This window comes from Lepisma saccharinum, chromosome 21 (genome assembly GCF_977018435.1).
Source record: "Lepisma saccharinum chromosome 21, izLepSacc3.1, whole genome shotgun sequence".
NCBI classification, from domain to species: Eukaryota; Metazoa; Arthropoda; class Insecta; order Zygentoma; family Lepismatidae; genus Lepisma; species Lepisma saccharinum.
In genome coordinates, this window is record NC_139249.1 from 20945745 (window position 1) to 21483952 (window position 538208).

At 38.4% G+C, this 538208-nt stretch overlaps 2 protein-coding genes and 1 long non-coding RNA gene across 9 annotated transcripts; all 3 read left to right on the forward strand.

Annotated features, from left to right (window-relative positions):
• Positions 1-2165: 2165 nt before the first annotated feature.
• flz (transmembrane serine protease filzig) lies at positions 2166-114636 on the forward strand. 2 transcript variants are annotated; one of them, XM_083143141.1, is made up of 7 exons: positions 2166-2661; positions 83701-83796; positions 87970-90525; positions 92274-92463; positions 99598-99863; positions 106376-106530; positions 112756-114636. In XM_083143141.1, the coding sequence occupies exons 2-7, from the start codon at positions 83709-83711 to the stop codon at positions 112915-112917; spliced, it is 3417 nt and encodes a 1138-aa protein (XP_082999267.1). In that variant the 5' UTR covers positions 2166-2661; positions 83701-83708; the 3' UTR covers positions 112918-114636. The 2 variants fall into 2 exon arrangements, with proteins under 2 accessions (XP_082999267.1, XP_082999269.1); XM_083143143.1 differs by lacking the exon at positions 2166-2661 and adding an exon at positions 51603-52054.
• A 130719-nt stretch (positions 114637-245355) lies between these two features.
• On the forward strand, positions 245356-485097 carry LOC146004093 (chymotrypsin-like protease CTRL-1). Of its 6 annotated transcripts, none has more exons than XM_083142729.1 (9): positions 245356-245659; positions 428858-429393; positions 433934-433996; positions 458721-458930; positions 466401-466486; positions 467679-467764; positions 471199-471473; positions 480145-480302; positions 482688-485097. In XM_083142729.1, the coding sequence occupies exons 1-9, from the start codon at positions 245631-245633 to the stop codon at positions 482844-482846; spliced, it is 1602 nt and encodes a 533-aa protein (XP_082998855.1). In that variant the 5' UTR covers positions 245356-245630; the 3' UTR covers positions 482847-485097. The 6 variants fall into 6 exon arrangements, with proteins under 6 accessions (XP_082998855.1, XP_082998856.1, XP_082998859.1 ...); XM_083142730.1 differs by lacking the exon at positions 433934-433996 and adding an exon at positions 455637-455675; XM_083142731.1 differs by lacking the exon at positions 245356-245659 and adding an exon at positions 395540-396633.
• A 9886-nt stretch (positions 485098-494983) lies between these two features.
• Positions 494984-537376, forward strand: LOC146003894 (uncharacterized). The gene is made up of 3 exons (XR_014443866.1): positions 494984-495051; positions 530945-531094; positions 537259-537376. It is a non-coding gene; the product is annotated as an uncharacterized LOC146003894 (long non-coding RNA).
• Positions 537377-538208: the final 832 nt, after the last annotated feature.

Genomic DNA, 538208 nt, shown 5'->3' on the forward strand with positions numbered 1-538208 from the left:
TTGTGTGGCTACAAAACTATTGCTATTATCTAGATAACAACAAAAGCAGACCATACGACAATTGAGAATGCTTCACAAGGAATTCTAAACAGATGAACTCGTAATTCTTCAGAATTTGGAATATCGTAGCGGTTTTTTGAAAGAAGAAGGAATTTTGAAAATGGTTTGGCTGTCGTCGAACAAAGGTCCAACTAAGCCTTAAACGTATCGTATCATCCTGACATTTGTCAGGGGTACAGTCATTGGTAATAAAACTAACAAACTTACCACAAAACTCATCTCCATATAAACAAAACAAACAACCACGGAATACTAGAAATATAACCTACTCTGGAAATTAGAGTGGATCAAACTCCCTATTGCAAAGTGTAAAACCAACGACTCTCTATTCACATAACCCAACTAATAAACAATTCTCAAATCACCGCACCTAGTAAATATATATTCATCCAATTGCTACCCTCACAACATATTTACAACTGCTCTGGATCCCTGAATGGTTTTATTTTATAAACTTACTCGCAACCACCCCAAAAAAATAAAACATAACATAAAATAACATACATACAACAAATAACCAAATTCCAAACTATCCATATGCTAACAGAGACGACTTGTTCTGGATACCAAAACAAGTCTTGATATTAATACACATTTAACATAAAACAAATCATAACCAAATTATGTGTGTAACGTTTTATTTCTTTTATTTTCTTCTGTAGTAGTATATATGTAATTGTATATCATAAATAAAGATTTTAAAGAAAAGAAAAGCGGGGAACTGATAAATTCAGAGAAAAAGACGTCCTGGTTTATTTAAAGGCATCAGGGCATAAGCGCATACACTCGAATGTATGCGGGTGCAGGCGGGCCTACTTCGGGGGTTCGTCCCCCATTTTTTTAACAAACTTACATCCTGAAATATTAGGTTATTTGCATGGCGTTATAGGTATTGCCTAATTCTACGGCGATGGAAGATTTTCAGCAGCAAATTTTCAATAGGAAGTTCAGCCATCGTTGTACACGCCGTGTTCCATTTAAGCTTTTTTGGTTTGCCCAGTCAGTGGCGTATTTGTCATTTCATTTTCGGAGGTAGTTTTTGTGGGGGGGGGATAATGTTACCAGTCAGTAAACTAAACTATTGCCTGGCGATTGTAAGTAGCTTAGATGATTGGTTCTAATCTGGGTCATTAAAGCTTATGATAGCATTTACACGTCATTTAGAAACACGTAGTATATTTGCATTCTAAGGTAACTCAACTCGTACACAAAAATAGCTATCAAACTAGTAACACTGAAAACTTGACCAAATTTCTATTGCCAGGCTCAAACTTAATGTCCATTTAATCTACCTACAAGTTTCTTGTAAACACTTTAATACACGTTTGGTGGGTGAGATTTGTCACTTGTAGAATCGTGTCGTCCTTTAGTTCACAAGGCTGCATACTTTTCGGTATGGAAATCTCTGGTGGCTGGACCATTAATGGACACGAATGATTTTTAAGTTATGTTTCTTAACAAACAAATGACAAAACACTATTATTTCAATTACATTTTCTTTGAGGGGGAATAAAAACATCCCTGGCAGGGATAAAATGTTTTGTGGGGGAAATCCCCAGCACTCCCCCCATTAATTCGCACACTGCAGATAGGCATACATTTCTTCACACCCACCCCTAGCAATTTTTTCAAATAGACTTTCAAGGCGATTTAATGGCCTTACCCTCAGAAGGAAATTTCTTGATGAACCCCTGGAGTCAGGCAACACAGATAACACCATGCATGCGGGGAAGCGAGTATTTCAGGATGTGGGTGTCTCAGTTTTTACTGCGGGTGAGTGTACCTATGATAAAACCTCAGCCAGGGCGGAAAAATTCAGAATACACCGTAACACCCTCGGTTTAACCCTGTTTCAGTACCCCGAAAAGTACAAGCAGCATATTTCTGTTCCTCGCAGTTGGCAACACTGCGACTGAGCTTCCGTGTCCCATTTCTTGACGGTTGAGTGGTTGGTTTGCTTTTGGTCCTCCTCCCCTCCCTCCGTCGCTTCGGTTGTTTTCCTTTTCTTTTTTCTTCTTCTTTTTTTAATAACCCCCTCTTCTTGGCTCATCCTTTCCCCTACGCCTGGCTCAGAGGCAGCAGCCTGCGATGAAGCAAAGGGGGTCAGTAAGGCTTTTACCGTAGAGCGACCAACCTGCCCGTCGCTGGCGTTTGGCCCACATCAGGGAGAACCAGAAGGAATTTGCCGTCCGCTAACTCGAGGATACCAACGCGGTGCTGCGAGTGTGGAACCTCAGTGGATGTACCGCGGTGATCTTTTGTCGTTTCCGTCAATGTCGCCGCAGAGGACGTCGAAGTGATGTCCACGTGTGAACTCCAGTGCGTCCTCGTGTTCCCTCCTCCACCTGGGGGACTGATCTGCTAGTAAAAAAACAAACCCTTCCCCAGAAGCCTCAGCTCGAGAAGATTTAAGAAGAAGTATCATTGCTTCAGTGATGGTGTTTTCTAAGTGACACAGTTCTTTTTTTTCTTCTCCTGGATCAAGGGAAGACGCAGAGGAATTTCGTTGCCTTGGCCGGATCTCTTTGCCGGTTGTATTCATTGAAGATCCATCGCGCCTTTCACGTGGATTCTCTTTTTGGACACTCGTCTTTTCTCTTGGTAAGTACTCAGCATCTTTGCACATGTAATATTGTAATAGTTGCCGCGAGATACGTGAACAGTGTTTTATCCACACACATCCCAAGAACCCACCAAAATTTTCTCAACACCACCCTATTTTTTAAAATGTTTTTCATAAAGGTTCAATTTATGGTTATTTTGGCTCCTATAGCACCATCGTTCTTATTTCTGGCTCGTATTACACTACAATATTTCAATTGGGCGATACAACAACCCTCCGGAACTCAGATAACCTGTAGCTAACTGGACCCTCCCAAGGTTCAACAGAGCCAATAACTATAACAGTGAAGATTGATCTGACTTCCATAAACCCTTCGTTTTCATCTCAGGCTCGTATTGCATTACAATATTTCAGTTGGGCTCTACAACAGCCCTCCGAAAGTCAGATGAACAATGACTATTAATCTGCATATATGGACCCTCAGAAGGTTCATGATACAGATTGATTGATTGATTGAGTTTATGTTTTTAGTACATTCATTGATTGAGTTTGTGCTCTATGCACAGCATGGCTAATCGGGACTGGACCTACAGTTTAAAGTGGGATCCGAACCACTATGTGCTTCCATCGGGTATCGAACCCGGGACCCCTTGATTACAAGGCGAGAACGTTACCACTACGCCATCGGGGAGACTGGTTCGTGATATTATATTCATCAAAAGCATGAAAAAGTAAGCACCGGATGAGAGGGTTTATTAACAAACTCTTAATTACTTGTCGATTAACAATACAATCGGCATTTACCAAAACTATACCTTTTGCTAACAGACAGAGAGGTTGAACTTCTTCACAGGGCTATACTCCAAATATACGCTTCCACACCCTAAATGCAAACTTACACACCCCAAGGGGAAAATCCTGGATAGAACCATGCTGGTGAACATAGTTTGACATCCACCATGACAACCATTCTGTTGACACTGTATATCCTGGGCAAACCCTAATTGGTATGCCAAAATACCGGTTGTATTCCAGACCAGGGTAGTTGCTAACTATTCTATTTTGATTATTTAACGTCGCCTTTCTACCTCTTGGGTTAATCGCGACGATGAGGGTGGATTATGAACAGATGAAATTGATGATGCAACAAACACAATAATACTCCAGATCCCCGACCAGGATTCGAACCTGGGACATCTGATTTCACAGCTATGACACTAACCACCTCATCTCGGAGGCCGGTAACTTACAATATCAAATCGCATTGCAGAAATATTATTTTGTGGCGCGAGTTCAGTGTCCGATAGAAATATACGTGAATGATCAATAATACATGCTTACATGAAAAAAAAAACAAAAAAAAAACACTTACTGCAATTATTATTAAGAAGTTTCCTTGTTCTTATGTATGTTTTCAATTGGCTTTACTGTAAATACATAGGCGTAACTGAAGGGCAAGGTGAGAACTAGCCTCCGAAATTTAAGGGAATATTAAAATTTACAAGTTAAGGGCAGTTTTGTTAACCTTCTGGGACGTAAGATTAATGTTCTGCTTGCCTCCCCCCCCAACCCCCAACACAAATTACGCTGATGATACTTCTGTTAATACATTGCTCGAGAAAGTAACAATTTTTCAACAGAAACACAGCATAAATTTAGACACGCCACTTTTTTTTTTCATCTTGCGCCTGGGAATGTTAGTAAAATCAAACGTTGTTCATTCTATAAACGGTGCATTCATTGAATTTGGTTTGGAGAGGTGAGGCATCACTGATGCAGAATTCTTGGGGGAGTGGCAGGGGGACAAGTCGAAATTATCACGAACTCATTATTTAAGAAAAAATAACTGAATCGAAAGGAAAATTCAATATTCCAACTCGCACAATTGCAAAATTAATTAAATTAGGTAATATTTAAATTGGACTAATATATCTTTACACTGGACCACTGCATATATATTGTCCTCCTCCGTAGCCGAGCGGGTTAAGGCGTTCACTCGTCTTAAGATCGTTCGCTGCGGGACGGCGTAGGTTCGAATCCGGCTCTGGTCGGAATTTATTCGGCCTACGTATGGGGCCGGTGGCAACCCACCATCGTGAGGAAATTGGGAAGCTCCGAATGAGTGAGCGGTAATCCGGTCGAGAAGACCTACAACGGCTGGGGGTTCGTCGGGCTGACCACCCGTCACCTCAATACTGGTCTAAGATCTCCACGCTACAACAGGTGACGGAGTAACACTGCTTCGTATACATAATTCGAGTCTGAGAGTTCAGCCTATCAATCCGAAATTTTGGATTTCCTAACAGCAGGAGAAAATTTCATAACATATTCTCTCCAATTTTGGTCTATTACTAACAGTTATTGCCTACCTAATAAAAGTTAATTCAAATCGTTTTATTGCAACAATAGCTAACAAAATGTAATATTTGAAATATATTAATTTTAGAGCTCCCGCGTAGCCAAAGAATTAACGCTCTCGCCTGTGGTGCGAGGGGTTCCGGACTCGATCCCGGGCGAGAACTTCCAAATTTTGGTGTTAGTCCAAAGTCGTAAACACAATTGAGGAGCTACTTGAAAAGGAATAGTACGGACTCGAAAGGCACAAGCCGACCTCCTTGGCAGAGTGGTTAGCATTGCGCACTAACCAGGGGTTCCGGGTTCCAATCCCGGCCTGTGCATGAGTGTTCTCTGTGAGTGGTCTTTCATCAATCTTAACACTCATTCTTATATTCGCGATTTGCCAAAAGTGGCAGAAACTAAATCAATCAATCAATCAATCGAATGGCAGAAATAATGGTAAAGGGGCTCGATACGCTGACCACACGTCACCCCTGACCCTTCAAGGTTTCAGAGTTTTTATTATTAATTCTAAGCCGCAATCAATTGAACAAAAATACATAGCCTTGTTTCAATCTTTTTTCTTTCACAAAATATTTGACTTGCAAATATATGGCTTTTCCTCCTAAACTGAAAATCTTTGTTAACAATAAAAGGAAATAGGATATAATTATGAAAACTCTCTTCCACCAGTTCGGAACGAATTTTGAAATGACCCTGGGAGGACAATTCATAAAACCCAGGTGGGAAGGAAAAGTTTCTTCTTCACCCTCTTTAATTCGAAATCTGGATGTAAATACGTGTCGTAAATTTAGGGAAAGAAGGTACAATATGGTAGATTTAAGCTTTACAGCAACGTACCCAAGAAGGGCGGGATATGTGGCTCAGTTTCAGCATTTGAGTTCATTAGCTTTTCTGTATTCGATATTATTTTCTTTATATATGTAGAAACATGGACATCCGGAGTGGGCCAAGAGGGGGCGTGCCCCCGGAAAATGATTTTCAGTACAAAATTACATATTTCACACATATAATGTCATTCACTTGTAGTAATTTGGGTGTAAAAGTTAAGCAGTGTTTATTTTTGGAGAATGCTTTGATTACCCCCTCCCTCTTTTCCATGGAAAAGAAAAACCTAACCGCGCAGCCCCATAGACCCCACTGACATATTTTTTTAGGAAAACAAATACAGATGTTGAAAAATACATTTTTGAAGACTGTTCTTATTAACTATCACTTACCTAACTATTTTAATTTAATTGTGACGATTTCCTAAAAGAAGGTCGAACGCATGCAAAGTCCAGAATTTCCGCTGCATATAGTGTTGATGTTTGTCATTTTTTGCCAGTTTTCTTGCTAATCGTGACGATGGAGATGAATGAAGGAATAATCACAAATATATAGGGGAGATACACCCAAGCCCAACAGAGGGTTATCGTGGCTGTGGGTCCAGGCGGCGTAGTCAGCCTGTAAAATTTCAACCCAGAGTGTACCACATGGAAGAAAGCTTGATCCTTTAGTGTCTGCAACCTAGGGTATCATTTACACCACTCATATAATGTGACGTGATGGAACGGCAACCGAGGTGGTTAAAGGTGATTCGTAGCCCACGGTGACAAGCATCCAGATGTTTGTGAATAGCTGATAATTTATGGCTTGGAAGTTGAAGACCTATAAATTGCCAAAAAAAAGATCTATAAAAAGATCTAAAAATATAAAAAAAGAACCTAAAAAAGGAAAAAGGACGTATAAATGCGATCCAAATTAATTAATAACTTCAGTTCTAATTACATATTTAATGAATATGCGCGGCACCTCCTTACCATGCTTGAGATCTTTTCAGGCGCGTGCTGTCTGGTCGTATACACCGTGCTAAAAGCTTCAAAACAAGAGAAAGTTCCCGCTTACACCTTCCAGACAATTACGGTTAAAGGACCTTGTACCGTAAATGCTTCAGTCGTCCAAAAATGTTTTTCTCTCGTTTCAGGGATGGTTCAAATATATTTATTTATCTTTTTTTTATTTCTTTACTACAGAAAGGATGTTTAAGAGGTGATTAACTGATGATGCTTCGAATTGAGAATTGTCAGTAAACACCTAGTCGAAAGAAGGTGAAGTTGAAAAAAAAAGCCGTTAAAACCTAAAAAAAAACGCTAAAAAAGGACCAATAAGCCAAAAAACGCCGAAAAAGGCAAAAAAGGACAAATAAAACCCACCTTTTTCTGGCCTACAATGACCCAAAATGAACATATATTATGTTGGGCCTCGTCTTCGGACACTAGGGAAAAAAAGGATTTTTCTTCAACTTTCGAGCCCTACTGATAATGTTTGATACACAGATAAGATCTTTGTAAAAGTGACACCGTAGTTGCTTAGGGGTACTAAGAACCGCTCTTCGCAACAGGTTTACCAACAAAAATTTTACATTTATTCCATTTTCGATTGTATTATCACTATACGAACTTGTACAGGGTGGCCCCAAAAAAGGTAACCGAACACATAATGCAAACGGTTCTACATTTCGGTTACCATTTTCTGGTCCATCCTGTATTATAATATAGGCTTGCTTTTTCGCTATCGTTTGTACTTTCGTTATGAGTCGGCAATAATTATTCATTGATGTTTGTTTTGCGTGAGGTTTAATACAGATTTGTTCCTCTGCTACATGTCTAATGTTCACTACTATCTTCAGATCATTTTGCGTCAATACTCTTGTGTGCTGGATCATGTAGAAACCAGAGCAAAGGCAGGTGGTAAAATATATTTGCCCCAAATCTTAATTTAGATTATACTTCCACAGAAGTATATCTGTCTTTTTAATGATAGTTTCCCAACTCCATTGAGTTACTTACTTACTGAAGTGAAGACCGGAAGTTACATGTGCTAAAACTTGGTGTCTGCGAGAAGACGCTTCCGGTACAGTACGGATTCATACTGGAATATATATCCGACAGACATCCATGGATATCTAGCAGATATCCATTGAAGATCTCTTTGTTTTGTCTCTCTGTCCGAGATATATCAATTCTATATGCAGCAAGGACATGTCATGGATGTTTCTGAATTGCTTTTGTATATGTTTCAGATATCGGTACATTTTCACATTTGTGTTTTCCTTATTTGACGTTGTTAAGACTGGGACTCAAATCCAGAGTTTGTTTTTGTAATTTTGTTGTTTTACGTCGCTCTTTTTGACACTTCTGGCTAATCACAACGATAGAGATGAGTGATGATGAGATGAAATTGTTGAAGAGACACTCACAATGAACTGAACGCCCATGACTATAACACTGGAACCTCATGAGTCAACCACTCTGCGCGTTGGACCACCGAAGCCAACTATAGTATTTACCTTCATCTATGTGAATATAATTTATATTATTTGGTTGAATTATTAATGCAAAATATAGTATGTTAGTCCACTTGGTAGCGGAAGGTGTTCCTGCCCTATTAATACCAATCATACAGTAGTATGTTGACACGCACCTAATAACTTTTGTGTAAATTGTCATAAGCTTGCTAAAGTTCCTCAATCAGACTTCATTTTTCGGTAAGGCAAGGAACTACCACAACTTATGAAAAACTCAATATGCTGACCAAGGCAGTAATTTATTTTATTATAAAACAAACTAAACGTAACGTTTCAACCTTCTAGCAAGGTCTTCTTCAGACTCTGCACCAAGTACAAATGTAACAAGGTACAAAAACAGAACTCGAAATAGAAACGTTACGTTTAGTTTATGTTTTATAATAAAATAAATTACTGCCTTGGTCAGCATATTGAGTTTTTCATATCATGGAAACAAGGCTTAATGGTGTTATAATAATGGTGTTATAATACGACAACTTAAGTTACACAAACTCCTATGCGTGCAGGAAAACAATTTATGTTACTTTCACAAATAACACACTTCAAACACATTTCAACATTTGGTAACTTTCTCGTAAGGGACAGAAGGATTTCATCAAATTGTCAGGAGAAATTACTTACCGAATGCAGTTTCTTTTTACTTCTGGAAGTTCGGGAAAGTGTTTTTTCGCATCGTTCATTGAATTTTGCCAGTAAATCATCTATTTTTCGATATAAATGTCTGACCGATGCACGAAAGCTCTTGCATCCATTTACTTCCAGGTGGATGTAGCCTGTGTGTGATGACGTAATCCCGGTCAGTGTTTCCAAACATGTGTTTTTGTAACTGAAGAAGGTACGTTTCCGCAAATGGTTTGTGGGGCTATGTGTCAATAGTTCGTGGGGCTATGTGAGAATGGTGTGTGGGGCTACGCATGTTTTCTTAGAAACCAATTTTTGACTATTGTAACCTATACGTGTCCCTACCTAACCTAACCTTACCGGAAATGGTTCGTGGGGCTATGCGTCAATGGTTTGTGGGGCTACGTAGGTATTTTTTGGGTGCAGTGGGGTGGAAACACTGCATGCCGAGTACGGTAGTGAAACTGTGACCACCATTTTGTGTGTTAACGAAGGCAAAAAGAAACTAAGAAAACTCGATATGTCGCAAAGAGAGCTTATTTCCGTGAAATAAGCGAAATGCCACCTTCATCAATGTTTCTCAATGCAGAATACGTAAGTACGAATATTCATATTAAATGAACTAGCAAATTTCAGCCGTCTGTCCCTTACGAGAAATTTACTCAACATTTTCCTTCCTCTATTCACAGAAACCAACACACTTGTACACAATATTAACTTTTATAAATGTTAATAACATTAAATACTGAAAAATTAATTAACATGTAATTTACAAATTGTTACTTTCATTTCAATGTCCATCTGCACGAACCTTCTATATTCTTACATTTTTCAAGAGTCGCACATAAAGGTTGGTCGTCAACCACAAATTCTCAGAAATGCGTCATAAGCATGAAATGTGAGTGATCACTGAGAAGGCCTTTACAATGTAATGAAATAATCAGAACCTTAATTCGCCTGGCGTGATGCAGTTTGAATATTAAGAAATAGAGTGATCACAAATCAACTTGTGCGTATACACAATAATATAACTAAAACAGGATATCCAAAGGACATCCATAATATCCCAGCACTGAAATACACATTGTAAATATTCAGTGGATGTGTGTGCCTTATGGGACAGGTTTGCATTTTTACAACCATCTCCGCTTGGACTGTGTGATTACCCTAACTCAGTGGTAACCAACTTTCGTAAAATTGTAACAAGTTACTTAACTCTTGCAGAGATTGATTACAGGTTTACCCCCAGACAAAAAGTTGCGACCGAACAGTTTGCGATACAGTTTCCCAGGTGATATATGTTACCCGGTTCTGAAGTTGTTTCATTAAAAGCTGATCGCCTGTCGAAGCGGATGTTTGGTTCGAATCTAAATTGCGGAAAAAGACAGCCAACTCACCTCGGCCAGTTTTTTTCTTGCGATGGCGGTTCTCAAGCGGAGATCAGGAAGCAGGTCAGAGCAGACAGACGTGCCTGCAATGGGAACGTGACTAGTCGGGGAGGTCATTCATTTGGACAAGGACAGCCGAGTCACACCGACGGCGAGTCAGTGATGAGCACTATGGTTTGCAGCGCAGGTCAGAGGTGGACAGATCGCACTTTTGTGAGGATTTCAGAGTTGTCAAGTTATTTTCGCTGTTTGTATCCTCGCACATTCATCAGCATCGGCGTCGTCAGAAATTTTTGTAGGGGGAAGGGTCAGACCATTGACATTGATGGATCACATTGTTTGCATTTACATGCTGTGATATCGGACATGTCAATTTGTATTTACAATTTCATAGACATTGCAATATAATAGTACAATGAAATACAATATATGTATACATGAAATATAATAAAATATGGTCTGGTGTGATGAAATGCTGCAATAGAAATGTTACCAATTTGCGTTTACAATACCATGAGCATTGCAACAATAATACTCTTCCAATACAATGCGTGGTTACAGTGGAATGTAATAAAATATCATGGATTATAACAATGAAATACAATATATATAAGATATAGTAAAATATAGTCTAATGCGTTGAGACTGTAATGGAACGTTACTAATTTGTGTTTGCAATGCCATGAACCTTACAATACAATAATACAATGTATGGTTATAGGAATGTAATAATAGTATGAATAGTAGAATAGTGCAAATATTAATAATAATAATTATTGTGGTTTTGGTTGTTATTTTGCAATGACAACTATTCTAAAGTAAGAAAAAAATATTGCAATTCTATCACTATTGTTATTATTAATATTATATTCTTGGGGAGACCCTTTTACTCAATCCACCACACAAGAGAATATCCAACACAACTGTTTTTTTTTTTTGTAATTTTGTACATTTCATACAGTTCGTGTACTGAAACACAGTTATTCTACTTTGTTATTAACTTTTTCGCACCTCGTCTAAGAAAAAGCTTTAAAAGTCATAACGAAATTTTTAGTTTTCACAATTGTGGATTCTGTTCATTGGATTAAATGGTTGAATATGAAAGTATTCAAATTCAGGCTGGTCTACCGTGTCAAAATGTAATTCTTTCATCCCATGGTAAAGGAAAAATGAAAAGGCGTAAACAATAATGACTGTAATGGAAGCTTTCCTTGTTTGAGCACATACAACTAATGTGAATATCAAACTATATTTTTACTTGAAGATGTGGCTCACCCAAATCTTTAACAGACAGCCACACCAGAAAGTCTGGTGACGCCACTACTATACTTGTGCCGCATTTCATATTCTTTACACTGAAGATAATGCGCCACAATAAAATTAGAGAAGTTTATAAGTACTGAGGTGGGCAACTTAAAAAATCTCGAAGGGTCAAGTGCATATCCCTCAGTGCAGTATCTGCAGCAAATCTCTGACCTTGACCTGCGTTCTTCTCATTATCCTAACCGCACGCAAGAAATAGGCGTGTGGTGCGTAAGAGCGTGAGAAAGGAATTTCTCCTTAGGAGAGAGAGGATGAACTTTTTTCTAATTGCCACCTGCTATGTATACTGAAGGTGACGTCACTCTTTACTCGAATGTTTACTAAAGGTTTCTTGACGATGGGATTGGTTCATCGATAGAATTAGGTTATTTTATGTCGCTTTTCTGGCTAATTATGATGATGAGGACGAGTGATGATATGATGAAATTAATGAAGGGACTCTTACAAAGCACACCAAGGTTTGGATTCGAACCCGAGATCAGCTGACAACGTACTGCGCTGTGCTAACCACTTCGCCACGGAGATCGGCTAAGGAAGATGAGATTGGGAACCACTTTTCAATGCTCCCCGAATGCACCAGTAGGGAAACTTAAACAATAGCGCAATGAGAAAACGCACTTTCCAAAGTCGGAATGTTATTTTGTCTCTCTTGTTAAGCAGTTTAGGCACCAATAATCGAAATAGGTTTTAGTTTCATTGATTGAGATAGTTTATTTTACTTCGCGTTTTGTGCCTCTTGGCGAAGATGGGGATGAGTGATGAAATGATGAAATTGATGAATGGACATTCACAAACAACCAAGCCCGAATGGGATTCGAACCCGGGCCCCTTGGCGTCGCAGCACAATGTGCTAACCACTCGGCAATCGAAGTAGGCATCAAATTTATGCGTATTAGTTGTTTTTTTATTGGATTGCTTTTATTTTTATTCGTTTTCCTGCCACTTTCGGCTAACAGCGAAGATGAGGGTGAGAGGTGATAAGATAAAATTGGTGAAAGGACAATCACAAACACACAGTAGCGTGCGGTGAACATTTAGATAGCCGAAGCAGTGAATATATAATTTTTAAATAAACAATAGTACATCAAGGGAAAGGCTTGCCTTGATTTCAATTTCAATTTTCCTTTATTAAAGGGCGAGGTTCAGCCTGCGGCTGTTCTGCCACCTAAAAACACATTTGCGGCAGTTTAGTCTTTCACGGGTTCCGCAAACATGCCTCTCGACACTTTCGGGGAGTCTAATTATCCTGGGAATTATGCAAAATTCGAATTGAATACCGAAGCAGTGCTTCGGTAGCTTACCTTGTATGCACGCCACTGCGAGAAACACACATGCACAGCACACAGCATGAGTCCCACAAATCATTATACTGGCTGTGGCTGTTCAGACGCCAAAGCCTTGTTAGTCTGCAACAATGCAGTCTTCAAGTTATACTTCGTAGCAAGAGACGTTTGCAGAATTTGGATTTCTTCCGACAATGTGGATTGATATAAATCAAGATTTAAATGAGGTGATAAAAAAAAAATCACTTTAAATAAATAATTTATAGAATAATGTACATAAGGATTTTGTAAATATCAGTGAAAGTACATTAATCTCGTAATAATTTAATGGTGATTATTAGGTTCTAAGATAGGAAAATAAAGGAAACAAAATATATGTATTGATGGTGTGAAGTTGACACAAAAAGAAATGTAACATATAAACCTTAAACACATTTTTATAGGCATATATAGCAAACATTTTGTGTGGAATAATATATAAAACACTAATCATGTTACACAGTAAATAGTCTCATTATCATTAAACTGTAAATAAACTTGGCAGCTGATATTTGGCAAATTATCATTAAAAAAATTGCCAAAAATCACCTACAAAGCCTATAAAAAATATGTTAAGTTACAATTATAGAGTACATCCAGAACGTTTATATTCACTGGAACAAAAGTTACAGAAATTACACTCAACAAACATTATCAGCAACAGAAAAATTTATATTTGCATATATTTTTTTTTAATTTCCTTTAATCAAACTGTTCAAATGTTTTTCAGGGCCGTTTACTGGAAAAATACTTTCTATATGAAACGTATATCTATATGTATAGGGGCTAAAACAATATAAGTAATTTCAAGTATGTTTTTTAAAAAATTAAAAATCTCTTTAAATAAAAAAAATCGATTTAAATTTAAAAAATCATCAAAAATGATTTAAAAAAATAAAAATCATGATTTTTATCCAGCCAGTTCACATATGATGACTACTGAAAGCATACGAACTTTTTGAAGAGAACAAAATTCGCATTCAATGTAATATCCGAGTTCTACTCATTATGTACAAAGCAAGACTGTCAAGTAACAACCAGTAAGCTAGTGGTAAGAGAACATAGGCATCCATTTCACTTTTTTTAAAAAATGTACTCTGTATCATCAAACGGAGTAGACAGTGTGTGAAAATTCAAATTCTTTTCACTCTTCCAAGAAAAGTGCTAAAACCAGTGTTTGAATTGAAGAGGAGAAAGCTAGGGAAAGCCCCATCAGAACCTCTTGTATAGTTGGTTTATGTTTACTTTGTGCTCAGATAGGCTAATCGGGACTCAACCTATAGTTAAAAGCTAGACCTGAAAAATATCTACATTGATATAAGTTATCGCAATATTTACAATATTGGATCGTTAAAATTTAACTGTCTGGCTGTTAATTAACCAAAACTGAACGCTTTTTTATTATTTAAAATTGAATATCATGCATAAAGGGGTATAATTATCAATTACAGTCACGTGCACCATAAATATACTTTTCTTATAACTCAATCAATAAAGTTACAGTAATTCATTTTTACGAACAACATCCGTGGTGGAGTGGTTAGCACAGCCGCTACGATGTTAGTAGTTAGTTAGTGGTCCTGGGTTTCAAATCGCTGCCTGGGCAATTGTTTGATTGATTGATTTGCTTTATTTTACTTCGCCTTTTGTGCCACTTTTGGCTAATTTGCGAAGATGAGGATGAGTGATGATATGATGAATGGACACTCACAAACATCCACGCACAGGCTAGGATTTGAACCAGGAACCCCTGGCGTCGTAGCGCGATGTTCTAACCCCTCCGGCGCTTTGGCAATTGTGCTCTTTGTGATGTCCTTTTATGAATTTCATCATATTACTCATCCTTATCGTCGCGATTGGCCAGAAGTGACAGGAAAGCGACGCTAAGTAACTAAATTCACAATCAAATCTTTTTTATTACGGCAGTTGCATGATAGCGTGCTTCTCCGATGTCGTAGTGGTAACGTCGTCGCCTTGTAAAAAAGGGTTCCCGGGTTCGATACCCGGTGGAGGCACATATCGGTGGTTCGGTTCTCAATTTAAACTGTAAGTCCAGCCTCGATTAGCCTTTCTGTGCATAAAGTAGCCAAAAAGCAAACTAAAGCGTGGTAACAGAAATTGGCTGCCTCAGACGGTATACAGCGTAAATGTGGAAAAAGGAATTTGTTAAAGTGTGGCGGTGTCATATACCATTGCCACCACGCTGTGAGGGACAGCAACATCCTTCATCGCCGATTGCATTCCCATTGAAATCCATTTAGCAGAGAGTTTATTTGCTTTGCCGTGACAGCTCGAAATCCGCAGGCCAAATCCACAACTACACAGTTATTACAGACAAACCATTCTTCTTTTTCCTCGCACTCAACCATACAAGAACGCCACTTAGCTTACTAACCTGGTAAACAAGTCGTACCTTAATAAGTGAGCAACCAGTTTCGTCCCGCCGAAGTAAATAAAAAAACAGAGTGAGCAAAGCGGTACTTGCAATTTCTTGTCCGTGACGTTATTTGTGAGACCTGAATTGACCACAAATATCCATGAATTGGACGTTTGGGATTGAATTAAAGACAATAATTCGGATAAAGTCTAGGCATGAAATTACTTTGCTGTCGTGCGGACGCGACCAACAACGGTTTCGTCCCGTTTCTTTTGATTCAAAGGGGCGGGGAGGGGAGTTTTTAAAAACTACGGGACTGTTCCTTCGTATTTTATCAGGGCTGTAGCGAGAATAGAATTTGTTGACCTCTTCCCTGTTTCCAAAGAAATTGTATTCCCCTGGGGTACGTAAATCCTTATTAATGAAGAGATTTTCTCTGGCAATCTACCGAGCTTTCGAGTACTAACGTCACTCTCATCTTCAGGGATTGAAGGATCTTCACTTCAATCCCTGAAGATGAGAGTGACGTTAGCTCTCGGAAGCCTTTCCGGAAATCACCTGGCTGATTGCCCGAGAAAACCTCTTCAATATTCGCCGCCAGAAAAGCTTCAAGAATGATTTAATCCTTATTAATATTCGCGCAAGAACAACTCCTTCTCCATAAGGGCTCCATAGCAAACATTGATGCAGACTTTGAAATGTGCACCTTTTTCTACAATAAAGGCTTTCCTCATTTAATAGTAGAGTGGCATCAGGCACGTACCTAGGAATACGAATTAATTGCGAATACTTGTAAACTTTGCACTACATGATGCTGTTGAAGCATATTCCCTTTAAAGAATGTATTCTTTAAGGCGAGGAGGGACAATTTCCCCTAGGTCTTTCTCGCTGGGGCAGCTGCTGATCACTGTTGCCAACTTCGCTCTTTTGGAGCCAGATCTGGCTCTTTCGTGCACTCGTTTGACTGTGAACTGTGGCACCCGCCCTCTGCCCCACTATGATGCCACCACTGGCTCCGACCCATAAATAACAACTTTTGCCATTATTGTACATTTTGCATGTGACGTGATATTTATATGTAGGCTGCGTCACCCACCCACTCTTACCTCCCCAGGTATTTTTATATATTGTGCCTTGCATAAGGTGAAGATGACAATATTGTTATCCGGGAATCCTTTATTTTCGATTTTATATTAACATCATTGAATTATTGAGATGGGTGATGCCGCCAAATCTAGGTGGTGAAAACTAAGAATAAATTGCCATCACTTTAAAGCTAACGGTAATAGCAGCACCCCCACCCCTCTGACAACTAAAATTACCCTAGTAGGCACTTTATGCCGCCTTCGTTAATCTAGCTCCTTGAAAGTCCTCTTTAGCTATATTAATGGTGAAATTTAGCTCTATTATGCATATCAGGTTTGGCAACACTGGCAGGATGGCCGTAGGAGGCAAGGAGAAATGCACTAGGCTTATGGGACCATTATTTTATTCGTTCTCTCGGGATATATCAAACATCCGATGACGTAGAAAAGTACATGGACGGAAAAAGGACACGTTGAACTATGTCATAGTAGTAGGATAAGTCGAAACTCCCATTTGATGAGCCGTATCTTGAAGTTGAAGTTGATGTCCCATAAGGAATACATGGGATTCGGTAAATACTAATTCATCATATTTTTCAAAAATCGTATAAGGCTTAATAATCAACTTAGGAAACCGCTTCCACTTGCCACATGGGGAGAAATTTATACTCTTCATTTCTGGCGGAGATCTTTTTAGTAGCATTGCTCATTCCGACGATATTGGAATAAATGCATGCCTACTGCGTAATTGTCCCTCTTCGCCTTAAGTGTTCAGCACTTGGCTGAACCTCGCCCGCTTAATAAAGAAAATTTATTATTATTATTATCTGCTCGTAACAGGGCATATTTCACTGCTTCCATCAGATTTAAAGCTGTAGTTATTCAATGAATCAACCACTTAACGTTCTTATCCATCGAGACAGCTATTCCTCATCAGGCCCGTAGCCAGGCAGGGGCCAGGGGGTGGGCTGAGCCCCCCCTGGCACTGAAGTCAGCCCCCTTGACATTAGGTAAAACTATTTTGTGCAACTATTTTGTAGAAATGTACAGTAGATATTATTTTGCTCACAACTTTGGTGAAGGATAAATTCAGGGAGCATGAACAGGAGCTATTAAATTCGTTCATCTTATTTATAAGGAGGAGTCTAAGTAGCGGCAAGTATTTAGGAGATTCTGCTCTCTACACTTCAGAAAACACAGGAGAGCTTCTTTATCTGTACTTCGCTGCCCATGTTGCGACCTCCCATTTATACAGAAATCTGTGACTTTTATGCCATTATGCAAATTCCCTCCGCATCTGCGTCAAAGGTTAACAGCTCCCAAGTTTTGGGAACGAAGGGGTTTTATTGTTTCGGCCGTGGGTGGAATGTATGCTAGGCACTATGATTGAATATTGTCCATCTTTTCTTGAGTGATATAAATATTTGCATCATCAAACGTAGTATCTAAGGGATGATTTTAGTAGCAGCCAATTAACACTTCAAGCGATTTTTTAAAAGATGTAGAAAAATGTAGTATTTGTGTGATATTTATAAACTTTATGTAACTTAATGACCCCCTCCCCCACACATAATTTACTTTCATTTAACACTGTTAAACGTTTGAAAAATGGACTTGATTTACAAAGCCACCCCCTGATAACCCGTGAGTCACCTTGGAGGTCAATTCTGGCTACGGACCTGTTCCTAATTATAATTTATAGTGTGTGTGAAATAAACTTTATACCAATTAGCAATATCTACTGAGCATATACCGGGTGTTTCATAAATAACTGAGGGGTTACAAAAATTTGTTGCAAGTAAACTATTGAACATAAGTTAATGAAACCAGTCCAGAACGACCGAGTAACGCAAACAGTTTGTGCGTGTGCGTATGCGTGTGCATGTCTTGTTAAGCTGAGTGGATTTGAAACAAGTGTGTGAGAAATAACAATAATACAAATCCTTAAATTAATATACGTTAATATAATTTATAAATCTATTCGACTTATATGTAAATTAATTAATATTGTATTGCTATAATTACATGAATAGGAAAAAGGATGGAATAAAAATAGAGATATAACAGCATGTATTCATTATCTAACTTACGTGTAGTTATGATCGCCAAAATTTGTACAAAAACAACTGTCCTGTTAATATCAGTTGCGAAAATAATATGACTAGCAAAATTCACTTACCCGAAGAAAAGAAAAATTCTCGACAAAAAATTCGTTTACTTAACTTAGCGTTTCTGCCACTTTTGGTTAATAGCGAAGATGAGGATGAGTGATGATATGATGAAAATTATTGACAATAATTTTCCCTTCTTTTGTCCTTTTTAGATTAAAATTTTTCTCTTTAAAATCCAGTCTCTACTCATCACATTTTAACATATATAATTACAAACGTTAAATTTAACTCAATTATTTTCTTTGTATACCGACATATCGTCTTTGGGAAATTTTCTATTTAAAAACGAGGGTCATGTGCGGTTTAAAAGATCTTGATTACTGTAGATGACGTAGGACATAACTGTTTACTCTATTTTTAAATAGCTTTATTTTTATTTTATCCGTAATCCCTCACGCTAATTTACACACATACTATAAACTGTAGGTTCTGTCCCGATTAGCTTATCTATGTATAAAGTGGACTTTAGACAAAAACTAAAAAAGATAAAAGATGAAGTGATACTCACAGAGAATACCCACATCCAGGTCGGGATTCCACCCCGAGACCCCTGGCGTCATAGCGTACTGTACATGATCATTATTAAAAGGGCGTAACTTTTTCTTTCAGGGGTTGTTCCTACTCCCTGAGAAAAAAATACCTTGCTTGGCCCTCCCTGAAAAAAAATTGCGGAGTTCATGTTTTTATTCTGTACAATATCCCACTATGCAACAAAGAAAAAACACACATAGCCTTGACACGTAGCTTTTTTCTATCCGCATCAGACTATTATTAGTAAGCTGTAGAAACAACACGCCACCGCGGTGTTGACCGGAGATTGCTGTCAGACGTCTGAAGCGAGACGATTACTCAAGTGGAGCGATTGCCTTTGTAGGTGTTAAGGAGGGTCATTTGCTGGCAAGTTAAATGCCAAGATATATTTAATTTAAGTATCTGGGTGAAGTTGTGGAGATCATTCTCTACCGTCTGCATTTTTCACCATTGCCTATATTGTTAGTGTTTTTCTTCCTGGCACAATATCTCCCATCTCTTGAACAGTTACTAGTATGACTAGCAAGTTGATGAAAAATAATATTTCTTTCTGAGCCTTGAAGACAACGTTAAGTCTGATAGCACCCTGTCTCTATTAATTTAGAACCAGAAAACAATGTCTTTATTTTGCATTTGCAGAATTTTTTTGGCTTTGAGGTCATTTTCAGTATTTTTTGAAGTTCTTGTTTCATTTTTATCATTCTTTGTTACCATTTTATAGATTACTTTTTGGTTCTTCCCTGTTGTTTTTACCTGCATTTGCTAACATACTTATTTAAATTTCCTGGCATGGTACAGTAAAACCTCGTTAATCCGGACTAATGGGGGGGATAAGTTGGCCGGTTTAATGAAGGTCCGGATTAACTGAAATAATCTAAGAACAGTAGAAAGTGCATTAAATCTCCGTTTATAGCAACAAGACACGTTTATTATGATGTTTTTAAAGGGCATAGCCCTAAATACACTATACAGTACAGTACAAAATCTGCGGGAAACAGAATTTCATCAGTGGTTGACTGCCTTTTCTTTGGGAAGTTCTCTTGTTGACTTCTAGCCACATTTAAAACCTTGCATTCTGCTTCTTTTTATTATTTGCCTTTTGCCTGTCCGGATTAAGCGAAGTCCGGCTTATTGGGGTCCGGATTAACGAAGTTTTACTGTATTTTTAGCAAGTAAGCCATTAATCGAAAATAGCCGCGGTAGCTCAGTCGTTAGTCGACCTCCGTGGCGGAGTGGTTAGCACAGCGCGCTGCAAACGCCAGAGGTCCCGAGGTCGAATACCCGGTAAGACATGGATGTTTGTGGTATTCCTAATGAGAAAATCTGAGAATTGAGAAAAAAAAATGTGAAAAATTGAAAAAAGAGTGAAAACGGCGGATACTGCCGCTTAAGGGCATTCATTTTAAAGCAAACTATGTTGTTAGGGCGTTTGAGTACCATGCGAGAGACCCGGGTTCGATCCACGATGGGGGGAGAACCGAGATTATTTCCACATGTTCAAGCGGCGCCGGCGCACACCCAGCGTCGTATAAAGTAGGGGCTACCTGGAGGAAACTCTGGGGGGTAAAGGCGACCAGGGGCGTGGTTTGATTACATCAACCCCCCCCCCCCCCACACACACACACCTTCGATCGTCAAGAAGAAAGTGTGGGGTCCTAAACTCCACACCCCCTATACGCCTTCATAGCGTGGTGCAAAGCACAGGGGAGCACTTTACTTTTTTCTTATTGTCAATGCAAAAACACAACATTATTTTAACTTAGATCTTTGGCAATGGTAAATTAATTTTTCCTCCACACCACCGGAAGGCTACTTCTAGACCAGAGCTCCAAATACAGTTGTTAGGGGGAAGGGTTGATCCTCTATGGATTTTCTTGCGTTTATTTTAGAGGAAACTGAGAAATCAAAGGCGTATAACTATTGAAGTGTTGGAGGTAGCGTTGTTAAAGGTCCAGAAATTTTAAATAAATTAAATTCCGGTCCAGGAACCTTTTTTCCGGCTCAATTTAAATACGGTCCAGAAACCTATTTTTCAATTAAACAAAACGCAACTTGGATCTAATTTAAATTGTGCGAGAAAAAGGTTTGCGGAACCAAATAGAACCCATTAGAATGTATGGATATCTGGATCCTTATTAATCCCAGGGTTGTTAATTTCCAGGGATTGTAAATGAATTCAATTCCCGTCCGGAAGACAAAATCAGCAAGTGTAAATGGGTTCTAGGCCGTGAAGAATCTCTTTAGGTATAAATTATTCCAATTCGGTCCAGGAACCTTTTTTCAAGATGAATTTAAATTCGGTCCAGGAACCTTTTTTACGGATGAATCTAAATTCGGTCCAGGAACCTCTTTTACGGATGAATTAAAATTCGGTCCAGGAAACCTTTTTACGGATCAATTTAAGTTCGGTCCAGGAACCTTTTTACGGATGAATTTAAATTCGGTCCAGGAACCTTTTTTACGGATGAATTTAAGTTCGGTCTAGGAACCTCTTTTACGGATGAATTAAAATTCGGTCCAGGAAACCTTTTTACGGATCAATTTAAGTTCGGTCCAGGAACCTTTTTACGGATGAATTTAAATTCGGTCCAGGAACCTTTTTTACGGATGAATTTAAGTTCGGTCCAGGAACCTCTTTTACGGATGAATTAAAATTCGGTCCAGGAAACCTTTTTACGGATCAATTTAAGTTCGGTCCAGGAACCTTTTTACGGATGAATTTAAATTCGGTCCAGGAACCTTTTTTACGGATGAATCTAAATTCGGTCCAGGAACCTTTTTTACGGATGAATTTAAATTCGGTCCAGGAACCTTTTTTACGGATGAATTTAAATTCGGTCCAGGAACCTTTTTACGGATGAATTTAAATTCGGTCCAGGAACCTTTTTTACGGATGAATTTAAATTCGGTCCAGGAACCTTTTTACGGATGAATTTAAATTCGGTCCAGGAACCTTTTTTACGGATGAATTTAAATTCGGTCCAGGAACCTCTTTTACGGATGAATTAAAATTCGGTCCAGGAAACCTTTTTACGGATCAATTTAAGTTCGGTCCAGGAACCTTTTTACGGATGAATTTAAATTCGGTCCAGGAACCTCTTTTACGGATGAATTTAAATTCGGTCCAGGAACCTTTTTTACTGATGAATTTAAATTCGGTCCAGGAACCTCTTTTACGGATGAATTTAAATTCGGTCCAGGAACCTCTTTTACGGATGAATCTAAATTCGGTCCAGGAACCTCTTTTACGGATGAATTTAAATTCGGTCCAGGAACCTTTTTACGGATGAATTTAAATTCGGTCCAGGAACCTTTTTTACTGATGAATTTAAATTCGGTCCAGGAACCTCTTTTACGGATGAATTTAAATTCGGTCCAGGAACCTCTTTTACGGATGAATTTAAATTCGGTCCAGGAACCTTTTTTACGGATGAATTTAAATTCGGTCCAGGAACCTTTTTTACGGATCAATTTAAATTCGGTCCAGGAACCTCTTTTACGGATGAATTTAAATTCGGTCCAGGAACCTTTTTTACGGATGAATTTAAATTCGGTCCAGGAACCTTTTTTACGGATCAATTTAAATTCGGTCCAGGAACCTCTTTTACGGATGAATTTAAATTCGGTCCAGGAACATTTTTTACGGATGAATTTAAATTCGGTCCAGGAACCTTTTTTACGGATCAATTTAAATTCGGTCCAGGAACCTCTTTTACGGATGAATTTAAATTCGGTCCAGGAACCTCTTTTACGGATGAATTTAAATTCGGTCCAGGAACCTTTTTTACTGATGAATTTAAATTCGGTCCAGGAACCTTTTTTACGGATGAATTTAAATTCGGTCCAGGAACCTTTTTTACTGATGAATTTAAATTCGGTCCAGGAACCTCTTTTACGGATGAATTTAAATTCGGTCCAGGAACCTTTTTTACTGATGAATTTAAATTCGGTCCAGGAACCTCTTTTACGGATGAATTTAAATTCGGTCCAGGAACCTCTTTTACGGATGAATCTAAATTCGGTCCAGGAACCTCTTTTACGGATGAATTTAAATTCGGTCCAGGAACCTTTTTACGGATGAATTTAAATTCGGTCCAGGAACCTTTTTTACTGATGAATTTAAATTCGGTCCAGGAACCTCTTTTACGGATGAATTTAAATTCGGTCCAGGAACCTCTTTTACGGATGAATTTAAATTCGGTCCAGGAACCTTTTTTACGGATGAATTTAAATTCGGTCCAGGAACCTTTTTTACGGATCAATTTAAATTCGGTCCAGGAACCTTTTTTACGGATGAATTTAAATTCGGTCCAGGAACCTTTTTTACTGATGAATTTAAATTCGGTCCAGGAACCTTTTTTACGGATCAATTTAAATTCGGTCCAGGAACCTTTTTTACGGATGAATTTAAATTCGGTCCAGGAACCTTTTTTACGGATGAATTTAAATTCGGTCCAGGAACCTTTTTTACGGATGAATTTAAATTCGGTCCAGGAACCTTTTTTACGGATGAATTTAAATTCGGTCCAGGAACCTATTTTTCAATGAAACACTACGCAACTTGGACCGAATTTAAATAGTGCGAGAAAAGAAGGTTCCGGTCCTGCATGGGAACCCAATAGAACCTATTAGAATTACTGGTTTCCTGGACCTTCAACAACCCTGGTTGGAGGCCCACACCCCATTCACTTACCATCTACCTTCTTGAAGGGGATAATTTTCAATTGGAATTTCTCAACTGACACACGTAAATAATTTGTACATAAGAATATATCACCTTAGACTATAACTCCAACAATCTTCGTATGTATGCCGGCCTCCGTGGAGTAGTGGTTAGCCTAGCGTGCTATGGCACCAGAGGTCCATGGTTCGGATCCCGGCCTGGATATTAGTGTGCGTGTCCCTCAATCAATTCCATCATATCATCACTCATCCTCATCTTCGCGATTAGACCAAAGTGGCAGAAAAACGAAGTGAAAAAAAAGCAAATCAATCAAGTCCTTTATGATTGCGACAATGCAAACTACAGGAAAATCAACTTCTACTGTTTTGGATGGAAAAATCACATTTATCAATAAAATCATCTCGCGTCTACTGGAAGCAATCACGGGCGTCGTTAGTGGGTGGGACAGGGGGCATGTCTTTTCAATAATTTGAAATAAATAACTATTTATTTTGAGATATTGGTACATGTTACAGCATGACCCTCAATAACTAAACGGTAAAGATGCTTATGAAAACAATAATATTTTCAAATTCTCATTCAAACAAAAGTCTTGGGTAAGGATAAAATCTAAGCAGTGGCGGCGATTTGCTTCCAAAACTTAGGTGGGGGGCCAGGTGCCAAAACTGGGGAGAGGGGCAAGCACAGTTTACCTTCTCTTTGTAGATAACGTTTAGCATAGTGGGGGGTAAAAGTAGCAAAAAGTGGGGGCAGTTGCCCCCCTAATCGCGGCCACTGAATCTATGGAAAAACATGTCACAAGAAGTAACATGATTTAGCTTTCTTTCCCTGGATTGATTTGGTTAAATTGACAGAAATTCCAGATTAAAATTTTAGTCCCAGTCCATCACTGGAATGGTGAGAATTCTATGGAGGATTCGACAGACGCATTTGGACCCGTTGACGACAAAATTAAGTACAGTGTGAGACCAGCTTAAGGCCACAGTAAAAGAAATCAGGTTCCCCGTCATTCAGAGTACTTACTACCCAAGCATGAATCGAGCCTTAATTCCGGACGTAAATGGTTGAGAAAAAAAGGTAATTGTTGGATGACTCAGGGGGGGGGGTGTCGACTAATTGAAACAGCCGACATAATCTTTATGTAGGCACGTGGTCCGCTCTGTGTTCCCAGGTGACCTTTCATTCCACCGACAACGATCTGGCAACATTGAAAAAAAATCAGACGGCGTGCTTTCCGTCGGCGCGGAGGGGCGAGGCGGGGTGGGGGGGGGGCGTGACGAACGTACCGTTATTTTAGACTCGTTTCAAAAAAATGCTGGCAGTCGGTGACTGGCTGGATCTCTGATCGCATGCCAAGAGCAGTGTTTCCCTTAACAAAAAGAAATGCTTTATTAAGTTATTACATCTTCAAAATAAATACCAAGACAATAGCGTTGAGAAACGGGACAGTCTCCCCCTCTGAAAATTGATGTGACTCATTGGTCGATCCGTACGATTGAATTGAAATGAATGTTTGCACAGATAGGCTAATCGAGACTGGACCTACAATTTAAAGTGGGATCTGAACCACTGTGCAATGTGCCTCCACCTGATATCGAACCCAGGACCCCTTGTTATAAAGCGACTACGTTACCACTTTGAAGTGGTCCAGCACTGGTTGCTCAACTGCGGTAACATCAATTATTAACATTTTTAAGAAGACTCATAGTATATAGCGACTATGGGTGTCGCCAGAAAATTTTGTAAGGGGGGGGGGGGCAGCCAATGTTAAAACTTGAATCGAAGAAATAACAATAATTATTATTATTCTGTTATGATTATTATTATGAACTAATATAAATGAACCAAATTTACTCGAAATTATTATTATTATATTCTTGGGAAGACTGTTTCACTCAATCCATCAGATGAGCGACAATCCAACACAACTATTTCTCTTTACTTTTTTTTTACATTTCACACTGTACTGAAAGGCATAGCTTTTATTATTAATTTTTACATACCTCGTCCAAGAAAAAATCTAGAAGTTAGGGGAAAATTAAGTCATAACATTATGTTGTTTGACCTCTCATATCAAACTGCATATGGAACTTCGAAAATTGTGGGACAATTTATTCTCTGGATTAAATGGTAGAATATAAAAACATAATCTGGTACCTGCGTTTTACACTCCATTTTTTTTATCTACTGCAGTTTTCCTTTGGTTATTCTGTTCAACAGGGGGAGGGGGGCACTTGCCCCCCTGAGATTTCTGGATAGAGTTAATGTAATTCGAATGGTGAAATTGTAGAGATATTTTATAACAAAAAGTATTGTTTTTGTGACTTACAGGCTGTAAGTTACAGCAATTATTATTATTATTATTATTATTTGAAGTAGGGTTACAGTTAAGCTTACAGTCTATCTACACCGATTTTCTGACTACAAAAACATCTTTTGTCCTACATGAATTAATGTTAAGTATACAGTTATGCAAATTGTTCATAGATATACAGAATATGGAAATTACAAATCTATGTAATTTAGTAAAACATAAGTATTAGTAGTAATAGTAACATAATAATAACAACAAACAACATAAACAACAAAAATAAAAACAATAATAGCAGTAATAATTATAATAATAAAAGTTTCTGTGACTGCTCCCCCTGAGGAAAAAAAAATCATTTTTGAGTACGTAAAATTAGAAATATGACGAAAAATCAGATGCATATACATGTTCTGCTTGAATTTCCAGTTTTATTTGTATCTTTTGACTAGGTTCGTCAATGTTATCCCTTTGTGCTTTCGCATGCATGTGTTGTTAACAGAGTACACTGTAGTTGAGGAAAAATGCAACTGCAACAACCGATCAGATTGTATCTAGATATTCTCTGAAGGAAAGATCAAAGCCCTAACCACTCATTTATTGGAAAAGTACTGCGCAAAGGATGCAGTGCTGTGTTGATGGCTGCAGGCGTATTTAGTGAAGAGATCCCACTGTGCGCCCTAAAGTGCCTTTTTTTGTTCCTCATCAAGAAAATCTAGGCTAATGACTTTATAATCGATTTCAAGCCATTTCTGAAATGAATACACAACAAGTTTCTTTTTCTGTCTGTTGCTTCTTATTTCACTCACAAGTGCCTTTTCCGAAGAAAACTACTGTCTGAGTGTCTAATATGGGAAAACAGTGAAAATCTGTTGATGCCCGTCAATTTTAGTGTCTATTCTAGTTGCCTATTTTGTATTCTGGTGCCTATTTTGAGAGTTTTTAATCCCTATGGATCATCAGCCTACTTATTACATAAAGATAGGCAATATTTCTACGTCATTTCTCTGAAGTTGTTCACAGTTAATTCTGAATACACAAATATTTACTTCAGATTCACCAATCAAAAAGAGCAAATAAACAGATCTTTAGCAGTTTATCCATCAGAGATAATAATAGGTGAAAAATGAGAAAGTCTGAAGATTTGTGAATCTCTAAGTACAGAAGGGATTCATCAAATTTCATTATTTGATACAATAATATTACTAGCAGATGAAAAGCTCAATATGCTGACCAAGGCAGAAATTTATTTTATTATAATACATAAACTAAACGTAACGTTTCAACCTTCTAGCAAGGTCTTCTTCAGACTCTACACCAAGTACAAATGTAACAAGGTACAAAACAGGACGATATATATACACAAACATTACTCCCCTCCAGACTATTAGAAAGTTGTTCTGGAACATTCTAGCAGGTGAGAATGTGGTTGGACTCTTTATCTCACGCTCTTTTTCATTCATTCTTCTTCCTTCTTCTCTCCTCTTTCTCTCTTGTCCTTTCCACTCTTTCTAACACCTTCTTCCATTCTTTGTTTATCATCAGTCCCCCATTCCAGTTCATTGTGTCTTCTTCACCTTTCTTGTCTATTTCCTTGGCCTCCTTCCATTTCCTCACTAGCATTCTCTTCTCCCTTCCTATCTGCTTAGCCTCATCCCACTCTATTTCATGTCCAGTTTCTCTCGTGTGTTTAAATATCGCATTTCTCTCTCTCTTAAGTCGTACATCATCCCTATGTTGTTTCAACCTGTCTTTCACTAGCAGATGTGCTTATTGTAATAATTAATGAGCCTGAGAATTTACCATTACCTTTGATAAGGGTGTTCTGAAAATTACTTATGTAAGAAACACGACACGTATTTTTACTAAATTATGTCATTTAAGGAAGAGATTTACATAAATTATAATAACAACTTTAATTGACTTGATTGTTTTATTCAGCGTCGCTTTTCTGTCACTTTTGGCTAATCGTGACGATAAACATGAATGATGAAACTGATGAAGGGCCACTCACAAAGAAGGCCCAGGCCCAGTCTGGGATTCGAACCAGGGAACACTGGAGTTGTAATGCGCTGAATAACATTAATTATACTAAGTAAGGATAACACTACTTCTGTTAAAAAATAACTACCTGAAGCCCTATTACATCTGTCATTTGGGCTACAGCCGGATTGCGCACACTTTTCCGGTTTTATCAGTGGTATCTGATAAGCCGTTGACAAGCTGTCACAATGTGCAGGATTGCGCACAAAAAAATGAGGCGATGTTGTCAGATGTAAAATGTTCTCAAGCCGTTCTCACTTCTGTTGTGTTTGTTTGTGTGTGCGTGTGGACTTACACGTGTTTTTGCTGGAAGGGTAGCATTAGATAGGCATAGAGGATGAACCTGATTGGTGGACTAGAATGTAATGGTCGGTGTATATCCGTATTTATCCCGAAGGTCACGCGCTTCGATTGACAGAAGTGTTTGTTGTGCAGTCATGAACCTAACCTAACCTAACTTTTGAGTTTGAGTAAATTGGTATGAAAATTGCATCTTGAAAACATCAATAGTGACTTACTGTATTATGTAAATTGGTATGAAAATCGTATCTTGACTTGCTAAATTTGCTGGTCAAATTATATTTTTTATATAATCCTTAAGAGATTTACAATTTTATTTCTAATTTCTCTCTCTCTTCTTGTCTAAAGAAAAGAAACAGTTTTGCGCACAGACTTTAAAGCTATCAAAGTGACAACGTTGGATCAAAATCTGTGCGCAAAACAGGTCAGTGAGATTTGTGTGCAATCCTGGATCTAAAGTGTGCGCAATTCGGTTGCGGAGGTCATTTGTAGTCTAGCTGGTGACAGTTCGATTCAAATTAGATTGTCACGCCTCATTTATTGTAGTTTGGCGCGGACATGACTGACAGTGTTTAAACCTCGTCCTTAAATAGAATTCTCTCGGGGGGGATATTCCCAGAAGGGAAATTTTGTAGGAACGAGAAAATTTTCAGGGAGAAGCACCTGTTGTATTTCGGGGGTGGGGGGGTATGTGTGTGTACACAAAACGGTATTTTAGGTAACAGAGGGATCTTTTAGTATTGTGTCTGATTGTGTTGAAAGATCTGGGTGTTCTCATTCAATAAACATTTCATTGTCTGATAAGATGAAATAGTTTTTCAAATGGAAGAAATGTGGTCATTTCTCACAAAGGTAAGCCATAATTTTTTTGTCATTAAAACTATTTTTTTTCTTTATTCTCCAGAACTAAAGCAATGTATTAATCTTAAGCATAAAAGGAATAATTATAATTCCATGTAAAAATAACACCGAATTTTGCCCTAAACCGCGAAAAATAACACCGAATTGCAGTAAAAAAATAACATCGAAATTTAAGGGACAATAAAACGAAAACTTCAAATCCCTAATTATACTTCAAAAATGCTAATTAGAATTATCGTTACTTCAGGTGACTAGTCTTTACTGTTACAGAGATATTGGCGATTCTGTAAAAAAAAAAAAAAAAAAATTGACCATGGTTACCATATCTAAATCAAACATTTTCAGTTCTGTGCAACTAGGACACTATCGTTCCTTATTCTAATAGTGACATTTAAATGCTTTTATCGTTTGGAACACATGACTCCCGATTTTAACAAGGTTTGATTGATTCAGTTGGTTAATTTCACTTCGCTTTTCTGACACGAAGATGTGTGATGACGTTATGAAATTGATGAAGGGACAATCGTGAAGAACACCATACCCAGACCGGGATTCGAACCCGGGACCTCTGGTATTGTAACGATCTGTGCTAACCACTCCGCCACGAAGGTCAGCTGATTTTAACAAGGCAATCACTGCGACGTAATGACTTACGATTTTTTCTGAAACAAAGCATATTTATCTTTGACTTACCTTATGGAAATACAAATGCTGGTCAATTATTTATCAAATTCTCATCACTTCAGAGTCAAGACGTTACTATCTTAACCGCCTATGCCAGTAGCGGATAACATACCAGCAGAGGCGCAACCACGAATTTTTGTCTGGTGGGGGGACAAGTCCCAGGATAAACGTACCAATAACAACAGTAATAATAGCAATAATAATAATAACAATAACAACAATAACAATAGTAATAATAACAACAACAATAATTACATTATTATTATTATTATTAATATTATTAGCAGTAGTAGTATTATCAAAGACGTTATTACCGTAAATTATGCAAAAAAGAGGTAGAGGTCGATGCTGAAGCATTTGTGTTGGAACAAATTATTTGAAATATTTTTTTTTCAAAAAGTTAAATTTCACATTAATAATGGAAAACATGCACACAAAACTGTATTTTACAAAAAAAATTACAAAATGTATTTGTATTTGCATAAAATTTGAAATCGAGAGGGGGCAATTGCCCCTCTGTGCCCCCTGCAAGTATCCTTAGCAGTCAATATTTGTCCCCCTTGCCCCCCTAGAAAGAATCGATTTCCATCCAAGGTTTGTAAGGGGCAATGCCTCCCCGACCCCCTCCCTGTGGTTGCGCCACTGCATGCCAGCATAAATTAGCTACGTTAATCCATTTCCGAGCGACAGTTATAGTGATAATGAAGATCGTAGAAGATAGTCATTTCATTCGTAAGGTTATGAAGTCCACATCGGCACTCAGCCGTAAGAAACAACGGAAAGGCACGAATTCTTGCCTCGATAAGGTTTCAGTTCGTTCCAAAGATAGCGTGGAGAGCGCAACCTTCTATTCGCCTTTTTGAATTGTACTTTTCGAATGTTCTTATCTGATCGTGCTTTAATCTGTCTTTTTCCGCCACCACCGCCGATCAGAAAAATGTCTAAATGGAGAAAGAGTATATTTATTTAACAGTCACACCTGCACGAGTAATAACGGTTCGCATGAATGTAGGTTGAGGTGTCACGTGACAGTTGTTATTATTATACCCAAACGGCATTTAGGAATACGTGGTCGGTGGCAGGAACTTATGCAGTTATTTTTTTGTCTTTTTGGGGGGAGCAAAAATTTTAGGTGACGTCCACATTCAGGATGTCCTGATTCAGGATCTCTTTGAAAAGTATTTCGATTCGGGATGTGTTTATCACAGATTTGATGTCTCCATGGAATTTGTCCGGATTGAGGATGTCCTTTAAGGGAAGGGACGGGGTAAGACCGGTTTCTTGAGAATTTCGACCTTTAGGAGCAAGGGTAGATCATAGTCCAAATCACTTGAAAAGACAAAATTAGGTTAGGTTAGGTTAGGTTAGGTTAGGAATCATATCCTTCCATTGCTACGCGTGCACGTGCATGTTCAAGCGGTGGAATGTCTCCCCTATGAGTCACTTCCACTCTAGGGCTCCAGTCAAGAAGACATCCTGAGTTAGGACAACCTCAAATCTTTAGCAAACCGGTTCACAGAACACATCCCCAATCGAGACAATTTTCAATCGAATTTCCACAGATCCTGAATCGAGACATCCTCAGTGTGGTATAAAACAAATTTTAAACCTGGGCATTACATATGTGCTTTTTAGATGGGGCGGGGGATACACAATATCAGAGTTGTTAAAGGTCCTAGAATTTTAAATAAATTCAATTCCGGTCCAGGAGAGAAAATCAGTAAGCATAAATGGGTTCTGGGCCATAAATAACCTTTTTATCTGTAAATTATTTCAATTCGGTGCAGGAACATTTTTTCCCCGAATCAATTTAAATACGGTACAGGAACCTTCTTTTCAGGAACAATTATAATACGTTCCAGAAACCTTTTTTCAATGAAACAATACGTAATTGGACCGAATTTAAATTGTGCGAGAAAAAATGTTCCGGTCCTGGAGCGAAACCCAATAGAACCCATTAGAATTTATGGGTCCCTGGATCTGCACAATATTTAAAATATTACGAAATCACCATTTGAAACCTTTGTCTTAAAAGTTGTTCAAAAGACTAAATTGGTAATGGGAGGCCATTTTAACTTGGTTTCTCCCATGTTCTTCACTGCTATCATTTCAAAATTTTGATTTTCTCAAAATGTCGAGAGATGTAAGGGGTGACACTTTGAGGTCACCCAAATGTTAACCTTACTTCCATTTAGTACATGTATTTTGCAGACTAACGAGGCTCTGGCGCCTGAACCTGCAGCCAGATAATCATCTGTAGGACTGGTGTCGTCCATATATGTTTGTCAAGATCCCTTCATCCATTTCATCCTGTCATCATTCATCCTCATCTTCGCGTTTATCCAAAAGTTGCAGAAATGCGAAGTAAAATAAATCAAATCAATCAACATTTCGGAGAGGGTTGCAGCCCCATCAGCTTCTTCCTGCGTGCGCCAGTGGGCGGTGCAGAATCAGAATGTTTACATTTGGTTCGTGCATTCACAGAATGCTGAGATCGAGATATGCTTTCAGTTTTGAGATCTGAATTTTCTTTCCTTTCGTTAGAAACGATGAATTTTGGAACATAATCCCTGAGTAACGTTTCAGGTACGAAGACTGAACTCTGAATTTATGTATCGAAATCGATAAGCAGGATTCAAATTTCGACAGTGGCGGCGACTAAGGGGAGCGAGGGGGCAAATGCCCCCAATTTTCTGCCACTTTTGCCCCCGCATTATGCTAACCCTTATCTACCAACGGAAAGAAAGTCTTTTCCCCCCTAGTTTTGGAACCCAATCGCCGCCACTGAGTTTCGAAATATAGATTCTGGGTCCGAGATACGCGACAGCACAATATTATTTTAACTGAAATCTTTGGCAATGGATTAAATAATTAATTGTGGTAAATTTATTTTTCCTTCAGAAAAATATAAATTATATTAAGTAAAGTCTACATTCACGTTTCCTTGCTGGCCATAATTAGCCTATAGCTTTAATCTGTGGTTTTGATGTAAAATTAGTCACAATACACACACGAAAAATTATAATCTGATGTAAGCGAAACACAACTGTATTTTCATATGCTGACCAACTACTCTGGAAGGACGTTAATGATAGAAATAACCTTGAGATGTATTTTATGTAATCTTGAAGTTAAAATAAAGAGGTAGCTTAAACCACAAAACAACGTTTTTTAAAAAATTATTCAACTAACCCCTTGGCTCGACAGCCCTTGGAGGGTCTAGGTCGTTATCCCGACTGCCAGTCTCCATCCCACAATCCTACCTAGAGGTGTGGAGATCTTCAACTGGTAATAGGATGGCATGGGGTGCCCAAAACACAGTGCCTTAGACCGCACGGCCACTGAGGAGCACCTATACAAATAGTACCTACCCTTGATTCATGCGTAGATCTGGCAACATGGCCCTCGGTTGCCATGACAAACGGTGCTGCCATCTGTTATCGAAAAGTTACTGCAAAATTGCCTTTAGTTCCCCCTTAATTAAACCACAAAACGACTTTTTTTTAAAATTATTTAACTACTCTCCTGTAATTTATGAAAATTACACTTTCATTTCAAGATCGAAAATTATTTCTTAGATCATCAACTTCCGTGACCTAGCCATAATATACGAACAGAAAAAGCATTAGGAATTTACAGGTTGCTCTCGAAAAGCATATTCGTACTCAGCACCCCCGGAATATTAATATTCAAATAGTTTCGTTCCTGAATTTATTTGGTTGGTTATAATTGTTGATACTGGACCAATGATTGATTAAAAATGAACCGGAAGAAAATCTTAGAAATAGACAAGTTTCTGAAGGCGAAAACTAGAATCTTGGTATCAAGTTTTTGGTCATACTTTGCATCCAAGCTGACAAGGAGGAAAATCCTGGCTGTATTTTACATGTATATATATTTTGCTCTTTGTTGCAATTACTGAAACTGGAACGGACCGTTACCAGAATGAGCATATATCCCGTCTTTCTTCGCTGCATCCTATAAAAATGCAATTAACCGTTAGCGTTGCTCACGTAGAGCGACTTCTGCCAGTCCAGTGGTCCTCGGGATGGATAAACAAGGATCTGGCATTCGTCACGTTGCTCTGCATGGTTTTTGTTTGCTTCCACGCAAACCTTAACATCCTCTGAAACTTGATCCATTTACAAGATAAAAACACCATTGTCATTTTATGGCTCTCTTTATGCACCTTGCATTACAAACACAAGTTTTGGCAGGTTTTTAATTGCGGAGGTCGCAACCTCTCAGTCAGCCCTCATTTTGCCATCTTTTCATGCCTTTGACGTTCTTTCTTTAAAGGAATACTGGGCCAATGGGGGAGGGGTATGACCCCCCCACCCCTTGGGAACACCACTGGGCTGCACTAATGTTTAAAGTCCGGTTTTTAGGTCCTGATAGTCTAATCCGTACTGGACCTACAGTTTCAAGTGGGGTCCGAATCACTGTGCAATGTGCAACCACCGGGGTCGAACACAGTACCTCTTGATTACACCATAGGGGGGGGGGGGGTAGAATCAAAGAAGTGTATCCTTAGTTGAATAAAGTGACATCATGTTTGTGTTTTTATCACATGAAATGTTTTGGCGGAGAGAGGAAGAAAAGGAGACAATTAAAGAAAGCGGGTACAGAGAGAGACATAGAGAGAGAGAGAAAGAGGAGGGAAGAAGAAAAGAAACAAATAATTGAAAACTAAGAGATATAAAAGAAGCACGAAACACAACACAGATACAAGGAAATAAATATAGAAGCAGTGAGAAAGAAAGATAAAGGAAGGAAAACGAACACAGAGAGAGGGGGAGGGACAGAAAGGACAAGAGAGAAAGTAAGAAAAATGAAGACAGAGAAAGAGAATTGATAAGTAATAAAAAGAAATGAGAAAGAGAGAGAGAGAGAATAAAGAAACTAAATAAAAAGAGAATGTTCGGGATAGAGAAAGAAAAGAAGCTACAAAAAGAGAGAGAAGAGAAGGAAAAAAGGAGAAAGAGAGAGAGAGAAAGGAAAGGAAGAAGGTGCAAATAGAGTGAGAGAGAAAATAAATGGAGGTACAAAAGAGAGAGGATTTACGAAACTAGAAAGAGAAGGATGCAGAAATAAAAGAGACTGGAGTAAAAGATAAAAGACAGAAAGGAAGAAATGAAGAGTGAAATAAACTAAAAGACAAAGAAAGAAAAAAATATAAGAAGATCGAGATAGAAGTACAGAGAATAAAGAAAAATAAAATGAAAAGACAGACATCTAATAAATAATGAAAGAATAAACAACACATGGAGTAAGCAAGCAATAGATTCTAAGAAATAGGAAGCAGGATGAACATATGGAGAACGAAGGACAGACAAACAGAAATAAATTAATAACAAAGAAGCAATTTAAGCATATTCCAGAGGGTCAAATGGTCTCCCACGAAGAAACGAGATTGCATGACGACAGGCGTAAGTTCCCACGACATACTTCAAGAGCATTTCAGGTAGTGTTCTGGAGCAATTAAGTTTCAGTCAAGGCGGACGAAATATGTATAAAGATCCGAACATTTATATCCCAAGGTTTCAAAAGGTAACGTTACTCTCATCTTCATGTCATTTTGTTGCTAATCCTTCTCGGTAGTGAGAGTGACAGCACTCTCGAAACTAGCAGTTTCCTCAAGAAAGCATTTGGACATTATGAGAAAGTCGTACTCCGACCTGGATTTGTATATGCAGAGGCCTGGGAATAGTATCAACGTAACCTCCCTTCCATGTACAAATGAAATGCAGCTATGTAACATTTGGGAAAGTTATGGTTAGGTATTGCCCATTTTCTGGCCCTTTCCAAACTTCTTTTTACCCTACTAGAGGCCCCTTTACAGATGGAGGACTCCTCCCCTAAATACGGGCCTGATCTTACTTTGAAACGGCCCAACGGATGAGTGAAATGAGACAATTTATGTTGGATTAAAAATGGTACCTACGTTCAACCAAATTTCCTCTATTTAACCTTTCAACTGGCCGGCCTCGACCTAGTTTTAATTTTAAGTACATTTTTATGCACATATAGGCTAATCGGGACTGGACCTACAACATTTTATAGTGGGATCCGAACCAATATGTGCTTGCATCTGGTATCGAACCAGGATGATAGGAAGGATGCCAACCACAAAAACTAAATAATTTCAAAGCAGCCGTATACAGGCCAATTTTCAACACAGTCGCAACAGGATGAATAGAATAGAATAAATTTATACATCATCAGTGGCGTGCCCAAGGGGGGCTTGGTGGGGGTTATAACCCCCCTTTTGGTCCAGTATTTTTTTAAAAAAATGAACATCAAAGCCAGGAAAATATGACAAAATGAAGATTGACTACTTAAAAGTGTACACATAACCCCCCCCCCTTTTTCGAAAATCCTGGGCACGCTACTGTTCATCATTAAGCATTTTACATCCAATACATGTCGTCAATGATTACATTTACAGGTTACTTATTAATTACAGTCACTTGATTATTACAATTACAATCATTAAACCCACAGAAGTTAAACTTACATTGGACGGTGGTTCAAAATCGCTCTATTAACTGTAGGGTCAGTCCCGATTAGGCTATATGAGCATAAAGTGGAGTTAAATGTTGCCAAAGCTTGACTAATTGCAACGATAAAGCAGAATAAAGATTGGTTGATTGATTATTATTTTACTTCGATTATTGTGCCACTTTTGGGTAATTTGCGAAGATGGGAATGAGTGATGGCATGATGAATTCCATGTCCAGGCCAGGATTCGAACCAGGGACCCCTGGTGTCCTAGCGCGATGTACTAACCACTCCGCCACGGGAGCAGGTTCAGAATAAAGAAACAACACCACAGGGAACACCCACGTACTGGCTTCGATCTGAATAAAATTCTTGGAAGATGAGATCGTGAGGTGAGTATTACGGGCTGGCCACTGAGGTGGCACGAAATATGTGGAAATGGGATTAAAACAAAAGATGGGTCAGAAACAATACGGAACAATTACAGAAAATTACGGACCTGAGTGGACGCACCCTAAAGGCCTTGAGAACAATAAGAAGACCAGTTGCAAATTATTGTAAACAATTGTTTGTAAAGAATTTTCTCTTCATACACTTGGGGTTTAGTGAATAAAAAGCGAGAGATGTAGAAGAGAAAGATGACTGTAACGAAGGGCATGGCTGGACTAGGAAGAGAAATTCCAGAAGACAATGTCTCGTTCTTGGCCTTGACACCGCTCGGCTTACGTCATTGAACCCGTTCCGAAGCGCTGGCCTCCTTAACGGTGGTTTCGCGAAGAACGAGAGTCAACGGAATCCGCCGAACAGCCACGGAGCGGAATGACGAACTGCTGATGGAATTGAGAGGAAGCGAAATGGAAATGATCGCGTAGCTCCCGATTCAGCTAAAATGTAAAGCGTCGCTTTTCTGCCCCTTATGGATAATCGCGTCTACGAGGATGAGTGATAGGATGAAATTTATGAAGGGACACTCACAAAGAACACCCATGTGCACGGTGCGCTGTGCTAACCACTTTGTGACGGAGGTCGGCGAGATTTATCTGAATCAACCATTGCACACCGCGAAAGGTTGGTTGGTTGATTTGGTGTTTTAAGTCCACTTTATGCACAGTAAGGCTAATCGGGACTGGACCTACAGTTTAAAGTGGGGTCCGAACCATTATGTGCCTCCACCGGGTATCGAACCCAGGACCCCTTGATTACAAGGCGACGACGCTACCAACAGCGCGAAAGGTAAAGCATATGTTAACTCAAGAAGTAACAAAATGATACTCAAATTTGAATATGGAGAAAGAGGATTACATGCGATGAACAGGGAGACAGTAGCCTACAACTAGGAGCGTACATTCTGGGCTAGCTAGGCTGTCTGCGAAGCCTGAAGTCTAGAGAATAAAATACAGGAGAAAAATAGATCAGAAATTGTAAAGAAAATTATTCCTATCAGTGAGATGATGACGCTGATTCTGGAGTTGGCAACCTGGTTTCTTGTGAGTTGGCAACCTGATTTCCTATGAGTTGGCAACCTGGTTTCTTGTGAGTTGGCAACCTGATTTCCTATGAGTTGGCAACCTGGTTTCTTGTGAGTTGGCAACCTGATTTCTTAGGAGCTGGTAAACTTATTTCTATTCATAGCCTAAGACCATCTGACATGGTGAGATAGCTCAAACCTTGAACTAAGTATACGCCACTGCCTACAACCTAGCACGTAACTATACATCTTAAAAGCTTAATTAAGAAGAATTCTCTTTCTTTCTCGCTCGCTCTCTCTCTCTCTCCCCCTGTATGTGTGTACTCGCTTCAAGGCAAAACTTGTTAATTCATGACTATGCATACACAGACACTCACTCTACACATATGAGTGTATGTACATGCATTTTTCAGCTTTAGTTCACGTAATGCACGTATAGGCTAATCGGGATTGTGCCTCCACCGGGTATCGAACCCGAGATCCCTTGATTACAAGACGACGACGTTACCACTACGCCATCGGGGAGGCCCCATAGTCCCTTCTTAGCCAATGCCTCCGCTAATGTCTTTCTTTTCTTCTTTTGATTTGACTTCTGAGTAATCGCGACTCACAACCCCATGCCGGGATTCCTGACGTAGTAGCTCTCTGTGCTAACCACTCCACCACGAAGGTCGGCTTACTTTTCTTATGAACCCTAAAGTTACCTAGAACTAAAGCCTGCAACAGCCGTGCAAGAGCATGGGGAGGATATCGAAACGTTCAATGCTGGCAGAATCCACGAAAACTCGCCTTTCACCAAATTTGCATCCCGAGTTGGTCCCAGTCAAGCCAGTAGGTCGCACACGGTACCTCGGCCTGATTTCGCCAATTCGGTAGCCTCGTCGTTTAGCTTCCACCTTTCCTTTCCGTCACTTCCTCCGTCAACTTCCTCCATGCATGACACACGCTCTCTCACGCATGCTTTGAGGTGAATCTCGCATTTTTCGGCATTTCCTTCCTCCCACTTCCATCTCGCTCACTGGCGCTTTCGACACTCCCACCCGAAGAGAAATTTACCTCGGTGCAGAGAAATTCAGGTAAAATATCGGGTGATTTGATTTGATATTTGTTATTTAGCGTCGCTTTCCTGCCACTTTTGGCTAATCGCGGCGATTTGTGATGATATGGAATTTATGAAGTGACACTCACAATGAACAGGGGTCGAACCCGAGACCCCTGGCAAATTGGGTGAAAGGTGAAAAGACAAATGGTACGCCAAACATCGAAAATATCAAAATTGCGGAGAGATTTTAAGCTATATTAAATTCAAAACATTTTGGAGTGTGAAAGGCATTTTTCTTTAAAGAGAGAGACGGGGAGAGATTGTTTTTAATTCCATTTTTTGTACAGATAGGCTAATCGTAACTGGACCTACAGTCTCAAAAACCGTGGAATGTACGTGTACAGGGATCGAATCCGGTACTCCTATATTACATTCCCGGTGTTTCAGATCTCACTGTAACTGTAGATCCAGTCCCGATTAGACTATCTGAGCATAAAGGCGAACTTAAACAAGAAGATTTCTGTGGGTAGGCCCTATAGAACGCATAAGAGAGGATAGAAGAAGTTATAGGATTCTTGTTTGGAAGCCTGGTGATAATACTACTGCAGGAAGGGCAAGACGAAGATAGACTGGCAATATTAAGATGGATCTGAAAGAAATCATTAATTGATCTACCCCAAGACAGGGAGAAATGAAAGACTTTTGTTACTGAGACATTAAACCTTCTGGTTTAGTTATGCCAGAAAAGTAGTTAGTCCTCTTATTGTCTCCAGCATTCTAACAACTAAGGAATAGTAGAAACGAGAAGGAAAGGATTCGCTTGGCCCTCTGTACCCCCCGTTAAAGAGTTTTAAAAATTGAATGGTTTATGAAGATTATGTTGTTTATAAACGTTTCCCATTGTTTTTAGCACACGCGGTTGTGTTATGCTGAAGTAAAGCAACTCTGTTTCCTTAGGCTGAAGTAGCACAGACCTAAGGCCTCGAGCAAGTGAATATAGCACCCAACACGACAATCCAAAACAACACCAGACAGGATGTTGCCTGCCTTTTCATAATAACAAAAAATCAATGACAAAAATCAATAAATTTACAAAAAATATTAATTATTTTACATTAAATTGTCGTATAAAATAAAGTAAATCTAATACGAAGGACTGAAAACTTACGAAACGCAAATAGAAGTGAAACTATCGTTAGGAGTGTTAGATTTATTGGTGATTATTAGAGACCGGATGTTAGGCAAAATGCCTATTCTTTCCTGTTAGAGATATGATGAAAACGAATGTTGCGAAGACCAGGGGGGAGGGATTAGCTTCATTTAAAGACAATTTAATTTTGCCTATTTCATACGATATTGCCTATATTATTTCAAAAATGCCAGATATTGCCTATTTTAGGCATTTTCTTTCAAATTGGGACAGACTGAACTCTGTGCATACAATTTCCTGTTCCCAGGATTAGTTTCCGATGCTTCAAAGAAATTTAAAAATAACAGTTAGCGCGTTATTGTAGCTAATACGCAAGGACTTGGACAAATTAAGGGCAATTCAACAAGTTCTGAAAGGTGAAAATATACAAACTGAGTTAGATCCACATGTTCTCGCGTGCTTTAATTATGTTCCGGTAACATCTGTGGAGGTCGAGAGATCTCTTTCAATTCTAAAAAATGTGTTGTCTGATTGCAGACATAACTTGTCGGTTGATCACCTGAAGAAATACCTTGTTGTGATGTGCAACCACAATTAGTGCTTCTTATTCAGAGACTGCCATACAGTACAGTACAAACTTGAAATGCATTTAAACAATTTCTTAGTTCGAACTGCTGTGTGGAATATATAGTGTAATTTTTTTAATTGAAATAACCCTGTGTGCAGTGATAAAGTGTATATTTAAATAATTTGCGTGCTGGTTGGAAGTAGCCAACAATTTACTTTGTCAGACTATTGTGTGTAGCCATTATACAATGGAAAATTTTGGCCTGACGTGACTCCTGTTTGCAGTGATTTATTAAGTACAATATTGAACTGTTGTCGATAATGATGAGCTCCTGGTTTATTTTAAGCAACTATAAAGAATGTATGTTTCTATATCATTTAAACACCTACTTCTTTTTGTATGTCTATCTTCATTACTTTGAGTTAAATTTCATTGCCTTTTTTATTGCCTATTTGTATTTTAATGCCTATTTTACTGCCTATTTTGAAAATTATAAGTGCTTATTTGCCTGCCTATTTTATATGTTTTTAGTGCCTAAACATCCGGTCTCTAGTGATTATAATTTTACGTTGTTAGGTTAGGGGAGCGTCACGTTTGACGCTGAAAGCAATTCTGGAATTTTTTTTTAGGTGATAAGTGATAAGTTTGGCGACGTTATTAGTGTTGCCCACGAGACGAGACTTTGGCCTGTCTCGTCTCGTGGAGTCTCTTGGAAATGCTGTCCCGTCTCGAAAATATTCGTTTGTCTTATGACACATGGTCAATCTCGTCTCGTCTCGAATTTTTGAAAGCCTGTCCCGTCTCGTCCCGTGGGCAACACTAGACGTTATCGTTTACACGTGCTTCTTTTCCTACTTGAGCGTGCATTCACCGGTTTTTACGAATAAAAAGCGGTGAAAGTACTCCGAAACAGATTTTTACTTAATCAAAGTTATTTGTAGTTGCATAAAACCATCTAAATCTATCAATTAAAAAATAATTCAACATAATTTTCGAGGGGGTACAGTCAGTCAAGAGCCCCCTGCTAAATTATAAGAATTAACTATTCTGTCCCCTTTGCTGAAAACGCTACAGTATGTGAAACTCAATCAACCCTTCATTTGCATTAATCCTGAGAAATCAAGAAATGAGAAAACGAAGAAGGGAGAAAATAAATAAAAATAAAAAGATTAGCAAATACCAGTCTTACCTTACGGTTCTATACAGTTTGTTAACGAGCCCATTTAAAACAAGTGTTGCCAGTCCGTTACTAGCATAACCCACTGATCCACATGGAACTCTCTTTATATGCTAATGCCCGGGGGATGTTCCCGGTAGCCACATCTGCGAACAGCGTGGTTTACTTCCCTCAGCCGCAAACTGACCGGTTCTCAGCTCGAATGCGTTTACATCACACGTACGTCAATACGCCACAGCAAAAAAACGAACTTGAGACGGAGGATATATTAAATTTCTCGTTCGGGATTCTCGGTAAAGCAACACGACGTGTAAAAGGTGGTTTGCGGAAGAACTGTGGTAATGAGATTTCAGCTTTGCCGGGGGCGAATTAGATATAATTACATGGATTTCCCTGTATACAGTAGGATGGGGATACCTCCAAATAATGAAATTCGCAACACGTAGCAAGTTTGTTGTACATATTTGTTTATTACGTATCTTTCCGACGGACTGACGTGTTACTCAGGGGTGCCCATCCCCCCGAAAAGGGAGAACATTATCCCCCTTCACCCCTTTATGCCGAATTATTTACTTTTTTTTTCGTCAGACAAACTTTGCGGAACAATATAATACAGACATATTAAGCAACGTATGCTTACTTTAAGTATTGTTTAAAATATAGACATTTACATGTATATTGTATATTACTTTGACAATAATTGAAATAACATTTTACATAAGTGACTCGCGCACTTTCGACGTGACCTGTGGCCACGTCTCGTGCGCTCGCCGACGTGGTTCGCTTATTTGGAAAGTTTTGAACGTAAATTTATGTGTGTATGCGCTGTAATATGTACAAATAATCAAAATATTATTGGTTTCTTTCTTAATAATAAGCTGGGTAAGTAATAACAGTTTCAGGATAGTTAGTTAGATGTTTTATGTAAACGAATTCAATAGCGACACTAAATTGGAAAAGTAACATTTTACTTCTGTAGTCAGTTTTACATTTTTAAACATAATTGAAATAAAGAAATGTTTTCCTTCATTCTTCGCAAATTTCTATCTCTCCTCTGCAATCAATTCTGATGCTCACATTTTAAAATTCGAAAACTCTAATACTGTGCACAAAGTGGACCTAAAACACCAAATCAATCAATCAATCAATCAATCGAAAACTCTAGCATAATTCCCTTACAGTAGCATTCGGGGTGAAAATAAACTTTCTTTAAGTTCCCTAGCAACGTCCGTTTCCATGGTGAACAACAAGCACGGCAAGCTCTAAGGAATTGCATGTCATTATACCCCCTAAACATTTAGTTGAAACAAGCACGATGCAGATATTTACGCATTGAGTATAACAATATATACGTAATTGTATCTGGGCTGAAACTCCTTATTATGTAGATGTCACCCTTGTTTCAGGCACCTTTTCAAAGCCAGGAGTTGATTCATCTGTGTGTTACTTATCTGTGAGAAATATAATGTAGCTGGACAATTAAGAATTGAAGGAAACAATGTGTGCAAAAGAAATGCCCGTGGCAACGGTTGCTAAGGACGTGAGAAAAGGGCATTTTCACCCTTAAGGAAGGGCCGATTGAGAGATTTTTGAATTTTCTCGGCCTTTTGGGACGATTTCATGGGGGGTCGTAATCGGGCGTTTTTCGCCTCCGGGGCTTCCTTCATGGAGAACATTTATGTCAGTGAGTGAGTGAGTGGTGGGATTGGGGCTATATATATATTGGATAACTTCTGATGTTGCAGCAAATTTATTGACAATTTCCTCTTTTTGAACCACTTTTAAAACACCGGACTCACAGAATGGAATTATGGTAGACATTAACCACTCATCAGCCATGCACGAACGTAGTCTGTTTTTAATGATTCTTATGACACACATTGTGCGTTCTGCAGAGCATCTTGTAACTAGTATAGATATCAGAATTTTCTTCTAAAGTACCTGCAAATATTGAAAGGTCGAAAATTGGTCAATAACAACTGGTCAAGCAGACAGTTTGTCTGCTTGACTAACCTTGTATTAATGAGAAGACGACGCCCACTCAACCTTTTCCAAGCCGATTCTAAAGGCATAAGAGGTTGTTTTTCATTTCAACTCCATCGCCGTGATCACCCACAGGTAGGTAGAAAAGCTGTACTTCATAACGGTAACTAAAAATCAATAACAAGTCAATCAAACGAAACAATCCCCCACATTTTTGTGTGGAGATAAACAAAATTGGTAGCTAAACTATAAAAATGTTGTCCCCCCTCCCCTGTGGGTACCCCTGGTGTTACTGCAAATATATGTAATATTCGTGTTTGTAATGTAATATGTATGTTGTATGTACATGTGTGAGTTGAATTTGAGTCCCTAGGTACACCTTGTAATTCGAGGTAGTCTCCGTCGAGAATGTCTCACTTATCGCACAAGTCTCAAACAACTTCGCCGTCCTTCGTGCGGAATGCATTCATTCATTGTTACATTTAGTCCTCCTAGCATAAACATACTGTCATTTTTCGGGGCCTAACCAGAAAGGTATTATTTATACTAACAGAACTAAACTTAACATCCTAACCTAACAACCTAATCTGTATAGTTTGACCGCATACACACTTTATTTTCTTAATTTCTAAGATCAGAGCTCTTAACTATAAAATTACAGTAAAACCTCGTTAATCCGGACCGTTTTAACGAAAGTCCAGATTAACTGAAATAACCTAAAAGAACAGTAGAAAGTGCATTAAAACTCCGTTTATAGCAACAAAACACGTTCATTATGGTGTATTTCAAGGGCATAGGCCTAAAGTAAAATGTAAAGCAATACTGTACAGACAATGCAGTTCGTACATACGCGATACCCCTATTATGCGATTGTTGACTTCAAATCCGGATTAACGAGGTTTTACTGTACTATAAAATAAACTGAAAATGAATGATGTCTGTGGAATATTCGTTGTTTTGATAAAATATGAACTCTTCTTCTGTTTTGACAAATTAGAATCTGACAGACATTCTTACTTGGTTGAAAGTCAAATATTTTTGCATGAAGCTGATGTCATTCAGGGTCATCGTGTTTTGTATTTTACTCAAGTGCTAATATTTAACAAAACAAACTCATAAAAACAGTATTGTGGTTCCATTAACTTATTTCCAAGCAATGGGACATTTACATAAAAATATATCTCCCAGGACCAAAATTTGGAACCAGAGATGGGAATTCCCCCTTGTTTTTGTAACTTATAAGAAAAAATCATTCAAGCATGTTATCGATGTACGGTTTCATCAATAACTATTATAGAAATATTGAAATGAACAATTGGCATTAGATCCCACGCTGAGATATAAATATGTGTAAACACACAATAACATTAACTCACATAGACAGAAGTAAAATATCAATTTTCCTCTCAGCTCGCTTCGTGTCATATCGGCCTCCGAGGCGGAGTGGTCCTGGGCTCGAATCTCGGAAAAGATATGGCATATTTTTGTTCATGAAAACAGAACATAAGTAGGAAAAAATAAAGAAAAATAACATGTGAATTAAAAAGAAAATTAAGATAGCGAAAAAAGATTGGTAAGGTTTATTTAACTTCGTTTTCTACCACTTTTGGTTAATCGTGAAGATGAGGATGAGTGATGATATGATGAAATTGATGAAGGTACTCACAAAGAACACCCACGCCGGGATTCGAACTTGGGACCCCTGGCGTTGTAGCACACTGCGATAACCACTCCGCCACGCCCATTGCCAATGACTTTTTCACATCGTGCACGTTATGACACGAAGTAGTCCCTTCCCTCATCTGTAACTACAGTGTATTATTGTCATCCGCCCCGAGCTGTTTCTTACAAGAATGAATAATTAGGTTGACACTCATGCTGCAGCGACCGTTTTATGGAGGTTACTATAACGCAAACACCGTTAGAATACAGCTGTAAATCTTCCTCCTTTTTTCGGTTTGCTGCATTCTAAATTAACGAATGGTGGGAATCGTTAAGACATTGATTCGTTACGATTCCTACTCAACACTTGATCCCATTGCAAGCGCAAGAACATGTACTTTGGAAACGTCAGGACATGTTACCGCTTTTGAAGGGACCGTGAGTTATGGGCCAAATCAAGTATTCACACTTGGAGTCTGTGGAAAGGCAGTGTTGCCAGACAAGATGAGTTCAAAAGCGATAAGTCGCATCAAACAGGGGTTAAGGTGAGCAATATTTTTCAAAACAGCAAAACTGGGACATATTCCTATCAGGCAAAACATTTAAGATAATGGTCAATTGACAGGATTGTTAAGGAAAAGAGAAGTAAAGATTGTATTTTTATTTGACGAGATAGTGGTTATATCAAAACGGTTCATTAGCTACTTACGTTGTAAGTTGGGAGCAGCACACGAAAGTAATCTATTCTTTAGTGACTTTAGACAGCAACTAATGAAAAATTTACTATTTTATGTGAATCGCATACAGTTATTTCCATATCCATTGAATATCTTAATTTCTTAGTGTTAGTTAAAATCACCACTGTTTGCACACTGTGGGAAAATTGACCACATAAAAAAATATGAAGTAACTGACTGTGGCGGCGATTGGGTTCCAAAACTGTGGGGGAGGGGAATTGCCAAAACGTGGGCGGGGGGGGGGGGGGGGCAAGGACAGTTTAGCATAGTGCGGGAGCAAAAGTGCTCCTACCTCCTCATCGCCGCCACTGGTTACCGATATCGATAACAGGCCCTTTACTGTTTACGCATTTATGAAAGAGGAGTAGCTTGTACACTTATTCATAATACACGAACTGTTTTTACTCATACAAGACAATTGAATTTTATTTGAAGTCGCTACTGTTTGGAGTAATGTTGAACAACGTCATTCATGTTAGTATTCTACAATCTGTAAGGCACGGCAAATTAATCATGCAAAGAGAGCATGTTGAAACATCTTGTAATTCATATGACGCTAACGTAGGCTTAATACTTAAGCTTATACTTAGCGTCTAAGAGGCATAATAAACGTAGTTGATTTTCGGCTAAGGTAATACAGTTCTTGATATAATGCACGGCACAATTAGCCAAATAAGAGAATATACTGGGTTTAAAGACTTTCAGTTAACCTTATTTGGGTCTCACTGCAGAACATGGGCTGCTTTTTCCCTCTAAATAGACGAACAAAATTTATATCCCCTGAAAGTACGTACCTTCTACTTCCATTTTCTGGTGTTCCTTTTACGATTACTATTATATTATTGCCCGTAAAAAATGTTTTTCCTGCTACTAAAAGCAATGCATTTCTCCATTTGTTCGCATCCATATTGTTTATGCACTCAAGTGTTGTACGATAAGTGAGACCCTTCGTTTCGCGGAATTCGAGTTGATTTGTCGCTCCGGATTCCACCCACAGATGCACAGTTTCTTTCATTATTTCAGACGAGGAATGCTTACAAGGTTAGGTTAGGCCTGTTAGGTTGGGTTCCAATAGCATAAATACAATGAAAAATGTTTTTCTTGCTACTAAAAGCAATGCATTTCTCCATTCGTTCGTGTCCATATTGTTTACGCACAGTTCCTTTCATTATTTCTTTGAGAATGCCTACAAGGTTAGGTTAGGCCTGTTAGGTTAGGTTTCATTAGCATAAATACAATGACTAATTATTATTTAGGCTAAGTGAACTAAACCTAGCTACCTAACAACACAGGCATTTTTTGCTTTCACTAGATTTGTGCAGGAATATGCCTTTGCCTTCGATGCTACGATTTCAATACCGCCCAACCTGGACACGTTTTTCTGTTGTTTTTTTTAAAGAAAAAATTTTTCCGCACTTTAAAACTTACTTTTCCCGATTATACTATCTAAAAAACGTTACCAAAAAATTATGAACCGCGTTCCTCCTAAGCAGCCCATATTCTGCAGTCTTACCCTTATTTGTAGTCCAATAACTAACAGCAGTGTTTTTTCGTAGCTAGAATGCAATAAAATGTCTTCGTTTCTTTACGAACAGCTGCAGAAAACACCGCCATTAAAGTAGCTTCTCACAACATACAAGAACAAGGAATGCACTAGAAATTAAATATAATCACAGACAGTAAGAAATATACACTATAAGTTATTAACAATACTTACCGAATAAAACTTCAGTTACTTCATAACCCGTAACTGGTCGTAAACATCCAAAAATACGATATAATGCGTATAATGCGAACGCAAGACAATAACACAAAATTGATCACAGCACACAAAATGTCTCCCAACGTTCTTCAATTATCGGTACATAGAAAAAGGATCATGCAATAGATGCTGCGAAATGTTGCTCTCGCAAACGTTTTAGTAGAGAAGCAGAGTCCTCTGGTGGCAGGTTCGAAAGCGCGTGCACTATAAACTCGTTCGCCGGTGGCTTTATTGCATGCATTTTCGATCTCAGGAATGGAATAGAACAGAACATGAATACAAAGAAAGATATTGCCTACTTTTAATGTGAATTTATCTATATGCGATGTCTTTTAGATGATGCATGAACCTTGTAAAAACAATTGAAGGTAGAAAGATAATTTCAGAACTTTGCATCCTTTCGTAATGTCCATGTTTCACCCGTCAGGGTTGTTAATGGGTAGCTCGAAATCCTGCCCTTGTATGGTTAGTGCAAACTAGGCATAGCTAATTCAGTTGTTTATTTCACATGGATAATAATCAACAAAATGTTCTCCTCTATTCCAATTCTATGTACTTTTACTAAACCTAAGCTTGTAAAAGCTTGTAAATGCATAGCAGCATACAAAATATCATTCCTTAAGGCTTTAGGGAATCGCAATTGTGAAAACATGACACGGGGAATCGTGTACGCCCCTAAGATAAGCCATAAGAATGCAACTGTGACAAACTAGAACAGCTAAGAGCATTAACATAAAATATGGGTTATGGTCACTAAATTATATGAGTTTGTGTCTCTATACTCAGTGCATAAAGGAGAAAAATGGAGCACCGTAAATACTATTTTACTTGCAAATAATCGTGACATATTATAGGCAAGTAGATGTCGCCTACGAGAAGCAATGCGTGTGATTTATGATATCTCAAAACATTAATGCAAACACGTGAGTCATGTTTAATAGCTATCGCAGCTTAAAGAGGTGGCAATCTTGATTCATACGACACCATATAGATAAATACTAAAAGGTATTTACCTTTAGGGAAATTTTAATAATGTAAATATGACTCTAGTCAACAAATGAACTGTTATTAGCTGGATGAAAACAGGTTTTACAACATTTTATACTGTTCGTAACTGATTACAGTGTAATCAAACACACTATTATAGACATTACGGTACACACTGGTGCAGCATGTGTACAGAATTGAAACATACTGATTTTCTCATGCATACTTTAGTTACTGCATTTTTAACTCAGTAGTGCAAGAAAAACAAATTGCATTCTGAACACGTGCAGAAATTCACTTTTGTACGATTTCTCTTCTGTTTTCTTTAATTTAAATAGACTATGATATGTTTTAATGCATTTAAACAATAAGTCATACAATTTTTCAATAACATTATGATTTTTCTTGTTATGCCCACAAAGTAGTAACATTTCCTGTTCTTAAACGTCAATTTAGCTATTATTCCTCCCAAATCAAAATGGTTTATTCCACACACCAGTTAACTAATTATCATAATAAACAGACATTAAAAATAGAGAGAGTTTTAAGTCCAGGAACGTTAATTATCACTGGACCTGCAGTTCAAAGTCGGATCCGATCCACTATGCAATGTGCCTCCACCCGCCCCCCCCCCCCCTTGATTTCAAGGCGATTGCGCCATAGGCGAGGTCTAAGAAGTGCAAGGAAAATGGAATATATGCACGGAGAAAAATATATGTGCTATATACTGTTTAATTCTTCTTGTATGTACTTATTGCTTGCATTGTAGAATTCTTCTTCTAGTTTACGGTTGTTAAAAACATTTGAACGCGTTTTTTTATGTACATTTTCTGGAGAACACACGCTCCTTTGATCAGACATTATTGCAATAAATAAATTCCCGAAAAGTTAAATAAAAATCGTGTTTATATAACTGTAGTAACTTTAAATTAGAACAAGAAGTAAATACTATATTTGCAAATAGCTGTAAGAAGGATTACGCGTATTTCATATACGTACATTGCGAAAAGTAAATGAAGAGTGTAGGTTCTGTAATAGGACCTGAATTTGCAGGTTATTTTCATTCGATGAAGACAAAAGAACCACAAGTTGAACGAAGAACATGTTATTAATAATCGAAAAGTGGACGTAAGGCCGAATAAAAAACCGATGTACATTTTGTAACTGCACAGTAAAAGAAAACAACAGACTGTGTCTACATATGGTTTCTTCTTTTTCTTTATAAGGTAAAAAACCCTTTGTGCATTATGGCCCTGGGACGTGTCAGTGAATGTCTCACCACTGCGAGGTAGGAGAACAAGTTTGCAAATAATGCCTTGGTTGTTCCTTCCTACGGGGAATGCTAAGGATATTCTTGACTGTAATCGGGCCCTGTTTTCTATGTTGTAGCCCGGTACTAAAAAAAACTTCAAGAGACCTCCCTACAGGCATGGATATATTATTTTATTTGTAACTGCTAGGCCAGAGGGTTGGTAATTTCTACATAGTATCCGTGGCTGTAGACTCTCAAGCCTGCGACTAATATACGGATCTGACTGCAACAAAAAAGCAACTGATTACCATGTAGTAGTAGCAATAATTTTCGCCTTGAAACGTAACTAATTCGAAATCTCACCCAGCCTCAAATTAATGGGTACCTGGGGACAGCCCTGGAAGGTAAAGGCGGCCGGAGAGTGGTGCTGATCACATCAAACAAAATGGCCGAGATCGAGAATGTGTGTGGTCCTACCCCCACATCCTCTAAATGTGCCTTGATGACATGGTGCTATATGCACATGTAATATTCTTTTTCATATAATGCTATCTTGCATAAAATTGAAACAAGCGTGTTTCAGACATGATTGACCGAAGATAGTATTTTTATTAACCTTAATTTCCAAAAAAAACTTTCTTCGCCACTTGCCACGGTTTTATGACGCAGTTAATAAACTCGAAGTGTAACACTCACATTAGGTGCAAAATCATGACCCTTTATCAGTTTAAGGGCTCCTTTGGAGTAATTGTTTTATTATAGCCGAAAGCACTTTTAGTTCATCTATTAATTCGGTAGCCTTCATGTGTTAACATTCCGGCAAGTTTTCTACACTTTTCAGACAAAAGATCAGATAGCATGTCTTTATGCTTGCAAATATCATAAAAGAAATTGAAAAATTCACTATGATGTTCAAGCTGCTCAAATCTTTCTCTTAGAGCTAAAACAATCATCTAGGCCCTGGTATTATGAATCAACTTTGTACCGTTTTTGTGGATCTTCAACAGTTTCATCATACTGTACAGTGTTGCCTATCTTTGGATAATCTAAGGCTTATTTTTTTCTTCTCTTCAAATTTTGCCGCCCTTTGCGGTGGCACGGTTCGCCCCCCCCCCCCTCTTCCGCCGGCCCTGTCCCAATCCCAACTCGTCTTGACCCACAGAAGCAAAGTATGGAACATCCTTATTCGCTGCCTCAACACACCGTGACGAAAAGCAAGATCGCTGCTTGGGGGACGAAACTACAGCCATAACAAGAAGGTCATTAACACACTGTGCAACGCGCGGACAACACAGCTCAGAAATGCAGCTGCTTACATTCGTTGCAAGGTTCTAAAACCCTCGCTTGAAGATAACACGAATTTAGGTGGATTTACGCAACAGCCCGCACCTCGGAAGAGCCACAGGCATGACCGTTATCTTACAACTTGGCTGCTAACGTGTTTGGACCATGATGTTCTGGGACCAAACTCAAACTGTGTCGTACGAGGCAAGGTGGTAGTGTTTCTGTACTTCCAGGAGAATTTACTTACGTAATCCTTGGATATAAACCATAGTTCGAAGCCATTTTACGTTTCCTTCCCGCTACAAAACCGACAGAATCAGTGTTTTTGTTATTGGTGATGTTTAGGAATGAACCAGTGGTATAGTGTGCTTATTGTGCATAAGGAAATAATGACAAGCGCAGATGTCATATCTATGTTTTTATACGACCACACTGAAAGCTGATGTACGCACGGTAAGTTGACAATTATTTCAAAAATTTATTCAACGCTTGACGGTGTCAGACACTTATTTTGCTTCTACTTGCTACAAAACTCGTTCTCTTGGCCAAATTACCAAACAAATTACAGTAAACTAATGTAATAAAGGCACAAGGAACACTTACTTTAAATTCTTCGATAAAACTTCATCAACAATACTTTCTTGCATTCACATTATATTAACATTTCTATCAATCAGTACACTCACATTACACACGAATTTTTCTGCCCATTGAACTGGAATGCTCCCTGCAACACTGATCAGCCACGAAAAGTGAAGCCACTTTTGCGATTACTTCCTCCTGGCCACAAAGACAAAAAAAAAAAAAACACAGTTGTCCTATAGCTATCATGTTTTTCATTGCCTTTTTGCATCCTTATAAAACACAAATACAATATATTCATATTTGTGCATTCAAAATTACATGTCTTCTTAACTGTTTGTTAGCCTAATCAAAAGATTGAGTTGGTGTTTTAAGTCCACTTTGTGCACAGTAAGGCTAATCGGGACTCGACCCACAGTTTAAAGTGAGATCCGAACCACTATGTGCCTCCACCAGGTATCGAACCCGGAACCCCTTGATATTTACCTGAATACCACATTGGCAGCTTTAGATCTTGTCACTCAGAGAATAGACGCTTCATAACCGCTAGGAATAGGAAGAAAAACACAACTTGTCACCTTGTCACGAAACACTCACTCCTTTATTTGACCAGAACGTTGACATATCCAGTTTTATTGCAAATCATCAAGATTTTTCAGCGACATTCATTTGTTTCTTGACTTCCGAGAAGACACAGCCTGAAATATTGTCGCCTCGGACATGTTGAACAGAGATTCACGACAGAGGACGATTAGAACGTGTAGATGCGATCGTGTTTCCACGGTTCACAGCCCGGGAAGAAAGGAGCATTTTGTCTCTCTGATAGTTCCTCTTTCACCGTCTGTGGTCAGAGTCATTCCTATCTGCAGTCATTTCTTTTGTTTCTTGCTCAGGAGCGAGAACCTTGCGGTTTCCGGGTAGCATGAGAAGGCAGAGGTTTTGTAGATATGCAGGGTGTGGTCAGTGCTTGACGACAGGATTCTATATGACGAGGCTACGGGGAAGAATGATAGATTTTTCATTTTTGAGGTTCATACACCTTGACCCTTTTTCGTGGACTCGCATATGGATGAATGTGTGTGCTTGTGTGTGTGCGTAGTTTCTCCAAAAAGGGAGGGGTATTGAGGCAGCCGGTATGGACCCTGCTCTGGCTGAGAGAATGTAATTCCGACTCTCTGAACATTTTGGTATTTATTTCATTTCAACCTCCATGACAAAGAGCACTGATTTATCCACACACACTATTTTTTTTTTTTTCACAAAGTCTCAATTTATGGTCATTTTGGCTCTAAATTTATACTTACACACTCCTCCAGACGGAAAATTCTGGTTCGTCTCCAGTCCTGCGTGTTTTATCCGAGTGTCCCTTCATGAATTTCATCATACCATTACATCTTCGCGATTAGCCAAGGGTTGCCGAAAAGCGAAGTAAAATAAATCAAATCAGTCAATCAATTCAGTGTTTAAAAGTTGTATATTTTAGTATGTTCTTTCACACTTCTGCATTTAGACATTTTTATTCTGTTTCTGTACTTAAGTTTTTTTTTATACATTGACATGTTTGATATTTGGATATTTCCCTTTTACTATACTTCGGCATTGTTTCTACATTTTGATGTGTTTATTATATTAATATTATGCTAGCTTCATTTGGTGCAAAGGTACATAAACCTTAATCTTAAAACTCAGCTAGCTTATCTACAGGGTAGGGTTCTTTGTAGATAACGAAACCAGACAGGATGCCTTCCAATGGAGACGTTTAAATGAATATATTATTTAAACACAGGATACATGGAGTAAGAATATTTACATGATAAGCTACTTTCTTCTACAATTTTCTCGTTTACAGTCAATTTTCATCTCAATGTGCTTTTTATTATTTATTTTCTCTATTTGAATATTCTTCTATCTGAACTTCCTTCGTAATGGACAGATCTGGATCGGGACTTCCTTCTTAATGGACGGTCCGGATCGGGACTTCCTTCTCAATGGACGGTCTGGATCTGGACTTCCTTCTATGTGGAGGATCTGGACTTCCCTTAATGGACGTTCTGGATCTGGACTTCCTTCTTGTCTTCTTTGTAAACTTCTCTCTGGATTTCAATTTGTTTATGTTTTGACTATTTAACGAATTCCTTTATCCTTTTCCTTTAAGCTTTGGGAATAATACTAATATCCTCCCTTGCGGCTGCGACTGGAACGCGCCAACACTAACTGAGTACAACAGAGTGTATACTTTGTGCAAACGATTGACACGCGCATCCAAGTAGGTGCTACGGTTAAAACGCGCAACCAAAAAGTGCTGTGGGGCGTCGATTGGAACGCGCACTCCACTGATGTAAACAAAATTTCCACTATGGGAATGATAAATCAAACAGATGCAATATCTGTTCAAAGACACAAACTTGTATCCGTGCTTTGACTTCCTTAATTTTCATATTAACTTACATATGATCACTGATTTGATTTATAAAATGTATATATTAATTTATTTATTTCATATTTATTCTTTGTCTTCTTATAATATTCTATTGTTTTTCATCTTTCCAATTTGCTTTGTTCTTATTTATAAAGTTATGCACATATATTATGCCAATTCTTAATCTTGCACGCCTAGTGCTGCCATCTCTATTCCTCTTTGGCAAACTATTTACATTACTTTGTCCTATTGGGTACGTAACAATTATTAAACATAGGCATGAAGACATTTCGGTATCTTGCGGCCATATACTCTGTTGCGAAATTTCAGGATATATCGCTGGATGTAAGTTTTGAAATTTTTGATTCCCAGTATTTGTTGCTCAAAGTTTACGTTAGGTTCACTTCATGTTCATATAGTCCGCTGGGAATATCCAAATATCAACTACATAGACGTGTGGTAACACTGAAATCCTTCAAATTTGGATATCGAAATGTCTAAATACTGATGTTTGGTAATTCTAGAAGAGGTATGTACAAATCAAAATGTAGAAATATTATCATAGTAAAATCAAAATAACTAAGTATTGAGTACAACAAAATATAAGAAGAAACCCAGTTCTTAAATATAACTACAGAAGTATCGAAATACAATCATACTATAACAGAGCTTCTGATATGGACATAGGGAATCGCAACAATACTCAAATATGGATACGGCAAAACATCGGAAAGTTGAAGTGTAGAAAGACCAAAATACAGAAATATCGACGCCCTGAAAGTAAATAAATATAGAAATATCTAGTCACCAAAAGACACTACCAAAGTTCATGCGTTTTGGTAACTGGATTGCACATGGCGACAACAATTTCCAAGTACCGTTAGCAGCCCTAAAAAAAGACGCATCAAAATGCGGCAACAATAAACTACTTTCGCTAGAAAGAAAGGCAAGGACGAAACTTTATACCCTTCTTCAAAGACCGTGGGAGGAACAGTTACTGGCAGAAGAACTGCTCCTGACATCAGCAAAATTATGCATATCTTCCTATTGTTGATGCGCAGCTGTCACGGGCTTTGGGTATGGTCTCAAATGTAGCGTCGGCTGGAGATCTGCTATTTCTTCTTTCCTTCCTGCTTTGTACTAACGGATTTCCCTTCCTACACTCAGATTACACTCTTATTACTTGAGGACATGCAACCAGGTAAACGTATCTCGGTTCAAAGAGGAATATTCGTTCGTGACAGAGGTTTTTGACAGTGGACAGAACAGTTACAAATAACGACAGCGGTTGACCAAGGTGAAATATCCAGAGGTGCGTCCGTTGGAGCACCTTCTGCCACCTCCTTGGATAGGGACAGTCTCTTAATCTCGTGGTTACTTTTACTTGAATTCTTGTCAATAGCTGGGCGACGCCAGACATGTCTTGCATATTTTCTTCACAAATGTAATTTTAATCGCTGCAAGTTAAAATGAAATCACATTCATTTATATGGTAGAATTTATTATTTGCGTTATGACACACTTTAAGACGTACATATTCAAAGCTTCAACGCACTTATTATAGTGCTTGTTTTTCTTCTAAATAAATAATTATCTACTATACCCTTTCTATTGGATTTTAGTTCCAACTTTCCACCTTGCAGTTTTCTAGTCTACCGTAGTGCCATCTATTCTCCACTCTTACAGTTACTTGTGGCTTGTGACATTTTATTTTTTGTTCGGGAATTTTCGGGTGGCATAGGTTGGAGGCTCTCACAAAGTTGCAGGAAACGACAGTTTTAGAAAAGAGATGATATTTTTGTCTAACCTGATCTCGAAGTCGTATCGAGTTTTAAACAACCGTCTCGTTCTTGCTTATATCTTGAAAGGTAGGTTTTTCCGTTCGACGCCACGAGCCTTCGAAAAACTTAAATTTATCCCGTATGTATACAACCACGCCGTACAGATTCGCACTAATAAATTAACTTTTTAATTATGACCTTAACTTAATATCATCAAGTATATCCAACAGTAAGTGAATGGAAGTGGTAATGTAATTGCAAAAAAAAATTAAGATACATTTCCAGCAAATCAAGCACCACAAAAGTTGTAGGCTGTTGTAGGTCCCACCTGTTTAGATTTAACCTTGGTGGGTGACACAATTTCTCTAGCAATACGGAATTTTGAACAACAAGAGCATAAATAAAATGGTAGCTGCCAAAGGAAAAATTCCCTCAGCCCTAAGAAAGATTGGAATAATCTTTCCCAAAATAAAATTTGTGCAAATAACCTTAAAAAGAAGGCAAGAACTATTCACTAAAAGTTTGCTAACAGGGACCTAAATTTTCCGCATACACTATGACGCTGAAAAGCTTTACGTGTTGCAAGGAAATGTTTACGCCTTCCCAATGGCGTAGTGATAACGTTGTCACTTTGTAATGATGGAGTCCCGGGTTCGATACCTGGTGAAGGCATATTGCGCAGTGGTGTGGATTCTACTTTAAAGTGTAAGTCCAAACCCGATTAGCTTTTCTGTGTCAAAAATGGACTAAAAAAAGATCGACCAGTAAATAAAATAGCAACAATCTAACATTTGCAGTTGAATTCAAATGCAGAAATGCAATGAATGAAAACTTCTAAATTTTATCTTGCAATATAATATTTATATAGTGATATTTGCAGTTAAATAATTCTTGTTCTTTCATTTTAAATGTGACAGTTCTTTTCAGAAAAGATGTTAAAAAATTGCCAGATAACTGACTAACAGATTGCTTATACAGTTATATTTGGTGACCTACATCTGGGTAAATATATTCTCATTACAAGAGTTCTTAACTGAAGAGATAATTATTCTCTTCCCTCTCTCATATAGTTGCGCTAACAAAAATTATGAACTTAGTAGGGAAGTTTATTCTTTTCAAAATTGTGCTACAATAAAGACAGAAATTTGCCCAAAGAATTTAGAGAAAACTGGCATTCAGATTGATAATACCAAACCAGTGTTCTGTGTTTTTCCTGGATGATTAATGAATATTTGAAATAAAAATGTAATATTATTTGCTTATATAACGGTAAATATGCTTTGGAGGTTCTCAGAATACAAGCCTTAAGAGAACACGACAGACAGGGACTTTCACGAAGTGACACTAACAACGCACGAACTTGACACATCCAGTATGTGCTTCACGGGAAACATTGAAGTGTGTTTGTATTGCGCTCACCCACATGAGAGAGTGAGTGTATGGGTAATCTGAAGGACATGAGAGTCGTGCAAGGGTATTTGTCTAAGCTTTTCGTATGATAGTGTTCGCCATCACGAAAGGCATTGCTGTTTAATTTAGTGCGTACAGCCATGAGGCAGTCTTGAACCTAATATTCTGTATTCATTTGAAAAGAAACAGGACATTGCTACAGTTCAAAAGCATGCTTCAGGTTCTCAGAAGGAACATCTTAGCATGAATGCTGGTTATAACCATAATAGGCTATTCTGCATTTGCACACATCAATATTTTGAAGGGTTTAAATTACGAACTTGAAAGAAAAATATCACTGTGTACTCATTTCTGCACACACGAAAAGGACTCAAGAAAACCTAAGAAAGAAAATAATTAACCGTTATTTTCAGAAAACAAATTACGAACAGCAAGTTAACTCGGTGGATGCACAGCACATAGTGGTTCGCATCCCACTTTAAATTGTAGATTCAGTCCCCATTAACCTATCTGTGCATAAAGTGGACTTAGCGAAATCTCACATTTATTTATAATTTATAAGAATTAAATGAAGTTTGAAAGACCTCCATTCCTGAATTACTTTTTCAAGGTATAGAATAAATAATAATGGAGAAAGACCACATCCTTGCCTTAGTCCTTGATTTATTTCAAAGGTTTCCCTTGTTCTTCCATGATCTATTATGATTTTCACTAATGTCGCTTCATGAAGGCTCTTTATTGCATTTACTAAATTATTTGAGACTTGATAATGTTCTAAGACTTCCCATAATTTGTCTTTTTACTGAGTCATATGCCTTTTTCAAATCCAAAAATAAAACTCTACTTATAATGAATAATTCATTGTTGCAGCTACAAGTGAATGGATGAACGTGCCTACACTACTGACTGATGTAATTTACCCTTTGGCTTTTAAAATAATTTTATAAATCTGAAATCCTGTCCAGTTGCTTCAACTTACGCCCACCGAAATTTCAGCTGGAGAGTGAATTTCCAAAACTGAAAACAAGAAAGATTTATAGAAAGCAATAATTTTAGAATATTTTTATTAACGCTTTTTCTAATGTTTGACATTAATCATTATTGATAACAACCTTGTAGTCGTAGTTTTATATACGGTATGTAAAGGCATTATCTTAAACCTAACTTATGGAAAAACGTTTGTGGGAATGTATTCAGTTCCTGGTTTATGTGAAAAGTAGATTGGCATACTCCTCAATTCTCATTAAAGATAATTACAGATACATTTCTGTTAGAAGATAATAAGTAGTCGAGAAGCATTATTACAGTCTAATTTGTGTACAATATATTAATCTGAATCTTGTAAGATAGAGCCATCTATGTTGATTTTGGTTTAAGAAATTTCGTTTCTATTGCAAGGACAGGAGTTTAACGTAAAAATATGTTGTCTGGAAAGACGATCCCTGATCGAAAAAAGAGCGCTCTTTATTTATTATTAACAAAGTTTAGACAAGAAATAGAGAGATTTCAACTCGTGGTTGGACAAGTATTCTCATTACAAAAATCGCTGACCCTTTTAAAAACTAATAAACAAGGAAGCAATAGAAGCACTCTCACGCTGGCGTATGCAAGGGGAGCTGATGGGGATATAGCTCCTCCAGAATTGTTGAGGAAATCAGTGATAAATACAAAGTCCCCTTAAAATAACCCCGAACTACCATTATTGTCCTTAAACATCTTTTGAAACAACGGTTAAGAATGGTAATTGCGAAATGTGTTAGTGTATGAACCCCTACACCCCAGAACTGGTATGTAATATCAACCTTTACAATTCCAGCTCATTCCTAAATAAAAAAATCCTGCGTACGCCAGAACAAACGCAAACTTCTTATTAGAGTCTTGAAGGAGTAATTTAGTAATATTTAATAGCTGTAAGTACGGTAATTGTTCATTCTTATGCTTCTGTGGCCGAAATGAACCTTAGTGAATTACATCGTTCAGAAAATATGTTGCGTAAGGGGGGGAGGGCGAAATATGGAGAGAAAGTGGGATTCCAACAGCGACCAAATTCTGAAATTTATTTTTAAAAATGATGATAACTTGGTTTGTGCGATAGGTTTTGTATTGAGTCGCTGTTGATTTAATAACAATGACTTATACAGCGATTATTTATCAACAGATAAGATCATATAAGCTTTTAGGACGCGTGTGTGTGTGTGTCATAGCTCAATGCTAGGGCATTGTTGCCTACGTATTAAGCATTTGAAACTCAAAAAGCATACTTTCTCAACATATTTTCTCTCCGCTGCTGATTACAACTTTTTTTTGCTCCTGCCTGTACACTCTACTCTGTCCTATTTGAGTGCAACTATAGCGCTTGCGGCGTTGCCACTTTCAACGCACATAGATACTCCGTCCAATATTAATATGTATAGAATCGGTTTCGCAATGTGACTTTACAGTGATAATGGCTTTTAAAAACCGCTGGAAATGATTTCAAAACAAGCTAAAGAAAAGTTGTTTCACTAATTTGACAAGAACCTTTTTTTGGCCGATTAAAAAAATTGGAAATTATGAATTGCATTTAAAACCTTTCTAACTGCACCGTATTTAAATTTCATCACAATCGGACCACACGTTTTTAATTTATAACATTTCAAAGAGAGTGGTCGTTACGAAAATACCATACAGAATTTTATAAGTTGGGAGTCTTTTTGAGTATGTGTTGTTGTTATTATTTGTTATTAGTATCATTATCAGTGTTATTAGGTTGTTAGTAGCATATTATTTGTGTTACGGTTTAAGAAACTATTATCTTTCTCTCTCTCTACACCCAATCTCTCTATCTCTCTCCACTCTTCCTTTCTGTCTTTCTCTTTCTCTAGAAAGAAGGAGCTAGAGTAGAGGAAGAGAAAGAAAGAAGAAAGGAAGAAGGTAAGAAAGAAGGAAGGAGAGAGAGGGAGAGAAAGAAAGAAAGGAAGAAGGAAAGAGAGAGAGGGGGAAAGGGAGAGAAAGAAAGAAGAAAGGAAGAAGGTAAGAGAGAGAGGGAGAGGGGGGAGAGAAAGGTAGAAGGAAAAAGAGAGAGGGAAAGGGAGAGAAAGAAAGAAGGAAGGAGAGAGAGAGAGAGAGAGAGGGGAGAGAAAGGAAGAAGGAAAGAGAGAGAGAGGGGAGAGAAAGAAAGAAGTAAGGAAGAAGGCAAGAAAGAAGGAAGGAGAGGGGGAGAGGGAGAGAAAGAAAGAAGTTAAGAATGAAGTAAGGAGAGAGAGGGGGAGAGAAAGAAAGAAGAAAGGAAGTTGGTTCCTTCTTTCCTGGCACTTTTCTCTTCTCAAAACGATAAAAAATTGAAGGCATACTCAAAAAAATGTGATTAGCATAGATTAACGCTGAATTGAATAACCTAAATTTTTATGTACCTCGTTTTTATGTAGATCTTCTGGATAATTTTTAATTGTAGTACAAACTCGAGTATCCATAATTTTTAATCCGACAGTACACACCATCAAGCAAAATTTCATTCCTGTCAATCTGAAGTTTAGCTAAAGTGAGAATTGAAGAATTCCACACCGCGGGTCGACATCGGAGTACAGTTAGCATGTCCACGAGGTAAACACAAGGCAGAGCAGTGTGACGCTGACCCAGTAATGGAGGCGCGTATATTATTATGCGTGTGTATGCACGCGAAGCTCTCCTAACAGTACTCTGGGATAGGCGGCGTTTGGTTCTTTTTGCCTGCAAGATGACGTAATCTTTCGGCAATTAGCAGAGCGGAATTAGTGTGGCAATGTGTCTACGGTAGCGTGTTACAGGGTGTGCAAAAACAAACCTGACTTTTTTGTTTTGTGTTCGGACTTCTAGATGTCACTGCTTTCGGTCTTATTCTTCGTCTGTCTTTCTGCAACGTATAGGCATATTTGTACAGTTTTTCCTAAGAAAATAGTGTCTAATTGAAACCTTTTGCTTGATAGAGGAATATATCCATGCAGTGCCATGTACTTGGAGATCTTCACTTATAACAACCTTTCATTATTAGAGTTGACTATAAAGAAATAATATGTATAACAATATGGCAAAACGTAATACGTAACTACTATATTCTCTCAATAAACAATACAGGCTATCATTGCAAAATGCTTATAGTAGTTCACATACGTTCCCTGTTTACATACGAATCCATCATGTATGGAATGGAATACAAGCTGGAATTTTATAACTTGGGAGTCTTTTTGAGTATTATTTGTTGTTGTTATTTTTATTTGTTATTAATATTTTAGTATCATTATTAGTATCATTACAATTGACGAGCTGTATGTTTGCGGGTGGTCTTGGCTACTCCGCCAGAGTGTGAGAGATATACGTTTATGTAGTTGCCACCTAGTCGCTCTTTGGGTGGTCGGCAGAAAAGACAGAATGCAAGGATAATGACGCGCAGCCGGTAGCTCCTCCCCTTGCTACTGCGCAGCCGGTAGCTCTTCTCATTTGCTACTGCGCAGTCGGTAGCTCTTCTCATTTGCTACTGCGCAGCTGGTAACTCCTCCCCCTTGCTACTGCGCAGCCGGTAGCTCCTCCCCCTGCTACTCCGCAGCCGGGCTTAGGCAGGGTTCACCCGCAAAGATACAGCTCGTCGACTCTAGTAGCATATTATTCATGTTACGTTTCAAGAACCTCTCTCCCTCTCTCTGTCTCTCTCTTTTCCTTTCCTCCTTTCTCTCTCTCTCTCTTCTCATTTCTCTGTATTTTCTTTATCTTATTTCCTTTCTCTCTCTTTTTTTCTGGAGAGAGAGAGAGAGAGAGAGAGAGAGAATTATCTTTCTTCTTCTTTTCGTCTTTTTCTTCTGCTAGAGAGAGAGAGAGAGAGAGAGATTTGTATCTTTTTCCGTTTTGAGAAGGAAATTGAAGGAGGAATGAAAGAAGGAAGGAGAGAGAGAGAGAGAGAGAGGGGGGGAAGAAAGATGGAGAGAAAGAAGTGAGAGATAGAGGAGAAATAGTCTCCCCCTCTCTCACACACAAACACACTTCATTCTTTCTTTTATCTCTCTCTTCCTTACCTTCTTCCTTTCTTCTTTCTCTCTCTCTCTCTCTCTCTCTCTCTCTCTCTCTCTCCTTCCTTCTAGAGAGAGAGAACGACAGAAAGGAAGGAGAGAAGACAGAGAGAGAGAGAAAGGAAGAGTGGAGAGAGAGAGAGATAGAGAGAGAGAAGGAGAATAGGTTCTTAAAACGTAACACAAATAATATGCTATACTAATAACCTAATACCTAATGTTACCATACGTCCGTATTTAGTACGGGCAGTTTGTATTTTGACCATCGCGTCCGACCGTACTTTGCAAAATTTGTTAAAATGTTCGTACTTTTTCTAAGGATGTAGAGGATGTATAAAATATAAGATTTTTTCTGTGAAGTATATTCGTTCTGAGATCCTTTTTCGGTGTACTGGCAATCCTGATTGTGATTACTGATTTTAAAGTCGTTTATTCCGTCGCCGCTAGGTGCATTGAAGGGGCAGATCAATTCAATTGGTTTTCTTTAACACAAACTGATGAAGAATCCTGGCAGGATATTCAGAAATCGGCAGAATTTATAAATGATGTCATCCCAAACAACGATAGAAGTTCAGGTGTTGTTGACATTGAAAAATTGTTTGATGAAGTTGTTACTGTTAGAGTGCGCGTCGAATTTCCTGCATATGGCCTTGAACGGCTGAACAGCACCAGCTAATCACAGACGTGCGGCGTTGCCTAGTTCCGTGCTCTCCGTGACAAGGCGTTTCGCTCAAACACGCTGTCTCTTTTCCGTGCGAGACATGGCACCGCTGCAGTGCGCTGCTATTGGATATTGGCTATCGTTATCAAGGATTCAATCACTGATATAAAAGGCGTAGATCTGTGGGTAGAGATTTTTAAACTGTTGCATTTAAGTCAAAGTAAATGTGACAATTTTGAGAAAATTATAGAATTTGTTTGTTGGAACTTCAGCCGCAGTAGATCGAGTGCTTTCTGTGATGAAATGTGTATGAACACCTCAGAGGAATCGCCTCAAAATAAACAATATTAAAGCAATATTGCAGATTAAAGCGAATTGTGAACTGACGTACACAGAACTTCATGACGTTACGAAGGAGAATAGTGCGTTCTTGAAACACAATATGTGTTCAAACAAGTATGATAACTGAAACGTTGATAAAACAAGTAGACCTACCTCGACATGTTCAGAAAACAATGAGGATGTAGAACCAATCCCAGGATCTTCCAAGAGCTTCTGCTAAACTATAGACAACAAGAGCCATGTTAAATAGGTATTGTACTGTGATTATTTTATGTTTAATTCTATATAGACTGTATAGGATTCGAAAATTTCGGTTGTCCGTATTTTCACTTCCCAATTTATGGTAACCCTACTAATAACACTAATAATGATACTAATAACAAATAATAACAACAACACATACTCAAAAAGACTCCCAACGTATAATATTCTGGTTGGTATTCCATACATGCTGGATTCGTATGTAAACAGGGAATGTATGACCGAACTACTGTAAGCATTTTGCAATGATATCTTGTATTTTATTTAGAGAGAATGTATGTGATATTCACAAGTTAATATGCTCACGTGTAACTACAATATGTGTAATAATAATATTCACAATTACATTACTGAGTTATCTATCTGGAGACAGCACAATGGTCACTTTCACGAAAACTCCTTATTTTACTGCTAAGTGCATGATAGGAATTTCGATTTACGCGAACTTTTATTGACACGACTTTCACTATACTTGAGAGCTGCATCTTCTTGCTCTAGATCAAACGCATGCCGTGCATGTATTGAGAATCTTACTCTTTACCTGGTTAATAACTGTAGCTGTATACAAGAACTTTCGAGAGATTGTTTTCACATGAGGATAAATGGCGAACACTTTCTACATTGAAATCCTACATTGTACGAGGACGCGCTGAAAAGTAATGCCTCATATTATTTTGTGACGGTGTGAAGAAATTTTGGATTTTGAGCATTGTACTCTTCAGACTTTCCCGCTTCTCCATTCCAAGTTTCAAACTTCTATCACCAGAGGTTGCTGAACTAGAACGAGGGAAATGGCAGCATGTAACCATACTATGTCGGTATACCTGAAACTGCGTGTGGTGACAGAGTTTCTAACTGCAGAGAATGTGCCCCCCAATTGACATTCCTCAGAGAATGAAGGCTTTTTATGGCAATGAATGTGCAACGTCAGTACTGTATGATGTTGGGCTGTTCATGTTCACAAAGTTCTTTGTCACACACGTCCTACAAAAAAATAGGAGGCATTACTTTTCGGCACGCCCTCGTATATTCTTTTTTTGACATTCGAGCTCACACTGTCTCACGCAATCCAGACTTGCCAGCCTGCGTGGTGTAGTGTTTAGGATCAGTGTTGAATTCAGGATGTGGATTGGGGGGATGCCCTTTCGGAAATAGAAAAGTTTCCGAAAATTTCAATAACCTGGTGGAGTATTCTAAAAATAGCTAAGATATTCGAGTTTCTTTCATTAAATTTAATTAACATATAACGCACTTTTCTGACTTTGTCGTAATAATAACCACTGATTCAGTCCTCTTTATAATTAAAGGCAAAATAGTGAATGAATTTAAATTATCATCCATCATTGAAACGCAACAATGGAGACGTGCAGAGTAGCACGGCTGGTGTAATATAAGCTTTTATTGTTGTAACGAATTTCAACTTCTTGCAGTTTGCTGTGGAATGGTGGTGATGTGCTTGTGCAGTCTTATAGAAATGTACACTTAATATATTGTAATTTAATTACATATCAGAGGTACTGGACGATTTAATAATATTAGTAATGTTTTTAATAGTATTATAATTTGATGTCCCCCCCCAAACCTTCCCCCTTCCCGGCAAGTTTGATATTCCCTCTGGAGGAAATTGACTGGACTCAATACTGCTTAGAATACAGCGCTCCAACGTGTTTGAATCTTGTGTAAGGCATAGATGTTCAATTTATATCATCCGGTCAAGTGGCGCCGATTAGGGGAGGCAGTTGCCCCCCACTTTTGCGACATTTGCTCCCGCACTATGCTAAACCATATCTACCAAGGGAAAGTAAACTGTTCTTTCCCCACCAGTTTATGGAACCCAATCGCCGCCACTGCTCCGGTCTGATCTACAATAACTGCGTACAGTGAAATGCAATATTGCAGATTTGTATTGTTTCTACAAGAATCATTTTGAAATGTAGTGAATTTGGACGCCATACCTAGTTTTCCGGTGTTTTGATCAATCCTAGTAAATAGAAAACTTTGTCCCTACTCAATGAATCAACAACACACATGCGGAACCCCTTGACCTACAAACATGAAAGTTTGATGGTGTGTTCCTCTTATGACGTAAGCACCAACTAAGAAGGGATTTTCCGCTGTTGAACCCACCAAGAGGGGTATGTTTACAGTCCAAACCTCTGGACCTAAAAACTTTCTCAAAAGATGGCGCTGTGTCCATTATACATCTCAATATGTATTTTGTAGAGATTTATATAAACAAAATAATGAACACTTTTAATATATAAATGTAATACAATATGAAGATAATTCAAGTATAGCGACATAGGTAGTATATTCTTATCTCGGTCAAGTTGTGCACCAAATGATAAAAAGTCGCGCAACCGTAACTTAGTTCATTAATGATATGAAACCACAAGTCAGATAAAAGAGTAGTTTTCCCAATTCGCAAATGATCCACATTTTGTGATGTAATTCAAAGTTTGGTAATTTGTGCAATCAGGATCTGTGGTTATCTGGCTGAAAGGTTTCTGTGAAACAGCGTGCGGGTGTATAGGTGGAGATAGGGGTAGTGTAACATGTGGGCAACATGAAAATGTGTCATTATTAGCTATGTGCAGTAGAGGTCTGGAGTGTTAGAAGTCTAAAGAAGTATGCCCGCAAACGTATATATGTTTCGTTGACACTCAAGTCTGTCCACTCTAAGAACGAAGGAACTTGACTTGTGAGAAATCGTATTGGTTAATTCATTTGTTGCACACGAATATTGCCCACAGATATAGTGCATAAAAAATGAAAATTACAAAAATGCATTAAACTGTAACCCGGCTTTTGTCAAAGGCAAAAATAAAACACTTTAGTACATCAATCGATGCGTTTCTAGTACAATAAGTAGATTTGATGTATTTAATCTTCAGTGTGTATGGTCAAGAATGAACCAATTGGTAGGCAACTGCTTCTCCCAAGTCACTTGGCTTTGTTTTTATTGAATTCAAACTTTCGGTGGATGGAGAATAGGTGTTGTAGTGCACTGCAGTGGAGGCAGAAGTTTTAAGTCCTTGCCCTAGGAGAACAGCAGCGCTCATGGGCTTGACTTGAAACCAAGTACTAACAACCTTTATTGTTACACGATTCTCATTTGTCAATGTCAAGATTCAGAAACCAAGAATGCCTGAAGTGCATCACATAATAATAATAATAATAATAATAACTTCTTAGGTTATATCCATATCTACCCTGCCGCTTTATGCTACACCGCATAGAGTATCTGCTAAGTTGTAATGAGTAACAGGCTGCTAGCAAAATAGTAATTTATTATTATTATTTACTGTTTATAGCGGCCAGGATCTTCTTGAGGAGGGAGTGTACATAGTGATTCTTATTTTTGTTTTCTATATTTTCTCATGTACAACAGCCTTTTATCTCTTTGACATTTGGGAGTGCATATAACCTGCAATGATCTCCAAGGGTGGATGAACTGTTGAAAAGTGACCCATGTTCTCGATTTTCCTTTTCCATCTGCACGTGGTAACCATCCATATACATGTGAAAGTCATCTTTGCAGTTTCACCAAACGTGCTGACATCTTGCGGCTTCTTTTGCCCTTCTTGGCGGATGTAATGCAGGTGATGACACGATCGAAAGCCTTGTACAAGTCTATATCGAAACCGGAAAGCGGAATCACTTTCTATTAAACTAGATCAGGCGGACTTCTCTGCATGCGTATGTAATGTGTCTGCATCCAAGTATGTACGTAATCAATTCACCTGCGAGGAATCGAGTGAAACCATCGCCTATCGGGAGAATCTTGCTTTGACCTTTTGGTGAACGAAACTGCAACAATTTGCAAGGCTGCAGAGCGGTTTAAATAGGCAGTGTAAATAAAATAGTTTCAACCTAAATTTATTTCCTTCATAGTTCTTGCAGTGCCACAGTGCGCTACTACTCCAGTGCATGGGTGTTCCTCGTTGAGTGTCCTTCAGTGATGTGCCGTAGACTATAAGTTTACGTCTACATGCGTTGTCTACACGTAATCTGCGCGTAGATTATATTGGGTTGTAGTTTACATAGATTACGTAGACAATCTAAAGTGCATTAAAATTAATTTTCAAGGGTTTCATGAAAGGAAAGTGACATTTTCACTATATTGGTTCCTAACGAAATGAAAAGAATCTTATTTACAACAAAATTTATCTTCTCTTCTATTATCAACTATAGAGGAAGATAAATAGTATGCAAAAAAAACAACAGATGGTAGTCGTGAGGCAAGAGTGGTCTTTTTCCCATAAAACAGTAGAATATTTCCTGTATTAGGTTTCTTCCTAGGTGAGTAATTGTTCGAATTTGGAAGAAAGAGTATAAAAAGTTCTCTTTACACATAAGCAACTGATACGCAGTATAATTTTATTTCAATTCAACGGCGCCCTTTGCTAAGTTATCACCTTTTGCCATGTTGTTTACATAGATTACGTAATCTACGTGTATAAAATAGTCTACGTGTAGAAACTAGACTATCGTTGTTTACGCGTAGACGCACATCACTGGTGTCCTTACATAAATTTCATCATATCGACAATCATCCTCATCGTTGCGATAAGCCAAAAGTAGCAGAAAAGCGATGGTAAATAACAAAAATAAAAATAAAATCATGTCAGTACATCTGAATAATAACAAAACCAGCAGTAACATTTCCGACATTGAAATCCATTTCAATAAATTTAACGTTGTGTTCGTGACCTTGTACCTTAGTCTTCACCAAACCATTCCACTGGATACGGTCCCAGGAAAAAGATGCATTGTCTCTCAAACAATATGAGGAACGCCCATGGTTTGAGACCGAAATCAATTAGTCGGGCTGTAAAGATCATGTGAAGACTCCAGCGATATGACATAATTCCTGCGGGAACAGAACCGTCACTTTTCCAACCTTCTTTCCTAAACACACATTCTCAAACCTACAAAGAATTATGTCACAGATTTTCCATGCCTTAGTTTCTTTTCAATTCAAGATTGCACTTTTTTTCAGGTTATTTAAGCTTTGCGTTCTTATTGATTTAAAAATTAGCACAAATTCGGGAAAGATTGTGCGTTCATTGCCTACTCTCCACCCACTGCAACGTGTAAGCAAAACCACGTGACTTCTGAAAAAAATAGCTCCTTCCCTGTATGTTATTTCTGGTGTTCTTTTACCCATGAATATATTGGACGTATCCGAACAAGTCATAATATAATGTCCCACAACTTCAATATTCTGTAGCAGCTACGTCGACTTTACATATGCACTATGTTCATGCGCGGAAGATTCCTGAATAACTTCAACCAATAGGATTTCTCGGAAGAAATAGTACATTTCCTGTATGTTAGTTTTGTTATTTCACCAATGAATATACTGGTCGTAGATGTACAACTTGTAATATAAGGTCCCACCGCCTGCTTTGAGTTCTTCATCACATGCACTACTTTCCTACGCACAAGATCCTTGCGAACAACCAATATGATTTCTTGGAAGAAATAGTCCCTTTCCCGTTTGTTAGTTCTGTTATTATTTTGGCCATGAATATATTCGTCGTGGATGTACGTACAACTCATAGGCCCTCACAACATTCAATATAACAGCTGTGTTGAGCGGCGTGACTTAATCACATGCACTATACTCATACGCGCAAGGATCCTGCACGACTTGCATTCGAACAACCAATAGGATTTATCAGAATCCACGTCATTCTCACATTGTCTAAGGTACAATACAAATAATATATATCTGCACTTATAACTTCGTTCAAACAATTCTATATAAGTAGTAAGGTTGTTTTCGGACACACGAGGTTGTTCAAAATAAAGTTTTAGTCATTAATTCTGATTCACCTTTCCTCAACTCTAAACTATCTTTAGATGATTACTTAAATTTTGTTTTTTTAATTTTTGAAATAGATGAGGAACAGATATAACGGATAGCGGCATTTTCAAGATAGAAATCTTGGTTCTGTAGCCCGCCATCTACAATTGGATAATTAACACATCGGCCAAGGAAACCGTACCTGCATTATCCCAGGATTCTTTGGAGGAGCAAGCGAACGAAAATAAGTCCTGTGCAAGTACTGATTGGAGAGGGCTCGACCAATGAACGTGTGAGAAGGGGAGTGAGTGCATGGTGGGGAAAACGTAGCTGCAACTACCAGCCGTTTGCACGGATTTGCTTCGCCCACTCGCTTTCTCTCCTCCTCTACCGTTATGCGCGGCCTTGCTCCACAGGTTCCCGAGAATGGACGAATCGCAACGCGAGAGGGCAAGTAAGAAGAGAAACAAAAAACTACGTCGTGGGTTTCTGTTCATTGTTAGTTTATTTATTATCGCTTAGTTGTTACTGCTTTGTTCGAAACTTCATAGTTCTGTCTGACGATTTTTCACTTCACCGGCTCTCTTTCTGCGTTCCACTAGCAGCTATCGCCCCTATTTTTGCCACTAGACTCGTCCACTTGGCGCATGCGCAACCAGGCCCGTACCCAGGATTTTTTGAGGTGGTGGGGCAGACTCATAGGCGAATTTTCATAAATTTTCTCTCGTATTATACACTGTATATATGAATGTGTGTGTGTGTGTGTGTGTGTGTGTGTGTGTGTGTCTGTGTGTGTATGTATATATATAATGTGTGTGGGGGGTGCATGGAAGAGGGTGGTTAGGGAAATTTGCTCATTTTGCTATGAAATGTTGAAGAACAGCATTTTCTAATCTACTATATGTATATGCTACAACCACGTGACAATTATTTGCAGTTCACCCTGACATTTGTTTCTGTCAGAGAGCGAAAAGAAAAATTGTATGATACGAGTAGACTACATATATGCATAATACTGTACAAACAATTCAATTAGCCTACGAAAAGCAACATATACGTGTGCGGTTGATAGATGAGAGTTTACTCCCATCTTGTCCCTGACTTTTCCAGGTATTTTACATAACTGTGTAAGGATTTAACATGCTACTAAGAGTTACACTTCAACTTTCTAAGTTAATAAAATGAATCACGTTTGTTGAACATTTTTGAAAATAAATGAAAGAACCTTTTTATAAGCAATATTACCCAAAAAGGAAGATTGTTGGGAAGATAAAACGAAACGTGTTTCCGGTTCAAAATTCTGCCAAGTAAAAATAATTTAATTCCCCTGACTTTTCCAGGTTTTGAAAGCTTCTTAAAAAATAATTTGTTTCCAATGAGCTCAGTCCTAGCCTTGTTTTCCTAACTCCTCCAGTCGTCCAGGACTTTGGAGTAGGTGCGAACCCTGTAAATAAATTTTCTGAAAGGAACAGCTAAGTGACTTCACCCTGGCAGTGTGTCTGGTGGCATAATATTGTTTCCATGGCGTGTTTTCACTTTTAGAATCTTATTCGACAGTAAAAACCAGTGGCAACCAAGAAGCTATTAAATGGGGTTGCATACATGTGGGATAGAAAATGCCATTATCAACGGCTCGTAGCATCCAATTTTTTTGGCCTTGATGTCTTCTGCACACTGTGAAAGTTGTCTGTTGTACGGTGACACCACTGTGTATTTATGTTCAAGACAATTACAAGTAGGAAAGAAGAAAAGTTGAAGTAAAACAAATTCCGATTGACAGAATTTCGTAAATAATAATGTACTTAATTTCTTGACTGTTTTGGACAAATAACAATATATGTTATAAGTACTTCAGGCGATTCTTTGCCCCAAAAATCTAGCAACGATTCTGCTGTGAAGTGGATTTTCCTATTTACATAATATTAATTAACCCTAAGCCATTGAGTGGCAGAATGGACATCAGTTGCAGAAGAACCCTGATGTTGGAGAAAGAAAACAAAGTTTTTTTATCTTTCTGCTCAGTAGTGGCGAAAAGGGATCAGACCTTGCGGTGCGGGTGGAGAGCAAAATGCCCCTTATATGGTTGGTTTTGTATTGCAGTCATTGAGAAACCTTTCTTCCATAATGTAAAGAGTATAGAAAATTCCCCTCTACTCTAATTATGTGAAACATTTGTGACACTGTAATAGAAGAAACCATTCAATAATGAAGGGGTTCCTATTTGTCGAGTGTCAAACAACTGTTTTTGACCCATAAAAAGTTCAGACAATTTTAATAATGTACACAGTATTCTACAGAAATTCCTACATAACCAGTACAATGTCTGTAGTGGCGCAAGAGTCTTTCTTCCCTTATAGCAAGTAGTGTCCGAGCCGAGGCGAAAAGGTCGAGACATGGATTAAAAGGAATGGACTGTCCCGACTAAATCGGAACGTCTGATAGCCGTGCATCAATGGTTATAGAATTCCAATACTGCAGACTGCAGACTTCTAGAGCCTGCCTCTGTCCAGAAACAACCTATTCATTTGCGCAAGGACAAAATCGAATTCATGCAAAATTTGAAAAATCGTCGACGTAATTTTTGTAGGTTTTTAGACGTTCAAATTTTTAAAAAAATATGGCTCGAAAGGGGGGGCATGGCCCTCTGGGCCCCCCTTGGGTACGGACCTGGTCGCAACTAAGGGTATGCTCACATTGGATCCGGTATCGGCAGAATTTTTATACTGGCGTACACGGCAGAAAACGACAGAACTAGACTACCGTTGTAAATAGTATGCGGTTACATTGAAGACGAGCTGTCTGGCGACCACCAATTCGAACCAGATCATTTTGTATTTTTGTCAGCCGAATGCCCCGCAAGTGTAGTGCCGTGCACTATTAACACTTGACATCTTGCGTTTAGGTGATACTAGTGGGCAATAAAACTTTTGTTATCTTGTACTACCATTAAAGACACCTCAATCAAGAGCAGACACAAACGTGAGCATGGAAACTGTTGCTTAAATTTGCAGGTGAATTGCAAAGCAGTCACTACAATATTTCGTTAGTAAAAATAAAAATCCATCTTAAAAATCTCATTAACCTACTCCGTTAACCATCTCCAGTATTTCAATAGAAGATTATTCCAACACTAGCATTTCGTCGGTCATTTCGGTAAATTCTGAACATCTAACTCTATCACCACACGGACGATTCTCCTGATGCAATGTGACCACCTCATCCAATGGCGGCGATTACTCCCCCTCACTTTTTGCCACCTTTGCCCCTCCACTATGGCCTCTTAATGCTTAGCTTTGTCCTTGCGTGATGCAAAAGTATCCTTTATGTTTTCTCACATTCATGCATGTTCATCATTATAAGAATCATTCCTAATACGTATCATTAAGGATATATTATTTTCTAGAATTATGATGTCTGTTCACTGGTGCTGGTTTAGGAATATTAAAGGAAAGATGAAAACATTGTTAATTTGCGGAACACAGAACTATTCGAATACTTCTGAGATCTCTTTGTTCCTCATATTCGGATCTACCCCTTAAAAACAATCCTGGGTTCGGGCCTTATACAAACATATACATAATACGTAAAGTTAAAACACGAATGCAAGATTAATATAAGTACGAAATCTTATTGATCATTATAAACTAATAATTAAACATTTCAACTATTTTGTAATCTCTTTATAATATATATGTATGTATGTATACATAAGCACTCAGATCTGGCCCCTCCCTCAAAAAAATTCTGGGTACGGGCCTGCGTACAGATGTAGTTTAATTTATCTGAATTGAGAACGCCGTGTGCTTTGTGTTGAGCCGTCTGAATTCAATCTCAAAATGTCTGTGTTGATCTAGTATCCTGGTGACACCTGGTGATCAACTTGAGAAGTATCAGGCTTCGATCCATGCCAGAAAATTATGAACACGGGATTCAACTGCTGACTGTGGCTACACATTAACAACGAAAAGTTGATAGTTCTACAGAAAGCGTTCTACAGTTTACTTTACTATTTATGTTATATCAGAAAACTCATAATTAGAGCCCGGAAGTTCAGGCATTTATTTTCGTTAAAATAGGCAGGCAAAAAGGCATTTATAATGTGGTAAATAGGCACTAAAAATGAAAAAAAGGCAAAATAAACCGAAAAAAAGGCACATTTAGAAGTCGCTTACTTTTATCTATAATTTCTGGCAAAATGTTAAAATCTAAATTGGGAAGAGCATTTCACATAACTACAAGGTGCTTTTTAAGTTCTAAACATTCATTGATAGTCGTCTGTCAGAGAGAATGTTTTTCATAATAGAAAATGATCTTTCTACTTCGACAGAAGTTATTGGAGCATACATATAACAAGCTAATGTAGCTGGACTCATTTTGGTAACAGCATTTTCACCTTTTAGAATATCACAAATTGTTTTCAATTGTTTCAAGTCCTCATTTGCACTCACTACCCGTTAGCACTTTTCCGCAACAGCTCACCCCTTTTCTCCTGGCACTTCCATCATCTGCTGCATAGATTCCTCGAAGATTTTCATGGATGCTATAATTGTAATTGTCTCTGGCAATGCACCATAATGTGCAAAAGTAAACTTGAATAGCACAGGAGTTTTTTCACTTCACGAATTGAAGCCGCTTCATTTTCTGGAAGAGCATCGATCACCTCACTGATTTTTTGAAGGTTGTTAGCATTATATATAGCTGCTGATATCCAGGTTCCCTATCTCGTCAAGACTGGTTGCTGAGGTAAACTAAGCTCAATCGCAACTTCCTGAAATTTTCGGGTTCGAGAGGGAGATTTCAGAAATATCTTCTTTGTGTTCGAAATCAACCTGTCCACTTCAGCAGTCAATCATGCACAAGAAATGTTAACCGAAAGGCAATATCCTGACTCAGCATGAAATACTTTTTTCTCACACTTTTCTCCTTCAGCAATGTTGAAACATGTGTGAGTTCAATATTACTTAAATAAGGCGAAAATTATTCACATAATAAACGGAAGAAAAATAAATGCCAACAACGTTTTTTGGGAGAAAAATAATTTATATACACATTTTTTTTAAAAAAAATGTCAAATTTCATTGAAAAAGGCAAAAAAAGGCATTATAATTAAAAATAGGCAGTGGGGTCCCAAATAGGCAAAATTGGCAAAATAGGCAAAATGAAAAGGCTTCCAAAACATTCGAAACAACATAAGAAACGTATATCCGGAAAAATTTTATCAATATATGCAGTAGATAAAAAGAGGCATTTTGCCAAACTTCCGGGCTCTACTCATAATTAATGAAATACTTACAAAAATTTCGGGGAACGACAGTAGTGGATTTGAATGTACTGAACACGTGAACGGAAAATATGTCAATAGTCTCTTAGAACAGTTGCAAGAAATCGTTCATATTTTAGGCGGTTGGTCAAAGTACAGAAATAAATTGAGAATGATTCATAAAGCTTGTACCTGAATATGCTATGCACTTTCTTAAAAAAGTTTTATTCAACTTTGCGGAAAATTGTGTTTATATTGTACTTGAAATTACATTTTTCATAAAAGCGTACTCTGCTGATTATTTTCTGAATTATGTCATTTGTAGAATTGATTGGTTACTAATATCATGTCTTATTAAAAAATGTATTCCAAATGTTTTAAATAACATTTTGCTGTATTTTAGATTTGACCAAGATGACAATATGAAGGCAAGTCAATCAGAATCTCTTCTTTTTTATTTGTGACGTAAAGAGATGCTTGACCAATAAGCAAGGAACAATAATTCTCTAATGCCTAATGAATGATGGACGTTAGAATAAATACGTGCTGTAGGCTTGAATTCTGAGCAAGGCATAGGTGCACTCTTGACCCAAAACTGGGTGAGACCTCTACCCCTCTCTTATATTATTTTTTCAAGGGGTTTCTGCTGCATTTGTGCTATTCAGCCCCCCAAAAAACATTTAAAATAATACAGGCTATATTTAAAGATTCGTAGTTTGTATTTCTGATTTTTTAAAAAAGTTTAGCATGTTAAGAATATTTCTGTTATGTCTTAGTGTCTGAAGAAAATCTTTCAAAACGTACTACAGGGTGTCTCAAAAGTCAGTTTCCCCTGAGAGAAACTGTATATGGAATTCTAAGAATTAAATTTAAAGTGTTGTTAAGAGTTCCACCGGGCAAACGGTGTCAAGCATTAGCGTTATCTGTGTAGAGACTGGTAGACTGTGTTTTCTTACCTTTCTCCAGCAATAAATACACATTTCCTTACTACAAGGATCATAATTTTGTTTCTCTCCTAGGGGAAACTGACTTTTGGGTCACCCTGTATTACTACTACTTTGGGAAACAGAAAATTCCAGTAGTGTGTTACCAGAATACAAGTGTACACGTAAAAGAAGAAAAAGTTAATAATAATAATAATAATAATAATAATAATAATAAATACAGTGTGCAGTATGTTCTCAGTAGAAAAAAATGTGTTCAATTCTGCTTAAAAAGAGATCGTTATAAACTATGTATTATACATTTTTCTAAGTAAAGTTTACAAAAAGTTTGTAAAACCTGACTCGTAACTCCAAAAATAATATAATTAAAATAATTAGAATTTAACTTTTCCTGCTTTCTGAAGTAAAATCGTCAATTATTCTATCAAAATTGAGCAATTTTAACAATTTATTTTTTTAATTTACAGTATTGTGAGATTTTTTAACCTCTCCTGGCCAATTGACTATCTCGGGTAGTTTTTATTATTATTATTATTATTACTATTATTATTATTATTATTAGCTTGAACAAGGAACGTCAAGTACCGACGTTGCTTCATCAGTCCATCGTCACGGGTAGACCCTAGAGCTTTATAAGAGGCATATGACCGAAAAAAGACATAAACATTTAATAACTCACTCTTTGTACACTAAATAGTAATCAATAAGGAAATATAAGAGTAACTCCTCAAAGCAAGCTCCGTGAGAATTTTTTTTCGTTATGTTTTTTACCGTTTCTAACCATAATGTTATTTCATCGTTTTGAGTGTTAAGTATTTTTCCATGGGCGCGCCCTATATTCGCATACCCGAAGTAGAAACAACTCCGAACAAAAGAAGAACGTGGTAAAGGGAACGTGCCAATAACGTGCGACAATGGCCACGTGGATGGAAATTTGAGACCACGTGCGCCGAAAGTACAAATTGAGCATGAGATCTTGGGAAGATGCTGAGGGAAAGAATGTAGCTATGAGATGAGACAATGGAGACGTTTCCCATACTCTTACCAAGGACTTGTTAAGATCAACGTGTCTAATAATGATGATGGAGCTGCGTTTGTGGCTTCAGATTGCGTAATCGCGACGTGCTCTATGGATTGTAGATGAAAGGTTGCATTTTGGCAAAGGCACATGTCAATTCGTCCCTCACCGGAAGTCTATTTTACTTATTTGACGTCACTTGTACAGTGGGATCCATATTACCGTGCAAATTGTCCATCACCATGTTCGTGCTGTTTATTTGACCCAATAAGAGTTTCAAGAACTTAAAGAAAACTCAAGACAAGCTGTTGACAACTTCCGCACCAGCATACATAAAAATCCATCCTTAAAAATACATAAGATGTAAGAGAAAAATTAATATAAATAGTCATGGACAATTTGCACGGTAATAATCATGGATCCCATTGATCAGGATGAAATGGTGATGCAACGTACAGCCTGACCAGGGTTCGATTGATCGAATTAAGTCATTTACGTCGCTTTTCTGCCACTTTTTGCTAATCGCGACGATAAGGTAATATGAAGAAATTGATGAAAGGATACTCACATAGAACACCTATGCCAAGGCCGGGATTCGTACTCGGGACCGCTGGCGTTGTAGCACGTTTCGATAATCTCTCTACCGCTGGAGTCGTCACCGGAGTCCGAATCTGGAACATCTGGCGTCTTAGCGCGTTACCTTAACCACGACGGCATGGAGGTCGGCTCCACCGGGAATTGACTCTCCCTTGGACACAATGGCAATAATACAAGGTGCGGCAGAATTCATTAGTTTGAAAATAGCGCCATTCACGTCTGCCGATAGATAGCGCGCTGTTTCACTCGTTATTTAGTGAAGCAGCTCAAAGCCTTCAGTAGACATGGAGGTTTGGTCAAATGAGCACCGTGGGTATGCTGTGGAGCGGTTTTACGTGAAATGTGTCCGGGGAGAGTCATGTCACGTAATGGTGACTGCACATGGCCTTCACGGTCGCCAGACTGTTCTCCATGAGATTTTTTCTTGTGGGGATATTTAAAACAAAAGGTGTACGTGAATCGATCCCACTCTACCGAAGAGCTGAAGGAATACATAAGAGCTGAAATTCAGAACATTCCACTGGAGATGGATGGAATCTGTTATGCAGCGTGCAGAGATATGTGTGCAGAACAATGGAGCTCATCTCACTGACCTTATTTTCAAATCGTAAACACCAAATGAAATGCTCTTGTATGTACCTTGCAGCAATATAAGTGTTTGATCATTAGTTTATTTTACAATACATAGTTTTGGAATTTCAAACTGTCTAGTGAATTCTGCCGCACCTTGTACAATGGCAGAGTGGTTAGTACAGGTCGCCAAGACGCCAGGGGTCAATTTAATCATAAAATCAATTATCCTCATCGTCGCGATTAGGCAAAAGTAGCAGAAAAGCGACGCTAAATAACAAAAATCAAATCAAATCGGCGAGATTAGAAATTTATGCAAAAAAAATATTTTTTCTCGTAAAATAAGGAAATACAAATACAGTTCTAATTGGAAACTATAGATCCTAACTCTTAGTTATTTTTCCAGTTATCATTTTAGAACCAGTTATTATGCCAAAGTATTTACAACAATAATATTAATGATAATAATAGAATACATGCAGTAAGTCGTGGAGGCTTAGAGAGAGTGTGAACGTAGGGATCCACACATACACGATCTAGACTATTGTGCAGGTCATGCGATCAACACCACGCCTCAGGTTGAACCCTAGAGGATTGGTGAACCACAGAGCCGCCTTATGCAGCGATATTATGTGAAAAATTCTCACCCGTTCCGAAAATCGAACCCGGGTCTCCTGCCTGGTAGTCAGATGCCATACTGACTGGTCGAGAGCTGCTACAATAATGAAAATAAGCAGAAGTACGTAAGGGTATCTATCGCACACGTTAGGTGGAACTTTGGTAAAGAGAAAAGAATGGAATTAGCATTGATATTAATTGATTAGGTCGCCGGAAAAAGTCCGAGAAAGCCAGACCGGTTCCATAAATCAAATGAGGACCTCAGGAATGTGATCGCAGCAGGATGCTGGTTGGTTAGGTGGACAGTGTGACGTGACATTATTTGATGTCATGATCAGATCGAGTTCATAGAGAAAGTTGCAGTGTGTGCATAAGGATGGGATTATGACTGTAAAAAAGGGCTTCGAAAAGCATTAAAAATCATTAAAGGTTGTCCACCGCTATTCTTTCTAAACTGCTTTCACAACTCCTACTTTCAGAAGTTCAATAGGTTTCGTTCTGAAGCACAAAAACTAATTCAGCACCGCACGTGTGTCTGTTCTGCAAATATGGCTTCAGTTGTATCCTGTATAACCACCTTACATTTGTCTCAGCTTTTGTCGTGCACGTTTGTTAGGCGTTGGTATCTCTTAATCTTCAGAAATGTAGAACACAATCCAAATAGATTTTATGTATCTGCAATTTGTTCCGGTTTAACGGGTTCGCTCCGTGTAAAGGAGAAGAAAGTGTGCGCCCGCCTTAATACTTCCTGTTACTCGTGCATTAATGATTAATATGACATTCGCGGAGGGGAGGGGGTCGGTTGATTTCGAAATAGATTTGAATTGCAGAGAGCGGGATGTTTTCACATTCCAAGCAATAAATCGTTTCACGAGAGCGTTCCACACTTGCCTCCGAAAGGGTATTTTTACTAGCCTGAAAACAGTATAATTGCCTCACCTATAGCGTAGTGGTAGCGTCGTCGCCTTGTAATCAAAGGGTCCCGGGTTCGATACCCGGTGGAGGCACATAGTGGTTCGGATCCCACTTTAAACTGTAGCTCCAGTCCCGATTAGCCTTACTGTGCATAAAGTGGACTTATAACACCAACTCAACCAATAAACAGTAGGTGCTTAAACAAAGCGGTGTTGTAGTGTCGGAGAGTTAGAAGGGAAAACGGTCACGTGTCAAGTGGAAACACATTGGCGGAATATAAATGAAAATTGGATATTTTGGTCGGAGGCTTGTACTTAAATCTACGAGAATTGTTTTACCAATTTTCCTGACGACGTTTCTGGATTAATGCAATTGCTTTGGCGGAAAGTTATTGGATGTAGGCATTCAACATTTCATCAGTGTCATTGACACACATTCAGTCCTCTTCAGTTCTTCAGTGGCGTACACTTTATGAATGCAAGGGTAATAGCTATTTTATTACCCCAAAATATGCACTGAAATTTGTATTTCTTGAAATAATTTTTAATATATATATATATACCATATATATATTCCAGTAGCAGTGGGTGGAAATTCCCTCCCCACTTTTTGTCACTTTTCCCCCGCACGAGGGGGGCGATTAGGAGGCGTCTTGGAGGGCAGGTCCCCCTCCCCCCACACCTTTTGCCACTTTTGCCCCGGCACTATGTTAAACCTTTTGTGCAAAGGGAAATAAACTGTCCTTGCCCCTCAAGTTTTGGCACCTTGCCAGCCGGTTATGGAACCCAATTGCCGCCACTACCCCGCACTATGCTAAACCTTATCTAACCAGGGAAAGTTAACTGTCCTTCCACACCCCCACCCTCCCAGTTTTGAAACCCAATCTCGACAAAGTATGCACACATTTTCTACAGCTGTAGCACCCTCACAAGCAGATGATGCGCTGATCAAATGAAAAAGACTATTGGTAGCCCCTGTCGCTCAAAGTGCTGTTGCGCCATTATGGAAGTGATAGTTTGTTTGATGGAAATTCTTAGGTTCAGTGAAATATAACGGAACACAATGACAAGTTCCAACAAGGTCACTGTGACTAAAACATTGCTCATGCAATCATCACATCAAGAGCAACAAGACTTTCCAAACTGCATCACCGCTGAAAGTTGAGACACATTCTCAAGAACTTCACCTCTGACATCACTGCTTCTTCCACGACGAACATCACAGTTTGCAAGTGCATGTCACGTTCGATACTTTTACATCCTGCAGCCATGCAAAACTTACTTCCTGAATTAATATGCATTCTCTGTTCCACATTTGCAAAAGGATATGTCGCGTCAGGACAGCAGGATGACAATTCAATGTCAAATTTGTGAATTCCTGCTTTCTCAATTCGGTGACCATTGGGATCAAATTCAAATAAGATATTTTTTTTCAATTATGTGACCTTCTTCTATATCTGCGGAAGGATACACGTGTAATGAAGCATGTGTGCACTACATTTAGGAAACTAATGAGCAGAAATCTGAGAAAATGTGTTCTTGTTGGACGAGCATTCCCGTTTTTCTTTTCGGGTTCAGAGCCAGTGGCACCAGATTGCCAGGAAAAGAGTAACAAGTTTGGGGGTTACTCGTAATTTTAAAACTTTCTACATAGTTATCTATCTACACATCTCTTAATATAGGTTGATGAAGATTCTTTTAGTCTGCATTGACTCTTTAGATTATAGCAACCTTGTTAGTATGACATAATTGAAACCAATTGCACATTGATTATGGTTATGTACCTACCTGTTTCAATCTGAACGGTGAGATTTCAATTATTCGTTGATTTTAATATTTTGCTTACTGTCAGCAAGGAAAAGGAAATAATGAACTTTTACGAAAGAGAATATAATCCTTGCTTATACTAACTAAATATTATTTATAATACAACGTTTGCTTGTGCCTTCAGCAAGATCCAATTACCAAATATTATTGCCAGTTTTTTATTCAGCACCTCAAAATACACAAATATGTTTTGTGTCTAGAAAAAATGCTTGCATTTTCTTCACAATTATGTTCGAAGCTTGTGGTTAATCACAATATTGGAAATAAAGAGCTCTGCATATGTCAGTGTTTCAATGCTGTTTGAGGTATTATTGCTGCTTTTGTCTCAGTTCACCAGTGTACGCACTGTTGCTCTCAAGTATGTGTACAGAAACAGCTACTTGTGTGTCTAAAAAAATAATTGCACATTAGCGTAATTTGGCAAGTTTCTGGAATAGCCCGGGACATGCGAACACATGCCTGGTGCCATTCGAACATCAAGAAATAATGAAGATACATATCACCATAAGCAACGCTACAAGATGCGTAAGAGATTCAAAGAAGAGTGAACCGTATTTGTGCAAATAATTCACGTCCAATCTTTCAACAGACACTCAGGATCCAGTCTACGATTCCCCCGGTTGGTTCCACTCCATACCAAAGTGGGTCACCAGTGCTTTTGAAGGACAATCTGCATCTTCTGCAGCATACGCGCTGTCACTCCCAGTAACAGAGAGAGTTCAAATCAGGAAACGAAATGAAGATGCGCCACTTGATGCAAACTGGAGCATGCAAAGGATGCCCAGTGGTCGGGAGAGTCGCAGAAAGATACTCAAGTCCGCAGGTGGAGAAGTGTTCGGACTCTGGCCAAAGAAGCGAAGAATGGTCACCGTTGAGAGCCACTTAATGACTTGGAAGCAATGCGCTTTAAGTAAGAAGAAAAAGCAAGAATATGTGTGTGGATTGTAAAGAACTTATACAATAGGCACTGAAGTAGCGACCAGTAACATTATTATCTTAGTCAATTACATATTTATCTAACTAACTAACTCTCTAGCCTTCTCAAACCCAAAGGTTTATGGCTGCAGCAACACAAGCCTTCCATTTGTCCTTCTCCTGGGCAAGATCAACCCAATCTTTTCCATCGTTGCCGATTTCCTTTAGGTCCATCTCAACGTTATCCTTGGTCTTGGTCTTCCTACAGGTCTCTTACCATCAGGTTTCCCAACAAGAATCCTGTAAACTCTTTTTTCCTCTCCCATTCGTGCCACATGGTCTGCCACCTAAGTCTTCGTGATTTAATTATTCTAATATCTGAACATGAATACAAATTATGCAGTTCTAAAGTATGTAACCTTCTCCAATCACGCGTCTCCTCATCCCTTTTAGGTCCAAATATTTTTCTAAGGATTTCATTTTCAAATACTCTTAATTTTTATTGACTTGATCGTTTTTTGCACTTTTGCTAACGCCATAATATTGTATTCCGGGAATCTCTGGAGCAAACGAACGAAAACAAGTCTCTGCGCAAGTCGTGACTTGACCAATGAACGCCCACTCGTTTTCTCCCCTTTCCTCCGTTATGCGCGGCCCTGTTCCACAGATTCCCGGTACAGAGTATACCTTTGAAGCAAACGAGCAATGGGAAAGCGTAGGATTAAAATTTGTAATGTTTTGTCTTATTTTTTTAAACTTTTCTGACACCTGACGATGATGATGGATTATGAATAGATGAGAATGGAGTGACACTCCTAGGTTCGAGTCAACGACGTTTCTACCCTCTCAGGAAATAAAGGGAGACCCTTTCTGAAGCCACCCAAATGGACTGCATTTTGCAAACTAACTAGGCTCTGCCGTCTGTACTCAGCCAGTGGACTTGAGTTGTGTCCTGTCCATGTATGTTCGTGACTGTCATTTCATCAATTCATCCCCATACATTTCAGTTCGATATAAATTCTGGTTTCCTTACGACTGATGCTGAGATATTACACACCTTAGGTCTAAAATAGTGTAAACATGTTAAATTGTTTAGTAATGACGATTAGAATGCTTTCACACTACAGTGACTATTTTCTCTTCTTTGCAGGATGTGAAATGAACCTAGTCTTGCTGTTTCTTCTCCTCTGCTTTCTGCAGGCAACTAGGACTCAGGCTTTTAACCCTTACTACAGTTACAATGGAGGTAAGTTAAAACTTTTATTTTAGTGCCACAGGACCGTTCTAAAAAATGCTTAGAAACAGGAGAGGCACCAGATGATCTCCCTTAGCCTGGCCGGGAACCCGAAACCAATGATGTGCCGTACACTATAAGTTTACGTCTACATGCGTTGTCTACACGTAATCTACGCGTAGCTTACATTGGGTTGTAGTTTACATAGACTACGTGCACAATCTCAAGTGCATTAAAATTAATTTTCAAGGCTTTGATGAAAGGAAAGTGACATTTTCAACTATATTGGTTCCTAACGAACTGAAAAGAATCCTATTTAAAACAAAATTTCTCTTCTCTTCTATCATCAACTGTGGAAGAAGATAAATAGTATGAAAAAAAACAACAGATGGCAGTCGTGAGGCAAAATTAGTTTTTTTTCAATAAAACACTAGAATATTTCCTGTTAGGCTTTCTTCCTAGGCGAGAAATTGTTGGAATTTGGAACGGAGAGTATGAAAAGTTCTCCTCACACATCAGCAACTGATACGCAGTATAATTTTGTTTTACTTCCACAGCGCCCTTTGCTAAGTTATCACCTTTCGCAATGTTGTTTACATAGATTACGTCATCTACGTCTATAAAATAGTCTACGTGCCTATCGTTGTTTACGTGTAGACGCACACCACTGCCCGAAACCCTCGACTGCGAAAACCTCTATTGGTGCACTCAACGAAACCATTCCATATAATAGGTTTCTAATCATTAGGGAACGGATTTTAAGGTGCGGCACCTTTCCAAAAATATAGCTGTTGGACAGACAAATAAATTATTTTCACTCTTCTTGAGCAGCTACATAAAATCCTATAGTCTCATTTTGTAGAGCAGAACGAGAGATATAAAATGGTATTTTTTTCAAGGACATCCCCACTCATCTTATCTGATTCATGAATCGTGATTGAAGGGCCTCTCCAATGCCGCAGTGGTATCGACTTTGCCTTGTAATCAAGGGGGCCGGGTTCGATACCCGGTGGAGGCACACCCAGTTTAAACTGTAAGTTCAGTCCCGATTAGCCTTACTGTGCATAAAGTGGACTTAAATCACCAAATCAATCAATCACAACACAATTATGTTTCCATGGACAAAGAGTAGTAAATATTTTGTTTAGATACGTATACAAATTATAGATTACGTTAAACTCTACATAGTGTTATTATCATTGAGCTCAAACTAAACACTGTAACTGATCAAATTAAGTAAACTGGAATTTAAAAAATTCAACGAAATCCAGCTACATAGACTGTAACAAAACATGTATTGTTTGCATTACAAGACTAATTCCTTTTTTATTAAAGTTATTGAAGTTACAGTGACGAAGGCAGAGTTCTGCCACAAGCAGCTCTTGAGATAACAAAAAATGAAATTTAACATCATCCAAATAAAGCACAAACAACTTAGCGAATCAAAAATACACATTCACTGTGTCTTAATGTGGAAAGTTCTGATACGCAGGAAGGGTACGTATGACTTAAACATCGAAAAAATAAATATGTATATTTACACGTACTGTGCAGAAAACATACAAGCAACTATATGGTTTTAAAAAAATGTGATTTAAATATAAAAATCGAAAACAAATAATAAAACATAAAAAATATGTTTTAATAAAAATCATTCTACATATCGATTACACATAGCCTACTACGATTCGAATGTGACTTCACAAATAACCACAACTCAAGAATGAGGCTGGCTGGACGTCGAAACATCAGTCTATTCTATTCTTACAGCATGTGTAAACATAGTGATTCACGTGGATCTTTTAATGGAAAATTACCACATAGAATTTGCCCTCAAACGTTGAATTCTTCAAGAATTGAGGGCAAGCAAGTTTCGTGGTGGGAAAATGTAAACCAGAGAACAGTTATCGGATAGCTTCACATGAACACTATGCTAGCATACATATTGAGAGCCATATTTCCAAAGCCTGTGTAACCTATATTACACTGGTATGAGACTATTTTACTTCAACGAAAGAGTGCATGTATATTCCTATCCTGTAAGTTACCCTCAGGTATGAGAAGGTAAACTATAAAAGTAAGAATGCATCTTCGGTTTTACATCATCACTCCCCACATTTGAGAAATTAAGTTAATTCCAAATTATACCCAAATTCAGCATTTCATTTAATCCTGTTCAAAATAGATGGACGTTTTTAAGTACAGTTTTTTTTTGTGAAAACAGTAAACGAAACCAGTATGATAGGTAGGGAAACAATATGAAGAAATATTTATTTTGGATGACGTGCATTTACACTTGAAATAACAAAATGTACAGAAATTCACCATAATTGCACATAAGAAATTTTTGCGGAATGGAGCCCCATATGATCTCCTATATGGCTACGCCTCTGATGCTGGTATCAGAAGGTAATTATTTCCCAGGCCATTTATGTATATTCTCTATTCTTTTCTGTAATCAAGGGGTCCAAGGTTCGGTACCCGACGTAGTTCGGATCCCACTTTAAACTGTGGTCCAGTCCCGATTAGCCTTTCTGTGCATAAAATGGACTTAAACAAATGAACTCCTATTTATTTCTGCTAAACGTGTGAAAAATGGGACAGAAAATAACATTTCAGTCTTCAACAATAGGGCTTGTTTGGCACATGGAATATTTTTATGTTTTTGTTGATGCGCTGCAAGCTACCCCCACCCCCCCTCCCACTCACCGAAGTGGAGATTTCTTGTAAATTCAGTACTAAGTCTTAAAAATTTGCTCTTCAATGGACACAACAAAGCCAAAATTCATTTTGCCTACTCAACTTGTACTCCTCCCGAAGCCCACGATTACGGAACTGATTATTTTAATTTTAATTTTAAATGTAATACTACTAGAAGCAGTGGCGGCAATTAGGTGCGTGGGGGCAGTTACCCCCGCACTATTGCCTCTTAATGCTAATATTTGTCTACCAAGAGAAAGTAAACTGTCCTTGCCCTCCCCAGTTTTGGCAACCAATCGTCCCCACCACCTAGAAGCATAAGTAACAGTCATGGTCCGAAATCATTGAAGACTGGTGGGGGGAGGAAGGTATTAAGCTAAACACACACACATAATTATAATTATATGATATGCAAATTTGCATTGTTATTAAATGTAAAAGTAAATTACTAAATATTTAAAAACACATTATTTTTAAATATAAGTATTTTAATATATATATATATATATATTTTTAAAAATATATCAGATATTTACAAAGGAAGAAACTAATGCCTTTACTAACGGTTAAAGATGCCATTGTTTAAAATATATCAGATATTTACAAAGGAAGAAACTAATGCCTTTACTAACGGTTAAAGATGCCATTGTTTAAGATATATCAGATATTTACAAAGGAAAAAGCTAATGCCTTTACTAACGGTTAAAGATGCCATTGTTTAAGATATATCAGATATTTACAAAGGAAGAAACTAATGCCTTTACTAACGGTTAAAGATGCCATTGTTTAAGATATATCAGATATTTACAAAGGAAGAAACTAATGCCTTTACTAACAGTTAAAGATGCCATTGTTTAAAATATATCAGATATTTACAAAGGAAGAAACTAATGCCTTTACTAACGGTTAAAGATGCCATTGTTTAAAATATATCAGATATTTACAAAGGAAGAAACTAATGCCTTTACTAACGGTTAAAGATGCCATTTTTTAAAATATATCAGATATTTACAAAGGAAGAAGCTAATGCCTTTACTAACGGTTAAAGATGCCATTGTTTAGTTTTTGCTTTCTATTAATATATATGAATAAGATTTCAGAGTTATATTTGGCCTGCATTCTTGTTTTTCTTTTAACGTGCCTATTGTTATGGGTGCAGATCCGTTAACTATATCTTGAAAGAGAGGGGGCGGAGAGAGAGAGAAAGAGAGAGAGAGAGCATGTAGCACTCACAAACACACTACTTTCTATGTGTTTTGTACTGTATATTATCCTCAGTAATGTATATTTGAACTCAAAACTAATTGCTAATTTTATTTTGTTATAACAAAATCTCCTCCCCTGTAAATTTTTGGTGGGGGGTAATTTCTGAGCCAAGATTGTTGAGGGGAATTCTACTCTCTCCTCAGGATTTCCCACCCTGGACATAACTGGAGTTTGTGCAGATTTTAATGCAGATGTTAACATGTGGTCTTCTTTTTACAGGTCGGAGAATGTTCGGCGGATACAGGATCGTGCCAAGGAAGTGCAGTGCCAAGGACGGCCGAGAGGGGGTCTGCATGTTCAACTACGAGTGCAGTCAGCGACAGGGGGAGGTCGTGGCAGCCTGCATGGACGGGTTCCTCTTCGGAGCGTGCTGCCAGTTGCCCCGAGGAGTCACCGTCTCCACGCAGGCACCGGGTTCGAGCACCGCCGGCTCCTTGGTCGCTCCCGCGATGAACTCTCCCACCATGGTGATGAACATCATGTCGAACTCGACGGGCGTCAGCCCAGGGATACTGCAGGCCGGATCGGGCGGGCTGGAGAGCGAGACGATACTCATGGGTCCCAACGGTACCGTGGACGATACTCGGATACCCGGAGACTACTTCACGCCCCCTCCGATAACCTTCTTCCCGCTCACCAGCCGGAGACCCGTTCGTCCGGTGTCCAAACCCACGACCAAGCAGCCGACGAGCGAGACGACAACCGCAAGAGTTCCTGGACTTACCACCTTCACGTATGTGAGCGGGGTTGGGTCGACGTATCCTTTGGGTACGACGAAAGCGCCGTCGCAGTATGTGGAAGAGACCTCCCCAGTGGCAGTTCCCGTGTCCCTGATAACCCCGTCCCGTAGGCCGCAACCGCCCGCCCCTACACGAGGCACTACTGTCCAAGATTCTTACACAAGAACCACAACGTCGCTGAGACCGACAACGCCTCCACGACCGACTGTGACGCAAGAAACACTGACGACGTCCATCGTAACGACCTCTAGGAGACCGACGAAGAGACCTTCGTCGACGAAGAGACCCTCGTCGACGAAACGGCCTTCGTCTACGAAACGTCCTTCCTCAACAAAGAGACCGACGAAGAGACCTCCCACAACTGCTTCTACGATAGTAACCTCTACAACAGTCTTCGTTCCGACGGAGACCGTGGGAGATTCTAAACCGCCGCCAACTTTAGTTGACGACTCAGTGGCGGCTCCGTCGCACCCAAAACCAGCAAGCCCAGACCCTGTGTACACGGCCGTGTCTCAACCAATCATCGTTCAGACGACCCAGAAAACCACAACTGGCGCGACAACCCCTACGACACTTGGAGAGACGCAGGAAATGGTCCTCGTCCCTACCGTAAGCGTTGATGACGTGCAAGGGCAGCCTCCTGGGGTCGACTCTCTGACCATCAACCAGCTACTCAGCATGCTGAATGCTTCCGATTCCCAAGCTCCTGGGAAACCGTACGTACCCTCGTCGACACAAGCTGGTCCCGGACTTTCGACATGGCTCTCGGTAAACCAAGACACCTCGTGGACTTCCAGCGACAGTTCCTCGACCTACAGACCGTCAATCATAACAGCATCGAAGTGGCCTTCGACACCATCCACCAGTGCCGTCTCCCAAGGAACGCTTCCGCCTAGTCAGAAGGTCTCAGAGAAACCAGCGACAGCAGCGCTCTTTGGTTCCTCAACATACGCTCAATCCGAAGGGTCAGTCGACCTACGCCCAAAACCAACAACCCGCATACCACACCCAATAGTCTCTCCTCCACCCAGTAGGTATCCAGACCCAACGGGTCACCTGACGACAAGACCACAGCTAGAGTCCGCCCCGACGGTGATCGTTCTTGGACCGTTCAGCCCAGAGTACACAACCACATCACCGAACCGTAGACCTCCACCGACGCGACCCTCATCGACGGAACACATCACTACCTGGACCACCCCGTTGCACACGACGGTCATGATGGATCCTCACCCAACATCATCGAAACCTTCTTCCCCAACCACGGAGCAGCTGGTGATGACGCTGATACCTTCAGTCCTTGACGACGAGAACCAAGGCTCGTCTCCAGTCATCTCCATGGCAACGTTGGCTTCCACCAGCGGGCAAAGCAGCGTGGCAACTTCTCAGACGACAAGCACGCCAGAGTTCACAACTCCAATCTTCAACGACAGCAACTTGAAGAACAAGCTACAATCTTTCGTAGACACGATCGTGGACTCTTTGCAAGATGATTTCCAAGATTTAGACGACGTCCTCTTCAACAGAAGAAACACGAGCGCTTCCGTCACGACAAAGCGACCAACGACGGTAACCACCAAAAGACCGACCACAACGAAGAGACCGACGACAACCAAGAGACCGACCACCACGAGAAGACCCACAAGTACCAGAAGGCCAACGTCCTCGCCGACGACAACAACCAGAAGGCCATCTCCGACGACAACCAGAAGGCCCACGAGTACCAGAAGACCCACAACAATACGGCCTGCACGACCGACGACGATACCGCAAGCCGACGAACCATCGACGAAACCAACAAAGCGCCCGACCACGAAACCTCAAACGACGCCAAAACCTAAACCGACGACAACCAAGAAACCACAGTCGACAAGACCCGTCACGACAAGCACAGAGTCTCCTATCATAACAGCCCCTCCCAAGCGACCAACTACTATAGTCACTACGGCACCTACTACAGCAGCTACTGCCGCAGCACCCGCTGTGGAAACCACAACCCAGGGTGGTGGTGGCACCACTATGGACTTCAGGAAAGGTAAGTTTCTATACTGCAGTCGTAATTTACTAGAAACAAGAGTTGAACTTTGTATGAATAGTCTGTTCATAATTTTGTACTGAGTTGAAGACAAACCTTGCACTAATACAGTAACAAAATAGATGCAATTTCTTTGTGTATTGTAACAATTGTAACACTTAAACGCACGACCATAGAAATAGGAGGCTCGGCAGAATTGCGCTGGTGCCACCTACAGGAAAAGCAAAGCGAGAGCGGACAAAAGTCGCTGGTTCCCGCGCACTGTGTGACAACGTCAACCGGACTGCGTCGCCTTGTTCGAGCATCAGACCGACCTCTCCCCGGGGCATTGTTGTGTCATTCCTGACCTTTCCAGCAAGTACTGTCTGTTTGTATCACATGGATTACAAAGACCAACTCTACAACGAGATCATTCTCTTAATCCTCAGAACACAAGGGGTTGTGCTCCGACGTGGCAACAGCGCGAACTTCTGCCACCCGCCTAATTTCATGGCCCTGAGTTTAGTGTACTACAATCATCTGCTAGGTTCGAGATAGTCCTATTGCTACTGTTAAGTCAGGAGAGAAAAATCCTGACTAACATGTAGGATGATAATTTTCTACCATGGCTTCCTACATCCAGAACCACGTATGAATGATAACTAGTTCCCGTGAATGCCAAAAGATGGCTCTTGTATCGGTAGTAAGTTTATCTTCAATTGCATACAAATAATAGTATTTTTTGCAGAGAACCACTAACCACATTTACTAAATATTTATAGCTAATTTTATTATCTATTTTACTATTAAATAAGAATGTAATCTGTTACCATACCTAAATTCATCTCAATAATAACGTAAGAAATAGTGTTAATAATCTTCCTAATATAAATAATAGTAGTACGTAATAGTGCAGGTAAATAATAACGATGGCATGTAGTTTCATATTATGTTATGTAGAGAATACGGAAATATACTTAACATGCAGATCCTAGCGCAATGTAGGGACTAAAGTAAAATATACAGTTCGTGCTAATCCTATATCTATTTCCTCATTGACTACTGTTGATATTGCAAACAATAGTCAACTTCAAAATATTACCAATTTAAAAGTTCTCGAAACTATTTAGAAGTTGTCTTCAAAAAGTTATAGTAACAATCATTCAAAATTCGGAGGAATAAAAATAATAGTAATTATCTGAATGTTAAAGACAATAATTGTACATTAGCATGCAATGTTAATTGGACATATCCATTGTCTAGTGCAGTAGTGGCGATTGGGTGCAAAACTGTTGGTACAAGGTAGGCAAGGCTTAGCATTAGGAGGCCATAGTACGGGGTCAAAAGTGACAAAAGGAGGGGGGAGTTCCCCTCATGTCCCCTCTAATCGTCGCCACTGGTCTTTAAACTATACTTTAAGCACTAGACAATGGATAATGACCAATTAACATAGTTTGCTACAAATAATAATAGTTAAATAATAGTTAAAAAATCCAGGTACAATACAAAGAAAATAATTTCTGCGATATGCTGCAACACTGTAAATATATCTCACACTGTAAATATATCTCACACTGTAAATATATCTCTGAACCTTTCACAAAAATATAAGTGTTAACACATTTCCATGCAAGGATTACGTTGGTGTATGTTAATATGATCTTATGTAAATATATCAATGCTTCGCCTGTATTTTTCCCATTTGCTGAATAACAGTGACATATGTTCGACTACTATGAAGTGTAAAACGTGTTTTTTTTCCCCCGCAGAGTGTGGCATACGCCCCCTGGTGAAGAAAACCGGAAGAATAGTAGGGGGAAAGCCTTCAACATTCGGAGAGTGGCCATGGCAAGTTCTGGTTCGAGAGTCCACGTGGCTGGGTCTGTTCACGAAGAACAAGTGTGGAGGTGTCCTCATAACCAACAAATACGTCATCACAGCGGCTCATTGCCAACCAGGGTAAGGCGCTTGTATTATTTACCTCAACCATTTAATTAATTAATGACTGTAGCCTAATTGCTTGTTCACAGAACTTGCTGCAAATGTTGGATGCGTTTATCTCTGATCACTAAGAAAGTTTTCAGACCGAAGCGACACGTGACGCATTGGAAACAAACCTTCAAAACTAAATGCAACCTTTCGTAGTGGCACGACAAGCTGAAGATGTCGCCTGTGTCTGTTTGTCGCGCATGCGCAGTAAATTACTTTTTAACTAACTGGAGCAATGTTGTCATATGAAGGGATATTCAAGTAATATTTTGGGTGATATTGGTGAAAAAATATCAAAATTGTAGGAAATTGAAGACATCAGGCTCACCTATTATATTCAATCTCTTCGAAGACTTGTGCAAATTATTTGCATCAAAATGATAAAAAAAATTGTACTGACAACCAGTATCCAGTTTTCACAATTGTGATAATAGCGAAGTAATCGTTCGAAAATGTCCATACTTTGTAATTTCTCACAAAATGTACAATTTGACAATCCACTCTTCAATATCAACAGTAAGTCTAAAATTGGCATGGAAATTTTTGTGGGATTGAGTATTAAATTTAAATAAAGAGATATGAAGCTCTTGATAAAGTGTTAAATCTTAGATTGTCAAGGTATTTCTGTAGTGAAGAGAGAGTTCCAACATTAAATTTTAGAGACTGTATTTAGGGATATGGTATCCACACCTTTTCGACTCCGAACGTGCCAAAAGAGAAGCTGAAAAAGATTAAATATCTCGGGTCCTAAGAAAGTATTGACATCCCATTAATAATATTCTTGAGAGCCTGCAAGGAAATGGATGTAAAAATGGCGTGTTCCGAAAATGCCTGTTTGGCGCTTTACTGAGGTGAATGTGAAGTTTTATACTATACCTGCATTACAAGACATAAGTGACATTCTCGATATTATTAGTAACATCACTTCTTAAAATATAATGCTTAGTGTTGGTATACTGCTTAATTTAAAGCAGTTGCAACATTTGGAACAAAAAGCTAAGAAGAAAGTTACTTTCGGTAGACATGCTGTCCTAATTAAATACTTTGTAGGGATTACGGTATGGTTTGAGGGCGCGAATGTGGGGGGGGGGGGATGCACCATTGGCCTTGAGGGAATGGGCACCCCTGACTTTGATAACAGTGATTGATTTTGTTTATTTGACCACTTTTCTGCCACTTGATTAGTCGCGAAGATGAGAATGATATGATTCAATTGATGAGGGAACACTCCCAAAGATGCCAGAATTCGAACCTGGGATCCCTGGCGTCGTAGTGATCTGTGCTAACCACTCCGCCACGCAGATCGGCTGTTTTGCTAACAGCTAGGCCATTTACACTTGACTAGGTATCGTAGGTCAAATCGTCCAGTAACTATCTGCTAATTGCTAAATGATGCTCTTCCATTGTGTCGTAATTTATGACCTAATACCGTAACTTTTCTTCCTTTCAATTGACTTGCCAAACAAACGCTAAACATTAATACTGGCAAAAGAAAACAATGAATTGATTACAAAAAAAGAATTTCTATTCAAATTCTATTGTGAACGAAAAACGGTTTTACTTGAAATACGTTAGTATCTTTACTACACAAAGATGGCGCAACGGTCAGACCAATTTTTAAATTCCAGACTGGCAGAAACCATTGTTGCCCACCACAATGAAATAGTAAGCATGTTTGGAATCAAAAAAGATAATGTCTCTTTCGGTTGAACCTATACTCTCATGCGGCCATTGGCGTAAATGAAATCGAGAATTGTACAATCAGGCGCCAACGTAACAGTAGGCAAACTGTACATCACTATTTTCGTTCTTTTCCCCTCAATTCTATGTATTTTTAGAGAATGTAATTGTACAGTGGGATGCATAAGTATTGCCAAGCAAATTGTCCATAATCATCATGTTTCTTCTCCAGTGGCACATCCAGGAAAGACACTTGGGAGGGGCGATTTCACCGCGGGAGTCCAATCTAACTAACATTTACATAGTTTTTATGTAAACAATATATAGCACTACTCCGTGGCCTGTATAGATTAGCGTGTACAGGGTAAAAATAGGAATACTGGGTTCGAATCCCGAATAAGTAACCGATGTAGCTATATTATTTTATTCAAACATTATCTTCCCACCATCGTGATAAACTTAACATTATAAAGATACAACGAATAATGGAGAAACGAAGAAACATGACCCTTTCTCTAGAATCATGTCGCTTTTGTTGAGCCAGGGGAATATAAAGATATGCATAAAGTATTATTGCAGTTATTTAATTAATTTTGATTTGAAATGTAGATTATTATTTTCAAAATTCTAAAACTTATAGTTTAGATGAAAGCTCACACAATGTAAACCTTATGAGTAAAAATGTCACAATAGAGTATGGTTACCAGATTGCTGTAAAGGAAATGTAGGACATGCTGTCCCAAAATGTAGGATATTAAGTCAAAATGTAGGACACAACACATTCTCAATAAATAATACATATTTCTATAGAACACGTTAGAAAGTAGTTGAAAAATGACATTTTTCAGTTTTAAAAAAATGAATTCTCAATGAATTTTTAAATGCAAAATTTCAAAACTCGCAATCATATCAATGCATCTCTTACTATATGATTTAAGTGGTACTTCTCAGAGGAGACAATTTTTATCAAAATTTCAGGTTTAGTCAAACTATAATTATGTTAATTGAAATTATAGGGACCAGTACCAAACATTTTACAGACTTTATGAACAAATAATTTATCTCGTGAGTCTGTTGTGCTGATGGTAATGAAAGTACTCTCTCAACATTTGAATTATGACCTGTAATGGCAAACAAATATTCAGCAATTACCGGAATTGAAAATGGTTCCAGAAGTTTCATCTTGGGTAGTTTTTAGTTCATTAACAGGGTGTCTTGACCAGGCCAGAAATCTTGACTTTTACTGGACTTTTCTAGACCTTTTTTTTCGTTTTCCTTAACGTTTGTTTATTCGACCCCTACTTAGGTAAAGTTGGAAATTAGTAATTAAGAAAATAAATATTTATTTAATGAAAACCCCTGGGCCAGTTAAGATGAAAACTGAAGCTGAATTTAAGAAGATAATTAGATCTACTTTCTCGTATTAATGCATCCTGAACTGTGTTTGGCAGACAAGCGAGGCTTTGGCGTCTGGACTCACAGCCAGTATAATCTTATGTGGGGTTTGTGTCGGTTGTCCCTATATGTTTGTGACTGTCCCTTCATCCATCTTATCTTACCACCATTCATCCTCATCTTCGCAATTAGCCAAAGGGACAGAAAAAGTGAAGTAAAATAAACTAAATCAACCAATCAATAGCAAAAATTCTTGACCACAAGAAAAATGGCGGAATGTTTAAATTTTATACTTATCAATGTATCAGAACCTTTTAGATAATTTATCAAAGCTAACTTATGTATAAATTGCACAATTTATTGTATTTTAAGAAAGATTTTGTCTTCATAACTTGCTAGTCAGGGGTTCGAGAGTATAGAAAGTGGGTATAAATACGCCGAATTTTCATTGCTAGAGGAGTTGTTTCTTGGTATTCGCACCTGCGTGGGTCTGTTTACAGGCCTAGTGTTCAGTCGCTCACACCCCGCAGGCGATCTCAGGCGGATATTTAAGATGTTACCGCGTTTAAATCTGCAATTATCAGGTTTCTCAGTCTCACGCTCCTTTCTACCCCGATGTGCACAAATTGACTTACCCTAATATATCGATATAAAACCTATATCCAATGGTTCGAGTCGTTCTTTCTGCCCACCCGAGATGGTTCCAGTGGGGACTTTTGGAGTTCCCATGATGCTGACTACAGGAGCTGAGGGAAATTAACTTCGTTTCTGCAACTGCGTGTGTCTGTTTACAGATGCAGTGTCGAGCCACTCACACCCCACGGTTATGGGAACGTAACGCAGTTTAAAGTAGGATCCAAACCACTCGACAATGGCCCTCCACTGGAGATCGAACCTGAGACTTGCTATTGCTTCTTTTCCTATTCCTCCAGTATTTTCTATTTTGTTTTTCTTTCGTTCTCAACCTCTTAAACAATTCTTTGTACTCTATCTCTCCTATTTTCGTTTTTCTTCGTTACAATCATCCCAAGTCCTAGACCAGAGTTTCTATGTTCCTCGTCTTTTATGTGTTACTAGCTGATTACATGGCATTATCCCAGTCTTCTATTAGACAGGAAAATAATGAATTCTAACTATAGTGTAAAATGTAAAAAATTTTATGTACAGGTATTTAAAAGTATAAGTACAGTATACAAATTATAAAGCAAAATCTTTACAAATTCACTATAATAAGGTAAACTGTCATAATATCGGATACCCGCCCAATATCGGATACCATCATTTCTCGGCTCGTGGGTGCTGCCATCTGCAACAATCCACTGAACTACGTTCGTCGATTGCCGCCAATACTTCATGGTGAGTGGGGACGCTGTTGAGCACACTGCGCATGCACGATCGACGAAAACAGAAATTTTCAGTTTCTGAGTTTTTGGAAGCATTTCACCATCAAAGGTTTTCACATTGAAGATAAGGAGAAACTATAGCTTACTTATATTTCATAGAAAGATGGAATATTCGAGTATGTTGATATGCTAGTCCTATTCGGGTAAATGTCTTTGTTTGATATGAAGGTTATAGTTCCCACGAGGTCGTGTTCGGCCTAATATCGGATAGGGAGGCCTGCCAAATATCGGATATCAAATTGGTCAAATTGACATTCCCCAATCCCAAATTGCGGCACAAAACATGTAAAGAGTAATCTGACTCAGAAGAATCTGACACTAGTTTGAAAATAAATAATAGGTTGCTTCTATCATGAGATGTAATTTTATTTCATATATAATGTTAATATATACAGGGTGGCTCAATAAGTCACTTAACACCCTCAGTACAAGGCCACTGCGGCATGGAATTTGAAATTGGCGATGACCAATCGTTATCTGGCAAAGGGGGAACCACATTGACGCCACCCACACGGTCGGCGGCCATCTTGATGTCCGCCATCTTGAATTCAACTTCAGAATTTCAAATAGGAAGGGGGTCGTGCGACATATCAAAATAGGCTAGAATTTCACGAGAAATGCAATGGTGAAGGTTTTTTCGACGTATCTTTAACCAGTAAAAAGTTATGACTGAATTCTTGTACCAATTTGCTCCTTTTCGAGGTGTTAGAAAAATGCCTTAAAATTTGTTTAGCGCTTCGGTAATGCATCGAGATCAAAGTGACGTCTATGGAGAGACGTTCGCATGCCATTGCACATTATTTTAATCGGATACATCCATGAAGAGCTGTGCATTATGAATGGTTGTCGCGAACAATTTACAGTGTGACGCTTCCATTGAATTAAAATTCCTTCACAGTGACAAGGCTAATGTTTATGTTCATAAGGAAGTTCATAAACAGAATATTCGATGATTTTTATCTGATAACCCATTTTCGACACATCAAAGCTGAATGGTTAGTGTTGGTAAGTTAATGTTGTGGCGTGCTGTGTGGAACACGATTGGTTAGTCAATTTTCCATCAACGGAACCTTAAATGCTTAGGGCTACTTGGATTTGTTATATAAACAGTTTTTTTCATCCTTGCTTATGGAAGAAGTTACTTTTTACAGAGTTTTTTCAATAGGGAAGAACACCAGAACACTTATGGGAACGTTATGAACCAGTTTTTGTCCACAGTTAGTTATCAGAACATTAGCCTTGTCACTGTGAAGGACTTTTAATTCAATGGAAGCGTCACACTGTAAATTGTTCGCGACAACCATTCATAATGCACAGCTCTTTATGGATGTATCCGATCAAAATAATGTGCAATGGCATGCAAACGTCTCTCCATAGACGTCACTTTGATCTCGATGCATTACCGAAGCGCAAAACAAATTTTAAGGCATTTTTCTAACACCTCGAAAAGGAGCAAATTGGTACAAGAATTTAGTCATAGCTTTTTACTGGTTAAAGATACGTCGAAAAAACCTTCACCTTTGCATTTCTCGTGAAATTCTAGCCCATTTTGGTATGTCGCACGACCCCCTTCCCATTTAAAATTCTGAAGTTGAATTCAAGATGGCGGACATCAAGATGGCCGCCGACCGTGTGTGTGGCGTCAATGTGGTTCCCCCTTGGCCTGATAACGATTGGTCATCACCATTTCCATGTTACGCGCTGCAGTGGCCTTGTACTGGGGGTGTTAAGTGACTTATTGAGCCACCCTGTATATTATATAATGTTAAATTCCTATCCGATATTCAGACGGCTTTTTCCGATTCCTCAAATTTGTATTGTTTTTAATTTTGTACTGTACAACAAATAATTTAACAATAAGGGAGATAAACACATCACAAGGCAAAAGGTAAGGTACCAATAGTTCATATTACCAAAAATTATACATTTCTGTTAAATTTTAGTGGGTTAATTATGGTGATTTCAAAAAGTATCCGATATTATGTCAGTTCACCATATTAATTTAACTCAAAACTTGATTATAAACAACATTTAGTTTCACCTCCAGGAGCAAGAATAAATAAATTGAACGGCATTGGGAGTGTCACTATTCATCTTAGTGACCCCGAAAGCTATGGATTCCACACTAATATAATTAGTTTTCGATTATTTTTACATGTCACCCCCTTCCCACCCCCACCCCTAGGGGTGCCAGGGGTGTCTTACCTCCACAGTATTTCTTTCCAGACTGTAAGTCATATGTGTACGAAGTGTGGTTGAAATTTCTCCAGGTGTTCGAGAGTTATGCTGGAAAAAACATACATAATCATAATCTTTATTCATCTGTTGACCCATTTTTTATGGGTATGGGTATGGATATATAAACACACATCCAGTTATATATATATATATATAGATAGATAGATAGATAGATAGATAGATAGATAGATAGATATAGATATTCACAGTTAGACTAAGATAGCTCTAGGAGCACTGAGCAAATCTGCAATTTTATTTCTTTATTTTCCAATGAAAACTTCCTTTCCAAGATGGTAGACTCAAAATGCACAGTCTCAGCTTTGAAAAAAATATTTGAGCAATTTCCACTATAAGTGTTACTAACTCTTCCTTTTTCTCTCTGAAATAGGTTCTTGGCATCACTGGTAGCAGTGTTTGGAGAGTATGACGTGAGTGGAAACTTGGAATCAAAGAGTGCAGTGACAAAGAATGTGAAGCGGGTCGTGGTCCACAGGAACTATGATGCAGCCACATTTGAGAATGATATTGCACTTCTGGAGCTGGATTCTCCAGTCCAGTTCGAGCCACACATTGTCCCTATCTGCATGCCACGGGATGGAGAGGACTTCATAGGAAGGATGGGAACTGTGACGGGCTGGGGGAGGTTGAAGTATGGTATGTGAATAAGCAGGATGAATGTTTACAATTAAAAAGCCACTTGGTGAATTACCTTACTTCTAAGACTCAATTTGTTCACTTGTTTTGTATCTATGTTTCTTCTGTACATCTTGAGTAAAACCACCCATGGTATATCCACCTGCTGCCACTTTTTTACCTTTGTAACTCTCATGTTCATGATCAATTTGATCAAGTACTGTATCTGAACCAAAAAGTTCAAGTTCTCAATCAATTTCACAGCAATTGAAAGCAATTGTACAGTCCAACTTATCATGTTCACTACCTTTTCATATAATTTATGATATGTTGCATTGACTTCTACAAAAACCACTTAATATTTTCTTTATTGAATTGTTTCTTAATCAGTAGCATGTGCTAAGGAGAAGTGGGGCATGTGCTGCTTGTGTAAATTTTTCTGAAGTTCTCATAGAAAATTTCATGTATTTGTTGCTTTCTGCATGTTCTATGAAAGGATAAAATGTTTCCAAAATCTGAAACCATGATTCAGTTTCATATAGAATGTTTCCCTGCTTCCTTTTTGACTGTGCTGGTTCTCCACTGAAGAGAGAGAGAGAAGCGATTTTCCATTCCTGTTGTATATGCTTTCAGCCTACCCCTCATACATTTATGAAGTTTTTCCTCATTTTGACTGGCACGTTGATGCAGGGCTCTGACCAGCCAAAATGCGACGTAGAAATAGCATTTTGCCTTACCGACTCTCAGTATCTGCAAGAGTTGCAAACTCTACTGTACAATCATTTATCTTATTTGGCACGGAAATCTTTCAAGACATTTGAATCCATTACAGTTCACTTTCTTTTAATTTTTTAATTCTTCCTTTCGGATTATGAAATGAAACCATGTACATATTTATGAATACAGGCTTAGTTTAGTTTAAGTGACAGGAGCTTAGAGTATGCAACATTGTAGTAGGGTAGGGAAGTTCACCGGTAAAACTGTTGCCTTGGACTGAATTTTGCTTCTATTGTTTTCAAGTATTATGCTTCAATCATGATATGCCTGACAACAATACAGATGACAAACACATGAAGCATCATAATTTTCAATGAGAAAAGACAATTAAATTTCTATAATGAAAATAGGCACTCGTGCTGGTTTCTGATTGAAGTTCAAACAATGGGGTTTTCCGATCTAGTTACAAACTTATATTTTTTTTGCGAATGAATTAAATAACATAACTTACAGTGGTGCAACATTCCTTGAGAACCAAAGTCTACATACCTCCTGCTGTCCTCACTCCCACATGCCTTAGCAGAGATGGAAGATCATCCAATAAGTTACGAGTGTGATCAGCACGACAAACCCTCAGTTTCATGACCGAGTTATGCTACTCATTCATAGCTTCCCAAGTTCCTCACGATGGTGGGTTGCCACCAGTCCCATAAACAGGCTGAAATCTCAGGAGGAAAGTTGTTACACTTACCCCGAGAAGACTTGAACCAGCGAGCATGCTGTAGCTTGTGCCCAAAACAACTTAGATCCCACTTAGATGGTGTGGGACGAATGAATTAAACATCTTCTTGAAATAAATTCTCAGATTTCCGTATTTTGGCAGTTAAATTCTTAATAGTTCTTGTGCTTGAAGTGTAAATTCCTAAGTGGGATATGTTTGTTTGAGCCATGGAAAAGTACTGGAAAGGGGCATGGTGGTATATAGAGATCACATAAGGCAGAGGGTTCAACTTTCGGTATAATCAGGCTATCAAAATCCAATCTGCCACCACATGGAAAACCACAATTGTATTAAATTAGGTCTATCTACGAACTTCTACCATCCTTACATAAAATGAACTGAAAAGGACTTTTAGGAAAGCTATTTCCACCTCCACTTTCAACAAGAATTACAATACTAGAATTAGTCTTTTACTCCTTGCTGCAAAACGGTTCATCATTGGTGATGATTTTAATATTCGTATGCATGCTTAACATAGCAAGGCCTGTTAGTCGAGTATCTGCCATTGAATTTCAAAGTGATGGTTTTTACCTCTTTAATGTTGAAAATATTCTCTTGGGTGCTCCAGTTGAAACTGCCAGTGTAGCCAAGATTACAAACAATTTGGGTAAAAAAGCTCATCACAATTTTCGACTGGCTCTAATGCTTCCTGCCACATTTGTAATGAAGATTTGAAAATGTAAAAATTGTAAACTAGGCCATCAAATATTTTTACTCACTGTTCCAATGAATGAGATAGCCATTTCACAATTTTTTTGGAAGAAGTTGTTGCAGTTTTTCCGTGTTTTTGCTGAGTGTGTGGCAGTTCTAGATCTCAAGGTTTCTTCGATTGTCTGTGTAGTTTCTCTGCTTGTGAATAAATTTCACTTACGTTTTGTACACTCTCTCAGTTCTATTAATATCTCAATTAGAATACTGACATGTTCACCTCACTGAACAAGACCATAGTCTACCTTTTGAAGAGCCTGACATAATGTTGTACTGTATGAAAACATTTTCTTTATAACAACTAAAGATATTACAAACTCCCCAGAGGTTACACACAGTTAAGAAACTGAAAACCTTTTCAAGATGCTTCTCTTGTACTGGTAATTTGTAAAATCTCTAAAGTTTCTACAATTGTTGAATATAATTCCACAAATGGAGCTACTGACTGATAAGTTTCTGTCCCATCTTTTTGCTACACAATGAGAATATCAGTGTATCTCATATCCTGGACTTTCTTGCACTGCATTACATTTATTAAAGCCAAATTCATTTAAGAAGACTTGTGAAAAAAATTGTAATGATTTAACAGTACCAATGCAAAATGTATGCTGCACAATTCACAAATTGTTTTGAACACTTCTCTGAATTTACTGATCTCATCCCCTTACATATACCACTCATTATAGCAGCCATCATATGCTTGACCAACCATTTCTTTTCTAAATCCACACCCAACCCAGAGAAAGTAGAGTAATAGCTGAAGAAATCCAGATGCAGTTATATCTTCAATAGGAGCAAATTGGAGAGAAAGTTTCTCATCCCTATCCAGACTTTGGGAAATGAGAAATGAATATTGACTTTCAGGGTTATCTAACAGTCCAAACATTTTAAATTCTCAGGAAATTCGAACTTAAGGAATGCTTAATTCTTAAAATTTAGGACACTATAAGAATCGGAAACTTATAATGAAATGGTAACATTCGTGCTACGAGTTCAAAAATAATTTCGTCGGTCAGAAATTACATGTAACATTCTAGAATTTGAGAAATGTTTGGAATTTTCTGAGTATTTCCCACCTAGAGGAATTTCAGAAATAATCAAACGTTTCCAATGCAGTGTCTGGAATTAATTTCTTTCCTGTCCATATTCCGTCCTGCATGTCTCTAATTTAGAAGAATAAAATAAATAAGTGTGAAGACATTTTTATGTGAAACCATATAAGGATAAAACAGATAATCTGGATAAATTTACTGAACCAATGGGGGGAGGAGGGTTGGATCTGTTGATCCCTCCATTAAATGTCAATATTAATATGTTTATTCATCATTAAGCCTTACAATAATGCAATAGATGTTGTCATCCTTACAAATATATAATATGGGGTGAAAATGTAGAGGATAGTATTACATATATTAAGAGTTCTAGAAATTTAAATCATCTTTTTAGTGAAGAATAAATTTATCTATTGAGTAGAAAACCTTTTCTCTTAGCCAGTCTTGCAGCACACTTCTAAATTTTTCAAGAGGTGCATAATGAGCTGTCCCTGGCAGCTGGTTGAAGAGTTTTATTCTCATGTGTTCATGGACGTCTGCAGGATTTTTTCCAGGGAGGGGCAAGGAAGGTATTTTTTTCCAGGGGGGCAAACAAGGCACATTTTCTCCAAAAATAGTGCTGTTCCCTAACAAAACATTGCTTAAATTTGAATTTTTGGTGATCATGCAATAATTAACACATATTATTGTGGCTAAAATGAAATTATTGGTTGACTTTCAGTTTTCAAGGGGGCCACGGCCACCCTCCCCCCCTTCCGGACGCCCATGCATGTGTTTGTAATTATTTTGTACTTCGCTTAGCCTGGTTGATGGTGTGTTCAACTTATAACCGAATCTTGTGTTGTATCTGTGTACAGAATGTCTTATGTTGAATTTATGAATATTTTCTTTGATAAACATTAGGCAGCTAAATATGTATAGGCACAGAACAGTTTTATATTGTATGAAAAGAGGTTTGCATGAAATAGATTGATTGAATATTCCAGCCATATTTCTTACTGCTTTTTCTGCCAAATGAATACATGGGAAGGGGGTGATTTACTTAAATTATCCTAGTCAAAGAAATGGTGCCCTCCACATCAAATACTACATTTAATGTGTATATTTAAATATGAAGGAAAATGATTAAATATCCATAGTCATTTTACTAAATGTATGATATCGCCATCTAGAAACTCCATAATACATATATACCGTATATATAAAGTTTTATTTGTTCTCACACTTTCTGCCTATGGGGAATTCCAGCGTTACATACGTGACATTTTACACACAAAATTTAAGGTTCTAGACATGAGATAGGATTAAAAAAAATATTCATAATGACATTATTTCATAGAATTATGAAGTACTTTGAGGTGTCTGCCAACAAATGGAAAATAAAAGAACTTTGACTATGATGACATGGGCTGAATTCATGAAATGCATTAACAAAAGTGTGTTATGTGTGTGACACTTTAAAAATGCATCAAAATTTGACTTCATTTGTCCGTGAGGCTTATACGCGGCAGGTGCTAGTGACTTTTGGTGAAATGTGCAAATTATATGCATTTACAAACATTTAACTCTTAATGCATTTAAAAACATAATTAATTTTGTTATTAACGTGGAGTAGGACCACTTTTTGTGGAATACTCCCCTTCCCCCTATATGAAGAGTTTGAAAAGTTCATCATTAAAATTTAAAAATTTTAATAATGACCTTTTATATTTAAAGATCTCACCGGGACCTTTGGTACATGACCTATGTTTGGACACTTAGTCCGAGACCGAAGTCCCCTTCCTAGGTGCCGGGCCCAGCTAAACGGTTGATTCCAGGGTACGTGTGACCGGATCGGTTTTTACCCCCGACGAATAGCCGACTCATGCATAAAGTGACGTTGAATAATAATAATCAATAATAATAATAATAATAATAATGACGTAGATAATAATAATAATTGATGTTAGCCCGCAGAAATGTTTTGCTGACTTAACGTTGAACTAAAGTATAAATACCAATAGTTATGAGGATTAGTATACTATTTGTATAAACACAAATCATAGTCAAACATAGATAACAAAAAATGTATATTATATAACACACAAAAATAATACCTATTACACAACCCCTCGCTATCACTCAGCATTCACACACTCAGTCAACTTCAGGGGAACAATTACATTAAAATAAGTACATTGGCCCTTTTTTAGACACCATGCAATATTTAGTTTTTCATAGGAATATTAAACTGCGCCCGAAGACGTTAATGTGCTTAGAATTAAAGATACTAAACTTTCATCTGCGCGTGCCCATTACATTCTGCCAACGGGCATGACACGTAAACTTTTATATTTTTGCAATTTATTTAGACATTTAAATAATTGTTGTAGAATTATCACTAATGCGCCTTGGAACTTCAATAACATTAGGCTTAGATATCAGCTGCAAGGCATACATGTTTACAGAATAAAAATGAAGACACTGGTGTATGAATACATTAAAAATAGCACGAAGTTAATTTACTTCCTCACTTAGCAAACTTGAGAGGTGATCTATGCAAGAGATACATGATTTATGCTGTTTTTAATCAAATATTTTACCGAGTAAAGCATATAAGGTGACATAAATAAAAATTATTACTCAACAGTTCGGCGCAGAGCGTGGAAAAACAACAGTATGCTGTGAATATATCTTCCGAATCAGCAATTGTGAAATTTAGATGATGTTGGCAAGAAATAATTTAATCAATACCTTTGCGACTTTTAACTTTAAATACTGGTATATTTTCGTCAGAATGGGGTGAATGGGGTGAAAAGAATAGTTCTACCCTCATCCGGTACGTAACATGTTCCTCCAGTAATTGGCCTCCCACGTTGACTTTCCGTCGCCAAATGCACAAAAGTCGCTCAAAAATAGTGAAAGATTTATCACAGCACATTGTCGGTTCCGAGCTCCTACGACCGAAAGGGGGAAAAGTCGACAAAAGCAGAGAAACACAAAAGGTTCAGAAATGTGGTGTTTTTCTACCAAAGCTTCACGAGGATACGAAGGTTACAGAAAAATATAAAATAACGAAAACGTAGGTGACAAAAACTGATTGTCATAAAGAGTTCAAAATTAGACTACATTAAAATCAATTTGCCTGGAATGGTAACATCAAATATTTTTGCAATTCAAACTATAACTCCTTCCTATATGTATTTCAATAAACAAAAGTTCGGAAGTATGAACTGCTTAACACCATAGTCACAAAAGGAGTTACTGATAATAACATTATGATTTCTTGTTGACAGGTGGAGCAGTACCTAGTGTGCTTCAAGAGGTTCAAGTGCCTGTGATAGAAAACAACGTTTGCCAAGAAATGTTCTACACTGCTGGTCACCACAAGAGGATAATTGACAGCTTCTTGTGTGCAGGATATGCTAATGGACAAAAGGATTCTTGTGAGGTAAATCATTCTTCACTCATCCCATGATTCTTAGTTCTGTGCTTAATGGACAGGTTTCTCACTGTAACCTCCTAGGTTTCTGATCTTGAGCCTTACACTTCATGTCAGCATATGATTCACTTAATTCAATATCATCTAATATCTGCTATCTTCTTCCTTTCCCTATTAACCATTCCTTCTAGTGTGTCTCTTGCAAGCAATTCCTTCTTACTGTGTCTCTCCACTTCTGTCCAGGACCATGTTTTTACATTTTGCAACATAACAATTAAACAAATTATAACTACCATATTTGCTGGCGTGTTAGACATATTTTTTTCTTCTTTCAAAATAGGTCTGAAAAACAGGGTTCGTCTTATTCGCCAATACTAGTCGGCCCCGTGGCGGAGTTGTTAGCACATCGCACTACAATGCCAGGGGTCCTGGGTTCGAATCTCAGTCTGGGCATGGATGTTTTTAAGCGTCCATTCATCATATCATCACTCATCCCCATCTTCGAAAATTAGCCAAATGTGGCACAAGAAGCGAAGTAAAATGAAGCAAATCAATCAATCAATTATTTGCCAATACTCAGTTTTTGATTACATTCATATCTGGAAATTTTCTCTGTTCTGAGTTAGACAATTTCCTTGAGGTGTATGACGAAGAAGATTGAAATGTATTCTTTCCTAGTTAGATTGGGTACGTTATTTGACCTACACATTACTTTATATTTAAATTAATTATAAATTCAGCTATAAAGATTTTTTCCTGAAAACAGTACTTTATGTACAGTGTGGCTAAACAGGACTGGGCCTTCATATGCATCTAAAAGAAGTAATTACACATAAAGTATATTTAAACACAGGCCTGTATTCTATTCCTCTGGGGGGGGGGATCTTTTTTCAGCAGCCGCCATCTAAAGGCTGAAAATTGAAGGGTAGAAGCCCTAAAGATGAATTTTTCAGTGCACTACAACTTATTACACAAGATGTTAACCCTGCTATGGAAGTGAAATTAATCCCTCCACCCCTCCACCCCTCTCTGGCTACGTACCTGTTTAAAGGTTGAATATTTACACATGTGTTCTCAAAAGCAAGTTAAACAGCGGTATCACCTAACAGAATTCTGGGTAGCATGTCTTTGCTCTCAATGGGCTTTTTGCAGTGTAGGGTTTATTGTTTTTTATATACACAATATGGTAAGTGTTAGGAATTTGTTTTTGCTCCCTATTAGTTTCAGAATTATTTCTCCTGTAGTCTACGGTTATTTAACCGTAGACTACAGGAGAAATAATTCTACAATGCAAGCAAGGCATAACTACATACAAGAAAAAATATTAGTTGCAGATATGATAAAAGTAAGTTAGCTATGGATGAAATTTCAATATTAAAGTAAATATATCAAAAGCCAGCTAAAATTGTAACTTTAAATATTCTTCCAAATTCATTTAATGTTGATGTTTGAGTTATAGTTCTTGAAGTAATAAACATACATCAAAAAGATAGTCAATAAAGATTTAAATAATTACCGCTATAATTACCACACCAATACCAATTATAATTAAATATCCTAGTTCATTTGGTAATCTAAAGCAGGGGTGCACAAAGGGAGGATTCATGACGTGCTTGCATCATGGGAATTTTTGTGGGAGACAAAATTTTATAGTTTAGCTACCATATCTTCACACAAAAATGGGGGGGATTGTTTCGTTTGATTGACTTATTTATTTATTTTTAGTTATGGTATTAGATGTTCAGCATCTACTTTATGATTTAACAACATCCATAAGAACACTATTTCCTGTAGCAAACATGAAAGTGAGTCGTGCTTTTTCCTTTTTAAGTCTCTTAATTTCAACTACAATGAAAGGTTTCGAATGTCATGTCCCTTTCGATTGTTGACATCCTGGCAAGTTGTATGTAAACAATGTCTGGTTCTTTCTTTGTGGTAGTTTTGAGTCCACTGTCAGTTTTCATTGTGTAAAGACTTCGGAGGTGAGGGGAGGGAATAAAGGCACTTTATGCCCCCAAAATTCACAGAGGGACAGATATTATGTATATTTGCATATATAAAATATTTTTCGTGCCAACCTTGGTGTGGCAGAAAAGCGAAGTAAAATTTACAAAACCAACAAAAATATGAACATGCGTTCTCTTGCCCAAATAAATACATCCGTATTTATGACTGTTAGAGGCCAAGAGTAGTATATTTAAATAAAACACTACTAAAATGAGAGTGAGAGAGAGCCCGAGCACATATTTGTAATTTAATCATTATATATTCCATACTTGAAAAGAAAAGAAAGAAAGCATAACATTATTGTCTGCACATAACATGTTCCCATTTCATAAATAATAAAATTACATCCCATGTTATACATTCATATTGTACAACGTGTAAAATGTTGTGTAAATACAGAGAACTGCAGAAAATTTTACCCTGAGTTCTTTAGAGGATTTACAAAAAACTCTATGAGAAACCAATCCCCTATCTGTCCTATAGGAGATAGACTGGGGGACCTGAAAGCACGGGCTTTCAACCATTGCAGCGGGGAGAGGGGGGGGTCAAGTGAGGTAGAGGTAGAAATCTTCCTTTTCTTTCGGGTGGCCGTTTCTACCTGGAAACTGGTCAGGCGGAAGAAGAGCGAGCTAGGGTATCCAGCCAGCTTTGCCCGCGGAGAACACTGATGGACGAGAAGAGCGTGGGAAAAAAGGTGTTGCATATGAGCTGTAGTGGCTTTAACAAGACAATAAATATTGTGATTTGAATATAATTCGAGATGTGAGATTGATTGATCTATCTCTGCTAGACTAGCTACTCCTCAGTGCACATCACTGATTCACTTACCATTCCTACAGAATATTCAGCATTGAAAGTATTCTCATTCATTGGATGCAAGTGCGTGGGGAAACATTGTAATGTACCAATAAAATATTCTTGAAATGGAAATTGATAGGGGTTCCGGGTTCAGATCCTGGCCTGGAAATGGGTGTTCTCTGTGAGTGTCCATCAATTTCATCATATCATCACTTATCCTCATCTTCATGATTAGCCAAAAGTGAGAGAAAAACGAACAAACCAAGTCAACAAAAGAACAAATTGATAGGTGAGGAGGAAATGTTTTGTGTAATTTTTCCTAGCTGGGGGATACCATCTCTCCATATACCCCTCCACTTGAAGCCCTGTCAATAAATATATACTTATATTTCAGTTGGCCGGCCCCCGTGGCGGAGTGGTTAGCACATCGCGCTACGATGCCAGGGGTCTCGGGTTCGAATCCTGGCTTGGGCATGGATGTTTGTGAGTGTCCATTCATCATATCATTACTCATTCCGATCTTCGCAAATTAGCCAAAAGTGGCACAAATAGCGAAGTAAAATGAAGCAAGTAAATCAATTATATTTCAGTCACTTTACATGTTTTGTATAAATATGGGATTGGTTTTCAGAATTTTTCCATTGATTCTTTTAAAATTCATGATTAATATTCTCACATTCAAATGGCAAAACAACTGTACTCAGTTTCAAATCTGAATGAAAATGTTGAGCTTGTAACTTAGTGCTAGAAAGTTATTAACGTTTTGTTAAAGTTGTGCAAATGTGATAATGTACCATGTAGACGGAGCTGTTTATCTCAAACATTTTATACATTGTAAATGAAGTATAACATTTGTTTCATTTTTCAAGATATTACTTGATTAAGAGTGTAGTTAATGGTACTTTTGTTAAAAGTATTTTGAGACAGCCAAATATCAAAATAGTTGATTATTTATTGCATTTAAGTAAAGACTACTCAGATCGTAAGATGTAGGCTGTAATGTTAACAGTTAACCTCAGATAAACTGTGTAATACAATTTCTGACATTGCTAATCCAACCCGTAAAGTTATAACCAGTATTAAAAAGAAAGAAAAATTGCTTTCGTCACATATAAAACATCAGAGAAATTGTCATAAAGACGATAACCGTGTAGTTTCGATTTTACAGAACCACACCTAAATGATTGACACCCCAAGAGGTAATTCTGGTTTTGTTCAAGAATTAAGTCCTGGTGTTCATGTTCCAGGAGTTCTACAGTTTGTTTATTGTTGTTGTTGTAGATAATTCATTATCCTTGTTCATCCTTCTTGCTTCTGTACCAATTTATCATGCCATCGCCTAGCCAGAAATATTTTCACAAAACATCTCAGCTGTTCCATTTTCACCATGTTAAATTTATGCTACGGCTTGAGAAATTATTCTTCATGTAACAATGGCTGCTTCATGCCAGTATATTGCTAAAAAATAATTAATCGCATGTTGATTTTCTATTACTTTTGGAATATGCTCACTAATGTCCAGTGGTGGATCCAGAAGTTACATTTGGGAGGGTTGAATTTCAGTTGGGTACCTCAACTTCCTGAGAATAAATTCTAACCTACACTTGCACTATTTTATATAAAGAAGGTATCATACTGTGAACAGGAGCCAAGTTCACTTCCATATACTAGAGATTAGAGATTAGACTATTGTACAGAGCTGGAATAGTTGGATATTGTTGTATGTCATTGTGATAATTCCTCCCATTGTCACAGTAAACTGAACGATCAAATATGAGAAATAAAATGAAAAAACAAGAAAAACAAAAACCTATTCTCTCAAGGGGTCTCAGGTTGAATCCCTATTTGAGACATATTGCAGTGTTTTGGATCGAAATTTAAACTGTACATCAGTGGCGTGGCGTGACTTTTTCAAATGTGTTACTGGTCATCAGAAGTTATCATCTCCACCCTACCCTCCCTAAAAAAAAAAACATGCCTTTGATCTGAATTTTTGTTCATTTCGTTCTTTTTTTCTTAATCCGCTCAGTTATTTATTTAGCCACAATCACTTCTAGAAAGAACTACCACTCATGAGAGAGTTACCACAAAAATCCAGTGAATAGTAGTTGAGCCTTGTAAACCATCTCTGTTTATTTGCAAAGAGGTGGAAAGGGGAAGAAGAACCATACATTCGTTTCAGTTTAACATTTCTGCAGTGAGCAGACGACAGAATTCCCCTCCTCCAGTGGTGGAAGGGAAGTCCAGATGTACCTTCAACTGTTGCCAACTTAGTTTTTTGGAGCAAGGTTTGTCCAAATCACGAATCGCATCAAGTACTTATCTTTTCGTCTATTACGTAAACGGTTTCAGTTGTAGTTAAATCCAGCTTTGGCTTTGCAGTCTAGCTCTTGTTGCTTCATAAAAATAGTATCCCCATTTTAGGCGGGATTTAGCTCTTTTCTGGAAATCCAATGTGACAACACCTGCTGATCCTGTAGGCTGCAGCAGCAACAGGGCCCCTAAACAGGCATATGAATAACCCCCTAGCACACTTGCCTCCTCAAGTCTTTTCCCGCCGTTCCCTTGCATTGGCGCCCTTTCCTCCTGTTGCCTCTTGAGGGTTGGCTGCAGAAAAAATGTCCTGCAAAATACACTCAACTGCAACACTGTCGGTTAACTTATTTAACAATGTTGTTATTTTATTGAGAAAAAACTTTTTAATTTCTTTATATTTTTCTGTTGCCTGCGGTAACACCGGTTACATGCACGCCTCTGCTGTACATCCAGTTCAGATTAGCCTATCAGAAATATTCTCAACTTGATGATTAAAGACGGAACATATTTGGACCTTCAAAAATATTAAGAATAATAACACGTGGCAAAATAGCCCGTGAGGGCCAGGGCCTACATACCGAATGCCAGCCTCACTCCCACGTGTCGAGGTGGGAGATCATCTAACAAGTTACGAGGTCATGTGTAGTCAGCATGACAAACCCCCAATCTTTGTTGTAGGTTTCTGTGACTGGGTTATGCTACTCATTCATAACTCCCCAATCTTCTCACAATGGGGGGTGGCCACTGGTCTCATACGCAGGCTAAAATCTCAGGGAACCCCCACCCTCACCCCTTTGCCAGGAGACTCAAACCTGAACACATCCCGTAGCTGGAGCTTAAAGCATGATGCCTTAGATCACGCGGCCACAGTGCAGGACATTAGGCATAATAATGTATTCTGAAAAGCCTGCCAGTTGGAAAGGGCGATCGCCCCTATCACCCTGTCTTCTACTGCCTTACCATTATTCACAGCTTTGTGAAAATAAGTTGTTGTTCTTTGTCGGTTTCAACTAGTTTTGGAGATATACACATGTGTGACATGCCAGCCACCAGTCTTGTTAACCCCAGGATTTTCTCGGTATTTTTCCTACAAATTGTTGTTTTATTTTTCAGGGCGATAGTGGAGGACCCCTAATGATAGAGAGAGAGGGACGATGGGTACTTGCAGGTACAGTATCCCACGGCATCAAGTGCGCAGCCCCCTACCTGCCTGGAGTCTACATGAGGACGACATACTACAAACCCTGGCTCAAGAGTATAACGGGAGTGAACTGAACTGGCCAATTGAACAAACTGAGTTCGAAGCCAAAAAAAGCCTGTGCCTGATGTACAACACAAGTTGATTCCAAAAATAGTATGCAGTGCTATAGCTCAATTATTGTCAGCAATGCCGAGTGTTCTAACATTCCCTGTAATGCAGTGTACAAACAGTAAGTTTATGCATATCATAGTGTGAGATTATCCAATGCTGTTACAGACTTGCGAGTGAAAAATCACCTTGAACTGCTCTCTGTGTACTTGAGGAATTAATGTTAATGGAAACTAAAATTTGAGGCTGTTGTTAGATGGGGCAGTTTACACTCATTGAATGTGCCACATATTCACAATATCCACAAGACGTAGTGTATATTTTAAATGTTTATGAACAATTTTTGATTCAATTGAATCAAAATATGTACTGTTGAAAGTCCTTTTATTGAAAGGTGCGAACTTTTGAAAACACAAGTTAAATTTAGATCAGACATTGTTCGTACTATTTTCAATAAAACTATGATGAATACTATCTTACAAATTTATGAGAAAACAATGAGAAAGTGTTGCAAACTTTTATGTCTAAATGAATACGATTTAACTTTAAACTTCAAAATTATTTTAGTACTTTAATCAGCTAATATGAGCAAAATTACCACATGACTATACAGAGTGGCTGGTATTTTAAAATCCATGTGTATCTTTTCCTCTGTATTTATGAGCAATATTAAGTTGCTATTACAGATATATTTATGTATATTAGCATCGATTCAAATGTACTGGAATACTGGCTGATATGTCGACAAAAGTACAGTATGTGTTCTCTATGGTTTGTGTTGCATAGGCTTTATTAAGCTGTCTCATAAGTTATTTGTGTAGCCAATTAGTGAAGAATTGCATTGTTCTTGACTGCAAGTTATATTCTATTGGTGTTGAAATGTTGAATTGAAATGAACTATTACAAACAATAAGAAAGACTTTGTAACTTAGAGTAACAGAATATAGGGATAAAATTGTTACCTTTAATTAATATTATATTAAATTTTGACAAATTTTAATTCTAGTTGACTGAATTGAAATTTCATGAATGTTACTTTCCCCATCAATTAACCTCATAATTTAAAACTTTTGAAATAGTTTTTGATTGTCATTCAGTCATGGATTCTAAAAATAAATTAATGATTTTATTTAGACAACAGTGTATAATAAGAAATAGAAATGTTATAAATAGTTTCTATTTGGAAGGAAGAGCAATAAAACATATTTATGTGATTAAAGCAATGCAATTAATTTCTGCATAGCGTTATTATAAGTGCTAATGTTTCATACCAATGTATTCACTGGCATGGAAAGTTACAGAAACATGTCTGGGGATTAATCTAATCATTATGAAATAAAGATTCCATTGATAATGTTATTGACATCCCGGTGAGAGCAACCTTTACGCAAACTACATTAATTATACGTCCATAATTTACGTGTGTTCGTATGTGTTTACTGCTTGTGATAAATGTCAAACAGTGTGCAGTTTATTCGTAATGATGCTTGAATAAGTTAAAGTATGTTCATGATTCTTAACAATTATTTTTTTTACATAAAGTATTTTTATAAAATGTTCAAAACATGTATTGTGAATATTTATGTATGTAAATACTATATATTTAATATAAGAAATGTTAATTTATTTGTGGTCACGTTGAGCGACACCATCGTGATATATTTATTACTAATTTATAAGAAATATTGTACAGTTGAAAATCAAATAGAAACAAAAACAATAAATAATTAAGTAAAATATGTTTTAGGTCAATTTTCTGCAATATTCCTTAATTTTATTAAGGTAGAAGTAGTAATGCAAGTGAATGAAAGAAAATAAGTATGATGGTTATTATTAACAGAGATGTAATACAAGAAAGGGCAGAATATCAAAGATAACATGAAATTATTGCGTGCATATTGCAGATCAAACAAATGAAAAGTGGTAAAGGGAATAGGGGAATGGGATATTTTGGGAATAATAAAATGTACAGGTCAACCGCCAACTCCAATAGCATTTTTCTCACTGATTTGGTTTCTGTCTTCTGTTTCACCTGCTGCTTACAAATATTATTTTCTTTGAAACTTCTAAAATAACAATTTCAAAATGTTCATGAAGTAGGTAACTTTTACTAAGTCAGCCTCTATGATAGCATAATGCACTATGAACTCAAGGCCTAGGTTTCAATCCTAGGCAAGTATTTCATCAATTCATTGTTGCATTTAATTGATGTAGCAAGAGCACAAATATAGAAACAAAAACAGTGTGCCTGACTATGGGTTGAATCTCAGCATTGCTATTAGCATGGAGGATGGAAAGGGGAGGAGCAAGCACTGCATGTCGTCTTGAAGCCAGTGGGCGGAGCTTATGGTTAGCATAAGATGGCCGCATCTACTTCATCCACCGGCCTCGTCTGGGGAGCATTCTCCTGGCATACCCTAGTGCCATTGACAATTGTACCACAAACTATAGTTCGGCATGTTCTTGTAATATTTAAGTAAAGAAAAAAAAGAAGTGCTCCCCTGTGCATAGCACCATGCCATGAAGGCGTATAGGGGGTGTGGGGTTAACACCCCACACTTTCTTGATCTGGTCGTGAGTGAGGGTGATGTGATCAGCATCATGCCCCTGACCGCCTTTACCCTCCAGGGTTTCCCCCAGGTACCCATGTTATTCTATGCTCGGTGGGCGCCGGGGCCGCTTCCATCGTTCGAAAAGTTCACGGATTTGAACCGGCCAGGGATCGAACCCGGGACCTTTAGCATGGTAGTCAGAGTGCAGTAAACATTGTGTCCTTGTAAATGAAACCTGTTCACCTGTTGGAGGTCTTTGTGGAATTTCTTCACGTCGAGAAATAAGACTATTTTCTGTCGATGTATTTGATGTAGGTACAAATGTTATTTAGGTTAGGATATCATGTACTTTTCTATCTTATGCATGTATGGAACGTTGTTTAACATGAATGCACATAAAAGTACTCGACAGCCGCAATTTACAAGTTTAAAATTCTCTCTAAATCTTCTTTCCTGCTTGCTTATAACACATATAATCTCAGCATTGCTATCAGAGGAGCAAGTCTAAAGTTATTTATGGGTTATCACAGATAGACGTTTTTGTCTTCTCTAGTATTAAATGGATTTAGACCCAGTGTTAATTCAACTTTTGCTCTTGAGAAGATGTCTTGGGCGTAACTTGACAGGGCAAGGGGCACATTCGCCTCCCCAAAATGTCCAGGTATATTAAAATGTATGTGCTATGGGTATTTTTTTAAACCTTTTGTAACCTGAGGTTCATGTTCTGCCCCCCCCCCTTTAAAGTTAGGAATTTGAAACAGTAAGAAAATGTATGGACCATAATGAATGTTATTCAGCGAACAACTTCCCCATTAAAAACATGCCGGGTAAGTGTTGTCCGAATGAGCTTTGTCAAAGTGATTCAAGGTATGATTATCATGATCAAATGAACAATGTGTACTTCTTACCAGTAAAGGTCCTGAATGTTTAATAATTTTTTTGCAAGCAGGCTTCAAATGAGCCAGAAGAACCGGACCTAAATTCCAGCAAATCACTTTGATGCAGAACTCAGTTCCTGCTGTGACATTGGACATACATTTTATTTATTTAATACACTATACAAAATTCTATCCTTTGTTAAATTATTACATTAATTCTAATAAACAATAGATGAAGAGGAAAAGAGATAGTTCCTGTACTAAATTTGTCTGCTGTCGATGGGCGGTCTGGAAATTTGGAAGATGTAAACAAGAACCTAATTTCCTGAAATGACAGACGTGATAATCTTGTTTATATAATAATAATAATTCCATTATTTAATGGGCGAGGTTCAGTCGCATATTTATTTTGGATGCAATAATAATAATAACCAATGCTCTTTTTTTTCTGGTTGTATGCTGTACTAGCATCTTCTTTATGTAGAATAAAACTAAAAACATTTTAAGGAAGCAATAGTGTGTGTGCGTCTGTCTCCATGAATTCACGATCATTTATGATCTTGTACAATACTTAAAGTAGTTCTTATGATGAACACAATAACACAAAATAATATTGACAACAAACCAACTTCACAAGTACTGAGATCATTCTTCCCAAAATAATAAGAATAATAAATATGATTGTTATTTAAATATGCAAGTATTATAATTATCACAACTAACTAACTCACTCTCTAGCCTTCTTAAACCTGAAGGTATATATCTGCAGCAACCTAAGCCTTCCATCTGTCCCTATTCTGAGCAAGATCAATCCAATCTCTTCCACCCTTACCGATTTCCTTTAGGTCCATCTCAACGTTATTTCTCCATCTTCATATTGGCCTTCTTACAGGTCTCTTACCATCAGGTTTCCCAACAAAAATCCTGTAAACTCTTCTTTCTTATCCCATTCGTGCCACATGGCCTGCCCACCTAAGTCTTCTTGATTTAATTATTCTAATAATATCTGGACAGGAATATAAATTGTGCAGTTCTACATTACGTAACCTTCTCCACTCATCCCTTTCAGGTCCAAATATTTTACTAATGATTTTATTTTCAAATACATACTCTAAATTTATGTTCCTCTCTTTAATGTAAGGGACCAAGTTTCACATCCATATAATACTACAGGTAAAATTACTGTTTTGTATATTATAACTTTTAGTTGTTCAATATTAAACGAGAAGACAAAAGTAACACATATTTTCTGAATTAAGTCTGCTTTTTATTTCCTCTTTAATATCATTTTCATTTGTTAGTATTACCCCTAAGCACTTGAATTTGGAAACTGATTCAAACGAGTTATCAATAATTAAATTTATATTATTTCCTAACACTTGGTTTTGGCCTGTAAGCATACATTTAGTTCTCTCTTTGCTAACTTCCAACCCTATCTCTTTAGCTGCCTTTAAAAATATTTTAGCATATTCCTAATTGTATTTACATCATTTCCTAGTAAGGCTGCGTCCAAAAGGTACAAAGTACAGACTTGAAGTATGGTCTTGGCGGAAGTGACGTCACATAGTACAGTTCAAAAGCGCCAAGAACAGAAGGACGCAAGTACACAGCTCACAATACAGATGGTTGGTGACTAGGTCACGTGGTTTCCGCACTCGTTGTTCATTTGTTTAAAATCACAGAGGTAGAAAGCCAGCAGCACAGGTAGATATACATTATGGGCCAGCAAGTTGGTTATAGTTCTTCTAATGTGTGGAAATGTATGTGTACGAGCATTTGAAAATGCTATGTGATTTCTATGGTGAATAACAAGTGTCTAAATGGCGAGGAAAACAACGAGTACTCAGTTTTATCTACTGATCGTATTTGGCGCTGCAGTCGAAGTGCAATTCGAAAGACAGCACTTCCAGTCCATACTCGGAGGATGCTCGCTTCAGGTACGGTCTTGCACCTTTTGGACACGACCTAAGTCTACATCATCTGCATATGCTAACAACTGAGTCACATCGTTTAATTTTAGTCCTTTATTAGTTTATTTTACCTTCCTAACATTTTTACCATTATTATTATTAAAATTATTATTAGTAGTAGTAGTAATCATAGTAGCAGTCACGTCTATTCATCTCTTATTGGCTTTCTGGCTATTGACAAAAAACACTTTAAGCACTGTTCGCAGTAGCATTATATCAGTATTTGGAAGTGCTTTAGAATACTGGAAATAATTTTGAAAGTAAGTTAGAACTTTTAGAAACTAATTAGCCCAGTTTAAAATATCACTAAATATTAATTACCAAAGAAATTATGATTTGAAAAGTAACTAATATGAGCGTCTTGCACTTTGCAGCAAGCAGCCATTCTTGATATAAATTTTGCAATATGCTTATGCAGCAATAACTTCAATTAATTTTTGTCTTTGCAAATCGAACTCTTTAAAACAAATAGCCACGCTTGTACAATCAGAAATAAGGTTTTGACACTACTGAAGAGGACTGGCACCCACCCACCGTGGGGGTGAGCACCACGCTCCTGTCTGTGAGTCGAGTCTCACTAGTGTGCAAAATACAATCTAAGGTGTAATACTTGGAAAGGAGGTTTACATTTAGCTGCCTTCTGAAAGGTTCGTCCCTTTCACCCCTGTACTTTCACTTGAACACGTACTTGCCCTCCATCCCCTGGGATATGTGGAAAATTTAATTTAATTAGAATGATTAAATTGTAGAGATATTGCAATACAGGTAATATTGTTTTCTGTAATTTATAGGCTATAATTTACTGCAATTGACTACCATATCCAACAAAATACCGAGAGAACGTTTTTACGAGAGACTTTAGAATCATGAGACTGCCAAATCGGACTTTTTGGGACTGAGAAAACTCACAATTTCCCGACTAGCGGGAAATTTCGAAATATCGAATTCTACGCATTATTTCCTCCTCGAAGTGATTGTTTTTGCGCTCCTGGAATAATTCACGACTGTTAATTTCAAGAATTTTCAGACATTTATAGTTTCAGAAAATACCCTTTGGAATTCCTAGTGTGTTCTGGACACCTAAAGGTCTCAAAACCATTTTCCGAAGTTGGGATCTGACCGTAACAATTCACGTGCAGTCGTTTTGAATTACTTTCTTCTTTTTTTTCAGTGCCTTTCGGCCCGCAAAGAGAGGCGATTGTCCATTGTTAAAAGTACAAAAAGACAATGAACTATTCATAAATAATTTATGGCTATTTATACAGGGAGGTTATTTCAGTCGTTTACCGCGAGAGTGTAGGCCGCTCAGCGGCTCCTTCATGCAACAGGTTCCGGCAAATTGCGTCAGAGGAAGTCCGTAACAGATACAGCTTGTTTTGTAATGTTTCCACTTTTCACAATTACAGTTACAATTACAATTGAAATAAGCACGTACCTTGTCGCAAGGATGCTGGAAAAGATGTCCTCCCAAATACAAATATTTCTGGCACCTTATTTCTGACATCTAATCTTAGATTAGACATCGCTACTTTATCCTCAGTTGTCGCGAGAGCGCCGGCAGCTTATCGGGGGAGTTGTCAGCCGCGAGAGGGCGCTTCATACTGCACGAATGCGACACCTGTCGGCAGTGATGCCAACCGTAGGGACATGTCCCTACGCATAGGGACTTTTCACTATATTTCGCCCACGTAGGGACAGATTTGCCAAATGAGGGAAAACGTACTTTTTTCAATCTTGGGAAATAACATTTTATTGTGCAAAGGTGCAAAGCTTACTCGACAGTCAATTGCACTTTCTTCGTTCTCGGTTTGGAATGAATGGATTAGTTTATCTGGATACTTTAGCGAGGAGGAGAAAAAAAAAACTAACTAATAAATCTCCATCAGAATCTTGGAACATGTTATCGGTTACCAAGAACTTTGAAGGCAAGTTCTTTTTTTAAAACATTTCCACTCTCGCGAAAATATTGCTAACATTGTCACATTCTAACGCGGAAATGGAAAGATTATTTTCAATGTTAAGTGAAACAAAAACAAAAAAGAGAAATAAAATGTGACCAGAATTGTTCAAGACTGCAGGAAATACAGCATCACTAACCAACATCTATCTCTTCACAGCAGCAGCATGTATGACTTCAAATAACATAATCAACAGTAAACGACTCAACGCTATTCATTAGGGGTGTGCGGATCCCGAAAATTCGGGACTGGGACCGGGAAAAAAATTTCCCGTCCCGATCCCGATTTCGGGAAATGACTTCCGACTTTTCGGGATCCCGAACAGTCGGGAAATACCGAATGGTCACTTTAAAAACTCGTTAATTCTCGACGTCTTCTGCATTGTAAGTTTCTGGAACTTATCGGAAATTGTAAGTTTTTATTCTAGAAATGCAAAAACAATCACTTAAAGTGAAAATGACGTGTAGAATTCGAGATTTCCAGAGCTTCGGGAAATTTCGAACATTTCCCGTCCCGAAAATGTCGGGAAATTGCAAATTTTTCCCGTCCCGAATGTCGGGATTTAAAAAAAATTCCCGTCCCGACCCAAAAAATTCTGTCCCGCACAGCCCTATTATTAATTAAGACAATAATTTACAATACCGGACCATTCTGTAATTTCTATGCTACGTCTTATACTCACGAAATAATTAGTCCTGATGATTTATCTCAAGTTAACATGTTGGGGTGAGGTGAAAAAATTGTTCATTAACGTGTAAAAGTTGTAAAATAAGCTTTTCAATTCTCGCAATGATTCTCCGTATACAAGTATGGTAGCCATATTTGTTGATATGAACAATTGACGTTCGTTATTTGTTATGCTGTCTACAGCGTTGCCACACTGTTGATTTCATACTTGGAGAGCATGGATCGTGTAAGAATGGCGGAAGAGAACAGTACAAAAGTTGTTAATGTTGTACAGATTCTTAGGTGGAGTGGACTGATTTGATTACAGGCAAGTTTGGCAACAGTTCATCGATCGTAAAATTCCAGGATACGAAAATGGCGTCTTCGATGATGAACGTTTGCCGTTAAAGCGCTACGAAAATAAGATTTTTATCGGTTCGTAATCACAATTAGCTCAAAACCATTCACGGATAGCTACACTGACCGTTCTCGGTAAGGTTAGGTTAAGTTAGGTTAGGCAAGGCAAACATAATTAAAATTTGGGGTCGAAAAACCATTGACGGATAGCCTCACTAACCATTCACGGTAAGGTTAGGTTAGGTTAGGATAGGCAAACATAGTTAAAATTTGGGGTCGTAGTAATATCACGAATGTATATTTCGTTTTTTAAGTATTGGAGACACAAAATCTTCCGGTAAATAATGAGCAATCGTGCCGATCGCGGACCACTCAATTTCACTTATTTTGCAATTTCTACAGGTGACCCCCAAATTTTAATTTCAAATTCGTGATTAGGAGGCCTCAATTTGTGAGTATGCAAAATATTACAAAAATCGGGGAACGTTCTGTATTGTAAATTCGTTCCTTCATTAATTGTGGAAGCACCGAGCAGAAAGATTTGGTAAGTAAATGTGTATATTTTATCTTCTGTTTTGCCTGCTCATGAGGTGTTGTTTTTTAGTCGCCATACTTGGCGTAGGGACGTTTGGTCAGTTGTAGGGGGAGATTTTGACTACGTCTGTAGGGACATTGCCGGAAAATGGTTAGCAACACTGTCGGTTACCAGACTTAGTGAGTCTACGCTCATGTTCACTTCTGTTTGCGTTTATCAGTACGCGTGTTGTTTATACTGTGTTATTGAGTTGATGTGCTATTCAGTGCTAGTGCTTTATTGTGTGTTAATTGTTATTCATTCATTAGTTATTCCGCTAAACAAATATAGTCTAGAACAAAGAGTTTTTATGTACGATAATTACGTGAAAACGAACTCTTGCAGAAAAGTGGTCAGGCAATTACGAGAGACAGGATCTCTTGAACCTAAAAAAAGTGTTGTATTGCTGTTGAAGGAGGTCATTTTCAACATCTCTTATAACACGGGAGGTTAGTGATCATCATTATTATTACTTTTAAATATCATTTTACGCTTTCGGTTTGCTTTATGCGCCGGAATGCTGTCTTCCCTTTCTGTTAACTGAGGATAAAGTAGCGATGTCTAATCTAAGATTAGATGTCAGAAATAAGGTGCCAGAAATATTTGTATTTGGGAGGACACCTTTTCCAGCATCCTTGCGACAAGGTACGTGCTTATTTCAATTGTAATTGTAACTGTAATTGTGAAAAGTGGAAACATTACAAAACAAGCTGTTTCTGTTACGGACTTCCTCTGACGCAATTTGCCGGGACCTGTTGCATGAAGGGGCCGCTGAGCGGCCGACACTCTCGCGGTAAACGACTGAAATAACCTCCCTAGAAAGAAAGCAAGGCGGATCCAGTTTCTATTTCAAGGGGTTTGGGGTTCGATACCAACCCGATGGAGGCACATGGTGGTTCGGATCCCACTTTAAACTTTAGGCCCACTCCTGATTAGCCTATCTGTGCATAAACTGGACTTAAAACAGCACTTCCAGTTTATTTTTTGAATAGTGAAGTCAAGGCTGAACTTGTCAACAACGCTAAAATATTTTCAATTCAATTTCGATTCCATGATTTGTATAATAATAATAATAATAATAAAGGGTAATAATATAAGTTTCTGTGACTGAAGGGCAAGATGTGAAATTTGACTCTGTCCCCCCTGAGAAATGATCCTGCGGGCTCACTTCCCAACACCCCCCAGATTTCCTCAACATCGTCTAATTTGTTTTTCACAAAGGTCCAATTTTTATGACCATTTGGTTCTAAATGTATACCTACACCCATAAATATGAATTTACACCTCCCCTCCCAATGGAAAATACTGGATAAAATAATATTCTTGTAGCAATGGATTATTAGGCCTATATAAATTATACATATATATATGTATTACCCCAAGTACCAGAAATAACCAGAAGAGAGAATTACACAGTAACCAGAGGGAATGAATTGCTCTTCAATCCCTTCAAATACCACCGTGTGATTATTTCATTATCTCCAAAATACCGGCGATTAGTTTGTTTCAAGAAGTAGAAGATACAGCCAACAGATGGCAGCGTAAAATGACCAGTCTTGCCGCGCCATCCTACGGCAGTCAGAGGTACTAAGTGATGTGGCCAAGATATATTTTAAATGCAGGTCTAAAGCTAGATTTCTGAACTTTTTGGAGAGAAATAAGAATAAGACACTGGCGGATTTAGTGGGAGGGACACGGGGCCACGTACCCATCTCGAAAGGAATGACTACGTATTATAAAAAGCATTGATAGCATTATATTACAACGAACCAAAAATAGGTAGACCCAGGAAATCGAATCTGAGGCTTCTTGGTTACAAGGCAATAATCTTAACCGATGGACGCAAAGCGAGGACATTGTAGGTAAAATTTTTAACATGTTTGTGACAGTTCTGTATAGCACCGTGGCCTGAAGGAACATTTGGCCCCACATGTTTTCGATGCCGGTCATCTTGGAGGTGATGTGATCAGCTTATTTAATTTGAGACTGAGTGTGCCCTTGAACCGCTTTATGCGGGGACATAGCCCGGAAAAATGCCGACCTAAGATCGATCACCCACCCCGGGTTTCCCGCGTGGCAGTCAGACTAGAATCAAATCAAGCTAGAATTTCACGAGAAATGCAGTGATGAAGGTTTCTTCAACCTATCTTTAATCAGGAAAAAGTTATGACTGCATGATTGTAACAAATGTATCATTTTCCAGGTGTGAGGAAACAGTGTCATATATACGTCAAATCATCCCCACTCCCATTTCCAAAATTTGAGTTGAATTCATTATGGCGGCCAGCTTGGAACACACCAATGTGATTCCCCCTACCTAACCTGTTTCTATCATGACCAATTGTACCCAGCCTAACTCCTTTACTTTTTATATAGGGTGTTAAGGGACTTTTTATATAGGGTGTCTAGGTCCTTATATGTGACTTTGTCAACATGAGATCAAGAATTACACACAAGCATACATTATATTTTGATTTGATTTAGTGTTTTAAGTCCACTTTATGCACAGTAAGGGTAATCGGGACTGGACCTACAGTTTAAACTGGAATCCAAACCGCTTGTGCCTCCACCGGGTGTCGAACCCGGGACCCCTTGATTGCAAGGTGACGAACACATACATTATATATGGGTATTGTATATGTATATATATATATATATATATATATATATATATATATATATACACACAATATATATTTGTATTTGTATTTATTTTCCTTGTGCGAGCTGTACGCTGTACGCACTACATAAATTATATTTTACACACACACTTTCTCTTTCCTTATAGTCATGTATTAATATTGTACCCTCTTTATGTTAATATAGATATACTCTTAGTAGTTGATCAGATATAAGAATATTAGACATAATAAATATAGTTTAGCAATCAAATAAAGTTGTGTGACTGGTTCCTTTGGTGTCCAGTCTCTATATACCTCTATTCCAATCTTTCACTCCCCAACACAAACTACCCTCTTGCACTATTTCTCGGGCTGCCTTTCACACTCCCATTCTTCCCTCTTCTTTATGTGATAAGGGGTGTTAACACTTTACGTAACACTAAAAAGATGGCTCGGTTTGAGCATGATCACTAATTTCGCTGTATTCTCTAATAGTTTTCCCGCCGTTCTCTTACTTCCCCCAGGTATTTCCCCACTTACTGCCCCGCTTCTGTTGTCTTTATTCTATCGTTTACCAATTCTATCACCTCCCTCGCAGTTAAGTTTTTCAGAAACTTTTCCTTTAGGTCACGTGTAGAAGGGCAGTTCAGGAGGATATGCTCGTCCGTCTCCTTTCCATCGCACATATCGTTTCCCCTTCTTCGTTTATCTTCCTTAATTGTTTGCATCCCCCTAGTATGAACCATGCCAGCGCGCCTCTTTCCTTTTTCCCCCACAACATTAATATATTTCACTTTCCCCCTTCTCTTACTCTTAACTGTTCCCTGATTGAGGACTTCGTTTGGCAGTCTGCTGTTATTTCTTGTCTGTCTATGTCCAGTAATCTGTCTCTGATTTGGTTTTCTGTTGAAATGGCCCCCCTTCCTCCCTCTACCCATACCCAACTCATTCACCTATTGTATAAGAGATTCTTCACTTCCCAACCCCAGTTGTGAACGTTTTCCTCCCTTGTCTGTATTTCCAACCATTGTCCCCTCAGCGTAGTTTGGCCCTCTAATGATAATCGCATTCAATATTTAACAACCCTCATCCGTGCTTGTACCGTGTCCCTGTTCAGGCCCAATTCCTTGAGGATCCCACAGTTGGCCGTACCTCTGCTTACGCCCATTACCCTCATATAGAATTCTGTTTGTGTGCCGGTTATTGTGTTGTCCCCCTTTAATCCCCACAGTTCTACTCCATAATTTAATGTTCCTAATATTATTGATGAATAGAGGTTTTGAATGACCGGGAAATGCATTTGAGGTGCCTTATTTATTGTTCTTATAACTTGTTCTATTGCATATTTTCTTTTAGTCTTTCTTGCTTTTATGTGGTTTGCCCAGCTTCCTGTCATGCACGTACGTGAAGTTTTTAACCCACTCTATTAAATCCCCCCTTGTTTCCTGTCCGCTAAACATATCGCCATTTTTTAAAGCTATAATTTTTTTATTTTTTTAATGTTTACTTTCATTTTATATTTGTTGCACCCCTCGTATATATTATCTATACCCCTTTGTAAACCCTCTATTGTCTCGGACAAGATGACTATGTCGTCTGCATACATGAGGACTGGTATACTTTGCACTCGTATATATGGGATTGAACTCTGGTCCATTCTAATCTCATGTGCTACCCAATCTATGAACAGTGAGAATAAGACTGGTGACAGGATGCATCCTTGTTTGAGTCCCCTAAGCGAGGGCTGCAGTGCTGAGACTTGGTTTCCTTCGCATCTTAGAATTCTACCCTCGCATATATCGCTTGTAGTGCTCTGATCATGCGCTCCGACATTCCCTTGTCTTGCAATTTCCCCCATAAAATGTCGCTATGAACTTTGTCGAATGCTTTTTCGAAATTTATGAAGCATGCGTATAATTTCCCCCGCTTCAGTTTTATTTTCCTCTGTACGAGTGTTAGTAGTATGAATATATTGTCTACCGTGCTGTGTCCTTTCCAGAAGCCCGCTTGTAGTGGTGAGATTCTATCGAATACTTCTGCCCATTTCTGAATCCTGCGGTTTAAGATATATGTGTAAATTTTACTCCATATAGGTAAAAAGAAATGCTCCTGAAATTGTTCGTATCGTTTTTGTCCCCTTTCCCTTTATAAATAGGACAGAATCGAACTTACCCAATCCTTCGGGAAGTACCAAATCTTATCCATTAACTTGCTTTGTGCTTCCACCATATAAATATCTGTTTCGCTGGCTTTAAAAAATTCTGCCCCAATAGAATCAAGTTCTGTCGCTTTCCCCTTTTTCAGTTTCCTTATCGCTATTTTTATCTCATCGATCAATATATCTTCGTCGAGTATCGGAACGAAATCCCCTAAAAAGTATATTTCCCGCATGACTTCTAAGCATGGTGCAAGGTAGGTAAAAGTAGCGGGGACCTTTGTAATATTTTGCGGGGGGGGGGGGGGCAAGATTTGTAGATCCGGCACTGTTGTTAATGTTAATAACTAGATTTACGTCTATTTCCCAAAATCTACAATGCTATCAGCTTATATTAAAGTGTCCTTAGGTTCGTTTCCTGGTGGAGGTACATTAAGCATATATAGGGGTAGTCAAAACTAAAAATAATTCAGACACCAGCATTTTTTTCAAAATCAAGGATAAGAAAGCCAAGAATCCAACTATAATAAAGCTATATGTTTTGAAATGTGACCTGGAAAGATTTAATTCATTAATATAAGATTAGATTAAAAGTAACGAAATCTTACTCTGGAGTGGACTTCCTAAATAAGGCTCAACCGTTAACAGAATGAATAAATATGCAACACATTCTAATATATGACAGACTCAACCATATCGCCAAAGATTTTAAAATTTGGCTAGCAACAGTGAAAAAAATGTATAACTAACTCCACAAATAAAGATATATATAAGCATATCTTCAGCTAAGGCAGGAAAACAGGTGCACGGACCTCGCCATTCGCAAGAAGTTTTGTAATAATCCGCTAAGAGGTGCTGAGAGCACCACTCGCACTTTTGCTTCCACTTCTTCTACCAAACCGAATAAGAGATGGCGCTGCTGAATTTCACTCTGCAATTCTGCAATGCAAACTCTCTAGCATTCTTAAACTTTAAGGCTTATTGGGGGGGGCGGGTCTTTGATCTGTCCCTATCCTGGACAAGGTCAATCCAATCTTTTGCATCCTTTCCAATTTCCTTTAGGTCCATCTCAACGTTATCCCTCCATCTTCTTAATGACGTGTTTATTATTCTAATTTAACGATACACAATAAAGAAAACACACAAACATTAAGAAACACTGAAAGGTGCATTTGTATGTGTGTGTGTGTGTGTGCACTATATTGACTTTATGAGACATAAATAAATGATTCCAGCACATTAATAATGTCAATTATAAATTCATTCTTCGACGTGGTGTTATGTTAAAGCACATGCATCTCTTTTTATATTTTGAGTCTCGTAAAACTACTATTCCCTGTATGAAGTAAGCCTAATAATTGTACTCAGTGTATTGCCTAGTAAAATTATATAAATTACCCATAATACATAAAGACCCGTGTTCGAAATTAGCGCTCGGGAGACTCAAAATGCGAAAGAGCTGTTTCCTAAGGGTCCGACATGACAAGACGAGACGCAACGCAACACGACAGGCCACAATGCGACACCACGCGGCAAGACGAGTAACTTTATTTGTTATCTAAAATCTGATTGCAGATTTTCTTTATGTACGCATTAGGTCTAGGTCTGTCTTTGATAATTTGGGAAGCGGGTAACGATGCATTGTAAGTGTAACGGTTTGCAGCGGAATCAATGACCAATTTCTGTGTTGCGTATTGAATACATTTCTAGCAAATAATTGGTTAGAAAATAGTACATTAACCTTTTAATGTAAGGTTCAGTGACTGTATTCAATTGGTGGCTTCAACTTGGCCACGTTTCCGGTCCGTAATTAGAGGTCTGTGGCTGAAGTGAATGGATTCATACAAGAGTAGATTGTTTTGTCGCAATCCGTTCCACGCGAGACTAAATTCCATGGACCTTCGTTGCTTTGTTGGCCGTCGCAAGGTGACTCGAGTCAAATGTTTCGTCCGTTGTGCGGCCTTCCATACAGGGATGCCCATAAGGGGGGGGGGGATTATGGCGCAGGTTGCGCCATCGAGATTTTTGGGGGAGATTTTCACCCTTCAAATAACATTTATATCTTTTTCCAAAGTATATGTAAAAATTTTACACCTTAAATGCACCATATTTAATCCATTAGATGAAGAAAAGAAAGTGTTTAAGGGTATTATCGAAGGGGGATGGGTGGAGAAATATCCAACTCTTATGTATAGGTCTTAATTGACACGTGGGTTTTATAGTTAGAGGGGGATTAAGCATTAAATTGAGAGGGTATCCAATTCATGTGTATTACTATTGTCTTAGATTGTTGCACAAATTCTGGTGTGGAGACTGAGAATTAATTTTTTGGAGGATGCAATATTCACTCTTCAATATCAACGGTAAGTCTAGAATTGATTGAGTATTAAATTTAAAGAAGGAGATTGAAAGCTCTTGATAAAGTGTTAAATCTTAGATTGTTAAACGATTTCTGTAGTGGAGAGAGAGTTCGAACATTAAATTTTGGAGATTCTATTTAGTGATGTGGTATCCACACGTTTTCGGCGCCGAAAGTGCGAAAAGAGAAGCTGGAAAATAGTAAATATCGCGGTATCCTAAGAAAGTATTGACACCCCATTAAATTAATATTCTTGAAAGCCTGCAAAGAAATGGATGTAAGAATTTTCTTGCTCGCTTCGCTCGGAATGATGTGTTACTAGGATGCGTGTTTGGCGCTTTAATGAGGTGAATGTGAAGTTTTTACACTATAGCTGCATTACAAGACAAGCGATATGATGAACGATTTTAGGGGTGGTCTTGAGTGATGAACACCCCTGTTTAGGGAGGAGGGGCAGATCAAGTATAGTATTCAGTAAAGCTAAGGAAAAAGTTACTTTCGGTAGACACGCTGTCGAAATAAAATACTTTGTGGGTATTACGATATAGTTTGAGGGCGTGACTGATATGATTTGGGGGGATGCATGACATGATTCTGGGGGGGATGCGCCATTGGCCTTTGGAAGGATGGGCACTTCTGCTTCCATAAGAGACTAATGTTAAATCTTCCCTGAGACGCTTTGCGACAAGAATGACTCGTCGCGTCGTGAGTTGTGGCTGGACTAAGAGGTTCTCTAATTTTGGCGTATTTTGATAGCTTTTTTCGCCATCATATAACTAGAGACACTTATTTATACATTAAAATCAAACGGCCTTGTGCCAACCGTGAAGCCCTAAATTAATAACTTTTATTTCATCAAAGTATATACTGTATTTGTATTAACCTTTCTTTTACTAACTTGTTCTAACTTTAAAATTTAAAGATTTATAAATAATTGTAGATCTAACACTTCCAAACTTTAGCCTCGGTTACAACTAATTTAATTATTTAACCTTACTCACACTTTTCTATGTAAACTAATGATTATTCTGGATACCGAATAATCATTGGTTCTTGTTTTGGTATAATATTAAATCATACCATCATGTAAAGAAATGGAAATTACAAATAAATGATAATGAACAAAGATAAATGCCGAACCCCGTGGCGGAGTGGTTAGCACATCGCGCTACGACGCCACGGGTCCCGGGTTCGAATCCTGCCCTGGGCATGCATGTTTGTGAATGTCCATTCATCAATTTCATCATATCATCACTCATCCCCATCTTCGAAAATTAGCCAAAAGCGGCATGAAAAGAGAAATAAAATAAAGCAAATCAATCAATCAAACAAAGATAAACGGGAGAATCCAGTAAATATTTCGCATAACTGACGTTCCGGTATAATTTAAGGCGCAGGGAGAATAGCATATAACTCCGAATGTATGGGGTAGATGAGGGACCAAACGCACTTAAAATGGCGCCTTTTCGCATACTTTCCTCTGTCTGTTTCATAGAAGCGCCGCCAAGCGGGAGCTAGCCCATGCAGAACTTGCATGATATAACACGTTTTTCTGCTTCGACTCTCGTCCGCCATGTTAAACTGCTTGCTCGCATTACACTCCAGAGCGTAGTTCGTGTATCGGGCCCTGCTCGTGTAGCTGCATGTCGCCTCGTAATACAATGACCGAAGAGAGAGTGGCAATTAGCAGTGATTACACGGTTCCATCACAAAACAATCCTCTCCTCGCCTTTTGAACAAGCAGCGAAAGTGCATTCCTCTCTGCCTATTGTCTTGGGTGATTTAATAAAGCGAATCGTAGGTAAACTAGTGATTTTTCTGTTCTTTGCCCTCCCACTATCAACCAAGAATATATCCGAAAAGAAGCAATGAATACAACAATATCACAATCAGGTAACCGTAGAGAGAACAAAAAAAAATAACGGAGTATCTTATCCAATTTTCTGAAATATCTGCCTGTCATAACTCCCTATGTTTACAATTATTTTTTTTCGTGCGATTAAAAATTGATAGGCCAGTGCACTTTTCTAATAATAATTTCATGGGCAGAATTTTTATGTTGTAGAGAGTTCCTTTATTAAATAATTATGATATTATCTCTCAAGTTTCGAATGTCTTTGATTGATTGTTTTTTTAAAATTTTACTTCGCTTTTCTGCCAGTTTTGGCTAATCTCATACATGAGGATGAGTGATGATATAATGAAATTGATGGGCAATCACAAAGAACACTCATGCCTAGGCCCGGACTTGAACCCGCGACTCCTGGAGGTAAGCAAATTTCGAATTAATGTGACCTTTTGCATACCTATGTATTTCGGTGAACAGAAATAATAATATTAAGGACTAAAATTAAATGGTGTGACTCAGTTGTTAGCATATGCAGATGATGTAGACTTACTGGGGGATGATGTGAATACAATTAAGAATAATGCTAAAATATTTTTCAAAACTGCTAAAGAGATAGGTTTGGAAGTTAACAAAGAGAAAACTAAATATATGCTTACAGGGCGAAACCAAGTGTTAGGTAATAATCAAAATCTAATTATTGATAACAACTCGTTTGAACCAGTTTCCAAATTCAAATACTTAGGAGTAATATTAACAAATGAAAATTATATTAAAGAGGAAATAAAAAGTAGGCTTAATTCAGGAAATGCATGTTACTTCTCTCTTCATAAACTTTTGTCTTCTCGTTTAATATCTAAGAAACTAAAAGTTAAAATATACAAAACCGTAATTTTGCCTGTAGTATTATATGGATGTGAAACTTGGTTCCTTACATTGAAAGAGGAACATAAATTGAGAGTATTTGAAAATAAGATCCTTAGGAAAATCTTTGGACCTAAAAGGGATGACGAAACAGGCGAGTGGAGAAGGTTACATAATTTAGAACTACATAATTTGTATTCATGTCCAGATATTATTAGAATAATTAAATCAAGAAGACTTAGGTGGGCGAATGGGAGAGGAAAGAGGAGTTTACAGGATTCTTGTTGGGAAACCTGATGGTAAGAGACCTGTAGGAAGGCCAAGACGAAGATGGAGGGAAAACGTTGAGATGGACTTAAGAGAAATCGGTAGGGATGGAAAAGAGTATATAGATCTTACTCAAGATAGGGACAGATGGAAGGCCTGTGTTGCTGCAGCCATGAACCTTCGGGTTTAAGAAGGCTAGAGAGTTAGTTAGTTAGTTAGAAATAATAATAACAATAATTGTTTATTGTAACTTTGTACCGAGTACAACAATGGCCAGATACAGCAGCTCGTTCAATAGGTATTTCTACAACTGCTTCACAACACATCATTATTTAAATAATCTATTGGAGTTTTTATCAGTCCACCACCGTCGTTACAATTTTCAGATAGAAAAGAATTCCGTCTACACTAGTTCTGTATTTAGGAACCTTGTAAGCAATAGCTCTCAAGAAATAGTCGCTCTCGATCTTCGACGAGAGCACTTTTTGTACAAATACATTTATTATTTTCTTTCTACTCCTTCTTGATTGTTTGTTTGTTTGATTTGGTGTTTTAAGTCCACTTTATGCACAGTAAGGCTAATCGGGACTGGACCTTCAATTTAAATTCGGATCCGAACCACTATGTGCTTCCTCCGTCTACTCCTTCTTAAACACAGAAGTTGCAAATTAAGAGATTTTAACCACTTCGCATTTACGTGTTAACTTTGAGTTTATACGGACAGTAATCTCACAAATAGTTTCTGAATTTATTCTATTTTTGTCATGTGGCATTGAGCTGCTGAGCTCCGCAATTCACCACCGTATTCAAGTAATGGACATCGGTGTAGGCACATTGCAAAATGGTTCAAATCCCACTTTAAGCTGTAGGTCGAGTCCCGATTAGCCTATCTGTGTATAAAGTGTACTTGAAATGAAACTCGAACTCGAATGGATATATAATAATAATAATAATAATAATAATAATAATAATAATACACCAACAATTATGAATCTGCCATGAATTTTACTAGTATTCCATAATATTCATAAAACATTCTCCCCCGGTACTCCCTTGTCGTAGGATGTAATAGTAAATGAATGGAAAAGGTGATGGAGAATTACCTGGTAATATTAATACTTCCCACTGTACAATTGATAAAGCAATTGCAATATGTAACAACAAGAGAGGCACCAGTGGGAAACATTTTTGGCCTGACGTTTCTTCAAGCATGGCAAATAAATTTAAGTTTTATGTAATGTTTTGCCAGCAACCGAATCGAGACATAAGTTTAAAACGAATCACACATAATATATTAATCTTGCTTTAACCGTAATGCTTTAATTGCTGAACTAATTATCTTGTCTTGTAAGTTTTCGTGTATGATATCGTGTTGTTCAAACAATGGCGTACGTACACTAAGTTATGTGATAGACTTCTTAAGATAATTCATGACACATTTTTCGTTAAGGATATTCAATTTGTACATCTCCAGACAAACAAAAAATAAAGGAGTCTTTAGCACAGAAACTGGAAAACAATCGTAGTGTTATCATGCAGAGAAATCTTGGTGCACGATTTTTCATGAGAGCAGCTGAACGATTACTATCTAAATCATTAGCAAGCACCAGTGTTAAAACTCATTGAACAATAGCACGGTACCATGTGCTGCCAGAATATTATGTGACGTGAACCATTGAACACAAAGCCTAACTTATTTAGAGATAACGAAATTGAATGATTGTTGTTAAGTGGTTATAAAAACTTCTCATTGTTGTTTCTCAAGGTCCCAGACATAATCAATGCTTGTTATTTTTTGAATGGAAGGAGGAAAACATCTTGTTATCAATGTGAAAGATCTAGGAGTTAATAAGTTGAAGCTTCTATGATCGTGATGTTTCGGATGGTTAGGAAGACATGTGGAAAATGTGTTTCAAGTCATAAGTAAATGCAATGGTGCAGGAGGGAGAGGGTATATTCAGTGCCGGATCTACAAATCTCAAAACCCCGCAGTGCGGGGGGTCCGGGGACAAGTAAGGATTTAGGGCAGCCTCAGCCATTCATTGACATAGTAGAGGGTTCGTGTATGCGTATGTAAAAATAAACGAAACGAATACAATATATACAGGTAAAGGTAAAGTTAAATTTCCCTGTGCATATAGCACGGTGCCATGAAGGCACATTTAGGCTGTGTTGGGGTAGAGCCCCACATACTTTCGATGTCGGCCATGTTGGAGGTGATGTGATCAGCACCACGCTGTGGCCTCATTTATCCCACCCCAGTACCATTTGATTTGAGTCTGGATGTGACCTAGAGCCGATTTATGCGGGGACAAAGCCGGAAAAATTCCTACCTTAGAACACCCACCCCAGGTTTCCCGCGTGGCAGTCAAACTAGAATCTAATAAGGCTAGAATTTCATGAGAAATGTAGTGGTGAAGGTTTCTTCAACCTATGTTTAATTAGAAAAAAATTGTGACTGCATGATTGTACTTCCCATTTAAAATTTTGAGTTGAATTCAATATGGCGGACATCCGCTTGGAACACACCGAAGTGGTTCCCCATAAGCCTAATTTGTTTCTATCATGGCCAATTATACCCAGCCAAACTACTTTACTCTTTATAGGGAGTGTTAAGGGACTTTTGAATCACTCTGTAGGCCCTCATACGTGACTTTCAACATGAGATCAAGAATATAGTGTGTGTGTGTGTGTGTGTGTGTGTGTGTGTGTGTGTGTGTGTCTGTGTGTGTGCGCACGCGCAAAGGTAGGGGGGGCCTTTGGTAATATTTTGCGGGGGAGGGGCAAGATTTGTAGATCCGGCACTGGGTATATTGTATCCCCCAAATTATTGGGAGGAGTTACACTGGCATACGCAGGGGGGAGCTGATCGGGCTACAGCCCCTCCAGAAATACCGATAAAATAAAATAAACCAATAAAAGCTGTAAATGTACTTGGGGAAAACCAAAGTTGGGAATGTAAATCCCCTTAAGGGAGGTTAAAAATGGTAATTACGAAATAGGCTACTTCATTTAGTATCCCGCCTCCTCCTAGAACGTAACTATGTAATATCAACCTTTAGAATACCAGCTCTCTCTGAAAAAATCCCTGCGTATGCTAGTGCCCCTCTAAACCCTTTAATACGATGACAAACGTAAGATGCTGCCTTTCAAAAACTCTCGTTTTTAGTAGCTAAAGCTACATTATCTTTCTATCCAAATTTATCAGAACTACTGTGAACCTATTATCCTACATTATGGTATTAATTAATCTAACTTCATCTGTGCTCTTGGAAAACTTTATGGGAAAAACTGTCTAAAATGAGTGCAAAACGATGGAATGAGGCTTAGAGCTTATCTGTTCCAGAATTGACCATGTTTTTAAAACTATCAAAAAAGTATTTTGAAATTAGCCACAGATTTTTTTTAAAAATCGAAATCATTTTGCGAAAATATGCATTTTTAACTGGCAGTACAAGGTTATGCAATTTTTATGTTGAAGATTGAGATAAACAATCATCACAACACACATTAATGTTTACCCAGGATTCGAACCTTTATATCATAGTGCCCCAGAGACCGGAACGTAGCACTTGTCATTGATTCGCAGTTGGAAAAAAAACGAAAAACAAACAAACGAATGTTGTTATTGTTTACAGAAGAAGAACCATCGGCTTTGAGCGATTTCGATGAAAATAACGTGCCGTGAATACGTACGCCTGAATGTTTTGTTAGATTGGATACAAAATTTTCCATTCCAGAAAAAAAAGTATAAATCTGCAATTTTAGGGGTTTACATGCTTCCTCTTTGACCTTGAACGTTGGGGGGAGTCCGCGCGTAAAGGTTCCGGGTTGGAATCTTTTCTGTCTCTTGATAATTAGCATTCCTGTCATTATCTTAAATAATTTGGGTACATCTTATATAATACAGTGTGCAATGTCATACATATTAGGACGAAATATATATTTTTCAAGATTATTTATGGGACATGTCCCCTCTGATTGCTCTAATGTGCTTGTAGAAACTTGAAAGACTTCTGTAACGATTGAAACAAAAATTAAAGGTAATATAACGTTTGTTATGTCTATTTTTCAAACAAAACTGGCACCAATCAGCTGACATATGTGGGTAAAGAAAGAAAGGAGAACTGTTTCGAACGTTTTTTGCCCTTGTACATTTTTCTTATAAGCTATCGTTCCGTTTTAACCTGTTCTTGTTTTATTTACCACATTTCCAAAAATATATGTACAAGGGGAAAACGTTTGAAGTAACTGGTCTTCAACATTCATGCTGAAAATTGAGTGTAGACCAATTCATTCATTCTTTGATTTTGGACCTAACAGCTAGAAAGGAAGACAAAACTCCCTCTTCGCTTTGCTCGATGCAAACTCCCACCCAGAATTCATTGCGCAGGCTTCAGTTTTACAAGTGACAGTTCGTATTATAAGCATATCACAGTTCTCGGAGTTTTTAATGTGTGTCTTCAGGGTTTTTTGTGATTCAAGAGTGTCTTACCACAGATAAACGTAGGCCTATTATACTTTTATCTGTGGTCTTACTGTGCTGTAATACTTGTAAATTAAATCCACAATGAGTGTGAATGAAGGATTTGCATGCAAAGTGTTGTTTAGCTACAGGACAAATTCGATTCTTTGCATCACAGGTCAAGATTGACAAGTCAGCAGATTTTGAAGGTAATATTTCTCTTCAATTTTTATTATTGCTCCCAATTCTAGTTCCATGAACCATGCAGTATTGTGTCCTAGATTCTTCACAAGTACAAATATTGCATGTTATTTAAATATGTGGTCTATTTACTTTGTATTTCCTTTAGACCGTGTAGCCTTACTGTGCATAAAGTGGACTTGAAACATCAAATCAACCAACCAACCAACTTTAGACCGTGTAGTTTCAGGTAGGGAGAACACCTAACGTACTACTGAATCAATGTGCATATAGAGGTGAAATTGCAACACTTAACTGTAGGGAGAGAAGAACAAAAGCACATTTAAGGTTTTTACATACGAATTACACAGTTGAAAGAGTTCATAAAAATATAAATATAATTTTTGAGAAATATATTTTTCTTTCGAATTATCGCTTGCAAAAAATAAGTACAACTTTTTTGGTACATTCCCTCCTAACTTTGGAACGAAGCGGCAACCTTCTGTTGCCAGCATTTCCTTAAAAATTACAGTCATAGGTGCAATAATATATCCTGTATTGGCCTAAAATTCATTAACACGTTGTACCTCATGCTTTATTTCAACTGTCGAAAGTCCATTTCCCTAATCGAATGTCATTTATATCATGTCAATCATGACAAATCTGTGTGTCATTTAAATTATTATAACCGATCGTGATATTGTAACTTCTGTAGGAGATAGACGTACATGTGCCACAATCAGAAAAGAAGAATTAATCCGATTAATTAAATTGTGTGCGAAGCATATCTTCAGTCATGAGTAAATAACATTTAATTATATAAACCTTAAATTTACATGACACACAGATTTGTCATGATTGACATGATATAAATGACATTCGATTAAGGAAATGGACTTTCGACAGCATTTTTTATTGAGAAGGTGTTCACATATTTGCAGGGATAAACATCATTACTCATACTCATCGTTACAATTAGTCAAAGATACAAAAAAGAGATGTAAGATAACAAAAAATACAAATTCAATTAGGCCTTGTGGAATATAAGACTCCTTAACATTTAATCAGCATAATAATAATAATGTATTTTATAATCAAGCAGTCTATTATATGATATCATCATTCATCAAATGCAGTGTCTAAGTACAAATAAGATCACTTTTATAGATTAAGTTCAATTTTAGTTGCACTACTTTAATGAAAATGGCCATTTAAGGATAACAATGAAGTCTTAGAAATTCCCCATGCAATAATTTGCATTAAAGTAGTTTAAAATGTAGGACGACATGAGTGCTCTTAGACTCACCTCTTGCACCAACTACCACTGGTTTCATCCTTTTGTAACTGAAAACCGCTTTAAAATTATTTAATTAATAATTACCTATTAATAACAAAGAAATATATACATTATCATCATTCATTAAAAATCAGTACTCGATGTTTAGTATTCATTTTACTTATGTGCCATCTAAATCTGAATTAATGCTAAATGATATTTACTTCGTGAAGAACAGTAAACATGATTCTGTAATGTACGGCACAAGACATTAATTGAAATTTATCACTTTAATGTTGCACTTTAGATACGCATTGCTGTTCAAAGGTAGTTTATGAACATTACCGTCACGTATAAGGTGTATTTCATGGATCATGGTTTCAGAAATACCGTTGTTTCTTACACAAAAGCTGCTTTTGTATTTTTTTAAATGTAGCATCTGTAAATTATTAGATATTACTGGTCTGCTGAGGTGAAATGCACAGTTCTTTTATCTGTGGAATGTCCTTCAGTTTTCGAACTCGGTTCAGGATGAAAATGGCAGAAATTTTGGCATGTTTTCAAGTAAATTCTAAACCAGCTATTCTTAACTTGTAATTGACTATCTGTTATTCTTTCGAATTTCTAGGGCTTACATCAATATTTGAAGTCACTTTCAGAATGTAGTACTTCAGAGTAAATGCCACGAATAATGATTGCAATTAAGACTATAGCGGTGCTGTTATAGACAAAATCCAACAAAATAAATTATGAACAAATGAAGTTGCAAAATTTCTCATCTTAACTTTGATCTTTTTTCTTTCCCGTGCTCTGTTAAATGTTATTTACTCATGACTGAAGATATGCTTCGCACACAATTTAATTAATCGGATTAATTCTTCTTTTCTGATTCTGGCATATGTACGTATTTGCGAAAGGTATGTGTGCAGGCAAAGTTAACCGTACTAAGCTTTTAAACTAGCGTTCTTTTTATGCAACCAACGTTAATATAAATGAGGAATCTTTTCTTACAGAGAAATAGTGCGCTAGAAATGATAGCGGAAGGACACAGTATACAGACTTTGATTGTGAAGGAACTTAGTGACTAAATACTGATTGTTAGGCTACTTGTGACTGTTTGATTTAATGAAAAGTGATTAAGTTTTATTCAGTTTTTACGAAATCATTTTGATAGTGTAAATTGTACCATTTTGTCCCAGTTTTTCTGGACTTTCCACACATGGATTGTGGAGGATTATTTTTAATGTCAATCCATGATTTTCTTAAATACTTTGGCGTACAAACTACATTACCACTGTTTAAATTAATTCGGTTTGCAGCTTTACTCCAATGTACCTTTTTCCTCTCTCAAACTAATTTCTAATCTGTTTATGTCTATTTCTATTATCGTATGTCCTTTTTCTATCTTAATAGTTAATCCCGACAATAAGCATGTGTGATAAACTGATGAAGGGACAAACATAATATCACATTCGTGCCTTGCCGGGAGTGCGTCACGAAGTATTCTGTCACAAGGCGGGTTTTATATATCTTCTGTCCATAAACTTGATTAAGTGACTGAATTCCAAGTACATTTGATGGAAGGGTACGATTTTGTTTTGTAAATCAATAAATTTATATTGTATTGCTAACAGTCGTGCTTAGTTAAATTCATGTTCACACTTGACTGGAAACAATATGCAATATGAACACTTATCTTTGCAAAAACGACAAACACAAAGGCGGTTTATTGCCCCAAACGGCCCGTTGAAAGTGAGAAGTACTTTCCACCGATTTGATTACGAATCTTATTGGAAACATTATTTAACGAAGCGAGTAAAGCGACGAGTCATGCGCCCATGCCCACATTGACATTTTTATTGCGAAACTTTTTCTCTCTCTCACACATCAATATCACTAATCGGAATGCAACACATATCTTGTCGCGGGCTGCTAAACACCCAGTGGCCATATTCCACGGACATGGGCAGAGAGAAATAAATATATGCTTTCATCAGCGATCGGTCACACTCCCTGGTGGGTAAGGAAGAGGAGGGGGTGTTATGCAAGAATTACATCACGCTAAGAATTTTGTTTCGTGAGGGTCCTGGTTTAGATTCCCGATGGCATTTTGAACTGCAGGTCCAGCCAATGTTAGCCTATTTGTTTATAAAGTGCGCTTCTGCAACTTTTTTAAAACCTGCATATGATACTTAAATCCTCCTCCGTGGCCGTGTGGTCTAAGGCGCTGTGCTTTGGGCTCCCGACTGCGGAACGGCATGGGTTCGAGTCCTCCTGGGTTCAGTCTCTGGGTTCTCGGCCTGTGTGTAGGACCCACCATCGTGAGGAAATTGGGGAGCTACGAGTGAGTAGCGTAACCCGGTCTGGGAAATCTCCTATAACGCCTGAGGATTCGACGTGCTGACCACTTGTCATTCCATTACTGATTGAAGATCTCCACACCTCTAGGTAGGATTGTGGGAGGGACTGGCAGTCGGAAAATAAGCCAAGGTCCTTCGAGGGCTCTCGAGCCATGAGTTATTATTGTATTATATATGATAGTTACTTAAAGTGTTCGTGCACTGTTACAATTTACCGTACTAATTTACAATTTCATTAAATTTTTACATTAATTTAAATTTAATTAAATTGTTTATTAGTTAAATTTATTTGAATTAATGTACAATTTAATTCAATTAATCGCATTTACATAAACGGGCACAGTATTTTTTAAAATTTGGTTATTTGATCATGCGTAAAAAGTAGATTTGGAATAATAGATCAGAAGTTACAGCGATTTTCATAAAGATTTGAAAACGCTAATATCACCGCACTCGTCTAATTAAAAATGACCGTCAGATTGAAACGCAGCTTGAAAAAAAAATCATTGTCGATTTCGAGCCCTTGAAATATGTAGAAATAAATGGTTAAGCTATTAATATAGTTTTAAAATGGCGAAATAATATGGAATAACCTGGGAATAATAACGATAATAAAAATACTGTTTCACAAAAGAGAAGATTTTTAAGACATTAGAACAACATCAAGCAGCCTGACGCATGCATATTAGTTTTAATAAACAATTTAGAACAAGATTTACAACAGAAAATTTATAATAAATATATTGTAATTAATTGTAATGACAATACAAATTATTAAGTGTGCAACTGATAAAGACAGTTGAATTAACAAGTTAATGAGCTATAGTTATAGTGCTTTTCTAAGTGACTGTTTTCACTATTTACAGTGTTTATTTGCTTATTGAGGTTTCCACATAGATTTTGTTAGTTTAAGAGGAAATCTAAATAGATCGAACATGGGCCGCGGCCCCCCTGAAAACTTACCAAGTACTAAAATAAATAATGAAAATATACTTGTTTGGCATTTGCTGTGAAATCAAGGGTTATTGATTTCAACGAAGTCAAGGATTAGATTGAGATCATACGGCTTTGAATGACTGTACGAAAGAAGATATATGTACACTACTACTTATAATAATAAATATTCAGTTCTTTATCTTTAAGACATTAATTTCCTTGCCAGAACAGTTAATTTTATAGACATTTTGGCTATCTTAACTGCACATAAGCTATGAATATGTGCTATTATATCTATATTCTTATACCATCTTTTTACCAATTCGTGTAATAATAAAATACAAATTTTACATATTTTTATGAATATACCTCACGTATTATTTAAATTTAAACTTTTATATTGTTGCTATTATTTCTGAGACACTTGCGAATTTTGGTTGAAATAAACTTCGTTATCGCGGATTTCCGAAACCTCTCGAAACACTGTCAGATGATGTTATTTTCTGCAACGTATGAACAGGAAGTCATGAACTTTGCTGAGATCATTGTTCCAAATCCAGTCAGCATTAGATTGAAACGAGAAGAGGAGAGTTTAGATAATATAAAACAGTACTACGTAATGTGTAAAAGTCAAGACGAGAAGTTTTCTGCAATTTCTAATATTTATGGTGTTGTGACAATTGGACAGGCAATGATATTTTGCCATGTGAGTATACTGCTTACGTTAATAAATGTGCTTGTATAAATTGCTTTGTTTTAGATCGCAAAATTAATGAGGGGTATACAAGGTGTTTCAGTGTAAGTGTACAAAGAATTTTGTTAGATATATTTGGACAATGTTGGATAATGGGTGGGCAATGTTGTTGCATGTATTACACTATTTTCCTACACAGCCCATATACAGGGTGTCCCAAGTGGGACTGACCGTTTTGAAAAGTGTGTTATTTTAATATCAATTAAAATATGTAAATATATTAATATTGCATTTTTATTATTACATGATTATCAAAGAGATGAGATAAGAATATAAATATAATAGCATATATTTATATATAAAAACAAGGAAATTAATGTCAAATAGATGAAGAATTGAATATTTATTTATTTATTTACTCAGAGTTTCAGATACAGTCTTATTTGGCCATTTTACACTGAAACAACATAAAGTAGAAACAAAAAATAACAAAAGATAAAAACAATAACAAAATGGGATAGATTTACATGTTCTTGGTCAGTAATATATAAAAATTACGTTCTGGAAGGAAAAATCTACATTCAGGGGAAGTTTGTTGTAGATTTCTGGGAGCCTGTAAGACAAGGAGCGTTGTAGAAATGATAGCCTAGTGGTTGGGTTGTGGAAGAGTTGTAGGTTGCGCGTTTCCTTTTGGGGTACCCTAAGTGTGAATTCACTGATTAGGAGATCTGTTCTGATTTTGCCATTTATTATCTTGTATAAAAATTTCATGTCAGCTAGATCACGACGAAAGGGTGGAGTGTGAATATTCAGAGCAGCCATGGTGTCTGTCGAAAGGAAGGTATTCTATGGCGAACAATTGCAAGAAAGAAACTGAGAACAGAATCTATTCTGGTGAGATTGGTTTTTGAGGCCATTGCCCAAATTGGGGAACAGTATTCAAGGATGGGCGAGATGAAAGATTTAAAGAATAAAGCAAGAGATGATGGGTTTTGAATCTGAATCCTACATTTGTAGGTTAATCGCGAAAATTAGTGGTTCTCAAGTCTTTTCAGAGCGGGACCCACCTTGAAGGATATTATCCTTCACAATTGCAAATCGCTCACTTCCACGAGTGTGTGTGTGTGTGTGTGTGTGTGTGTGTGTGTGTGTGTGTGTGTGTGTGTGTGTGTGTGTGTGTGTGTGTTTGTTTGTTTGTTTGTTTGTTTATTTGTTTTTTATATTGTGTAGTAGTTGTGGTGTGTGTGTGTTTATATTGTGTTATAGTTGTGATGTGTTTGTGTGTGTCTTGTGTAGTAGTTGTGATGTGTTTGTGTGTGTCTTGTGTAGTAGTTATGCTGTCTAATGTGTTTGTGTTCGTCTTGTGTAGTAGTTCCTCCATTCATATCGGGGGTTAGGCGTAGAGCTGACAACTCTGCACTGTAAAAAGACATGTCAAGAAACAGAAATATAAGGCCATGGATGTTCCCAAGGTAAAATATTCCGGAGGTAAAATAGTCCCCCGTTCGGATCTCCGGGTGGGGACTACTTTGGGAGGTCCCTGGACTAAGGATAAGATCTACGTTAGGAATAAGGATATTAAATTAGGCACCTGGAATGTTCTGAGCCTTTACCGGCCTGGGGCATTTCAGTGTACAGTTAATGAGATAGTCAAGTATAAATTAGATGTAGTAGCTGTCCAGGAAGTTAGGTGGCCAGGAGAAGGGAATTGTAAAACTAAAAATTATACTTTTTTCTATGGTGGTACTGAAAATCATAATTTTGGAACAGGCTTTTTCATAAATAATAGAATTATCGCGGCTCTTAAAACAGTAGAATTTATTAATGATAGGATATCATATGCAGTTTTACAGGGTAGGTGGTGTAAAATTATTTTAATAAACATACATGCACCAACGGAAGATAAAGATGATAATACTAAAGATGATTTTTATACAGAGTTAGAACAGGTCTTTGATAAATTTTCTCAGTATGATATGAAAATTCTGTTAGGTGACTGTAATGCACAGATTGGCAAAGAAGAGACATTTAAACCCACGATTGGTAAAGAAAGTCTTCATGAATTAAGTAATGATAATGGTATAAGATTGATTACTTTTGCAACCTCAAAGAATTTAATTGTGAAAAGTACCACTTTTAAACATAAAGATATCCATAAATATACCTGGTCTTCTCCAGATGGTAAAACTCATAATCAGATAGATCATATTCTCATTGATAAGAGAAGGCATACTAGTATAATTTACGTTCGTACACATAGAGGTGCTGACTGTGCCAGTGACCATTATTTAGTAATTGCTAAATTAAGAGAAAGACTCTCAGTGATAAATCATAAGCAACAAAATCTAAAAGTTATAAAATTTGATACAGGAAAGTTTGCTGATGAAAGAATTAAGAAAGATTACCAAATTAAACTGTCAAATAGATTTGAGGTTTTGCAGGATTTAAATGATGATGAAAATATAAATGAAACAGACGTAAATAAGAATTGGGAGGACATACGTAATGCAATAGAATCAGCAGCTAAAGAAAGTATAGGATACCATAAACCAAGAAAAAGTAAGCCATGGTTTGATAATGAATGTCATAATCTAATAGAAATAAGAAATCAGGCTAGACTTAGGTGGTTAAATAACTCGGATGATAGAAATCTAAGCAATTATAATAGAATAAAGCGAGAAGTTAACCGCACGTTTAGAAGTAAAAAAAGAGATTACTTGAAAAGTAAAATTAACGAAATTGAAACAAACAGCAAAAATAAAAATATCAGAGATTTATATAAAGGTGTAAATGAATTTAGAAAGGGGTGGCAACCTAAAGTAAACTTGATAAAAGATAAAGACGGTGATTTTCTAGCTGACCCAAGCGATATTCTAAATAGATGGAAGAACTACTTTAATGACCTTTTAAATGTCCATGTAGGAGATAAATCAGAAATAAATGAAGTACACACAGCAGAACCTTTAGTTCCAGAACCAAACTTGACTGAAGTTAAAGATGCTATTAAAAGGCTAAGAATAACAAAGCACCTGGCATTGATTTAATACCAGCTGAGTTAATTAAATATGGTGGAAATTCATTAATATGTCAAATTCATAAATTAATTTGTTTAATATGGAATAAAGAAGAAATCCCTCAACAGTGGAAAGAATCCATAATTGTTCCTGTGTTTAAAAAAGGTAATAAAATGAACTGCAATAATTACCGTGGAATTTCTCTACTCTCAACAACATACAAAATATTGTCTAACATTCTTTTAACAAGACTAACCCCATATGCTAATGAAATTATAGGTGATTATCAATGTGGATTTAAACGTAACAGATCAACTACAGATCAAATTTTTCACATCAGACAGACACTTGAAAAAAAGTGGGAATATAATCAAAATGTCCATCAGCTATTCATTGATTTCAAAAAAGCATATGATTCGGTCAAAAGAGATAAATTATATAATATATTAGTAGAGTTTGGAATACCTAAGAAGCTTGTTAGTATGATAAAAATATGCACCAGTGAAACAGAAAGTAAAATTCGTGTGGTAATAATATGTCTGACAAATTTATAATTCATGATGGGTTAAAACAAGGAGATGCATTATCTCCATTGCTCTTTAATTTTGCCTTAGAATATGCTGTAAGGAAGGTAAAAGAAACTAAAGAAGGACTAAAATTAAATGGTGTGACTCAGTTGTTAGCATATGCAGATGATGTAGACTTACTGGGGGATGATATAAATACGATTAAGAATAATGCTAAAATATTTTTCAAAACTGCTAAAGAGATAGGTTTGGAAGTTAACAAAGAGAAAACTAAATATATGCTTACAGGCCGAAACCAAGTGTTAGGTAATAATCAAAATCTAATTATTGATAACAACTCGTTTGAACCAGTTTCCAAATTCAAATACTTAGGAGTAATATTAACAAATGAAAATTATATTAAAGAGGAAATAAAAAGTAGGCTTAATTCAGGAAATGCATGTTACTTCTCTCTTCATAAACTTTTGTCTTCTCGTTTAATATCTAAGAAACTAAAAGTTAAAATATACAAAACAGTAATTTTGCCTGTAGTATTATATGGGTGTGAAACTTGGTCCCTTACATTGAAAGAGGAACATAAATTGAGAGTATTTGAAAATAAGATCCTTAGGAAAATATTTGGACCTAAAAGGGATGAGGAGACAGGTGAGTGGAGAAGGTTACATAATTCAGAACTACATAATTTGTATTCATGTCCAGATATTATTAGAATAATTAAATCAAGAAGACTTAGGTGGGCAGGCCATGTGGCACGAATGGGAGAGGAAAGAGGAGTTTACAGGATTCTTGTTGGGAAACCAGATGGTAAGAGACCTGTAGGAAGGCCAAGACGAAGATGGAGGGCCAACGTTGAGATGGACCTAAAGGAAATCGGTAGGGATGGAAGAGAGTATATAGATCTTGCTCAAGATAGGGACAGATGGAAGGCCTGTGTTGCTGCAGCCATGAACCTTCGGGTTTAAGAAGGCTAGAGAGTTAGTTAGTTAGTTAGTTATCGCGGATTTCCATCCTGACGGTGTTAGATGTTAAAAATGACTGGATCTTCTAAGTACTATGTTTACATGAGCTATCAAGTATAATGTCTGGTTAGGTACAAACACAATAGATAAATAGTTACTGACGATAAAAGCAGATGGCGCTAAGCGAATAAGAACGGAAAATGACAAAAAGTGCTGACATTTGAGCAATGAAAAGTGTGAGAGAACACACATATAATAAAATATAACAATCTGGGTAAGGATACAAACTCGCAAACAATAAATAGAGATGAGAAGGGAAGGATATATAGAAATTGAAGTCAGATGCTAAATAAAATTCAATCAAAAATGTCAAGAATTCCAGAACGAGTTTTAATTGGTAGAAATTAATACTAGATTCGTCTGGAATATCGTTTCACTATTTGTAAAGTCTAAGTCTTATAGTAAAGTAATTGAAGGGTCAGGGAAAAGAAAGGCAAGTCAATTTTCTGTCGTAAACGAAGAAGTGGTGTCATTTCCTGCCATGTTTATACTGCACTGTACTTCACAACATGCTTTCTTTCGTTTCAAACATTTGACACTTCAAGTCAGCAAAGTGGAAGTGTCACTTCCGGGCCCCGGATTCGATACCTGGTGGAGGCACATATAGTGGTTCGGATCCCACTTCAAACTGTAGGTCCAGTCTCAATTAGCATACAAGTGAACATAAAGCAAAACCCCGACTCAAAGCTTATGTTTTTGTAGAATTTAATTTACATGTTCAGTAATGTTTTGCAATTAAAAGCTCATTTTTCTTGAATTCCTGTCCGCGAAAGAAAATCAGCAAGTGTAAATAGGTTATAGACTGTAAGGTACGTTTGTATGTTTAAAGTATTTCAATTCTGTCCAGGAACCATTTCTACGGATCAATTTGAATACGGTCCAAGTTCAGTATAGGGGCTATCCACCGGAAGGAAGTGCCTTCGCGCGGACGCCATACTTGTAGCACAACAACTTCCGGTTCGTAGGCTCACAACATGCCGCTAAAGGGAGCTGAGATTGTGTCATGTATGAAAGGAACGAATGGGTGTGTACAAGGAGGATGTAAACTACGATCAGGGCAAAATAATGTTTCATGGATCTCTCTTCATCCATTTCCTCGAGATCTAGGCGCCAAATTATTGCATTCAAGCTGTCAGGCGTGAAAATTGGAAGACCATTAGCAGGAGTAGACTGCGCAGTAATGACAACGGATGTGAAAAACCCCAAAAAGTCGGGACAAAAAAAAAAAAAAATCCGATCCAGACTTTGGAAAAAATGATAGTTTAAAAGTAGTTTATTCCCTACATTTTTTTTGTACTAAATGTCCGAAATTTATTGAAACTAGCAGTTTTTATTCCAGAAATGCAAAATAAATCATCACCCGAGGGTGAAATTGTGTGTATAATTATTTTATTCTTTTTAGTATCGGGTAATGTTGAATATTTTTCGCTCCTATAATCTCCGAATTTAGTCGGCAAATAACATTCTTTTTCCCGTTTTGAACGTCAGGACTTTAAAAATACCCCGTCCTGTTTCCTTCCCAACCAAAAATTTTGCGTCCCGCACCACTTGCACTTCATTAAAAGTAGAAGAGAAATCATTCAAATCTCGATTTTCTCTCTGTTTTAGTGATATGAGCATAAATATTACTTTTCCTTTCAAAAGATGCTCGGTCATGGCCAGATAGGTTACACGTTAAGTTCTTGAAGTACACACGAACTGTATTAAATTTTTGTGTAACCAGATTTTTTTTTTGTGTGTGAGTAACCAGAGGAAATAAATTTTTGTGCAACCAGAGGAAATATTTTTTTTGTGTGTGTAGCCAGAAAATTAAGTGCGGGTATTATTATTAATTTTCGTCTTTAGCAATGGAAATCTTTTCAACATTGATAGATAGAGTGCCTCCCCGATGGCGCAGTGGTAGGTAGCCTCGTCGCCTTGTAATCAAGGGGTTCCGGGTTCGATTCCCGGTGGAGGCATATAGTGGTTCGGATCCCAATTTAAACTGTAGGTCCAGTCCCGATTAGCCTTACTGTGCACAAAGTGGACTTAAAACACCAACTCAATCAATCAAATCAACATTGATGGAGAAGAGGTCCTAGGTTTGAACACTATGGTGAGGCAATGGTGTGTCATTGTGTTTGTCCCATCATCAATTTTTCCAGTTTATTATTCATCTTCATCGTCATGTTTAACACAAATAGCAGAAAATTGACTTAAAATAACAATGAGCGTTTTGTATTTCTGCGTTCAAACGAGAACGAAACCAGCAAGTGTGCATTATCGCATCCCTCTGACTCGTCCTGACTGAAGAAAGAAGAAAAGAAGCTCCTTTTTCCGTTTTTTATATGTCCGTACATCTCGCACTTTTTCACTTAAAACATAAATGTATGCATTTAAGCGCTCTCGCTCTGTAGGAAAAATTACTTTCTATTTAATATGTAGGCTACAAATATCGCCAATGAAACGACGATCAGCAAATGGATCTCATCTTGGAATAATGCCGTATTACTTTCTAGTTGCTCATCCAATTGATATGCAAAGGCCTCTACTTTGCCCTGATATCTCTTATTCTCATCGTCGTCAAGTGCTTTTATATGATCCATTTCATCCGGTATACAAAACGAGAAGAAATGCCACAAGTACGCGCTTGAATTACCCGGACGCCGTGAACCGGAAGTTGTTGTGCTACAGTTCGACAATCGATTGTGCCGTTCGATATGTTTTTGTTTACTTGTGGATAGCCCCTATAGAAACTAAACAATACGCAACTTGAACCGAATTTTAAATTGTGTCAGAAAAAAGGTTCCAGTCCTGTTACGGAACGCAACACAACCCAATTGAATAGTTCCTGGACCTTCAACAACCCTGGTTTACAGAGGATTATCTCCTTCTTGGCCTCGTCTCGACCCGCAAGATCTCGTTCTAAAAGTAGTCTCGGCCTCGGTTACCACCCCCTTTTACACGACTCCTCTGCCAGTACTGAAAACATCAAGGAAGAAAGTTCTTCGTTTGGTTCTTTCTTCCTCTGAAGACGATCAGATAAGCATATTCCCTGGAGTCCTTCAGATCACAGGCTGTAATGCGAAAGCTGGAAATGGCGCGGTAACATTCGTGGATTTCTCATAACCAGCGGAACCGAGAGGGAAATCCTGACGAAAAGAATACATTAACATAGTTACCGACTCCTCTGTGACACACTTCCTCCGTCACTTTCGCGCGGCTGCTTGTTTATCCCGTATCGAAATCACCTTCTTCGGAAAACGCCAAAGGTTTCCTCCTCTGCCTTAAATTCTCACCTTTCAGCGAGGGGGGCGTGCACTGTTACATTACTACTATATGTAGTCTTGCATTTGTTTTTTCGCGTGTGAGATAGTGAAAACCATTGTTTGTGCTTTAGTGAACTAATTAAGTATACATTCTTCCCATTACTTTTCCTTTGAATATAAGCTATATATTTGGTTCAGCAGAGCCTTGCAAAGGTGCAAATTAACGGAAGAAGACAGAAATACCTTGGAGAATTTTTACTTCATATTGCAACGCTGTACTGTAAGAAAACTAATTGGAGAGATGACTGTTTAATACGGTCAATGCGCGTCAAATAGTAACGTGAAATGATCATAACTGTTTTATATTTATAATTAAAATTAATAATTATTAACCTAACCGTACTTAAACTAATTAATGCAGGTAATTTTAATGTTTCCGTTTTTTAAGAATATTCATATAAATATATATTTATTTATTTTTTAATAAGATGCACACATATACATATATAACAAAAGTAATAACAACTAGAGTAAAAATAATCTTAGCTGCTTGATGAACGCGTTGTTTAAGTCTGTTTAGATAGATGGAGCGTTTTTTTTAAATACATATAATATTCTATTCTAAAGTATGAACATATTTATAATCATTATCTATGTGCATGCAAGGTAAAATATCAAAATTTAAATTTGATAGTTTTTTGTGTAGGCCTATGTATGTAACATGCACAGGTGTCAGTCCGAGCCAGTGATGTGCCGTAGACTATAAGTTTACGTCTACATGCGTTGTCTACACGTAATCTACGCGTAGATTATATTGGGTTGTAGTTTACATAGTCTACGTAGACAATCTAAAGTGCATTAAAATTAATTTTCAAGGGTTTCATGAAAGGAAAGTGACATTTTCAACTATATTGGTTCCTAACGAAATGAAAAAAATCCTATTTACAACAAAATTTCTCTTCTGTTCTATTATCAACTATGGAAGAAGATAAATAGTATGCAAAAACAACAATAGATGGCAGTCGTGAGGCAAGAGTGGTCTTTTCCCCATAAAACACTAGAATATTTCCTATGTTAGGTTTCTTCTTAGGTGAGAAATTGTTCGAATCTGGAAGGAAGAGTATGAAAAGTTCTCCTCACACATCAGCAACTGATACGCAGTATAATTTTCTTTTAATTCCATGGCGCCCTTTGCTAAGTTATCGCCTTTAGCCATGTTGTTTACATAGATTACGTAATCTACGTGTATAAAATAGTCTACGTGTAGAATGTAGACTATCGTTGTTTACGCGTAGACGCTCATCCGAGCTTAATATTCCAAGCTGTTGCTGACGTCACAGCACAGACAGGTGACGACATGAATGCGCTTCCGTTCGAGAAAATAACGGTTATGACTCCATGTTAGAATCTACAATATCCTGACGTTAATATTTATCAGTCCCAGGGGTCCCGGCTTTGAAACCCGACCTGGGCATGAGGGTTTGTGAGTGTCCATTCATCAATTTCATCACATCACTCATCTCCATCTTCGCAATTAGCGAAAAGTGGCACAAAAGCGATTAAAATGAACCACATCAATCAGAATTTATCAGTCTGTTTTTGTATTTAAAATCGAATATTTTATCACGCATAAAGGTAGATAGTTATCACGAATTACAGTTTTGTATTCCGCAAATTAATCGTTAAAATTTCATTAATTTTTCATCTCTGTAGTGACTTTTACTTCTTTATAAAACGGTCATGGTCACGGTCTTGGACCAGTCAACTTGATTACAGTGCAGCCGGTTAAATTTTAACTGTAGATTATTTTTAAACTTTTATGGTAACAGCCTCCCAATGGCCGAGTCTACATTCCCGATTAGCCTATCTGTGCAAAATATGAACCACAAAGTACGCTTTAGCAAGCAGACGTGTCCACTGGAGTGCGCAGAATTTGTTTATCGGAGGGGGTGAAATTGTGAAGGCGGATATAATATAACTGCATTATAGGGGAAGGACCGGGATGCACTGCCATTTCCAACTTCCTGTTAAAACGTTGTTCAAAAACCAACAATGGCAATAGGGGTTCATTTTAAGAGGGATGTACATACTAATTTGTTTTCTTTTTCTGACATCTTTACTGCTATCCTTTAAAAAGTTTGATTTTCTCAAAATTTCGGGAGGGGCTGTAGCCCCATCAGCTCTTCTGATGCATACCGATCAGTAGAGATGAGTAACGCAATGCCTGAAACTTCTGTTCGTGGGGAATTACAGAAGAACTAGCAATGACTCACTTTGCTCTAAAGATTATATAATTGTTTTCCTCGTGAAAGAGCATGGACACAAGAACAGTCCTTTTTTTGTTGAACTTGTTGCAACAAAGCGACGCCCAAAGATATATTCGCCGTTAAGCGTTACCTAATTCTTGAGAAAAGTTTCTGTGTCCATTAGAACAGATGGGATGAGTCACTCTATGTCCTTCATAGGTGAAACCACATTGCACAACCACTTAATCCGAGTGTGTGGATAGTGAATATGAGAAACACGTCCTCCTTCGAGGGAGCGCCCTTAATTTGACTGAGAAGTAAACAAAAACGACACATTTAGCGGCTGTTCAGGTCCGCAAGGTATACGCTTTTTAATATCCATGATGGCAGCTGGGCTGTTATTTTTGTCAAACTCACCCCCTCCCTTCTCTCCAAGAGTTGGGCAAGTTACTATAAAACATTACTTTTCTTACAAGTAACGTGCTACTTTATATATGTAGGCAGACACGTATCTAGAAGTAATATTTTATGCATATTAAAATTAATATAATATTAGTAATAAATAGTAATAAATGTTGCATAAATCTTCAATGTTGCGTCATTCAAAGTCGAATAATTTTTTGCCTTCCAATAAGTTCGGCGGAAGTAAATAACCCTTGATAAAACAACATGTATATTTTCGTTATTTCATTTTAGTTATTTTATTATTTAATTATTTTCATTATTTAATTTAGTGCCCCCTGAACCCACCTAAATACGTCCTTGCATGTAGGGTGTAATTTTAAGGGACTATATGTAAAATTCCCATCCCGCCGCTTGATGTCTGCATCAGGTTGCTAATTTTTGGTACTAGAGAAAACCAAATGTACAATTTATCTAATGCTGCGATGCTTCAACAGAAGTTGTCCCTGCGTTGGGCTCCGTCTACGGGACGCACGCACGTTCGAGTCTCCTGAGGGAAGCGAAACAACTTTTCTGGATTTCGACCTGTGTATGGGACCGGTGGCCACCCATCATCGTGAGGAAATTGGGGAGCTACAAATGAGTAGCGCAACCCGGTCATGGAGACGTACAACAACGACGGGAGTTCGTCGTGCTGACCACACGTCGCCCCGTAACCGATTGGATGATCTCCCACCTCTGGTGAATGATTGAGTAGGATCAGGTGGGAGTGAAGCCGGCAGTCGGTAGGAAGGACGGGGCCCTTAATGTGCTGTTGCTTCACATTCAACAAAAGTTTCTGAATTTTTCCCACTGGAAACTTGTCAAATACCACACTGGACACCCCCCCCCACACACACACACGTATATGTATGTTTACCATTGTGGGTAGTCCGTCCTTAAAATATGCCTTTCAAATATGTCATCCGGTAAATTTCAAAAGAAATGTTCAACGCACATTTTGAAGATTTATGTATAATAATTTTAAGGGTGCAGTCCACTAGCGCACAAAAATTGTGAAAGTGTGCGCTGGTGGTATATGAAAGGTGCCACGACCACGAGCGTACAACTTCCTCGGCTGCGTTGCGACATCTATGATTGTGTAATGGCTGGCCTGTGTAGAGGATAATTTAATTGCATAAAAAGTCAAATATCAAGAAGTATTACACATGTTTATTACAGTGCTCAAAAAAAGTTTTGCACATTATGATTGCATGGGGTTTGAGTTGCGATATCCCCAAAAGGTATACAATTTTCATTATGTGAGCAATGCCCGAGATAGAAACTGACATAATGCCCCAAGTGAGTTTGATATTCAGCAGATAGAGGGCAGTAGTTGCCACATGATCCCTGAGCAGATTTGAAAGCAGCTCGATGGGAGGCATTGTCCATGTCTTATCCGCACTTGTGACTTGGAAACTGCACAGAGAGCGGGTGGAAAACGAAGGGCAACATGCCTAAGCCAAGCGTCAGGTTAACCTTGCAGCAGGTTTTATGTATCAATCCGCGCGAGAACTGAGCTCAGAATCTTCCGTGCCAGTCTTTCCTCAACCGCCGAGCTGCTTACATCGGAGACACTGAGAAAATCTACAGTATTGCCAACCGCACAACACATCAAAACCCGCATGCATGTCAAGTGGATTGTATTTTTGCTTCTCTTTGTCTCCTGAAACATAACATTTTAAAAGTACTTTCTGCGCATATATTATTTAATAAATGTGTCATTAATATAAGAGCGAAACAACTTCTAAACATGAGAGCATGTGTGTATATTTCGAGCACGCAAAAATAAAAATAAACAAAGATAAAAGTAAACAACGATAGGCCCCTCTTGAATTTAATGACAAATTATTGTTTTTGGTTTAGAAAGAAATAGATTTATGAAAAACTTGGTTGCTTCGTTCGCAATACATCCGTTACTGTAAGACACACGCACTTCAAGTTGTACCACCAAAAAAGCATGATTTGTTATTGGTGATATATACAATCAGGTGCATTGTCTGTCGCTATTACTCTGGTTTCAATTTATGAATCACTTCACTAAACCAGGATTCAAATCTTGGTCTGTCTATTTGTTGCTGATAATCACCCTTCCCTTTCTTTGCGCTGAAAAGTAAATATGCGCCTTCAACAAAGCTTTCATTGCCGCCAGTGGGTGAAACAATAAGCCTCCCCCTTCCCCTCATCGTCGGTTTCTTCAGCCCTGGCGGTGGTTTTGCATGGTGGTATCCTTCCATGGTTTATTCCCCCTTCCCCCACTCACCGAGTTGAAGGACGTCTCGTCCAAATAATAAACATGTTTCTTCTCACTGCGATATATTTTAATACCGCGGAGATTCTTTTGTCGTCAAACAACAAACAATCGTTTCCTCTTGCTAAACTCAAACCGCAAATCATTCAACACCCGTGATACAATTCGTGTGCACATTGACGGCAAATCACCTCACGCCCTGTTTTACTTTGATCTTGTTGCCGCAAGGAGGATTATGCATTTAAAACAACTTGCTTGACTTTGAAGAACATTTCCTTTCGGATGAAGCCCAAAATAACATTCGGGTAAAACCGCGCGCTGAACAGGAGATTCAGCCATTCTCGCCGCTCTACAATAAACATAGGGTTAAAATAGTGGGATGTGCAACACTGGTATCAGCGATTTCACGCGCTCTGCAACGCATTCAGTCTCGCTCGACTCGCTCTAAAGTTTCAATGTCTCTTCAACGCAATACAGATTCGAGTTGGCGAATCTGCGGTTCTAAGTTCGTCTGCACAGTGATTGCAACCAATTAAGTCCATACCTGCTAATCAATGTATTATTTTGTCTGTATATTACAAATTAAATAACTGTTTTCTTGCAAGTATGCAGTTGTGTCGGAATAGAACCCGTCTCAGTGGAACTATATTCTTGCGCGCACGTTTGGATCTACATATGCTAAAACCTGCTGCAAGGTTGACCTGACGCTTAGCTTAGAGGAACCATTTCTCCTACGGACCGCATTAGAATTGTAACGCTGCTGCAAGAGGGATATCGCCAAGTGGACATAGCTGTCCATGTTGGAGTGAGCCAAAGTGATGTCTCTCGAGTGTGGAAAAAGTTCAGGGAGACACAATCAGTTGCTGATCGACCAAGGACGCAAAACAACACGCAGGGAAGATCGGTACATGGTGATTTCGGCCCATCGTAGACCCACTGCAACTGCTACCAGTTTGTGCCAGGATCTGCGGAGGGCCTCAGGAGCGAATGTTTCCAATCAGACAGTGCGGAATCGACTTCATGAGAAAGGATTGACGTCAAGAAGACCCATACCCAAGGTTCCTCTGAAACCACACCATAAGAGAGACCGTGTAAGGTGAGCAACAATGCACAGCGAATGGAGTAAGGAACAGTGGGAGCACACGCTCTTTACAGACAAGGTCACCATCACTTTGCACCCGTTAAGCAAAAGCATAAGGGTTTGGAGACAATCAGATGAGAGATTGAACAAGCCCTTCATCCAGGAACATCGCGAACAGCAGGGGGGCTCCATCATGTTTTTTGGGTGGAATCATGTTTGGTCGACGTACGCCCCTAATTCCTCTCCAGGGTCACGTGACTGGTCTGGTGTACAGAAACGCTATTCTCGAACCCGTGGTAGCAGGTTTCTCTACAACTGTGGGGGATGGCTTCACACTGGTGGATGATAACGCTCGACAACATCAAGCCAGAGTGGTTCAAGAGTTCCTTGATATGCATGGCATTCAATGCATGGTGTGGCCAGCGTATTATCCAGACATGAACTGTGTGGAACATGCATGGGAACACCTGAAGCAAGCAATTGTCAGCCACGAAAATCCTCCTGTGAACAAGGTGCAATTGCGGGAGGCTGCCATTCAAGAGGGGGACAGTCTTCCTCAGGAAAAGTTGAATGCTCTTATCCTTATCATACCCCGTTGTGTTCAAGCATGCCTTCGGGTTCGAGGTGGCTATACACAGTACTGAACTTACATTTGTTGATCCCAAGCATGCCTGCGAGCCGTAGGTACACGATATTGCACTGCCTTTCTTTTGTGTTTTGCATCCCACATTTGCAATCTTGTGTTTCTGGTGTGATTTTGTTTCTTCTGCATGACTGCACTGTTTTCTTTCTGTTTGTATGTCTCCCCTGTACTCTTGAATATGATTCCATGTATCTAGTACAATAAAATGATCACAAACCCTGAATATGCAAAACTTTTTTTGAGCACTGTATAACAAAACTTTCATGAATACAATTAATGACTTTGTTTGTAACTTAAATGATACCCCATAACTTTAAGGGATCTTAGGATAGGTTAGGTTCGCGGTCCGCGTTAGACCAAGACCATCTTGAGGTTCAGGCCACAGCGCTCAGTCAAGACGTCATCATCTGGAGGCGATCGTCTTAACGCTCTAAACTCCTTGTCGTCATTTTACCGTAGATAATTAAGGTATATTTATTTCTCTTATGAAGTTAAATTTCGACATTTACCCTCCCGACGAATATAGTTAGAAGAAAAAATTATAATATTGAATATTTGCACCAAAACTTTCATTCAGGAAGTCACTATGGCCACCACAAAAATTTCTACCATAGCACAAAGAAAGAGTTGAAAACCGTTAGAAACTTCTTGACGGAAAAATTTAAACATTGTATATCTTTGAAAAATATTATCGGGAATATTGGTCAGCTACAGTAAAACTCGTAACCGCTTTTGTATGAACTTTTGTATGTAAAATCAATTGATTAAATAAAACAAAAAACATGTTAGGTTGACCGTAAACTTTCCAAGTTACCTAATCAATTAAATTGTCTTTAAGTTTACCCAAAATTAATCAACCAGATAATGCAGATATTCTGTGTAGCTATACAATCTCAATACAAAACCTTAATTTCTATATTCTTGCAGCAAAAGCGAAAGAAATTGGTACAAGGGCAATGTTACATTTCTGTGATAAAGACTAAACCTAAATCATTTGTCACATTGTAATTTCGATCCAATTAACTTTATTGAACGAAAGATAACAAACAAATTAAATCTTTGTCATTGTCGTTAGTAAGATCTGTGACAATAACTTAAGAGTTTCATTGAAAAATAAAAAAGCAGATTAATATTTCCATTTTAACGTTCACTTGGGAAATAAACATTTGGAATATTTCCTTACACTGTGTTTTACATTCTGTTAAAGAAATCGTGAAGAATGTTAATAAATTATGACACAATAAACATTATCACTGATTTAATAATCAAAGTTACGAACATTGAAGCTTCACAAAGACAAAAAATAAAAAGCAGTTCATATGAAACAGTTTTAAAAATTTAATACATTTGTAGTTCATATTAGCATAGCTAAGTAACAAAATTGCTTTCTGTGTGAAAACATTTGTATTTGAAACATAAGTAATATATTCTTGGATAGTTTTACACACGAAAAGTTCTTGTTACACATCGCATCTTTGTATTTGAATGTACAACATATCTTCCATTAGCCTCCGATTAGCATAAAGAAGCATAAAGCGGGATAAAATAAGAATAAATGTACAGATGTATCAACTTTGCCCCGTTGTATAGGTTTCTTTCATTAAGCACATTTTGAAACTGAAAATTTGTGTAAATAATATGAATAATTTATCGAATGCTTGCATAAAATTTACACTAACAAATTGCTTTGGTAGACGTAATATTAACCAACGTTTGTAATTCAGGGTAAATTATTTGATATTTCTAAAAATATGTAGACATGTTGTCCACATTTACGAGTATATTTGATCCCTATTCCGGACACATGACATGTTTACAGCATGAACTATTACTCTTATATATTTTTTAGTATAAAACATTTGTTACTTAACTTGATCTTTTCGTAGTGACTGAATCAAATAGAATTGCCCTAAAAATTTATCATTTTTAACAACATCTTGAAGAAATGTGAACGTTACTCTTACCATTTTCATCATAATTGCCTCTGCAATTGAGCACACAACACTTATACACCATACCTCTTGCACATTTAAGCATATTTATACGTCATGTAAACTCGATTACAGTTCTTAAATTTGCATTACAATTCCATATTCACTAAAAAGGTCCAACATTGATTCCGAAGAAGCAAATCAAACATGGCGGCTATCTCGCCTCCAGTTGATGACGCTTAGTCACGTGACCGGAGCAAGCCATGAGGCTTTCAGATTGAGAAGGTAATGGTTTTTCGACATCGACTTATTTATTTATGTCCCTTGAAAGGCAAACACAGTTGACACAACATGGCAACATCGCCATGGATTTTGTGCGCTCGTGGTATACATTTTTAACCACAAGCGCGCGTAGCCTTTTGTTTGTGCGCTCCCGGCCTACGGCCAATTTTAAACTGTATCATATCTATTATAAATACAGTAACCTAAGGAACAAACTTAAATGATGTAACCTTGAATGTATTTTGTCATCATTTTATAGAAAAGATCCTAGCAAGTGTAATAGAGTGTAATACATATCTGGAAAAATACATCATAATGTAATTAGAAGTAGTTGTGAAATCTAACTCTTGGATGGACAAATTGTTAACGCTAGAGGGGGTAAATGTTCTAGTGCATATAAATGAAATTCCACAATAACGAAGGCTAATTTAGGAACACTTATTCTTTTATTTTTTACTCGATTTTAATTTCTGATTTATGTGTTGAATGCATAAGATTATAAGTCTGTTTCATGTAGCCAACTTACTCTGTAAAATATAGTTTTACTCATGTGTGTTCATTACACGGTGTTGTATAAAGGTGTAAATCTGTTCGCAACAAATAATTACATTTCAATTGACTTCAGAGGCCCAACAATGAAGTTTTGTCTGGAGGGGGCAAGTACCAGGATAAACGTACCAATATTATTATTATTATTATTATTACTAGTGGTAGTAGTAGTATCAGAGACGTTATTATCCTCATAAATTACGCGAAAAAGGGGTAGAAGTCGGTGTTATAACATTTGTTTGAAACAAACAATTTGAAATATTTTTTCAACACGATCAATTTCAGATTAGCTAATAATGGAAAACAAGCACACAAACTGTATTTTTGAAAGACAGAAAGTCCATGATAAATGCATTCCGAATATAATCCTTCTTGTACATATAACATGTATAACTTTCACGTACAGTGGGATCCATGAGTATTATCGTGCAAATTGTCCATGACTATTTTCATTAATTTTTCTTTTACATCCTATGTGTTCTTAAGCGATGAATTTTTATGTATGCTGGTGCAGAAGTTGTCAACAGCTTGTCTTGAGTTTTCTCTTAATTCTTGGAGCTCTTATTGGGTCATATAAAGTGCACAAACATGGTGATGGACAATTTGTACGGTAATACTCATAGATCCAACTGTACAAGCTATGCTTTACACATATGCAACACGGAGCGACATAAAATAAGAAAATACATATGCAACATGCTGACACTAAATTGTGTACATATTCAAAGTTTATTCAATACATATATACAACACCCATTATTTAAATACATTACAGAAAACAATAACATTGCGAGCGAAGGAAGCAAGACAATGTTTATATCCAACTTTTGCAACTGAAATCAATATTGATTTAATAGGGTGCAAATAATTTCATGGGGCACCATGGCATTCTCTCTTTTACAATTTTTTTTTTCATTTAGATCGGTCGGTGTCAATGGCCGACTCCCGCCACCCCCTAGCTAGTGCTCTGAACTTGAGGATACTGAGGAAATCGGGCATTGCGAGCGAAGCGAGCAAGAAAATTTTACGAAATGTATTTTTATTTGTATAAAATTTTAAATCGAGGGGGACAATTGCTACTCTGTTCCCCCCCCAAGTGCCCTTAGCCGTCAACGTTTGCTAGAATTGACTTCCGTCGAAGGTTGGGGGGGGGGGGGGCAATGTCCCGGTGTGGTTGCGCCACTGAATTCAATATGTTACATATTTGTGTCCGTGTGTGGGTTACCCAGAAACTAATAAAACGGCACCTGGGAGCAAGCCTGTGATATGAAGGCGGTCGAAGCGTGGTGTTGAACACAACACCTTCACAAAATGGCAGATATTCTTCTACAGTGTATGGTAGAGTGCTGGAGTGAGAGAATTTCGGTCGAGCGGCAAATAGTTCGCACGAACGACGCTAGATGGCGTACGGAATTGAGAGCTGTTTCGTCCGAGCGAATAACGCTCCAACAGGTAAAACGAGCGGTATGCGCTAAGCCTGTACACTATAACCTTCATTTGTCTGTGGTAGTGGTTCCTCAAATATGCATCGTGAGGGGAAAGACACAGTGAAATTGAAACTTAAGTAAGCATAATCATCATCTCCATAATAACATGTAAGGTTAGTTTGTGTTACCAATAGGTGTGTTTCACCTACGTCACAGACTGTTGCATTGTGGCTGCGAGCAGCCATGATTGAGGAAAGTTCTTGCAAGCATATGGAATTCAATGAAAATGAAATGATTATGGGCTGAAACGGTCAGGACGGATATTTTACATGTGTCTACGATTATTGACACATGAAAAGGATATCCCATTTCAAACCCTCCAGCGTAGCATACACAAAAAAATATGTGGTTCACAGAAGTAACAGCTTAAAGAGGTACTGTTTTACTGTAGCAATAAGACCTTTGCTGCGAGAAATCGTTCTTAGACACACTTATAGTGTCTGGATGAACTGCTGAATCACGGGACATGCCGAGAGAAAATGAATATCTCCGTCACACTCCACGGTACAGACACTCGCGGGTGAAAACGCATCCTTCAGATCATTAGCCTCAGCACTTGATGCAAATGCTTGCTTGGCGTTTGCCCATCCATCCGTTGCGAATCATGCTTTGCCATTGCATTCGTCGGGTCATCCTCGCCATACTTCCAAACAGGGCTTTCATTGGTGTTTTCCCCTTCTCATGACTTTCACCAAACACATGGATGGCCAGCATTACTCATTCCAAAATCAGGAACGTTTGAGTATATTTGTTTTTTAAGACTGGACTGGATCTACAGTTTCCAGTGGGATCCGAAACACTATGGGACTCCACTGGTATCAAAGCTAAGACCCCTTGATTACAAGGAGACGACATTGACTCTGCGCCGTCTTAAAGGGCCCAAAATCAGGCACGTAGGGAGGCTGATGTGTTACGGAGGGGGTCCAATTTTGACATACAGACACTTATTGATATATTGCCACTTTTGGCTAATCGCGAAGATTAGGATGAATGATGATATGATGAGATTGATGAAGGGACACTCCCAAAGATCACCCATGCTTAGGCCGGGATTCGAACCCGGGACCCCTGGCGTCGTAGTGTTAAGTAGTGTTAAATGTGTAATAAAGACCGTTCGGTTATACAAAATGAAAAACACAATATTTATTGGAAAGAAACAATTCTGTTACATACCTGAAGCTTCCTTCACTTCTCTACATAGGCTAATCACCTCCTATATTTAAACAATTTGTCGTATCTGGGCGCGAGCTTCAGAATTCCCATGTTATACTCTTCTGCCGCCAGTTCATTAAGCCAGGTGGTCACTGCATTCAAACAAAGGACCGCTCGCGCATTTCCGCCAAAAGGCACTACGATCAATGCAAATCGTTATTGTGAGACTCTAAAAAACCACGGCGAGCCATCCAAAACAGGAGGCGAGGAATGCTTTCTGGAGGAATTGTGCTTGTGCACGACAATGCCCGCCCTCACACTGCTGGTGCAACTCAAGAATTGCTGAATCAATTCGGATGGGAAATTTTTGATCATCCACCCTATAGTCCGGACCTTGCTCCTAGCGATTTCCACCTTTTCCATAAGCTGAAAGAGTTTCTGGGCGGTAAACGTTTTGGAAGTGATGAAGAGTTGGAGAATGCAGTGACCATCTGGCTTAATGAACTGGCGGCAGAAGAGTATATAACATGGGAATTCTGAAGCTCGTGCCCAGATACGACAAATGTTTAAATGTAGCAGGTGATTATGTAGAGAAGTGCAGGAAGCTTCAGGTATGTAACATCAATGTGTTTTTCCACTAAATATTGTGTTTTTCATTTTGTATAACCAAACTGTCTTTATTTTCTTGATGACCCTCGTATATGGACCAGGAATCTTTCCAACCATTCATCCCTTTCAAGTCCCTTCATCAATTTAATCATATCATCGCTCATCCTCATATTCGCGATTAGCCAAAAGTGGCAGAAATGCGAAGTAAAATAAACAAAATCAATCTATCAATATAAGATGACACAGGTTGTGATCTACATGCAAAGCTCTTTCGAATTAAATAACTTAAGAGTGTGTTTATAATGTTGCAGTAAATATTCCTCTAAACCACGGGCAACTTTTGGAGCGCAAGTTGCAGTTTAGGATTAACCAGTGCGCCCCCCCCCTCCCTTAACGATGTCGCTGTCCAAAATGCTCTTTTTTTCTTCTTCAGAATGTCATCGATGATTCACAACTTGTAGGGGTATAAGGGACAGGGACGTAGCTAGGTTGATCAGTTCGGGGGGGCCAAATCTGAAATTTGTTCCTATGTAAATATTTCCAGACAGTAAAGGTAAATAACTCTGTGTGTGCAATGTACACACACACACACACATACACACAGAGATATATATATATATATATATATATATATATATATATATATATATATATATATATATATTATATTACATTATAATATTGCTACATATATAGTGCATTGGTATATTAAACTACTAAGAAGTGTATATAATATACGTATATGCGAATACTGGAGGTCAAATAAAAATTAGAGTTCAACAATTTTCAGGAAGCAAATCAATTTATGTAATTACTATTAAACTATTACTTTACAGTTTTTCTTAATGTATTTTACTTTCTGCTTGTCTCAATGACAACCTCTTCTTTTTTATCGAAACTATATCCTCTGTGGAAGTGCTAAACTGATAAATTATTCTGTGTAGGATCTTTCCTATTCATTCTGGAGGATACCGGGATTTTTTTTCACCTGTTCGAGCGGCTCCGGTGCCCACCCAGCGTCGTACGTATAAAGTGGGTACATGGAGGAAACTCTGGCAGGTAAACGAGGCCAGGGACGTGGTGCTGATTGATCACATCACCTCCACTTCGGCCGTGATCAAGAAAGTGTGAAGCCCTAACTACACACCCCTATACGCTTTCATGGCATAGCGAAAAGCACAGGGGAGCACATTACTTTACTTTTTTCATTATTTGGTATCCAGTACGTCATCATTAACAAATCATATTACATACACGCACACGCACACATATACACAGTTTTTTGGGGTAACAATTATAACTTGTTACTTATGAGAAACGCTTATACTGAAAGCGAAGCGAACAAGAAAAATATTACTAATTTCATACCTTTCATTCTTTCAAACAGGCAATAACAAATACTTCAACGAGTCATCATGTAAGAAAACTACTACATTTTCTTCGTCCTCTTGCATCTGCCCCTCCTCCCTCCCCAAGCCCTCCTACCTCCTCACTCAAGTTATTGCTTGCTCGAAGGCAGCGAGGTCATTGGACTGTTCTGGTACTTGGCACCCTGGATAGAAGCAAAATCTAGCAGAATGAATCGAAAACAAAGGTTTACCAGGGAAGGGAAAATGTAACCGTATTTGCGTATTGCCTTACAGAAACGGTGCACTGAAACAGCAGGGGTACAATAACTCAACCCAGGGATAAGTCTTCCCTGCCATTTGAATGCCATTTCCTTCCCTTAATCCCTTAAAGCAAGAAAGACCGCTCCCTGCATTGTCAGGTTCGACACAAAGGGGTCTAGTCATACAGTGACAACCACAGATTAGAAATAGGTCTCGCAGGAACATTTTATGACGGGCAGTTCAGAGAGTATTTGGGACGCAGTGCCGCCTTTGGTTGTCCGCAACCATCTCGCCAACATTTGTTGAACAAGCTTGTTGTATTGTCTCCATTCAAGCTTTGTGCTGGTCTTAGGGCCGCCTGTCAAGATGTTGCTTTCCTGAAGAAAGAAGATCGCGTTTTATTCTAATTTCTGGGCCTTCCCGATGGCGCAGTGGTACCGTCGTTCCCTTGTAATTAAGGGGTCCCGGGTTGATACACGGTGGAGGCACATAGTGGTTCGGATCCCACTTGAAACTGTAGGTCCAGTCCCGATTAACCTTACTGTGCACAAAGTGGTCTTAAAACAACTCAATCAATCAATCTTATTTCTGGCTGTGAATTTAGGCAGGGACGTAATTATAACAATAACAGGACGTTATAAAAACATTATTAATAATAATAATGACGCTTTTAACATTGAAATTATTGTCAAATTTAAATTATAGCACATTTAGTAGTATTCCAGCGCAAACAGCACTTTAAATTATGCGATTGATTTGTAACTCTCCTCTAGACACTAACGTGTGCAGGTTTTTTTTCAGAGGGGAGGGGGAGAGACAGTATAACATATTTCATAATTAACCACTTTTAAGCTTCCTTTTGAAAGTTGTTCAAAGACAGAAATTTCGGGCGAGTTATAGCCGCATCAGCTCCCCCATGTGTACACAAGTGCCTCGAGATGTAGAAGGAAAAATAGATGCGTGCCACTTTTTTTGCGGCAATTTCGAAAATTGTGCACCTCTTAACTTGCACCCTGCATTCTCGCAAAACGACGTTGATGGTTTGTGCAAGTATCATGCACAAAGACACTGAAGTAGGTGTTTTCACACTTTGTTTATTTCTGTCTTGAGTTCGTGTTATCAGTAGGGAGCGGGTTTATAATAGCCACAAAGCATGCTAAATAGACAGGTAAATTGGCGCCAAAAATGACAAAATTTGACAACTTCAAAAAGCACAAAAAATAGGTAGTAAATATCAACTTGTTATTACCTTTCTTTTTCAGTTTCACACCTATTTTTTTTATTCTACGTATATTATATTTTTTTTAATGTTGTGCCGATTTTCTGTTACTTTTAGTTAATCGCAATGTTGACGATCATGAATGGCAATTAATGAAGGAAAACTCACAAATCGCCATCACAATTATGATATGTAATATGCAGAATATTATTGGCGACTCAAATGTTCTGTTTCTTGTTGTTGTTGTTTTTTAACATTCTCAAGAATAAATTCATGTTTTTGCTTTATATTGCATATTTATTATAACGTCACGTTTACCACGGCGGACCTTCTCGGTGTGGTTTACCACGTTGCCTTGTAACCAAAGAGTGCCAGGTTCAAGTCCCGATGGAGACACATTGCACAATGGGTCGGAGTCAAATTTAAATTATAAATCCAGTTCCAATTAATCTATTTGAGCATAAAATGGACTTTAAACTATTTTTGATTACGACGACAATGGGATCAGTTATTGTAATAGTGAAAGAAAATAATATCTCCTTCAGGATTCAAACCTCGGACTCAGTTTTACAGAAATTGTAATCTCTAGACCAGTGGTTCCCAAAGTGTGCGTCGCGGCGCCCTGGGGCGCCCTGGTAGGCGTACGGGGCCGCCGCGAGATGTTCCAATATTTTCACTAAAATTCAGTCATTGATATGGTTGTTCCAAATACATGTTCTTATTTAGAACATTTTACATAAAAAATGTTTCTGAATTTGAAATATATGTTTATTTTTTAACTTAAGGAAAGCAACCTATACACACTAACAGAGCGTTACAAGTGTTAGATAGGGCCTCCCCGGTGGCGTAGTGTTAGAGTTGCCACCTTGTAATAAAGGGGTCACGGGTTCGTTATCCGGTGCAGGCACATAGTGGTTCGGATCCCACTTTAAACTGTAGGTCCAGTTCCGATTAGCCTTATTGTGCATGAAATGGACTTAAAACATCAATTCAATCAATCAATCAATCAAAGCAAGTATTAGATATGCCTACATTCTGATTTGGACGCCGTGGAAAAATCTTGAAACACTAATGGCGCGCCGAAACGAAAAAGTTTGGAAATTCCTGCTCTAGACCATAGAGATTAGCTTTGTTCCTTCGTTCGTCAGTGCTATATATATATTTTAAAACAATGCAAATATAGGTAAATATTATTTTTCCGTTGTGTGAGGTATCGGTAGACAGTTAACATCTGCTGGCAATGCCAACAATGCATTAGTGTACATTGTTATTAGATAGGCTTCCACTCTCCCCGACATCCATTCTAAACAATGGTGGCATTACTTATTTCATTTATTCCAGTGTTCGTGGCGGAGTGGTAAGCGTAAAGGGCTACGGAATCAGAGATCCCCTGTTCAAACCTCCACCAGCCATTGGTGACTCATTCTGTTTGTCTATGCTCCCATCACCTTTCCATCCGTCCATCATTCATCCATCCACATCGACTTGTAAAAATTAACCTACGAGGTAGGAAAAAAGGTAAAATAGCCAAAATGAAAACCTATTGAATTCTAGCCGCCTCAGTGGCTGAGCACGTTAGCTACCGAATTAAGATTTTGTCCCAAATTGATCTAAGTTCGAGTCCGTGAGTTTTTGTATTAAGTCCTCTTCATGCACAGATAGGCCAATCGGGACTGAACATACAGTTTAAAGTTGGATTCAAACCACTATGTGCGTCCACTAGATATCGAACCCAGGCCAGGACCTCTTAATTATATGGTGACGACATTACCGCTACGCGATGTCCTCGCCTGGAGAGGCAGGCGCTTTTTTTGTTACTGTCCATGCATTAATTTCTTGTATCACCGTTGCATATCTTTGACATTAGCCAGAAGTGTCAGTAAAGTAATGTAAAATCAGGAAACGAAAATCAAAGTACATCCAGTGTTCAAATTGAAATTTTTAATTTAACTCCTGACCAGGTAAAGAATTTTCCTCTTAAATATTCTCGATCATATTTTGCTATTGCTAAGAATTTCACGTAATCATTTCTTTCAACTTCAAGTAAATATTACATTAATATCAGCATATAAATTGTCAGTTTCTGTACTGAATTTTACATTAAAATTAATACTGTTGTTGGTTTGCAAATTACAATATGTATTTGATGAGAAAATATTTCCTGATTAATTTGCCTTCCTCTAAGAAAAATAATTCTGATATGAATTAAAAGTCCACTGAGACGAGATCAGTGATTACTGAACCCTTGTACATTAATTGGAAAATTTGTGTTATTTACTTTGAACCATCAGTCCGTATGTTTTAGGTACAAATCTCAAAATTTGAAAAGGGAAGCTGATATGACTTTTCTCCTCAGCATTTTTTCAATTTGAACACTCGATATACAGACATATACATATTTCATTATTTAAGTTAAACTACGAACACACACACACACACACACACACACATAATTGTTTTACAAAACTGATTGGTACTCACTTTGTAATTCGCCCACAGTTCCATGCATTTTAGATGATAGGACGTTCCTCCGTTTTCCTTAATTTTTTCACATGGTTTCTTCCAGTTGCGAATCCCTATTTTCCTGAAACTTGATTCTGCATATCCTGAATCTGTGCCAAATTTACGGCATGGAAAACAAAAGCATGCGTCAAGTTCCACACTATATTCTAGCCACGGCACAGATGCAAACCAGTATTTTTGAAATAATCGCTTTCGCTTTCCGAACGTAGTATTTGGATAGTTTTGCAAAAGTGGTTGCCTAGGATTATCTACCCCAAGATCAGTAATTATTTTCACATTAGTACATTCACTTGTTTTGCCTAACTTTGGAACGTCAGAACTTGGATCAACATCATCTTCATTGTCGTCATGTTCCACATGTTTTGAGATAGTTTTAAAATATCCAGTTTTGACAAATTTATCCATTCAAAATGGAAATGCACAACAACGCTAGAACTCTTCCCACACACGAACAAATACACAGTGACCGTAGCAAAACGATAGCAGACCTTGCTCGCAAGCAAAAACAAAAAGCTAATCTGTGGCTCTGAAGCTGAAGCAAGGAGCAATTTTAAATCTCAGAACAATGTCAGTACTGGAGAACTCTCTCCATATGTCGCTCGACCCCCTACTGTTGACCGCTCGGCCTCGGCGGAGTCTTTGATTCCATCTGTAACGGAAGGGTCATTTGCAACAAAAGGCAAAAGGTTTTCACAAACTTAGGGTAGGGCAAGGGTAATAACCTCAAAGCATTTTATGCCTTTGGTTATAAACTGGTAAGCAACGAAAGGGTGGAATTTTGCTGTGCTACATTTGCTTCCGAAGATTTTCTTCGGAACAGTGTTTCCAACTCTGCTACAAATTTACCAGAAAATAATATGTAGTATTAATTTAGGATAATTTTTAATCGATCAAAATTTTGTTTGCGGGGGCCAGAATTACAACTGCCGGGGCCAAAGCCCCCCCAGGCCCCCCCCCTAACGACGTCCCTGATAAGGGACGACCTTTTCAGAGTCCAATATAAAGCTCTCTTCGACGTAGTACGTCACGAACACCGCTGGCTTGTAATGAATACATTGACTTTCAGTGGAATCGTTACAAGCCGGCAGTGTCCGTGGCTACATACTGGACTGCATTTTGCAGACTAATGAGACTCTGGTGTCTGAGATTCACAGCCAGTAAAATTATCTGTGGTGCTTGTGTCAATGAGTAATTTCGATCGTCCTTTCGTGAATTTCATCTCATTGCCTTCATACAATCTTCGCCAAAAACAAAAGTGGAAGAAAAGCGACGTTAAATAAAACTAATCTATCGTACCTTGCAGTTCAATCAAGCCAACGATGGAGTAACGTAATACGTTCAGTTAAACATAAACGTAAGTTTACGATGTCACTATTGGACACCGTAGAGAAGAAAAGTCGATGCTTTGTAAAAGAAAAATCACACTGTAATTAGTAGGAGGCTTTACTGTAAAATTTCAAGCGGTATCAGACTGTAATAAATAAGTTGAAATACATTAGTCGTGTAAATTACTACAGGTTTAACTATTATATAGGCCTACTTATGGTTAAACTTTAAACCGGAATTGTCTCAGATTGAGCTTACAGGGACAAAACTAGATGACCTTCTTACTGATCTATACATTTCAAACTATAGTAATTGCATACATGTAAGACTATGCTTAAAATTTGCATTTCTAAAGTGCTTAAAATAACCAATGGAAAAGGACTGGAAAATAGAGGAGGTATGTTTACAATATGTTAGACATATGTACATGTTTATACACAAGCACATAAAAATGTTATCCACTACTGCATATTTATTTGTGTATGACATGCACACGTCCGTAAATTTTAAGTGTCTGGTTCACGAGTCTTTCCTAATGGATGCGGCTGTTGGTTGTATATTAGGGTAGGTATGTGCTTTATTAACACTTTATTTGCTTATTATTTTTATCCACCCTTTGCAAGCTGATGATTGCGGTATCTGCGGTAGATACTTGCAGAAGCGATCGTTCCACAACATCCAGACTGGAGGAAAATGTGCAATTGGTGCAAAATATGTTTGTTCGAAGTCCCGGAGTCATCAACTTGGAATGGCAGTTTCTGATGTTCTTGGCATCTGCTAATACCCGTAAACACCCCACCACCATTTTTGCACTTACACATGTTACGAAATCATGCCATGTTCTTAATTTTTTTAAGTTGTATTTTTTTGACGATTTCAGTGCAAGATGATAACCATATGATGTATCGTTACCATTTTGCACTGAAATCATCAATAATGGTGACAGCAAAAAATACAACTTAAAAAAATTAAGAACATGGCATGATTTAGTAACATGTGTAAGTACAGAAATGGTGACGGGGTGTTTACGGGTCTAGTGCTTTAGCGGATGCCAAGAACATCAGAAACTGCCATTCCAAGTTGATGACTCCGGGACTTCGAACAAACATATTGTGCACCAATTGCACATTTTCCTCCAGTCTTGATGTTGTGAAACGATCGCTTCTGCAAGTATCTACCGCAGATACCGCAATCATCAGCTTGCAAAGGGTGGATAAAAATAATAATTTTTATTTTTAAAAAAAATCATTTTTGATGATTTTTTACATATTTTTTAAAACCACGCTTAAAATTGTTTGTGTAGTTTTTGGTTGATTTGCATTATTTTACTTCGCCTTTTGTGTCATGAGTAATGGGTATGATGAAATTGATGAATGGACACTCTTCAACATCCATGCCCAGGCCAGGATTTGAACGCGGGAACCCTGGCGTTGTGTCGTGATGTGCTAACCACTCCGCCACAAGGGCCGGCGTGTGGTTTTTGGCGCCATATATATTTGTTTTTTAGGGAAAGGCTTTTTCTAGTAAACGGTCCTGTAAAATATTTGAACAGTTTGATTAAAGGAAATAAAAAAAATATATGCAAATATACATTTTTCTGTTTCTGATCATGTATATATGAACCTACTATGGAAATTTTTTTTGAGTGTTAATCAAATTATAATAATCTCAGTAACTTTTCTTCCAGTGAAAATAAACATTCTGGATGTACTCTATGATTGTAACTTAAAATATTTTTGTAGTCTTTGTAGCTGAATTTTGGCAATTCTTCTAATGATAGTTTGCAAAATATAAGCTGCCATGTTTATTTACAGTTCAATGATAAAATGGCACTATTTACGGTTTAACATAATTAGTATTTTGCATATTTTTCTAAACAAAATGTTTGCTATTTTTGCCCATAAAAATTATTGAATTTTAAATCAAGAGAAATGTAAGTGTGTTAACAGTTTACATATTACATTTCCTTCCGTGTGAGCTTCACCCCATCAGCAGGGCCGGATTAAGACGAAATTGGCCCTGATGCTTGAAATCTTCGGTGAACAATAACCACAACGACGTTATAGTAACGCTGTGTCTAGGCGTCCGAAATTGTGGCTCCAAATTTCATTCTACGATTTATTTTCAGGTTAATATAGCAAAAGAAAACTGTTCAGCTTTCGGAAAATTCTCGTCTGTTTTCATCTGGGCCTATTTCAGGAATATGGGCCTAATGCTGCAGCATCAATAGCACCCACCTTAATCCGGCCCTGCCCATCAGTACATATACTACTTTGTTTCCTTCCTTTTTCTTTCTTAGAGCTTAATAAACACCATTATATGATTACAAGATTAATGTACTTTCACAAAAAGTTATTCTGATATCTTCAAAATCCTTATATACATTATTCTATAAATTATTTATTTAAATCTTGATTTAAATCAACTTGATTTAAATCAATCCGCCTTGGCTTGCAGTTTCTGATTGTCTTGGCATCCATCAACACCACACTACCATTTCTGCACTTGTACCACTTACTGCCATACTTGGTATCGGGAAGCCAGCTGGATATGCTCATTGTGTCCGACATCGGGTCATCATGGGCTGCTCTTGTCACAGTGAGGAGAAAACACAAATTTGCAATTAAAGTCTACCACTTCAGGGATCACAGTACATTTAGTTTCATTCAAATGCGGTGCTATTTACAAAAATTATAAGTATTATTCAATAGGTTTGATTTGATTTATTTCACTTCGCTTCTTGTGCCACTTTTGGCTAATTTGCGAAAATGGGGATGAGGGACGATATGATGAAATTGATGAATGGACGCTCACAAATATCCATGCCAAGGCCAGGATTCGAACCAGGGACTCCTGGCGTCGTATCGCGATGTGATAACCAATTTTTGTTTCATTTCAAATCAAACAATTACAGTAAATCTTTACAATTCTTACAGATATGTTATTCAATTATTACATTTAAAAAGTTGGCATAATGTAATTTTCTATAATCTAAAGACATTTGTTCATATTCTTGTATTAGAGTTCGTCCAAAATCCAAGTAATTATAATTTTTTCCCACAGGAAATAGAAACATTAGGTATTGTGCTATTAACCACTGAACAACTTGGGAACAAATGAAACTCTGCTAAGAAAATGTCCTTTGCTGATACTTGGTTTGGTGAAGTACGACAAATTCTACTGAGCATTGTTCTTAATTTTGACCAAGCTGTGGCTGCTTTCTTACATTCTGTTATCTTATGTGTAATCGAATCTGGAACCTCCGCCACGGGGGCCGGCTATTTTCAATAGGGAGTTACTTTGCAGCCACCCTGTAGTGTCGACCTGCAAAGTCATTAACAATCCTCAGAATTCAAATGTGTCTCGGAATGGAGATTAAAGCAGGGATGCACTCTTTGACGGTTCTGCCTGTTTGAGAATGCTAATTAAGATCTTTCGGCTCCTCTGCTGTAAAGCCGGTATCACCCACTTTCCGCACGCACGGTGCTCATGGTCCATCACGACAAGAGCGCCAAATCATCACACGCGCTTTCAAAGAGCTCCTTTTCCAGATGTCCCAGGCAACTTCTCTTTCGTTGGGAATATCGAGGTCTCAGCCAAGGATGGATGATTGTCCTTTCTCAGCGACGTCATAAAATGTAACCTTCTCTCCCAAAGCGGAAAATATATATCCCGGTTTCCCTAAAGTTCATTATCTTTGATATCCTACTCGCGCTAACCTTGTCTTCCAACCAGGAATTTCTACTGAACTTCAAAATTGCACGAAAAGTGGATAACAGAATCTGCAATTCCGGAAACTCAAGGCAAGAAGCTGAAATATAAAATTCTCTCTCTCAGAATATCATGGGGAAATGGCACTCTGAGAGACAGCATCAGTTAAGCAGCTTTTCCATTGACTAACGCGTGGTCACCGCATCGTGTCGTGCCGCTGGAGCGATATAAATGTTTTCAAATAGCTGAGATAACACCAACATTTGGAACTTCCACCAGGGATCGAACCCAGGACCGTTCGCACCGAAAGTGAGAGTAGCATAGGGAAAACAGGCTTTGGGACTGCATTTTAGCTGACGTTTAAATCCCATCATGGGAGCATTTTCACAAAAGGTCCCCAAAAATCCTTGCTACTCCCTTTTGCCTTCCCACCAAAACTCAAATTTGCAGAAATTCGATTAAAACTTCCAAATAAATAGATATTTCGAAGATTTATTTCATTTTATGGTGACGTCGTTAGTGTGTGTGTGTGTGTGTGTATGTGCGTTCAGTGGAACGTTTTACATAATGCTTAAAATATTTACTTCAAAATCGAAACAGGACAAGTACAGAGTGTCCCACAAAGGGGTTTACACTATTTGAATGTTAATAACAGAGAAAGTTTTACAGATAACCGGATGGAACTTGTTGTATCTGGATCTGTTATGATTAGTGCTTGTTGCCATTCATTTGTTTTTCTTTAATTTCAGTTCAATTGCCAGTAGTGACAAGTAATTGACAAGATGGCTGGGAGCCTTTACGTTGAGCAACGGAAGTGGATTTTAAAGTGTTTTTGGAAATGTGAGAACATGAAAGAAGTGCAGAGACGATGGCGGGCAGAATTTGATACTGCGCCACCGTCACGTGTAACAATTACGAAATTACGCGACAAGTTTGAGAGGGAAGGAACTGTGTGTGATCTGGGACGGTGTAGCAGGACGATATCAGTATCGGAAGAAACAGGATGGAAGCAGTGGTACAAACTTTCACAAGATCCCCCAAGAAGTCCATACATCAAATTCTGCCCGCCATCGTCTCTGCACTTCTTTCATGTTCTCACATTTCCAAAAAACACTTTAAAATCCACTTCCGTTGCTCAACGGAAAGGTTCCCAGCCATCTTGTCAATTACTTGTCACTACTGGCAACTGAACTGAAATTAAAGAAAAACAAATGAATGGCAACAAACACTAATCATCACAAATCCAGACACAAAAAGTTCCATCAGGTTATCTGTAATACTTTCTCTGTTATTAACATTCAAATAGTGTAAACCTCTTTGTGGGACACTCTGTATTCGTGACGCATTTTCAATTATGTGCTGCACAGAAATTTTGACTGAAGAAATTCAACAATATATCCCTAATAAAAGTTATGGATTATTTCTTAATTTTTTGAACGATATAAAGTTCTGCATAGTTGCCAGTACAGATGTGTCACAAAATACCACGCCATTAAATCGAGAAGGCCAGAAGAGTCATGCAAACACGCCGATGTTCTCTGTTTTTGTTGGGGTGTGGAGGAGAGTAGGAATGATCGCACAACGAAAAACTATTGCCAACTTCTCCCGCACTACAGGGTACTACAAAAGTTATCTGCCAGTTTGATCTTAACATCAACTTCAACTTTGAAATTTTACTTCAAATCTATTTCACGTACTGTAACAAATTAGGATCATCATACAAAATTAAGAAAAGGTGGGGGAGTGGTCTTCCCATGACGGCTAAACTTTTTTTTTGGTTTAAATAGGATCAGCTGTAATTAATTGCATATAATAGAGACCGACCATGCGCTTTAATGTCTATACGACAATGGAATTATATTTTTCTTCTCGTTGAGGTTATATTATATTTTATGCGCTATAGTACATACTTAAATGGTCCTTTATTGATTAACCTATTCCACTTTGACAAACTGTATGCTTAACTTTAGCTGGAAGATACTCAACCATCCGAAATGGTCTAGAAGCGAGTGAAACCAACTTCTCTCCAATTTCACTGTCTCCTGAAGCAAAAAAAGCAGAAAAAAAACTGCGTGAAAATTTTGATTCACGCCTGTAAACTCGTACAATCGTATTACACCGAGCAAAGAAGCCACCACAAAGATGACAGCGAAAGAAAAAGTTGAAGGAAGAGAGAAGACCTTCATCTTGATCAACATAAGCCACAAAGAACCATTCCATGAACAGTGTTGCTAATCATGTTCGAACAAAAGTCACTAAGAAAACGATCAGTATCCTTGACCTTAAGCATGCGTCCCATACATTGCATGTATGTAGATATTATAACATTTTTTTTTCACAAGATCGAAAATATCCTTTTGCTTTAATTATAAACAGGACAATCGGCGACACTTTAATTTATAATTCGGATCCATGTTACAAATGTATATGTATGTAGTCCATTCACACACATACACACACACACACACATCCACATTACAACATCTTAAAGGCATATTTAGGATATGGAGGAAGGGTCCCACAATTAAAAATAGTGGTCACATTTGGGGTGATGTGATCGGCACCACGCTCCCGTTGTCTTTAGCGCCCCTAGATACCAATTTATTAAATGCTGGGTGGTCCCCAGAGGCGCAGGGACATTGGTAGAAACTTTTTCCATCTGAAATCACACATCCCGGATGGTGTGTGTGTGTGGTTTTTGGTATTGACAAGCTTTTGAACTATTCTTGGATAGTATTCCTAATGGGGGCACATTACGATGGACAATATATTGTTTTTAATATACTTTCGGTGCTGATTAACCTGTACTGAATTTGTTCATAATTGTATAAAATATTTGACATGTTCCATACTATTGGCATTCCCTTCATTGATTTCATCTAATCATCTTCATCTTCAACACGATTAGCCAGGAGCGACATAAAAACAACACGCTAAGTCCACCCTCTTTAACAAAATGACTTTAAAATAAATTCCAATGCAAGACCAAGCCATAAATTTGCTTTTGAAGTAAAACTCTTCTTTCACTCTTTATCTTGGCAGAACGTTGAAGGAATTACATTCCTTTCCGTAGAGACATATCTCTCAGGTTGGCAACACTGACAATGCGAAAGATAAAAAAAGAAGAAAAAACGATCGTGGAGCAGGTGATAGGCAGAAGTGATAGTGTCTGAAGGGAGACGCAACCGCTCTTTGAGGGAAATGTAGGTCACTAGCGTCTGTGGCCGGAGTAGGTCGGTGGTCCATATTCTTCCGTTTTCTCTATCTTTTCTGCAGCCCCAGGTAGTGTTGCTTACTCATGCTTTAAGGAAAAGAATAACGAAAAAAATAGTGTGGTGCTTTGCTTGATCAACCTTGAAGATTACAGGACAGAACACAAGAAAAGACGAACTGTTTTTTTGTTAATTTCTGAACGTTTCCGGGTGGATCTGCTGCTGGTGAGGACGATTCCCCCATTGGTCCTTCTCGAAGGACGTTTTTTTTCTCATGTCTTCCTGCTGTTTCTGTGCAAAATTAATACAAAGAAGAAAGTGTGCATGGATCCACTAGAGCTATTACAAATTCCGAGCGTTCGAACGAAATCAACAGATAAGGGTGCCCATTCGCAGAGTTGTACGTATACAAGCGTCATAAATTCAAAGCTGAAATTTAATCACACTTGATCACAGCTTACCTCGAGGAGGGGGGGGGGGTTGTTAGGCCCACCACATTATTTCTTTTGAATTGTCAGCTGTGAATTTTTTTTATAAACAATTGAAAATAAATTACATTGTTCCCTATGGCATTTCCAATATTTCTGTATTACTCTTGTTCATAAAAACAAATGTAATGTAGATATGAGTCATAACGTACTTGGTGGTCCTATAAGGCGCCATCTTTGAAGGCGTGTCATTCAAGACACTCATGCCAGTCACAGTGTACAATTGGTTGCTAATGGTGATAACTTTCGTAATTATTTTAATTAATATACAACTGCACTTATATATACAAAAAAGCATTAGTGAAAAATACTGTTTTTTGTGAATTTTAGTGAATTGTAAAATATGTGTTTGACACTCATGCAATAATTAATAAAATAACTATTATATATTATTAATGATGGTAATTTTTGTAATTATTATAATTAATGAATAACTGCACTTATATAATCAACAAAGGAAGCAGTAATTCAATAACAATATGGTTTATTGAATTTTAGTGGTTAAAAAAGTGTGGGCCTTTCAGCCTCCGCCACCTCGGGTAAGATAATTTCTGGTAAGCCATGGATAAGCTAGGGTTAAAGATATGTTTAAGGGGAAAACGAATTTATTTTCATTCGTATCATTTCTTGTGTAAAATTAATTGCTATTTATTGTCAGTTCTCCTATTATCTCTTTTTCTAGCTTTTCATTACTTCAACTTATTTTTATTATAATAATATTTCTTTATATTTTCATCCCTCATGTACTGTGCAAAATTTAATGCAATAAGTAGTGCACTATAAATGTGAATTTGCCTGTAGTGTCATGTTTGTAAAATAAAATAAAGATGTCTTGTCAATTTTGAGAATCAAGATTTTATCATGCAATGTTTGATTTTGTTGCTTGGACTATCTATTGTGTGATTGCATTTGTAACTCCTGTTTTTAAATTAGTTACCAGTAGTTGCCCTCAGGTCAGTATTTTCAACGCTCAGTCCCTACGTTTGTCTCTGGTTTACCAACCCTTCAGCATTTTCAGCGTGTACATAAATATAATTTTATGGTGCGTTCAGCAATTCAGCATTTTTAAGTATGTACCTAGGTAGATGAATCTCTCCTGTGAAGTGCTCATAGTTCTTCAGCAATTTCAACTTGTATATATTCTTACAGAGTATTCAGCAGTATTTCAAACTTTCAGCATGTTGTTAAACCTCTCTTATGGGGTGTTCAGCAGTTCTTCATCAGTTTTCAGCATGTTGTTAAACCTTTGTTATGGAGTGTTTAGCAGTTTTTCAGCATTTTTCAGCATGTATAAATCTCTCCAGTACGGTTTTCAGGAGTTCTTCAGCAATTTCAGCTAGTAGATACTCTTATTGGGTATTCAGCAGTTCTTCAGCATGTTGTTAAACCTCTCTTATTGGATGTTCAAAAATTCATCAGCATTTTTCAGCATGTTGTTAAACCTTTGTTATGGAGTGTTTAGCAGTTTTTCAGCATTTTTCAGCATGTATAAATTTCTCCAATGCGGTTTTCAGTAGTTCTTCAGCAATTTCAGCTAGTAGATACTCTTATTGGGTGTTCAGCAGTTCTTCAGCATGTTGTTAAACCTCTCTTATTGGATGTTCAAAAATTCATCAGCATTTTTCAGCATGTTGTTAAACCTTTGTTATGGAGTGTTTAGCAGTTTTTCAGCATTTTTCAGCATGTATAAATTTCTCCAATGCGGTTTTCAGTAGTTCTTCAGCAATTTCAGCTAGTAGATACTCTTATTGGGTGTTCAGCAGTTCTTCAGCATGTTGTTAAACCTCTCTTATTGGATGTTCAAAAATTCATCAGCATTTTTCAGCATGTTGTTAAACCTTTGTTATGGAGTGTTTAGCAGTTTTTCAGCATTTTTCAGCATGTATAAATCTCTCCAGTACGGTTTTCAGTAGTTCTTCAGCAATTTCAGCTAGTAGATACTCTTATTGGGTATTCAGCAGTTCTTCAGCATGTTGTTAAACCTCTCTTATTGGATGTTCAAAAATTTATCAGCATTTTTCAGCATGTTGTTAAACCTTTGTTATGGAGTCTTCAGCAGTTCTTCAACATTTTCATCATGTAGTCAAAGATCTCTTAAAGGAATATTTCTTCACAATGGTTGAGAATGTATTTAAAAATATTTTGAGGTATATCAGTTCTTTGGAAAATTTAGCAGGTATTTCAAACCATATTATTTGGTTTAATATTTGGAGTATCATCATTTTCAGCACGTAAATAAAACTTGCTCGTGGAGTTGAACATTTACTCAGAATGAAGTTAAAACTGTCTGTGTACTATAACTGTTCATCGGCATTTACAGCACATAGTTATAACTCTGTTAAAAAATATAACAGTTCTTCAACAATTTCGGCATATATTTAAAACAGTGTTCTGACTTTTAAGAGATCTTCAACACTTTTATCAGGCACTTATTGTGGGGTGGAAATAAGTTCTACTTAATGTACATGAATATTTTACCTAAACTTAAGAAGCAACGTGTGCATGGACGTTCGGAAAGGAGGGGACAAGGGGGGCACGCCCCACCTGTAAAATGAATGTCTACCAAAAATTATAAATTTCATATTTAATTTTATTTCAGTGACAGTAATTTATATTAATTATTATAAGTGCGATGCAGCAACATTATTAGTTCAGACTCAAGGGGTGGTTTTTTAGGGGGAAACGCTATTATGGGGGGAAATATGCATCGTTTGTCCCCCTGGAAAATACTTTGATTCGGATGTGCATATGTTTGTTGGCATGTCCATGACTGTTTGTTTACTTTTTACCTAACTTCTTAATAGTGAAGATTTTACTGTATTTTTTTCTGTTCCAACAGCTATTAGATCAGTCTGTAAACGACATTTCCAAAAATATCCTTTTAGCAGATTTGTGAGCAAAGAAAATACCAAAGTTGAAGACAAGGTCGACAGAAAAGCGGTTGAGTTTTTCTTTTTTTTACCAGTTTGCTACACTGAAAGTAGAAATTGGGCAAAATGGAGAGGAAGAGATCTTGGTGGGGGGTTGAGGAGAACCAAATTAACTCCCCTTCCGAATCCGGAGGGTTGAGCAAACGTCCTTGAAAATGAACATACCTGTAGAAGAAACGGTTCAGAAGAACTTTTTCTGGAGTTTTTGCAAGATCTGAAGTGCTGGATGTTACCGACTATATAGGCTTCGCTTGCAATAATGAAAGTTTGAATTTTCAATCAAGGAGGTGTGATACAGTTTCAAAAGGATGAAAATTGAATTTAGAAACAAATTTGCCATAAAAAATGATATTATAACAGTAGCGTGCTCAAATCTCAAGGCTCTTAATATATATATATATATATCAAAGGCAGATAAAGTTGACAAAATGAGGGGCTGATTACTAAATAAAGGATACTTAATCCCCCCCTCTTTCGAAAACCCTGGGCCCGCCACTGATTGAAAAATCACAATCACAAACATATAGGGACGAAACAACACGACCCCTAGGCTACAGAGGATTATCCTTACTGCTGGTCTAGGCGCCAGAGTCTCGTTAGTCTGCAAAATACAGTCCAGTCGTGGAAGGGAGATTGACAGTTCATGTATTCGGAAAGGTCCCCCTTCATTACAATCTAATTAAGGGGAAAATACATCTATTCGTTATTTTTGAATTGTTACTTGAAGTCCACTCTATGCACATAAAGTGTAATCGAAACTTGGTTGTGTATACTTTTTCTTGGTACTAAGCCCTCATTTTGTCATATTTTCCTTCCATTGACGTCCTTTTTTTAGGAATACTGGGCGAAAGGGGGTGGATATAACCCCCATCATTCCCCCCTTGGGCATTCCACTGACTGTGCCATGTGTCTTCATCGGGTATCGAACTCGGGACTTGATTACAAGGCTACGACGTTACCACTACACCACGGGGGAGGGGAGGCTCATCTATTCATCACGTACGTAAGTCATTCCGGGGTGAAGCCGAAGCGTGATGCTGATCACGTCACTTCCAGCATGGGCGAGATCGAGAATATGCGTGGCCCTGTCCTTACATTCCCTATGTACCGTCATGGTACAGTGAAATGCACAAGGGATAACATTACCTTTTTTTTAGCTTATCTATCTTGGGAATCTATGAGGAGTGGCGGTGATTGGGTTCCAAAACTGAAGGGGGGGGGGGCAAATACAGTTTATTTTCCCTCGTATATAAGGTTTAGCATAGTGCGGGGGCAACAGTGGCAAAAAGGGGGGGCAAGCCACCCCTAATCGCCGCCACTGGTTCCACGGTGAGGACAAACTGCATACAATTACACATGTTTGAGTGCGTAAACGCACGCCAGCAGGAGGTACCTTGAAGCGGGGTCAAGTTCAGGGTGAGATGTCTGTGTGAAAGCGCCAGTGTTTATGCTCACGACCTCTGTGACGTTATTTCCGGCAGTTGCCATTAGGTGAAGGGAAAAGTCTTTCTCGCTTCTCGCGTGAGGCAGCGAGAACTTTCGCCTCAAAAAAAGAAATCCTTCGTTTTCCCTGTCGTTGGAAGCCGAATCAAACGCAATTTGAATCCACGTCTTCCTCTCTATGTGTGTTAATTGGCATTGTAGTATTGAAATGTGCCGCTGCGGGCCAGGCCAATGCCATCTTTTTACAAAAAGGCCTGCGCAGACTCTCCGCGTTTGCATGCTACGTCATCATTGATAGGTCATGGATCTTAGTACGATATCGCATCATAGTGGCGCCACATTGCAATTATTATACTTCATCCACAATCTAGAAACACTATATTCAAACTAGTCTAATTTTAATTTCCCACATACTCAACGCACATTTTCGAATGTTTTGTTAAAAGGGAGGAGGGTTCCCTCCGTTTTTGTGTTCATAAACTTTATTTAAGCTTACATGTAAGTGAATACAATGTGTTACAAAGGTACGTAATTTTGTCCCTGACCTATTCTTGAATTCAGAACACGTGGGATATAAACTCAGTTATGTGCTGTGTATTATTATTTTAATCTTAATACTGTTTACAAGCAGTGTTCTTAAAGGTCCAGGAATTTTAAATAAATTCAATTCCGGTCCAGGAGAGAAAATCAGCAAGCGTAAATGGGTTCTGGACCGTAAAGAATCTTTTTATCTGTAAAGTATTTCAAATTCGGTCCAGGAACTTTTTTTCCCGATTAATTTAAATACGTTCCAGGAACCTTTTTTCAATGAAACAATACGCAACTTGGACCGAATTAAAATTGTGCGAGAAAATGGTTCCGGTCCTGCAACAAAACCCAATAGAACCCATTAAAATTCGTATTTAAAGCATTTCGATATATATATATATATATATATATATATGAACAAAGTAGGACCCCAGTTTTCTTTTTCATCCCTGGTGTCATTATGGCATATAATTTATATTAGAAATTTAATATAAAGGGTTCTTTGATATGTTTGTTAACGTTTTGAGTAACTTAATCCACCTTAAAGCGCATGATGCTTTGCCAGTAAGCATTTCTGTAAAAAGTGACAACGGAGAAAAAGTGGCCAAAGTCGGACCCCTCCTTTAACAAGTTCCAAAAATTGGAAAAGACGCAAAGAAATGTAAATATATGATATGTAGTAAATGAATTACATTTATTGAGCTTGCATAAAGAATATAGATGTACAAAAATAATATAATATAGACTACCAATATCCTAACTGCGTCAATCGCCCTTTCCATTGGTTGGACATCCCACCTTCTCCACACCTGCATTGCCTTTTCCCTTGAACATCTGAAACAATATGTAAAAGGGGTGTACTAACGAGTTAAGGACCCTTTGCTTCAATTACAATCGTAATGTTAGGCATTCATTGAGGGGTCCTACTTAGGGCATTTTACTCGTGGAGTCTTATTGTTTATACAATAAAACCACACGTATCTTCAAACAAACCATTACCATAATTTCAAAGTACAATACTTACTAGTGTCTAAATTGTAACAAGATTGCTACTTACCTCTATCTTAATTACCAAATTCCCACTGTTGTGCACCGATGTACAGACTTTCATTCACACAAAAACAAGTCATGGCGGACTACAGCACCTGATACTTGCACGTTACTGCTGATACCTTCCCCACACAATCTTTTCGTTATTCTTGACGTGTTTCGCCCATTGCCACCACTTGGCAGCACCTACTTACGGAAACAGGGAGTGGGGTCCAGATTTGGTTATTTTTCTCTATATACAGGGTGTCGCAAAACTCTTTCAACAACGCTTGTGTGCTGGTAGATATCATAAAAACAAGTACATTTTCCCTATAAAGTTTACCTCGAAACCGCTTAGTTTCTGCGCTATAAGCGCTTAAAATCTATCCTGTACGTATGCAACCCAACACAGCAAACGCTTGCTCTGACATAACTACCAGGGGCGCGTGACAGGGTTGCCACTAGCGTTCCTCGTTAAGAGAGACTACTTGAAAACAACAACTTGGGAGTCTTGCCTGAGCAAAATCCAAAACATTAATGGTTCTTGCGATGTTGTAAGAAGCATTGGCAGTATTTAAAAACTGACCAAGACAAAATGGGCAGACTGAAATTCAAGATTATTCATTCTAAAATATCTCCATAATTGATTGATTGATTTCGTTTATTTTAATTCGCTCTTCTGCCACCTTTGGCTAATCGCGAAGATGAGGATGATATGATGAAATAACAAATGACACCAATGTCTAGGCCAGGATTTAACCCCGAGACACCTGACACCGTAGCGAGCTGTGCTAACCACATCACCACTGAGTATTTCGTGTATATCAACAATTGCAAGGGACACGTGAGATAGGGGAAATCCACGAACGAACCAATGTAAACATGATGTGTTTGCTGCCTCGTTTCGAACACGCAGACTGTAATGTTACTACAATTTATTTATTACAAAATTGTGTACTAGCGCTATTGGGAATCGAGTTCGTTATAAAAAGCAGACAAACCTCTAAACTGAAAAGAACCAAAAATATCCGTCAGAAAAATGACCTACAATGAGAAGAATAGAAATTCACAAAAATTATCTCGGAAATTCTAGATGTGAGAATCTCTCTCGTTTGCTACAAAACGTTGTTTCCAGGATGAACTAAAAGTTGACATTTTGGTGTCTTCCGAAAATGTTATTCTTACATTTCAATGTTGACATGAAGTTGCTACAATGAATGATAGATATGTACAATTTATGACGTGTATTCAATGGTTTCCTTTTGATTATTTTTTTACGTTCGATGATAAGAATGCGAAACAAAGACACAAAATGAGAAAACTAATTCCCACACATGAAAAGAGTGTAAATTACGAGGATTTCTCTTAATGTATGTAGCAATATCAAACGAGATCGTGAAGTGCGGAACAAAATTGTACAGGCAGTATGCACCGAACTCAATGTAATTCCTTTCAATGTAATATTAATTTACAACTTCTTTAATAGAGCATTCAAGATGAACCAGTTTGAGTGGAGAGAAAGAGAGAGAGAGATTTTTTAATTCGCAGAATGTTCCTAGTATTGCAAATAATCGTTGGAATTTTCTTGAAACCCACTTTTTTAAGATACATATTTTTTCTTACATGCATATCAGTTGTTTCTAAAATTTATAGGTTGCCACTGTTTTATAAAATAAGTATTGTATGTTGGCTATTTGTGACATTGGTCTCATAACGCTTTGCTCTGTGTTTCTTACGCGGGCGCTGTGGACACCAACCCCTAAGGTTTCTTCGTATTGTGGATGACGTTGGATTTCCCCTATCTCACGTGTCCCTTGCAATTGTTGATATTGCATGACACACGAAACACTTGTGGTGATGTGGTTAGCACAGCTCGCTACGGCGTCAGGTGTCTCGGGGTTAAATCCTGGCCTAGACATTATTGTCATTTGTTATTTCATCATATCATCCTCATCTTCGCGATTAGCCAAAGGTGGTAGAAAAGCGAATTAAAATAAACCAAATCAATCAATCAATTATGGAGATATTTTAGAATGAGTAATCTTTAATTTCAGTCTGCCTATTTTGTCTTGGTCAGTTCATAAATACTGTCAATGCTAATTACAACATCGCAAGTACCATTAATGTTTTGGATTTTGCTCAAGCAAGACTCGCAAGTTGTTGTTTTCAAGTCGTCTCTTTTAACGAGAAACTTTAGTGGCAACCCCGCCACGCACCCCTGGTAGTTATGTCAGAGCAAGCGTTTGCTGTGTTGGGTTGCATACGTACAGGATAGATTTTAAGCGCTTATAGAGCAGAAACTAAGCTCTTTCGAGGTAAACTTTATAGGGAAAATTTACTTGTTTTTATGATATCTACCAGCACACAAGCGTTGTTGAAAGAGTTTTGCGACACCCTGTGTATATATACGTATAACTGAAGTTGATAACATGGTAATGTAGTTTGGTTATTTATGTAAAATTCAGTAGAATAAACTAAATGGACCAAAAAAAAAGACTATTTCATAGGTGGGAACATTTGTTTGTCATTTGGGAAACCAAATTTAGTGTGAGAGTGTTGTTATATTTTATTTTTCTTATTGTTTTATGTTGTATTGCTTGAACTGTTGGATCCAGCAGTTGTTAACGTGCCGGAAGTCGGAGTGGGACATTCCCGGAAATAAGCATCAACATTAACTTCAAATCCAGCCTACTAATAATGACGTCGACGTATACAAAAAATATCTGCACCGGCCTTATTATAAGAAGGCGTTGGCCAGGTCTGTAGCCAGTATTTGTTTCTAGGCACGGAGTGGGAGCAACGTTTATCATGGTGAGCATTAGCAAACAATTTTTTAACTTTGAAGGATCCAGTAAATACTCAAAATTAAATATTAATTTTGTAAGTTCTGTGCGCGCGCACAAAAGCACAGACAGACTATATATGCATAACTTTTATATTTTAAATAATTACATTTTCAGGGTTTTGTTGTGGAAATTTCTGTCCGAGTCGGAAACATCTATGTGGATCAATGTATCGATCAACGGTAAAAGGGTTCAATGATCGGCGTTCGATGACCCTTCCAGTAGACCCCACGTACAAAGATTCCCACACATTCTTAACGGTCACCCGGCGTCCAGCAAAGAACAACGAAGGTGAAAGTTTACAGAGTCAATCGGAAAGGGAAAAGTGTGTTAAGCGACAACAGGTTTTCAAAAAGAAAACGAAAAAAGGGAGGCCTGTATGCTAAATAAATATTTGCCTGTGTGCAGGGTTGCCAACCAATGAACGCATACCCTACATTTTGAAGGAGAATGGCTTCTTAAGGCAATCTTATACCCTAACGAAAATGTGAGCAAGCCTACGTAACCTTATGGAGTAACTTGTGGTCACAATTATCTCGAGAACCGGTTGACGGAAATTTTGCAAATTTTACTTGAGCACTAGGAAAGGACGTTTCTAAAGAACCACTTTTTGATATTTTCATTTACTACATCAACGTCCAGAAATTTAGTTAATTAATTCTACTCTTCGAACATCGTATTTTTTCACTTTTCCTGACAGGGCAACCCTGCTACTATACCCTGTCCCGGTTATCTCTCTGCGCAAGTGGTGCCGCGAGACGGCTCCACCAATGAACACGCGTGAAGGCGGGGGGAGGGGTAGAAGGAGGGTTAGAACACTGCGAGTGACTTCTTCCCAGTATAGGTTTAAAATAGTTTCATCACTTCACGTGTCTTCCTCAGGCTGTTGGAAAAAAAATAATAAGATTTAAAACATATCACAGTCCATCAAAGCAAGTTAGCATGTGCTGACTGGACGAGTTCATAGGAAACATAGGGGGTGACGGATGCAGTAGAACAGATACTCGAATCAGGTTCCATGAAAATCGTCTGCTTCTGAGGCAACATTGGCCATCGTGAATTACAAACGCAATAAAGTGAGCGATGAGAAACAAAACAGCCGAACGCAGACCAACAAAATAATCCTGAAACGCACAAAGTTGTATGTTTCTACCTATCTCTCCTTTTCCGTGTAGATTCGTCCTCTCGAGCTAGTCTTGTCTTCCACGGGCGGACAGTACACGGACCGGCAGAAAAAGCTGACGGTTTTGAAATGTGTATATACATAAAACAGTTAATGTAATGAAAGGTTTAATGATCAAAATTGCTACAAAAATAATTGCTATTTGCAGTGCTTACATTAATTTGTCTTTGTTATTAAAATTGTGTCCTATAAATGATGACCATTCCTTACACATTCATGTAGTCTTGTTGGACGTCGCCCTTATTCGTTGCAAATAGCGAATAGCTAACTTGAGAGCACCAATTGTTGTTCAAATGGTTCAAAAATGGTGTTTATCTTTGACACAATTGGATTGTTGTGTGAGGTCTTTCAACGGCGGAGTGAGGGGGGGGGGGGGTGCTCATTGGCTTCGTCGCTCGACGTAATTTCAGTTAAGATGGAGCAGAGGACTGGGCGACATCGTGCTTTTGCATTTCCTGCACGTGTAGTGTCAAGAAAATATGACGTTCCCTGGCCTCTTCGCTCCTCGGATCTGACGATGTGTGATTGTTTCCTCTGGGGATCAAATCAAAAGTGTATGTTGAAAGACCTCACACAATTAGTGATCTCAAGTTAGGTATTCGCAACGAAATAGCGGTAATTCCGAATGAAATGCTCGTGAGGGCAACTTCCAACATAAAGGCACCACAAGGCTACATGAATGTGTAAGGAATGGAGGTTTATCATTTATCGGACACAATTTTCACAACAAAGAAAAATTAATGTAAGCACTGCAAATGGCAATTATTTTTGTAGCAATTTTGATTATTAAACCTTGCATTACATTAATTGTTTTATTTATATACACATTTCAAAACTGTCAGCTTTTTCTGCCGGTCCCTGTATAATGTAAGTTCTGCTTAAGAAAGATAATTTTTAGTGAAAGTTTAAAAAGGCCAGAAGTTACCTTGTCACGATATTTACTCTTCCATGTATAGTTGGCGAGGTGAAATCTAGATGGCAGAAGTAATAAATATATGTTAAAAGTGATATTAATACTTACATAATATCGTTATGATGTATAAGTTACTTTCCATTTAATGGCTACAGTTTAATTGTTTAAAAATATTAATTGAATCGATCTTACAAATCAGTTCAAATTAAGATATTAATGCATCATATTTATTATCTTATTATCTGCTTTTTATGTAACGTACATATATATACAATGAAGGCAAATATGATTGAGAAGACCGCTAGATAAATTTGAACAATGGACACCGAAGTGAAGAATAAAAACCAATGCGACAAAAAGCATAGCAGTCATCTTTGCTAGGAGGAGAAGACAAGAGCAGCAAACACTGGAGCTCTTTGGACAAGAGATAACAAACGCCAGGAAAGCAAAATATTTAGGATTAACCCTCGACAGCGGACTTAGGTTCAAAATCCACATAGAAGAAATGCACCACAAAGGAAATCAACGAATAGGAGGACTATATGCCATATTCAGAAACTTGCAGCTGTCACTATAAACAAGAATAGGGCTTTACAAAACAATGATACGACCTGCATTACTCTACGCCATTCCAGCCTGGCATCATGCAGCAAAAACGTACATGGCGAAACTCCAGATAATTCAGAACAAAGCAACAAGAATAATCAGCGGCCACGATAGATACCCAACCAATCAGCAAAGTTCTGGAACGAACTTAAAGGACATCACAACCCCGCAGTAAACCAATAGGCACTGCGGCAATAATGCACAACACTCACCGCACCCCACGGCCAGAGTGAATTCAAAGTAAACGAAAGAAGAAGATAAAACCCTCGAGCGACAGATGCAGAGGGAAACAAAGTAAGATCGCATAAACATCAAAGAAACTGGGGAATAATGGATATAGAAGTCAAGGAAACGGCACTTCAAACACAAACTTCAAGAAACTTCAACTTCAACTAATGATTGGCATGCTTATTTTGATTGTAAATTTTTCCATTTTATTCCATCAAAATAGTGTCTTGTACATGATGTATTGACCGTTCATCTTTGAATATTTTACATAATTAAGATAAATATGTATATAATATAATAAGGTATAATAGCGATAATAATAATTTATTGCATTTAATCAGCTGATGGTACAATGGTACATCTTCCGGCACCATTCACACATCTGTTATCCTTTTCCCTGCTTGTCTGTCATTCGTCTTCATCAATCTCAGTTTCTCACATTATGTTCTCATGATCGTCCTCTCTAGCGTTCTGAAGTAACAGTCACTTATTTCAAGTAAGTGTAACTCCAACTTCGTTACCTTTTTAAGTAACTAGTTATTTTTCTTTACGTTTTCTCATGGAAGGAAATATCTTCCAACCAGATTTTTTGCATTATCATGTAGGTTCGCTTGAAAGAATAGACGAATTGTTAATTATTGAAATTAGGAGAAAAATTTTCTGTTTTTATTCCCACTGCATTTTCTCCAAGTGTGTTTATTTTAGGTTTGATTGATTGATTTTGTATATTTTACTTCGCTTTTCTGCCACTTTTGGCTAATCGCGAAGATGAAGATAAGGTGATATGATGAAGGGACACCGACATACCGAGATTCGAACGCGGGACCTCTGGCGTCGTAGTGCGTAGTGCTAACCACTCCGCCCGAGAGATCGGATGTTTATTTTAGGTAATCTCCAACAATCATACTAGGAAAGACTTCTTGGTCCTACAGCAAATTTACAAAATATTGATTTACTACAAAAAATCAATGAAATAAATTGTATTTTTGTTATTTTACGTTGCTTTTCTGCCACCTTTGGTAATCGACGACGACGAGGATAAGAAAATGGAACTTATGATTGGATAATCACAAAAAACACCAATACCCACACCAGGATTCTAACTTGAGAAGTTCGGTGGCGAATTCGAAAGTCGAATACTAAAAAAAATGCGTTGATCTTGACTTTGAAGTATAGGAATTTTACTTTTAAAGCTATTACGCCTATATATTTATATTTAAAGTATCTACGTGGTTTATTATAATTTTTATGAAAAATAATATAAATAAAAAAAATCGTCATTGAAGGAAAAGAACAGGTGCCGACCTAGTAATCTGTGTGTTGTAGTGGTTAGCACATCGTGCTACAAAGCCAGGGGTCATAGGCGTAACTTGGCGGGAGTAAGGGGGGCACTTGTCCCCCCCAAAAAAATTCTGGTTTGTTAAAATTACAAGTTAAGGATACTTTTGTTAACATCCTAAGATCTGAGGAGCTAGGTAATAAATAATAATATTTATAATTTCGCAAATGTAACAGTTATTTAACAAATAATCTTGGACACTATTTTTATGGGGTGAAGAACTTTTCGACTCTGCCCCCCCCCAAAAAATAAGCGTCAAGCTCGTATCTGCCCCCTCGAATTTAAGTCCCAAGTTACGACCATGCCAGGGGTCTCGGGTTCGAATCCCGGTTCTTTAATTCTTTATTTACGTGGGCGAGGTTCAGCCTGAGGCTGTTCTGCCACCTAAGTGTCCATTCATCAATTTCATCATATCATCACTCATCCTCACCTTCGCCATTAACCAAAAGGGGCAAAAAAGCGATGTAAAATGAACCAAATCAATCAATCATTCAAGTACTGAACTGTACGAACGGATCCCCATTCCTGAATCAGTTCACCGTGAACGGTTCACGTAAAAATGAACGTAACTTCCTGTAGATATGAGAACCTATCGAAGCAGGACTTCCGTTACGGGGTTGTTTTGCAATCTCCGAACGACCGTCGACCTCCGCAAACGGGCGTTGCAAGAATAGCCGTCATCTGGAAAAGAGAAAGTCCACCAGGTTCAATGCCAAGGGAGCGAGGACTCAATTTTCAAGGTGGCGCTAAGAGATCGAGGCAGCGTTGCAATCCGAAGGATAAATACACTATACCTTGATGGTTGATTAAAATAAGATTACATTAACAGTTGGGGAGAGGAATGGCAGGGAGTTACTCAGGGGTACAGAAACGAATACAATATATACAGGTAAAGGTAAAGTTCAAGTTCCCTGTGCATATAGCACCGTGCCACGCAGGCACATTTACGGTATGTTGGGGTAGAGCCCAACATATTTTCGATGTCGGCCATCTTGGAAGTGATGTGATCAGCACCACGCTCCGGCATTTCATTTTAGGCTGGGTGTGCCCTAGAGCCGCTTTATGCGGGGACAAAGACAGAAAAATTCCTACCTAAGATCACCCACGCCGTGGCAGTCAGACTAGAATCAAATCAGGCTAGAATATCACGAGAAATGTAGTGGTGAAGGTTTCTTCAACCTATCTTTAATCAGGAATAAGTTACGACTACATGATTGTAACAAATGTATCATTTTCCAGGTGTGAGAAAACAGTGTTATATATACACAACACATCACCCCCTTCCCATTAAAAAAAAATGAGTTGAATTAATTATGGCGGCCACCAATATGGCGATCCGGCACTGCCAACAGAGACTTAATATATCTTCCTCCAATAATAAGCTTGAATCTCCTGAATTAAAATTTACATATGTATTTAGTAAAGAGAGGTAAGATGTAATACAGATTATCCTGACTGTTCAGGCACCAGAGCCTCGTCAGCCTGCAAAAATGTATCCCGGGATGTATTACATGGAGGTTGGCTTTTGAGTGTCACCTTCCCCTTCGGTGGTCACTCAACCAACCACCCAGCCCTTTGTGACTCAAACTCTACCCACAGATATAAGCCTCACCTTAAATTCATCAGTAAATAAAAGCAATACATTTTTAATAACAAAGCAACAAAGTGCCTTTTGCAATGAAAAAAATGTATATCCAGTCTATGATCTTTACTAAGAACTGAGCTTTTTTGTAATTTACCTCAGCCACCAGTGGAGAAAACTGGCATGATATCTTACTTCGCATTACTACTTTCGAATTCTCATTTGGTTGATTGAAATTAACATGCTCTGGGACCCTGCACTAAAACCATTTGAACTCGTCTTATAATCAAAGAATCCCGGGTTCAATACTCGGTGGAGGCACATTCTGATCCGACTTTAAACTGTAGGCTCAGTCCCGATTAGCCTATCTGTGCATAAAGTGAACTTAAAATCACTATGCAATGTGCTTCCGGCATTGAAGCCGAGATCTCTTGATTACAAGGCGACGACGTTACCAGTACGCAATTCCAACAATAAATGTGTTCTTTAAGACTAACACTTAAAGAATTGTTTTAAAAAAATCAAGCAATTATTTTTCGTCATTATAACCATAATTATGCAACGTGGTCAATTTTTTTATTGGAGGGGGTGGAAAGTATGAGGCTCAGGTTAGATAGATGGGCGAGGGTGGAAAGTAGAAGGACGCCAAAAACCCACCTCCCACTAATGAAAATTTTATCTGGAGCCGTCCTTGAATTATCCCGCCTGTAGGTCCAGGCGTCAGAGCCTTGTTACCCTGCAAGAATGAAGCCCAGTGTGTTAAAATGGGATTGACACTTGAGTGTCTACTGAAAAGGTCTCTGCTTACACCCCTTGTCCCATAATTTTTAATAATTCTTCTTCATCGTCGCGGTTAACCTAAAGAAAATCGGCCTAAAATAAATAAAATTAGAAAGAGAAAAAGGTTTATCACATTTTCTTGCCTGCCTCCTTGCTGACCGAAAGTTTTTAGTGAAGGTTCCCGATGCAAGTCTTAGTCTGGTCATTGATATTCCTCTGCACACGACCCTTCATCGATTTAATGTCATCATCATTCATCCTCAACGTCACGATCAGACGAAAGTGACGTAAAAGAGACATAAAATAACCAAAATACAAACACAATTTGTAAATAGTTTCTTTCCTCTATCGCGGGTTGGAAACACTGGATCTGAGTCCTAACTGTGTCGAGGTGAAAGTGGACGTGTGGCAAGCAGACAAATACACGTCGGGAAATACCAGAGAGGGAACCGAAAGTACTAGATAAGTTATCTGAGAAGATAACATTCAGTTTCAGTTTCCACTTTAGGAAATATCATCACCTTCCTTTTGTAAATATTCTAGAATTTGCTAATGTTCTCGGAAAAACAAGCTTCACTGTCTGATATTGAATGTCGTATAGTAAAGTGGGATTAATGAGTATTATCGTGCAAATTGTCCATCACCATGTTCGTGCACTTTATTTGACCCAATAATAGCTTCAAGAATTAAACGAAAACTCAAAACAAGCTGTTGACAACTTCTACACCAGCATACATGAAAATCCATTGCTTACTGATCTCGGAAAACAAGCTTCACTGTCTGATATTGAATGTCGTATAGTAAAGTGGGATCCATGAGTATTATCGTGCAAATTGTCCATCACCATGTTCGTGCACTTTATTTGACCCAATAATAGCTTCAAGAATTAAACGAAAACTCAAAACAAGCTGTTGACAACTTCTACACCAGCATACATGAAAATCCATTGCTTAATGATCTCGGAAAACAAGCTTCACTGTCTGATATTGAATGTCGTATAGTAAAGTGGGATCCATGAGTATTATCGTGCAAATTGTCCATCACCATGTTCGTGCACTTTATTTGACCCAATAATAGCTTCAAGAATGAAACGAAAATTCAAAACAAGCTGTTGACAACTTCTACACCAGCATACATGAAAATCCATTGCTTAATGTTCTCGGAAAACAAGCTTCACTGTCTGATATTGAATGTCGTATAGTAAAGTGGGATCCATGAGTATTATCGTGCAAATTGTCCATCACCATGTTCGTGCACTTTATTTGACCCAATAATAGCTTCAAGAATTAAACGAAAACTCAAAACAAGCTGTTGACAACTTCTACACCAGCATACATGAAAATCCATTGCTTAATGTTCTCGGAAAACAAGCTTCACTGTCTGATATTGAATGTCGTATAGTATAGTGGGATCCATGAGTATTATCGTGCAAATTGTCCATCACCATGTTCGTGCACTTTATTTGACCCAATAATAGCTTCAAGAATTAAACGAAAACTCAAAACAAGCTGCTGACAACTTCTACACCAGCATACACGAAGATCCATCGCTTAAAAACACATAGGATGTAAGAGAAAAATTAATTAAAATAGTCATGGACAATTTGCACGGTAATACTTATGGATCCCACTGTGCCAGTGCACTTGTCTGAATATAATTGGTAATAGCTTTTTTTAGCATGCATTTTCAATTGGAGCTTGTTATTTATGTTGACTCGATGTCCGATAATTTTGAGTGGTAGAGTCTCGTAAGAAATGCGACGCAAAATTATTGATACTTTACCCAATGTGCGTCTTCAACGTTGAGCATCCTTTACTTCATTTTGCAGACTAGCAAGGCTCTGGCGTCTGAACTCAGGGCCAGTAGAATCCTTAGTGGGGCTCGTGTTGTGTGATGTCCTTGTGTGTTTGGTGTGCTTTAATCCATTTCATCTTATCATCATCATCTTCGCGATTAGACAAAAGTGGCAAAAACCGAAGTAAAATAAAGCAAGTCAATCAATCAAATGTTCGAATTGAGGAAAATGAGCCTCCCCGATGACGTAGTGGTAACGCTGTTATTTTCTAATCAGTGAGGTCCCGGGTTCGATCCCCAGTGTACACGCATTACACACAGCGTGCGCAGACCCTCTAATTAGGGGGGGGGGGCAAAAGCCTTGATGAAAGTTCAATCTGAGAAAGAAAAAAACTAATTTCACTGTTTTATTGTGTTGATAGGTGTGGAACAGGGGCGTATATAGAGTGTGTCCGGAACCGCATAAATTCAGTGTATTAGAATTCCAACTTCCGTGGACCAACGTTCTTTGTCCAAGGGCGTCCGCACGAACAAAAACATTTATTATTATTATTATTACATTACTATTACTACTACTTATGTTTTTTTTAAAATTACATACATTTGTAATTTCCGTATTCTGTATATCTATATATTTTTTAATTTGATTTCATTAGCTTTATTTTACTTCGCTTTCTGTGCCACTTTTTGCTAATTTGCGAAGATGGGGATGAGTGACGATATGATGAAATTAATGAATGGACACTAACAAATACCCATGCCCAGGCCAGGATTCGAACCTGGCGTCGTAGCATGATGTGCTAATCACTCCGCCACAGGGGCCGGCTGTATATCTACCTAGGTATATATAATTTGCATAACTGTATACTTAACATTAATTCATGAAGGACAAAAAGCTGTTTTTTATAGTTAGATATTCAGTGTAAAATAAGCTGTAAGCTTAAATGTAGGCTAACCCTATTTCTAATAATAATAATAATAATAGTTGCTGTAACTTACGGCCTCTAAGTCACGGAAAACATTACTTTTTGTTACTGCTCACAAAAAGTTTGGAATATTGTTATATTTGACAATAGGTGATAGACACGGCCTTGGAATTCAACAACACATGGTATCTGTCTGGTGAACGTTTTTGTCTTTTCACTGACATATGCCACAGTGCATATCACCTATTGCCAAGCAATAATACTCCAAAATCTCTACAATTTCACCATTTCAATTACATTAACATTTTCCGCCATGTCTTGGCCCTTCCATAATTTCCCCCTCTTTGGTTCAGAGACTATTTTACATACACCAGATAATTTATTCATTTCCAGCAGTGACGGCGATTCGGGAGGGGGCTTTTTGCCACCGCACTCTTAATGCTACGCCTTGTCTACAAAGAAAACGTAAACTGTTCTTTCCCCCCTTCCACTTCTGTCACCCAATAATAATAATAATAATAGGAATAGAAAAGTAGGAATTTGTACTAATTTATAGTAGATATGTGCTAATTGCAATTATAATAATTAACTTCGGCATATTCTTAATTGGTATAACTGGGTAATAGAAGTGTCTCAAAAGTGCCAAATGAGATAAATCTCTAGGGGCGAATCTTAAAATTGAACAGGTTTCTAACCTACCTTCTCTTGGACCTTTTTCAGGGACGTGTTAGGTGTTCCAGTCTATATGCTTTTACTCCTGAGGTGGATGAGCGTTGACGCCCCCGAAAATAATAATAGGAAAGAGAAGGCTTGGACCAAATGAAGGTATGTATCGTACTTTTTACGATATATTTAATGGCTCTATTCAACACACATCAGCTTGCTGCGTGGAAAGTATGTATCAAATTGTCCCCAGCAAGCTGAACGTGTAAATACTTCTTCTTCTTTAATTGGCTCACAGCACCTTCAAGCGATTTCTAGCCAAAGTTGCCGAGTTTTATTGTCTTTGATCTTGATCCAAACTCAGTAATCTGTATGCTATTCACTTTCTTCAAGAAATTATATTGTCCATTGTCATTGGACGTGTAATGGTAATAGTCTACTCATAAAGCTAACATCAGATAGCAGCTCGAACATTACTTGTTTGATCTTATCTTATGGCAGCGTTGTAGTTGAGTAGTCCAATCAATGTATTTGTTGTGAGATAGGACTTGCCTGTATGTAAAATTCCAGTAAAAGTTTCTTGTAATAGAGATGTTGAGAAGGTATGCTGGGCGTAAACAGCCACATGTAAAGCTGTAAGTCCAATAAAATTTTGTTGAGTTGAATTGATGTTGAGAAGAAACCTGGGTTGATCTAGTTAGATTTCTGATATGAAGTTGTTGATTTTAATACTTATAAATCATAAGTGAGAAAGACTCGTGTTCTTTGGAAACAACAAGAATAAACGGTAATATGCAATGTGATTTTCATAATTCCTCGGTGATTTCCTGCCCCTAAGATGGATCAGCGAAGTCTACGATGAGTTCAAACAGTCCTCCAGAGATTATTAATAGGGCTGGAAAGTTGATGAAAAAACTTTATTTTTTCTAGGCCTTGAAGATAATGCTAGGTAGTAGTTCGTTTCCCTTCAGTTAGAACCACACAACGTCGTTTTTTGTGTTTTTTTTTTTTTTTTTGCATTTTCTGGATATTTTTTGCTTTTAGGTTCTTTTTCAGTATTGTCATTTTTGTTGCATTTTTGATCATTTTTGAGGTTTCTTTTTGCTCCTTCCCTGTTGTTTCATGCATTTCCTAACACGTTCGCTATAAATTGTAAACATAATCAAAGCAAAATTATAATCTGATGTACGCGAAACACAATTATATTTTCAGATGCTGATCGACTACTGTATCGCAAGGCCCACTCTGAAAGGAGGTGAATTACTTAGCTATACAGAAAAACTTACGGTGTATTTTATGTGAACTTCAAGTAATGAAAAAAATACATTACAGAACGACCACAAGGAAAAGAAACTTTGACGAAAAGTCTTCGCGCAGCTTTCCCTTCTTCCCTTCAGCTCGGACCACTCTCACCCTTCCCTCCACGCGGAAGTACGGTGCACAGGAGTCAATTTCCAAGCTCTAGTTATTAATTATAGCTACATCATCATCATCATCCTTTGAAGTTTCCTGCCTCTGGCTGGGTCGGCCTAGAAGTCAAGCTTCTCCATTTTCTTCTGGTCTTCCACCATTCCACTCTTTCGACTGTGTTCCAATCTTGTCCTCTTCTCCTAACACTCTCCACTATGTGCTCTTTCCACCGACATCTTGGCCTCCCCCTTGGCCTTATTCCCACTCCTTGTGCATTGTAAGCTCTTATTTGTAGTATTTCTTCATCCACCCTCTTCGTGTGTCCGAACCATCTCATCTGTCTTGGAGCTTCACTACCCCACTGTCTGTCGGATCTCCTCATTCCTTATTCTATCCCTTCTAGTCTTCCCCAATATGCTCCTTAAAAAAATTATCTGCACTGCCTGCATCTTTCTTTTGTCTTTCTGTCATTGCCCAAGTCTCTGCTCTGTACGTAATTATTTGCACTCTATGTGTAATACATTACCTTCTTGCATTTCATAGGTACATCCCTGTTCCATATTAATCTTCGAACACTTTGATAGAATCCACCTCCCATTTGTCCTCTTCTGTTTACCTCTTCATCTATTCTTCCACTTCTCTCAATTATGCTTCCTCGATATTTGAAAATCTCCAAAGTTTTACAATTTCCTTTGCTGCTCTGTGTGTGTATGGTCTATTGTGTTCTACTGGAGAAAGTGACTGGTAAATATGTTACATCAATGAAGCACAACTACTGCAGGCCTACAGTAACTGTGAATCGTAAACATCCGGACCACAACCAGAAGATTCGAAACGGAGAAAGAACTGAACAAAACCCATGAGAGTGTGGTGAGTCGACTTCTATACACTCCTGGGTTTTTCCCCACACAAAAAACTCTCTTTTTCAGCCGTCTCAATTCTTTATGTTCGCCGAGTGACGTAACACACTACAAACTTCCTACATCAACTTACTTGGCACACCCACCCTTTTCTTATCCCTTGTCTGTACTATCTTCCTACTTTCTAAACACATCCTTTTCAAAAATCATATCCATGTCTTGCTCCTTATTAATATTGATCTTGTAATATGTTTGTTTCAGAATAGTTTGTGATTCAAGGAGCGATTTAATTATGTACGGAATGATTCTATGCTAGTTGAAGATAAGTTTAAGGTATCGCCATACTCTCCATAATGAGGCAAGATGGATATTTCAAGCTATTGGGACATTGCACGAAAAGTGGTCCTACTCCGTGTAAATAACAAAATGAATCATGCTTAAAATTATTATTGTTTTTAATTGCATTAAGTTTTAATTATTTGTGACTGCATCCAATTTGCATATTTTACCAAAGAAAATTAATATCGCCTGTAGCCTGTGTGCTTCACAGCCAAATGAAGTCAAACTTTGCTTTGGTACATTTTTAAAACGGCACACGTGTAACACATTTTCGTCAATTCTTTTCATGCATTCAGGCTATGTCATGATACTCAATTTTTCCTTTTTTATTTGTTAGCAGACGCCACAAAGTATCATAGTTCTATGAAATCAGTTCATTATGAATATTTTAATCTCATGTCTAGAACCTTACATTTTATGTATAATATGTCACTTTGTTGCTTGGTCCAGTTTGCGGATAGATCTACGTGGAGACAGTGAACCAGGTGAGGGGATGCTTCATGAAAGTTTCCTTAACAAGAGGGTAGCATCCCTCCGCGTCGTCCCTCGCTTCTAGCACTAGATAGAGTCAATCTTGCTCCCCACGAAACGATTTAAGAACGGTGACAGGTATAATAAAATAACCCCTGAGTATTCTGTAATGATGGTATCCCCAGGCACGTATCTCGTAATATATTTCGGGGGGGGGGGGCAAGTCCGAACCAAATGTCACAGAAATAATAATTATAATAATAACAAAAGTTTCAATTAAAGCGTTAATGTAATTTATAGGCCTATTTATAATAGTACATAAATTACTTTTGTATTGTTTTTATGAATAGATAAAAAACAGTATAAAAATAGAGATATAACAGCAGGACGTATTCATTATCTAGCTTACCAGTTAAGATCGCCAAATTTGAATAAAATCAACTGTCTTGGCATGGAAATTAATGTCAAAAATATAAAGAATTTAATATTTATTGAAAAACAAAAAAAATATGTTAGATCCAGTTGACGAGAAGTAAAGTTCCTGTTTATTTTTTTATTCTTATTATTATAAGTAGTAGTGTGCATAAATCTTCCTTGGTACTGGTACCCCCCCCAATACACTTCGGCGGAAATAAATAACCGGAATGCTAAACAAGTATATTTTCATTATTTTATTTTATTACTTCCTAAGTATTTCTGGGGTGTCGGGACCCCCTGGATCTCCCTAAATACGTATTTAGGTATTTCACATCCTCCCATAAATTTTCACATGGGAGCTAGCTTTAGCAGGTAAGGCCCGCTTTAGACGACTGTATTTTCCTTAACGTTTATGCCATGACCAAAATGCTACCGTGTAAATTTTATGGCATTATCTATCTCATGGCATTTCTCAAGGATAGGATGCGGCCTATTTCCATAGCATTTTTACTAGCATAACCAATCAGAGGCGACCTCTAGGTCACGAGTGCAGTTGTAATGGCGGCCGAGTGAGATGTAAACAATGTATCACTTCACATTTTTAAAAGCCGATAACTATTCAACCGAGAGGAATAACGTTTCGTATAAAACGGCATTAGGTACAAATCAATTGCGCTGCTTAAATACATACTTTATAACTTATACACTACACGTATAGAAGAATATTTTAGTTGTTTCAATTGTAAACACCGTGCACTCACCATTGTAATCGCAAAAGCTAACCTAAATATTACATGAAATGCTTCCGTGTAAACTACTTTCTGCTACAAGATTTTTGGAAGCATTTATGCTAGCAAAAAGCTAAAGGAAATGCTTTCGTCTAAGGCGGTCCTAAAGCCAGTCTCACACGGTAGTTAGGTAGGTCCTCACTTCCCCACCCACCTCCGTTTCGAAACTACCATAAGATTTTTCACGTCTTCAGTTCGCGAAGGCAGCAAAAGGGATTTCACACGATCCTGAAAAATGACGACTGCACAAACACGGTATACCACTTCGCAAGTTTAGATGCTAATAACTGCTGAAGATTTGGGAAAATAATGTTTGCTTTTAAGAGAATAAGATAATAACAATGGCACTCTTGAAAAATGTAGCACATGTAACCCGTGGCAGTGAATGTGAGTGTATAACATATGTTACTTCAAGTTGATATACGCACCACTTTACGGACACACTAGCATAAAGTTGCACTGCTCCTATATTACGATATAAGTTGTATATTCTAATGAAACCTTTCTCGAACGGTTTTGAAATATATCCTCCAATACCAACTAGTCAATTAAATTACACAAACTTCACAACATTCAAAGTTCGAAGATTGTGGTGTTTACATTAACATTAAGTTACCATATTATATTTATATTTCATTGATACATCTTTGCTCCTAAAATACTTATTGAAATTTACTTTGAAGTCCATGAAGAACTAATTACAATTCATAACTTATATATCATTACAACACTAGCAGATTAATTTACTGCTACACACAGCACAGTCTATTTGTTACAGCCAGCCAACAAACCAGAGAGTACATATACAGGGTGACTGGTAATTAGATGTATTCCCTGAAAGGGGTTAAAGTAGAGACAATTTGCAATAAATTTGACCATATGATACCCCGTCCGAAAATTAGTAGTTTTCGAGATAATCGAGTTTCTATTGTTTTTTCTAAAAATGACAATTTTCCACATAAAAAGATGAATTGAGAAAAAACTGATAATTGTAGGGAACTTATTTAAGCGTTTTCTGATAGCTAACAAACAAGTGGTTCGTTTAAAAAAAGTTTTTTCCAAATAACAATCACATGTAAGTACCGGGTGGGTCTAAACTTACAAGTGATGATAAAAAAATGCACTCTTAGTTTACTTGGCAACGTATTAATAACAAAAATGGTATGGCACGAACCGTACAAATTACTTAAATTACTTCCTTGAGTCATCAGCTATCCAACAAGGTACAAATGTTGCTATCATTTACATTTGTGTACAAGAAATAATACTTCATTCATCTTCATGTGTATGGAATCAATGAACAATACAATTAAAGAACATTACACGTCTTGCTCAAAGTGGGCACCTACGTTACGAATGCAGGCATGCAGGTTTTTACGGACATTTGGTCTCTTAACTCGAATGTGATGGTGGCCTTGACGTGTTGACCAGCTGTTAAGATCCTCTCTTCTTGCGAGTTTACCGGTGCCTTGTCATGTGGCTCCAAATGTAAAAGTCGCAAGGCGTCAAATCGGGGGATCGAGCCGGCCAGGGAATCGGTCCGCCTCGGCCAATCCATTTCTTTGGGTACTTTTCATCCAGCCACTGTCGCACGCCCAGGCAGAAGTATGGATGGGCGTAATCAACAATCATTTCATCGAGCCATTTTTCCTGCCCCAAATCTTAAATGGCATCACTTATGAACATTTTTTGAGGAACGGGATGGCAATGTTGTTGGAGGATGTGCCTCTAGCTACAAGACGTGACATGATTTATCAGCATGATGACTGCCCAGCTCGATCCCCCGATCGATTTGACGCCTTGCGACTTTTACATTTGGAGCCACATGACAAGGCACCGGTAAACTCGCAATAAGAGCTCAGGGAGAGGATCTTAACAGCTGGTCAACACGTCAAGGCCACCATCACATCACGAGTTAAGAGACCAAATGAGCTGCGTGCCTGCATTCGTAACGGAGGTGCCCACTTTGAGCAAGACGTGTAATGTTCTTTAATTGTATTGTTCATGAAGATGAATGAAGTATTATTTCTTGTACACAAATGTAAATGTTAGCAACATTTGTACCTTGTTGGATAGCTGATGACTCAAGGAAGTAATTTAAGTAATTTGTACGGTTCGTGTCATACCATTTTTGTTATTAATACGTTGCCAAGTAAACTAAGAGTGCATTTTTTTATCATCACTTGTAAGTTTAGACCCACCCGGTACTTACATGTGATTGTTATTTGGAAAAAACTTTTTTTAAACGAACCACTTGTTTGTTAGCTATCAGAAAACGCTTAAATAAGTTCCCCACAATTATCAGTTTTTTCTCAATTCGTCTTTTTATGTGGAAAATTGTCATTTTTAGAAGAAACAATAGAAACTCGATTATCTCGAAAACTACTAATTTTCGGACGGGGTATCATATGGTCAAATTTATTTCAAATTGTCTCTACTTTAACCCCTTTCAGGGAATACATCTAATTACCAGTCACCCTGTATACGTATGTGGAAGTTCAGTGTTTAGTTTACTTCAAAATAAAATAGTATTCGCGTCTGTTGTGAAAGTAAAATGAAAGTATCTCAGTAGGAAATTTAGACATACGAACAATTTATTTACAACAATAATAATTAGTAGACTCTTCACTCAACAAATAAAATATTCGCCCCAATCATTAAGACCGGCTTCAGACGAAAGCATTTCATTTAGCATTTTTGCTAGCATAAATGCTATGTATAAGCTTCCAAAATCTTATAGAACATTGTACTTTACACGCAACGCAAGCATTTCATGTAACTTTTCGGCTAGCTCTTGCGTTTACAATGTATAAGATATACAGCATGAAAGGCACGTCGAGTTACACCATCTATGTTGAGTGCACGGTGTTTACATTTGAAACAACTAAAGTATTCTTTCATACATGTACAGTAAACGTTGTAAAGTATGTATTTAAGCTGCGCCATTGTTTTGTACCTAATAACGTTTTACACGAAACGCTATTCCTCTCGGTTGAATAGTTATCGGCTTTTAAAAATGTGAAGTGATACATTGTTTACATCTCACGCGGCCGCCATTACAACTGCACTCGTGACCTAGAGGTCGCTTCTGATTGGTTATGTTTCCTACTTCAGCTGCCAGTGTGCTCCTCAATTCTGATCGGTAGTTCTATGGTATTAACGATGGATTTAGAGACGGTTTCTAATTCTGTCGGGAACTGAACAAGAGAAAGCTCTCACACGATCGTTAAGTAACGAAGCTAGAAGCCGATGGCGAAGTAAGGACGTACCTAACTGCCGTGTGAGACTGGCCAAGCCTTTTCCATCAGTGTACATTATCCGAGGGGGAGTTCTATGCTACCATACTCGCGCCAATGTTGACAGTCATCTGTTTTGTTCACGTCTGCACGTTGACTACGTCATCATATACTTCTAAATGGAGTTTCTGTGCCAGGTTTAGGAAACGTCCTTGTGTGACCAGAGCAAAAATATAGAGATGATATGCGAGAATTATGAAAAATGGCTTCGGGAAACAAAAAGATTGGAAGTGAAAGATGCCGAGTGGATGGAAACAAGACCAGCTCCTTTTGTGTGGGAGGGCTGGGGGGAGGGGAGGAAGGGGGAGGGAGGGAAGATCCTGTTTTCACTTTCCACTGTCCCGGATCTGAAAGAAGCGAAGGAATCGTTCTCGGAGCGACGATAAATAAAACCCGCGCTTACCTCAGGGACAGGTGGAACTGGTCCATTTAATTTGTGATTCGATTTTGTTCCCTCTCTGCTCCATTGGGGGCCTTTCCCCACTCTCCTTTCATTTTCAGAACACTTCGCGGAGAAGCTCCAGTAATTGCTTCAACCCTTTCTCCCGGTTCCATATCCTGGAGTTTGTGGTTTTGGACTCTGGAAATCCCAGTGGAAAAGCGGAAGGTGTGGATATGTCCTCTTCCTTGTATGTAAGAGCACGTGTTAAGCCCTGCGTCCTTTAGCAATATGCATAACCATGGGAGGGTATGACGTTCAACCTCCATATGTACTGTATATGAATTTGGGTCATTCCAGGAAAAGTAGTCCTACTCTATATAAATAACAAAAATCTATCCTCATTAAAATGTTTATGGTTTTTAATTGCATTAAGGTTCAATTGTTTGTGAGTGCATATAAATTGCATATCTCACCAATAAAAAATATTAGCATCTGTAACCTATATGCTTCATAGATTAATGGAGTGAAACCACAGGTGCTACATTTTTACCTTTTGGTTACCACGTATCTATAAATAGATACGTTGTCATGTTCGTAGTTTTTACATCATAATGTCGCTATTATTCGCTGGAATTGCGATTTTTTTAATATTATTGTAAACACATATATGTCGTCGTAATGACTGTTGCACGTTCCTGGAAATTTATGGTTATTCCATTAAAAAAAAGCGGGAAAATGGCGGTTTTCTTAAAGAAAAAGAATTTTTGTGCACAATAAAGGCCGGAGTGTTTGTTCCACGACAATAATGCAGACGTACAGTCATGGAAAAAAGTTCTTCCCCATAAGGCTTTAATAGGAGCAAGTAATGCAGGAGGGTAGGCAACACATATTGCACCCTTCGATGATCGGGTGATTTTGCCTGTCTTAACACCGAGAAATGTGTTCCACGCGAAGGTCAACATGACAGGAAAGCAAAGAGGGTCACGTGACTATTGGTTACGTGGAGTGTTGTGCTTCTCCACGTCCCCAGTTCTTGATCCACATTGCAGAAAAAGTAGAGCTGCATGCAATATATGAAAATAGGTTGTTTTCAACTACACGCTTAATTATGATTTTCCCAATTGTAAATCTATCAGACGTGTCTCCCGATTTAGTCGGGACAGTCTTTTACTTTGAATTCCTGTTTTTTCATAGGCGTAACTTGACGGGAGCAGAAAGGGCATTTGTAACCCCCCCAAAAAATCAGGTTTCTTAAAGCTGCTAAAACAGGAATTAAATACTATGATTTGACGCGTCCAAAAAAAGTATTATATTGAAAGATTGTTCCCAAATACGTAGATAGCAATTTAATACTTTGAAAGTGTCTCAGATTTGTTTATTATGTCACATCTTAGTGTGGCACAGGTCTACTACAAAAGTGGAATTTCGTAACAGAAATATGAACCCACTCCTTTTATTTCGTAGCCGATTTCATCTTGAAACTGAAATTAAGAATATTAGTTAACAAGGTAAAAAGGTAAAGTGTTCCCCTGTGCATAGCACCACGCCATGAAGGCGTATAGGGGGTGTGGGGGTAACGCCCCACACTTTCTTGATCCGGGACCGCTTCCACCGTTAACAAGGTCATTGGTAAACAATAAAAAAATGTGTTAGACCCAATTCTTTAATACCTTATCATAATCTTTATCGCAATTTTAAATTTTGTTGTAAGTCCACTTTATGCAAAAAAAAAAAAGGTAAAGTTCTCACCTGTGCTTAGCGCTACGCCATGAAGGCGTATAGGGGGTGTGGGGGTAACGCCCCACACTTTCTTGATTCGTTCGTGAGTGGGGGTGATGTGATCAGCATCACGCCGCCCCATACTTTCTTGATTCGTTCGTGAGTGGGGGGTGATGTGATCAGCATCACGCCCCTGACCGCCTTTACCCCCAGGGTTTCCCCCAGGTATCCATGTCATTCGACGCTGGGTGGGCGCCGGGGCCACTTCCAACGTTAGAAAAGTTCCCGGGCTTGAACCGGCCGGGGATCGAACCCGGGGCCTATAGCATGGTAGTCAGACGCGTTACCGACTGAGTCACCGGCACAGATAGACTAATCTGAAATGCATACAGTTTAAAGTGGGATCCGAACCACTATGTGCGATCACCTGGTATCGTACCCGAGACCCCTTGATTACAAGGCCTTACCACTACGCGATCAGTGAGGCGCACACAATCTTTGTATTTCGACCTTTTTAAACCTATATGTATCATATAAGAGGTTGTTTAACGTTGCTATGCCTCTATGGATTATATATAGCCAGTATTCGAGCACATAGCGTCAGGTTTCATAGAATATAAGCTTCTCTTGCATGTTTATGGTTTCCTGTCTGCAGTAGAAAAACTGGCAGGTTCCCGTAGCTTTTCTTTCAATAGTCTTCCAATGGTTGCATATCATATCACTCAGATTTGATTCATTCGTTGCGAACACAATCCCCGATGGCGGAGTGGGATCGTGGGCGCCTTGTAATTAAGGGATCCCGGGTTCGATACTCGGTGGAGGAACATAGTGGTTCGGATCCCCCTTTAAACTGTAGGTCCATTCACGATTAGCCTAACAGGACATAAAGTGAACTTAAGACACCAAATCAAGCAACCAACACAATCCCGTTATTGTCCAGATTATCGAATCCAGAGCCTTCGTCGCGAATAACATAAGCAGGAAGACAACATGAAATAACCGAACAGAAACAGAACCTAAAACCTACATCGGATAGATTGGATTAAGTCGACGATACAGCACGGGTTCTGAAATGAAACAGAATACGAAAGTTGAGGGACCTCTATACGCACCCACTTTTCCTCCACTCAATGGGGAAGATATCCTTCTAGCTCAGAAGCCTTTACGTAGGAGTGCCCTGAGGGAACTTCAAGGCCACTACGATGAAGTGTTCTACGTGCAGCGGCGTATACTCTGGGTCATCTAGGTAATCGCAGATGACCCGGCTGTATTTCTTTTTTTTAATATATATATATATATATATATATATATATATATATACATTTCCTCGCAATATTCTTCCAAACCAATTTCGATGCATACATTTCCTTGCTTCCAGCGCGCGAATACTTCCAATCGTTTGCCACCGAATGTCCGGGAACCTTTCTCCAGCCGGTGGAATGACTTCAGGGAATCTCACCCTGACGTCATTCCTCCCGCTTTCCTTACAACCCTTGGCGAGGAGGGAGGAGAAAGGAAAGAGGGGGAGGAAACACTGCTTTTCAGGCGCGGTGATTCCGTGCCCAGGGTAAGCTCCTTCTTGTGAGAGTCCACCGGTCGCACTCTCAACCTTGAGAGCCTTTTCCGTTCCCTCCGCTCAACTAGGGAAAACATACCCGGTAGAGTGCGAAGAACAGGAAAACTGAATAACATGGGCAAACCAATTCTACGCTAATTTTCACTTTACATTTGCTTCTGTCTTGCTGATTTCTGTTACTTGAACATAAATTTATCAAAAGGGAAAAGCTTAAATATTGAAGATGAAGCAAACTGAATTAAAATCCAAGGCTTAAGCAATTAAAGCACCTATTTGCTGACTCCCCCCATCCTTGTATTTACAAAAATAGTGATTGTTTCTCCTCTCTAATCTTCAAAAGCAGCGAGAATACTTATCTCACGGAACTGAATATTTTTTTAAAGGGAAACCCCCCTCCCCGAAATCCTACAAATATCTAATTTAAAAAGTGTATAGTGGTAATTCATTTTACTTCATTAGCAGGATTAAACACTTTGCTTAATACGTTCTAATAATCTGAGATTCATCTTCAGGACTTCTAACCCCACTGTTTCAAATTTATGTGGCGGCTGATAATAAGGGATGATCCTCATCCCGAATTAAAATTCTGACTCTGACCTGCAATGATTCGAACTTTTAAAAACCTGTCAATTCGAGCTCGGAAAGGGATTTTTTTTATTATTCATAGGGAATTTCATTCTGAGCCAGGAACACAACAACAGAAGTTTGGCGCGTGAAACTGAATGCGTGTAGTCGTTGGCTTCGTGCTGTGCTTCGTGTTTATTATTTATTTAGGTGTTAGTGTTTGTCGTGATAGTGCTGTGTTAAAGGGTAATGGATGTGATACAAGATTTGCTGGTGAAACCTTTTGGAACAAGATCTTTTCAGGAGAAGTTGCAAATTGTTAATACAGGTAGGCCAGTGTCATCGCTTGAACTTATTTCTACACACAAAGACAAAATCGGGAATATGTGAGGCATTTTCGCAAGCAAATTATGACAAAACACCATGGTTGACAGGAAGTATAAGTGTTAATAAGCTTTGCATTTTTGTTCGCCGTGCTTACTTTTCGGGGCTGAAAAGAATGTATGGACGCGTGACTGTAATCTTTGCAACACTTGTGCCAAACATGAAAAATCCAAAAGTCACATAACTTCCTTTGTTAAGCTGCAATCTTTCGCCCAGACACGTATTGACGTGCAACTGGACAAACAGCGTGCTTTGGATGTAGTACAGCACAAGTAATCGGGTCCTGGAGTAAGTTGAATTTTGCACTTAAATTAATATTGCGGGTTTTTATTTCACTAGTGCACGTCTTTCATTTTTATATTTCACAGGCTGTTTTTTTATAGCTTTATAATACTGTCTTGTTTTATTATTTGAAATTCTACGCGTATAGTAAACTGCAATAACGAGAATTAATTGATTGTGATCGTAGCAATAAGACAAACATTCCGACACAATATTCCTAAATCCAATATGGAGCGTGACATAAATTGCACGGAAACTTTTGGAGTTTGAGGATCAAAAGGTCGGAGATTACCCACTCGTTAGAACCAGCATACGCCACTGTCTACGTGCAATGACGGGACCAAAACATACGTCAGATAGCTGTGTTCCTCCTTATTTCGTACGCCATTGATAACTGGAACACGTGACCTCGTCTTTGGTAGAGCACAAGCCTGCTTGCTTGCCACCACCCTTTAGTTCAGTGACCTTCGCCCGTAGTCAGCAAGAGTGAATGACTCACCAGATACTTGTTGTCTGTGAGGCTACACAAGAATAGATATTTCGTTAGTGGCTGTAAGTATTGTTTCATCTGCAGTTATATCAGTTAACATTTCAATAGTTTCCTAATGGTTACGTTAGTGATAAACATGTAAATTAGTTCTCGAGAGTGAACGTTTTATCTATTTGAACGGGGGATTTTTATAGAGCCTGCATGTATTATTTTTTCCTGAAACAAGAAGAAATTCGAAGACGCAAAAAGAGTTGTATAAGAGTAGTTAACAAAAGGAAAAAAGAAGAAGAAAACGAAAATGTAAATGCTGAAATAAATTATGGTAGAGATCGAGTGAATAACATTTTGTCATGGGGCCTCCTCGATGGAGTAGTGATAACGTCGTCGCCTTGTAATCAGTGGATCCCGGGTTTGATACACGATGGATGCACATAGTGGTTAGTATCCCACTTTAAACTGAAGGTCGAGTCCAGATTAGCATATCTGTGCACCAAACCAAAACTAAGAAAGAAATTGTCACAGTGTAAGAAAATTTCATGTTCAACCAGATACGAAACAAAAGGGAATAATATATTGCAGGTTGGAGTTCACATCTGTAGCATCTAACCAGCACAATTATGAATCGCAACATATCGTATGAGATCCATTTTTATTATACATGTATGATAATATAAGAGAAGTAGAGGAAAGAGAAAACCAAGCGAAACACGGACGCCTTCTCCAGAATTTCAAATCTCGTTACATAAGGTTCTGGGTTGGAGTCCCGAACAGGCATGACTTTCTTGTTCTTGCCCTTTTATCTGCTTCATTTCATCATAATTCATCGTTATGGTTTACCTGCAGGGGAAGAATAATGACAATAATTGCCAATACAAAGCCAATGACAAACAGAACAACTCGATTACGGAGGTGCCAAGAAGAAACGAGACTTGACAGTTTCTCCGCCTCTCGGTTTGTCGAATTGAAAATTGCTGTCCCGTTCTCGGTCTCGACTAGTTAAATATAGAAATCGAAAATGTATGTGAATGAATATACATGTATTTTATATATTCCGGTTTTGTAGGAGATTTCGTGAGAGATGAAATAAGTACTCTTCCATCGTATTTATTTTTATAATTTTTATTCCCTGTTCGATGATCGCGACGATAAGGACGAGTGACCATTACACGAAATTGATGACGAAATAGTCAAACACCCCCGACAAGGACGGTACTCAAAACCGGGAACTTTGGCGACGATATCGAATGTCAATCACTTAATGAGCTTGACCACCGAGCCTGCTTAATGTTGTTTCTCTCAGGAAATTCGTAATAACTGTCAATATCCCACATTCACTATCATTTTCTTCATAATTTATCTTATTGTTGTGATTAACCTGAATTCAAAGAATTAGTTGAAAGGCAAAAATGCAAGATTGAATGTCTCTGATGTTACTTCGTGCCGAATAATATGACGTGGTATTATGATATGAATTTATTAATCATATAATATGCCTATTCATTCCATTGATTGATCCCAATTGAGCACACAAAATATGCTATAATGTCCACTCCATGGAGGAGTGGTTAGCACAGCGCGCTACGATGCCATGGGTCCCTGGTTAGAATCTCGACTTGGGCGTGGGTGTCCTTGGTAAGTGTCCCTTCATCAATTTCATCATAGCATCACTCATCTTCATCGTCGCTATTTGCCAAAAGTGAAAGAATAGCAAATCTAAATAACAAACATCCAATCAAATCGAACATCTCTACCGATTTAATTCTATACGGTACCGAATTCCCACTTTATTACTGCATCTTAAGTCATTTTACAGCATCTCAATTGTTTTCCGATTCGAAAACATTTGGAATGTTGTCTCGTGCAGTTGATTGTGCATTGTTTCGTTGTTTGGATTGTTTAATTAACGTCGCATTAATTAGTTTTAGACCAATCGTGACGGGGGAAGCAAGAGCACAAAGAAAGCGAAAGAGACAAGGAAGAGACCATGGCTTTCTTTAAAGATAGCATCCCGTGAATACAACTCAAGTGACTGCAGAATATTATGAATAAAATTTATTTCGCTTTTTCCTTTTATTTCTGTTTCAGTTATTTTACTTCGCTTTTCTTCTACCACTCGCGTTACTCGTGTCGGTGAGGAAGAATTATAAACTCGTGAAATGGACGATGGTACAAAAAAATATATGCCTCTCCCACGGTTCGAAACTGTCAGTACAAAATATTGTCTTATATTTAAAATTTACGGGCAAATATGGTTTGTCAGGTAGCAATTTTCGCTTATCTCTTTCTCAAGGGGTTCCATTGCCTCTCTGATGTCGTAGTAGTAACGTCTTCGCCATGTAATGAAAGGCTTCCGAATTCAATACCAAGTAGAGAGGCTTTGGTTCGAATCCCATTTTAATCTGTAGGTCCAGTGCATGAACTAGACTTAAACAATTAACGTGTGGCATGTGGTCTGTGATGAGAACCATCATTTCAGCGAACCTTCTTGACAATGACTCTAATATCACTTGATAGAATAGTATTTCCTTACGAGTAGCTCTTGTCAAGAAACCAGTTCCTGAAATTTTCTTCTGGAGGCATCGTAGCACCCAGCTGTTTGTTGTGGCTGGGGCACGAGTCATGTGACTCATGCTATCAAAGCTCAATCCTTCCTGAGAACTCAGAATCACCAGGCAAACTTAAGCGAATATTTTGTTATTTGGGTTGCATAAACAACAGGCTTTAAGACGTTACGAAATTCTACGTCCCGTGGCCCAGGTATTTTTTTCTCAGACTGTACTTGCAGTTGGGAAAAGTTTTCCGGTCGGTAGCAGCAAGTTGGTATAGTCGAAGCGCTAGTTTCGTTAACGACCGGCTGGCTTTGGAGTCGACGAAGCGCGTTCACCAGCTACAACAATCACATTCAACGCACAGTGTTGCCACATCTACTCTCCAGCTGCGAAAGGTGAAAGATTTCCACATTGAAGTTGCAAACAACACATTTACAATACAGCAACAGCGTATCCGCAGTCATGTGACTGAGACTACACGTGGAGTAGACGAGCAGAATGACAGCTGTTTAACCACGCCCGCGTTCGTGGCGGCGGCTTTCTTCAGTTCTTGGACGTTAACGCGCGGACTTTAAGTGCTTTCAGTATGGAGTGGAGACGGAATTAAGGGGTGAGAAAGGACGTATTCTTCAGAAATATTGGACTTTTCCGGCTCCTCCGCTCCCCCCGCATCCATAGATACACTCAATGTGCATAAATTGTATATAGTCCGAGTCTATGGTTCATTCCGCGAATAACGGTACTTGATTCGTCTGTCTAAGACAATTAACCTCCGATCTACAGTCATCTAAATTAAACTCTGCATTTTGCTAAAAATCGGTCCGGTCACCGGGAGATTACCTACAAAATGGGCTTGGTAATCAAAAGGTTTTAAAGCGTCACACGTAACATATTTTCGTTAATGCTTTTCAAGCATTCAGGCTACGTCATCACCCAATTTCTTAAAATTTATTAGCAGACGCCTCAAAGTACTTCATAATTCTATGAAATCAGTTCATTATGAATATTCTAATCCAATCTCATGACTATACAACCTTACATTTTATGTGTGAAATGTCACATACGTAACGCTGGAATGTTCATTTGTGTGTTCCAGTATGGGTGTGTCAATTTTAGAATGGGCATATAAGGGGTGTGGAGGTACAGGCAACACATTCACAACCTCGGCTATTTTCTGGAGGTGTGATCAGCACCACGCTTCACCCACCTTTGTCTCCTTCCCTGGTCACCATATTATTAGAGGCTGGAAGCATTCCAACTTTAAATCGCTCACTCAGGGTATCGAACCCGGGTCTGCTACATGGCAGTCAGACACACCACCGACTGAATGTACGACAAACATCACGCCATATTCCCATTTTTTTTTACCGCTGTGTGGCAGCAGCGTCGCTGGCTGGCTTGACTTGCAGTATGGCGTCGTTTTCAAACAAGAGGATCAGATGCATGGCCAGCAAGGTCCCCCGATCTTTCACCATGTGATTTTTTCATGCGGGAATTTGTGAAAGATACTGTGTACGTTCCTTCTCTGCCACAGAGCATAGAAGAATTGGATCACAAAATTACGAATGCAATTATGCAGTCAACAGCGACTTGTTAGACAAGTCTGAAATCGGTATGGGACGTGTGCAGTGTTGCCTCCACATAGAGCACCCGCATTTTTTTTTCATTAAACTTGACCAGGTACTAAAAAGGTGCTACAAGCTATATAGCCGTGTACCAATTTATTAAAAAGTTGTACCTAAATAGTAAAAAACATTGTATTAGAACTTTCCTTGCAAAAAAGACGAGGAAAACCGTTGAATTATAATTGATTGATAATTATCAACAATGCCAATAGAAGATGCAGTGCTATTGCTCCAATATATAGAAGATCAAAGAAAAAAGGGGGCTGTTCAAACAAATATTTGCTACAGATAATATAAGGTCAAATTTGTTAACTGACTATAAATGTACGGTCACTGGCAATAAAAATGGGAGACCTAGATTCTGAAATATCCGCTTCCATGCAATGTTGTGTGTTGCCTAACTGTAAGGCCATAAGCCAACTACAATAGCCACTTTTCAATAAGAAGTTCGTCTATCGCAGCAACACATTTCTGGGAAGCAGGCATTTCAGGATGTAGGTATCCAATTATTATTGCCGGTGACTGTACATTGTACAGTCATGGACAATTTTTGATTGCAATGGTCCATCATCCAATGGTTCTAATTCCGGCCTGGGTGCTCTTTGTGAGTATCCCTTCAGGAAATTTTATCATATCATCCTCATCGTTAATATTAGCCAAAAGTGGGAGAAGAGCGAAGTAAAATAAGTCAACCAATGAGGTAGTTACAACTCAGAAATGTACAACAGATAATTAAGAAGAAGCTCTTGGTTAAATTTGACATGTCCTTTTCTCTTGTACAAATGTTTATTGTTCTTTCCTAATTACCTTTCTCGTTGTACAAATGTTTATTGTTAGTTTTTAAATATCTTTAACTTGATTTCTGTGTTTAGTCAATATTGAAACCTATTACTGATAGTACCAGGATGGTGACTGAACATTATGTACACACACCTCACTTAATATTCAGGCAGTTTGTTTCTTTATACAGCATATTTACATAAGATACAATTCAAAATACAGATGTATTAATATGCCAGTGGCGTATATTGAGTCCAAGATCTGGGCTGTCTCACTATGTCACGTGGCCCTAGGCTATGAATAGAAATAAGTTTACCAACTCCTAAGAAATCAGGTTGCCAACTCCTAAGAAATCAGGTTGCCAACTCATAAGAAATCAGGTTGCCAACTCGTAAGAAATCATGTTGCCAACTCGTAAGAAATCATGTTGCCAACTCGTAAGAAATCATGTTGCCAACTCATAAGAAATCATGTTGCCAACTCAAAGGAAATCAGGTTGCCAACTCCAGAATCACCATCATCATCTCATTGATATGAATAATTTTATTTACAATTTCTGATCCATTTTTCTCCTGTATTTTATTCTCTAGACTCCAGGCTTCGCAGATTGCCTAGTTTGCCTAGAATATACGCTCCTGTAATGTACGCTGTATAAAACCCAACGTTTTACTAACTTCGTTGACCCTGTACAGTGGAATTCATGAGTATTACCGTGCAAATTGTCCGTGACTATTTTCATTAATTTTTCTCTTACGTCCTGTGTGTTTTTAAGCGATGGATTTTTATGTATGCTGGTGTAGAAGTTGTCGACAGCTTGTTTTGAGTTTTCTTTTAATTCTTGAAGCTCTTATTGGGTCAAATAAAGTGCACGAACATGGTGATGGGCACGGTAATACTCATGGATCCAACTGTGCATATCTTGCATGAGCTGTTGCCATGAGAATTACGACTGCGTTTTGTGTTTAGTTCGGGCTTTGAGTTTTAAGAAAATGGTCAAGCTGAATTGTAAGAAGTAAGTAACAAGTAAAATATACTTCTTTTGCTTTGTGAAAACTAACTAACTAACTCCCTAGCCTTCTTAAACCCGAAGGTTCATGGCTGCAGCAACACAGGCCTTCCATCTTTCCCTATCTTGAGCAAGTTCTATATACTCTTTTCCATCCCTACCGATTTCCCTTAGGTCCATCTCAACGTTGTCCCTCCATCTTCGTCTTGGCCTTCCTACAGGTCTCTTACCATCAGGTTTCCCAACAAGAATCCTGTAAACTCCTCTTTCCTCTCTTTCGTGAAAACTTGACTGTGATTTTATTTGACAAACTAACGAACACAGATATTACCCATACCCTGAGAGGCATCAAGTGAATGCTGCGAGTCTTCACGTGATCATTTTTTCTGTGTTTAAGTTAAATCATGTTCTTTTGAGTAAAACAACGTGTCAATTTTTTCATCCAGTCTCAGCTTCACAAGTAAGTCCCCCCTTCCCCCTCCCCTTCCCACCTTTCTCCACCTCGTCACCTCGTGTAGTGAATCGCAAGAGGCCGAAGGAACCGGGTTTCCTCCGATGACTTTCACTGTAGGCAAACCTTGTGAAAGTCGAGATCCCTAATTGCTTTCTTGAGGCTCATCAAAAGGCTCTGACGTCACGACCACGGCGTGCGCTGGATGCTTTCTTCCACAGCGGCCTTGGCGGCGCCTCAGAGCTCCCCCGCGTGGGAGTGTGCCGCGCGATAGCTTTGTAAACAGTTATTCAAAACATTCCGAGGTTCAAACCACTCGTGGGCTTGAAAAATAAATATTTTTTGGTAGACATTAGGGCTGAGCCGATACGCATACCAATAACGATACAAGTACACATTCCTACCTATACCGATAATAATGCTTAATAAGAATGTTAACAATTAAAAGTTGTTCGAAATATTGCTTAATATTAGTGAGTGAATATTAGATTCCAATTATGAGCACCAATTTACCAGAGTTTTGCTTTAAATTATTAAAAAATAAATTACAGGAAACCATCGTTAACACAAACTCGCTTAAGACGAACACTCGGTTAACATGAACAAAATATTGGTCCCGGCAGGGATGTATTCAGTGATGTGCCGTAGACTATAAGTGTACGTCTACATGCGTTGACTACACGTAATCTACGCGTAGATTATATTGGGTTGTAGTTTACATAGTCTACGTAGACAATCTAAAGTGCATTAAAATTAATTTTCAAGGGTTTCATGAAAGGAAAGTGACATTTTCAACTATATTGGTTCCTTTTCAACTATATTGGTTCCTAACGAAATGAAAAGAATCCTATTTACAACAAAATTTCTCTTCTCTTCTATTATCAACTATGGAAGAAGATAAATAGTATGCAAAAAAAACAATAGATGGGAGTCGTGAGGCAAGATTGGTCTTTTTCCCATAAAACAATACAATATTTCCTATATTAGGTTTTCTTCCTAGGTGAGAAATTGTTCGAATTTGGAAGAAAGATTATGAAAAGTTCTCCTCACACATCAGCAACTGATACGCAGTATAATTTTCTTTTAATTCTACGGCGCCCTTTGCTAAGTTATCACCTTTCGCCATGTTGTTGCCGTAATCTACGTATATAAAATAGTCTACGTGTAGAATGTAGACTATCGTTGTTTACGCGTACACGCTCATCACTGGATGTATTATATTTTATAGGTTTTATCGGTTAATGCGAATTTCGGTTACCACGAATTACGAACTGTTTTTTAGTCCGTTGCGTCATTAGATCTCATTTAACACGAACTTTCAAAGTTTTTCATAATTTTTTGCTGTTTTTCCTGTGCTAGGTATGTAAGCAATCGCTCAACAATCTGTATCATCTTGTCAACAATCAACTCATACAGTATTGTAACCAACAGATTCAGATCAACAATGTGGTCAACTGTGTTTTTCTATTCTTTAAAACGTAGCCAGTACGAGTAACATCAATTGCAAGCGGTAAGACGGAAGCAGTGATGTGCCGTAGACTATAAGTTTACGTCTACATGCGTTGTCTACACGTAATATACGCGTAGATTACATTGGGTTGTAGTTTACATACACTACGTAGACAATCTAAAGTGCATTCAACTTAAATTTCAAGGGATTCATGAAAGGAAAGTGACATTTTCAACTGTATTTGTTCCTAACGAAATGAAAAGAATCCTATTTACAACAAAATTTCTCTTCTCTTCTATTATCAACTATGGAGGAAGATAAGTAGTATGCAAAAAACAACAACAGATGGCAGTCGTGAGGCAAGAGTGGTCTTTTCCCATAAAACACTAGAATATTTTCTATATTAGGTTTCTTCCTAGGTGAGAAATTGTTCGAATTTGGAAGAACGAGTATGAAAAGTTCTCCTCACACACCAGCAACTGATACGCAGTATAAATTTATTTTAATTCCACGGTGCCCTTTGCTAAGTTATCACCTTTCGCCATGTTGTTTACATAGATTACGTAATCCACGTGTATAAAATAGTCTACGTGTAGAATGTAGACTATCGTTGTTTACGCGTAGACGGACATCACTGGACGGAAGTCATGGCCAAGAGGAAGCAGACAGGCATAGATCTGCAAACAAGACTGAAAATCCTAGAGGAAGTAAACCGTGGTGCATTGAACAAAACGACAAATGCTGAACAGTATGGAATTGCCAAATCTACATTATCTACAATACTTAAATACATAATACGTATTGTGAATGGTTAATGTGTAGAAAAAACTGTATTGCAACAATAAAATTTGAGTTCCCGGTTAGCACGAATTTTCTTTAACACGAACTCTTGATTTTTCGATCCCTTGGGATTCGTGTTAACGAGGGTTTACTGTATTAAAAAAAACTAGCTGATTTCCCGGCCTTGACCGGGTATTTATTTATCTCAATCTTGTGTTAGACAGGAAAATAATGAATTCTAACTATAGTGTAAAATGTAACAAATTTTATTTGCAGGTATTTAAAAGTGTAAGTACAGTATTAAAATTATAAAGTAAAATATTTTACAAATTTAATATAATATTAATTTAACTCCAAACCTGCTCGTAAATAAATTCTTTGGTGAATGAGATCTGTAAAAGAAGAAAGATATTTGGGATAAATGTCATCGTGAATGTCACCAATTAGCTTAGCAACTCCGAAAACTATGGATTCGACACTAATGTAGGTCATTTTTGACATTTTGTTTTTCACCCCCTCTCACCCCCCCCCCATGCCGATAGGTGATGAACTTGGTGTTGAACGGCATTCGTAGTGTCACTATTCATCTTAGCGACTCCGAAAACTATGGATTCCACACTAATATCGGTCGTTTCCTGGCATCCCTTCCCACCCCACCCGTAGGGATGCCAGGCGTGTCTCACCCCCACAGTATTTCTTGCCAGATTGTAAGTCATATGTGTACCAAGTTTGGTTGAAATTGCTCCAGGCGTTTGAGAGTTATGGCGGCACAAACATATAGATAGATTACATCAGAATACAAAAATACCTGCTATGTAATCACAAAATACAGTTTATTCACATAGGCCTAATATTGGTGCAAAAAACAATGGAAACTTCGAATTTTCCACAACTTCGAAAATAATTAAACTCCGCGAAAGTGTCGCGGAACATTTTTGTGGATCCAACGAACGATCAAGACGCCGAAAACGATCGGTCGGTATCAGTAGATGAATTCCACCCGATACTTCCAATACCCGGTATCGGCTCATTGCCATTAGACATACTTATTCAGCGTGAAACCTATGAAGTTGTTGATTTTTATTTTTAGCGTCGATTTTCTGCCACTCTAGGCGAATCGCGGCGATGAGGATTAGTGATAAAGTTGATGAGGGTATATTCCAGCGGGAGCTCTGGTGTCGTAGCGCTCTGTGCTAACCACTCCGCCACGGAGGTTCACGCCTATGGAGTTCTTCTACTTCTGCATCTTTGCGAGATTTGTGAAACAGCACCTGTAAAATTATTCATTAAAACTATTATTTTTGTTGTTGTACTCTCGGTATTGTACGCACATCACTTTTCTGCATCTTTAGTTTAATTGCAACGAAACACAGCACACAGAACATGCCAATGGCAGACCAAAACCCAGTCTTGCGCACTCCGTTTGGTTTGATTTGGTGTTTTAAGTCCACTTTGTGCACAGTAAGGCTAATCGGGACTGGACCTACAGTTTATGGTGGGATCCGAACCACTATGTGCTTCCACCGGGTATCGAACCCGGGACCCCTTTGATAGCAGGTTGCACTCCGGATCCTACTTTGAACGGTGGGTACAGTCCTGATTAGCCATTATGTGCATAAAGTGGACTTATACTCAAATAAATATTTCGTGATAAATGTAAAACGAAATTGGGATAGAAAATTACATGATGGAAACCTTTGTTTTTACGTATCCAAACAAGAATATTGCGAACTTCTGCAAGTATTTTTCTTCTAGAAGATGCAACTGGCCAATTGACACAAATATAACTCGAGGGCTGTAACTACTTGTCAAACTTACTTCCACGTAACACACCACGGACTGCAGACTAACGAGGTCCTGGCGTCTGGACGAAGACAGTATAATCCTTCGTGTGTCTCGTGATGTGTGTGTGTAATTGTTCCTTTCTGCATCTCAGAAGTAAAATAAAGCAAATCAACCAATCACACGCATGTTCATAGACATGGAAACGCCAATCACATGCAAGACAGGTCACCTTTAACGGGAAAAGAAGGTGGTATGAAAGAAATAGGGTTGTTGATATGAAATTGTGTGCGTGGCAATAAACAATATTCAAATTTAAATTTGAAAAGTTATCCTATTGAATTGAAAAAAAAATATGCATATATCCCTTACGATTTTGCTTTCAGAATATACGTTCCTGGGAGATGCCACCCCCTCCACCCCCCTGCGTTTCAAGCAGTGTTCATAGTCAAATCTGCTTTGCTTGATGTTAATGATGGTTTCTTCAACATCTCGATTACGCTCCGTGGACGCAGCTCCAACGGTAATTGTTGTGGGAGCTCCTCGACATGTGTCATATGCACGTAAGCTCAGGAGAAAGCGAATCCCCGTGGGCAAGAAGACTTTCCCGTGGAAACCCACGGAAAGAAATTAAGACGGAGGAAAGAACATAAAACTGTGGATTTCATGAGAATGCGTAATAGCGAAACTAGGCGCTGGTGTCTCTGAGAACAGGATCAGTTCGAGCCCCTCCCTTCAGAGTCATGTATGAGAATAGCCCATTGGGAGTATGTGATAAGAATTATAAGTAATTGATTGTCATTTGCTCCCTCCACTTTTGTTTTAGTGCAAGCATGGTATAACCATATGCAAGGTGTACGAGTGTAAATGAAAAAGGAATGTTTAGTTAGTTTGACACCAGATGGCTCTAATTTGAAAAAAGATGCATGGCTGAAATTCCGGAGGTCGGAGCAAAGTAAGCCTCGTGTGGGAACTTTACTTCCCACTGATTAGCTGAGGTTAAAGCACTTTGAGTGTTGAAAGGGGTCATCTCGGAATGGAACAAAGTGCAGGGAGTAGTTAGTTGTTTTGTAGTGGTTTAGTATTTTAAGTTTTCATGTAGACTATTTAGTTGGGATTTTTAGTTAAAGCACTGCATACTTTGTTCTATTCAGAGATAGGTCTTTTGGGGGGAAATTAATATTAAAACGAAATTACTATAATCTCTTTTTGGTTAAATAACGTGTAAGGAAGTCTAAATTATGTAAAGATTTAATTGTTTATTATTTATTGTATTCATATTGGGGGTTTATACTCTTATACAGATGTAATCATTATTTATGTAGTCTCAAGCCCTTCAGGCATTTTGTTGTTAAATAAACCTCTATACTATCAAGCCTTTTATGTATAATTTATCTAAACCTACAATTTTACGGCTTAAGTCTTCCACTGCCATATCTTTATATTTCTGCTAGGTTAATAGACCGACTTCAGTTGCAAGCCTTGTGTCCTAATGAAGGACAATATTTCTTAGTGAATAATTGTAAAGGAAGTACAATAAGAAGTTGGTCATACACTTTTTTTTTCACGTACCCGCACCCGCAGACATTATTTTCCTATCCCGATTTCAAATATCTGGATATGGGATATTCCGATATGCGGATATACGGATTATATCCGGACAGTTTTATCGTATATCCGTTTTATGGGATATTCTTCTATTCGTCATAGTATCCGGTTATCAAAATTATCAGGATATTCGGATTATCTGTTGCATTCGAAATGGATATAGGGTAATTTGAAATCCGGATATCCGAATTATCTGTTGAATCCGAAACGCATATAGGATAATTTGAAATCCGGATATCTGAATTATCTGTTGAATCCGAAACGGATATAGGATAATTTGAAATTCAGATATCCGAATTACCTGTTGAATCCGAAACGGATATAGGATAATTTGAAATCCGGATATTCGAATTATCTGTTGAATCCGAGACGGATATAGGTTAATTTGAAATCCGGATATCCGAATTACCTGTTGAATCCGAAACGGATATAGGATAATTTGAAATCCGGATATCCGAATTACCTGTTGGATGCGAAACGGATATAGGGCTAGGATAATTTGAAATCCGGATATCCGAATTATCTGTTGGATCCGAAACGGATATAGGGCTAGGATAATTTGAAATTCGGATATCCGAATTATCTGTTGGATCCGAAACGGATATAGGATAATTTGAAATCCGGATATCCGTTATCCAGATTTTGTGGTATTCGCTTGTGGTGATAACTCTACGGCGATGAGTGGATTTTAATAGCAAATTTTCGATGGAAACTTCTACTACCACCGTGGAGTTATGCAACACAAATAACGCCTGGCAGCGAAGCGAGTATTTCAGGATATAGGTGTCCTATTTTTATTGCCGGCCACTGTACGGTGAAATACTAGAAATATTTTACGAGAAGTAGAGAACGTCATAGACGTAGACAGATAGAAAGAATGAGGATAATGAACAATAAAAGTAAGTGAGAGAAAGAGAAATATAAGAAACTCGGAAGAGAGAAAGAAAAATAAGAAGAGAAAAACTATATACAACGATAATAGCGATTAGATTATTTCTAACTCACCATTCACAAATTCTGGAGTGTCCATTCTTCCTAAAGTTAAAGAATGTCCTCAAATAAAAGTAGTTTTCCTTCTATCATTTACTTTAGTAGTTTGAGCGTTACGTTCATATGACTTCAAGACAAGATTCGTTGCGATTTTCTGATGTGAAAGTAAAAAAGATCTAGTTTCGTCCTCTTCCTTCTATTGCAGGTCTGGGTAACCAAAGCCCCTTTCTGCGACTACAAAAATTGATCAGCGATATTGTCTTCCGAAATTTATTTTTTCCTTTTGGCCTGTAATTTCGTAATCTCTGAGACATACCTGGCATCCTCAGAACATGTTGATTCCATTTTAACTGATTTTTTTTTTTTTAATTGCTTCGCCCTTCCATTTATTTCGGACTTCTTCACTTGTAATTTTGTCTCGCTAGGTTACTCCACTTAAAGACCGCAAAAATCTCATTTGTGAACAACTTATTCTACGTAGTTTTATCATGTTGACGAAGAGTCCAACATTCGCTACCATGTAGAACTGGTTTTGAAATTATGTTATGGTATCTAATTTGAATTTCTTTTCAAAATTCTAATTAATTATTTTTTTTCTCAACATCTTTTTGGTGTTCGAACTGTGAAATATGGCTTCTCAAATATGGAATGTCTGTTTGTTACCTGTCGAATTATTTTATCGTTTATTTATACCTATTTTCAGTCTAGGATTTTTCTTTACCATTTATGCCATTGAGTTTGTTTTATCCTCTAAAATGTTCATGGTATAATTAAGAAGAATTGATTGAAGTTTGAAAACAGACGTTTGTAAATCTTCTTCACTTGCTACCAAGGGCGTCTTTTTTTTTCAGAGTCACAGAAACTTTTATTATTATTATTATTATTATTATTATTACGTTATTATTACTACTACTACTTATGTTTTTTTAAAGTTACATAGATTTGTAATTTCCATATTCTGTATATCTATGTACAATTTGCATAACTGTATACTTAACATTAATTCATGTAGGGCAAAAAGCTGTTTTAATAGTCAGAAAATTGGTGTAGATAGACTGTAAGCTTAAATGTAACCCTATTTCAAATAATAATAATAACAATAATAATAATAATAATAGTTGCTGTAACTTACGACCTGGAAGTCACAGAAAACAATACTTTTTGTTATAAAAAATTTCTACAATGTCGTCATTCGAATTACATTAATTCTATCCAGAAATCTCAGGGGGGCAAGTGCCCCCCCTGCACCCCTCCTGCGGGCGCCCATGCTTGGTGCCATCAATATCTGTCGCCTGCAAATATTAGCGCTTAGGTTTCCATTCCTGAATTATTTTATCAAGGTACAGAATAAATAATAATGGATATAGACCACATCTTGGTCTTAGTAATTGATTTATTTCAAAGGCCTTCGTTGTTTTCCATGATCTATTTTCATTTTCACTAATGCAGATGGCGAGTATCATTATTCGGCTATTTACCGCCACCATTTCTACTTTCAGCCTATTTCACATCTCTAGGATCACTATGATCTCAGCCAATATAACCATTCTCACATATGTAGATGTTATCAGAGTAAAGTGTTATAAAATCTCAACAGATGGGACTTCACCATGCAAAAGGAAACTTACTTGGATATCTCTTTCTACCCACATGTTATTGACGTTTGGTGTCGTTCTAAATATTCTCTTTAAATAGATATCCTATGAAATGCACAATTATTAGATGTCCAGAACAAGTTCTTGTGACATCGAAATACTTTATAGTCCCACTTTTATGTATTCTAAAATATTTATGGCTACTTGAGGAACATTCAAAAAATGTTTGTCTACCAAATGTACGTCATTCTATTTAACTCCTTGTTTAAAATCCCCAGCATTTTTGTGTTACACGTATTTATATCCCCAACTATTTTTACAACCATAAACAATTGTAATCCTAATCAGCATATAAAATATTAAAAATACTTGTAAGATGATAATTTTGATTTTAATTTACAATGCGTAAAGTTGCATGATTGCGAGATATGACTCAAGAAGAATAAGCCAAGCTTTGTAAGAATTTGGATATAGCATTGAGCCATGGCGTATGTCGCGATATTGATGGCAGTGATTCATGTTCAGAACTGAAAGTGTTCCGTGATCTCTTACCTCAGGAAATTAAAAGAGGAAATCAAGCCCTGAAATACATTCGGCATCTTTCAGACTAGTCTTCAAACATGTACATTGCATTGAGAATTTTGCTGACAATGCCTGTCACTGTAGATAGTGCTGAGGGAAGTTTTTCGAAGCTTAAGCTTATCGAAAATTGCTTGAGATCAACCACGCCGTATTGAGAAGAGAATTTCCTCGTCTCTAGATTACGAGGAGCTCATTGAAAATTTTGCATCAAAGAAGACAAGAAACGTTGACTTTTGGTAGACAAACAGTCAAGGCAGTTGAAAGTGATAATGGAAATGATAAATGATACTAGAGCATTCCCTGACATTCGCTACGAGGCTCGGCTGCCAGCGGCCCGGCGTCAGTGATTGTCTTTCCCGGTGAACGGGTCCGCGACAGTCGCAAGCTACAATCTGTCTTTTTCGCTCTCCCTGCCTTCGCTCTCTTTCCCTTTCTGTTGACGTTACAGACTGACGCCAGTATAATCCTCCCTCGGAAGTTGTGTTGTGTCTTGTCCGTGTGTTGAAGATTGAAGATTGTGGCTTAATATGGCACCACGAAAGTTTACATTACAACAAAGGATTTATCTCGTCGAGTGTTACTTCGGAAAGAGGAATTGTGGAGAAGTGCGTCCACGTTTTGCAACGAAATTTCCTTGTGTTCCCGTTCCACATAGGACCACTATATTAAACCTCGTAAAAAAGTTTAGAGTAACAGGGTCAGCCTGCGATTTTTATTTATGGGGAAATCTGAAAAATAAAGTATACAAAGACAATCCGCACACCATCCGTGAGTTAAAAGACAGTATTGTACGAGAAATCGGGAGAATTACAGTAGACGAACTTGCACGTGTAAATGCCAATTCCTTCGGAGATGCAAGAATGTGTTGCAGCAGAGGGACATCATTTTCAACATCTTCTGTAGTCATGAGTAGTACACAATATGAAAACTGTAATTTTAATAGCCGACTGTCGCGGACCCCGTTCACCGGGAAAGACAAGCGCTGACGCCGGGCCGCTTGCTGCCGAGTCTCGTAGCGAATCTTAGGGAAAGCTCTGTAGTGTCACATTACACAAAATATGTAATACATAACTGTATATTATTTAGAGAATTAGCGAGAGTTTATCCACCAAAATGTTAATATTCCCTGTGAACATGTTTTGATGGGAAGTCGTATGTAAATCAGAGTTGTTAAAGGTCTAGGCATTTAAAAAAAAAACAATTTTTTTCCCCACTCAATTTAAATACGTTCCAGGAACACTTTTTTTCTGGATCAATTTAAATACGGTCCAGGAACCTTTTTTTTTTTCGGATCAATTTGAATTCGGTCCAATAACCTTCTTTCTGTGAAACAATACGCGACTTGGACCTAATTGAAATTGTGCGAGAAAGGAAATGTTCCGTTCCTGCAGCGAAACCCAATAGAACCCATTAGAATTTATCGGTTCCTGAACTTTCAACAACCCTGATATAAATCACTGAGATATCGGATCTTTAAAATTAATCTGAACAGTTTTCAGTAGTGGTATTTATGATAGGGACAGCGCCGGAAAGGAAGAGCTCCTCTCAAGCAGATTTGCTATACTTAAAACAAGCTCAACATGGCCATATGAGCTTTTTGCTCTAGTGTGGAACCCTACCTAATCCAAGATTTTTGTGAAAATGCCCTCGGGAATTTTTCAGAAAGGAAGAGCTCCCCTCAGATTGATTTGTCTATACTTACAAAAATTGCATCAGCCAGATTTTTGTCCATAAACTTGTCAAAAATTGATATATTTTTGGCCACACCAGAAATTAAGCAAAAACCCATACATACACACACATATTTACTTCTGGTTTAAATTTAATTAGATACCAAATTCAATTTGCTTATCTAATATTAAAACAATGCAATATGCGAAACCCCTCTAGAATTGCTCTGTGTTTGCATGTTTCCCCCTCTGTGTCAGTGTGTGTAATTCCCGAGACGGTAGTATTGATTTTTGCTTCGCATGTTTCTCCTCAGCGCCAGTACTTACAGAAATTCCCGAGTATTGCATCAGCCAGTATTGTGAGAGTGACTGAGGAGAACAGATGTGTTGATACAGTGCTTCTCATACTTACATGCCTGTTTGGTTTAAATATTCATATTGAACAATATAAAATCTGATATTTGTTGTAATCCACTCATATTTAGAGTCAAGCTTATATTTGTCCCAGCCTGTTATACAAAAATTAATACATAACAAGGTTATTGCCATTCAAGATATGCATGTTCGTGCAGGTATTTGTGCTGGGTCAGTGTGAATGAATATTTATTCTTTTTTCCACTTGTGGGCTATTGGCTTTACAACCTGTCATAAGATAAGCATAGAGATTAGATTTAAAACCCAGGAAATTTTATATAAATACCAAAGCCAAAAATATTAAGTGTATACACACATACACACATACATACACATACAAATCACAGTGCTGAACCCAACTGATATTTTTTATTCAGTATAAAGTTTTGAATTGAAACCCAGGAAATTGTATATAATAAACAACAGCAAAAATGCCAAATCAAAAATATTGTAATCAATGCAATAAAAATATATTTAGCTCTAATTGGGCCAGACACCAAAAGATTTGTAACCCAGACAAATACAGAACTCCCACAAAAATTTGCCCCAAATGCAATAGAAAATACAGCATGCAATACTTCACATATACACATAAAGATACTTGCTCTGCACAATCATCAACACAACCATCCACATCTGGTCTGAAAAGAAGGCACGAAGTACCTCTTAATGCCAGAGCAGCAAAACAGCCACGCTATGAACCCATCCGTAGCAGTTTTAACGGCCAATTAAGGGATCACCGGTTTGTATCAGAGCCAAGATGTGGCATTGAGAATTTCTTGAACAGTATAAATTCTGATCTGCAGGCAATTCTTAATGCACAAAATGGCTCTTATAAGCTCTCCCTCAAATTGTTTACACAATATAAGAAGCCAAATGGCACAAAATTTACACAGCCCCACATAACAGAAACTGTACCGGTATATTCAAATGCAAATTCAGATAAAATAATAAGCAGATTGATGGATCAACTGAATATCAAACACTCTGAATTTGCGGCAAAAGAGTCCGGATGGAGCCTATGTGGCTCTCCGCACAAGTTATATGTTAATATTTCTGAATTCAGCCCATTACAAGGATCTACATATGTGCCATTACCTGCCAATATCAAAAACAAAAGAGCCGTGGTCAATATAAAAAATAATGACGCGAAATGCTTTTTGTGGTGTATTTTAGCTGCTTTGTATCCAGTTTCAAGGGATCCTCAGAGAATAACTTATTACAAGCAACATGAACATGATTTTGACGAGGCAATGGAGGGTTTAGAATATCCAATGTCTGTTCAGAATATTGATAAATTTGAAAAAAAGGCCAGGCACATCAATGGCAAACAATTATCTATTAATGTATTTATTTGTTCCACTGGCAATTGCCCGATAGCACCTCTCAGAATCAGTACACTTGATGATGAATCTGCAATTCCGATTGATCTGCTCTTAATTGAAGGGAATAGCACATATCATTATACTCTGATACATAATCTTGAAGCTATAGTCAGAACACAACTAGACAAATCTAATAGAATATTTAAGTTGTGCAGAAGATGTTTAACTGTATTTGATGGTCAAAAAATGGTAAATGGGGTTCGTGAATGTAATACAGAAATTGCCAAAAACAAGTTAATTGAGCATCTGAAATACTGTGGCAACCATAAACCTGTTCATATGGTGATGCCGAATCCAAGTGAAAATTGCAAATTCAAAAAGTTTGAAGCCTTGTTGGAACACCCAGCATATATTGTCTGTGATTTTGAATCGAACCTCAAACCTCTTGCATCCTGCAATCCAGATCCTGATGAATCTTCAAGTACACCATACCAGCTACATGAACCTTCCAGCTTTTGTTATGTGGTTGTACAAGATGGTGTTGTTAGTAAAAAAGATTCATACTTGGGACCAAATGCCATCAAAATATTTGCACATAGAATAGAAAATGAGTGCCGTGACATAGCATCTAACATCTTATTAAAATCAAAGCCTATGTTGTCTTTAACAGAGGAACAGATTGAAGATTTCAACAATGCAGAAAAATGCCCGGTATGTGATTCTGAATTTTCAGATGCAAATATCAAGGTGAAACACCATTCTCATACAGATGGTAAATTCTTAATGGCCCTGTGTAATAGCTGTAATATTAAGATCAAGAGACCAAGATTTGTCCCCATATTTTGCCATGGAGCATCCAATTATGATTTCCATCATCTGATCAGATATGAGGGGTTTGAGAAGCAGAATTTAAATATTTTAGCTGAAAATGATGAAAAATATATATCTATTAGCAAGATAATTAAAGTTGATGGTGTTCCTATTCACATAAGATTTCTTGATTCTTACAGATTTTTATCTGCTAGCCTGGCTACACTGGCAAATCAATTATCTGATGAACAATTCAAAATCACAAGTGCCTTGTTTCCAAATCAGGACCTGAAATTAATTAGGCGGAAGGGTGTATATCCATATGACTATGTTACAGATTTTTCTAAATTTGATGAGTGTTCTCTGCCACCACAAGAAGAGTTTTACAGCAAAATCAGAGGATCTGGAATCACTGATGAAGATTATCACCATGCCCAATTGATGTGGAACAATTTAAAATGCAAGACATTTGGTGATTATCACATGGCATATTTAAAACTTGATGTCACCCTCTTAGCTGATATACTGCAGGCATTCAGAAAATCTTCTATGCAAAATTATAGACTGGATCCAATATATTTTTTCAGTGCCCCAGGTCTAGCATGGTCTGCAACGTTTTTGAATACTAACATGCATTTGGATCTGATCCACGATCAAGATATGTATCTGTTTATGGAGAAATGTATAAGAGGGGGGATGGTGCAATGTTCCCAGAGATATGCCAGAGCAAATAACAAATATATGCCTGATTATGATCCAGCACGGCCATCAAATTATATAGTGTATGTAGATGCAAACAGCCTCTATGGTCACGCCATGATGCAAAAACTGCCATATGCAGGGCTTGAATGGGTCGAAAATGTCAATATTGAAGATCTTAAGAATTATGGTGACAGAATTTATGGCCTCATCTTAGAGGTTGATCTGACAATTCCTGATAATTTACACAATAAATTTTCTGATCTGCCCCCAATTCCCGAGGTTCAGTGCTCACCTGGCTCTAAACAGAAGAAGCTCATGATGACACTGGAGCCAAAACAAGGCTATGTCATATATTACAAAAACCTCCAGTTCCTGATGAAACATGGTGTTCAAGTGACCAAAGTTGGAAAAGTCTTAAGGTTCAGGCACTCAGAATGGTTGAAACCATACATTGATACAAATACAGAGCTTCGAACATCTGCAAAGAGCCAATTTGATAAGGGCTTGTTTAAATTGATGGTTAATTCTGTGTATGGCAAAACTATTGAAAATGTCAGAAAACATACCGATGTTAAAATAATTACTGACCCCAGCCTGAGCAAAAAATTGGTTGCAAAGCCTAATTTCAATTACAGAAGAATTTATGATGAAAATATGGCACTTTTCAACATGAAGAAAACAAAGATTAAGTTTGATAAACCTATTTATGTAGGGGCTTCGATATTGGAATCGTCCAAATTACGTATGTTAACATTGTTTTATGATGTGTTGAAACCTTTTTATGGTGATCGTGTAAAATTGATGTACATGGACACGGATAGTTTTATTCTTGATATTCAAACAGAAGATGTTTATCAAGATATGTTACAGCCTGAATTGTTTCCATACTTTGATACCAGTGAACATACAAAGATTCAACACCACCACAACAAAAAAGTGCCTGGCAAGTTAAAAGATGAGACACTTGGTGATGTTATTGTAGAATTTGCTGGGTTAAGTGCCAAGATGTATACTTTTAAAACATGTAGTGGTGTTGCTGCCAAAAAGGCCAAGGGCATTGGCAAAGTAACTGTGGAAAAAGAGCTTGTATTTGAAGATTATAAAAATTGCATCAAATCCCAGAATTTAATCAAAACATCAGAAAATAGAATTCAGAGTGAGGATCACTTGTTGACTACAAATATTGTAAGAAAAGTGGCCCTGGACCCACATGATGATAAGAGATGCATTTTATCATGTGGCATACATACTTTACCTTGGGGGCATTGTGATTTGAAAAATGGGAATCAATGCCCAATTACAGAGCATGATTTGAAATAAATAAACATGCCTATGAACTTATTTGGGTTCAAAAAACAGGCTATTATGGAGCTGCCAACACCACAACCCTCTTCTGATATGCTGTCTAAACTGAGTGGCTTGTTAATTATTCATCTGAACAGCATACTTACAGATGTTGATGATGAAACAGGCAAAACATTGTACATATTTAACAATAATTTAAATCATTACCAATTACCTGTAGGTGGGCAATTGCAATTTATTACAACCCCTGAGGGTGATGTCAAGATTTCAGTAGGGAGAAATATTTATAGAATTAAGCACTCAAACATGATTTCTGGCACTGTTTATACTGTTTCTGCTGGTGACTGCTTATATATTGAGGTCCCTGGATCTTATGACAAGCTTATACCCTTTTTTATAGAATTAAGAATCAGATACTCTATAATAAATAACCACTAAAACAAAAATGCCTAATGATATATTTGGCCATACAAGATATGAAGATCACAGTGATGAGATTCTGATGCTTGATGTCAGAGTCAAGAAATTGAGAAGTGATTTACAAGCTTTACAAACTACACTGAATGCCAGTCTTCAATTAGAAATTACAAATTTACAATCACAATGCATGGACCCTCTTCTTAAAATTGATTCTGAACTCAAATTGTTGCTTCAGAAATATACTGATCTGGCCACATTAGATAATTTTCAAAGTTTAGAAGAAGCTGTAGCAGCTCTTCAGGCCAAATTTAAGACCCAGGCTAACAATTCTGAGCAATTGAAACAGCAATTGGAAGAGCAGATAAATAATGTCCAGGCACAGCTCCAAACAATTGTCAAAAGCATAAAATCACAAGAAGATTTTGATCTAGTCATTTCCACTCTAAAGGAACAGATTCAATCACTCCAAATACCTAATCTAGACCCCTTGAACAATGCCATAGCCGAGGTTAAAGAAAAAATTGAGACACTTGAAAATTTTATGAACAATTTGCCATCTTCTGATGCTTTGAATGCAATAACTCGGAGTGTAGCAAATATTAAGCTGCAACTTGAAACATATGAAGATTTTGGAAAAATTCAAAGTACCATAACCCATCTTGAAGGTACAATAGCAGCAGTGCAAAATGATTTGGCAAATGTACTAGAATCTCGCCTGCCCGGTATTGTAGATACTCTTGTTAGTGTCCAGCACCAAATCACAAAGCTTGAAAACCTCAACACTGAATCTGAGCTATCTCATTTTCATCACTTGATAGATGATATTCAAACAAAACTTGAAATTTTACAACAATCAACACCCACTCAGGCAGATATAGCCCTGCTCCAAAATGCTATGCAAAATGTGGCTGATGCTTCTGAATTAAACAATGTAAAATTGGCACTTGAATCTTTGCAAAATACAGTATCAAATCTTCCTACATCACAGGAACTTAAAAATATAAAGAGGGCAGTGAATAGGATATTGAAATCAGAAGATATCAAGAATATCCAGGCAGAGATCAAACAACTCACTCAGACAGTGGCCACTCTTCCAAACAATCAACATATTAATGAACTGCATGCCCTGTTTGAGGATATCAGAAGACAGGTCCATGATCTTACTGCTCAAAATTCAAAATTGGCAATTGTTGAAAATTTACAACAAATTGTAGCTAATATCAAGCAACAGCTAGGGACCATGGAATCCAATCAAGCAAATGCTCTGTCTGTTTTTGCCACCCAGCTTCAAGAGATTGTGCAACAATACAAGAAACTTATTGTGGACATAAAAATTAAGCCAGGCCATGATGATGTTGTTAGGACCATCAATGAGCACCTTGAATCTGTAACAAGCAGATTGCTTACAGCAGAAAAGGAAATAACAGGCATAATCGAGAATCCAAAACATACAGTAATTCTTGAATTGTACAGCATCCCCAACAAAGAATATGATTCTCCATTTACACCAGGTGGCAAAATATATATGCTGTCCCCTGTACAATTTTATTATCAATTTTTTGTTGGGGGCACATTGAGACCAATCAAGATCAAATATTGGCATCAGCCACAGGCACACCACTACCCTACCTTATCAATAACAAATGCTGACAACAAACCAAAAATCACCAGTGTAGAGTTGGAGGATTTTACAGACCCCAATACATTAGAAACAGCCTATACTGAAGATGATGGCACTTTGGAATTTAAAATACAAATAGGAGACAAATTATATTTAGAAAATCCTGCAGTCTCAGCTGCTGAACACCCCATAGTTGCAATATTTTTGTTTACATATTATGTCTAGACAAATTATTGTTGATGAATTACACAGACAGGCCAGACATAATTATAAGAGACTGCCAGTAGTCACAAAAGGCATAGATGATTTATGGCAGAGCGACTTGATTGAGATGGCAAGTGGACAGCTGAAAAACTTAGACAAAATCAACAAGGGCTACAAGTATCTACTCACTGTAATAGATACATTTTCAAAATTTGCCTGGGCTGTGCCACTCAAATCCAAGACTGGAACATGTGTTACAGAAGCCATCAGAACAATCATCAATCAGAGTGGAAGATCCCCGCGCTATTTGCAAACAGATAATGGCAAAGAATTTTATAATTCTGTGTTCCAACAATTTATTAAAAGCCAGTCAATAAAACATTACTCGAGTTACAGTGATCTCAAAGCCTCAATTGTAGAGAGATTCAACAAAACCCTAAAAAATCTTATGTATAAACAATTTACACTTCAAGGTAATTATAAATGGATTAATATTCTTCCAGAACTTCTACATAAATATAACAACTCGGTCCATTCCACAATCAACATGAAACCCTCTGAAGTAACTTCATCTGATGAGCAAAAATTGATCAGTACTGTTTATTATCCTAGATACCAGCCAACAACAAGAAAGGCCAAATACAGGGTGGGTGATCAAGTAAGAATCAGCAAATATAAGCACTTATTCAAAAGAGGCTTTACCAGAAACTGGAGCTCAGAATTATTTACAGTGGTTCAAGTTAAACCCGGGACCCTTAACACATATATAATAAAAGATCACCGAGGAGAAATTCTCAAAGGCAGGTTCTATGAACAAGAGCTCAGCAAAACTAAACAGCCTGACACATATCTCATAGAAAAAATCATCCGCAGAAAAGGCAACAAGTTATTTGTCAAATGGCTGGGTCATCCGGAAAACAGCTGGATCGATGCAAACAAAATAATAATATGAGCACCTGGGATGTTATAAAAAGGCTGCCAGAACCTGAACAACAAAATAAGAGAAATGGCAACTTGCTGCCTGATAATATTAGGTGTCTTATTGTTGGGCCATCGGCTTGTGGTAAAACTACACTAATGGTTGATAATTTTTTATTGGCCCCCAACTGGTTAGACTGGAAAAACAGGCACTTGTATGTCTTTTCTAAGAGCTTGGAACAATTAAAATATCAGCAGCTGATGAAGCTATATGATGGATTAGATATTGCTATTTTTGAACCAGATGTTAAGCCACTCCATGAATGTCTCGATAATTCTGTTGTTGTGTTTGATGACATTATACTGGATAATCAAAACAAGGTTAGAAATTTCTTTACACAGGGGCGGCACAAAAACATTGATTGCTTCTACCTGGCACAGACTTTTTCAAAAATACCGAAGCAACTGATCCGAGACAACAGCAATTTTATATGTGTGTTTCATCAAGATCATACCAACCTCAAACACATACACGATGAATATGTAGGTGGGGACTTGAGCTACAATGATTTTTCCAAGTTTTGCAGTAGGTGCTGGAACCAGGACAGTTATGGGTTTGTCACAATTGATATGACAAGAACACCCAATAGTGGCAAATACAGAAATAAAATCAACAATTTTCTAGACATTGAAATATAAATAAATAAACATGAAAAGGCCAATCATTGATGATCTTAAATTAAGAGATTATCTTGTAAAAAGATTTAAGGGATGGAAATCAGAGAACCGGGGAATTTATGAAAAACACAAACAAACAGAACAGCCCATCATTGATGCTATTAGTGAATTAGGTAAAAATATCAAAACTGTTACAGAGCAAAATCAAGATTTGATCACAGAGCTTGTGCCTGTAGCTGCTAGGAACATATTAGATTATCCATTCACCCCACTTTCCAGTATTCATACACCTAGTCCTATTGCTCCTAGAAGAATTGAAGCTACACAGGATCCTATTGAATTGGGTCTTCTTGCTCAAAAATATTTAACCACACCTAAAGACAACAAAGATGAGGTGTTTGGCTTATATGCTGACACAGAGCTTGATGGCAGCATCATACATAGAATTGGCAATTTCAGAGTAACATTTATGGGGGATGATCTGATTGTTTATTCAGAATGTCGTCTCGGAGAAAAAGGTGCTTTTGTTAAGTACCCCGGAACACCTGGGTTGTGGGAACTGATGACTAGGAAAAGGCCTGGCAGCTATACAGATCAAGATTATGAGCATTACAAAGAAATATTAATAAAATCAGATGCTCTATACCAGAACAATGATCCCACACAAAAAAGAGTCAAGTCTAGCAGTGGGGCAAAATACAATAATTTAATCAAGCCCATATGGTCACAGATCAAGACTGGCAGTGGAATCAAACAATACAACACCCTGCCTAAAGAATTTGTGTGGGTTGATGATGTCAGGAAACTTGTAGATAGGTTGCTGGTGATAGCTGGGGAGGAAAATGCTGGCAACCACAATTTTTACAATGAAAAGGTTGGAATTATGGACATGATAAGCACAAAATTGTCTAATTTTATAGTGAATGACACTAAGGGGATTGGATATCTCATAAAAATTATTAATACTCTACCCCCTAAATTTTGGAATATTTCTGAGGGCCGGGGGTTGGTTAATGACATTATAAACAAGCTGCCATTTGAACTACACATTCCAGGCTATCAGTATTGTGGTCCCGGTACAAAATTGGACCATAGATTAAACAGAGGGGATCCTGGTGTAAATCCCCTAGATGCTGCTTGCAGAGACCATGACATAGCATACAACACACATACTGATCTTGACAAGAGACATGTTGCAGACAAGAAATTAGAAGAGGCTGCATTTGGTAGATTTGTAAGCAAAGATGCTTCTTTGAGTGAAAAAATAGCAGCATTGGGGACCACCATAGCTATGAGCACCAAACAAAAACTGGGGTGGGGGTTGTGAATATGTATATAATAAACCTACAATGAAGGCCAAGGGTGTTATGTATCAAATACCTTATGCAGGTCTCAAATCTCTTAAAACTATTGATAGTCTTTTAACCAAAAAGCAGCGCAAGAAAAAAAGCTCTTGTCTTGCAAAAGGCCATGGTATGAAATTGTTGCTTAGTACCCCCCAATTAAAAAAATTACAACAATCCAGGAAAAAATCACATGTGGGGGGATTCATATTTACTATCCCTGCCATCTTAGCTGCTCTCGGGGCTGTTGGGAGCTTGGCCGGGGGATCAGCTGCCATAGCAAAAACAGTAATAGATGCCAAGAAGAATAGGGCAGAATTAGATGAATTGAAGCGCCATAACCTGGCCATGGAGAAAAAAGGCAAAGGTGTTAAGAGAGCCATGAATAAGTTTAAAAAAAACAAGAGCCGCTTACAAACCAAGATATTGAAGCTTTAATCAAGCCACTGGGCATCAAACATTTTAGGGGTGTTTACATGTCTGATTTTTTACCAGAACAACCACTCAACAAAGAGTGTGGCATTGTTAATTTGGATGAGTACAAAAATCAGGGCACTCACTGGATTTGCTATCTTAAATATTTAAACAATGAGGCATTTGTGTTTGATTCATTTGGAGGTGTTCCACCTGAAAATTTAGTAAAATATTTAAAATCGGCTAATCTTTATTACAATAATGCCCGTGTTCAAAACTTCAAAGATGTTAATTGCGGACATTTGTGTTTATCTGTTCTTAGATATATGTCTCAAATAAATAAACCATCAATTGAAGATTTTCAAAAGGCCTTGTGGTATCTGAAACATCATGGGGGTATTACATCTCACCAGCCAAAATTCAATATTGAAACTCAAATTGCATGATGATATAGTGTATCCCAAAACAATAGCTCTCAGAGCATTTTACGGCATGTACTTGATACCTAATATTACACACCACAACAACAAAATTGCAGTAGGGGATCAAAAAATTGTCATCACTCCAGGGCAATATAATCTGTCAACTCTAAATGCTCAATTACCCAGAGGTGTAGTGTTAAGTCAAAATTCTGTCACTCACAGAGTAGAGATTGTATCTGCTGCAGAGACAGTAGATCTGGGTACTATAGGAGAGCTGTTAGGCTTTGAGAACAACACAAAACTTGAAGCGGCCATCAAACACACTGCTATGAATATACCTAAATTCTTAGCCATAGAGACTCTGAATATCACCAAATCAAATGGCATAGGCGCTCACAAACAAACTGGCATCATTGCAACATTCAAACCTAATTCCGAATTTATGGAGCCCATCATCTACAATCCATCCCCAACATTATATTTTCCTGTGTGCCATAATAGAATAGATTATATTGAATTGATGGTCACTAATGAAAAAGAAGAATTAGTTGATTTTGCTGGAGCCACAACAACTGCTATCATAGAGATTAACATTTAAATAAAAATACATACAATGGAAAATATTGAGAGTTATGAGCTACAATCATTCCCCCCAAACAGGAGGACATTTGCAAATTTAAATCAACCCAACACAGAAATTGAGGTTGATCTTGATGTAGGGGATGGCTTTATACACCCCCACAGAGCAGATCTATACATCAAGTTTGATGTTGTAAAGCTCGATGGAACAGATTATCCGGCAAATTCAAATATAAGATTGGTAGACAATTTTGTGCCGCATCTGTTCTCTGAAATTGAGATCAGAAAGCATGGTGTTGTTATAAACAGAGTAGATTATCCCGGCATTACCTCCACAGCTTTGGCCACATTAAAATTATCCAAAACCGAGGCATCATACTACAAAATAGGCGGGTTTGAAGCTGGTCATAAGATATTATCTAAGAACCACACAGTGCTGTTCCCTATGCGCCTGTTGCCAGGATTCTTCTCAGATTACAAAGATATTATGTGGAAGGGTGGGTTAAGAATTACATTTAGAAGAGCTGCAAATGATAATAATGCATTGATGAGGTACAGCACATTAAACTCTACAGGAGAAGCTCTGCCTAATACCTTACCAGATGCAGGTAGATGCATTATTCAGACTATGGAGTTAAGAATCCCAGTTGTTGAATATGAGGCCAGTTATGCTCTTAAACACAAAGCTGATATAATAAAAAATCCACAGATTCCTCTGCAATTTTACACATATCAATCTGTACAGAAGCCCGCATCTGGCACATATTATGAGTTTGATGCTACAAATTCATTCTCCAGTATACAATATGACATGCCGGATTTTGTGGTGGTTCTGTTTCAGACTGGAAGACACAACAATCAGGAAAAAAATTCAAGTAAATTTGATAACTGCAACATCAAGAACATATATCTTAAAAATGGCAGAAATGAGGTATTTCCTAGAGAAAATTATAATTTAGACATGTCCAAGGATGATTTCCTCAAATTATATGAGGCATTTTCTTCCTTCAAACGTGTCACTACTGGCAGTACTGACATGTATTACACACCAGATGAATTCAAAGCACAGAGACCCATGTTTGTAATCAACACTTCAAAAAGAAAACAAGTTGTGGTGAATGACAGGACAAACATTAAAATTATCTGTGAATTCCATGAGGCATTACCTGATGACACCATATGTAGTGTTATTCTCATAGGTGAAAAATCATATGTTTATGTTGTAAGAAATGAGAGGGTCACGGAGCAATTCTAGAAATCCGATTCAAACACAGAAGCCCTTTGATTATAAAACAATATTTTGCCGTCAGAAAATATATTACTTACCCAAATTTTATAGCACCTCTGCTTGTGGCAGAAAAGCTTTTATATATATTACCTACCCAAATAACACAGCCAAAAGCTTAAATACAGAAATATTGCAATAATTATTCTGTAAGTTACAGACTTGTGTACGACAAGACCAAGCCTAAATGCAATTCAGTTTGCATGACAATATCCAGGAATTTCCTCAATATGATGGATGGTCCCTGAAAGGGGGCACAGTATAGATAAGAATTTCTCTTTGAGTCCCATGATAAATGACATGTAATTTCCCTCGGAAAAGGCACAGTGCAGCTTATGCCAATAGATATAATCTCCCAGGCATACAGAAAGAAGGCAATTACTCTTTGATGATGAATAATATGTTATTTCTCTCTGAAAGGACACAATATAGATTATATCTGCTAGCATACAAGAAATATAATTTCCCAGGCAAGCATGATTAATTGTTGGCCGAAACATGGGACTGATCAAAAGATTGGAAAGAAAATGGAAATAATTAATTATGTTTGTTCGCTTCTATTGTATTGATCAGGCAATTTTGCCCGTATTGTTGAGTTGGTGATTCCCAATAGAGAATAATTTTGTTTTGTTGTACAACATTTTTTACTAGGTTTAAGATCTGGGGGCTATCAACTAGCAATAATTATTCTCAAAATCTCACATATGGAATGCCACATCTCTCAGGACTCAAACCCAAAAGCCTCCTGATTACAAAACAACAATATTAACATCTTGCCATCAGATTTTATGAGGACTCAAACCCAAAACCCTCCTGATTACAAGACAATAAAAACCATGCACCACACTCCACTGGGTCTCAGAACCCAATAAATATCAATTCAAGATTCCTGGGATTTTGACAGAAAAACATACTATAAACAATAAGATAATAAGAGAACTTGCCATAATTTTAAGTATAGACAAATCAATCTGAGGGGAGCTCTTCCTTTCTGAAGGGCATTTTCACAAAAATCTTGGATTAGGTAGGGTTCCACACTAGAGCAAAAAGCTCATATGGCCATGTTGAGCTTGTTTTAAGTATAGCAAATCTGCTTGAGAGGAGCTCTTCCTTTCCGGCGCTGTCCCTATCATAAATACCACTACTGTTTTCGTTATAGGCTTCGCACCTATCTAGGATCGGCCCTGACCCAACAACAAGAGAAATACCAAGCGAATTGTCAGACGTCACTTTCAATCTGCTTTCCACAATGTAATGATCATGGACTGAAATAAAAATATCACAAATCCGAGCACAACATCTGTTTCGCATAACAGAATTCCATTCCTTAAAACAACACATGGCGTAGAATAAATAAGAATGAAAATAGTGTTGGACAATTTGTTTACCATTATATTTGCCGTTGACTGTACGTGTACAGCAGTGGCGTATACTGACTCCAAGATCTGGGCTATCTCACCATGTCACGCGGCTATGAATAGAAATAAATTTACCAACTCCTAAGAAATCACGTTGCCAACTCATAGGAAATTACGTTGCCAACTAATAAGAAATCAGATTGCCAACTAATAAGAAACCAGGTTCCCAACTCATAAGAAATAAGGTTGCCAACTCATAAGAAACCAGGTTGCCAACTCATAAGAAATCAGGTTGCCAACTCATAAGAAATCAGGTTGCCAACTCATAGGAAATTACGTTGCCAACTAATAAGAAATCAGGTTGCCAACTAATAAGAAACCAGGTTGCCAACTCATAACAAATCAGGTTGCCAACTCATAACAAATCAGGTTGCCAACTCATAAGAAATCAGGTTGCCAACTCATAAGTAATCAGGTTGCCAACTCATAGGAAATTATGTTGCCAACTAATAAGAAACCAGGTTGCCAACTCATAACAAATCAGGTTGCCAACTCATAACAAATCAGGTTGCCAACTCATAAGAAATCACGTTGCCAACTCATAAGTAATCAGGTTGTCAACTAATAAGAAATCAGGTTGCCAACTCATAACAAACCAGGTTGCCAACTCATAGGAAATCAGGTTGCCAACTCATAAGAAATCAGGTTGCCAACTCAAAAGAAACCAGGTTGCCAACTCATAGGAAACCAGGTTGCCAACTCATAAGAAATCAGGTTGCCAACTCATAGGAAACCAGGTTGCCAACTCATAAGAAATCAGGTTGCCAACTCATAAGAAATCAGGTTGCCAACTCATAGGAAATCAGGTTGCCAACTCATAGGAAATCAGGTTGCCAACTCATAGGAAACCAGGTTGCCAACTCATAAGAAATCAGGTTGCCAATTCCAGAATCAGCAACATCATGTCACTGATATGAATAATAGGTCTATTATTTATAATTTCTGATCGATTTTTCTACTGTATTTTATTCTCTAGACTTCAGGCTTCGCAGATAGCCTAGCTAGCCTAGAATATACGCTCCTGGTGTACAGTACAAGGATGTACAAGAGCGACTTTAAGTAATGAAATTTAGAAATATCAGATTGTTCTCGGCAGGTTTACAACCTATTCCACTGTGCGAAGTAAGCCTCTTGCTTTGGAGTGGGGGGGGGGGGGCGATGCCACTCAGTGGTGTATTTGTGAGGTAGTTTTCTTTTGGGAGGGTACACGAATTTGCGTATGTTACCTGTCAGTAAAACCTAAACTACTGCCTTGCGATTCTAAGTAGCTTCAGAACAGACCTTAGGGTTCTAACCTAGTTTATTAAATCTTATAATATTTACACGGAATTTTGAAACAATATATATACGTTCTAAGAAAATTCAAACTCATACACACAAAAAAGCTAATAACACCGAAAACTTAACCGAATCTTCCATTGCCAAGTTCAAACTTGATGTCCATCTAAAACAGTAGAAAGTGCAGTAAAACTCCGTTTATAGCAACAAAACACGTTTATTATGGCGTATTTAAAGGGCATAGGCGTAAATTCACCATACAGTACAGTACAAGGTCTGCGGGAAACAGAATTTCATCAGTGGTTGACTGTCTTTTCTTTGGGAAGTTGTCTTGTTGATTTCTAGCAACATTTAAAATCTTGGATTCTGCTTTTTTTGTTGTTGTTGTTTCGCCTTTTGCCTGTCCGGATTAAGCGAAGTCTGGCTTATCGTGGTCCGGATGCACTATGCCATTGCTATGAAAACTCAAGTGAAAAAAAAACAAAAAAAAACAAAAAACAACAACTTGCTGTTGACCCGGCTCGGTGAGGTTGCAGAATGGGATTCTTCCTTAATCCACAAGGATGCATTCTTTTCGGCAGGGAAATCTTGAATGACTGGGCCATTAATGATTTCTCAATTGTGTTCGTTACATAGTTAAGAAATGGTGTACTGTATGCAGTGGCGGCGCCTGGGTTCCAAAACTGGAGGGCGAGGATCAGGGTGCGAAATCCTGGGGGGGGGGATTTCCCACTCCAACAAGGACTCAAAAATCTCCCTTCTCACAAAAAATTTCCGGAGGGGAGAGTTTTTTTACAACAAACAAAAGATAAACAATTACTTTTAATTTCAAATATATTGTACTAAGAATAATATCGAATACATACACAAATTAGTGTAATTGTGAGTGTTGAATGTAAAAGTAAAACAAAAATGCAAAACAATAATAACTATGAATATATTAACATAAAGCAAAAACCTAATAAAAACTTACACATAATAAAACCACTTCAACTATTTCATAATTTATTAACATCTTTAATCAGTTAGCAAAGAACGTAGTTTGCTACTTTATAATATCTGATATATTTAAAAGTAACAAATTTATTTATTTTTGGGTAATTGTCTAATAATAATATATTTTTAATTTAGTAATTTAATTTTACTTTTAATAACATTATAAATATGTATATCGCATAATTTATATGTAGGGGTTTGTGGGGAGGGGGTTTGTATATTAAATCTTTCTACCCCCACCAGACTTAAATGATTACGCAATAATGCAAGGACCGTTTTACTTTCTCTTGGTAGATAAGGTTTAGCATAGTGCTAGGGCAAGAGTGGTAAAAAGTTCGGGGGCATTGCCCTCCCTAATCTCCGCCACTGACTTAATGACAATTCCAATTTTCTTTGAGGAGGATAAAAACATTTCTGGCAGGGATAGCATTTTTGTGTGTGTGGGGGGGGGGGCAAATCCCCAGCATCCCCCCCTTTAATTCGCACGCTGCCTTATTCATTCAGAGCCTTGGTAAGGCGTGCAGTCGAAGGTGCTCTCCAACCAAACGAGGCGACGGGCAGGAGAAATCCTCGTCGAAGAAGTAGGGCGAAAAACTTTCTTCACAAAAAGCGAATTTTGTTTGTATTGTCACGTGCCCGTGATCATCGCTGGATTATTTTTCTGCAGTTATGCACAGCGGCTCACAATTAAGGAGCTATTTAACACGTGGCTTCTCTCAGACACGCTGCAGTAAAAAAGTTTTACCCGACGACAATGGAAACGCTGATCAAGCCGTAAAACGCTCACACGATATCTCAGGACAATGCACCACATAATACAAGTATTTGGTCATTTATTTGGTTGCTCATATAATATTGATGATGTTAATCGTTACGTTTTTTTAATTGCAATAAATATTAATTGCTCTGTACAATTGCTCTTTACGAATCTAATGGAATGGCCCAAGGTGTGCACATACAGGTGGGCTCATATGCCAGTGGCAGTAAAGCGATGTATAATAAAGCAAATCAATCAATCACTACGTGCCAACACTGGGTATCGAATAAGGTACCCTTTGATTACAGGGCGACGATTCTTTTTTGTTTCGATGAAGGTTTATCAAAGGGTAATACAAGGGGAAATTAATTGCACGAAAGTGTTAAATTATAACTATATTGTTCTTCAGAAAGTCATTGAAGAGCCACGGTGGTGACTTAAAATGTTTTTTTGTGTGCGATATTTTGATAATTTGATTTGTAACTTTAACAATTCACTGTTAATTGCAACATTTGCACCATCATATTCAAAGTCTAAACCTTTTTCATCCATAATGGGCATAACAAAGTTATATTAAGTTACAAATTATGAAATTCTCTCCGAAGGTTTTTGCAGCAATGTCATCAATCATAGCATTTCCAAGGCCAACATCTGATTGATAATTACCTGCCAGAAAATCTCAAATTATTAGATGAAATTGCTGCAAGTGAGGAAGGAAAGCTTTATTTATACGTTGCAATTGATAGAACTTCTAAGTTTCCCTATGCTGAGCTTCACAAAAGTCAAACCAAGATGATTGCTGAAGATTTCTTACGTAATTTGACCTGTCAGTTGCTTAATTTCTCTATGCATGCTCTCAATTACCCACCGAAAGCCAAACTCATCTTGTGTGGCTTTAGAAGATTTTTGAGAACGAATCCCTCTCACCTTGTCATTTGTAATGCACTTCTCATTTTTTTTATATTTCCCGCATCTGTCTAGTTGGTAGAGCGTCTGACTGAACCTGGGGTTCGATTCCCGGGATTCTTGTTCTCACATAAAGGCCGGAGATTGCTGCTGATAACATCACCTCCAAAACTAAAATGGCAGAGATCGAATATGTGTGCGGGCCCTAACCCCACATCCCCTTAATGGCACGGTGCTACATGCACCGGGAACTTTACCTTCAGAACGTCAATGGCACAACAGGTGATGACGTCATGTGATCATCCACGATAGGCCTCATCTGTGCAATTTCTAGGCTTTGGGGAATCCCATGTGAGATCGTAAATACTCCACTGCTGCAAGGAATAACAATTGTTTCAAGAACAAAGAAGTTTCAGTCCAGCAACTGCATTTTCACTGACTATTAATCACATTTTACCCTCAAGTCGGACAAGCTACTTGGTGGACCCAGTCAAAATGAAATGTGTGTGTGTGCCACGGTAAGAAAGAATCCACTCTATCGTTCACTAACCTAACCTCAAAGAAAGTAACAATACTTTCACCATCTCCACAATCTAGGATTCCTGACTTACATTTCCTTCATTTGCAAACCCGTAACTCCTTCCTCGATTTATAGCAATGTAACGTTGGCGGTAACGGGATGCGTACATACATATTGTGCAACATGCAATCACATATGCATACCGCGGGCATTGTCTACGCAGCGGTGTGTTGTACTGTAGATTACACTTGCATAAATCTTCCTAGTAACTTAGTTTATGTTACAGAAACACACTTGGCATGTCTTCATTTAAGTTGTTTTCTTGCCGTACCGCTAGAGTTCGTGCTTCGTAATGATAAGTACAACCAATTCTGCATGTTATTAAACAGTTATGGAGTAACTAAAGAAAGTGATAGAAAAAAGTATTAATTTTCCTCTTCCTTGTTAAAGGGAATTTGAATATTCACTTTCATTTCCAGAGTTTGCTTTCTGCAAATGTGATTTCATTCCACGAATTCCTTGTAGGGCAAACACTGTATCAAAGAAAAATTTTCACGATATTAGCATGGGAAGACGAATCCATAGAAGGTACGTGTAATTTCCTGTAAGTACAGATATGGCCATGCTGTTGCTTTTTGTTCTTCCTTCATTAGTGTTCATCCTTATCGTCTCGATTGGTACCGGAAAAGCTGCTCAAAATAAAGTAAATTCAAATACCCCTCCCCAAGGAAGCTTTCAGACCGAAGCGACATGGGCAGCTCCTAGTCCGTAAAAAAGCATTCACTGCGCATGCGTAACTATCACGATATTGAGAAAACGGCCCAGTCTGATCGAGACGGTGTTTCAAGTTCACAGACGGCTAATCGGGACTGGACCTAGAGTTTAAAGTGGGATCCCAACCACTATGTGCCTCCACCAGGTATCGAACCCAGGACCCCTTGATTACAAGGCGACGACGGTCTCAGTCCGAGCGGCACGCAAGCAACAAGACACATGACCAGCTTGTCGTATCACTTCGGTTCGAAAGGTTTCATTGATTACCGAACGTTCACTTCAAAGTGACACGTGTCTCTTGTCGATTTGGTCTCAAAGCGAGTAACAAGCGAGAAGCGACGGGTCACCTTCAGTAGGTAAAAAAAAGAATCATTGCGCGACCACCAGCCCGAAGCGACACGGTACACTATGATGAGATTACGACCGAGCGACACGTGCAACTTGTAGCTTCGGTACATGAAAGGTTGAATTTATTTCTGAAGGTTGGTTTCCATGTGACACATGTCACTTGTCGCTTCGGTCTGAACGATCCGTAACATATACTTCTCCCACTTGCAAATGAAAATCCTGGGCTTCCCTGATGGCGTAGTGCTAACGTCATTGCCTTGTAATCAAAGGGTTCCGGGTTCGAAACCCGGTAGAGGTACTTTTGGACCCCACATTAAACTGTAGGTCTAGTCCCGACTAGCCTTCCTGTGCATCAAGTGGACTTAGAACAAATATTCAAACTTAATTCAATTCAAACAAATTGAAAATCCTGACCTTCGCATCACAAGGCTGTTTCCAGCCAATTCTACAGTTACAGAACATTCTGCCACCACACCCTCCTCGGATTTCCCGAACCGATAATTCCAAAAGTAAACAAACCTCAAAGGTGGGCAATTTCTGCGTACATTGCGTAACGGAACGCACAAAGCACGCACCGTCTTTCATAACGCCATATGGAGAACCTTCAGTGAAATCGAAGCGACGGAGAAAGGAGGGGAGGAAATATTTTGGGGAGAAATTTCTCCCTCCCCTCCCCCCTTCCCCTACCAGCTGAACCTTCTCTCCTCAAAAGAACAATCCGTTTGAGCATTTCAACAGTGGTGGCTCCCCCCTTCGGCTGTCCTCGATACCATCAAGCGAGCCTTTCACCTTCTCAGGCTGCCACAGAACCACCGACCGAGTCTCTGGTGCGCTAGTGTTGCACCAACAACGCGTGGTGGCGCTTCTAGTGTGCTTGGAGAAGCAGACTCCGGACTTGAAATGCAGTGTTGAGGTGTGGATGCAAAGTTTCTTTTATCTCGTTTCTGTTGTGATTTGACGTACACGTACATATATATCGCATACGCAACAGAATAGTTTCGTGTTTTTTTTTTTACGTGGATGTGTTTCGTGTGTGGTGTCTGTTAGTGAGTAGCATGTGGAATGAGTTTGAAGCGAGGAACCCAAAGCAGGTGAGTGTCCTATATCTTGCCTCGATCAGCCTGTGTGCATAAAGTAAATTGGTTCTTCCAGATATTGGCGTAAGCAGAGAGGGGGCTGGTGGGACTGCAGCCCCTCCCGAGATTTTGAAGGATGAGTCCCCATTACCATTTTTGTTTATGCACTACATTTAAAACGAAAGTTAAAACCGACAAATACTAAATATTTTGTGCTGTACCCGCCCCCCACCCCTTCCCCACCAGAACGTAGCTATATAATGTCCAGCTTTACAATTCCAGTACACTCCAAAAAGAAAAAAAACAAGGTTTTTGTACGGAGCATAATTTTTACAAACGTATTGTTTCAGTACTGACAATTTCCAGCGTATACATTTGCACATAGAAATCGAGAATTTTTTTTTCTCATTGAAGTTATTATTTTCGCATTTCTGAAAGCAAAACTGACATTTACAATCAATTTACTACTGTTCAGGATGCTGAAAAAATCATAAATGATTTTGCGGTAATCGAATTCGGGACGATATTTTCTTCCCAATCCCGAAATTTCTGGATTTCGTATACCACTATCCCTCCCCCAAAGAAATATTTGGGGGGAGGGGTAGTGGTACTTTAGTATTATACGAACTACCTCCAAATCGTATTCCGCCAAATACGATTCCCACTTATGGAACCTAACCTAACGAATGACTCATGATTGCGAGGGGAATATAATTTAACGTTGACAAATGAGATAGTCCGTATAATACTAGAGTACCGTTTTTTTACTTCGTTTTTCTACCACTTACGACTATCGCGGAGATGAGGATGAATGGTAGTAATGAGATGGATGAAGGGACAATCACAAATATACAGGGACGACCCTCACAGAGAATTTATTATACGCCATAGCCTCGTTAGTTTGCAAATGCAGTCCAGGTTCTGACTCGGACACATCCAGCTGCTCATAGTAACGGGAAATGATTGCTAAAAAGTTGGCCCTCCTATCCTAACAACCTATACACTCCTTGCAATTACGTCAAGTTCTAATAAGGAGTAGGTTTAGAGCATTTAGCACTAATTTTCCTCGACTGTAAGCAGCTGGATGTGCCTGGAGTCAAACCCGTGTAGGAGAGGCACAGTCACCTGCAATAAAATATGAGACATCTAAATTTTGAAATATTGGATTCCCCGCATGGCGTCATGTGTGTTGCCTATTAAAAATCCACTTACAGAGTTAGACAACACACATATCAGCTTGCAGGGAAGCAAGTACATACAGTAAAACCTCATTAATTCGGACTAATGGGGGACAAGTCGACCGGTTTAACGAAAGTCCGGATTAACTGAATTAACCAAAAAGAACAGTAGAAAGTGCATTAAAACTCCGTTTATAGCAACAAAACACGTTTATTATGATGTATATAAAGGGCATAAGCCTAAATACACTATACAGTACAGTACAACGTAAAGCAATACTGTACATACAATGCAGTACGCACGACGAATGCGATTGTTGACTTCTAGCCACATTTAAAACCTTGCGTTCACCTTTTTTGGGCCTTTTGCCTGTCCGGATTAACAAGGTTTTACTGTATTTCAGAATCTAGGTGTCCCAATTTTATTTCCGCTGACTGTACATTTGGGTATCTTCCGAAAAGGTCATCCCATTATATTTCACAAAAATCTGAAATGTGTAATGGAAATTTTCCACATTACTTGCATTACAAAATCGAAATAACTTTCACCTACTATCGGTGAGAGCTACTGTACTTTCTGAGTTACATTCTAATTACTTGAGTGGGTTAAACGTTTAATAAAATTTTCTGTTAGAACACATTGGAGTCAGCAGTTAACATAATAATCTCTCTCCATCTGTCGGTAATAAATGAGACCTTTGCGATTTGAATATTGCATATATGAAAAATAGTGCAGAAGGAAAGTTAATTTTGATTGCTATAATTCTAGTACAATTATATCACAGTGGCATGCCCAGGGTTTTCGAAAGGGAGGGGGTTATGAGCCCCACCAACCCCACTTGGGTACGCCACTGCCCTCTCGAGACTCCCTTGTCCCTTCCATCCAGCCATGTCGTTCGAATATGGTCATTTTAAAACCAAATTTTGTCCGTTTCGTTTGTACAGTTTTCATATGCTCTAGCCAACTTCCTTGTCGAATTGATTCATGTAACCACCAGAGGTGTTAATTCGAATCCCTGTTTTCGTTGTGCTTATCCCATCATCTAGTTCTGTCATCATTCATCTTCATCGTCATTGTTAAACCAATAAGTAGAAAAGAGATGTAAAATATATTTAAAAAATTTGTGAAATTCCTCCAATTTTCTTTTGCATGTTTGAAACTAGTTACAAAGTACTCTCGATAGATGGTGCTGTAATCAAGATAAAAACAAACTGAATGTAATTGTGTGGAAATAGAATTCTGAATCCATATTTTCTGAAAATTTATTTATTGTTCTGAAGACATTTAATGTTTGTAAGAAAACATTAAATCGGTTAAATCGGCATGTGCCAAATAAAGCAAATATAATTAATTAATGCAACAAGACTGATTAACTTAATTTATATAGATTCTTCTTCAAAACTAACACTAAATCTGTGATATATGTAAATTTCTTGTTTCAAAACTCGTGTGCATGAATTTCCAATGATAATACTATTAGACCTTATTTCCATGACAGAAGAAAAACACTGTATATTCTGACCAAGGCAGTCTACATCTCGGTTTAACAAGTGACGCTTCATCCCTCATCATAGTGTTCTCCTGATTCAGGTTATATCCTTTGTTATTAGTCAGACTTTTAGTTTGGTTTAAAGTCTGAGGAAGGCCCTGATAGAGGGTTGAAATGTCACGTTGTTAGGTGTTTTTTTTCTTTTTTAAACTGGAATATAGACTGCCTTGGTCAGCATATGTAATAAATTTCCAATATAAAATTTGAAGATTAAGAGGCATGGCTCTTACTGGACATTCCAGCGACTCCTCAAGGCTAACGTGGCCCTGGCGACCCGATTGACAAGGAGAAGAGTCTTGAAGCATCCTTTTCAACTATCTTAGTAGTGTATATTAGTTGTTTCTACGCAGTACTTAGTAGGTATCCTCTTTTTTTATCAATTGAATATCACTTTTTGACATATTTTGACAATTTTTTGTCGATGTTTTAGCGTTTAGCAATGTTTTTAGTACAATTTTCACTATACTCATTTTTCCCCCACTCGTACTTGGTAGGTATATTATGATCTTACGTGATACAACTTAACCTATCCTTTTTTTACGATTATTTAATTTTTTTTACGATCCTAAGTGATATAACTTAACCTATCATTTTTTTTTATTTATGCACTGTTTGAATGTCATCATTTGAGGATCATATTTTGTAGGTATTTTTTTTTATCAATCGAATATAAGTTTTTGACATATTTTGACAATTTTTTGTCGATGTTATAGCGTTTAGCGATGTTTTAGTACAAATTTTCACTGCACTCATTTTTTCCATTTATACTTGGTAGGTATATCACGATCTTACGTGATACAACTTAACCTATCTTTTTTTTTTACGATTTTTTAATTTTTTTTACGATCCTAAGTGATATAACTTAACCTATCATTTTTTTATTTACCTTTATGACCCTCTCGTTCTTCACGTCGTAGGCGAAGGACTTCTCCGCAATTAGGATGACACTGCATAGGGTATCCTCGGGCAAGGCATCGTGGAACTCGCAAACATCCCACTCTACAAAAATTCTACTATATGATCTTTCACTGGCTAAGCTAACCTACAAATAGGAATTGGCAGCACTGACTTATAAACCCACCGGGTCTTCTTGGCATGTTTTTTCATGATGTGTTGCCAGGCTATTGGGTATCTTGGCGTATACAATGTATATATTTTGAGAGGGGGGTTATAGCTTTTTATGCTGTACGAATACTAAAAACTTGACAGTGACAACCAACAGAGTAAATAAACCTACATGCAGAAACTAACAACACTAGTTTCTGACAGTGAATTTGAAATAAAATATTAAACAAAATACATGAGTAAGCACTGTGATTACAAATAATACCAGTGTTATGCCCCCAACTTTAACTGGGCAACTGAGGGAAATAATTGTACAACAATTTGTACCTAATTGTACAATACTTGTACCTAATTGTACAACATATACACAGACATAAAAGAAAGAGTCTTCCCGTAACTTACTTCATGTACAATTTAATATGATTTTACAACTGTGAAAAGAAAGCATATGTGTTCTGTATGCACACATTCATTCTTATTTTTCGTAGTTGAATGGAAGCACATGTTTTTACGCTCTCGTAATACTGACCTTGCCCCACTGATTTTAAATTGCTTCCATCCGTTGTTTTTTTCTGTGTTATTTCCGCATGCACGCAACATTCGCTTTCAATAGACAGAAGGAGTGTTAGTATAGCAGGTTTTGAGTTTACAATTTATTAAATTAAACAATAATTTATGTAAGAATATACTTGTACTTACCGAACACAAAATAATAAAAGCACATGTGAATGTTTGCGTGTGTTCATGTTATATGACGACTGAGTACAAAATAATGTTGACTCCCCGAAAGATAAAAGTTCCCGGTTCGACATCAGATGCATGCAAATTTTATGTTTTGCTCTCCAAAATCTTGATTTTTATGTTTGTGCTATTTGTCATACAGCAGAGGAGAAGAGGGGAGAGGGGAGGGGAGGGGGTACTATTAGCGCCATCTATTAGCAAACAATAGAAATAAAAAGTAGGGTCAAACTTTTTCAACACCCAAAAATTTTAAACGTCTTCATGTAGTAATACGATCAGCAAAAGACGTTTAAAAGAGTACTCTTAGTCGATAAAGCTAATTGCTAGGGCCCATATATTGCTAAAATGTTCTTTAATTTACATATTTCTCATACCGCCATATGTTGTTCTAGTTGACTTCTTCCAAAAAAATGCTAATTAGCGAGAGTTAATTAAGCAAGGCAAGTAAAAGAAGCAAATAGGACAATATGTGGCGGCGTGGAAATATGTAAAAATTCGACTCGATTCGAATTAAAATTGGAGGATATTTTGCATTTTTTCCTATAATATACAAAACATTTACCGTACATAATCTTTTCCATTTACAACAGTATAAAATAAGAGGAATGTGTGACAATATCCATATTAATTAGGAAGGTATGTTGTATGCTAGGTTAGCTAATTGCGTTTTTTACAGTTTTACTGTATAGAGGGAAGATGGAAAAAGAGAGCTCTACGGAAACTGACGCTCTTAACAATATTGTACGCCCGTGAAAATTATATATAAATAAGACTTAAGCGTATTATCTGCTTTCATGTCAGATTTTCCCAACCTGTGAGCTGTAGTGTTTAGGCGACAAGCGACACGCTCAAATATAATACCGTTGACAATATTGTACGCCCCGTGAAAATTATATATAAATAAGGCATAAGCGTATTATCTGCTTTCATGTCAGATTTTACCGACCTGTGAGCTGTAGTGTTTAGGTGACAAACGACACGCTCAAATATAATACCGTTGACAATATTGTACGCCCCGTGAAAATTATATATAAATAAGGCATAAGCGTATTATCTGCTTTCATGTCAGATTTTACCGACCTGTGAGCTGTAGTGTTTAGGCGACAAGCGACGCGCTCAAATATGATACTGTTGACAATATTGTACGCCCCGTGAAAATTATATATAAATAAGACTTAAGCGTATTATCTGCTTTCATGTCAGATTTTACCGACCTGTGAGCTGTAGTGTTTAGGTGACAAGCGACCTGCTCAAATATGATACCGTTGACAATATTGTACGCCCCGTGAAAATTATATATAAATAAGGCATAAGCGTATTATCTGCTTTCATGTCAGATTTTACCGACCTGTGAGCTGTAGTGTTTAGATGACAAACGACGCGCTCAAATATAATACCGTTGACAATATTGTACGCCCCGTGAAAATTATATATAAATAAGGCATAAGCGTATTATCTGCTTTCATGTCAGATTTTACCGACCTGTGAGCTGTAGTGTTTAGGCGACAAGCGGCTCGCTCAAATATAATACCGTTGACAATATTGTACGCCCCGTGAAAATTATATATAAATAAGACTTAAGCGTATTATCTGCTTTCATGTCAGATTTTCCCGACCTGTGAGCTGTAGTGTTTAGGTGACAAGCGGCCCGCTCAAATATGATACCGTTGACAATATATTGTACGTATATTGTATTGTATAGGAGACTAGAAGCATATAATTTGGCGAAAAAAAAAACCCAAAGTAAGGTCATAGAAAATAGTTAAAAAAAAGTGAGCAATTATATTTTGCATTGCACAGCATTTGGTATTAAATAACATACCCCCAAAAAATCTCTGCATTATGCGTTCTGAAAAAAATTGCCCTACGTGCCAAATTACTGTGTCAAGTAAACATTTTCAAAGGCACTGTCGTACTTGTGTGCCGGGAAAGCGAATATGTGCGACCAAACTGTGCTCTAAGTGTGGAAACAATTTTTCTATTGACTACTTCAAGCGACACCAGCTTACTTGCAAGAGCACTGGAACATCTCTACCGCAACCTTCCAAGCGAAAGGTAGAAGTAACCTCCCTCGATGCATCGCCACCTACCAAATGCGTCAAGCTGACGAAGAAAGCAGACCGAATTGCGTTTGAGTATTTATTAGAAGACTTTAACATAACATCAGACAGCTTCTGCGATGTGCGTAGTTTTCTGGAGAGCGAGCGAGCTAAGATAATATCCATCCTCAACGATGCATTGGCTACATACTCCACTAAATTCTATGCCGTGCTATGCTGCAAGTATAAGAAACCGTCTGATGAAATACCGGTCTTTTTTCACAATGGCTCGGGATATGATTTCCATCACTTGGTTACACATCTAGGGTACGACAATGCGAGAATCAATGTCCTGGTGTAGAACGAGGAGCGTTATATTAGCATCAGCAAGTGGGTGCCGATCCCCAACTCAAGCAACAGCATCGAGCTTCGGTTCCTCGACTCTCTGAGGTTCCTCCAGGCAAGCCTCGATGCTCTTGCTGGGAAGCTCACAGACGACCAACTAGCCATTACCACATCAAGTTTCCCGAACTTAGATGTCGCACTCATCAGGCGTAAAGGGGTCTACCCCTACGAATACGTCACAGACCCTTCCAAGTTCGAAGAAGAGTTGCTGCCTCCCCAGGATAAGTTCTACAGCCAGCTGAGAGGTTCAGGTATTACCGACGAGGAGTAAAAGCATGCTCTGTCTATGTGGGTCGAGTTGGGTTGCCGAACTTTCGGTGATTACCACGATGCATACCTGAAGTTTGATGTGACGCTTCTAGCATGTGCGACGTTTGTTGTGGTGGGATCATTGGGGGAAATGTGATTCTCCCAATATGTCATCTGACTTACTAGCATATGCGATACGAAGAACAGGTGTGTATGTGACTTACTAGGATTAGGCTCATGGTAATGAGGTCCTAGTAGCTGAAACGTTGTTGGGGGATTTTGCAATTTTTTTCAAATATGAACACGTTAAACTGGACTGTCTCGGATTTTGAGTTTTCTATTCGCCCCCGAGAAAATTCTATATAAAATAACATACCTGAAAATTATATTCACAGTAGATTCATTTTTTGAGTTTTGTAATTACCCCAAGAAATTCTATATAAAATAACATACCTGAAAATTGTATTTACAGTAGATTGAATTCTTGAGTTTTTGTATTCGCACACAAGAAATTCTATATAAATAACATACCTGAAATTCTATTTACAGTAGATTGAATTTTTGAGTTTTGTAATCACTCCAAGAAATTTTATATAAAATAACATACCTGAAAATTGTGTCGCCATATACTAGACTTTTTGATTTCTGTGATTTTGGAGAAAGCAATGGCATCCACCACCAGTTTCAATCGTAAAAATGATAAAACTGAATGTGTTACTTGTGGGAAGCCAATCTCAAGGAACAATTTATCGGTACACAGGGCAAGATGTAGCGAAACAGGTTCGAGAATTAATCGTTCGTTACCTTCTAAGCCCTGTGCTCGATGCGGAAAGACGATCAGCATTACAAATTTAAGTAAACATCTCAAAATTTGCAAACCATCGATCGAACAAGCATCGAAAAGGAAAATCGATAATTTAGAAACGGAAGCTTCCACTTCCAAGCAAATTAAATTATCTAATAAACGCAAACCAATTAGATCTGCATTTAACGACCAACTCCAGGATTTTTCAATTAAGTCAGAATCAGGTCGTGACATCCTTAGTTTCTTGGATGAAACGAAAACATCTGTACTAAATATTTTAAAAGATAAACTTGAAAACAACTCTATAAAAGTATACGTTGTTCTGTTTTCTGAATACGAGAAAGTTGATGGCACAACGAGTATTTTTTATCATCGTACAAAAAACCAGACTCTTTATTTGGCGGACGTCGAAAATTTGGACAACTTCTATTATAAAGTTTCCAACGAGCTGGTTAAGAAACATGACGATTTCGAGGCTAAAGGGTCGGGATGGTCTCTGTGTGGAAGTCCTCACACGTTAACCGTTTACGTGAACCGATTCTCGCCTCTTCGTGCATCCAGCTACGTTCCTCTTCCAGTGGATATTAAAAATAAAAAAGCTGTGCTGAATATTCAAAATATAGATGATAAATGTTTTCTTTGGTGTGTGTTGGCGGAACTTCACCCGATTCATTGGTCAAATCATCCAGAACAGGTTTATCATTACAAGCAGCATGAACCTGAACTGGAAAATGCAATGGCTGGCATCGAATATCCGGTGACCATTTCTGATATATCAAAATTCGAAACACGAGCACGAGATGCAGAAGGAAAACGCTTAATCATCAACGTGTATTCCTATACGTTGGATAAACATGTCGTGCATCCCGTCAGGATAAGCGATATCGACGATGATGATGCTCGTGTGATTAATCTCCTTCTCATTTCAAACGAGGATGTTCATCACTACACGCTAATTCGTTCACTATCACGTTTGGTCAGAAGTCAATCAACCAAGCATGCAAACAACATCGAAGTTTGTCCGAGATGCCTAACCACGTTCGACGATCAAAAACAACTCGATTATCGAAAATACACCGGACGTCAAATTGCTAACGAGAAACTTGCCGAACATAAATTTTACTGCGGCGACAACAGACCGGCTAGAATGTTGATGCCCGAAACGAACGAAGTCGAAGAATTCAAAATGCACAAGGCATTGTTGGAACATCCTGCAATCATCGTCGCAGATTTCGAGGCGTTCCTCAAACCACTCTCCTACTGCGAACCGGATCCCGAACTTTCCTCCACAACGCCGTACCAGCTTCATCAACCTAATAGTTTCGGCTATGTTGTTGTGCGACGTGATAAAATAAATGAAGCATATATATACCGCGGGCCAAATGTAATCGAACACTTCCTGGAAAAAATGGTGGAGGAGGTTGAGGTAATTGGTAGCGTACTGCTTACATCAAAACCGATGGCACCTTTAACTGAAAATGAACTTCAAAATTACAATTCCACTGAGGTGTGTCCGGTATGTGATCAAAGTTTCACTGATGAGAACAAAAAAATATTCCACCACGATCATTTCAGCGGAAACTACATAGGTGGAATTTGCAACACGTGCAATCTTAAAATCCAGAAACCTAAATTCATCCCCATATTCTTTCACAACGGAAGCGGATATGATTTTCACCACCTTGTGAGACATCTTGGCTACGATCCGAAACGTATAGGTGTCTTGGCCGAGAATGAAGAACGCTACATTAGTCTCAGCAAGCAAGTGTCGATTCCGGGAACGAAAAATACAATCGAGATGCGCTTCCTGGATTCGTATAGATTTCTCTCTGCAAGTCTGGATGCTTTAGCGAACAAACTCACCGACGATCAATTTAAAATAACTAGAGCTAGTTTTCCCAACGTAGACGTAGAACTCGTTAGACGTAAAGGGATTTATCCTTACGAATATGTCAGTGATGGTTCTAAATTTAACGACGACGCTCTTCCACATCCAAGAGAATTTTACAGCAGACTCAGAGAGAAAGGAATCACGGACGAAGAATACCAACACGCGCAACTCATGTGGGAGAAATTAGAATGTAGGACACTCGGAGACTACCACGACGCATACTTAAAATTAGACGTGACGATACTCGCGGATGTTTTTCAAGCGTTCAGGAAAACGGCAACGAATATTTACAAATTAGATCCAGCGTATTTCTACAGTCTACCGGGATTAGCGTGGTCGGCAATGTTATTCCAGACAAAGGTCAAGCTGGAACTGATATCGGACGTTGACATGTTGCTATTCATCGAAAGAGGGATACGAGGTGGAATGGTGCAATGCGTACAGAGACATGCAAAAGCTAATAACGTACACATGAAAGAAGATTACGATTCAAATCGAGCATCGAATTACATCTTCTACGCCGACGTTAATAATCTCTACGGACATGCCATGGTTCAGAAACTTCCTTACGGGGGATTCGAATGGTTAGATCCCACTTCGATAGACATTATTCATTTCGACGATAGCGAGTGTGGTTTCTTCGCAGAGGTAGATCTCCAATTCTCCGACCACCTGCACGACACGTTTTCGGATTTGCCTCCGACTCCCGAAATCAAATGTCCACCCGACTCAGTTCAAGACAAGCTTTTGTTAACATTGGACCCTAAACAGAGATACGTCGTCCACTACAAGAATCTCCGGTTTTTGATTGGGAAGGGTGTTCAGATAGTAAATGTTAGAAGAATACTAAAGTTTAAACATTCCACGTGGTTAAGACCTTACATAGAAACTAACACACAACATAGAACAGCTGCCACTTCCGATTTAGACAAGGACTTCTTTAAATTAATGAACAATGCGGTGTACGGAAAGACCATGGAGAATGTTAGAAAGCACGTAGACGTGAAATTAATTTCCGATAAGAATAAATGTCGGAAGTGGATAGCCGATCCTAGATTCAAGTCGAGAAAAATTTACAACGAGAATTTAGCACTTTTCAATCTACATATAAAATCGGTGAAATTCAGAAAACCAATTTACGTTGGCGCAACGGTTCTCGACTTGTCGAAACTTTACATGTTCGAATTTCATTATGACGTGATGAAACCCTTCTACAATGATAAAATATCACTTTTGTACACGGACACCGACAGCTTCATTTACAGCATACAAACACCTAACCTATACAAAGACATAAAAAATCCTTCCATGCTTGAGTATTTCGATACTTCTGCGTACCCTCAACCCAACAGATTTGGAATTCCATCCCTCAACAAAAAAGTCCTAGGTAAACTGAAAGATGAATGTAACGGTGATATTATTGTTGAGTTCGCGGGTTTGCGTTCGAAGATGTATGCCATGAGAACAGAGAGTAGCGTCACGAAGAAAGCAAAAGGTGTGGGCAAAAATACGGTGGAGAACAAACTCACCTTCCACGATTACATCGATTGCCTTTACTCACAATCGACGATACTAAGCATAGAACAAAGAATCAAAAGTGTAGACCACGTGATTACAACAAACAAAGTTAGGAAAGTAGCATTAGATCCGCATGACGATAAAAGATGTATTTTGTCTTGTGGAATCCACACGTTGCCTTGGGGACACTATCGTTTAGAAATTAGTAAAAATTGTAGGCAATGCAAATGAAAAAAATAAACTTAAATAACTATAACTAAAATAAAAAAAATTAACTATCTCACATACACAATAAATAACTAGCAAGGACAATGAATCACTTTGGTTTCCGAAAGCAAACAATGGAGACTGTACACCGCACGGCAGATCATGAATTTCTACCTTCCATGTTATCTAAACTCAACGGTCTGTTGATCAATCAATTTTCGGAACGCTGCTCTTCTTGCTGGAACAGTGACGATTTCGGATTTGCGACGATCGACGTGACGAGGAAACCCAACGACGGAAAATACAGAAACAAAATCAACGACTTTCTAAACGTTGCAACGTTGTGAGAATAAATAACCAGCATGCCTATGAATTTGTTCGGTTTCAAAAAACAGATCATTATGGAAACCATACCAGATCATGAAGTCTTACCTTCCGTGTTACCTAAACTCAACGGTCTGTTGATCATTCACCTCAACAGCATTTGGACGAAACTGAATGACGATGTGGGCAAGATGTTTTATGTTTTTAATAACAATTTACATTTCTACGAAATTCCGATCGACGGGAAACTTCAAATCACCGTGAATCCGGAAAACGCAGGCGAAATCAAAATTTCTACCGGCAAGAACATTTTTCGAATCAAGCACGACAAGATGCTTTCTAACATTACGTACGATGTGTCTGCAGGAGATTATCTTTACGTGGAACTCCTCGGAGACTACGACAAACTTATTCCTCTTTTTGTAGAATTACGAATCGTCTATCCTATTATAAATAACCGTTAACCAAAAATGCCTAACGACATTTTCGGCAACACCAAGCGTGTAGACCATGCAGAAGAGATTCTCATGTTGGACATTCGAGTTAAGAAGTTAAGGACCGATTTGATCGCTTTGCAGGAAACCTTAAACAAAAGTTTAGAGTCGGAAATCGCTACGCTCCAAACGCAATGTCTCGACCCCATTCTGAAAATCGATTCCGAACTGAAAACGCTCATAAAAAATTATGTCGACGTACCTTCTTACGACAACGTTCAAAATATACAGTTGAGCGTGGATTCGCTTCAAAATGATTTGGCCAAATTACAACAATTTCAATCGAAAAATGAAGATTTGGAAAAATTGAAACTCGAAATCGAAGAACGAACTTCCGCAATAGAAAAGAATTTCTCTGAACTTCAAACTGTGGTGAACGATATAGACGCAGAACGCTTGCATGTCGTCGTTTCCAAATTACAAGAAGAATTCACCAGCACGTTGGAAGAAATTAAATCCAAGTTGCAGACTTTGGAAGATACAATGACGAACCTACCATCGTCGGACGAACTGCAGGTCATCGGTAAAAGCGTCGCGAACATAAAAATTCAATTGGAGGCCTATCGAGATTTCGAACACATTCAAACCACCATCGCTACGCTTCAGGCGTCCTTGGAATTGATCAACGAAGAAATTAAAAATATTCACGCTGAAGCAAGTATGTTGACGAGTATTCAGGACACGTTGAGCACGGTTCAGCAGAAGATCGAATATTTAGAAAATTTGAACGTCGAATCCAATCTTGCTCATTTTCATCACGTACTCGACAACATACAGGGTGACTTGGAATCGTTACGGACGAGCGTGCCTTCGAACGAAGATTTGGAAAAATTGAAAACGGCGGTGACGGCACTATCCGATTCGAGCGACATCAAAAGTTCGTTGAGCGATCTCGAGAGTAAAGTGGCCAATCTCCCTACCTCCAAAGAATTGCACGCTTTGAAAAGGAACATATCTCGAATGCTGAAACGACTGGAAACGGAAACGACGAACGTGGAACAGATTCGAGACGAACTTGCTTCGCTGGTGTCGACGCTACCCACTTCGCAGAGCGTCGCCGACCTTCACACGCAGTTTACAGAGATGCGAAGCATCGTGAACGATCTTACCGAGAAGAGCTCGAAATTGAATCAAGTCGAGAACCTTCAGAACATTGTGGTCAACATCAGAGATCAAGTCGGAGTGCTGGAATCCACGCAGGAATCAACGCTGGCTTCTTTCGGTGCCAAGTTACAAGAACTCAACGAAAACTACAAGCAGTTGAACGTGGAAGTGAAAATCAAACCGTCGTTGTCTGCCGTAACGGATACCATAGTCGAGCATTTGCTGCCCATCGAAAATAAACTCGGACACGTTCACAGTAATCTGCTCGGCGTCGACACTAAATTTGCTAAACTGCATTCTCTGCAAGCCATCGAAATCAACAGCGTACCCAATCAACAGAGAATCTCCACGTTCGTCGAAGGTAACAAACTGTACATGTTGCATCCTTATCATCCGTACTACAAGTTTCTCCTCGATGGCACGATTCAGATAAACGAATTTTCGTACTGGTCTCACGGTAGAAAAGCTAGCGTTCCCACCATGACTTTGATATCGAATCGTGGTGTCCAGAAAGCAGGAAACATTCCTCTGGCACGTTGGAACGAAACGCGCAACATATATGAAATACACGAAGACGAAGATCTCACCGTTTTCGACGTGAGTGCCGGCGATAAGCTGATCATTCAAAACACGAGCGAAGTGCCACCCTCTTTGAATCCCATCACGCTTGTGCTTCTCTTGAAACGTAATCTCTAAAAAAAATGTCTAGGCAAGCCATCGTCGAAGAATTGCATAAACCTGCACGCCGTAACTACGAACGTTTGGCTGTGGTAACCAAGGGCATCGACGACCTCTGGCAAAGTGACCTCGTGGAGATGAGTAGCGGCAATTTGAAAAACGTGCATAAATTGAACAAGGGCAACAAGTACCTCCTCACCGTCATAGACACGTTTTCGAAATTCGCATGGGCTCTACCTTTGAAGGCGAAAACGGGAACATGCGTCACGGAAGCATTCAAGACAATTTTTCGCGAAAGCGGCGGCAGACAACCACGGTTTCTGCAAACGGACAACGGTAAAGAATTTTACAACGCCGTATTCCAAAAGTTTATTCAAAAACACAAGATTCGACATTATTCGAGCTTCAGTCACATCAAAGCCAGCATCGTGGAAAGATTCAATCGAACCTTGAAAACACACATGTGGAAACGATTCACGCTTCGGGGAAATTACAAATGGGTCGACATCCTGCCGGAACTCGTCGACACCTATAATGATACTGTACACAGAACGATAGGCATGAAGCCAGCCGACGTTACCAAGTCCGACGAGCAGCGTTTAATTTCTACAGTTTACTGTCCAAAGTACACACCCACGACAAAAAAAGCTAAATACAAAATTAGAGACCAGGTGAGGATCAGCAAATTCAAACGCACCTTCGAGAAGGGGTTCACAAAAAATTGGAGCACGGAACTTTTTACGGTGGTTCGAGTTTTACCTGGAAACCGACACACGTATATAATAAAAGATAGTAGCGGCGAGATTTTGAAAGGAAGATTTTACGAAGAGGAACTCTCTAAAACGAAACACCCCGACACGTACCTCATCGAGAAAGTATTGCGTAGGAAAGGTGACAAACTGTTTGTCAAATGGCTGGGACTTCCGGAAAAGAGTTGGATCGACGCGGACGAAGTGATCTTGTGAGTACGTGGAACGTGGTGAAGCGTCTACCGGATCCGGAAAGTCAAACGAAGAAAAAGAACGGCGAGTTGCTTCCCGACAGCATCCGCTGTCTGATCGTAGGTCCTTCGGGGTGTGGGAAAACGACACTGCTCGTGGACAATTTTCTCCTCGCACCGAATTGGTTAGATTGGAAGAACAGGCACCTGTACGTGTTCTCGAAAAGTTTGGAGCAATCCAAATACCAGCAACTGATGAAACTGTACGATGGCCTGGACATTGCAACGTTCGCCTCGGAAATAAAACCACTCGACGATTGTCGTGAAAATTCAGTCGTCGTGTTCGACGACGTCATCCTGGAAAATCAAAATGAAATTTGCAACTTTTTCACGCAAGGTCGTCACAAAGGAATGGATTGCTTCTACCTAGCTCAAACGTTTTCCAAAATTCCAAAACAGTTAGTACGCGACAACGCTAATTTCATATGTTTGTTTCGTCAAGATCACACCAACCTCAAGCACGCGTACGATGACTACGTAGGCGGAGACATGAACTACAATCAATTTTCGGAAGGCTGCTCTACTTGCTGGAACGGTGACGATTTCGGATTCGTGACGATCGACATGACGAGGAAACCCAACGACGGAAAATACAGAAACAAAATCAACGACTTTCTAAACGTTGCAACGTTGTGAGAAACGACGTATATAAATAACGTCATGACGAAACGAAAAATTGAAGACGAAAATCTCAAGCTTCGCGATTACCTCGCGAAACGCTTCAAAGGTTGGAAATCCGAGAATCGCGGATTCTACGAAGAGAAGAAACGTCAGGATCAACCTGTGATCGATGCCATCAGCAGTCTAGGTAAAGAAATTAAAAGTGTCACGGAACAAAATAAAAATTTGATTAATGAACTCGTACCGCTCGCAGCTAAAAGTTACGCCGTACCCACACCCATTTCGAGCATTCCTTCGACACCGTTCGAACTGAAGGATGCACCGGCACGACGTCGAGCCATAGGCAGCACGTCGTCGTCTTCGGATAAAATCGAGTTGGGACCTTTGGCACGAGACTACCTGAGCACGGGGAAATTCGACAAGGATGAAGTGTTCGGATTGTATCCCAGCATGGAAACCAGCGAAGGCGGCGGTGTGGTGTGGAAGATTGGGAAATCGAAGGTGACCTTCGAAGGCAACGACATTAAAGTCAATTTAGGCGACAAGGATAGTTGGAACAGGTATCCGGGTACGGTGGGACTGTGGGAACTCGTCGCCAAAAAGCAGCCGAAAGATTACACCGACGAAGATTACCAAAGTTACAAGGAAATTCTGATCATGACGGATGCCTTGTACCAGAACAACGACGCCTCGCAGAATAGGGTGAAATCGAGCAGCGGCGAGAAGTACAGGAATCTCATCAAACCGATTTGGAACCAGGTCAAAACAGGCAGCGGCGTCAAACGCTATAACACGTTACCCAAAGAATTCGTTTGGGTGGACGACGTCAGGAAACTCGTGGACCGATTGTTGGTGATAGCCGGCGAAGAGAATGCAGGCAACCGTAATTTCTACAACGAGAAGGTTGGCATCGTGGACATGATCAGCACGAAACTTTCCAACTTCATCGTGAACGACGACAAGGGCATAGGTTACCTGATCAAAATCATCAACACGCTGCCTCCGAAATTTTGGAACGTGGCCGAAGGAAAGGGACTCGTGAACGACATCATCAACAAGTTACCTTTCGAGATGCATCTACCTGGCTACCAGTACTGCGGGCCGGGTACCAAACTCGAGAAAAGATTGGAGAGAGGAGACAAGGGTGTGAATCCGTTGGACGCCGCATGCAAAGATCACGACATCGCTTACAACACTACGCAGACGGATCTGGATGCACGTCACGAAGCAGACAGAAAATTAGAGCACGCAGCTTTCGAAAGGTTCGTGAGCAGAGACGCATCGCTGGGTGAACGGGTCGCCGCACTGGGTACCACCATCGCCATGAACACGAAACAAAAATTGGGGTGGGGTATATAAATAACATACCGTAAAAAAAAAAACTTGATATATAAATAACACACATCGTAAAAAAATAATCTTCGGTATATATAAATAACACACATCGTGAAAAAAGCAATTAAATTTCTCTCTAACACTCTGACAACTGAAAAAATGAGCGATCTCCAAGCATTAAAACAAATGCTAAATTTGTCAGTCGAGTATGTAAAAATTCAGGAATTGGAAGTCGACAAACCTTACACGATAACTTCCGGTTCAATCGTTTCTACCCAGTATGGTCCCAAGGTACGCCTGTTGCTCAACGCACAATACAGTCTATTTTTACCAGATCGATACGCTAACATGTTATCCGACGAGAAGCTATCTATTTTAATCGAGAACAAAACTCGAATCGTGTACAAGGGGACAAAGGAACTTCTTGGCAAGAAAACGATGCACATAATAGAATTTGTGTAACGACTGCGAGGCCTTGAAAATATATAAATAACATACCGTAAAAAAACTACACAAGAAAAAATCTCAGAATATATATATAAATAACATACCGTGAAAATAACACATAGAGCATCAACATGAAGCCCAAGGGTGTCGTGTATCAGATACCATACTCCAATCTAAAAAATCTAGGTGCTCTCGATGGGTTACTCACCAAGAAACAACGCGAGAAGAAACGTTCTTGCTTGTCGAAAGGACATGGAATGAAATTGCTGCTCAGCACACCTCAATTGAAAAGATTGCAGCGTTCGCGGAAACAGCAAAAAATCGGAGGTTTCATATTCAGCATCCCGGCCATCCTGGCAGCATTGGGGGCCGTTGGAAGTTTGGCCGGCGGAAGTGCCGCCATCGCGAAAACCGTTATCGACTCGAAGAAGAACAAGGCGGAATTGGAAGAACAGAAACGTCACAACCTGGCCATGGAGAAGAAAGGGGGCAAGGGCGTGATGAGAAAGTTTAAAAAAAAGAAACAGAAGCACTCACCAACCGAGACATTGAATCTCTGATCGAATCGTTACAAATCAAACACTTCAGAGGAGTTTTCATGTCCGACTCGTTACCTTCAAGCGTCAAAAGAAGAGAATGCGGAGTAGTCAACTTGGACGGTCAAGAAAATCCAGGCACGCATTGGATATGTTACCACAAAAACGACAATGATAAAGCATTCGTTTTCGATTCTTTCGGAGGTGTTCCACCTACAAATTTAATTCATTATCTGAAAACGAACAAAACCTCCATATACTACAACGACGAACGCATTCAAGATTTCGGAGACGTGAACTGCGGTCATCTCTGCCTCTCCGTGCTCGCGTTTCTCTCTAAAATAAATAACCCTACGATCGAGGATTTCCAGAAAGCATTGTGGAACCTCAAACAGCATCACTAGGATGGGCGTGTTCCATCTCACGAGCGAATCTTCAATCTTGAAACTCACGCTGCACGACGACATCGTCTATCCTAAATCCGTGGCTCTGCGTGCATTCTACAGCATGTACCTCATACCTAACGTCACCCAGCACAACAACAAAATTAGCGTCGGAAGCGAACACATCGTCGTCACGCCAGGCCAATACAATCTTTCCACTTTGCAAGCTCAATTACCCAAAGGCGCGTACCTTTCTCAAAATTCGGTCACGCACAGAGTGGAAATCCTATCCGCGACGGAGACCGTGGACCTGGGCACCATGGGAGAACTTTTAGGTTTCGAGAACAACACAAAACTCGAAGCTGGCATCAAGCACGTAGCAACCAACATTCCTAAATTCTTGGCCATAGAGACTCTGAACGTACACTGCAACGTGGCGGAAGGTATGATCACGAAATCCTCGGACGGATTGTTAGGAAGTCACAAGCAGACGGGAATCATAGCCACTTTCAAACCAAGTTCCGAGTTCATGGAACCGATCATCTACACGCCCTCTTCGCCGATCTATTTTCCGGTATGTCGCAACCGCATAGACGACATAGAGTTGGTGGTGACGAACGAGAAAGGAGACGTGGTGGATTTCGCAGGTGCCACTACGACGGCCATCGTGGAGATCAACGTATAATAAATAACCATACATGTAAAATGGAGCAAATCGAAAGTTACGAATTGCAATCTTTCCCTCCCAACCGTCGCACGTTCGCCAATCTCAACGAGGCGAACAGGGAGATCGAATACGACGTGGACGTAGGCGATGGGTTCGTTCATCCTCACAGAGCGGACCTCTACCTTCAATTCGACGTGGTGAAGAAGGAAAGCGGAGACGCGTTTCCCGCAGCAGCAAACTTGATACTCGTGGACAACTTCGTGCCTCACCTGTTCTCGCAGGTGGAGGTGAGGAAACACAACACCGTCATCAACAGAATAGATTATCCAGGCATCACGTCGACGGCAGTGGGAACGTTGAAATTATCCAAAACGGACGCAGCGTACTACCAGGCCGGGGGATTCGAAGCCGGGACCAAAATATCGACGAAAAGTCACACGGTGCTCTTTCCCATGCGTCTGCTGCCTGGTTTCTTCTCGGACTACAAGGAGATCATGTGGAAGGGAGGACTGAGGGTCACGTTTCGAAGAGCGGCCAACGACAACGACGCACTGATGCGATACGCTACTTTGGGTCCGGACGGCACCACGCCGATAGCCAACACTTTACCCGAAGCGGCGAAATGTGTCATCCGGAGCATGGAATTGAGAATGCCGGTGGTGGAATACGAAACGAACTACGCCCTCAAGTACAAAGCGGAGATCTTGAAAAGTCCGCAGGTGTTGATTCACTTTCACGGTTACCAGTGCGTGCAGAAGATGGCGTCGGGAAGTCACATGGAATTCGACGTGACGACGCAGTTCAACAACATACAGTTCGACATGCCAGATTTCGTCGTAGTGCTTTTTCAGACCGGGCGCGATAACAATCAGGAGAAAGATTCCAGCAAGTTCGACGACTGCAAAATCAAGAACGTTTATCTGAAGAATGGACGTAACGAAGTGTTCCCGCGCGAGAATTACAACCTCGACGTGACCAAAGACGATTACCTCAAACTTTACGAAGCGTTTTCGGCTTACAAACGCGTGACCGATGGAAGCGTGGACATGTACTACACGCCCAGCGAATTCAAAGCCCGGAGACCCATGACCGTCATCAACACATCTAAGAGGAAGAAGGTTGTGGTCAACGATCGAACCAACATCAAGGTCGTCTGCGAGTTCCACGATGCCTTGCCCGAGGATACCCTATGCAGTGTCATCCTGATTGCAGAGAAGTCCTTCGCCTACGACGTGAAGAACGAGAGGGTCACGGAGCAGTTTTAAAATTCATAAAAAATTGTCACATACTAAAAATCAACATCCAACACATTTTAGGTTACATAAAATTTGTGAAAACCTTATAATACTGAAATATTAAAACAAACAGAGTCCCTTGTAGGTTAGTTCGGTGCGTAAATAAAAAAAATGATAGGTTAAGTTATATCACTTAGGATCGTAAAAAAAATTAAAAAATCGTAAAAAAAAAAGATAGGTTAAGTTGTATCACGTAAGATCGTGATATACCTACCAAGTATAAATGGAAAAAATGAGTGCAGTGAAAATTTGTACTAAAACATCGCTAAACGCTATAACATCGACAAAAAATTGTCAAAATATGTCAAAAACTTATATTCGATTGATAAAAAAAAATACCTACAAAATATGATCCTCAAATGATGACATTCAAACAGTGCATAAATAAAAAAAAATGATAGGTTAAGTTATATCACTTAGGATCGTAAAAAAAATTAAATAATCGTAAAAAAAGGATAGGTTAAGTTGTATCACGTAAGATCATAATATACCTACCAAGTACGAGTGGGGGAAAAATGAGTATAGTGAAAATTGTACTAAAAACATTGCTAAACGCTAAAACATCGACAAAAAATTGTCAAAATATGTCAAAAAGTGATATTCAATTGATAAAAAAAGAGGATACCTACTAAGTACTGCGTAGAAACAACTAATATACACTACTTATCTTGCATTTGTATTTTTCATATTTCGCGTTGCACTTCTCCCACTTTTATCCAGTAGCGACGATGAGATGAAATGAAGGCTAATGAAATTGTTGAAGGGGCACACGCAGCAAGTCCAGACCAGAACTCGAACCTTGAACCTTTTGGTAGCGAGGACTTGAATTGCTGGATTTTTCAGCGTGACGGATTATTTTCAAATCTAGTTGTAATTAATTAGCTGAACTCCAACGCCTCTGAATCGCCTTGTAATCAAGGGGTCCCGGGTTCGATAGTGGTTCGGATCCCACTTTAAACTGTAGGACCAGTCCCGATTAGCCTTACTGTGCATAACGTGGACTTAAAACACTCAATCAATTTAACGCCTTTGAAAGATGGAACGTACTTAGTACAGGGCGATATTTTAAATATCAAAATTAAGCTGAAATTAGAAAATATGGTAACACAACCCACCCTTTCAAGCCATGAGATCGAAATGAATTTTTGTCTGGGAATGTGTTCTCTGGTCTTGACCATCTCTGAACCAGTGGCGTACTCAGGATTTTGGCAAGGGGAAGGATAAGATTGTAAGTGAGTATTATTTGTATTTTTTTTAGTAGTCAGGCCTGTATTTTGGCATATTTTTTTGCATTTGACATTCTATGAGCGCTGGGTCAAAAGGGAAATGTGCCCCACTTACTGCACTTGGGCACGCCACTGCTAGAGGCGGAAAAGCGAGAACATATAATTAATATATCCAAGATATGGAAGGATGGAATGAAGCGTGTTAGGAGGATCTTTTTCGCAAAATAAGAACAGTATGTTACTAGTAGTCATTCAAAATAATGTCTGTTAAATTGTGCGTGTATCGTTTTTCTGACAAACGCGTGTGGCATTTCCTCTGTTCCGATGCGCCAGTCCCCTTTCGACACTATCTATATTATCTGTGTAGAGTGAGATTACTTTCGTAACATCCGTAGCTGTTATGCATTGGCAGCTTGGGAGCGAGTCATAGCTCCAGAAACCACCAATCAACAAGCGAGCCGCTGACGTCATCCCAACCTAGCACGTATCGTTATCCCACTTGCTCGCGCTCTGCACTGTTGGTAGGCTCACTAACTGGACTCGCGCGGTCAGCTGTAGTTGTTATGAAAATAATCTGACTCTACTAGTCAGTCTGTGTACCGAAGTGTTTTACGTAGTGCATTTCAATGCCAGTAGTCTTGATTTCGACTTTGCCATTCTCTTCTATTCTTCATCCTGTGCGTTTCTATGGGAACGTGATCTTAGATTAGGTTTGGTCCTCTGCTTGTGGATTTGCTTTCAATTCTCGACTCTCGTATTGATAAAGAAAAGCGAATTAATTCGGCGATTAATACACTCCTCCCACACTATGCTCTGCTCTAGAGTTGAGGAACACTACTGACGGGTGTTAGCACCAATAGTGACAAAGAAAAAAAAAATCTTCACCTGAATCCAGCAATAAATCTATCCTACCATACGAAATATTGATCGGGCTTTCTCAATGGGACAGCGTAAATCTTTTGGTCTCCTAATTAAAGGGTCTCTGGTTAGATACCCGGTGGATACATAGAGGTTCGGATCCACTTGAAACTGAAGACCCAGTCCCGATTACCCTATCTGTGAAAGTGGGCATTAAGCAAAAACTCAAACAAACGAACAATTATTGATTTTTAATACTTCGTGAAAATTGAAGAGGAAATAAACATAAAGCTCTCCATACACAATCAGAGTTTTAACGAACAACACATTAAATCCACGTTTAAACGAAGTGACATCAGATTATGCCATGTTTCATCTCGATTTCGTGGTTAATGTCTAAGTATTTCTAATTTGAAACGATTTTAAATAACGCTCTTCATTAAAGGCTGTCGACCAATCAGTTGCAATCGATTTTATCGAAAAAAATATCGAGGCACAGAATGCTATTTATTTGTATTCTGTGGTGAAGAGAAATCAGCGTTGTAACCACAGGGAAAGAAAATATAATACTCCTTGATGTAACTTGTGAAAAACGAAAGGAGGAGCGGTGGAACATTTTTCCTTGTTTCCACAGCATTGAATGATATGATAAAACCAACCGTAAAATACATTTTCTCTTGATTTCAAATCTTTTCAAGATACAACTTACTTATGTATCTATAGGAAATTATATTTTGTGTCAATTTGATCACAGGTTCTCTGGCGTCTCAGATTACATTTAGACTGTAATCATTACTACGATACCGAGAAAATACATCACACTTTTTTCTCGAGTTTTTAATACATATCTTCCTTGAGGAAGAAAATTATTGTCTTTGTTATGGCTAACGTAATTAATTCCTTTTCTTGCCGTGCGCAGTGCCATCTATCGGTAAAATGTGATTTTTTTTGAACATTTTACTTTGATCGTCAAATTTCAAGAAATTTCAAGATGTCCTATACAGTTAGAGATTTTGTTGGCTTGCTCTGTTTCAATTGCAATTTAATAGTATACGGACGGCTAAAGAATCAATGTACTTAATATATGAAAAATGCGAACTGCAATGTCGATTGTTGTTAAGTTTCGTTTCCCTGACTTCAGTTTGTGATGGCTATGTCACTGTCGTTCTTATTTTACTCTGGATTCTGCGTCTGTTGCTTGGAATCCAGTTTGTATTGTGGCCGTGGTCCTTGCAAAGGCCGAAGGAGTCATGTGTTGAGTCTGTGGTCCTTACAAGAGCCGAAGGAGTCTTGTGTTGAGTCTGTGGTCCTTACAAGAGCCGAAGGAGTCTTGCATTGAGTCCGTCCGTTGTCCTTAGGAAGGCCGAAGAAGTATTGTGTAGAGTCTGTGGTTTTTACAAGGGCAGAAGGATTCTTGTGTTGTGCCTGCGGTCTTTGCAAGGGACAAAGGAGTCTTGTGTTTAGTCTGTAGTGCTTACAAGGGACTTGCCCGACCCTGTGGCCGAGTGGTTAGCACATCGCGCTGCGACGCCAAGGGTCCCGGGTTCGAATCCCGGTCGGGCTTGGTTGTTTGTGAATGTCCATTCATCAATTTCATCATTTCATCGCTCATCCCCATCTTCGCAAATTAGCCTAGAGGCACAAAACGTGAAGTAAAATAAACTAAATCAATCAATCAATCAATCTTACAAGGGACTTGGAAGGAAAGTAAGTGGTATCGCTATTTCTCTTATAGTAACTTACGATTTATTGTTAGTTTTAGATGTCTCTGGGAGAGGGGCGATCAGTGGCGGCTGCTGATGGTTTATCCTGGGTGTTGCAATTCTCTAGCGCGCAAAGAAGGAAGGAGGGACGGGTATTGAGCAATCTTACGAGGGTTTAAATGCGTGCAAAATAAAAAAACAATGATTTTCAATAATCACTAATAATACCAACTGATAATTCAGTACTGGCCCTATTTATAAGTTAGTACATTATTTTAAGATTCCACACAAAAGCAAATATTTATCTTTGTGCAACATGGACAGTTTGTCTGTTGCAGGCGGGCTGCAAAGACCAGCGGGCTGAAGCTCGGGGATAGGAGAAACCGCATTGAACCTCGCTGCGATAGCATGCGCTGCAGAAATCCGGCTGTTGCTCCGGCGCTGCAACGACCACCTGTGCGTCTACTCATATACTGTGAAATCTCGCAGGTTACCTCCTCCTTTTTAACAGATCATAATGGAATTTGCTTTTTTAAAACAATTAAGGGCAAAACTATTTATTTATGATCAATATATTTAATAGGAAAATAATTAAAAAATTACTAACAAAAAGTATGAAATTTAATGGTAAAATATCCGGTCGTTGTGCAACACAGCAATAATATCAGTACACATTTTAATATAAAAAACTGTTTCCTTATAAATACTTATGATTGAAAAAAATTAAATAAAGATATTATGTGTAAATAAATTATCTAATACGTACGTATGGTGGGTGATATGCACTGCACGCGATCCATGCAGTTCTTTAGAATTAGAAGTCCTTCATTGATAGTTTGATGATGAATGGATCTTCTTCAGTACATCCTTCTTTTCAAATAACATTTTATAAAAGTTTACACACGTGACATTAAAGTTCGCCAGATTAATCAACAGCACTTACAGAGTTTGTACTGAAAGAGAGTTCTTGTCACTTGTTCACAAACTGTTCATGAACGAAAACACTCGTTCAGTGGTGGCGTTAGTTCCAGGTAAACAGAGAAGAAACTCCACTATTTTAAGAAAATTTGAATGTGGCACATTGTTCACATTGACATGTGAAATAATTTCTACCCGACAATCGCCAGGTTATGTTTATTTCCAGCTCCCATTCTTCTATGGCGTTATTTTGTCGTCCCTTTTTTTGTTTAAGAAATTCGGGACAGAGACTCAAAAAATGGGACTGTCCCGGCTAATACTGGACCTTAACCTTCCAACCTCCTTTCAGCCGGTATCCCAACCGCAAGAGCTTAGTGCAGTCAACACGGTAGATGGCGCTGTAAAATTAACAGTAATAAAATAATAGAAAACTAGATTTGTACAAGATAAAATGTTACACACAGAACTCCAAATTCATGAAATCAAAGTGACACGTTTGGCGAATCAATTGACGGAGTTAAACATGTAAATTTGGTTTATTTGAAATGACCATGTTTTTACGTTGTCGCATTACGTTGTTTCCATCGCAGATAAAAAAAAGAGAAAAAAAAAAAAGATTCCATTGCTCGTGGAGATTAATTAGACTTTTCCAACACGCTAAGGTCACCTCAAATGTGGAATAAAACTTCATGATAATTTGATGAATTATAGTTAGCATCCCCACTACTTGTCAGTCAGCACTAAATACAACTTCCACTAATTTAACTAAAATAATGTACACCCGCAAACAGTGGCGGCGATTTTGTTCCAAAACCGGGGGCGGCAAGGTACCAAAACAGGGACAGTATATTTCTCTTTGTAGATAAAGTTTAGCATAGTGCGGGGGCAAACGTGGAGAAAAGTGTGTGTGTGTGGGGGGGGGGGAACTGCGCCCCCTTATCGCCGCCACTCTCCGCACGGATTCGAAAAAACAGTATTAATCTTTAAAAATTTTCTTCGCTTAGATATAATAACAAAAATCATGCGTTTTAATCAACTTATATCAATAATGTAAGAAATAACTAATTTATCCTAGCAACGGAAAGAAATTTCCAGGTTAGTCAATAACCATTCGCTGAATTACAGAATTACGTCTAAACAGGTTTGACGTAATGATCATTTAATGATGCATAATTTAGCAGTTAAAGTGCTTGCTGGAGTAAACGTATTTGTTCCAATTGACACCTTTTTTTATTCTTTGTTTTAATTTGATTTTTTTTGTTAACATCGCTTTTCTGCTTTTTCTAGTTCGCTGCACTTTTTGACCCGGTGTCAGACTGGGGCAAGGAAATGACGTTCAACCTAGTAGACGAATAGCGGTGTTCAAATTTAAGAAGATGCAACAAATGGCTGTCTGCTGCTTTGAACGGTCATTCGGTTCGTTAGCACGCACCACGACGTGACTATACATTACACCACTCCAGAGCGTGGTGCAAACGGTGCAGACACCAAGTACACTACGTGACACCAAATTGACGAAACGGCTTGGTGTTGCACTTTGTAACCAGTTAGACGCGTGAGTGGAAACAGAGTCAAGAAGTGCAGCAAACTGGAAAGGGCCAGTGGCTTCTTTATATAACATATTTGCCCACATTGGACCGACATTGGACAGAAATACCATGTAAAGAATGTTGTGTATTTTACACAGTGCATTTCACTGTTTGTACATTTCACATTTGGCCTTCAATGGAATCGTTACAAGCCAGCAGTGTTCGTGACTGTACACACAGAAGCTTTTTATATTGATTAACAAGAGTGAAAAATGGATTCAGAAAGGTATAGAAAATATAGCCTTATCGCAATCAAATCGTGTAGATTGAGTTCCATCTTTTGTGCAAACACGGTGTACAAAGAAACATTGTGCAAGGGCAAGAACAGCGCCGTCGTATCAAAGTCCAGAGACTCTCACGAAGCAAACACACCTTTCAATGTCAAGGTTTCCGCGACCTACTTCGTTACACAAATTAAAAGCTGTTCTTTCACAGCAATTCAAAACACTAAAATTCAAGAGGAAAACTTTCGATCGCCGTGGAGAGCATCAGATGGCGCTTCGGGGGCGATGGAAGTGTAGGGCAAGGGCGGCGCGAAAGTTGTCAAGCAGGAAAGGGAGAGTGTAAAAGTGAAATTGGGCTTCATATGTTCCCATTACTCGAGAGCTCTTCTCAAGAGATAACTGGATCAAGTGCAAGGTGGGACTCTTGGAATGATAAAGAAGGCAGGCGCTTCACACAGTTCAGTGTTATATTCCAAGGGAATGCTTGCATTATGGTCTCGTCTCACTTTCTGCATATGAGGGAAGTGTTTATATTCTGGCATATATATCGTGCCGGCGATATGTCGTCGCGATATTTTGGCGATATATATCGTGTTGGCGATATATATCGTGTCGGCGATATGTCGTCACGATATTTTGGCGATATACGTATATCGTGGAGACGATATAACGTCACAATGTTTGGCGATATAACGTCACGATATTTGTCGATATATATCGTCACGATATTTGGCTATATATATCGTGGAAACGATATATCGCCGATATCACGATACGGAAAAAATATAGTATCGTCTGAAATTATATTTTTCTTGAGGATATATCGCGATATCAAATTTCCGATATCGTCCATCTCTAGACGATGGATTTAAGCCAGTGGATCCCAATCGGAAGAATGTGTTGATGGTTAGCAAGGGATCTACACATGCGTGCCTGAAATAAGAGAAGAAATTGCCTATACACACGGCCATGAAAATAGGCGGCTGGTTAGAAATCGCTGGTTCCCACGCACTGTGTGGCAACATCAACCGGGCTGCGTTGCCAAGTTATCTCCGGGGCACTTTTGTGTCATCCCTGACCTTTCGAGCAAACACTGTCAGTTTGTGTCAAGGATTACAAAGACCATCTCTACAACGAGATCTTTCATTCTCTTAAACCTCCGAACACACGGGGTTGTGCTCCGACGTGGCAACAGCGCGAACTTCTGCCACCCGCCTAATCTCAAGGCCCTGCGTTTAATGTTCCTTTTCTGCATTATCTTTATTCGCTCCCTTGTTAGAGTTTTCTTCCTCTCTTCGCATTAGCGTACGTAGGATTTTTTTTTCGGAGGGGTATCACATTGCTAGGTAGGGGCGGATAAAGTATAAAATAAAGTTTTAAAGTTGTTAAAAGACAAAAATGGTAACCAGAAGTCATTATATGGAGAGTTTGCGTTTATCACATTGTATTTTTCTCAAAATTTAGGGTAGGGCTGTAGCCCCATCAACTCACCCCTTCCTGCGTACGCCAGTTTCTCTTCGCGTTTATATCCTTTCTCTATTTTCCTCCCTATTTCTGTTCTTTAGTCTCTCTCACTTCTATATTTTATTGTGGCCTCCCTGTTTTATCTGCCTTTCTTCATCCACCTCCAGTCTCTGTAATTTCCACCCCTTTACCCATGGTGCCTTGAGAGCAGTCATCTAGGTTTTCTAAGTTTATTTTCAAGTCCACTTTGGACTATCGAATCCGGAACACTTTGCTTAAAAGTCGACAACGATATCAGCTGGAGACTATTAATATGCGGTTTAATACATACACATATGCCACCATTTGCATTGTATTCAGCAGGTGCATTGTTTAAAATCAAGTTCAGTCTGCAATTGTTTGTTTGAGTATCGCTTTTAAACCCACTGGATACACAGAAAGGCTAATCGGGACTGGAACTACAGTTTAAAGAGGGTTTCGAACCATGTCTCCATCCAGTATCGAAACCAGAACCCCTTGATTACAAGACAACCAAGTTACCACAACGCCAACGGGGAGGCCCTATTTCTATTGGCATAGAAGTTTTAACCCTGCACTTATTAATGATATTCAATCTAAGGGAACTTCAACCTTGTGGCAGAAATGAATCATACAGTGTTCAAGAGCATTTAATTAGGCACCATCCTCTTACTGTAGCTCGCTAAGAGATCTAATTCGTTCTCGGAATATTTCGTCTACGCAAGTTGCTACACTGTACTTCTGATTTCCATTTATTTAGTCCGCCATTAGGGGTATAATCGCTGTAGATTAAGAGAAATCCTTCTGCCCTTCGAGTGGCTGGTTCCTCATTTCCCTTATAAAATCTGGTCTGGAGGTTACCTAACCCCATTGGCAAGGAGAATTAGCCCTCACACACCCGAAAACTTTCCATTGCAATGGCTGTCTTCGAATAAGAGTTGCAAATGTCGGCGAATAACGATGTTACAAACGATACGTGTGAATTTCATGTAACATATTTTCACATATTTTGCGGTTTATTACATATTTCCCGTTTACTTTACATATTTTTACATACAACTGCGATGTTTGGACCATCGATCTAATTTTTTATTAACATGATTGATTTGGTTTATTTACATAGCTTTTCTGTCACTTTTGGCTAATCGCGAAGATGAGGATGAGAGATGATGTGATGAAATTGCTGAAGGGACACTCACAAATAACACCCATGCACAGGCCGGGATTCGAACCCGGGACCCCTGGCGTCGTAGCGCCATGTGCTAACCTTTACGCCACCGAGATCGGCTTTTCTGGTTCTTCATTGAGTAAGGAGCTGTAATTGCGGGGAAAATGTCTAAACTTTGATTTCTCCAAAAATGCTGTGTTTTTTATTAAATTTTGGCACGTCCGTCAATTTACTTTCTCTTCATATCATGACGACTAAGTTCTACACTGCTGGCGATTTTTGAAAAAGTGACTGTAGTCATTCACGTTATCAATTTATTGGATTATGAATTTTCCAGTGTAATTTAGCACATATCAATGTCTTTATATCAAGATAATTTCTTAAAGTATAATAATATTGAGAAAATAAGATCGTATGATTACATTTTTTACTGACAGGAACCTAAAAAATACAGCACAGAAATTAGAAACAATACGCATATTAGATATTTTCATATATTTTTACACATTTGAGAATATTAAGATATTTTCTACATATTTAAGCGATTTTTCTTCATATTTATTTACGTATTCCGCTTGTTTTAGTTACATAAAAATCCAGGACTTAAAAATCAGTATACACCCTGGCCCAAAAGGGTAGCCGGACAATTGCGATGAACACAGTTAGAAGTGAAAGGGCGTGTGGAGAATTGGGATGACATTTTAATCTTCTATCAAATTGAAGGGTCACTTAACACCCCGTATAACACCTCTTACTAGAGAATTATGTGAAATATTGATATTTTCGGCTGGGAATTTGGATCAATCAAGTTTTTGAACATGGGCTAGACCCAACAGACCACCTTTTGAAGTCACCCGATTCCTCATATGTGCGAATACACTTTCCAACTCTCTCGTCACGCTTCTTCGTTTTCTGACCTTCTATATTAAGTTCCATCCGCATGTACTTGATGTTGGTGTCTTCTGCTTGGCTCTTGAGGCCGGCCGGAACATCATGAATTTTTGGATGCGGTCTTCCAAGCCACCTATTTATTTTGTTGTTCCAACCTTCTACAGCATTGTTAGTTCTGTGGCGCCTTTGGTTAGGTTAGGTTAGATCCTGATCTTCGCAATTGTCCTGCAATTAATTTGTGAAATAATTTTCACCGTCAAAATCATCGCAATTGTCCTAAATTCGCCCCAAAGACACGTTCAGATACTGCCATTTATAGTGCAATCGAAATTGATGTAAAATATCGTAAGTTGAGTGGAGTGTTTATCCTCCTAATGTTGTAATAATTCGTCTCGTTTCCAATAGAGGTCAGTCAATACCAATGCTATAATTCAAGAAGAACGATGGTCCGAGAAGTTCGATCATTGAGAGCAGCCACTGACATTAATTTCACAAATATTATTGTCCTAATTCACTCTTTAATGTACCTTGTTCAGTTCAATACAGTTTTACCACACTTTCTTCCACAATAATATATTATACCACTATGACTGCATCCCCTAAAGACTTACCAAGTAATTACTAAAATTAAATAACAATAATAAAATCTCTTGCTTAGCATTCGTTGTAAGCCAAGAATTATGTTGGGATCGTACTACTTACAATAATATGCATAAAGTATTAATCGCAAACTTTATTAACATCCTTTTTTCAATAAATATTCAATTCTTTATCTATTTAAAATTTATTTCCTTTCCAGACCAGTTGATTTTACACAAATTTTGACGATCTTAACCACACGTAAGCTAGATTATGAATACGTGCTGTCATATATCTATTCTTATTCCGTCTTTATATCAACTCATGTAATAATAACAATTAATATTAATTTATATATTTTAATAAGTAGTATTTTAATTTAATTTAATTACTTCAATTTGAAATATTATTATTATTTCTGAGGTACTTGGTTTCAACCGTCCCCACCGAAATATATTTCTAGATACGTTCTTGCCAATATCTGATCGTAACTTTTGGTTCACCCTGTACATACATAAATCCTCATGCCTAATTCTTTCACTTAATTCTTTCTCTCTTCCACCCCCCCCTCTCTCTCTCTCTCTCTCTCTCTCTCTCTCTCTCTCTCTCTCTCTGTCTCCAACTTTTATATTTCTTCTCTCTTTCCTTTTCTTCTTTTCTGTATCTTCCTTCTTCCATTGGTCATTCTCTACTTCTTCCATATTTTTCTTTATGACTAGACTTTGGATTTTTAGGTTCTAAAAATGTACTTCTAGGTTCCTAAAATAGATTCTAAAAATATTAAATTAGCCTAAAAAAATCCTGAAGTAGGTTGCAAAAAACTAAAAATTGTGTAGAGATCCTGAAAAATACTAATTAGGTACAATTGTTGAAAACAAAATTTCAAAGGAACCATGAGAAGTTTTAATAGATAAATGTAACCATCCAAAATATTAATTTTCTAACTAAATTTTCATTTCTATGCATCATTTTCAAAATGATCCATTAATTGTTGTAATACTAATACTTGTACTGGTAGCAAAAGTTACTTAACGATATGATAAATTAATTATGTATAATTTCCTTCACAATATATACCAATATTTTTCACATTATCCTCAGACAAAACCCTGCCTTTTATCTGTGAGGATCATCTTACATGCTGAAAATGATCTTTAAACAGGTTTGATTTAGGCACACAAACCTAAAATACGTTCTAACAAGCAAAATAGGTTATTTTAGGCACTATAAAACTTCATAGGTTAAAAAACTAAAATACGAGGTCTAATAATGACGTCATGTCTAGGAACAAGTAGCTAATAAATAAGTGATAATAGAAATAGCGAAGTAAAAGATGATTGTTGTGACCTCGTAATAAACAAAGAGAGGAAGAATACAGAGAAGTATCATTAATGATGAATCCATGAACGCTTAGGTACACTAAGGTGACAGGAAACCTTAATTCTTTCATGCAAAAATTTATTATTAACGCTCTATTGATTTATGCACTGCAATTTATACCTAAGGACAGCATATATTTGGCAGATTTCCTCATTAAATGTTGCAATTTTTAACGACAAAGTGTGCTACTAATTGTCGTAACTGATACATAATAACTGTATTTCTGCAGTATGCGTGATGATTTTCACGTTGCTCCATCTTGTGAGAAATATTAGGACTATTATGACGTGTTGGTAACAGTTCCGATTTTCACAAGTTTTGTAGGAACATTTGGAAGTCTTGTATTAATACTTAAAATGATTGTGAGAATAAAATATTAAGCCTCCAGAAAGTACATAACACAGTTTCAAGTTTATCAAAGTGCTATGTATAGGAGAAAATATGATGTGAAAAGTAGGTTACGGTAATCAGCCGTGTTTCTCAGTGAGCAACCATTTCTTATTTATATGCGAGGCTCGAAGGGGTGTCGTGCACGAGACTAGATACCACCAGTGACGCGTAGATTACATTGGTTGTAGTTTACATAGACTACGTAGGCAATCTAAAGTACATTAAAATTAATTTTCAAGGGTTTCATGAAAGGAAAGTGACATTTTCAACTATATTGATTCCTAACGAAATGAAAAGAACCCTATTTACAACAAAATTTATCTTCTCTTCTATTATCAACATTGGAAGAAAATAAATAGTATGCAAAAATCAACAACAGATGGCAGTAGTGAGGCAAGAGTGGTCTTTTCCTCATAAAACATTAGAATATTTCCTATATTAGGTTTCTTCCTACGTGAGAAATTGTTCGAATTTGGAAGAAAGAGTATGAAAATTTCTTCTCACACATCAGCAACTGATACGCAGTATAATTTTCTTTTAATTCCACGGCGCCCTTTGCTAAGTTTACACCATTTGCCATGTAGTTTACACAGATTACGTAATCTACGTGTATAAAATAGTCTACGTATAGAATGTACACTATTGTTGTTTACGCGTAGACGCACATCACTGGATACCACGCGATCAGTTGTTGAAAGCATTAGGGAGGTTATTTAATGCTAAGGCCCTACCCACATAACCTAACAACGAAAGCTTTGAGAGACGTTCTTTTAAAATTTTCAGACAATACTCATCCACTTCCGACAAAACTCATCTTCTTCAGAATGACATAACAACATTTACTTTCTGGTGTCCGACATGGGACCTTACATTACACCCTGAAAAGTCCTACTACTCTCACTACCTCTCTAAGAAAGAACCTGTTAAAGTAATCTTATCCCGTCTCTGGCAATAACATCCGAGCAGTATCATTTCACAAAGACCTAGGCATTGTCTTCGACCAGTAGCTCACATTCACAAAAAAGGCTATGCGTCTCTTAGGCTTACTATATCGTTTCACTGAAATTAGTGACATCTCAGCCCTCACCTTGTACTTCAAGACATTTATTTTTTCCACTAATAGAATACTGTTCCCCCGTCTGGTACATGGCGTGTCCCACTCAGCTCTCTAGAATCGATTCAGTCTTTCACTTTTTCCTAGCTATAGTTCGTTACAGGGTTCCCTCATTACGCAATTTCTCAACTCCGCACCTCCTGGCCTATCTACACTTACAGCCTCCGACTGTAATGACTTCAACTGTCTATACAAAATTATCAATGGCAAAATCCGCTGCAACACACTCCACTTTCGTGTGCCTACGCGCACAACACGTAACACAAACCTATTTTACATAAAAAACCTAGACTTGAAATTCAAAAAGATCTCTCTTCTACAGACTTCCCACGCAATATGATGACATCCCATCAAGTGTTGACATATTCAATACAGAGTACACCTTTCGGTCTTCCATTAAAGAATGTTGTAAATACAGAATGTATAGGTAATAGTGCAATCTTGACTTATTTTTGTTAATATTTTTATGTTAATTGTTATTTTAATTTTCTTTGTTTCCATTGTCGACAATTTCAGCGTAAAATGGCCACTTGTGCTGTATCTGAAATTTTCTCAATAAATAAATAAATAATGTTAAGATCAGAGGCCTCTCGTGAACGCATGCTGCGCATGCGTCTATTGTGGGAAAAAGGACAGCTTGCTCTGCGACGACATTCATGAGCATTTCTACATTCTAATTTCTTCATATAGGAGAAGTATTTATTTTACACGAGAGCGCTGAACTAAGCTTATTTTACATTTCTTGGATCTGAAGTGAAAGAAAGTAATAATTATTTTCCCACAATTGATGCATGCGTCACTTCAGATCCAAGAAATGTAATATAAGCTTAGTTCAGCGCTCTCTAGTAAATTAAATACTTCTTCTATATGAAAAAATTAGAATGTAGAAATGCTCATGAATGCCGTCGCAGAGCAAGCTGTCCTCTTCCCCACAATTGACGCATGCGCAGCATGCCCCGCATGCGTTCAGGAGACGCCTCTGGCTAAGATTCAGATTCGCACCCCTACGCACGTGACGTAGATGGCAGCAGCAGTCCTTATCCAATACAGCAGTAAACGAATGACTGCAAACAACCAACCACATAGGAGCATAAGGAATAATAATTCTCCAGTAAATACGCAGCAAGTAATCACAGAGGCGATGAAGTATGTGTTAAGAGGCATAAATAGAAGTCGAACCATGTAGAAAATGCACGTGCATCATGATTACGTCAGAATTAAACAATCGGAACTTGGGCCGACTTTTCTATGTATATCTGGTATTTGATGTTGGCTTCTGTTGCCATGCAACTTCTGAGCAATGGGTAACTGATATGATTTGGATTCGAAATAGTGAGAAGGCCCTTAGGGAATACAATATTTTTCTAGATTAACATACAACATGATGCACAAGGGTCCCGGGTTCGAATCCCGGTCGGGCTTGGTTGTTTGTGAATGTCCATTCATCAATTTCATCATTTCATCACTCATCCCCATCTTCGCAAATTAGCCAAGAGGCACAAAACGCGAAGTAAAATAAACTAAATCAAATCAAAATCAAATCAAACATGATGCACATCAACGAATCTTAATCCTTTTTGGTTCGGACATCCCTGGTGTAAGAGTTCTTCGTCCACGCTGAGCTCTTGGAAGATGACGTTACGTTCTGGCTGTTACACGACTGTCTGTCTTATCGCATCCTTACGTTGGTTGTTACAAGTACTCCACTCCATTCTTCTTTTGTCTTCGAAGCATCTTTTTTCTCTCCCCGCCTCTTGTTACTTCTTTCTGCGACATTTCTTCAGCATCCTCAATCTCTCTTCCCACGCTTTCATCGGGAGGATGTTTTGCCCTTCTTACAAGGACCTCTTCAGGATGTTTCATAAGCGAAGTGGCTTTTTTGTGCCTCCCTCTTTAGAGTAACTTTTACTTTCCAGCAAATGTCTTTTCCCACATCAGTTTACTTCTGTAAAAGGAACAGCGTGTGAGTCCTGCTATTCACTGACGTCATCAGAGATTTTCAACTGGATCTGCTAGAGGTGTAATGAGCAAAATATTATTGTCAGGAGCTGATTTAGGAAATAATTATTTGTTATTTCGACTTTCGTTGTATTACTTATTGGCCTATTGTGTTTGTTTAGAACACGAAGTTAAATATAATTATAATTCAGATGAGTGGCGGCGATTATGCGGACGAGGGGGGCAGTTGCCCCCCACTTTTTGGTACATTTGCTCCCGCACTATGCTAAACCTTATGTACCAAGGGAAAGTCAATTGTCCTTGCCCCCCACAGTTTTGGCACCTTGCCCCCCAGTTTTGGAACCCAATCGCCGGCACTGATTCAAGTTCAGGGGGAACGACGACGACATATTTCCCCTCGTAATAGTGCTGGCCCCTATGGAAAAAAACCTACTCAGATTGAAGTTATCCGTCATTGGCTTGTAATCAAGGGGTCCCGGGTTCGATACCTGGTGGAGGCGCAAGTGGTTCGGATCCCACTTTAAATTGTAGGTCCAGTCCCGATTAGCCTTACTGCGCATAAAGTGGACTTAAAACACCAAATCAAACCAAACTAAGATTGAAGTTATCATGTTCCAGCAACATCCTTCCAATAATTAACATAAATTACTATGATTGATATTAAATAATATGTGTGTAATATTATGTAAGTTTAAGGTAACATTCATCCATTTTCCAGGTGGGAGTGTGGCCCCCCTTGCCCCCCTTTCAAGCTCCCATGGCAACTGAGATAAGGATAGCGAAATGTTGTATTACTAAAATATTACCTTTTAATAACGATAATACGCGTTTTTACAGGTTTTTTTTTAAATTTTCCCTGTGTACACTCACCAGCAATAAATATGGGACACCTAGATTCTGAAATGCTGTGTTGCCTAACTATACGGCGATAAGTGAATTTTAATAGCAAATTTTCAATGGCAACTTCCACCACCGACGTAAGAGTTACTCAATAAATATAGCGCCTTGCAGGGAAGTGAGCATTTCAGGATTTAGGTGCTTCGTTTTCATTGCCGGTCAGTGTACTTTCAAATTATGTTACTTTTTGATCAATGGTGGTACAGTCTGTAGGACGTCTAACTGTCACACGGAACGCCTTGGTTCGATTCCCAGGGTTTGTGATATTGTGTGGGTATTTTTTCTGTCAAATGTCCCTACATAGAGATAGCGTACTCACCTCCGTTTCTGTACCCGGCACCTAGCAACCTGTTGGGTGAGATGAGTCAAGGCAAATGGATAATAAACCTTTTCCTACTCCCATAAAAATAGGCAATAGTTAGGCTGGAGAGTTCAAATGAACTAACCGATCTCTAGCTACGCACTGGTTGAATGTAGATACGAAGTATGAAAGATCGCATATTTTCCGTAGGCACAGATATCTTGGTACTATAGTAGATGAGAGAACTTACCAAGCTGACGTTGTTGCACCCTTTCTCCGCTAGGACCAGCGGTGTAGCAATTGTATCGTGTACAGCTGGAGAGCAAGCATTTTTTGCGTTGGAATCTGCAAGTCAATAGTGACAGTGACAGTACAGTGGAGTTTTTCGTGCAACGTACAGCAGAGAGACATCTATTGAGAGATCCTCGCAGACTAAGGTACATGAACCCAATATGGCCTACTTTCTGTTCCCAAGTAATTACACGTTTAATTGGACACATGACGTTAGTATATCATTTACACTGTCCGAATGACGTGTTTGAACCTGTTGGCTGTACCTATAGTAAAGTAACGTGAAGACAAAGAAGCAAAATAGCTGAATCTCGTTAATGTGTTCTACGTGATGCAATATTGCATATGAAAGTTATTACTTACTGTATCTTCCAAGTGATACGTGTTTTTTATCTGTAGTTTGTATTATGATAGCTCATAATTTGTACTTTACAACAATGTGCTTAGTTTAGACTTAATCTAGAATACTGTTCATAACAAAGGAATAAAGAACACTATGTAAGGTGTACTCAATATGGCCTACATAGGAATATATCGCGAAAGATATGCGCAAATGTGACATGTTACTCTGATGTTCACATAGGCCTCCCCCATGGCGCAGTGGTAGCGTCATCGCCTTGTAATCAAGGGGTCCCGGGTTCGATACCCGGTAGAGGCACAAGTGGTTCGGATCCCACTTTAAGCTGTAGGTCCAGTCCCGATTAGCCTTACTGTGCATAAAGTGGACTTAAAACACCAACTCTGATGTTCACGTAGTGTGTGTGGAACTCACTAAGGTTAATAAAGGACCTTATATTTGCCCAGATTGTGATATATAATCCATGGTCTTCTGGTAACAAATTGTGACATGGCACTCCCTTGTTAATTGGTTTGTAAACGATGTTATTTCTTTCTGCAAATCTCATGTCATTATGTAAATAAAATTTAAGTTTATCAATACTTATCTACCGATAAAACAACATAGTAAAACTTTCTTTACAATTTCTGTTGCATATTTTCATGTGAAAACAAAATATATGACTAGGCCATATTGGGTACATGTGCACGCAATATGGCCTAAACGCAACTTTTTTAATGAAATCTTCCCTGCACCCATGTTATTATTTGTAATTGGCTCCAATTTTTAGTAAACGTCCAGAAATGTTCCCCCTTTTGAATCTTGCCACTAGTTTTATCTTTCTGACTTTGTACACCATTAGAAACACTCGCAAACCTTAGGTAGGCCATATTCGGTTCAGGTACCTTATGTCTTGGATTTGGCACTTTTCTTTCCATGCCACCAAGCTCACCTGACCTAAACCTATGTGATTTTATGCTGTGGGCTTGTATCAAGGATACCGTACCACATAATTTACCAGTGGTTCAACAAAGGACCGTGGTTGCACTCGGTACCAACAGATGGCATAACGTATAGGATTAATTATATTATTGGATTGGCTTTTGTCATGTGTGCAATGGTTGACATGTCGAGCATCTGTGATGGTACACAAAAACTTTGCATATCTAATCATGTGCTTCCTTCTGCTGTCTGTCTTGGTTGCTCTTTCATTGAGTCCGTTAACCCGAGAGACAATTGTGAATTACCCTGAATGGTATAGAAAGAAGGTGAGACTCATTAATAATACAGTTTCTATTGGTCACAGAAAAGTCCCATGCATGGTTCTGAGAAATGATGTCATGAAGGACGTATTTAGTGGGGGTCCGCCCCCCGAAAGACATAACAAGTACTAAAATTAAGTAATGAAAATATTAACATTTGTTGCATAATCGATGGTTATTAATTTCTTCTGAACTTTTTAGAAGGCAAGGATTATATTGGGATCATACGGCTTTGAAGGACATTACAAAGAAGATTTATGTACAGTACTACTCAAAATAATATGCATAAAATATTAATCAGAAACTTACTTTCTCTAACTACATGTAACATCATTTTTGGTATTCAATAAATATTCAATTATTTATCTATTTGACATTAAATTCATTGCCATGTCACTTGTTTCTATATAAATTATTCCGATCTTAACTACAGGTAAGCTGCGTAATGAATATGCGCTGTTATATCTCTATTCTTATACAGTCTATTTACCTATTCGTGTAATAATAATATAATATTAATTTATGTATTGCAATTAGTATTAATTTGATTTAATATAATTATTTAATATAAACATTATTATTATTATTATTATTATTATTACTATTAATATTACTACTACTACTATTCCTGAGACACTTGGTTCGGACCCCCCCCCCCCGAAACATATTTCTAGATACGTGCCTGGATGTCATCAATATGGCCGCGGTCAGAATTTGCAGTGTGATCTTTAAACGTCTATAACTTCTCACAGAATAGAGATAGGACCTTCATTCTAGCACCAAATTTAAGGCAATCAACTCTACTATTTACAGAATAAAGTATATAAAATTAGATTTTTCATGGCCTGTTCCAGCGTAAATTTTGATTTTATAATTGTTGAGTGTTTCAAGAACTTTACAACGGTGCGTGTATCTTTTTCTCTGGCGTTAAATATAAACGAGTTATTTGATATAATGTAGTGGTTTATTATGTGCACAAGTGCTACAGATGATGCTGTTTTTGTTGTAAATCACCGGACCTTCGCGGGTGAGATGAAAAGTGACAACGAACACGACACGCAATTGTGCCACTCTAGTTAGCGGCTCGCACGCGCCCCTGGGCCTGCACGGTCTCCTGACTGCCCCCGTGCTCAGTCACCGGTTCCTTCAGGTGACAATGTGTAATTCGCGCCTGGCACAGTCGTCCTTGACCTTACGTGACATCCCCTCCCCCCTTTCCTTTTGTTTTCCCGTGAAAGAAAGAGAAAAGAAGTCACTCGAGCATGCTTGCGAGTTTAAGTGAGTGAATCCTTTTTATAGCGCCCCCCCCCCCCACTATTCTAACATTAATACCAAGACGTTCCAAAACAGGGGTGACCTTTTAAGAAGGCACCAATAGTCAATAACACTCTCTGTAGTGCACACCGGTGATTGCATTGTTGCAATGCTCTGGCGCCTGGAGGCCGTCAAGTATCTGAGCGATGCTCGTTGAGCAGACAGATCATTCACTTGACGCTGTGTGCTCATTGATCAATATATCAGAGCCTATGAATAATCTGTGATCAATGTGGCTGCGAGTAGACAAGATTTCGGTGTTTGAAAAGCTGTTAATTGTGGAAATAGAATAGTTGATGTGAACAAAACTGTTGAAATTTTCTTTTTTCACACCCTTGCACAACTTTCCAAAACTATTTTGTATTTATTATTTGGTTGGAATAAACAACACTTTCATTTTAATACAATTACAAAAACTGGAATATTACATTACCATCTGTTACTTGAACTTCTCTCTGTAATTATGCTATATCGCAAGTCGTTCATCATTGCCCGCCACCCCGCCATCCTCACACAGTTTTCCTCTTCTTCCCTTTGCCTCACGAGATCGAAACACAAAACCGCTATATTCTGTGGCTCAAACCTGGTTCAAGTTCGCTCAGCGATCAAATGAGCAGTGCTCGCCGAGCAACGCCTATTTGACCGTCAAGTAGCTGAGCGATCACGTTGCTCGCTGAGCGCTCAGATACTTGACTGCGTCCCTGGACTCGGTTGGGTCGTGTTGTCCTTGTGCGTACCGAGTTTACAAACCCTATAGTGCTGCAGAGCCTACAGCCATATTTGGCTCCTGATTGGCTTGGCTGTCTTCCGGAAGTTAATGCAGTGTTCCTTCAAAGTAACGCTAGATGGCAGGGTGCGCGTTGACATTGCAGATTTGAGATATCCATCACCACAAGATGATAAACTCCTTTAAACTTAGGTTAATTGTTGAGCACAGTTTTGAAATTATTACACGAAAATGATAATATTTAGCACATGTCAAATTGTGTATTTTTTCCTATAATGTAGTAATCACTTCACGTACATTACAAGCGTTTTCAGAAATATCCCACATTATTGTTGTTCGATGGCTTAATATTGATTTTATCGCCTGGAAAGGATTAATTGTAATTTTAACATTTTCCATATTTTCCATACATTTATATATTTCTTAACATAATTTCGACAATTTGATTACACGAGTCTAATTTTCCTGTAAACAACCAAGCAAGAAACGACGGACACAGAACATTAATACTTCCGGTGCTCACAGCCAATAAGAAAGCATTATATACCTCTGGTTCTGCAACACTCCAGGGGTTGTGCCCCTTTACAGCCTGAGATTTTAACTAGTGTATGGAGATTGTATGCACGGAGGCAGTATATGTTTAGTTTCTGTTAAGTAATGAATGAATGTATTGGTTTTAAAAAAATGAGTTAGGAAGTTTTTAATAGATCAATTTTATTCTCTCGTAAGGCTTCTGTCCTCAATTCTGTTTTAGTCAAGACTCTTGATTTGATTTGATTGTTATTTAGCGTGGCTTTTCTGTCACTTTCAGCAACACTTTCACTTTCACGACAATGAGGATGAGTGATGAGATAAATATGGCTCGGAATTGATGACCTAAAACAATCTTTCAAACAGACCTATAAAGTGGCCGGCCTTACAATTACAGTAAAACCTCGTTAATTCGGATCCCGATAAGCCGGACTTCGCTTAATCCGGACAGGCAAAAAAAGGCGAATGATCCAACGTCCATGGGAGAACTTCCCAAATGAAAGGCAGTCAACCACTGATGAAATTCTGTTTCCCGCAGACTTTTGGGAAGAAGCCGCATTGACATCCTCTGTATATTCTCGTAAAACTCTGGTCACTATAATACGTGGCCGTACAAACGCGACGCTTTTCCATAACAAGACGCCAATTCAAATAGCCTTACAATTTGCCTTCCGCCTGCCACACTCTCAGAACGGACTCCTATTGCTTTAGAAGCCAACACACAACTTTTTGGAAGTCGAACAACGTTCAGCAACAAGTTTGTAAAACAGCACATCATCATAATATGGGTATGGCGTATGTACGCACTCCATTGTATGTACAGTATTGCTATACCTTTTACTGTACTGTGACACGTCCTTTCCCATTGCACTAATATTTATTGTTATTAATTATCTTTTCTGTTGTACAAATGTTTATTGTTCTTTAGTCTTAATTTCTGTAATTTACCTATCACTGATAATGTCAGAATAGTGACTAACCTGTATATACTTATCTTGTAAGGGCTGTTACCATGGCAATTACGAGTGTGTTTTGTCTTGACTTTGAAGTTCGGGCTCGGAGTTTGAATAGAGTGATCAAGTTGAATTATGAGAAGTTCAATTTCTTTGAGTGAAATGGATTTTATGTTAGGCACATAAGTACTTAGTTTGCAAAAGAAGTAAAATAGACTTCATTTTTTATAGTGAAAACTTAACTTTGATTTTTTTTTACGAACTAACAGAGAGATATTACCCCATACCCTGAGAGGCATCATCACGTGAATGCTTTCGAGTCTTTCATGTGAACTTATTATTTGGTCTTTTAATTGAATCATGTTCTTTTGACTAAAATAACGTGTCAACTGTATAGTGTATTTAGGCCTATACCCTTTAAATACACCATTGCTGTAAGCTGAGTTTTAATGTACTTTCTACTGTTCTTTTAGGTTAATCCGGACTTTCGTTAAACCGGTCTACTTATCACCCCCATTAGTCCGGATTAACTAGGTTTTACTGTATTTTAAAAATGATCCAAAAAATTTTTTGATCTTTAAAGTGACTTTTTCATAAATTTCACGAGAGTAGTTGAATAATCCCATAAAACTTTTTGTTTCGTGGTTTAAATTTCTATTTTTACTTTAAAATCACAGATTACAGCGATAACAGTGGCCAGCAAGGAAACTTGAAAGTGGGCTTCACCCAAAGTATTTTACGTTTGCTGGAGGAAAAATAAATTTACCGCAATTCATTATTTAATATTGTGTTTTTGCATTGACAATATTTTTTATTGCTGTCGTACTTGCTAAAAGTACCATGTTAGGAAATTTAAATATCTGAGTTATGCTAGCAGATGCAAGTAAAATTCAAGGGAAGAAGCACAAATAAACCTAAGAAATTATTTTAAGAATGCAACGAAATCGGAAAAATAAAATTGAAAAATGGCCCAAAAGTCACAAAAGAACGGAAAGTGAAAAAAAAAATGAAAAATGAAAAAATGTGTTCTCGTTCTAATTGAATCGAAGCAGACTATCAGGTTCAGCATTGTCTTCAAGACGCATAAAAACAGATTTTTCATCAACTTCGTACTCCTAGTGATGAATGAATGATATGATGAAAGTGATGAAGTGACGCTCACAAGGATCACCCACGCCCAGTACGGGATTCGAACCCGCGACTCCTGGCGTCGTAGAAAATATTTGATGAAAAAGTGTTGTGGCACTAATTGGAACCAAATCCAAATTATTGTTTTTTCTGGTGTTTTTTTAGCCTCGAGGATGGCAACACTTTTGAGATGATAGAAAGTGTGAAAAGTTCGGAAGCTGGTCACTGGAAAGCGTGTCTCTTTGGATGAATCTGTGGGGCCTGGTGCTCCAAGAGCAGGAGGCTTGTGGCGAATTCGTTTCTGCTTGCACGCCTCCTGTGTTTGCACTATCGCTTTCTGCTGACACGACACATCGCAGCGATCTGCTCACGCGCGTAAAAGGGAAAGGGCGCGAGTGCATCGCTTCTGCAATCTTGGATTTTCTCTTTAAATGTGTGACAAGGTCGTAATCTGGAAATTAAACGTTTCTAGCGAAAAATTCACTTTCTGTGTTGACACGTGGCTACGTCTTTTACCCTCATATTTCAAAGGTCTCCTAGCTCGTTAAGCTACAAGCTACACCTCTCGACATCCTAACTACTGTCGGATAAAAAATTAAAGATACTCGAGTTTGAACCCCAATTAAAAATTAACCAGTAGACCTACACAAAAACGAGTTTATCAATACTTAGATTATTCAGTTCTTAATCTATGCTAACCAATTTTTTTTTCGAGTATGCCTTCCATTTTTTTAAGTCGTGTAAACAAAAAAAGTGCCTTTTTTTGAGTTTTGCAAACGATCGCTATCTTTGAAATTCTATAAATAATAAACGGGTTGTTCGATAGTGATGAAACTTTAGTACGGTACAGGCAGAAAGGTTTTGAACACAATTCTTAATTTTCAGATTTCTAAAATTTGTCAAAAAACCGTTATTATAAATTTTGCAAAATAACTTCTCCTCAGTATTGGGTAGTCCTACAAATACAATATTGGCCTTGTTTTGAGGCCCTCTGCATATGTTTTTAAAATCCATTATCATTGTCAATTCACAATTCGAAACCGATTTTTTAAAAAGAATTTTATTCAACGGAGTAAAGATATACGTTGAACTTGGGAACACTGTACGATGTGATGTCCGTTGAACCGTGGAAACTGAGAGCTGTCACTGCGAGTCAGTGCGGGTCAGTCCGAGGCCTCCGAGAAGCGTATACTTCGTGTATACCAGCGGCGTATACTCTGGGTCACCTAGGTAATCGGAGATGACCCGGCTATAATTTTTTAAAAAGTTGTTTTTTTTATTTCTTCACAATATTCTTCCGAACCAATCTTTGTCACATATTTCTTTCCTTCCAGCGCGCAAATGTTTTCAACCGTTTTCCGCGGAATGTCCGTGAGGCTTTTTCTCCAGCTGGTGGACTCTGGTGACGTCATGGTGAGATTCCACCGGCTCCCTTTAAATCCCTTACGGAAGGGGTAGGAAACACTGCTTCTCAGGCGCGGTTATTCCGTGGCAAGGGTAAGCTCCTTCTGGAGAGAGTCCATCGGTCGCACTCTCCACCCCAGAGCCTTTGCCGTTCCCTCGGCTGGCACCCTCTTCTGCCATTCTTCCCCGATGGCCTTTGTATCGTAGGAGCTGTGTTGTTTATGACAGGGAAATTTCTCAGGAAAAAAACAGAATTCTGGGTTCACAAATTGCGTACTGAAAAAGAAAGTAGAGAAAATACATCTGAAAATGCGCGAGAAACAGGGAAATCTGAACAACATTTGCGAACCAATTCTATGTTAATTCTCATTTTACATTTGCTTCTGTCTTACTGATCTCTGCTATTTCAACAGATATTGTAAAAGGAAAAAAAAACTTTAATATTGAAAATGAAGGTAATTAAATAAATTAAAATTTGAACTAGAAATTCAAGAAATTACACCGACCTCCGTTGCGGAGTGTTAGCACAGCTCCCTACGACGCCAGAGCTACAGGGTTCGAATACCGGCCTGGGTGTTCTTGGTAAATGTCCCTTCATCAATGTCATATCATCACTCGTAGTGATTAGCCAAAAGTGGCAGAAAAGCGACGTCAAATAACAATTTATCAATCGATTAATGAAGTAATTAAACTATATGCTTACTTTTTTTCATTTTTGTATTTTAAAATGCGTGATTACTTTCTTTGTAGCCTTCGAAACCAGTACTTCTTTCACAGAAATGAATAATTTTTAAAAGGGAAAGCTATCAGAAATAAATTATATATATATACGTACACATAAATTAGTTAATTTAAGTTGTTTTCCCCCGCTTTAGATTAATAATGATCATAAAGATAAAAGATGTATGAATAAAATATATAAACAAAAAAAGCAATGATTCCAACTTATAAAACCTTGCGCATCGCAGGGAATTTAAAGCTGGGAAAGGGAATTTTTCAGCATCCATAGGGAATTTAATTCTGAGTCAAGAAGTAAGGAACTACAATAGAAGATTGGCGCAGGGAATTGAATGCGTGTTGTAGGTGGCTTTGTGCTGTTCTTCCTATTAGCGATTCGAAAATGTTATATTTGTTTAGCTGTTAGTGGTTTAGTATTCGTGCTAGTGCTGTGTTTACTGAAGTTAAAAGCAATGGATATAATACAATATTTGCGTGTGAAAAAATTTGGAACGGGATCTTTTCCGGAGAAATTGGAAATAGTTAATGTAGGTAGGCCAGTAACATCTCTTGTACACAGGTCTTGAACTTAAACTTCCATGTATACAAACAAAAATCGGGAATGCACGAGTAACTGGACACTGGGGTAACTTGAATTTTAGACTTCAATTAATATTGACGGTTTTTATTTCATTACCGCATTCCTTTCATATTCTTTGTTACAGGTTTTTTCTTATAGATTTATTATATTTTCTTGTTTTATTATTTGAAATTCTAAACGTAGATTAACTGCAAGTGCAATCACAACAATTATTCGACAGTGGTCGCAACAATAAGGTAACATTTTTATCACATATATTCAAAAATCCTGTATGGATGTTGAGGTAAATTTGCAGGGAGACTTCAGGAGTGGGTGGATGAATCAAGTGTCGGAGATTACCCACTAGTTAAAACCAGGATACGCCACTGGTGTATACTCCCGTATACGGGCCGCAACCTATGATGCTAAAAGGACTGATGACGTCAAAGGATTAGTCGTGCGTTTTGGGGTAATACATGCATTTGAAAGAGCGATTTGTACGATAAAAAGTTCCTGTAAATCTATTTATTTCAGAGTAGGAATAGTAATTGTTATCGCAAATTAAACATAGTTGTATCCTGATCAGTTGCAAGTCAATTTATGCGTTTGTATGTAGTACAACATTTAATTATATGTCAGTAAATAAAACTCCGTGTTCAACTAGTGCGTAGTATACGACATTTAAGAATTTGTGCACATAGCTGAATGCCGACCTTATAACTATTATATTCCTTTATTTAACAAGAAAAAATGTCGATTGTTATTTACATGTCCGTATTATTGCTCACACGTTGCCTGAAATTGTGCAGTTCAAAGTGCAAGAGTCACGTCTTGAACACACTTACTTTCTAGTCACAATAGAGGATATACACTTCCTTCTTCATGTTGTGTTCCAGTTTACAAGAATTATGTACTTGATCATATACATGACGTGAAAGAAATATAATGTATATCAATAGAATTGTGTGTTGTTCAATTTTATTAGCTTATTTTACAAATACATTGTGGCTAATTTTGTACCTTTGTACTCAGTAATGGATATTATATTTTCCCTTTGTCGATTATTTCTGTCAAAACATGAAAGATCTCTTTGATTATTACGATGTAGTTAGCGAACTTTAACGTGTACTTGTGTCACCAACATTTAAGGTATTTGGAAATGTAGACAAGTTGCTAAAGTGAAAATTTACTATGTAAATAATAACGATAAGTACATTTGCATAGTCAGTCATTGTGATTTCATGTAACATATATCAACCTCAACTTACATGTCAGCGAATATTGCATGACATGATTTCAGTACTTGTCCAGGTACAGTTAGAAGTAGATTGTCTTTGAATGAAACACACAGATCATGAAGTTTATTGTGTCCTCTTGCTCGTTGCTTTGAACTTCTTAATTAAAGTAAGTTGCTTACATGTTGCATTAATATTCTCAACGAGTTTCATTTTCCGTGTAATCGTAATTCCCTTTTCATAGACTTGAATTACTGTTAGATCATTTAAGGTTAGTGTGCTTAGCATCTAGGTATTGCGAATAGGTTAGGCCAGTAAGTTCTGTTGCATTAATATTTGTACACTTTATCTCTTTGCTTGCATGTAAGATTTAAAACAAATTGTAACCTACAACCAAACCACGGGAACTTGTGCATCCAAATATTCAACAGATGTCTAGAAAATTAAACATTTATTCAAATTAGACACGGGAATTGAGTTTCCAAAGTAACTTATTTATTACGAAATTCTTATCTTACAAGCTCTTTTCTCAACCATCTGCACGCAAACTTTTACAAAATTATCTTGCATACATAACTTGGACAGAAAGTTTTTATTCCACATCAATTTAATAGCAATTATATACTAACGATGATAAATCTTTACGAACGTACAGTAAGTTCCAAATGTAGGATGAAATTTTATCTATATAGCCTTTTATCCACTGGTAATTTGAAAAATAAAGGTACATTATCCAGAATGGTAAAGATTGGATTTTACTTTTATCAATATTATTTACGTATTTTCTAATGTCCTATAACATTTGAAACGTTCTTCAGGTGAAAGCAACGTTCTGAACGAATAGGAGAGGACTATTCACTCAGAAAACTAAATATTATACTCTTACAATGCACTTTGTTAAATGTTGTAAATGGACTATCCTTGACTAATCCTATGACATCACGGAAGCTGGTGTGAGGCCCGTATATAAGTATCTCGGAGGTCCCGGTCAGTCATTATCACGTCTATATTTGTAATTTCAACGCTAGGACAATTGCTATCAAAGTAAAAATGAGGACAATTGCGATCACTTGAGGAAAAAATTACTTTATAGAAGTTACAGACGGGACAATTGAGACCAGGTTGACTGACCTTGTGTGGAAACGAACTGGAATTCCTACCTGCACCTTCACAAGGAGAGAATAGAATGATCGTCTGTTTGTGGAGGAAATTTTGAAATATAGAGGCTGTCAGAATATTAAGGAAAATCAGAGAGAGCTAAAACTATTATAATACTTACTCTTTGTCCCTCTTTTTACTACTGCTACCTGCTCATCTCTTTTCTTCTTTTCCTTCCGTCTCTTTCTTCCTTTTTTCCCATTTTTGCTACCTTCCTATCTCTTTTCCTCTTTTCTCATTTGTTCAGTATCTGCTTATCTCTTTCTTTTTCACTACCTGTTTATCTCTTTTCCTTCTCCCCTTTGTTTCACTTTCTGCATACCGTATTCTTTCTTTTTCCTTCTGTTCCACACCTGCTTATCTATTTTTATTTTTTGTTTGTTTCACCACATGCTTCTTCTTTCTTTGCCTCTGCTTTACTACCTCTTTCCTTATTTTCCTCTTTCCTTTGCTTTACTACCTGCTCATCTCTTTCTTTCTTTTCCCTCTGCTTCAATGTATATTTCCTTATTTTCCTCTTTCCTTTGTTTTACTACCTGCTCTTCTCTTTCTTTCTTTTCCTTCTGCTTCAATTTCTATTTCCTTATTTTCCTCTTTCCTTTGTTTTACTACCTGTTCTTCTCTTTCTTTCTTTTCCCTCTGCTTCAATGTATATTTCCTCATTTTCCTCTTTCCTTTGTTTTACTACCTGCTCTTCTCTTTCTTTCTTTTCCCTCTGTTTCAATGTATATTTCCTTATTTTCCTCTTTCCTTTGTTTTACTACCTGCTCTTCTCTTTCCCTTTCTTTCTTTTCCCTCTGCTTCAATGTATATTTCCTTATTTTCCTCTTTCCTTTGTTTTACTACCTGCTCTTCTCTTTCATTCTTTTCCTTCTGCTTCAATGTATATTTCCTCATTTTCCTCTTTCCTTTGTTTTACTACCTGCTCTTCTCTTTCTTTCCTTTCCCTCTGCTTCAATGTATATTTCCTTATTTTCCTCTTTCCTTTGTTTTACTACCTGCTCTTCTCTTTCCCTTTCTTTCTTTTCACTCTGCTTCAATGTATATTTCCTTATTTTCCTCTTTCCTTTGTTTTACTACCTGCTCATCTCCTTCTTTCTTTTCCCTCTGCTTCACTACCTCTTTCCTTTGCTCTACTACCTGCTCATCTGTTTCTTTCTTTTCGCTCTCCTTCACTACCTTTTCCTTATTCTCCCTTGTACTTCACAATCTGCTTATCTATTTCTTTCTATTCCCCTCTGTTTCTCAATTTCTCTCTCTTTCTCCCTCTCCCCTTCCTCATTTTCTCTATCTAGTTATCTGTCTCTTTTATCTGTATCTTTCTTTCTCATTTTCTCTGTTTCTGTCATTATCTTTTTCTCTTATTTCCCAGTTTCTCCATTAATTTCTGTGTCATTTTTGTTCTATGTCTTTATTTATCTCTCCTTCTAAGCGGGTGGTTTTTGCTCTTCCACAAATGATTCTGAAAATTACTCATCCATTCTATTTGGGTGGGTTAAAGGGCGTTCTACACCCTCGCCCACCCAATACCGAGATACCTGACGGTACATTTATATTTTCCACGAATAATATTGTTTACAAGTATGCAAGTGCATTACAGTCCTATACACTCTGGTTTCCAGTGTCTCCAATATACAGTTTTAAGCTATTCATAATACAACGTCCTAATTTTGAAGTTGCGCTCTCTATAGTGAACAAGAGGCAACGGACCATTCTCATGGCCTCCAGCGCCTCGTTAGCCTGCAGGTGTCGCGGTTCCCACGCTGTTACATGAACGACAGGGCTTGCGGTTCCGCTAGCGTGTGGGTGGGTGATCATTTCTCTCTCGCAAGTGGAAATGCCACTTCCAACTTTCTGCTGTCTTCTTCGCAAAACAGCTGAAAGTGTTCATTCCAAGATTCAACTTTCTCCTGCCACGCACTTTCTCTCGCCGATACAATCTTATCAATAGCGTAAAAGCACGGATCGACAAGCGACAATGGCGCCATGGGCCCGTATCTTTCAAGGGGGCTCACTATCGGTAGAGCTGATTTAAAGCACAAGTGGAAAATACAGTACAACTTCTCGCAACGGACACCTCTAAATAATGGACATCACTTAATTCCCACGCAGAAGTACAGGGTGTATCAGAAGTCTCTTACCACCCCTTGTAATATCCGCAGTGATGTATTTTCATGGAATTTGATATGGGCGATACAAAATAGGCCTAGGGGAACTGGAGTATGTCACGGGGACGGCCGCCATCTTGGTTCCGCCATCCTGAATTCGACTTTTTATTTAAAATGATAGGTGGGTCATGTAATACATGACCATAGGCTAGAATTTCGTCAGGATGTCAAATCTGAAATCAGATTTCATGTAACTTCATTTGGTGAAAAGTTATATAAGGACATGTGAGTGTTTCCTTTTTCAATCCACTTTATGTTTAAGTCCACTGCTTTTACATTTTAAATTAGGATCCGTTCTACCATGTGCCTCCACAAAGTATCGAACCCGGGAAGACTTGATTACAAGGCGACGAAGTTATCATTACTCCATCGGGAAGGCATGGTAATTTTGGCTTGTAAATGTATAGGTGTGTTGCATGTGACTTCAGGATGTGTTACTATCTCCTGCCCGCCCGTTTGAATTCCGTATGCTTACAAGAATTGGTCTCAAACATGGCTGCTCGAAACCACAATGCAACTGTTTGTGACGTCGGTGATTCACGCCTATAGCTAATTAGAATCCTAGTTCTATGTAAAAATATAAGTTCATACTTCTTAAATAAAATTCCTCTGACAATATCTAAATGGAAGTGAGATTGACACCCAATTGTCAACCTCACTTCCATCTAGTACGACCTGCACTGCATTCTGCAGACTAGCGAGGCTCTGGCGCACGTACCTGCAGCCAGGTTAATGCTCTGTCTCTTTCCTTATTTTTCTCTTTCCTTTGTTTCACTACCTGCTCATCTCTTTCTTTCTTTCCCTTTCTTTCCCTTCTGCTTGATTGTCTCTTTCCTGATTTTCCTCTTTCCCTTGTTTTACTACCTGCTCATGTGTTTCTTTCTTTTCCCTCTGCTTCATTGTCTCTTTCCTTAGTTTGTCCCTTCCTTTGCTTCACTACCTGCTCATCTCTGTCTTTCTTTTCCTTCTGCTTCATTGTATCTTTCCTTAGTTTCCTCTTTCCTTTGTTTCACTACCTGCTCATTTCTTTCTTTCTTTTCCCTCTGCTTCATTGTATCTTTCCTTAGTTTCCTCTTTCCTCTTTCCTTTGTTTCACTACCTGCTCATCTATTTCTTTCTTTTCCCTCTGCTTCAATGTCTATTTCCTTATTTTTCTCTTTCCTTTGTTTCACTACCTGCTCATCTCTTTCTTTCTTTCCCTTCTGCTTCATTGTCTCTTTCCTGATTTTCCTCTTTCCTTTGTTTCACTACCTGCTCATGTGTTTCTTTCTTTTCCCTCTGCTTCATTGTCTCTTTCCTTAGTTTGTCCCTTCCTTTGTTTCACTACCTGCTCATCTCTTTCTTTCTTTTCCCTCTGCTTCATTGTATCTTTCCTTAGTTTCCTCTTTCCTCTTTCCTTTGTTTCACTACCTGCTCATCTATTTCTTTCTTTTCCCTCTGCTTCAATGTCTATTTCCTTATTTTCCTCTTTCCTTTGTTTCACTACCTGCTCATCTGTTTCTTTGTCATCTCACCTTCCATCCTCATCGTCGCGATTTGCCAAGACTGGCAGAGAATGAAGTGAATTAAAGCAAATCAATCAATCAATCTGACAATGTCGTATTTTTGTACAGTAAAATAGCCAAGTAGTTTAGAAAAAGGACACAAAAGAACCAAATTAATGGGTAAAATTTTGGAATGCTATACGGGGCAATAAGATAACATGGAGTGAAATTCGAAGTATGAAAGCAGATGTATTCACGTTATTTCTAGTTATGATAAATCCTAAGAATGTTGTACGGTTGCTTTCAGAGGTGGGCAAGCTACGTGGGTGCAATAGTACCGGACCCTGGTATCGAAAGCCAAAAAACAGCAGCTATGCGACTCCCATTTTTTGTGACAATACCTTATCGGCACAGGATTACTGCAACAATACACCTTCTGTATTATTACTATAAATTGTGGCATTGTTGAGTAGAAAATATTTCATATTTCTATGTCAACAATGTGCCACATTCCGATTTTCTATAAATGTTGGAGTTTCTTCTCTGTTCACCTTGAAGTAATGCCCCAACTGAACGAGTGTTTTCGTACGTGAATGATTTGTGGGCAAGCGACAAGAACGCTCTTTCAGTACAAACTTTGAAAGCTATGTTGATTTATAAAGTGAACTTTAATCAGACGTGTGTAAACGTTTACAAAATATTAGGCGCATCCAGAAAGTAAGTTTCCCACTCGCCCACAGGTGGCAGGCCATGCGTATTGAAACCGGTTTTGCGCATGCGTGAGAGGCACATGCCCTGGCTATTGAATGTCCTAGAAGCCGCCTCCCGAAAGTCCTCAGTAGCGTCGCGGCAGCGATGAAACATGGTGGCTCTTATTCCATCTCCCGCCGAGAGCGAGGTTCGTTCGGTGATCAAGTTCTTGAACGCACCTTTGCCAGGTGTATGGACCAGAAGTCATTCATGAGCAAGCAGATGGTGCGTCGTTGGTGCAGGACATTTACTGAAGGCCGGCAAAATGTGCATGGCGACGAGCGCATATGGCTAGGCGCACTTGCAGTCCCTCTGGACAGGTTCGGTTGGGAGGTGTTCTATCATCCATCGTACAGCCCAGATCTCGCTCCCAGTGATTACCACCTGTTTTTGCACCTGTGAAAGTTCCTGTCCGGTCAGCATTTTCATAGCGACGAAGAGGTTCAGACGGCTGTCGCACAGTGGTTCGGCACCCAGGCGGCGGACTTCTACGACGCAGGTATACAGAAGTTGGTCCCAAGCTATGACAAGTGCCTGAATTCCGGCGGGAATTATGTTGACAAGTAACTGGACAAGTGCTGTAACTGTGGCAATAAATCATTAAATGAAATAATATTTCCTATTTGTGCACGACTCCAGGGAAACTTACTTTCTGGATGCGCCTAATAGCAATTATTATTATTACAAAAAATAAATCGAAATGTCAGTTAACAAAAAAAAAAAACGAGCCATTTTCATCTGGTAGTCAATAGGGCCGATTGGATACCAAAAATTGGGGCAGGACAATTTACTTTCTCTTAGTAGAAAAGTTTGAATTGCTGTGTTAAGTCCACTTTATGCACAGATAGGCTAATCGGGACTGAACCTACAGTTTAAAGTGGGATCCGAACCACCTGGTCTTGTTAAACAAGACTTAGCACCATAGCGTAGGGGCAACTGCCCACCTAATCGCCCCCACTGCTGGTGGCCTTGCATCAATGGTTATAAAGCTAAAACCACCCAATAATGCAGAATGCATACTCCTGGAGCCTGCCTCTCTACAGAACAAACACATTCATTTACGCAAGGGCAAAATTGAAATTTTTACAAATTTGAAAAATCGTGGATGTTATTTTCGTGTCTACTTATGGGTTCACATTTAAATATTTCATGGTTCGGAGGGTGGGGGACATGGCCCCTCCCCTGGGTATCGGTTTAAGGCGGTAACAGCTCAGCTCTTAGTTTTTATTGAACGAAGTGAAGATGTGCGTTGAACGGACATCGCTGTGTGGGTGGTGTTGCTGTAACCAGAATCGAAATGTTCAACGCGAGTTCTCCCGCCATTCGATACAACACGAGACATGCTCAGTATGTGCACGCGTGCAGACAGCTTCTGCCGCAGAGACTGTGGTTTCTGATATTTGGGTCAGGTCAAACGTGTGGCGGGTTCGTCTCCATTTCGCCCCGTACGTGCGATCACACCGCTTTCACTCGCCGGGTCGTTTTCACTGGACATCTTGGTGCAGGACAATTTTGTAGCGAATTCCTTAACGCGTTCGCTGCTACAATAGAAAAAAAAATTCTGGGGCCACGATGTTTTCTTAAGAGAATACAATAAAAACGTTGAAAGCAATGTGTTTCTTCATTCTTGATGATTAGTTGAGAAATTGTTATCGTGCGTGAGTCATGTGCAACTCACCCTGCGCTAGAATCAATTATTACCCAGCACGCCACGTGTTATATGTGGCACGCACACATAGCTCAGTCGTAGTCGGCCTCCGTGGCGGGGTGGAGTTCGAATCCCGGTTAGGTCATGCATAGGCGGAACTTGTCGGGGGCAAGGGGTGCCTGCCCGCCAAAAATTTGAGGTTTTGTTAAAATTTCCAAGTTAAGGATACTTTTGTTAACATCCTAAGACATGTAGCAAATAATCCTGGACACTATTTTTATGGGATGAAATTTTTTTTGACTGCCCCCCCAGAAGTTAAGCCTCAAGTTCGTACCTACCCTACCCCCAATGAGGATGTTTGTGCTTGTCGGGGGATACTACCGCATAGGGGTATTCCTTATATAAATAAATTAAATTAGTAAATAAATAAAAAAGTTGTTAGGGCGTCTGACTATAACGCGAGAGACGCAGGTTCAACCCCGGGCGGGCGAAAAACCGGGATTTTTCCACTTGTTCAAGCGGCTTCGACGCCCACCCAGTATAAAGTGGGTACCTGGAGGAAACTCTGGGAGGTAAAGTCAGTCAGGGGCGTGGTGCTTCGGTCGTGTTCAAGAAAGTATGTAGCCCTAACTTCACACCCCCTATACGGCTTCATGGTGTGGTGTAAAGCACAGGGGAGCACTTTACTTTTACTTTACACACCATATTTATTGGGTTTTTCTTCTGGGCGTTGTTATTGCTTTTTCCTGAGCATTGAGTCTTTTGTTATTTCCAGTGGCGTGCCCAAGGGAGGGGGGGTTGGTGGGGGTTATAACCCCTCCCTTTGGCCTAGTAGTATTCCTAAAAAAAAAGAACGTCAAAGGTAGGAAAAGATGGCGAAATGAGGGATGACTACCAGAGAAAGTGTGCAAAACCCCTCCCTTTCGAAAATCCTGGACACGCCACTGGTTATTTGCACCATGACTCTGGCGTATACCATATCGTTCGAGGAGCTGGCCAGCAATTCAAGGGCAAATGCACTATCGGAAAAACTTGAAACATCCAGCGCACAAAAAGGCTCCCAAGGTAAAGAGACGCAGGAGTTAAATACGCTTCATGACGCCTCGGGCTAACTAGAGTGAGTTGAATACAACTCACGTACCAGTTAACGTGTTGAATCGTTGGCAGAGCATCAGTGGCGGCGCCAAGATCAATCATCCTGTGTTGATTTTTTTTTCTTTTTTAAAGGGGGGGCCACCCTGAGAATGCCCTCCTCCACCCGCATACTTTCGGAGGTATGCGCTTTATGCCCTGGTGCATTTATATATAAACCAGGACGTCAGTTTGCTCAGAATTTACCGGTTCCCAGGGTTATTTTATTTTTCACTTTATTTACGTTATTACATGTGTTACAATGAGTATATAGTATAAACATACATAATCCTAAATAGGTTAATATATGTGAGTACCAAGACTTATCCCGATAGCCAGAATAAGTCTTGTTTACAAGATATGTCTATTACATATTTTGTGTTTTTTTTAAATTGGCATGTTAGGATCTTTCGAGTACATTGTTTCTACGTTAATCTATTAGCATACGATTGTTGCATATTTACAGGTAAATCTCATGATTTGGATTCTGTATGTCTTGTGGTTTAGGCATGCATTTTAAATTATTTATAATAATGAAAGGAAAAAAAATATTTAATAATATCTCTAATTGTATTTTCTGCTAGTTAGTTCATATTCAATAGAGAAGTACAGAGCATTCCCTGACATTCGCTACGAAACTCGTGCAAACGGCCCGGCATAAGCGCTTGTCTTTCCCGGTGAACGGGTCAGCGACAGTCGGCTAGAGTCGGCTATTAAAATTACAGTTTTAATATTGTGTACTAACCTTGACTACAGAAGGTGTTGAAAATGATGTCCCTCTGCTGCAACACATTCCTGGCATCTCCGAAGGAAATTAGCATTTACACGTGCAAGTTCGTCTACTGTAATTCTCCCGATTTTTCGTACAATACTCTCTTTTAACTCACGGATGGTGTGCGGATTGTCTTTGTATACTTTATTTTTTAGATTTCCCCATTTTTCTTTCCACTTTTATTCAGAACCGACCCTGTTACTCTAAACTTTTTACGAGGTTTAATATAAGCGACTGTCGCGGACCCGTTCACCGGGAAAGACAAGAGCTGATGCCGGGCCGCTTGCCGCCGAGTCTCGTAGCGAATGTCAGAGAATGCTCTGTATATTAAAGAGTGTATTAAAAATAGAAATTATAAATGTACACACACACACACACACACACACATACTTATTTACATGAACTGTAACGAAGTTTTTATGCGATTGTTACTAGATGGGAATTGAAATTATATTACCGGTAGAATTTCGCAGCCATCTGTGTTGAAAATATAGGAAATATTAAACATGCATGTTTGCTTTAGCTACTTCATCATATATCAATAAACTTTTAGTAGTTTTGTTTTACGAAAATATGCGCCGGTCCCGTGGCACAGTGGTTAGCACATCGCGCTACGACGCTAGGGGTCCCGGGTTCGAATCCTGGCCTGGATCTTTGTGAGTGTCCATTCATCAATTTAATCATATTATCATCATTCATCCCCATCTTCGCAAATTAGCCAAAAGTGGCACAAGAAGCGAAGTACAATAGAGCAAGTCAATCAATTATGAAAATATGCCAATGAAACTAATGACTGTTTGCTTGTTTGCTTTGACCCACAAGAACAACTCAGAAGTAAATGTGGCTTCCCTTTCAGATTAGTATCAGTAGCCTGCCTGTAGTATAATAATAGTGGTCTCCAATACGTAACATTCTACGCTCATTTTGAAGACCTGATTTTCATAAGTTATAACGTAAATGAAACTGATATGTCTGAATTAATAGAACATGTTTAGTTAAGCTTTTTGGTAATTGTAAACAAAAATAATAGTAGTATTTAATAAATTTGGTAATTTTTTATCTAATATTTTGGTAACTACAGGGTGTCCCAGTTAAAAGTATCCCGTCTCCGATCAACAGTTACATGCCAAGGATCATGAAAAGAAATGTAGTGTGTGTCACTAATGACCTTGGGTACCTACCACGGTTCATGTTACAATAGACTATTCCATTTTACTGGTGCAACGTAGCCGTCATTTGCCTCATCGACAATCTTTGAGCCGGGGTATTTTTAAGTGGGACACCCTGTATAAGCAAAATGTATCTGATTACTAAAGAGTATTTAATACGGCTGAATAATTATTTGTATGTCACCTGTTTAAACAAATATTTCGTTGCCAGAAATTATTTTTTGGTTACTCTAACCTTTTCTTCCTCTGGAAAAGGGGTGCTGAAAAGACGGTGGAAGAAAATTTAGGGGTGCGCAAGAACCCATTCGGAAATTCTTTAAATAGCACATTGCACGAATCTAAAATCGTGTTTTGTTAAAATTACAAAATAAAATAAATGATATGAGAAGGGATGATACTGACCTGCGCGATCCATAAGACAAGTTAGAAAGGATTTATTTCCAATCTGTGGATTTTTATCACTGTAGATACTATGTATTGTCGTGAAAATACTAGAAATGCAGTCAGTGAATGATAGAACTTTTGAGTTGTGCAATAGATGGCACTCATGCAGATATCCGAAAATTCTTATAAGCAGTCAGGTTTTGGCAGTGAGACGACGAGCTATGAAAGTAAGTTTTTTGTTGCATAAAACTTCCGAGATGTTAATGTACACAATATTCTACCTGAGAAGCTAGAAGTTCCGAATTTGTGTCTAGAGCTACCAACTTTTGTGATTCGTCATTTTTGTTTGAACTATACCAAGATACAAAATATGCTCCCCAAAAAATAGGCAATAGTTAGCCTGAATAGTTCGATGAACTAACCGATCTCTAACTATGCACATTTTTCGCAGACTAAAAGGTTTATAGTATAATATTTGTGAATTAGCAATGAAACCATAGGCGTAGCTAGAACTTTATATTTGGGTGTGCACAAAAAAAAATGAGGTCTTGTACCTTTTTAATAGCATATTTTGCAACACAATCACTTGGCTCTTTAACTGCACTGATGTTTGTAAAGGAATATAAATTCACTAAATGACAGTGTTGAAAATTTCTGAATATATGTAGTAGAAAAAAATCAAATTGCATAGAAATTACACACACACAAAATATTCATAAATGTTACAAACAAATACATCAAAATACACGTCATCTATAACAAGAGACGTATGTCAAACGGTACAATGTTCTTAAACTCATCAATAACTTCATTTACATCAATAGACTAAGCTTTTTCCTGTTCCACAAATAGCAAGAGCAAGGCTTCCAATCTATCCTGCTTTTGATTTGCTCTTAATTTAGTTTTAACTTAGGTAAGCTTGGAGAATGCTCTCTCACACGTGCAGCTTGTGACAGGTATAGAAGAAAGGCGCAGCAGTACAGAGTAGAATGCAGTAAATATCTTCTTTCTCCAATGACATCAAAATATCGAAAATCTATAGACACTCGTTTCATCAGCGATAATGCACACGTTTGTACCAAGTAATGGCATTTTCAACTTCTTACAAACTGCCGCTTATTTTCTCTCTTATTGAAATATCTGTCTTTAATTCTCTCTTATAAAGCAGCCTATTAGGGTGTGCCTAGGCACACCCGGCACATTCCGTAGCTACGCCTATGAATGAAACTAAGATTAAGAAATGAAGACGAATTAAAAGTTTCATAAAATTACTATAATCATATTACATGATTTTCAATGCCATACGCTTTTCTTCATTTTTTAATGTCCCAGAAACAACATTGTTCACTTGAAGTTACAAGAAGTTTAGTCAGAACTGTAACTTATTATTTCCATTGTTAATTACAGAAATATAGTTTAGTTAGTTAATAATATAACAGAATAATCAAAGTAAAACCTGCGCTAGACCGAAAAAATCAGTGTAAAGTAGAGAAACCAGCTTATGTTTTCACATTCTACCATTTAACCCAGAGAATAAATGGTTCCACAACTTTCAAAGTTCCAAAACATACAGTTTGATGTGAGAGGTCAAGGAACATAGTTTATTAATACATTCTCCCAAACTTTTAATTTTTTTCTTAAAAACAAAATATAGCTAAAAACTATGCATTTTTGTTAACAACTGTATGAAATGTAAAAATTGTGTTGAAGAACATTTGTGCTGGATGTTTACTGATCTGGTGAACAGAGTAGAAATGTCTCCCCAAGGATGTAATAATAATAAAATAAAAATTTGGAATAAAATTGGTTAACATTTGTAGGTTTACAATAGTAATTTATAATCGTAATCATAACCATAATAATAATTACTGTTATTATGTCTCAATAGCCTGATCCTCCCTCCCCCTCTTGAAAAATTTTCTGTCGACGCTCATGCTTGGCCCTTTTTAAAGTTGCAGTCGCTATATTAAACGAGTTAAAGGAATATCGATAAGTCACTTATGTTAGTTAACGAAGATAATGTAACATATTAGACCCTACTTGGATTGTGGGTAACTTTTCAGCAGCAATTTTCATGGCAAAATGTAATTAAAGATCTTCCAGGCTTTCAAGAGGCACTGTTACTCTCATGTTTTCCTTCAGTAAGCTTATGTCAGTCTAATCTTCACAGACTAAACCTTAAAAAGGTGAAGTCAATATTATCTTTAGAGATAAAAGTTTTCTAAAGATAACTTCAGTTTTATCTTCAGAGAAAAAAATGTAAGTCCGGTTATTTTCGGAACACCTCCATATAACCGTGCGAGTCTAGCTAACGAGCCTACCATTGATAAAACTTGAATAGTGGAAATAATGACAATAATAATTACTATTATTATTTTATTGTCATGGTTATGATTGTTATTATAAATAATAACTATTATAAACTAAAGAAATAGACCAAGTTTATTCCAAATTTATTATTATTATTATATTTATTTTTATTCTTGACTCTTCCACTCAATCCACAAATGTTTTAATTTTTTTAACATTTCATAAAGTTAGTTTACTAAATTGCACAGTTGTTCTATTTCATTACAAACTTTTACACACAAAAGTTAGAATTTTTTTGGAATTTTTAGAACTGTGGATCGAATTATTCTTTGAATAAAATGACTAAATATGAAAACATGATCTAGTTTCTGTATTATACACAATTCTTTTCGGTCTAACATAGTTTTTACTTTCGTTATTCTGATCCAATAATTAACAGAATTTGATTTATGTTATTACCAAGAAAAAATACAAACTTTACGCTTTTTTGTAACTTGAAATGAACGATGGCTATTTCGATGCGGTGTCGACGGACCTGCTTCCCCCTATATTTTCACTTAGATGTTCGTCTGAAATGTTTCACCAATGCTGACAGCCTAATACATGTTTATTCTCTTCTCTTTCAGGTATGTGTTCATCTGACACCATATTGCGAACAGTTGCAGAAGGTAAATATGCTGCAATTTACTTTTAACACTAGGACAAGGACGTGTAGAGAAATTTCCAAATGTGCTAGCAAACATAAGGTTGTTACATGCTGGAAATCTGATATGGTTATTGCCGAACCTGGAATTTGTTTCAAGAGTAACATGAGAATTTCTGCCAACTTGGATAGCTTGTGGTTTTTCATTGCACTGGGTTACTTCAAGGCTCGGATGTTGGTAAAAAACCATCCTTTATGCGGTGAAGACTTTGCTAAACACATTAGTAGTCGCTTTCTCTTACGATAGAACCAGTAAATTTGGGTTTTAATTTTGTACATTTCTCACCTCCTTATTGCATTCTTATATTTCCTTTTATGCACTGTGCGATGTAAGCTTTTCTCGGGGGGGGGGGGGTGCCCACTGAGTGGCGTACTTGTAATTTCGTTTTGGAATGTAGGTTTCTTTGAATATGCAAATTTGTATATACGTATGTAACCAGTCAATAAACTGAAAAGTACCTACAAAATTGGTTCTAACTGGGGTCATTAAATCTTACGATAACATTCACACGTAATTTAAAACACTTAGTATATTTACATTTGAACTATTGAACTAGCAACACTGAAAACTTGATCAAATGTCTATTGCCAAGTTCAAACTTCACGTCCATCTAACATACCTACAAGTTTCTTCTGAACACTATCACACTTGTAAAATATCAGCAGTATGCCATGAAAACTTAAGTGGGGTGTTTTAAGTCCACTTTATGCACAGAAAGGCTAATCGGGACTGGACCTACAGTTTAAAGCAGGGTTGTTAAAGGGCCAGGAAGCCATAAATTCTAATGGGTTCTATTGGGTTCCGCTATGGGACCGGAATCTTTTTCTCGCACAATTTAAATTCGGTCCAAGTTGCTTATTGTTACATTGAAAAAAGGTTCCTGTACCGTATTTAAATTGATCGGAAAAAAGGGTTCCTGGACCGAATTGAAATACTTTACAGATAAAATGGTTCTTTACGGTCCAGAACCCATTTACGCTTACTGATTTTCTCTCCTGGACCGGAATTGGATTTATTTAAAATTCCTGAACCTTTAACAACCATGGTTTAAAGTGGGATTCGAACCACTATGTACCCTCCACCGGGTATCGAACCAGGGAACCCTTGATTACAAGGAGACGACGCTACCACTGCATACTTTCCGGCTTGGAAATCTTTTATGACTGGACCATTAATGAACAGGAATGATTTTTCAATTGCGTTTGTTGCATAGCTAAGAAATGGTATCTTATATGCCTTCAATTCCATTTTCATTGAGGGGATAGAAACATTCCTGTCAGTGATAAAGATAATTATCTTTTGCCGGGGTTATTTTGCACACTGCTTTTATGGTTCTTGTGCCTCCTAGATGGCGTAGTCACCTTAATGCTAATCAAGACGTTTTTCATATCTCACTCTAAGTCCAGTCCCGATTAGCCTCTATGTGCATATAAATGCATAGAAGAAACTATGAAATGATCATTGCGTTGAGTTCATTCTTATAGTGCACAGGAAATAGTTATTTTGTGTATGATTGATAGAAAATATATTGTCTAAAATACACTCCATAATTGGACCATGTTGGGTACTAGGCCATATTGGGTGCAGGTACCTTACATCACTTCATCATTCATCGTCAAGATTAACCTAGCGGTTGAAAAGTGACATAAAATGAAGGCCACTTAGACGGAAGCATTTATCTTTAACATTTTTGCTAGCATAAATGCTATGTAAATGCTTCCAAAAATCCCATAGTATAGTACTTTACAAGGAAGCATTTCATGTAACATTTCGGTTGGCTTTTGCGATTGCAATGTATAATATATACAGCACGAAAGGCACCTTAACTTGCACCATCTGCTGTGAGTGTACGGTGTTTACAATTGAAACATCAAACATTTTCTTCCATACGTGTAATGTACATAGGCGTAGCTACGGGGTGTGCCTGGTGTGTCTGTGCTCACCCTAATGGGCTGCTTTATCAAAGAGAATTAAAGACAGATATTTCAATAAGAGAGAAAATAAGCGATAGTTTGGAAGAAGTTGAAAATGTCATTACTTGGTACAAACGTGTGCATTATCGCTGATGAAACGAATGTCTGTAGTTTTTCGATATTTTGATGTCATTGGAGAAAGAAGATATTTACTGCATTCTACTCTGTACTACAGCGCTTCTCTTCTATGATATGAACCTCACGGCTCATATCCATGTGCCGTTAATTATTCTTGGTTATTTTATATTAGTTGGTTCTTATTACTTGATTGTTAATATTCCGTATTTGTAATCATTTATATTTCATAATTTTTGATAAATAGAAAGATTATTACTAGACTTATATAATCCACTAATATTTTCTTTATTGTAACAATAAGTGTAAACGCAGCCTAATGTAATAATCTATATGTTAATTCTCTGACCGAATCTTTAATATTGGATATGTAAATCTGTGTTCTTTCACGGTAGAAAATGTTTATGATTTAGATTGACATAGATTTCGTTTAGCAACAATGGGAATATCGAATCTGTTCTTTTAAGTTTAATGTATTCAATAAGGTTCAAGTTGCAACGAGGAATAATTCGAGTTTAGTCTTTATTATCAGAGGAGAATCGTTCCCCTTATACAATTTTATTTGGATTTGCTGCAACGTGGAAATTAGTTAAACTTTGATATTGAGATTGTGAATATAGACATTGATGAGTCTTTAGTTTTTGGAAATGTCGCAAGTCGCGCTGTGCAAATTACGTAATGCTTAACAAGTGAGCATCGATTGGAAAAGTATATAAGTAAATGCGGAGCTTAGTTTGCACGCATTCCATCAGCGTCGGCTCTACGATATAAACATCTAATGACACTTGGGAATAAAGATACCAGTATTTCGCCAAGCACAATTTATACTTCGAAATTTATAACGTTATGGGACGACAGGTTAGGATCGGCCGAAATCCTTTGAGGTTAATGACGCCTGCCTATTGGACATGTCTTTGTCACTGTTGACCCATATATTCTCATTCTTACGGATAAATTATAGAAATTCAGATCTCCGAACTTTATTTTGGCCTTCTTCAAAAATTTATTCAACGTAGGCTTATTTGGGCAAGGAAGCAAAACTAGACATGTAATACAATATGTCTCGTTTTTCAATGGAAATGTCATCATTGGCGTGTATCTTGATGCAAGCTCTGCCTATTAACGTTTCTCGATCCCAAGTACTCAGTGGAGCCCGTAGATTCGATTCTGCTTAAATCCTGCCGGTATTAACTTCGATACTCGTGACACATTTTGGTCGCAATACTGTAGGAAGGGGCACGTACGAAAGTTATTGTCTGCTACTGAATGGTAGGCCGTAAGCTTCGTCTACGGTTGAAAAACGACAGGGTTCTCTTCCCTGGTACAACTTCCTCCTAGCGACACACATACACACGTAACTATTCCCTGCACATATACATATTTGGATGTTTCCCGTGGAGACATGCAGCAAATTAGAATTCTGGATTCATCGAATCGAATACTAACGAACAGGGGATTCTGTATTTCTTTTAAATTTAAGGATATTCATGGACTGTAAATTGTAACTTGAGTGTAATGTAAGCTTTCGTATGTATTGGAAATAAACCATCTCCTGGATAAAAATGAATGAAAAGAAAGGTCAAAGTAACCTCCCAGAAGATGCAGTTGCCCATCTTAAAATTTGAGAAGAGTCGTTCATTTATTTTATGATTCACCAACAACACCCTTAAAGTTCTCAATGCTTTATTCACCAAGCCCGTACCTGAGAGGGGTCAGAGTATCCCATTTAGCCGTCTGAGTTTTAGCCGAGGTGAAATTAGAACATAAGGTATTTGGAAGATTGAGGCAGGCTACGATTACCATAATTTGCAGCTCTCTGTGTGTGTGATACTGAAAGGCCATCTATAGTGGAGAGTGAAATAACACAAAGTTATAGTTATATGAACATACATATATATATTACGCAGATGAATTGCGTCTTACATAAAGCTAAGGTCAACCCTCATGCGTGAATAAGTGCGCGTAACGGCTATAGTAAGTCTCGCAGGTAGGTAAGACGAGCAGAGCCGCACTCGCTGTGAAAGAGGTTGAGTTGACAGTAGCGTCGAGACGTTCGTCGCGTCCAGTAAAGCAGCTGCCGTGCGACCGATCAGTGGTTGTGCGTTTTTCTTCGCCTGTGCCTCATTTGTCTTCAGTATATTTGGGTATACAAACTTACGTCCGACCGGAAGTCACGTCGTCCTTGGCAATTGGCACTGCCACTGCCATTGCGTACGGGGTGTGCCTGGTGTGCCTGTGCACACCCTAATGGGCTGCTTTATCAAAGAGAATTAAAGACAGATATTTCAATAAGAGAGAAAATAAGCGACAGTTTGGAAGAAGTTGAAAATGTCATTACTTGGTACAAACGTGTGCATTATCGCTGATGAAACGAATGTCTGTAGTTTTTCGATATTTTGATGTCATTGGAGAAAAAAGATATTTACTGCATTCTACTCTGTACTACAGCGCTTCTCTTCTATACCAGTCACAAGCTGCACGTGTCAGAGAGCTTTCTCCAAGCTTACCCAAGTTAAAACTAAATTAAGAGCAACTCAGAAGCAGGATAGATTGGAAGCCCTGCTGTTGCTATTTGTGGAACAGGAAAAAGCTTAGTCTATTGATGTAAATGAAGTTATTGATGAGTTTAAGAACATTGTACCTTTTGACAGACGTCTCTTGTTATAGATGACGTGTATTTTGATGTATTTGTTTGTAACATTTATGAACATTTTGTGTGTGTGTAATTCTATGCAATTTGATTTTTTCTACTACATATATTCAGAAATTTTCAACACTGTCATTTAGTGAATTTATATTTCTTTACAAACATCAGAGCAGTATAAGAGCCAAGTGATTGTGTTGCAAAATTTGCTATTAAAAAGGTACAAGACCTCATTTTTTTCCTTTGTGCACACCCAAATATAAAGTTCTAGCTACGCCTATGGTAATGTATAAGGTATTTAAGCAACGCCATTGCTTTGTACCTTAAAAAGTTTTATATGAAACGTTATTCCTCTCGGTTGAATAGTTATCGGCTTATAAAAACGTGAAGTGATACATTGCCGCCATTACAACTGAACTCGTGACCTAGAGGTCGCTTCTGATTGGTTATTCTACGGATAGGACCGATTCCATCCTTGAGAAATGGCATGAAATATGCCATGGCATCTGAAATGACATAAGATTTTTCACTTTACACCGTGGCATTTTCGTCATGGCATAAATGTTAAGGAAAATGCTTTCGTCTAAAGCGAGCCTAACCAAAATAGAAATTATCGCGGTGTCACGGTTAAATCAAAGACTGTTAATATCTGCTAACTGTCGTTGCGTTAAGCCGACACTTCTTTTCTCTTATGTTTTTTTTTTTCCACGGTGCATTGTTGATGATGGTCTCGAGAGGGAGTCGATCTCAACAATAGAGGCCACCACTTTCACATTCCTCCAACCCGCACTTTCACGCCTCCTTTCGTACGCATTTGTAATCCCGTTGCATTCAAAGTCCTCGCCGATGTCTTGGCGCTTCGCCTTCCGTGGCCCCAATAACTCTCTCGTCGGTAAACGAAGCCTTCACTCTTGTGGAGTAGTATTATTTTTCCCCCCATTCACATACTCGCAAACTCTTTCAATAAACTTCATACAAAAAATAAACGCAAGTTGCTACTCTCACAGCTGTGGATTTAAGATGTCTTTATCGTTAAATTTTATTTTGCACGAATTATTTGCTATTAATTGCAATTTTACAATATACAAAAATCGCACGTGAACCTTGGCAAGAGTATATCTGAAAACTTTGTGTACGAGCGCCATCTATCTGTGCAATACATCGATTTCGAGTTGATATATTTTGAAATATCGACAACCAACATCGATATTTACATTATCGACATTGATGATACCGATACTATTGAGATTGACCATGTTCCTCATAAATAACCTTGTCCTTGACTTAACTTGCACGTTACGAATGCTACAGCACCATTGAATCGTGTTTATTTTTAGTTTCTAGATAAGTGTTAGGTGAAGGCTGTTTGACAACTGTAGACTGATCACTGATGCCAATTTAGCTCGTTTGAAGCCAGATCTGGTGCTTTTGCATACTCTTTTGGCTCCTAAACTTTCAACATGCTTTAACCACAATGCTCCAAGGTGCCTTTTAACTCAACAAGGCTATATTTATATTCAAATCTAGCCCTTTTAGTATTATACTGTGAAGAAATAAGTATCCACAATATGTTATTCAAGATATCTCACTGTTCGTTCAGAGCTGTAAACTTAACAAAGAATCATATTACTGGTTTTAAAAAAATGTTGATACAAATGAAATGATTAAAAATTAAGCCGTGAACTCGGGGAGGGGTCGCATCTATGGCACCATTAGTAGGCCCGACCCCCCGTAGACCAAAATGGAATTGATAATTCAATGAACTTTTGCCCTAAATATGCATTTCACGTGTGATACATGGAGGTTTATATTGGTTCTGTCGGCCCCCTTCCTGCTTCCCCAGCCATTTTTCTAGGGACATGGCTGATGTAAAGATGATATAATATTGATATCCTAGAAAACTTTATTTTCGATTTTATACGACAAAAATATTTTAAAGAAACTTATTTTCAAAATCAGTAATATTCTACAAAATGAAAATTTCAATGTTACATGTACGGTCATAAAATTGGAGGAATGAGTTTTTGTTTTTAACCTCGTTTTAACCACAGAAAGGCTAATCGGGACTGGACCTACAGTTTAAAGTGGTATCCGAACCACTATGTGCCTCCAGCGGATGTCGAACCCGGGACCCCTTGATTACAAGGTACCATTGATCCAGGAATAACTGCTTTCTCCGCTCTTCTTCCTTGCTGTTCATCGCATTACACCAATCGTTTAGTTATTGCACAAAGATCACCAATTTAACAGAAATCACAAGTGCACAAATAAACACAAAATTCACTTTTCGTTAGACGGGCAAGGAACAAAACCGGAATTTCAGTAAAAACTAGGTACGCAGTTAGTCCGGCACGAACCAGGGGGTCATCAAAGACCCCCCCCCCCCTAGTGGCTCGAAGATGTAAACAAAATCGTCGGCGATGAGGGACAATTTCCCCTAGGTCTTTCTCACTGGAGCAGCTGCCGATCACTGTTGCCAACTTCGCTCTTTTGGAGCCAGATCTGGCTCTTTCGTGAACTCTTTTGACTGTGAACTGTGGCACCCGCCCTCTGCCCCACCATGATGCAACTACTGGCTCGGCCCATAAGGACCAACCTTTGCCATGAGTGGACATTTTGCACGTGACGTGATATTCATATATAGCCTGCGTCACCCACCCCCTCTTTCCTCCCCAGGTATTTTTATATATAGCGCTGTGGCTAAGGTGAAGATGACAATATTATTATCCGGGAATCCTTTATTTTCGATTTCATATGAACATCATTGGATTATTGAGATGGGTGATGCCACCAAATCTAGGCGGTGAAAATTAAGAATAAATTGCCATAACTTTAAAGCTAACGATAATAGCAGCGCCCCCACCCCCCTCTGACACCTAAAATTACCCTAGGAGGCACTTTGTGCAGCCTTCGTTAATCTAGCTCTTTGAAAGTCATCTTTAGCTCTATTAATGGTGAAATGTAGCTCTTTTATGCACATCAGGTTTGGCAACACTGCCAGGATGGTCGTAGGAGTGAAGGAGAAATGCATTACGCTTATGGTACCATGTTTTTATTCTTTCTCACGGGAACATCAAACATCCAATGACGTAGAAAAGTACATGGACGGAAAAGGACACGTTGAACTATGTCATAGTAGAAGGAAAAGTCTAAACTCCCATTTGATTAGCCGTAATTTGAAGTTGAAGTTAATTTCCCATAAGGAATACATGGGATTCTGTAAATACTTATTAATCATATTTTTCAAACATCGTGTCTAGCTTACTAATCAACTTGAAAAACAGTTTCCACTTGCAACATGGAGAGAAATTCATACTCTCTTGCATACTAAACCATTTTTTAAATAGCAGTGCCCAATCCGACGATATTAAAATAAATGCAAAACTAGTGCGTAATTGTCCCTCCTCGCCTTATATGCACAGGAAGGCTAATCGGGACTGGGCCTACAGTTTAAAATGGGATTCGAACAATTCGTGCCTGCACCCGGGTATCGAACCCGGTACCCCTTGATAACTTTATCAGTACGCAATCGAGGAGGCTAAGAGGAAGGTCAGAAACTCAGCTAGACATAAAGGGTGTTGACAAAACAACCACGGATAAATAGCGACGTTCACACACCCGGAACAAGAGAGCGTGCGCGACCTACGCAGGATATGATAATAGCAGCACCGGTACCTAAAATTGGGTCTCACTTATCGCACAACACTTTAGCAACCTTGTGTACTGACGTCACGGGAGAAGGCTTTTTAATTTTAGGCTAAATGCCTACATTGTTAGGCTAGGCTAGCTAGGTTTAGTTCTCTTAGCCTAAATAATAATTTTTAATTGTATTTATGCTAATGGAACCTAACCTAACCTCGTAGGCATTCCTCTGATGTCAGAACACAAGGTTGCAGAAATGAATTGCGAACGGGCAGACCACCTAAACTTATCCCAGGAGGCAATTTATCGCCCCTCCGAAAATATAGCTCCTTGAAAGTTATATTAAACTCCATGGTAAGCTCATTCAATGCATCGTTATTTACTTTACCCTCTCTTCTTAATCTACGAACAACTAGTCAATTTGGTTGTAATCTCAGTGACAGTCCACAAAAGGGGGATAGGTGTATATGTATAGATTCATGTGTCCACCACCAGTAAGATTATGCCAATCTCGCGCAGCAAGTGACTGGAAACAGATGTAAATTGCATCCTGTAGTCCACGGCTTGGTAGAACGGGAAAATATGGTGTTCCTAAACGACTTTGAGACACAACAGGGTAGAAAAATCCTTACACGGATGGAGTAAAAATATCATTGAAGAAAGTGGCATCTAGTGGCCATAATTTCAGGGAAAATTTGATAAAGGATCATTCAATACGCTATTGTTTACTTTGACTTCACTTCATCAACGAACAACAAACAATTTGTAACAATAAGAACTGGTTAATATCTTGTAATCCTATGAAGACGGTCCACAAAGCGTGGCTATGGCATTCATGTAACCCAACCCGCAATAACGTCGACAATGACATTGATTGCAATCTTAAACACAACAATTACTTTCACTTCTTTGTTGCACGTCAAGCTTCGCCTGGAATCATGTATTGTTCGTGATGTGAGTTTAGCAGTCGACGGCTTGTGACGTTTTCGTTACGTAGACCGTGGATGCGTTCGTACGTGAAATTAAACTGGAGTATTTCAAGTTGCGATTCTGTTCAGGATTTTGGTTCTTGCGTTTGTGATCGGATAGCATGAAATAGCACGTTTGTTTTGTTTTTTATTCTTTGAACGTTTTCAGGCGGAAAAAAGTATTAAAAGTTGTTATGTTTTCCTTTCTATTGTCTACGTTTCCACACAAAAAATGAAATTTCACAAATGTGGGGAACTTTGAATTCTTTATATACGCTCAGACCAGTGACGGCGATTATGGGGAGCGGGTCGGGTACCCTATTCTACACCCTTGAATTTTACTTTTTTTTTTTTCTCCATTATGAAGATTATGTGATCCTAATTGTAAATAAAAAAATGGAGCGCGGAAGGAAGTATTTACGACTGTACAGCCGTTTAAAGTTGAGATTTTGTCGTTGGAAATTGTTGAGTCCAAATTTCCCACAGATTCCGGGCTCTGCCCCTGATGTAATTCACTTACCGCCCCCTACCGCTACCGCGGCCCCGCCTTTATCTATAGAGTCCCTTTTAAAGGCATGTTAGAAATTGGCCGGAGTCACCTGCCCCCAACACTATTTCTCACAGTTTTCCGCACTGACACTTGAAGATACCAAAAATGAAGGCTAAAATTAAACCTAAGAAGGTAACTTACCTCTTTTTACCAAGGCCAGGCACTGAATTGCGGGTCGAAGTTAAATTTGTAAGTTCAAAAATGAAGTAACTCCTATGTTGAAAGTGCTTGTCGTCCTTTTCCACCGAATACCACCCTCCACTTCCTTCCCATCATAAAAATAAGAAGTCGCAAGTTATCCCATCCCACAATTCATTTAGAAAAATCAACCCTCCCCTTTACGGTCTGCAGTTACCAAAAAGAAATAATTAATTCCAATTCCTGAAGTCGCATAAATGAAATCCAATGTCTGAAATGTCCAATCCGCCAATATATCACACAAATAACATATCGCAATCGCAAATGTTCCTATTGCATAAGTCAATCATAAGAAGAAAGAGAAGCAAATCAGACGTGCGCCTGTGACATGAATCAATCATCCGCCATCATAGAAGTTCTGAAAAACATTTTTGACGTTATGCAAGGAATTTTAATTTTATAGAAAACGTAAGTTTCGTAGCACGTAGATCTAAAAAATTAACTTCCGCGCTATTTGCAAACATTGTTTGTTATGAGGAACTAAATATTTTCACGAAAATATTTGAAATGTGCCTGAAATCGAGGGTGTAGAAAGGGGTACCGGAGCCGAGGGAGCATGGGAGGTATTATCCCCCTACTTTTCGCTTTTTTGCACCGCACTATGGCCTCTTTATGCTAAGCCTTGTCTACCAAGAAAAGTAAACTGTAGACCCAGATTCTCAGGTTTTAACCTATTTTATTCCTTACTTGGTAACGTCACTATTGTAACATATATTTTCGTTCTAGCCATTTCTTAATGAAATACATGAAACCTATAGGTCCTAAAAACGGCTAAAAGTAGTTAAGATCTTAAAAGGGCTAAATTGAAATTTTCAGCTAAATAAATGTAAAAAAGATAAAGTACTGACACCTTGTTTTGTTTAATCAGAGTGAACACATTGTTAACTGTACGGCAATATGAAAACGTATTCTCCCCCCCCCCAATCTCTCTCACACACACAAAACAGGAAATGGAAATGAGAGAAAGGAAAGGGCATGAGAAAACAAAGCGAAGCAAAGTTGGCATTACAAAAGAAATAGCTTAACAATGACACGTTTTACATTTTTACTATTTTCTGCATTTTCCAAAAACTGTGTTTTTTGTATGCTTTAAGTTTAGTAAACATGTAATATGTGAAGGAAAATATGTTTGCAGTATCGATGCTTATGTAAATGCAAAGATTTGCGATTGATTTCAATAAAAATACGGGTAGAGAAAAAATCCTAAAAAGGGCTGAATCATCTAAAATGATGTCTATAAAATCCTAAATGTCCGAGTCCTAGTAATTATTGTACAATTCTAACAAAAAGGACCTTTATGAGCACAATTATTAAATGAAAATAAATATTTGGCGCCCTCTATGATTGAGGTTTAGAATCTACACAGTCTAAAATCTCAAGGGCGAATGTTATCCCTTACTTAAATTTATTTATCTGAGGATTGGTCTGTGAGGCCCACAAATTTTTTTATCACTAAAATTCAAGACACCATTTTGTTACTTCCTTTGTTGTTTATATAGATGCAGATATATCATAAATATAAAAATTACCATCATCAATAAAAAATAAAAACCAGTTAATGAGAATTGAACACATATTTTATCATTCACTAAACCTAAACAATTAGTGTTGCACAAATTCTTATTTGTTTACATATTTGCAGTTATATAGTAATTATAATAATTACAAAAATTATAATCATTGCCAACCAACACTATTACAGGCATGAGTGTCATGTTAACTAACTCTCTAGCCTTCTTAAACCCGAAGGTTCATGGCTGCAGCAACACAGACCTTCCATCTGTTCCTATCTTGAGCAAGATCTATATACTCTTTGCCATCCCTACTGATTTCCTTTAGGTCCATCTCAACATTGTCCCTCCATCTTCGTCTTGGCCTTCCTACAGGTCTCTTACCATCAGGTTTCCCAACAAGAATCCTGTAAACTCCTCTATCCTCTCCCATTCGTGCCAGATGGCCTGCCCACTTAAGTCTTCTTGATTTAATTATTCTAATAATATTTGGACATGAATGCAAATGATGTAGTTCTAAATTATGTAACCTTCTCCACTCACCTGTCTCCTCATCCCTTTTAGGTACAAATATTTTCCTAAGGACCTTATTTTCAAATACTCTCAATTTATGTTCCTCTTTCAATGTAAGGGACCAAGTTTCACACCCATATAATACTACAGGAAACATTACTGTTTTGTATATTTTAACTTTTAGTTTCTTAGATATTAAACGAGAAGACAAAAGTTTATGAAGAGAGAAGTAAACATGCATTTCCTGAATTAAGCCTACTTTTTATTTCCTCTTTAATATAATTTTCACTTGTTCTAAAATACTCCTAAGTATTTGAATTTGGAAACTGGTTCAAACGAGTTGTTATCAATAATTAGATTTTGATTATTACCTAACACTTGGTTTCGGCCTGTAAGCATATATTTAGTTTTCTCTTTGTTAACTTCCAAACCTATCTCTTTAGCAGTTTTGAAAAATATTTTAGCATTATTCTTAATTGTATTTAATCCCCTAATAAGTCTACATCATCTGCATATGCTAACAGCTGAGTCATACCATTTAATTTTAGTCCTTCGTTAGTTTCTTTTACGTTCCTAACAGCATATTCTAAGGCAAAATTAAAGAGCAATGGAGATAATGCATCTCCTTGTTTTAATGAGTGTCATGTTGGAACACACATTCTATGTACGTCACTTTTACGATTTTATGAACAAAAGCAATACAGAAGGATTGGAGACACCTAAGGGAACGCTGTAATTTATTTTCAGTTGTTTTTTTTTTAAAATATTCACAGTTGAGAAATCCTAAAACAAGAGGTGGTAGGTCTGGTAGCTTCCCCCTCTCTTTCGGGTAAGCCTGGGTTAAGATTGTCACAGGAAGGGTCAAGGTGGTCTCCGCCCCCGTGAACAGAAGAAAAATCGCATTGTCATGTCTTCTGAAAAAATTGCATAATTTTCTCCTAGCTGTTTTCATCGTTTATATACTTCCGGACAAATTTAAAGAAACTTCAACCTTATCTTGATCAAAATATTAATGAGGCATCTGGCCACTACATATTCTTTCGATGTTGTCTTGTAAGGACACCTAGACACGTGCTGACCAAACATCTCGTTAATATTATGAGGGGAATTCTGTTTCTTTAACGTTGTCCGGAACTTTACCTTTCTTCCTCCATATATTTCCTCCTCCTCGGGGAAAATCACAACAGTGAGACCCTTACACATATACCATATATCTATATACAGGGAGTCCATAAAGTCCTGCAAAAAACTAAAACTCTATAACTTCTTAGCTGTTGCGTTTAACAAGACACATTATTTTGGGTGACAAGGGTGGAAGTTTCAAGTTTTGTTCTGGCCACACTGCTCAGTGACGCTTGCACTGGTAATCACGTGATCATGTGACTTAAGATGGCGTCCATCCAGGAAAAGGCACAGTGTGTTCTGTGGTTTGCAGAGTTAAAATCTTGTGTTTCAGTGCGGAGAAAGTTCCAGACAACATATGGGAAACCACCCCCAGCAAATTCAAGCATCAAGAGATGGTATGAAAAGTTCAAGGCAACGGGAAGTGTGTCAGATTTGCCACGCAGTGGAAGGTCAGGATCGAGTGACGATGTGATTCAGTCAGTGCAGAGAGGTCAACATTACCCAAGATCGTACGCAAGAAGGCGAAGGCCCGGCCCTACAAGTTAAAATTTGTACACGAGCTGATAGTCGAAGACTGTGACATGAGATGGATTGGCCGAAGAGGACCCACACCTTGGCCTGCAAGATCACCAGACTTGACACCTTGCGATTATTGGTTGTGGGGACATGTAAAGACCGAGGTGTATTCACAGAAACCAGCGAATCTGGATGACTTAAAAGAAAAAATAAGAGATGTGATTCTGAATATCCCAGGAGAGCACCGTCAGCACGCAATTCTCGGTTTCACAAAAAGACTGCAACAGTGTTTGGACGTGAATGGTGCACAATTGGAGGTTTGGCAATGAAACTAACAAGCAGGAAATAAACTTTGAACCTTGCTGTAAGTACACACAAAATATTTTGTTAATAAACTTAATAGTTTTCAAGTTATAGAGTTTTAGTTTTTTGCAGGACTTTATGGACTCCCTGTATATATATATTTTCTTTTACATAGTCCAAGCAAAATTTCTTAATTCAAATTAAATTGCATAAAAACAATTTTAAAATATTTGTTGTGGGGAGTTAAAAATTCTTCCAAAACACAATAAATATTTGCATGTGAACCAGCTTAATCATAAATTTCGATTGTTCAGTCGCGTTAAAAGAAGAATCATAGTCATTTATGATTAAGCTGGTTCACATGCAAACACTTTATAATCGAGATTTCGAGGGCCGTTTTGAATGAGGGTGTTTCCATTGTATTTTTCCTTCGGTGATTTCAGTAACTGTCCTCCTCTGTAGCACGTCTAAGGCGCTGTGCTTTGAGCTCCGACTGCGGGACGGAATGGCTTCGAGTCCTCCTGGATTCAGTCTCTGGGTTCTCAGCCTTTGTATAGGACCGGTGGCATCCCACCATCGTGGGGAAATTGGGGAGCCACGAGTGAGTAGCGTAACCTGGTCACGGATATCTCCTATAACGAATGAGGGTTCGACGTGCTGACCTCACGTCATCCCATTACCGGTTGAAGATCTCCACACTATAATCCTCTTCGTCTCTTGTTTCCCCTTTATGATTATATTAAGAACTGAGACGAGGATTATCTTATCTGCATAGAGGAAGGTAATTTTGTTTGTATATCTTTCAGTAGACAATTAACCCATTCAATGTAAAACTTAATATTCAGTCAAACAATAGTTATTAACAAATCATCATAATATTTAATATAATGGCGCCCACGGACCACAGATTCGTATAGAGGACATCGAAACAAACAACTTTACTTAGTAACACTTTTCTCGTTGGTGCGTCGATTCGACGCTACAGTCGTTCAAAAAAGAACGTTTTACCGCCTGGATGCTAGCAACCCAACACAACATTTGATCGTATCTATGACGTCATTTCCTGCGGCGAAACAGCGCACGGCAGGGTTGCAAGGAACACACAAATTTTGTGAAAAATGACAAACTACCAACCACATTATTAGCTGTAAGATGAAGCGAGAAACGCGTCCAGAAGACCGAACATCATACCCTACCAGCCAGAATATCAGGAGTCATCTCAGGGGAAGGGGGAAGAGAAACAACAATATGAGAAATGGTAAAAAACGTATTCAAAATGAAGTGTCACTATCGGATTTTGTCTCAGCCTACATGTTAAATATCAACAACAATACATTTGATTGGACTTACAGCTTATATGTGGCTGTTTACGCTCAGCTACATGTCAAATATTCGCAAATCTCGTTGCAAGGTTGATATCTACATGTTTGTGTCCAGATGCCTTGTGATACTTTTCTGCATATAACGGAAGTATCCGAGGATCACGTAGTTACATGACGGCTAAAACACATACAACCACAGTAACAATGTAATGATGAATCAGTAAGGAATATACTGCCCTGTTCACAGTTGCAAACTATTACATGTGTATCCGGTGCATGCATAAACATAGTCGTCGGAGAGCTTGTATTACTACTACTTATATCCCTTTTTTTTTCAACCATTTTTCTCTCTTGCCTCATAATGTTCTGAATATACATTATAATATGTGTTGCTTACCTTTGGAATTTTGCCGGACCCTGTGGTCGAGTGGTTAGTACATCGCGCTGCGACACCAAGGGTCCCGGGTTCGAATCCCGCTCGGGCTTGGTTGTTTGTGAATGTCCATTCATCAATTTCATCATTTCATCACTCATCCCCATCTTCGCAAATTGGCCAAGAGGCACAAAACGCGAAGTAAAATAAACAAAATCAATCAATCAATTAACCTTTGGAATTTTGAGTTCTTTTATTTCTATTTTGTCATCTATTCAGTGTGTCACAGACAACTAGTATCAGAAGGACGAAGTGGATAGACTAAATTGTAGATGCCAACTTAGTTACTAGATTTGCAAATATTTGACATGTAAGCTGAGACAAAATTTGATATGACCACTTCCACTTGAATTCTATTTTCTTTCTACCATTTTTCGTATCGTTTGTTTACTTCCTGTTAGGTTACAGATCGTGTTTTCTCGTTTTGTTTTACGGTACATAATGTGGCTGATTGTAGCTATGTAATTTTTCACAGAATATGTGTGTTCCTGGCAAACCTGGAACGCATCGCTTCACGACGGGATATGAGGTCACAAATGCTATCAAATGTTGTGTGTGGTTGCCAGTATTCAGGCGGCAAAACGGGCTTTTTTGAACGACTGTAGCGCCGAAACGACGCTCCAACGAGAAAAATGTTACTGAGAAAAGTTTTTTTTTTTTATGTCCTCTATACGTTTCCATGGTCCGTGGGCGCCATTAAAATGACACCCTGTATAATCTCCCCATTAAATTATAACCGTCCATCCAATTAAATCGTCAATACGTAAAGGCTAAATTGAGTCCACTGCACACCAGCCCAAAACCCCCATAGCCAACATGACTCGGCGCAATGTGCCCTTAGAAATCAGAATTTAGAATTTCTCAGGGGTCTAAATAAATATATACGTATATTAGGCAAATTACACCCGGCCATTCAGGCCCAAAAAGGGCAATACACGGAAATACAGTCTACTCAGCCTGAGTCCAGAATGTCCTTGGTCACTCCCAGTCGGTAAGGCTCTGCCAAGCCAAACTGCTCGCTCACCCAGCTCAGAAGCATAGCCAATGGCAGACCTTACCTTCGTCACATGTATATTTTGTCTACATGACGTCACAAATGAGATCTTGTACACTATGTGCTTATGGCCTCCCCGATGGCGCAGTGGTAGCGTCGTCGCCTTGTAATCAACGTGTCCCGGGTTCGATACCCGGTGGAGGCACATAGTGGTTCGGATTCTACTTTAAACTGTAGGTCCAGTCCCGATTAGCATTACTGTGCACAAAGTGAACTTAAAACATCAACTCAAAGCAAAAACTATATGCTTACAACTAGGGCTGAGCCGATACCACTGTGAACCGATACGGATGCCGATACTCTTACCGATACCCACCGATACCGATACCGATACTTGTATAATTCCAATTTAAAATAAAAGAGGATAATTATATATTTGTGTGTAATTATTATTATTATTATTACATTTTATACGTATGAATTTCTGTCGAAGGACGATAAATATATTAACCCAGTGGTATTCAACCTTTTTCCTCCGCGTACTACCCCTAAATAAACTTTTCCACTCAAGCGTGTACCCCCCCTTTCCCCGAATTTTCCTTAATTCAGATTATACATAACTACATCTAAAATAAATTATGCAAATCATTACCTATTAAATAATACAGTTTTACTATAAAAAGGAGAATTATAAAATAAATAGAGGAAAATTACAGGTATAGCAAAAATATATTATGAACTTTAATATTTGTTACTTGTTAATGAGATGGCTGAGCTTGTTTTCTGCACACCAACTCCTCGATTCGTGGCTGAATCTTCGTTAGTGCGAGTAGCTATCAGTGGTGATTCTGGATTCAGGCGATTTCTGTGTTTCGTTTTGATGGCTGTCAATGCAGAAAAACCCTACTCACACAAATAAGTGGAGGGGAAGGGAAGAAGGCGTGTGATGGCAATGTCACTAAGTTCAATTTACTCTTTGCGTGCTTAACACCAGCACTCGCAAGTAGACACGTTTTCGAATTTTATTTCAAGTGATCTATCAGTGGACAATTCCAGCAGACTTTCTTTTAATTTTACAGGAAGATCAGAGGAATTGATGGCGGTGGTGGAAAACGGATTTGTAATCCAATCTTGTGTGTTATCGTCTTTCTCAGTTTCTGGAAAGAATTTCAAAAACTGTAACCTGAGATTTTCTAGGTGGAATTTGATTATTGCCAGAAGTTCACCAGCAATACTAACATCATTTTGTCCACAATATTCCAACACAGTTGGAAAAACTGCAGTATTTCTTTCATTAACGCAATCAAACCAAACTGATACTTTCTTATAAAATCCCTTCACTTTCTCACGGGCTTTAAAAATATTTTTGTCGAAGCCTTGGGGTTGAAGATTGAGATCGTTAAATCTGTTGAATATATCCGTCAAGTAAGCTAGTTGGCAAAGCCACTGTTTATTGTCAAAATACGTCACCAGATCGGATTTTAATTTTGAAAGGAAACATTTTAACTCATTTTTCAGTTCAAAAAGGCGAGTCGATACGCGTCCTTGCGATAACCACCGCACCTCGGTGTGCATAAGCAGTTGAGTGTGTGCGGATCCCATCTCCTCGCACATGTTTTTGAAAATACGGGAGTTCAATGCACGCGACTTGGTTAAGTTGACTACTTTTACAGCAATGTTCAGCGTTTCGTGTAAATTAAGAGTTATTTTTTTTCGCGACCAAATTTTCTCTGTGTATAATGCAATGTTCCCAAATTACGTATTTGAGGGTTCATTTGGCGCATACGAACAACAAGACCTGTTTTCTGACCTGTCAGTGAAGCAGCACCATCTGTGGACAAAGTTACACACCAGTCCCACGACAAATTTAATTCTAATGTTATGAAATTATTAAGATTTTAAAAATATCCTCTCCCTTTGTATGTTCTAGTAGAGTGCAACACACATATCTTTGCCGTTGCGCAGATACCAATTTTCGTTTCGTCTCCCTCTCTCTTAGCATCACGTGTTCTACACTGCTCGCCAACCTTCGCCATTGTTGCCATATTATCATTCCATTCCTGGACACACTCGTGCAAACATCATCACTAATAGCACATTTCTTAACGTCAAAATACCGAACATATATAAGTAGCTCGGCATCATCGGAGACACCCACCGATTCATCGATTTGAATCGCAAATGTTTTGTCCATTTTAATGCTTTCTACTATTCAACATCTTCTGCCATGTCATGAATTCTACGCCCTACACTTGTATCAGAATTCGGAATTGTTTTTATTACATTGGCGGAATTTTTGTGTAACATTTTATCTGCTATAATCAAAGCGCCAGAAATGATAAGAGATTCAACCGCGGTGTAGGGTGACTTATTTTTGGCAACTAACAACGCTAACTCATACGATGTTTGCAGTGCCACCTTTGTTGATTGTGTAAAGTTCTGTATTACATCTGAACTTTTACCTAAATTTTCCGCTTTGCAACTGAAAAGTTCAACTGGCTTGTCTTTATACTCGTTATGATTGGTTGCCAAGTGTCCGTGAAGGAGGGATGTTTTCAGGGCCGTATCAAGGTTTGTGGAGGCACCTGGGCAAAATATTTTGTGGGGCCCCCATTTTATATTATTTTTTACTAGGAGCTTTATTAGCTCAATATGTTAACCATCAATTTTCAGCAGTTGACATTGTAGACCTGATTTTAGAATCAGTAGTCATTCATAATCGAACAAATCGCAGATAGGTTTGCAGGGAGAATAGCGCTGTAAAATAAAGTTACAGGACGAAAATTGTAGCACTGTAGCAGCAGTAAAATTCTGCGTCTAAATGTCTACAGTATATTATGAAGAGTGAACACCGTAACTACAATATATAGTAAATACTAAGGGGGTTCAGACTGAAACAGAGAACTGAGCAGTAGACTGTACTTACGTACATAATTTATTATAAATGATATTATTTACAATTAAGAGTAAATATGTCACTACACATCCACGGTCCATCTACTGGACAATTACCCACAGGTTCATTGTGGAAATTGTATTAACTACACTTTCTTCAAGAAAATTCCGTAAGGCTTAACACTTATAGTGGACACACTTTTCTTACCTTTTTCGCCGAAAATTCATCTACTCTTATAATCGAAGTCCAATTCACGAAGAAGTTCATGTTCAATGCTTAATAAACAAGGATTGGATAAGTGATCCTGTCCCATGGCAGCACGAAGCCTGTTTTTCACTAATTTCATATTTGAGAAAGATCTTTCTCAAATACATTCTAAAGAGAATTTCGACTTTGGGAAATGTACTGCGGAACGAGTTCTTACATACAATATTATACATAGACAGTTCCATTGGGATGTCTTCCTGATGTTTGACATTGCTACTGCTTAGAACTCACAGTTCTAATACGATGGTATTAACGAAAGAAAGTTATGTACTTCGTAGAATTATTTATTATCTTAATCGTATCTGAGAATTGATTGTTTGAATAGGTGTGCCTTATTTCCACACCACAGCCAAATCAATCCATGGTATAAAGTATACAGAGCTTTAGATATCTACAAACAGATCGACTGAGGGCTGTGCTACAATTGGATCCAGAAGAGTGTAGAGATACGACAATATTGAAGTTTCTTTTATTTTTAAAATACAACTTACGTAATGTTTCACACGCATAGCCAGCTGGTTAAAATATTTTTTTGGTGGAAGCCCTTCACAGCTTCCTTTTGGTTGGGGCCCCGGGGGAATTGTCCCAGTTACCCATAAGGTTAATCCGGCCCTGGATGGTTTCATACAGTTATTCGATAAAGTTTGATTAGAAATAACACAGAGGGGAAGAGGTGGATCACACGTATTCGATACAAATCCATGTTTAATGTAAGATTCATTGTAATACCTGTATTTCACATTTTTCGAGATTTTCGGCTTGCTCGTAGATGGTTCAACACTATTTTCACTAATATCCGGTGGAGGAGGAACCGACTGTGCAGCACTTTTCACTGTCTGTGGTTCAACACTAGCGCCACTTTCACTTGTCTCACTGATTTTACGTTTTCCTCTTATAATTAATTTACCCATGATGCAACAGAAGCTAAAATCACCACACTAATAACGAGAAACTGAACGTAATTATAAAGAGGGAGAGACGAGAAGAAACCGCACCTTCACACAACAGTCCCGAAATAACACTGAACTCCCCTTTCTCTCCCCTCTTCCCTCCCTCTCTTTCTTTCTTTCTCCAGTCTGTAACGTACATTCACAAACACTCCCATTACTGTCAGCGTTTGAAACAAACAATTCAAATATCATTCGGAGCACGATTAGCAATGAGCGCAGCTGCAAGATTTCATTGTTGGAAAGAGTAAACATAACATATTTACGATGTTTTTAACATGCTGAGATTTTTTAAGTTGGAATATGGCAGATTTTTTGTAAGTGTTTTTAACCTTAACCAGTGATGTGCCGTACACTATAAGTTTACGGCTACATACGTTGTCTACACGCAATCTACGCGTAGATTACATTGGGTTGTAGTTTACATAGACTACGTAGACAATCTAAAGTACATTAAAATTAATTTTCAAGGCTTTCATGAAAGGAACGTGACATTTTCAACTATATTGGTTCCTAACGAACTGAAAATAATCCTATTTGCAACAAAATTTATCTTCTCTTCTATCAAACTATGGAAGAAGATAAATAGTATGCAAAAAACAACAACAGATGGCAGTCTTGAAGCAAAATTAGTCTTTTCCCCATAAAACACTAGAATATTTCCTATGTTAGGTTTTTCCTTAAGTGAGAAATTGTTCGAATTTTGAAGGGAGCGTATGAAAAGTTCTCCTCACTCATCAGCATCTGATACGCAGTACAATTTTCTTTTAATTCCACAGCTCCCTTTGCTAAGTTATCACCTTTCGCCATGTTGTTTACATAGATTACGTCATCTACGTGTATAAAATAGTCTACATTGTAGAATGTAGACTATCGTTGTTTAGGCGTAGACGCACATCACTGACCTTAACCCTTAACCGAATCCTCATTCAACACTTCGTTTACGCGGCACTATGGTCTGTGCCTAGAAACATCCACGAACCTGATGAAGGAGGCAGTTTGACCTCCGAAACGTTGTCCTAAAAAGACTCCATACTCACGTAAGTAGTTAACATTTATTAATACTATTTAACGTAATTATTTTCCAAAGAGTAAACAAGAGCGATTCTTGGAAATAGAGGATAATACAAGTTCTGAGCATAATAATAAATCAGAGTTAGAATCCTTTAGTCTGGTGGTCGGTGGGGGGAGTAACATGAAATCCTCAATCCATCACTTTTTATATTTACTTTGAGGAAAATGTCGACAAAGAAATGTCTATTTTCTTTGCTTCCCTTTATTACATTTTCGAGTTATCTCTGTCAGAAACAGTTTTCATTATTTATAATTATTTTAAATTGTGCGTACCCCCTAAAAAGTCTTCAGGTTAAATACCACTGAATTAATCCACCAAACGATGCTCTGTTGCAACGATGAATCTCAACTTTACAGTATTTTGTTTAGATAAATGACAATCGATCAGATGTTTCAAATATGTGAGAAATATTAAGTGCAGCTAAGAGCGAGGCAATCGTCCCCCTCTCCCCCAATGTTGAAAAATGAGATGATGCCTCTTCAACCTCCTCTAAAAGTAAGTGATCACTCTTCCCAAACTAACACTAAATCATCCGTGAATACAAGACTAATTGGCGATTTACCAGCCCTGGAAACGACGTCTAAAATTAACAGTAAAGCTGTAATGTGAAACCAATGTCGTCTCTTTTTTGTCCTTTATCAAAAAGAATAACAATTAGTAAACGAAATTTAAGGAGAGAATGAAAACTTACCAGTCTCTTGCTTCCATATCAGGCGATCGACTTCAGCACAGTGATCTTCCGACGTGACTTTGCTTTCGATATAATATACTATCGGAGAATGATTTCTAAAAAACAAAATGCAAAGTTCTATCGCTTGGCGTGGAAGGAAATCCAAACACATCACTACAGTTTCCAGAAAGGAAGTGCCATCAACTGTCTTTCGAAGAAAATTATTCCCTTGTCGCGTTCCCTGTGCAGCCAAAACACACCTGTTGAAACCCAGTTATCGAGTTCTGGACAAACAAAAGTGTAAAGTTGGAAGGGAAAAGAGGGTTTAGCCCAGGTATTTTAATTTACAGGAATATGCTAAGTACTCTGTCTGAGACACGTCCACCACTCACGTGGTGACTGTTTTGACTGCGGGGGGTCTCTAAAGAGAGAGATGTCTACAATACACCAGGTGCCTCGTTAGCTACCGGAACCTCATTGGGATTATTGTTACACGAGACAGCATCTGTAGGAACAAAGCTTGGTGGACTTCGAAGCAACTCCTATGGGGATAATATCATGTTACCCTTGATTTGCAAGATACTTGACAGCGAGTCTTATCCGCGTAAGGATCTTTGTGTCACGTATTTGCTGTTCACGGAAACTTGAGTACAGGTTCACTCAGCAAATGCACAACTATTTCGTTTCAAACCCAAAGGTAAGTTGGAAAAGCTGGACGAACCTTTGAAAGGGAACTTATTTTCGTTTTGGCTGCGTTTCAGCGACTCAAAAACAATGGTATTGGCCAGCAACGGTGCAAAAATATCAACCGATACTTACCGATACCGATACTCATGGTATCGGCCGATACCGATGTGCCCTACTTATAACACCACTAGGTAGGATTGTGGGAGGAAGACTGGCAGTCGGGATATAGACAGTGATGTGCCGTAGACTATAAGTTTACGTCTACATGCGTTGTCTACACGTAATCTACGCGTAGATTACATTGGGTTGTAGTTTACATAGACTACGTAGACAATCTAAAGTGCATTAAAATTAATTTTCAAGGGTTTCATGAAAGGGAAGTGACATTTTCAACTATATTGGTTCCTAACGAAATGAAAAGAATCCTATTTATAACAAAATTTCTCTTCTCCGCCATTATCAACTATGGAGGAAGATAAGTATTATGCAAAAAACAACAACAGATGGCAGTCGTGAGGCAAAGTGGTCTTTTTCCCAAAAAACGCTAGAATATTTCCTATATTAGGTTTCTTCCTAGGTGAGAAATTGTTCGAATTTGTAGGATAGAGTATGAAAAGTTCTCCTCACACACCAGCAACTGATACGCAGTATAATTTTATTTTAATTCTTTGCTAAGTTATCACCTTTTGCACAGATTACGTAATCTAAGTGTATACAATAGTCTACGTGTAAAATGTAGACTATCGTTGTTTACGCGTAGACGCACTTCACTGGATATAGATCAAGGCGTCAGTACTTACGCTATTTTCCTCCCGTCACATTATACGAGGTCCAGCCCCTTATACGAGGTCCAGTCGTTACAAATAACAACTCTAACGTTGCATAAGTAAAATCTCAAAATATTCTGACTTCCGTTAAGAGCTGAGGCTGTAAACGGGCACTCAGCACACACAAGGACAAAAAACAGGACAAGACACACAAAATTATACTGGCCGTAGGGCCAGTCGCCAGAGCCTTTTTCGTCTGCAAAATGCAGTCGAGGGTAATTTCAGTAACTGGAATGGCAGCTGTTATAACATGGTTGTGTCATCCTCGTCACAGTTAACTTATCCATATAACTAACGAACGCTAAGCCAAGCTGGATAATCTGCGGAACGTACCTGTGCATGTCTTATACCCATATTCGAAGCGAGTCTAAAGGCTTATTCCCACTATGCCGGTCCGTAAAAACGATCGGCAAAGCATATCGACGTCCCACTGTTGGAACGTGCATCAGTCGAGTTACATACCTTGGGTCCTTATCGATGGTGCAGTAGTAATGTATTCGTTTTGTAATCAAGGATTCGCGGGTTCGATACTCAGTGGAAGCACGTGGTGGTTTGGATTCTACTTTGAACCGTATGTCCAGTCCCGATTAGCCTTTCTGTGCATAAAGTGGGCTTAAAAACAAACCCAATCCACGCCTATTTGACTGCACTGCGCACGTGAAATTCTCTATGAAAATTTTTGACAAGAAGGTTGAGCTTTTGGCATCAGCTTCTGTAATTGTTATTTCTCTCGTTCTATCAAGCGTCCTCGGAGATTTTTGGATAAGTCCGAGTTTGAAAACTCAAAACAAGTATAGCGGAATTTGTTTAATTAAAGACTTATTTAAATCTCAAGTACGACCGTACTCCGTAGCGGAGTGCTACGACGCCAGGGGTTCCGTGTTCGAATCCAGGCCTGGCCATGGATGTTTGTGAGTGTCCATTCATCAATTTCATCATATCATCACCCATTATTATATTCGCGATTACCCAAATGTGGCAGAAAAGCATAGTAAAATAAAGCAAACAATTTGTTCGGCCTTTCCTAGCGGCTTTGCAAATTAGCCACGCCGTATCCGCTTCTCTAGCGCATGCGCATCAATGTACGTAACAAGACCAGGGACAAACGCTACAGGGGTTTCAGCCCCCAAAACAGTTCTCATCTCCCCCCACCGTAGCCTCCTAGACTTTTGCAGTACGGCGGTAGACGCATTTCGACAGAAAACTTAAAAAGCAGAAGTTTCATTGTAAAACTTCCATTGGGTCAAGTACAATGTTCAAATGCATTTTATAGTTCTATCGCAGGGGTACTTTAATACGATGTGCTCTAAAATCTGGGGGGCTATCTGCAAATATGCCTGGAAAACAGTGGCCACTGATCATTTGATACTAAGCAATTGGCTAATCATAGGTCGCCAAACTTGCTACGAAACCTGCTACCTGTCTGCTAGGTGGACCCGTGGACGTATTAAGTGGCTGTTCTTTGAGTGTTGGCATATACAGCTAAACGTGCACAATTATTACCCTCTATAAATCGTAGCACTATATTTCGGAATAGGTCTCACAGATGTTACAAATGAATGAATGAGCGCATTCATAAGGCCTATTGACTAGCTTGTTGAATTAGCACATTTTTAGACCTTGAGGAGCTATATGTAGTTGCAAGATGACGAGCGAACCATTCAGATTGTCAGTTCAGTTCTCCGCCTTGTGTAAATTTGTGAACCGCTTATTAACAGCATAGTGTGACTAATTTTGTTAATTGTTATAAAACATAAAAAAAAAAAATATCAAGAGGATCTCCTAAACTTTAATGTACGTAAGTCTTTTGTTTATAATTTCGATAATATTTTATTTGTAACTCAATGGAAATTACTGCGTGCAATAGAACAAATCATGCCTAGAGTGTTAATAACGCCATCTATGATTCGATTTTATGTCTTCGCACAAATGTATCGTTTGTAAACAGTAACATTACTAGAAAATGGTCTAGTGGTCAGAAGGGCCAATCAGATTTAAAACAGTCCTAAATAGGAGTAGTTGCCCTCGCAACCCGTGCAATTCAAGTCCAGAAGTGGGGGAAAGGGATAGGAGACACACACGCTTCTCAATGCATTCTTGAAATTTCGAATAACCACCAAAATTCAGCTGGTAGTGTCACAGGTGTATTGTTTGTTTGTTTTGATTCATTGTGTTGATAGACAGAAGTGCAAGTTCTATAGCATGATCATAATTACAACAGCATTGGATTTTTATTCTACAAGTTTATTTAATTCCAGGTATTTATTGTATCTTGGGGGCCAGAGTAAGTAACTAAGACGTTTGCATATATTTCTATTATTATCCACGGAACAGCACAACCCCTGGCGTTATATTTCAGCTGTAAATATATTTTGTGGTATATTTTATTTAGTACTGAACCAAAGAAATCAGCTGCTGAGGTTACTGGTGTCTTTAAGAACGTTTAGCACCACTTCAAGAAGCAATGCCATCTTCTGGCTGATACTCGAAGAAGATCATGAAGACGTTAATAGTTATATTGTCGAAAACAACTGCATGGCATTTATACCGGTGTGGATACTTCCATCTAACATATACACAGAGAGCGCTGTATAATCTTCCTAGCATAACCAAGAATGAACAAAGAAAATGACTAAGAGTTAACAGTTCTTCCAGGTAACGTACAGGAGCACACCGTGTTGTTTCGCGGAAGAAAGTGGCGTATGTGCCCTTGACCAAAGCTGGAGTCCTTGAATATATTTTTTTTCACTTTTTTCCCCTCGCCTAGAAGGAGAAAGGGAGAGAAAGAGGCACCGCAAAACTTTCTACCCGCGGGAACAACGCTCTCCAGGTGGGATAAATCTCGCCCCACATTGGCCCACATTAATGACGCCAGCAGCGCCTCGGGGCATCTGGCGTGGCCTTGAACTCAGTCCCAGCATCTTCCGTTCTCCGCCATGAACGAAATTTGTCTCCTCTGGCCCCAATAAGCGGAAAAGCGTTCGTGTTTCCTCGGAAGAGATTTTTCACATAAGTATATTTATTTATTTATTTGTCATCTACAGAGAAAGTATATATCCAATTACAGTCAGAAATATGAATTTTATATATAAGAATATATGTGAAAATAAATTATTTCATATATTACATAGAAATAAATATAAGTATACTTACATACAGAGGCATCTCGTGAACGCATGCGGTGCATGCTGCGCATGCGTAAATTGTGGGAAAAAGGACAGCTTGCTCTGCGACGACATTCATGAGTATTTCTACATTCTAATTTCTTCATATAGGAGAAGCATTTATTTTACACGAGAGCGCTCAACTAAGCTTATATTACATTTCTTGGATCTGAAGTGACACATGCGTCAATTGTGGGAAAATAATTATTTCTTTCTTTCACTTCAGATCCAAGAAATGTAATATAAGCTTAGTTCAGCGCTCTCGTGTAAAATAAATACTTCTCCTATATGAAGAAATTAGAATGTAGAAATGCTCATTAATGTCGTCGCAGAGCAAGCTAACCTTTTTCCCACAATTGACGCATGCGTTTACGAGACGCCTCTGCTTACATAATGTAGAGTAATGACGTGCTCATAAAAGTATATATAAATTACCATTAAATCCACAACCAACATTATTATTACAGAATATAGTCTAAAATCATATATCTCATGAATACATAGTTATTTATATATAGCTACACAGGATAAATATAACCATAAGATAGAAACAAGAATGAAATAAATTCGTATACATATTAATACACATATTAATGGGCATACTCATAAGCTCATCCACATACATATATTTGCATTTACATACAACTAACTAACTCTCTAGTCTTCTTAAACCCGAAGGTTTTAGGCTGCAGCAATATAAGCCTTCCATCTGTCCCTATCCTGAGCAAGATGAATCCAATCTTTTCCATCCTTACCGATTTCCTTTAGGTCCATCTCAATGTTATTTCTCCATCTTCGTCTTGGCCTTCCTAGAGGTCCCTTACCATCAGGTTTCCCAACAAGAATCCTGTAAACTCTTCCCTCCTCTCCGATTTGTACCACATGGCCTGACCATCTAAGTCTTCTTCATTTAATCGTTCTAATAATATCAGGACAGGAATACAAATTGTGCAGTTCTAAATTCTGTAGCATTCCATACATATATACATATACACATACACGCATTTATACATACACACACATGTACACTCACACACATTTATACACACATTTATACACACACGTACACACATATTTATATAGACATAGGCATGCATATACAACATATTCTACAATAAAATAGCGTAAAGATGTAATCAGCCATTTGTGAAAGTGTCACTGTCAAGTGCTGCTTTTGCAAGTTCTAGCCGTTCGTTCTATTCTCTTTACCCATCCATACCTTTGCAAGGTGTCAAAACTGGGGAGGTAATGACAGTACACTTTCCCTTGTTACATAAGGTTTAGCATAGTGCGGGGACTAAAGTGGAATAAAGTGGGGGGCAACTTCCCTCCACGTCACCCCTAATCGCCGCCACTTCTGAAGATTAAGTCAAATTAAGCTAATGGGTCTGTTACAAGTCGATAAAAGTTAGCGAATATTTAGATAAATCATATTTTCATTTTTTTCCGCACAAGTATAATTGCATTTCTCAATCAGAAGTGGAGAAATTACACAAATACCATACTCTATACAAAAATATGTATTCTAAATGGAAAATTTGTAACGTACCTGAAGATATCTAACATGATTTTCATGTACAGTGTGGGATAAAAGTCGCTATGTACAAAAATTTCAATGAAGAACAACGGTTTCCTTATTTTTATTGTACCTTTCTCTACAAAGTTGTTCCAAATGGGAACCACGATTCTCGATACACAAATCACATAATTTGGACACCGATTGGCAGATGGCAGCACTACTGACGTTTCATATCCAACTTCTGGTACGAATGTTCGATCAACCGTCGCAAGTGATTCAGTTCGCGTGGTTTCTGAGCAAAAACTTCATCATTTACTTTCATAATGGTGCGAGGTCGCATGCGAGATCATTTTATCAGGTAATTGCAATGAACATGTTAAGTTACTGATAACAAAACCAAAATGATCAACAATCAACAATGACAGTCCAACATCGCAATTTAAGTAACAATGATGGTAAAGGTAAAGGTAAAGTGCTCCCCTGTGCTTAGCACCACGCCATGAAGGCGTATAGGGGGTGTGGGGGTAACGCCCCACACTTTCTTGATCCGGTCGTGAGTGGGGGTGATGTGATCAGCATCACGCCTCTGACCGCCTTTACCCCCCAGGTACCCATGTTATTCGACGCTGGGTTGGCGCCGGGGCCGCTTTCACCGTTAGAAAAGTTTCCGGATTTGAACCGGCCGGGGATCGAACCCGGGTAGTCAGACGCGTTACCGACTGAGCCACCGCGGCTCTGATGGTAGTTGCCAGTTGCTAATCTCATGAGAATTCGTTCCTTTATTCAAGTTATGACAACTCCACACGTGTTTATGCGTGAACATTAATGGAAACTGGAAACTAATATTTAGGAAAAGCGACCTTTATCTCACCTTGAATATAGGTACTAGCATGCATATCAATTCTGGGACATTGGCTACTTTTAATTGGCTACATACAAAGTGAGAATGTAAGTACATAAAAATGAGGGACCTGCCGATCATGCTTGCGTTGATATGTGGTGGATCCTTCTTGTTACTGTCGCAAGAATGGTTAATATGTAAGGTGGATCGAAACAAGTGGAAGTTGCATTTACTGTATAACGGCAAGATATCTAGCTGCTCATCAGAACATTGGCATATTCAAGACACGTATTAGTTGTAGGTTGGACAGAAAATGTATTATTGTATTTCATGTAGTTTCCTATGTACTTACAGCCAAACCCGAAGAATTAATAGACATAGTTTTAACCTATTTCTTATGTACCGAGATGTTACCGGCGAATTTAATCGACCATTACTGCCAAATGAGCTATTCAACGAGTACTGCAAATCCTTAACATCACTCTGGTGGAAACCTTGTACTAAGCCTTCAATAATAATAGGTGCATTAAAATCTCGTATACTGATATACAACTTTCCAAAGTGATTGTCAATTATTTTGATCATCTGTTGAAGCACAAATGTACACGAAAGGATCTATACTACGCAGTTTGATTTGCCAATTAGGAATCTTCGCAGAGTCAAAGATTTATCTATATTTATAAACCTTATCAATGATCCGTTTTCGGAACAAATGAACAATTACACGTGTATTACATGAACATTTATCACATACACAACTTGTGTTGCTTCTGAGAAATGGTTTCGTTGTGGACTAGACCAGTGCAGTGGAACATTTAATGAATTAAATTTGGGGGTAAATGTCTGTTATATCGGATACACTTTCCTTCAAATTTACAGGGGAAACTACTTACGGAAATGAGTTTCAGTTGCATTTATCAAACTTCGTGGAGGTACATTGTCACTATGGAATGCTGCTCAACAGAAAATAAGCACTTTTGATGTAAAAAAGTAGCCTTTTGTGCGAAGCGACAACATAATGCCATTGTTTCCATTATGAACCTGCAGATGGCGCGAGTGTCGAAAGTCACGCGGTCTCGCGAGAGGAAGAAGTGTTTCCAAACGTGAATTTTTTACCAGATTTTTTTATTTTTATTTTTTTAACTATGCTTACCTAACCTAACCCAACCTAACCGAAAATGGTTCGTGGGGCTAACGTGAATGGTTTTTGGGGCTATCGTGAATGGTTTTTGGGGCTATCGGGAATGGTTTTTGGAGCTATCCGTCAATGGTTTGTGATGACATAATGAACACGAAAGTAGGTATTTTTCGGTTCAGAAGGTTGCATCACTGCATGCCCACTCCAAATCGACAAAACACAAGCACGACGCGTGATGATCCACAGCTGTGCGCGAAATATTCTATGCTCCGCAACGGAAGAAAGGTCCCAAAAGAATTACTCGTAATGTGAAAAATCGAAGTTATTTTCGTGTAAAAAGCATAATGGCACTTTGAAATAGGTTCCGCAATACACAATTGGTAAGTACGAACCATTTGAAACTGAAAATATGCGTTAGAAATGTGTCTCCGATATAACAGACATTTACCAATTTGGGATCTAATTCATATTCTGTAAATATTTCAGTTCTGCAAATTAACTCGAATAGTTTCGGGGATATCAGAACGTAATATACGTTGTCTGTCGATTCTTCAGATTTAATAGACAAGAAAACAGACCAAACTATATGGTTTGTGGTGCTTTTACCTAGCATTTGCTAAGTCCTAAAGTTCACCAAGTTTCATTGGTATCAGTTCATTATATCGGAGACACTTTATAATCGGATATTTTGTGTTTCGTATGGTTCGTACTTTCCAATTGTGTATTGCGGAACATATTTGAAGGTGCCATTAAGATTTTTACACGATTAGAAACATTTTTTACAGTAAAATAAGCCATTTCTCGAAGTGTTACGGAACGCACGTCATAGTGCAAGCCCCACAAACCATTCACGGATAGCCCCAAAAACCATTCACGCATAGCCCCAATAACCATTTGGGATCGTATAACCATCCACGAATAGCCCCAAAAACCATTCCCGGATAGCCCCACGGACCATTCACAGAAGGTTAGGCAAACATAGTTAAAAAACGGCGTGGTTACGTTTTCGCTTAAATTATAGCAACGGGAATTGATTTCCGGCTGAAATTGATTGAAAGATGAAAGAAAATACCTCGAAGAACTTCGATAATGCTACAGAAACTGATTTCCGTAAGTAGTTTCTCGTGTAAATGTGAATAAAAGTGTCTCCGAAATAACGAACTGTTACCGTTTCATTGCTCTACATTTAGAGTTCGTGAGATATCGATATGTCATATGACTCTATTGTTGCTTCTTACACGGACAGACACGGCGTAATCTGGGATAAATTTAGCTTATTATTTGAGGGCTCTATCACTTCACCAAATGTGATCTTTGTAGTTGCAGTGGCTTCTGAGATACTGATGGGTGTCGCGGACGTACAGACGGACGGACATAGCAAGCACAAGAGGGTAGTTGTTCAGATTTGCTGAATAATACCCTAAAAATGGAATGAAGATATCTCCCTGTGATGAATGGAGCCAGGCGAGGAGACTCGTTGATGTGGCAAATCGGGGTAAGCGATGATCATTGAGACTTTGGTCTTTCTGGCCGGTGTTGTGGATAACTGGGTTAATGTGGCCATCACGAGTTGGGTCTACATGGCCAATGTGTGGGTAACTGGGTTGGTGTGCCCCCACGACGTAGCTCCTCATGGCCAGTGTGTGAGTAACTGGGTTAGTGTGGACCCCACGACATGGGTCTTCATGGCCGATGTTGTTGGTAACTGGGTTGGTGTGGGTCCCACGACGTGGATATTTCTGGCCGGTGTTGTAGGTAATTACAGCCGGGAAGGAATAACCTGGCAGTAACGTCACTCCCTGCTAAGTCAGCGTTTCCAACTACTATGAAAGGAACCATGGCACGAGTAAGAGTACGAGCAGCAAGTATCGCGGTGCAAACTACCAATTTTCAATTTAATGTTAGCACTGCTAGATGTTTATTTTAATTATTTCATATAATTTGGCTTTCAGTAAACCTTCTGCATGCGGAATATTATGAGATGACAGCCACGACTTCATTTCATCCTTCTGCTGTTTGATGTTGGGATTTTTTTCAGTAACTTGTTGTGGTATGGAGGATTGTCACACACAATAACAAGTTTGGGGTCAGATTGGGAAGAAGCTGTTCTTCGAACCACAACATAAAATGGTTAGCGTTCATCTCCCCATGATAGTCACCAGAAGTTGTTTTTGAAAGGAACACTAACTTCGCCCCCTCCACAAATCCACTTTCACCACCGGCATGCACAATAATAAACCTGGGACCCTTTCCTGTTTACACTTTTAGCCCCCCGAATCTTTGGAATCCAGCCAAACTTTGGGGACAGTGTGTTGTGTGTTCACTAAACGTTCATCCATGTAAATGAAAGACCGGCGGGGTTGCTCTCTGCGCAGTTCTTTAACTTCACGCAAAAATGGTCGCCGCAACGCAACGATGCTGTTTCGTTCAAGGAGTAGCTTCCTGATATTTACGCTGTGCTTTTTAAATCTGAATCCTAATTTTCTTATGATCATACGCAACGACCAACGCGAAACCATAAAATTAATATTTTCTTGCAGTTCCTTCATCAGTTTATGTACGGTGACAACAATGCCTTTCGTGTATAAATCATGGATTGTTCGGCGCACGACTGCTTCATCAAAAGAATCCAGATTTGTGACACGTTGCTGGGCGTTCGGTCGGTTTTTGCCCGCCTTTGTAAAAGGTTTCCCGCTATCAATCGCAACACTTTTGTGTTTCTCGTTCAAAATTCTCCACACAGAACTTTCACTGACACCTGTCGCCACGGGGGTTCTGTGAACAGCTGTGGTTTTGTTTTCATCGCAATCAAAGTACTTATACACATTGAAAACTATTTCTCTTGTATCGCTGTGCAAGGGCTTACCTTTCTTTACGCCACTGCTCATTGTACAACAATGACAAAACCAGCCAAAAAAACCTCCCTAACAAAGAAACAAAATAGCCTGCAATCCCTCGCTCGTAGCTGCGGTTTGTTAGACTAATGTAGCAGTGTTGGGGGTTTGCACGCCTGCATCACCCCTCTCGGAATGATTTCGATTGGTTTGCACGTCACCTTGTCGTCCGCTCTAGCGAATGAGCCTTCGCTTCTGGAAGGAGAGGTGAAGGTGGGAGATGACGTCACTGCCAAGCTATTTCTTCTGCGCTGTAGGATAGTGTGAGCCTCACGACGTGAATCTTCCTGGTCGATATAGTTGGGTAACTGGTTGGTGTTGACCCCACGACGTGGATATTCCTGGCCGATGTTGTGAATAACTGGATTGGTGTGGACCCCACGACGTGAATCTTACCGGCAGATGTAGTTTGGTAACTGGGTTAGTGTGGACCCCACGACGTAGATATTAATAGCCGATGTTAACTGGGTTGCTGTGGACCCCCGACATGGTTATTCCTGGCAGATGGTGTGGGTAACTAGGTTAATGTGGACCCCACGATATGTTTCTTCATTTCCGATGTTCTTGGTAACTGGGTTAATGTGGACGCCACGACGTGTAGTGCGTGAGGCGTTTGAGCGAAGTCCTCGAAAGTCATTGGTTAAAGTGAAGGATGTAATTGAGATTACCGAAAACAAAAGGTGTGGCAGCTATTACGTTAGCGGATATGTGTGAAGCTGCAGTTGGTGCGAACCCACACACCAATATACATTGTGAATTGAAGTGACATTCATGTAAAAATTCAGTCCAGGATGGAGAGAGATGATTTCGTAGAATGGTATATCTCCAGCACTGAAGCCACATTTCATATCAGTAGGGAAATATCAATGGACAGTTTGCTGACGGAACTGGGTTTCGGCTGCAACATTAGACATCCATTTTATTTATTTAATATACTATACAAAAGTCCATTGTTAAATTTTAATTCCTGTGAACAATAGATAAAGAGGAAATGTAAACATATTACAGTAAAACCTGTCTATCCCGGAACATGATGGTTCCGAGCAAAATTTTCCGTCTTAACAGTTTTCCTTCTTATAAAGGGTCTTTCATTAAGAGTGATACTTTGGGGCTACATCAAAGCCCAGGTCTATGCTGACAAGCCACGAACTTTGGAACATTTGGAGGCGAACATTCGTCAGGCTATCGCAGACATAATGTCACTAATGTTGGACAGAGTGATTAACAATTGGAGCTTCGTGTGCGTCAGTGTGTTCAAAGCCGTGGTGGACATTTGAACGATTTTTGTTCAGAACATAACTGCAATGTCCTTCAAAATAAAGCACAATTTACTTTGATACGTTGAGTGGTTTATTTTTTTTTTTTCAAATTTTAAAAAGTATCACTCTCAATGAAAGACCCTTTACAAGGTTGACTTTAAATACGGAATGCTGCAGGAAATAATGGAAAGACAGATTTACAATTCGCATTACTTATAATGTAGAGTACTAATGCATGTACGTGCATGAATAAAAATGCGATAAAGTCGCAATAAGCATAATAGAGATTACAATTATGTAACTACACAACATGTTGGTAACTTTTTACAGTATTGTAAGAACGTACAGTACGTACTGATGTATCTTTTCGAACCCGGGACCCCTGGCGTCGTAGCGCGATGTGCATAGAGGGAAAGAGAAAGATTGAAAAATGGAATAAGAGAGGTGAAGAAAGATTGAGATAAGTGAAGAAAAAAGAAAGATAACAAGAGAAATAGAAAGATGACGAAAGAACAGAGGAGCAAAAGACAAAGAAAGGTGGAGAAAGAGGGTAAGAGATGAAAGAAAGAAACGGATTCGTAACAGCTATGAGTATTGTAGCGCATTCTTTCATATTGACAATGTTACCGATAAGCGAGTGGCAACAGAGGCGTGTTCCACTTACAGTATTGCATTGTTTTTTTTGCGAGGGAAAACAATAAAGGAAGAAATTTCCAACTTACTGAGAATAAAACATCTCGTTGGTCTTGAAATGGTGTTCCGTTTCCGCGTTAAGGAGGTTTCCGCCATAAGCAGGTCATTTTCAGGTATAAAAGCGGCCCGTTCTGGGGACTTTTTTCTTCCGTATTTACAGGTTTCCTTATAGAGATTCGGGGATATGCAGTTTTTACTGTATTAGCCGAAAATCTTACCTTACACAATTTCTGAAACGTCAAAAACAGGTTTTCGTCTTTGTGCAACAGCTACAAATCAAAACAGTCTCACAACTAATGTATCGGATTCCAAATATATGCATGTCGACACATTCTAAACTAGACAGGGCCTCGCCGATGGCGCAGTGGTAGCGTCATTGCCTTGTAACCGAGGGGTCCCGGGTTCGATACCCGGTGGAGGCACAAGTGGTTCGGATTCCATTTTAAACTGTAGGTCCAGTCCCGATTAGCCTTACTGTGCATAAAGTGGACTTAAAACAACAACTCAAACCAAACTCTAAACTTGACATAGTTGCATTCAATCGACTATTCCATGTGTAACTGCCACGGAATATTTAATTAAAATAACATTGGAATAATACGAAATAAAAAAAAACTTATTATGATATTTCGACCCAATTAAAAGCTGGTTTCACTTTTAAGTATTTACGTAACAACTGAAGAGTGAATGTAATGAGTTCCGAGGGTGTTAAGTGGTCGAACTATTCATCACGTCACCGAAGATCTCGGGTTCAAATCCTGTCGTTGGCGTGGACGGCCTTTCACCAAAGAGTGTAATGGGGTATCCCCTTGTGAAGGCAGCTAAATTGCAACCTCGCTTCCACGTGATACACCCTGGACTGCTTTGTTGTAGACTGAGGAGGCTTTGACGTCTTTAGTCACAGCCAGTCGGGCTTCTGTTGCCTGCCCATGCGTGTTTGTTAATGCCCATGTATCCATTTACCCGGCGGAGGCACATAGTGGTTCGGATACTGTAAACCGTAGATTCAGTCCCGATTAGCCTTTCTATGCATAAAGTGGACTGAAAATTTAAAAAAATCTGAAAACTCAAGCCTTCATCCATTTGATCTTATTACCATTCATCCTCATCTTCGCGATTATCCAAAAGGTGGCAGAAGAGCAAAATTAAACAAATCAATCAATCATTCCCACCAAATCAACACTCATTCTCAACATTACGATAAGCCAAAAGTGGGAGAAAGAAAGCGACGCTAAATAACTATACATTTCCATCATAACGCATGTGTAATGCTATGGTGTTCGTTAGAAACACTTATCTTTTTTTTATCCTGATAGTCCCACACATATACGTGACGTATAGTAATGCCATGGGACTACCTAGATCTATGAGATTTGTATGAGAGAGTTTTTACTGGAATCTCCCCCCCCAACTTTTGAAACAAAATGCAGAAGTAATTTACAAGATTCTTTATCGTCCATCCTGCCTTACAACTTGGGATTTCTACTTTCAAATCATTACGAATACAAATAAAATTACATGCATTCGCAAGGGAATGGAGTTTTTGTTGCCATACAAATTGGTCGTCTGCATTTTAGACGGCGTAAAGCACGACAAACATCTCCCATCGCCAATTTACCCAGGACTGATATTAAGTGAAAGTTGCTATTGTGGGTTAACGGAAGGTCATTGTGCTGCTGGACGTTTTGCCTAACGGTATGGGAAAGGAGGCAAATTCGACTGACTATGGATCGGAAAGGAATTATAGTGGTAGTTACTGAATGCGATTTATCTACACGACGCTACAAGAACATGATTTTAAAAATATTTTGGTTGGAACATTGGGCGGGAGGGGAGGAGGCTACATCCTGGCTTTCATCTACAAAGGGAGTTGCTCTAGGAAGCAGAAACGATTGAGAACGATGGAGATTTCTGAGATACGATAGCGTTATTAGTAGGGCTGCGTCGATACCGATGTATCGGTATCGGAAAATATCGGTCGCATTTTATTTACCGATACTTTCCCGGTATTTTGGTCTTTCGCGAAGTCTAATTTTCCTTGAAATTATGTAAAATTCGAAGTTTTCTTTCATTTTTCACCGATACTGTGTGAAAAACTATACAAAACAGGTACTTTAACATTCGGATGACGTTTGTGAATATTTTAGAACAAAAACTCCGGTAAATTGATGCTCATAACTGGAGTGAAATACTCACCAAATAATATTAATAATATTTTCTTTTCTTACAACTACCGCGTTTGTTACAACATTTCCCGGATCCCGCGCTAGCTGATCGCTGGCAGTGTTGCCACAATATGAGGGCACAATTTCCCTTTCCAAGAGACAAAATTTCCCTTTTTGGATCAATTTTCCCCTTCACCTAAGCAAATTATATAATAATACTAATTAGTAGTAGTAGCAGCATTATTAGTGGTGGTGGTGGAAGCAGTAGTAGTACGTAGTTAAGTATTCCGTTGAATTCGTTATTCGTTTGAATAAAAAATATTTTTAAAAAATTCACATTTACCTTTCCTCACTTCCTGACCGAATGTCCCAGCTTTGGATCCTGGTCAGGAATCCATTTAATCGTTAATCTTCATTGTTACTATTTATCCAAGAATGCATAAAAGCAACGTACAATAAACTTACAAGAACAGAAACAAGGAGGAAAAGCAAAATAAATAAATAACATAAAAATATGGATATGAAATTCAAAATTTCCCTGCAATTGTGTTTTTCTTTATCGAAATTATCTTTTTCCTTTTGGCTAAATTTTCTGTCCGAATTTCCCTGCAAAAGGGAAATTTCCCTTCATGTGGCAACACTGATCGCTGGCTTTTCTAGCATAAACCACGCTACGTTGCTGCTGCAGACCGCGTGAACTCCGTGCTGGAGAAAGTCAAAAGCCAGGCAGCCAATTAAAATACGCAACGTGGCAACATCGCCTACGTAAGCTCCTGCCTTCTGGCTTCCATTCGCTCCTCGCTGCCCAGCAGACGACTTTTTCCTCGTTTCTCATTGGATTGGCACCGAAACTGCCGAGCGATCGCTAGCGCGGGAAACGGGACAGGTTCTAACAAACGCGGTACTTACGATTTTCAAGTATCGATATCGGAATCGGTATTGTCACGAGCCGGCATTACGTGCCAAATCAGCAAACACCAGTCAAGTCCCCGGTGACGAGAGGTCGCTGGGACAGTCGGAAGTTAGTGGCCGAGAGAGTCGGAAGTGAGTAAGCATAAGTGATGCGACCCGTGTAGTGTGTCCGTGCAAAGGTTGAGCAGTGCCCAAAGTACACATCGTCAACGGAGCCGACGGATCAATCAGTGATGACACTAGTAATTTAAGTATCAGTGTTTAGTAGTTCAAACCAGGCTCAGGCGTGTTCACCCCCTTACCTGTTCGGCCTGTGCATAATAAATAGACGGGCAAAGGAGCATTAATTATTCCCCCTTTTCCCGTTTAAACCCCTCCCGCAGCCAAGCTGTTAGGCCGGCGAAGAACCTAACTTAACATGGTCGAGATGCGGTGCATATCGGTATCGTTGGAAATCGGTAACAGTATCGGTATCGTTGGGAATTTGTAAGAGTACCGGTATCGTTGGAAATCGGTAAGAGTATTGGTATCGTTGGGAATCGGTAAGAGTATCGGTCCTGTTGGGAATCGGTAAGAGTATCGGTATCGTTGGGAATCGGTAAGATTATCGGTATCGTTGGGAATCGGTAAGATTATCGGTATCGTTGGGAATCGGTAAGATTATCGGTATCGTTGGGAATCGGTAAGATTATCGGTATCGTTGGAAATCGGTAAGAGTATTGGTATCGTTGGGAATCGTTAAGAGTATCGGTATCGTTGGGAATCGGTAAGAGTATCGGTCCTGTTGGGAATCGGTAAGATTATCGGTATCGTTGGGAATCGGTAAGAGTACCGGTATCGTTGGAAATCGGTAAGAGTATTGGTATCGTTGGGAATCGGTAAGATTATCGGTATCGTTGGGAATCGGTAAGAGTATCGGTCCTGTTCGGAATCTGTAAGAGTATCGGTATCGTTGGGAATCTGTAAGAATATCTGTATTGTTGGGAATCGGTAAGAGTATTTGTATCGTTGGGAATCGGTAAGATTATCGGTATCGTTGGGAATCGGTAAGAGTATGGTATCGTTGGGAATCAGTAAGAGTATCGGTATCGTTGGGAATCGGTAAGAGTGTTGGTATCGTTGGGAATCGGTAAGAGTATCGGAATCGGTAAGAGTGTTGGTATCGTTGGGAATCGGTAAGATTATCGGTATCGTTGGGAATCGGTAAGGGTATTGGTATCGTTGGGAATCGGTAAGAGTATCGGTATCGGTTCAAAGTGTTATCGGCTCAGCCCTAGATATTAGGGCTAGGAAGTTGATGAAAATTAATTTTTCCCTGCGCCTTGAAGACACCTGGTGGTAGTCCGTCTCTTTCTTCAGTCAGAATCAGAAAACATATTTTTTATTTTGGATCGTTTTTCCTTTTTTCAGCCTTTTCTGGCTTTTAGGTTATTTATGAGCATTTTCTTCCTTTTTTGTTGTATTTTCTATCATTTTTTTTCAGGTTAATTTTTGCTCGTTCCCTGTTATTTCATGCATTTGCTAGCATAACTTCCATAATTAAGTTTCCTAACAAATATGGCCGATGCAAACTTAAGAACTTTGCTGTAGTTTTAGTCAGAACAAGAAATTATAATCTGACTCACGCGTAACAGAATGATATTTTCAGATGCTGATCGACCACTGCATCGTGCAAGGCCCAATCTGAAAGTGAATTGGTTGCATAGAAAAACCTTGCTCTGTATTTTATGTAAAAATTAAAAGAAAAAACTACTGGTACATTAGCCCCTAATTCTTTTTTTGCCTTTGCTTTTGGATTAAACCACCAAACAACAAGTTTTATCGAAATATTGCACTCATCTCTTCCAATTTATGAATAACTAACTGATTACCCCGCGCTGTCCGGGTATTTATGTATCCCAATCTTCTATTAAACAGGAAAATAATGAATTCTAACAATAGTGTAAAATGAACTTGGAGTTGAACGGCATTGGGAGTGTCACTATTCATCTTAGCGACCACGAAAACTATGGATTCCACACTAATATCGGTCGTTTTACATGTTACATACGCACTGATGCAATTTGCGATACCATAACTCTTGTCCATTCTTGCGGCGGGCCGCCTGCATGCTGGCAAGGGAAGTGGGGAGCGGGGAATGCGCCGCAGACCAACCAGCGGTGGCGCCGAGAGTTACGACTTCGCGGGAGGAGGTGCAGCGCGCACCTTGTTGTACAGGCTGCTGCGTTTCTTATATAGTTGGATTGGTCGCTTACCCGCCTCCCCACTTCGCTTGCCAGCATGTAGAGTGCCCGCCTTAAGAATAGACAAGAGCTATAGCGATTGTGTGCATGTGTCATTAATCAATGTGAATGGGGGTAGCTACGTAAAGGTTGCAAGCCCTTGAACTGAAAATGCACGAATTCTATTTAGGGGTTTGACCAAGGGGACACTTGCCTCTTAATGAAATTTGAATGGTAAAATTGTATCGATATTTTACAACAAAATGTAGGCTGTAACTTACAGACCACAAGTTACAGCAATTATTATTACTATTATTTGAGGTAAAGTTACATTTAAGCTTACAGTTTATTTTACAAAGTTTTAACAATAAAAAAACAGCCTTTTGTCCTGTAAGAATTAATGTTAAGTGTACAGTTATGCAAATTATATGCAGATATACAGAATATGTTTTTTTTAAAAAAAACATTATTAGTAGTAGTAACAGGCGTCTCGTGAACGCATGCGGTGCATGCTGCGCATGCGTCAATTGTGGGAAAAAGGACAGCTTGCTCTGCGACGACATTCATGAGTATTTCTACATTCTAATTTCTTCATATGGGAGAAGTATTTGTTTTACACGAGAGCGCTCAACTAAGCTTATATTACATTTCTTGACTCTGAAGTGACGCATGCGTCAATTGTGGGAAAATAATTATTACTTTCTTTCACTCCAGATCCAAGAAATATAATATAAGCTTAGTTGAGTCCTCTCGTGTAAAATAAATGCTTCTCCTATATGAATAAATTAGAATGTAGAAATGCTCATGAATGTCGTCGCAGAGCAAGCTGTCCTTTTTCCCACAATTGACGCATGCGTTCACGAGACGCCTCTGAGTATTAACACTAATAATAGTAATAATAACAAAAGTAATAGCAGTAATAAAAATATAATAATAAAAGTTTCTGTCTCTGCCCACCCCCCTTCCCCCGCTGAGATAATATTGTGCGGGCACCCTTGGGTGTGATGGTATCTTATATGCAACATTTCTTTGGTTTTCATTTAAAAAGAATATATTTTTCATCCACGTTTGGAGAAAATTACAATGTTTTAGCAAATCTTTACCCTTTTTTTAATGTGTTGTGTTTGTCCTATGCAGCTTCCTTTACAACTTGCATCTCTATCCTTTCTCAAGGGGCTGTTACACCCCTTTTTTAATTTTATGATAAGGATTTCAGATAAGGGGATTTTTCTTCGGATACTTAGAATGGTGCAAAATGGCCATACGTACCGACACACCACGAACGTCTTCTTAAGAACGCCAGACAAGAAAAAATAACCGTACTTGATCAAATCTTTCTTCTCCTCTCTGCTAACAATATCATTATTTGGAAATGCAGGCTTACATTTATGCAATTTTCGAAAGTATTTGTAGTAAACATCAATTACATTTGATATCGGAGGAGAGGAACAAGACCTATGAAAGAGCTGAAAAGTAGAAACAAAGTCACTGAAAATCTAAAATTTACCCAGGAGGACTGTCAGGCAACATCGAAAGTTTCAGAAACTTAATCAGTGTCGCCATCTAGTTGTAAAATTTCATATTATTGTATTCCCCACAAAAATATTTAAAAATCAAATATTCTTGGTAATGGTGGATTGTGTAATGATTAGGACTAGGATTTTGATGACTTTGTATTTCTTTCTGTTCATCCAGAAGTGTATCTGCTTTAATAATTCCTTGTATTGTGATAAATTAAGGCTATTAATATGAAATGGTTGGGGCATTGTTGTGCATTTTTTTAGCATTTTATGTAATTTGTTAGTCATTTTCTTACTTCTAGAGCCAGAATAGTTTTATATTTTACGACTTATTCAAATATTGCATTTTTTTCTGCATTTAGCTGTTTTGATCTTGACAAAAAAAATGTCCTTGAATGAGAATTCTATTTCGGTGGCCAACTTGTTTGCCATGTATACTGTTGATTGTCATTTCTTTTATAAAACTTTCAGAAAATATTTGTAAGATACTGCAACTCAAAGTTAAATACTGAACTCGAATGATAGGTCTACTTGCAGCTGATTGGATCTGTATTGGTAATAAAAGAATAATTTTGATTTGATAATTTTTTTCACATTTTAGGCCATGACGTATGAGCTTGATGGATCGAATCCTTTATTTCTATCATATTTAATTAAAGGAAGAAACTACATTTAACAGTTAGGTAATTTGTAAGTTGAAGGTCATAATTGCCTTATTTATAGTGCATTTTTGGTAATGTATTGGCTTAATGATTTTCACAAGTTATACAGGAGGATAAGGGCAGACATTGAGAATACTGGAAATGAGTGTATCAGAGAAGTTTAATTTGTGCGTTGTGAGGATGCAAAAACATTGCTTTCTTCTTCTTCTTTTCCATCCCCTTCTGCCTAAGCGTCTGGTTCCATCATTCACTTCCTGCACACTTTTCGGTCCAAAGCTAGTTTCCCTGTCTTCTTTCCTATCTTTTCCTCTTGTCCAGTGTTGCCAAAATCTGAGGACAAAATTTCCCTTTCTAAGGGGCAAAATTTCCCTTTTTGGACCATTTTTTCCCTTCACCTAAACAAATATAATAATAATTATTATTATATTAGTTATAATACTAATTATTATTATTATTAGCAGTTTTAGTAGTAGTAGTAGCAGCAGCAACTGCAATAGTAGTAAAATTTCCGTTGGTCCATGTTCGTATGAATAAAAAATGTTACACAAATATTTCACATACATGTCAGCTTCATCGCTTTCTGGTCAGATGTCGCAGGTTTGAATCATGGTCAGGAATCCATTAATTCTCATCGATACAATTATCCCAAGATACAGAAAAGCGAAGTACAATAAACTTAAAAGAAATATAAATAGATACAGGCTTATATTCAAGAAAGCAGAAATAAAAAGGAACAGAAAAATAAAAATGTGAATATGAAGCTGGAAATTAACATAAACTGTTATAATGTAGAGTCAGAAGTCTTAAAATTTCCCTGAAATTGTGATATTTTCAATCGAAATTCCCTTTTCCCCTTTGGCTAAAATTTCGGTCCCAATTTTCCTGCAAAAGGGAAATTTCCCTTCATGTGGCAACACTGCTCTTCTCTTCTGGTATCTCCTCCAGCACCTGTCTAGGCTTGCCATCCTCCTCCATTCTTTTCACATGTCCAAACCATTGCAGTGCCTTTCTCTCTATTGTTTCCAATAGTGGTTTTTGCTGTAAATGGTCTCTAATGGTGGTATTTCTAATCCTATCTCTTCTAGTCTTTCCTACTACTAAGTATCTCATCTTCGCTGTTATAACCTGACAAGTTAAGTCCCAATATGCGCAGATCGCTGCGGAGCACTTCCTATTACGTCATCCTCCCCCACCACTCTTCTACGTACTGGTCTGGCCTTGAGAGTACCAGTGGTGCCAACTCAGCAAAATTAACCGAAAACAAATATGACAAACGATTTTTACTGTGTGGATTTACGGTGCCAGCTCATATCAGTTTATCAGTGGTTCATTTGATTTAATCCGGTCTTTGAAAATGCGTGCGGTGCGCGGATCGTAAACTGTAGTATTACACACGCGCGTTAAGGTTTATAGCGAAGAGAAACTACAGGGCGAATGACTTCATTTTCTGAGTGCGACATCGAGCAGTGGCCTGTTTTTTTTTTAAGCCGAGTGGGGTGGGGGTTCTTTTGTTTATCGTACAACAATCACTACGAGAAGGCAATCTGATAACACGCTTGCCTGTGTTCTTTTTTAAAGCATCGAAATGTTCTTACTCTTTACTCTTGGCTGCATATTTTTGAAATGCAAAAATCAAATCATGCCGGGTCCAACGAAATCCACAATCTGCTCTGGAAAGCCCCTTAGAGGACAGGCCAGAGAAATTGTTTACAATGTTACAACATATTTGCGAAATCAGAAGGAGTTACTTAAACTTAAGTATAATGTTGTCGAGTCCACAATCGCCGCCACGGGAGTATGTATCTAAATGGATGGTTTCTCAAGTTTTAAATTGGATTGGATTGATTTGTTGTTTTAAGTCCACTTTATGCACAGTAAGGCTAATCGGGACTGGATCTACAGTTTAAAGTGGGATCCAAACCACTATGTGCCTCCACCGGGAATCCAACCCGGGACCCCTTGTTTACAAGGCGACGACGCTACCACTGCGCCATCGAGGAGACCAAGTTTTAAAAGAAGGAAAAGAGTCGTTGGCGAAAGGTGAGCTGAATTTCTGTACTCCGACAGGTAGAAAACAGCCCAAGAAACAGCCAGCGAATACAAATTTCGTTGAAAATCCTCAGACCATTCCGCTCCCTCCAGGTTGCAACACTGCGAACCAACCTCGCCGCGGAGAATGTAGTGGGGAAATGTGGTGTGAGTTGCGCAACAGCTATTTGCAGCGTCTTGTTTTTAAAGTTGTCAAGTTGTATTCTGTTTTGGTAATAATGTCAAGCTCTCTGTTCCACACAGCAATGTGGGAATGTAGATAGTCTTGTAGATCATCACCTTCGTTTTATCGCTTATTTCCTTTTTACCAGTGAATATGTTGTTGAGTTGATAATACGCTTGGTTTGCCTTTTAAACTCTATTGTTCACTCCTTCATCCATAAGATTGATTTGTGAAGATTTTATTCATGAAAATCAGGCTGTGTAAGTGAAAGGTTCGTATATTGCAGTTGTTTGAAGTGTTCTTTTCGGATGGAAAACGTTGTGTACACCTGTAGGAGATGAAGGTAAGTCTTCAAGCACTAAGCTAATCTAACCTAACAATCCTAACCTATTTAAAGTGCAATAGTATAGTAAGTAGGTACCAGCGTAATTATAATGCTAATAGCACTAAACCTGAGCTGCCTAACCTACTCACGTAAGCATAGGCTATATGAGCAGGATAGGAACAGGGGAGACTCAAGATAAAATTTTCACCCGGGCGTGGTGGATTTTTGGTACCCCTACCCTCCACACTGCCCCCCCCCCGCATCTTTCTACCCTGTTCCTCCTATGCTTTCCACCTTCCCCTAATAAAAAACATGACCATGTGTTATATTTACGGTTTTAATGACGAAAAATATTAGCCTTATTTATAAAATACTTTAAGTGTTACTGTTAAAGAACACATTTATTGTACGTATGTGTTTATTTATTACCTACATAATGACATAAAATAACAGTAATCTCTTATAAATTCCTACATGATTTTGCAATGTAGTTATTTATTTATTTAATTATATATTGCAATTTCCAGTACAGTAGAAGCCATTTTAAACTTGAAAGACACTACAGTAAAACAGTACCCTAGTGTTAAAAAGAAGACACGAAACAAGATAAAATAAATAAATAAAATATAAACATAAGCAAGCCAAGACAGTACCAAGGTAAACAGATTACTTTCACAATGCATTGCTTATGTACAATATTTTCTAAGTTGGTGATAAAAGACGAATATGAACTGAGAATATCTACTTGGTTTGAGATGATATTGAATTGGTTCGGTAGCCTATGGAATAATGGACGTTGAATGAATGAGAGTCTTGGAGTTGCAGTGTGGAAAGTCTCCTTGCCCCGTGTTTTACGTCTGAGCACTCTGAGGGAGAGTTCGTGGAGTGGGATGCTACATCTTAGGTTTCCATTATTGATCTTGTGTAGTAATTTCATATCTCCAACGTATCTACGTCATTCTGGAGTATTTATGTTTAAGTTTGCAAGCAGATCTCTCTTAGGTAGGTGTCTCAGGGCCGGCACTCAATATCGAACGATGGAGAGGAAAAAGCTGAGAACATTGTCGATCTTGGAGGTATGAGAAGGGGCAGCCATGTTCCAGATGGGTGATATGCAGTAAACCCTATAGCGCTACAGCCCAATATTGGGTCAAGGCTTACCTACCGACTGCTGGCCTCCCTCCCACGCGGGCCACCAGGGGAGCGTGGACATCTGCAGCCAGACTAGGGGGACGGGTGGTCGGCCCGACCAACCCCCAGCCGTTGTAAGACTTCACGACCGGATTACGCTCACTCACTCCGAGCTCCCCAATTTCCTCACGATGGTGGGTTGCCGAAAATTCCCGGGGTCGAACCCATGCCGTCTATAATATGCAGTAGTTACTTCAAATCCAACTCCTTTTAAAACAATTAGACACTCACGCGGTGGAAGTCCATAATGATTCGCATCTCATTTTAAACTGTAGGTCCACTCTTGATTAGCCTTTCTGTGCATAAAGTGGACTTGAAAATAAACTGAAGTAATCAAACAAATAGCCACGCTTGTTAATCAGAAATAAGGTTTTGACGCTAATCAAGGGTCGCCCAGTCTTTAAGCCGCTCCTGGATAGAAAAAAAACTATCTTTCTGCTTAAAAAAGCGAAGTAATCAAGCAGAGAAAGTACTTAGCATGTGTTTGTGGACATGTATAGAATTCGATTCATGCAGAAACATGTGTATATCGTGATGGCAAGTACTTGTAGGTGAATGCTACACTGATAGGTTATAGCGAGCTTATCCCTCCAGCTCCCTTACTTCCTGGCATGTCGATAGATGGCAGGCTTGTCGCACTCTTTGCATTTTGGACATGAATTCAGCAATCGACACTTACTACTCTTTCCCATACACATAAAGCGGGACTGAAGAGAGTACCTTATTATCTCAGTTAGTAATTTTATTTTTCAATTTACAAATAGAAATATGTATCGATACACGTCAGGAGTTACATGAAGTTAACTAAACCTACCACAGAATATCTCGAGATGTGAGAAAAAATGAAATATTATTCTCGTGACATTATCACACTTCTTTTTGCGCCTATACCTTAAAATTCACTACTTCAGTGCTGTAAAACTTGAATAAATTGAGTTTTCAGACAAGTATGTAGAATTTTTTCGCTTTATAGCATTCAGGTAGTAAAATTTAAGATATAAGTTAAAAGTTATTTCGGATAGTCACGAGGACAACGAGGAAGATCATAAATGAAGCGGATATTCTTTCAGAGGGCATATTTTTTATATAAATTATATTTTTATGCTTCCTTTTGTATATATTTTGAGATCCACGGTATAGTTTTCTTCGGTTTTTCGTATTTCTTTAATCTCGGTGTCTGTGTATATTCTCTTTGACAATTTCATTTTGTATTCTTCATTTTATTACATCGCTTTTTATGCATCTCTATGTAATCGCAACAACGAAAATGAATGATAAGTACGAGATGAACTTGATCTTTACAAAGGATCACTTTAAATCCATCCCAATCTTAAAATCTGAAGTTTTCTTTTTATAATCAACATAGATAGCACCACAAGTTATATTAATCATGTATGTGCAAAGAGCATAGCCATTGGGAAGTTTCTTCAGTAATCTATGCACAAACTATGACATAGTTATCCACTTTATAAGAATTAATGATAAATTTAAAGTTTCAATGAAAGTTTTTTAATTAGACGTAACGTTAATTAAATCTCGTTTAGGTAAAGCAAAATAATATTTTTTCATTTGCTGATAGCTCGTAGTACATACGGATATAAAAAAATCCATTGGGAAGACATCTGCTAAATAAATGTATAACTTTAAATGGCTGAAAGTATACCCATCGTTGTAATTCGACACCAATGATTAACTGTGGCGAAGGAACACTGCATCCCTTCAAATTACTTAACAGACACGAGGTGCTGTCATTAAAATATTTTTTCCCTAACAGCTCAACACAAAAGTTGGCAAATACGATTTTCAAGCCACTGTAAACTTATTATACTACATTGTGATTATTTGAGCTCTTGGAAACCTTTTTATGGAGATGAAAATTGTTTTAAATGAGTGCGAAGCGATGGAATAAGATATAGAGTTTAATTTTAGGAAATCACGCTGCAAACCAGTGCCCTTATCTAAAGAAATAGACAATTGGGAAATCAGATATAATGTTATTCTTCAGAGGAGTATACCACCCTTTTCGACTCTTTTAAATGGAATTTTCCGAAACTAAAAATTTCCACAATTGTTACAATAGAAATTGTGGGAATTTTTACTACCTATGAAAGTATATATGTAAATTATAACTTTTCATATTCCATTACTAGTACATAAGCAGAAGAATATATATTTTCCCCATTTTATGCGCAAATACATTGTGCATAAAATACAATACATGTTTTGAAAATGACATAATTTTATCAGATAAATTTTTGCAGGTATTTCTCTGATCCTTCAACAACTCTTGGAATAATGAAAATGTCAATTGTGAGGGTCCGATCTTACTTTAGGGTCTTAACGTATCACTAAGTGCGTCTCAAAATTGAAAGTTCCATTTTCTGGAAAAGCAGAATAACGAAGCTTGCAATGCTCCCATCGATATACATGCTACAGTAGATTATTTCTTCAGTTTTTCTGAGAGAGCTCACCGATTATTCTGATAACCAGAGATCGGGTTTTAAAAGGAAGTCCTTTTTTTTATTTTGCAACACTGATCATGGAATAATTATCTTCCACTATAAAGATTACATGGTTTTGACTTCCCTCCCCATCCTTTTTCAGCCCACATTCCCTATTTTTCCATTTTTTAAAACATTTTCCATTCTGGTCCCTTTATTGACTAGTTTTTCAACCTACATTCCTTTTTCCCTCTTTTTAAAAACATCTTCCTTGGTCCTTTCATTGACAAGATATCAAATATTTAGTAGAGTCCGCGTGCATTCGGAACATCTCCAGCTGACTGCGCGAGTCTAGCCAGCGAGCCTACGAGCAGTGTACAGCGTGAGCATTAGAGTTAGCTATAGGCGCAGAGTAGAGATGACGTCAGCGGTTCACTTCTTGATTGGAGATGTCGGGAGTTATGACTCGCTCCCAAGGTGCAAGCGCAGAACGGCCAGAGCTGTTACGGATATAATCTCACTTTTTTCTACGACTGTTTTTTTCCCTGAACAAAACATTCAACAACTATAGTGCCTTCTACATTATCTTCTTTCCACGAATGTTGGGAGTACGTTGCAGCGATTGTTGAAACAATGCGATCTAGGCTTACTACACATCAACAAACACATTGTAAGCGGCACGCCTCTTGGTTTGAAGGTGTACTTATCTGCTAGATTTAGACTTTTATTGTAAAGTTTTAACTTAACTGTGTGACAGGGACGTCAGTATTGAGTATTAAGTGAAATGGTGAAGACAGGTACAAGTTGCAGCAAGCTATGGAATGCGGTAAGCTGTTGCAAGGAAGATTTAATCGAAACGGATGGAAAGATTATTCGCTCTACTTTACCTTCAATCAAAGGAAATGAAAAGAACTATAGTTCGTTTTTACACTCCACCAAAAATATTATTTTAAATGAAAGCACAATATATACCATTCATATATAAAAAGGGGTACATTGATAAGAAATTTAATGTATCCCTTTTTATATATGAATAGTATTTTAGTGAATTGCAAAAACTATTTTCCTTTTCCTCCAATTTTTTGTCCTTTTTAGAGGAATTTTTCCCTTTAAATTCCGGTCTCTAGTCATAACTTTTTAGGGGATCACTAGGATCAAAATGGAGGTACATTTCTGAATTCATTTGCTCACTTATGAACTTTCCTAATTGTTTCATATACGAGCTTATTCTTAATTATCTTAATTGGCTATATACAACATTTTATTCACTCCTTCTATAATTTTTATACTCTTCTTTTATGTATTTTGCATTTACTGTAATATATATAATCACTCTTCTCCTCTCCTAGTTTCTACAATGAACTCTGCTCTTCTTTATATGGCGTGCTGCCATCTATCGTCGCTCTCGAGAAACATTTCTTCCTTGCATTTTTCATTGTGTCGTCGGAACTGGCACGTGACAACTTAAACTAGTACACTGAGAAATTTTGTTGAAAATAAGGATGAGACTGATATGAGGCAAATATTCTTCTCAAATTTCGAGATGAAATCGGATGGTCTTCTAAAATTCAAGACGAGAATGTGAACAGGCGCTTGTGGAGACGAGATGAAGAAGATACTTCATATCCGAGGCACTTTCATTTTTTAAGAACGTACTTAAAATAAATTAACATTACTACGCAATTTATTCAAACATACCGAGCGGATATATATTGATTTTTCAAATAAGTAGTATATTTTGTTTATCGTAATTGCAAAATTAACTCATTAATGACAATTGTTAGCCTACACTGCCTGTTCCGTATATTTAGGGCAAATTTCTTTATTTCAAGGGTTCGCAGCGTCGAAATAAGGTGTCAAACAGAATAACGTTATTGAGAAAACATGTTTGCCTTATTGACATTTACACGGGAAGATAAAATGGGATATATCGCCTTGTAATCAATGAGTCCCCACATGCATAAACTTTTGGGTCGAGATCGAAACGAAAAGAAGCAAATACAAGAACGAGAAATACGTCACCTCAACTCAGGAGGCCAGACAAGGCTGTGAACTTCATAAGTATGATATATTTAATAATATAACTAGTTCACGTAGTGGGTGGGAAATAATTATCCCTGGTTCGTGTATCTCAATCCCTCATTAATAACCAGAAGCTGTGATCGTTCAAGACAGAAGAGGGGGATGAATCCCCCCCCATATCCAGTTCAAATCGCATCCTGCAAGTAAATGATTAGATATATGCTTGTTCGTAACTTTCACATTACAAATTTCTGGTTCTCCACTCCATTAAATTCCAAATAAGTTTAGAACGAGACCTATAGCTTTATATGATTCGATATTGTTTTCTGTTTTTAAAACGACCACTAATTCTAATAAATAACGAAATAAAAAGTATTTATGCATAAAAAACAGGCAATTCACATGTGCTGTCCATAGGTTATATATATATACATGCATACATACATACACACGCTCGCAAACATATATGGAGGTTGAATTTTTACCTTTCCAAATGAAGAAAGTCCCTATTTCACTGTCTCTCAATACTAACTTACTCACGCCAATGCTTCTTCGAATTCCACTACAGAACGACCTCAAACAAAAGGACCTTCGATGAAAAGTCTCCCCCCTCCTCCCTCTTCTTCCGTGACACGTTCTTTAGTCAAAATAACATGATTTAACTAAGAGAGCAAATAATAAGTTCACATGAAAGACTCGAGAGCATTCGCTTGATGCATCTCAGGGTATGGGGTAATATCTCTCTGCTAGTTCGTCAAATAAAAATCGAAGTTAAGTTTGCACTAAGATTTGGTGTTTTAAGTCCACTTTATGCACAGTAAGGCTAATCGGTACTGGACCTACAGTTTAAAGTGGGATCCGAACCACTATGTTCCTCCAGTTTGCAAACTCAATACGGTAAATTTCTCGTATCGGACAAACGGATTTCTTCAAATTTACAGGAGAAATTACTTACCGAATGCAGTTTCTTTATACTTGTGGAAGTTCTGGGAAGTGTTTTCTCGCATCGTTCATTGAATTTTGCCTGTAAATCATGTATTTTTCGATATAAATGTGTGACTGATGCACAAAAGCTCTTGCATCCATTTACCTACTTCCAGGTGGATGTAGCCTGTGTGTGATGACGTAATCCCGGTCAATCCCAGTCAGTGTTTCGAAACACGTGTTTTTGTAACTGAAGAAGGTACATTTCCGCAAATGGTTTGTGGGGTTATGTGTCAATGGTTCATGTGGCTGTGTGTCAATGGTTCGTGGGGCTATGTGTCAATGGTTCGTGGGGCTATGCGAGAATGGTGTGTGGTGCTACACACATCTCTTCGAAACCAATTTTTAACTATTGTAACCTATAGTGACCCTACCTAACCTAACCTTACCGGAAATGGTTCGTGGGGCTATGTATGAATGGTTCGTGGGACTATGCGTCAATGGTTTGTGGGGCTACGTAGGTATTTTTGGGTGCAGTGGGGTCGAAACACTGCATGCCGAGTATGGTAGTGAAACTGTGACCGCCATTTTGCTTGTTACCGAAGGCAAAAAGAAACGAAGAAAACTTACTCGATATGTCGCAAATAGAGCTTATTTCCGTGAAATAAGTTAAATGCCAGCTTCAGCAATGTTTCTCAATGCAGAATACGTAAGTACGAATATTCAAATGAAATGAACTAGCAAATTTCAACCGTTTGTCCGATACGAGAAATTTACCCTAAATACTTATATGCCTAACATATAATCCATTTCACTCAAAGAAATTAAACTTCTTATAATTCAACTTGATCACTCTATTAAAGAACCGAGCCCGAACTTCAAAGTCAAGACAAAACACACTAGTAATTGGCATGGTAACAGCCCTTACAAGATAAGTATATACAGGTTAGTCACTATCCTGACATTATCAGTGATAGGTAAATTAAAGAAATTAAGAATAAAGAACAATAAACATTTGTACAAGAGAAAAGATAATTAATAACAATAAATATTAGTGCAATGGGAAAGGACGTGTCATCCGTTCAACTCGGGTCATAAGGAAAGGAAGGATGTTCCACTCCCCTCAAAGCGGGAGTACGGTGCACAGAAGTCGCGGGTCTGAGCAAGCTTTTTTGCTTGTGGTTCCACTATAGCAGAAAGATTTGAATTTGATTTAATTTTCATTATTTAGCGTCGCTTTTTTTTTCGATTTTGCCTTATCGGGAGGAGGACGATGAGTGATGATATGATCAAATTGATGAAGTGACTCTAACAAGGAATATGCATGCCCAGGCCGGGATTCGAACCCAGGTCGTCGTAGCACACCAAACACTCCGTCACGTAGGCCGACGCTCACAGAGAGTTGAACCCCTCGGAAGACATAACACAACCGCTTCCCAGTCCTTCTTGGCGGTGAAGTATCGAATGTTCGACCCACACCTAAGTTACCGGGTTCGAGTCCCGCCTGGCATAGTCAAGAGTGTTCCTTTGCGAGTGTCCATTCATCATCACTTATCGTCACCATCGGCGAGAAGTAGGAGAAAAGTGGCGTGAAATAAGGTTAAGAAAATAAAATTATCCAGAACCCCAATTAGCTTCATTCAAAATACGAAGCAAAGCGACATTTTCTCGTAACTTTCAACAAGTTCCCGTTCTATCCGTTAGAGGCGCTCCATCGCGACAGCTTCCTTTTCCCTCTGTCGGCGGACGACTGTACTTTTTGGCCTCGTTGGTTTCGGATCGTAAGTTCCTTGTTAAACCAAGAGCTGTGTATTTTATCGTGTGAGAACCAAATAAAAAAATATTTGGTAACAAAAACAAAATATCACATGCATTTTAAACACCTGAAATCAGTTTCTAAATGCTTACCTCTTGGCGAGCTATTTTTTTTGGAAGAGTTGCAATGGATTACAATAGTTTTTTCCCAAATTCTCTATTGTAAATCTGTGAAATCTAAAAAACATCTTATATTGTGAGAAAGATCGCTCCACGTCACAAGAAACAATTCTTCCATATTTGAAGCACGAAATGTCACTAACGCTGAAGTTTTCCTCTACTTCACCTTCCAAAACACGTGTAATTTGGCACACAGTTTGAAAACCTTGCTATTTCCCAAAAATGTCTGTACATTTAGCACTTGTGCGTTAGATCCAGTGGGGGTAATATTTTCCCCCAATAGGATCGTAGGCGAGGCACCATAAGTCTGCCATCGAGCGTGTTCAAAGACAAATCTAGCACTCTCGATATGAAAGAGGTGCGGAGAATAAACATTTTTCCTTCGAGAATTTCGAGGTAGCTGAAGTCAATGAGCGATTTTATGTATTTAAAATGAAAATTTGCAAAAAAAATATGTATTTCCATACGGAAAACTGGAAAATATGTGTTTTTATGTAAAATAAAATTTGCTGTGTTGCCATATAAGGCTATGATCAGAATTTTGGCAAAAACGAGGGGGGTCTATCTTATCGCAGAAAAAAACAACAACATTTATTTACCTAAAGTTCCGTTCCCTAGAATCGTTGAACTACAAAAATCATATTGTAGAACCCAGTGTATTGCAGTGAATATTGCAATTTAGAGTAGGTCCTCATATAAAAACCAGATCAACTTCATATCTATTTGAGCGCTTGGACCTACCAAGCCGTTTTTTCATTGGGTAACCCTTCTAGTTCCATCGCCGCTACTTTCCTGGCTTTAGAGACCGGAGCTCTTGCTACTTCATTTCAAGTAAATTACCAACAGTTCTCACGATACTGGGCCAACGCCGACATTATGGGGTCTCCGACTGGGTACGGAACCCAGGACCGCTCGCACCAAAGGCCAGAGCGCTAGCCATGTGGCTACGCGGGACTCCAAACTCTCATGCACTTTATATTATTTACTTTTTGATTCTTTTTCTTCAAAATTTCCATGTTTATTGTGCTTTTCTAAAGTTTCGTGCAAAAAACTGTGACGGGATGCAAAATTTTGCCAAAGGCGGTGTTTTATCCACTCTTTCGGATCAATCATAAATTGGTCATTGGTCCTATAGGTCATTCGGTTTAACTGATCCCGCTAAGATGTCTGTCGTCCTCAGCCTGCTGTTGTCAAACGTATGCTTTGCAAACTTGATGGTGGACCTTGTTGTTACACGAAAGTGCAAGGAAATAGTATCAAAATCTCCTAGAAGGTATATTCTTATCCCGTCTACGCGTAAACAACGATAGTCTACATTCTAATACACGTAGATGATGTAATCTATGTAAACAACATGGCGAAAGGTGATAACTAGAGCCCGGAAGTTTGGCAAAATGCCTCTTTTTATCTACTGCATATAGTGATAAAATGTTTCCGGATATACGTTTCTTATGTTGTTTCGAATGTTTTGGAAGCCTTTTCATTTTGCCTATTTTGCCTATTTGGGACCCCACTGCCTATTTTTAATTATAATGCCTTTTTTTGCCTTTTTCAATGAAATTTGACATTTTTTAAAAAAAATGTGTATATAAATTATTTTCCTCCCAAAAAACGTTGTTGGCATTTATTTTTCTTCCGTTTATTATGTGAATAATTTTCGCCTTATTTAAGTAATATTGAACTCACGCATGTTTCAACATTGCTGAAGGAGAAAAGTGTGAGAAAAAAGTATTTCATGCTGAGTCAGGATATTGCCTTTCGGTTAACATTTCTTGTGCATGATTGACTGCTGAAGTGGACAGGTTGATTTCGAACACAAAGAAAATATTTCTGAAATCTCCCTCTCGAACCCGAAAATTTCAGGAAGTTGCGATTGAGCTTAGTTTACCTCAGCAACCAGTCTTGACGAGATGGGGAACCTGGATATAAGCAGCTATATATTATGCTAACAACCTTCAAAAAATCAGTGAGGTGATCGATGCTCTTCCAGAAAATGAAGCGGCTTCAATTCGTGAAGTGAAAAAACTCCTGTGCTATTCAAGTTTACTTTTGCACATTATGGTGCATTGCCAGAGACAATTACAATTGTAGCATCCATGAAAATCTTCGAGGAATCTATGCAGCAGATGATGGAAGTGCCAGGAGAAAAGGGGTCAGCTGTTGCGGAAAAGTGCTAACGGGTAGTGAGTGTAAATGAGGACTTGAAACAATTGAAAACAATTTGTGATATTCTAAAAGGTGAAAATGCTGTTACCAAAATGAGTCCAGCTAAATTAGCTTGTTATATGTATGCTCCAATAACTTCTGTCGAAGTAGAAAGATCATTTTCTATTATGAAAAACATTCTCTCTGACAGACGACTATCAATGAATGTTGAGAACTTAAAAAGCACCTTGTAGTTATGTGCAATCAAGACGGAAAAAATTGAAATGCTCTTCCCAATTTAGATTTTAACATTTTGCCAGAAATTATAGATAAAAGTAAGCGACTTCGAAATGTGCCTTTTTTCGGTTTATTTTGCCTTTTTTTCATTATTAGTGCCTATTTACCACATTATAAATGCCTTTTTGCCTGCCTATTTTAACGAAAATAAATGCCTGAACTTCCGGGCTCTAGTGATAACTTAGTAAAGGGCGCCGTGGAATTAAATGTGTGAGGAGAACTTTTCATACTCTTTCTTCCAAATTCGAACAATTTCTCACGTAGGAGAAACCTAACATCGGAAATATTCTAGTGTTTTATGGGAAAAAGACTAATTTTGCCTCACGACTGCCATCTGTTGTTTTTTTGCATACTATTTATCTTCTTTCATAGTTGATAATAGAAATAAGAGAAATTTTGTTGTAAATAGGATTCTATTCAGTTCGTTAGAAACCAATATAGTTGAAAATGTCACTATCCTTTCATGAAACCCTTGAAAAATAATTTTAATGAACTTTAGGTTGTCTACGTGGTCTATGTAAACTACAAGCCAATGTAATCTACGCGTAGATCACGTGTAGACAACGCATGTAGACGTAAACTTATAGTCTACTGCACATCACTGTGCACCTGTTCCCTATATGCTGACTGTCTTCTCTTCCCCTCCGCTGTGAACGTGTCGACCAACCAAGTCTTTAAATTCCCCTTGCAAAGAGAGAGCGATATCTGGCTGGCAGAGAACAAAACACATGCTGTTTCCCAACGTCCCCGTCATTGGGTGAAAACACTCACGTGATGATTGCCAAGGTCTCACGTCAGAACACAGACCATGGAGTGGCGAGAGCTGTACCAGGATAGACTTTCTGAGGGGTAAAAATCTCCACAAATCATTCATTTTCAAGCCACTTTTCCAGATTATTCACTATTGCAGTACAAAATTTTCATTTCAATCAATGTTTATAGGCCATTCCTTGCGGCGGAAGATTACATCTCTCAGTGCATCATGTTTCCTGTCACAACACTTTGCATTACTTATCACAATTTGTCATTAATTATATGGTATTATCTCATCTCATTCACAACTAAACAAGATTTAATACAAGGCGAGCCCTTGATAGTGCTAACAGACATAAAGGCATCAAGACAAGGGGAAAAATTTACTACAAAACCATTCAGACCGTCATGGAAATTTAGTATCATTCTACTTGATTTATAAATATTGTTTTTAACTCCTTTGTAATATCCACGTGCAAGCAGCAACTATTAGATCCCACAGGAATCCGCAGCAAAATTGGTGACAGTTTTGAATCCATTTCACTATAACAAAACTCTGGTCTCTTAACTGTAGCAGAGGTAATGTTCAAGACAAAACTGCCCCGTCGCAATGAGTTTGAAGTGCGTATTTATGACTTTGTTTTACTGGAAATTTACAGGTTAGTTTAGGTTACAGGAGAGATTTAGCATTTACCTTATTTACTAGTTATGCGGGCACAAAACGAACAACACTCATTTTGGGTGAAATTGGGCTATTATCCTCCCTCCATGCATTGTGGCGTGATATTTAGAAATATCTTCTTCACATTTTTCTGGTGCCTATACTGCACATGCTTAGATCTGAAACATTTAAAAACCGACTTATTTATTTGAATTTGAATTTAACATTTTCTTTGCGTGAGCACTTAGGGAATTTTGCACCCGTCACGTTCACGTTCAACCCCTTACCATAACTAAAATCACATAACTGTGACGTCGTATAATTAAAATATTCTGACTTCGGTTAAATGCTGAGGCTGTAAAGTGACACTCAGCACATATAACGGCAAGAAACAGGACAACACCCACACAGTCCTACAAGAATTATACTATCCGTAGGTTCAGACGCCAGAGCCTCGTTAGATCCCGACTTCTTTATATTTCATTTCTTTGTATATGATTCATGAAACATTAAAAAGATATATAACCCAGGAAATTTACTACTGGTAGTCTTTCTTATTGCATAGCAACATTTCCTCAATCGTATTCTGCCAGCACTAATATAAAAATTAATTTATTTAGTAACAGACTGACACAGTTGGCACACTGTGAATCTGGATTTCTTTTAACCTAAGTTAGTGGAATAATACTTGATGAGATAATTTTTTACAGACAAATTTTAGAATTTAGAAACACGTGTATTGCATGTTCGCAATCTAAAGATATTCTTCTTTAAAACAATGTACAGCGCATTGCTCTTCATTGTACATTGTAATGGAAGCGTCACACTGTAATTGTTCGCGAGAACCATTCATAATGCGCAACTCTTCATGAATGCATCCGATTAAAATCTTGCGCAATTACATGCGAACTTCTCTCCCTAGACATCACTTTGATCTCGATGCATTACCGATGCGGTAAACAAATTTTAAGGTATTTTTCTTACACCTCGAAAATGAGCAAATTGGTACAAGAATTCAGTCATAACTTTTTACTGGTTAAAGATACGTCGAAAAAACCTTCACCATTGTATTTCTCGTAAAATTCTAGCCTGATTTGATATATCATATTGTTCCATTTAAAATTCTGAAGTTGAATTCAAGATGGCGGACATCAAGATGGTCGCCGGCCATGCGGGTGGCGTCAATGTGGTTCCCCCTTGGCCTGATAACGATTGGTCATCACCATTTCCATGTTGCGCGCTGCAGTGGCCCTGTATAATTTTAAATATCAAGGTTGACATTTTTCTGGATTTACTCTATAGCAATGATGATGGAAATCCTTTATTGACAAGGGAAACTGTTAAGTTGAAAGGCGAATGTAGATCCCCGCACATCTTATCTGAAGTAGCAAGCCATTCGGTGTCGACAGCTGCACCCACACATGCTCATGTTCCTGGTCCCATTCTCGTCTTTTCACCCACTGCCTTCAATTCCGTGAACATACCAATTAACTCCACTGCGACAATCATAATTAAGACACGAATCTTCAAGTCTTTTCCTGTCACTTCCGGTCACACGCGGAAACTCAGTCGAGAATTCTCACAGCAATTTAGACAATGACACAGCAACTGCTGATTAGCAATTGTCCCTAAACTAGATTTTTGTGAGTCTGAGGATGCAGATTGGTATCTATCGATGCATAGGGGCCTCTCTGATGGCGGAGTGGTAACGGTGTCCCCTTGCAATGAAGGGGTCCCGGGTTCGATACCCGGTGGAGGCCGGATCCCATAAACTGTAGGTCCAGTCCCGATTAGCCTTACTGTGCGTAAAATGGACTTAAGCACCAACTCAAACCATGCATAGGGTGACCATAATATTTTGACCCAAAAACGGGGCGGTCAATTTACCCCCATCCTAAAAAATCGGTTAGGCCTAACTTTAAAATGATTGTTATTATTAAGGTATTATTATTAATGTTAAGTGTAGATGACATAAATTATACATCATAAACAATAAAATAAATATAATATCCCGTTGACAAATGGTATTAATTATTATAATCTCGGTATAACTTACATGTGCATCTCTTCTGATCAACCTTTAGTGTTAGTCCAACGCTGAAGTTGAGGACTGCCAGAAGCATTTATTAGAAGAACCAACCTTCTTGATAACAGCTTTATGTTCATAAAACTCCCAGAAGAATTACCCCACATATCTGACATACAACGCGACGGAGGTCCGAATTGAAAATACTCGTACATATACAGTATGTAGAGTCAGATTATTTTCATAACAACTCCAGCTGATCGCGCGAGTCCAGTTAGTGAGCCTACCAACAGTCCAGAGCGCGAGCGACAGAGATAGCGATAGGTGCTGGGTAGAGATGATGCCAGCGGCTCGTTTGTTGATTGGCTGCTCCGGGACCTATGACTCGCTCGAAAGCTGCCAATGCAAAACAGCCAGAGATGTTACGAAAGTAATCTCACTCTACCATAGTTGTTCGTACAGGCTGTATACATTGTATGAAACCCAACGTGTTCAGTTGGCGAATTATGATAACGAAAGGTGTCCAGTATTCAGGGAGGACCTTCGAGAAGGTAATTTGTACAAAAGATGCGAGATGCAGTAATTGTACTGGATGGAGAGTATGATAAATCGTTTGAGGTTGCATAATGTATGTACCTTTCTTGCTCGTACACACGAGTCACTTAGTGATCACGTCACGTTTTGTGTGCAGCACACTGAATTTTTGTACGTACAGCGTCAGTTGCAGGTCTGTGTAATCACTGTCACTGTTCAACCACCCCGCCAGCGTGGGCTCTGACCTTAAAGGTGTGATATTGAATCTTGCTCTTAAAGGACATTCATTGAGGGAAATGTGGTCATTAGTGAACAAATCGCATTCTACCGTGCAGCCAGTGTTGCCACAATATGAAGGCACAATTTCCCTTTCCAAGGTGCAAAATTTCCCTTTTTGGACCAATTTTTCCCTCCACCTAAGCAAATCATATAATAAATAATAAGAAGTAGCAGTAGTAGTACAGCAGCAGTAGTAGTAGCAGCAGCAGTACCTATAGTTATTATTATTAGTGGTGATGGTGGAAGCAGTACTCCATGTTCGTATGAATAAAAAATGTTAAATTTGTCATATACATGTCAGTTTCATCGCTTCCTGGCCAGATGTCCCAAGTTTGAATCCTGGTCAAGAATCCATTCGATCGTTAATCTTCATCGTTACTATTAACCGAAGGTACATAAAATCGACGTACAATAAACTTAACAGAAATATAAAGGGAGCAGAAGTAAGAAGGAACAAAAAAATAAAACAAAAAATGTGTACATGAAATTGGAACTTAACATAAACTTCAATAATGTACAATCAAATGTCTTAAAATTTCCCTGAAATTGTGATATTTTTCATCAAAATTCCCTTTTCCCTTTTGGCTAAAATATTCGGTTCAAATTTCCCTGCAAAAGGGAAATTTCCCTTCATGTGGCAACACTGCTGTGCAGTACATAGTAAATAAATTCAAATATGAGAGTTCAACGAAGAATCGGGCAAGTAGAAGTAGGGAGAAGAGACTAACCGGAAGAGAGGAGTGTTTCTTGTTTGTTTCAGAGCAATTCAACCGTTCGTCGAGCATTGTACAGATAGGGATATCGTGAAAAAAAAAAAGTGCATAAAGACCAGAAGTTCTGGGACAACGAACGTCATCTGCTCCGATGTGAACAAAATAAACCTTTTCGGATCAGATGGTGTCCACAGGGTGTCAAGGCGAATGAAGATAGCAATATACCATTCTTGTGAACATCATTTGAACAATACTTTCTTTTGTTTTTTGTTCTCTAGCGGTGAACTTTATCATTTCACTTTCCAACTACCTCTGTACGGACAAGACTGTAAGATTATTTCCATAACATCCCTGACTGTTGTGCATTTGCAGCTTGGGAGCGAGTCACAACTTCCAAAGCAGCCAATCAACAGGCGAGCTACTGAAGTCATTCCAACCCGGCACCAATCGCGGACCCTATTCCTCACGCTCCTCGATGTCGGTAGGCTCACTAGCTAGACTCGCGCAGTCAGCCAGAGCTGTTCCGAAAATAATCTGACTTCTACTGTACATTTGATAAAGGATGCATTCATCTATCTACAAATAACGGAACATACACAAAGCAGTACAACCCGCGACGTGGAGCTAACTTATACAGTAAACTGCTGTCTGCTCGAACATTCTCGACGACAGTGGAACATTTAGATTTTATGAAACGAGACAAATGGTGAGTTTTAATAATATCGACGGGTTGACCGGGACACACTTCTGAAACGGGACTGTCCCGGTCAAAACGGAACGTATTGTTACCCTTTCCATGCACCGCCATCTTTTGACCTGAAGTTGCCTCCATTATGAACACTGGAACATTTCTCTAATACCGTCGATAAGTTTGTAATATGTAAAAGTTTTGAATTTCTCAGTGATGAGTTGAAGAAATATGAAGAAAGTTTCCATAAGTAAAGAGCAATACTTGCATATTCAGTCTACAAAATCCCTTCGACGAAACTATGATACTATGTCTCCTATTAATGTAACAAGAATGGTGCCAAAATGATACATACAGTGGTTCCAGGAACTCCGCACCATATTTTCGTCAATGTTTAACTTCAAATGAGAACCACTGACAGTGGCGGCGATTGGGTTCCAAAACCGGGGGGGTGGGGCAAGGTGCCAAAACTGGGTGGGCAAAGACAGTATATTTCCCTTTGTAGATAAGGTTTAGCATAGTGCGGGGCCAAAAGTGGCGAAAAGTGGGGGGATCTGCCTCCCTTGGCCTCCTAATTGCCGCCACTGACCACTGAACTAAACGTTTACGAAAATGTGTTGTGGACCTTCTGGAGCAACGGTCTGTGTACTTTTGATACTCAACTTTTTTTACATTGTGTATATCATAGTGCAGAAGTCTTCCATGGAAAGTAAGGTTCGTGTGGTGTAGCCGGACACCGCACCATTGCACCATAAAGAAATCAACCTTACTCAGTGGCGGCGATTGGGTTCCAAAATTTGGGGTGCAAGGTGACAAAACGGGGGGGGGGGGGCAAAGACAGTTTACTTTTCTTCGTAGATAAGATTTAGCATAGTGCGGGGGGCAGAAGTGGCGAAAAGTGGGGCCCACTGCCCCCCTCGTCCCACCTTAATCGTCACCACTGACCTTACTATTTCTATAGTAGTCATCGCAATGTAGGTAAGATGTTACTAGTTCCAAAAAATTAAGATGCATGAGGCAAGCATTCGCTACTACACTCTGTCCAGGGAATGCATGGAGCAATATACTCCTCTGCGCAAGCAGTGACTCGAGAGGGCTCAACCAATGAACGCGGAGAGCGAAAGGGGCTGCTGCTTCGCTCCGCCCACTCGCTTTCTCCCTTTCTCTACCGTTATGTGCGATCCTACTCAACAGATTCCTGGTACAGAATATAGGGTAAAAGTGGCTCAAGGGAAGGGTCTTATTTATCGCACACTGTATTGAGCTCCTTCCTCTACTGACGTCACAATAAATGTTCACGTTGTTAGGTTTTCTTAGCATAAATAATTCCTTTTATGCGAAACGGCGAATAATTGCAGTGTATTTATGCTAAGAGATCTACACCTAACAAGTGGACTTACAACAAAAGCGTGAACATAAAATGAGGATTAAAAAAAAGACGGCTGTGGATATGCAATAAAGGATAATAGATGGCGCTGGATTATAGTTTAACTACTATGTTTCTTTTGAAGATGTTGGTAATTTATTTATCCACACAAATTACAATAAAAAATATTCCATAAAAGTACACACTTTACTAACAAGTATCACTGATAATTTTTTAATATGTACAAAATATCTAAACATTTTCTACTAGTGCATTTTACAGTTTCCTTAAGTTTTGATGTCTTTCATCATCAGCTAAAATTCGCCTTGCTCGAAAAGGTTTACGATCCGTAACTCAAGCAAAACAATGAATTCAATGGTAATTTATCCTTTAATGTATTGCAACTATTGAATGTTAATATTTCAATAACATATCAGAAAACTTAAGGTTGTTCTGAGTCTCCTAGGTTTTAATTCTAAAGTCCCAAAGTGTTTTCGAAATTTCCGCTTCGCATCCTCGCATCCTGGGTCGTGGCGGTTGATATGCTGTGAAGTTCCAGTCGTGAGACTTTGCCTTCGAATATTCGTTAGTCGTATTGGTCACTTGCAACTGTCACAAATGTAAGGATTGACTTGGGTTCCTTCACTCTTAAGTTAATATAAACATTTTTCATTTTTTTTTTTTGTGAACACCACGACGGCGATTTTGATAGAAATGCATCTGTTAACCAAATTAACTTTCTGTTGCATTTTTTGGCTAAAACGTGACATGAGGGCATGTTTATGGTCAACTCAAGTGTTTTTAACATTTCACTAGATATTGTTCATAAAACATGCTTGTGCTGGTAATGTAAAGGAATCTTTTCCACCTTTTATAGAAATATGGTGCGATGAGTGAAACGAAATAATAAGATTTACTAGGAATGTTACAAAAGTTACTTTTTCCTTTTCCACATCAAAATAGAATTCGATTTACATTTTATTTCTTCATGGCGTAAACAGTATAGCTACTGCAAAACTGGTGCTTTACATCTGAAATTTTCGTGGCAACTAATTATTGCTGCAGAAGTTACAAACGACGCTACGGAAAATTGTAGTTTTATAATCAGATCAAGCTACGATTTCACAATAGACTGTTCCTTCGTACAGGGAAAAACTATAATATGCGCCAGTACTGTGGAATCCGACTAAAAGAAGTCTGAATTCGAAGACGTGAACGCATTTTCTTTCCTTAGATACATCAGATTCAAAGCCTGTGAATATCCAGCATTCGATCCTTACAAAAACCTACTTTCACAATACAACTTATCTTTATCTACCATGAACACTAGCGCCACGCGGCGGTTTTGTAGGTTTTGAGTGAGTGCAGGTTTACAAACTTCAGCCGCGTGGCGCTAGTGTTCATGGTAGATAAAGATGGCGGTCACGCCTCAACAGCTCACAATGTATCATATGGGATGTGAAATTTTCGAGTGTTATATGCACACTAGTACAGCCACTTGGCTGAAGTGTGTAAACCTGCATTCACTCAAAACTTACATCTTTTCTGCATACAGTACAACAAACTGCTCAGAGATACGTACATTAACCTATTGTACACAACGGTTTCGTTTTATGAAATCTAAAACGGATCACCCTGTACATAAAATGTGTCCTTCAACGTGAATTTGTGGGTGGGGGGCAGAAAGTGCCTTCATCCCCTCCTCCCCCCACAAAAACACGTCGGCCACTATGATCAGCATTCAGGTGTAATATTTATGTGCTCCACTTTTTAAAACAGGCCCCAAACATAAAATCCTTCTTTGATTTCCAAAGAACGACACATTATTTCTTTTATTCTCTCCGGTGTGGAAAGCGTGCAAGTCTTTCAAGTAAAAATAACACCATTGAAGTATATTTTGGCATGTGTTTTTACAAACTTTAAGAACACATTACTGAAACATTTAAGTATTTGTATTGTTTGTCATTTATCGTCACTTTTCTACCATTTTGGGCACATCGTGACGATGAAGGTGAGTGATGATTAGATAAAATTGATTAATAAATTTGCTTCTATACAAATTCATTTATTATGTTAGTAATTATTACCACTGATATGAAATCTGGAGGTTCAGACCTGGAAACAAGGGACCTCCTAACCCCTATTTCTCTTTTTATTACTTATTTAGCTGTCGAAGTTAAACAACTCTATCTTACCCTTATCATTAGCTTCACGAATTACTGCATACATAGGCAACATATACAGGGTGATTCACCTAACATTACCACCGGAAATATATCGTGAACAACAATGATTATTGAAAAACTGCTTGCACAGACAATAAAGTTAGGAGAGGGACTCATGAAATTAGTGAATACAATACATTCACCAACGAAAGGAAGTATCATTTTCAACACAAACTTACATTTTTTTAAGTGAAAACCCATATTTTTTTTAGCGCAATTGAAAGGAGGGGAAAATACATTAAGAATGGCGTTTGCTACATTGTAATATGTCAATTACTTCCCAACGTGAAGTTGAGAGATACATCGACCGAGATGAACCTCAGCAGTTCATTCATATTGAGGACATCAAGAATGAAAGAGGAAGAATGATAAAATGTAGATAAAATGTAACTTTTATTATAAAGCTATGAACGGTTTAGAAAGAAATTTAAATCCCACATTACATATACCATAAACGTTATTAGTATTGTTTTTCTACAGTATGGATCCTCTTTGTTAGAGCATTGTACCGTGGGATCCATGAGTATTACCGTGCAAATTGTCCATCACCATGTTCGTGCACTTTATTTGACCCAGAAAGAGCTTTAAGAATTAAAAGAAAACTCAAAACAAGCAATTGACAACTTCTGCACCAGCATAGATACAATTCATTGGTTTAAAACACATAGGATGTAAGAAAAAAATTAATGAAAGTAGTCATGGACAATTTGCACGGTAATACTCATGGATCCCACTGTGCACATACAATTGCAGAAAGCGAAATAATTTCAGGACAATAAATGTTCAAAGTGTTCCCAGTTATTTGTCCCACACACATTTCCAATCGATGCTGTATTGACCGGATACCATTTTAAAAAACGTAAGTTTTTGTTGAAAATCATAGTTCATTTCGTTGGTGAATGTATTGTATTCCCTAATTTCGTGAGTCCCTCTCCTAACTTTATTGTCTGTGCAAACAGTTTTTCAATAATCGTTGTTGTTCACAATATATTTCCGGTGGTAATGTTATGTGACTCACCCTTTGTGTGTGTGTGTGTGTGTGTGTGTGTGTGTACGAGGATAGTTCTTCTTCTTGTGTGAAAATAAAGATGTTATGTGAAAATTGTATTTACTTTTTGATTTACCCTCGTATATATATATATATATATAAACTGAAAAAGGAAATAATGAAGACGTAACTAAGGGGGAAAACAAATATATAAGTAAGATTAACTTATTATGAAATATACACAAAGTGATTTATAAAGGCCTCCGTTAGAAGTAATCATTATCGAACTCTGGTCATGCATGCTTGCCCCTAACTCATTCCATTAGCTCATTCTTCACACTCATCGTCACAATTAAGCAGAAGATAGAAGAATAACCTAAAATAACCAAATTAAAGAAGAAGTAGTTAACAAGAAGAATTAATTAACATCAAACGGAAACACAATCTGGATTGAAAAAGCAGTAAAGTATAAATTTAAATGCAACCCACTGAAATATTTTCTATTATTTGTAATATTCTTTCAATATGAGTGAATTCGGAAACCTTATGTATGGAAAAGTATTAAAAGGTCTAATAATGTAATTTTCGTCTTCATAGATGATATGTTAGAACTACTGAGATGGAAAACTAGGTAGAGTATCGAAAATCCTGACATCTGTAAGCCAAGCGTCAGGTTAACCTTGCAGCAGGTTTTATGTATCAATCCGCGCGAGAACTGAGCTCAGAATCTTCCGTGCCAGTCTTTCCTCAACCGCCGAGCTGCTTACATCGGAGACACTGAGAAAATCTACAGTATTGCCAACCGCACAACACATCAAAACCCGCATGCATGTCAAGTGGATTGTATTTTTGCTTCTCTTTGTCTCCTGAAACATAACATTTTAAAAGTACTTTCTGCGCATATATTATTTAATAAATGTGTCATTAATATAAGAGCGAAACAACTTCTAAACATGAGAGCATGTGTGTATATTTCGAGCACGCAAAAATAAAAATAAACAAAGATAAAAGTAAACAACGATAGGCCCCTCTTGAATTTAATGACAAATTATTGTTTTTGGTTTAGAAAGAAATAGATTTATGAAAAACTTGGTTGCTTCGTTCGCAATACATCCGTTACTGTAAGACACACGCACTTCAAGTTGTACCACCAAAAAAGCATGATTTGTTATTGGTGATATATACAATCAGGTGCATTGTCTGTCGCTATTACTCTGGTTTCAATTTATGAATCACTTCACTAAACCAGGATTCAAATCTTGGTCTGTCTATTTGTTGCTGATAATCACCCTTCCCTTTCTTTGCGCGGAACAGTAAATATGCGCCTTCAACAAAGCTTTCATTGCCGCCAGTGGGTGAAACAATAAGCCTCCCCCTTCCCCTCATCGTCGGTTTCTTCAGCCCTGGCGGTGGTTTTGCATGGTGGTATCCTTCCATGGTTTATTCCCCCTTCCCCCACTCACCGAGTTGAAGGACGTCTCGTCCAAATAATAAACATGTTTCTTCTCACTGCGATATATTTTAATACCGCGGAGATTCTTTTGTCGTCAAACAACAAACAATCGTTTCCTCTTGCTAAACTCAAACCGCAAATCATTCAACACCCGTGATACAATTCGTGTGCACATTGACGGCAAATCACCTCACGCCCTGTTTTACTTTGATCTTGTTGCCGCAAGGAGGATTATGCATTTAAAACAACTTGCTTGACTTTGAAGAACATTTCCTTTCGGATGAAGCCCAAAATAACATTCGGGTAAAACCGCGCGCTGAACAGGAGATTCAGCCATTCTCGCCGCTCTACAATAAACATAGGGTTAAAATAGTGGGAGGTGCACCACTGGTATCAGCGATTTCACGCGCTCTGCAACGCATTCAGTCTCGCTCGACTCGCTCTAAAGTTTCAATGTCTCTTCAACGCAATACAGATTCGAGTTGGCGAATCTGCGGTTCTAAGTTCGTCTGCACAGTGATTGCAACCAATTAAGTCCATACCTGCTAATCAATGTATTATTTTGTCTGTATATTACAAATTAAATAACTGTTTTCTTGCAAGTATGCAGTTGTGTCGGAATAGAACCCGTCTCAGTGGAACTATATTCTTGCGCGCACGTTTGGATCTACATATGCTAAAACCTGCTGCAAGGTTGACCTGACGCAGGGCTTAGTGTTTTGTTGAAAACAATTGAATTCGAAATCTTGCCTATATCATAAGAGGTGACGAGGGAACCAGTGTCGGCTGCTTACATTTGGAGGTAACTATAGTGACCGTCACCCGACCTGGCGGCTGACTTCGATGGCTATTTACTTCCGCCAATCATCCTTGGTGGGGATGCAATCTCAGTTGCGAAATAAACGCTGGACGAGTGCCATTGGCTGTCCTGTGGCAACGTGAACACGTGTAATTTTTCCTTTGCGTTAGTTTCCAAACAAACATTCACCATTGAAGATTAGGCACACACAGGAGATATATACTACGTAGAAATTTTCAGCGAAAAATGCAGGCTCGACCAGGACTCGAACCCGGGTCTCTGGCATACAGTGCTCTAACCACTGAGCTACCGAGCCGGCCTGTCCTCGCTTGATTTTTTTTTATTTTTTAATTCACTTTGTTTCCTTTTTTAATTTTTGTGCCTCAATGTGGCAGAGAGTATGACCTCACAGTAGGTTTGGCAACGTGGTGTGCCCGACCATCATTTGCTTTTCCCGCGAGCAGAGTTCGGATTTACACGGAAGTAAACGATGCCAGCCGAACACATTTCAAACCATCTCTGATTCGTTGATTTCCAGCAGTTAGCATGAGCAATGGACACCATCACCTTTCCCCTCCTACCGCCATGAAATAGGCAAGATCAGGTATTCGATTCGCATCTGCCACTCTACAGTATTCTATCTCATTGGTTAGCGTTCATATACACGAATATATTCACATATACGAGGGTAGGTTGAAATGTATTATCTACGTAAATCATGTGTGCAACTCAAGGTGGAAGTCTTAAGTAAGAATTTCAAGTGCAATGTTTTCAATTAGTATCAATATTGATTTCTAAAATTATGCTCATTTATCTTTATAGGTACGTTGCAGATTTCCGGTGAATGCATGTGAATAATCCATTCTGGGAAACGAAAGTAAGTGTTTATTCAGAATGACCCACATATTGATTTGCTTTATTTTACTTCGCTTTTTATGCCACTTTTGGCTAATCGTGACGATGAAGATGATAAGATGGAATATACTCGAATCTGGTGGCGATATCGAAAGTCGACCACTTAACGCGCTATGCCATCGGGGACTGCCCGAATTGTAGCAAAGAACATGGATGTAAACATAATTTTATCTTCTAATTTTTGTGGTCAATTAAAATAGTCTTCGTTGCATACAATAACGTTTTGAAAGGAAATGTTCCCATATTTCAGGATGATAAGTTTTAGGTGCGAGATATACTAATCGGGGATCCGAACCACCGGGTTTTACGAATAGAAGACGGGATCCTTGATTACAAGCCGACGTCATTAGAGTACGCGTCAAATCTCCTGCATATGGCGATAGCCAATAGCAGCGCACTGCAACGGTGCCATGTCAAAATCTCACACGGAAAAGAGACAGCGTGGTTGAGCGAAACGCCTGGTCACGGAACTAGGCAACGCCGCACGTTCGTGATTCGCTGGTGCTGTTCAGCCGTTCAAGGCCATATGCAGGAGATTTGACGCGCACTTTACCACTACAACATCGGGGAAACCCTGTATGTGCGATGGAGGTGAGACGGACGAGCATATCCTCCTGAACTGCCCTTCTACACGTGACCTAAGGGACAAGTTTCTGAAAAACTTAACAGCGAGGGAGGTGATGGAAGTGGTAGAACACATTTGACATAAAGACAAAAGAAGCGGGGCAGCAAGTGGGCAAATACGTGTGGGAAGTATGAGAATGGCGGAGGAAAGCTGTTAGAGAAGACAGCGAAATTAGTGATCATGCTCAGACCGAGCCATCTTTATAGTGTAACGTAAAGTGTGAACACCCCTTATCACATAAAGAAGAAGGGAGAATGGGAGTGTGAAAGGCAGCCCGAGAAATAGTGCAAAGGGGGGGGGGGGTTGTGTGGTAAGTGAAAGATCGGAATAGAGGTATATAGGGACTGGAGACCAAAGGAACCAGACACGTAACCCTATTTGCATGTGGAAGATTTGAATTACTAAACTATACTTATTATGTCTAATTTTCTTGCGCGTCAAATCTCCTGCATATGGCCTTGAAAGGCTGAACAGCACCAGCGAATCACAGACGTGCGGCGTTGCCTATTTCCGTGACAAGGCGTTTCGCTCAACCACGCTGTGTCTTTTCCGTGTGAGATTTCGACATGGCACCGCTGCAGTGCGCTGCTATTGGCTATCGCCATATGCAGGAGATTTGACGCGCACTTCGAGTATATCTATATTAACATAAAGAGGGAAATTAGTACATGACTGTACGGAAAGAGTAAGTGTGTGTAAAGAAAAATTTATGTAGTGCGTACAGCTCGCACAAGGAAAATACAAATAAAATATATTTAAATTCACATGGAGTACAATGTCAGCTGGGAAAAGTGTACCAATACTCCAAATTTGTGACGAATAAGAAAAGGAGGGGGGCGTAATGCAACATATAAATTATAGCAATAATTGAACGTTCCGTGCCCGCTTGGGAATTAACTTCAGAAATTGAATTTGAAATTTGTCAATTGTTAAATTCTCTTTTGTGATTCAATTTGATATGGTTTACTTTACTTCGCTTTCTGTCACTTTTGGTTAGTCGCGAAGATGAGAATGGGTGATGATATGATGAAGGGACACTCCCAAATAATATCCCACGCCCAGGCCGAGATTCGAACCCGGAATTTCTTGTAGTTTCTTTTGTGATCCTGATAACTTATCAATTAGTATGGTATTTTACTTCTTTCAAGGAAATTCTAGCCTGTACTTCAGCCTTTCTTTTTGGTTAGATTACTGAACATTGGACCAATGGCACAGTGACTCTTAACCTTGACCCTGCAGACCTCCAAGAGGGGAGGGGGGCATAGTCTCCCAGGGGTCCACGAACGCGTGAGAAAATTTTGCGAGCTCTTGTCTCAGGGCAAATAGACTGTCAGATTTTAAATGTACTGATTTGAAAATTACAGAGGTTCTGCAAGAAGTGAAAACATGATAGTATTTGTTATCATTATTAATAATATTATAAATTGTTTTCTATACATAAACACCACATTTATACATCTTAAAAAATCCTATAGAAAAAGTACCTTCTGAATTTCTCGACCGGCATAAAAACAATCTTTTTCAATTCATCGTTTTCTTGAATACAAGCCGGACCCTGTGGCCGAGTGGTTAGTACACCGCGCTGCGACGCCAAGGGTCGAGGGTTCGAATTCCGCTCGGGCTTGGTTGTTTGTGAATGTCCATTCATCAATTTCATCACTCATCTTCGCAAATTAGCCAAGAGGCACAAAACGCGAAGTAAAATAAACTAAATCAATCAATCAATCAATCTTGAATAGAAATATGGACAATGATTGTTAAACGTAGGATCAGACAAGTAAGTGGCTTTTGACTATGAAATGAATGATATCACACTGCAAAGATACCTGACATTATTGTACAAAAATTTAAGCAATAACATAGGGCACGCAGGACGTTCATTTACCCGGGGGGGGGTTGGAATTGTAATGATGGATCTTTCATAACTGTCTTCTAAAGGTGGGCGTTACACATAAAATATTTCGTAATTACCGTTTTTAATCTTCGTTTTAAAAGTTGTTCAACAAAAATGATAATCCGGGTCATTTTACGTTCATTTGAATTTGGCAACTTTAAGCAAAATACATTTCTTGGATGGCGGGCAGTGCAGAATTCAAGTTAGCAAATACCTAAGTTCTTTCTGTTACAAGATGGCAGCAAAGTATTAAATACATTTCTTTAGCAAGAAAAACATGAAAACTGCTAGATTGATTTCGTAATTTGTACTTGTTAACACGCAATTATTTAACTCTAAAGAAAGTATTAAGCATTGTAACATTTGAGTGGCCTGTTAATAACAATTTACTATCATATTTCAATCTGTTAAGTAGAAACGTTGCATTAACTTACTGTTAGAATTATTGAGAATGATGAATACCGGATTCTGAATGTGCCAAATAATCATATACCGTATTCCATCAACGAGTATACTAATCGACCTTGATTACGCTGAGGTCTGACAACATAGCTCTCCGTTGCCACGACAAACGGTGCTGCCATCTGTTATAGAAAAATTACCGGAAAATCTCTTTAGTACGGCCTTAAAGGAAAGTTTAAGTGTTCATCCCCCCTCCCCTCTTCTCCAGAAGTGTCCTTTAATCAAAATAATTACTGACTTATAAAATCTTAGTTTGTAAAGCCCTAAATTGTGCTAACAGTTAATTGTTCATCAACGTTTTTTTATGGACTTCCCCGATAGCGTAGTGGTAATTTTGTCGTTTTGTAATCAAGGGATCCTCTAGTACAATCCCTGGTGGAGGCACCTTAGACAGTGATTCGGATTCAACTTTATACTGTAGGCCAAGTCCCGATTAGCCTAAGTGGACAAAAAGAGATGACATAAAACAAATTTTCACTATTTTTATTCACTTTGCTTGATGAAATGTAAGCTTCGAGAAATTGTCTTCCCAATATTTTTAAGGCGGAGGGGGAGGGGGTAACGTAATATTCCTTTGTATTAATTTGTTTTTCCTTGTACTTTCCCCACCCTTTTTTTTACACTTTGAAAAACCGTGGTTTTGTAACTATACTTCCCCATACATAAAAATGAAGACGCCATTTTTACTACCCTTTCGAGAACTACGATAACCTGCAAAAAATAAATTATTAAGGACTACCCTGAAAATAAAAGGGCATACATACTGAATTATTATATATTAATTAACACACTATCTCTCAACAATAAAGCAGCCGGCTCGGTGGTCGAGTGCGTTAACTGGTCGACTTAAGATGTCGCCACCGAATCTCCTTGGTTCGAGTCCCGGTATGGGTGTTCTTTGTGTCCATTCATCCAATTCATCTAATCGCTATTCATTCCTCATTATCGCGATTATCCAAAATTGGCTGAAAAGCGACAAAAAATATAACAACAAAGCAATTGAATTGTGAAAATTACAACGTTTTCAAGAGCTCTGATTTGTTTGCTGTCGTTGGCAATCCTGTCTTGCCTGATTCTAATTTTAAACCTTTGAGTGTTCATCTATAATGTTCCGACTTCATTTCTCAGTATAATATCATCACCCCCATGTACGTTAATGGGAGAACAGTTAACCAATCGCAGATACGACTTAAGTGCTGCTTTTCCTGAACAGCCCCATTTGCCAGCGCTAAAAGGAGACATTCCCCACCACGTTCCCCAAATGAAATCGTAAATACGTTAATGAACCCAAGTGAAAATTGAGGGGAGAAAAAGGAAAGCAGATTGTTCTTCTTGCCTGATCAAGCATCCATTCTGTGCGATGAAGCATAATCTGTTCTATCAACCTTCACTGTCACTGTTATCACGTTCCACTTAACAATGCACAACAATGGTTACCGAAATCTGTTCGCCTCCGATCATTGTCAAACAACACTTGCACTCGCAACAATGCTTTCAGATGACTAGAAATCGCACACTAGTTAAAGAAGAGCTTCTGAAGATGCAGATGTGCATTATACACATACAATCTCGCCCTCTAAACGCCTATTGTTACTTTATTTCATTGTTGTTTCTGTTTTATCTATTTGTATTGTATCAGCTTGTTGCTGTGCGATAAGGGAACATAGGATTATTTTCAGATTTCATTGTTGTCGTCTGTAGTTTGATAAATTTGGGAAAAGTACATAGTGTGGATATCTGTGGTGGAGTTGTTATCACATCGCGCTACGACGCCAGGGATACTGGCTTCGAATTCCGAGTGTGTTCTTTCTGAGTCTACCTTCATCAATTTCATCATATCATCACTCATCTTCGTGATTAGCTAAAGGTTGCACAAAAGCGAAGTAAAATAAACCAAATAAATCATTCATTTGGAAGTCCATAGTTATATACGATAAAAACATTATTATTTGCGCAAGGTTTTGTGGAGCAAATTGAGAATACCGGAAGTATCTTCAATTGCTTTCAAATTCGGCATACTCACTAATTTTGGCCTCGTAATCACGAATCTGCAGTTAAAATTTGGCGGTCAAGTCTAGAAATTGCAAAATAAGTTGAACGGAGAAAACACCCTTGATTTATGAAGAAAACAACTATTTTTTGCAATGATTAGCGTTTGTTTACGATCACTCTTAATTTTAACTATGCTTGCCTAACCTAACCTAACCTAACCTTACCGTGAATGGTTCGTGGGGCAAACATGTCTTCCACCTTTACGCAAGATGCCATTTTCTCACATGAAAAAATCAACGCGCTCACTTATTGCACAACGCTTGAGCAACGTCGGTAGCAAGACCGTTGTGCGGAAAGGAAGACGTCTTCATATCGTTTCCATGTTACTGTATGGAGAATGATAGCGGTAATTGAGAAGGTAATTTTGCAATTTCTAGACGTGACCGCCAAATTTTTTCACTGCAGATTCGTGATTACGAGGCCAAAATTAGTGAGTATGCCGAATTTGAATGTAATCGGAGATGCTTCCGGTATTCTCAATTTATACCGGTTTTGTTAACTGCAAAACTATTATAGACAATTCAATTCTTTACCATTCGCTAATGTTAATTCCATATTTCAATCAATAACACAGACTTTAGCTTGGCGATACATTACACCAGTGGTTCCCGAAGTGTGCGCCGGGGCTGGCTTACAGATGCCCCGCGAAATGTTTCATTATTTTCACTGAAATGATATGATTGTTCCCAATATTTGCTTTTTTAGTACTTTTTACATGTAAAATGTGTCTGAATTTGAAATATGTGTATATTTTTTAACTAAGGAAAGCAACTTAACGGCACTAACTGAGCATTGCAAGTGTTAGATAGGCCTACATTCTGACTTGGGCGCCGCGGAAAGATTTTGAAACATTAAGGGCGCCGTGAAACGAAAAAGTTTGGGAACCTTTGCATTACACTATAGCATAACATAACACACCATAACAAACCAACTTGTAGAGTACTGGAACCAGTGATGTGCGTCTACTCGTAAACTACGATAGTCTACATTCTACACGTAGACAATTTTATACACGTCATGACGTAATCTATGTAAATAACATCGCGAAAGGTGATAACTTAGCAAAGGGCGCAGTGGAATTAAAAGAAAATTATACTGCGTATCAGTTGCTGATGTTCACCTTTTCATACTCTTTCTTCCAATTCGAACAATTTCCCACCTAGGAATGTCACGGTATCTAGTGACATGTGAAACGCAGTTCGATATAAATTATTTTTTGTTTATTGATTCATTTTATGCACAAACATGAAAGTGTGAGGTTTGATCTTATTTTGTGAATAAACTTGTATCCGAGCCAGACGTCGGGAGTGGGGGACGAGTTTTTCTTGAGTGACAGCGGAACTGTCTTTTTCGGCTTAGAACATGACATATTTGCACCAACGCGGAGATAAGGAAAGATTATTTTCGCCGCTACCGGGCTTGAGTCGCAGCAGGCGTTCGACCCCATGTTCACGGATGACCAGGAAAACCAGCTGGAGCTCAAGCCTGAAAGGATCCAGGACGCGTCGCTGACCGCGTTTCAAGACAATGGAGAGAGGTCATTTCCATCCCTCTGAAACAGAAGCCAAGCCACTAGAGCGTACTTTTCAACGGAAGAATTGGAATCTCTTATATATAGGCAGTACTATGATTCCAGACACAGTTTTTACCCGGATTTCATAGAGAGAGCATCTCCGCGCTACACTCTCGCGTGATCATTGCTTTGTGTCCGTGAACTTTGTTTCCTTACGTACTGTGAGCGACTTGCAGATAGAGAGTTACCAGTGTGCGCCTTATTTTGGTGAAGATTACGCGGTGATTTGTTTTTGCCAAGCGTGGACTACATAAGGATGGAGGGCTAAAGAAGATCGAGAAGGGAGTCCGTCGACTCCCCTGACGCCTGCAACGACGCCGAAGCCAGTCAGACGACGCCAAAACCAAACACTGCCCAAAGCCCGAAGGACGCTTTCAGATCGACGTCCCAACCAAAGCCCGAAGGACGTTTCCAGATCGACGTTCCAACCGAAGCTGGTTACCAGAGAGAGAGAGGAAAGGACGATTCGAGAACGACGCCCAAACGAAGCCCGGCACCAGAGAGAGATGATTGCAGATCGACGTCCAATTGATGCCCGACACTGGAGAGATTCCTGACCGGCGCGTGACCACGTACATCCGACGCTAGTGGCAAGAGGAACGCCCGAAGTACTAAGGAGGTGCAAGCACACCAGATCGTCGCAATTATTCTTCGTCGCGATCGACCTCGGAGGACAATTTCGCCACAAAGGAAACGTGTGCAAGTCCCGCGTCCAGGAGAGATGAATGACCACGCCATGTAGCAGAGTCTGGTACAGTATACTTCAGAGGGTCTCATGTCCATGTAAACGTGCGTCGTTAGTATCAACACCGTACTGTTAACGCCGAAGTCTCACTTATTCGCAAAGTTACTCAGGAAACCCCGAACCTAACCCCCGCGTCTGATAATTTTTGGTATTGTTATAAAAAAGGGTAATTTCATGTTCAGATGTTCTAATTTAATTGTCTGCATTCAGGGTTAGAAGCTCCATTTCATTTCTTTAATATTTAGTATAAATTGTCAAAGTGTGCTCCATTTCTTGTGTAACCGACCGCCCCGTCGCGCCATTTAATTTGTCAATAGTTGACTGATGAGTCCTTTTTAATTGTGGAAAGCGTAGTTGTTTTTATTGCAAGGTCGTGTGCGTGAAATAGTATTATTTGTTGCATAGTGGTTTTTAAGGTAATTTTTGCTCGCGCCGACGATTGATTAGTGTATTCCGGCAGCTGGAGTCAATTAAGTTTTTGCATCACTATGTAATTGAGTAGTTGTTCTCATTGGACGAGAGAGGCTTGTGTGTAATACCCCCGTCCGAGAAACTTGTATAATGTCGTGCTTACGACTCGATGCATACGTTCATTCGAACGAAAGATTTAACCACGCCGACCCAATTGCCTTAGTTAACCGCTTTCCGAGGGCTGGCACTTAAGTTAATTTAAAAGAGCACAGGAGCTGGCAGACAAATGCCCTAAATTCACATAAAGGTTTAAAAATTAAAAGGAATGATATGTTAATGAGATCCATGATTTGTATCCATACTTCACATGTAAAAATACCTCATGTGTGCGAAAGAGAGAAGAGTGAATGTTGTGAGAATTTGAGGAGGCTTTGTAAACAGTTGTTGATTGCAATATTTTTTTGTTGTTACAATATATATTCACTTTTTACCGTTCGTCAGTGTTGTTATTTGACGTTTTTCAGGTACCGGATATTATGCTATTAGTGTTTTATGATTGTTCGAATCTACATATCAAAGGTGAACAAAACAGTGTAACTTTTCAAGGTATTAATCTCCGCCTCGCAATAGTATGACAATAAACGACCGTCTCAGTACCGAACTTGATAACTGGACCGTGAGTCACGACCCGTTTCCCGTACACATAACGACGTTTGGCCCCGTGCCGGGGTATGATTGACACGTCATTTCGGGGACCGTGAGTGCACTCGTTACAGGAAAACACCTAATATAGGAAATATTCTAGTGTTTTATGGGAAAAAGACCACTCTTGCCTTACGACTGCCATCTGTTGTTGTTTTTTGCATACTATTTATCTTCTTCCATAGTTGATAATAGAAGAGAAGAGAAATTTTGTTGTAAATAGGATTCTATTCAGTTCGTTAGGAACCAATATAGTTGAAAATGTCACTTGCTTTGCATGAAACCCTTGAAAATTAATTTTAATGCACTTTAGATTGTCTACGTAGACTATGTAAACTACAACCCAATGTAATCTATGCGTAAATTACGTGTAGACAACACATGTAGACGTAGACTTATAGTCTACGGCACATCACTGACTGAACCTTTCTTTCGAGAAAAAAAAGTGAGTCCACACACGCATATACGCAGTCAAGTTCTGAAATCAATCAAGAAGTAAAAAGCCTTGCTAATTTTGGCATTTCTTTCTGGGTGCAAGTGGCATGAGAGCATGATCGAAAACGCTAAATTAACCACGCCTCAAGCAAACAGCACATTAAGCTGAGAACTTTCCATTCACAGCATTCGAATTGCTAGTTCCACGAAGCGTCCCATTTCGACAGAATCATCCATACAATAGGATCTGAATGAGTTAGCGCGGCGGTGCATCGATTGAAAATGTATCTGTGTCAGCCCAGGAGGAGGAAAGAGGAGATCTCAACGGCGGAGACAAAAAAGAAAAAGAAATAAGCGATCCCATAACCAGTTCTGCAGCGATGATGATGACGTAATGATTACGTTGAAGACGACTTTAATTGAAGAGTGGTGTGGAGTAGGGATGGCCAGATCCGGATCCTGGCGGATCTGAAATCCGGATCCGGTTGGTTCCGGATCCTAAGGATCCGGATCCTAAAATTTTTCGGATCCGGATCCGTGGATCCGGAATTTTCAGATCCGGATCCGGATCCGCGGATCCGGAATTTTCAGATCCGGATCTGGATCCGGATCCAGAACTTTCGGATCCGGATCCAGAATTTTCGGATCCGGATCCAGAACTTTCGGATCCGGATCCAGAACTTTCGGATCCGGATCCAGAATTTTCGGATCCGGATCCAGAACTTTCGGATCCGGATCCGGTACTTTCGGATCCGGATCCGGTACTTTCGGATCCGGATCCGGTACTTTCGGATCCGGTACTTTTGGATCCTGATCCGGAATTTTCGGATCCGGATCCGTTTTGCCATCCCACATGCGCTTCTTTGGAAAGTAAGAATGTGCTTATAACATATTGTTACCTGCTAATATACATATATATATATAGTGTGTGTGCGCGCGTGCGCGATTTGTAATTAATTAATACACTTACAAGGGAGGTCTAAGTCTCCCCCTCCGATTTCCATGAAACTTGCAGGGCCCAAATGAAGAAATACGTATTTTCTTGTTTCGGCAAAAAATTTGTTCTAGAGGGCAACCTCCTCTCAAATGTGTATAGAAGGGCCCAAAGGAAGAATTACGTGTTTTTTTGTTTCAGCTAAAAACTGTTTTAGGGGGCAAAATCCCCTTAAATGTCAAGATGAGGACAAATTGAAGTAAGGATCTGACCCCTGTGTCCCCCTCCGATTTTCATGAAACTTAGCAGGTGTATAGCGGGGCCCAAAGGAAGAAATACGTGTTTTTTTTTGTTTCGGCTAAAAAACTGTTTTAGGGGGCAAAACCCGCCTCAAATGTCACGATGAGGACAAATTGACGTGAGGATCATCTGACCCCTGTGTCCCCCTCCGATTCTTATGAAATTTGATAGGTGTATAGAGAGGCCGTATGCCCCTTGTTTCTTCCTATGCCACATTTACGTAGTTTCGGGGTCAGATCCCCACTTCAATTTCTCCTCATCTTGACATTTGAGGGGGGGGGGATGAAAACACATAAATGTGAGACATTCCATTCCAGGATGAAACCTTTAACACATATAACAAGATAGAAATGTTATACAAAAATTATACAATTGTTCTACAGTTACAGTTCTACAAATTAAAATAAAAAAGTTCTGGATCTGGATTTCGGATCCGCTAGGATCCGGATCTGGCCATCCCTACTATACACCTGCCACGTTTCATGGAAATCGGAGGGGAACACAGGGGTCAGATCCCCACTTCAATTTGTCCTCATCTTGACATTTGAGAGGAGGTTGCCCCCTAGAACAACTTTTTGCCGAAACAAAAAAACACGTATTTCTTCATTTGGGCCCGTTTATACACACACCTTCCAAGTTTCATGGAAATCGGAGGGGGACACAGGGGTCAGATCCCCACTTCAATTTGTCCTCATCTTGACAATTGAGTGGGTTTCGCCCTGTAAAACAGTTTTTTAGCTGAAACAAAAAAAAACACGCATTTCTTCCTTTGGACCCCACTATACACCTGCCAAGTTTCATGGAAATCGGAGGGGGACACATAAGTCAAATGCCCACTTAAATTTGTCCTCATATTGACATTTGAGGGGGAGGGTTGCCCCCTAAAACAGTTTTTAGCCGAAACAAAAAAAACACGCATTTCTTCATTTGGGCCCGTTTATGCACACACCTGCCAAGTATCATGGAAATCGGAGGGGGACACAGGGGTCAGATCCTCACTTCAATTTGTCTTCATCTTGACATTTGAGGGGGTTTTCCCCCTAAAACCGTTTTTAAGCTGAAACAAAAAAAACACGTAATTCTTCCTTTGGGCACCACTATACTGCCAAGTTTCATGGAAACCGGAGGGGGACACTTAGATAACCTCCCTTGTTAGTCTTACACTTTGTAATTATTTAACACTGCATATATTGTAATGTTTTATTTTAATTTGTAGAACTGTAACTGTAGAACAATTGTATAATTTTTGTATAACATTTCTATCTTGTTATATGTGTTAAAGGTTTCATCCTGGAATGGAATGTCTCACATTTATGTGTGTTTTCATTTCCAATACATTCGAATGAATACATATTCGTTTCAATGGCATTTACAAAATCACCTCTGACATGTGTGCACGAGTGTGTTAGCCGATGCGTAGCAAAGTATTGTAGGAACAACACTTGAAAAAAATTCTTGTAGAACTAACGAAAAATTTCTTTGTAATCGAAGATCATAATACCCTTTAAGGTGTGGTAATATTATAATGGGATTGAGATACGAAACTCTCGGATCCGTATCCGGATTTTCGAATCCGGATCTAGATCCGAATCTTTCGGACCCGGATCCGGATCCAAAATTTTCGGATCCGGAACTCTCGGATCCGGATCCAGATCAGAAACTTTCGGATGCGGATCCAGATCCGAAACTTTCAGACCCGGATCCGGATCCGGAACTCTCGGATCCGGATCCAGATCCGGAACTTTCGGATCCGGATCCAGATCCGAAACTTTCAGACCCGGATCCGGATCCGCGGATCCGGAACTCTCGGATCCGGATCCAGATCCGGAATTTTCGGATCCGGATCCAGATCCGAAACTTTAGGATCCGGATCCGGATCCGGAATTTTCGGATCCGGATCCAGATCCGTAACTTTTGGATCCGGATCCGGATCCGAACGGATCCGGATTTTTCGGATCCGGATCCGTTTGGCCATCCCTAGTGTGGAGTAGCTCAATAGCACTGGTCTTGTTAAAGGTCGAGTGTAATTTTGCCACCGCTTGAAGCTTCTTTGTTGTTTGGTTCTTTAACGGCAAATACCTCGACTTCTGGGTTAACAGCGACGATAAGAGGACTGGATGCCTTGATCATGATTCACAATCAAGTTTTGTTTTGAACAAGATAATGTTATGAGCAGGCTTCGGATAGTTATGGATTTTGCGTATAGCATATGCAAATGCATATTTTCAGTGTCTTCAGGATATATTGCATATTTTACGGATTTTTTCTTACAAATGCATATTCTGCTGTTTCTGTCTGAAATTTTTTAGTTTCCTTTCCTTTGGAAGTAATTCAGAAACATGATTCGGTATGTGTTCGAGAAGAATTCTGGCTACAAGCTCTTAAAGGACATTTGCTCTATTCATGAAGGGAAGCAAAATGTGTACGGTATTCCAAGTGTACTGCACGTTTCTGATTTGTTGAAATTACAACATGCGCCCATTGTTTCTTGTGATCTGGAGAGAGTGTTTTCAGAGTATAAAAGTATTCTCTTGGATAACGGGCATAAGTTTACTTTGAGCATTTGAAACAATATGTAGTTATTAAGTGCAATAGTAACCTTTCATGCTGAGTAGAATGAGAGACAGCTGGTGAAATTCCACCTTCTGCTAATCGTAACGTTCAGGGAAATCAGGAACAGTTAGTGAGTAGACTTATGATAAAGATACATATACAAAAACCATGTGTAAAATAGGGTCAATTGTCAATAAGGTAAGCCAAACAATTTTTTTACATATGTAAACAGTAGCATTAATAAATAGTTACAAGCTATGGCTAAATTTTCTGAGTTTGATGTAAATTTTTAAAATTTTAAATACATATTTTGATCATTTAACGATCATATTTCGAGCATTTTAAGAACATATTTGTATGCATATTAAAAGGTTTTTCAGTGCAAAACTATCCGAAGTCTAGTTATGAGTGAAGTGAAGGCCAGATATGTCTGTTTTGTTCCTGTGAGCAGAGTCGTTATCGTAGAAAAATAAATGCATCAAGTCTATTTGTTGCACCAGAAATGCATCGATTGTTGCACTGAAGTGTGTATTTTCACCTTTTCCAAGAATCAGGTTTACAGTATGATGCAATTTCATACAACTTGCAAACAAGGTGAATTGACTTAAATCAAGATATAAATATAATTTTATTAAAAAAATGATTTAATTCTCTCTAAATAAATAATTTATAGAATAATGTACATAAGGATTTTGTAGATATCACAAACACTTTTGGTGAAAGTACATTAATCTCGTAATCATTTAATAGTGTTTGTTAGGCTCTAAGAATGGAAATGAAAGAAAACAAAATATATGTACTAATGAAGTGAAGCTCTCATAAGGAAATATAATATGTACACTGTAAACACACTTAAATTTATCTTGATTTAAAATTCAATAATTTTTATATGCAGAAATAGTAAACATTTTGTGTAGAAAAATATACAATATACTAATAATGTTAAACCATAAATAGTGTCATTATAATTAAACTGTAAATAAACATGGCAGCTTATATTTTGCAAGCTATCATTTAAAAAATCACCAAAGTTCAGCTACAAAGACATTTAAAAATATTTTGAAGTTATAATTATAGAGTACATCCAGAATGTATTATTTTCACTGGAAGAAAAGTTACTGAAATTATTATAATATGGTTTCATTAACCATATATACAGTATCCTATCTGTAAAACGTATATTTATATATAAAGTTTTTTTATTTGCTTTAATCAAACTGTTCAAATAATCTACAGGACCATTTACTAGAAAAATCCTTTCTATTTTAAAAAAATCTACTGTATATGTGCATGGTGCAAAAAAACTATACAAGCAATTTTAGGTGTTTTCTTTTAAAAAAAGGTTTAAATAAAAATCTTCAAAAATGCTTTTTTAAAAATTAAAAATCATGATTTTTTATCCACCCTGTTTCCAAGTGACTTTTTCTTTCAATTTATACACTTCCGATTCGCCTTTCTGCATCTTTCTCGATTATGAACACTTTTATCTCTGATAATGCATTTTTTTGCTTCAACTGATGCATTTACTTTTCTGTGTGTACACATGCATCAAATCAAGGTATATGCATTTTTCGTGTATCACCTGACACAGTTCAATGTGTAATTTTGTAATTTTTGTTTCTTTGAAATATTCTTGTCGAATCTTCACGATTAATGCTTTCCGTATTTCACCGAGCCGCACCAAAGCTTTCACCACGTTAAACCATGATGTCATCAGTTTGCACCAGCGGCTGGTGAATCAAAATGGCGTCGTCTGCAGTGAAGCTTGTTTTGATTCGTGATATGCGTCCTGTAGGTAATATTACGGAATGTCATGCCGATTTTGTTGCACACAGGGCGAATAAACTGCATGCAGGCATAAACTGTAGTCATTTTATATACGTACTACTGCTCCTTCAGTTGAACGCCAATTGAAATAAAGTATTCCGATGCAACAAAACATGCGTACACCTTATCGTGCAACATGCACGAATGCATCCATTTGCAAGATTCGATATCTTTACAAAAGAATACCACTTAAATTCGCACTGCACATGCAAAATAAGATGTCGTTAAGTGAAAATATATAATTTTCATGAAATATCTTCTGTTATTTAGTCACTGATGGTGGATTTTTCCTGATAAACGTGGATATGCGTGCGCATTCCGAATCTAACTTTCATTGTTTCAGTATGAAGCTTTTCGAATTTCACAGAATTTGGTGCACCAGTCTGATGCACGCTGGTGAAATCTGGAAAGCGCGGATTGTTTCCACGTGTGGAGACGGCAGGTACTAAAGTTTCGATATGGAGATCCATGTCGTGTGCAAACTTTGGATTAGGAGATCACACATTGCAAACTTTGTATCGCAAGATCTACTGCTTCCGCTCTGTGGATTCGATTTTGTAATGCTTTAGCCAAACGTTTCAAACTTTTGATTGGAAAACCAGAATATTGGACATGTTTTTTCATTGGGGGATTCAAACCTTCAGGTCTCATGATTGAGAGATTCAAGCATTACAATTTTTGGATTTCTAAAGCTAAAACACTTAGCAGTGTGATTTCCAAAGCTTGCAAACTTTCAACTGGGGTGGACAGTTCTTGCAAAGTTTTGTAGCATCCCGTCCTTTAAAATTGTGATTGAGGTACTTGGAGTTCGTGAAAGCTAGATTTCAAGATTCGAAGCGTGAGAATTTCTGAATATGCAGACATTGCACAATTCTGTTCTAGAGATCCAAATCTTGTAAACTTCTTATCGATAGATGCAGATCTTGCAAACTTTTAATCGAGAGATTCAGATCTTGCAAACTTTTGATCGAGAGATCCAAATCTTGTAAACTTTTGATCGAGAGATCCAGATCTATTAAACTTTTGATCGAGAGATCCAGATCTTTTAAACTTTTGATCGAGAGATCCAGATCTTGTAAACTTTTGATCGAGAGATCCAGATCTTTTAAACTTTTGATCGAGAGATCCAGATCTTGTAAACTTTTGATCGAGAGATCCAGATCTTTTAAACTTTTGATCGAGAGATCCAGATATTGCAAACTTTTGATCGAAAGATCTAGATCTTGTAAACTTCTGATCGAGAGATCCAGATCTTTTAAACTTTTGATCGAGAGATTCAGATATTGCAAACTTTTGATCGAAAGATCTAGATCTTACAAACTTTTAATCGAGAGATCCAGATCTTGTAAACTTTTGATCGAGAGATCCAGATTTTGTAAATCGAGAGATCCAGATCTTGTAAACTTTTAATCGAGAGATCGAGATCTTTTAAACTTTTGATCGAGAGATCCAGATCTTGTAAACTTTTAATCGAGAGATCCAGATATTGCAAACTTCCTGATCGAGAGATCCAGATCTTGTAAACTTTGAATCGAGAGATCCAGATCTTGTAAACTTTTAATCGAGAGATCCAGATCTTGTAAACTTTTGATCGAGAAATCCAGATCTTGCAAACTTTCAATTCCGATATTCAAACCTTGGGAAATCCTGATTGGGAGATCTGAAGATGGGTTGTTTGATCCTAACATTGCAAAGTGACCGCACATGCATGTATTACAATTTTTTCCATAGTTATACAAATTATAATTGGTGGGTTTGGTAACTGACTAGTACCAATAATATTCCACGATTAAATAATATAAGTGTGTGCCGTGTAGTATAATTTCTTATGAGAGGCCACGAGTCCGATGAGGTAAAATAGTTAAACTTCAGATGCGGAGTGAAAACTATATCTCAATCGTGATAATATCCTCACGAATGAAGTCACTTTTTGTACAGACCTCAGCGAACAAATAACGGTGTGACAAGTAAAGAGATAATTGTCCTTTTAAGACCTTAATAAAAGATCCAATCTCTTTCACGGAAAGGACGCAATCTCTTCTAACAAGTGCAACATCTGCTAGATGCAAAGACTAGAGCACACTAGTGACCTCTGGAGGTAACATGTCTAACTCCCGGCATCTGAATAGTTGAATTCCTCCTCAGAATTGTTGAAAATGAAAAGACGAGAATACAAAAGCACCGTTGGTTCTGCTTCGTCACTGTCTGAGGTCTACAGAAGCGTTGGTTGGACGTTTCGAAAGCAACAAGAAAGCGATGGCTCTGATAGAATGTTCGCAAGTAAACTTTGAAAGATGCAAAGGAGTGATACTGGATCCTGTGGATAGAATAAATTCTCAAGACCACAACCAAACTCTAATAATGGAAAAGGTTAAATTTTTGACAACTTTTAAAATATTTATACGTACATACAGAAAATTACCATTGTCGTGGAATTATTACAACACACATAAAATTCCTGTAATTGTAATAATTTTCATAGACAAGCGAGGTGATGCTAAAAGTCAGAACACAATACACATGGCAAGTTGTTTATTCTGGTTAGAATATATAAGTTGTTGGAATTTCACATGTTTTCTCCTGACCGCACATTATTAGGAACGAGATTTTCAAAAGATAAACGTTGCTTCACTTCTGTAGTGCAGACATGCAGATGCAGTCAAATTATATAGGCATAGGCATAAGGAACCCTTGTGTTTTTTCGTTTCGGCGTTAAAATACTATATGTTCCATAATAGTACTTAATTCATGCTTCGAGTTGGCACCTTTGCGGTAGATGTTCCTGTTCTCTGGGGAAAAATATACTTACCACATCTGGGAGATTTGGTTAGGTTTCATTCTATTAATTTATTGTTTGTGAATTTGGGAAGTGCTTCCTAAAAAATACAGTGTTATTCTGCACGTAAAATTAAGTTCATTACGTTTCATTCATAATGGAGATGCCTCAAACTTAAAACTACGTTCTTTCCACTTTCAATTGTTTTTTGTGTGCAAGCGCATTCATGTCGTCACCTCGCAATGCAGTGGCTAGAATGACATCGATAACCGCTCGGAATGTTAATCACAAAAACATGCATGCTCATGGACGTCCGGAAAGGGGGGGCAAGGTGGGGCCGCGGCCCCTCCCCCCTGCAAAATGAAGGTCCACCTAAAAAGTATATATTTCACACATAATTTCATTTCAGTCACAGTAATTTATGTTAATTATTATAAGGGTGTTAAAGGAACATAATTTCAGACTACAGCAGTTTTTTTTTAGGAGGCATCACTATTATGGGAAAAAAATATGCCTCCTTGCCCCCCCCCCTCCCACCTACTGGAAAAAATCCTGTGGACGTCCATGAGCATGCTACATGTGTGTAGGCCTACATACTATCTTCTATGTGCTCTGAACAGTAATTTAGTTATGATTTCGAACGTCCCCATAAGTATCTTTCGATGTAAAGACTGGGAGTGGACTTCTACATCAATATTAATCGTTTAAAAATATTACACAGGCGTTGAAAATGTAGTAAAATATTTGAATAATCTAAATTGTTATTATTTTGTTTTACCGTTTTCTGTCGCGGACAATCGATAATATTAATTTCAATTGAAAGGGCAATCACAAATTTCTGGAATTGGTCTACATCAAACGTGGCTGGTACGAAGACTCTATGACACGAAGCAAATAGAGAATGATTTCCTGGACATGCGTCATGCATCCAAACGATGTTCAGTTGGATATAAATCCAGGATATGTCCTGGATATTTCGATCTTCAGTAAGAATATCCCATTGTTGTCTGGATAGGATATTGTTACGGCACATGGGAACACACACACTGGATTACTTTCTACGTGAAGGCAGAGTAAGAAAATTACCTGTGAGTTACTTTCGGCATTAACGATCGGAACGGGGAAGGGACAAGTAGGCAACTAGGATTCAATGGGTTGGTAACCGTGAGAATGCCGGTGGGAAGGAGACCACGCAACCGTGTCAGAACAGCTGATGCCTGCCTTCGGGTGAGGGCGACTCGAGCACTGGTGGACGCCGTGGCTTCAACAACCGGAGCACATTCCCCTCGCGCGACAAGTCAAAGACCAGACCGCCTGCAGAGACACGCGCGGTCGTTTCTTCATCAGCATCCTCCAGGACAGTCGTGTTTGGCCGGGCGAGTGTTCTGCAGCCACTGTGTTCCTAGTTGGACCGTCCAAGAAGCCATCAGGAGCCGCGGATGTGGCAGTACAGCAGTGAATTGAGTGTTCTTTTCGGTATTAACTGTTAAGAGGTCTCTGAATCAAGTCGCAATAACAAACTTTACCACTGAACCACTTTGGAAGTACGTTTTCGCAAAGGAGCCATCAGCAGTCGTGGATGTGCCTATATTTAGTTCTACGGAAGTGAATCGAGTGTTCTTTTCGGTATGAACTCTGAGTAGGTCTTCGAATCAAGTCCCAAGAGCAGACGCTATCACTGAAACACTTTGGAAGCCCCTAGAGCCTCTACGTCAATGGCCAATAACGTTTTGGGCTTACCAACTACATCACCACACCATCAGTAGTTGTGGATGTGCCTAGCTTTGGTACTACGTGAGTAAAGCGAGTGTTCTTCCCGCTATAGACTCTGAAGAGGACTCAGGTTCAAGTCCCAAGAGCAGACGCTACCACTGAGCCACTTCGGAAGCCTCTGGAGTACAACTACGTCAATGGCCAATACCTTCTTGAGCTTACCAATTACTTTCAGCCACCACACAAGCACGAGAGTGCAATCGTTTATCACCCAGCAACAACGAGATTAACAGAAATCGCCACAACAATGCAATGAAGCAACAATGCTTGCTAAAATGCGAGCTCATGAGTTGCTACAAGGATTCGAACTTCGTATCCATAACTTCAAAAGCCTCTCCCTGACCAGTATGCGATTTCTGGTCTTCTGAAGGCAGTGTTGCGAGTGCAAGTGTTGTTTAACAATGGACGGAGGCTAACAGATTTCGATAGCCATTGTTGTGTATTGTTAAGTGGAACATGATTGTTGAATAAAACAGTGATGGTGAAGGTTGACGGGACGAATTAATCGGATGCTTCATCGCACAGAATGGATGCTTGATCAGGTAAGAAGAACAATCCATTTTCCTCTTCTGCTATTGAAATTTCACCTGGATGGGTATCTACTAGTTGCTTGTCTAGAGAATATTTATTTTACATGCTAACTTAGTTGATACGAGTAAATTTTACAATTTGACTTTAGAAGTACCTTTACTGTTAATGAAGTACCACCTACAGGTACAATCGACAAAAAAGGTTGAAGTGGTTTGCTTGATTGATTGATTGATCGATTTGCTTTATTTTACTTCGCTTTTGTGCAACTTTTGGCTAATTTGCGAAGATGCATATGAGTGATGATATGATGACGCCGGGATTCGAAGCTGGGACCGTTGTGGTTTAATTGTCCATTCATTCCCTTTTTCTTTTCAATTCTGTGTGTTTTCAAGGAATGTAATTGTGCCGATGTTGTAAAGTGTTTCTCTTACCTCGTTGGCTCTTTGACTTCAAATTCTGAACCTCGTATTGCGTCTTCCCTCTTCAGGAAACAATTGATTGATTGATTTAGTTTAGTTTACATCGCGTTTTGTGCCTCTTGGCTAATTTGCGAAGATGGGGATGAGTGATGAAATGATTAAATTGATGAATGGACATTCACAAACAACCAAGCCCGAGCGGGATTCGAACCTGGGACCCTTGGCGTCGCAGCGCGATGTGCAAACCACTCGGCCACAGGGTCCGGCTTCAGGAAACAAGAAAAGGTAAATAAATAAATGCGCATTAACTTCAAATATGCATTTTCGTATATGTTTTAGCCGGTTCTGTTCCAGGGCGCGTTAGGCGGTCGAATTTCAATCTCGCCACCGAAGTTCCTGGGTTCGAATCCCGGCCTGGGTACTCTTTGTACCTTCATCAATTTCACCTAATCATCACTCACCCTCGAGCCGCCCCGATGGTGTGGTGTTATCATCGTAGCCTTGTACTGAATGGTTCACGGGCTCGATGTCCGGTGGAGGCAATAGTGGTTCGGACACCACTTTAAACTGTAGGTCCAGTTCCGATTAGCCTATCTGTGCATAAAGTAGATTTAAAACTCAAAGAAACAAATAACTCAATATCATCGTCGCGGTTAGCCAAATATCTGTATAAAAGCGACGATAAATAACAAAAAAATCATTTTCTTAGTATTTTGGAGTATATTAATCGTAACTGTTCTCCTCCTAGAAAATAGTCCCGTCTTTCCGCACTCATTTTTATTTGGCACTTTCACTGTACGTAAAACAACATTAGGTGATGAACAATTTGCTTGCTCTTATATTTTGCGCACGACTGTACAAGATTAATCTTGTATGAACAATATTGATTGATTTAAATCACTTTGAAATAAATAATTTATAGAATAATGTACATAAGGATTTTGTAGACATCAGAATCACTTTTAGTGAAAGTACAGTAATCTCGTAATCATTTAATGGTGTTTATTAGGCTCTAAGAAGAGAGAAGAAAGGAAACAACAGATGGGGTGAAGCTAATACGAAAGGAAATCTAAACACACGTTCACTTCTCTTGATTTAAAATTCATTAATTTTTATAGGCGAAAATAGCAAACATTTTTGTGCAGAAAAATATTCAAAATACTAATCATGTTAAACCATAAATAGTGTTATTATCATTAAACTGTATATAAACATGCAGCTCATATTTCTCAAATTATCATTAAAAAATTGCCAAAATTCAGCTACTACTATATGTACTTATGTACTATAGGTACTATAGAAGTACATAAGTTAATATTTTAAGTTACAATTGTGGAGTACATGCAGAATATATTATTTTCACTGGAAGAAAAGTTACTGAAACAATTTTAGCAGGGGGTGCTCGTTCGGCGGCGCAGATCGTATGCGCAGTTGTCCGTGGATGCATGACGTCACCATCGAAACACTCGGCACGGAAAAGGCTTGTTCCTTATGCAAATATTGAGAAATTTGACAACGAATATCTTCTAAAATATAGTAGCAAGGGAAAAGGTACTACTTTTACTGTTAAGATTCATCCTTTCTAATCAATTTATCACAAAGTTGATTCAAATGTGTAAAATGGTTTTCAAGAAATCGTGTTACGAAGGAACCCCTGTTTTGTTCTCTCCAGGCTTCCAATGTAAGGGAGTTTTAACTTAAGCGCGTTGGATTTCTTTTTGCTCTATGTTTTGAAATAAGATTATTTTGTTCTTGTCAACTGAAATCATGCCTAAATGCTATGGAAAGCTGTGAAAACTATTATCAGAAAACTAACGGAAGAAATCTAAAATATCACAGCTTGATTGATATAAAAAAATGCGAGATTGCCCATTTTTGTGAAAAAGGCATTGTGCGAGATCTAAAAGCAGAACTTTATAATATTGTATGTAAATGTAAGGGTGTAATAAAAGTGACTGCTTCCCAGGCACGTATCCAAGGCTTAGGGGGCTCAAGCTCCCCCCGAAAGTTTTCGGTTTAAACTAGATAAAATGAGATTTTTTGTTTCTTGTGGTTTCAAATAAAATAATGTGACGTTAATTTAAGGAGAGAAATAATTATCGAGGCAAGACGGAGAATATTCTATAACCCTGTTATTGGTAACAGCTCGTATCCAAGGTGGGAATCAGGGGGCTCAAGCCCCCCTTCAGAAAATTTTCAATTTACGCTAGATAAAATTAGGTTTTTGGCTTCTTGAATAATATGGTGATAATTTGAGAGAGATAATTATCTAGGCAAGACGGAGAATGTTCTATAAGCCTGTTATTGTTAATAGCGCGTATCCAAGGTAGGGATCAGGTGGTTCGAGCCGCCTCCCCCTGGAAATTTTTCAGTTTACACGAGCTAAAATTAGGTTTTCGTCTTCTTCAATAATGTGACGATAATTTAAGGAGATAAATAATTATCGAGGCAAGACGGAGAATGTTCTACGGACCCTGTTATTGTTTATAGCGCGTATTCAAGGTGGGGATCGTAACTCGTGGACTCCCCCCACCAGGAAAGTTTCCATTTTACACTAGATAAAATTAGGTTTTTGTCTTCTTGAATAATGTGACCATAATTTTAGGAGAGAAATACTTATCAAGGCAAGACGGAGAATGTTCTATAACCCTGCTGTTGATAATATTGCACGTAAACTTTCCTTACGCTTTCGGTGTTGTCGTAGCGAACTTGAACACTATGTAGAAGAGACTTGTCAGCATTTGGAAGCTGCACAACAAAGGTAGCGCCGCAGGTACAGCGATTCGGATTCATTGTAATTTTTTAATCTCTGGAAAGCGCGAGAGGGAACGTTCTTGAAAAAGAGAAGGAGTCGAACTACTAGCAATATTTACGAATCGTGATATCTGCGAAACGTTCTAGAATATAATGAGGATATTAATACGCGGCTTCAATTTCCCGGTTGATCTGTACAACAGAATAGGTGGAGACTTCAGAGGTAAGTGTGACAATTCATACAGTCGATTAGTGATCAGTCAGTGTCCATTGGTTGCTTTATAAGATCTAGTGATTCGAAAATGAAATGGACTAAATACCGTAAAGTAACGAAGTCTACCACTAGTTCCAGTTCGGTCCCAAAGCTAAAAACATTGACGACAGCGGAACTTCGAGCAGTGCTACGAGTAGTTCGGGTGGAAAGACGAAGAGATCGAAGGTCTCTCTTTCTAAAGTGAATATTTCGGCAGTATCGGGCTGGGCATTGGAGCGATTTATTAAAAAAGAAATAAGCTGCACAGATCAACTGAAAATCAAAGTTTTTAGTGAGGATTTGGTTGTGCCAGGACCAAATTTTGTGTATGCAGTCCGAGAATTTCATGGCATAAAAAAATACTTTTGTTTAAGGCTAATGGGTTCGACACACACTCAACAGACAATTTTGGACACTTGCGAGTGCTTAGGCATGAATATGAACAATTTGTTGGGTTTCGGCTTTTATAAGAGCTGCAAACATGGGAGGACAAGACACATTAGTGGTGTTCAGGCTCGAATGAGAAAGAAATATTCGTGAACTGCCTGATTCCAGTTCCATGCACACAGTTTGAATCTTGCGTTGTCGAGTGGATTGTGCATTTCGTGCATGTGTAACGCCTTCGTAAAAATACTTCTGGTACATAGATGTTTTGATGCCTGATGAGAAGAAATGGACAAACATACATACTGAGATGGTTCCAGCACACAATATTAATGCATGGAAACAGAGGAGTTGAGTGGTAGAAAATGTCCTGATTTCACGTTCTGATTAAAATGGCAGCCTTAAACAGTGGCGACGATTTAGGAGATAGTTGCTCCCCATTCTTTTGCCTCCACACTATCACACTATGGCCTCTTAATGCTTGTCTCCTTTTCCACCCCCCTCCCCACATTTTGGAACCCAATTGCCACCACTGGCCTTAAACATACAATTGTGATACCCCCTTTAAAAAATGGGGTTCAGCCGCCGCCCCGAAAGGAATTCCTGGATACGTGCCTGCTGCTTCCCGTAAAATATCACTGCACTCTCCACGTTTCTCTTCTGTCTCTTCTTTGGCGCCGTCAATAGCTTCAACACGTTGTTTTTTTATATATATTTGTCACATATTTGTTTTAATAGTATTCAGCTCGTTCCGCCACCTGAACGCAGCAGCTACGGCTCAAAGGGCAGTGTAGTTACACCGGAAGAAGTCTCTGAAATGGCAGGCTTCAGAAGTTAACTCATCCAAATTAAATTAAACAGGTATGTGCTCTCTCTAAATTTAAATCATAGTTCACAAATAATTTGATTAAAAGTTTTAAAAGTATCTGTTTTATTTAATAGCGTATTAATTGGTGCATTCTTCTCCAGCATAGCCATAGGCAGTGACCACACTACGGGGGGGGGGGGCAGGAACGCCCCCCAATTCTCGTTCGACAATTTCTCTCTCTCTCTTATCTGCCCCCAGTAAAACGACAAAATAAATAAATGAAACAATGCTCTTTTAGCCAAAATATGCATTTTTGTGTCGTATGTAACGGAATAATAAAAATGATTGCCCCGGGAAAATATGATTTACTCCTCCATCTTTACTATTGCGCCGTCACTAGCTACAACATGTTTTGATTTCTATTGTTCCCACATATTTATTTTAATTTTAGTATTGTGAATCATATTCCACTGTGTTACCTCACGTAGCCACCCCCCCCCCCACACACACACACGTACGATTTCAGTTGTAAGTTTTAGACTAAGCTTGTCAAATATCCACTTATATCTTTGTATTCTTGAGCCATTTTTAAAAAAATCATTTCGCCCCTTCTTCTGGACTATTTCATAGGAATGTTTTCCCACTGGAAGCCCCTTTGCAGATCGAGATCCGGGGCTATAGCCTTCCCAAGCCAGCGTCCCCTCCAAATACTCTCTTGGCCTCATGAAAGACAAATATATGTATTTCAACGAAATATTAATTTGACTTGACAGTTTCTCTTTTCGAACAGGAATAAGTTTTAATTTTAATAGCTTATAAATTTACCCTATCAATTTTGAGTAAAAGTTTTGCGTAAGCCTAAAAGTACATTTAGAGACTGCAAGGTCAACTCTCGACATTTCAGATATATTAATAATTTTCATCACAACGTCTTGTAATAATTATTTGTTACTTCAATAACATCCTCGCAAATGTTTCTCGCATATTAAAACATAGATGCCAATTTCTGTTTATTTCCTTGTAATGCTGACCTCCGTGGCGAAGTGGTTAGCACAACGCTTTACGATGCCAATGGCCCCCAGGTTCGAATCCCCGCCCGGGCATGGGTCTACTTTCCTTTCTTCAATTTCATCATATCATCACGCATCCTCATCTTTGCGATTAGCCATATGTGACAGATAGCGAAGTAAAATAAACTAGGTCTACTAATCAATTATTTTTTAAAGTCTTTAATTCTTCTTTAGCATGCCACGTTTTTGTTAAAATTATATTACGATTTGTAAAATGACGAAATTCTAAACGAGAACACGCAACTTTCTTTGTAGCGCATCGGTCAGAAAGTTTCAGGAATATGGATTTTCAAAATACATTTTTTCACATGTACTTTGCCCCCTTTTAAAAGTAGCGCGTTTTCAATTATGTTACTAATCATTAAAAGGATGCCTCAATACCATCTTGGAGGATGACAATTATTATTTTCGCCCTCCTAAAAGTAATAATATACTTTCGCTCTCTGAATCTCCCATATAAATGCTAGGGGCCGTCTGCTTCAGCCGAGCTCACTGCTTCTCCGGTGACGTCACGCGTTCGTGCAAGATCGGCAATCTTCGGATGGCTTTACCTAATCTCTATATTCCTTGCAATTTTAGTTCCCATTAACACACTCAACAATCATTTCGATAGTAAGTTCATATATGCAGTATCAGAAACAGAAAAATGTATATTTATATGTTTGCTTTCATAAATCTGTTCGAGTTGTTAACAGGGCCGTTTACTAGAAAAAGTGTTTCTATAAATGATATATATATCTACATGTATGGTGCCAAAAATCATACAAGCAATGTTAAGGGTATTTTTAAACAAATAAAAAATATATTTAAATAAAAAAATCTGATTTAAATTTAAAAAATCATCAAAAATTATTTTTTTAAAATTAAAATCATTATTTTTATACACCCTGTGTGTGAACCATATGATTACATAAGAGCATCCACCAATCTGAAATGATCACTGCCTAAAACTTCCATTTCACGAGTATTCATTTCAAACAAAAAATAATTTTCATAAATAGTACTATTTTTCATAAATATGAGCATAGTCCAAGTGTAGATTCAACGAACAAAACACACTAAGATTAAGATAGCTATATATATATATATATATATATATATATATATATATATATATATATATATATATATATCACACACACACACAAATACAAGGTTTCCTACTGCCTCAGTGGCCGTGAATGCTGAATGGTCGGCTGACGATCTCACTATCACAGGTTATGGGTTCAAACCCGAGACATGGTCATGGACGTTCTTTATAAATGGCTCTTCGTAAGTTTCATCTAAACATCATTCATCTTCGTTAGCCAAAAAGTTGCAGAAAAGCGACATAGAACAGGAACAAATATTAATAAAAATAATTAATTATCAATTCGGTAATTTATTTCCATTGAACAGAAATAAGAATGTTTACAGATATATCTAGGATGTGCGGAAGAAACAGTTAAGTCACAAACCTGTGGTTTCCTTGCTTTCATTTAAGTCGCACTGAAACAATTAAATAAAACATTTAAAGTATAGCCTAATTTTATTTTGGGCATGTGTGAATATTCGTAACAATGATGATCCAACATGTATATGATGCACTTAATGTTTCCTATTAAAATAATAAACATAAAAAGATTGCCTGCTGCAAACTTTCATTTTTTGACTTAGGTGCTTTTTCACCGAACACACTCTGTGAGTCGAATACTGATGATAGTTTTTAACAACAAAAGATGGCACTGATGTTCGTTTCAGGAATAAACAATTTGTCACGAACATAGTGTTTTAAATTTGTTTGCTAAGAACAACAAATATAGCAACCACTCTTGAGAAGATAAAGTTAGTGGAGGGAACTTCAAAACGTATTATTTTGTGTAGTATTTTTCAAAGATAAATAGCACGCCCATTTCAAAGACAGTAAAGTCGTAGCGTTATTTAAACTCATAAAATTAGCTTTTTAATACTGTGAGAGATTACTTATAAAAATATTACGGATTTTATAATCAGCGTAATATTATGTAAAATATTGAAGATCTCATATCTTCTTTACTAACGCTAATTCCATACAGGAGTTCCAATCTGGATACACCATCTGTGTATCTGAAGAAAATCAGCCGAAATAGACGAACTTGATAAGGTATATTTTGACATATTTTAAGAATTTGGCGTTTCACATCATATTTCTTCAATGTTCTCGTAATAAGACATTATATCTGTATAATTTCGTAATTGTCTTCCTTATAATCGGTTATTTTATAATTTATTCTTTGTACCTTTAACGCAACGGATATTTTATATTATCAATGGCAGGATAAGGAAATGACGGACAAAGAAATTGAAAGCAGATGCAGCCTTTTCTTACCAACTAGTACAGAACAATAATACGTACCTCCCCTTTTTCTATATCACGCCAACAATTGAAAGCCGTGGGAATATTATTGAAGAAAAAGGTTCAAATAAGTTCAATTGTTCTAATTTCTTTACCTTCTTTTCGCTTCTCCTGACAGTCAAAAGTAAAAATAACATTCTGTGCGTTACAGTCAGTGATGTGCCTCTACGCATAAACAACGATAGTCTACATTCTACACGTAGACTATTTTATACACGTAGATGACGTAATCTATGTAAACAACATGGTGAAAGGTGATAACTTAGCAAAGGGCGCCGTGGAATTAAAAGAAAATTATACTGCGTATCGGTTGCTGATGTGTAAGGAGAACTTTTCGTACTCTTTCTACCAAATTCGAACAATTTCTCACCTAGGAAGAAACCTAATACACGAAATATTCTAGTGTTTTATGGGAAAAAGACCACTATTGCCTCACGACTGCCATCTGTTTTTTTGTTTTTTGCATACTATTTATCTTCTTCCATAGTTGATGGAAGAGAAGATAAATTTTGTTGTAAATAGGATTCTTTTCAATTCGTTAGGAACCAATATAGTTGAAAATGTCACTTCTCTTTCATGAAAACCTTGAAAATTAATTTTAATGCAATTTAGATTGTCTGCGTAGTCTATGTAAACTACAACTCAATGTAATCTACGCGTAGATTACGTGTAGACAACGCATGTAGACGTAAACTTATAGTCTACGGCACATCATTGATTACAGCCCCTACTCTATCGGCAATCGAGTACGGGAGTTTCAAGATCACTTGTCGTTTGAGCCACGCACGTATCAATGCATATACTCTATCCCATGTATGTCTGGAGCATGCGAACGAAAACGTGTCTCTGCTCTGGTAGTGACGCGAGATTGCTCCACCACACAGTTTCCACAAAGGTGTAAATCTGACATAATAGTAAATTAAACTGGGGATAATCGCAGTGAACCTCTCGATAATTTCAGTATTTTTCCACTACATTCTTCGGTTAAAGGGATTCTGACTTCAAATAATATCCCATCACCACCCTTAGTCGATCTTCCCTGGAACACACTGACTTCCCGTATAATAAGAAATTCGAAAGTACTGTTGTGAATATTGTTGGCTTGACCGGGAATATTTCTGCATTTTTCTGACATATTTTTCAATTTTTATGACATAATTACATACTTATTTTACTGTTTTATAGGACATAAAGTCCAGGCCCTAATTATCAGTATTCTATATATATAAAAAAAAACGCTTGAGGAATTTCATCTGAGGAAATTTTATCCCAATTGTTACAGCTAGCAGTGTTTTTGAGCGGAAGATTGTTCGAATCCTGCAAGTTTCTCAATGTTTGTTCTTTTCTGGCTTATCTCATTAATCCTTATGGCAGATATGAACCTATAGAGGTAGAAAATAACGTTTAGACCCTATTCACAATTTAGTTGTTATGGCTTCCTTGGTCCTTTTGTCTCCAGAAAACAATGTTCTTCGAACTTTCGCTAACCGTCTGGCTGTGTTCCACGAGGACAAAAAGAGATGGCGCTGCTTATCAGACCGGGACATAACCATGTAAGTCACGGCAAGGGAAAACGAAGATCAGATTCGCGACACTGACATTGCCCCTCTTGCCCCCCCCCCCTCCCACGGCAATCACACCCCATTTGTTCTAACCACAATGGAAAGTCCGCCTCACGGTTGGCCAGTCATAAATTCTGATGCTCGGTTCGGTTTCACTGCATCTCATTGTTGAGGTCCTTTCTGCCAACAATCACCTCGAGCATTGTTTAAGCCGAACAAAAGCATGTCTGTGACCTGTTAAGTTGGGTTCGCTCCCTATAATTTCAGCCGGTTTGAAATGCTAATTAATCGTTTTCTCTTCTTGAGAAAAATTCTTCAATGAAAGGCTGCAGGTAACGCTAGGGCGCCTGACAAGATAATTGTCAGGGAATCGTATATGCTCTCGTTTAACAGAACAAAGCTTGTAAAATTGTCACTCATTTTGTGACAAAGAAGCTTGATATGGTCCAGGATTACAAGAAATGATGTGCCGTAGACTATAAGTTTACGACTACATGCGTTGTCTACACGTAATCTACGCGTAGATTACATTGGGTTGTAGTTTACATAGTCTACGTAGACAATCTAAAGTGCATTAAAATTAATTTTCAAGGGTTTCATGAAAGGAAAGTAACATTTTCAACTAAATTGGTTCCTAACGAAATGAAAGAATCCTATTTACAACAAAATTTCTCTTCTCTTCTATTATCAACTATGGGAGAAGATAAATAGTATGCAAAAAACAACAATAGATAGCAGTCGTGAGGCAATAGTGGTCTTCTTCCCATAAAACACTACAATATTTCCTCTATTAGGTTTTTCCCTAGGTGAGAAATTGTTCGAATTTGGAATAAAGAGTATGAAAAGTTCTCACACATCAGCAACTGATACGCAGTATAATTTTCTTTTAATTCTACGGCGCCCTTTGATAAGACACCTTTCGCCATGTTGTTTACATAGATTACGTAATCTATGTGTATAAAATAGTCTACGTGTAGAATGTAGACTATCATTGTTTACGCGTAGACGCTCATCACTGATTACAAGCAAAGCCAAGGAAACTTTGTTGAATTTCACTTCATCATGAGAATGGTCAAACTTGACCACCTGAATCAGTGGCGTAGCAACATATCGGGAGGGCCTGGGCGAGATTAAAATCCGAGGCCCCCCACCCGTTCTTTACATTTGAAATCTCAATGTGAAACGAAAAAAAAATCTTCAGAGATAATGATAATGATAATAATTACTGACGAAAAGGACATTTAATAATTTAACTCACCCTAAAATGTATTTCCCTGTTTTCCGGTAGCTGAAATCTGAACCTGTAAGACAGGCCCGTACCCAGCGGAGGGGCCGTGGGAAACCTCCGAAATAACATTGATTTTTTTGGCGACATGGGTTCCGGGTTTGAATCCTGAGATGTGCATGGGTGTTTTTTGTGAGTGTTCCTTTTTCAATTTCATCATATCACTCATCCTAATCGTCGCGATTAGCCAAAAGTGTCAGGAAACAACGCAAGCATTTAAATGTCTCACACTTGACTTGTGGTGGTAGGAGGTGCTTTATTGTTAACTTATTCAAGGTCAAGAGAAAGAAGAAAATACAAGACAAAGTGCTTTTTATTCAAGAAATGAATAAATGGGTAAAAATGTCCAAGCAAATTATCGTTAATTTTTTAGTAAATATTTCACATGAGAAATATGACGATAACTGTTACTTTCTTCGGGCCCCCCTTAGGCTTAGAGCTTGTATGTTACGCCCATGATTTGACCCATTCATTCAAATTATAATGTTTAACCAGATATAAACGGAATGTTTTAATTTTATTGCCTACAAATATTATCCTTTTCCATATATTTTTTGCTCACTTCTATTTATTAAATTTTTCGTATCAACCTCATGGGACGAGAGGTTCCGGACAGTCGCCCACTTCGACCCCCCTTATTTACGCCACTGCCTAAAATGTTAGGAATGGTATCGAGACAAGTCTCGGTCTCGTCTCGAAATTCATTACGAGACCGAGATGGACTTATAATTATAGAGAAAATAACGAGACAGGTCGACCCTTTTACTTAACTAGGTAGTTTCCGAAACTTTGGTATGCTATAGTCCGATTACTTTCAAAACATCTCCAGGTTCCTGTGTGAGTTCAGCAAGCGAGCCTAACAACAGTGTAGAGCGTGAGCGGGAGAGTTAGCGATAGGTGCTGGGTTGAGATGACGTCAGCGGCTCGCTTCTTGATTGGAGGCTTCGAACCTTTTGACTCGCTCCCAAGCTGCAAATGCAGAACACCCAGAGATGTTACGAAAGTAATCTCACTCTACCTGAAAATTTTATCCAAACAAAATTTACTTCACTATGCGGCTTATTCAGACATATCAAGCCGATATCTACATGATTATTTATACATAAGTCATATTTTGTTGATAGCAAGTCAGTCCATTAGTGGTAATTGATAGCTTGTGCTGCATGGTCGCATATATTCATGACATAACTGCCGTTTTTCGAGGGTTCGTAGCATTAAAACAAGGCGTTAAATAGAAAAAAATGTTTATTAAGAAAAGTTGGTTGTTCCTAATGAACTCTATTGGCTGTGAACGTTTGTGCTATGGCACGCTATATACAGGGTCTGTATAAAAATACCAAATTCGGGGGGGGGGAATGTATTGAAGATATCGCTACAAATCATTAATATGCTTCAAAATAGGACCCTTCGGCGTCAACACACTTCTGCCAACGAGTTTTTCACGGTTGGAAGGCTTCCTTTTCCGGAATGTCCTTCAAGCAGCGCATCGAAGCCGCTTTGACCTCTGCTACGGTCCCATGGCGGTGTCCTTTGAGGACTGTCTTCACTCGGGGGAACTGGAAAAAGTCCGCCGGGGCCAGATCGGGACTGTAGGGGGGCTGGGGAAGCGTTGCGATGCCGTTCCGGGCCAGGTAGTCGTTGACCACGAAGCAGGTGTGGCTTGGTGCATTGTCATGATGCAGCCTCCAATTGGCGGCAATGTCTGGCCTCTGGTAATGATGGTGTGCACAGTCATTTTATCAGTTCCTACGCGGTCTGCAATCATTCGAACACTTAACCGCCGGTCTGAGTTCAACACATCACGCTCGTGGACGGGCGTCCTGCGCAGGGTTCGTCTTCCACACTCTCTCGACCGTCTTTGAAGCACTTGTGCCATCTCAAAACAGCAGTTTTTGATAGACTTTCACTCCCGAACACTTGGACCATGGCCAACGTCTCCATAGCCGATTTTCCGAGTCCCACACAGAATTTAATGGTGTAGTGCTGTTCGATGGCACGTTGCATTTTTAAGCTTCGACCGAGCCTATAGACAGGGGTCCACTTAAACCACGAAGCTCGTAGGTGACTGACTGACGTTAGGTGCGTTTTGAAGCTTACTTCCCCTCCATCGAACCCACTTGGAGCGAGCTCGCTGCGACGTACAGTCGCGTAAAAAAATGTCTCATTACTTTTTATACAGACCCTGCACGTTTTCATATTATATGCTTGAAGACTCAAGAGGAGTATTGAGTTTTAAGTCTACTTTTATGTAGTGATTGGCTAATTGGGACTTGACCTACAGTTTAAAGTGGTATCCGAACCATTATGTGCTTCCATCGGTATGGAACCCGGGACCACTTGATTACACGGCTACGACGTTACCACTACGCAACCGGGGAGGTCAGAGACTCAAGAGGAGAACCAGACTACGCCAAGTCTCGTCTCGTCTCTACTCGATACCATCCATATACCGGGTGTTTCAAAAATACTTGAGGGGTTACAAAGATTTATTGCAAGTAAAGTATTGAACTTACGTTAATGAACACCAGTCCAGAACGAACGAGAAACAAAGAGTTTTTTCTACGCCTACAAATGTTCAATTTGTGCACCACGGGTGGCACACCACACATAACAAGATACGAAGTTGAAATCTACTCAATGTAATATGCAACTTGAAACGAAGCCTAAAATTTTTAATTAATATTAAAATGTAGTGTAGTTTTTGTTTGTTAACGCCTCTCTTCTACTTCTTTCGGTAAATCACGACAGTGAAAATGAATGATGATTAAATGAAGTTGATGATGGGGATGGAAAGGAACACTAATGCCTGTATGTTTAGGGATGATGCTTAGAAAACATTTTGGAAGTCGAAAGGAGAACGGGTATGTGGTACTTCGTCCTCCTCCGTGGCCGTGCGATCTAAGGCACCTTGCTTTGGACGGCGGCTGCGGCCTGTGTATAGGGCCGGTGGCAACCCACCATCGTGAGGAAATTGGGGAGCTCCGAGTGAGTGAGCGTCATCCGGTCGCGAAGTCCTACAACGGCTGGGGGTTGGTCGGCCCGACCACCCGTCCCCCTAGCCTGGCTGCAGATTTTCACGCCCCCCTGGAGGCCCTCGTGGGAGGGAGGCCAGCAGTCGGTAGGTAAGCCAGGGCCCAATATTGGTATAGGGTTAGTAGGAGGGGATATGCAGTACTTCATTCTACACTAGAAAATCAAATAAAATGTATTGCTATATGACTTCTACAGACATACACGGAGGAGGTAGCTGGTTATATACATCTTATATTATTACCCTGTTTGAACATATGACTGAGTTAAAACAACCAACATTTAGGTTGTGTTAAATGTATTATTTCGGGACGAGAACGAGACAAGAAGGAAACAGTTATGTTCTTTCATAACTCGACTTAGACTTGTCTCGACTCCGTGCCATCTATACGCACCGAAAAGTAAATGCATAAGTCGAAACAAAACAATGCATAAAGTATGTAGCTCAGACCAAGATGCATAAAAGTACATCAATCGATGCATTAAGGTATGGCTCGACAGAAGTATATTCTCACTTGCCTCATATGATGCATTTTGACGTTACCTTTACCTACACAAAAATGCATCAAACTGTAAACCTTATTCTTGGCAAAAGGTCAAGAAACACACTTTAATGCATCAAAATCGATACGTTTTAATAGATTTGATGTATTTTGTTATCTGTGTGTGCATGCGTTGTACCCCTAATCTAAGTTAATTTATTATTATCATATATATGTTTTCCCTACTCCCATTTTTGTGCTTTGACTACTATATTCCTATTTTTATATACTAAGTATATGCAAGACATTAAAAGGTGCACTTCGCTCAAAATTGTATGGGATGTTTTAGAAAACTCTCCCGCTTTCTCTCACCAAAACTCACTCTGACGTCATCACTTGCAATGCAGGATTTGAATGTTGAGTAAGATGTGAATTAATATTTTCCCAGGATGTTACTGTAACTGTCTTATGTTTACCTGACCCTGTTTCATAATTTTGCAGGAAACAGAATTTTTCACTTAATATGCATTTCCAGGCAGTTCGTGTGCCGTTAGCACATGCTAGTAATTAGGATGATTTCGTAAATGTATCCTTAGGGATGAAACGAGTCGGTAACGATGAAGACAAATACATCATCAGCATTAATGAGGATCCAGATTTACTTTATCACGACACTTTCGAATTCCTACGTTCTAGCATCATTTATTCATATTACTTAATCATGCTCATACTCCATATTAATGTTCTAATCGTGCACTGTGCTATTTTTCAAATTATCCATCACAAAATCATGAGATGGAAAAAAAAACCTTTACCGTTGGTTCGCTTGTCTATTATCTATGTTTGGGCTTACCTTTGTTTCATATCATGGGTATATATTATCTCCATTATCCATTGATTTACAAGATATCAACGTTTTAATTTTTTACATTTATTTCAGCTTCTGCTATTCATTAATTTTCATTATTTTATCTCTCTTTCTATTGGTCATAAATATCATCGATTTGATTTACTTTGTATTAACTGGTTAACAAGAAATCATGGATTTCATTTTCCCTCTTCTATTTCTACTCCTACTATTCATTGGTTAACAAGATATCATGGATTTGATTTTCCCCCTTTGATTTCTACTCCTACTATTCATTGGTTAACAAGATATCATGAATTTGATTTTCCCTCTTTGATATCTACTCCTACTATTCATTGGTTAACAATATATCATGAATTTGATTTTTCCTCTTTGATTTCTACTTATACTATTCATTGGTTAACAAGATATCATGAATTTGATTTTCCCTCTTTGATTTCTACTCCTACTATTCATTGGTTAACAAGATATCATAGATTTGATTTTCTTTCTTTGATTTCTACTCCTACTATTCATTGGTTAACAAGATATCATAGATTTGATTTTCCCTCTTTTATTTCTACTTCTACTATTCATTGGTTAACAAGATATGATGGATTTGATTTTCCATCTTTGATTTCTACTCCTACTATTCATCGGTTAACAAGATATCTTGGATTTGATTTTTCCTCTTTGATTTCTACTTCTACTATTCATTGGTTAACAAGATATCATGGATTTGATTTTCCTTCTTTGATTTCTACTCCTACTATTCATTGGTTAACAAGATATCATGGATTTGATTTTCCCTCTTCTATTTCTACTCCTACTAATCATTGGTTAACAAGATATCATGAGTTTGATTTTCCCTCTTCTGTTTCTACTCCTACTATTCATTGGTTAACAAGATATCATGGATTTGATTTTCCCTCTTTGATTTCTACTCCTTCTATTTATTTTTTAACAAGATATCATGGATTTAATTTTCCCTCTTCTATTTCTACTCCTACTATTCATTGGTTAACAAGATATCATGAGTTTGATTTTCCCTCTTCTGTTTCTACTCCTACTATTCATTGGTTAACAAGATATCATGGATTTGATTTTCCCTCTTTGATTTCTACTCCTTCTATTTATTTTTTAACAAGATATCATGGATTTGATTTTCCCTCTTCTATTTCTACTCCTACTATTCATTGGTTAAAAAGATATCATGAGTTTGATTTTCCCTCTTCTATTTCTACTCCTACTATTCATTGGTTAACAAGATATCATGAGTTTGATTTTCCCTCTTCTATTTCTACTCCTACTATTCTTTGGTTAACAAGATATCATGGATTTGATTTTCCCACTTCTATTTGTACTCCTACTATTCATTGGTTAACAAGATATCATGGATTTGGTTTTCGCTCTTCTATTTCTACTCCTTCTATTCATTGGTTAACGAGATATCATGCATTTTTATTTTCCCTCTTTTATTTCTACTCCTACTATTCATTGGTTAAGAATATATCAAGACTTTTACATTTCTTCCTTTATATCTGTTTCATATCAACATTTATTATGAATTTGTTTTTACTCCTTTAATTTCTATTTACCCTATGTGTCAGTTAGCAAGGTACCGTGAGTTTAGTATCATCACCGTTGCTTCTTGCACTGTGTGCTTAACTTAAGATTGGAACCTGGACGCACAAGAGACACAATTTATTGAACTTGCCTCTTGCAGCAATTGTCCGGATCGCCCTTGAATGTAAATTTTGCACGTGATAGAACAAGGAGTGGCCAGCTTTAATTTACGAGGCAGCTCATTCGCAATTTTTTGCACCTTCTTAGCAAGGGTTCCCAATAACTGGCCTAGATTCTTCGATGGAAGGCTGCTGAAGGGATTTGTGGCCTGAGTTTATATCTCTATAAGCGCCAGTCGTCGGATGTCAAGTAGTACCGTGATGCTGTGCGGCGTGTAAATAGGGGGAGAGATGGGGCACAGCATAGTGGCTCCGGTTTTGAACCTGTACGAAACTTCCTTCCATGAAGCATGGCTTGGACTGTATTGTTGGAGACTAACGAGGCTCTGGCGTGTGTTTTATGACCAGCTTCTTATTGCACTTCCGGTACTATTATAGTATAAGGGAAACACCTATAAATCATATTTTTTACATTGCTAACGTACTATTTTGGAATGCGGAACATTTCCTAAAGTGAAAAAATGCATTTCTAACTAAGATAATGTCTATTTCTTACATTTACGAGTACTTACTGTTACTTGTTATTTCGATTCTGGAACACATTATGGCGGGCGATAGCGTACTGGTTCAGGGCGCGTTGTGCCAGTGTTTTGTCGATTTATGCAGTGTTGCAACCTCGTTCACCTGAAAATACCTACTTTCGTGCCCGGATTTGAAATTATGCTAATACGTCGCAAACCATTGACGTTAGCCTCACAAACCATTGATGTTAGCCCCAAAAACCATTGACGTTAGCCCCAAAAACCATTGACGTTAGCCCAAAAAACCATTTTCCGTAAGGTTAGGTTAGGTTAATTTAGGTTAGGCAAGCATAGTTAATAAAAAAAAATTAAAAAAATAAAAATACTCGACACGTCATGTTTTAGTGAAAACACGGCGAGGCTGAAACACTGACTATGGGGTTGCGTCATCTTAACACTGTGGAACATTGTACTCTCGTGCAGAAAGCAAATGGCGGCAGCAGAAACAGCGTGTCGGACAGAGTTTTTCGCAGAAAACGACATGTTTTCGCATTAAAATGGATCAAAACTAGATTCACGAACTTCCACAACGCTACAGAAAATGATTTCCGTAAGTACTTTCTCCTGTAAATTTGAAGAAATCCGTTTCCCTTATACTATAATGTTACCGCACTTCCTTTACAATTATTCACTAAGAAATATTGTCCTTCATTAGGACACAAGGCTTGCAACTGAAGTCGGTCTATTAACCTAGCAGAAATATAAAGATATGGCAGTGGAAGGCTTAAGCCGTAAAATTGTAGGTTTAGATAAATTATACATAAAAGGCTTAATAGTAAAAAGGTTTATTTAACAACATAATGCCTGAAGGGCTTGTGACTAAATAAATGATGATTATAAGAATATAAACCCCCAATCTAAATACAATAAATAATAAAGAAACAATTAAATTATCCAATTAAATCTTTACATAATTAAGACTTCCTTACACTTTATTTAACCAAAAGAATATTATAGTAATTTCGTTTTAATATTAATTTTCCCCCAAAAGACCTATCTCTGAATAGAACAAAGTGTTCAGTCCTTTAACTAAAAATCCCAAGTAAATACTCTACATAAAAACTTAAAATACTAAACCACTACAAAACAACTACATCCTGTACTTTGTTCCATTCCGAGATGACCCCTTTCAACACTCAAAGAGAACTCAATTTAACGTGCTTTAACCTCAGCCAATCAGTGGGAAGTGAAGTTCCCACACGAGGCTCCCTTTCCTCCGACTTCCGGAATTTTAGCCACGCCCCTTTTTGCAAATCAAAGCCATCTGGTGGCAAACTAACTAAATATTTCTTTCTCTTCACTCGTACACCTTGCATATGGTTATAGTTTGTGATTGTCATTTTTAGCAATATCATCTTACCACGTATCATCCTTATCATCACGATATCCAAAAATGGCAGAAAAGCAAAGTAAAATATGAAAATCACACACACACACACATGTGTGTGTGAAAGAGAGAGAGAGAGAGAGAGAGAGTCAGAGAGTTTAACTTACAACGTTTTCCAAACTTTGTTTAAAGTCCATTTTATGTTAACATAGGTTTATTGGGACTGTACATGAAGTTTAAACCATGATCCGAAACAATGTTTAATCGATTTAGTTAATTTTTCTCTGCTTTTCTGCACTCTAAAATCTTTGCAACTGAGTTGCCAACAAAAGTGGTGTAACACCGTAATTGGTGCATCAGAACACCGAACGGGTGTTAAAGGCCTCCATACTTGGTGTGATGCGACTTCAACTGGTGGAACAGGACACCATAAATGGTGTCAAATAACACCAATTCCACATTAACACCGAAAGAAGTGTTCTGTGAACACCACTTTTGGTGGCAACTTGGTTGCATATTTTTTAAGAATGTGGCACTTTTGGCTCATGGCGAAGGTAATGATGAGTGATGACACAACGAAACTGATGAAGGGACAATGACAAGCACCCTTGCCCAGGCCGGGATTCGATTCCGGGACCTCGAAGCGCGCTGAGCTAACAACTTCGCCAATGGAGCCGGAGAGATGGATGAAGGGACTGTCACAAGCATATAGGTTCGACACAATACGATCTCCACAGGGGATTATACTGGCTGTGAGTCCAGGATGTATACTACATGGAAGGGAGTTTGACATTGGAGTGTCTTCTTAAATATCACCCCCTTACACCTCCGGAAACACTGCAATGTGTTTCCACCTGAGATCGAACACGGAACATGATGATTACAAGACAAGATTGAAAGCAAATACACTAACGGGGATGACCCCCACCCCCTCCGTAACTAGGAGACAAAACTCTCTATTGCAATAGATTCTTCATTTAACTAGTGAAGAAGGACAGTGTAGCGATAACGTAAATGCGCCTTGAAGAATATAATATAATTTATTTTTAAGTATGAGCCTTTACAGCTGTACAGTCACCAGCAATAAAAACGAAGCACCCACATCCTGAAATACTCTCTTCCCCGCAAGGCGTTATGTGTGTTGCCTAACTCTACGGCGGTGGTAGAAATTTGCTATTGAAAATTTGCTATTAAAATCCACTTATCGCCGTATAATTAGGCTGGTGACTGTACATACCATACAAGAGAGAAATTTTTCCTATCCCTTTCTTCTCCTTGGCTACTACTTCCTCACTTCCTCTCTTCGCTTACTTGAGAGTTCACAGCCAAAGTCTTCCGTCCTGGATGTTCACTCATCTGATGGATAGAACAAAATATTGTTTTCAAGAATCTAATTATAATAATTTTGAAATAAAATTGGTGTTTCTATTGCTTTATAATATTTATTATTGCATAATAATAATAATCGTAACCATTAGCCCATTTGTATTATTATTATTTATACAATTTAAGTTTTATCAATGGCCTTAACCCCGCACCCCCTTACAAAAATTTTGATCAACAAGATGCTATGAGTTTCATTTCCTGTGTTGTATCCCTGTTCTTCTATGCATTGATACATGGTGTCCAGTCTTGTCTATATGCAGGCCCAGTAAATATTATTAAATGATTGGAGCTGTTTCCTGAGTTTGCTGTAGCTATAATATTTGACCTATTGCCATAAAATTTTACAGTAATGTAGACGTGTAGGCGTGTTTCGGATTTCTGTCTGGAGAGAGCAGTGAGTAAAGATGTCGACAGGAGCTGAGAAAGGTTATGCTGTGCTGGAATTTCATGCGTATCAGTGAGTCAAAAATGTGCAACGACACTTTAGAACAAAGTTCAAGAAAGATGCACAGAGTGCATCATTACTATAAACAAGTTTTTCACAAAAAACATACTCTTCCATCAGTTGTTGCATTCGTGTCGCATATTTCTTGCGAACCACTGCTTGTAAGCGGTAAGGCTTCCGTTGCAATTGTTTCCGTAGGATCTTCCAAACGGTTGGTTGTGGAATGTTCAGCTGTCTGCTTGCTCTATTCGTCGACTTCTGTGCGCTACGTGTGTAACTCGCTCGCACGCGCTCAACAGTTTCTTCACTCACTGGAGGCCGACCCGTTGATTCCCCCTTACAGAGGCATGCTTTAGTTGCAGGCCAGTAGCCAGGCAGTGGCCAGGGGGGGGGCTGAGCGCCTCCTGGAACTGCCATCAGCCCCCCCTGACACTGCCGTCAGCCCCCTTGACATTAGGTAAAACTATTTTATGTAATTTGTTTGCAGTGAAGAGTGAAAATGTAGACAGCACATATTATTTTGCTCACAACTTTGGTGAAGGATAAATTCACAGAACATGAACAGCAGCTATTATATTATTTATGTTTACCTTTACTGCCACTGTTTCGACTTCCCATTTAGACAGAAATCTGTGACTTTGATGTCATCATGCAAATTCCCTCCCCATCTGCGTCAAAGGTCAACATATCCCAAGTTTTGAGAACGAAGGGGTGTTTCATTGCTTCGTGCAGGGGTGGAATGTTGTACTGTAGGCACTATGATTGAATATTGTAAATTTTTTGTGTGATTATAAATATCTGTATCATCAAAAGTAGTATGGATTGTGTAGTAAGGGATGATTTCAATAGCAGTCAATTAACACTTCAAGCGAAGTTTTTGTATATTTCTAACTTTTATGTAACTTTATGACTCCCCCCACCCCACACATGCACATAATTTACCTTCATTTAACACTGTTAAACTTTTGAAAAATGGACTTCGTTTACAACCCCCCCGATAACCTGTTAGCCCCCCCTTGATATCAATTCTAGCTACGGGCCTGCTTAGTTGTAAACTGTGCATCGCCGAATGGATTTCGCACTCGGTGCATCTTTCTTGAACTTTGTTATGAAATTCCAGCACAGAAGAAGCTTTCTGAGCGCCTGTCGCCATCTTTACTTACTGCTCAGTGCTGCGCTCTCCCGACAGAAATCCGAAACACGCCTGCAAGAGAAGAAAACTTTGAGTTTTTCTACATTACTGTAAAATTTCATGGCAATATCTCAAATATTTATAGCTACAGCAAACTCATGAAACAGCTCCAATCATTTGTAATAACCCTGTAGTTTAGTAATTATTTTCGGGCCACATAACATTATTTTTACCAGAGTACTACATGGACCACTTTCTCTCGCTCGTATTCGATCGAGTCTACCCTCGTCGGAAAATCTTCGGGACGGGAAATATTCAAAGTTTCCCGACGCTGTGGAAATCTCGAGTCAGACACATCATTTTCCCGTAAGCGATTGTTTCATGCATTTCTGGAATAAACACTAACAAATTTCCGAGACGTGCCAGAAACTTACATTGCAGAAAACATTGAGAATTAACAACTTCTAAAAATGGTCATTTGGAATTTCCCGAAGTCAGGACGGCACGGTAATTTTAATTTTTCCGATCCCGCACAACCCCAGTACAAATTAAGAATTTTTCTTTACAACAATAGAAAAATACAAAGCATTACTGCATGAACGTGTAAGCCGGAAGATATTTCGCTTTCTAATTAATGAACATCTAAGTATTATTGTTATCATTATTATTATCAAAATCATTATCGTAATGACAACAATTTTAAATAAAATATTAAAGTAATAAAAACTACAAAAAAAATTAACAATTATCGAATCTAACTTTCGTCTTTACTGATGTTTTTATTCACCGTATTTTTTTAACTTAAACTTGTAAAATTAATTCTTTTAAATTAATTACCGAAAGCAGTTTATTAGCTCCATCTTTTGTTGAAAATATTTAATGTGAGGATGACGTAACCTTGTTGTGGTAGTGTATATTTTCAAGTTCTGAAAATTTCCTTAATTAAGTTTATTAACATTTTCCTCCTTTTTAAAGCAAAAATATACAAATACCTAACTAATTGTTGAGTATTATAGCTCTTTTCAGTTCTTACGGCGGGCGCTCTAGAAGCTGGCAGGGGAAGTGGGGAGCGGGGATTACACAACAGACCAATCAGACAACAGCAGTGGCGCCGAGAGACACGGCCGGAAAAAGTACTACTTGAAACTCGTTCTACTGGCCGCTACGTTTCTTATCGTGCTGGATTGGTCGCTTCCCCGCTCCCCAATTCCCCTGCCAGCTTCTAGAGCGCCCGCCGTAAGAACTGAAAAGAGCTATAATGATGTTTTAAAACGCGAAACTAAACTTGCTTCGTGAAGAAGATTTGTTTAAAAATCTAATGGAATTAGTGTGTTAACAAACGTGGCTGTTGTTTATTGAGGGATCATCATCCTCTTATCATTAGTTGGGGTCCCTGGCAAATCTCTTGCTAATTCCTACAGGGGTGCAAGGGGTGACCTTCCGAGAAGGTACCCCACACGTCAGCTTCGCTTCCCAGCGGTACACCACTCTGTAATCCTCTGTCAGATCGTGTAGTCTTGTGTTCATACTTCTGTGTGCCCCTTTGTAGCCTCGGGATTTGGTTATGCCATGGGTATTTGGTTCTCGGAGACAGTGTGTTTTTTTGTGGTTGTTAGTAATTCTACGACAGTATTATTAGAAATCGTTTTGGGAAGTTACAAACAGGCGTATTTTATTCTCTTGATCGGGCCCTGCCCTCAGGTTTGATCTTGTTAAGGGCCATATCCCCGTATTGTGTGACAGGCAAAAATAGCCTTTGTGCTGATCTGCCCATAATACGAGGGCTATTAAGAAATCAACTTCCGATTGGCTCGTAAAATGGAACACATAACCACAGCGATGGCGCATGCGCACGCGCATGTGTAATCGCACTCCGCACACAACCGCAGTCCATTTGCTTCAACAGTGAGCGGGTAGGAACTGAAGAACATGGACGCTCGCATGACTGTTCCCACCAGTAGTGAGGTACGTGGTGGGGATTCCTTCAAGCAGAAGGAGTCAACACAGCCGAAATTCATCGTCGAATGTGTCCTGGAAATTTCTCGGAGAATTGTGACACGTCATTTTCCTCGCACAATTTCTTCAATTTGTCGGACGAGTTCATCGGTCACAATTGAAGGTTTTCCATTACGTCCTTCATTAAGTACAAGCGCACTTTAAATTTCCTGCATCAGTCTCTCACAGCACTATCAGACGTAACGCCATTGCCATGAACACGACACAATCGATGATGAATTTCGGCGTCCATGTTCTTCACTTCCTGTATTCCTTTCCCGGATTCTCTGGAGTAAGAAAACGCGAACGCGTTCTGTGCGCATGTTGATGGGTGTGCGCCTCGTCCAATGAACGCGCGGAGGGGAGGGGCATCCACGGGAGGGGGCTCATTCGCGGTCCTGTAGTTCCGTAGTAAACATGTCAGCTCGCAAGTCTAGGGGGACTCTGCATTCAGGAGAGCGCCTCATAGTGTTGAATGTGTTCGAGAACAACTTGTTTGAAACACATGGCTTTGTTTTTTTTTACAAATGTTTAAAACAAAGTGTTTGAAACATATTTTTCAGACTTGTTTAAAACACATTTTGATACATGATGTTTCATAGTTTGTGGTTATTTGCATGTTTTTTGAAAATGTATGTTTAAATTTGTTTTAACTTTTTTCTGTTCTTCGTAGCATCAAAAGACAAATAAACGTCAATATTATTTGTTATTTGTGTAAAACAATACACTGGCCATTGTTAAGAATAAAAGAAGAAATTGGCAGCAGAAAGCGTTTTGCTTTACGGCCGTTATACAAAGCAGCACTTCGTTGCTTTCATCCCGCACCCTTCCCCACCTAGTCTGGGCCCGCCCACAAGCTTTCCCCTCTGCACGTCGCTACTCCAGAGAATCCGGAAAAGCTCACTGCAGTGTTGCCACAATCTGAGGGCACAATTTCCCTTTCCAAGGGACAAAATTTCCCTTTTTGGACCATCTTTTCCCTTCACCAAAACAAATATAATAATATTTATTATTATTATTATTATTATTAGCAGTAGTAGTAGTAGTAAAATTTCCGTTGGTCCATGAGTGTATGAATAAAAAAAAATGTTACACAAATTTTTCACATACACGTAAGCTTCATCGCTTTCTGGTCAGATGTCCCAGGTTTAAATCATGGTCAGGAATCCATTAAATCGTTAATTCTAATAGTTACAATTATCCGAAGATACAGAAAAGCGACGTACAATAAACTTAAGAGAAATATAAATTGATACAGGCTTATATTCAAGGGACCAGAAATAAGAAGGATCAGAAAAAAATTAAAATGTGAATATGAAGCTGGAACATAACATAAACTGTAATAATGTAGAGTCAGAAGCCTTAACAAATTTCCCTGAAATTGTGATATTTTTCATCGAAATTCCCTTTTTCCTTTTGGCTAAAATTTCGGCCCGAATTTCCCTGCAAAAGGGAAATTTCCCTTCATGTGGCAACACTGGCTCAGTTGAAGCAAATGGATTGCTGTTGTGTGGGGAGTGCGATTACACATTACTGCTGGCTACTGCGCATGCGCCATATCGCTGCGGTTATGTATTGGTTTTTACGAGCCAATCGCAAGTTGATTTCTGAATAGGCCTCTCATCACAAACAATCAATCGTTCATTTCTACGCTGCGCTTTCCATGTAGTGGGGATGCGTCTTGAAGAACCATTGAGATGTTTGTTTACAATTGATCATTAGTTAATTTCATTAGCATCCAGTCACTATTGTACGCAGGATTTTTTCGGAGGGGCTGGAAATGTAAAGGTAGATATTACATAGCTGGATTCTGGTGAGGGGGAATATTATAAAATATTTCTTAATTGCATTTTTAAGCTTCATTTTGAAAGTTGTTCAAAGACAAATATGGTTATAGGGGGTCATTTACCACTTTGTTTTTCCCAAGTTTCATTGATTTTTTTTCAAAATTTCTGAAGGGCTGTGGCCCCATCAGCTCAACCTGCGTACGCCAGTGCATACAGTATTATCTAGTTACATGGCAGATGCTGCTCGCCTAATCAGTGTAAGCCTATTTGCAAGTACAGCTACGCAGGAAACTCTAACATTGCAACATTTTGTCATCTAATATCACAATCTTAGAAACGTAGTACCGGGTGTTTCATAAATAATTGACGGGTTACAAAAATTTATTGCAAGTAAAGTATTGGACTTACGTTAATGAAACCAGTCCAGAATGAACGAGGAACTGAAACAGTTTTATTTTCTACACCTACAAATGTTCAATGTGTGCACCTCGGGGGACACAGCATGCATCAACATGATAGTTTACTTCTTGCAACATGGACCTGTCGATAATGTCCATCGCTGCGATATCACGCGGCATCGGTGAGGCGAATACCCTGTCTTTGATGAAACCCCACGAAGAGAAGTCAGACGGTGTAAGGTCCGGTGATCTTGGGGGCCAAAACATTGCTCAAAACACTGTGAGTGATGTGGGTGATTTGAGTGCCGCCTAGCGGCAGGGATATGAACTCTCAGCTTAACAAAACATACACACACAAACTGTTTGCATTCCTCGATCATTCTAGACTGGTTTCATTAACGCAAGTTCAATAATTTACTTGCAATAAATTATTGCAACCCCTCAAGTATTTATGAAACACCCGGTATTTTACAGATACCTATAAACCGCATATCTAATTTTATAAAAATAACTTTTTCGAGCAGGCCTCATCTCCAGGAAGGTATCAACTCGGGCAAGTCCGATATTGTTGGGTGAGAATGAGTCAATGCAAGGAATTAATAAATCTTTTCCTGTTGCTCCAATGATAGGCAATAGTTAGGCTGGAGAGTTCGATCAACTAACCATACATATTTCTTAAATAAAAAGGAGCTTATAAAACCTAAGCAGGCCCTTATATTACCAGTAGACGTAGTTAAGAATGTAAATATTTGTAAATAAATAATAGGAGTAATAAAATAACAGTAAATAAAGAAAAATATTTTGAATAATTGAACAGGAAAATACAGTGAAAATACTTGTAAGACTACTATTTCTTTATCTCTGTATTACAAATAAACGAAGTTTCTTGGTCATGAATCAGTACAGTGGCGCTATCTATGAGAACAAAAACTAAACCAACCAAGCTGAATGCATGCAGGTGGATGCCATATCATGAACAGATATTGGTTGACGATAAATGACCACACACTTGAAGATATGTGGTTTAGTGTAACCTATAATTAGATTTCCAACGCAAATATCATAATTAACAGACCTTAACGTACAGGCAAATAAATCTTAAGTCATATTAAACATTTTCAGTAGGTAAAAAAAAAATATTCTAATCAATTTTCAAAGCTGCTGGATGAAGGGTATTGTTTTAAAGTGTCTTTATTTTTTCGTATAGTGATGTCGGTCACTAAGGACATTTTTAACGGGACTCCTCTACCCTGATGGTGCAGTGTTAGCTTCGTCGCCTTCAATAAAGGGGTCCCGGGTTCGACTCCCTCTGGAGGCACATAGTGGTTTGGATCCTATTCCCGATTAGCCTTACTGTGCATAAAGTGGACTTAAAACAGCAACTCAATCAATCAAACCAAAAACAAAAAGCAGAGTAAAATGTAGCAAATTAATTACATTAAATGCTCGCACCTCCATGATGCGGCGGCGACAGGTAATCAAGGGGTCGAAAGTTCGATACCCAATGAAAGTACATGGTTGTTCGGATCACAGATTAAACTGTAGGTCCAATTTCAATTAGCCTTTCTCTGCATAAAGTAGACTTAAAATAATGTAAAGCATTCCACAGCTAGGATAATTTGCTTCATTGTCTCCATGTTGAATCACACAAGCGTACATTGCACTCATCACCAAACCCCATTCAGGAATTTTCATTTCGAGAATTGACTTATTTCCCCTCCCGCTTAAGAAAGAAGGGTCAGAAGGTGGGGGTGAGGTTGGACCGAGAGCGTCTGGAGGGAGGAAGTGGATCCGTTGCCCCCATGGAAAATGAGTCACAGCTTTAAATTATACGTGGTACAACCCAAAAGTTCGGGGACTCGTCTCATAATTCCTTACCTTGATGATTTCAAAACACCGGTGCACAACCACCTTCAAAGTAATCCCCTTGGACAATGATACACTTTTGCCAGCGGTGGTAAAGCTGCTTTCATCTCTGTTTCTGATGCGAAACGACACCCTTTAGATAGGTTTTCATGTGGTGGAAAATATAGAAGTCGCAGGGGGACAAGTCCGGCAAATAGACGGGATGTTCCACCACAGACGTTCCAGGTGTGGCCATGAAACAAAATATACGAGAATGACTTTCCCTGTACATGGATACTGCAGGATTTTCTTCGATCTGATTTTTTTTATTCCCAAGGAATTATCAATTGAGAATTCATTTCGGAGGACAGAACAGTAAATAAGGAGCTCTATGTAGAAGTTTTATATCGTTTGCGGGAGTCCATCCACCATAAGCGGCCTGAGATGTGGCAAAGTGGACAAAGGCACATTCTGCATGATAATGCGCCTGCCCACACTTCCATATTCGTCTCTGAGTTTTATGGCCACACATGGAACGTGTGAGACGTCTATTTACCGGACTTAGACGCCTGCGACTTCTAACTTTTCTCCCCACATGAAAACCCATCAAAAGACGTTGTGTTTCGCGTCAGAAACCGAGGAGAAGGCAGCATCACATGGCTTCCAGCAGCTTTACCAGCCCTGGGAAAAGTGTATAATTGCTCAAGGGGTTACAATGAAGGTGGTGGTTGTGCATCGATGTTTCGAAGTCGTCATGGTAAAGAACTATGAACCGAGTCCCCGAACTTTTGGATTGAACCACGTATATAACACATAATTTAATTTGGGTCCCGGGTTCGAATTCCGGCCTGGGCATAGTTGTTGGCTGTAGGTGTCCCTTCATCAGTTTGATCACATCACTTATCCTCCCTCACTTTCGCAATTACCCAAAAGAGGGACGAAAATTATCTAAACGACCAATAAACGAAGATGGCTTCACGAACAACTATATTCCTTTCCCGGATTCTCTGGAGTAAGAAAACGCGAACGCGTTCTGTGCGCATGTTGAAGGGTGTGCGCCTCGTCCAATGAACGCGCGGAGGGGAGGGGCATCCACGGGAGGGGGCTCATTCGCGATCCAGTAGTTCCGTAGTAAACATGTCAGCTCGCAAGTCTAGGGGAACTCTGCATTCAGGTGAGCGCCTCATAGTGTTGAATGTGTTCGAGAACAACTTGTTTGAAACACATGGCTTTGTTTTTTTTTACAAATGTTTAAAACAAAGTGTTTGAAACATATTTTTCAGACTTGTTTAAAACACATTTTGATACATGATGTTTCATAGTTTGTGGTTATTTGCATGTTTTTTGAAAATGTATGTTTAAATTTGTTTTAATTTTTTTCTGTTCTTCGTAGCATCAAAAGACAAATAAACGTCAATATTATTTGTTATTTGTGTAAAACAATACACTGGCCATTGTTAAGAATAAAATAAGAAATTGGCAGCAGAAAGCGTTTTGCTTTACGGCCGTTATACAAAGCAGCACTTCGTTGCTTTCATCCCGCACCCTTCCCCACCTAGTCTGGCCCCGGCCACAAGCTTTCCCCTCTGCGCGTCGCTACTCCAGAGAATCCGGAAAAGCAGTATAACAGATTTTTCTTCTTCTCCGATACTTTCTCACAATTTATACATTTATTATTTACGAGGCTTTGAATATATCTTAAAATAGTACTGCATATATACATTTTTTTGTCAACTTACCTCTTTCTTTATTACTAGCCTTTGTTACTTAAATTTCAATTTACGTTTCGTCGCCGTTTCATCAATTTTATATAAGTTATTAATAAGTTTTCTCCTTTGGCTTCGTGCTGCCATCTAGTATCAATTTTTTTAAACTCCTCTTTTCATCTATTAGTTGGGTACGTAACAACCAAAGCAAGTTATGGTCTACCCAAAATGAGGCAAATCACGATTCTGGCCCACCCAGTAAAAATGTAGGCGAAATTGGCAGATTTCATGATAGAAACAAAAGTGTAAAGATAAGTAGCTAATGATTGCAGGATTCGAACCGAGGATCTCTGGTTTCGGAGCACGTACTACTAACCCCTGTAGCCATGGACGTTCGAACCTAAAATTTAGCACATTACCAATGCAATGTTTGAATCTGTAAAGATTTAACTCCAATGCTGAAACTTCCCATTATTGAATAATGATTCCTTTTTTGGTTCGTGTAATTTGAAGATATGGCAAACTGTAAGTCTTTGGAAGCCATCCGCCAGAAAGTGTGGTGACGTCACTAACAGATTAGATACAATAGTGTACACAACTCGAAATACATCAAACCAAGCTTGATGCATTTTTCGTGGATCAATTGACACACTTAAACATGTAATTGTGGTTTGTTTTAAATGGTCATGTCTGGTCTTCCCAGTTGATGCATTTTTAGTACAGCCCACAGAACAGCCGATAAACGTATCCTTCTGTGTATTTTTATGCTCTAAAAATGCATCATTACCACTTTATGCACTATAATATGTTACTGGAGGCAATATATTTGTGCCAGTCGTTCCATTTTGGGATCTGTGTGTGGGGCAGGACGATTATGAATACATGATAGATAAGAATACACACCGCACGTGCCACTTTCAGCACGCGTACGCTGCAGAGCGAGCGGCGGTGGCACTGTAGCTTTGTAAGAGGATCTAGAGAGAGGAAGTGAACGAGGCAGGAGGCTTCGTCGGTCGCGTCTGTGCACTGGGAAACCACTCCTCACACGATTTGTGAGTAGTAGTTGCCGAAAAAAAATCATCCAAAAATAGATCCACTGTTTCCGTCAAAAGATGGACACCTTCCTCACTTCTGTTCCGCTGCTTGCTGGCCTTGAGGTGCAGGCGGGACGCTCGGACCATACGGAGCGCTTGCATGAAAGTTCCTCAAGCATTTCCTGTATCGGATTCACTATATTTAGTGTTACAACTCAACAATAAAATGGTCTCTTAATCTTCACATCCACCCGATTAAGTGAGTCAGTAGTGTTGTTGAAAATTTGTTTGCACGGAATCTGGCAAGGATTAGACTAAAATTAGATGTTGCAAAAATAAATAATCCTAACCGTAAAGTGGATTAAACTCGCACAAGAATTGAATTTGAGGAACGTATCTTTAACATATAATAAAATTACAGTAAAACCTCGTTAATCCGAACTAATGGTGGGATAAGTTGACCGGTTTAACAAAAGTCCAGATTAACTAAAACAACCTAAAACAACAGTAGAAAGTGCATTAAAACTCCGTTTATAGCAACAAAACACGTATATTATGGTGTATTTAAAGGGCATAGGCCTAAAGTAAAATGTAAAGCAATACTGTACATTTAAAACCTTGCATTCTTTTTTTTTTTTACCTTCTGCCTGTCCGGCTTATCGGGGTCCGCATTAACGAGGTTTTACTGTATCATTGAATTTTGTTGTGTCGCTGCAGTAGGAGACTGCGGGCTTGTCGGTGAATTTTCTTTGATCTTCGGCATTCTAATTGTTTCCTGGATGATGAAGAAGTCGATTCGTGTGAAAAGATCACAGATGACACGGCGGATAAACAATGTTCGCACTGACAGCTAGAATTCGAGGATGCAACGAAGATCTTGTCGGTCTGTTCATCCTTCCGTGCATGAATTTACCAGAGGTAAAAAAATCAAACGAGGGTCAAATTTTATAGACTGATAGACCGAGACTATATATAGTTGTATGTATATCTTGTGGATAGTTTTTCTATCATAATATTATCAGTGTAAGTTATATGTTAAATAGACAATACTATACATTATCAACAATAGCAATATTTTCGGTTTTGCAAGTCTACCAAATTGCTCGTATATTTTTTTTTGTGTATGTTGTTCAACTTAACAGTACTACACAAAGAAGCAGATTGGAAGCAGAAAAAAATCAAAGCAGCAGCCTTTATAGAAATGGTCCAAAACTCGGTAAGTCATTCCAGTGTAGAAATCAATCACATATTGTCCCCTGTCCTCAAAGATTATAAATAGTAGCATACAGTAGCGGCGATTGGGTGACAAAACTACGGTGGGAAAGGAAAATTGACTTTTCCTTGGTAGACAAGGCTTAGCATTAAGAGAAGAAGCTATCGTGCGGGACAAAAGTGGCAAAAAGTGGGGTGTAGCCCCCACGACACCCCCTCCCCAAATAATCGCCGCCACGTTAGTATAAGTAGGGGGAAAATTAGTACAGAATTCGAGTACTGTGTACTAACGTACCGTATTTCTAATAAAATCCCCATGCTCATTTCAAGCACTGCTGACTACTTACTTATTAAAATACAGGATGTATTATTCAGTGTTACTCCAAGGTACGGTAACGTTGTTCTGACCTGCACACGTTTTTTTCTCTTTACAGCAGGACAACCTCTGGCTCAGGCCCAGTAGCGATGACCTTCCTGCTTCTCATACTGGTGGCGCCTCTAGTGAGCACTTGGTCAAACACAGCTCGGTGGAGTTCCTCGTCCGACGTAGCCACTCTCAAGAACAGACGGAACAGGGCATTGGAGATACGGAGGTTCAGCATCGTTGAAGACCCGCCGGGGATCGAAGACGAGACTCAAGGCACCCTCGGATTGGACGAGATGGAAAAGTTCACAAACTCATCAACAGATGGCGCCGGTGCGCGGTCGAGACGTTACGTCAGGTTTCCCGGGTACTACGGACGGGAGCCTGGTCGACTGGTGCTGCCCCCACCGAGACCACCGCCTCCTTTGCTTCCCCCGCCGCCACCGCCCCTGTTCCCTCCGTCGGGAGGGCAGCTGCCTCCGCCCAGGGAGCCTTGGGGGCCTCCGATGGGACCCAGGAGTCCCAGGCTTGTGTTCAGGGACCCTGATGTCCCGTACCACCCGCACGGTCACGGCCTGCAGGATCTTTCTCCGGAGGATGTTAGAGGTGAGTCAGGTTTCATTTCTATCAATACATTAAAATGTACAAGATATATATTGTATGAGTTACTTAAGTATTGTGAGAACATGCTCTTATTGTTGCTCCAAACCTTTCCCTTGCATCATTTTGATGCAACTCTCCACGAAACTTATACTTTTATTAATAATTGTGCTTCTGCACTCTGTGTTGACCCCTATAGTGCATGCACAGCGGTACCACTAATATTACAAATAACAGATGGATCGAGCGACATCTACACAGGGTGTCCGAGCTAGAGGTATACAGAAATACACATATATTTTAGCTTCTGTAAAGTTTATTAACTTTCTTGTCCCGGTTTTGTACGTACAGTCAACGGCAAAGATAACGGTAGGCAAATTGTCCACCACTATTTGCATTACTTTTTCATTTTACATGTACATCCTCCTGTGTTGTTTCAGGGAATGAAACTGTGTTGGTTCGAAGCAGGCATTGTTCTCTGCTAATTGACGTCAATTTCAATTCATTGTAATCACATTGTGTAATACAGACCGAATGAAAATGGTGGTGGACAATTCGCCTACTGTTTCTTTTGCCGTTGGGTGTACAAAGTAACTCAGAATGTTTTTATGTACGCTGATACACTCACCTCAATTAGTACTCGGCAGTTTGTTTCTTTGTACAGCATATTTGCAGAAAATATAATTCAATCTACAGGTGTATCAATATACGCTGTATAAAGCACACCTTATTCGTTGACCCTGTATACCTCACAATTTGTAGCTTGACAGATATCCAAACGATACTCAAGTTCATGCCAAGTGTTGACCAGCATTTGATGTATTATTAACGCAACGACACGCTGTCTCAAATCACCCAAATCGTAAAATGTCCTCCTGTACACCTCTTTATGGAGCCCCATGATAAAAAGTATAATGGTGTCAAATCTGGGGACCTCGGTGGCCAGGTAGTTTCTGTGCATGCGTGACTCTGCAGCACGATTGATCGTACAAGTGGACTACTGAAATCTGGGATCGATGTTCTATCGACTGAGCTTCACTACGAGACAATATAAGGAGTACTTTTCGGATCGTAATCAGTTATTTTTAACCAGAACGCCCTGTATGTAGATTAATTTGGTAGTAAAGTAGTGAAGTTCCCCGTGCACATCGCACCGTGTCGTGAAGGATGCGAAGGTAGGACCCCACCCATTCTCGATCTTGGCCATTCTTGGAGGTGATGTGATTAGCACCACGCTTTGGTCACCTTTACTCCCAGGATTGCCCCAAGGTTCCCCATTTGAGGTTGGGCGAACCCCAGAGCCGTTATGTGTATAGGATAAGGTGGGAAAAGTTCGACCTTGGATCACCCATCTCGGTAATCGTACCTGAGTCTGCCGTGTGGTAATCAGATCCCTTCTGACTGAAAATCGCAGTCCCGGTTGCATATTTACAAACCCGATAGTGCTGCAGAACCAGAGGTATATAAAGCTTTCTTATTGGCTGTGTGCACCGGAAGTGTTTATGTTCCGTGTCCATTGTTCCTTGTTTCTTCGTATGGAAAAATAAGACTCGTGATTATATAGTAATAAAGTTTGTAATCAGATTGTCGAAATTATGATAAGAAATATACGTTTATATAATAAATATAATGTTTAAAATGATATTCTTTAAACATACATAATTTTCTCAATTGTCATTGGTAGTTTCAATGTTTGCACTGATGTGATCATTCACTTCAAGATGAGTTCTGATTTCTGTCTTCTAAAACATTGATTTAAATAATTGTGCTAAAATACCAAGCTTAGTATTAATGGGTTTCTTATCTTGTTGGAATGGATATTTGAAATCTCCACTGTTAATTTGAACCCTGCCATCTAGCGTTAACTTGAAGGAACGCTGCATTAACTTTCGGAATGGCAGCCAATCAGAAGCCAAATATCGCTGGAGGTTCTGCAGTACTATAGGGTTTGTAAATACAAATAACAAACATTTTTTGATGTGGCTCTCACATTTTCGAAGGGACACGAGAAACATAATTTCTTCATCCAGATCGTTATAATTTAATTAGTATAAGAACTAGCATAATACTCCATATTTGCTGAATTTTTGCACCGGTTCCAAAAAAGTTCTTATTTACGAAATTATGTGACGCCTATTCCGAAACAGTGTCCGGTATATACATGGCAAACTTGGTACTGCCCTCTGACACAATCAATGTTGCCACTACAACTAGTAATTTCGAAAGGATTACTTTTTTTATGAATATGCCATAATAAACACCATAAATCGTCTGTAAGGAATAAAATGCTTAAACATTTATCGTTCTTTTTTCAATTCGGTAAATACTCACAAACACCATTGATACACATTGAAAAGTTTTGCAAGCCACATCTGTTTTTATCTTTGTTTGTTTTCACTTCGTACAAAAACTTTATTACATAGTGACATTTTCCCCTCACGGAACGTTTATGTACAGCATAATTTTCTTATTTAATGTTCAAAAAGTATTGAAATAGACGAAGTTAATACCCAATGTGAGATTCACGTCTCTATCGCTTTGTATACAAAATTTACGTACGTTGATAATCTCGCGTGACTATTTGAGCACCCTGTATTATGCAATACGATAGGTATTTGTAGGCAGCAGTGTATAGAAATGTGCTGTTTGCTTGTAACCTACATATTTTTATTTTTTAAAACTATTTATATTTAAACAGTTATGAATTACAACTGCAATATATTCGTGGACTATAGTGACTGGAGACTAGAAAAACAGCAAGAATGGCCTATATGATATTGTCATTTAATCATTGCTGATTACTAAATCTACTAGGATAAAAACCTTGTTTGTTCTAAAAGCTATAAAAGTTGATAACCTGTATAATATATGTAATAGTATTTTGAAACCTAACGTGGAATTACCAAAAACTGTCGGTAGATGGCGGATTGTACGTTTTAACTTTATTTGTTTCTTTTCCATGAGACAGTCGTACAAACTTCATTACCTCGTGATTGAAAAAAATAGTAATGTTAACGTTCTTAACTTAATGCTCAACTTCTAGTTTATTTGCTAGTATTAATAGTGTTATTAGTTTATTAGTTTCTTGTTGTTAATAATTAATTATTATACATTGGAAACCACCGACGAAGAAAGATTCACATCTCTACATAGCATCCATGTGTGATTATTTGGAGATACTAAACTACTGTAATACTACTAAAACGTGACGTCAGATTTACCGAAATCATCTTGCAAAAATGGGCTTTGTGTCCGCAGTCATGAATGTATCCCTTTCATAGTCTGTCCTTCAATCTTGAGGATCTTTCTTTTCAAATTAACTTTCAGCCTGGAGAGTAGCGTGGGTTCTCAATAATCTTCTAATTAAATTGAGTATAAGGCATATTTTTCATTTAAGTATCCTAGTAAATATTTCCCGCGCTTCAGTTCAGTTCACATATATCTCTCATTTGTTTTTCTATTGAGGCACATATAGGCCTTCTGGTTCTTCTTGGGTCTCTTTGACTTGTTCCTATGTGCATAATTCCATCCTTCAACATCTTTCTAAGTGCATGTTTCTATTTTAGTCTCTCCTTAAGTTTATAAAATCCTTTCTGTTCATTTTCTAAAGTGAATATTTCTCCTTGTAACACATTTTCAAGTCCATATTATCTTCTTTTTAATCTCTTTGAATTCTACCTCGTCTTCTTCTTTATCTTATCACTTCTGTCTTTCTCCACTCCTTCCTTCTCTCCCGTTCCTTTGTCATCATCTTCATTTCTCTTTATTCCTTTTCCTTTCTCATGTTCTATATCTTCAACTCCTTTTTCGAAGGTCTTCCGGGGTCTACCTCTTGTTCTCCTCCCCTCTGTTCTAGCTTGCATGAATTGGTTTGATTTTCTGTCTTCGTCTATTCTTACCACAGATCCGAACCATTTTAATTGTCTTTGTGTCAGTTTATTTTCTATTGGTTTCTGATTTAATTCTTTTCTGATTCTTTCATTACGTACTCTATCTCTAATTGTTTTACCAGCAATTCTACGGAAGCATTTTATTTCAACTGTTGCTGACCAACTTTCACTTCCATATAGTCAAATTGGTTCCACTACTGACTCATATAAGTCCACCCTTCAATATTTTTTCAAGGGCATATTTCTATTTTAGGTTCTCTAAGTTTAAATTTCCCTTCTATTCACTTTATAAAGTGCACATCTCAACATTTAATATATTTCTGCTTTCACATTTTCTCATTTTGTGCTACTTCTCTATTTTTTAAAAAAATTCATCAGTTTTTGTCCTAACCTTATATTCATTCCCTCTATCGGTGGTTTAACAATCTCTACACTTGTTTTCTATTATCTTCTTATATTGGTCAACCCTCCTTAGAAGCTTCAGCACTTTCGATCTTTCCGTGCATATTCCCTATTCATCCCACTGTACTGTAATAATTTACAGTTTAATTTACAGTTGTTCAGGGCCACCCTCGATGCTTAAACATAAGTCAAGATCCGGCGGTAGTTTTACTAGTAAAAGTGATTTTAAACTTAAGTTTTGTTTTGTTCCTCAGTTCATCATCTCTTTGGACCAACTTCCCTGCTTGACCAGCGGTTATCGACACTAAACGAAGAGGGTGAGCTGACATAGAAAGTGACAAATGACGATCACATTATTGCACACACACACGATATTGTTGCGTAGGCTGCACTTGCACTATAGACTTAGGAAAAGACACTCACTTTGCGATGTAGAAGTGGATTCACATCCAATTATATATATACACACTCAGAAATTATTTTATTTCAGATATCTAACGAAATAATTTTGTCTCATAATGACGATAATATTGTTACCTTATCACTGGCAGGTACAGCAATATGTCCACATCTGATAGTATTATACCAGAGACATGACTATGTTATACTTGAATGACTGAAGACGACTTGCACCTTGGTCCCCAGAAATAACATTATACAGAGCATTCCGTGACATTCGCTACGATACTCGGCGCCCAGCGCCGGGCCGCTTGCCGCCGAGTCTCGTAGCGAATGTCACGGAATGCTCTGTATTTCCTGACCGTTCGATCATCCATTTCATTTAGACATCATTCATCATCAGTAACAGGATTAACCTAAAATATGTTTAAAAACCTAACAATTTGGCATTAAATAACGAAATCTATAAACAAATAATAGCTTCCATAGCGTAGGGCGTAACCAATCCAGAGGTCCTAGGTTCGTTTTGTAGTGAAGACGTGAAACCTTCGTTGTTTCTTTATCTATTAAGTACCTGGAGGGGTAGAAAAGATACACAAGATAAGCACATCTGCAGGGTATAATTTCTTGCAGTCACGAATATAGCAATAAAGGAATTATAATGTTTTTGCTGCAAACAACAACAATACTATTGGCAATTGAATAGCATGTATTCATTCTTGGTTTAGCAGTTACCACACTCTTATTACTATCACTACAAACATATGCAAGAATTTGCAATAAGAGGACAATGTATTCCCACGAAAAAATGTGCAAACATAACAATAAATTCAACCAAAACTATTGTCTTTTTTGAAAATGGTAACTCAAAACTGAAATTTTCTGTTTCTGGAAAGTCTAGGCTAAACGCCTTTCTAAAACGAGTAATTTCTCACCACCCCTACAAACGTACTGAAATCTTCCCATTGCTACATATATATGGCCGTCATATCGATATATCGATAGTGTGTTAATAACGTAAAATATCGATATCGATATATTGATACTATTGAACTAGACTATGTCGATATTATGGTGACATTGTTATATTGTCGATATCAACGTAGAATTTTCGATGTTCAATATATCGACTCGATATCAACATCAAACTTCGATACTGAAAAATGAATATCGTACAGATATAGCTATGTAGTCAGATGTGTTGTCTCCTTCAGATTTTTCGACTCTGAAGCACACGCATGGAATAATGTTTATTTTCTCTGCTCCAGTTAAGAAGAGAATTAACTATATATTATTTCTAGGGTTCATTTGTTATTATATAACTGGTATAATATGATTCATACGTGACTTACATCTGATGTAGCTATCTACAATTAACATTAATTTTCACTGAATTGTAATTAACCTCATACATGTGTAAGTATATTTAACAACGAGATTTAATAACATTCAAACTAAACCCTGATACGTTTATATATTTTTAAGAAACCATAAATTTCGTAATTACTTTGGAACATATAAACTGTGGCATATCCAGGAGATTACATACTATTATCAGGTATTTTAAGATAAACGTCGCGATTAGCTAAAACAATCAGAAATGCGACGTAAAAAGTATGGGGCTATATATTTCAAACAAAATAAATGTACATTTTTCTAGTCTTCGAACTGGAATACAGAGATATACCGGGTGGTCCAAAAGTCCCGGAACGGTCACATATCGTGAGAAATACACATCGAATCGGAAAACGAAAAAATACGTGTTTAATAAGTGAAAGAAAGCTATTTTCTGCCCCTAATTGAGCTACAATGAAAGCGATTGCACATTTGGAATCTGCATGTGATCGTAGACCCCCCCCCCACACCTTTTCCATATACTCTATTGAAATGTCTTGACGTGCAATCGCATTCACTCTAGCTCAATTAGGAGCAGAAATACGTACCTTTTTTTTTTTTTTTTTTTTTTGCGCGCGAAAATTTAAAATCGCCATATATCCGTTCCTAATTGAGCTAGGAGGATGGTTCATAGCTCGTTGGACTCGGAATGAAGTCCTCTTTCCGATTCTACAATACCAAATGGGGGTTCCCATTTAAAATTTCACCCCTAGGGGACGGGGGTGGGGAATCAAGTGTGATATCATTGAATAGCTTTCTTTCACTTATTAAACACGTATTTCTTCCTTTTCCGATTCGATGTGTATTTCTCGCGATATGTGACAGTTCCGGGACTTTTGGACCACCCGGTATATTTTCATAATAAAATAACCCTTGGCGTAACAGCCCGTGAGGTCCAGTGCTTACATACCGACTGCCGGCCTTACTCTCACCAGAGGTGGGAGACCATCCAACCAGTTACGGGGTGAAGTGTGGTCAGCACGACGAACCCCCAGTCGTTGTATTTTTCCAATGACAGGGTTACGCTACTCATTCGTAGCTCCCAAATTTCGTCACGATGATGGTCCCATGCACAGGCCGAAATCTGAGAAGAAAAGTTTTTACGCTTCCCCAAGGAGATTCGAACCAGTGCACGTTGCGTAGCCGGAGCCCAAGGAATGACGCCTTAGACCGCACTGCCACGGTGCGGGACAATTTGGAACTGAACCTACAGTTAAAAGAATGAGATCCGAACCACTATATTCATCACCGGACCCGGGATTATTTGATTACAGGGCGGCGACGTTACTACTACGCCATCGCGGAGTTTTTTCCATTACATTTTGAAATATGTAATTGTATCGTCACAGCCAATAAAAAATGGAACCCTAGATCTTGAAATACCGGGTAGCCAGAATTAAAGTTACCCAACACAGAGCCCTCAGTAGCCTGTTTGAGGCATCGTAGAACTCTGAAATTTGGCGAATCCACTATGTAGACCATGGGGAAGAGGATGGCGATAAATAAAATATAGTTCATTTTTCCGCCACCAGGTTGAAATGTGGTGCTGTATTTGATGGGTTGTAATAATGTAAACTGCTCCAATTGGTTATGGATTTGCCTTTACCTTGCAATCTTGCAATAAACGAGAGATTATTTACTCGCAACTTCCAGCCACTAACAAATGTCTTTGTAATTAATAACTCGGCTAAATCACTTAACGTTAATGCTGAACAAAAGTTCGGAAGTGATCACCATGCTACCATTTCCAGGGACATGCTTCGTGCAACTGTTGATCATGCTGTGCTACGCTTCCAACAGGTCATTCACACTTCTGGCACGCATATTGAACACTGCTGTACTGGCAGAAACCAACAATAAAGATTTGTACACCTGACTTATATGTTTTTTCAATATTCATTATTACAGCACCACATTTCAACCTGGTGGCGGAGAATTGAACTTTTTTTATCGCCACCCTCTTCCCCATGATCTGCATAGTGGATTCGCCAAATTTCAGTTCTACGATGCCTCAAACAGGCTACAGAGGTCTCTGAGCTGGGTAACTTTTATTCTGGCCACCCGGTACTTTCTTCCCTGCATGAAGTTATGCGTGTTGTCTAACTTTCAGTGGGATTGCCGAATTTACTGTCGAAAAGTTACTACACACAACGCATTGCAGGAAGCGGCTATTTCAGGATTTAGGTGTCACATTTTTTATTGCCGGTGAGTGTACCTGAAACACAGTTACTTGTCATGAAATTAACACTTTTCTTAAAGTTCCTTCCTTGGGGCGTACGAATTTTGGGCTACATAATTGTCCTATCCTAAATGTGAATAGAGCAGTTTCTTTAGTTAATTTTGTTTCGTAAATAGTTCATGTGTTTTTCTAATGTTATATCGTGTGGCAATGACAGGGTTAAAGACAACAATGTCAGTGCAACAAATCTCTTAAAGTAGCTTTGGATAAATTAGTTTTGACAAGCAGGATCCTGTTGCTACATATATGGACCGAAATTTAGTTTATGAAAAAGTGACATTTCATAAAAAACTAGGGCTGAGCCGATACCAGCCGATACTTTTCCAGCATTTTGGTCTTTTACGGGGTCTAATTTTTCTGGAAATTATGCAAAATTCTAAATTTATTTTTATTTTGCGCGAAAAACTATATTTCGTGATTACATAACATCTATTTTAATATTCTGATGCAATTCTTGATTCTTGCATTTGTTAATATTATTCCTAAGTATTTGAATTTGGAAACTGGTTCAAACGAGTTGTTATCAATAATTAGATTTTTGTTAGGTAATAATCAAAATCCAATTATTGATAACAACTCGTTTGAACCAGTTTCCAAATTCAAATACTTAGGAGTAATATTAACAAATGAAAATTATATTATAGAGGAAATAAAAAGTAGGCTTAATTCAGGAAATGCATGTTACTTCTCTCTTCATAAATTTTTGTCTTCTCGTTTAATATCTAAGAAACTAAAAGTTAAAATATACAAAACAGTAATTTTGCCTCTAGTATTATATGGGTGTGAAACTTGGTCCCTTACATTGAAACAAGAACATAAATTGAGAGTATTTGAAAATAAGATCCTTAGGAAAATATTTGTACCTAAAAGGGATGAGGAGACAGGTGAGTGGAGAAGGTTACATAATTTAGAACTACATAATTTGTATTCATGCCCAGATATTATTAGAATGATTAAATCAAGAAGACTTAGGTGGGCAGGCCATGTGGCACGAATGGGAGAGGAAAGAGGAGTTTACAGGATTCTTGTTGGGAAACCTGATGGTAAGAGACCTGTAGGAAGGCCAAGACGAAGATGGAGGGACAACGTTGAGATGGACCTAAAGGAAATCGGTAGGGATGGAAAAGAGTATATAGATCTTGCTCAAGATAGGGACAAATGGAAGGCCTGTGTTGCTGCAGCCATGAACCTTCGGGTTTAAGAAGGCTAAAGAGTTAGTTAGTTAGTTAATTCTTGAATATTCTAAACCACATTTCTTGGTAAATTCATGTATATAATTGGATAAGAATATTTATACACCAATATTGTTAAAATATTTTGAACAAATTTTAATTATTGTAATTTTCAAGTATCGGTATGGGTATCGGTGGGAATCGATATCGATTCAAAGTGGTATCGGGTCAGCCCTAATAAAAACTTATCTTAAGCGGACTTCGTATTTCGTAATCGCCACGAAAGTTCCTTGGTTCGATTCCCGGCATGTGCGTTAACTTTGAGTGTGCCCTCTAGGGATGGATGATATCGGAAATTTGATATCGTGATCGTCACAGACGATACGATACGATATTTTTTTCCGTCTCCAGGATATATATCGCCAAAATATCGTGACCATATATCGTCTAGCTGATATCGATACTTTTTCAATATCGCGATATATCGTCTGGACGATATATCGCCCAACATTGCCTTCATCTAATCATCGCCCATTCTCGTCATCGAGAATATCCAAAGTGACAGAAAATAACACAAATGTTGCTTGTGAAACAAATTACCCGTGCTTTGATTGATTGAGTTGATGTTTTAAGTCCACTTTATGTACAGTAAAGCTATTCGGGACTGGACCTACAGTTTAAAATTGAATCTGAACCACTATGTGCCTCCACCGGGTATCGAACCTCGGACCCCGTGATTACAGGGCGACGACATTACCACTGCGCCATCGGGGAGGCCCTTAAATTACGCGTGCGGTCTTAATCAGAGGGACCAAAGCCCAAATATATGAAAGATATTCTTAGAGGAATGTGGTATGCAAATTGTATTTTCCTGCTCTCTTGATTCACCATTTCTGTGTCCTGCCGTTGAATTCTTTAACAGAGCATGGTTTGTTTGTCTTTTGTTTGGCCTTTTCATGGATGAAGTTTCTCTTTGTTCAGTTTCATGACTGTGGTAACCGAGAAATCGCCATGGTGCGGAATCCGTGGGCAAATGCTCCTGTGCTCTGTGAGACAGTACGACCCTAATATCATTCCTTAAAATTTGAAAACCAACACTTAAGTGAATTACAATCCATGCTCAACAAGTTACTTAAATGACCTTCACTAGATGTCGCTAAATCATAGGTATACATACTCACAAGATAAAGAATTATTTTGTTTAATGACAAAATCTACATTCAGTGTTTCGGAAAAAAGAAGAAACAATTCCGTCCTTGTACTTAAGTGAAAACACTTGTCATTCCTTATTTGTGTCTTATTTATTGAGTAGAGTCCTTCAGTACTCAAGAATAAGTTTGCATAATTTGATTACATAATCAAATGATTTACATGTGACACGAACTTCCTAAGGCGAAACGGGACATCTCATTCGCCTTATCCTGTTTCGCCTTACACACAAAAATGTCCCACCTGGGAATATTATCCACTTGACGGGTAATTCATAGGGGCATGCATATTTCGTTTTTGACGAAAAAGCGAAATTTGAAAAAACACAACGCGAAATTGTACTGGGGTAGGTGAAAACGCAATAAGGCGAAACGGGCTGTAATCTAACATACGATACAAAGTTGTTATTGCAAATTACATTCACCACGAGACAAGAAGAATAAAAGTTAATTTATAAGGTTATCTTAGGTGAAAACCAGACACGTAGCCGGGGGGATCTAGGAGGGCTGTGGCCATCCCGAAATGCTACAAATATCTAATTTAAGTAGCCCATAGTGGTAATTAATTTACTTCCTTAGTAGGGTTAAATATAATTGTAATATAAGAAGAAGATTAGCTATATAATATGTTGTAATATGCTGAGAAATTCACCTTCAGGGCTTCTACCCCTACCTTTTCGTCTTTAGATGGCGGCTGCTGATAAGAGATGAGCTCGCCACCGAAATAAAATTCTGGCTACGGGCCTTGTCGATCACACAATATACAGTTTTCATAATTTCTAGCGGCTATTGGGTTCCAAAACGGGGGGGACAAGGTGCCAAAACTGTGGGGGGGCAAAGGCAGTACATTAACCTTTGTAGATAAGGTTTAGCATAGTGCTGGGACAAAAGGGGGGCAACTGTTCCCCTCGACCCCCTAATCGCTGCAACTGTTTCGAAGCTTTAGGCTTTGAAAAGATCGTATCCAAATACAAAAGCAGTAATAGATGACACTACTTTCGATAGCAATATGCATACTTCAATAGAATTCATTAATTTTCAAGCAGCAACCTCATCTTTTGTTGGTACTCATACATAAAATGACGTTTAATTGTGATATTAATATCAAAATCGAATAAAATATATTGAATTTCAATATTTATGCAGTTAACTTTGTGATACAACGCCTTTGAATATAGTCGTAGATTTTGCCCTGTATTCTGTAACTTTTATTTCATACTCGTATTTCTATATTGCTATTTATGTTAGCTTCATTGTGCTGATTTTGATGTCATATTTCTTCACATAAACCGATAATAATAGTTAACCTTGTCAGAGATTTTTAAAATATATTTGTTTGTAGGTTTTAATACCTTTAAATGAAACTGAATTATACATTTTCGATTATTAATACAACGATTAAGGTAACAGCATAATAAACATACTTTGTACATGTACGTATGTAGCTGAGTGTGTTTGCCATGTTCGTTTTACCAAATGTTCGTAAATACAATTAGGATAAACGCTCATGATCATACAGCTCTAAGCTTCCACCACACTGCAACTCCAAAATCCTTGGTATTTAAGTTACATTTTTTCTATGTCCTACAGAACCCTTTAACCATGTGTACTCACAAAAATTGTCTACGGTTTCAGCAAATTATCCAGGTGCGCATGCAAGAAATGAACATTTCAGTTCAGAATTCCCAAACTGTGCAACATACATTCTATACTTTGTTTATAATTGAAGTTACTCGCTACTGTTTTTGAAATAATTCGAAGCGTTTGTCTCTCAAATTGATTATCTAAAGTTAATTTGCGTAATTAGGGAGTAGCAGATTCAGTTATTCATGACTGAACAAAGATATTCACTGCTTTTGTACAAAATTTTCCTTAGTGTTTCCTAAGGTTTTGCTAAATGCGCTACAAAACTTTTATTAGGTCGAGTAATTGTTCTTGAATAATGTTGTTTTCACCCCTTGCAAATGGTTTCATGCTTTGTTATTATTTTCTCTACTAGGACAAAGACAGAAACAATTCTAGGCGGTTCGGCACCTAGACAGTTTTTTTTATTATGTTTATTATTTTAATAGCAAACATTACAGGCATCATATATATGTTAGACCCTCACCAGAGGCGCAACCACGAATTTTTGTCTGGGGGGGGGCGCAAGTACCAGGATAAACTTGCGAATAATGATAATAATAGTAATGATAATAATAATTATTATTTATTATATTTTATTATTATTATTATTACTAGTAGTAGTAGTAGTATCAAAGTCGTTATCATCCTTCTAAATTACGCAAGAAAGGGATGGAAGTCGATGCTACAGCATTTGCGTTCGAACAAACGATTTGGATTATTTTTTCAACACGTTCAATTTCACATTAATAATTGAAAATAAGCCCACAAAGTATTTTTTGAAAAACAGAAAATACTTGATACATGCATTCCGAATATATATATACAGGGTGTCATTTTAATGGCGCCCACGGACCACAGATTCGTGTAGAGGACATCAAAACAAACAACTTTTCTCAGTAACATTTTTCACGTTGGTGCGTCAATTCGACGCTACAGCCGATCAAAAAAGACCGTTTTGCCGCCTGGATGCTGGCAACCCAACACAACATTTGATCGTATCCATGACGTCATTTCCTGCGACGAAACAGCGCACGGTAGGGTTGCAAGGAACACACAAATTTTGTGAAAAATGACAAACTACCAACCACATTATTAGCTGTAAAACGAAGCGAGTAACGTGTCCAGTAGACCGAACATCATAGCCTACCAGCCAGAAGATCAGCAGTCATCTCAGGGGAAGGGGAAAGTGGACCAACGATATGAGAAATGGTAAAACACGTATTCAAAATGAAATGGCATGCCGGATTTTGTCTCAGCTTACATCTAAAATACCAACAACAATAAATTTTATTGGACTTACAGCTTACACGTGGCTGTTTACGCCCAATACATGTCAAATATTTGCAAATCTCGTTGCAAGGTTGATATCTACAGGTTTGTATCCAGATGCCATGCGGTACTTTTGTGCTGATAACGGAAGTATCCGAGGTTCACGTTGTTACATTACGGCTAAAACAAGTACAACCCCAGTAACAATCTAATGATGAATCAGTACCGAATATACTACCCTGTTCACATTTGTAATAGTATATCCGGTGCGTAGATAAAAACATAGTCGTCTTAGAGCTTGTATTACTCGTACTACTACTTACTATATCCCTGTATTTTCAATCATTTTTCCCACTTGCCTCATAATGCTCTGAATATACATTGTATTATCTGTTGCTTACCTTTGGAATTTTTAGTTCTTTCATTTCTATTTTGTCACCTGTTCAGTGTGTCACAGACAACTAGTATCAGAAGGACGAAGTGGATAGACTAAATTGTAGATGCCAACGTGGTAACTAAATTTGCAAATATTTGACATGCAAGCTGATACAAAATTCGATATGACCACTTCCACTTGAATTCTATTTTCTTTCTGCCATTTTACGTATCGTTTGTTTACTTCCTGTTAGGTTACAGAACGTGTTTTCTCGTTTTGTGTTACGGCACATAATGTGGCTGATTGTAGCTATGTAATTTTTCACAGAATATGTGTGTTCCTGGCAACCCTGTAACGCATCGCTTCACGGCGGGATATGACGTCACAAATGCAATCAAATGTTGTGTGTGGTTGCCAGCATTCAGGCGGCAAAACGGGCTTTTTTGAACGACTGTAGCACCGAAACGACGCACCAACGAGAAAAATGTTACTGAAAAAAGTTGTTTGTTTTGATGTCCTCTACACGAATCTGTGGTCCGTGGGCGCCATTAAAATGACACCCTGTATATATATATATTTTACATTAACATGTAAACTTTCATGAACGATAGTATACGTTTCGTACATGTGCAACATGGAGCGACGTAAAATAAGAAAATACATATGCAACGTGCCAATACTAAACTGTGTACGTAGAGTGCATCACACATAAATTTGCCGTTGCGTAGAAACGAATTTTCGTTTCGTCTCCCTCTCTCTTAGCATCACGTGTTCTACCCTGCTCGAAAACCTTCGCTATTGTTGCCATATTGTCATTCCATTCCTGGACACACTCGCGCAAACATCATTGAAAACAATTGAATAGCGCTCCAGCTCGCGGTTCACACCGTTCGGCAGGGACGGTAATGTGGCAATATAGCACGGCGTATTGGTTGCTTCTTTTATACAGATCAAGTTCATTGGCTAGCTAGTAACTAGTGTTGCCAACTGTAATAATGAAGCACTATTTCTGTCACGGAAGGGGAAAGGCAGGTAAAGTGGCGGTGAGTTTTGTTGGATTGGAAGCACCATATTTTTATTTTATACTAAGTATTTGACCGGTTTGACGTTGTGTGCGTGTATTGCGTGTGTGTATGTAAAAGTGTATGTTTGCTAATGAACGTTAAATTCCATAATGCCTCCAGTTCTGTCGAAGTTGAAATCAAAAACCTTGCATAGCCAAGCTCGGGAAATTCTAAGCAACATGCACGAGTTCATGAAGGAGGAAGCCAGTCATGGTGTTAGCATCCCAATAAAGCATTTTGGCAAGAGAGCAGCGAACAGCAGCAACAAATTGTTCATATTTCATAATTTTGGAATTATTCAAAATAAATAAATTATGTGGCTCCAACATCATTTCAAATCTGGCTCCGGCACGTGTTCTTGTAGAAATTGCATAGAGGAGGCTGTCATTTTTGCTGCTTAATGCGATACATATTGTTTTCTGTGTTAAAATTGCCATGCTTTGATGGGTGACCAAGTTCATAGCAGGGCCGGCGGAAGGGGAGGGCGAACCGTGCCATCGCCCAGAGCGGCAAAATTTGAAGAGAAGAAAAAAATAAGCCTATTGAAAACTGTGATCGAGCGAGATATTCTTTTGCGCTGAATAGTATTAAAATAGCATAAGAAGTCTCATTATTTATTTTATATTTTGATGTTTTAGTTAGGAATATATTGATTTTCAATTTTCCGTTGCTGCGTAATGATCGGGGGGGGGGGGGTCGAAATAGAGCGGCATCTGCCGCCACCTCCCAGGGAGGCAAAATGACTAGCGCCGGCCCTGGTTCATAACAAAAGAAAAAGCCGCGCAGCTTATCGTCTAGTGGCAGTATATGTACTTGTTATTGTTGTGGAAGCCGGCATCCTTTGTAAATGTACAACAAAGGCAACCGACTGTCGCCGATCTCAGAGAGGAAATAATAATACTGCTTCAGGAGGAGTGTTATGGTGCAATTGTAGCGGTTTAACACGTTGGCATGTTATTATCTGCCGTTGCAGTTCCATACCAGTGTATACGGGTTTTGGGAGTGAAAAGTTAGAACGCCACCAGTGCATTAATGCAATGAAAAATAATATATATATTTTTTTATTTTGTTTGAAATCACTCAAATAAGGAATCGTATGAAGAAGTCTTCTTTGCAGCATTTTTGGTAATTTTACTTATGTGTTAGTTCATATTTTGCGAATTTTTAGTCCATATGTATGTAGCTACATACAAAGCCACTTGTTAGTACATATTAATCCTAGTCCTGGTATAATGCATGACGTTTAAAACTCAACGTTAGATAGACCTGAATTCTCTAATTTTATTGTTGTACGTAACAGCTGTGCATCGGCGCACTGCAGCGATTTTTCTATCTGCTCCATTAGCAACACTGCTTCTTTAGTTGTTTCGCGCATCGCATGCCAGAAATATCTGCGCTGGACTCTATTCAAAGTTTCTTTAATACACAACATACATTATTTACATACATTACACAATCAATTCACCCACCTCATAATAAACCAACAGCAAAAATTACACAAATGTGCATGCTCCCTTTCCTCAAAACAATTGTTGATGCATTTAAGACAAAATCAATTTATTTTACTTCTCTCTTTTTCTGGTAATTTACAATACATTACACAGAACATACACTGAGAGCGAAGCGAGCAAGAAAATTTCACGAAAAATATTTTTATTTTACATAAAATTTGAAATTTTGGGCGGTAATTGCCCCCTGCAGGTACCTTGGCCGTCAATGTTTGCTCCCCCTTGCTCCCTAGAACACATTTCCGTCTTAGGTTGGGGGACAATGCCCCCTGCCCCCCCCTGTGGTTGCGCCACTGATCCTCACTGCTTACAATCTTAACACATGCCCAATATAACATTATGCTGACAATGAAAACTTCTTGATCAACAGCCCTCTTAAGGGCCAATGCCTGCCAAAGCGGCATTTTCATTAGGATCCCGGTGCTTCTCTTAAAGTTCAAATTTTAATACTGAGAATCGAAGCAAGGACTGCTTGCTTCAAAGGCGAGAGCGCTAACAATTCTTTTTAGAGCAAAAACGAAACCCCCTTATCCGTGGTTTCCCCTGTCAATATCTTTAACCCTCCGTAACCCGCGCTATGGGCAGTGAATGCCGCCTTTTTTAAACTTTTGAATTATTTTCCTTACCAGCGCAATAATGGTCGGGAAAGCACCAGGTAACTTATCTTCACTATTTCCCCAAAAACATAGAGCCGTTTGCGCCTTTTTTCTGTTGATTACACGTATAACGGTCAAATATTGAGTGACAAGTAATAAATCTAATTGCCCGTTAGTAGGAATTAATTGCAATTGGTAGGAATTAATTGCAATTGGTAATATTAATATCCGTCGCGAATACAGGTCTAGCGAACTGCCTTAGCCAGCACTAGCTTGCTCAACCACCGTTTTTCGCCCGAATTCGGATTTACATGTATTCTTATGGGAATATCAAGAAAAATGCAACTTCTAAACCAATGGACCGAATTGGATGAGATTTTAACCAGCGGAAGACCACATCATAAAAGTACTGATTCCAAGATTTGAGCCTAATCAGAACAGAACTACGGGAGTTATGAATTATTAAAGATTCATCGTTGAATTGAAAGGGAGACGCTACCCTACTGAGTTGCCCTTGCTTTCCGTGACTGAATACAATAGAGGAAGATTTAACCTAATCTCTGCGCGAGGGGCTGCTACCAGGGGTTAAGGACCGGAGTGAGCATTGACCAGGATAGGAGGACAACGGTCAAAGCACCAGAAACAATAAACAAGCACCTGATCATAGAGGGTAGCGCGTCACCACGTTCAAATCTGGAATAAAAGGGATGATTTGGAATATCGAGACACAGTTTTGCCACAGTTTTGCCTACAATCGCCACCGGAGTGTGAGCTACGCGCGACCTAGCTGCGAGGTCTGGATTTGTTTTCCTCGAGTGAGTGTTTCAGAGCCATGGAGTAGAGCAGAATAGAACCAGGGGGTCCTTCTCCCCCTCTCCGTGCACATACGTGTGGTTATGTGAGAATAACACCAGACACGTCCACCCGTGTCAATCGTCCAAAACAACGTCCTAAGTAGTAAAAGTTAATAACATTTGATATCCATGTGAAACCGCGAATGGCTCATCGCGTATGTGCGTCTCATCGCCCAAGTCACGTATCTGTACTTACGAGTGACCGCGAAGAACGGACCTATTATTGCGCAAGTTGTCGTATGTGTCGTAAGAGTCGACAGTGGGCGTGTACCGTCCTGGACGTCCCTGCGAAGTGAACGAGTGAAGCCAGGATCCGATGATGCCAGATGGAGCTGCCGACTGATCCACTTTCGCCAACCAGGATAACCGCGAGGTGCAACAATGGAGTGTGGAGGCCTTCCAAAACTGTAGGACCACTTTCACCCAACCCAGGTCAGAGGGGATGCAGCGAAGGTAAGATCCAACCATGTGCGTGTGTGAGAAAGATGACGACTATCTACCTCGAATCTGCGTAAAATCAAATCATTGCATAACTTAAATCAGTGCTATGGCAACCCTAGACATCTGTTTTCCGGCGGAGTAATCAATGTTTAAGATGAGAGTTTATGTTAACAGCAAACAATAGTTCATTGAAATATATTTATACCTTCAGAAAAGATAGAAGGGGTTCGCACAAGGAACAAATATTCACTTTATACTTAAAATCCTAAACGATAAATTGTAAAAGGCAATGTAGCCAAGACATAGCAAGAGTATGGTCAAAGTAGTAATTAATCTAACCTTTGTATTTGTCATATTGTCGCAATATGCCATAGAATGAGAGAATGAATGTGAGATCGAGTGAAAGAGGGCAAGATGTAATGTGTATTTATCTGTGCTTTAATATATAGGTATATTCAGAAACACCGTAGTATTATGTAACGTCATTTCAGGTATTTAAAATCAAATCCTCCTAGGTTTATTCTTGGTAACTCCGACTGTTAGGCACTAATCCTGACCGTATTATAATTCATGTAATGTTTAATTCGCCCAGCAGGTGAGGCGAGCTATTCTTCGTTGTTGCGTTGCTAAGCTCAGTTCAGTTGAGTTAATTGAGTTAATTAGTTAGTTATTAAATTAGCAGCCCGTAACACACGCCCCTCAAGTGACCGGTCCCCAGTGATGTGCGTCTACGCGTAAACAACGATAGTCTACATTCTACACGTAGACTATTTTATACACATAGATGACGTAATCTATGTAAACAACATGGCGAAAGGTGATAACTTAACAAAGGGCGCCGTAGAATTAAAAGAAAATTATACTGCGTATCAGTTGCTGATGTGTGAAGAGAACTTTTCATATTCTTTCTTTCAAATTGGAACAATTTCTCACCTAGAAAGTAACCTAATACAGGAAATATTCTAGTGTTTTATGGGGAAAAGACCACTCTTGCCTCACGACTGCCATCTGTTATTGTTTTTGCATACTATTCATCTTCTTCCATAGTTGATGATAGAAGAGAAGAAAATTTTTGTTGTAAATAGGATTCTTCTCATTTCTTTAAAAACAAATATGGTTGAAAATGTCACTTTCCTTTCATGAAAGCCTTGAAAATTAATTTTAATGCACTTTAGATTGTCTACGTAGTCTATGTAAACTACAACCCAATGTAATCTACGCGTAGATTACGTGTAGACAACGCATGTAGACGTAAACTTATAATCTACGGCACATCACTGCCGGTCCCCCTTTGGCGGCACTCAGTACCGCGCGCGGGACGTTTCCTACCATAAATCAAGCACGCCAGCCATGAATTTGGCGGAAATGAGAAGAATAAAACCACTGTACGCTGTTCGGAATGCAAATTATTTGTATGCAGAAACCGTTGCAGTACCCATACAAAATGTCTGAGTTATCAAAATAACGATATTGAAAAGTGACAGCATTCGGTTCCTTATATTTGAGTCACTATGTCCTTTCTTGCGTATACCTCCCAAGAGTACGAGAAACAATTTGAGATTTGAACATTTAAAAAATATTTTGCATGTTTCTTCGAAGTGCGTTTTCTACATTCGATTGTTATTTCTGAGAGTCAGAGAGATTTTGACAGAGAATTTTGGAACAAATAGTTCCTTTCTAAGCCCATATAAGTTGTATGATTTCAATTCGTTTTGAAAAATACATTGAACATTTTGAAAAAATACGTTGAAAATTTTTGGAAAATACTTTGATAGTGAGTGAGTTCACTTTTTAGTGTCTTTATTATATGGAAAAGTTTTAATTACATTTAGAATAATATTTTGGTGCATTTGCATTTGCAAAACTCCAGCACCACCCTTTTTATTTGAAAACGGTTTGACGGAGGACGATGAAACTTCGGATGTGTGTAATAAAGGTGGGGGAACATGAGATGTGGCTAGCGTGCATCATGGCGGCCATCTCGAAAGCCGCCATCTTGGAATATACCGCAAGATTTTCAAATTGGAAGGAGGTTTGACCAATCGCATCGATGAGGTTGAAATTGATGAAGAGACCGTCACAAAGAATATCCATGCCCAAAGCGTGATTCCAATCTGGGACCCCTGGCGTCCTTACGTGCTGTGCTGATCAGCTGCCACGACGTCGGCCTATTTCAAGAAAACACTTAGGCAGTTCCACAATATTAAATATAGGGTGAGTCAAAAGTCCCTGACCCGGGTTCGATACCCGGTGGAGGCACATTGGTTCGGGTCCCACTTTAAACCGTAGGTCCAGTCCCGATTAGCCATACTGTGCATAAAGTGGACTTAAAGCAACAAATCAACAACAACAACAACAATCAAAAGTCTCTGACCACCCCTTATAAAATAAAGGGAGTGTATATTGCAGCAATTGGTCATGGTAGTAATATGTTAGGCCTGGGGGGAAACTTTTTGGTGCATGTCATGAAAACGTCCGCCATCTTAGATCCAACTTCATTTCTTTAGATGGAATGGGGGGCATGTGGGGTATAATTTTTGGCTAGAATTTGACCAGGAATTCAGTGGTGAAGTCAGATTAATGAAGACTTTAATGATAAGGGGTGGTCAGGGACTTTTGACTCACCCTGTATATAATATAATAAAAATATAAGAAGACACACAGTACAAACCCGCAATTATAATGAAAGCTAATAAATCAAAATATTCCTAACGTTTCTGACAGGAGCACTGGCGTGTACGCAGTAACACCCGATTGCACTTTTGAGAGTGCAAAGTTCTAAATATGCGAACAACTCCTCCCGAAAGAAATTCTGCGTACGCGAATGGACGACGGTGTACTAAGGACTTGATTTTTGGGAGCAAGTAATTGAATCCTGTGTTTAAAATCCGATATGGTAAATCTGACTGTACACATCTTACATTACCTAGGCAGGATTGTGGTTGCTCCCCCCCGCCCCGCCCCCCGAACTAACAAGCACCGACATTTTATGTCCGTCGATATTTTCTTATGCCATGGTTTGTGATTCTTATATCCTACAAATTTTGAAATGAGGAAAGAAAGAAGAACTCATAAAAAATAATATAGGTTATATTTAAACATTCATAGTTTGTATTTCTGTTAAGAAAAGAAAGTTTGACATATTTAAGAACATTTCACTTATATCTTAGAGTTTGAAAAATATTTTTTTAAAACATACTATTACTATTACTTTGGAAATCAAAAAGGTTTCAGCAGTGTGTTACCAGAAAATACCTCTGACAAGTGTAAATTTCTCTGTCGCACATTCTCACTTTGTTGTCTTAATAATAATAATAAACAATAACAACTTTGAGTGGCGCCCTCTGTGCATAGCGCCATAGGCTTCAGCTCCCCCAGCCTACCTCTTGTTACGGGTCTGACATATCGTGTCATTGGCACCAACAACTGGCCGAGGGGGCAGTTGCCCCCCCCCCAGTTTTGGCACCTTGTCCCCCCTAGTTTTGAAACCCAATCTCCGCCACTGCCAACTGAAATTAGCATCGGCAGAAATTATTATAAAAGGTGAGACGTGGAAAACGTAGCTGAGTTCTGAAACCGTCAGAGTTCACTATATATCGCGTTCATCATTTGTCAAGAGTTTCAAATTGAAAACGCGGATTTGTATTATTTGAATTCGCTATTATAACATTCAAATAGGGAATAGTGTCAAATTAAAAATGTCTGTAGATCTATCGACTCGGAAAATCTATAAGAGAGGCCTAACTTTGAACTCTCAAGTTGAACATTTCGAGAAAAAAAAGCCAAAATGGAGGTTTGTACTTTATTTTGTATATCTGCCATTTTTTCAATAAGTTCAGTAAACTTTCCAAATATAGCAACCTCGTATATTTATGTATTTACTATAAATTCGAGTTTTTAGACTAGGAGGATCAAGATATAGGGTGTCTCGAAAAGTCGGGACATTTAGAAATGAAGAAAATAAATAGTTGCAAGATATTTAATCATGAATAATGCATAGGTTGCCATTACATACCGCTGAAGAGATGGGTAGGTTTATGACTTAACGATAACGTCCCCTAGATGGCGACCTTTTCTAAGTAACCATTCGTGCATTCACCGAGGGACATTTTGCATAGCTCGACGTAACATGTCCACAAAAATCTGCGCGATTTTGTCACGGATTCTTTCTACTCGACCTGTTACAACTGAAGAATCCCCTGTTCTCTTCTGTTTCAAAACGTCCGGTTTTCTGTAGACATGCTAGGTACGTATAAGTTAAAGTTATAGTTTGAAAGCACCATGGAGTGTCGAGTGCATAACTTCCTGAAAACCTAGGTTTTGCCTCCAAATACAACTTTCTTGATCAAAAATAAATTAGACTAATATGCACTTTGGCGTTAACCTTACAAATGCTATACAAAAATTCATCAACTATAAATAGACTGATGCATTTATATAGTATTGTGCGTTAAGGTTGTTCCCTGCGCCTTGGCTAAATTGAAACGATTTCCAAGTGAATGAGACATATTTGAAAACGTTTAAATATCATGATTCAAAAATAAGGGAAAGACAACAAAACAATTAAGAAACAAATAAAAGATAAGTACAAGAAGCGAGAGCAAGCAAAAGAGACTATAGAAAGGAGAAGTATCCATTTCTCATCACTTTTTACTTGCCAAATATCTGTGAGAACTAACCGCTCAATAGGAAAATGATTTCTAGAAAAGTTGTTTACTTTTGTAGGAGGACTAAGATATATACGTATAAGTTGCAACAGCGCACGTACAGGGTGTACCAAAAAGTCCCATTAACCCCCCCCCCCCTTTGAATTGTAGACAAACCTGCAAAATGTTATTTTAACAGCATGCGTATGATGAGAGGAAGGTATAGCCAGACCAATGACCACCATTTACTCCAGAGGATCTGTGTGCACACCGCCATTTTCATGGCACACTATTATTTGCTTCCAGGTGCGATGTGAAATCCTCCTTAACATAAGATGTTAGATCTGGATTTCTTGGTGGCCATTTTAAGAGAATTCCTCAATGATGTGTTCAGAGACAAACGGATTGGACGAGGATCGCCAAATTTACCAGCACCTTTAAAATGGCCACCCCAAAGTCCAAATCTGACATCTTGTGATAATGCGCTACGGGGGCACATCAAACAGAAAGTCGCCCATAATCGCTATCAGGCAACTGAGGAACTTCAAGAAGCTGTTCGCAGTGAGTTTGCTTCCTTCACGCCAGCCAAGTTACGGAGCATTTCACATCGCACCTGGAGGCGAATAATACTGTGCCATGAAAATGGCGGTGTGCACACAGAGTAAATGGTGGCCGTTGGTCTGATTTAATGGTATACCATACGCATGCTGTTAAAATAACATTTTGCAGGTTTGTCTACAATTCAAAGAGGGGCTAATGGTACTTTTGGTACACCCTGTAGATGCTACTACAGCGATGTCTGTTGAACCGTGGAAACTGTGGGCTGTCGTCCCAGCGACCGTTGTCTCCACGTTCACGTATTTGAGTAACAAGTTTCCAAACTGCAGGATTGGGAGGGATATTCCAACATCATGGCCTCCGCGTTCTCCCGATGTAACACCTCTAGACTTTTCTCTGTGGTGATACACTAAGGACAAAGTGAATAGTTCACCAGTGCCAGATGTTGAAGCACTGACACTGACCTCTTTAACCTCCCCCAACACCGTTTTCTTGGGGTAAATATAAATTTTTTTAGTAACTCATAACAATAATTACGTGGATTTTATCTTCAATATAAATATAACTTGTTAAAGTTTTTTTTCCTATGACAAGAAATTAGAAATGCGGACTCGATATACTTTTCTTCCAAATGACGCACCTGCTTTAAATTAATTAAGGATTATATTTTAAGAAGTGATGTTATTAGTGAATATCGCTTATGTCTTGTAATGCAGCTATAGTATAAAACTTCACATTCACGTCAGTAAACAGCCAAACACGCATTCTCGCAACATATTTTTACGAGCGAAGCGAAGCAAGAATCTTTACATCCAGGCAGGCTTTCAAAATATTAATGGGGTGTCCATACTTTCTTAGGATCCCGATATATTTAGTCTTTCCAGCTTCTCTTTTGGCACGTTCGGGGTCGAAAACGTGTGGGTACCATAACGCTAAATACAGTCTCCAAAATTTAATGTTCGAACTCTCTCTCCACTACAGAAATCCATTGATATTCTAAGATTTAACATTCTATCAAGAGCTTTCTATCTCGCCCTTTAAATTTAATACTCAACCCTACCACCAAAATTTACATACCAATTCTAGGCTTAATATTGAAGAGTGGTTATTGGCTCATGCAAACAATTAATTCTCAGTCTCCATACCAGAATTTCCGCTACAGTCTAAGGCAATAGTAATACACAAGTATTGGATAACCTCCTCAATATAATGCTCCATCCCCCTCTAACTAAAATACCCGCCTCAATCTAAGACCTAGAGTTGGATACTGTCCCCCCAACTTTTAATTCAGAATCCCCCGCAGAACCCACGTGTCAATTAAGGCTTAGTATGTAAGAGTTGAATATTTCTCCCCACCCCCCTTCGATAATACCCTCACTTTCTTTTCTTCATATAATGGATTAGATATGGTGTAAGGTATAAAATTGTTACATACATTTTGGAAAATATATAAAATCTCGATGGCGCAGCCTGCGCCATAATCCCCCCCGGTGTGTACCCTTGTCCATCTCTCTTTCAGGCTATTTATTCACACATTGATTTTATAAATTGGACGAGAACCGCAAAAACGTATGGAATAATTGATTTTCAAAATTTCAGACATTCATGCACATGCATACTGTACATGCACGAAAATTACTCGTGTGATTTAATATACATCCTTGTGTCCTTCTAAGTATAATTAGTAAGGCACATAGATATAATTAGCAAATAATGTAGTTACATTACTGTTAACGTACATAGTATTTGGGGCCTCCCCCATGGCGCAGTGGTAGCGTCGTCGCCTTGTAATCAAGGGGTCCCGGGTTCGATACCCGATGGAGGCACAAGTGGTTCGGATCCCACTTTAAACTGTAGGTCCAGTCCCGATTAGCCTTACTGTGCAAAAAGTGGACTTAAAACAACAACTCAAACTCAAACATAGTATTTGTAAAACAGAGAATAGATATACATACTTTTCTCCTAGACAGTGCAACATTTTCCTATCTTTTCACATGTAAGATGCTCTATTCGTAAAGGAGAGCTGGAGTTGTAGGCATTATGTACCCTCCTCAACCACAACCGTAGACTGTTTAAAAGTCTGGTGTTGCAATGACACAAATAGTGGTTCAATGGAGTACATGCTACTTTTGGTCAACGTTTAATATCGGTGGTGCTAAATTACCAGAAATAAATAGTTGTAAACGGCGTCATCTCAACACCACTGAGGTTAAACGTTGCCTAAAATATGGTGTGCACTTTCTGGGACAACTCTCTGCATCGCTTTGACACCGGTGCATAGGAAAACGCCAGGCAATTGTTTCTGTTCAACCCTTTCATTACAGGAATGTTTCAAAATGATTCTTTTTATTTACCATCATCCATGTTGCATTTAATTGTACTAAAACCTACTATAAAAATTGAAAATCGTCAGTTTTTCTGTTCTCTAAACCAATGTTATATTGTATCTGTTGTTGGATTACTAATATTTATTGTTATTTGGTACGTTATTTTAGTAATTTAAACTAATTTAGATGTTTAGAAGCTAAATAAGAAAATATAGTTATCGCAAGCATCATATCGCAATCATAATAATTTTAGCAATTTATTTTGTTACTCTTGTTTAGGACACTCAAATCTAAGACAAAGACCCTGGCCAGATCCTGGTAAGTACACACTACAGCTCAGTACATACGTATGTAGACAGTCTTTCATTAGAAATGTTTCCATGAGCTGTTTCTGAAATCGTCGTCCATACTTGAGTTCTTTAGTCCTAAGATTTCGTTAACTACACTGTGATACATATACTTGTTTTGCAAATGTGTAGGTAGATTGCATTGTTCACATTTGGTAGATTATGTACACGTAGAAAAGTAGTGATTGTGTAGTTTGGAAGTAAGTAGTGCACTGCACTTGCCTGTGATGTAGTCGTAGTGAAAGTAGAAGTAGTTTTATGTATTCGTAGTTACTAATCTGATCCAGTATTTATTATGCTATTAACTCATGTTGAATGTGACTTAAGACTTGACACATAGACTTCGACATAAGACTGTCTAACTAACTGCCATTCTACCATCAGATTTCTACTGACGCTGGTAGTGTACCATATTCTGCATCAGTCTCTGTAACATCTTGACAGAATTCTTGCTTCATTAGATACTAGATCTCCTTCAACCATGGACGTAACCCCGCTTTAGGGGGGACAGAGGCAGAATCGAACTTGGGGTTTGCCTTTGGAGGGCAGAATCAATCAGTAAAAATAGCGCCCAGGACTATTTTCATAAATAACTGTTACATTTGCGAAATTTAAAAAAAAAACTTATTACATTGCTTCCCACATGAAAACTGCCACTAACTTGTAAGTTTCATTAAACGTGAAATTTTTAGGGCGGAATTGCCCCCTGCCTACACCACGTTACGACTATGCTTTCAACTACGTGGATTTCTATATAATTGTTTCCATATGCCCACTGTCTGTAAGAATTGCCTGGGAAAATCTGCCTAGAAATTTACAGTTTCACTTACACATGTGCTAAAAGTTCTGCATTAATGATATTCCCACAAACTTGTAATGAAACTGTCAGAATATCATTATGATTGCTGCTACACGTATGCATATGATTGAGGCATTCTGGTTTTCAAGTTTATACTCCACCAGAGGCATGGAGTGGATTTAAACAGTGTAAGCAATGCTTACATTCAATCCCACGCAAAATTTAACGTATTCAAATCTTAATCAGCGTGGTTAGCTTTCTGTGGGCCTAGTACTCAATAATGTCAACAGATGCCGTGGTAAGACACATGCAAGCAACACACATACCGCTCCGTTCAGATATCACAATGATCAATGCTCTCTGCAAACCAACATCACATTACAAATTCCAGCTTGAACCTTCTGTGTAAGCAAGTGGAATAATAATTACGTTCTGAATATCATCATTAGTTTGTACTTCTTGCAAGAATTTCTTTTCCTGTGGTAGTGATAAAACCTTCCATTTAATCTCGTAATAATACATTTTTAACATCAGCGTGACAAGAATATGATTCATTTTGTTAACTTGTAGATCTTCATTCCAAGCAAACATTTCCATACTATACTAAGCTGTTACTCGTAGTTGACCTTACCTATGCTACCTTGCATGTATTTGCTTATAGTCTCCCTTTAATGGGACAGTTTCTTGCTTATTTTAAGTCATTTCTTTCATTATTCTTAGTGGTATTGCTTCTCCTTTGGCTGTCATCATTTGGTCTTATATTTGCTTTGTTCTTCCTACTGAAGTCTCGCATGTAAGGGAAAGTTATTGGTGATTTTATAACTAAATGAGCTGTCTTGTTTTCGTATATCTCGTCTTGAATGATGCAATTTTGGACCTTAATTTCAAACCCTTATATAACGCACACATTCATGGATAGATATATAAAGATATAATACGTACGGGCCTCTCCGATGGCATAGTGGTAACGTCCTCGTACACAATGTTTCGGATCCGACTTTATACAACAGGTCCAGTTCAGATTAGCTTACCTGTGCATAAAGTGAACTTAAAACAAACATTAAATGATATATGAAGAAAGTAATTTTGAATTGGTACTGACATATTGCCAGTAAATGGTTGGTTAAACTTTGGTTTTTTACTTTCTAGCAATGGACCAATTTTATATTTTATCTACTTAATCAATTTTATATCAAAACTAATCTGTCAAACACCACAAAATAAAATGTTTGAAATCGTTTTGCAAGATATCTTGAATGTTAAATTTTATTCTTAAAATATTCTTATTATTATTTATTATTAAGCTGTAAACTTACACGCACTGCTCTGTGCAGTTGCACTTTGTTCTTTAAATTCGATTAAAAATAAACTTCGTTGTTATTAGATTGTTAATTTGTTCTTACACTATTACTTATATCGTCATTTGTTATTAACCAGATTAAATGTTGACTAAGATCATAAAATAATAGTGATAAATATTCTTGTGAAATATAAAATACTGTATTTTGATGAAACGTCAACGTCATGACAGATTTAGGAAAATGAAAATTTTTCCCGAATCTCGTGAACTTCCCTTACAATTTTCTAAAAGATATTGAGTACTTTATTATATTATGGAAATATTGTAGAATTCTTTTAATTAAGAATATTAAAATGGTGTTACAAATTTTAGTAATTTCTTTATGCTGCATAATTACAGTAATATCATTCAATTTAACACAAACTTTTAAAAGCAAATATGACACATTTTTTTCCTTGTGATCGAGAGCCATCTATGGAGAATTCCTGCATATTTTCCCCCAATACAATTCATGATTTTCAACATGACGTCATCACGCAGGGTACTCTGGAAAGAAATCGGGCACGTGACGTGTGAAAGCGTATGAGAAGCCTTCTTACAGCAAGAAAATTTGCATTTCAACACTTTTCATGCTTTCTACAGGTCTTGGGGAAATGGCAAAGGCCATACCGACAATACCCGGCATGTTTTCATCGCGGAATATCATCCATTGATACGTTGTGAGGTCCAAAATTGCATCATCTCCAATCCTTGACTTCGGATGCAACTGTCATCAATCTGTAGACGTGAAAGTCCTTTTCCTTGCTGCTTAAGAATCGCTGTGGTGCTAGATCCTAGGTCATGGAGAGGAAGTCACTGGTCTTCTGAGTAGAATTTCGGTCTAACCACGACCTTAAAAACTATGCATCTTGTTTCAGAGCAACGAAAGCAGATTCTTCTCGGTGACCCAAGCCTCTGCTATTCTGGGACTTGTGAGTTCTTTCTCTTCTGCTGGATGTCGGGAGGTCTTATCGAGGGAAGCTGTGGAGGGTTTCTCTATGCCTGTTGTCACAAGACTAGTGACTCGGGCGATAGTGACGCAGAATCAACTCAAGACACGAACTACGGACCTGTGACCAATGACCCCAGTAAGTAGAGACGTCTTGACCAATTCATTTTTCCGTTCTACTCTCTCGTTTTATATATTTTTCTCTCATTGCCCTGTTTTCTGTGTACATACATGTTTCATGGTAGGAAATTTGTATCATTCTTGTTTCTGCATCCTTTTTTTCTTAACATTTCTGGATCCATCATACTGACGACAACAATGACCTGACAAACAGACTCCCAGATGAAAAAACATTTATATATATATAGCAACTTCTGATATGTTTTATTTGGCGGTATGCACATTTGAGTGGTAAACATTTCATGTTATTTACAGTGAAAGGCATTGTGTTATGTAATTTATATTTTTTTTACTTGTTTCCCCTTATGGGAACAATAATAATGAAATTGGTAAATAGCTGACCTACGTGACGGAGTGGTTAGCATAGCGTCCCGGATTCGAATTCCAGCCTGGGCGTGGATGTTGTGAGTGTCCCTTCATCAATTTCATCATATCATCATTCGTTCACACCGTAGCCGAATCTGGCAGAAAGTGACGCCAAATAACAACATTAAATTTAAAAAACTGGATGATTGAAATTTAGACGTGTCATTCTTCATGTACTTGTCAAATAACTATAGAAAGCACATTTATATACAGGGTGATTCATGAAGATTTCGCTACTTTCACAACGGCATAACTCTTTAACGAACAACAATACACGAGGGAGAGTCACATATAAATCTTAAAAGTGCGACAATAATTATATGACAGACTGTATACTGGTCGACTTACACGAGCTATCAACTGTTATTTATAAAACAAGCTTTAGATTGCAACACTGATCCAAACGAACATCAAAACACCATTTAAGTCAAAGATGGTGTCGTTTGTCGCCAGCAATAAGAATGGGACATTACTGTTGCATTAAAAATTATAGATTCTCGAGTTTAGACTGCAATAAAAAATTAACCAGTATACCTACAAAAAAACGAGTTACATCAAAATTTAGCTTATTCAATTCTGCGTTAATCTATGCACACTAAATGATTTTTCGTGTATGCCTTCTATTTTTTATCGTGAGAACAAAAAAGGTCCATTTTTTTAGTTTTGAAATTCTATAAATAGAAAAGGGGTTGTCCGATCATTATGAAATGTTAGTATGATGCAGGCAGAAAGGTTCGAAAAACAAATCTTAATTTTGAGTTTTTTTGAAATTTGTAAAGAAACCGTTATCGTCAATTTTGCGAAACAACAACACATAGCGATGTCCATTGAACCGTGGAAACTGAGGGCTGGCTATGCGAGTCAGTGCTTGTGGTATTGCCACGTTCCACGTACATCTTTACTCTGCTGAATAAAAGTCTGTATAAAATCGGTTTCCTAATGTGAATTGACAACGATAATGGATCTTAAAAACAGATGCAAAGAGCTTCAAAACAATATCAATATTGTATTTGTAGGGCTACGCAATACTAAGAAAAAGTTGTTTCGCAAAATTGACGATAACTGTGTTTTTACAAAGTTTAAAAATCTCAAAATTAAGAATTGTTTTCAGAACCTTTCTGCCTGCATCATACTAAAATTTCATTACGATCGGACAACCCGTTTTCTATTTATAGAATTTCAAAGGTAGCGATCGTTTGCAATACTAAACAAAACGACTCTTTTTCTGGTTCTCACGACCATAGAAAATAGAAGGCATACTCGAAAAAAATTAGGTTAGCAAAGAATAACGCAGAATTCAATAATCTAAATTTTGATGTAACTTGTTTTTATGTAGGTCTACTGGTTAATTTGTAATTGGAGTATAAACTCGAGTATCTATAATTTTTGATCCGATAGTACGACGATAAGTGGAATTTAGTAGCAAATTTTCAATGGAAAGTTCTACCACCGCCGTTGAGTTAGGCAACACACACAACGCCTTGCAGGGAAGCGAGTATTTCAGGATATAGGTGCCCCATTTTTATTGCCGATGACTGTACATGACTGTTTCCTGTTTCAACGAAACGCACTGCACTTGTACTCGCCAAACATCTTTAAAGGCTGTCTATATATTTTGAGACTATCATTTTCGATTTTTTTTTTTAAAAAAAAACTGCAAATCATGCCGAGGGATATGGGTGGAAAGGCAGTTATTTTGAGTGGATCCGAGTTGAATATTTCAAGAATAAAAATTATTGGATTGTATTAATAAAACGGGGCATGTTCTTCTTTTTAATAAAGTCCTGTCCCCTCGTAGTTTTCCATCTAGCAACTTTTCATACAGATATCTAACAATTTTATGATGTGGTGATGTACAGTCATGCGAAAAAATACTTCCCCCAAGTAGCCTTAATACCAGTAGTCTTATGGGGGAAGTACGTATTTCCACGACTGTACACACTTAAGTGGGTGGCGTAACTTGGAGTCTAATTTAGGGGGCAGAATCAGACTTGGGGCCTAATTTTCGGGAGGCAGAGTCAGACTTGGGGCCTTAATTTGAGGTGGCAGAATCAGACTTCGGGCCTTAATTTGAGGGGCAGAATCAAACTTGGGGCCTAATTTTGAGGGGCAGAATGAGACTTGGGGCCTTAATTTGAGGGGACAGAATCAGTCTTGGGGCCTTAATTTGAGGGGGCAGAATCAGACTTGGGGCCTTAATTTGAGGTGGCAGAATCAGGCTTGGGGCCTTAATTTGAGGTGGCAGAATCAGGCTTGGGGCCTTAATGTTAGGGCGCAGAATCAGACTTGGGGTCTTAATTTGAGGGGGCAGAATCAGACTTGGGGCCTAATTTTCAGGTGGCAGAGTCAGACTTGGGGCCTTAATTTGAGGTGGCAGAATCAGGCTTGGGGCCTTAATATGAGGGCGCAGAATCAGACTTGGGGTCTTAATTTGAGGGGACAGAATCAGACTTGGGGCCTTAATTTGAGGTGGCAGAATCAGGCTTGGGGCCTTAATTTGATGTGGCAGAATCAGGCTTGCGGCCTTAATATGAGGGCGCAGAATCAGACTTGGGGTCTTAATTTGAGGGGACAGAATCAGACTTGGGGCCTTAATTTGAGGTGGCAGAATCAGGCTTGGGGCCTTAATATGAGGGCGCAGAATCAGACTTGGGGTCTTAATTTGAGGGGACAGAATCAGACTTGGGGCCTAATTTTGAGGGGCAGAATGAGACTTGGGGCCTTAATTTGAGGAGACAGAATCAGTCTTGGGGCCTTAATTTGAGGTGGCAGAATCAGACTTGGGGCCTTAATTTGAGGTGACAGAATCAGGCTTGGGGCCTTAATTTGAGGTGGCAGAATCAGGCTTGGGGCCTTAATGTGAGGGCGCAGAATCAGACTTGGGGTCTTAATTTGAGGGGGCAGAATCAGACTTGGGGCCTAATTTTCAGGAGGCAGAGTCAGACTTGGAGCCTTAATTTGAGGTGGCAGAATCAGGCTTGGGGCCTTAATATGAGGGCGCAGAATCAGACTTGGGGTCTTAATTTGAGGGGACAGAATCAGACTTGGGGCCTTAATTTGAGGTGGCAGAATCAGGCTTGGGGCCTTAATTTGAGGTGGCAGAATCAGGCTTGGGGCCTTAATGTGAGGGCGCAGAATCAGACTTGGGGTCTTAATTTGAGGGAACAGAATCAGACTTGGGGCCTAATTTTCAGGAGGCAGAGTCAGACTTGGGGCCTAATTTTGAGGTGGCAGAATCAGACTTGGGGTCTTAATTTGAGGGGACAGAATCAGACTTGGGGCCTAATTTTCAGGAGGCAGAGTCAGACTTGGGGCCTTAATTTGAGGTGGCAGAATCAGACTTCGGGCCTTAATTTGAGGGGCAGAATCAGACTTGGGGCCTAATTTTGAGGGGGCAGAATGAGACTTGGGGCCTTAATTTGAGGGGGCAGAATCAGTCTTGGGGCCTTAATTTGAGGGGACAGAATCAGACTTGGGGCCTTAATTTGAGGTGGCAGAATCAGGCTTGGGGCCTTAATTTGAGGGGACAATCAGACTTGGGGCCTTAATTTGAGGGGGCAGAATCAGACTTGGGGCCTAATTTTGAGGGTGCAGAATGAGACTTGGGGCCTACATTTTAAGGGGACAGAATTAAACTTGGGCTTTAATTTTGAGAGGGCAGAATAAGACTTGGGGCCTAATTTTGAGGGGACAGACTTGGGGCCTAAATTTTTAGGGGTCATAATTAGGTGACGTGGAGCCTAATTTTGAGGGGGCGGAATCAACTCTGGGACTTAACTTTGAGGGGTGGAATCAAACGAGGGGATTAACATTGGGGGGATGGAGTCTCGAAAAGTTTTTTATCTCATAAAAATAGCGTCCAGAATTATTTGCTAAATAACTGTGACGTTTGCGAAATCACAAATATAACTCTTTATTACTTTGTTTCTCAAGTCCCCTAACTTGTAAATTTTAATAAAGATTAAAATTTGGGGGGGTGAGTGCTCCCCTCTTGCCCAAGTTACACCTATGCATATAATCACGTGCTCTTATTGACATCCAATCGGGAGCAGGTTTTCAGCCATTGCACTAGGGATAGGGAATACTTACGCAATTAGACTGGTGACATGAGTAAATTACACTACAATGTGTTGTGCGTGCTATAATGTACTTTCAGCTTAGAACTTCTAATATAACTTTCCGAACCCAACTATATTTTTTTTTCACACAAACTATTGTTCCTGTAAGTTCACAGAATATAGTTTCTCCCTGAAATTTTACTAACTTGTTGGCCAGTGCTATCACGGTCATATTTATAATTATTCTTTAGTTCAGTAAATAATTGATTTATGATTATCAGCTCCATCTGTTGGTTACTTATAATATCTTTGAGGAAGTCAGATGATAGGATCATTGAACTCGATACGTCACACAACAAAACACTGCAAAATCTTGATACCCAATCAAAACTAAAGCCAGGAATAATGTTTTATGACGGAAGGGCTACCGAAGAGAATAAGCTAGTAAGTAAAAGAATAGACGCATTAACATTTTTGTTAATTTTTAAAACTACGGTTCGCCCATAAACAACATGCAATGGCAAACATACAATGGAAAATGCTTCAGAAATTATAATAACCAAACAGCAATTCTTTCAACAGAAATTCAATTCGACATTTTCACATGATTTGAAACGCTATCCTGAATTTTACGAGTGTCTAGTGAAGTATAGGGGAGACCGGGGCACTTTGTCACAATTTTCACATTTTATTTTTTTGTGGCTCTCACGTAAGGCCGAAAATTATAATTTTTTACATGAAAATACTTAGTTATCTTGTGCACAACATATGTTCCTCTGTACAATATAACTCATCCTGAACTGGACTTATTAACTCTTCTTTATGATCAATACAGTTGTGACAATTTACCCCATATGCGGGGTAAGTTGTCACAATATCTGGGGCAAGTTGTCACATGCTATTCTAGTGGCAGTTTCATTAAATAGGTATATATTAATTAATGCAACTCCTAGAAAAAGACTGGCAATGTTACTAGCACTAAATACTTAGCATGTAAAAGAGACTTAAAATATAATTAAATTGAAAGGTAAATTATGCTAGTTAAACAGGAAATAAAGTAGGTGGGCCTGTATATTTTCTTCATCCCAAAAGATACATATATTGTTGCATCAATCTTTGTAGGTAAACCAGAACTTTCATGAAAACAACACTAGCTTACAGAGTAGCTAATGAATCAAAACTACAAACTTAAAGGTTACACAAAACTGTTTCAGTAAGAACATTTGCAAAAGATAGGGCCTACACTTCCAACACAATCAATTTGCCAGTGGCATTCAACTTTCTTGTGATTTTAGAGTTAATAAGTTGCAAAAATATTCCTATATATATTAATATGTCTGAAGCTTGTTTTAGGTATGATACTAGTAGGTCTTCCTCATGTTCCGAAAATACATGTTGAGTAACCCAATGTGAATTAGCATTGCCCGGACTGTAGTTCACTATCTGTAACACGCGCACAAAATCTCGCCAATGTTCTGTACTGGACATGAAATTCTTTGGCAGCTTTACGTATTGATACGGGGTTGTCGTTTCTTTTCACGGCTCTTGCTGCAGCCAGTAGGTCTCCCATGGGCGGGGCATTCCTCTCAGTCTTTCTCTTGTATGTTCTCACCATTTGCGAAGCAAGAGAACCACTTGTTAAAAGAGGAATACACCATTTGTATCATTACTAACACACAGTGGGGCACATTGTCACAGTGACAACATGCCCCGTCTTATTTGTGACAACTTGCCCCACGCGTCGTAGTTCCTCTTTTTTAAAAATATCTGTACCAAGCAATAAGATTAAGCGCATTCAGAGTACCACATTATGAAGCTCTATTTCTAAACTACATAACACACACGAAAATACTTACCACTCACGCTTCACGAACACACAGTAGGAAAATTCCAGGACTCAAAAAATTTACACTGAAGCACTGAAAACAGACAAAGCTCAACTGACTCAGCCACGTGTTTCCCGCACACTTCTAAGCGAGTATAGTTGAAAGTGATATCTAGTAGGTAAAAGAGAAAGCAGCACCAGCTCACTGACGTTTAGGCTTTTCTCAGAATTGCTACTGTGACAATGTGCCCCGGTCTCCCCTACTCTGTGGCGGAACAGTGTTTCAGTAGCTAAGGTCTATCAATTGGCTTCACAAAATGGTTCTTTACGATCTATAACCCATTTACATATGCTGATTTTCTCTCCGGGTGGGAATTGAATTCATTTACAATTCCCAGATCTTTAACCCCGCACAAACCTGCGATTGTTTAAAGATCCAGGAAATCATAAATTGTAATTGGTTCCGTAAAAGACCTGGAACCTTTTTTCTCGCATAATTTAAATTCGGTCCAATTTGCGTATTGTTCAATTTCAATACGGAACTTGGACTTTATTTAAACTGATCCGGAAAGAAAGTTTCCTGGACCGTATTTAAAGGTTCCTGGACCGAATTGAAATACTTTACGGATAAGAAGGTTCTTTACGGTCCAGAACCCATTTACGCTTCCTGATTTTTTCTCCTGGACCGGAATTGAATTAAGACAGTGATGATTAAATGGAATTGATGAAGAGACACTGTGTGAAGCTGGGATTCGAACCTGCGAACTTCGGTGACAAGATAGAAAGTCACCTCGTCGGCAGTCAACTTTCTATACTCTGTCCCGGCTAACTCTGAAGCAAGCGAACGAAAACATGTCTCCGCGCAAGTAGTGACACGAGAAAGCTCCGCCAATGAACACGTGAGTGGAAATGGGATTGCATGAAGGGGGAAACGACTGCAGTTACCAGCCTTCGCAGCAGCATGTACTGCTTCGTTCTGCCCACTCGATTCCTCCCCCTTTCTGCCGTTATGCACGGCCTTGCTCCTCAGATTCCGGGGACAGAGTATACATAGCTAGAGGATTTTGCTTCAGAAGTTATAGGAGTGTTTGATTTTCGTTTTGGGGGATGATACTCTCTCCAGGAATTGTGAGGAAACACACTTCCTTACTTTCTCAACTTGTCTCCTCTGTGTCCGCAGGGTGTGGCGTTTCTGTAGGCAAGCTGGGCGCTCAGAGGAGGATAGTTGGAGGAGATGAAGCAGGCTTTGGGAGCTTTCCATGGCAGGTAAGTACTTTTCAATGTGCTTTAACACTGTGGAAATTGCCTGAACAGGCATGTTTTCACCTACAAACACTTTGCAGAATTTACTGCATCTCATATAAATTACATGTTTGTGAAAATATTCCAGACAAAATATACAGTACTGAAATGAAAAGATGAACAAAAGTATAAGACATGTTATAATATAGTGACTGGTCTATATGCAACCCAAATAACAATCGTGCCTTTTGGGTTGCATAACTGTCAGGAAACCTAAGGTTAGGTTAGGGCATGTGGAGTGGACGATTGTCATTTGGGTTGCATATAGACCAGTCACCTTTTTCAAACTCGGTCCACCTTCACGACCGCTTCCGTATGAGCGGATATAATGCTCAACTATGAATACTTTTTCCTCCGTCGAGAGACCCATTTCCAACAACAACTGCACAACACAACTTCCTTTTCACTACTGCGAACACGTAGTACAATATCACAGTTTGAGAATTTTTTTTTAAAAAAAAAAAACAGTCCTGGAACTTTTCTGACAAAGGTTATACGTTTGCAAAATCGAAGCACGCGTGCTCCAATGTTTCTGAAAAAAAAATTCAGGATTTGTATGAGCAGAAACAAATATGTTTCTAGAGACAGAATATGTATGCGCACATATTTTCTCATACAAATCCTGTTTCTGAAAAAATATGCCAACATTTGTCTGAGCTGAAACAAATATGTTTTCAGACATATGCGCTCACGCTTCCTCATACAATCAAATGTGTTTGAAAATATTTGAGAAAAATTGTTTAGGATTTGCATTTACTGAAATAAAACAGGATATGTACGCGCACATCTGTTTGCTCATAGAAATCCTGTAGTTGAATGGATCTTTACATTAAACACTCTTGATTGAACTTCTTTCCACTTCTTTCATGATCGCTAGTATAGTAACGTCACTTTCAAGTTTCGACAGTGGCACGCTACAGTTCATAAGTGCCCTTCTTGTCTGTATTTCAGGTCTTTAATGCACTAAAAATTTCGAAGTCAGCTCGAAAACATACAAAAAAAGGAACATTATATGCCATTCTTATAATCGCATTCATCAAATGTACAAAATAAAAGTAAATTTCGAGAATGTGTTAATGAGCAACATGTTTTTTATATCTTATATTGCTAATTGTATGTGTATATATAATACATAGAGAATTTTCTTTAATTCCAGGCGTATATAAGAATTGGTTCTAGTCGATGTGGTGGATCTCTAGTCAATAGATTGCATGTAGTAACGGCTGGTCATTGCGTCGCACGGTAAGAGACATCTATTATTAAAGAAAGGAAACACGGTAAGGGTAATAATCCTGTGAAGTAAGTTACCTTGGCATTAAGGGTAGAAGTCTGTTGCTGTTGTGATATGAAGAAATAAACCTGGATTGGTATATGTGAGACCTCTCCCCACCTATATACAATTTCAGTTGTAGGCCTAACGTTTAGGCGTTGTAATGTCAGTTTGTTAGGCACATTATTTATATGTATTTTATGAAGTTCAAATACCTCAATCTTTTCAATTTTGTTGCCTTCTTCCAATATTTTTTTTCTCCGGTTGAGGTCCTTTCCCTTCTATCAGGGTCTGCAAAGAACAGCATTTTGTTCCCTGTTTTTCCTCATACAAGGTAGTACGTAGTTTAATTTTTAAGTTCGTTTGCTAATAGTGGATAATTTTTCAAGTGTCACATCCTAATCTTAGTTCGTCAAATGCCTTGGTTACATTAGTTTAGTTGCCAAGTCAAGGTAACGTTCGCATATCTTACTATCACCCCTATATACATTAGTAGACTGAAGCATCTTCAGCATGTCTAATCAAACGCGATTTCATACATTACATGCTACAGGTTTCGTAACGAAATGATACAATATACCTAGAAAATTGTATCAACTTTGCTTCAAAACCATGTTTTAATTAACTATTAACTTAGTAGTTCATGGCCTATCTATGCAGTTGTCCATTGCAGTGGGTAGGACATACTTATTCTATGCTTTCATGGCCAGCAGAACTTTGCAGAACTTGTAGAGGGGCAATAACTAGTCCATTATAATCGTTTATAACTCTTTTACTAATTAGCACTGGAACGTAATGTTTGATGCAAACATTGACTCTATCTGTTGTCGGTTTAGAGTACTAAGCATCAACATGAAACGTTAAATGATAGGTGAGCTTTCGATATCTCGAAAACCAGAAAAAAAGTGAACATCTAAAATTTTCTACAAATGAACTTCTACTAGTAAATGCTTCTTTGACTTGCCATAAACTATTTTGATTGGTTCGTCCGCCTGCCTGTAGAAGGGGGATCAAATAAATGAAAGTCAGCAATTCAAACATTTTTAATGCTTCGATATCTCCGAAACTGTTTGAACCAGAAATAGTGTGTTAAAAAATATGTTAATTCATTCTCTACATGGTGCAGTATCTACTTTCTCGATCAGTTCGTCTGTTTGTTCTCTCCAATGGATACTTATCGATTCTTACCTCTCTTTAGTAAATACATATGTGAAATTTAATTAAGGAGATTTAAGCCAGAATAAAACTTTAATTTAGATTATAAAGAGAGGTTCGTATTATTACATAAGATGAATGTTATTAAATTAGATTATCATTAGAAATAATATCACGAAAATTTTCCCCCTAATAATCTTTCTGACTCTCCCATTATTATTTTATTTTATTTTAACCTTTACGTTAGTTTGCTAATAGTGGATAATTTTTCAAGTGTCACATCTTAGTTCGTCAAATGACTTGGTTACATTAGATGCCAAGTCAAAGTAAAATTCGCATATCTTACTATCGTCCCTATATAGTTCACTGAAGCATCTTCAGCATGCCTAATCAAACGCAATTTCATACGTTACATGCTACAGGTTTCGTAAAAGGAAGTGATACAATATAATAATTTACACTTACCAGTAGCAACTAAAAAATGTAAAAAATTGAGGATGTAAGTATAAAATTAAATAGTCAGAAACGTCTATTTAATACGAACCTAACATTATACGTATAAATGTGTCTGATCTGATTGTGGCCACTAGCGTACGAAGGATTTTTTTTGGGGGGGAAGGAGTTGAAATTGTACGTAATGGTCGATATTACATATCTGCGTTATAAGGGGGGGATACACTATAAAATATTTCGTAATTGTCATTTTTAACCTTCATAATGGGGGGGGGGGGTCATTTACCATTTTAGTTTTTCCCGAGATCTTTACTGCTTCTCTTTGAATTTTTTTTTTATTCTCAAAATTTCTGGAGGAGCTGTAGCCTCATCATACCCTTTTGTGTACGCCAGTGACTGTGGCTATAACAAATGAAAGTCAGCATGTTTAATCTTCAATATCTCAGAACTAAAGCTACAATTATGTGGTATGGTGTATCGTAAGATACAAAAGCTATCAATTCTAGAAAATTTTTCGTATTGGTCCATCAATTTGTTCATTTTAACAGCCGAACAATTTGATATCTGTTGATATCTGAAAGAATACACAGTGCTGGTATAGTGGGGTATTTCTTATCTCCATCACCCTGTCCGTCTGTCTGTCAATGGAAATGAAAATTACACAATCAACATTATACCAGTATATTAGTAACCAGTAAAAGAAGATATATTGTTGGTAAAATGCCCATAAGATAATAATATTAAAATCTGGCTCCTAAGGAAACTATCGATGCTACAAAGATGAAACTTTGTATAGTGAATTCAATTAAATTGCTACTTAATCATGTTGTAAATTGTCCCCACTAGCAGGTCCTCAGAAATCAATAACCAATAAACTGGCGGATGTGGCAATGTATATAATGGTTAGACCCATGGAGTATATTGCGGTTGTGTAGTAAACTGAGCTCCAACTTCTCTTTTGGTAACATTTGAAAACTAAGTTTCGTACGTGACACCTTCTCATGTTTGTTTTGGGCAAATTAACTCGTTCAAATTTCCTTACAGGAAGTGATGTGTACGATATTTTTGCGATGACGAGAATATTAATGTCCAGGCTTTGAAAAGCCTTGCTTTTATGTATATAGATTTTTTTCTTCTAAATTTATTACTTAATATAACATCGTAGTTCTTACTTAATATAACATCGTAGTTCTTTGAAATTCTGATATGGATAAACTGATTCAATAACTAGGTGTACTTGCAAAATAATGTAATTGAGTGTCTGTTAGAATGTTTATTATTATAAGTTCATATATGTAAAATAAACATTAATTGATGTCTAGAGATTTGCCTTCATCCAAGTAAAACAATAGATTTTTACATTTTCGTTGTACACTCCTTTTCAGATAAAATGACACATACTTCAACTGTAAAACCTCATAAAATGTGCCACTTTATGTAAACAGGAGTATACAAAGAACAATGTATGTAGTAAGACTTGAACTTGTTTAATTTGATTGTACTTAGTAAAAATTAAAAATTTAATTTATACTATATTAATTTTCCTGTTAATGCAACATATTTTTACTTCGATCTGTTTTTCAACTCTCTTCCACAGTCCATGTTAAATTACTCTGATTTCACATCGTTTCATTTCATATTTTCGAAAAATATCCTCTCCACAAGTAAGATTATTTCATGTGGTTCTTAAAGTGAAAATATGAATTGTGTAGATACAAGGATGCCTCTAAAACGAACGGATTCTTACATACATCTTTTCTATCTCTTTGCACGATCCCATGACGTTCGCTCATACCAGAGCATCGCCACGTCAAGTTCAGGTGACATTGGGAGATTACGTCATCAATTCTCAGGTGGAGCCACTGCCTGCATTCACCTTCGGGGTGCGAGACATCAAGGTCCACCCTTTCTTCAAGTTCACCCCTCAGGCAGACAGGTATGACGTCGCAGTTCTGAGACTCGAAAGGCCTGTGCAGTACATGCCCCATATAGCACCTATATGTCTACCAGAGAAGGGCGAAGACTTCCTGGGGAAATTCGGTTGGGCTGCAGGTTGGGGTGCCCTGCAGGCAGGTGAGTATCACACCTTTGTTTCTTTCAGCTAATCTTGGGCGAGTTGAGTAATGCTATCGACATGACAGTTCTGCAAACGACATGAAAACTTGATAATATGCTTTGTCAGGGGCCTTCAGAGATAAATCAGGGGGTACGAAGGGGTGCTTACGGACACCTTAATTTTCATCAGCGTGTCCTCCAGCACCCCTTTTTCATAACCTATTGTCAGCCGAAAATACTGTTAACTCTTCGCAGATATAAAAGTTTGGGGTAAGCAAAAAATAGTTTTTAGCGAAAAACAATTGACATATTTGGTAATCGTGCAAATTTAGCTTATGATTACCAAAGAATTTGATCAAAATTACCAAATTTAGTAAACGCTACTACTTTATTTTCGTTTAATTACTAGTTTCTACCGAAAACACTTATAACCTTTACAGTGTTATGGTACACTATAACATATGAAGACCACCATATCGTCGCACTGAGCATTGAATGTTAGGTACCGAAGAAAGACCACTATTATTGTATTCTACAGAAAACCCATTAATACTAACTTGAAAGAGAAGCCGAATTTACTTCCCTGATATGTTGTGGTTAAAGCAAGCAAGAAAAATAAAGAAGTCACTAGTAATTTTCTAAAGTCTACTAAAAGTCCATTGATATTTGATAAAGGGACAAGAATACATGCAAGTTTAATTTCTTTTCCATTATTTTCAACTTCGCACTCCCTACATTTCATCCCGCACCCCCTCAGCACCCCTAGATATTTGACCCTGGCGTTGCCGTTGATCTGGGGGCTGTGTCCGAAAGGTTCAAAACGTAGGCTTGAATTATGGAAGTGACGTCACCTACTGCATCGCCAATTAAGCAACCGAGCCCGCAGCATGCAGTACTCTACAATGCAGACTTGATTACTGCAATCGTTCACACGCTTGAAATCATGGAAGTCGAATGTGAGGCCAGATGTTGGTTGTCGTTCTCCTATTGTAAGCATAAGAACTTTTTAGAGCGTATGTGATTTATATGACAAAAATCAAATATTTATAACAAGGGGAAGAAACTATGTGCTCTTCGTTTCATCTACTCATTTTATTAAGAGCTGCAGTCAAGTGTAATTCGAAAGATTTCCGCTCCTAGTCCAAGTCTTCAAGACTGAACTCTTGAAGTATGCTCGCTTCTAGTATTGTCTTGAACGTTTCGGAATTCAACTACTCAAGCCTCACTCTTTGATGGTTCATGTGACAAAAACAGGATGCTAAGAGCACACACACCTTCCAAACCTACTCAAGTTAAGAGATAATAGTGGGAAGTGATTTCTCATGGAGGAGGAAGCATGTGAGTAGGTTAGGCATTAGTGAGGCCCCAGAAAAGGCATAAAATCAAGATTTCAGTCATTGCTTGCAGAATTGTCCAGTCGACAGCCTCACCGTGGTAAGTTCACAAGGTTCTTTCTGTCTAGCCCCTTTTACCTCATGTTTCACACAGATTACACTCAGATGAGGCCACGTAATGCATTCCAAACACAATCATGAACACCACCTACGCTCCTGCTCGCAACTCTACATTTAAGAATACCAGAAGACTTGCACAGTACTAGAGTTCGTTCAGACCCCAAAAGACCCTCAATTTTCTTCCACAAGGTTCTTTATTTTGTTACTAAGATGAAATGGCATGTGGTGACATTTTTCGTTGGAGAAGCAAATCCAGAAAAGTGATGAAAACCAAAAATTCATTGTTCATGCATGTTATGTTATACTGACATAGAGAGCACTTTACCTGATAGCAAGGTGGATTCACTTAAATCAGGTGATTTTTTGGAAAAAAATCACTTAAAATAAATAATTTATAGAATAATGTACATGAGGATTTTATAATATCACAATCACTTTTGATGAAAGTACATAAATCACGTAATCATTTAATGGTGTTTATTAGGCTCTAAGAATTGAAAAGAGAGGAAACAAAATATATGTATTGATGGGGTGAAGCTCATACGAAAGGAAATACAATATGTTAACTCTTTATTTAAAATAAACAAAATACTACTCATGTTAAACCGTAAAAGGTTGGGAACATTTGAAGCGTTTCCCTGCTGCCATAGTTTATCAGGAGCATCTAGAGTTGGAAATTATGGCTTTGTTGTTTTCAAAGCTACAGTGATTTCTTTTGAAGCTCTCCAACTATGTTCACTTGACACTAAATATTGTACAAAAACGCACATATAGAGAGAGAGAGGCGGTAGAGATGTATGCACAAACAAGCAGAGTTTCACGCGCCCGAAAAACAGTAACTTTTAAACTTTCAAATCATTTGTAAAAAATGTGACCACGGGCAGTGAGTGTTACCAGCTCTTTTGGCAGAAGTGGCTATGTACGTGTTAGATGCTTACAATATACCCAACGCTCTGAAATGTTTATCTTCATGTATAATATGTCATACGCATGTCAGAAATCATATTTCTGTGTTTCTACTGAGCTTGGTTTATTTAAAAATATAAAAATTATAACCCGCTTCGTTGATCTGCTACAACGCTAGTAATATACAGTATACGTGGACAATTTATCATGCAGTTCGCAACACTTAGTACATCAATAGACCTCGCTGCTTGTGCCCGAATGTTATTTCAGTCCCTGCCGATTGGAAAGTTTCCCTCCAATTGAAGCAACCTCTTATTGGATGGTTCAAGGTTACCTGTTACCATTTTCGAGCCTTGCTTCCCCTGGCTATTCCCTGACCACAGTAGTGGGTCGCAAATGTTTTATCAACACGCCACAAGAGGGTGTGGGTGACCACATATCGGGAAATGACAAACATTGGAAGCTTACTGGTTGATTCTGTTGAGGTAATAGGGAAGAAATAATTTAAAATTAAAAGTAAAAAAAGAATATAATAATTTGCAACTGTAATCATGTGAGCCAGCATTGCTGACCTTGCTGTGCAGGAGTGCACGCGCATGTTGAGATATGCATTGAAGTGATATATTTGCTGTTAACTAACTGAGAAAAATGAATTAATGGTATTTATCACCTTTTCTGAGTTGAAGTATGAAGATCGGAAAAAAGAAAAAAATGAAATTATTGAATTGCTTCAGTATCTAGCTACAAGTCACACCAGTCACTTTCTTTACAACTTTTATAAGTCGTTTTGCCAGCTGATAAGGGTATTCATTTCCTTTTCTTATTACAACATCGACTTCAGAAAAAAAAATAGAAGGGGTGGGAACCAGAATTGCAGATGGGGGAGGTGACACACAAAACTTCTTTCAAGAAATTATTCAATGGCGTTTTGATTCACATTTTGTCTGTAACCAGTGGGGGCGATGAGGGGGCTGTTGCCCCCCCAAACGTTTTGCTACTTTTGCTCCGGCACTATGCTAAACTTTATCTACCAAGGGGAAGTAAACTGTCCCTGCCCCCACCACTTTTTGCACCTTGCCTCCCTAGTTTTGGAACCCAATCGACTTCACTGTGAGTTCCTAATGTATAGCACAAGAGTAGCCTGCTTTTAAATAGACACGACTATTGAGCTTAACAGCTAAGTCGATAAACATTTAGTTATAAAACATATGTTGCTAACATAAACAAACGAACCCAAGAAGTGCATTATTTTTCAGTAGAACCCATTCATTAAAATTCGACAGAAGTCTCCCTGCTTGCCAACCTGTTCTTGTCATGTACTTTCAAAGTTCTGTTTGCAAAATTTCCCAGAAATTTAAAATGAATAAAATTTCGAAAATATATTGTACTTTTGTAATTTTGCTTGCATAATTTCCCAGAAATTCAAACATAGTAAGGTAAGCCTTGGACACGCTGTACGTGTTCTGTTTGCAATATTTTACAAAAATCATGATTGGACACGTTGTGCTTTCGAAATTATGTTTGCAACATTTCTCAGATATTCAAACTTTAATAAGTCTTGATCACGCTATATTATCAAAGTTCTGTTTGCAAAATTTCCCCAAAATTCAAACAATATTACGGAATTGTGTGTTATGATAATGACGTCATTGCACATCATTTTCAAAATATTGAGAGAGTAGCCGCTTCCATAGAGAGAGGGCAATGATCCTTCCACCTCCCTCCTTAAGCATTGCATTGCTTCCTAACGTGGAAACAGTGGGTAGAGCAGCTTCGTCTATCAGAATAGAGACAATAAACAGTACGACAAAGATATTTTGTAGGTATCGAGGTGATGGGAAATCCATTAGTTGTAACCAGAGGAAGGTGCGCCGACTTGTCAAAATTATTGGGAGGACTTTGATCACTGAAATAAATTAATGAATGACTCACTCCTTCCTTTTTTTTAAGTTTTGGCCTCAGTGTTCTGAATCTCGTAAAAGCCCATGAATTCCTCAAAAATATCAAAAATTTCATTCACTGTTCGAATGCAGAATGTCAATTGTTCACGGATGGATATGTCACAAGATTCGTCAACCATAATAGCAAAATATTCCCAACTTTTCATATCTGCTATCACGGAACGCAAAACAGATCTCCCTAATATATCAACGATATCGTTCTGAATGTCATGTAAGAGCCATTTGTAGCCCGAACTCCCATCCACTCCCCTAGTTCATGCACATCGTCTTTTGAAACTCTTTTTAGTAAAAATGTTAACAATACTCATAATTATGTACTTAGTATATAGTAATAAGTCATGTGTTTTGCTGCCTCTGGTCATACCCCCCCCCCCCCCGAAAGTTGATGGTTTAGCGGTCTCAGCCCCCCAAAGTTGATGGTCTAGAACAGTGGTTTCCAACTTCAAAAGGTCCGAGGGCCAAAATTATATCCAGCAGTTGATAGGCGGGCCGCATTTTTTTTTTTGGGGGGGGGGATTAAAAATAAAAAAAATGTAAATACTGAACTGAAAATTTAGTACTTTCGCATGACCTAAATTTCTAAAATGAGGCAATAAAACAATAGAATTACAAATCAAAATTGTATAATTACAATATATTTCACAAGAACCCAATACATATGGATGAATTGAAAGAAATGAAAAACACGTGTTGCCCACGGGACGAGGCGGGACAGGCCTTTAAAAATTCGAGACGAGACGAGATTGATCATGTGTCCCGAGACAAACGAATATTTTCGAGACGAGACAGCATTTCACAGCATTTCCACGAGACGAGACAGGCCAAAGTCTCGTCTCGTGGGCAACACTACACACCATACAAATAAGAATCCTTCATAGTAAGTGTTCAATGTGAAAATTGAGCCCGATCTGCTTTTTTTATTAAAATTGTATTTGAATTTCTGTATTTGAAAGTCTCAGAAGGTGAAGCAGTGAAGAATCTGCCAGTCTGCTTCTGTAGCAGTTCTTGATGAACTTCATTGAAGAAAAAACACTTTCACACGTGTATGTGCTGCCGAACATCGATGTCCTTCTTTGCCCAAAACTACGAAGGTTTGGAAAGCGTTCTTTTGAAAGGTATTTGAAAAACTCTGGCCCCTTTTCTTGCCTAGTTTGAATGAACACATCGCCTTGCAAATCACGCAATTCAAGTTGGAAGAAGATATTTTATTTTTCAATCTTAGGTTTTTTGGAGATATTTTTCATTTCGATATTTGCACAAACTTTAACAATCGGTCATAGTACAATCCGAGTTGGAACACTGGAAATCTCTTCATACTTCGTGCGTAGTAAAACAGATCTCTATAGCGCTACTCTGCAGTTTGTTTCTGAACACAAAGAGTGAAGCCTTCGCGGAAGCAGGCGAGTTCATTCCACATAGCGAAGGGATGGAATGCATGGTGTGAAGAGAAAGTTACGTCACTTTAGATTCTTCTGATTATCATTATTGACTGCAAAATCAATTCTACCTGTGATATTGTCTTTCTTCACAGAGCATCCGTTCCTTCAGTAAAAAAAGAACGTATTTTAATAAAAATAAATAAAATTAATGTATTTTGCAAACTGGCTTCGCGGGCCGCAGAAAAAGACAACGGGGGCCGCATGCGGCCCGCGGGCCGCCAGTTGGAAACCCCTGGTCTAGAACATTTCAAATGTGTATTTAAAGTTAAGTTCATGTGGCACAATTCAGAGTAAACTTTACAAGAGAAGCAAAATAATACATTAGATCCTCTTAAGTAGAATTATTTGGGGGCTCTGCCCCCACATCGTTAATATTGGGGGCTCGAGCCCCCCCAAGCCCCATGGAGTCTGCGCCTATGACCAGAGGCCGAATTGGAAATAAATTACTGCCGGTAATTGTGTCGCGATTGTTGGAAGGTGTCCGTTTTAGCCACAAACTCATTTTTCACTTGCGACACTCGCACGCAAAATGAATATGTCGCACAAATCACACCAACTGAATGAAAAAGAAACATTTTATATAATACAATAACAACTTAAAGCGTTTGTTCTTACACTTTAATCCACGATGAATAGAATCGAGATGAGAACTGAAAATGTGCCTGGACAGTTTAAACGGATAAACCACGTGACTGTACATTCTTGCGTATAACATTTTAAATAATTTTGATCAATCAAAACCAAATAATTGTTAAAGGGACAAACAGTTAATGTAATAATTTTAATTCTCCTATGCAAAAGCGAAGTTCATATTATCAGCACTTATTTAAATTACTATTTTAAATGCAGACACTATTGTTGCGTTTCTCATGATGTGTGATCATCAAGGAGCGCCAGACCGTGGACTGCGGGGTGGGGACAGTGTTGCCACAATATGAGGGCACAATTTCCCTTTCCAAGGGGCAAAATTTCCCTCTTTGGTCCATTTTCCCCCTTCACCTAAGCAAATTATATAATAATAATAATTAGTAGTAATGGTAGTAGCAGCATTATTAGTGGTGGTGGTGGAAGCAGTAGTAGTACGTAGTTAAGTATTACGTTGAATTCGTTATTCGTTTGAAAAAAAAATCACATTTCAGTTTCATCACTTCCTGACCAGATGTCCCAGGTTTGAATCCTAGTCAGGAATCCATTTAATCGTTAATCCTCATCGTTACTATTTATCCAAAGATGCATAAAAGCAAGTTCAATAAACTTAAAGGAGCAGAAACAAGCAGGAATAGCAAAATAAATAAATAACATAAAAATGTGGATATGAAATTCAAAATTAACATAAACTGTAATAATGTAGTCAGATGACCTTAAAATTTCCCTGCAATTGTGGTATTCTTCATCGAAATTCCCTTTTCCCTTTTGGCTAAAATTTCGGTCCGAATTTCCCTGCAAAAGGGAAATTTCCCGTCATGTGGCAACACTGGGTGGGGGGAGGAGTGCAACTTAAAGGTGCAAGAAGGAGAGAGCGAGTACAGCTGACCACTCAGGAGAAGGTTGAGTGAAAAACACATGTGGGCTCGCTGTAACCAGTGCAGCGACGTAAGTCGTTTAGGGTTACCAGAAGTTCTCTTTTACCCGGACAAATCATGTTTTTCAGGTACTAAAAATGTTCCGGGCGGGTTTTTAGGAAAATTTGGAAATATCCTATTTTTTGAGGTATAGACAGCTGCTTAACTTCAAGATTAGTAACAAAATGTTATTTGTAAACAATTGTTAATATTGTTTCCGTTTTCAATTTCAAAGTAAAGAAATACGACACTCTCAGTTGCAAGCGCAAAGAAAATAAACTTTTCTTGCAACAAAGAAAAATTGTTGGACCTTTGCGTCTCTTCTGTTGTCAGCGCCGAACCGCGTGAGGTTTTGATTTCAAACCATTTGTGACATCTACCGCGGACCTTGGTGATCAGCAAGTTTCTGACAATAGGTAATAATATGCAATACGCCGCGGCTTACTTTGATTTGAGTTTCAGGTCAGAATTCAGAAATAAACAGTATTTTTTAACTGCCGTACTCTTAGTTGTTACATGGCAGTGGAGATCAGCGATCTGAACCATGCCAAAATGCAAATGTGTTTTTAGTGACGTCTTACAAAAACAGTTTCCTGACTTTAGGCCTGGAAGAAAAAACTCCGAGGCAGAACGTCAAATTATGTTATTCTTTTAAAGTAAGAGACCAAGCTTCACAACCGTATAATATTAGGAGCATAGTGAATAAATATTGGAATATTAAAACATTTGCCTACAATGAGGCCTATTATTAGTTATACGGAAACGGTGTAAAATTATTTTACAGGGGGGTGTGATCTATAAGCCCACCAAAACACCAGTAAGCACAAAACGTGTGTCTTCGTCTAAAGTTAACAATATTTTGCAATCTAAAAATGCCTTTTTTTTTTAAAGTTTGTCAACTGGTAACCCTAGAGTCGTTGCCGTATATTCTTTTAAAATTCTTTGAAATACAATCTAAATAATGCACAGGATAAGCAATACAAAAGTACTCTGGCCGCTGAAAGAAAAGCAGGAAACTGTTGCTGCGGACACACGCTCTGCTTGATTGACGCAAAATAAACTCCCACCCACTTCGAAAAGCCGCAGCGAAAGTCTTTCTGCTACCCCTACAATCTGCAAATGGACCGATCCTTTCCTTCACACCCGCTCCCCGTCATCCTTCGTTTGGGGATTTTCTCGTGAGCGGTGAGCTGTACGTTGTTGGCCATTGCATAGCTACTTGTGCGATCAGCTCCAATAAATTTAAAAATTTACTGCTGGTATGCTTTCTGGCATCTTCATTTTCGATCACTTGTAGTAACTACGTGTATTAGTAAATATCTGGTTGCATCTTTATGATATGTGTGAGTTGGATGTTCATTTTCCAGGTTCGCGACTTCGACCAAAGACCCTGCAAGCGGTGGACGTGCCTGTGATAGACAACAGACTCTGCGAGAGATGGCACCGCTCCAAGGGCATCAATGTCGTCATCTACGATGAGATGATGTGTGCGGGTTACAGAGGAGGTGGAAAAGATTCCTGCCAGGTATAGCCTAACAACAAGAATTAAATTGTAGCTATTTCACATGTATTAGAAAGGATTCTTTCCAGGTATAACAACAAGAATAAAACTGTAGCTATTTCACATGTAGGCCTATTAGTTTCCACAACTTAGGGAAAGCTTCTTTTATGCAGCAACAGTGGCGCATGTCACACTGTGAAAAGTACGGTGCAAAAAAACCTCAAGGTTTGCGTAGCAAACACTCAAAACTTGGTGTACGAGAACACCACCTTTGATGATTTGACATTGTTCAGCACCATTCTTGGTGTCTTGCTACACCATTGACTTTCAAACAGCACCAAGTAGAAAGCCTTTAACACAGGGTTGTTAAAGGTTCAGAAATTTTAATTAAATTCAATTCCGGTCCAGGAGAGAAAATCAGGAAGCGTGAATGGGTTCTGGACCGTAAAGAACCTTTTTATCTGTAAGGTATTTCAATTAGGTCCAGGAACCTTTTTTCCCGCATCAATTTAAATACGGTCCAGGGACATTTTTTCAATGTAACAATACGCAACTTGAACCGAATTCAAATTGTGCGAGAAAAAATTTCCGGTCCTGCTGTGAAACCCAATAGAACCCATTAGAATTTATGGGTATCTGAACCCTCAACAACCCTGCTTTAACATTCTTCCTATGTCTCTTCAAGTGGGGTGGCGACTAAATTACCACCATTTTTCATGAATGTAGAAGAAAATTGGTATTTCATCAATTAATTTAGTACTAACATCATAATCATATCATTATTATTGCTATAATGCACTTGTATGCTTGTAAGTAAGTTTATGTCAACTTGCATATTTGTTATTCTTTAATTTTTGTCTTATCTTTTGTTATCTTCCTTGCAATTTGAAAAGCTTAATTTTTGCTGTCTTTCAATTCACTTGCACACGCACTCGGGAATTATGCGAAATAAATAATATATAATTCTTCCAATCAAAATCAGATATAATATTTATTCAAAGTTAATGATCATATACTTAGTAATACACACACATACATACACTTACATAAGGTTTATGCAGTGGCAGCGAGGGGGCAGTTGCCACCCAGTTTTCGCCACATTTGCCCCCGCAAAATCTTATCTACGAAGGGTAATGTATTATACGTAAATTTGGATGCATATCTGAAGACTTAGTTTGCACATTTCTTGGCTTATTACTTTGTGCGTAGACCTAGTTTCATTGTTAACCCTTTAGTACTATGGCCGCTTATAATGACCCACCCAGCTACTATGGAAGGGTCTGACAGACAGCTGTTTTGCTATTTTCAACTTCTAACGCATTTTACGTGACTTGACATGGTTATAGAAGACTATTGTAAAGCAGTTTTTAATCATTATTGTTTAGTTAGAGAAACGTAATGTAATTTATGCAAAGAGGAAGAAAATCAATCAAAAATTGCAACAGTGGCTCCTTTATTTTTTAAATTTCCAAATTCTTAAAAATTCTACAATTTTATGTTGTCAGAAGAGAGGTAGTTCAAAGTACATAATATTTAATATTTTGCTGAAATTGAAAATGAATTATGAGCCTTTTGAAACCCAACGTAACAAAAAACACACGACAAACTAAAGTCTGTCAGACCGCTCGCCGAAATAGAATTCAAGAAGATTTGAAAAGGAAAAGCAAAATCTCGTGACCTTGACAGCATGTAGCCAACACCCCAACTGAAGGGTATGGAGACAGATACACTTGTGGTTGAAAGGGTGCGACAAATAAAGTAAAAGATAAATTCATCGCAGTTTGAGAGACTGTCAATAGTATTTTACAAGAGTCAAATGAAAAAACTTAAAAGTCCAATAAAAATTTACATGAGGTATCAACTGCTATTTATAAGACAATCCCATGGTTGCAACACTGATTAAGTGAGCTTCAAAATGACATTTTTGTTACTTTAAAAATGGCGCCTCCTCTACACACTTTCAACAGTGAAGATGAGTGGTTTCTTGCCCTCTGTCAGCCTAAAATTTACAGAAATTTCTCGGCAAATGATAATTCAATATCTTTGTGCATGCTTACCACACCAGCAAATTTACTAATGGAGGAGAAAGTTCGACAATGGCCTCAGTTTGCAGGCAGATGTGTGGAAAGGCCTTCGCAGTGGACATAAAGTGACTGCACGTGGACCCCAAAGACTTATTCATCCTAAGGTGTAACTCAAAGTTGAAAATATATGTAGATCAGCAATAGGTCTGTGCTAAAATGCAGCGAACTTGTGGAGCCCTACATACAGAAATGTACCAGATTAAAAACAAAAACAAATTAAGGGTTTTATTTGATTCTCCCTTGTAGTTAAGGTTAAAACACATATGAACAAAGTTTCAATCAATCTAAATCATAAATTTGATTTCTTTTTCCTTGTACTTTCCAGGGAGATTCCGGGGGTCCTCTCATGCTGGAGAAGGCTGGACGATGGTATCTGATAGGCATCGTCTCGGCTGGTTATTCCTGTGCACAAGTTGGCCAACCTGGCATATACCACAGGGTAGCACACACGGTTGATTGGATTTCCTACGTTGTCAACTCCTAGTGACATTTGCAAGCTCCGCGTTGTGAGCTTTGTGAGAAATCGAAACGACAGACGTCTTTGCGACGTGCGTTTGTTTCTCGACAATATCTTGCCCAAAGGCCGTGTTTATTGCGTTTTAGGCAAATGTGATGTGTGCAAGATACCGTTCTGAAGATGGTGCGCTAGTGATATCGATGAGAACGCTGAGAACAGCGCTTCAGTTCAGAAGGAATGTATTTTTAAAAGTTCCGGTTGTGAAGACGGTAGGTTGTGTTCCGAAGATATGGTCTGACGCTCAAAGTGCAAGGAGTCGCTGAAGATATGCGTCATTTTCCTCCTAAAACTGAATACCAGTGTTGACGACATTTATTATAAGTGAGAGAAACCAAAAAAATGAATGAAAGATGTTGCTAGATATACACTCATAAGTGTACACCAAATGGTACTGAAAGTAACAATGGTAGCCTATCTCTTTCTCCCTTGAAAGAAAATCTAATTCTATCTCATTCTTCAGCCCCTGCTTCATAGTTAAATTCATTCTATACTTTACATGGTATCCTACTTGTCTAAGATTATAAATAGCTGTTTCTTATACTGCTATAACACTAATTTTAGACATGCTTGTAGAACTTACACATTTGCTTGCACTGTGCAAAGTGTGATATCCACAACATGTTACACTGAACTTACACCGCTCAAAGTTGCAAATTCTTCAAACATGTCAAGATATTCCTCAGGTTGAATTTTTTTTCTTTTGTTTACTTTCACCTTTTCTCCTTAAAAGTGCCTAGTACAAGCATTGGTTTGTAATCCTGAAGGCTGTCTTTCTTGAAGAAAATCGATTTAGTTCTGTGACACTTCGCAGATTCAAAAATTATTTTCTCTCTCCTTATACACTTGGAAATGCATGACGAATAACCATCAAGTAAGCTATACAAAATACTTCTATAATTTGCAATTCAAGATTGCATGCAATTTGCAATTGCTAACACTTTTGAACATTAAAACCAATGATATCTAAATACATGATCAAAATTATAACCTGTCTTTGGGACTGGATGACGCATAAACTTTTTAAACATTTGGTTTTTAATTGTTATTAGTTCTGATTACATAAACTTTCAATAAGTCTTTTGACACTGTATTTGTGTTAATAGCATGTTGTTTCTCGCGATTGTATACACGGAAAGATAGGAATATCATTGTATTTACATTATGACATTATATATTTCCCAGATAAAAATAAAGAAACTCAGTACATATTCAGTCAATACGATTTGATCCTTGAAATTAAACATATCTAGGTATGTTATTTTTTCAATGATAGGAATTAAAATGTTAACAATGAACAAAATATGAATAATTTGTACAAATACTTAACAATGTTCCTGGGATTGAATTATGCAATCATAAAGACAAAAATTAATAGCTATATGTCGTCACCTCACATCTTAAACGTTGTTAAACATCTTTGATTACCATGTCAATACCATATCTAGGAATGGTTACCAACCAACTAGTCTTTCTCTTGAATAATTGGATATGTGTAAGTAAGTGTATTTGTTATAATTATTCTGATTATTATTTTAATACCAGTGAATTGTGAAGATGTGTTTAGCTCTTCTACGATACTATATGTCTTCCAATCAACCTCTACAAAGACATAGCTTGACTGAATGAGGTTGATATATATTTTTCTACTGTGTATATATATATATAAGTTTATAAAAGAGAGATGTGAAAAATTCTTTACTTTTTGCTTTTATCTGTAATCGAACAAAAAAATTGTTGTTATATATTTTTTAATATTTTTAGTTTCTTTTTTAACAACTGACAATGACAATGTATACGTAATTTCGATTACTGTTTTGTTAATGTTACTAAAATTTTATCTAGATTCTTATTTAATTTTCAAATATTTGTGTTCAAACTCTTCACAGGTACAAACTATATGAACTGTGCCAAATACCTCAATAAATGTTTAAGAAAAAGGACAAGGATAAAGAAAACTAAAAAATTAGATAAAACAAAAAACGATTTTATAAAAAAAATTAGTGTGAGTATCGGAGAGTGCACTATTTTCTAGATATAACACAGATGTCACTAAGTTTTATGACAACGCTAATAATGTTGTATTTTTCGTACTGTTTTTGTTGTTCTTGTTTTATTCCTAAAAATGTTCTTGTTTCAAAGTGGTATGAATGTTCATATGCAGAATGAAAGTATCGAAGAGAGTTTGTACCATATTGTACATTGCGATTGAAAGTTAATACTGTACATACAATGTGTAATTATGTGAATAAATCATTTCATAGTGAAATACAAAAGTATGGTATTTTTTAATGTTTATTTTACAGCGTTTTTCATGTGCTGGAACTAGTAACAAAATATGCTAGTGGTATTTTGTCTTATAATATAAAGCAAGTGGCCGATACTGTTGGGTGCTGAATGCGTCAATCAGCAAAGTTCGTGTTCTTCAGAGTGCCAAGAGCCTATGCGTGATGACATAACCTAATCATATTCCTTGAATATCACGGACGGACCCACCTATAGAAAATCCACCTTGAGTCTGTGATATAAGCAGTGATGTGCATCTACGTGTAAATAACGATAGTCTACATTCTACACGTAGACTATTTTATACAAGTAGATTATGTAATCTATGTAAACAACATGGCGAAAGGTGATAACTTAGCAAAGGGCGCCGTGGAATTAAAAGAAAATTATACTGCGTATCAGTTGCTGATGTGTAAGGATAACTTTTCATGCTCTTTCTTCCAAATTCGAACAATTTCTCACCTAGGAAGAAACCTAATAAAGGAAATATTCTAGTGTTTTATGGAAAAAAGACCACTCTTGGATCCCGACTGCCATCTGTTGTCTTCCTTGCATACTATTTATCTTCTTCCATAGTTGATGATGGAAGAGAAGAGAAATTTTGTTGTAAATAGGATTCTTTTTAGTTCGTTAGGAACCAATATAGTTGAAAATGTCACTTTCCTTTCATGAAATCCTTGAAAATTAATTTTAATGCAATTTATATTGTCTACGTAGTCTATGTAAACTACAGCCCAATGTAATCTATGCGTAGACAACGCATGTAGACGTAAACTTATAGTCTACGGCACATCACTGGATATAAGTCAGGATTATGAATCGGAATCATTTTCCTTGTCGTTTATCTTTGAGAAAGCATTTCTGTCAATAATATTCTTCTGGTTTCCTTCCTGCAAAAAAACAATTAGAACAAACGTCCTGCCATTTGCAGCACAAGGGGATGAGTGAAGGGGTGCTTGTCCACCTGTTCTTGTCAGGTCCACACCCCCTTCATCACCCCTAATTTTCATCTCAATAATAGTCTAATAATAAGAAAAAGAAAAAAAACGTTACCTAGTATAATGTGATGTGCTATTCCATTTATAGGCAATAGACATGTGCAAAGTATAGCTCCAGACAACATTATTTATTTACTTTTTTACATTTTACTTGCGATTACCGCTACATTTTTTTAGTACATTATTATTAAAAGACACTATCAATAGTTTGTTTCTACTAAATAGTTAAGCGATATTTTCTAAAAAAGATAACAATATACAGGGTCATCCGTTTGAGATGCCAGAAAAATAAACCGTTATCTACAAGAGGGTAATGTAGATATCTGTGAGCAGTTTGTTGTAATAGAAGCAGAAAGGATGTAAATTTCGAGTGAGTGGAGGTTTACAGTCTTCAGCTGCATGGCGGCAGTAGCATGCATGTAATAGTCGAAAAATTTGCATACCATATGACATACTGTGTGCGCTGTTGTAACGTGATCACCACTTTTGTTACCATGCACATTAGCGCCGCCATGTGGCTGAAGTCTGTAAACCTCCTTTCACTCGAAACTTACATCCTTTCTGCTTATATTACAACAAGCTGCTCGGAGATACGTACATTAACCTCTTGTATATAACTGATTACTTTTCTGACATCCCAAAGGGATGACCCTGTATATCGAACTGTAAGGTTAGGTTCACAAATGAAAGATTCCAAACACTGAGGAAAAGGAATTTCACAGTTTATAAGAGTTTTATAGTATGTCTCTCTTTCTTGTGTGTATCTACAACCTTAGTGACAATGAAGTTCGACCAGTCACAAATATAGGAGTGCGTTGTGAAAGAAGGAGAACACATGCATATGCTGAACATATTTTATTCAGCAGGCTACATGGAACAAAGGAAAACATAAATTTCCGCTGCAACGCAGCAATGTATGGTGTCCACACAAAATAAAACATTTTCGTCCATCTACACGTGACATTGAAGTTCGACCACTGTTAGATGGGATCCTGTTTACCATGGTGTGACACCGCCCCGTCGGCGAATAACTGTGGCAATGCGTCGGGGCATGCTGCGGACGAGTCGTTCATGGTATTCCACATCGATGCGGTGCCATTCCTCCTGCAGGCAGGCGATAAGAGCAGCCACTGTCGTGGGTCCCCTCTGTTGCACACGTCGCTTAAGAACACGCCACACATTCTCAATGGGCGAGAGGTCGGGTCTCGATGGTGGCCATGGCAGAGTTCGCACGTGATGGCGAGTCAACCATTCTCTTGTCAGCCGCGCTGTATGAGGCCTGGCATTGTCGTGTTGAAAGTTGAAACGCCGCCTGTGGAACAGGTGCCTTCGCACTGTGGGAAGATGCCGCTCCAGCATGCGTGTATAGGCGTGTGCATTCACAATGCCCTCACAGACGTGTAGTGGGCCAACCCCAGATGCCGTCATGCATCCCCATACCATCACTGACGCGGTTTTCTGTACCCGACGTGCATAACATTTTGCTTCATTCTGTTCCTCCTTCCGACAAATGACTGTTTTCCGTATTTTCCCGTACACAACATTGAAAATGGATTCGTCCGTCCACAAAACACTGTTCCACTGCCGAAATGTCCATCCCCAGTACATTCGTGCCCACCGTAGTCGATTGCCTTTGTTCAACATGGAAGGGAAGGGTTTACGTTTCGCCTTGTACATTCGGTAACCGCATCGCTGTAGGTAACGGCGAATGGTTCTGGTTGACACTTCAATGTGAAAGCGTTCTCGAGTCCACAGTCGTAATTCGGCCGCAGAAACATGATTGTTGGTCTGGATATAGCGCCTAAATATCCGTAGGTCACGCACGCTCAGCAGGCGTTTTCGACCGGGGGCCTTACCTGGCTCTGTAGTACCCGTATTTTTGTGGTGTTTGATGATGCAGTGGACGGTTGACTTGGGTAAGTTCAGTTGACGCCCTATTTTCCGTTCACTGAGCCCACCCCGTTGCAACTCCACCACTCTTCTACTCACGGTGTTGTCAATAGGTTTGCCCCTGGCCATGGTGATGATGCACTGCGGTTCCTCGGTGCACAGCACGCGCTTATATACGGCGGACTGCCTTATCGTGTCCGTGACGTCATGCTTCCATCGAATGCACCACTATCTGGAATTTTCCGTATGGGTCTGGTGCCTGGTCGAAGTTCAATGTCACGCGTATAATTCCCCGTTTTCGTTCTTTACGTGCCCTTGGGTGCAACATGCTGGGATCACGATTCTTGCCTGCTCACACGCCTCCTCTTACACACATGCGTCACTTCTGCGGGTCACCCATTCCACCGCCTATGTTTCTGTGCATTTAATCACGTATTCCTTTCTGGTCGAACTTCATTGTCACCAAGGTTGTATTACACTCAAATATGATATGGTGTATATCTTCCTTGTTGCCACATGTACAGTTTGGGTTTTGTACAATCCGGATCGTTTGTAAATGACTTTTAGTAGTTGTATGTCCTGACCTAATGCGATTTAGTAGTACTATCACATTCCTTGTACCTTGAACTTTTGTAAACCAAGGCCTGATTCTATTGAAATTAGCTATCCTCTGATAAAAGCTGCCTGCATTTTGAAATTCACCTTTGCACCATTCTTTCCAGTTTTCCTTCAACTTTTTCTTCACCCTCGGTAGAAGGCCAGACAACATTACCCTCTGTTGAATAAAACTTCCTTTATTTCTTTCTGTTTTATTCTTTTATATTCAACAAGACAAATACATAAATGAGCGTTTAAAACAACTCGAGTAGAGATGACTGTGCACACAATTTATGACAATTTAAAGCATAACTAAAACTTGAATATAAACTACATTACCTAGCCCTAGCCTTTTGGATATTGAGTTGCAAGGATGACGTCACGTATTAGCAATCCTTGTTAGCACCATTTGATGGACGGTGGCGAATAGATGAAAGGACAAAAGATATAATAATAAAAATAAGAGAGAACGAAAATTATTCTGGGTAAAAACGATGACGACAAGCCTCAGTCAGGATAACCAGCTGCGAGTGGGCAACCTTATCCACTCAACCAACTTGTAACCCCGTTTTGAAGATAGTACTTTTTTAAAAAAAATCCGAGCACGTTTCAACATCTCGAGTTGTGAGTTCGAGTCATAGCAAGTTTGGAAGAAAAAAATGCTAAAGTTTGGAAATTCTCAAAACGAGTTTGCTAACAAGAGTTTATGATCTTGATATCTCAACCACTGAGATGTAATTATCACGGGAATCGAATAGAAGATTACTTGGTTGCAAGAAGTTAACAGACGCAACCGCTAACTTATCGGGGATGGCATGTAGCAAGTGACATATATTGGAGTCCCTCGTAAATTTGCACAAGACAACAATTATATAGAACATTTTATCGAGTTAATAATTTACAGGGGTAATTCAATGCAGGATTGTTGACACTATCATATTTTTATGTTTTAGTGCATTGTAATGCCATCCTCTTTTCAAATACAAAGTTAAGGAATTTTTTTTAAAAAAACACACGTAATATCACTTAACAAATGTACTTAACCGAGTACTTGCTATGATTTTACTGACCTTACTCAACAGACTGACGTTACACCAAACCACAACGAAGCTTATAATATAACATGTGAACATTTCTAGTATCGACAATATTCACAAGATGGAGTGAAAACCGGAAAATATTTATTAATCTATTATCCTGAATTTTAATATTTATTTCTTCCCGGTTCAGTCTCTGATTTAACGTAAGTTTACAATTTAAGTGGTAATTATATTGCATAAAACTGCTAAAATTATGATACTATTCTTCAGAGTACCAAGAGCCTACATGCGATGACGAAACCTAATCTTGTTTCGTGAATATCCCGCACAGACCAACCTACAGAAAATCCACCTTGTTAGTTGCGAATGCTACTGCTAGAGTGCAGAAGTTGCTCGCTACCGTTGTGGAAAGATGTGACTTCCAGTGCAGTCCAACATTATTTAATTTGTATACTTATGATCTTGGTAAACAAGTATTGAAGTATTCTAGATTATTGCAATATGCAGATGATATTGTTATATACAAAAGCAGAAAGAATCTATCTGATGGTATAGAGAAAACACAACTGGCTTTAAACGAAATATGCACATCCTGTGGTAACAATGGCATAAACATTAATGTAGAAAAATCATCTGTAATTGTGTTCCATAGAAAAAGATTACAAACTCTAGTTGTGTTAGACATTAATGGATCACACATAAAACAAACTAAGACACACAAATTTCTTGGCATTATGTTGGATGATAAATTGAAATGGAAAGCCCAAGTAGAACACGTGGAAGAAAAGGCGCTTAAGGCGTTTAACATTATAAAATGTCTCACAGTCAAGAAAAAGTGGGGAGCAGATCCTAGACTACTCCACATTGTTCACAAGCAAGTGCTACACTCAAGATTAGAATATGGCTCCTTCTTGATTAACAATAATCTAAATTGGGCATTTGGGAAAATATCTTCTATACAATATCATAGTTTATGTAGAATCTTTGGTCTATGGAAAGGAACACCAAAACATGCTACCTTTGTTGAAGCAGGAGAACTACCATTCCATCTACGGGCACAATATATTGCGAGAAAATTCTTAATGAAAAAGATGTCTTCCATATCTAGTCCGATAATACCAAAATTATCACTTTTACAAGCCTTAATGTCATCAAACCATACAGCTAAATATAAATTAAATCTTCCAATCTTATTCACAGCATACAAGTCGATTAAGGATTTCATACCGAAAGTTATTAGATTTTCAACGTCTCCGTGCTTTACGACAGACTATTTTAAATCAGCAACAATACTTCCCGTTCACTTTCCTCCATATCCAGATAAAGATACACGAACGTCAATGCCAAGTATGGTGAATAACATATTCATGGAATATGTACACTCTGTAGTGCATGAAGATTTTTACATAGTATATACAGACGCATCAAAGTCCGCAACTGGTAACACTGGAGCTGCAATATATTGCAATAATCTAATGGAATACAAAATCTACCATTACCAGCAGAATTTTCAATATTCACGGCGGAAGCGTTTGCTATTCGTCAAGCATTGTTGTATATACAGGAGAAAAACCTGAAGAGGGTAGTGATCGCCACTGATTCAGCGTCAGTCTTACACTCCCTGGGATCGATAACAGCTGATTACTATGTAGACTGGTACATTGTTAACATAAAAATTTTGTATCACAAACTAACCAACTCAGGTTACAGTATTTCTTTTGTCTGTACTCCTGGGCATACATCCATAGAAGGGAACCACATAGCAGACGCATTAGCCAAGTACGCAGCTGAAGAATCAAGTCACCGATCCCTTCGGTTTAAATTTTCTGCTAAAGCGCTAGAGTCACATGCTAAAACAGAATTGTTGAAAAGTTGGCAGAAACAATGGACAATTACAGGGAAGACTAATGGGAAAAATACTATTCAATTCAACCACTTATACCTGAAGAACCTTGGCATCAAAATATTAAACTTTCACGAAACTCTTTAACAAGCCTTCTTAGATGTCGGCTAAATTACACCCTAAAAAAAAAAAAAACCTGCCGCAAAATTAGTTTGGTATTGAGAGCTGAAGGAACACGCGTCACGGTGTTGCCATATCATGCGGTACAGTACGCGCTGCAGCCGTCTGACGCTGTGTCGAGGAAAACGTGTTATGAAAAGGAACAACAATGATGAAATGTGTTATTGTTTTTCGAGGAAAATGGAATAACAATGATGACAACAATGATGAATGTGTTATTGTTTTTTTTTCTATTCATTTCCATCTCCCTTACAACATGAACGAATTAATGAAACGAGCATTGTTTACAGGTTACCTTTTCAATCCATTCTGTATATACACTTTCAATAACCATTTCTTTCCGAAGTCGCCGTTAAAGTCTGCCCGTCTTTCAATTATACCGCAACTGAAGTGCACAAAGTCCAGTTGGTGGGGCGTCTGATTTTCACGCGTGAGACCCGCGGTGGTTTGTGGAACTTTTTCAAATATCCCGAGCGGCTCCGGGGTCGACTCAGTCCAAGTGAGTACCTGGGGCAAACTTGTGGTAAAGGCGGTTGGTGAACCACATCACCGCATCACCTCCATAATATGGCCTAGGTCGAGGTCGAGAATGTGTGGAGCTCTACCTCCACATCTCCATATGCCTCCATACTTTACTTTGGGTCCATTATTTTTTTTTTTGTATGAGAATCCCAGATATTTTATGACTGTCCTTAAAGATGTTTCCTCACCTTGAAAAAATGCCGAATCTTTCAACGAAACGCGCAGTTTCCCAACAGTGGGATGATCTTTCCTCCTATAATAAGAGTAAATATGGCGACGAATAGCATCTTGCTGAAAAGTATCTAAATTTGTCACGCGTTTACTCATATTCCTCTTCTTTCCTGGGCTTTCCAATTTTGAAGCCTCGCATTTATTTATTTCTACCACATTATATTTTTCTTTCCTTATGGTAACAATAGTGTTCTTAGACACGCCGAAAGCAGCAGCAGTCCTGTCCAGAACTTTGTTTACAGAAATGATTCGACCCCCCATTGTTTTTCTCTTGCTCAAATTATTTGCGCTCAGAACAAACCATCTCCCGCGTTTGTCCTTTGAGAAGAATTCCTTTTTCTTTTAGTGCATGGCCTCTTTGGTACATTGTCATCTCGAGTATTGCCTCCTGTGCTTGACATTCTTCACACAAGCACACGACACACTCAAGCAGAACACAGAAAATTATGTACAAAAAATAACACACTAAAACAACACGCTATATACAACAAAGAATACTCTAAATTCAATAAACACTAAACAAACGGACTGGTTAAAATATCACAGTAACGCAACGCAACAAACAAACAACACGTCCTCTCCCAACAACATGAAATCTGATCGCAGGAAGAATCGCCCGATAAGCGGCAACACCGAGAAAAACTTTTTCTGTTGCTAGGTAACCAGGGCTTGGGTGAAGCACTGGGAAGATTTTGATTGGCTCGCATGCCAGCAACCCACCCTCCCGCAGTGACGTAGACCCGATTTCAACACGTGGTTCACAAGTATCAATACCAAACTAATTTTGCGGCAGGTATAGCCCTTAAAGACCTGTACACTAGGAAGATTGTTCAATCCCCAATCTGTCAGTGTGGTGCAACTGAAGGAACACCTGATCATATTATATTTGAATGTCATCTTAATGCAACTACGCGTGATTATTTCTTTAGAGACCTAAAAGAAGCAGGATATAATAGGACATACGCATTGTCAACACTTTTGAAGAACACGACTAAGAAAATAATATATGTACTTAACAACTATATTGTGAGAGAAAATATTATATTATAAAATTATGAAATGTAAAACAAATGTAACTGGTGCATAGCAGAAAAGCTACAACCAAATATACATTTATATATATATATATATATAAGTTGTTTTTCCCCCTTTGTGTGCGTATTTCAAGCAACTGAAGTCCAATGCAGCGAAGTAAGTTACCACCTCGCAGCGAAGATTTGGAAATATCTTCATGTAAGAAATACAGTTCATACGTGAAACAATTGCAAATCAATTTGCTAAATGATTCCTGTCCAATGCACGTAAGAAACCGTCGAATGTTCACTTTTTTAAATTTTCCTAAATGCCTTTTGTTCTAAACATGGACAAGTCAGTCTTTCGAAGTAATGGAGCTACTTGTTACACAATTACAGTGCCCTTTTTAAATGAGTAGCTGCAGCACGGGTACTTCTTATAACTTATAAGTAACTAGTAAAATTACAGTGGCGTATGCTGGGTTCAAAGCCTGGACTACCTCTTCATACCGTAATGTTCAAATGTGAGGCTCTTTTTCGTTCAAATTCTTGGATTTTGAAGTGATGCAGGTGCGGATCTACAGGGGGAGGCGGTGGGGCGATCGCCCCTCTCAACTACCAGGCTTTTGGATATATTATGCCTTATATTCTTGAAGACTCAAATATTCTGTCTTTTATCACCAAGTTTAACAGGCTAGTAATGTTTTTTAAAGTTTGATTTGTCAGCTTTGTGTTCAAGGCACGCTAATCGGAACTGCACGTAAGAGTTAAATTTTGATGAGAACGTGCAATATGCGTTAAAAGGGGGAACGAATCCCCTTGAGACAATAGGTTGTTTTTTTTTGTTGTTGATTCTGTTTATTCCTCATATCTAATCGACCAGTTTACGGTGGCAATAGGAGGAATTATGATAACAACATACACTAATGAGTAATGACCATCTACTAGGGATCCCGCGTTCGAATCCCGACCTGGGCATGAGTGTTCTTCGTGAGTGTTCCGTCATCAATTTCATCATATCTTCACTCCTGCTCATCTTCGTAGTTATCCAAAAGTGGCATAAAAGCGAAGTAAAGTAAACCAAATGTATGAAACCATCTAATGGGCCCCTCCCTATCTTTGAATGCACAACATTCAATGTGCTCAACACTCACAAACAGCCGTGCCCAGGCCGGGATTCGAACCTGGACCACTGGCCTCGTAGCATTTAAAAGTTAAATTGTTTAACATTTTATACATACATACGAACATGGGTCAACGATAATATTTATTATTATTATTAATAATTCTTTAGATGAAGGGGAAAAATTGGGCGAAAAGGGGAAATTTTACCCCTTGCAAAGGGAAATTGTGCTTACAGATTGTGGCAACACTGGAGTGGAGTCGTCTGGCAGTACGTCACACCTCTTCTGCAATTTCGCACGTCGGCTGCCAGCTGCACGTCGTAGAAACGAAGAAGACTTCGTAGTATCTACAAACGTCGAAAAGTGATTACTGGTTCTGAATTAACGAGGATTACCAGAAGTACGACATGAAGTATTGGAAGTACGTCTCATGACAGGACAGGATTAGCAGGTATGTGCTGTGCGACGAGAACCATTGTTTTATTATATATATATATATATATATATATATATATATATATATATATATATATATATATATATATATATATATATATAAATGTATATTTGGTTGTAGCTTTTCAGCTATTAGGGGGGCGCGAATGGGTGCTTGCGCCCCCCTAATTTTCTTCCGCACCCTGTATTCAAAACTTTTAACATTAACAAAAACATTACGTAACTCTTACAGTGTCATATGTGGTAATCACATGGAGCGCGCGAAACAGCCAAGCATTAAAAGAGAAGCCGCATATATTTTCCTGTGCAGTCGGCAGTCTCTATACACATCAAAGGGCGTTGTCTTTTCTTTCGTCAGTATCGTTCTTAAGAATTGTTTCTTTTTTTGTTTTGTTTTAAGTGATCTGTTTGTGCTTTCCTTTATTTTGCCTACAGCTCAGTGAGTTTTTTTGGGGGGGGGGCATTGTTGTTAAATGATTTCATTGGCCGCCGACTTGTTGTTCCTCTATTCTCCAAGTCGCAATGGAACAAAAAATTTAGGTGCTTGCAAGATAACATCAGGTCGTGATAGGCATGGCCGTATTTAGAGGGGGGGGTTTCTAGGGTTCAACCCCCCCCGAAACTTCTGACATGTTGGATTAATGGAAGTTCAGAAACCAAAATGTGTAACAAATTTTCATTTTTTTTTTCGAAGCATCACAAAAATACATTGAGACAATGTTGAAACGATGGAGCTAGAATTTTCATACATTTGGAATTCTGAAACTTGAGTGAAACAGGATTTATTCTCAGAATCGTAACCCACCCGCGACCCCTCCATTATCACTTCTGCTGTCATCTTTCCAGTGTTGCTCCTGCGTCACAAGGAATATAGACTGAAGATTCCCTTATGATTGTCCCAAAATTCCCTTTCCAGCTTTTAAATTCCCTGTCCGATAAAGTCGAAAATCCCCCTTGATAGGAGTTCAAACCTAGTGCCTCCAGTTTCGTAGCGCTTTACTTTCGCGATTGAGGTTACAATCCATGCACCAGGCTAAGTTTTTAAAGAGAATAACTGGTTCCACACTTTTCAAAATTCCAAAAATTTAATTTTAAAGTCAAACAACAAAAATTTTATGACTAAAATTTCCATCTAACTTTTAAAGCTTTTCTCTTGAAGGTATCTAAAGTTTAATGACGAAGTATAATAATTGTGCATTTCAGTACACACTGTATGAAACGTAAAAAAAAAAAAAAAGAAACTTGTGCTGGATATTCACTCATCTGCTGGATTGAGTAAGCCCCCTCAAGGATATAACAATAATATAATAATAATAATTATTAGTATTATTATTATTATGGAATAAAATTGTTTTATTATTATGAAATTTTAATTATTATTGTACAATTATTGTTATTATTTCTATTATTCAAATTTGTGGCGACGCCCATGGGAACAATTATGAATGAACCCCCCCCCCCGAAATTTTTTCCTGCCTACGGCCATGGTGATAGGGAAATTATTTAACGCGAGTTGTATCGTGACAGGTAATTTATCTGTTAGAACGTTCTGTATGTTCCACGCAACATGTTTAGTAAAGTACCATTTCAGACTTTGTCGAGGAGCCGAAAGTTCCCGAAGAAAGGTTAAAGTTCGTTGATGGGGATCTAGTGCGGCAGAAGGGGATTTTAACAAAGATGAAGTTGCCGCGCACTTCGCGTTTTGTCCTGATACCGCAGCGTCTGGGGCAGATGGAACATAGCCAGTGGTGCAACCACAGTGTGTGGGGGGGGGGGGGCAACTTTGAACAAAGGGCAAACATTGAAGTAAAAAAGGAAGCAAGGCTAGCGGGGGGGGGGGATTGCCATTCTCAATTCCAAATTTTATGCAAATAAAAATACATTTCGTAATGTTTTTTTTTCCATAAATTCGTAAAGGTCCACAGGGGACGGCGAACAATCTAAATTAAGATGATGTAAAATAAAGAATGCGGCACCCTATTAAATTAATATTCTTTTCAGTTTGGAATAATTTGGATCTAAAAAAATTCTTAATAACGTGTCTGATACTTCTATTATTATTATTACTACTGCTACTACTATAAGTCTACTATTATTGTTCAGTGAACAATGTACAGTATGTAACATTGTTATTCGTACACATAGAATTTCCGAGGAAAAAAGTCGTATCTACTAGTAAATATAATCGTTTTCATATGTACCTGGAAATTAATGTTAATTAAGGTTTCACCAACAAATGTCAATAAAAATGAATGTTCAAAGTGTATAGACAGAGCATATAATTTGTGTGAGAAGAGAAAAACACGCTGTTTCATGCAACATTGTTATTCGTACAGGCAAGAGTTTCAATCTTCCTCGCATACAGTGTCACCGCTATTCGGGCGAATTCGTTCAGTTTGCAACTTCTTAACAAGTTTGAACATGCAGGCGCGCTCCCCGTCAAGCGGAATGCTGGCGTAGGTATTGTTGTAGGCCTATCGTCTATCTATCAGCGTGTTAGAAATGGGCAAGGTGAAGGAACTTAGTTCCGATCTGAAGGATGTTATTATAAATTTGGATCTTAGAGGTTATTCGTTAAGAAAAATTGGACAAACAATCAATAAATCACACTCAACAGTTCAATACATAGTAAACAAATTTAGAGAGAAAGGTTCAACACAGAATGTGCCGAGAAAACCAAAAGAGAGACGGTTGAATAAACGTGATGAACGCTTTATTTTAAAAATAGTGCTAGAAAACCCCCGACTAAGCGTTCCTCAGTTACGACCGTTAGTAGAAAATATTGCTGGCAAGATGATGTCCGATCAAACTGTCCGACGTGCCTTTGGGAAGCATGGATATCATGGCAGAATATCGCGAAAGAGGCCGTATGTAAATAAGGTGAATCGCAGGAATAGTCTTTCATTCGCGAAAGAGCACATCCACAAGGACCAGGAATTTTGGGATAGTGTCATATGGTCAGACGAGTCCAAGATTAATATATACGGGTCAGATGGGATAAATAGGGTCTGGAGAAAATCAAATAAAGACAATGATCACATTAACACAGTTTCAACACGATGGTGGGTCATTAATAATTTGGGGCTGTATGTCGTCCAAAGGTGTTGGTACCATCCAGTTTATTGATGGTATCATGGATGTATATGTTCATTTGGACATATTGAAGAACAATGTAAAGCAGAGTGCCCAAAAATGGACATGCCGCCTATCTACAGATTCCAACAAGACAATGACAGTAAGCATAAGGCGCGAGTTAACATGAATTGGCTAATATGGAATGTGTCCAAACTACTACAAACACTAGCTCAAACTCCAGACTTAAATCCCATTGAGCATTTATGGGCAATTTTGAAGAAGCAAGTTCATAAAGCAGGCGCCAAGTCCAAACAAGAGTTGAAAACTGTTGTGCAAGCCTAGTGGAATATAATAAGCTCTGAAACATGTCGGAAACTGGTTAATTCTATGAAGAACAGGTGTCAAGCAGTAATTAAAGCCAAAGGATACGCATCAAAGTATTAGAACTGTCAGTCAATTTGCTTTTTCTTTTATACGTATTATTATTAAGTGTACGAATAGAAATGTCATGTTTCTCTTTCAGTTTTATTTAATTTATTATTGTCATAGGTTATACAGAATTTGGGTAAGATTTTATGTTCCTAATGATATTAGTTATTGAATTGTAAAGAAACAATTTCAAAAGAGTGTATTTCCTTTCAGATATTAAAGCATTTTCTTTGAAAATCCATGAGTACGAATAAGAATGTTACATACTGTATATAATTAGTGTTTTTATCTTATTTTCTTTTTTGTGTATAAATTAAATGTGAAGTGATTTTATTTATGTGTAAATTAGACGTGTGAAGTGTGTGGGAGTAAAAAATTACGAAACCTCCCGCAGAGTTTGAGAGAACGGGAACTTGCACACACAAGTGTAATTCGGGAACATCCCGAGAGCTGAGCCACGCTCTCTGCTTGGGTGTTGGCGAGCAGCAGCAGTGTTGCCACATGAAGGGAAATTTCCCTTTTATAGGGAATTTCGGACCGAAATTTTAGCCGAAAGGGTAAAGGGAATTTCGAATAAAAATACCACAACTTCAGGGAAATTTTAAGACATCTGACTACATTATTACAGTTTATATTAAGTTCCAGTTCGGTGGCTCAATCAAGTTCCGTGGAAGCCTTCAGAGAGAGCGGACGCGGAAACTAGTTGCTCCGTGAAGGTCAGTGAAAAGTTGCCTTCAGGAAACAACGAGCGGGAGTGCCGTGTGCGTGTTGCTTGTGGTGTTTGGTGCAGTTGGCTGGCGAGTAAGTAGAATTGGAAAAGTACTTTAGAATAGTAAAAAGATGAATATCATTAGACAAAATACCATCCAGATACGTTTTCCGTTCGGGGCACCGAGGCCGTCGGCGCGAGAAATTCATGACTTTATTCATGGACAATTTCAACTCCACGTAGATGAGATCTTGGGAATACAAATACCTACGCATTTTCGATGTGTTTTCGTAAAATGTATCAGAGAAGTTATAATGACGCGAATATTAGAGAAATGTGGTCCGGAAACAAACTTTTGTTATGATAATGGTGAAACTGTAAAAGTGCTTTTGAGTGATGCGGGGAGGGAAAGAAAAGCGGTAAGAGTGTTTAACTTACCACTAGAACTAGATGATGACTGTGTGAAAGAAAAAATGACGGAATTTGGGAAGGTGGAATGTATAGATAAAGAAACGTGGTCTGAAAACTTTAAATATCAAGTTTACAACGGGGTGAGAATAGTAAAAATGGAACTGAAAAAACCGATTCCGTCGTTCATTACAGTAAAATCTCATCAATGCCATGTGATATACGACGGACAGCCGAGAACGTGCAGGGTGTGTGGAAAAGAAGGACACGATAGCTGGCAATGTGATAGTCGTCAGATAACAACGCTTCGTGTGAATAAAAACCGAGAGAGAAATTATAGTGATATAGTAGTGGAAAGGGGGAGTTCCTCGAACGTGACAAATCAGTTCCAACCAGATAATAATCAAAACAGGTCGGAAGGTCTACAAAATGTGATAAAAGAACAAATGAAAGATAAGGGGATAAAGAATGTGCCAAGTGACACCCGCCCGGTGGAAATGTTCCCACCGGTAAATACGGAGACCACAAAGGAAGAACACAACCAGAAAATATTACCGATGGACACAAAACAACCGGGAACTTCCCACCTAGACAAACAAGAGGAAAAAGGAAGTGAAGAAATGCAGGATGACCAGATGCAGGACGAAGGAAACTCAGTTGATCTTCCTCCCATCCCAGCTGCAAAGGACAACGGCCCAAAAGAGGAGGACAAGGGACCATCAAAAGACTGTGAGCTGGAAAGTGAATTGAATACAGAAGAAGAAAGTGACGAAAGTGTCACTTCAGTGTCAAAGTGGAAAAAATCTCAGCAGGTGGGTGCAAAAAAACGGACGAAAAATACTTCGAAAGGTAGCGAGAACACAGTAGCGAAGAGGAGATCAGTGAGAGAGGTAGGAGGTATGAATAGAGTAATGAACAGAAGAAGTAAACCCTAAAAAGGGAAATTTAATTTGATATTTCATTTGTTGTTTGCATTTTTTTTTCAACGTTATGAGGGACGATCGGAAAGTACTATTAACTGTGTGCTATATTATTCATTTATTAATGGTATATGCCACTAGAATATGTACTATTAATATTAATGGAATCTTTTCGCCTGTAAAATGTAAAATGTTAGAAGAATTTGTACGGGTACACTCCATAGACGTATTGTTTTTGCAGGAAGTTTGTATGTGTGACTTTCCATCAATATATGGTTACGAAGCGATAGTTAATACTGGTATCAATGGCCGTGGGACAGCAACACTTGTTAGAAACGGCCTAACCATTACTAATGTAAAAAAGTTAGTAGATGGGAGAGGCATTAGCTTTCAAAGTAAGAACTATACTTTTGTGAATATTTATGCCCCATCAGGCAATCAAAATAGACAGGTCCGTGAACAATTTTATAATCAGGACATTTTATATTTGCTACCGTTAAATGAATCTAAAATATTATTTGGGGGTGATTTTAATCAGGTATTAAATCCCAGCGATTGTTTAGGAGCTTATCAAAAGAGTCCAGCCCTTGCAACATTAATTGAAGAATTGCATTTGAAAGATATTTGGTTACAGAAGAGACAGGATATAATATTTACATATTTTAATAATAAATCTGGATCGAGAATCGATAGGTTATATACAAATACAGATCAAATAAAAAATATAACATCCATAGAAGCATTTCCAGCGCCCTTTACTGATCATATGGCAGTAAAAATGGCAATTAACCTGGAAGAAACAAAACTAGTCAGGGGTCCTTCATATTGGAAGCTAAATATACAGTTATTAGAGCTTCCACATATCAATGAAATATTTGCACAAAAATGGACCGACTGGTGTAAACAACAAAAGTATTACAGTAATCATAATGACTGGTGGGTTCGATATGTAAAACCAAAATTAAAAACATTTTTCTGCTGGTATGGAAAAGAAAATGCAAAAGACAGAAATGGATTGATCAACTTTTATTACCAGTGTTTACACGAGGCATGTCAAGGGAGAGATGTCACCAAAAATTACCAAGCCATATAGCAGTATAAAGTCAAAATCTTAACACTCCAGAGGCAACAAATGGAAGGCATATCAATAAGAACCAATTCCAAGAATTTAATTCAAGATGAAAGAACTTCGATGTATCACTATGTACAGATGCAAAAACAACAAAAAACACTCATGATAAACAATCTTGTGGATTCAGGTGGAGAATCGCATGCGAGTCAGCCAGGAATCATGCAAACATTTTATGACTATTATGGGGAGCTTTATCAAACCGGGGAGGGGGAATCAGAAGCAAGAGAGACAATACTGAATTCTTTAACTAATGGTTTGCAAGAAGAGGATAGACAACTTTTAGATACTGAAGTAACAATAGAAGAAGTATATGAAGCGTTACAAACATGCAATCTTAAAGGAGCACCAGGAAAAGATGGTATTGGTTACAAGTTTTATTTGCAGTTTTTTGAGATTATAAAATATGAACTAATCAAAATCATACAAGATGCCTTTAAAAATGGAAAAGTTTTACAAAATGAAGGCATCATCATATTGATACCGAAAAAAACACATGCAAAGCAAGTAGACGACTACAGACCAATAACATTACTAAATTGTGACTATAAAATAATGGCAAAGATCTTAGCAAATAGGTTAAAGTTAATTTTACCACGGATACTCAGCGAGAAACAAACATGCATTGGCAAAAAGCATAACATATTCAGTGCAGTTGGAGGGATTCGCGATCTGATATCCTATTATCTGGTGCAGAAACTTGATGCATGTGTGCTTGCTTTTGATTTCAAAAAAGCGTTTGATTTAGTGTCGCATGACTACCTGTTTGAGGTGCTAGAGGCATATAGATTCAGTGATAAATTTATTAATATTTTGAAAGGTTTCTATCAACAGGCAACATCTCGGATAATGGTCAATGGATTCCTGTCGTCCCCAATAAATATAACAAGATCAATTCGGCAAGGATGTCCACTAAGTATGCTCTTGTTTGCTTTAACCCTGGATCCTTTGCTGCAATATATCAGGAAAACTACTCCCGACGCGATACACGCCTTTAAGGAAAACCAAGTGTTTGCTTTTGCAGATGATTTATCCGCTTGTATCACCACAAACGAGCAAATGGAAAAAATGATGGCAGCGATGCATATATACTGCCGTGCTAGTGGGGCCAAAATAAATATGGAAAAATCAAAGGCGCTACCCTTTGGCACATGGGCTCAAAAATATCCAGATATAGGGATCCCATATGTACAGGAAATTAAAATATTAGGAATAATTTTTCACAGGGACGAGGAACAAATGTTAGAATCCAATTGGCAAAAGATAGCGAGAGACATTCGCATACAATGTTATAAAATGCGAAGCAGACAGTTGAACATGATACAACGAGTGTGGTTTTTGCAAACATATATGTTTAGTAAATTAAACTATACGGCCCAAGTGATCCCAATCAATCAAAAATACCTCAGAATAATGAATTCAGCAATTGGTTGGTTTATGTGGTATGGCCATTTTTTTCGAATACCACTATCCAATCTATGGCAAATGAAACTAAAAGGAGGATTGGAGCTCACAAATATTGAGATCAAATGCAAATCCCTATTCCTGGCAAGATCCTATACGCTCTATGGCATCGAAGATTCCATTACATCATTATGGATACAGTTATGGACGGAGGAATTTCCACCCCAAAATCCGCCAGATCTACGGAGATTGAAAAAAGGACCGTTATATCTCCGAAGTTTGATGCAAGAATTCAGTTATGTGGTGCTTCCGCCAAAAGGTGAAGATGTAAAACTCTCTCAATACTTGTATACACTGTTTCACAAACAGTTGCAGATACCAACTCACCGCATTGAAAAACATTTTCCCAATAACAGATGGCAAAATATTTGGAAAAATTTAAATAAGAAATTTCTGGATACATCAGTGTATAGTGTTTGGTACAATGTAATACATGATATTATACCAACTAATGAACGCTTACATAATATCAATAGACTAACAACTGATAAATGCAACATATGTGGAGAGATAGACACCATTGAGCATAGAATAGTAACATGTAATGGAGTACAGGAAATTTGGAAATGCCTAACGACATATCTAGGACAAATATGTCGAACATCACCCCAATACTTTCAACCGTCGATGTGTACAAGACCAGATTTCAAATATTTTCCAGAAAAGAAAAACAATGCAGTAATTTGGTTAATAGCTAATACAATATATTATGTATTTTGTAAAAAGTATGAGAGCAATAGCATTTTGTTCACACAGTATTTAAAAAGAACTAGATGGAAAATGTTACAATATCCAAAAATGTATGAGTATTTTGGAAACTACCTCAATGTTGTTTAGAAAACAATAATTATGTACTTGTGGTGTGAAAGTGTAAACAGGTATTAAATATATGAAGAAATGTATATTTATATTACAGGTACAAATGCATGTTTACGCCAAAAATATTGTATCAGATAGCCAAAATGGGACTCTTACTATAATACTTACTATGTTAAAAATTCTATACAATACTTTAACAGAATTTATGTAAGAAAACAGACATATTTTGTATATATGCTGATAAAATAAAATTTTGTTAAAAAAAAAAAAAAGTCGGTAACGCGTCTGACTACCATGCTAAAGGTCCCGGGTTCGATCCCCGGCCGGTTCAAATCCGGGAACTTTTCTAACGATGGAAGCGGCCCCGGCGCCCACCCAGCGTCGAATAACATGGGTACCTGGGGGAAACCCTGGGGGGTAAAGGCGGTCAGGGGCGTGATGCTGATCACATCACCCCCACTCACGACCGGATCAAGAAAGTGTGGGGCGTTACCCCCACACCCCCTATACGCCTTCATGGCGTGGTGCTATGCACAGGGGAGCACTTTACCTTTTTTTTATCCAGTTTCATATTCACATTTTCATTTTTTCTGTTCTTTTTTCTGCTCCCTTGAATATACCCTGCATCTATTTATATTTCTGTTGAGTACATTGCTTTTCCTGCACCTTCGGATAATAATAACGATGAGGATTAACGATTTCCTGACCAGGATCCAAACAAGGGTCATCTGGTCTGGAAGCGATGAAAGTGACATGTATGTGAAAAATTTAACATTTTTTATTCACGCTGACATGGACCAACGGAAATACTACTATTACTGCTTCCACCACCACTAATAATAATTACAGCTACTGCTACTACCACTACTAATACTTATTATTATTATTGTATGATTAGCTTAGGTGAAGGGGAAAATTGGTCCAAAACGGGAAATTTTGCCCCTAGGAAAGGGAAATCGTGCCCTCATATTGTGGCAACACTGAGCAGCAGCCGTCACCAACAGTCGCCAGAAAAGAGGCATCGTAAGAAGAACCGTGACACACTCCCCCGGGTACAAGTGCGCTGTAGAGACATTCTATAGCTAAAAAGACAGTCCTTCGTGTTTATCGTGTAGTAATCAAATACAGGGAGGTTATTTCAGTCTTTTACCACGATAGCGGCCCCTTCATGCAACAGGTTCCGGCAAATTGCGTTACAGGAAGTCCGTAACAGAAACAGCTTGTTTTGTAATGTTTCCACTTTTCACAATTACAGTTACAATTACAATTGAAATAAGCACGTACCTTGTCGCAAGGATGCTGGAAAAGGTGTCCTCCAAAATACAAATATTTCTGGCACCTTATTTCTGACATCTAATCTTAGATTAGACATCGCTACTTTATCCTCAGTTGAGAAAGGGAAGACAGCATCCCGGCGCATAAAGCAAACCGAAAGCGTGTAAAATGATATTTAAAAGTATTAATAATGATGATCACTAACCTCCTGTGTTATAAGAGATGTTGAAAATGACCTCCTTCAACAGCAATACAACACGTTTCTTAGGTTCGACAGATTTAATTACCTGACCACATTTCTGCAAGAGTTCGTTTTCACGTAATTATCGTACATAAAAACACTTTGTTCAAAACTATATTTGTTTAGCGGCATAACTAATGAATGAATAACAATTAACACAGAATAAAGCACTAGCACTGAATAGCACAGTAACTCAATAACACAGTATAAACAACACGCGTACTGATAAACGCAAACAGAAGTGAATATGAGCTTACACTCACTACGTCTGGTAGCCGACAGTGTTGCTAACCATTTTTCGGCAATGTCCCTACAGACGTAGTCAAAATTCCCTACAACTGACCAAATGTCCCTACGCCAAGTAAAGCGACAAAAAAAAAAAAAACACCTCATGAGCATGCAAAACAGAAGATAAAATATACACATTTACTTACCAAATCTTTCTGCTCGGTGCTTCCACAATAAATGAAGGAGCGAATTTACAATACAAGGACCCCTCCCCGATTTTTGTAATATTTCACATACTCACTAATTGAGGCCTCCTAATCACGAATTTAAAGTTAAAGTTGGGGTGTCACGTGTAGAAATTGCAAAATAAGTTAAATTGAGTGGTCCGCGATCGGCACGATTGCTCATTATTTACCGGAAGATTTTGTGTTTCCAATACTTAAAAAACGAAATATATATTCCTGATATTACTACGACCCCAAATTTTTACTATGTTTGCCTATCATAACCTAACCTAACCTTACCGTGAATGGTTCGTGGGGCTACCCGTGCATGGTTTTTCGACCCCAAATTTTAATTATGTTTGCCTTGCCTAACCTAACTTAACCTAACCTTACTGAGAATGGTCAGTGGCCCTATCCGTGAATGGTTTTGCGCTAATTGTGATTACGAACCGATAAAAAATCTTACTTTCGTAGCACTTTTACGGCAAAAGTTCATCATCGAAGACGCCATTTTCGTATCCTGCAATTTTACTATCGATGCACTGTTGCCAAACTTACCTGTAATCAAATCAGTCCACATGTTCTTCTACATCGTGATTGTCACTGTCACATGTAAGCACCTTCTTTGGGCAATAAACCGAAATCCATAAGTTTATTAATTAGCCCACGGCAATCCTCCTGCACTACCTAACATTCTGTACAACATTAACAACTTTTTTACTGTTCTCTTCCGCCATTCTTACACGATCCATGCTCTCCAAGTATGAAATCAACAGTGTGGAAACGCTGTAGACAGCGTAACTAATTGCGAACGTCAATTGTTCATATCAACAAATATGGCTACCATACTTGTATACGGAGAATCATTGCGAGAATTGAAAAGCTTATTTTACAACTTCTACACGTCAATGAACAATTTTTTCACCTCACCCCAACATGTTAACTTGTGATAAATCATCACGACTAATTATTTGGTGAGTATAAGACAGCGTAGAAATTACAGAAGAGTCCGGAAAAGTAAATCCTTGCCTTAATGAATAATAGGGCTGTGCGGGACAAAATTTTTTGGGTCGGGGACGGATTTTTTTTTAAATCCCGACATTCGGGACGGAAAAACTTTGCAATTTCCCGACCAAGTCGGGAAATTTTTGGGACAGGAAATGTTCGAAATTTCCCGAAGCTCTGGAAATCTCGAATTCTACACGTCATTTTCACTTTAAGTGATTGATTTTGCATTTATAGAATAAAAACCTACAATTTCCGATAAGTTCCAGAAACTTACAATGCAGAAAACGTCGAGAATTAAGAACTTTTTAAAGTGACCATTAAGTATTTCCCGACTGCTCGGCATCCCTTAAAGTCGGGAAGTCATTTCCCGAAGTAGGGATCGGGACGGGAAATTTTTCCCCGATTCCGGTCCCGACTTTTCGGGATCCCGCACACCCCTAATGAATAACGTTGAGTCATTTACTGTTGAATATGTTATATGAAGTCATACATGCTGCTGCTGTGAAGAGAAAGATGTTGGTTGGTGATGCTGTATTTCCTGCAGTCTTTAACAATTCTGGTCCCATTTTATTTCTCTTTTTTGTTTTTGTATCACTTAACATTGAAAATATTCTTTACGTTCCAGCGTTAGAATGTGGCAATGTTAGCACTATTTTTGCGAGAGTGGAAATGTTTTCAAAAAAGAACTTGCCTTGAAAGTTCTTGGTAACCGATAACATGTTCCAAGATTCTGATGGAAATTTTTTAGTTAGTTATTTTTTCTCCTCCTCGCTAAAGTATCCAGATAAACTAATCCATTCATTCCAAACCGAGAACGAAGAAAGTGCAATTGACTGTCGAGTAAGCTTTGCACCTTTGCACAATAAAATGTTATTTCCCAAGATTGAAAAAAGTCCCTACGTTTTCCCTCATTTGGCAAAATCTGTCCCTACGCGGGCGAAATATAGTGAAAAGTCCCTATGCGTAGGGACATGTCCCTACGGTTGGCATCACTGCCGACAGCTGTCGCATTCGTGCAGTATGAAGCGCCCTCTCGCGGCTGACTACTCCCCCGATAAGCTGCCGGCGCTCTCGCGACAACTGAGGATAAAGTAGCGATGTCTAATCTAAGATTAGATGTCAGAAATAAGGTGCCAGAAATATTTGTATTTGGGAGAACACCTTTTCCAGCATCCCTGCGACAAGGTACGTGCTTATTTCAATTGTAATTGTAACTGTAATTGTGAAAAGTGGAAACATTACAAAACAAGCTGTTTCTGTTACGGACTTTCTGTAACGCAATTTGCCGGGACCTGTTGCATGAAGGGGCCGCTGAGCGGCCGAAACTCTTGCGGTAAACAACTGAAATAACCTCCCTGTATATGTTTAAATTGTCCTTGCGCGTCTGTTCCTTAACTCCAGACACCGTGCATGAACCGGCGAATTTAGGATAAATCAGGCCAGGGTGGAGTTCAGCCAGTTAGCCAACCAGCGGGTCTTTCTGAAAACTGACACTCAATAATTACTACTACTACTACTACTACTACTACTAATAATAATAATAATAATAATGTCATTATTATTATTGGCACGTTTATCCTGGTACTTGCCTCTCCCCCAGATAAAAGTGGTGGTTGCGCCTCTGCAAAAACATGCATACATATTTCAAGCTTTATTTTCAACCTCGCACCCCCTAAATTTGATTCAGCACCCCAAATGATTAATCCTGGCGCCGCCACTGTCAACTATGCACCAGTTACATTTATTTTTCATTTCATATTTTTTACAATATTATAATACGTATTTTTCTCACAATATAGTTGGTAAGTACATATATTATTTTCTTAGTCGGGTTTTTCAAAAGTGTTGACAATGCGTATGCCCTATTATATCCTGCTTCTTTTAGGTCTCTAAAGAAATAATCACGCGTAGTTGCATTAAGATGACATTCAAATATAATATGATCAGGTGTTCCTTCAGTTGCACCACACTGACAGATTGGGGATTGCACAGTCTTCCTAGTGTACAAGTCTGTAGGGGCTAGGGTGTAATTTAGCCGACATCTAAGAAGGCTTGTTAAATAATTTCTTGAAAGTTTAATATCTTGATGCCAAGGTTCTTCAGGTATAAGTGGTTGAATTGAATAGTATTTTTCCCATTAGTCTTCCCTGTAATTGTCCATTGTTTCTGCCAACTTTTCAACAATTCTGTTTTAGCATGTGACTAGCGCTTTTGCAGAAAATTTAATCCGAAGCGATCGGTGACTTGATTCTTCAGCTGCGTACTTGGCTAATGCGTCTGCTATGTGGTTCCCTTCTATGGATGTATGCCCAGGAGTACAGACAAAAGAAATACTGTAACCTGAGTTGGTTAGTTTGTGATACAAAATTTTTATGTTAACAATGTACCAGTCTACATAGTAATCAGCTGTTATCGATCCTAGGGAGTGTAAGACTGACGCTGAATCAGTGGCTATCACTACCCTCTTGAGGTTTTTCTCCTGTATATACAACAATGCTTGACGAATAGCAAACGCTTCCGCCGTGAATATTGAAAATTCTGCTGGTAATGGGTAGATTTTGTATTCCATTAGATTATTGCAATATATTGCAGCTCGAGTATTACCAGCTGCGGACTTTGATGGGTCTGTATATAATATACAGGGTGTCCATAAAGTCACCCCACCTTGGGTATTGTAAGAACGGCTAGGAAGAGATGGCAAAACACGTATTCCATTATGTTCAGGAAGAGACGTTTTGAGGCCAACGATTCCCTACCCGGGCCCCCTACAAGGGGTCGACTCAATTTTTTAAAATAGGAAGGGGGGTCGACGAATATATCATTTGAAAGGTCTTATCATAACAACTATAATACAGCAAATCTGGGGTCTCTACGTAGCTCCAATTGACAATGGCGTGAAATCAAATGTGGAACGTGACCAGAATTAGACAGGACTCTAACGCCTGCAGTAGTAATCCTAGACAACAGTGGGAGCTGGAAAAATGTTCATACACTGTAGCATGATTCGGAGATATCCTAGCAGTCTATAAATATGTACCCCCCCCACCCCAAGATATGTCAAGCGCCCCCTGAGATTGCTACCAGGAGGACAAGGACCAACATGCACAATCGCAACTCAAGTCAAATGGTAAAGGAGGCACGGAGTTACATGTAGAGTGTCTCTCAAAAGTTTTATGACAACGACATTTTAAACTAGGCAATCCAATTTGCACAAGGCGTTGGTGGGTTGCGTGTAGAGTTAGTCTCAATTTCAGGGTTGCCACATGCACAATAGATATATATGAAATACGCAAAAGAAATAAAAAACAAATATTATTGTATAAAATTATTAAAACTATCAGTATTATATCGCAAATGAGAAAATTCTTTCTGAAAGACAAAAACTAGGCAGGCGTCTGAACCTTAAAAGTCAGTATGGGTTAAATGGAGCGCTGCGCTGCCAGATCAACTAACGGAGTCGCATCGAGTCGCTGTTAACCGCTAATGATTGCGACAAATTTACTTCCTTAATATTGTATAGGAAATTTTCAAAATCTATGTATTTGATGCATTTTGGGAAAAACGATTGTTATCTCAAGATTTGCATGTAAATGTTTATGTAACTATTTACTATTTTACATTTGCATTATACCATGTGTAATACTCGCAACTATTGTTACTTCTTTCGTTGAATGTTTTATCCTTTACATAAACAGAATTAAATAAATGCAAAAACAAACATTAAGATATATTTTTTTGCGGAAAATAAAGTAGTAACAAAGTGTGCTCTAATAGCTTTAAGCGTAACTACTGTTCTCGTCTGGTAATGACGTTACATCCTATAAAAATCTGTTTCTCTTGATGGACCCGGTTCCATCGTATTTTTTCGTTCCGACATTATTCTGCTTCCCCATTCTTTTCGACTTCTTCTTTGCCGGTGTTCTGAGAGGACCTTTGGTTTCTTCCTTTCGTATTCTGTATATAAGACGTTCAGAACACTCCGTAACATCAGCCGTTGTCTAAACCGCCTTGCTGATATTCATTGACTTTAAAAGTGATTTAACACGCGCATAACTATTATGCGTTCTTTATCTCGAAGTTTACCAATGCTGCGTCTTTTTCCAGCTTCTCTATCCATTATTAAATTAAATATGTAACTTACATGCAATCCACAATTGTCACACTTAGTGTTGCTCACGGGACGGGACAAGCCTTTTGAAATTCTAGACGGGACGAGACGGAATGCCTTTCTCGTCTCGTTTTCGAGACGAGACACGAGACGGGACGGGACGGCTTTTGAAAAGTCTCGTCTCGTCTCGAATGTCTCGAAAACATAAAAGCAAAATTTTTAATCAGTTTCAAATACTTGTTTGCTTGGAATAAAGTATTTCAATTAGAAACGTTGATAAGCGTGTAATAAGTCAAAATAAGAAGACTATTCTAGAGAGAGGCATGAATGAATACCTAAACTTATTTCCTATACTCTTTCGATACACAGCGTTACTCCCCATTTTTTTTAAAAAAATTATTCCAGGTTAATAACTTTATGTTACGATAGTACTCCAGATACTAATACAATTCTGAATAACATCAAGTAAAGGGGCTGGTAGAGAAGGTGGAAGGAGGGGCCAAAAGATCGTGGAGTGTCTGCGTCCGAGGTTTATCTTGTAAAAATAGTCTCAGCTCTATAGGTTGGAAAGATAAACGGACCGACGGATATGGTTTATTTTTATTATTTAATTTTTACATCAAAGGGTGTACGGAAGTGATTGTTATTAGGAAGTAGGAAAAACATTGTAGGATACATGGCAGTACAAATTGATAAGGAGTTGTTGGGAAAGTTATTAAGGAGTCCAAGATATTAGCAAGACTAAGAGAAGGAGATAATTAGGGACAAATAATCTTGCATTATTCCACTCCGAACAGCTGAGAGCTAAAGAGGAGGAGAAAATACGGGAAATTTGGAAAGAACTAATTTGGTGATTTAGTGTTTACAGGGAACCACGACAAGATTTTACCACATGATTATTTGCACGGGTTGCGAAATTATTAGAATGTTATGGAAATTTCGGATATGTCTTTGTTGAGAAAATTCTTGTTGTTTCCCTCAGGCATTCTGCAGGTGGTTGGATTCGATTTTTTTACGTCCGTTTGAAGATTATTTCCAATGTTTTTTTTTTATTTCTTTATTTCTTATTTAAGGAGAATACTATTCCTTGGATTGTAATAACGAAATACTGAGGCTGATATAGAATAGATTTCAAATGAAGGAAGTTCACTAAGTTCTGTATAATCGTCGTAGAAGGAAACTTTGTTCTATGAGGGGACTCGCCGATGGTACAGTGGTAGCATCGTCGCCTTGTAATCAAGGGGTCCGGGGTTCGATACCCGGTGAAGGCACATTGTGATTTGAACCCCACTTTAAACTGTGGGTCCAGTCCCGATTAGCCTTTCTGTAAATCAGATGAAGGAATGTTGTAGCTGTTCTTTTTATTCTGTAAATTTAGCCTTCAAGTTTATTAGCAAAATAATGTTACATGTAGTATCTACTGTCTACATTTTCACTCGTTATTAAACACATTTCACAAAGTAGTTTTATCGAACTTCACAGGGAAGCTGACAGCAATGTCAGGGTGGCGGTAGCTTGTTTACCACCATGGTGTATTCCGAGAGTATTTTTCGCCGTTCCCCACTGACAAAGGTTTCGCTTTGAACAATGGACACCATTGCTTCAGGGAGCAAACACCAAACATAGGGCGAGGTTGACCTGCAGTAGCGGGTACGTGCCATAAATCCAGGCCTAAAGTAGGAATGAAAGTTGATGCAAGGGAGGGGCAATAAAAATTCTGTAATTTAGTTTGCTTGCTGACAGGAAGTTTTGCAGGAAAAGCTGAAAGGGAAAACGGCAGACTTTGATTGAAAGAGGGACATTGAACACAAGTTATTTGTATTAATCGCCGACACACAAGCTTCCATTTCGAAGGTGAGGCTATCAGCAGCGAAGTTATTAGAGGGTTGGAAGCAGTGACGACGCCAGAGGAGGCAGGGGGACGCCCCATGTCGGACACTTCACCCCCCCGGGCCCTCCAACTGAAGTTAATTAAATATCGAATAATAAGAGAGTTCATTTATAAGAGTATGACGATATTCACCTTTTCAAAGTGGTGTATTCTGCATGATATCACTTTTCTGCTTATAATACCAACTTGATTAACAAATATTAATTTGTTTCGTCCAAGATTCGAGCGCCGAGCTATGCATAGGGAATTTCTCATTCATTTATGTCCTGTAATAGCCGAGATTAACCTAAGTTTTAACCAGTCTTAAGAACTGGGAAAAAGTGTTGAATGTGGATGATTTTAAAACATCACGAATATTTTCAGGACCACAAAACATCATCTGTAGTACGGGCAAATTATTCTAATCGTGGTCGTTAGTGACAACGCTAATTATTAAAATACATTCAAAGTTGATTCAAGATTTGGTTGGTTGGTTGATTTGGCGTTTGAAGTCCACTTTATGCACAGTAAGACTAATCTGGACTGGACTTATATAGTTTAAAGTGCCTCCACTGGGTATCGAACCCAGGACCAAAGGTGATCGGAGAAAAACCAGACACTACATGTCAGTTGTTGTGGATTCATCGCGGTTTGTTACTATTCAGGGACTTGAATTTTGAGATGATGAGTCTGAGGAAACCTTAACAAAGGGAATTTCTTCGATACTCTTGAAGTTAATGAGGGGATATTATTTGGAAATGTATTGAACGTGAACCTTAAAATGCAAATTACACTTAAAATTCGATTCAAAACATATCGTGGGCAGGTAAAAGAACGCTTATTAGGATTTGCCACTCTTCAATCATTAGATGCAGGTTCGCTCTTTCTCAAATCGAAGAACTTCTTCCCACGAACTCCATAGGTGCCTGTAATTGGGTAGCAGAGACATAAGTTGGAGTGGTAGAGTAAGAGTAAGTATTGCCAGGGTCAGAATATTTCTTGAATTATGAGATAACTGTAACCTTTGTCTGATTTTTTTATCCTGTGATAACATTTCCATGAAAGGTGAAACACAAATTTTGCACAAAACTCTTCAGCGTTACGAAGATGGTTGTCCTTAAAATCTTTGAAAAGGCTTGCTCGAAACAGGATGCTGGATGCAAACTGCCTCATTTGGCTGTTCTTGCCATTGAGAAGAAATGTCAAGTCCTGAACGTACCAAAGGTGCGCAATGTGTTCTCCAAAGCACATAGAGCAGAATTCTCCTGCAGGAGAATTGCACTTCACTAAGTGCCTCACATTGTTTCTAATACTTAAGAAGATTCATTTCTTACAACGTCACGTTTATTTTGCAAGAAAATTAAACTCTTAGAAGCATTATTTTCATCATTTATATTATTATCTTATAGCTTAAATATTTATATCAGTAGTTTCATCTCAAGAAAGACGATGAATTATAAAATTATGAATGTCTTTCAATACTGAAATAGGCCACTAGAGACAACGCAACTTACCCATAAAAAAGAATTAATGTCTTTATTAAAATGAATCATGTGGAGATAAACTCGTAATCAAGAAGTAAATTTAGCAGTAAACGTCCACTCTAAATAAAAGACACACACAAACACCATACATGAATATAAAAAAAAAAAGGTAAAGTGCTCCCCTGTGAATAGCACCACGCCATGAAGGCGTATAGGGGGTGTGGGGGTAACGCCCCACACTTTCTTGATCCGGTCGTGAGTGGGGGTGATGTGATCAGCATCACGCCCCTGACCGCCTTTACCCCCCAGGGTTTCCCCCAGGTACCCATGTTATTCGACGCTGGGTGGGCGCCGGGGCCGCTTCCATCGTTAGAAAAGTTCCCGGATTTGAACCGGCCGGGGATCGAACCCGGGACCTTTAGCATGGTAGTCAGACGCTACCATACATGAATATAATAATAATAATTATTATATAAGTATATATATGTGTAGTGTTTTCGGGCTTTTTAATGTGACTGCCCCCTTACAATATTTTGTTTCCCCCTTCCGCCGCCCCCCCGGTCACATTTCCCTGGCGCCGTCACTGGTTGGAAGTAAATTTATTAGGACGAGGAAAGTAACATTAGCTGTTGACAGTGTTGCACCAAAGGACGTGATATGTGCTACTGTTTGTATAAATTATAGGAAATTTAAGCAAAAAATTATAATTGTTGAGACTTGAGAGTTGTTTCCTTCATTTGATCTTAGGAAGAGGTTTTCTGAGACAGAGTGGGATTATTTTACACATAATGGGAAAGGGTGGTTGTTTAAAGGTAGATACGTATTTTGCACATTTTTTAAAAGTTAAGATAAAACGAGAATTTAGCCTTACTGTTATGAAAAGAAATAACGCAGTACGGGGAAATAATAACTTCACATTTTTCGCATCTGGTGGGATGCAACACAAGAGTATTGCAGGAAGTCTATGAACGAGGATGGAGAAGGATATGTGAAATTTGACTTACCTGCGGGTGAATTAGTTTATTCTAATATTCTTAAGGTTGATATATATATATATATATATATATATATATATATATATATATATATATATATATATATATATATATATATTAAGTCCACTTGATTCGCAAATAGGCTAAATCGCGAGCCGACCTACAGTTTAAAGTGCGATCCGATCCACCTTGTGCCTCCATTGAGTATCGACGCGAGGACCCTTCATTACAAGACATCGACGTTATTACTACGCCATCGGGGAGGCACCCAATTTACACAAATATGTTGATTCCAATAACACGTTATATGCATAATCTGATAATGATGCACTTTGGGTGCATCTAAACATATTTTTTTCAACTAATAGCATGTCTAAAAGAATCATTGAAGTTGGGATTTTTATAACTTCAGGAGGCACGGCTCTGTAAACGTGCGATATAAACTTAATGCAGGTTTGCCTTCCATACGTGATGGTTTTGTCACGTTTCTTCGCTTCGTAAAACATGCACTTTTGCAGGAAAGGCTTCTTGCATCCTCCTGGGGCCTTGCTCTAGCTAAACAAAAAATATATTTGTTTAGCATAATCGAATCGAGGGTTACATATTCCTGCCGAACTTACTAGAAAACAAGGATTCTATTGGGATCATACTGCTTTGAATGACAATATCAATGAAGTTTTATGTACGCTACTACTTATAATAATGGGCATAAAATATTAATCAGGAACTTTATTTTTCGTCAACTGGATGTAACATCTTTTTTTGTTATTCAGCAAATATTCAATTCATCACCTTTTTTGAGATTAATTTTCTTGCCAGGACAGCTGTTTTTATGCAGATTTTGACGATCTTAACTACACGTAAGCTACATATTAGCTAATATTCGTGCTGTTATATTACTATTCTTCTACCATCTTTGTAACATGTCATGCAATAACAATAATAGAATTGATTAATTTACATATTCAAGTGAATAGACCTATGAATTATATTAATGTATTAATTTAAACATTTGCTTAATTGTTGTCGTTAATGTTATTATTATCATTATTTCTGAAACACTTGACTCGGACACCCTCCCCCGACATATATTTCTAGATGCGTGCCTGCCGAAGGATAAATTAGATCAAGCGGTGGTGGTATCTGACTTAGAGGCTAAAGAGAAAACAAAGAAGTATGTGCGTCATAAGCTGAGCATAAGAAACAGCACAATATCACAAAGAAACACTTTTTGAAACTTATGTCATAGAAGATGTTTAACAATATTAAAAACAATAAATGCTTTCTATTTGTAATATACTAAGTATTGAAATTTTAAATAGTCTTTTGTGTTCGTACTACACATTTAGAAACTTTTTTGTTGCTCCCGACCGCCAAGCTTAGAATTTAAAGAAGAAATGTACATTTTCATAGTGCACGGAAGTTCGACATTCAGAAAGAAAGAAGGTCTATTGAAAAACATTTCAAGACTTCCAAAAGGTATAGCAGTAATGAAAAAGAGCACTCACTTATACCGTGTTTGTTACAACCTGTCCAGCTTCCCGCGGTAGCTGATCGCTGACTTTTCTAGCATAAACCAAGCGGTGTTGCTGCTGAAGACTGCCTGAACTCCGTGCTGGGGAAAGCCAAAGCCAGGCAGCAAATTAAAATACACAACGTGGCAACAACGTCTACGTAAGCTCCTCTCTTCTGGCTTCCATTCGCTCCTCGCTGCCCAGCAGACGACTTTTTCTCGTTTCTGATTGGCACCAAAACTGTCGAGCGATCGCTAGCGCGAAAAACGGGACAGGTTCTAACAAACTTGGTATAAATGTACGATGGATAGACAGTTGTATAGTTGTATAAAGCGAGAAAAACCACAAAGTAGATTTCATAAGATACCTAGCAATCAGTGACCAACAAACTGCATTTTTAATATTAATGTCCTCATGATTAACGAACCTTATTTATTCTCACCACGCAATGGGTAAAATATTTGGAGCTTTATCCCACTTTCCGGAAAAATATTTCGTGTTTCTGCTACTTTTGACTTTTGTTGGCATGATATCCCGGATCACTTTTACGAGACGAGACGGGACAAAACGAGACGGGACGAGACGAGACGAGACAGAACCCTTCGAGACGGGACACGAGACGGGACAAACGAATATATTCGAGACGAGAAAGCATTTTCACGAGACGGGACGGGACAGACCAAAGTCTCGTCTCGTCTCGTCTCGTGGGCAACACTAGTCACACTGCACTTCCTACGAACCGGGGCACCTGCCTGCAACTGAATTCTAACCTTGGTGGCGCGCAATGAATTTGATACGCGAGACAGCTCGCCTAAACAAACTCCAATTGCCCAATAAATAACGGTGGTGTGGGGTAACAATGCATTCTAAAATAGCTTCAAACAATGGTCAACACTTTTTTCGGTTGGTCTACACGTGTATCGCGACAGACCGAAAAGTTTCTCGCTAACCAACTTTTTCCTGTTTCGGTATGATGATTTTTACAAAATATCCAATGTATATATATATACGTATAACTATCCTCGTAAGCAAAATAATTCACCCAGGCGAAGAATATCATATCTACAAACACCCCAGATCCCATAGAAAAAAAAACTGCCGAATTTGTTCAAGCGGTTTGATATGTATGGCTTTGAAGTATTTACTACAAAAAAAAATTAAGCGTTTTGCAAAATTGAATAATTATGGAAATTTCAGATCACATTAATTTATGACAGGTTATATAATGCCGTCAGTAAATAGAACATAAAAAACTCTAGAGGATAATGATTTCACTTTTTGAAATTTATGACTTTTACATTTTGTAAATTTTGTAACATCTGGCAACGCAGCGGTGGTAGAGAAGGACAGAGCTATTGGCAAAACTCATGTATTAGAGAGAGAGGGAAGTACTCCATTTACTTCCATACTGACTTTTAAGGTTGAGACGCTCTATAGTATTTCATCGCTGATGAGTCTACAGAAAGGAAAAGAGGAGAGAGGAAACGAAAGGAGAAGAGGAAAAGTAGAGGAGAGAAGAAAGAGAAGATAGATGAGGAGAAGAGAAAGAGAAAACAAAAGTAGAAGAGAAATATAGAGGAGGGAAGAAAGAGAGGATAGACGAGGAGCGGAGAAGTAGTGAGAAGAAAGGAAGAAGATTCGAGGAGGGATGAGGAAAATGGAGCAAAGAAGAGAAGTGAGAAGAAAGGAAAAGTATTCGAAAAGGGATGAGGAAAATGGAGCAAAGAAGAGAAGAGAGGAGGAAAACAAGATGAGAGGAGGGGAAGGTAGAATAGAGTAAAAGAGAGAAAAAGAGAATAATGAAGAGAGGAGGAAAACAAGATGAGAGAATGGGGGGACGAGAGGAGGGGAAGGGAGAATAGAGTAAAAGAGAAAGAGAAGAAGATAATGAAGAGAAGAGAAAAGTGCAGTGGAGTCGAAAATCAAAGACAGGAAGAGTGGAGAAGAGTGGGACGAAGACAAGGGGAGAGAACAGGAGGAGAGGCGATATGAGATGGAAGCAGAGAGGAAAGAGGGCTGAGAATTATAACGAGAGGAGGAGAACAGAAGAGACTAGAGACGAGAGGAGAGAAGAGGTAGTTTATTTATTTATTTATTTGCCTTCTACAGAGAAACGATATCTCCAATTACAGAGGCATTAATATAACATAAATAATGTGAATATGAATATAAATGGGATTAAATAACATGCTTACATGTTACATAGTTATTAACTATAACATAAGTACACTTATATAACGTAGAGTAATGACGTGCTCGCACACACACACACACACCCACACCCACCCACACACACACACACATATATATATATACATACATACATACATACATATATATATATATATATATATATACACATACATATACATACATACACACATACATATACATACACACATACAAACATATACACAACACACAGTTGCAGAAAATATGGTCTCATTGTCAAGAATTGATGCATTGATCAAATTATCAACATTAAACATGCAATAACATTTTAAAAATGTATCACAGAATGTATTTGATCGGTGGGAAATTCGTTTCAGAGCAAGATAAAATCTTCCACGTAAGATTTTCGATTTTACCTGCGATTATACCATTAAAGACCTGAATGTAATTTTCATATTTATAAGAATTATTCCATTTTTCTCCACTTCTCAGTTCGTTGAAATGGAAATGTTATTCTTTCATGTTTCATCGTTAACTCCAAACACAACTTTTCACTCTTCTCCTCTTCTCTTCATTATTATTTTTTTCTCTCTTTTACTCTATTCTCCCATCCCTTCCTCTCGTCCCCTCCCCTCCTCTCTTATCTTCTTTGCTCCATTTTCCTCATATTTTTTTCGAATACTTTTCCTGTCTTCTCACTTCTCTTCTTTGCTCCATTTTCCTCATCTCTCCTCGAATCTTCTTCTCACTACTTCTCCGATCCTCGTCTATCCTCTCTTTCTTCTCTCCTCTACTTTTCCTCTTCTCCTTTTGCTTTCTCTTTCTCCTCTCCTCGTCTATCCTTTCTTACTTTTCTCCTCTACTTTTCCTCTTCTCCTTTCTGTCTCTTTCTCCTCTCCTTTGTCACCTTTCGTTTCCTCTTTCCTCTTTTCCTTTCTGTAGACTCATCAGCGATGAAATACTAGAAAACCTACTTTTTGTCTTTCAGAAAGAATTTTGTCATTTGCGATATAATAGTAATATTTTTAATAATTTTATACAATAATATTTGTTTTTTATTTATTTTCCGTATTTCATATATATCTATTGTGCATGTGGCAACCCTGAAATTGAGCCTAACTCTTCACGTAACCCACCAACGCCTTGTGCAAATTGGGTTGCCTAGTTTAAAATGTCGTTGTCATAAAACTTTTGAGAGACACTCTACATGTAACTCCGTGCCTCCTTTCCCATTTGACTTGAGTTGCGATTGTGCATGTTGGTCCTTGTCCTCCTGGTAGCAATCTCAGGGGGCGCGATGATATGTGGTTTTGTGTACGGACGCTTGACATATCTTGGGGTGGGGGGGGTACATATTTGTAGACTGCTAGGATATCTCCGAATCATGCTACAGTGTAGGAACATTTTTCCAGCTCCCACTGTTGTCTAGGATTACTACTGTAGGCGTTAGAGTCCTGTCTAATTCTGGTCATGTTCCACATTTGATTTCACGCCATTGTCAATTGGAGTTACGTAGAGACTCCAGATTTGCTGTATTATTGTTATTATGATAAGACCTTTCAAACGACATATTCTTCGACCCCCCTTCCTATTTGAAAAAATTGAGTCGACCCCTTTTTGGGGGCCCGGGCTAGAATGGTTGGCCTCAAAACGTTTCCCCCTGAACATCATGGAATACGTGTTTTGCCATTTCTTCCTAGTCGTTCTTACAATACTCAGGGTGGGGTGAGTCTTTATAAACACCCTGTATAAAAATCTTCATGCACTACAGAGTGTACATATTCCATGAATATGTTTATTCACCATACTTGGCATTGACGTTCGTGTATCTTTATCTGGATATGGAAGAAAGTGAACGGGAAGTATTATTGCTAATTTAAAATAGTCTGTTGTAAAGCACGGAGACGTTGAAAATCTAATAGCTTTCGGCATGAAGTTGATGACCGTAACGGACATATTTTTTTCTCTGTAATAATAATCCCACTATACTTTTAATAAATTGCTTAGAAAGATTACGATTTTTTAGTTTTTTTACAAGCAAATCTATAGGCACTGCATCATATGCACTAGAAAGATCCAGAAAAACAAGTATACAAAATTCACGACGAACAATTGACAACCATATATATGTCTAAAATAAGTGTAGTGAAAACATCTATTGTCCCCTTTCCTCTTCTGAATCCCATTTGATATTTTGGTGATATATTGTTATATTCAATCCACCACGTAATTCTATTAAGTATAAGATGTTCATACATTTTTGATACGCATGACGCTAGTGCTATTGGCCGATAATTTTTGGAAGATCCTGGTGTTTTTCCTGGTTTAAGGATGTTTTTAACTGTGTTGCAGTGAACAGGTGTACATCGTCAAAATAAATAGGTTGCTATGATAAAGAATGAACGCCCTCAAAACTTTGAATGTGCGTAATAATGATTGTTTGCCAGGCGGCGATTACTTCAAAAGATTATTAAGATGATAAGAAAAAGCACATGTTTGGACCAGTGAAGACAACAGAAGGGGGGGGGAGGGCGCCCCCAATCAGACACTTCAGCCCCCATCCGGCCTTCAACTGAAGTTAAATAAATATCGAATAATAAGAGAGTTCATTTGTAAGAGTATGACGATTTTCACCTTTCTTAAGTGGAGGATACTGCATGATATCACTTTTCCTGCTTATAATACCAACTTAACTAACAAATATTAATTTGTTTTAGTATATATATGTATGTATGTATGTATGTATGTATGTATGTTTCATACACTGAAATGAATGCAGTGTGTGGGGGACCTCGAATTTTGTACCCCCCCCAAGTGAAAAACGTTCCTGCGCCACTTGTAAGCGACCAAGCCGAGACGCCACTCAAATAGTTGCCATCTCGCCTTTGGAAGCCACAATATAGCCAGACCACGCCGAGTAAGAAGATTGCTGACATACAATAATTCTCACCAACGCGGCCGACTCAGTTTGCAGGGACCAAAACACAACAAAATCCCGCAGATCTCGGTGAAAGAATCGAGGGGCTCTTATGGAGAGACGTCGTATACACTATATACATTTTATTTACATTTATTTACATTGCTCGCTGCTCCTCTTTGGTACGGCGCACATATAGTTCTCCTCCGCTTACCTGCGGTGCCCGCTGGCGGGACTCTAACCTGGTATACCGGAAAAGTTCCCCGTACACTTCCGTACGGTAACCGGGACGCGAACCCGTCACACTGGTTTTGTCCACAATCGCAACTCGTAGTTCACCGCACTGCTGCGCCCGCGTTTAGACTAATCGCAGAACGTGTCATTTGAGTGACACTTCAAATGCACATTGAGTCCCTCCGGGCAACTCGAATATCACTCAGCCGACGTAACAATATTCCAAACACATTGTCTCTTGCGGGAAACTTAGATCACACTCCGCATCCCTTAGCGTACGAGTACTGCTGCACTGAACTAATGCACTGCGAACTGTTATGCACGAAGTCTTGTAAAGCACATCCAATGAACTTTCGCCCCCGAACTCTTCCACTGAACTTTTCTCTACCAACACTTGTCCAGAACTGTCCTCTACCAACACTTGTCCAATACTGTCCTGTTCTTTATTGTCCCCAAAACTGTTGTTCTCTCCTCTCGTGGGTTTCCATTCTTCCTAAAACTTCCACATAAAGGGGCAAGTTCTGATTGGCCCTTTCCTTTTGAACCACGGGGTCATGTAGGCCAAGGTTCAAGAAACTGTCGGCTACCGACATACCCAACCTGATGAACGTTATCTCAGAAGAGGGATCTATTTTGGCTGAAAAACAGCAAGCGGCTGTCGCCAAGCATGGTAGGTGGTGGTGAAAGTTTGGGCCGGAATAGCCACTACTATTGTTCTGAAAAGGTGGGAGATGACGGGCAGAAGATTCACCCTTTTGGAAGGAAGATGTGGAATTTAGGTCAGAGCTGGGAGACAAGAATCTGCTTAGTTCCCACGAGAAGTAGTTTCCTTAAACGGGGATATGAGCAATATGCATCTTAAATAAATAATATGAAGATGCATATACCTATACTTAACATAATTAGTAATAATATATATTAATGGTAATATGTACGGTTACACTGCCCCTCCTGGGAAGTTATGAGGAGTTTAATCGACGATATAATTTCCCAAACAAATCAATATTACATTAAAATATAAAATATTATGAAACGGACATATTAAAAAGTGGTTATTATATAATTGTTCACAAATCTTACGACTGAGTACATGTAAAGATCACAAATGCACATATCACAAACATTACGTTATTAAAATATCTAAACGATGGATAATATATATATAGGCCTATATATAAATGATAATTGTATATTCTGAAATTAAATTATGACTACAACATTACACAAACTGAGAAACATCTTTGCAATATAAATATAAACAAAAGGTCATTCACTTTCTTGTGTTTATTTACATTTCTTGAGGAAGTCCCTTTAAACTTTCTCCTGTCGGGTGTCCTCGTCAGGCGACTGGAGCGGCCTACGGTACCCTTTCAGATTCGCGACATTCCACGTACCTGCTTCAAGACCCTCAGGCAACGTTTTCAACCGATAGGCGTTTTCGGCGACCTTGCACTCAATTTCATAGGGTCCCTTGAAAATAAGGAAAAAGCTTTGCTGTTGTGCGGTCAAGCGCACTGCTCTTAGACTTGACTCTCACTAACACTAGATCTCCTTCCTTGAAAGTCACTTCATGCGCTCTTTTATCAGCCTGCGCTTTGCGTTTCTTCGCACTCTTTTGCATGTTTTCCTTAGCCATAGAGATCATGTACTCTCTGTCACGACAAGTGTCAGGAGCATTAGATAGCCCAAGCATTCGCGCTATTTCGCGATGAGGGGACCTGCCTGTATGGATCTCCTATGGACTGAATTTCAAGCTTGAATGTGTCGTCATGTTCCAGCACCACGCTGCTGTAGGCACGACTTGTGGCCATAACGTGTGCTTTTCGTGGCAAAAAATGCGCAGAATCCTTTTGATTTCTCGGTGCACACGTTCAACTGGGTTTCCTGCTGGATAATAAAGAGAGCTATGCTTCACGTGAACACCGTATTCTTCCATTGCTCCCACGAATCTTCTATTGGTGAAAGTGGTGGCATTATCGCACAGAATATTCTCGAACTGTTGCACTTTCACTCGATAGTCGGTCAGCAGCTTGTCCAAGATGGCTGCTGTGGTCGCACGCCATAAGCAGTACAGCACAAGGAACTTCGAAAAGCAGTCAAGAACTGTCAACATGTAGCACACGCCTCCTCTACCTCTCGGTAATGGTCCAACTATATCAATAGCCAATAATTGACCCTTGTTTTCCGGGAGAATAGGGTGTAGTGGTCCTTGCGCGCGCCGTGTAGGAACTTTCGCTTTCTGGCATATGTCGCATGTGGCAAGTGTCTGTCGAACATTCCTGGCTATGTTCCTCCATGTAAATAACTCAGATATTCCAGCATACGTTTTCTCGTAACCGAAATGGCCAAATCTGGTGTGATAGTACCAAATAAGTTTTTCCTCGTTCCTTTCGGAACAACTATTCGCCATTCCTCTGTGTTTTGTCTTATCCTTTTGTAAAGAACGCCTTTCTCAATTTTGTAATTATCTTGAGTCTTCGGATCATCCTCTTGCAACTTTTTCATGATATTCGCAAGCTCTTCATCTTGCTTTTGCAGCTTCTCGAGATCCTTTATGTCCTTGAAAACGCGTTCATCCACTTCAAGTGATAAAGCAGCCAGCATCTCCGCTGAATCATTAACATCATACTCGTCACATATCTCATTATCTTCATTGAGAGGCTGGCGGGACAGCAAATTGGCCATGACATTATCCTTTCCTGGCTTGTAGCCGATTTCGAAGTCAAATCCCTGCAGAAATAACATCCAGGACTCTAATCGACGATTGGTTATTCTGCATCGCAAGAGAAAAGATAATGCACGGTGACCAGTCCATATGTAAAAGTGGTTACCTTCTAGTAAATATCTGAACTTCTTTATCATGTACACTACACACAACATTTCTCTCTCACACACTGCGTACGAGCGTTCAGTAGGCGTCAACGTGCGTGACGCAAAAGCGATGACTCGTGGCTCATTGTCATCTGTTAACTGATAAATGGCCCCTCCTAGTCCAATCCCGCTACTATCACAATCGACATGGACAGGTCTCTCTGGTAAGGGATGATATAACACTACATCTTTCAAGAATGCAGATTTCACACGCTGAAAAGCTTCCTCTTCAACCGACGTCCATTTCCACTTTGTGTTCTTGCGCAATAGGTCGTACAGCGGTCCAGCCAGTGTTGCAAACTTCGGTGCGTGAGCACGGTAGAACGAGCACATTCCCAAGAAGCGTTTCACTTGACGCACGTTACGTGGCGCAGGCAGTTTCTCCAAGGCGGCCAGTTTATCTGGATCAGGTTTGATGCCGTCTTGTGACAAAATGAAGCCAAGAAAGTTTATTTCCTGTTTCCCAAATGAACATTTGCGCAATTTCACTGTAAATCCAGCTTGCAGTAATCTCTGGAACACTCTTTCCATTCTTAATAACATTCCTTCGAATGTACCGTCTCCAAAAAGAATATCGTCACAGTAATAGGCTGTAAATGAAAGTACTTCTTCTCCGAGCGTCTTTTCAATACAACGTTGGCACGCTGCAGGCGAATTTTTCAGACCAAATGGCACCCTTGTGAACACATACATTTTTCCGTTGTACAAGAAAGCTACATACTTTTGACTATCTGGGTGAAGATTGATACTCCAGAAGCACTGACTGAAATCCAGTGACGTAAGATATTTTACACCTTCAAATCTACGTAACACCTCTTCTATATTAAGCACTCTCTCGCTGTCTTTCTCGGTCAACAGGTTCAGTTTTCTTAGATCCGCACAAATGCGTAATTTCAAGTCTTTCTTCTTTACAACAAGGAGTGGACTAATATATTCGCTACATCCTCTTTTTATCACTCCGAGTTCAAGCATCCTCGCGATCTCTTCATCAACGACCCTCCTGTACTGAAAAGGAATGTAATTCATTCTTGACGAAAAAGGCTTATCCTGTTTCATTTTTATTTTGTGTACGTAATTATTTACGTTTCCTGGTGCATCCGAAAATAATATTTGGTATTTTATCAAAAGCTCAAACAACTTTCGCGCGTTTGTTTCCCTACGCATTCGCGGATATCGGCAACACTGTATCCACCCTCCAGATTTGCCGTTACTTTCTCCAAAGGGCTGTTCGAGATAGCGAAGATCTGATTCACTTTCTCTTTCTCGGTGCTCGACCCCTGGGGGGACACAACCCTCACGACTTCTGTGTCGGAGTTATCAAGCGTGGTCAGAAATGACAGACTGTGCGATTCTGTTTCAACCCTGGAGTGAAAATTAACGGTAACAGCGTCTTCTTCTGTTTGACACGTCATGGTTTGCGACGAGAAATCCAATTGCCCCTGATATTGAAATAGAAAATCACAACCCAAAAGTAGTTGGTGACGTAACCCGTTCACGACGAGAGCTGGACACAAAACAGTTCTTTCTTGGATCTTTATTGTCAGAAGTGCCTGATGTTTCACTTTTGAATCTTTCGACGGCGTGGCAGAACGTACAACAACGTTAGAGACTTTCACGAACGGCAATTCGGGATCTCTTTGCAAGAGATATTCGAAGAATTCTTGGCTGAGAACGTTAGCGGTGCTTCCCGAGTCTATGAGAACTTTATAAGGAGAACCATGGATGCTCACAACAATCTCGGGCAAGATTTTCTTCTGCTTCTTTGCAGGCGCGCCGTCCTCTTCAGGTTCATTGACCTCAACGCTGAGTGCCTTTTCGCACTGCTCGGGACGAGAAATCGCGTTATTTTGCTCCGGAGGGGGCTCGATCACTTCCTTTACGATCGTCTCCCCACTCTCCTCCTCTTCTGGCAAAACTTCGTTCTCTTGCTCTTGCCTATCACTTACTTCGTTCTCTTCGTTCTCTTGTAGCCTTGAGCCGTCCTTCTGTCCATCTGTGTTGCGTTCATCTTCCACACGCCGGTCACAAGAAAAGGATGTTCTCTTTCGTCCATTTCCGCTCGCTTCTGCGGGTGTGCAACTGGGGATGTCCGTCACTTCCGGTGGCCCTCTATACGTCACTTCCGGTATATTTTCTGAATATGTTGCTTCATGGGTGTTGTCACTCAAGTTACTGGGGCCTTGTAGCCTGAGTGAATTTAGTTTTCTGGCTCTTCATTTTGATGTGTGTCGCCTCTTACAGGGCGATTGTAGGGGCGTCGGCCATCTTGATTTGGTGCGCCTCTGTTGCTGTGGTTATATCTGTTCGCCAATCTGCTAAAATTTCCCTCGTGGGTCCCTCTTTCAGCGGCCCCTCCAGCTTCGACAAGCCCCGGCGAGGAATTCGGGCGTGACGAAAAATGATCTCTCCTGTTTCTCCGTCCTCGGGCTGGTCCACGGAAAGGTGCGGGATAGCGTAGTGGTCGCTCCTCCGTCGCGGTGGCCATGTTCGTGACGTGTCTCCCGCCTTGTCTTGCGTCCGTCTGCGATATTCTGCAGCGATCTATTTCGGTGAGGTTTCTCAGGACTGAAAGCAGTTCTTGGATGGAAGCTGGCTTCGCCGCTATTAACGTCCGCTGGACAAAAGAATTGTACTGTTTCCATATCACAGCAACCAACTCCTCATCCGAAAGATGAATCTGGTCCAGCGCATGCTCACTGTACGAAAGCTTTGTCGTTGAGTCGTACCGAGATGTGTAGATCGACCGCTTTAGCTCCACCATCTTCTGGTTATCAGAATATTCATTCATGAGCGCAGTTTTAAAGTCACTGAAATTACGAATGTTCGCCTCAATTCTTTCAAACCACCACAAGGCTCTTGCTTTTAGCGTAGTACGCGCCACTTGCACTTGTAGATGTGCCGGAACGCCTAGCAGAAGAAGGTAATCGTCAAGGGCTTTGAGGTAGCCGTGTACCGCCAGAACACCTTGGCTTCCGTCGAACGATGGAGCCGTCAAGCCTGGGAGATTCCTGCATGCTTGAGGCTGCGTTGCCATATTTACGGTGGAACTTTCTTGCTCGTTGGAGGGGGCGTGGTCGGACGATCGGTCAGCGGTTACATTTTCTGACGTCGTTGCTTCTTGCGAAAGGCGCTGTATTGATGAATTTACGTCTCTTCTCCAAGACATCATGTCAGTTTCCAGGCGTCTCATCTTCATATTCAGGCGATTTTCTGTCGCCTCACACTGTTCTGCCATTTGTCCTTGGATACGAGTGGTAATATCGTCAGCCACGGTGCTCGAGATGGTGCGAACTTCCTCCGTTAGGGCCTGCAATTGTGTTTCGGATGTAGTCGTACGCTGTTCTACGTCTTCCATTTTCTTCTGTAGATCGGTGACATCTTTCTCTGAATCCTTTGATCTGGATAGCAACATGTCGAATCGCTCCGCCTGCTTCTGTTGTTCGGCAGTGCACCTGTCTATCCGCTCACACATGTCGGCGCGATTGACTTCCATGCTGGTTCGAAGCTCCGTTATTTGCTGTTGCACATGCTGGGACTGTGCTGCTATTTGCTCCATGATGTTATTATTCTGCGTTGCTATTAGTTGCGTTAATTGTGCGAAGTACTGTTGAAATCCGTCCGGATTTCTATTAACTTGGCCCTCCAACATGGCGGAAAACTCCTGGCTGTCCGTGGATGTGGACACGCTTCGTAGCACTCCATTCTCTGGCGATGACACAGCTTCACTCACACGTCTGGGTTAAAAGCATTTTCCATTATGCCTTCGTTATTCATATTTGAAGTTATCGATGAAATATTTGCTTGTGAACGAGTTAAAACCATTTAGAATTCACTTCACACGCGTCAGCACAAATAAACACACAACATATATGCACAACCAAGACAATAAACATGCACTAATAATAACATATGTCATAATAAAAACTAAAAACGAAACCTGAAACAAAGTGAATTAATTACACATATAACACAACAGCGAACAAATAGTGCATAAACTAAGAAACTTTGGGGGGGGGGGAGAATGTGATCCCTCTTAAAATCTGCTGAAAATTACATAAACATGTCATAACCATTTCCCTTGAAGGAGCAGTAACAGTTTCGACGCACCTACGTATCCTAAATTTCTGATTTGGCATGAAAGCCGTGAGCCGCAAATACAGAGCATAACAAAGTGAAAAGTTTTGAATTGAGCAAAATTGTGGGAAGTGAGCAGATTAATGCCTCCTTTACCATTCCTATGAAGTGTATACTGAACAGTCATTAATGAGATTTTTCGAAAAGATAGAAATAAATTTGGAAATTTTTGAGCATGAGATATTGACCTTCAGGGCGTAAAGAATAACGAGCCCCAGGTTGGGTAAGCCAATTTGTAAGCGACCAAGCCGAGACGCCACTCAAATAGTTGCCATCTCGCCTTTGGAAGCCACAATATAGCCAGACCACGCCGAGTGAGAAGATTGCTGACATACAATAATTCTCACCAACGCGGCCGACTCAGTTTGCAGGGACCAAAACACAACAAAATCCCGCAGATCTCGGTGAAAGAATCGAGGGGCTCTTATGGAGAGACGTCGTATACACTATATACATTTTATTTACATTTATTTACATTGCTCGCTGCTCCTCTTTGGTACGGCGCACATATAGTTCTCCTCCGCTTACCTGCGGTGCCCGCTGGCGGGACTCTAACCTGGTATACCGGAAAAGTTCCCCGCACACTTCCGTACGGTAACCGGGACGCGAACCCGTCACACTGGTTTTGTCCACAATCGCAACTCGTAGTTCACCGCACTGCTGCGCCCGCGTTTAGACTAATCGCAGAACGTTTCATTTGAGTGACACTTCAAATGCACATTGAGTCCCTCCGGGCAACTCGAATATCACTCAGCCGACGTAACAATATTCCAAACACATTGTCTCTTGCGGGAAACTTAGATCACACTCCGCATCCCTTAGCGTACGAGTACTGCTGCACTGAACTAATGCACTGCGAACTGTTATGCACGAAGTCTTGTAAAGCACATCCAATGAACTTTCGCCCCCGAACTCTTCCACTGAACTTTTCTCTACCAACACTTGTCCAGAACTGTCCTCTACCAACACTTGTCCAATACTGTCCTGTTCTTTATTGTCCCCAAAACTGTTGTTCTCTCCTCTCGCGGGTTTCCATTCTTCCTAAAACTTCCACATAAAGGGGCAAGTTCTGATTGGCCCTTTCCTTTTGAACCACGGGGTCATGTAGGCCAAGGTTCAAGAAACTGTCGGCTACCGACATACCCAACCTGATGAACGTTATCTCAGAAGAGGGATCTATTTTGGCTGAAAAACAGCAAGCGGCTGTCGCCAAGCATGGTAGGTGGTGGTGAAAGTTTGGGCCGGAATAGCCACTACTATTGTTCTGAAAAGGTGGGAGATGACGGGCAGAAGATTCACCCTTTTGGAAGGAAGATGTGGAATTTAGGTCAGAGCTGGGAGACAAGAATCTGCTTAGTTCCCACGAGAAGTAGTTTCCTTAAACGGGGATATGAGCAATATGCATCTTAAATAAATAATATGAAGATGCATATACCTATACTTGACATAATTAGTAATAATATATATTAATGGTAATATGTACGGTTACACACTGATCACTTGGATCACACTTGAAATCGCAGGTTCAATCCTGATAGTTGATGTAAACACACATACATTGATATGATTCTTTAATATCTAAGTATAAATGTTGTACTTTTGTGATACATGCTCATGTGAATAATTGCAGTGCAGCATGTACATTAATTTCTTTTTACAGGCAACGTATATAAACGATGTCTGGACCAAAGAACCAAAACCCACCAGACCTGATACAGATTGATCATGACCAGATATGGGGAGATTTAGAAGAAGGAATAAGAAAAGTGTACAATCAGCATTCTGTGTCCAAACTCCGCTTCATGCAATTGTATCCTTAATTTGAACATTTATACCTTACAGTATAAATAGGCTGTAACATTCTGAATGATTCTGCCATTCTGTTATTGATAGGGAACAGATTTATATGAACTATAACTTTAAAAAAAAGTTTCCTATAAATTGTGTATTATGTTCTATATATGCTTTATGACAGCACCAACACACCCTCTTTCCTAGAGCATGCCACTACCCACATAATTCCAAGATTTGAAGAAATTCCTGTGTATAGAAATAGTTCCTCCTTAGGGCAGAAAAGTATCCATAGCTTTGAAAATGCTGTGCTTTGTGTTTACGGCATTGGTGAAAGGAGCCATGCCATTCATGGTGGCTGGTACAGATGCCGAATTGTGGTGTTTGTGTGTGAAAGAATCCATAAAGATCAATGGTTGTTCCTAAATGTGGTGTCATGTGCATAATGGATGGCGAGAAGTTGATGTGCCTTAAAGAGGCTCGATGGTGCATTGTGTTTTAATTACCAGTGACAATAATAGGTCATGTGCATGTAATACGAGTATCCATATGAGGTGCAATAAATTACTCTGAATACCTAACACATTAAAGTTCTCTTCACTCTTTTGCTATTGCAAATGCCTATCATCTGTCCACAGCATGAATGAAGTGAATGTAAATAAATGCACATGACTTTAGAGAAATTCTATTGGTTAATTCCAATGACAGGTGTTCCAAAGCATAAGAATATAGAGTTTGGCAAAGGAATACCAATTACATAACTAGAGCCCGGAAGTTTGGCATAATGCCTCTTTTTATCTACTGCATATATTGATAAAATTTTTCCGGATATACGTTTCTTATGTTGTTTCAAATGTTTTGGAAGCCTTTTCATTTTGCCTATTTTGCCTATTTGGGACCCCCACTGCATATTTTTAATTATAATGCCTTTTTTTTTTTTTTTTTTTTTTGCCTTTTTCAATGAAATTTGACATTTTTTTAACAAAAATGTGTATATAAATTATTTTTCTCCCAAAAAACGTTGTTGGCATTTATTTTTCTTCCGTTTATTATGTGAATAATTTTCGCCTTATTTAAGTAATATTGAACTCACACATGTTTCAACATTGCTGAAGGAGAAAAGTGTGAGAAAAAAGTATTTCATGCTGAGTCAGGATATTGCCTTTCGGTTAACATTTCTTGTGCATGATTGACTGCTGAAGTGGACAGGTTGATTTCGAACACAAAGAAAATATTTCTGAAATCTCCCTCTCGAACCCGAAAATTTCAGGAAGTTGGGATTGAGCTTAGTTTACCTCAGCAACCAGTCTTGACGAGATAGGGAACCTGGATATCAGCAGCTATATATTATACTAACAACCTTCAAAAAATCAGTGAGGTGATCGATGCTCTTCCAGAAAATGAAGCGGCTTCAATTCGTGAAGTGAAAAAACTCCTGTGCTATTCAAGTTTACTTTTGCACATTGTGGTGCATTGCCAGAGACAATTACAATTATAGCATCCATGAAAATCTTCGAGGAATCTATGCAGCAGATGATGGAAGTGCCAGGAGAAAAGGGGTGAGCTGTTGCGGAAAAGTGCTAACGGGTAGTGAGTGCAAATGAGGACTTGAAACAATTGAAAACAATTTGTGATATTGTAAAAGGTGAAAATGCTGTTACCAAAATGAGTCCAGCTATATTAGCTTGTTATATGTATGCTCCAATAACTTCTGTCGAAGTAGAAAGATCATTTTGTATTATGAAAAACATTCTCTTTGACACGACTATCAATGAATGTTGAGAACTTAAAAAAAAAATCCTTGTAGTTATGTGCAATCAAGACGGAGAAAATTGAAATGCTCTTCCCAATTTAGATTTTAACATTTTGCCAGAAATTATAGATAAAAGTAAGCGACTTCTAAATGTGCCTTTTTTCGGTTTATTTTGCCTTTTTTTCATTTTTAGAGCCTATTTACCACATTATAAATGCCATTTTGCCTGCCTATTTTAACGAAAATAAATGCCTGAACTTCCGGGCTCTATACATAACTTTCTGTACTGAAGCCAAAGGGAAGGGTCATATTTCATCTACCTTATCTAGAAATGAACCAACTGAAGATTTTAATGATTCAAGTCATTGTTTCACAAGTCATCTGTTGATATGTACAGGTATCAATTTAATGGAAACACTTGGAGGTGGAAACACGTCGGTTGTCTGGGTTGGCAACGATCAGGCGGCGACTGCAGCGCCAGGCTGTTGGTTGTGGTGTGGTAGGGCAACCTCCGTACTACATGAGAAGCAGTATAACCACAGTGTGCAGTGAACTGAACTGACGGTGATAGTGGAAAATGGGCGACCTGTCTGATTTCCAAAGAGGGCAAATTGTTGGCACTTGATTATGTGGTGCGAGCATGACGAAAGTGGCAAGTGTGTTGGATGTGTCGCGAGGGACAGTGTTCAAGGTGATGACAGCTTGCACAACTCTCGGCAAAACTACATCAGCAAAGAGGAAGAGTGGTCAGAAGAAAACACTGAGTGACAGGTCCCGCCGAGCATTAAAGCGGATTGTCACCACAAACTGTTGTGTGACTGCAGTGCAAGTGACGGAGGAACTCAATCAGCACCTCCCACAGCCTGTGTCGACAATCACAGTCCGCTGCATGTTACAGACATGGACATATGGGGTCGGCTTGCATGAGCAAAACCAGTGATAAGGGACCATAATGCTTTAGCTCGATGCAAATGGTGTCGCGAACATGCAACATGGACCGCTGATGACTGGAAACGTGTGATATGGTCGGATGAGTCAGCGTTCACCTTATTTCAAACCACAGGCCATGTTGATGTCTGGTGGATGCCCAAAGAAGCGTACGATCCTCAGTGTCTCCTCCCAACCGTGAGACATGGTGGCGGCTCTGTGATGCTGTGGATCCTGGTTTCCAGTGGATCCTGTGCTGACGCTAACCGGTCCCATCACTGCCCGTGATTACGTCACCATTTTAGGCACCACGTGCATCCGATGGTCCAAATGTGGTTTCCAGGCAATGACGCCATATTCCAGGATGATAATGCGCCCATTCACACAGCTGGAGCTGAGGCGTGGTTTGAGGAACATCAGGAGGAAGTTGAACACCTCCCCTGGCCTACACAATCCCCGGACCTGAACATCTGTGGTCCATTTTGGAGACACAAATCCAGTGCAGATGTTCTCCTCCATCCTCTCTCATGGAACTGAGTGCTGCACTGCACGAGGAATGGTGTAATATTCCACTTGCTACTATTCACGACCTCTGTGACTCCATTCCACATGGCATCAGAGCTGTTCTGAGGGCGAAAGGTGGTCCATTGCCATATTAATCTGGTAAGTTGCACTTTTTTCAGGTGTTTCCATTAAATTGATAAGTATGTGTGTATAAATAAATTTACTTGTTCTTACAAACAACATCAGTTGTTCTCTCCCTCTCTCTCTCTCTCTCTCCCTCCCTCCAAACAAGTGCAGGCATGTGGAAAACCTGACCAGATTTACATGTCGACAGCTAATCAGTAAATAATGCCACCTTACTGCTGTCACTAGGACCTGGACTTGTGACTCATTCCTTTCAGGTGTCACTGGATCTTTGCAACCGTAGTTTCGAGAAGGGGGTACCCCCCCATCCCCTAAGATATCTGGAAAGACAACATAAAATTTCAATGGTGAAATTCTAGCGTAAGAACATGGTGTGGTGAAAGACAGCAGATCAAGTATCTATGCAAATTATCGTAGTGCTGGAGATTCTTTACGAGAATTCTCTGAGCTGGGGGAAAGCATTACTCCACGTTACCCCACTTCAAGCCATACTGCCCACCCCGAGAAAAAAATCTTGAGGGCAGTTTTATCTACGTTCAAGGGCGAAGGGGAATCAGAAATGTATACTTATTCAACTTGTCTTTCGTGTGACTGCTGGTATTGGCCAATGATGACTATTTATTTCCACCGAAAGCCACCCCTCGTGTCGGAGTGCTTAGCACATCATGCTACGATGGCAGGGTTCGAATCCCGGCGTGACCATGGATGTTTGGGAGTGTCCATCAATTTCATCACATCATCACTCATCCCCATCTTCGCAAATTAGCCAAAAGTGGCACAAAAAGCGAAGTAAAATAAAGCAAATCAATCAATCAATAATTTCCGCCGAGATTAGATTGGGAACATACGGCTTTGAATGACAGTACTAAGGAAGATAAGCTAATCGGGACTGGACCTACATTTTAGTGAGACCCGAACCACTATATGCCTCCACTGAGTATCGAACACACGATTTATTGATTATAAGGCGACAGCGACACCATCGGAGAGGCCCCTCTAAAGATTTATGTACACCACTACTTACAATAATGTACATAAAATATTTATCAGGAACTTTACTTTTCATCAAATAGACATACCACCATTCTTTTTGTTATTCAATAAATATTTAATTTTTTACTTCTTTGACATAAATTTCCTTGCCATGACTGTTGTTTTTACACAAATTTTAGCTGTCTTAACTATACGTAAGCTAGATGATGCATATTTGCTGTTTTATCTCTGATTTTATAGTGTCTTTTTACTATTTATATAATAACAATATTTTTTAGTCAAGATAGAAAGAACAAAATAGTTTAACATTGTCTTTCCTCCGTTTCTTATGTGGTTACATATAACAATACTCCATATGCATCAGAGAAATTAAATACTAATTAATTAATTTTCATATTATTACAAATAATTATATTAACGTATTAAATAGAAACAATTTTATTATCATATTTCTGAGACACTCGGGTCGAACTGGCATCCCAAATTATATATTTCTAAATACGTGCCTAGTGGCGTGACGAGTTAGTATGACTCGGTAACTAGCCTTCTTATTTTCTACTGGAATTATACAAGTATCAGCATCGGCATCTGTGGGTATCGGTCATGGTATCAGCATCGACAAATGGTGGTATGGGCTCAGCTCTACTCTTGATGCAAAGAACAACAAAGAAATGGAAAAGGGAAATTTGAAATGCACACTTGCCTAAAAATTACTTCCAATATATGCAATAATATGCACGTTTTGCTAAATATGCATTTATGTACTTCATAAAACTTTTCCAGAGTATTCACAATCAAGTGAAGTGAATTAATCAGGTGCAAGAATATGAAATGTCTCCAGGAAAAAAATATGCAAAAGTCCACCTAGTTATTATTTTTATAAAGTTGCAATTTTTTTCCCTACCAGAGTGTCTACCAGTCAAGGAAATGTCTAGAAATTATGCTTGTGGTCAAGAATTTATATTTTTTACAGTATAGTGAATTTACATTGTTATATACCTTTACTGGGATTTGATAAAAGTGAATATTTGGAAATATGAAATTGTATTTAGTTGTGGTTAGGATTTGTTCACTTAAGAATTACAATCTTGTATGCGTGAAGTTTTGTAAAAATATTAAATAAAGTAATGTAGCAATTCCCCATCCAGGATGAAGTCTGAAGCATTAATTTTTACATGCATTAATAATAAAAGCAAGTTTAAATCTCTTGTTAAAGTGCCGGACTCTGTGGCTGAGTGGTTAGCACATTGTGCTGCAACGCCAAGGGTTTGAATCCTGCTCGGGCATGTTTTTTTGTGAATTACCATTCATCAATTTCATCACTCATCCCCATCTTCGCCAAGAGGCACAAAACGCGAAGTAGTATAAAATAAATCAAAATAAAAAAATCTTGTTAAAGTACAGCTTCAGTTTTCATCTTAACAGGCCTTGTGGCAGGGGACTGACTATTGTTGAATACAAATATCTACTTTCTTAATTTCCAATTATACCCATGTAGGGGGCAATTACATAATTGTTAAGAAAGAGGGGGGGAAAGGAAAGAAAAAAATAAGAATTTGTGATTTGTTATTTTGGAATACAACCTACCCGAATGGAAAACCCATTTCAGTTACTTTGCTACAAACATTAATTAATGCATGGTACAATGGAACATTTACAATATTATCTTGCTGTTGGGAAATTTATATACTCGTATGAGTCCAATATATATGTATGTATTTAAAAGAGTAAGTACATTGTTACTGTGATTGTAGATGCCTTTTTTCATGGTAAGTTTTCTCTCAACACATCATGCCCATGTATGCATAAAATTATTACATGCCCAAGTGAACATAGTGTTTGTTGCCTTAACACAATTTTAGCCATGTATTCAACTACTGCCAACCAGCAACTAGGACATCATCTGCAAAGTCACAGAAGGGCCAGACATGTGGTGATGCACGCTTTATGAGTCGTGAGCAGTACATGAAACTAGGGGATTTTCAGAGAAACTATGTGAGTAATTTATGTAAGGTATGTATTTTTCTGCTATTTTTTAATGTATATTTTTATGAGCATTTATTGCATATTGTGTGTGTGTGTGTGTGGGGGGGTGACATTCATTATTGGTGGTTATATTGCTCGTGTCAGTTGTTACACATACTGACCAATGGTCAATAAGAACCTTCTAAGCCGAGCGTAAGTAAAATCTGTATTTTATCTTTAATAATTATTAGGGATGGGCCGATAAGAAATTTTGACTGATTACTGATAAAGTTACCGATTACACTGAGGAACAATGAAATTTGCCGCAACCGGAAAACAACCTATTTCTATGTTTTTTGACTTGCTGAACACGAAAATGATGTTCTTTTTTCTCCACCACGTCTAGTTTTTGAAATAACACAAAATTGAAGTAAACGTGACAAAGCTTTTTTTTCGCCATATGATATACAGGGATTCTTCAAGAGAACACGTGTGGCTGTTTTTCCTGCGTAATATGAAGAAAGCATTGTAACGACACCAAAAAGAGCAAACATTGTTGTTTATTTTTTACCAGATAAGATAAGAGTAGAGAAAAGTCTGTTAAAGAGGTAAGGTGACTTACTTATTGTACTGTGTCTTTATCAGTTGCGTTCTGTTCGCTGGAAGTGTAGGTTGTGTGTCAGGTTGTGTGTTTCATTGTGATTGTTTTGTGTGGTATTTGAAAATAGTGCAGTGATGCCTTGTAACTGTGTAAATTCACCCAATCTCAATTACACCAATAGTGAAGAAAGCTTACAAGCTATATTTCGGATGCAAAATCGAAGACCAAGATAAAGGGTGGGCTTCT

Coding starts and splice junctions, on each gene's coding strand:
- flz (XM_083143141.1), top strand. CDS start 83,709: ATGAACCTAGTCTTGCTGTTTCTTCTCCTCTGCTTTCTGCAGGCAACT. Junction 99,864..106,375: donor CTGGGGGAGGTTGAAGTATG/GTATGTGAATAA, acceptor TCTTGTTGACAG/GTGGAGCAGTACCTAGTGTG. Junction 106,531..112,755: donor GACAAAAGGATTCTTGTGAG/GTAAATCATTCT, acceptor TTTATTTTTCAG/GGCGATAGTGGAGGACCCCT.
- LOC146004093 (XM_083142729.1), top strand. CDS start 245,631: ATGAGTTTGAAGCGAGGAACCCAAAGCAG. Junction 467,765..471,198: donor GCTGGTCATTGCGTCGCACG/GTAAGAGACATC, acceptor CGCTCATACCAG/AGCATCGCCACGTCAAGTTC. Junction 480,303..482,687: donor GTGGAAAAGATTCCTGCCAG/GTATAGCCTAAC, acceptor TGTACTTTCCAG/GGAGATTCCGGGGGTCCTCT.